Source organism: Pteronotus mesoamericanus, unplaced genomic scaffold (assembly GCF_021234165.1).
Source record: "Pteronotus mesoamericanus isolate MK-2021 breed Mesoamerican mustached bat unplaced genomic scaffold, CSHL_Meso_final scaffold_21, whole genome shotgun sequence".
Lineage (NCBI taxonomy): Eukaryota > Metazoa > Chordata > Mammalia > Chiroptera > Mormoopidae > Pteronotus > Pteronotus mesoamericanus.
Window position 1 is genome coordinate 27,381,664 of NW_026555310.1, and position 576,716 is coordinate 27,958,379.

The window sequence follows — 576,716 nt, forward strand, 5'->3', positions numbered from 1 at the left end:
GCATAGGGTCCACAAGGCTTTGGGCCAGGTTGCCTGGATAAAGAAAAGCAGAATAAGTATCTGGAAGATGCGAGCAAGAACCCTTATCTGTAAAGGCAGAAATGCATTAGCCCCATTTGGAGAAGAACAAAGGGAATGAGATGAGGGAGGGAATGTAGCTGTGAGGAAAGGGAAGATCACCTTTACCACGAAGGAGGAAAGCCCACTGAGAAGGTTGAAGGTGCTGAGAAATGCAGAACATCCCTCCATTTCACGTTGCATAAAACTGCACCCATGAGTAAGAGCAACCAAAAAAATCGGTGTCCTCCACTTTACATTTTATGTTATCTTCATGTCTTTACACATGATTTCAGGTTACCTCCTCCTGCTCAATACCACACTATCTGGATTTTTCTACCTCTCTGATTACTCCTTCTTGGTCTCTTTTGCTAGAATCCCTTCCGGTACTTGCTCTTAACTGTTATGTTTCCGGGGATCATTCCTTGGCTTTCTGGTTTTTTTTTTTTTTTCATGCTACACACATACTTTTCAATTTCACCTCCTCACATGGTTTAATGACCATTTCTATACTCCTGGTCTACAAAATGAGTGAATACCTTTGTCTTAAATCTTCTCGCCCCCAGATTTACTTACCCAGCTGCCTACTTAATATCTAGATCCCAAATTCAATACATCCCGAAATGCCCACCAAGCCTCCTTCTCCCCTTCTTCTCTGTGCTGTATTCTTTTTCACTATCAATACAATGACCAAGACCAGAAGTCTGGGAACATTCCTAAACTCCTATTTTTCTCCTCCATCTAAATGGTCATGTGCCCTAAACATTCCTTAAAGTCATTCTACTCCTCTATTTCTACTGACTTTGTCCTAATTTTGAGTTTCATCATCTCTCCTTGGTGTTATTGAAATAATCCTTCTATTGCTCTCCCTGCCCCAAGTCTCTCCCCATTCAGTTCTTCCTTCACAAAGCCACCAGGGTCATCTTCTAGAACACCCAGTCAGGGTTTGGATCACAGACACAGAAACTGTATGAAAAATTTTAAGGAGAGATAGATTGAGCACTGCTAAATGGTGCTTATAAAACGTTGGGAAAGTTGTAGGACTGTAGGTCAGAGAAGGTCGTTAGGGGCTTTCCAATTTGCCAGGAAGTCTACAGTATGATATTAAGCTTTCCAGGGATGAGAAAATGGCTATTGTCCTGGGTAAGGACTTCATGAAAACACTGCTGAAGTTTATAGCTGTCTGTAGCACCAAAGTGGGTACTTTACCCGCAGTAGAACACTGAGAACGACCTAATGTCTGCTGAAGCTCACACATTTGCCTGTCACTATTGACAGAGTAATGGTGGCCTTTGATTTCCTTGTGCTTTCTGAATCTGGCAGGATTCTACATTCATGGACTTTAAACTGGAATACTACTGACAAGAGATCTGGGAAGTGTATTCCCAGATTCCCGTCTCCTGTGAAGGAAGAGAGAGCATAGAAGGAGTGGAGGAGTGGAAATGGCTCTAAGGACTGCAGGTAGTCTGGTGCATTCTCTTTCCGTCACCTGTGGGATAAAATCCAAACTGCTCAGCCCATGACAAACCACATGCTTCATGAATGAGTGACTTCCCACTTCTCCAATCCACTCTCCTCACTCCCTTTTTTCCTTTGTGTCATGCATATTGAATGGCTTTCTTGCGGTTTCATGATTGCACTTCACAATTTCATGCCTCAGGACCTTGGTGCATATACTGTTTTCCAGGCCTGGAGGTCCTCCTACTTTCCTACAGCGGCCTTCTTGGCAAACGTCTATTTATTATTAATGAATAATAATTGGTTAAAAAACCAATGCCTAAGTTTTTTCTTCTGGGTAGTTTCTTTGTCCCCAATAAGGTTGACCCTCTCTTGTACCAGCATTGTGCCTTGCACTCACTTTTTTATTTAGTAGTTACAATATTCATTTTTGTGCCTGCCTCCTCTGCTATGCTTTGAGCTCCTTAATTGTTTCTTCGTTTCTTTTATCCCCTTAGTGCCCTGCCTGCCTAGTGTTCGGCTTATCATAGGTGCTCAATTCACAAGGAATAACTGAGTATATGAAAACTGCTATAAGGCACTGTGCCTTGAGGCCATAGTGCCAGTGAAATTGCTTACAAAAGATATGAGGAACCAGATATCTTGTAATACACACTATCTCCTTAATTCTACACTATGGGAAACAGGGTTATGCAGGTAGATTCCAACTGTAATTCGATTTAGCCTGTATTCCTTGTTGTATCAAGGGATTATTTGACAGCTGCCTATATTCCTATATCCCAAATATTTTTTTCAAATGGATTCTGGTTTTGGGAATGGTGTTGGACCTTGGTTAGACATAATTGAGCTTTAAAAAGGACAGACTCTTCCAGAATGCCTGCTTGCTTTGTTAGACTGTGAGCTTTGGAAGAAGGAAATGGTAATGGGTTTGGGGTGAAAAAAAGGAAGGCTGGCCATCTTTCTGAACAGAGAATGAGGAGGAGTGAATTGGTTTCCTAGGAGATAAGGCTCTTTTTTATTTCAAGTTTTCTTCTTAGTCATAAGGAGTTTGCCATCAGAGAAGCAGCTCAGAGTTGCTTGCAATCAGCAGCTACCCAAGGTAAGCCCGATCTTCTGGCCTTTGGTCCTACCTTTCTGTGCTGGAGCCTAATAAAGCTAACTAATCATACTAATTGCCATAGACATTTTAGTTATTTAATCACCTATCATTAGGACAGGAACTTTTAACAGGAGACCCACCAGGAGGTCATAAGCTCATGCCCCTCTTCATAATCTCTAAAACAGTCTCCCCGCCCGCTGCCTTATGAGCCATTTCTTCCCACCAGGTTTACTCAGATTCTTTCAAAGGAAGGGAGCACAATAATCTCTCCGCTCAAGGACTTTAATAGCAACAGCATCTCCCAACAGATCTCTTAGCTTCTGAGGAATCAAAAGCAGCACTTGATCAAAAAGAGACAGTGACTCTACGACCCCGCGTACATGTGATCAGGCAGAGCCAAATTCCTTGGTACACAGGTTTTATTTGTCATGCTCAGTTGGAGGTAACCGAGGTGGTTTCAGATAAAACCAGGTGGGAGCTACATGTTCCCTGGTCCCTATTTCAGCATTTCCCCCTCACTTCCTGGGAAGAGCACTCTTCCGCGAGGTCAAGGAAAGTCTATGCCGACAGCACTGAAGTATTAGGCTGCAGTAAACACATTTCCAGGTGTCTGTCCAGTTCACATCTCTCCTCTTTGAGCATTGTCACCCTCCTGCTTCCTCAGGTGGGCCTCCACTACTCATGCTTGTTCCCAAAGACCCGAGCTTCTCGTATTCATTGAATTAGCCACAGTCAGTTTCTAATTCAAGCTGGGCTAGATAATTCCCCCTCCCAATAAGTTTCAGGTGAGACCAAGAAATGATCATTTCTAGCTGACCCGGCTCTGTGAATGAAGAGGATGTCAAGAGCTGTACGGTAGTCATGTGGGGGCCTGGAAGAGAGTCACACTGAGGTGGGAGATGGGGAGAGAAGAAGAGGAAGAGAGTAGGAGAGGATGAAAGAGAGAGAAGAGAGACCGAGAGGTGGGAATACTTAGTGCAGCTTATACAAATCCCTCAGCAGATGTGATTTATTGTTACTGGTACTTTGTTGCAGTCACACTGAAAACTGTGAAGATAGAGAGGGTCCTTGAAGAAAAAAGATTGTGTCTAATATAACTTTGCTGAATTCCTCCTCCTTTTTTATATTTTTTTTTGCGGGGGCGGGGAGCTTGGAATATAAACCAAAACTTGCCTGCTTCCACCTTAGAAAAAACATATTTTGAGCAGGATATGTCTATAGCCCTTGTGTAGAAAATTCAGTGTGGAAGCTGCACCATTTTACCCTCAAAGCCCTGACCTCCTTAACCTGGAGAGCATGTAACCCCCTAGGGGGTCTGCTTAGGTTCGCTTCGGGTCTCTTTAACCCACACCTGCCAGGGAAATTCATATTCCCTGACAATGCAGCAGGGTATGTGCAGTTCTCCCAGCCAAGAGGAACCATGAATTTTCTTTTTGCTGGGCTTTCCAGCTTTCTCCCTCATCCTATCATCTACTTATTTTCAGGTACTTATTGCCTCTGTGCTGTCTTTGGGCTTCCAAAAGACCAAGCTGGCAGTGATGCTAACAGTGAAGTGTCTGTTCTTCAGCGTGAAAGCTGTGTCAGAGCTAGCGCCGCAGGAAGCATACTATCAGGGACAGCTGAGGACAACATATGTGCCCAGAGGCCACCTAGCAGTGCCTGTACCCCGAGGCTTCTGTCAGGTGTGGCTTCAGGACCAGGATTCCATTCTTCACGAGTGCAGGGCCTCTCTTCTAACTGCTGCACTCTTTCTTTTATTCTGTGCTGTTCCCCTCTGCCCCCAAACTGCCATCTGCCCATCACCCAGAGCACATCTTCAGCACTTCCTCTGGCTCCTTCAAATGGCTCCCCTTGTCTAGCATCCAGACTCCCCCCTGCCCTTCTTACCTTCTTTCCACCCCTCCCTTCTCTTTGATGCATGGTGGTCAGGCATAGCTGTCTAATCACAGTTTGCCTCCAAGTTTCTGCCGCTGGAACTTTGAGTACCATGGGGTACCAGTGGCAGAAACTTCACGAAAGGGAGAGTGAAAATTGCCCTGCTCTGCAACATCTCTAGGGCGGCACAGAGAGAACTTGGCAATGTGGCCAGGAGCGTAAAACACCTCAACCAGCAGGAAGTGAACACTGAGACAGACCAACATGGAGCAATAGCTTAGGAACCAGGACTCTGATCTTTTAATGATGCTGTGGATGAGTTGTGTATGAATACTTAACAAAGGATTCAAAAAAGCTAAGAATATGGGTATAATTTGTTAATACCAGAGAACAAACTTACATAAATTATGTTAATTTAATAACTTATGAGAATGACTTACACTTTAAAACTAATTACTACATGCACCATAGCTATTATGCACATCATTAATAGGTGTCAGATTAATTTTATTGTAAGTTTTATTTGATCACAATGTAAAAATCCCTTAGATGTATGCTTAGTGTTCTCATCAGACCTTGGCTTCCGCTTACAACTTTCAGTAATTAGGAGAAGCAGGGCTGGGGACTGAATGAGGACAGGGAACTCAGTCTGCTCTTAACAGCACACTTGAATATGGTAACTATTGTTTGTTTATTTAACAATGTTTTTATATTTTAAAATGCTATAGATGCTACTATTACATGTTTTCTTGACGTTCATTGAACAGGTCACTCTTTGGCCTCTGTTCCATTCCCCTGGAACCGCTGTCCACTAGGCCCATGTGGCTATTCAAATGAAATTAATTGCATTAATTCTTCAGGTGTACTAGTCACACTTTCAGGGGTCAGTAGCCACATGTGGCTAGTGGCTACATACCAAACAGTGCACACACGTGGCATTCCCATCATTGCAGAAAGTGCTGCTGGGCATGCTGCCAGAATCTCGGTGGTGGGCAAAGTCAGGTTTATCCATCGTGGAAGGAACGACCAGGCCAGCTGGCTGGGAACCACAGGGTCCTGGCCCTGAGGGAGGTGTCAGTGAGTGTAGCCGTGACTGAGAGGGGTAGACTCTGCCATGAGAAAGCTGCAACAGCCTGTCAGGCAGCTCGGGCAGGAAGTGGGGAGGAGCCACAGGCAGTGTGGATCCCATCGCTGCTTGTGAGAGCGAGCTGCCACTCTTTGCTGTTGTCTTGTTCAGTGAGATACAGATAAGTCACATCCAGATCAACTCAATTGTTAATCTTTACTAATCTTACAGTATATGGAGTATTATTTAATAAAAATTTACGGATTGAATGGATGACAGGACAGCTGATTTTTATAAGGCCAACAACTTTCATACGTATGGAGACTTACAGTTTATATATGTCTTTAATGCATTTTTTTTTCCATTTGATCCTCATAATGATGTGCAGTGAGTAAGAACCTATTATCCTCCCCTTGCTGGTGAGACAGTGAGGACTCAGGGAATTTAAGACACTTTCTCAGGGTCACATGGCTAATAAGTAACAGAGTTGTGACTCAAATTCAGAGTTCAGGATTTGAAACATGTTCTGACAGGGGTGTCCAAACTTTTGGAGTCTCTGGGCCACACTGGAAGAAGTGTTGTCTTGGGCCACATATTAAATACTTTGCACCACATAATCACAAACATAAAAACCTCATAATGTTTTAAGTAAATTTACGATTTTGTGTTGGGCCGCATTCACAGCTGTCCTGGGCTTCATGTGCCCTGTGGGCCGTGGGGTGGACACCCGTGTATAAGGCAATGCATGGTCTTTTAGGTGGCGTTCCAATGAGAGTGTTTTCACCAGCCAACTGCTGACGTGGTGGGATTCAAGGATGCCTTTGGCACTTAGAGTTTTCCGGGACCAGTCGATTCAACTTTGATAGGTGTTTTAAGTTGTCAGTGTGATGCGTGGCTTGTATTTTTCACGTTTCCTTGACTTTGTGCTCTCGGGCTTTCACAGGCAGCCGGCTTGGCGCCCTGCAGCAGTGCCTTCACACTGTGCCCCACCAATCCCCTTGCTCCACAGAGGGGCTGCAGAGTCTGCCGGTGGGGGTGGGCACAGCAGGGTGGCCTTGCGTTTGGGCTCTGGGCGGTTCAGGGCTGATACGCTTTCAACTATTTTTATATAGTTGACATTCGACAAAAAAAAAAAAATCACTTGGAAAAAGGTTCTTTTGCTAACCATTAGAAAAAGAATCACTGTTCTAAAGAATTTTTGTGGCAGCTTGCTTCCCATGACAAGAAAGTGGGGCAAGCTACACTCAGCCCAGGCATCATCCAGGAATCGGATTTGCTGTAGACCAATGCTTCCTTTCTAGAGTAAAACCCCCTAGAAGTTCAGAGTCCCCCCCACCCTATGGAGCCAGCCCTCAGACAGTGCAGGGGCAGAAGGCCACTGTGCTGGGACCAGAGGACCCATGGTTGTTCGATAGAGCTTCTCTGCAGTCTTATTCCGATACTTGCCTCTCATTCTCTTCACTGCCTGCACCCACAGCATCTGCTGAGTTCTCCTTCTATGACTTGACTGTTGGCCATAAGGGTTTGTTGACCTCAGCCAGAAGTAGCTGCCAGATTGTTTCAACTCAGAGACACCAATTCAGGCCCTATCTAGCCTGCTGGAATCTGTTGTTGCTCCCCTGCTTGCAAACCAAGAGACCGTGAAAAAGGTCAGAGAATTCCTTGATATCAGCTCTTGTATTTCTTGTTTCTCCCTTGATGTGAATACACTAAAACTGATTGAATATGCCTGAATTTTTAATTATAATTCTGCCTGTATCTAATGTTTATTGTGTAATTAATGTTAAAACTCTTAATTTTTCATTGATAGATTTGAATACACATGATACTATTGTTAGAACAAAAAGGGAAAATGAGGTGAGTGGCGTGGAAATTGAAAACAAGGTTAACTTATGACAATAAAACTAAAAAAATCCACACATAGTGGATGAAATCAGCCACTTAAAATTTACACAGTTTGGAATAATCAAGAAATTGGTGCCTAGAGAACAACACTGTGGTATATATAGCAAGACAAGGATGTAGTCTTAGGAAGGTGAAATGGCACTATGATTTTGGAAATGTAACCCTAACAATTATAGGAAGCAGATAAATGACTGAATCATATTCTACAGTAATAACTAGGTCAGACGATTTGACCGACCAATTGTTAGTTGCCCTGTTTGGGCATACATATTTTGTCTGTTGTAATGATATGCTACTGAGAGTGGGATAAAATCCCGCAGGAGTGTAAGTCTCTAATACTGTCCAAAAAAATCTAGGATCTAGACACTGGATCTAGGATATAGGAATATTTTGGATGTTGGGAAAGGTACATTTTCTGGTAGGATAGTAAAAGTTTATGTGGCTTTCCTAGGGCCTAGGTGAATGTGTTTGACTTTTGGGGAATAAGGTACAGAGGAGACCATCACAGTTTATCTCAACCAATGGGATTCGTTGTTAGATACATGGGAAAACTGGTAAGTGGTTTATACTCAGGACATCAGAATGACTCTCATGGGCTGGAGGTGTCTCAATCCACTCGTCTTCCAGGTACATTCAGTGCTTCTGGTTTTGGTTCTCTTTCTACCTGTACTTGTTATTCACTGCCAAACTAACTTGTCTCCATTTTTTCTGTATCATTGTTTCTACTAAGATATTACTATGTCTTAAGGCTTTCCTTACTCTCTCTTTCTGCCTCTCCCCCACTCCCCTCTCTGCCCCCTCTCCTCTCTCCATATGTTTTATATTCAAAATCTCAAGACAAATGCCCTAAGTTGCCATCTACTGCAGAGCCAAGTCCTAGACCTTTCGATAGTGGCCTCTCTATAGACTCAAATGAAACAGAGGATGGAAATCTACCTATATGGGAAATTTCAAAAAGCAAGATCTTAGAAAATTCTCTGGAGGGCTGTAAAATTGGTATCACCTAGTAGAAACAGACCAGTACAGTGAATTATTCCCCACAACTTTGTTTTGACTCATAATCGTCAAATAGCAGCAGGCTTATTAACTTAATCTACCAGATGCTCAGATACTAAGGTTTCCTTGCTAGTGGACATAGATACTTTAATCACTGGAAAGAAATGTCCTAAACATAAATTAATACATTGACATTTTGGTTTATGTGATGGTTAATTTGATATGTCAGCTTGGCTGGATCTTGGTTCCCAGATATTTGGTCAAACATTTTTCTGAAAGTTTCTGTGAAGGTGTTTTTGGATGAGATTTATATTTGAATTGGTGGACTTTGAGTGAAGCAGATTGCTCTCATAGCGTGGGTGGGCCACATCTAATCAGTTGAAGGCCTTCATAGAACAATATACTGCCCTTTCCCCGAGCAAAGAGTTATGTCAGCCCGCAGACTTTGGACTTAAATTCCCAACACTGGCTCTTCCCTGGGTCTCCAGAGTGACAGCCCACCTTGCAGATTGCCTTCCCAATCATGTGAGCCGATTTCTAAAAATAAGTCTCTATTTGTATACATTTCCTATTGGTTCTCTTTTCCTGGAGGACTTTGACTAATACAGTTTATATCAAGTCTCTTGTGAGTTTGATTAGCATAGGTCAGCTCTCCTGAGTTTATTCTGCTCTAAGGGCTCCAAAAACTCACATTTCTCAAGTAGCTGTCATCTTCAGTTAATAGTTTTATGTTTTTGCTCTCTAACTATGTTGATCTCTTTCTGAGACATTCAATAATTTATTCAATGCTTATTGAAACTCCTTGAGATTCTTAAAGTTGCCATTTCTCTGTAAAGTGAGATCCACATGAATCTCTAAATACGTATTAAAAGACAGGCAGACACTGTAGCTAAGGGTATTAGTTAAGGTTGAACCTAGAGGGTTATCTTTTTTGGATATGTGTAGCAACAGACAAAGTGGATAGGGGACATGTGTCTCTCAAAGTTGTGGTTATTGCATTCCTTTCCTATTGCCACTTTAACCAAATACCACAGAGTTAGTGGCTTAGAACAATGCAAATTTATTATTTTACATTTATTTATTATTTTACTTCAGAGTTCTGAAGGTCAGAAGTCTGAAGTGGGTCTCATGGGTCTAAAATCAAGGTGTCAGCAGGGCTGCGTTCCTTTTGGAAACTCTAAGGGAGAATTCCTTTTCTTGCCCCTTCCAGCTTCTAGACGCTGACTACACTTCTTGGCTCATAGCCCCTTTGTGGCTAGTGATTGCGTCCCTCTGAACTCTGCTTCCATTGCCACATCTCCTTCTCTGACTCTGACTCTCCTCTCTTAAAAGGACCCTTGTGATTACCTTGGCCCATCCAGATAATCCAGAATAATCTCTCCATTTCACCTACAAGGTCCCTTTCATTATTTAAGGTAACATATTTATAAGTTCTGGAGATTAAGATGTAGACTTTAGGGAAGAGACATTATTCTGTCTACCACAGCTATATCCTTTTAATAAGGTTACATACTTTAATAAGCATTTAGTGGTTATAGTGTGGCAGGGCTCCAGAAATTGAAAATAAAGGAAATAGAGTCATTAAAGCCACATTTTAAAATCAACACCTAATTTATAATAAAGAGATGCAAAATCGTCTGAAGAAGATGAGATTACTTGTAGGAAAACTAGCCTTCACTATACTTCTAGTAGAATTAACTCAAATTAAAGAAAAGGGGAATAGGATAGGCACATACTAGCAGTGTTCACTCAGACGCTAAAGGGAAAAGAGAGGCTCAGATACTAGACTTTGACTCTTTCAGTTCTCGTGGTAAATATGCCCCTCAGGAGCGAATGATGCAGGGCTTTAGTCCTTGCATTTCAGGTACCCCAGGCCCCTTGATGAGCCCATCCTGATGCTAAGATTGTATATCAGGCTAAGGAATTTGGATAGTGAATCCTTATCTGAGAATAATTTTGTTTCATGATGTATTGATAAGGGATCTATACAAACAAGAGTGAAATTCATTCTAGAAGAGTTCCCTATCTAAGCCCTGGGAGATTCATGATATATATCTGCAGACCAAAGGAAATATGCAATTTTGAAAGCTGCTTAACTCATTTTAATCCAGCATTTCCCAAATTTATTTGATTACTGAACCTTTTGTTGTTGTTGGGTGACCTATTGAAATGCCTAACAGCAAACACATAAACATTTTCAGGAATGATGCCTTAAAGATTTAATTTATCTACCTTTCGTTGTTTTGAGTCATACTCACAAAACCACCTTTTGATTTCCATGTGGTTGGATCACAAGAGAAGAAAAAATGTTTTGATCAGACCAACATGATATTTCTTGTGCGTGTGGTGTTATATATCTCACTACAAATTAACACACTAGCCTTTGGATTGTTTTTGTCTCTTGGACCTTTTAGTTAGTTAGTGTGAGTTGATCTATTTATCACCCAACTTCCATTTACTTTTGATGCCTGTCTACTCACCAGTATTTCCAAAAGGAAGGTTAGCCAGAATCTGATCTATTACTAGAGTGACAGGTAGACAATAATCATGAGTTCTGGACTCCAAATACTTGTCCTGATGGCCTGGTAATCAGGGAGTTGCCTGGACTACTTGAGAGGTGAGTGGATCTTGCAACTAGGCCTCAAAACAAAGACCTCAGATCACCACATATTTCTGTGTCCTTAGGCAATCATTTCATTTTTTTCCCTATCAATTAGTGATGATGAATTATAGCATCAATCTGTTTTACTTGGTTACTATGAAGTATATTCATACTACCAATCATAAAAAGGCCCTCAAATCTTAGAGAGAATATGAAACTAAGGAGGGCAAAAACAAGATAAAAAATAGCATGTACTAGTTTTATTTTAAAAATCAAACTGTTACACAAAGATCTTTTGTAAGAGAAAGTTAATGTCAGAACCATTGGATTTCCCCCTTCTTGCATTCAGCCATAGCTAGACGCTAATATGTATTGTTATTTCTATTGAAATACTCAACAACTCTGAAGAGAAAGTTCAAATAAGACTAATCAGGTATTGTACTATGAGAGTCATGGAGAAAGGTGAAAACATATACAGAATCTCTTATCCTTAAGAAGGTAATAAAATATAATTATTATTACAGAAATATTTAATAAACTTCCACAATTCACTAAACATTAATATGTTTAAACAAACTAAATTTATGATAAATAAACTTTGTCATAACCTTGTAGGCCTCATTCTCTGAGCCCTACGAGTTTTTCTCTTTCAAGTCCTCTGCCTCCAGTTTCTGCTTCCTAGAACCTCTCCATCTTCCAATTGTTCTTAATTGCCACCTTGTGGAGTAAGATCCCAGATTTGTTCTCCATCTGCTTCTTAGGACCTGACTTTTAAGAATTTTCCTCCTCATAGTCTATTCTGGCTTAGGTCCATAGTTCCTTTTTGTCTAATTCTTGCTAAACTTCATCCTAGTTCTTATCCAATGAGAAAGAAGGGGTTCATCTGCCCCTTTTGGAGGTTTTGGAGGTAAGAGAGAAGCTGGGCGGTGAATTCCATAGGCACAGCTCTCAGTAAGACCATGATTTGCAAAAAAAAATTGGAAAGACACGAGATCTGAGTTAAGAGAGATTTACTCATCTCAAAGAGAAATCATGCTTCCATAAGAAAATTTTGTTTACATTTCTTGTCTTTTGTGCATAAAAGTATAATTTTAATGTTGCATTGATAAGATTTTTCCTTTATTATTCTTTTTAAGAGAATGCAGTTAAATACAAGGAAAACCTACATGTAATTTGAGTAGCCCCAAATTATAATTATTAAATATTAATATCAAGTTTTCACAAAATTTCAAAATCATATCAACAGCCAAGTGACTCTAAATCAATAGATATTTGGCATAAAGAGTAAAAAAGCTTTAGTTTACAATAATTTTATTAGATTTATTAGTAAAGTTTTTCTTACTGCAATCTAGACATAGATTGAAACTTAATCTTTGAAAATTTGGTTATTTTTAGTGTTACAGTTTTGAAAATTAAACTTATTTATTAATCTCAGAAGTGGCTAAATATATGGTTTTAAATGCTATCTCTTCTCCTTTCTCTTCTCCAAATAAGAAAGGAACTATGATATCAGAGGCTATACTTAATTTCTGAGTGCTCAAGAAAACTTTACAGAGAAAGTTTTTTCCTAAATCTAAATTTCTAAAAGTCTTCCAACTTTTCCCTTTTTGTAATCAGAAATTACTGACCTCTTTGGCTATGGTTATGGAATTAGTACTAAACTTTTGGTCATGGTTATCAGACATATGTTCAATTCTTTCATCCTTGTATACTGAGCTTTTGAAGAAACTCAGGGAACAGATGTGGCTTGGTATCTGCATTTCTTCCTGTAGTTCTGCACACTGGATTGAAATAATATGGTCACATATTGCTTTCATTTAAGTTCTCCAGTAAACTGGTGCTGTCCAGTGTGACAGTCATCAGCCGGTGTGTCCTTGGAGCACTTGATGTGTGGCTAGTATGAACTAAGATGTGCCATAGTGTAAATCATACCAGATTTCATAGAATTAGTACAAAGAAACTGCAATAATCTCATTAGTAATTAATGTGTTGATTACATATTAAAATGATAACACTTCTTACTATATTGGGTTAAGTACATTTATTATTGGAATTAACAGTACTCTTTCAAAAACTTCTAATGTGTCTGCTGGAACACTTGAAATTACATATGTGGCTTCCATTTGTGGCTCACATTTATGTTTCTACTTAACAGTGGTGATCTAGAGCTATTGTGCAATGAAGCATTTCACATGTTTATATTTTCCACATTCATTTAAACACTAAAATGTTCACTGTGTCAATTATTGTTGTGGAAGTCTTGTTAAATGTACTATACTTCTGCATCTTCCTAACAGAGAAAGCAACTCAATATAGCGTTTTCTTGATAGGTCGATGTCGTCATTACAAAGCTCAGTTTTTTTAATATTATGTTTCATTGATACTCTCATGAGTTAGTGAAGCTTATAGGGCTATTGCTCTCATATAAAATGGGCCCTGGGTCATGTGTGATTATGGTTGGGAATCTGGCTATGTTTTCCCCAATGTTTTTTAATTGTTTCTTAAGCATACCTTTATGCCCTGTCCAATGCAACTGGTATGCCCTTTATAATTTAAGCAAACCTAACAGTTTTCTAGAGAAAACAGACAAGCCGCTTATGAGATCGGTAAGCTTTTTCAGAATTGTAGGTCTCAGAGCCCATGGCGGGCTTTGCTTCTTCTGTTAAGAAAGTCCATGGGCTTTATTACAGCTGGTTTTCTTGCAAGGCAGACATCTTTTAGGCTTCTGGATTAGTGGTTATGAATGAGATATCTGTGGCTGCCAGAAGTCTTACTACCGGTCTATTACCTGCAGTGTGTGGCATTTTTAAATGATATTAGAATCCATGTATACAATTGTAGGGAAAATCACTTCAACCTATATAAGGAAGTAATAGGAAGTAGCTAAAATTATTCTGTTGACTTCTGTTTTTTAAGGCAATGCTGTTGGTCTCAGCCACAATTGCTTCGTTCAGGTGTGGCTAAACAGGCAAATGTGAAATGAACTATATACATGTGAAATGTGAACCTGGATTAGCAGTTATAGCCTATTGTTTAGCTATTCCCCAATGGTTTTCTTCACTTTCCTTACTGTTGCAGCTATGACTAGCCGTGTACTGCTGCTATTTCCCAGCAGTACAAAGTTCTGTTGCATTGCCTGATGCTGTGCTTTGATATGTTCTTATAGAATTTATCCTGCTCACCTTGCTTGTGATTTTCCTGACATCAGCTATCTTACACAATTGCTCCTTGAGTGTCCTGCTGTTTTCTATTCTCTGCATACACACATTCCAGGGGAACATCAGTATGAAGACTATTTCAGTATCAACACTGACAATATTTCTTATGATGCTGGTGAGAAATCCGATTTTTAAGTTAACATTCTTAGAGCTGGGAGGTGGTATTGTTCCCTAACACACAGACATCTACTATCATCTGTATAACATCGTATTATACAAATCAATTAATTGGTAACTTCTGTCATTTGAGTGAAGGATTCTAGAATACCCTGTGCTGCCTATGTAATATTCTCTGTAAGAGACACATTTTATATTCAAAGACACAAGTAGTTTGAAAGTAAAAGGTTGGAAAAGCGAATAGTAACCATTGAAGAACTGTTGTGGCTTTATTGATATAGACAAATGGACTTTAAGACAAGAAATAAAGGAAGTATTTCATAAAGATAAAATTTTCAATATATTAGGAAGAAATAGCAATTATAAATGTGTAAGTATCTAACAATAGAGCCCCAAAACACACACAGCAATGATAGAGAGAATTAAAGGATATATAGACAATTCAATATTATAGTTATTGAAAACATCAATATTCTTCTCTCAGTAACTGACAGAAGAACTAGACAGAATATCAGTAAGGATAATCTAGGCTTGAACAACACTTGAATAAATAACCAACATGACATAACACAAAATGCTCCATCCAATAACTGCAGAATATACATGTTTTTCCTTGTTTGGTTTTTTTTTTAAATTTTGAGAGAGAGAGAGAGAGAGAGGAGGAAACATTGATTTGTTGTTCCAGTTATTTATGCATTCATTGGCTGATTCTTTTCTGTACTTTGACCAAAGATCAAACCTTCAAGCTTGGCATATTGGGATGATGCTCTAACGAACTGAACTATCCTGCCAGGGGTACATTCTTTTCAAGTGCACATGGAACCTTGCATGATAAACCATATTACAGGACATAAAGTGAGTCTAAAAGTATGTTTTCTGACTATAAAAAATTAAAATACAAGTCAACAATAAAAGTTACTTGAAACTTCTCAAATATTTTGGATTTCATGATATACTTTTGGAAAAACAATGAGTCAAAGGTGAAATCACAAGGTACATTAGATGATATTCTTAATCAAATGAAAATGAAACCATAACACATGAAAATTTATGAAATATAGCTAAAGCAGTGCTTAGAGGGGAATTTGTTTAAGTGCTTATATTAGGAAGGAGAGATCTAAAATCAATAATCCAACCTTCTGCTTTAAGAAGCTAGATAAAGAAGAGCATATCAAATCTCAAGTAAATAGGTGGAAGGAAATAATGAAGACCAGATATGAAATAAGAGGAGTAGTAACAGCAAAAACAATAGAGAAAAACCCATGAAAACCAAAAATTGGATCACTTAAATGATAAAAAAAATCAACAAACACTTAGCTAGACTAACAAAGAGGGGGAAAAAAGAGAGAGAAATCAATAATTATCAAAATCAGGAATAAAAGGGAAAACATCACCACAGACCCTCCAGAAAGTAACAGGATTATAAGGGAATCGTATGAACCACTTTATGCCAACTACTTAGACAACTTAGATGAAATGGTTAATATCTTAGAAAGAGAAGATTACACAACTGTCTCAAGAAAAAAATAGAAACCTGAATTGACCTAAAATGCCTAAAAAGATTAAATTAGTAATTAAAAATCTGCCTGTAAAGAAAAGCCCAGGCCCAGATGGCCTCACTACTAAATTTTATTATACATTTAAAGAGATACAATATCAAATGACACAAGTGTTTTCAGGAAAAAGAGGAGGAGGAAACAGTTCCCAACTTGTTCTATGAGGCCAGTATTAGTGTGAAACCCAAGCCAGACAAGTTATCACAAGAAAACTATAATGCTATTATTTCTAATGAACATAAATGCAAAAAAATTTAAGTAAATATTAGGAAGATATACATGACCACGTAGGATTTATGCCTGGAAGGCAAAAATGATTTTTACACATGAAAATCAATGAATATAATATATAACATATAATATATAATATTAATAGAATGAAAGAAAAAGCTACCTAATTTTCTCAATAAACACAGGTAAAGTCTTGAACAAAACCTAATAGCCATTTATAATTAAAAAGCTCAATAAATTCCTCTACATAATAAGTATGGAAAATCTACAGGTACTAGTATCCTTCATTGTGAATAACTAAAAGCTTTTCCACTGGGATTGGGAATAAGGCAAGAATGTTCAACCTCAGCACTTGTATTCAACATTTTACTGAAAGTTCTAGCTGGTGCAATAAAGCAGGAGAAATCTTTTTGTATGTAGAAAATCCTGAGATTGATTGTATGTTTGTATGTATGTATGTATGTATTAACACTAATAAGTGAAGTTAGCAAGGCTGCAAGATACAAAATCAATACAAAAAAATCAATTTTATTTCTTTTTTACTAGAAATGAGACAACTGAGAATAAATTTAAGAAAGAAATTCCATTCACCAAAGTATTAAAAAGAAAAAATTCTCAGGAATAGCTATAACAAAAGAATTATAGAAGCTATACACTAAAATAGAAAACATTTCTGAAATTACAGAAAATCTAAATTCATGGAAAGATATACTATATTTACAGACAAGACATAATATAATTAACATGACAATTCTCCCCCAAATGATCTATAGATTTAACACAACCCCTACCAAAATTCCATCAGGCATTTTTTCTTATAGAATTTTTCAAGGTGATCCTAAAGTTTATATGGAAATTCCAAGAATTTAGATTATCAAAACAATTTAAAAAAATTAAGTTAAAGGATTTAAACTAGCTGATTTAAGACATACTATTAAGGCTATAGTCATCAGACAGTATGATATAAGGATAAACATAGATCAATGTAACAGAATAGAATTTAGAAATAATATCTAACATTTATGGTGAATTGACTTTAAAAAAGATGCAAATGTGATTCAGTCAGGGAAAGAATACTCTTTTTAACGAATTGTGTTGAGACTATTGGGTATTTGCATATAAAAAATTTTAAACAAACTCAGATCCTTACTTTATACTGTATACAAAAATAATTCAAAATGGGTCACAGATCTAAATGTAAGGGCAAAACCTATACAATTTCTAGAAGAAAACATTAAAAATCTTTGTCATTTAGGTTCAAAATATATAACCCTTAAACTCAATAATAATAAGACAACCCATTTAAAAAGTAGGCAGGAGATTTGGACAGAGGTTTCATCAAAGACATTCAAATGGCTAATAAGCATAAGAAAAGATGAAAATATTTGGTAAAGGTAAATTAAAACTATAATAAAATATTACTACAGACCCCTTTGAATGGCTATTATTAAAAAGTCTGGTAATATTGAGTGTTGGCAAGAATAATGACAAACTGAAATCCTTATGGTACAATGATCATGAGAAGGTAAAATGTTACATCAAATTTGGAAAAAGTTTGGCAGTTTCTTGAAAAGTTATAGATACACTTACCACACTGCTCAGTATTTCCATTTCTCTGCATCTACTCAAGAGAAATGAAAATACACAAAAACTTGCATGTGAACATTCATAGCAGCATTATTTTTAATAGCCCAAATTTGAAAACAATCCAAATGTTAATCAACTAGGAAATGTATAAGCAAAATATTTTTATATCCACAAAATGGAATATTACTTAGTAATATAGAGGCAATGACATGAATAAATCTCAAAACCATAGTATTTAGTGGGGAAAAATAAACAGACACAAAAGACTATCTATTGGGCTGGGGATGGGAGAAGGAACTGATTGCATGCAGCCTGGGGGAGCTTTTGGAGTAAAGAAAGTGCTCTAAGACGGCACTGTGGTGACAGCTCCATTACTCTACGTATGAACAAAGCAAAAGTCATTGAAACGTATACTTACAATGGGTGAATTTTATAGTATATACATTGTACTTCAAGAAACCTGTTAAAAATCATATGACAAAGAGTATACAATGTATAATTATAGACTAAGGAAGTGAAAAGTTGGAACAATAATTCAATCTACCACAGCAACCAAATTTCAAATAAATAAAATATATTGATGAATTTCTCAGGGCAGTCAAACTAGACTCTACCACTCACACCTCTGGGGTTCACCACGGCAATTAACGCAGGGAATGTAGTAGGTGCTTAATAAATATTTTTGGAATTACGTGAAATAAGGATGTCTTGAAACTCTATAATGTTTGGTAGCTGCCATGCAGCAAAAGCCACACTCCATTTTTCAGTAATATCTGAAGTTGCACTGCGATTTTAAAATATTGTCTTAAATTTTATCTTTCAGTTTTGATGTTTGAGTATTCTTGCCAGGAAAAATCCTCATGTAATAACGCAAATTATCCTGGCTATGGACCACTAACCATGTATTTAGACCCTGATGAAGTCCTGCAGCCTCTCACCCTCTATCAAACCCCAGCAACTCAGGGATATTTCACATGCGCTCAAGTGCTGTTCATCCCCTGATGTCCTCACTGCCCTTCTGGACAGAACGGTTTCCTTGCCTGTGGCTGTTCTCAGCGTGCCAGGTATGGCAGATGCCCTGGAACTGGCCCTCAGTCGCACTGTGAGCAAGCGCCACAAATCTGCATCATCACATAACTGGACCTGGCAGAGTGGCTACAAGGAAGCACTGAGTCAGTCCATGCGGCCCCACTGCCGGGGAGAGGGGCCTGTCAGCCCTACACTGGTGTCTGCACCGAGCTCTCAGCGCGCCCAAGCTCTCAGGTGCCCTGCCTGCTGCGGAAATGCAAAGATGCCTTTCTACCTTCAGGGTTGCATTGTGTTAGATGTGTCCTAAGGCAGGGCTGCTTGGGTTCCAAAGTGTTACGGAGTTCAGAGAGAGATTTTTAGTTTTGTTCAGAATCTTCTTTCCAGACTTTCCAGACCTGTGCCAAGGGAGCAGTGTTTGGAACAGGTTTGCATAATTTCAGTCAGGCTGTTCTCAGAATCCTTGTTCTCTGATTTGAGAGGTCAGTCTTATCATGCCTGTAACCTTCCTTGCCACTAAGCTCGTTAGGACCTTCGAAAAAAGACTTTTATCAGGCTGCTTCCTCCATTTGACAAGCACATTTGGACATGCCTGAAAACACAGCAACAGATCATGGCTCAATAGTGCTCTTTACACCCTTGCTGGTGTGGCTTAGTTGATTGAGTGCCGGCCTGTGAACCAAAGGGTTGCCAGATCGATTCCCAGTCTAGGGCACTTGCTTGGATTGTGGGCCAGGTCCCCAGTGACGGGCATGTGAGGGACAGCCACACATTGATGTTTCTCTCCCTCTCTTTCTCCCTTCCCCTCTCTAAAAATAAATAAATAAAATCTTTAAAAAAAAAAAGTGATCTTTGCTCTCTGTGGAACCTGACCATTGTTATTAAGAAGGCTCTAATACAGCTCCCTGGACAATGGACTTTTTAAAAAAAACCTATTGTTTTTGTCTTGAACCTATTGTTTATTTTTACCTTGTTAGAATTATCTTTATTTAAATATCAGAAATTTAAAATATACACTTATTTTATAAAATCTTATTTACAATTTTGATAGGGGGAGAATTTCTTGTTTTCTGGATTGTGGCTGCACAAGCAAGATGACGAACAGAACATAAATTTGTGTCACAGTGAGCGGTATCTTTTGCTCAATCATTGTGACGCTAAGTCTGACCCTCAGAAACTGACCGATGGCATGTGTGGAAACTCTGCTGTCACAGGCTTTTATTTGCTTCCCCACATCTATTATCTCTTTGTTCCTTAGGGACCTACTCCTTTCAATGGGCTCGTCTGAGAACTTCATTTCCCAGCCTCCCTTGCACATTGGTGTGGCCAATGAAATATAAGTAGAAGACTTCAAGGAATGCTCCTTAAAAGTGAGAGGATGAGCAACCTTTTTTCCTCTTCCTTTTTCCTGAGGATGTTATTGCTGGACTTAATCAGCCATATTGGATTTGTGAATGAGCCTTAAGAGTGGGAACCATCCATTAGCAGGAGGGTTGAGAAGAAAGAGACAATGAGTGTGTGGGGCTCTAAAGGCTTTGAGGGGTCACGATGGTGGCTCTGGTCAGCCTGCGTACATTTTCTTTCCTTTTTTTTTTTTATACCTCTAAACTTAGAAAAAAAAATTTTTGCCATGAATATTACTTTTTCTTTATTTTTATTTTTGACGCTATTACAGGTGTCCCCATTTCCCTACCTCTGCTCTCTTCCACCCAGCCCCTCCCCACTTCCCTCATGCCTTCACCACGCTGTTGTCTGCGTCTATGAGTTACAGGTTTAAGAAAGAAACAAAGTTCTATATTGTGTAAGACACTTTTTGTTTTTTTACGGACTACGTAGCCAAGTGTTATTTCTAAAAAGTACATTTGATAAGCACAAGAGGAAGATGAAATATTCCTGATAGCAGAAGAATAAAGCACCTGATTATTTTCTGTTGATGCAGGAATGGTTCCCATTATGAAACAACATTTCAAAAGAGCAGCTGTTACAGCATCCAGCTTATCTGAAGCATTTCAAATATTAGTTAAAAATAAATGTTTATGTTTATGAATCAGAGTCATAAATGGCTCTGAAATGAAGCTGGGCTAAATACCAAACCTCTCAGATTGAAGTCAGAGAGCACAATTCTGTTTCCCATGCTGTGTCTCTGGGGCCTTTGTTAAGAACAATGCTAAATAAACTGCAATTCTGATCCACAAAATGGATCCCATATTGCCCTATGTCAATTGTCTTAATTCTCCTGCCTCTAAAGAAGGGCTACTTATTTGTTAGAAAATAATTCATAATAAGAAATTCAAACAGTAACAAGATAGACGGTATCCTTTAAACTGCTAACACTGGCAGCTATTCTGTTCTACAGATCTTAACTAAAATTTTTTTCAGCTTCATTGAGGTATAAGTGACAAAATTGTAATATATTTCAAGTGTAACACATGATGATTTGATATACGTATACGTTGTGAAGGGATTCTCTACTTGAAGTTAATTCACATACCCATCACTTCATATAGTTATGCCCCCGCTTTTCTCTGGTGAGAACATTTAAGTTCTGCTCTCTTAGAAAATTCAATGATATAATACAATGTTATCAATTATACTCCCCATGTTATACATTAGTTTTTCAGACCTTATTCAAAGATTTTTTTGTGCCTGCCATAGTGCCTAGTATATTTTAGTCTTTTTATTTATTTAAAATTATGATGATGATAATAAGTCAGTTATTCCAAATAAATTATTAATTCCCAGAGGACAGGAGCTATGTCTTAAGTTTATAGCCCAAGCCTATATGAATCATAATCATAATATGTCAAAGATAAGTTAAAATACAATTAAATTTAGACCCTCCGACTAATATCACAGGACATTTTTGGAATTCAGATATTGTAGGGATTAGAGTAACCTATCCCTTTATTTGAGTTTAGGGACTCTGGCATCTGAAACTAGTGCTCTCTTCTCAGGTCTATTTTGCATCCACAAATTTATGTAAGAGTGGAGGAGTCTCTTAGATGATTGACTGGTACCCTGACCCCTCCATTTTTAACTGAGGTTCAAAAACATAAATAAAATCATACCTGTCATATGGGCATGGCTCTGAGGCTGGTTGCAGGATAGGAAAATGAAACTCTTAAGAATAAATTTTGCGCAATGTAGAGGTGGGCCTGCAATGAGAGGTGCGCCCTGAGAACTGGGTTCCATATCTAGATACAGGTTATAAGGAGGGAGTGATGGTTCTGGGTAGTGATGGGCTGGCAGATAATTCATCCTCGCCCCGTGCATTAGTTTCCTAGGGCAGCTGTAACAAATGAGCACACATTTGGTGGATGTTCTTCCACAGGCCTGGAAGCCAGCATTCTGAAATCAAGGTGTTGGCAGGGCCCTGCTCCTTCTAAAGGCTCTAGAGGAGGTTCCTACCTTGCCTTCTCTAGCAGCTCTTGGCAGTGTAACTCCAATCTCCACCTCTGTCTTAACATAGCCTTCTTTCTTGTGTCTCTGTGTCCCTTTTTCCTCTATTCTCTTTTAAGGGCTAGTTATTAGATTTAGAAACCATCTAATTCAGGATGATCTTTAACTTAAGATCCTTAGCTACATCAGCAAAGACCTTTTTTCCAAATAAGGTCACATATACAGACTCTGGGTAGTTTATCTTTTGGGGGGCTACTCTTACTGATTAGAGCCCGCCCTCTGGCTCCCCAAAATTCATGTCCATCCCATCTGTAAAATACAATTACTCTATTATAGCATCCTGCAAAGTCTTAACCCATTACAACTCTTAGTCCAAAAATCTCATGTAAATATCATCAGCCCAAAGGCTGATTACTTGACTTTCTAGCTATGACAATTAAGCAAGAAAAAAACAACAACAAACAAACAATGTCCATATTGGAAAGGGGCCATTTTAACAATGTTATATCTTCCAATTGATAAACATGGGATGCTATTTCATTTATTAAGATCTTTACTTTCTCTCTACAATGTTTTGCAGTTTTCAGAGTATAAGTTTTACAATTCTTTTGTAAAAGTTATTTCTAAGTATTATATTTTTGATGCTGTTATGAGTGGAATTTTTTCTTAATTTTATTCTCAGACTGATCATTACATTATATAGTAATGCAGTGTATTTATTTATTCATTTATTTTTGTAATGCAATTTATTTTTATGTATTGATTTTGTATTCTACAACCTTGCTGAACTCATTTATTAGTTCTATTCATTTTTACTTAGTTAATTCCTTAGAGTTTTTCTATTTATAAGACCATGAGTAGAGAGAATTTTATTCCTTTCCAATATGGACTCTGTTTGTTTATTTATTTTTTCTTGCTTAATTGTCATAGCTAGGAAGTCAAGTAACATATTGAATAGAAGTGGTGAGAGCTGACATTCTGTCTTATTCCTGAACTTAAGGGGAAGCGTGTTGTCTTTTACCACTAAGTATGGTATAAACTGTGGGTTTAGTTGTTTTTATAAGGACTTTCAACTGATTGGAGGAGCCCCTACCCCTCAATTATTAAGGATAATCTCCTTTACTTCAAAGTCAACTAATTATAGATATTAACTACATCTACAAAATACATTCACAGCAATATCTAGATTAATGTTTAATTGAGTAACTGGGTACTAACGCCTAGCCAAATTGACATATTAACTATCACATCTAGGTTCTTTGAAAGGTGGTTGTGCTCTGAGCGCAAGTGAATATGTGTGTGTAATCAAAGAGACATAATAGTAAAATCCACACTGCTTTGGAGCTCCTTGGTACGAAACTCTAAGAAGATTAAAAAAGAGGAGGACTCCCTCTCTCATTTATGAGAGCATTGTCAAGAACCTCAGCTCTGAAGTGCAGCATTAGGACTTTGGTTTTGCTGACATCAGGTTTTCTAGGTGGTGTCCTAAAATTCACCTTTTCCCTGAACTCTAACTTGATGAGTGTCCGAAAAGCAACTTACATTTAGAATATCAAAAGGGAATTTATTTCTCCCTTTATATGCTCTGCCTCCTCCTTCTCCCTATTTTTGCTTCTGTTCCGGTCTCTCCCTCAATGCATGGTGTTTAACAGACACCTAATTTATCTTTTAAATTATATTTTATTGATTATGCTATTACAGTTGTCCCGATGTTTCCCCCTTTGCCTGCCTCCACCCAGCACCCTCCACTCCTTCTGGCCATGCCCCACCATTGTTCACGTCCATGGGTCATGCATGTAAGTTCTTTGTCTACTCCATTTCCTATACTGTACTTTACATTCCCATTGCTATTTTGTAACCACCTATTTGTACTTTTTAATCCCCTCACCTCTTCACGCATTCCCCTAATCTGGCAGCCATCCAAACACTCTCTGTATCCATTATTCTTTCTCTCTTCTTCTTGTTGCTTAGTCTGTTTTTTAGATTCAGTTTTTGATATATATACATATATATATGTATATGTATATGTATATGTGTATTTATATATATATGTATATTTGCCAATGTGTTGCTTATAGTTTTGATCTTCATCTTTTTCTTAAGTAAGTCCCTTTAACATTTCATATAATAATGCTTTGGTGATGATGAACTCATTTAGTTTTTTCTTGCCTGGGAAGCTCTTTTTCTGTCCTCCTATTCTAAATCATAGCTTTGCTGGGTAGAGCAATCTTGGCTGTAGGTCCCTGCTTTTCATGGCTTTGAATATTTTTTGCCAGTCCCTTCTAGCCTGCAAAGTTTCCTTTGAGAAATCAGCTCGCAAGTCTTATTGGAACTCCCCTTTAGGTAGCTAACTGGTTTTCTCTTGCTGCTTTTAAGATTCTCTCTTTATCTTATACCTTTGGCCTTTTAATTATGATGTGTCTTGGAGTGGGCCTCTTTGCATCCACTTTGTTTGGGACTCTGCGCTTCCTGTACTTGCATGTATATTTCCTTCACAGAATTAGGAAAGTTTTCTTTCATTTTTTTTTTAAATAGATTTCCAATTTCTTGCTCTTTTTCTTCTCCTTCTGGCATCCTATGATGCAAATGTTGCACCTCTTTAAGTTGTCCCAGTGGCTGTTTATACTATCCTCATTTTTTGGGAGTCTTTTTTCTTCTTGTTCTGATTGGTTCTTTTTTGCTTTTGTATGTTCCAGATCATTGATTTTATTTTAGGTTTCATCTACTCTACTGTTGTTTCCCTGTAAATTGTTCTTTATTTCAGTTAGTGTATTCTTCGTTTCTGGCCGGATCTTTTTTATACTGTTGAGGTCCTCACTAAGTTCCTTGAACATCTTTATAAACAGTGTTTTGAACTTTGCATCTGATAGATTGCCATCTCCATTTTGTTTACTCTTTTTCTGGAGTTTTGATCTTTTCTTTCATTTGGGCCATGTTTCTTTGTCTCCTCATTTTGGCAGCCTCCCTGTGTTTGTGTCTATGTATTAGGTAGAGCTACTTTGACTCTGTGTCTTGGCAGTGTGGCCTAATGTAGTAGGTGCCCTGCAGGGTCCAGAAGCACAGCAGCCTCCCCTATCACTCAAGATGGGTACTTGAGGTATGCTCTTCATGTGGGCAGAATACACCCTCCTCTTGTAGTTAAGGCTTGATTGCTGTTGGCAGATCAATGGGAGGGATTTACCTGGGTCAGTCAGTTGCAAGGATTGGCTGTGACCACTTAACATCAACCTCCACCCTCTGGAGAATCAGCGGTGCAGGTGCAGGGTAGTGGTGCTCAGACATGGTCTGTAGCTGATCACTGGGTGCACTGGCCCTGGGGTTTCCCAGGTTGTGCAGGCCAAGGTCAGTCCCCACCTGTGTTTTCCCCCAGGCCACCCTGCCTGAGCCCTAAAACAATCTGAGTTGGCTGCTGCTTGTGCTGGGCTTGGAGTGTTCCAGGGAAGCCAAGCTGTGAATCTAAGGTGGCTGCTGCTTGTGCCAAGCCTGGGGCTCACTGAGGCCAGGTGTTGCTTGTTTGAGAGGATTTAGGAAGCTATGAATCATGATCCAAGACCAGCCATTCATGTGAACAAGCAGCTTGGGTGGACCAGTAAGTTGGGTGGGATAGAGAATCTGAAGATCTCCAAGGTGGATCAGTGTTAGCCAGGTTGATGGAGTTTGAAATATGTCGTCAACAGCTTGCTGGCTCTGTGAGGGAAGGGTTTAGAAAATGACAATGGCCTCTGCTTACTTTAGTGAGAGATACTTCCGTTTCTCTCCATATGCCACTGGTGCCTTTTAAACTGCCACCTCGGTGCTGGAGGTCAGAGGGAGTGAGTCTGAGTAGGTGAGTCTGTGTGTAGGTTCTTTAAGAGGTTGGGGGTCCAGAAGATTCTTCCACCGGCTCAATTTCTGCTGGTGTTTGCAGCCAGAAGTTGTGGGGACTTATTTTCTTGGCATTGGAACCTGGGGCTGGGGGGCCTGGTGTAGGACTGGGACTCCTGGCTCCCGAGATTTCCCTTCCAAATCTTTATCTACCACACATAGGTGTGGGGCCAGGCTATTCCATGTCTGTGCCCCTACTAGCAGTCTGGATGGATGTCGTTTCTTTAATCTTGTAGTTGTCAGACTTCCATTCAACTTAACTTCTGATGGTTCTGTATTTTAATTGTAATTTTGATGTGGTTGTGTGAAGAGGCTAGCCATGTCTGCCTACGTTGCCATCTTGACCCAAATCAACACCTAACTTCTTAATTCAGAGCCCTCAGAATCGTCCTAGATTCCACTTTCCGATGTAATTTCTCATTCAGTTAATATTAAGTTCTATAAGTCATTTCCTCTCAATTTCTTTCAGACTGACAACCTCCTTTCCATCCCCTCCATTATCACTTTAAATCAATCTCCAAATTGCCCTTTCTGCCTCTGGTCATGTTTACCCTCCAGGGAATCCTCCACACCATGGCAAAAAAATGATTTTTCTAAAACCCTTACTGATGATCCAGCTGCTCTGCTTAAAACTCATCATTAGCTATGTATTGCTTAAAAGAGAAACTCCTAACCCAAGAACCTGCTCAAGTACTAGCATTTCCCTAAACATCTTACCTTGTTCTACATGTATTTTTGCTCTGGCACCTCATCTGCTATGAATGCCCACCTCTTCCTACTGTGCTTCTCCACCTCCGTACATGTAGGAGGGCACCTAATTATCCTTTAAGGCTCAATATCTAAAGGATACGGAGGGAAAGAAGAGTCTTCAAGGAACATGGAGGGAGAATTATTCATAAGAAGAGATATAAAAAGTCCTGTGTCCTGAATAGTTTTAGGAAATCACATAGTTACTCACAAAAGATTGAGTTTACAAAACATCAAAAGAAAAATTTCCTTGGAACTCTAAGGAGATGGTTAACTTTTATTTGCTTTTAGACTCTACCTTTATATGAGAATATTCTCAAATATAAAGATACATAGGTGCTTCATAATGTCCTGGTGCAGCTTTTTAAAATTTAATAATAACTTGGGTTATAGGTATGACAGAAGCACTGTATATACATCATCTAAAGTTAAATGAAGTTTTCTTCTAAAAAGTGATACTGGCCCTGGCCAGGTGTCTCAGTTGGTTAGAACATTGTCCTGATACACCGAGGTTGCGGGTTTGATCCCTGGTCAAGGCACATACAAGAAGCAACTAATAAATGCATAAATAAGTAGAGCAACGAATCGATGTTTATCTCTCTCTTTCTGTCTCTGTCTGTCTCAAATTAATTAAAAAGTGATACTGACTTTATTCCATAGCCAAAGTTATCCATTATCTTCTTGTTTATGCCTGCCATTTGTGTTTTTCACAAGCCTGAGTGTATATTATTATAACTGCATAATATGGTTGTCTTAGAGTTTAATAAATTCACTTCTGGACTATCTATCATAATCCCAAACTAAGTTATTAAACTTCAAGATATACAGGAGAAAGAAAACACAATACATAAAGGTTTTATGAAGATTCTGCATGTATTTATGTGTATGTACATGCATGTCCAATATGTGTGTGTACATGTACATATTTATGCATGTACAGCAAATTTTTCTGGTGCAATACTAAGTCCATTTTCTTTTACCCTATCCTGAGTGGAATGAAGTTAAGCTTGTTGTCATCTTTCTTAGACTAAAACATTTATATACTTGAATACTGATATTAGACTATCTCTTCACCTGCTACTGTGCAAAAATGATCTAGTTCTTTTCATTTTCCTTCATTCTGTTTCCTAAATGTGAAATAATCACATTCTAGGGAATGCTGTCAAATTCATGGCAAGTTTTGGGGGTGCAAATGGGGTTTTCTATTTCAGGAAATTGCACTAAAATGTAGAATAGAGAAGGAAGATTATTCATGCCCAGGAATTGGTAGGAGATGATTGTATTTATCTAAATATTAAAATGACTACAGCAATAAAAGTAGCATTTTATATGCCAGATATCATTTGAAGAATTTAAAAACACTAAAAATTTTAACAGACTTGGGGTGGTGAACACACAGTACCACATACAGATGGTGTGTTATAGAATTGTGTATAATTCTATTAACCAATGTCACCCCAATAAATTCAATAAGAAAGTAAAAAAAAAAATAAAAAGTCTGAACAGAACAATGAAATCTGGTTGCTTTTCACTCCAGGAAACTGAAAAATGTAAAGATTCTTAAAACCTTGGCATTTTTTTTCTGAAATGAAAAGTGGCTCCTGGCTTCAACAGTGTATGGGATGTGGCATTCGCTGATAAGCAAACCGGGGTGGAGGACCTATTATCCTTTAAGATTACATCCTAGTTATTACTCAAGCACATTTTCCATTATACAAATGTACTTGTGTGAGTTTATATACTAGTTTTAATATTAGGCATACTTTACTCTTCAGAAAGACTTTTATTTCTAGGAGTACTTTCTCAAAAAAGGGTGTATATTCCAAGTAATAAGTTACCCTTAAATCTGTGTGGAAATGAACAGACTGCGATTTCTATTTTGCGCAATCACTGCATACCAAAAAGTGGAAAGAAGGATCAGCTACGCTGGTGGGAATTGTTGAGAATTAGTCTATGGCTTATACATCTGAATTTTTCTCTGTGCTTATGTAACAAGGGCAAAGTGGCCTGAAAGGGAAATACCTTCATATCACATTAGCCACATATTCTGGATCCCAGAGCCCATCTGGAAGGAGCAAAAGGCATTGTCTTTCCTTATATGTGCCCACTGGAAGACAGAGACGGCCCTGAGCGGAACTAGGGAGCGGAGGAGGTTCAAGAGAGGAACTATTTTGTGTTTCCACACTTCAGGATCGCCCCAGGTCTGCTAGCTCGGTAGCTGCCTGCAATAAATTGTCCTCATGCATAGTACACAAAAACTTTGCTGAAGGGGAGGATGGATATGGCAGAGCTGATGTAAGGACACATGTTTTATGAACAGCTGTAAGAACACCAATGCATTCTCTTTCCTCCCCAAAACATGAGAAGTTTATATAAACATTAGGTAAGGGGGACTTTGTGTTCAAATCTACTTCTGATGACAACCAAATACTATATTCTTAAACTCCTTATGATTAGCTTTAACCTTCTCATTCCATTGGATTATTCTGCAAGCTTTTTCTTAGTTCAAAAAGATCATTAAAACATATTTGGGGACCATAAAGCTATTGAAGCTTCCCTATTGCTCTTGTAAAATAATATTAAAATGAATATGGCCTCTCTCCTGCCTCCATTTTGTACCGCCTACTCTTAGCTAGTGGCTTGCTGCTATTGCTGAAGAGTTTCCTCTCAGCGAGCATTTATTTAATGGCTCAGGAGTGACTTACATACGCTGGAACGTGTAACAACCCATCAAATCCCCCAATTTCTGAAATCATAACATTTCAATCCAAACTGTTGGGTAAGAGTGGTATTTCTTCAGTTAAAAAGTCCAATGAATATTTTTGCATAATTTTTATTTATAGAGCATAATTTTATTTATATTCAATCATAATGAATAGGGTTTTTTTTTGATAAACATAATATTTTGTACAATCAAGTATTTCAAGGAACTTGTCTGACTTACTGTATTCTATGTTTCCTTTGTCTTCACAAAACTTAATGTGACCGGCCTGATAATAAGCAAGACATGGAAGAATAAAGCAGAGAAAAAATATATAGCTGTTTTACAGCTTTCTGGATTAAATAAAATAGAAAATCTTTATTTCCTCTGCTAAAAGGAGACGTAAGATATTAGGAAAGATTATTTTAGGCCAAATAATATTGAGTTTTATGTGCTTTTAACCTGAGAGTTTTTCCAAAAATTGTTATTAATTCCACTTCTCTAAGGAATAAGGAGGAAATAATTCATAGACATGTTTTCTAGGTCCTCTGAATGCCTCAGAGGGTTAGCCTGAAGCACACAGAACCAGAGCACCGTTCACCATTCATTAGGCTAAAAGTAATGTATCTCTTCATCTGGAACTGACTGAAGCTCTGAACACAGCTGGTCCAATCTACTTAGGTCTTCAATTAGGAATGCCAATAGAGTCAATGGACTAGTGAGGCACATCCACCACTGGGCAGGAATTTGAAGCTCCCAGTTCAAAGCTGGCATTGGTCACATGGTGATTGTTTTTGTACTGCACATCTCTCAACAGAACAAGGGCACAGCAAATATCATGAAACAATGACCATGGGGCTGTTGACTTCTTTTCTTTCTATTGCTTCTCTTAGTCACTGTATGGGATTCTTACATCCAAGACATTTTTGAAGGTGGAAGGAGAAAAGAAAAGTGTATGAAAGGATTTGGAAGGGTGAATGGAAATGAAGTTGGTTCACAAAGGGAGGAGGGCCTTTAAACTGGCATGTTTAAGTCTTGTCTTCTTTTCCTTCCCTCAAGTTGGAATAACTCTGGGACTCAGAAGGCAGTGTGAGAGAATGGAGGAAACAATTTCGCCAATGCTCCACTTTTCCAGGAGGAAAGGAACCCATGTGATTCTGTCCAATTCTTTTGAAACCATCCTACATGTAAAAAGAGACAAAATGGCCTTCCCAAACCATTAGCTAAAATAGGTACAGAACCAGATTTTCTCTTCTTTTTTTAAATCCTCACCCTAGGACTTTTTTTTTCATTACTTTTGGAGAGAAAGGAAGGATGGGACAGAGAGGGAGGGTAACATTGATGTGAGAGAGAAACATGGATCGGTTACCTCTCTTATGCTCTCTCACTGGGGATGGCGACCTAGGCACTTGCCCTGACCTGGAATGGAGCCTGTGACCTTTCAGTTTACAGGATGAGACTCCAACCAACTGAGCTACACTGGCCAGGGCAGAGCCATATTTTCTATTGACTGGTTTGAAAAAATTGCCTACTATGTTCAATTATTAAAAAATATTTTTTGTTTGTTTTTAAATGTGGACTTAATTATTGTGCATGACTAACAATTCTAAATTTGTGGCCTTTTGAACACCTTGCTGAAAACTTGTCACTTAGTTTACAAGCCCACAGCTGTCTTTTTGGCCAACTGTTTTATTTTTATTATTTGCATTTTTTTCATTCTTAAAATTAAATATAAACTTGCCCTGGCTGGTATGGCTCAGTTACTTGGAGTATCATCCCATGGACCAGAGGACTGTGGGCTTGATTGCTGGTCAGGGCACGTACCCAGGTTGTGGGTTTGATCCCTGGCCGGGGTGTGTACAAAAGACAACCAATCATGCTCCTCTCTCACATTGATGTTTCTCTCTCTCTCAAAACAATGGAAAAATGTCTTTGGGTAAGGAAAAAAATTAAAAAAAATAAATATACAACCAACATTTACTATGAAATGTATAAATGAAAAAGAGAACTGTTATAAGGAGATTTATAGAATTTATTGTGTGAATTAATATTTCTGTTGGTATTGATTACATTTAGGTTACAGCTGGCTTTCAAACTTTGGGATTGTGTGAAAGCATGTGTATTCCATATTTAAAAAATTGAATTTATTGGGGTGCCACTGGTTAATACAATTATGTAGGTTTCAGGTTATAATTCTATAATACATCATCTGTAAATTATATTGTGTGTTCACCACCCTTGTTTCTGACTATAAACTTTTTCATTCAGGAATTATGTTAAAACTATTAAGTGTATGTAGACTATGCAATGCTTGTAGAAGACTTTGTAATATTTTGTATTAGTTATTCTTCACATCTGTGTAGTTGTACAAATTACCAGGAAGATAATATCCTCATACCTGAGATAACAGTATTTTTTCAGTTGCAGAGAATAAGTTCAGGACCAAGGGATAGTTCCAACACTCTAAGGATACATTTACATATTTTCTATATGGAAACATGACCTTTGGCCTCAGAGATAACTCCAGTTTTGGATACAATTTTATATTACATATTCATAAAAAATTGTGCCTCAAATCACTGTTTAGAGATTAAAATAAGAGTTGAAGAAAATATTGGAAAAAGATTTTGCTGAAAATTCTTAGAATTCTGAGGAAACAGGATTCCACAAAGGGAGAGGGAAGGAGGATAGTACAATGGAAAAGGATTTTGCAAATAAGAAGCATACTCCTTAAGTGAGTCCCATGCTAAGCAGTTTAGACTTAATCCTGTAAGTGATGAGAGATATTTAAAGGATTTTAAAGTGGGAGTTACCTTCACTAATAGGCGTTCCCGAAAGGTCCCTCTGGATCTAATGTGCTGGATGGATGGGAGAGAGTTGAGTCTGAAAGTGAAAGAACAATCGAGTGTATTGCAATAACTCAGGGAAAAGCTATAGAGAGCTTGGAATGAAATAGTGAGGGTAGGGAAGCAAAGGATGAGATGGATTCAAGAGATATTTACAAGGAAGAATGAATTAGTCTGAGAAGTGTTAGAGACAAATCAGATTCATACTCAAAATTTTGGCTTGGACACGTGGATTAATGTTGATATTATTCACAATGTAGGGAGTATAGTAGAGGAAACAGATTTGTCAAGAGAAGAAAAGAATATGGGTAACTATGGGACATGTTGAATGTGCAGTGTCTGAAACACTTAAGGAGCAGCTAGGCAGCAATCTCTAGTGCACTTGAAAGGTTTGGCCTACAATATAGATTTGGAAATATTTCTTGTACAGTTGGTTTTTGAAACCATGGGAGTAGATTAGATTAATAAGAAATGAATTCTGCAAAGGTGGTAGTATCACTTTAGTGAATATCCTGATGCAATATTTTTTTTTCCCCCATAATAAGGAGGAAGCTTCAGAGAGCACAGGGAATTTCTCAAGATGAGGGCATTGTTTTTTTAACTTTGAAGTGGTAGATGACTATTGCTGTCAGAAAAAAAAAGAGAGATAGTTAATATTACTGCAGGAAGGAATGTGGCCCTTTCTCAACAGTGCTCGATCATTGTGAATTTTTATTTATTTCTATGTCGATTGAGATCTTGGCCAGGTTGCCTCTAAAGTGGCTTCTGAAAGTATTCCCCAATAATATATTCCTGGAATAATGGTGTGGATTTAGGCTGTCCTGTGGTATCATAAATTATATGATCTCTGCTCCTTGGAAAGCTACCACAGGCATGCCTTTTCTACACTATATTTGCCAACTTTACAAAAGCATAAAGTCTGGCTGTGTTTCAGGCCCAAACTTACTCAACATCTATAATCCTTGCCTGCTTGGGTAATTCATGCAGTTAAATGCTGAAGTCACATTGCAAGAAAAGTTGGAATTGGTCAAACTTTGGGACTGATTTGAGACTAACTTAGGCCAATGTGAATTAAGTTCCTGGGAGTTCAGGGTATGGCAGTTAGGAGTTTCTGTAAGTGCTTCTGTGATAAATATTTCTACATATTTTTAATAGAAAAATTTTCAAAATTGAGATTTTTGTACTATGGGAAATTCACAAAATAAATATGATGGATATAATTTGAATATACAAATATAAAGAGAATAACTATATTTCTTTACCACAGAATGATTGGCCAAAGAAAAGGAGAAAACTATTTGTACACAAGAAAGAATGAATAGTAACTCAATAAACTTGATGATAGGTATAGGAAAATCACTAAAGGCTATAGGAGATGCTCTAATTTACATGTTATATAAACATGTATAAGTATAATTAAAAAAAATTTGCAGGGCAGTAGAGGAAAAGGTGAAAGTAAGATTTTGCAAAGTCATAAAATCTTTTTAGAAAAGAAAACTGGAAATTAAAGGAGTAAACATGATAGTACTCAATGATCAATAATCCCACTTTGGGAATGCACACAAAGTAAATATTTCAAAGAGAAAAAATGTATTTTTATATCCAGGTGTATTAATAACAAATTATTTGTTAATTGAAAAACTAGAAATAAAATTTAAGGCATGGATTAGCAAATTTTGATAAGTATATGACCTGTGTAGGCACTTAGAAAATTATATTAAAAGCAGATTTAAATGAAAAAAGAATACAAGTTACATAACTACTTACATAACAACTACATAAAATTTAAACATATACATAGATATCTATAAAAAACAAAACAAATTATAAATAGCTAGTGTTTTAAAATTAAGATATAAGCTAAAGAGTTCTTTATAAGTATTAAACATATTAATACAGAAGGAAATATTTTTGAATCTTTATTAATAGTTTCAAATTAAGATTCCTTTCAAATTTAATGGGATGGTCAATATTTTTAGGAATCACAGGGTAAGATATGACATAAAAGTGAATGTTCTGCTTACACAAATTCTAAGTCTTGGTGTCGAGGGTAAATGTACAGGCTTTAGAAAACCTAGAAAATCTATAGTGCAATAGCATGTTTCTTTGGAAGGTCTTAATTAAGCCAAGCTATGTTGTTCCTTATGCAATCATATTAGTTAATTGTTCTCCCCTTATTCTTCCTGTAGATAATGACATTATTAGATAGTTGTGAAGTTTTTAGTTCTAACATTTATCATGCCATCAAATATGATTTCAAAGTACAGGAAGACCCATTAATTTGGACCTAAGTGGAAGTCTGTGATAATTTAAGCAAGATGCGTTTCAGATCCCTATATATTACATACTCACTAGTTTTATTCAATGAGGCAAACCCTCCCATGGCAAAATTTCTCAGAACAACAGATTCTGAATGCCACACCTCTTCAATCTTCTTTATCTTTTATGTGTCCACATAAACTGTCACTGTCTGGAATTTACATTTTAAATGTAAGTCTTTGTTGGGAAATGCCCTGCCCAGTTTGAGGGACTGTAGCCTCGCCAACAGGCGAGAGGACCCCAAGGCTGGAAATAATCAAGGAGACCTTGGGGAAAGAGGAGACAAAACCTGTCCCCTCTGGCAGGGGCACAGCCCCTGCCCCCCCTCACATCACCCTGCTTGGCCCTGTGATGGTTGGTTGTTGATGACAGGTGAGTACTCTCAAGAGGAGAGACAACCTAAGCCAGACATCGGCTGGTATGGGCAGCAGGGCAAGGACTTGGGGGACACGGAGAAAGGGCAGAAAGGCCTGCACCCCTTGGTGCAGCTGGGACGTGGCCGGAGTCCTCGTTCTATCTGAAAGAAGTCTCCTTATCTCTTGGTGGCTCTGTCTGCCTGCCTGGCTCAGGCTTGAAGCAATACTAAAGGCAGGCACAGCCCTAGACTGGATCAGGCGGTTCTCGGGACAATCAGGCCTAGAAGTAAGTTCCTCTAAGCATGCTTGTTCTTCCCTCAAAAGTGATAATAACTGGCTCATACTGGGAAGGAGATTTACATTATTCATAGACCCTGACCTGAGGCAGATCAATTGTTATCCATGATCTCTGTTTTCTGTAAACATAGCTTTTTGACATTGATTGATGAGCTTTGTTGTATACCCCTGTGCATATGGTTCTCAATAAAAGCCTTGGACACGGAGGCTCGGGGCCTTCTCCATTAGCGGAAGAGCCATGTCCCCTCTCCTGGCAGAGAAATGTTTGCATCGACTCGTGTTTATTCCCCCCATCCTGACAACCCCAGGTCTGGCTCTGCAGGATTCAGAGCCCTGCTCCCTCCTCAGCTGGCTCCGGAGAGTAATCCTCAGATCCAGGAGCACCACCCTCCACTGTGGTGCTCCCTGCAACACATCGCTCCCCACAACGAGTCTTTGCTATCAGTTCGCACAGAAATATACCTGTGGGAAACCCTCTATACCAAGAGTCACAGTCTAGATAATGCCAAGAAGTTGTGTTTAGTTTGAGCTAAACAATGTTTGTGTTTTCCCTCTGAAATTTGAAAGCCTTTTAACACAGCCCCCACCATCCTTACATCTGGCTGCTTTATACATTTGAGTTCACCACATCTTTAACTGTTAAAATACCCTTATAAAACCATTTAAAAACATTTCACACTTCTTTTCAGTGATCTCTGGAAGTGTTTTCTATCAGAAGTTCTCCTCGTCACATGTTTTCTCCCAGTTTGCTTATGTTTGTTAACATTTCACGGACACAGATGGGTTCTCAGTTAAAATGCACCTCCTTGAGGGCAGGGATAGGTAGTAAACAATTTTGTATTTTTCTCAGCACTTGGTAGAATGCATTTCATCTAGGCGCTTCATGACTATTTTTTCCTTTTTATTTAATTTGTTAATAAAATTATGTAAGTTTCAGGTGTACAATTATACAATACATCATCTGTACATTGTCTTGTGTGTTTACCACCCCAAGTCAAGTTTCCTTCCATCACCATTTATCCACCCTTTACCCCCAGCTCCTAGCAATCACCACAATGTTGTCTGTGTTCATAAGTTTTTTATCTCCTTTTTTTCCCCTTTTTTCGCTCAATCCCTCCATGACTATCGAATGACCAGCTAAAATATAACTGAGGGTAAAGATCTTCACATCAGATAGGATGATCATGTTGTGCTTCGAAGTTTGCAAGTCCTGTGGATTATATCACTTGATCTTTTCAGTCCCCCTGGACAGCAGTGGGAGTAGTGACGAGGAACAGAAGAATATGAAGACCCTGGATTTTGAGAAGGAAAGTAGAGATTAGGACATATAAATATACCTATGAGTATCCAAATACATTTCGAATACCAGTAAGTGCATTGACTTTGAGCTTTCGGACCTCAATGCATACTTACTGGTATGTTATGAGAGATCGTATTGTTGAGGAAACAGATATTATTGCTGCTCAACAATATTTATGGGTCCATTTCTAGATAGGACTGTGCTTCCCTGCTCCCATGAGGTTGGGCTTGGCCACAGGACTGGCTCTGATGGGTTGTGAGCAGGGATGAGATTTTTTTTAGGACAAAACATTTAAATGCCAGTTCAAGAAATGCCATCCCTCTTCCTTCTTTACAGCTGCTATCTTGGTAGATCATGTTGTGGCAGTGATGTGAGAGGCAACAGATAATGTTTTGTCAATGTATGGAGAACTATGTATTAAAGAGGTGCTCGGATGTGCAGTGGATTTTGAGAGAGGAAGAAGTAATATTTTGTTGTGTTAATTCTCTGTGGTTTGGGGGCTCTTCATTGTAACCTTGACTATTCTGAGTAATGCAGTTATCGGGACAGGGGCCTGACGCGCTGGAAGAACCTTCATTAACTGATTCAGTAGTGTTGTTGTCAAGAATGTAGAGCCAGGTTGCCTGTGTCCCTATCCAAGCACTATTCCAAGTTCTTTAACTTCTTTGTTCCTCAGTTTTTGTAGCAATAATGTGGGATAATAATAGCACCTACCGCATAGGGTTGTATGTGGCTCAATGAGTTAGTTAATGCAAAGCACTAAGAATGGTGCCTTATAGCAGTGCTCAGTGAGACAGAGCTATTATTACTATTATTTTTACGAGTCAGAAAAGTTTCTCAAGATTATAACAAAAATTAGTGTCATTGGTTTTTTACTACCAAACCTGCTTTTCCTGTGCCCCTGTCTTAGTGGGCTTGCACTAATTCAGGCAGTCATTCTCAAAAGTATGGGATGTTCTTATCATGCTCTGGCACCACACATTTTCAGCCAGTTGCTGCATCCTAGCAATTTTACTGTGGCTATGTAAATAAACAAACACAACGGTACAATCTTTCTAAAATATATTCCTTCTCATTTTCTCGCTGCCACTGTCACAATTCATTAGCACTGCCTAGAGTTTAACAATGGTTTTCTAACTTGTCTGCCTGCATCCAGTACTTAATCATAATAGAAACAGTACATATTTGTGTCATGCCAGCTGACCTTGAACCCCAGCTCTTCCTGTTGCCAGCTGTGGGATTTTGTGGCAGTTACATAATCTCACCATGCTTTTATCTTAATCTATATAAAGGGGATACCAACATTTATTTCATAGAATTGTTGCATGATTTACATGAAATAACTAAGGTAAAGCACTCAGACATAGTCGAGAATTAACCATTCTTAATTTGACTCCTTTTTCTTCATTGCATCTGGCCCAAATTGTTGCCAGCATTATTTTCCAAAAGTAAAGGCCAGATCAAATCCTCTTCTCCTCTAGAACCATGGAGTGTCAAATAAAACACAGATTCCTTAGTATGGAATTCAGTAGCCTCCAGAACCTGCTTCAGTACTTGTATTATATTCCTCCTTGGACCGTATATCATCGCTTGCTATTACTTGACTGTGCCACTGAGATTTTGCCTTTTCTTTCCCTTCAACTTAGAATGGTATAACTCCATGGTGACTCTAGTTAATAATACTGGTTGTTTATCTGGAAGTTGCTAAGACTAGATCTTAAAAGTTCTCATCATAAGAAAAATATTGTAACTATGCATGGTAACAGATGTTAACTACACTTATTGTGATGATCATTTTGTAATATAAACAAATGTTGAATCATTATGTTGTACACCTAAAAGTAATATAATTTTATATGTCAATTATATTGCAATAAAACAAATCTACTACCAAGTTCAGAAGTAGTACCACATCCTCTGAGGTACAAGATTTCCTTCATCTCTCTGTATACCATTTAGCTATTGCCATAAAAGTGCTGTATAATAAACTACCCTCAAACTCAGTGGCTCAAAACACCAAGCATTTATTCTCACAGATGTACAAATTGAGTGCAGGTTGTTTGAAGTAGGTTGGGCTTAGTTGGGGTGACTCTGTTTTGCTCTGCATGCCTCTTCCTACTCCTAGAACATCACCTTAGCCCGGACATGCCCTCTTTGCGGCAATGACAGAGGTTTGAGAGCTCAAGCAGAAATATGCAGGCTTCTTGAGACCTACCTGTGGAACTGGCACTGCATTGATTCTGTCTCATTCTACTGTTTAAGGCAAGTCACCCCAAGTCAAGGTGCAGGGAAGGATGTCGCTCCTGTAATGGGAGGGCCTGACGGAGTTAATGGCAAAGGGTGTGGATATATGAAGAGATAAAGAGTCAGAGCCAATAATGTGACTGTCTGCGTTTCAGTTGGAATGAATGGGTCTTACTAGTGGGGTCTTAGCATCTTATTTCTGTGTTGGAATGAAGGGTCTTACTTGTGGGGTCGTAGTATCTTATTTCTATCTCTATTACAGAGGTAAAATAGTTCTATAGTTTATTGTTTCTTTGCTTCCATATTATTTTTCTTTAAAGTATCAATGTCTGGAAGGCAGGGATGTCTTTTATTTATTTTGGTTTTTCCAATAATACTTAACACTCTTTTCACACATAGTAAGTGCCTGGTTAATGTTTTTCAAATTAATATTTTAAATTTAGGGGCAAATAACTAATTTAGAGAAGTGCATTTAGTTAAAAGAAATTTGTAAAATGTTTTTCTTCTAAGAAGAAATTCAGAAATTGCTTCTAAAAAGAGACTAAAGGATTTTTCTCTACAAAGTCACTAATTATATTGAAATCATATAATGTAATCATATAATATAATCACAGCAATCAACAAGTAGGTAAGAGAATATTTTTGAAAAGAAGGAAATTTGGGAGGGTTTATGAAATGTATAAGTAAACATGGATGAAGGGGAAGAGGTGTTTGGAAGATCTGAGAGAATATACATTTCGATGTTCTAAAAAAAGGCATAATAATAATTTGTAATGATTAAGAATGATCATATTGCATAATTGTGGTTTGCCACAGATCATTATCAAGAAAGCATTCATTAGTATTCACTGTTGGTCAGTTATAACATTGGAGATTGTAAAATGGCAATCTTCTAATTTTATCATTTCTTCAACATTTATTAACTAGAATGTTTGTAAAGAAGAGCTTTTTTCCCTTCCAACCACCCCATTTTCTTCCCTGTGGACTAATGGAGTCCTTTTTCATTCAATGTATCATAATTAATAATGGGTATTATTCTTTTCTTGTGCTAAACTAGTCCCAAATTTGGCCGGTGGGAGACCCTTTAGGCTGGATCCCCTGTCCTTTTGATATGTTCCCATTAGCCTTTGAGCACTTCCTTGCATGCATGTATTTGTGTATATATATATAAAATACATATGTGTATATATAATTATTAATTTATGTATAATATAGAGAGAGCCTTTATAGAGTATATAATATATATATATATATATATAATTTTTAGTTTCTGTCCATAATTACTGCACTAATGCCACTCTGAACAACAAATACTCTATTTGAAGCTTAAGATTTTTTAAAATACCCTTTGTCCTTAAGTTATTTGAAAACAGGAACATGGTCACATGGTATCAAATTATCACCCAACAGATTACTTAGTAATTAGAAAATACACCTTTACAATTGAGAGATCTGATAGATGACCCCCAATCAATGATCAAATTTGGCCTCATTAATAATGGGACAAACTGGCATTATGTGCCTCCTGACATAACATATTGGAGAAGTTCACAATATCACTTTGTCAGAAATATTTATACTTAATTTAGTCATGAGGAAAAAAATTAGACTAATCTGTTTTGTGAAATATGCAATAATTGGCCCTTCAAAAATGTCAGTGTCATGAAAGACAAAGTAAGATGAAGATATGTATATATAGACATTTTATATTAAAAGAGAATAAAGAGACAAAAAAACCAAATGCCTGATAAAGGACATTCATGGGACAACTGTAAACTATGAATATTGGTTTAAAGATAATTACGATGTATGTATATTGGAGGATATGAGGGTAGAAATGTGCACATGTGGTACATTTTGCACATTTGATCTTTGCATATTGGATCTTTTTATTTATTTATTTTTTTGTGAAAGAAATGCAAACTTTTATCTTCCATTGCAGGATGTCAAAAGATAATGAATAGACTAAAAAATTAAAAACTAGCAATGTTAGTGTGTCATTTTGAGCTGTGAGGGTAAGTGCCAGCACTTTTAATTAAAAGAGCTAAAAATGGTGGCCTTGAGGGGCAGAAATGGTGGTGGGAAGTCAGGGGACTGCTGTTAACTACTTGATTATTTTAAACTCTTTGCTTACATTACTTTGATAAAACTGACATCTAAATTTAAAAGGAAAATAGCCCTGGCTGATGTGTCTCAGTGGATTGAGTGCCAGCCTGCAAATCAAAGGGTTGCCAGTTCGATTCCCAGTCAGGGCACGTGCCTGGGTTGAGGGCCAGGTCCCCAGTCGGGGGCTTGCAAGAGGCAACCACACATTGATGTTTTCTTCCCCTCTCTTTCTCCTTCCCTTCCCCTCTCTCTAAAGAGAAATAAATAAAACCTTTAAAAAAATAAAAAGAAAATAAACCTCAATGTAAAGACAGAATAAAAAATGAGTTCAGGCTGTGAAGAGACACAGAGGAGAAGGCAGGTAGGGCCAGGCTGTGAAGGCAATAGCATGTCAAGGGAGAGTTTGAACCAAATCCCATTAGTGGGGATCCTGTTGAGAAGTTTGAGCAGGGTCATCCTAATGCAGCTCTTACGGAGGCCGGGAAAAATCCTCCTTTAAATACTTACTGATCTCATTCGTTAGGTCCTCTTAGAAGCTATTCATTCATTTGTTCATTCAGGCCCTGCTTAGGCATTGGGGCTGTAGCAGTGAACAGAAGGGACCAGGCTGCTGCCCTGGGAGAGCTTACAGTACAGACCTCTCAGGGCAACTGCATGGGTCTGGGACACAGGAGGAACAACCACCTCCTGCCTCAGACGGGTGTCTTAGAATTCCCTCAAAGCTCACACGTGTGTTTGTGTGTGTGCACACGTGCACAGGCACCCCAGTGAAATCCAGCTTAACTCACAGTTTCACGTTTATTTTGTGGGACCACTGTCTCTGCACACGATTGTGACACATCCCTGTGACTCCATGGTCTCCCTACAACCCGCCCAGGTCTCTCTGCTTGCTCTTACTTTTCCTCAATTTAGGCAAGAAATCCCTAAGCAGCTTTGTAAGCAGCTTACTCCTTTGACTGGGGGCCACATAGGTCTCTTGGCTGTCGACAGGACGGGCACAGGGTGCTGGGAGCAGAGGGGCCCTGTGAAGCGGACAATAAAACCCACTCTGGAAGATAAAAGGACTCTGAAGGGAATAAGACAGAAAGATGGCATCTCCCTGGAGATGCCAGTGACTGAAAAGAAGGCAGACGCTAAAGTGGAAGAATAATGCTGGGGGCGCTGATATGCGACTCACAAAGAAAAATCTTTACAAATCTCAGAGACGGGCATGAAGTGATGAGAGAGAAGGAACTAGTGAGAGAAGGGATACAAAATTGATCTCTGTTTTGTTTTATCGTTTGAATCATTATCCGACTGCCGCTAGTCATAAGGTGTTTCAAAGTGCTTTCTGATAAAGACAGAATCTCTCATCCACGTTGTCTGTAATAAATGAAGGCACATTTCTCAAGAATTTTCAACATGAGACAGTGAAACCACAGGAGAGTGCACCTTCTCTACATCACAATGGTGACACTAAAGAGAGTTTTTTTCCCCCTAAAGTGTTTTTAGATGGGTTGGGGTGGGAGGTTGCCTATGGGAAGAAGACCTATTCACATAGATAAAAGTCAAGATTCAACAGCTGGGTCAGATTCAGTGTTGTCTACCTTTGCTATGTTGGAGGAGGAAAAAGAGAAAGAAACCCAACAAGGCAGCGCCAATTCTATCTGTGCTTAATAGGGGGTTATTTCCATTCAGGATGCGTTCTTGCAGATCAGTGATGCAAATTCTTCTCTTTTTCTGTAACACAGAATGCTTACTCTCACATCACATCTTATATCTCCTACTTTGTAGATTCAATTATTCTTTTCTCTGAAAGTCTTATTTATTCCTCTTGTCTCTCTCTCCTTCCTCCTGTCCCCATTGTATAATTTTAAAAAGAAAAGGGCATATCTGGGGAAGTATCAAAGAAACGGTTTTCTGAGTACACAATACAAATGCCGAGAAGTGTATATTGTTAAACTGTACACAACAGGCTCGGTAAGACGCAGAGGTTAACGATGGCTTTTTCATTGTTGGAGGGTAAGCAGGTCTTTAGACAAGGGGATGGAGGTTATTTAACTTTGGAAAAAGACTGCCTGCCTTGAATAATTAATATCATTATGATAAGAACAAAATAGAGATTCTTTTAAAAGAGTAATGATGGTAGACTCTTAGTATGCTTACAAAAGTTATTAAAATTGAATGCTCTGCCTATGTTTTTTGTACACTCCAGGAATTGCAAGCAAAAGAAGATGGATTGGATTCAGCAGAAGGCATTAATATGCATGTTGTTAACTGAGCCTTTAACAAATTATTTTTTCAAAGATAAAAACGTTCAAATATTTTCTCTGGAAACCAGGAAGCCTGTTTTACATTAGGTAACAAGCAGAGGCAGAAAGACTTTGAAGCTAATGCAGCTTCATATTCCTAGCCTCTCACTTAGAGCCCTTTCTCAGGCTATGGGAGAGGCCCTAATAATGTGTCTAAATGTTGTAGTAAAATCTGCAAGTGTAGCCTATTTTAATTGCTGTCATTTACGTTTGCTGTCTCTTTCTACTCCAACTCTTTTTATCTGATTTCCCCTTACGCTGGGTATTGTTGGAGCGGCAGTGAACGCTCTTTGAGATGAAGCTAAGTGGAAGTTGAGTTGGGAATAATTTAATTTGGGTTTAGTAAGATAAACTTCTGTGTCTTGCCATCAGTGTCCTGTACAGTGAAGTTATTGCCAGCTGACCCAGGGAAGGGAAAGCTTCTGATAAACTCCACCTGTCCCATGTGCCTGCTCACCCAGCATTGTGACAGAAAAGTACCACAGAGCACGTGCTCTGGGGGGCATCCCCTCATTCTAGTTGGAGAAAAAGCTGCCTCCAACTTACCTGAAGTTCTTGACCACTTTTGTATTTTGTAACACCTCTTTTTTTCGCCTTTCAGATTTGTCTCAGCAATAGAGTACATGACAATTTAGAATTTTCTTGAAAGAATCAAAGTGGAATGTTTCCCATCAGAAAGCTGCTCGAGCTTTGTAACAGGAGCACATCAATGTAAAGGCTATGAAATTTGTCATAGGCCGGGAAGAGAAACCTGAACACAGAGGTGTAAAAGAGTGTATCCAAAGAGTTGGTAAAGCATGATTGTGCCTCTTTATGTGCAATATGGGAAAAAAAAGATTTTCGTACATTTTCATAAAAAAAATGAGACAATGCAGAGTGTTGCTTGGAACATATGTTAAGAGTCCCTTCTTTTATTATCTATATTTATGTATTAAAGAACCAAGAGGAAAATTAGATAATAGAATAGGAAACAAAAAACAAAGATAAAGAGTAACACTGACATTAGTAGAAATCAATCTGACATTGAGGGGCAAACTGCAACATTTTTTCCCCAAATTATACCAAAACCATAATTCTTTAAGAAGAAAAGAGAAATTTTGAATAGAAGTAATGAATAGGCTTCTGGATTGTTTGATAGTCCAGTTAATGAAGAGGAGTGAATCATATGAACACATTGGGAAAGGATTTAAAGTTCTGACTTGAGACAAAAATCTGACATTAATGAAGATAATGTAAAACTTGTAATATATTGCTAACCAGTTAATGACTGTCCTCAATTCAAGGGATATTTAAGATTAGTCACTGTTTTCAAAGAAAACTTGAAATCCTTGAAACCTTACTACTTATATATAAGATAAATATGATTAAGGTTTTCCCTAATTTGACAGCAATTTTAAAAAATGAACATTGTACTACTACCAATAAGTTAAGCCATTTTTCTAAATGATCAATAATGAAAAACACTTTTGAACAACCATGTGGAGAACTGACTGGATTCTTTCACATGTTTTATTTATATGGAAATATGGATTATTTCCATAGAGAATTATATTACTAATCATAATGTGAAGAAGTGCTAAAAGAGGACAAAGTAAAAAAAAATATAGAAAAATAAGTATTAAGAAGAGTCAGGCCATAACTAACAAAAATTTTTATTATTAAAAATTCTGCAATATAAGTATCAAATATTTTTTTAATGGTTGTGATTTATTTCTAATTTTAAGTAAATATTCACTTTCGCATAAAACTTTCTACTCTTTTTCTTAAAGAGAGGCCCTAAATTGTAAGTTTCAGGCTCTATTCTTTGGTACCAGTGTTTGATCTGAAAGATATTGTGAAAAAAAGTACATATATATTTTTTTTTTGGCTGAGTAAGGCATAGGCTTTGCAACTGTCGATTGGGCCACGGATCTTTGGTCAAGTGAGCCAAGCAGAATACTTTTACCAGAGTCACCAGCAGCCTGGGTAAGAGCTTCAACCTCAGTAAATGATGTTGTGAAGTATAATCCAACCTCCTATCTTGTTAGGATATTGCTTTCTGTGCTGACTGACTAGGAGTTAGAAAATACATATTTGTAATATTGAGAAATGGTGTTTCCAATTTCATGAATCTGGGTGATCCTTGAGAACAGTTTTATTGAAATGTTTGTGGTCTTCAGCAGCAAAGGTTGAAAAGTGCAAGTGAGTTGAAGAAGACCGAGAAGCAAAGAGAGAGGTCTTCTCCCATGGAATGGGCAATAAGCAATGGATGCCATGGAGAAGAGCTATCACCGTCCATTCACAAACTGCATGGTCCTGAGAATTAGCTCTTCCAGAATCAGCAAGACTTCTTGGGAAAGTAGTGTCTAATAGTCACTTAAAAACCTTAATATTCACTGAGCCTCCATAGCCTGTCTGGAATTGTGTCCATTTTGGAGGAGGTCATGGAAAAGACGTGACCATCTGTTGTCCAGAGGGCTGACCCAGACAATCTGAGGCTCCTTACCCCCTTCCCTGTCCTTGAGATGTACATTCCACCCAGTGTTTCTGTACTAGAAGTAGAGAAGGTAAGGTATTGATGAGACTATATGACTATATATGTGACTGAACCCTGTTAAAGCCTCTACATAAACTCCTAAGATTCTTCCGGGTGGGTGCAGATATCTAGTGCATTTGTCTTCTAACTGCCCAAGGCAGGCCTTGTATGTAAGTTCCCATGCTTATTAACACTGCCACCTACCAATTTGGAGTGGCCTTCCTTCTTTCTTTGGTTTCTACTTGTGCTTTGTGTATGGGGACCAATTTAAAATTTCACCCTGGGAACTTCAGAGTCTGAGAACAGCTCGTTGCTGGGAATGTATAGACAGACAACCTAGCAAGTCTGTCTTTTATATGCATAAGAATACAATTTTGAGTTTAATTTTATGAAATTGCCATTTTATTACAGACCAGTAATGGTTATTTTTTATGATTGGATGGCAATTTCACATGACCGAGTACCAGTAGTTTCATACAGGTTGGCATAAACAGTTTGGAAGTATTGTTTTCCTTTGGGGCCAGTTCTTTACAATGCAGGTATATATGTGTGGTGTCTCTGGTGCTTGGGCCATACACGCCAGTAGCATCACCCAGTCATTTGATAACTGATCATGCAAATTCTTCTACACATTGCCAAATACAGGGGATGGGGGTCAAGGGGTGGGGGTCAGGGTGATGGCAGTGAGGTGCCATACCTCATTTACAAATCCTTAAAATTGTCAGAGGAATCAATTCAGGCTTGGTTAACTAAAAATACCTTCAAGGAAGTGGGACTGGAGCTAGAAACTAAAGGAGAATGTGGACTTATTAGGGAGAGGGATCTGAGAGTTCATTCTCTCCTCTACACTTGCAAAAGTAAAAGGCTGGGATGGAATTGCTGTGTCTAGAAAGGGAAGACAAGAAAACAGAAAAAAAAGTTTGGTTTTTGTGAGGGGAATTGGGGGTAGGAAGGGGAATGTGAGCAATGAGGTTAAAAAAGTGGATTAAAGGTCATCCCTTGAAATGAACTTGGATTTTATTCCAAAGGTAATGGGCATTCTTGGCAGCCTCAGGAAAAAATGTTTCAGGAGCCCTTGCTCTCTGCATCCTTTACTCCTCCTGGAATTCATGTTCTAACAACCGGAAATCTGCACACACAGGGGCTTGGGTTGATTCTTGTGTGCCACAGGGCACAGCAACTCTGGGGTGGTTCTGCAGTTCTTCAAAGAAGGAGAAGATCAGCCTTACACCATTTTAGAAAAATAGCAACACTTACTGTGACCAAATAATTTGCACATGAACACTGTATTTGTGTGTGTCTTAAAAATTTTGATTCAAAGATTAAGACTAACAAAAACTAGAATACAGGAAATACTTAGTTCAGATGCATTGTGACTGCTCTCTGGTCTACAGGACTGCTGTACACACCTGATGTATCCCACAAAGACCAAAATGCCAAGCTACGAGGTATAACAACTTCACACAGGGTTGTTACCTGTGTGTTTGTTTATATGGCTGCTTCTCAGGAATGCTGATGAGTTGCTCATGATATAACATCTGAGAATGCTTCACCATTGTAATATGCTAGATCTTTGAAGAGACAATGCATCGAATAAAAATGATGCATGCACAATGATATTAATATTAAAAGTAAAGGATACTACAGGTGGTGATGAGTGCTATTAAAATAGAAAACAGCTTAAGAAGGAGAGGAATGAATGGATGTTTCCCTTTTACAAGAGGGTGAGGCTGTAAATGTCATGAAATCTAGTTTCATTTAGGGATTATTCACCTCTCTCGCCTTTTCTCATGGTTTTTAAATAACAGAATCTACTTTAATAAAAATATTCCAAGATCCTCAACCTTCACTAGCAGTCAGCAAAGCTCACATAGGATCTGTAATATACAATGTAGCCCTTACTTACATTTGTCTTGCTTTGTTTTCCATTGTTTTATACGTCAGCCTCATGTGCTCAAAATAGATCTTAAGCTCCTTGAAGGCAAGAACCTGGTTTTAAAACTGAACCCAGCCTACTGGATACACGTACAGAGTAATGGCTGATTTATGCAACATAAAGCAAGAATCTTAACCTTTTAAACTGCATCCCCGCGTTTGAGATCCCAGAGGTCCCCACCGAGGGCACCATCTCTTACCCCCAACCCCGTAGCAGCCCTTCATCATTGCTGTTCTCCATTGCGGCCAGCAGGAGGCGCCACGGTCTCGGATTAAGCCTTACCCCCATTCCTACCCCATTTCCCCCAGCACATGACGTGGGAAGCTGCCTCTGCCAGAGTCTTAGCAATAAGAGTGAGGGGGTGAAGGGGCTTGGGGGTGGGATGGGGTGGGGGGTGTGGAGAACGAGGACAAGCGCGTGCACACACACATCCTGGGAGCAGAAACATCTTTGGTTTCGTGGGTTTTCTTCCCACCAGAGCGAGTGTGTGAGAGGTAGGTAGGGGAGTGTGTGTGTGTGTGTGTGTGTGTGTGTGGCACGTTTTAAAGCGCGAGACCCAAATTCAGACCAAGCAACCTGTGATCTCGCGTCCTGCCCTACCCCCACCCGGTCCCCGGTGATTAATACCCATTTTTCTTACTCTCCCCTCCTCCTTCCCTCCTCTTCCTCTCCCGCTGCCGTGCGCTTGCCTTGCATAGCCTGCCCCCGCCCGCTTCCCCTCCCCCGACTCCGATCGTCACCAACTGGGATCTCGGCTCCTGCCTCTTCCCACCCCCCCCTTTTTTTTTTTTTTTTTTGAGAAAGGAAGGTTCCCCCACCCCCTTTCAAAAACCACTTCCTTCGCTTTCTTCACCTCTAGGAAATCTCGGGGCTTTGCTCTATTGAAAGTGCTCGTCTGGGTGATTTTTGATCACCACAATACAGAAGTGCTGGCATCGGAATGCATTTTCTCCTGCTTTGCAAAGAAGAGTCGTGAACTTCAAAACCCTCGAGACGGATTTTTAATCCTGCTTGTTAGGCAAGGAAAACCCTCAATCCCCGGCCACCGGCCACCCCTCTCCGGAGACTCTGCAATCGCTGAGGCGCTCACAGCCGGTACGTAAGTATTCGCTTTGGAGTCTCTTGTGTCAATTTTGGGGTTTGGGGTGTCGGGAAGATAAAGGGTCGAACCAGTGGCACCGTTAAACAACCTGGTATTTAAGGTAAAGCTCTTTAATCCAGCAGACACTGGCACTTGCTAATTTGGACGTGGTTTTTAAAAAAAGATGTCTTTTTAGGGTGAAAGGGTAGGGTTCTCTCAGGTCTTTTTTTTTTTTTCCTTCTTCTTGTGGGGGTTAAACCCTTCCCCGAGCAAAGAGGCTGGGCATCGGTGCCCCTGGCCAGAGCCACGCGCGGCGACCATCCGTCCAATCGACACGTTGCAGGTGAAGCCCCGTGTGCTGCACATCAGCGCGGCGGCGGCGTGAGTGTGCGCGGGGGTGAGTGTGCGCAGGGGGTGAGTGTGAGTGCGCGCGCGGGGGCGCGTGCGCGGCGGGGGCGTGTGTGCGCGCGCGTGTCAGTGTGCCCCTTCCAAGAAATGCCCAGTGTGCACCCCGTGCACAATCAGAACCCATTCAGCACAAGCCCGGGGTGGGAGGACGCTGCTGCTACTGCAGGCAATGGGGAGAGCGAGACAGACATGTCAGCAGCAATGCAGATGGGGCTGGGGGCCGCACTTGCTGGCGAGTTAAGTGAGAATGGTGTTTCTGCGTGTGTGTGTGAGTGTGTGTTGCTATGTGGTGCCGTTTCTCTCTCCCTGCCTCCTTCCTTCCCACTTCCCTCCTTCGCTTCCTCCCTCCCGCCCTCTCTCCGCTTCCATTCAGGTTGGCTTTCCCACCTCTCATCCATGCCTGTCCCAGGAATGGTATAGCCAGACCTTTTCTGAATTATTTATAGACCGGTGCCAGCTGTTTTCAATTCCTCTCGTGTGCACTCTGTGGGAAATGCGGGGTTTCCTACCCCCTTTTCCTTAAAACGAATTGGTATCTTTTTCAGAATGCATTTTTCTCACCCTCCGGGGACACTCGAATGAAACCCTGACCGCCTCTTTTTCCCCCTTAGGAAGGGGACGCTTTGGGAATGACCGTGCTCCACGGAGGGACAGAGTCGGCCCCCAGCTTCTCTACACAGAGCCTCCTCCACTAAAGCTCCAAAAATCAAAAAACCGTAATTGCCAGAGGAATCATTAAAAAAAAATAGTCCAGCCACTAACCTCACATGCAAAGGGAATAATTGCTCTGGAGTCTGCATTGTGAGCTGCTCTCCATACCCTGACTTACCTTTGAATTCAATCTTTTTTTCCTTTGAATTTGCATCTCTTCAAGACACAAGATTAAAACAAAATTCACGCTAAATTGGATTTTAAATTATCTTCCTTTTATTTATCCTTCATCTTTCTTATGTGGATATGCAAGCGAGAAGAGGAGACTGGACATTCCCAACATGCTCACTCCCTTAATCCAACCGTCTAGAGGTTTGGCTTCTACAAACCAAGGTAAGGCACATTCTATTGTATTTGCTCCTCGCCTGGGGTAAGGGCTCCCTTGTTTATCTCTCTTCAAGTCCCTCAAGTGGATTTTTTGGAGGAAAAGGTAACACAATATTAAAACAATGCTGCTTGGGGAAAAAGGCTTATTACAAAGGGGGAAATCTCCCCTGTTATTTCTTCCTCATCAAACAGGTTTTGGGTTTTCTGGAGGCAGTAGGGGGTGGATGTCTATAGGAACAGAATATATTGGATAGCATAAGGTTTTTTTTTTTTTTTTTAAATGCAGACATGATGGGGGAAACCTGTGTGATTGTCGAGTTAAATATCATTTTATTCACCCAGTGCTAAAGCTCTGATTTTTATGGGAATCTAGAAATCTTTCCATGCCCAGGCTGGCTTTCCCCCTTGCCACTTCCATGCCTCTCTCTGTCTCCTGTCTCTACCCGCCCAGGCATCCTTTCCCTGCCCTTTAAAAAATGAAGATAATGACTGAGGCTACTGTGGTTATTGCCCTGAAGCCCACTTACTGTCTGAGGGGTTGACACCGGGCCCAGAGACCCCGGGAGGCCTACTGCAGAGGGACCGGTCTAGGTGGGGAATCCGGCTGGTCTAAGAACACCTGAAATTGAGGAATGCTGCCGATTAAGAGGATTTAAACCTGAAGCTTGGAAAGATGGAATTCTGTCAATATTCTGCTTTTAATTTGTATTTTTTGTGAGTGCTATTATTTTTGAGCTGCAAATTTCTCCTTCTGTCTACACATCTATTTATACCCCCACATCCTCCAAGCAAACTGTTACTTCCACACTCTTGCAAAATGGCTATCTTGCAGAGTTCTAAAATGCTGTGCATGTGGAAGGGGTGCAGATTTCGACACGTGAGCCTTTGTGTTAAACAAAGAGATGTGCCGTTTGCATGGGTTAGTCTTGTACTCTCGGAATAGAATTAATACTTTAATTTCCCCCCCCTCATCATTTTTTAAAATATGTGAAATGTAGTTTGGTAGTATTTTCATGTACTTGAAAAGAGAAATAGCAGGAGAAATGGAAAAGACTTAGCTAATGACTGACTCTTCAGCTAGTCACTCATGCAATCCAAGGCAACTCCTGAGGAAATCAGAATAGCCATGTGCTAGAGGGCCATGATGGTGAGCTGGCTGCTCCTCTCCTTGGTCCATAGGCCATATATCCCCAAACTCTGAAGGCACTCAAATGCAGCAGTCGGATTGGGATAAAGATCTTCAAAATAATGTAGCAGAAACACTAGCAACACTACTCTTTCTTAAAGTGTTCTCCTCCTAAATCTTTTTTTTCCGGGAATATTTTACAACAATACTTTGAAATAATCTGAACTACTGAAGGGATGTGGGGGAAGTAGCGGAAGGTCCTTGTTTCTCAGCATCACAGAAGAAGATACTTCTTCATTGTCCAGAAAGGATGGATATGATCCACATTCCCTACTCCCCTCCCCCAGGTTTTACTCTTTTGAACATTTATTGCTTAACGGCTAATCTGTAACCATGGTGTCATCAGAGTGAGGGGGTGGGATCCCACTTGGAACTGTGTTCTCATCGTGTCCACAAATAGCTGAGGTTATCTGATGTGCGCTCACCTTAGAGGCACCTGAGCTGGTTTCCCATCTGCTTCTACTCCTTCAAGTGGGAGGATGAACTCCTAAAATTACTTCGAAATAGAGCAGAGGTATGGGTGAGAAGGGCGGCTCCATGTGCGATGATTTCATAGGTACAGATGAGCGAGGCAGGGTAGGGATCAACGGGCGCGTGCCCACTTCTGCATTCCTAGTGCCTGTGACAGTGGCCTGTGCTGACTGGGTCTTTCATCGTGTTTCTTGGTAACAGAAGTCCTTTTGACAGAGTCTCAGCCACATGTGTCTTGATTGCTAATGTGACTAAGCCAGATTCCAGGCCCCTATTAGTTGGCCCCAAGACTAGGCAAAAGACAAGAGGTTAAAAGGGGAGGGTGCTGAGGAAGAGAAGGACCAGGCCATGGGGCAGCTACAAAGAGAAAAGAATGGAATGCCAACCAGAAAGGGCTTGTTAGGGTTCTAGGAGGAGTCACCACAGGTGGTCTGTACCTTTTCCCCACGCATAGCCATTTTAGGGACCCTGGGGAGGAGGAAGGTGGCCCTGCCCTCCTGAGCAGATCTCATGTGACTCAGGGGTGTTCTGGGCTCTCTCAGGGCCATTGCTTTCTCTTTTTTCCCTCATGGCACAAATTGCTGACTGGGTTCTATTTTGCCTGCTCTCTTTCTGTCCCCTCTTCCCTTACAGTGTGGGTTACATGGGAAAGAGATGTGGCTGATGGTGGGAGGGAGAAAGAGCAAATTTAATTTTAATCGGGAAGCCTTCACGATGTACAGTTAAGGAAGAATTAATGGGAAATAAAGACTTCCCAGGAAAGCACGTTTAAGGATGTTAGATTGGTGATTTCAAGGAAATCAGAACAGCATGGTTGTCTTCTATCTCCATGTTTCAGGTGTAGCAAATCATGATGGAACTGTGAACACAGAATGATGTGACATCTGAGAGACATGTTAACATGCAAGGAGAGGAGCAGGGTGCATACCCCTGGATTGCCTAATTTCTTCTCTCCATTGGTTCCATCCCTAGGAAGCATGTCTAAGCAAAGAGTCTTGCTTTACCACTGTGTGTGTATAATTTTATGGTGGGGTGGATGCAGGCAAAGAGAATAAGTAAGGAGACAAATTGACAGAAAAGGAGAGGCAAGAAAAAAATTTCTCTAGTCCCTACTTTGCATACCCAGTGCCTTTTTCTGAGGCTGAGCGAGAAGAGTGACTTCCTCTGGTGAAGGGAGGAACAGCAGGCACCTTGATTTTGTATTCCTGTTCCACCTCCAGAAAGATGACTTCAGAACCTTGACAATCTTCCTTGACCTTCACGTCTATGCACCTCCACATGTTGTGTGTAGGGACAGTGGGTGCCTGGGAGGTGGACACATGGACTGAGATTTGTTGGTGGGATAAGTGGTTCTTGACAGGAAGGAAGGACCTAGCAGATCCAGTCCTTGGCCACATCATTGCTACCTTGTAAAGCATTCTCCCATCTTCTCAATGAATACAATGAATTCCAGATGTAGGATTTCCCCCCTATTTTCATGTTCAAGAATTTAAAAATGAAGGTGACATGTCCACTACTACTAGCAGGTTAAAACAAAAATGTCATTAAGATTTCTGAAGAAACCATGGCAAAAAAGAAAAAGAAAACTCAGCCCATAGAAGCCAGGGACGAGGAAGGAGCCAGGGTGAAATACAATTCTGAAGGTTGGAAAACTATTGTTCTGAATGATGACCTTCTCTCCTTAACAATGACGCTTGGGGCTGATTTTTCAACAGAACAACTCATCTTCTGTAACTTGTTGCAGTCAGGAGAGAATGAGCCCCTTTTTCCTCACTGATATCCTACACCCTCCTTAAGAATTCTAGAAACTTCGTCCTTTCAGTAAACCACATTTTCAGTCTCTGGCACTGTGTGTGCACTCAGATCTCTGTAAATAAATATAGATCAAAAGAGTTACTGATCTAATGAATTGTTCGCATTTATTAAAGTGCATCCTCTCTTTGCAACCACAAGAAGTCCCCGGGGAGAGTAGATTAGAGGTTGAATTGATACTGTCTTTCGGAGGGATGCAGAGGATAGAAGAACAGATGAGGAAGCAGGCATCCCTCCGGGGAGGTAGGTTTCTGAGATTTACCTGTGGCTGTTAGTGATGTGTCTGTGGCTATTACACAGGATCCATTGGGTAGACGAGTTCTTGGGGTTCTGTGAACCCAGAGAGGTATGTTCAGGAACTTTGGTTGGTTTCTTGTTGTTCTCCAACCAACCCTATTTTTGTCTTTTCTCTTTCTAGTGCTTTCAGCTGAGGTTGGCAGAGAGGGGACCTAGATAGAGCACATGTTGATCCCTTGTTGGAATCCTCCATGACTGCCCCAGACAAAATAATTGCTCTGCCTTCTGTGCATCACCAGCACCTGTTTGTTGTTATCAGTTTACTTTATCTTAATTACATTTATATACTCTGTTTCTTTAAGAAGTGTGTGAACTTCTAAAAGGCACGGAGGGGTGTTTTTTCATTTGGAATCATTTGGACTTAGTATAGTGACTGGCATGTAATAGATAGTTAAAAATATTAATTGAATGAATGGAGAGAGGAAGTGAAATATTTAATTAGTAGATGATGTTATTTGTTTGTTCTCATGGGTATAGGAACAATTTGAAGTTATGATGCTAGATGACATCAAGACTATCAGAGCTCTGTGACACTTCAGAAGACGTCTACTCTGACCTTCTCATTTAATAGATGAAGAAGCTGAGATGCGGGGACACTGAGTTTTTTGTTTAAGGTTGTATAAGCCGCTTCAGTGCCAGTGCTCTGTGCACCACACCATTGACTCCCGCGAGCTGTAGAAGTGACCTGTGGATTTCAAATATCTATATTAGCACTTCTCAATTTTGATTGTATATAGGAGCCACCTGGGAATTTTATTAAACTGTACATTCTGACTCAGGTGGTCTGATGTGGTACCCAAGGTTCTGCATTTCTGGCAATCTCCCAGGTGATGCCAAAGTTGCTGAGCCATGCATCATGGGTCTTTATCAATCCTGCACCTCATTCTATATCATTGTTAACATTGGCAGCTGCACATATATATTTTGTTTTGGGGGCTTCTGGCATTTATGCTTTATTTTTAAAAGTAAAAAAAGAAAAATCAGAAAGGAACCTATGTATTAAAGTTCACCCATCTTCTCTCTACAATCACTCTTCTATCCATGTGCATCTTTTGCCTCTTTCCCTTTCATCCTCTATTCATTTTTATTCTGGTCCTTCTCATAACTGATTCATCACTTTCTTTTTATGTTCTACTGCTTCTGGGTTTATCTATGTATTAATATCTCCTAGTCTCTTTTCTTTTACACTCTCTTCTTTTAACTTTATTTTATGCCATTTTTTTTCTGCTGAATTATTCAACAAACGTTTGTTAAGAACCAATATTTGTCAAAGACTGTGTTATGAAAAAGAATTAGCTCTGGTCTGTACTTTTCAGCAACTCATGATTTAATGGGAGAGGTGTGTAAGGAAATCATCATATGTTTAGGTAAGATCTGTAAAACAGAAGGCTGGGAGAATGAGGTGGGCTTCATGGAGGGGTGGACAGTTAAACTACATCTTTAAGAATAAGTAGGAGTTTTGTAGAAGGAGAGAATGGTCATTTTCAGATGGAGAGCAGGTGGAGAGGCAGGCTGGTGTAAAAGGGCAAGTCTCTTGCTCTTCCTCGCGTCCCTTAATGTGGGAATAAATTCATTTATTAGGAATTTTGGATTCCACGTGCTGGTTCACCTATTAGGAAGTTTGGATTCCAAACAATGAGGCAGAAAATAAAGTCAGGATCTTCTTAAAAGCAGAGGAAGAGACTTTGATTTCAGTTACAGTGATTCTACCCCTAATGACTCCTCGCCCTGTTTGTTAGGCTTGCCTCTGGAATGAACAAATGATACAATATTCACTTTAGACCACTGGATTGCAGCTGACTTTGTCGATGCCATTAGAAAGAAAGGGACAGCTGCTAGTTGGTTTGTAGCCAAGGAGAGAGCTGGATCCTAGCCCAGGCCAAGCTGCTCAGAATGAAGGACCAGCTTAGCCCCATGTGTTCCTAGAGGAGTGAGACAGAGAGTAGCCGTGCCATTCAAACACTAGCTGCGTTCCTTACTGGCAAAGGGGAGTGGGGGAAGAAGAAGGGCTCCATCATTTCCAGGGAATTCCCAGAATCCTTTGTGGTAGCCTCGATTAGATGGCCTGATGTTTCAGAAGTATTCTTCATGGGGATGCTCAGGTGTAGAGATGGTGAAAAGACAGCTTTAGCCACCACTTGATTAAACTGCTGCATTGGGGCCTCAGGGAAGGTAGATTTGCAGTGCAGGTTCCTCTACATTTTATTTGCAGTTTTTTCTGCTCCCCCTTCTTCTACCGCCTTTCCCCCACTTTCACCGTTTGTCTGCATATTGTGGTTTACATTCATATTATTAGAAAAAGGAGCCTAAGTTTGACCCGAAGACTCTTTAAAGATCCGTTACATGTAAAGAGAATATCCTGGGTATTAATGTATGTGGATTAGCAAACACCACCACCGGCTGACTTGAAGGACATTTATTCCAAGGTGACTTTAGGGGCCGGGTGTTGGAGGCAAAGGGACGAGGCCATGCCTAGAGGGTCGAGGGGTCGGGGGAGAAGGAGAAGCAAAGCCAGACCTGAGGGAATGGCACACCTGGAAGGAGAGAGAAGCTACAGGCTTTGACTCTGCTTGGAATCCGCCTGTATAAGGAGGAGGACATCTGCAGGAGACAGCTTCCTAGATGAGGGTAATTTAAAGTTTCAACTAATTAACGCGCTTGACTCATAAAAGCCAAACTGTGCTCTACACATGCCATTCTCCATGACTTTGCTCATTGCCTCACTCTGAGCATGCATTTCCTTCTTTAGAAATTCAAGTTTACGTTTCTCATTAACCTTTATTTAGATTTTATAAAGCCCCCCTCAGGGCTTCAACTGGTTAGAATTTCTTCAGAAATCAGGTTTTTTTAAAAAAAAATTTTATTTTTTTAGAGGGGTTGAACTTAGAAACAATGGCTGGATGAAAGCACCACATTGTCAGAGGAGGGGAGAGGAGTCTTAGAGGAAAACTAAAGATTAGACGATGTCATTAATCCTTTTCCCAAATCTAATTGTATTCTGTGAAAATGCCGAGATGTTCTAAGCAATGTTCCCACCTTCTGGGGCCCTTAGTCAGGTCACTCAGCCATCATAGTTGCTGATGTCTTTGGATCAGTGTATTCCATGTGTATCCAAATACACACCATGTGCACCCCCGCACACTAGACTTGTGTATGTGTGCATATGTTGGTGCAGTGACTTACCCACCAAATTCAGTAGTCAGAAATAACCTTAAATGCATTAAATGTGTTTGTGCAATTTAGGTCCATAATGCATGTGGGGTGTGTGTGTGTGTGTGTGTGTTTGTGTGTGTGCGCGCGCACAGGAGAGAGAGAGAGAAAAAGAGAAAGAGAGAGAGAGATGGGATAATAAGAATTTTAATGCTGACAGGCACCTTGAAGATGATCTGTTCTCCTCCACAACCACCATTTTAAGCTGTGAAAATAGTTCTGAGGTTAGCCATGTGGTCTGAAGCCTCGTACACGCATCAGAGCCGTGTCCACTGAATCTCTCTTCAGTGCTTCTCCGCCCACTGCCCTGCCCCGCTAGCCCCCTTGGAATGCATGCGTGTCCCTGAGGGCAGGGTGTTTCCTCCCCACTTATCTTCAGAGCCCAGGGTACTCCCTTGATATGTAATGTGTCTTTAAAAATGTTCATTTTTTCCAGTGTATCCGGGAGCTGCCTAGATGATAATGGAGGAGGTGGCGGTCTTGGCAGCCCGAGCTTCTATTTGTTTCTGCTTGTGTTATTTTACTTTGTGACCATGTGCAAGCCATTGACTGTGGGCCTTGATTTTCTCATGTCTGGAACAGCGAGGCAGGCTCAAGCGGTGTTCTTTCCCCAAGTTCAATAACAAAATCACCTGCAGAGCTTCAATAAAAACACACAAAAAACACCCCCTAAACTACAGCAGCAGCAACAACAATAATGAAAGCAATGATGTCCTTACAAGGGCTCTATCCCAAAGACTTACATTAGAATCTCTCAGGGCGGGATCCAGGCCGTAGTCATTTAAAAATTCCCCAGGGATTCTGATGTGCAGCCATGGTGAGAACCACTGGGCAAGGTGATTGACAGGGCACTTATGAGCTCTAAGCATTATGCAGGCCGAGCGTTTTAACATGTAGAGCGAGACCCTATCGCTGTTAAACTGGTACATTGCTAGCAGAGGAAGTTGGAATATGGGGAGATGCTGTGTGCAGAGTGCGCGCAAGGGGTGGAACTGCTGTGGAATTAAGAGCAGAGCTGTATGTACCGTGCTCCTGAGCTCGGGCAGCACTGACATAGGCCTGGAGTTGAAAGCGAGGAAAGTCAGAGAGCTGCTTTCCCTGACAGCCTTGAACCAGGTGTGGCTGCGAAACAGGGTGAGAGGCCCTTGGTTTGCAAACAACCTCTGTTCCACTTAGTCTTTATTGAGGGTGCCCCATTTCTGGTTTTGGAGAGGAAGCCTCATTTCACTCCTTTGTAACACTTAAATGTAGGAAGACTATTAATAAATGGGGCTGGATAAGCAGACCCTGATTGACTGGTGAGGGGTGTGAATGGTGCAATTATCCTGGTGCTGGTTGGAATTCACTAACCATGTTACCCTCCCTCTCAGTGCCTGAAGTGGAATATTAAAGGCATGAAGAGGAGGAAGAGGGTAGGAGGCATTCAGCTTCGTTCTTTTCTGACTGTAACTTTAATTACTGATTATTAGGTTGGCCAGGTTAAGAGTTTTCTCACATCCTTCCTTTTTTGGTTCCCTCCCTTCCCCATTTTAAAATAAATGTGAGCCTAAATGTACAGAGGTGAGGAAAACCAGATTTATGGATCTGTGTTGTTTAAAAAGGACAATAAGAAAATAAAAATACTGGTTTTTTTTTTTTTTTGACATTTAATAGCAGTTGGAGATGCGAGAGAAAGGTCATGAGTGTGGTTTGGGCTCTCACTGGTGTTCAGTGGGCTGTGCAAAGGTGTGAGGCACTAAATATTTAGCAGAAACCTAGCAAGTGTACTCATTGATCTGAATTTGCAATTGTCTCTTGGTTGGCCCCAAAGGAGGAAGAACTGCAGAGGAATTCCTACCCTGGCCAAATATAGGTGCTCAGATTTGGAATGTCTTTCTTGGGTAGGAGAATGTTGACCCTGTGGCTTTTTGAAGAAAAAATATTGGATGGATTTTCTTAGAGCCTGCATATATAAGAGAAGTCATTTGTTTGTTGATTAATTTGTCATTTTTCCATGAGAACAAAATTCATCTGTTATGTCACTTTGTGTGCTCAGTGCTTAGCAGAATACTCTCTGCGTTACGGGCAGTGCTCAGAAAATGCTGGTTGCTGATAAAGATGATAATGGAAATGAATGTGCATTGAGGATAAAGCTGGCATATTTATGCTTTTTATATTTCCACTTCCTCATCATCCAAGCACCTCTTGATGCTTTGGTTGAATTTTACTAGAGTTGAATAGATGAGAGTATATTTACTGCTAGCTATAGGCTGACAGAATGAAAATATTCCCATTTATTAGTGCCTCCCTTCTTTGAGCTGCATTTTACATTGCTTTTAATGAGGGTATTTCTTCAAAAGCTTTCATTCATCACTGATTATGCTTTTCCCCTTCCCTTAAAATTCCATGTAAATACTGGCCATTCCTCAAGGTCCATCCACCTCTAAAATGATCTTACCTACATATCGTACTTGATCTGCCCAACTAGAAATAAGGCCTCCCAAGTTATTTGTCCACATACTATTTTTATTTTTCCTCTATCTGTAGCACTTTGCTTACACTAGCTTTTGGGACCTACTTCTTAGGGGCTTTTTATCTTGTATTCCCCAATCATCTTCACTGTGCCAGGTTTTCAGGAATAAATAAGATGATGGTTATTCACCTCTTCATCCTCCTCTTTTTATCCTGTACTTATTTCCCATGATGCTTTGATTACAACATAAAACTCTAGGCTGACGCTGAATGTATGAATGGTATTTCATTCACCATAGCAGGGAATCTAGTCTATTGATCAACCTGCATTTATGCGACTGAGACACGGATTAGGGAAGCAGGCAAGATGATCCTGGAATTAGGTAACCAGAATTTGTAGATCATTTTAGAAATAAATGATGGAATTATTGCTGTCAGTCCAAATATAATATTGAACAGTCATCCAAGAAAGAATTGCCTTGCCTTTGCATAAAACAGTTTACTGTTGAAATTGGGCCTTGAACTGACAATAGATATTTATGGTATAGCCATTGTATTTTGGCTTATGTTAATATATGTTATCTCATTTACACCTCACTACAAGGCTGACATCATTATTTTGATTCTTAGATGAACAGAGTAAAGATTAGAGAGCTCGATGTCACACAGCTGTAAGCAGCAAGCCAGGATTTCGGCTTGTGTCCTCTGATTCTAACCTCTGACGCTTTAAATTGTATTGAGCCGCCTCCATGTAAAAGAAGATAAAGGTTTTATGTGGTGTATAGAGGAGCCTGTAAACAGCATGTACTTTGAAGCTTCAGCAAACGTGGCTTTCTTCTAGGTCTCTTCCCTTTGGGCTTTACTCTTGGCAAAAGGTAAAATTCTTTTCAAGTGGAAAAACGCATGCCCACAAAATAGCGAATTTGGGGACCTTAATTTAATTCAGTGAGAACAAAAGGTGAGAAATTCATGACACTGGCAATCAGCCTCTCTTTTATTTCACATAATGGTTAAGGCTTGGGCACCATCTTTTTAGCCTGTTCCTACCATTCTGTAAATATACTTTACCTCCAAACTTAAGACTCTACTTCTTTTAGGAGGAAACAGTCCTCTCCTCTCTATTACCATCGTGGCCACTTTGAAGACTACCCATTTTCTTGTCCCATTTCTTTCGCAAACCCATTTATAAACTGCTACTTTGAATGGAGACTAATTGTTAGAGTAAGAGAATAGTAGTCAGGCATACTGCTTTTGGATTTTATTATCAACAGTAATCATTATTATTATTCTATGAGTTATACTTACCTCATTCCAAAAAGGATACGAGGAAGCTAGTTGTGTTCCAAATATTGGCATCAACTATTGACTTAGGGGACAGTTGTATGAAATACACATACTACAACCGTTAAATTTCCTATATCTTTATTTTTCTAAGAAAAGAGGCCATCTCCTGGTGCCCCACAGAGTTCAGGCACCTTAGCTTTTTGCCACATGCATATTTTTAAACTCCTTTTCTGTAATTTGAAGCAAAGAGGTATGGAGGGAGAAGCTGGCCAAGGGATCAGGAAACTAGGTCTAATCTCACTGACCCCTCAGCTGTGTATCATCCATGCAAAGTCCACAACCTCGCTGAACTTTACTTCCTCATCTATAAAACCAGATCTTTAGGGTAGACAATTATTGTGTTGTGGATCAAATGAGGAAACGTAAAGAATCCACAGAAACTGTAAGTTTAATATACACAAATACAGGGTTATTATTAATAATTCCATCCTGCTCAGAATAACAGCTTGCCATAGGCTTCAGTGTGGGACACCTACCCCCTGTGGGCAAGAGTTAGAGACTAACTGGCGGGGGGGAAGACAGCAGGGGTGGCAAAGCCATCAGCATTTGGAATGCAGAGCAGCGCCCAGGCGCTGTGACCTATGGTTTTTAAAAAATTTTTACTTTTTCATTTATTTGTCTTTTCAGAGAGAGGGGAAGGGAGGGAGACAGAGAGGGACAGAAACATCGATGTGCAAGAGAAACGTCCATCAGTTGCCTCTTGCACACCCCTACTTGTCAGAATAGGAGAGCAAGACTAATCTTTCTAGCTATACGTATAGAACTACTTTTTCGAAGATTATTTTTTATCTTTATGTGATCCAAGAAGAGTAGAGATGGAGATGGTGACCCACGCTGAGGAAAAGGATACTGTGAAAGTCTGTTTTGCATTACAGGCCTTTGCTCATGCCTCTCACTCTGCCTGGGGTGGCCCTCTTCACCTTGCCTAGCTGCTTCACTCCTATTTTGCCTTCAACATTCAGCTCAGGAGTCCTCTGCTCCAGGTTCCCTTGGTCCCACCAGGCTGGACTCAATGGTCTATTCATATTTCCATAGCCCTCGGTTGGAAATGGCTCTTGTTATGTCCCTATCCTGCCCAACACATGATGTGAATTTTTCAAGGGCAGAGACAGCCTCTGTCCTGTATCCTGTGTGTGCCTAACAGAGTGCTAGCATGTAGTAGACATGTAATAAACAGCTGCTGACACAGTATATGTGTCTGCTGGCCCTGCGCTCAGTGCTTTACATGCATTAATGAATTAAACAGTCCCAACCACCCTAGGAGGTGTATATAATGATCATCTACATTTATGGATGAGGATACTGAGGCACAAGAGGTTAAAGCTTGCTCAGCTACAGTGGCAGAGCCAAGATTTGAACTCAGTCATTGGTCTCGAGCTCACTCTGTTAAGTTTTATGCTCTCACAGGGGTGTCCAGCCTGCAGCCCATGGGCTGCATGCGGCCCAGGATGGCTATGAATGTGGCCCATCACAAAATCATAAATTTACTTAAAATGTTGAGATTCTTTTGTGATTACATGTCACAGTGTATTTAATGTGTGGCCCAAGACAGCTCTTCTTCCAGTGTGGCCCACAGACTCCAAAAGGTTGGACACCCCTGCTACATTTTTGTAGTAAATGTTTAAGGTTGCCTTAAATGTCAGAGACTTAGAAGAAGCATATCGTGTGTCCAGTTCTATGTAATGAAGGTGGTGGAAAGAAGAGAAGCAAGTGTACAGCAGAACTTCAAGAGTGGTTAGGACTTGCACTTGGATGGATTTTTGTGGACTTCATTCCCCTGATGTGCTTGTTAGAGATAGGACACACCCAAGGCCGTCTTCCAGAAATGCATGGGAATGAGATTAGGGTAATGATTATTGAGTTTTGCCAAGGATGAAGTGGGTTGTATTTCTGGTACTTATATTTCTCAAATGCTTGTTGACACCTTTAGATTTCTTAAGTTGTCCTGGCTACTGTTTTCTTTAGTGGCATCTTTAGTGGCACTTGGGAATGCTGGGGGGCCTTTAGGCCTGTATCCTTCTGCACTCTTTCTCACTAACATGGTGGTGAGTATCAGGAAAATTCCTTTTAGAATTTATTCTAAAAAAGTGGTTGAGAACAAGAACTCAGGAGTCAGATAGCCAAGGTTTCTGTTCTGCCCTTTATTAGTTAACTGGGCAAATGTCTTCACTTCTCTATACCCCCTGAATTCTTCGTATAAGTGAGTTATTAATAATTCTGGCCTTTCAGTTACTGTGAAAATTGAGTTATTTCACTTTGAACAGTACTTATCACAGTGTAAGTATCCAATAAGTATTCATTACTGTGATGGCCCCGGGTCCTAACCTTGTCAGGGTTACTTTGAGTTCTAATCTTTTCCTATACATGACACAGTTGTCCCACGTATGGGGAAGTTGTTCCTGAATTAGAGGCTTCCAGACCAAGATTGGCCTGGCTTCTTTGAGTATCTCATCAAAACCTAGCTAACAAAAGAAGAAAGTATGGCTAAGAGCTGACATGTTCCATATGCTCCAAGACTGTTGAGAGAACATGAATTCTTCATACAAAAAATGCAGATGGTACCCACAAATAGGAACCAATTCATTAAGGATTTAAAGGTTGAAATGAGCATTCGGCAAAGTGACCATGAATTGATTAAACACAGGATAAAATGAAAACCAGTAAGGAAACCTGTGAAGAACAAACAAATTTTGAGGGAAAAAGGAAAGCTTTCAGCGAAAGAAGGTGACAGATGCAAAGACAAACCAACTTGGATGTAATAATAACGTTACTTACACTTCTGGAGTGCGTTAGAGTGCACCAAAGGCTTTCTCATGTTTTTTCTTCCCAACCCGTATTTTGATCTTTTGAAGAACCCACTCGGGGGGATTCTGGGCAGGAACTATTATCTGTATTTTACAGATGAAGAAATTGAAGTACATAGAGCTCTAGTGTTTGTTCAAAATTGTGTAGTCAAGAAGAAGAAAGAGATGAAAGTCAATCACAGCTTTTCTGAGTCTCAAGTCCAGGCTTTTTCTTCTTTGCCTTTGCTTTGAGAGAGCCTAAAAGAGTAGCTTATGTTGCTGGAGAAAGCTTAGAGGAAGCCTCAACTGATACATAAAGAATTTACTCTAAAAAGAAAATCGTGTTTGGTGGGCAAGTGAACATATTTAGAAATAGTAAAGATTGTGAAACCTGAAGAGTCAATATATTATGCAAAAGATATAAGGGTTTAGGGCAATAGAGTTATTATTATTTTACTTCTCTATATTTTTCTTTGCATTCCAAAATTTTCACAATAAGGTGCATTATTTCCATAATGAGAAAAGATATGGAAATAAAAATAAAAACTTTAATTGTAGCAGGAATTAGATAAAGGTGAAAAGGTAAAAAGTGTACCCTTACTGTCTTAGAAATATAATTGAGAACTGGTTACCAACGTATAGTCGTGTGTGTGTGTGTGTGTGTGTGTATGTATGTATGTGTATGTATAATCTGGATTCTAGCATAGGTTAGGGAACACAAAACCAAGTTAAAATGGAAAAGGTTTTTGAAATGTTAATTAAGAAGTGTAGAATAAATAACCTTGGTCTTAGTGACAGATTCTAAAATGCCTTCAATGAGGAAGCGGTTGCGGCAGGGCCAAAGGCTGCCATTTGAGGGAATCACAGAGGACTGGAAAGATATCTGAGGGCCAGCGTATAACCTTTTTAAAAAAGAGATGATGGCTGGAAATTACAAACTCATAAGCATTAGTGTTAAGTTGGAAAAAAATATGAACCTAATAGTCAGTTACCGACCCCTTGAAGAGACCAGGGCATAGTAATCGTCAAAATGGCTTTTTAAAGAACAAACCCTATTAGATCTGTGGTTTTAGGAGAAGGACAGGCTTGGCAGGCAGTAGGAAACCAATACATATAATTAAGAAAAAGTCATGAAAATTTTAGCTCAGACCTCCCCTGAGATTCTACCTTTTAAACAGGGAAAACGGTGTGGGTTAAGAAGCTCACGACGGAGCCATGGGCAGCGGCTGCCGGTGAGGGTGGTGCCTAGAAGTGCGGGCGCAGTGAAGGGCCGTGCCTGCCTCTCACGGCTGAAGGGAAGAGGGCTGTGCTCCTGGCTGAGGGTGAGGAGGTGTCCTGCCAGAGCTGACTTTGCGACTGTGGGACATGGGAACAGCCCAGCCTGCAACCTCTGCAGGCCACGCTGCCACTCAGCTCCCTCCTTTATCTTTGCCACCCCTTCCGCTCCCGGTCCCCAAATGCATGCCATCAGCAGTTCCTAAAATGTGCGCTCATGTTTATGCCAGCCCAGTTTCATGTAAACTCCCCAAATTCCACCCAGAGTATCACAGGGCTTAGGACCCCCGGAGCTCTTCCCTGGATGTCAGGTTAAGACCCCTTACACGAGGCCATGTGTCTAAGGCCCACCCTGGCAGACGTTCCTCTATTTATTTATCTCTGGAAGGTGGGGACCATGGGGAAGAATTTTCCTCGGTGCCCCAACTCCTTTGTTTTTTCGGAATTAACCAGCCTCATGGCTTCACTTAAAGAATATATGAAGGCTTGCCACCAAGGGCAGGGTTGTGGGATCTCCTTGCTGAGGAATCGGGCATGATGCTTGTCCTCTGAGCCGGAGGACCAGGAGCTGAGATTTGGGCAGAAAAGGCTGGAGAAGGAGGCAGAAGGGAAGTGACCTAAAGGTGGCCTACACCAAGTGCTGTGGGCATACGGGCCCTCTGGCCTAGACGTGAGCTTGAACAAGCCAGCTCAGCCACTTGGGAGCTGGAAGATTCAAGTGCTTGAAAGAGGTGGATGTAATTCAGGTGAAACTGGCATGAAAGAATATTAGTTTTACTACTTTCTCTACTATGCCCATCCTCTCCCAACCTACCCCAGCTGACTCCTTGACTCTTGACTAAGGCCCTGAGAACAAATTCTAGCCAGAGATGAATTCTCCTGTGGGTCTGCAGAGTGAGAATTTCTTAGATTTCCATTAGGATCTCCCTTCTCTTCCAAAACAGTAGACAGTCGGTGGAGGTGACCTCTTTGGGTCTCCTCGTTACCACGCTCAAAATGGGAGCTTGGTCTCTACTTTCTACTGGGTGTTGGGCAGAGTCTTTCCAGGGTGCCTTGGTCCTCACATCTTTAGGATTTCTAGGCTGGAACTGCTGTAACTTTCAAGCCAAGGAAAACATAGATTTTGAACAGTGTAAGCCTGGAAATACAGACTGAAGCCCCACTACCACTGCCCACAGAAATAGCCAAGTCTTTGATGTCAAAGGGACTTGAGTTCAGAATCCCAAGCGTGCCGCTTGCCACCGAATGACCTTGGGTAAGGCACCTTATGTTTTGGCCCTTGGTTTTCCTCTTCTGTAAAATGCAGGTTGTGTGAAAGTCAGATGAGGTGAAGTATATAAAGTGCCTGGAACTTAGCTCCCTTATCCTTCCCATCCACGTCGTATGAGCAATGCTGGTGAGTTCTCGGAAGAGCAGGAAAAAGAGAAAGTGACAGTCCTTGCTATCCTTCTCCATCTTTTGTTGCTTCCACACAAATGCCCACCCCACCCTATTCCTCAGAAATCCTCCGCCAGGGCTCTGGTGTGAAGAGCAGAAGAAATATAGAAGCTGGGGGTGTTTCTTTCTGCACATGAGGGAGAGAAGAAGTGAAGCGTATAAAATCCAGTGGCCCAGGATGACCTCGGGACTGGGGGGTGTTATTAGGTATGTCTAGGGGGGTCATCCCGAGAGCCCAGGAGGCTGAGAGCCTTGCGTTGCTAGAGACAATAGCAGTAGCAAAGAAAGAGAGAGGAAAAAAAAAAAAGAAATAATGAAAGACAAGTGCTTTATCCAGGACACCAACTTCAATCAAGTTCTTTGGCTTTTCCTCCACTTTGTGTGTGGAGGACAAAACAGGGAGGGGGAGAAAAAGGAAGAGGGAGGGTGGAACAGAAAGGGTCGAGGGTGAGGGGCTGTCCGGAGGTTTCCACTTCCCAGACAATGGGGGGCCGGACTGGCGCTAACAGAGTGTGGGTCTAATCGGTCTAACCCTGGTCCTGCGAGGGGCGGTGCCCACCGCGCCGTCCCCCTTCCCAGCCTAGTCCTGACAGAGTCAATGGCAGTTTTGGCACACTTCGGGGTGGGGTGGGGGAGTCAGAAAGCCGCCGCTGCTCTGCCACGCCGGGAAGTTCTGCCTGGACTGCAGGGAAATTTTGCAGCCCCTCTGTGGAGAGCAGCCGGCTGCCGGCCCTGCAGCCCCTCCCGGCTCCCGGCTCACGTGGGTGTTACAGTCTGTGTGACAATCCAGTCCACTGCCCAGCAGAGAGGTGCTGCCTCTAACTTGTTCTGTGTACATTCCTTTGTCTGATTCCTCCTCTAAATGGTGGCAAACAGACATTTTGGGAAAGAATTAAGCATTACGAGTTCACAGAACATCAAACATTTAAATGGCAGATATAAATCAATTTTGAATTTGTCTGAGTTTTATGTCATTTGTACTATGGTGCTTACCATCAGCAACTTAGGGTTAATTTTAGAGAAAATGAATGCGGTTTGCTAAAGTCTGAGTTTAAGAGCTGCAGGCTGGTGGGTTATGGTCTTTGGGAAAAATCCTTCCAATTCTGTCGAAGAAGGGCACTGGGTCCTGATCTCCCTTTGGTATCAAAATCAGGGGTGGGAATGAAGTGGGTGGGGAGGCAAGGAGAGCCTCCCTCTGCTCCCTCTCGTTCCTCGGTGCAACTGGGCTCCAGCCCAGATGCAGCTGGAGGACGAAGCTGCTGCCAAGAAGAGCCGTGCTCCCTGCTGCTCGCTGTGTGGAAGAGCCAGCTCGGTGCACGTGTGTGCCTGTGTGTGTTCCGTGTGTGCGTGTGAGACAGAGACAGCGACAGAGAATATGAGAATATGAATGAGAAATCATTCCTTCCCAGGGTATGGGAAACTTTAGAGAATGTTCACAAGGGCAGTGATTGTGATTTGCAACTTGGCACCAGCGCATTTGAAATGCGGCCAGGTGGTTCTCATGTACAGCCAGGCTCCAGCACCGCTATTGCAGACCCTCTGCCCCAGCTCTCCCACACCTGCTCCTTTGTCTCGTTCCTGCATAGTTATGCTTTGCCGCCAGCAGAGTGCTCGCAGCAGCCATTGTAACAGAGGAAGGCAGTCCCCGACTTGTCTTGTCTGCCTACCAATGGACGCATGTTTCTAGAAGACATGCGGATTGATTGAATAAATGCTCTTAACCCTGTAATTTTATGCACACAGCTCCTCATGCTGTGGAAATAACTGTTCTTAGATTTTTTCATTGTGAGTGGATTGTTCAGATTGCCCAGAGGGAAAGAACTTTCTCTAATTTTAATATAACAAGTGTTTATTTAGCTATTCAGTTAAAATAGTCAACATTTTCATTCTTTATTCCATTTTCTGCTATATTTCCAAATATACACTAAAGAAACTTTTTAGTGTGTTGGAATCATGAATTCTCGTACATTTCCATTGTATATCAACCACTTACCAGCTGAAATGCACCCTTTACTTCATCTGCACCGCCCCTCCATTCAGGCTTCCAGCAGTGCTCCTTCCCTCAATTCCAGTGGCTTGCTCAGCCTCTCCCTTGAAGATCTGGATTCTAATTCATTTAGATCACTGACCCTTGACCTGTCAACATGGACTCCCTTGTTGCTTCCTTCCCCTCCCTACTCTGCCACTTTATGTTTCATCACACTCTAATTTCATTTCTCCATTACTGGCCCATCAACTTACAGTCATATCTGCTCTTCTGTGCTGTCGCTCATGCTCCTAAAGGCAGAAGAAGAAAGTCCCGAAAGGGAGCTCGTCTGGCCTGCCTCAGCGTCCTTCCTTCCCGAACGTCATCATCACTGAAAGGTGGGGTGGCTAGCCTTCGTTACCGATCCCCACAATCACATGCTTGCCTGGTTCTTAAGTATCACCTCCCTGAGCTGATGCATCCTCTCCTCCATATTTCTGCTCATGGTTGATGGCCTCATTACATGGCTGAGAAAATCAAGACTCTCTGGTGTAAATGTCCATATTCATCCTCTTTTCAATATAAACATTCATTGTTTGCTGGAAACATCGGAGGGGCTTTTGTCCCATCTTTCACAACTTGGACGGCCTTTGTTCCTGACCCAGTTTATTTTTCATTAGTTTTGCTGTCACACTCGGGGCCCCTTACCTTTCCTGACATCATGGAGTTTGTCTTCCCATGGCTTCTTGGCTGCTGTTTTCGTTGTGGTCATCATAAAACCTTTATTTATCCGAAACAAAATGCATTTTCGCCCACAACCCAACCCCTGTTTCTGCGATCCCTGTTTTTTGGCGAGTACCAGCATTCTCCCGGTGCCTCAGGCCTGGCACTTCAGGGGTCTTGCACCTCTTCCTGATACTCTCGCCCAGTCCCCTGTGGGTTCTATGGAATCTGCCTCCACATGCGTTTGTATATGCTTCCTCCTTTCCACAAAATGTCAGCAGTGCCTTGTGGTGAAATCATGGACCTTGCCTGAAGATGTCAGTTCCTAGTGGCTGGACCTTTGAAAAATCACATACCTCTCTGAGTCTTGGTTTCCTTATTTATATAATGGGGCTAATAATAGTATAGCTGGTTCAAAATGTTCTTTTGAGGCTTAAATAAATGAATACCTATGAAGGGCTTAGAGCAGTGTCTGGAACAGCACCTTGTGAGTACTCAATAAATGTTAGATGTTACTATTACCTATACATTAGTGGTTCTCATCCGGGAATCATTTTGCCTCTCAGAGGGCATTTGGCAATGTCTGGAGGCATTATTGAATTTCATCACTGGGGAAAGGGAAGCTACTGTCATTTAGTGGGGAGCAGCCAGGGGTTCTGCTAAACCTCCAACAGGACACAGGATGGCTCCAGGAAACAATTACGCAGTCCAGATGGCAGTGGTCTCCGGGTTGGGAAATGCTGCTCTACAACTTGGCTCCAGAAACTGCCACCACTTTCTCAAGGTGTAATCCAGTGCCCATTTTTACCTTTTTTCTCAGTCCTCAACTCTTTGGAAGGCTCATTTTATCATGTGCTTTCAGTTACAACCTGATTTTGATGGTTCTCAAATCTACATCTCCGGCCTCCTGATTATGTCTCCAGTGGTTTTCCCCTGGCATAGTCTCTTGATATTGGAGAATGTTAAAGGGGAAAAAAAAGACCAGTGCTCCTCTTCCATCTCCATTCAAATGGCCACCCTTTCCCAACATTTCCATTGTCACTAATGGCACATTGTCCTGGCTCCGGTTCCCATTGGCACTGTCTCCAAGCCCGCGCCTCCAGTCCACACCAGTTGCTGCCAGTTCGTGCTCAGCATTGTTTCCTTCCATCCTCATTTCCATTTCCATGGCTACTGCTCTGTGCAGGACTCTGGCTGGCTTCCCTGTCTCCCCTCCTCGCCTCCTTCCTCCACACAGCTGCTGGAATTGTCTTCATTAAACACTGTTTTCCTCTGCTCAAGAATCCACAGTGGCTCTCCATTAACACTTATTAGCGAAAGGAAATTCCCCACGAAGCCCGGTATGGCCTGACTTCCCTCTTGCCCTGTGCCCCGCCCCCAGCAGCCACCAGCCTGTGTATTACTTCCTACAGGTCTCTGGGTGTCCCCCTGTCTGAGCTCCTCTTGTCCTTGTCTCTACACCTTGGAGTGTTATAATTCCCCTCCCTGGAAAGCCTTCCTCTCTCCTTTTTTTCTTTGTTTTTGCCAAACCATGTCTGTCACCTCTTCCAAAAGCTGGCTCAGTTTTGAACTCCCCCAGGAAAGCTTCCTGAGTAACCCATCAGATTCTTCTTGTCTTGTTATTTAATATCTCATTTTGGCCTTCATGACTTATTAGACTCGACCCACATTAACTTATACCTGCTGACGTGTATAAAGAATCCCTAAGTATTTTAAAAGCTTTTCAAATATATATGTTCCACTCCCCCCACCTTTTCTTTTGCTGGTAACTCTTAAAAAAAAAGAAGAAGCTAATACCCACAGCTAAAATAAAGTGCAGTGGTTAGAACAGGGCTTCAATAGATGCAGTCTCTGTAACTGTCTCCCTGCCTCCCCTCCAAAGCCCAGGAGAAACTCCAAGGGCATAGTTTATTGGTAACTTTAAAATAACCTATTCTTCTCTTTGTGGTTGTGTTGGTGGTAGGTGGGTGGGAGGGGGAGGAGGAGGAAGTAAATCCCGGTTTGCCAAACACAGGTAACAAAGTGACAGTCCTAAAGAGGCTGCCAGTTGGAGCAAGGATGTGGTGTGAGAAGAACATACCAGGGCCACAGCCTGGGCCCTCGCTAATGGACATTCTTCATAGGGAGGAAGGAGAGAACTTGGAATCTTACAACACTGTGCGCTCTGGGTGTTTTCATTTATGAGGGTAACATCTAGATATTGGTTAGCACTTTGCAACAAACTGGGCAATCTTAAATATGTGATCTCATTTAATTTGTGAGGTAAACAATCATACTCCAGTCTGCAGCTGAGGAAACTAATGCCAGGAGGGTTAGGGGATTTGCCCCTGGAACTCACGATTATTGTGAATTCAAGGGTTCCCGCATTGTACCCTGCTACCTCATCTTATTCTGTAAGATAAGGCTTTAAGGGTTACGCTCAATACCGTTATTTTACAGAATGGACTTCCAAGTGATTTCCTGGTGGTATTAAAGCCCTTGATAAGTAAACTTGAGCCTTGAATGAACTCCTAATTAATGTTCTCACTTTATCACCAACATTACATTTGATTCCTCACCTGAGGTGCAAGTAGACCTCTCCATAGCAGCCTTGAGACCAGTGCTGTCCAATAGAACTTTCTGCCATGATGGACATGTTCCATAGCTTTGCTTTCCAATGTGATAGGCACTAGCCACGTGAGGCCAGTAAGACTGGAGAACTTTAACGGTCACATGCAGTTGGTGGTCTCCACATTGGACACCACAGCTTTAGACTCACTGTTTTCTTATACTTGCCAGAAGGAGTCATTTGCCTAATCTGAGTTTTCACCTCATCTGCCTTCTCTTCTCGCTGGGAGGCCACAGTAAACCCAGAGGAACCGGGAGCTCACTGGAGGCTAGCTTCTTCAGAGTCCAGATCCTCTGCGAGAGAGAGAAGAGATGTGAGCAAGCTGACTGCGGGCCTGGGTGGGAAGCATTTGTAGGGGAGAAACAGTCAGTTCCTGGGTTTCTTCCCCCCAGCAGCCTCATGAGGGCCCAACAGTCAACATGGAGGAGATTTCAGCCTCTTCCCACAGGAAACAGGCTGAGGGAGGGAGCTGAACTGCTTTGCAGAGGTTGGCATAGATGAGGCTCTGAGGTGGCATCGTCTCCACGTGGCCCAGTGAAAGGTTGTCAAGGAAATGTGAGGGGGTCCATTTGGTGCTTCTGTCTTTAATTTCCACTGAGAAACACCACAAAAGCACCTTGTGGTTGAAGCCTCCTTTTACAGCTCTCCCCCATCTCTGCCTCTCTCTTGTGCATTTGTGTGTGTCCATTTGGGTACATACACGTCTTTCTTACCATATCTTGCATTGCTTCAAATGTGCTAGTTACTGTCTTTCCTGAGGCTCCCAATGACACGCTTGTTACTGCTGAATCCAGTGACTGCATCAGAAAAATGACAAACCTGCAAGAGTATATAGCTAATGAAAGTGATAGGTCGATGGTATGGTATCGCCTTCTCTTTTGCTGCTCCTTCCCCCTTTCTTGTTCAAATATTCTGTTCAACTTGAATTTTAATCTAATTTATTATTTATGCCTGCAAGAAAAAAAAAGTACTGACCTCTGTAGCCTATGGGATATAAGGCACTGGGAGCTCTTCTCCCAGATAAATTGAGTCTTTTTCCTCGTGGAGATGGATAGAGGAAGAAAGAACTTCCCTTAGAAAATCAGTCTTAAATTATAGGACTAGAGGGAGAATTATAGTTCAGATTCTTTGTGTCCGGAGAAATTATGGAACTGGATAGTCTTAACATTAACTGTTTAATGGACACAGATGCTACTCATCCGTGTAAAAATTTATCCTTTTGCTCTTTATTGCCATGAAGGTTTATAGGAACATGGAAGTCTGATGTTTTGCAGTCCACTGGCTTGCTGGTGAACCCTCAGGAGACACTCCAGGTTTCGCTCATGATGTCGCAGCTCGTTGTTGGGCAGACAGATGTGATACCACACGGGGCATCAAGAGTCCATACGGAGGGAACAGTTTGGAGGCAGTGACTTGGAGAACAAGGCACTTGTATTCAGACTGAGGCTTTTAAAACAGAGCCAGGGTGGGAGCACTCAGGGCAGCTGTGACAGAGGGACAGAATTATTGCCCTGATAAGAGATTTTTGCAAAATTTTCTCTGAGGAATATGGACTTTAAGAACATAACTCATATTGCCATGAGTTGTCTTTTAAATCAGAGACCTAATCATATCTCTCTTCTCCGAGACCTTTAATGGCTCATTATTGCATGCAGAATGAAGTCCTTGCTGTTCCCCGCTGGCGTGCCTGGCCACCCGAGGTTTGGCTCGCACGGGCCTGTGCAGTATCCCGCTCACCATGCTGCATTCTCTGCTCTCCGCTCTCGCCACCTGTGTACTCAGCACAGGCCCTTGACAGACTTCCTTGGTGTTGCTCAAACCATTCCTTCATTCCTTCAGTCAGGTACATCCTCCTCACCGCTCCATTTGGGCTTGTCAGAATTCTAGCCATTCTTCAAGGTCCCATTGCAGTGTCACCTCCTCCAGGAAGCCTTCCCATATCCTTCAAGCAGCTGGCACAGTTCTACTTCCTGTATTTTCATGTATCGTTCTATATTCTCTGCAGCGCTTGTCACTGCCAAGTCTAATTTCAGTTATTAGGGAATGTGTCTGAGTCCACCTCTTGACGGTGGGTCCCTGGAGGTCCAGGCTGCATCTCGTTCATTTTCATCTTCTGCACACAATCTGGAAAAGTGCACTGTGTACAGTAGGCATGTTGAATGGAACTGTCTTTTATTTCTTAATCGGAACTGCTGGCTACTTACTTTTATCTCTTTATTTGCTTTTTATATTCAATTCATCGTTTTGAAGTATTGTTTAGCCTGTACAGACCCATGTGTAGATGGAGAAGGAAGAAGCCTGCACGTGTATACATGATGAATTTAGAGAATATTCTTTTCAAAATCATTTGGATGAGGAGGAATTTTAGCTGAAGAAGAATAAATACATTTTGTTTCATTACAACTTGTTCAACTTGTTTCTCACTTTTTCAAATCATTAAAGTTTCAGTCTTGAATGCCTCACAGGTTGAACCTGTTCCAACAGAAGCAGGGTAGCAATTGAGGCCAGATTGTAAGCCTGCTGCAGACAGGTGGTGATACTCCAGTTTTTGTTGTTAGCCTTTAGCATTTTTAACATTATTTCTGGGTATTGGTTTTAAATGTGCATTTTTTCCTCTCTCATGTTCCTGAATAGTATTTATGTTTATTTACAGGTCAAATCCTGTTTCAAGAAGTAGCCTGAAAATGAAAATCTACTACTCATTTTTTTTTCAAATTATATTCAACTGAAAGAATTTTGGGGTTAAAAATTTATGGCCAAATTATTAAGTTTATTACAATATTTTATTTCCTTCCAATATTTTAAAGATGTTTCGTTAAATTTATAATGAATTTTGTTAAATCCTCTTCTCCCGGGATGGGAAAGAGACATGGGGATTGACGAGTTGGGAGGAAGAATCATTCATATGCACCTGGAAGAAAAAAAGGGCACTGACCTGCCTTTGTCCCATCTCTATCAGCTCCGTCATGAAGGAACTTCCCTAAAATAGAAGCTTTCTCCCATGATGAGGTACTTGGCAGGCTCAGTTATAATCTTTCTTCATTTTTGCAACAAACTATGTGTCTTTTTTTGTAAGATTTTTTTTTTTCCCTTCAAGAATGAGAGAGTTCTTTTTTAATATGGTTTCAAAGTCCCTAAGATGTTCCCCTGCAGTTGGATGGGGCTCAGGCCCCCGGTGGCCAGGCTTACTTTTAAGGGTCCAGTTATAGATACTGTCATACTTTTTACATAGTGTTAAGGAGCCAGAACTGCCCTGAGCATGATAACAGGGTCGTAGTAACCAGCTTGACGCCTGGCTCCATCCTCCCTGGTCTTCCCCTCGGTGCAGCATCAGGGACTGGTCATTGCCGCGGACGTGGTTCTTCTGCGTAGCCTGGGCAGTTCCCTTTGTTGAGTCACGTAGCAGAATTATGTTTTCATGTGTGTATATGCATGCGTGTGCACTGGACTTTTTTTTTTTTCTTTTGAAGTGCTGAGGTGAGACATTCAGAATTCAAGGTCAGTGTGGTTCAGGCCTGGACCTAGTAGGCAGATTCTCTCTGAAAGATAGAATTATCAAATGTTATTGCTGAATGGGACAACTCATTGTGAGGCCGAGAACACCAAGGCCATGGACTAAGCAAACGTCAGCGTATATAGGGACCGCCTGAACCAGGGCCAGAAATCAGGCAACCTGACTCTTGTTCTGAGGCTTTTTAGACTATATCAAATGTCTACATACTTTATTGATCCCACATTTTGATTAGTAAAACAATTTGGAATACTTATTCCCAATACATGTGTATTTACTACCTAGTCGGGAAATCAAAGTTCCTACCACTTAGTTTGAATGGGAGAATTAAATATTGGGAATTAGTTACAAAAGGATTGGAAGAGCTGAAAAGCGAAACAGGGAATAGCCAACTCCATATGCACCCCCAGATTAACCCAGCATGAGGTTGGTATTGACCTTTGGGTCATAGTTGCCCATTGGGAACTGGAACCAGTGGCAGCTGCTTAGCAGAGAATGGAAAGCATGGAGGAGATGCAGCCACCGAGGAGATGCTGACCAGAGCAGAGTATCCCAGCTTCTCCTCTCTTTGGCACCCTTTCACTCTCTTGGCAGTACCTGCATTGCTTAAACCTAGCCAGAGTCTGTTTGCCAACAGAGCCTGGGGATGTGGGCAGCAAGGCTTTGTCTCCTGCAATACGGAGCAGTGAAAAGGGGCTGGGCCGGGGCACTTCTGACGGCAAACAGGAAAATCGAGGCAGATTTTCCTCCAGAGACGACTGCAACAATATCTCGCATTCCACATGGTATTCGGCAATGTGACCTGGCCACTGCCTCCCACGGTCAAGGGGAGCCTGGTCCCCTCCCCTTGCATCTGGGCAGCTTTATGATTGCTTCCACCAATCGAGGATGGAGGAAGTGGCTCTGGGGACTTCTGAGGCTAGGTCAGAAAAAGCCACACAGCTTCCACTGTGTTCCTTTGGTGTGCTTGCTCCCTGTACCTCCCAGCTGCCATGCTCTGAGAGGCCACACGGGGAGATCCTCTGTAGGTGCTGCAGTCGGTAGTCCTAGCTGAGCCCAGCGCCAGCCGTGTCAGCTAAGAAGTTCCAGATGAGCCCAGCGGGCAGCCCTTGCAGTCACCTCCCAGCTGTTTGAGAATTCCCAGTTAGGCCCCCAAAGTGGTGGAACTGAGACAAGCGTCCTGCGATACCTTATCCACACTCCTAACCCTCAGAACTGTGAGCGTAATAAAACAGCTGTTATTTTATGCCACTGTTTCAGAGTGGTTTGTTATGTAGCCATATATAACTGGAACACAAGTGGCCAAGATGTTTACTTAGTGCATAATTATATGTATATACTATCTAATATGCTGAGTCCATTGTAAAGCAGACAGAAAACCAGAAGTTAAAAATGGGTGAGATAAAATTAAATGTAAATAGAAGTCTAACATTTTCTTCCCATACCTAGTGAATGACCTTGCCCCAGTGCCTGGGGCTGGAGACCACACATTATTTTACACATTGTATCCATGGCAAGAACAGGGTGGACTATGATATTTCTGGTCTTCTAAATAGCCAGTGACTACTTCAGCAGTCTGTGAGGAAGAAGGATTTGGGGGGCAATGATAGAGAGAGGAAGAACATACTGGAGAGGTGCCCAGTGAAGAAGGACAGTCAGGAGAGAGACAGGTAAATGTAGGTGAAGGACAGATTCTGTGAGATGGGAACAGGGCTTCCAGGTGGGGTGGAGATTTGTCCTGGAGCAGTGTTAGACTTTAAGAGTATTGAGTTTCATTTCTGTGAGGTCATTCATGAGGACCATCACCCTGTCCCAGCGTGGATTCCTGTGGATACTGTGTAATGGTTAGTGGGCAGGGAGGCTGTGCGACAGTTTCATTAACACAATGGGAACTGTTACTAAGAGTGATTCTAGACTTGAGTGTCTCAGAGATCTGAATATTTTTAGGAAGAGGTCAGGTTGAGTCTTTTTTCTAACATCTCTTACTCTCTTTGAGAGACCTCTAGTGTATTTCATATATGCACACAATATGCACTTAGGACACATATAAGTCCTTATGTACATTTTAATTCTTACATCATTGTATACATGTAGGTCTTTTCTTTCATTGTTCTCCCCCTCTTCAAAACCCTCCCAAATGCAACAAAGCACTTTGGAGTTTTTCTTTCTTACTGTTATATAGTCACAGATCTACTGTTACCATAAAGTATACTTATATAGAACATCTGTACAGATAAACATATCTAATATACTGAGCATATTGAAGGTAGTTAATTTAAAAAATGGATTTCTTTTTCCCCTCTCTTTTCTTTTCTGACTTATTCCTAATAAAGTCTATTTATCACCTTCTTATCATGAATTCCCTTACAGGAACCCTGCAAGTCAAGCAGCTGTATTGTGTGGTGGTCAGCCACTGTTGGAGTTGGGTTAGATAAGTTAGACTTACCTAATTTATCACAGATAAATTGGACTCTGCCTCTGTCCTTGGGGAGTTCACACTCTAGCAGGGACATCCAAACTTTTGGCATCTCTGGGCCACCCTGGAAGAAGAAGAGTTGTCTTGGGCCACACATTAAATACATTACAACATGTAATTACAAAAAAAATCTCATAATGTTTTAGTTAAATTTATGATTTTGTGTTGGGCTGCATTCATAGCCACCCTGGGCCGCATGTGGCCTGTGGGTGTGGGTTAGATGCCCTGCTCTAGGGGGAGAGACAGACAGATGAATGGATAATTATATTCTGTGTGGTGAGTGCTATGATGGAAGTAGCTATAGCATGCTCGGGAACATGGGGTAGGCATTGGTTTCCATGAAGTCTTCTTAGAGTTTTGACAAATAAGGGCAATTAGACAGCTCTCCCAACCAAATTGCATGTGCTTGGCTTTTGGATGTAGTGAGCTTCCTGCAAACACACTAGATTATTTGACTTGAATATCCTGTTAATGAGACAAGCTAATTTGCCCAAGGGAACCTCTTCACCCCTTACATTCAGGCTAAATGCTTTTCACATAGGGTTTTCTTATTCCAGCTGCAGGGTTCCCATCTTGCCCTGGAATGAATTCTCTCTAGCCAGCAGAGAGACTGGGGCTCACTCTGGTTTTTCAATATATCTAGTTCATTTCTGGCCTTGGTCCATCTGCACATGGGAGGTCCCCTCTAGTGTGCACTGGGTCGTGAGATTTAATGAGTCAAAACACGGAATACTCAGTTAAATTTGAATTTCTGATAAACAAGTTTTTAGGGTAAGTAGATTTCAAGTAGTGCAGTTGCGTTGTTTATCTTGAAATTCAAATATACCTGGGTGTCCTGCGTTTTATCTGGAAAGCCGTATCACTGCTCTCCTTCAGCCTCACTCTTCTTGGAATGTTCACCACGGAGTGGGAAGGGTTCGCAACTTTTATCTCTAGAAGCACCGTTTCTGGAGTGGAGATTTGGACCTTCGTTTTCCTCTTTTCCCGGTCAAGCTTAGGGTTTGTTTTTCTCTTGTGTGTGAGTTACATGTGGCGAGGCCTGTCAATCACAGCAGCAGTGCCGAGCTTATTTCTGCTACGGACTCTGGTGATATTAAAAATCTGGCCTTCGGTTGAACTGCTTCTATCAAAGTGATATTGTACCGAAAGCTTATTTTGCTCCCCAAACTGGAAGTGGAAACTCTTTATAAGGAATTGTGCCTAAAGAGTGAGTCAGAGGCAGGAGGGAGGGTTGGCTCAGAAAACAAAGGGCATTAACTGTCATGCAGGGACCTGAGACACCCATCTGACAGAGCAGAAATCTGTTCTGTTTATTCCTTCGTTGTTGACGGTGACCTGTTAAACTAGATCCCTGGGCAAGCACCTTCTAGCCAGGTAGGGTGTCAAATGTAAGTAGCATCAATAACGATTTATTGAACACGCTGTACCTGCCAGACACTGACACTGTGCTGAATGCTTTCCATACATGTTCTCACTTAATCCTCACACTAATTTAATGAGGTAAGTACTCTTGTCACCCTCATTTTCTAAATGAAGAAACAGTCTTAAGGAGGTTAAATAATTTGCTTAAAGTTGTCTAGCCAGTAGGTGGCCAAACTGGGATTTGAGCCCAGGTCAGTCTGATTATAAAGCTCCCACTTACAAGCACAGTGCTACACTGCAGGGGGTGGACTTGGGCTTTGGGGGTGAGGGGGGCGGTCTCTCTAAACATTTGTGATTTGTCTTGTCTGCTCTGTTTTAATGATTTCTAACAAGGAAAAGTCATTTACAACCTCTTCAATAATTTGTTGTAGTGTGTGATGTCCCATTTTGACAGGCTACTTGTCTATATATTAATATAGTGTCTTTTTTCTGAAGTGTAAAACCATCGCTCAACTTCAGTGGGAAGAGCACACTGATTCCCTCTGGCCAGGTGGCTCAGTTGGTTAGAGCGTTGTCCCACTACACCATGGCTGCGGGTTCAATCCCTGGTCAGGGCGCATACAAGAATCAACCAATGAATGCTGAAATAAGTGGAAACAATAAATCAATGTGTGTGTGTGTCTCTCTCTCATGTTCTCTCTCCTTTCCTTTATCTCTCTCTCTCTAAAATCAATAAATAAAAGGTTAAAAAAAAGAGCAAATGGATCATCTTCTATATGAAGTGGTAACTTTGCTTTTTCCTCCAGCCACCTCTCAGTCTTTCCTCTTAGGTTCTGTAATCAACACCATGATCAAAGATAATTCAAGTGCCTACTTCCTAATGTTTAGTACTCTTTGTGCTCTCTTTTGAATTCCTTCTCAATTACCTGTTGTGAGTGCATAATAAATATGGATTCGATTGGTCTGGTTTTTGCAGGCTTCTGTACTGCAAGTACAGCGTAGCCAGGTACATAGTGAAAGGTGGGTGTTGTTTTGCTGATTTCCTTTGAGGTGTATCCATCTCTCGTTTGTCTTGATGCCCATTGATGTGCACTATATTGCATATAGCTTCTTCCTGATATTTTAGTTTATGGTCTTATTCAATTATGCCATGAGTGAAAGGGTTTCTTAATAATGCTGTGTCCGTTAGGATGCCTCTCTAGTATAGGGGTCAACACTGTAGAAGTGGTGTGATCAGAAGACCATAGAGCTCCTCACCACAGGAGCACCTGTACCAGTGACTTTGAGCTGATTGCAGAGTGCCCTTGCAGCTGTCACATGTTAAGTGCTTACAGACTTTAGGAAGCCCTGTTGTCCCTCTGGGTAAGTGTTCAGATTGAGGGTCTTAGAAACCTGTTGCAGCTTTGGGGAAAAAAGACAGGGAAAGGGAGAAGAAAGCTTTCTCCCATTGACCCCAGAAGGTCTGGTGGTTATGGGAGAGCCTTAGAGTTGGGGAAGTTGGGACCTCCTTTTTGAGATTTCTCCCTACCAGCAAGGAGCTTCTGAGCTGCCTCTGATAACTTCTCCCTGGCTGGAATTTGCTTGCTTTCCAGGCTGAAATGCAAACCAACATCTGATTTCTCTCCAAGTGCTCTGGGTTCATTAGCCAGATGAACCCAGACTTGTATCCCGGATGCAGCCCTGACTTGTATCCCGGAGTACCCTGGGGTTGAAGCAAGGATCCCCCAATGTCCAGCAACCATACAGGTGTATCTGCCACTGCCTGCTGAAGGGACTGATGGCCTGCTCCGCTGGGGACCTGAGCTGGAGGGAATGTTTGTAGCAGGACCACTGTCTAAAGGCTGATTCAGCCAAACCCTCCTTTCCCAAACACTTAATCCTTCAAAGAAAAGGAGGTCTGGTGAGTTTTCTCACCTGACTTTTCTGGATATCTGCCTCTCAGCTTAGAGGGGCCAATTGCCAGTGACTCCAAATGGTCCATCTGTCCACCAAATTCCCACTAGTCACTGATTGCCTCTCTTAAACTTAGGATGCCTGCCGGAGAACCGCACCGCCTCAGTCTTTACTGTGTCAAGACATGGCATCGTTAGGACGCTGATGGGACTGATGTCACCTACGTGCAGAGGACACGTATTAAACATTTTATAACTAGAGGTACAGTTGCTCCTTGCAGAATCCAGGTCTTTTATATCTGAGCTCCTCTTTCTCTTAGAAACATGGCTTTTGAGTGAGCAGTCTTTGTTAAGTCACCAGTGCTGGCTGCGCTACCACCAACTGTGTTACAATCTTCGGCCTCAGAGCAGAACCAGATGACTCTGGTACAAATGAATTTGAGAGCAGATATATATATATATATATCTCTAAGACCCAAATCCGTAGGACTGTGCTTTGTCTGTGAATAAAGAAGAACAGGACTCCTTTGCTGTTTACAGTGCTGTCTCAGCAAGGCACACGTTTCCGCATCTTTAGTCCCCGCCAGAGGGCTAACAAAGATGTGTCGTTCTTTCATTGCAGTCCATTTTCAAATTTAGCAATTAGACATGTGGGGCAGGGTTGGATTGATCCTTATGAAAAGAAAGCGTTTTCCCAGAGGATCCCCCCCTGGCAGAGACTTTCTTTGGGCTTTTGCTGGGAGGCAATGTGGCTATATTTGCCCCCGAACCTTCTTTTTTGTCTCCATTCAACAACACCTTGCCGTTTTGTATTAAATTTGCCCATGTATTGGTTTTGAGTATCATCTTCTCCCCTGCCCCCCAATAGCACTTTTTTCTACACTTAACTGTTAGTCAGCTTTGAATGAATAAATGCCATGCTTTCAGGGTCTAGGTGGAACTGTGCCAACTTTTGCCATAGTTTTCTCCCAAAGATGTGCTGAGAGAGTGAAAGAACAAGTTCAATTTAAAATGTGCTGCTTTCTTGGTTCTGGGACTGGCCAGTAAGCCCAGAGGGTGATATATGACGTGAGTTTAACAATGTGGAAGCGATTTGGAGGAGAATTCATGCTTCATCCTCAGCCTTGTGCTGCCTGTCAGTGATGGTTGCCATGGTGATGTTTTTGGTGTCATCAGCAGTGGATTTGGGCTGCAGCTGGGAAAAGAGCCACAGCCACAGGTGGGGTCCTATAGGATCAAAGGCCACTTTCTATGCTAGGGTTTTAAGTTGAGAAGGACAGATGGAATGGATTGTTAAAACTATACAATGCAAGAGGGAGAATATTCAAGGAGACTTTTAAATATTATGCTGCAGGACGTGGGATGGGATTGCTCTTGGATGTGTGGGGAAAATGTGTGTGCGCTGTGGCTGTTCTTGCTCCCGTCATGGCCCACTGTCCATAGTGCAGGGAAGTGTCACTGTTGAGCTGTGTCACAACTGCCCTGGCAAAGGCTGGTTCAGGCTTTGCTGCTGTCTGGACCAAGCTACTGACTGTCCCCTGCTGGCAGATAATAAGGAGAGGAAAGCAACACGCAGCCTGGATTGGTGTAATCCCAGGATACTTCACGTAGCAAGCCATGGCCCTTTCCCGCTTTGTGGGGATACAGACACTGAGGGGATACTTATGGTAACATAGGACTCCATGAGTTATTATTAGCTACTAGCTACACTGACCAGACCACAGTGGAAAAGCAGCAGGTCTGCCGTGGTCCAGAAGTTCGCAAACAGCGTCTTCCAAACGGGAGAACAGATCTTTCGTGAGTGCATGAAGACTTCCCAAGGAGTATGAAGGCATGGGTAACTTGAAGACACTTCATTTTCAGATCTTCAGTTTTCTAGTGTATTCTTTCCTAAAATCGATCTGTTTAAGGAAAGCTACTTCCCCTTTCAGGGTGGCCCGTTTCTCACCTTTCAAAAGAAAGACATGTCTCTCATTTGCCCAGAATTTGACTATATACACTGCCCCAGGGTGAAAAAAAACAAAGGGATCCTTAGAAATACTGGTATTAGGGGAAGCTTCCTTTATTTAAGACACCATAAACTAACCCTGTATCCCACTCATTAAGAGATATACTTCTAATAAGATTTCTATCTTTACTTTTCAAAATGTAAAAAACACAATGTAAAATCTAATAAGATTTACTATTTATGTTTAATACTCATTTGTCAAAAATTGTAAAGTATTTGTTATTTTCACTAAAAGTTTCCAAGTAATAATTGTAATACTATCTCAATCTAGAAAGGAACAGTTAAATGCTTAGAACCTATGATTACAGGTAATGCAAAATAATCATAAACTTTAATTTATATACATATTTTGGTTGCAGAGAAGCATGATAGTGATCATTAGTTTCAAGCATTACATATATTAGATTACCACAGTCTTGTGGGAGAAATGAGAGAGAAATATAATCTCAGGAAAAAAAGGAATGATATAAAGTTTATGACATTTAAAGAAGATTATATATAATCTTATATTTAAAAAGTAGGTGATGGTAGATATCAAGCTACTGTGGTATTTATTTATAGTTCATTGAATACATTTAAAAAAGTGATGTAATGGTTTATTTTAAAATGTTAATATTTACTATAAACCAAAAATTGTATCCTTTGCAACTGCTTAGATCATGGTAAAAAAAATTTAAATGTTAGTTTAAAAATAGGCACAGGAGTACATAATTTTAAAGAATCCTCGTTGTGAGTAACTGAACAAAAAAGTTTGCAGATGCTGTTCACACAAACCCCTCCCCAGTTTTTATGTATTTATATTACCTTCAAAGCCCGACTTCTCTTGTTTCCTCCTCTGACCCACCAATATTATTACTCACTATGTCCATGGAGGTGTCTGCATCATTCTCTGGGATGTTCTGCAGAGCTAGTTGCCTCCATTCCCAAATTAGCTTTGTTCATCCAGTTCCTTGTGTTTCTTCCACGTTGTTATAAATGGGTGCTGGTTTGGCATCTGCACAGCCATTCCTTGGAGTTAAGTCTAGTGATAGATGGTTTACTTTGCAGTACAAATGCATGATGGTATGCTTCTAAAATCAAAGTCAGGTGTTTATGTCACCTAGTTTCATAGACTTCTGTTGGGGTTGGACTGACTTGTGTTGCCACTGCCCTTACACTGTGGATTCTTTTCCTTTGAAAGAATATGAGTAGACTATGGTATTACTCATGGGAGTCTCTGTAAGCCCATCTGACTGTAAATCTGCCACATGTGTAGGTCCTGGGGTCTACTGTGTCCTGGGGAAAGGGAATCCTGGAGAGAAAAGGGAAGGTGGTGCATAGAAAATATGCTCTCCTATGGTTCACAGGAACTTGGTAATGTTCTAACAGTTAAAGGCAAAGGTTCAGAAGTGTTACCAACTGTTTTTAGTTCCTGAAGGAGCTCTCTGCAGGATCACACGGGCAGAGCCAGACTTACACGGTAACACCCAGGAATACAACGAGAATCTGCGGTGATACAGAAAACACAGCCTTCAGAAAGGATGTGTAAGTTAGTTAAGAATTGTAACACCTCACAAAAATGCTTACCCTGCCACTTCTCACTCTTTATTATGTAACAATGACATCCTCAGTGGACTAAGCAGCTGTAACAGGAAGAGTAGCAGGTACTTAGTCTCATTTTATTCGCTGGGCTGGTAGCCTTCATTTATTTATTTATGTATTTTTGTCCTGCCCCAGTTTTTTTCAGGCCTTAGACCTCTAAGCCCATATTTATTACTAATGTGTCAATTTAGGAAGCTACATGGAATCCGTCTATTCTTGAAAAGCACAAAATACCAGAAATGCACTTTATTTTTGTAACCATAGCCATCTGATAAGTGAAGCAACATTTGATAAACAATTTTACGGTTTAAAGAACCATATAAATTAATTTACCTAATAGTCCAGATCTTGGGAACATTAAAGCTATGAGCATGTAAGAAAATAGGTATCTGCACTGATAGCTCACAACTCCCCCTCCCAGCTGGGACCCTATACATTCCTTTTGTGCTCTAGATTACCTAAATCCTGGTCCACGACACACAGTAACTGCATGAAAAATACTTGAATAGTTAGGTAAGAGACATAATATTTATCTCTTAAAGCTAAAATAAAAATGTTTCTTCTTTGGACTCCAGTAGGATATGGGTTCGTGTCATTGCCCCTAACTAACTTTGTGACCTTGTGCAGTTATTTCATTTTCCTGATACTCACTTTTATCATTTGTAACATAAAGAGTACAAAGTCTATCCTTGTAGCTGAGGGGACTAAAGAAAGTGAGTGTGCAGCAATGCAGAGTAGGTGCTGAGAGATTATTACCGTTTTCCTGAAAGGCATCTTGGTAAGTATTTCCCTGTACCTCGGCTGTGCTAGACGCCGGCACAGAGAGGTGGATGGTAGACTACCCAGCTCTGTCGCTGTTGGGAAGCTGTAATGGAGCAAATATTCCACTCGTAGCAACACATGGTAGTCATTTGGTTACTTAAGGCTGTGAAATGTTGGGTTGTGTGACTAAGATGGTAGCCTTTAAATTGTCACCTCTCCTCCACTATGTGGTTAGAGAAGGGTTTTAGGAGATCATGGAAGGCCCTGTGGGAAAGGGATGTGTGCCTGTTCCAGGGGTGATGTTTTGGCTTTGAGGGATGATACGAGAAGATCTAGGTGGGGATGGAGCAAATTAAGTAAAGTGGGTAATGAATAGGTGCATCTGTATAAAATTGAGGTTGTCCTTTCTAGATTTGTCTTCTAAATGAAAATTTTTAAAAAGTAGGCAAATCTGGATATATTGATAAAGGAATTGATGTTCATTCATCGATGCATTAATTCAACAGGTATTTATTGTCTGCTATGTGCCATGAGCTTTTATAGTGCCAGCGGAGTGAACAAGAAATGCAAAGACCCCGAAGCAGAAATATGCACTTTTCTTTAACAAAAAGCAAGGAGGCTGTGCTGCGAGGGCAGTGGATGGGGCAGAAATAGGGAGGGTGGGTCGCAGAAGTAGTCGGGGGCCACTGTTACGTAAGAGTTTGTGGGGCCATGGCAAGAACTTGGCATTTTATTCTAAATTCAGTGGGGAATCACTGGAGAATTTTGAACAGGGCATAACGTGATTTGACTTAATGATCCTTTATGTAATAAGCAAATTACCACCCAGAAAGTGCTGTCTTATAAACGATCATTCGCTTTGCACAGTGAGCCTGATCAGTTGGTTCTGTTTCAGATGTGAAGGAAGTAATGGAGTCCAGCAGGCACTGGCCTGGCCTTTAAGGTTCAGACGGACTTGTATTTGAATCCTGACTTGACTCTTTAAGGCTTTATAACTTTGAGAAAAATGTTTACATTTGGTACACTTCTCTTTTCTCATTCTTAAAATGGTGGAATAATACTAAGATCTACCTGCAGGACTGTTTTGAGGAGTAAATGAAGGAATATCACTGAAGTGCTGGCATGTGACCAGGTCGATACACAGAGTCGTGCTCAGTTGCATGGTGGCCATGGCTCTTCTTGTCAGAGATGAGAAATAGCAGCTCTAAGACTAGAAGTCAGTTCCCCGATCCCTGCTCCGCCACCACCCCATACCAGCCGCCACGGAGGAGGTGCTTTTCCCATGGACGGTAAGGGGAGATCTCTGCGAGGACCCAAGGGATTGGGGACCTGATCAAAGTGCAAGCTAAGCAAGGTGACTCCCACAGTGGCTCTCATGATCCTCTGTGATTTAGCCTAATGGGGAGTCATGATAATGAGACTGTGTTCTGTCCCCAGGTCTAGTGCTGTGTGCGTAGCAGGCCCTGGATAAATATTTGTTGAGGATGAGAATGCTTTAAAGTGATTATCATCTCAATTGAGATGGCTACTGTATTGTAAATTCCCATTAATTTGGATTCCTTCGGTTTATATAAATTCAGATCTGATCTTTATCCTTTGTACAAAATAAGAAGTTGGAAGTGACTTAGCTCGGGACTTTATAAAAAATAAAGTATTACCAAATTTAGGCCTATCAGGGCATTGTTAATTAATTTGCCTCATTTTACTTGTTATTCATATGTATCTTCATTTAAAATGTTATTTGTATGGTCATTAAAAGTCATAAAAGAATTATTTCCAAAAGATTTGAGTTTCCATTAATTTTGATAAGATATTCTAGCCCTTAAAAATTGCAAGTGAATTAGATGTAATTACATTATTCAGTCGTGCAAGTTAGGTTCCACAATAGTAAGTGCTTGATCATATAGCTGAAGAGTTGACAGGGCAGGGGGCCGGGTATGGGTGGGAAGGAGAGTTTTTCCTCAGGCCCAGGTGAACAATTCCCTGACAACAAACAAAGAAAGGGGTTGATGTTTAAAAAGTGGGTTCTTAGGACTTTCTGAAGTTCTGGGTTGTCCTCCCTACCCCTTATCCCACCTGCTGTTCCAGCGGACAGTGCTGGTTCCTCTGGACAACCACCTGTGATCCACTAGTGATGTCTGTGGGAGAGAGGTTTGCGTGTGGGAATGGGCAAAGGCAGCATTCTTCCCACGTTTTGTGAAAGAGTGGATTGAATATTGGTTGCCTCGAGGCACAGAAACTTGAACCAGTTGTGGCTCACACATCTGTACCGTCTTTGACCTTTTGCCCAGGAGAGGGCAGTAACATGCTAACATTCGAGCTTTTCCAATTGTCCTCAATAGACACTGCAAGAACCAGCATAGAATTAGTCAGTTATGCCTCACTTTCACTTTCACCTGATCAATGTTCAATCTTCTGTTTAGTTGTTTAAGCTTTGGCTCCCACGGTCTACACACACATAGATCTGGAGGTCACATGCGTTCGTAGGATACTAACAGACTGGAAATATGCAATGATTCTCTACCAAATCTGATGCTGGGAGTGCTGCCTGCCTTGGTGACCACTTTCCAGCTCTGTCTCAGCCATTGAGGTGCCACGCTCTCCCCGACTTTTCTAGACTAGCAAATCATGTTTGTGTCCTCTAACCTATGACATTTTGAAACAAGTTCATACGCAGTCTCCTGCTCCATACAGGGTTTGGAATGAGAGGGGCATTATGGTTTTTCCTGTGTCCCTTTCTCCGTGTTCACAGCAGGAGGACCTGGCGGCCTGCTCCAGCCTTATCATGCATATGACTAGGGTTATCAGGCTTTTCTTTGGGAGAGTTTTTCAACCCCAAGTGGGAAGTTGTATGCTAGTTTTGGGCATTTTTAGCTTTTGACTTAATATGCGAACACAATGCATTCTGAAAGTACTAAAAACAGGAGGAGCCATTGGAATATAGGATAGTCCTCAATATCTGTCTAGGAACATTGTGCTGATCCTTCTGGTAACCAGTTTAGCTTAATCCAAGAGTCACAGAATCAAGAATATCCATCTCTTTCCTACTTACTCCCCTTCTAATCCACCTACCTGTGGGTGTGCCTGGGCCAGGGGTGCCCACAGAGGGGCACCGGAATAAATACAATGGTTCATGAAAGAAAACATGAGAAATGAAGGAAAACTGTGAGCAAGTGGGTAGGCAGGGTAAGTGGCGGGAGATGAGGTTGTTGATGAAGGGGTGGATGGTTAGCAGAGAAAGGCTCGGCGTGAATTGGAACATCACAGGCCATGTGAACTGCATGGCAAGTTACCTCGTCTCAGTCATCGTGTTGGAAAGTGTGGGGAGAGTATGGATGTTTGTGAGGTGGGCGTGTGTCATGCATAACCTTCGCTTGTCACAGAATAGCTTATTCAGCAAAGCGTTTCTCAGCTATTATGAAACATGAATTTCGTCTCTGCTCCCTTCTCACCACCAAGCCAGGTTACAGCCATTGTTTCCCATTGTCGAGTGTTTAATGATTTCCAGTCATGGGCTTCCCTCGTTTCTCCCGGGAGCTTGCTTCACACCCTGTTGAGTTTCAGATGTTTTTAGATACTCAGCCTACACTTCCTTTTGCTCAATTTCACCCCATTATCTCCTAGTTATACCCCTTGTACCACGCTCATAAATCAATCTCTTCTCCCATTTCATCATTTTGGTAGTTCTGAGCCTTAACTGTTTCTGTGTGGGTGGGGTGAAGGGGGCTGGTCGGGGGTAGGTTGGAGGGCGAATAGGAAGGTGAGGGGGGAAAAATGCCTTCTAGCTGTATGACTTGAGTTCTGCTCGTCCATCACTCATGAAGCAGTCTGGGGTAAATCCATCACCATGGATCTCAGGGACTGCCACCTCCCAGCACGTGCAGTGGGCACACATGGCTCAGGGGCACCGAGAGAGAACAGAGGAGAGCAGCTCTGGACGGCAGGCCCTATTGCAAGTGATTTAAGTCCCAGTTTCATTTGTAATGGTGAAACTATAAATATCTCAGGGGACTGGTGAAAGTTGGTAATACAGTCTGTGGATTTCAAGCTCTTTCTCCACAGATCCATGCACTTCCAGTGGACATTCTACCAGACCTAAGCCTTTGTTACTGGCTTTTCAGATCACTGTATTTGCTATCTCAGGCCTGGTGCTAACACAAAGCCACCCACAGCCCTTTCTAGTTTTGTATTGTGTACACCTTGTATGTGGTGGAAATATTTCTTGGCTTGAGGGCATGTTTTGGAAGTGGAAGAGGGTACAGGGAGGATAAATGGTACTGGAAAAAATACAATAAAAAAATGAACTATTAAAAGGGGCACACTTTGTGTTTTTGAACTGCTCTGAACTGCTCTATTTTTTTAATAGAAACTAGATTTTAGGCAACTAAGCTCCGCTATAGATTGATAAAGTTGATCAGTATTAATAATAATAATAATATTTAGTGGTAATTTGAAGACTGAATTTAGAATATAGAGAGGGTGTGGGAAACAGTCCAACTGTTTTCAGGTTGGTTAGGTTTTTATTTTATTCTAATTCTCTGCTTCTGTCTTATCCCTGTCCTGCATGGATGTGAGTTGGTTAAGTTTGATGGTCATGGCAAAAAAGAGGAGAGAAACATTTCATTACCTGTATTTAAATCAACTTTATTGAAGTAAAGCTTATATAAAATAAAATTCACATATTTTAAGTGTACAGGTCGATGACTTCTGACCAATGTATGCGACCATGTAGCCACTCTAATCAAGAAACAGCATTTCTACCTCCTTGGGAAGTTCCCTTGTGCCCCTCTGTGGCGCGTTTTACTCCCCAACTCTTCCCCCTGCCTACCGCAGGCAACCATAAATCTGATTCGTAATCCTTACAGATTAGTTTTTCCTGTTCTAGAATTTCATATAAATTATAGAAGACATTATATAATCTTTAAATCTACTTTTTTTTTTTTTTGCTCAGCAAAACATCTGTGAGATTTATCTGTGTTGTTGCACATATTGGTAGTTCCTTTTTATTGAGTAGTATTTTATATATGAATATACCATAATTTACCTATTCACCTGTTTATGAACATATGAAGTATTTCTAATTTTTGGCTATTATGAATAAATCTTTAAGAACATTCATGTCCAAATCTTATAAGATCATAACTGGTTATATAGTGGCATGGTTAAGGTTTTCTTTTCCTTTTACTTTCAACCTAAATATGCCTTTATATTTAAAATGCATTCTGTATAAATAGAATATAGTTGGGTTTTGCTTTTTTACCTAGCATGACAATCTCTGCACTTTGATTGGAGGGTTAGTATATTTGTATTTAATGTAATTACTGATGTTGAGTTTATGCCTATCATCAACCAATTTGGATTTCATTGGTCTCTTCAGCTTTTCTTTGTTTCTCTGTTCCTGCTTTCTAATCTTTTTTAAGGTTAATAAATATTATTTAGTGCTTCCTATTTTATTTCTTCTGATGACTTTTAATTTATGCCTCTGCTTATTATAATTTTTAGTGGGTGCTATAGGACTAACATTATGCATTCTTAATTATGGCAGTCAACTTAGAGTCATGTGTATCTTGTCACACTTCACATAGGACATTGCATGCCTGTCACTTCCCAATTTCCACTTCCTGTTTTCTTCCATAAATCTTAAAGCACTCTGAGTTAAGTCTATCACATGCTTCCCACTTCTCAATGTAATAATATCACAGCAACAGAATTTCACTTAACTGCCCACTTTGTCAATTGTAAGATCGTTGTCCCATTTTTTACTTCTACATATACTGTAAACCTTGCCTTATACTGTGATCATTATTTCTTTAATAAACAGTGCTATTTATGTAAATTAGGAGAATGACAACATAGTCTTTTATATTTACTCATTTATTTTCCATTTCTTGTCCTCTTCATTTCTTCCTGCAAATCTAAGTTTTTTTTGTCTGGTATTATTTTCCTTCAGCCTGAAGACTTTCTTTCATTCAGCTTTCATTGATCTGAAAATGTCTTTATTTTACCTTTATTCCTGAAGGGTATTTTTGGTAATACAATCCTGTGTTGACAGTTTCCCCTTCTTCCTTTTGGTACTTTACCGCTATCATTCCATTGTCTTCTGGTCAGCAGTCATTTTCTTTAGCGTGGTCTTCAGAAGTTTGATTATGGTGTATCTAATGTGTGATTCCCATTATAGTAATCCTGCTTGGAGTTTGTTGAGCTTTTAGAACTATAAGTCAGTGTTTTTCATTGTATAGTCATGTGCCACTTAACAATGGGGATACCTTTAGATCGATGTTTCATTAGGCTATTTTGTCATTGTGTGAACATCATAGAGTGCACTTAACCGAAACCAAGATGGCCTAGCCTATTGCACACCTAAGATATATGGTATAGTTTATTGTTCCTAGGCTAAAACCCATGTTACTGAACAAAATTACACAAGATTAAATCAAGCACAAGGGAAAATGATGCAATCAAGACGCACAGTAAACACTCAATATATGATGCTGCTGCCAGCCTAACAAAGCATATTGTTCTACAGCAAATCTTTTCTTATAAGTAAAAAGAATAAACTCTAAAATAATAATCGAATTATATTATAGTAAATACATAAACCAGTAGCATAGCCATTTATCGTCATCAAGTATTATGTACCGTATGGGCTATACTTTCATATGATTGGCAGTGCAATTGGTTTGTTTACACAAGCTTCACTACAAACACATGAGTAATGTGTTAACGCTTTGCTATAACTATGACTACAACACCATTAGGCCGTGGGGATTTTTCAGCTCCATTATAATCTTATGGGGTCACCATTGTATAAGTGGTCCATTGGTGACTGAAATGTTATGTGGCTTATGACTGTACAGTATTTGGAAGATTTTGCTCTTGTTTCTTCAGATGTTTTTGTGCTTCAAGCTCATTCTCTTTATTTTTTGAGACTCCAATTATATGTATGCTAGAGCCTTTGCTATTAGGCCAAATATCAATATGCAGCTCTTTCATTTTTATTCAATCCTCCCCACCCCCCTGCTTTCTTTATTTTTGTGCTGTACTTGGACTCTCGATCTCTTTACTGCATCAGGAAATTGTTTCTAGGCAGAGAGCCAGGGTAAAAAAAGGGAAAGAATAAATCAATGATATTATTAATCTGTTTTCAAGTTCAACAACTCTCTGTCACCTCCAATCTTCTGTTAAGCTCATACAGTGATTTTTTTTTTTAATTATTGTACTTTTTAGTTCTGGAATTTTCATTTGCATTTTTTGGTAATTTCTAATTTTCTACTGAGATTCCCTATCTGTGTACTCATTAAGGCCATATTTTACTTTAGTTATTTGAACATATTTTTATTCATTTCTATTCACATATTTATAATAGCTGCTAATAGCTGCTTTAACATTTTTGGATGATAATCTGGATCAAATTTTTTATTTTCTTTGTATATGTAAGTGATTCTTTAATGCTGGACATTCTGAAAAATATATTATGGAGTCTCTGGATTATTATTTTTCAAACTAAAGTCTCTAAATTCTGTCTCCATGTGGATCTCATTGAGGTTTGGATTTGTCTTTATTAGGGTGAGACTAGAGTAAGTCTCTTTTCAGGGCATGGTCCTTATTCCCGAGGAGTGGCATTTGTGGAGTCTCCACTCTGGCAGGGCTGGAATTCAAACAAGCTCTGGCACCTCACCTTCCCACCAGTACTCAGCTTCTCGTATGTCTGTTTTGCTTTCAGCGCTGGAGTAGCTGCTATTTAGAATGTATTGAGTGTCTTTCCCTGAGATATTTACACAGCCCTCAGCCATGGACTCTAGGGGATCTCAAATTGAACTTATGGGGTCCCTTTCTGTACATTAATTTCTGATATTCCTCCCTGCAAATTCCCACCCTTTTAGGGGCCAGGAATACTCACCTCTGTCTTCTCAGCATAGTGTGACCACCGTGCTATGCCTGGACTTCAACTCTCTGTACTCTGGTCAGGAAATGGTCTCTATGCAAAGAGCCAGTGGGATCACAGGCCTATCTCATGAGTTTCGCTTTTCACAGGAATTGAAGTCCTATGCTGCTTCCTGTCCACCTCCTGGAAACAGTTGACACATGTATTTTCTCCAGTTTTTTACTTGTTTCCAGTAGGTGGGAGGGCTAGACTGACACCAGGTGTTTCATCATCAAAAACCAGAAACCCTCAGTTTACTTTTATCTTTAATAACAGCTAGCACATATTGAATATGTGCCTTGTGTAGGTTTTTATTTTGTTTATATTATATGCATTATCTCTTTAAGTATCTCTGTAGTGCCATGAAATAGGAACTATTGTTATATAGTTTTATAAGTGAGAAAACTAATGTGTAGAACCAACTAGCAACTCTCAGAGTCTGGATTAAAATCCAGACAATCTGACTTAATAGTTCATACTTTTAAACCATATATTCCCTGACTTGATGATAGCCAGTGTGTTGGGAATATCACTCATTGTTATTGTCACCACATAGACTATGTTTTCCTCCTTTAAGAATGAGATGAAGTGCTTCATAAATATTAAGTAAGAGTATTTGTGTGGAGACCCAAAAAGAAGGTGTAACCATGTTATATGCTGAAGTTGATATATAGCCAAGTAGCTTCATGAGTCCTATTTTAGTATGACAATTAGTAACTTTTGCTTATATTTAAGATTTATATCTTACTGGAGCCTTATAACTTCTTATTAGTCACACCCACTAGTCTTTTGAATAGCTGAGGCAGAGACCACCTCATTCAGCCATGGCTCATGGAAACCCTAAAATTTATCTTGTGTATTCATATGCTTTTTAAAACTATAGACCACCTCTTTCTTTTGTCACCTCTGATTCAAAGTCTTGGGAATTCTTGGCTGTCCATTCTTAGACATCTTGGGCTTTCCTTTAGAGGGCGAATGGGAAGAGACATTTCATCTGTTCAGGTGAGGCAAGAACAGGAGAAATATGGCATCAGGCTACTGCTTGTGGTTTGGGTTTTTTTTCTTTTTAGCTGGAGACGTATGAGAGTATCAGAACAAGAGTAGACAGTATTTTCTGCCTGCTGTTTACAGCTGCCTTGACAGATGACTGGAGGTGGGAGGGAAGGGGTCAGGGATGTGTGAGCATATAGGGTTTTCGTTACATCAGAACTGAGAGCCATGCTTTCCATATAGAGTGCTGGTGAGCATTACCTCCAAGTGTGTGCAGCAGCAAGGGGAAGCCAAGATTTAGGACCCCGCCACACATATTGGGGCCTTGGCTCAGCACCAGTGACACATCTGTGAATTATGGCCATATGTCCTGCTATGTGTCCCCATCATGTTACAATCATTGAGCAGCCTTTGGAGGACAGGGAGCGTTAACCTGGGTTGGAGGAGACATGTACTAACAGAGAAGTAGTATGGGGTAGCAGACAGAGGTCTAGTTTCTGATCTGAGTTAAAAATCATCTATAAGCCCTGTTTTGGGTAAATGATCATTTTGAGCTTTGGTTTTATTAATTCTAAAATAGGAATTATAAGGCCTGTTATCTCTACCTTAGGGATTATTGAAAATGAAATAAAGTATATGAAAACTACATTATCTAACCTACCTTTTAAACAATTTTCTGAGGGTAAGATAGTCAATGGCATGCAACTTTTGGCAACTTAGTTATTGTGTACTTTCTGATTTTTGAAAATATATAAATGGAACCAGTTGCCTGGGGAGATTAAGACATCACAGAGGTCAGCATGGATTGTCAAAGGGTATTTGGATTTGAGTCTGTGAGAGTAACTGAAATAGGCTGTCAAGAGGAGGCAATGAGTTAACAGACATTTTGTGAAGTCCCCCTGGTACTCAGCAGTGTGCCAGATGCTGTGGATAACGTAGCAGAAATGGAAGGCAGAGCTTATACTCTCTTTGGGTATTTAGTGTCTTCAAGAGCTAAGACTGGATGATGGTAGCAGATGTGTCCAGAGAGTCAGTAATTTAAATATGTTGGCGACTAGGAGGTATTGAGGGCTAAAGGGGAGGTTCAAGGAGGAGGTAAATATTCACTGTTACCTGTACCAATCCTGTTTACCTTCTGGCAGGGTAAACTTCATTCTGTCTTCTTAAATCAGTTCCCCTCCCATGCTGGGATTTCCAAGGCAGGCAGTTCTATACTCTCCAGCTGGTAGGAGCTGACACAAATTGGGCTACTCCAAGGTTTGTGTCTGACAAACTGAATAGACTTGTGTCAAGTACCTACAAACTTTCCTTCAGCATTACTGTCCAGCCCTACCATGGAGCCTCTACTTTGCTTCCTTGATTTCCAATTCCTCTGCAGGGCCAGGAGCCCATCTCTGCACCTTAGGTGATTGGCAAGGTTGATACTATTTCTGCCCAGGTACTCAGCAATTTCTTCCTTTCTTTTTTAAAAGATTTTATTTATTTTTAGAGAGAGGGGTAGGGAGGGAGAAAGGAAGGGAGAGAAACATCATCTGGTTGCCTCTTGCACATGCCCCAGCTGGGGACCAGGCCCACAACCCAGGCATGTGCCCTTATTGGAAATCAAACCTGTGGCCTTTTGCTTTGTGGGACGACACTCAGTCAACTGAGCCACACCGGTCAGGGCAGGAATAGCAATTTCTGAGCTGTGCTAGGGAATGGACATACAGTTGACCCTTGAACAATGTGGGTTTGAACTGCACAGGCTCACTTATATGTGGGTTGTTTTAAATAAATACATAAAATACCATAAATGTATTTTGTCTTTCTTATGATTTTCCTAATGACATTCTCTCTAGCTTACTTTATTGCAAGAATACAGTATATAATACATACAACATACAATATATGGGTTAATTGTTTGTGTTATCAGTAAAGTTTCTGGTCAACAGCAGACTATTAGTAGTTAAATTCTTGGGAAGTCAAAAATTATATATGGATTTTTGACTACATGGGTGTCAACACCCCCAAACCCTACATTGTTCAAGGGTCAGCTGAAGTTGCATCTGGGGTGCCAAGGTTAGTGGAGGGTGAAATTAGGAAAGAATGATAAATATAAGGATATTTGGATGGAGCTGTATTATGTAGATGCATGAAGAAACAGTGATTCCATGGGTAATTATCTGGAAACCAAAACAGATTGTTGTTAAGATAATCTTTGGATCTTAGAGTTCAAGTAGTGACCAGGAAAGGAGAAAAAGGCTGTCACAGTAAATTGGTTGGATACCAAGTGCTGCCCCAGGGAAGGGAACCGTCTTTCAGGCCTTACTGAGTGTTCCAGTCAGATCCTGGCAAGAAGACAGTGGCATACTCAAAGGGTTTAATTGAAAAGAGTTTGATAAAAGGACTATTTACAGAGGTATAGGAAGAAATAAAGGATTCCACATGAACTGATGAGTAACAAGTCCAGGGATTATCAACAGATGAAAGCTGTTATCACCTCAGGCTGGAGGAAGAAGGGAGGGAGACACGTTTGAGGATCCTGGTAGGAACTGTAGCTAGCTGTAGGAGTGAGACAGCACAGCAAGAGCTGTGGCCAAACACACACATACACACACACACCACCCCCCACACCACACCCAGAGCCCCTTTGCATACAAACACCACTTTACTTTCATCTTAGAGTACCAACAAACAAACATCAGTAGTGTTACATGCTGATGATAAGAGAATTTTAGACTCTTTATCCTGTATAAGGACAGCACAGAAATTAGGCTTTTCATAGTCTCATGCCTCACCACTTTCTACTCTATCCTGATTTTTCTACTGCACCTGGAACCAAAGTTCTCCCAGTCCTTCGACTCAGGTTACTCTGGATCTTCCCCAGCTCTGGAAAGCTTCCTAAGCAATGCTTGCTCTTTCTGCTAGAAGCTTAGGATAAACAACCAAGAAAGACTTCTCTGCCTTCCCTCCCTCAGGACTTCTCTTCCATGTTCCCATCCATCGTTTGAATGAAGAATACCTCTAAAATAGGGACTTTTGTTAAAATAAAACAAAACAAAACAAAATGAAAAATAAATAAAACCTTTGCAGAGATTCATGACTGGCGACTTCCGTTTCCTTCTCCATTCAACACACCCCTTCTCTGGAAATGCTGGTTTCAGCGTCCAAGCCTCTCTGGGTTAATCCTCTGCCAGCAGTTCTGAACCCATGCTCCTTCCTTACACTCCTCACAGTCTCTTTTCACTAGCTTTCTCTCTTCTGCTATTTCTGAACATGCTTAAATCTCCTTCTAAAAACTTCCTGGAAACCTGATCTTGCCTTTTGAGCTATCATCTTTCTTTTCTACCCTCTCTCACCAACAAACAGCTGCTTTGGCTGCATTTATTTCCAGTGTCCACTCACCTGCTCATCAGTTACAACCTAGTCACAGCTCCCATCAGTTTATTGAGACCAAATCCGCTGTCATTGTTGTCTTCCTCTTCTCCATGTCTCATTGGCACTGCCTTCGGGCTCATCTCCCTCCACCTCTCCATCTCTGCATCCTACAGAGAATTCAGCGGTGGTCAGCTTGGATGTTAGATGTCATCTGCTATTGCCTCTCTCTTGATGCAAGAGCCTTTATAATGGTACCTCTCTTATATGGTCATACATCCAAGGATGATTGCTGCTTGGTGAGGGAATAGTAATTGCTTGAACATTCTTCCTTACATGGAGCCAAAACAGCTTCCTTCCCACTTCTTTATTCATTAATTATTGTTCTGCTCTCTCTCTCTACATAAAATAAGCTATTCATTCAATTAAATTCAGTTCACATTAACAAACATTGAGTGCCTGTTGTATACAATATGCTTGCTACGTGCTTGAAGAAGCATAGATACCAGGATTCCAAAAAGGACTTTTTAGGCTTTTCCTAAAAAGGAGAAAAACAAGGAAGCAGTTAGTTCAAAGCTTGAGTAAAATGATAGAAAGTTACCAGATCAATGAATTTGGCCCTTGAGCTTATGAGCTAGTTTGATTTTCTTTTTATATGGTCACCATTCATCAGACAGACATTTATTCCTGCCTACTAAGAGGCAGACATTGTTCTAGGCACTGAGGATACGTCAATGAAGAAAACAAACAAAAACTCTGCTATGTAGAACCAATTTGCTAGAAGAGGGCATAGATATTCATCATGTGAGAACATGATATAGTTTTAGAAAATGTTGAGTTTCTCAAATTAAATAAAGGGGGATTCAGGGTTCTTTTGGATAATGTAGTCATGGAAGACCTCTTGGAGGAGGGGGCATTTGCATAGATACCTAACAAATCAAAGAGAAGATCTGTGAGGGAACTTCTAGCAAGGGCAAATGCCCAAAGACAGAAACATGCTTGGCATATTTGAGTAGTAACAAGAAGATCAATGTGATTGGAGTGTAATGAACATAACAATATTAAGAGTTGAAATTGGAGAGGTAGATAGGGACCAAATCATGCGGAGCCTTCTAGGCTATGGTAAGAGGCTTGGATTTTTATTCCATGTGATGGAAAGTCATTGGAGGACATGCTCTAATTATATTTTAATCTAGCTACAGTGTGAACAGTCTGTAAGGGGTAAGAGATGTTTAGGTGGCTGTTCCTTAGTCTAGGTGAGAAATGATGGGGATTAATATAGTAGATGTGGAGATGGTGGGCAGTGTTGGATTCTAAATATATATTCATTATAAAGTTGACTTAACTTGCAGATGGATTGCATATGGAGAGGGGGTGAGGGAGAGAGGAGTTGTAGATGACTATACAGTGGGGGAAATGTGGTGCTATTAACTGAGAAATGGAAGACTTAAAGGAGTAGTAAATTTGGTGCAGAAAAAATGCAATATTTTTTGTCTGAATTATTTTGAGGTATTTCTGATTTAGAACTCTATATAAGTCTTAAAGTTAGAAGAGGTCAGAACTAGAAATATAAATTTGAGAGCCATCAACATAGAGAGATGGCATTTAAAGCCATGAATTTAGATGGAATCACTTAGGGAGTGAGCAGCTAGGGAAAAAAAAAAGTCAGGTAGTTATTCCTGGTGCATTGCACTTGGAGAAGTTATGGAAAGGGTGAGTGGCAGAAAGGGCACAGCCAAGACTGACCACTGAGGGAGGAGGAAATCAGGATACTGCAGTGCTGTTGAAGCCATCAACAGAGATGTGTCACAAATCGGGGGTAGTTAACACTGTTGAACGCAGATGAGAGGGGAAGACGAAATGGCCAATTGACCATCAGGTTTGGTGATATGGGGATCATGAGTGACTGTAGCAGTTCCTGTCTTCCTTTGTATATGATACATACTGGTTCTTTCAACTGTTCCTAACATGGTATACTTTTTAGATTTTTTTCAATTCCTCTGGTCAAAGCACCTATAAATGAGCTCAAGTGTTTCTAGGTAATGCCCAGAACTGGATATAATACTCTGCATGTGATCTGTCCCATGTAGTATGTATCAGGAAAATGATTTCCTTCATTCTAAGTATTCTACATGTATGTCTATTATTGCAGCTTAAGGTAGATTGCATTTCTTTTCTTTGACAACCACATTGAATTTCTGATTGATGTTAAGTTATCATCTAAGAGTTCTAAATCTTTAACACACATACTATTTCAAAACTACTTCTCCATTCTATTATTGTATAGACATTTAAAAAAATCCAAGTGCTGGACCTGATGGCTGTCACTGTTACACTTCATCTTGTTTCACTTGGCTTTCCAAGGTCTATTTTGGGCCCAAATTCTGTCACTCATGGATTGATGTCATCCTTTTATAAGCAGGTTCCAATGCCTTTATCCAAGTCATTAATAAACATGTTAGTTGCTTCACATATTTTGTGGAAGTGAATGAGTATAATTATAAGCTACTGATAAATATAAATATTGACAGGCCAAAGGCTGTTTTTAAATACAATTCAACAGTCAGGAAGTCCCCACAGAGTCAGAAGGTCTGGTTCTTGCTCCAAATCTGAGCCAGTGGATGCTGTTGTCACCTGGATGTGTCTGCACCAGTTCCCCAAAGCTGTCTCCAAGTTGCATTGGTCCCTTCCTCTCATCTCACCCTGATTGTACCACTATTCTGCCCACCATTCTCTGTTATGGGCGCAAAGATCTCTTGGGAAACTTGGTCAAATGCCCCTTTCAAATCAAGGTTCCTCATACTGACGTTTCTCTGAATCACCCGTTCAGCAATCTTATTAACAAATGTTATAAGGTTCTATTTAAAAAATAAGGTTAATAATATTTTGTACTAATTAATATATATTTACCATATTTTGGTATTCAGAATGCTTTAATGTATGTTTTCTCAATTAGCCACTACAATAATTTAGTGTTACCTAGGATGTTTCATTTTGCAGATGAAGAAATTGATCACCAAAGAAGTGGCTTATTCTAGTTTTCATGACTGCGTATAATGGCAAAGCTAGGATGAAAACCACTGGCATGGGAGCCTGGAAATGGGGACCTAGGCAGGTCATTGAAGCAGCCTGTTGATCACAGGTGATAGGAGGCAAAGGAAAGCTGAAGTTTGATGTTCCTGTGGACATTCAGGGCTTTGTTCAGGCCTAGCATAGTAATACCAGTTATGTGGCAGAAGACTGTTTTCAGACATCCACCACTAGTGGAGAAGGTCTTCCTTAGCATACCATGGGCCTGACTCTCTCAGTCTTAGGGTTGGGACGATGCTGTTAGGATGCTATTGTTACTGGCAGATGGGTGGAGTTAGAGGCAAATGGACCAATGGTGGTCCTGTTGATTTCCTCCCTCCCTCTCTCCCTCCCTCTCTCCCTCCATTCCTTCCTTCTTTTCTAAAAGCAGCTACAGCATTTGTGTTTTAGATCTTTTCTGTGAATCCATGTGCAAGTTAGAGCTGGTTATATGCCAGTCTCCAATTTAAATATTCTTTAAATCAAGACTTTGGTATTAGACTGGAGTTCAAGTCCTAACTCTATATTTACTAACTGGAAATATGGATAAGTTGTTTAACCTCTTATTTATTCATCCATAAAATGGGGGAAAATGATAATGCATGCTATATATAGCATTCTCCTGGGGACTAAATTAGCTAATGGACATCAAGTATTTAGCACAGTGCCTGACACAGCTAAGATGTCTGTAAATATTAGCTGTTGTTGTTGAGTTGTTCTGGGTCAGTAGCTGATGTATTAGTTTAAATCATTGACTGTTTCTTTCCTGTTTCCCAAATAGGATTTCGGTTTCATCTTTCCTTTCTTAACCATGCTTGCCTTACCCTTTTTAGTTTGAAGATCACTCTCCTTAGTGGAGGAGATGAAATGTAAGATAAAAGTTGAGTACCTCTGCCTTCCCTCTGTCATCTTTTAACTTTCCATCTCATACAAAGCTATTTCCATCACTTCCTGGATCATTCTCTTTTGAACACAGCTTTAACAAGTCTTTTACCATTTTTTCTAAACTTGAGCCACTCTTCTTACAAGTTTATTCTTATATTTTTAGAACTGTCCTGTTTTTATATATTATGAGTACATCCTTATTTTCTATATGTCTTGTTATATAATCTGATTTAATCACATAACTTTATAGGTATCCATGTCTCTTTTTTCATTTCATTTTTATTTTTTTATTGAATTCATTGGGTTGACATTGGTTAATAAATGTATACAAGTTTCAGGTATACAATTCCACAATGCATCATCTATATATTGTATTGTGTGTTTACTACCCCAATGTATGTCTCTTTGAAATAACTTCTTTATTGAGATTATTAGCTGTTATACAGCCAGAATCAAATCATTTAAAGCAGTGCTTGTCTTTGGAATCACATTGACTTTTTGGAAATGTCCATAGGCTCAAATTAGTTATTTCCAACTTTTAATTTTCCTTCAGAAATGTTACTAAATTACACATCTTACTCTTCACAGTGTCCTCTTTCTTAGCTAGTATAAATCCCAGTAGGATGTGGTCATTTTCTCACAGGACTATCAAGGACAGAAAAATTACAGCCTGCAAGACAAAGCTAGTCTGCTATTTGTTTTTGTAAATAAAGTTTTATTGGAACACAGCCATATCCATTTGTTTACATATTGTCTATGGCTGCTTTTGCACCACAAGGGCAAATTGAATAGCTGTGACCAAGGCAGAGACTATGGGGCCCACAAAGTATAAAATATTTACTCTCTGTCATTTTACAGAAAAAAATTGGCTGGCCCATTACTTGGGCTTCGTGGAGGAGGAACATTAAAGCCCCTGTGGTAGTTCTCCCCTAAGGTTTCTTAACTTTCTTGGAAATACTGCTGTCAGAAGGGAAAATCAGATACCCCATTTTAAAAGAATTAAACTTCTGGCATATCTAAATAATTGGAATCCCATATCACTAACATATCTTGCCTTTCTGCCAGTTTTGTGATCTCTTTCAGGAAACATTTTCAATATCCTCTGTCAGGTTAAGATACTCAGTGGTCTGCTCTTACTGTGATATTATTTTCTATCTTTTAACATCTTTCTTCCAAATGCTCTCAGCCATGTATCCTGGTTCGTGAATTTTTATACAAGTCTACACTTCCTTAAAAGCCTTTTGTACGCGTTTGTCTTTTTTTTAAATGCAGGCAGAGCCATGTAGGAGGAAAGTTCTTGACTTTGTTCAGTTGTCACAGCCATGCTCTGCTCCTTATTGCTTCAGGTGTTGGACATCCTTTCCTGTTCTCATCCAGGAGCAAGAGGGTCATCGTACAAGGTGGCCTCTGAGTATATGGTGTCAACTGGAGAAGAAAGAAACTAGCCAGGGGGACAGCTGTATCTGGTACCTGGGAAGAAAGGATTGGGTATATTGTTTAGGTGTGGATGGTGGCTTAAGAGAGCATCAAAAGGCAAAGGTCAGTAGTCCAAGTATTAAACAATATCCAGAACAAGAAAGATGATCCTGGAAGTTAGCATGTACAAACCAGAATTGGATATTGCTTTTTGCAGTTGATATGGCTTCTTTAAAATGCTAGACCCTAGCTGTTCTCTGACCTAGTTGTTCCATTTCCATTGGCTTCCCATTTTCTGCCTTCTGTTTCTATGCCTTTCCTTCTCTCGCCCCCCTGAGTGTGCCCTGCCAGATTTATTTCCTCCCCAAACCACAACTTCATACAAACAGGGAACCAGAAGCTTGCTTATTCTTGCCTCTCATTCATTGCCTTCTCAGATTCTCAGTCACTAAAATTTATTCTATTGTGTACCTCAGTTTTCTTTATCCATGAACTCTTCAAATTGAGAAAAGAAAATATCTTACTTTTATTTTTTCCTTTTTATTGAATATATTGTGGTGACACTGGTTAACATAGTTAAATAGATTTCAGGGGTTCAGGGAGGTGGAGGAGGTTATGGGGGGATAAATGGTGATGGGCAGAGACTTGGTTTGGGGTGGCGAACACACAGTACAGTGTACAGATGATATGCTGTAGAGAAGAAAATATTTTAGAAAAAGAATTATGAGAAAATAAGAGTTAACGGATGAATGAAAAAGCCAGTCATTCTGTATTTTAACAATAGGTCATTCACAGTACTTATTGCAAGAACCATTAAAATCATCAACAGGTCATTAGTTCTGACTTTGAACTAGCTCATCAAAAATCTCACTATTAATAGCTTTAATAGCTTTGAAAACTGTTTCAGAATGTTCTCCTCAGTCAGGAATTAAAGGTGTAGCAAGTGGCCATTGGACTCTCTTGTTTTTAAGGTATCAAGGGAATTTCAGGGTGTTTGGGGTCCTTTGGAAAAATATGAGGCTTATGTTGTAAAGGGCAGTGGGTTGGGTTTGCCCATAAAACATCTCCCGGTGCCACTGTCAGGGCAACAATAAAGTGGATGAAATATGATCCGCTGAACCATACACACGTTCCTTTCCAAAATGGTGGAAATCAGAGAAGGAGACTTGCTTTGAAGATTCTGTCAGCAAACACCTCAAAAATGACAGCTGTCCTACTTTCTGTTGAGGTCCTTTCATGACATAACAGCTCTCACTTTGTTAGAGCCTTTTCTAACACCATACTCCTAAATTACCCTTTAATTTCTTCCTGTTACGCCTACTCTATAATGTGCTGTGTTAGAGGATTTTGCAGAAACTGGAGTCCTGGGAGGGTCAAGTCACACAGGAGGCCTTGAACTTAGTCTATAGTCAGAGACTTGGAGGTGCTGAGAGCTGTTCCTAAGGTGGAACCAAGAAAAAACAAACAAACAAACAAACAAACAAACAAGCAAACCTAGGAAACACTAGTCCAAGGCACACTGCTGTTTCAGCCCTTAAACAAAAATGTCTTCTTAGTATAGGGGGTGGTTTTTTCATCAGGCGTACATTAGAGGAAAGGAAAGATTTCCATTTTCTTTTCAAGTATTAAGGTGGGGAGTTAGCATTTCTACCATCATCTTCATTTTCTTTTATCATTATCATCTTGAGGAAGGTTTTGTTCATGGTCTATTCCTGGATATGAGTGGTGGGGAATGAGGAAATATTACTTTTGTAATCTTGCCCCTAACTCTGTAACTGAGAAAATTAAAAAAAATGTAGGTTAGCCTTTAGAAAGGGTAAGGAGACCTTCCACAGAAGTAGAAGAGTCAAAATGAACATGATATGCTTTGGGAGATTATGTGAAAAGTTGTCATGATGTGAGAGATTAGATATAGAGAGCAATCCAGATACAGAGGTGGATATTCCTCTGTTTGTCCCTCCAGATTCATTGCCCACTCTTTCACTCTGCGTTGACCATTGTGAGGCTGACCCTGGTTTACCAGATCAGTGGGCTCCCTACTGACCTAGTTAGGATTGGCCAACGAGGTGCATGGCAAGAGGAGAGCATCAGGAAGTTTGAGAGAATCTTCTCCCAAAGACCACAGCAGCCTTAGGGTGGCCCTCTCTCACAGGTCCTACTCCTGCAGGGTTCCATTATTAGTCCGCTTATGTTGCCTCTTCAGGGATCCAGGGCTACTAACAGTTCCCAGTGTTGCCAGACTTGGGGTGTTTTAGCACCCTTGTTGGTTTCCCTTGACTCTGCCCACACCTTACAGTCTCTCCGTTACACTCTCCTCAATCTCCCATTGGGGATTACCATCTCTTTTTTATCATGATCCTGACTAATACAAAACTAGATACCTTATACCTAGCTATAAGATACCTACTGCCATGTACTCATTTCATATGCTGTATACAGTGTATTCCTCTGGTCTTTCTACAACACTAACCATGATATGGCACTAGCAAGGCATTGCTCAGAGATCCCAGGATGGAAGCAAAATAGGAGTCAGATTTACTATTCTTTGTAGGCTTGGGAATGGGTTTTAATTCTCTCCCATACTGAGAAGAAAATTCCACCTTCCTTTCCAAATTCTCCCTTCAAGAGAGTGGTATTTTTTAGATGTTGACAAGGCAGCTTCTTCTCTTGGCCCAAAAGCAGTGTCGGCAAATTGTCATGGAGGCAGTTGGGCTAAGGTTAAATTGGCATCACTCTTTGTCTTCACCTCCTCTTTTGAGCCTGGGTGGCTGAGTGTTTTTGTGATCAGCAGGTATGGCACTGAAGAGGCTCTTAACTTTAAGCAAATGTGGGTGGGCTCCTTACATGCTCTCCAGTCAGGACAGCAAGGCTGTTGGAATACAATGCTAGTATATCTTTAGCATTCATCCCTTTGCTCTGGATAGTCTGATTCATTTTTATTACACTTCTCCAAACTCCACTGGGTGTATTCTTTCCTCTCTCTCTTTAAAGTAAGTATGTACCTAATCATTCAGACAATGTACCATAGAGGTCACTTAACATGGTTGTACTTTGCACATGTCTAATGTGCTGTACTGTAAGCAATATAGAACTTTAATGGCATTAAAAAGTGCCTCATCTCACTGCAATCTCACGTCTGATTCTCTACTTTCACCTTAGTTCTAAGGTTAGGTGATTTGTTCTGTTGAAGAAGAATCATTTCTTTTCCCCAGAAAAATGTCAACATGAATTTTATTCAAGTTGAACCAAAACACTGTGAATTTTAAATCACTTGATTTGTTTCTTGTGTTAATATCTCAAAAGCATTCTGAGCATTGCTGAAGGGTCAAATAAACAGAATGTGTACTCCACATTTGGTAGAAACTGCATCTCTATTAGTTGGGCTTTTTGGTTGCAGTCCACACAAAATGATATTGCCTAATTTAAGGTGGGAAAGACAAAGAAATATATTATATTTGAAGGGAAATGAAAAGGAGAAAGAAAGCCATAATACTTCCAAGGGTCTAGTAGCAAGAATTAATAAATACTTTTTTTTTTTGTGCTACCTGTGATAGACTACTTGAACAAATGATGGTTGATGGTTCTTTGATTTCTAAAGTGTTCATCATACTCTGCTTAAGATTCAAATCACAAAGAGAGGTAGTACCTTTTTGGTCCAGCATGTGCGACCTTGTTTGACAGTCCCTTGGAGAGTTTGTCCATTGCAGAAGGAAGGGGTTATTTCTGAGAATACCACTTGGATGTTGTTACCACCCACAGGAGAATGGGTGCCTGGCAGGCAAAGCCAACAGATGTCCACTTTAGCATCTCTCTTTAGTCTTCTGTTTCTTTCCCTTCCAGATCATTAACTAAGATGTTAAATAAAACTGGGCTTAACACGGATGCCACAGGCTCCCCAACAGGCATTCCTCTGACTATGTACATCATCATTCATAATTGTCCATTTGCCTGTAGTCAGGGTTTAGTCTCTGTGATGAGCTTCACACTCTTGCCAGTTTGAATTTCATGTAAAGGGCTAAACTTCCATGAGCTGCTAGATCAGTTTCCTTTTTAAGTCAAAATGTATTATTTCATTGACTGTGTGCTCCTCTCTAATAATCTTGTAATCCTACCCCAAATAACAATTCACTTTGGAAGACTGCCACATGGCCAAAACATCACCTTTTCCTAGCCAGCTTCAGTTGTGTGAGCGAGGGCCTGAGCTAGGACAACCAGGCCACTCTGCTGTCTGCCATTCTGGCTAATGAGCTGGAGACACAATTTCTATTTCAGGTGACCTGCTGAAGCCCTTTAGTGCTCTGTGAACCACTGAGGAAAGACTTAGTCGAATTAGACTCAGTATAGTTATATAACCTAAGCATGTTTATCGGCTATTCAAAACCAGGGAAAATTGGTAATTATAATAGCTGGTATTTATGGGGAACTTACCACATGCCAGACAACTTGTGCTTTGCCTGTATCATCTCTCTTGAACCTTTACGCTAACAACCCTATGAAGTAGCTGCAATTATCCTCATTTTCTTGATGTAGAACATAAGGCTTAGAAGCAAAACAACTTGTTCAAGGTTATACATTTAATAATATATATTTAATATACTTTAACCTCTATGCCATATTGTTGCTTGTGCTTAATTCCTCAATTCAGTGAATAAGATATGTATTGTGTGCTAATTGTGGGCCAGGCACTGTTGAAGCCATATGGTGCAGAAGACACAGCTGATTAGACATGTTTCCTTTCCTGCCATGTGGGAGCTTGCATTCTAGTAGGTAAGATATGGTGTTTATGGAAACTCAATTCACTGAGCACCACATAACCTGTTCTCAGAGGGTGTGCAGACTTTCACCCTGTCTAAAGATGTTAGGCGTCTTTACCATCTAGACCATCTAGAATTTCTTTTGGAACAGGAACATGAGAGAAGCTTAGGTGCTCTAAGATAGGGAGAAAGATAGACAGATAGGCAGGCAGGCAGACAGACAGACAAATGTGCATTGTGTCTCTAACTCTTCCATGTAGATACTTGGAATTGCAGAGGATGGAAACATCCTTCAGGCTCTGAGAGTGCAGTGTCAGGTGGCCTTCTGCGAGAGTTATTTGCTCGTAAGTGTTGAATTTTATACTAAAATTTTATTTTAAAATGCCCATTTCTCCGTAGTATTTCAATTATTATTTTAAATAAATTCCAAAAATAGACACTACAAAAGGACGGCTCAAGCATATGTACCATATTCCTCTGCTTTTGTAAATCCCCAGTGTCCTCACGGGTTGGTACATGCATTCTGGTTTGAGAAGCATGGAATCGACTAACGACTCAGTCAGAATTGACAGAAGCCACCATAGACATTTTGAATAGGAAGTGGTTTAACAGTGTGGATTTGAGGCTTTCAGAACCTTTGGAAGGCTGGGGGAGTGAAGGCCAAGGAAGTCTCATTCAGGAAAAAAATAAGTGCAGGTACTGCAATGAAGCAAGTGGGTGATTCTTAGGAGATGCCTGATGTGACAGGCAAAAACCTCACTTTTGTCATGTGCCGATGCCCAGGTACTTGCTTCCCGGTGTACGTGGCGTGGAGTGGCTTCTCTTTCTCCTCTGCTTCCCCATCCTACTTTAGTGCCTCTCACTGGTGGAATCTAATCAGAGACTTGCTAGCAAGGACATCCAGGAAAGGTGGTTTCTAGGCTTAGAGGCCTGCCCTGCATGGGAGAACAAAGAGATGTGAGAATGGTGCTGAGGATCAACAATTTCCTGCTCTATTACAATGTGACATTTTGGCCTCGGATAAGGCAGAATCATCCCATATGTTCCCTTCCCCCCACCTCAACCCTATCCCTTTAAACGTTCTCTTCAAAAGGCTGAAGTGCCAAGAAATGATGTTGCAGTGAGAAGCATAACAAAGTTAGGTGAATGTAGTTTCACTGACTCTTTTTCTATTTCACCTCTCTATTGTCTACTTTCTTGGTTCTCACATTCCCTTCTTTTAGGGAGGAGGAGGGGTGTTTGGCTCAAGGTAGTGTTTGAATTCCCCTTGGGGCTTTTTAACATCCTTGGTGTCTTTGGAGATAAGCTCTTCAGGGGAGACTCAGGGTGAAAAGCTGAATTGATTGAAAGGATTTGTAGCGGTTCCTCTGTTGCATGTGATCTTCCTCCTGTGGTAAAGGGAATTAAATGCTCCAGCCAGTTCATCGGCAACATCACTGATCTCACTTTCAAGATGCTTCTGATAGGAACCCAAAGAAGATTGTTGTGGGTTTTTTTAAATTATTATTTTTTTATTTTATTCTTTTTAGTCCTTGAGTTCCCATCAGCCCTCAGCGTGGGGGACCTTTCCATTCCTTTTGAAGAAGACTTTCTCTTCTTCAGCTCCCAGTTTTCAAGCAAAGTTTTGGCCAGAAGCTTTCTTTGGTTTATTTTGGTGCATCTGTGCCTTTCTGTAAATGGACATCACCACTTTTCACTTAAATGAGTTAGATTAAGTTAATGGACCATCTTAAAAGACTGTATCACATGCTTTTTTTTGTTGTTGTTATTTTTAGAGTTGTCATTAAGCTTGTAAGAAAAAATAAATGCCATCTGGTCTGTACCTGGCATCTTTCATGTCAGACAAGGCCATTATTTCCAAATGGTTGGGACCATTCCCAAAATGTGTATTAGGGAATAATAGTTTATAAAAGCATTTGAATTTTAGCAAAGTTGTGAGAAAAGAAAGTGATTTAATTTATATGGGTGAGTATTTCATTGCAATAATTGGAGCAGAACCTATGGAGAAGAGTGGTTTATAATCTTAAACTTGGCTTTGCTTGCGTTCTATATGGTTTCTATGCTGGAACTCCTAGAACTGTAAGCTATAAGCTACATTCAGAAGGTCGCCAAGTACCAAACTTAGACATTCTGACTCAGAAGATTAGAGATAAAGACATCCAGGTCTACATGCCTATTTATGAGAAGATTTGCTTATATGTGTGTTAATTCATTAAAATCAGGTAGATGTAAAGCTTTTGGGTTCTGCATGTGGAGGCTCATTCTAGGAATTCCACAGAATGGAGATCTAGAAGCAGGCGAATCTCTATTATCAGCTGGGGTTGGAAGTCTTTATTTCTTTTGAAAACAAGTGAAGTATTAAGAAGTGAAATAAAAATAAGTTAGTTGGACAGCCAATAGTTTTGAGTGGGTGGAAAGAGTGAGAAGGATCCTGGAGAAAGAAAGCTGACTTTCAAGCCAGTTGTTCCAAAAAGACATCACAGGAAGTGGGGACTAAGAAATCCTTTTCCAGCTCTATTTTCATAAAGTCATTCATTTTGAAACTGCAAGCCCTGTATAAAAAAGGAGACCCCCCAACTTCGTAATGGGTAGTTTATGAATCAATTATCCACAGACTTTTAGAGGAGGGGATAAAGCATAACCATTCTTTTAATACATTTTCTTTTCTCTTACTCAACATCTGATAGCAGAATGTGAAATGAAGAGAAAAATGGAAGGGAACTGGGGTTGGTCAGTGCAGTTTGTGACTGATAAGTAGGCGAGGGATCAGACAATAGGATTTGTGATAGCTGTGTGGACATTTGACTTTACATGTCCATATTTCAGACCATTGAATGCCTATTAATGAATAAATGCATGATATTTGTCAGTTGCATTTAAGCTAAGATTTATTAACTACTCTTTTTCACAGGCTTTCACTTCTATCATTGTATTTAATCTTCCCAGCAATCCCCTGAGGCATTGCTATACCCCTTTTACAGATTAGAGAATGGAGGTCCAGAGGAGTTAAGACACTTGTCTTTCTAAGTGCACGCAAGGAGAAAAGGGAAGACCTGATAGCAAAAGCTAAGTCTGGTGATGTCTGATGGTGAGTCCAATGCTTTTTCCCGCAGTGCCACCCTACTTGGTTCCAGTTTCTGGGGACCTGAATTCTATCATTGATATTGCCAGCTGACCACTGTGATGTCTTTATTTGTGAAAATCCACCCAGCGTGTCCAAAAATCCTGGTGAGGTGACCTAATTTATAAGAGGATACAGAAAAAAAACAAACCTACCAAAGGTCTGATTTTTATTTTTAGCATATAGAATAATAAGAAAACAGAAAGAAGCATTTTTCTGTATTTTCTATACTTAAAATGACATTATATTTCTGTATAAGAGGTACAAATGTTTTTCATCCAACAACTATAGGCTAGTTTTGAGTATATACTTATCTGGAATATTAGTTTCCCATGAATATTTTAGCTTCTTTCTGCACTTTGGGGTAAATATACCTTCTTAAAACCCTAAGCCCCCGTTTACTTTGATCATTGCTGTCTCCTTTACTTCTATATCACTCTATTATACTGTACTTTACAGCTGCTTTGAGCTTCCTGACATTCCTCTCAGTAAGTCAGCTGTCGTTGGGCACCTCTTCCCAACACTTCCCAACACAGCCCACCCGCTCTAATGGCCTCCAGCTCCCTCTGAAATCTTGTGATCATCATCCTATGACGAGTTGGCTACTGGCAGTCGCAGTGTAGGGTCTCTTCCAGGAAACCACAAACACTGTTCACATACTCTGTGGGTTGCTGGGGCTTTGTAAAGGAAGCAGCAGTCTTGATTAGTAGGATCACTGGATTTTGTTTACAGGGATTTTGTTTTGTTTTGATAATGGGGTATGACTCAGGGGAACGTGATTTTGTTCTCAGACTGGCTGCATGGATTTGGAAGAGGACCAAGGGGACCAGGAAAGACCAGGGGGACTGAAAATCTCCAAAATCGAAAATGGGACCAGTTTTCATGGTTACCCCCAGCGTAGAAGTCTCATCCCCTCCTCCGTGCTTCTGCCCTCCTCTTTTCCTGCCCTTCCCGGGCATATTTCTGTCTGTTCTTCAGTTCCAGCTCCCATGGGAGCCTTCCCGTGGCTTTCCTGCAGCACGTGCTGCTCCATTCTCTATGTTCTCAGACAGCTTGTATGGACTATATACCTTGTATGTGGTAATTACTTGTTTATAGATTTCTGTCTAACTGAGCTCGGAGTTCCATTGTCATCTTTGTCTTCCTGGAGCATAGTGAAGACTTGATAGATATTTATCGAATGAGCAGATGAGTTTCCCTCTAGCCCCTGACATTGGGCCAGGGTGTTTTTTTTTGGGGGGGAGGGTGGGGTCTAGGGTATATGGCTGAGAACAATCCACGCAACACATTTTATACCCTGGAATGAAAGAAAACTACGCAAACCTCATGCATATCAAATGAGAGGATGAATCAATTAATCCCGTCTCTCTCAACCCCTTAGGGCCAGTCTCCGTTTGGCAGAAATGATAATTTGTGTATTATCTCACACCTAACAAACTTTCTGATTTAAAGTAAAAGCTAACTTCATATTCTTTATTGCTTCTTGGATCTGATCTTGGCAAGATTACTGTACAAAATATTGTGAAGTAAGGCAATTCTCACGGAATTTTGACTGATTGAAATTGAAATGCCAGGGATCTCATTTTCTGAAAGGCCCCCAGCGATTTGCCCCTCATCTTCAGTCAGTGTGCAGGCTTTTAGCTGCTGGCTTGAAAGCTCTGCCCTTTGGTGAGATAGTCCACAAAGTAATCCCACGCAGGGGAAAACCCTTATAGACTGTTTGAAAAAAATACTTGCAATTTATATACATTCCCCCAAATGCAGTGAACCAGAGGAAATGTTGATTTTTCCCTGTATGTTAAAAACAAGTCTTCTAGTTGCTTAGTGATTGAAGGGGCAATGGAAATAGTCTTTGAGCGATCTCGTTTTCCTGCTCCACCAAGCTGGCCTTGATGGAGGTCCAAATACAGATGGAAGCCAGCTGGTTGGAAGGCTCAGACATCTTGCTCTGAAGAGTGGCTGGAGTTCGTTCTTTGGCAACAGTTGGGGATGGCTTTAAAGCTGTGCATTGTCCAGTACAGGATACAGTAGCCACAGGATATATTAGGCTATTTACATTTAAATTGATTAAAATGAAATGAAATACAAACTCAGTTTCTTAGTTACTGAGCTGCATTTCAGGTGCTCAGTGGCCATGTGTGGCTGCTGTGTTGGACGCTGCAGATATAAATTGCAATCATTGCAGAAGGTCCTATTGGGTTGTGCGGTTCCAAGGAACTGGAAGCCTCTAATATTACATTTGCGAGATGCCTGACTTTTCCAGAATGGCCAGGAGCAGTCCCGGAAGGCGCAGCTTAAAATAGAGAGGGAGGCGAGGAATAGTGTTGGTTTGCCTATGGCCAGGGGTTGGGTGATACCCTTGGGTACAACTAGCACATTTGAAACATAACTAATGGAGAGGGAGGAAATACAGTGGTTTAGACTCAAGCTGAAATCCAACTAAGTTACTGTGTGATGAATATATGCCAGGACCTAGGCTGGTTGCTTTAACCTTTGTGACTTTATTTTGGTCTTTAGGATAGTGGCTACTTGCCTGCTTTTCACAGATGAGAAAACTGAAGCCCAGAGGCATCAAGTAAATGTAAAAAGCCACACAGTGGCACAGTGCCACAAGTTGGAACCTCGTGCTTCTTAAATTCAGTGCTTCTGTGGCTTTAAGGGTGGGGGAGGGAGCAGAGTGCAGTTGGGCAAAGGACCAGGAGTTAAAAGAGATGTTAGTTTGAAGAAATCAACCTGGTTGCTTTCTCCAGGAGTCCTTTTGACCCTGGTTAGTGCTCAACTACCTGATAAGGGTCTGCTGTCCTGGGCTGATTCACTGAGGTGGATTTTTTTTCCCCCATGAGAAGCTTAATGAATAGAATGGAGATCTTGTGAATTTAGATTGAAAGATTAAAAGATTAAAATACAGTAACAATAGTGACAATAATTATTCTGTAGTAGGTGCTGTTAATATGCCAGGTATTATTCTAAGCATTTTGTATTAACTGACTTAATCCCTATAACTACCTTATGAGTATAGATACTGTTATTACCCTTATTTTATAGATGAAGGAACTGAGGTTGGGAGAGGTAAATTGTCTAATATCACACAGTGACGAAGTGGCACCTTAGAAACTATTGTGTTCATTTGTGGTCAACTCAGATGGCCTTGGGGCAAGGTGGGTGATATAAATGCTTGAAGTCACTGAATATAATGCAGTGGGGAACAGTGGAGAGTTGGAGTGTATGTTCAGTCTAGTGTTTCATATTCATATTACATAGCAACAGCAACACCTCTCTGACGCTCAGCCAAAACTTACCTATAGGTGGCATATTGCAGATAGGCAGAGCATTGGCAACTATGATACTGCAATTCTAACCCCTTCTTGGGATAGCTGGTTCTGAAAGGGGACGCCACTTAGAAGTTTCAGGAGGCACTCGTGTGAGTCTGAGTATAAACACTGTTTTCTGTCATCCATTTCAGTTCAGCCGTTTTATGGGTGTCTTGGGTTGTGTGGAGATAGGGTTAATATAAAAAGGGCACCAGGGGTGTTGACTAGAAGGTTTCTGTCTTTAAAACTGTGTCTTAATGCTGGTTTCTTCCTCTGCTTGAATGAGACATTTGTTTAAAAAAGAAAGGGAAATGCGGTAAACATTGGCTCCTTCAGGACTAGAGATGTATCTGGATCCTCCGTCCAGGCCGTGGACTCTGGGCATTGAATTTGTAATCTGCTCATGTGGGCTTTTTGACAGCCACTGTCACTCTCAGCTCAGGAGAAGAGTAGGGGGCTGGCTTGGAGGGCTCAGTCATCTCTTTCTAATGGGAGGACTGAGGAATGAGGTGGCAGGGCAAACCCACTGAGGCGGACGGCTTCGGTTCTAGCCGAGAGGAACAGGAGCCGGCCTGTCTCCTCTGCCAAGCAGGGACCAGGAGGAGGGACCCAGGGATTTGCAATGCACATCCTGACCCTTTTTCTCTTCTGCTTCTTGCATCTCCATCTTGGGAGGCACCCAAACTGATGCTTAGATTGCACTTTACTAAATGTATGTGCATTGACTCTTCCCAAATAAATCTGTGAAGGATACTATATTCAGCATACTTTAGAGATGAGGAAACAGAGACTCTTAGACACCAAGTCATGTAAAAAAAAGTAGTTTGAACCCAGTACCCCAAATCTTAAGGCTGTGCTCCTCCTACACTGTAGTCGCCTTGACTCTTGCGGAGGGCTGTGCAAATTCCAACAGACCTAGGCTACCTCAATAGGACCACATCCGCATCCTATGCCCATGAGAGCAAAGTCTGAGCAGTAGGCTCAGGCGAGCCTGTCCATCTGAAAGACCTGCTGTGCTGTCTGAAACCTGAAAGGTGTTTTCCTGCCAATCATATAAATACATAGCTTCAACAGGAGTATTCATTCCTTACATGGATTGTTCTTGCATCATTTCCTATAAATGCTAAATATGTGAAATGTAATTCTCTGCCCCTATCACTTCATGAAGCACTCATTTCCTCCTTCTTTCTTCAGCCTCTAATTGTTTCCCTCTCTTTTGCTTTCCCCTTCCTCCTGTTTCTCTGTGAGGAGCAAGAGACCCCAGTTGGTTATTATTGGCCTCATACAGTTGTTAAATTGCACCCAGAGCGAATGTCAGCCTTTCACAGGATAGTTGCGCCATCAGCTCCATGTTCATGACCACTCTGTGCTTCCCAGGGTGGGAAACACTAGGCGCCATCTACGGCAGGTGCCTCCCTGGTCACGTGCAGTGGCTGAAGGGAGAGGTAGGCAGCAGGTTGTGTGGGACATGGTACATCCCTGCCCCCTTGGGGGCCCAGCCCCAGGCCCTTTGTGTCAGGGCTGGGGCTGTTTTCCTCTCTGCATGCCTGCCGTGCACACAGTGGCCGAGCTGCCCCGTCCTGACAGCATGGCTGTCAAGTTTACCGCTTTCCACTACAAGCTTTCTTCACGAGGAGCTGGGAAAAAGAACACAGCAGGAGGAGGATGAAAGAGCTGAAGTGAACAGGTACTTGAATATCTTCCTTTTGCGCCTGCAGCTCCTCCACCTCCTCCGAGGCAGAGACCGTAGCGATTGAGCCCCAGCGTCCTGTGTGAAATCTCTGCCACTGTCCTGTCATTGTGCGTGCCCTGGGTGGGTACAATGAGGAGCCTCAGGCTTAGATTAGGAGTCCTGGCAAAGGGAAAGAGAGAAGAGATGATCTTCCTTCAAAGCCACTGAAGACAAGGGACCCTCCAGGAAGCCAGGAGATAGGATTTTGATTTATTGTCTCAGATGAGCGGGTAGCCAGGGAGAACTGTAAAATCATAAATGTTGTTACAAACTCCACAAAGGTTGTGGGTTGGTTCCCATTCCCCATAGGTGGGGTCAGAGCAGACTTTTGAGACTAATTTACTTGCCTGGCTGAGGCCCTCTTGCAGCTCACTTCTGGGGGTCCTCCCCCTTTCCCCTTCGCCACCTCCAATGTCTGCCAGAGAATCTGATCCTTTCCTGAGGTCTCCTGGAAGCTGGATCACCTATGTGACCATTCATTCTCTCCTTCATTACAAAAATATTATTTTATTTTGTGTCAGGCTTATTATGTCTTAATTTTTTCCTAATAAATTCTGTGCTAAATCCTAGAGACATAGAAGGGAATGGGACAGAGTTATTTTCTGGAGTGGTTTCTGGTCTATTTGAGGAGGCAGACAAGAATCAACACAGTACCAAGTGTTACAGCAGAAGTAGTACAGGGAGTTGGAGGTGTCTATCGCTACCTGATATCAGAACAGATAGGGGCCTGGGGGAGAGCCAGCCCCGGGGAGTGCAGGGAGGTTTGGAAATGCCTGTTCTGTGAAGGAGGTGCTTGAACAGGCTAGATAAAGAGAGAAGGGAAGAGTGCCCCAGGCCCCCTTCAGTGAGTTAAGGCATGGAGACGTCAGAATACATATCAAATGTGGAAACCTTGAAGTGCGGGGTAATGGGTGAGGAGGGGCTGGGCTCCTGAGGGATCATGCTGTGAGAGGAAAGTGAAAATCTATGAAAGATGCAAACCACGAAGATCATTTTCTATCATGCCAAGGTATTAATTTGAACTACATCCTGAGAGCTGCAGGAATCCACTGAAGAATCTTTAAACAGAAGAGTGACACAGTGAGATTTACAGTTTACAAAAAAACTTCCCTGGGAAGCAGTGGGAAGGAGGTTGCTAACAGTGGTGTGAACTGGTGGCAGAGCTCATTTAGTGGCCATCACAGTGATCCCGGCCACAAAATGTGAAGGCGTGAGCCAGAGCAGTGGCGGGGAGTTGGGTTCAGGGAAGGCTTGGGTTAAGGGATTAGCTGTGGGCCGGAGGAGCTGCACCTTCCCTGGGACCGGAGAGAAGGAAGCAAAGAGGCTGCATATTGCTGGAATAATTACGTCCGCATTTTTTTCCTTTTCATCCAACATGCCCAATTCAATTTTCATCCTTGCACCTAACACAAAGGCATTATAATGGCATTGACCCTTATAAATACTCTCTGGAAGAAATTTGGAGGTGTTTATTTGTGTGTCCTATCAGTTTTATAAGACTCTAAGCTCTTCCAGAAAAGGCACACAATGTAATTTATCCATCTATTATGTGCAGCATTCAGCACACCAGGGATACTTAATAAGTACTTAATAATAATAAGATCTGAGCCCAGGAGCATTATTATATGTGTCAGTGAAGGAATAAGTAGATTTGGAAGCAGCTTGTATAAGTTTAAATTTTATAAGAAAAATCACAATTATTTGAACTTGTGAACATATTAAAACCCATTCCTGAAATATAATATAAAATGGTATCTGCTCTTGGTTTTTCTAGGTAAATATTTTAGCTGGCTTAGTTGTAGATTGTTTCTTAGAATGTAGGAGGTAGTTTTCTTTGTTATTCAATAATCACTGACAATCAATCAGTGTGTCTTTAGAAATAGAGCTTTCTACAAAGATGGTTGATATTTTCTAATTGAGGGACCTTTTCTCTCTCTCTCTCTTTATTTTTGATATTTATATAAATTAGAATAGCCACCATCAGTTTATCTTTTATTTGCAACATCCTTTCGCTCTTGTAGTCACTTCTTTGTCACTTTAGCTTTATTACTCCTGGTAATTCCTCCATAGCCGATGGCCCTCTTTGTCTCCTTTTTCTTCCTAAATCTTTTTAGTCTCTGTCCCAATTTAATGACCAGAAAGATGTCAGCCATCAGGCTGCTGCATGCAACGTGTTTTCTCAATGCGTCAGTGCTGGGCACCTGACTGAGGGCCCATGTGTTATGATGTGTCCAGTTCATATCTTTCCCCCAGACTTTGATAAGCCTGATGAGAAATTTTCACTGGATTTAAAAACAAAAGCACAATGTTTTTTGCTCTCTCCCTATATTTGGACATTATATCTCTAGGACATACAACCTATCCAAGCATGTTAACACATAATCTGTGGATTATTATTTCTAAGCATTGCAATATGAACAATAGATTTTTGACTTCTCTGTGTTGAATCCAGGTAGTCCTTATAAAAAAAGAGTTCTCATGGGTGTGTAGTGTTCATTTTTATGTACTTGGGTGTTCTCATAGCCAGGCCTGGGTTTTCATATGGACTTCTACACTTAGAAGAGATAGTAAGTCAAGTTTAAATGAAGCCTCATTTACCATGGCCTGCCTGTGCCATGGCATTTGAAGCTCCAAAACTTTGCCTTTTGTGCTGCCCAGGGATCAATGGCTTTGATCCAACTTTAGAAAGATGGGTGGAGAGAAGGCCATGGTGCCACTGCCTGTACACTAAGCGTGGTGTGTACACACAATCCCAGGGCTCATTCTCCCGATCACTTCCACTGCTTACCAAGCATTCCACTAAAGCGGCCTTTCTCTTTGGGAGCGGTGTGCTTTGTGTTGTGCACTTACCAGACCACTTTGAATGTACTTTCTTCAATTCCAGGCAATCACGGAATACACTGGGGTGCATTTTGTGAGAAGTTTAAAGCAAGAAGATATAGCTTGGAACAAGTCATATAAAAAAGGAAGTGGGGGTATTTAATTTGTAGGAGAGAAGGCCCTGGCAGGACACAGCAGTTTTCTTTAAGCATTTGAAATGTTGTCACATGGAAGAGGATTAAAGCTGTTCTATGTCTCCCCAAAGAGCAAAACTAGGTAAAAGGTAAAGAAAGAGTTCAGTTCATTACATGGAAGGACTTTCAAGGTGATGGTTAAGAATTTTTGCATTGGAATCAAACTTCTTGAGTTTGAATCTGCCATTTTCCAGTTACTAAGCCACAGAAATTTGTGTAAAAACTTTAACCTTTTTTATCTTTAGTTTCCTCATCCATAAAATGAAAATAATATTAGTATCTATCTCATGCATTGTTATAGTTATCTGATGACATATGCCAGTTAATTGTCCTTATTCTGATGCACGGTGAGTGCTTGTAATGCTGGCAATTATTGACAATCTGACTGTCTTAAGGGAGTATACGGGTATGACAACAGTTTCCAGCATTTGCTATTACAATTATTATAACTTGTTTTTTCAAATCTGGAATTATTTGGACTATTTATGTGTGGTTTTTTAATTTTGTCTTTAGCTGAGGAGGGTTGGTGGAGAACTGGGAAGGTTTAGCTTCTAGAACAATTTAAATGGCACAGATATCCTTGTGATATTTAGGAAAAGGAAAGTATACAGTGTCATCAATTCAAAATAACTGGAACATGGAGTTAGATGAGTGAAGATGTCATTCTGACCTGGTGAAAGTTGAAATAGGATTTTTTAAATAAAAACGTTAAGTTTTAGGGTTTTGAAATGTCATACACATATCCAACTAAGGCATGCATAGGCAGTGATAAGTAAAATACCATTTATATATACTCTTTTAAAGAAAAGGAAGAATTGTATTATCTTGAATTTTAAGAAATACTGAAATAGTAAAATGTTATTTTTAATTTCTTAAGTCCTTTTTTATATACTTAAAAATGAGGTTTAACACACAGCCAGGTGAACAAATCTGAATGAAGTGCACAGCTCAATGAATTTTTACATATGTATACACCCACGCAACCACCACACAGATAAAGATACAAAAGATTTCCCACAAGCCAGAGAGTTCCCCTGTGCCCCCTTCTAGTCAATGCCACCCCCTTCCGATGTAACCACTATTCAGACTTCGGTCAACCTTAGATGCGTTTTGCCTGTTCTTGAAGTTCATGTTAAGGAAATCAAGCAGTATGTACTTGTGGTTGGCAGCTTTTGCTTAACATCTTGTCTGCGAGATTCTTTTGTGTTGTTGTAGGTAACTAGTTTATGCAAAAAGCTTCTCATATTTAAATGGTTTTCCATATTATGTGTAAATCTTTGGAAGAAATACGATGCTGGAAGACATCTTACTCAACTTTATGTCCATATTCTTTGATTTACAAATGAGGCATCTGACACTAAAATATATTAACTCAGTAACTTGCAAAGTTAACTAATGGCCAATAACCATGGAATGTGGTATCTTTGTAGAGATAGATCTATTGAAAACATTATTCTCAGTGAGAGTCATAAACATAGTGCCTGAGATAACCGTTCATCTCTGTATCACAAGTGGGTAATTGTCTCTCCACGACCCTGTTGTTTTTGAAACTCAAAATGATGTTCTTGGAATTGATTGAATGTAGCAAAAGTCTATAGGAAGGACATGGGAGGAGATTAAACTGTATAATAAGAGTGGTAAAGAATTGCCCTTCAGTGGGCAGTGTACTCTCAGCTTTGAAACTGGAGGACAGGACGTATGACTTGGAGTGCCTACGGATTTGTCTGTAGTTAGGAGGTCAGATACAAGATGGCGTACCTTAAGTGACAGAAGTACAAAGAAATGCCATTTCATCTCTGGGAATATGATAACTTGGCTGCTCCTCCTAACCCTCTGGCTAAAAACAAATAAAAATACTGGATAAAAAGCATGTTGTTTTAACAGCATAAAATTTCTACAAGGAAATGAGGATTCAGGAGACTGAAACTCGAGAGAGGGAAAAACATTGGGAGATCCATTTACCCAATGGTATTTGCTGATCCTGGAAATTGAGCTTCAATTTTGATGACCTGGCAGGAGAGGGCAGAAAACAAAGTTTGGAACTCAGCCCACGTGGGAAGCCTAGGAAAACCCTCCCTTATTCAGCCGGAACCTCTGATCCATATCTAACCTGCATCATATCCCCAGGCAACTCTATGTAAAGCTGCCTTGAGAAAATGCAGAAGGGGGTTGAGGTAGGGAAATGAAGGAAAACCTGCCCTTGAGAAGTTGTTACCACAGCTGCATCTCTGCCCATCAGATTACTTTTGATCCACATTTTCATAATGGTCAAGAGCCCTCCAGCAGGGGATTTAGTTTGAGGTGGTTCTGGGTTTGAAGTACTCTTTAAGCACCTGGCAAAAGCAAATGCAGAACTTCTTTGGAGAAAGACAACTTTAGCCTAGATTGGGAACTATCTCCTACCTCCATTTTCAAGGGAGGTGAGCAGTACTGTCAAAGATAACTAGCACACAACAAAACCGTCATGAACTAGAAGAAACAGCAGAGTACAGAGACAGAACAGCAACATCTCCAGACTTTGGAATTATCAGACATACAAGGGAGAACTGTAAAAAAACAGGAATCATCTTCTGGAGGCCAGGCCCCTTGTAGTACAGACTTCCCCTGCTAGATGAGTGTTTTAGGAACCCATTTGTATCAGTGTACCAGCTGGTGTCATTGTAAGAGGCTGGGTTTGGCTTCAGTGAATTTTTTTTGAAGACTTTTTCAATGTGTTTGCCCACTTCATGATGGGTGATTTATTGAGTACACCTGCTCACACTGCACTGAGTGTTCAGCAGTTTTTGACCAAAAATGGTATGACCCCTATGCCCCACCCTTCCTATTCATCTGATCTGCCCCTAGTGACTTTTTTTTGTTTGTTTCCTCTGGATAAAAAGTCCTCAAAAGGAAATGTTTTACCTGTGTGAAAGAGGTGAAACAAAAAATGGCAGAAGCTCTAAAAGGCATCACAATGGTCCAGTTCAAAAACTGTTTTGAGCAGTGGAAAAAATGTCTTGATAGGCGTATTGCATCAAATGGAGAGTACTTTTAAAGTGACTGAAGTTTAAACATCTAAGAGTAAATACACAATTTTTTTATAAATACCATCTTTGGGGTCCCCCCTGTATATTACAAACCACCACCAATTGACCATTGAACTACCTCAGGGTTAGGGGTGCTGACTCCCATACAGTGGAAAATCCACCTATAACTTTTGACTCCCCCAAAACTTAATTATTAATAGCCTACTGTTGTTTGAAAGTTTACTGACAACTTAGTCAATTAACATATTTTGTATGTTATATATACAGTAGTCTTACATTAAAATAAGCTAGAGAAAAGAAAAATGTTATTTGGAAAGTAAGGAAGAGACAATACACTTACAGAATTTTAAGTATTTAATGAAATAAAATCCCCATGTAACTGGACATGTGCAGTTAAAACCTTTATTATTCAAAGGTCAACTGTATACTTATTACCAAAGAAGTAAAAGGCAAGCTTAAAAATATCTACAGGAACTAGGGTTGTAGAAAACATATCCTAGAAGATTTGTAAAAGAACCAACTAGGGATTTCAGAATTACTGCCCAGGCTGTCCAGCAAGCAGGCGGGCACCCAAGTTGCACATGAGACCCTGGCCCTGGGTCACTGCGGGCTGCGGCTGGTGCCCTGGCCTTACGGGGTTTGCCCTGCTGTGCGCATGCCTGTGTCCGCCGCCCGCGTGCGAGAGCAGAAAGGGAGCCTGATTGCCCAGAGGCTGACGCAGAGCCTACCCATGAGGCAAAGCGCGGCTCCTCGAGAACTGACACCTCCCCGGGGCTCCGCCGCCTGCTCCGCTGTGCGGCTGCTTCCCTTTCTGCTGGGTAGTTTTCCGTGCACCTCCGTTTGCTTCCCCTCTTTCTCCTCCTTCTCAGGCCCTGGGTCAGGTGGATCCGCTCTGGCCACAGTTAAGTGCCTGGGGCCTGCAATTAAGTAGGTAAAAGATTAACAGGAGAAAAGGAAGGAAAATTGAGATATAACTTGCTGCCTTGTCTGGAGTCACATGCACTGAGGTGACAATTTAGGGAAAGCCAACTCGGCAACTTAACCTTTTTAGCTAAAAAATAATTTTAAAAAATAGCAGAACTTTTTATGGAATGTGAAGAAGAGCTGCAAACATGCAGAAGAAAGTAAAAGGGGTTGATGAGGATGAGCCCATCTTTGTTGGAGAGGCATCAATTTAAAACCCCCAATTTCAAATCTAGTAAATCCCAGAACATATTTGAGGGGAATAAAAAGAATTGCACACTCAGAGGAGGTATTACTGCAGCATTGAAGCCTACAATCAACACTCCGTGAACCCAGCATCAAATCTGGTGGCTCCCTGGCTAGTAAGTTTTCATCCTCAATCTAGTTCATTAAATAGTTATTATTGTTCAGTCTTTGCCTAAAGCTGTGTTTCTGGAACAACATACTCAGCTCAGGAATACAGTGAATTTTATTAATTACTATCAACACTACCCAGTTAAAATTCTTGACAGTCGTGGGTAAGTCATCCAGAGAAGAAGAATTAACATCAGAAAATGTCACCATCTTTATGATGGCTCAACCAGGAACTAACTGCCCAACCTGTTCATGAAACAGGCAATATTCTTAAATTAAATAGATACAGTATTGAAAACTATCAAAACATGAATAAAAGTATAATCGGGAATGAACACTGCATAATGGCAAACTATTCAAGATTTAATATCGTAAATTGGGCCAAGTGTTCTTAGTTCTTAATTGGGAATATTGTTGAGATGCTATTGTAGCATTTTCTTCTGAAACATATTTCATAGTTAGTTTAAAAAACTTAGCAAAAAGTAATAGTTAATGATAATATTTATTGAATTGTTAGTATTTGTAAGGCTTTGTGCTAAATGCTATACATTGATTCTTAAATGTCCCTATGAAGCAGGCACTGTTATTATTCTGGTTTTGTAGTTGAGGAAACAGGCTCACAAAAGTTAAATAATTCACTCAGGATCACAGAGCTGGCAAATGATAGATCTGGAAGTTCAGTACAGACTAACCCAAGTTTATATGGATACGTTGATATGTGTTGTGTATAAAGGTGTACTGAAAAAAAATGGAAGCATTGTCTTAGTGCAGCACTTTTCAAAGTGTAGTCTTCAGTTCCTTGGGGTTTCCCAGAGACTCTCTGATGGGTTTGGGAGTCAACACTAATAATAATTCACTATGTTGACATTTGCACTGATGATACAAAAGTAATGAACTGACAATACCTTAGTATGAATCAAGACAATGATACTAAGCTATACCAGTGGTTTTTGTATTAGTCACCACCATGCACTCAAAATAAAAAAAAGTTCTAGTCATATTCAATTTCCTTGATGAATCATTAAAATGTTATTAATTTTGTTAACTCTCTACCTTTGTGTTTTTAAAAAATATTTTATGTGATGAAATGGATAGTATGCATAAAGCACTTCTGTGTTTGAAGTATCATGGTTATTTTGAAGAAAGTTTCTACCCAAGATTATACTATAAGCAGAAGGATCATGAGCCCAAGATGGAAGGTCTGATATGCAAAGTGGAGTGAAGAACAAGTAATAAATATATGACTGAATCGAAATGAATATTAACCATTTACAACAATAAAAATGACTAATAGTGATAAAATTAAAAATGGGCCAAGTATATGATAACAACATGTATAAGTTAAGTAGTGAGGTTAATGGGGTTAAATTGTTTTAAGATTCTTTTATTTCTGAGAGGAAGATACATATATTAATTTTAAACTTTGATAAATTGAATAGATGTTTTAATTTCTAAGATAATGGCTGAGACAATAGAAACAGTATATTATTCACAATTAGAAGATGGGAAATGAACATAATAAAAGTATTCAATTGCCTAAAAGAAGGCAAAGAATGGGGGAAAAAAGGAACACAGGAAAGGTGGAACAAATAGAAAACATAAAATAAGATGGTAAATTTAAGCCCATTAATTACAGAAATTAAAAATGCTCTAATTAAATAATTATCAGATTAGATTTAAAAAAATCTAATGATATGTTATTTATAAGTGACATTTAAAATATAAGAATACTGAAAACATTAATACAAAAAGTTGGAAAATATGTACCATGCACTATTAGCCAAAAGAATTGTGATATAGCTATATTAATATTAGACAAAGTAGACTTTAGAACCTAATAACATGTCCTCAAACTATATAATATAAAATTTAACAGCTACAGAAGAAAACATAAAAACATTTACAATTATGATAGGGTATTAAAAAAATACTTCTTTCAGTCACTGATAGAACAAGCCAACAAAATATCAGTATGGATACAAAAGATTTGACTAATATGATAAACTTGACATACAGGTATATGCAGAACACTGCAGTAAAAAACTTCAGAATACATTTTTTCTGAGCATATGTGGAACATTTAAGAAATTGGTAACTTAATAGAACTTAAGTTACATCTCAATGAATTTCAAAGAACTGAAGTCAAGATCAAAAAGACCTTATTGTTTCTGATCACAGTGTAGTTAGCTAGAAATCAATAACAAAAGGAAAACTAGGAGATCTAATACATTTTGGGTAAGTAACTCATGTAAAAGGAGAAATCATAGTACAAGTTTATAAATATTTTGAATTAACAATAACAAAAATTTAGCTGTATGTGAGATGCAGCTAAAACATTTCTTAGAAGGAAATTTATGGTATTTACAGCTTATATTTAAAAGGAGAATAACTCAAAATTAATAAGCTAGACATCTGTCTTATCAAATTAAAGGAAAATAATCTAGAATAGTGTAGGAGGAAGGAAGGAAGGAAATAATCAAGATAAGTATATAAATGAAAGAATTGATGATAAATATATAATATAAAGTATTCATAAAGTGCAAATTTGTTTTTGAAAAATAATTTATACATTTACAAACATTAAGCAAGGCTGGCCATGATAACTGATAAAAGACACTTGTAATCCATGTAATCCACATAAGGAATAAAAATGAGGATAACACTATAAGTGATACATAAAAATAAGTTATAAAAACTATATGCTAACAAATATGAAATTTAGTTGAAATAGAAAAATTATTAGAAAATATAACTAACCAATACTGATTCACAAGTAAGTAGAAAACCTAAAGATTATGGTAACCTTTATTAATATATTTAATTGGTAGTTACAGGAATTTTTAAAGAAATGCCAGGCTTTGATCACTTCATTGGCAATTTTGTCAATCATTAAAGGAAGAAAAATTTCACGCATATAAATTTTTCTAGAGAATATAAAAAGAGGCGACAATCCCTAGTGGGGTGTGTGTGTGTGTGTGTGTGTGTGTGTGTGTGTGTGTGTGTGTATGTTTTAAATGGCATTTATATAATCTCAGTGCCAAACTCAGCAAGGGCACTATTGGAAAGACAAATTACAGGCCTGTTACACTCATGACAGAGATGCAAAATTGAAGCATATATATATATGTTTTACTTATATATGATAGGAAGTTATATATTGTTATATATTATACATTATATGTTATATATTATTATTATATATAATAAAAAAATTAAATCCAACATTTTAAAATTACTTCTATATCACACCCATGCATTTTCCCAAGAAAGCAAGGTTGGTTTAATATTATAACATCAATTAATTTAATTCACAATATACTAAAAACTTTTGAAAATATTCAACATCAACTTATGATGATCATAAGCAGTTATAAACCAGATGTAGATGAGCTCATTTTTATTTTGATAAATATATCTAAATTAACCTATGACATACATGATATTATGATAATTGTGACATATGGAATGCATTATCTTTAAGATCGAGCATAAGACAAGATGCACCACATCGCCAGTTTTATTCAGCACTGAATTGGTAGTCTTTAGCTTGTGCAGTAAAGCAAGAATACAACAATAAAAAAATAGAAAGGGAGAAACAAAATTACCATTTTTTCAGATGAAATGGCTGCGTATGCAGAAGTAAGAGTAATATAAATATATGCATTAAAACTAAGAAGAGAATTTAACATTTTAGTTCAATAAAATATACAAATTACATTCTTGAACCAGCAATAATTACAAATGAAAATTTAAATTATATCATTTATAAGGTCATCAAAAGTATGACCTAAGATACACCTAACAGAAAAATGCATCTGCGAAGACTACACAGAATAATATAAAACATTATAAACTTAAACAGAGGTAGATATACTACATTGATGTATTGGAGGCCCTGAATTTTAAAGATATTAACTTACCCAAAAGTGATTTAAGATTCAAATTTAATCCCAATCAAAATGCAGCATATTTAAAGTAATTTAACAATGGATTCTAAAATTTACTCTACAGTGCAAATAGCTAAGCATCGTCAAAACATTCTTGAAGATGAAAGTCAAAGCAGGAGAACCTGCTGTATCAGAAATCAAGATATTTTAAAGCTTAATGGTGCAATATTTTTACAAGGATATACAAATATGTAAATAGAATGGGATCAAACGTTTCTGAAACAGAGCCCCACTTACATAGATATCTGTTAAAAGGTAGATGTGTGTGGCAGTGGGAAGACATGCTTGTTTGGGTCCTATCAATAGAACCTATACCCTTTAGGGCAGTGATTTTTGACCAGTGTGCTGTGCCACACTCATGTGCCACAACAATTTTTAAAACATGCGATACCTGACTATTTAGTCAGGGACAACGACCTCTTTCCCCTTAGATTGTCAAACAAAAAAGTGAAACAGACAACCTAACAACAGCCATCTGGTGTGAGTGAATCAAAATTACACTTATTTTTTTGGTCAGATTGGCAAAAAATATTTTTTTTGTTGTGCCTGCTGCAGAATTTTTATAATTAGTTTATGTGTGCCATGAGATGAAAAATGTTGAGACTTGCTGCTTTAGGGGAAGGCCAGGAATTGGTGGGAAATAAGGCATTTGCTTAAGAATTGGTGGGAAATAGGGCATTTGCTTAGGGTATGTGAGATATTACTAGATTTAGAACTATTTTGAAATTATTCTGCAGTTTACTAAAAGAAACCTCTTTATAGATGCATCATCTTCTACAAAGCACATCTGTGGATTTCTTGAAAGACAATACAACCATAGTTACATCCCTATTACTGTAAGACAAAATAAGAAATTTTCAACATCTTAAAATGCTATTCTTTTTTTCTCTAATTTTATTTATTGGTGAGAGAGAGAGCCATCAGTTTGGTGTTCCACTTATTTGTGCAGTCACTGTTGGTGCTTGTATGTGCCCTGACCATCAATCTTGGTGCATCGGGACAACACGCTACCCAACTGAGCTACCCGGCCAGGGCGATGTGACTCCTTATTTACACCACCTAACAGGAATTGGAGAGTTGGCAGTTTGCCTGTTTCATTGATTTAATTACAGATGAATCTTTTTGACGTAGAAAAGAGTCATATCTAATATTTATAGATTTCTTAATATGTGTCTGGCACTTTTAACCATGCTGCTGTTACCTAGCAGAGTTACTTGGGCAAAAGAAGACACCCCTCTGGACACTACTGCCCATTTTCATTTTCATTTGGATTAAACATGACTTAGGTAGGGCACCTCCCCAATTGCCCTGAGACTAAATGCTCTTCAACTTGGCACTGACCCACTTCTCTCAGGCCGCAGTGTCTTGTCTTATTTCCACTGAACATTATCTCCTCTTTTTTTTTTCAGGGCTGTTTATCCATTTTAAAGGAGCTAGTATTTTATGTATATTATTATTATTATTGTTACTATTTTCATTTTTACTTGAAACAAGTTAGGGACCCTGCGCAAGGTTTTGTCATATGTCAATTTAATTAATGTGGTCTTGATTCCAGCATCCAAATCGTTGATAACATATTTTCAATTGAGTCAGACAATGTTGGTTCTTAACTTGTCTTCACCTTATAATCTAATTTGACCTGAGGCAAATTATTAACTTCTCTGAATTTTAAGTTTTCTCATCTAAAAAATGAGGAAAATAATTCTTACATAAGCCTAGCCCAGTATTTCACAAAATATAATTATCAGTATGTTGTGGTAGTAGTATAAAGTAGTAGTAATAGTAGTTACTGTTTGCATCAGGGACTATGCCAGGAAATGCAAGGGGCAGATAAAGAAGGACTACGGCTATGCCCTGTGTCTTGATTTCTCCTTACCTCCAGCAAGCAGGATGATCCAGCCACATAGTGACTGTAAAATGGCAACAAAGAGAAACTCTCTGTGGTTAACAGCAGCAGCCTCGGAATCAGACAGGCCTTGTTTCAAATCCTTATTCTGCCTTTTATTAGCGGTGCAACTTTTGGCTAGTAACTTAACCTATCTCTAAAAAGCTTTGACTATTAAATGAATATTATATGTATAAATAACACAACATAGTGGCTGACATATAATTAATTATTCAATAAATGGTTATTTATTATTTTCCCTGGTAATAGTTCTATTAATCAAGAATATAAGGACCTAGGAATAATGACCTGGAAAATCCCTCCATTTCAGTGTCTGATGCTGATGGATGGGTCCCATTTGTGGCCTGTGGATTTGGTTACTCAGAAAGGAGAGGAGAGTAACACCAGCAACCCCTGTGTGTATTTATTGCCTTTGTTTCTTTCCCATATCTCTTTTCTTCTTATTAAAAACAAGCCCTGTTGGTGGAGCCAGTGCTGGTGGAAGGTAACTCTTTGTTTATTATGAAGAGGACAGCAGTGGGTGGTGGAAGGTAGGAGAATGGACAGGTTATTTATTTATGTTTATTGTGGTAGAAAGCACACAACATGAAATTTATCACCATCATTTTTAAGTTTGCAGCACAGTAGTGTTAACTATATAACATAGTGTGCAACAGATCTCCTTATAAAAATGAAACTACATTCATGGAACAACAACTCTCCTTTCTTCACACCACCCAGCCCCTGGCACCTACCATTCTATTTTCTGTTTCTAAAAGTCTGATTACTTTAGGTACCTTATAAAGTGGAATCATGCAGTAATTGTCTTTTTTCAACTGGTTTTTGTCCTCAGCCTTCATCCATAATGTCCTAAAGTTTCATCCATATAGTGTGTCATAAGTATATCATGGGATTTTCTTAGTTTGATAGGTCTGTTTTAATTTTTTGAGGAATTTCCATACTGTTTTCTATAGGGGCTATACCATTTTACATTCTCTCCAACAGTGTACAACAGTGCATAAGGATCCCAATTTCTCCACATGCTTATCAACACTAGTTATATTCACTATTTGTCTGACTATCTATCTATCTGATTAATTTTTGTAATGGTTGTCCTAATCAGGTGTGTGGTAATATTTCAGATTTTATTTGTATTTCCCAGATGATTAGTGATGTTGAGATCTTTATTTTGCATTGTTGATCATTTGTATATCTTCTTTGGAGAAGTGTCTATTCAAGCCCTTTGTCTATTCTTTAGTTTGGTTATTTGTTTTTTTTGTTGTTGAGTTCTAGGGGTTCTGCTTATTAACCCTTATGATATATTTTAGTAAATATTTTTTCCCATTTCATAGTTTGTCTTTAATTTTGTTGATTGTTTCCTTTGCTGCACAGAAGTTTTTTAAATTTCATGTAATCTCATTTATTCCTTGTTCCTTGTACTTCTGGTGTCATGTCCAAGGAATCATGCCAAATGTGATGTTGTACAGCTTTCTACCAATGCTTTCTCCTGGGAGTTTTATGGGTTCAGGTCTTATATTTAGGTCTTTAATCCATTTTAAGTTAATTTTTGTATATGTTATAAGGTAAGGATACAACTTCCTTTTTTTGCATGTGTATATTTAGTTTTCCCAGCAGCATTTGTTGAAGAGACTATCCTTTCTGCAATGTATAGTGTTGGCACTTTTGTCAGAGATCATTTGGAATCTATATGAGGATTTACATTTAGGGTCTCTATTCTGTTTCATTGGTCTGTATGTCTTTCTTTATGACAGTACTGTACTGTTTTGATTACTGTAGCTATGTAATGTGTTTCAGAATCAGGAATTATGAGGACTTAAGCTTTGTTTTTTTCCCCTCAAGATTGTTTTGGTTATTCAAAGTCCTTTGAGATTCCATATGAATTTTAGTATGGTTTTCTTATTTCTGCAAAAACACACAGACAAACAACGCCAGTGGGATTTTGATGGGGATTGCATTGAATCTGTGTATTGCTTTGGATAGTATGGAAATTTTAACAGTAATAAATCGTCCAATACATCAACATGGATGTCTTTCCATTTACTTGTTTTATTCTTTAATTTCTTTAAGCAATATTTTGTACTTTTCAATGTATAAGTTTTTTTTGCCTTCTTGGTTTTTTTATGAGAGAGAGAGAGAGAGAGAGAGAGAGAGAGTTTATTTTCCACATATTTCTGCATCGTTGGTTGCTTTTTGTCTGTGCTCTGACCAGAATTCAAACCTGTAACCTTGGCGTATCAGGATGAGCTACCTGGCCAGGGCAGTATTTTAATCTTTTTGATGCTATTATAAATGGGATTGTTATCTTAACTCTTTTTCAGATTATTCATTGTCAGTATATGGAAACATGGCTATTTTTTGTGTGTTGATTTTGCATCCAGCAACTTTGCTGAATTTGCTTAGTAGCTTACAGTTTTTTTCTGTGGAATCTTTAGGGCTTTCTGCTTGTAAGATCATGTCATCTGTGAACATAGGTAAATTTGCATGTTTCTCCCCAGTTTAGATGCCTTTTATTTAATATTCTTGCTTAATTGCTCTGGCTTCCACTAGTATATTGAATAGAAGTAGTAGGAGTAGGCATTCTTGCCTTATTCTTTATCTTAGAGGAAAAGCTTTCTGTTTTTTATCATTGACTATAATGTTAGCTGTGAGCTTTCCATATATGGCCTTTATTATGTTGAAGTTTGTTCTTTCAATCTCTAATTTGTCAAGTGTTTTTATCATGAAAGGGTGCTGAATTTTGTCAAATGCTTTTCTGCATCAATTGAGATGATCATATGTTTTTTGTCCTTCATTCTGTTAATGTAGTGTATTATATTTATTGATTTTTGTGTGTTGAATCATCCTTGAATTACAGAAATAAATCCCTCTTGGTCATGGTGCATAATCTTTTTTTTTTTTTTAATTGATTTTAGAGAGAGAGAGGAAAGGAGGAGAGAAAAAAATATGCCCACTTGTTGTTCTACTCACTCATGCATTCATTGGTTGCTCCCTGCGTGTACCCCAACTGGGGACTGAACCCACAACCCTGGTGCAATCTAGTCAATGCTCCTATCAACCCAGACACCTGGCCAGAGCATATAATCCTTTTAATATGCTAATCAGTTTGCTAGTATTTTGTTTAAGATTTTTACATCAATATTCATCAGGGATATTGGCCTGTAGTTTTCTTTTCCTGTAGTACCTTTGTCCGGTCTTGGTATAGGGGTCATGCTGGCCTCAAAAATGAGTTTGGAAGTGTTCCCTATACAGTTTTTTGGAAAAGTTTAAGAAAGGTTGGTATTAATTCTTCTTTAAATGTTTGGTAGAATTCCCCAGTGAAGCTATATGGCTTTTCTTTGTGCAAAGGTTTTTCACTACTGGTTCAATCTCATTACTAGTTAAGGGTCTGTTCATACTTTTTATTTCTTTATGATTCTCAATTTCTTTATGAAGAAATTTATCTATTTCTTCTAGATTATCCAGTTTGTTTGTATATAATTAATTATTCACAGTAGTCTTTAAAGATCATTTTTATTTCTGTGACATCAGTTATAACGTCTCTTCTTTAATTTGATTTTTGTTATTTTAGTCTTCTCTCTTTTTTAAGTCTAGCTAAGGGTCAATTTTATTGATCTCTTCAAAAAACTTTTAGTTTTATTGATCTTTTCCCTATTTTTAAATTCTCTATTTCAGTAGTTTCTGCTCCAATTTTTATTATTTTCTTTTGTTTGCTAACTTTGGGTTTAGCTTGTTCTTCTTTTTCTAGTTCCTGGAGGTGTGATGTTGGGTTGTTTATGTGATATTTTTCTTCCTTTTTAATCTAAGTGATTATAACAATAAACTTCTCTCTTAGTATTGCTTTTTCTGTTTCCTATAAGTTTTGGCATGTGATGTTTTCATTTCCAATAAGGACCAAGTTACTAAAATAATCTGGGCCCAGGACTAATTCTCCAAGAGAACTAAATAATTAAGCCATACTTAATTATAGTGAATGTCCCCATAAAAATGTGCTTTCATTATATATCTATCATCTATTGATCATGTATCTAAATATCTATCTATCCTTGTATCTACCCATCTATCTTGGTCCTTTAAAATTACCCAATATTACATTCTTGTTTTCTAGTGGAGGTTGCCAAGGCCAAGAGAGATTAGTCTTTTGCCTGTGATCTTGTAGCCGTTTCCTTGCAAGAGCCTAAGGGCTCCTGACTTAATGGGTGATTTTATGAATCCTATAGACTGCGCACAGAGTTAGAATGCAGGAGGCTTCAGGAGGCCTTTCCTGGGTAATGATAGGTAAGGAGATTAATACTTTAAGTTGTGCTCTTGTCAAATATTCTTTTAACTGTTTTCTTCATTACACAATGGTGTCTCTCTCCTCTGAGCTTGCTCATTTGTACCTTTTGGCTTTGCCAGGACACTGAGATTAGGGTTAGGGAGTCTTCTAATCATTTCCACAACAAGTCTCTAGCTGGGTTGAGGCTGTGATTGCCCTGTAGGAGAGGAGCGTGAGTGAGGCTTACATGAGAAGCTCTTAGGAAATATGCTGTGGTGGTGAAACATTTTTCAACACATCAGGCTTTTCCCTAGTTCTTATTTGTTTCTCAGTGAGTTTGGGGGAGGAGGAGAGTCAGAGAAATAATGCTTATTTTTAGGGCAACTGAAAGGAACAAGGAAAGGAGAAATTTAAATATTTGTAATATTTTAAATAAGTAACACCCTCATTATCATAATAATTAACATAAATAATATTTGTCATGGGAGTGGATGTGCCAGACATTTTTTGGTGTAGTTTGCATACATTATCTCATTTAAATCTTACATGAGTTCGACAAGGTTGGTATTATTATCTCCATTTAAGAGACGAGAAAACTTTGGCTCAGAAAGTTTAAACAGCTTACTCAAGGTCATTCAGCTAGGCTAGCTCTGTTCATAGTCCTTGCTAGATAGTGAAATATGTAGTATATAACTCAACTTGCCCATAAAGCAGTATTTGTGCCCCCAAACACATTTTATATTCTGGACTTTAATTTTTCAAGGGCTTCACTTGTCCACAGAGCCATGAGATCATCAGGTAAGTATAATAAAATGATGGAATGGCTTTTTTTAGTATGACTTATGGAAATCATTGCCATGTAGTTATACATTACATTCATTTTGGGTATGTGTTTCAAATTTTACACACACCACTATGACTATAATGATAGATCTCTTAAAACATCCATATTTTCAAACCGTTGGATTCTTGGCATGCCCTCAATTGCCAGTGGTGATAACTGCAGACAGTCTGAAGGACTGACTCCCATTTCTTGGCTTTTCTGAGTGGAAACCTATCCTCTTCTGGATTCTGTTCTAAATGTCTGACTTGATCTTTAGTTACAGTCTTCCATGGACTTGGCATAACCAAGCTCATCCTGCCCCATCCTTCATCAGCTTTAAGTTGTATCCCAGCATTCCTGACTATTACTCATTTCCCTTGCTCAATCTCAGCTGCGAGTTTATTGCCAGTTAAAGGAGCTTTGCATAGGTAGAGCCCTCTGTTGTACGCTCCTCATCTCCTCTGAAATCCCACTATGATCCTCCATTTGCATACATTATTTTCTATTGTGTTATCAATATTGAGTTTCTATATGTAGGAAATATTAGCACATGAAATTTGCCTAAATAGTGTAGATGAAATATAAAATATGTACCATCATATGCATAAACATATATTTAATAAGAGCCCATTGGTTACAAAGGGAGTTTAGGCGTCTTGCCAAAGTGGTTTAAGTCATGATTTAGTCAACCTCTGCTATATACAATAATATCCTGATTAACAGGCACAAGGATCTTAAACAAAAAGACTCCTTACAACCCAAAATTAGAGGAACTGACATAGAGTGTAAAGATCTAAAGATCTACATTTTTCTGAAGCCCTCAGATAACAAGCTTTTCTTGTTATCTAGTCACCTTGAAACACTTTACACATGCTAATCACAGTCACCAAGAATCGAAAAGCAGGGATAGTAAAGTATCTGTTATCTGCAGAGTTCAGTTTACACTATTAACCCACTTTTCTCTTATTTCTCAAGAACTTATATATAATTTTTGGCCTTTCAAATTTGGAAAGAGCCATTTTGATCTTAGAATACCAACAAACACTGCTTTAGCCTCTACTTTCCGTTTATTCTGCTAATTGAGCGATTAGTGACCACTCAGAACCATTAAACACAAATCCAAGAGCTCAGCTACACACTTTGAACAGCTTTTGAAGTCCCTTCATTTTGCAGAATGGTTAAAGTTGAAGTGCTCATTTCCTGAATAGGATAAGAGTTGAGTGTTACTGCAAGTTTATTTCAATTTTCCAGCTTCTTAGAGTCATAGCACTGGGGTATAAACTTGGCAATATAAGTCAGTGGAAAACCTCCAAACAGGTAGTGTGGCCACACTGGCTTTGCTCCTGGCTGGCCAAGAGACCCTGCACAAATTTTTTTAGCCTGATAATTACTTTGGGCCTCAGTTTCTTCATCTAGCATGAGAGTTGATTGCACTAAACCCAAGGGACTCTTAATTTCTCCTATGTTCCTTAGTATGTGTGTACATAATGTACACACATTCATGATATTTACACAATATACATATGCCTTTATATGCACACAGATGAGGGTGCAACACTTTAAATAAACTTGATAACTCAGAATTAGATCATGACTCTCACTTTACAGAAATGATTCTTTCCGAAATGATTCATTATGTGATTTCTGTAAGTCAGAAGTAGGAAATATGTGACTCTAGACAGATTTATGCCCTTAACTTAATTTTATTCAGCTAATGGGATAAATATTTCATATGCTTGCAATTGCTAAATCACAAGATGGCCTTAAAAAAATTTCGTGGCAATACCTAAAAAGGGACAGGAAGAGGCTTGATACTCCATTAATCTGTTTCTCTGCTTTAGTTCAATTTCCTTTTTTTCTTTATCTTTTTCTATTATATTACTGGTATAAATACTTGAAATATATGTAATATATGCCTTTAATAATTTTTCTGATTATTAAAGTAACATATGCTCATTGTGGAATGTTTGGGGAAAAATGGAAAAGTTGGCAGAAAGAATCACTCATATTCTAAGTAATTGCTATTAACAATTTGGTATATTTCCTCTCAGCATTTTTTCCTGTTTTTATATAGATGGAATCATACCATTCTTTGTGCTGCTTTTTTATTAGATATCACAGTGTAAGAGTTTTTTTTTTAATGTTATTAAAATTATTGGTAAACATAATATTTTAGGTTATTTAGTGTTCTGTCATAGAGCTGTAGCATAATTTACTTAACTACTTTCTTACTGTCGGCCATTTAATTACTTTCAATTCTTCACTATTATAAATGATTCTGCAATGAACATTTTGGAGTATAAAGCTTTTCTGTCTGTATTTTACATTATTTCTTTAGGATAGATTCCAAGAAATTGAATTACAGGGTGAAAGGTATGAACATTTTTAAGGCTCTTGATCTATAATGCCAAACCGCTTTCCAAAATGTTTTTTTTAATCACTTTCCACTCCCTATAGCAATATGTGAGAGTGCCTTTTTCTATCATAATCTTGGCTACTCCTCTCTAAATACTAAATAAAAACTCTTTATGATTTGATAGGTAAAAATTGTACTCTACTGCAATGTTAATTTTTATTTCTGTAATTAGTGGTAATAGTGAACGATTTTTCATGTTAATCATCTAGTTTCTCTATTGTGAATTTCTGCTCATATCTGCAGTACATTTTAAGTCTTTTATTATGAACATAATTTTGTGTTATCAGTATATAAATCAGATGAATGCAAACCTTTTTCTTCCTCTAAAAATGTCACATTAAGTTTCTTTTTTGTTCTTGGCTGATTTTTTTTTCTGTTACTCATTACTTTCTCAAAATCACAGTTTTAAATAGTAAGCTCCCATAGTGTGCTTCTGAGTGGATGGCTTTCAAGTATTTGTGGAATAAGTTTATAGAATTGAGTTTTATGTGTAGTTATGTGTAGTTGAGTTTCCAGGTACATGTCTATTACAAAAAGTGAGATGTGCTTGTGCATATCATTTCACAGATTTCCAGGTAGCTCATGTGTGGAGTCTGAAACCTTCTTAAGTTTTTGCAAGTTGGCATTAGTTAATAATGATTAAATAAAAAATTTAATGAACATTTTTCATCTAATAATTTGGTATATTTCTTCCTTTATTTCTATGGATTATTTGATTTGGAATTCATGTTAGTTTTTTATTAATGTCACAAGTTAAGGATTTTTCTGTCACTAAAAACTGTTTTGGAAATATAATTTCAAGTGGTTTCTGCCCCCACCCTCCATCTCCCACCATCTGGTTTCCGCATCATTCTTCACCAGCCTGGGAAAAACAGAACACACGTTCCTTTGGTAGTTGGCCGTATAATTAGAAATCAATGTATGTACAGGCCCCATGAATATTTTATTGATAACAGTGGTGAAATAGAGTGTGTTTGCTATTTTTAAAATATGGCTGCTCCAATGTAATTCAAAAGCCGTTTGAAACAATTTAATCAAATTTATTTGTACAAAAGCACTTAGATATGAGCCAAGTGCTAGTCGTTGATCAATGTTGATCAGGTCATTTGAATAGTGAACAAAGCCCAGAACCAACTGAATGATTCTCAAGGGGTGGGGGTTGAGTGTTTTTGGTCAGGTCACAGCTCAACTCATTCATCCCTGATGACTGTTTTTCTGAGCTTTGAATCCACCAGTTCTGTGGAAGAGAATGTACTTTCAGGATGTCAGGTGAATCAGTTTGGATCAAGTTTTAAAATTGATTCCCCTAAATCTTAGCAATATCGTGTCTTCCTAGAAGGCCAACCAGATAATCTTCTCTCCTGTAGAAGACTCCTGTAGAGTCTTCAAGAGAACTATGAGATTAATGGGGCCACAGTTGACCCTTGGGACCCCTGTTGGAAGGCTGGCACCCCACCATATTTTCATGTACCACAAGAGTGGTCTGCATTTAACAAAGAGAAGTATCTTTATCCAAGTTGGTAGTCTCTGCCTTGCCTTTACCACTTTTGCGAACTAAGGGGAATGAGCAAATTTTTGGAGAGTAGAGAGAATGGGAGGTATGGCTTCATTCTGGCCTGGGTGCTGTTTTGGCTCATAATGCCTGGGAAGCTTGGGCCCTCACCAGTGCCCTGGATCATCTGTTGTATCCCTGACAGAGGAGGGATACTCTGGCCCATGTGATATTTCACTATGAGAATTTGAAATAGTTTTTTAAAATAATATTCTTTAAAAGGGGACTAGAACCAGAGAGCTATGAGGATATTTTATTGAATTTGACATATAAGAATAAAATACAAATTAACACCAGGCCATTGGGACAGTTGTGTTTAGCCTACGAAATTTCAATTCTGTTCATTTAACAATATTTTGTACATGAGCCACCAGGATGGTTTCTTTGGGTTTGAATCTGGCCTCTATCATTTTTAACTGAAGATCTTGGGCAAGTATGACTGTCATGAGGAACCAGTGACGTGCCCATGTTGAGCACTGAGCATGGTACCTGGTGCAGGGTACCTGGTGAAAAAAAGATGAATATTAGTTATTATGATGATTATTTTTTAATTAGATTGTATACTTCTAAAGGGCAAGACTTACCTTACCTTTATACTTTTGATGACTTAAAAGAATGTTTTATACCTGGTAGGCCAATTATTGTTGGATTTGATTAGTTTCCTCAGTAGTTTGTCTTGGGTCCAAGCATCTCTTTCCCTTGTAGCTTTGATGGTTACGGTGATAACGGTGGTGGATCTGGCAACACATGTACGGTTTGTGCAGTTTACTCTTCTGAGGCTAAATAGAGGATTCAGTTCTTCAGGAGCCAGTCTGATACCTTTTACCAGAATCATTGTAAATTTTACTTTAAAAAGTGTGGTAAACTGCATTTCTTTTTTCTTTAGGAAGGTTGGATGGCTGCATCTGCACAGTACATGAGAACATTTAAATTTAGAATTACTAGAGAGACTGTCAGATTTCATGAGGTTAAGGATAAAATTCCAAATTGGCAGTGAAATAGTGTGACCCTCATTGCATTTGTAGCTCACCTATTGAAAGGCACTAAATAATATTTTGGAATGACCATTATAGGTTTTAATGTAATTCAGTGGAGCCTGTAATTTGCTTAGGGCTTTGAAGCTTAGTGAAGTTGCAAGCTGGTCAGGACTTTGAAAGGAGGAAGGGGAGAGCATTGATGCAGGGGAATGCAAAGAAGATGCTCTTTCTTCTTGAATAGGAATCACAGTCCTATTAAAAGAAAAATGCCAGAGTCTTGGCAAAAAGCACACATTTGCATATTATTCACATACATTTGCATATTGAGTTCAAGGGGTTCTATCTTCAAGTATGTAAAATAAATAATGTAATCTGCTGCAATTGTTTTCCAATTCAGTCTCCAGGGCATTGCACAAATGAAATACATAACATGTTTAAAAATCACATTTCAGAAGATGAAAGATGCCAATCAGCTAAAGGTGGCTGCACATTAGTAATATTGACAAGAGAGCAGAGGTTAGCTTGGCTGTAGTGCAAGACTGGGAAAGCCACTGCCCTGGAGTTCCTCACCTACAGAGGAAGCCTGCTCAGATACATCCTGGATCCATAGAGTTTGCCACTTCAGAAACCATGGTGCCCAGGGTACTGCCTCTCTCCCATGTTGGAAAGTTTGCATGGTGCCCAAGAAGTGATGTGGGAGAAACATAATCCCATAATATCTACAAGCCTTCCAACAGCACTCCCTCTTAATAAACATGCGTGGTTTGTCCAGAAGGTATCCAGCCATGTAATATGAAAAATAGAGACATTTATTGAAGATGATATAAGAAACATTGTACGTAGGACAATGACACCCCAGTCCCCTTCAAAGTAGGCACCTTGGGACCTCACACAGTTCTCCCAACTGCAGCACAATGTACCTTCTGCTCTAGTAGCAGAAACTGTGGAATGAATTTTGCCAGGACACGTTTCATGCCAAGATCCTGAGTCAAAACCTTGAACACAGTAGTTTTTTGAATCCCCAGATCAGCGTCTAGTTCTCGCACTGTCAGTCACCAATCTATGTTGATTGCAGCTCATACACGTCCAACATTCTCAGGTGTTCTGCTTGTTGCAGGCCTTCCAGAACATGGATCACTTTTAACAGATTCTCAATCATCTTTGAAGAGTTAGAGCCACACTTTTATTTGCATTGCACTCATTGCATCATCCCCTAAAGCCTTCTGAATCATCTGAATAGTATCTGTGGAGGAATGTTCAAGCTTAATGCAAAATTTGATGCAGAATCGTTGCTCTACTCACTCAGTCATTTTGAATATGACGGCCACACAATACACATGTTCACTCAACAGTGTCTACCAACCCCATTGACTAGTACAATGAAGTCATCATTGTTTATGCATGCACACTCTAGTCCACTCTCTTTGGCTGCCAGGTTACATCGATGTTGCGCAAATGGTTCTCATATTAACAATGACTGGATTTTTTCCAGACAGGCCTCCTACACTCTAGATAAAACATGAAGCACTCTTGTGGTTGCTATGTAAATGTTACTTTACGACAAGTAGCCTAGCTTCTTTTCCAACCAGCCCCTCTGATGTAGACATTCCAGGTCAGATGGAATGGCGGATGTGGCACCAGCCAACCAGTCAGCAGCAGGCAGTCAGATTGTGAGACCCAGTTTAGGCTCTGCGATTTACTAATTCCCCAGTATGGCTTTCAGCTGCTATAGAGTGATGTGTAGGAGATTCAGAGTGTACAAGTTCCTGAAGTCTTTTGCCTTCTAGAAGTGATAGGTATGTGGGCAAACTTCACAGGATGTTAAAATCAAAAGGGTCTGATGGAACAGACAGATGGGGCAAGAGAAGATTACTGAAACAGTGATGCATTGGTGACAAGGAGTGGCAAAATATCCGGGAAAGAAGGACATCCATTCTTATCAGTGTTGAGACAATCTCCTGCATGTTTCGAGTCCATGGTCCATGAAGATTTGACTTTACGATGTCACAGGATCTTGGCAGTAGGCATTGGGTAAAATGGGGGATGAAGATGGTGAGTGAGATCAGGGAAAGTAGGACTGATCCAGCAGTGGAGAGAGCTTCAAAAAGAGATAGGATGGAGGATGCTCCAAATCACAGGATCCAAATAGGAACAAGGAATTCAGGTCTGGGTCTGTCTTTTACAAAGAATTTGGGGAGTTTTGTGTTCTCTTGGAGGGAAAAAATTGGCAAGCATCAAGCAGAGGGTCAGGGCTCTGGTTGGCGGGCTGAAGTTTAAGGCAAGCTTCTGGCTCTAGTAGGGGATTGTAGATCAGGGAGGCGAGGTAGGCCAGCCATCTGGTTAGGATCAGCCCAGCAGAGGCTGCTCATGGGCAACAGGGTCTCAGTTATTCCCAGGACGTGATGACAGAGTTGGTGCAGGAAGACCATTTCAGTCCCCATGAAATGGAGAGTTTAGACTATTGCCTTAATCAGGCTTTGCTTAGAGGCTTAATAAAGATGAAGTCTGCTGACCAGCAAGGCTGAGGGATGACGGTGGCTGATAGTGAGCTTTGTTTCCCTGATTGTACACCTCTGTGCCTGTCACTACTGGATATTTTAGCTTCCCAGGCTCATATTGTGAAACATGCACTTCTTTGGTCATTTGAATGAAAGTTAGGTGGATGCCCATTTAACTAGTGCCCAAATCCATCCTTGGTGCCATTCCATAAGCACCAAGCTCTAGGAGGTTGAGAACACAAGCAATTTTGAAAAAAATATGGGCTTGGCATGGTCTTGGGGAGTAGGAATACTTCATTGCTATTCACATTCTGATTTCACATTCCAGCCTCTCTCTTCATTTTTAGGTAAGTCACTTAATCTCTTGCTCTTGGTTTGTCCACTTATAAAATGGGTATTTAATACATGCATACTTTACAGAGATTTTGTGAAAATTCATTAGGTACAAGTTATAAGGTGGTTGGAAGATGAAGCACTAAAATTTAAGTTGGGTAATTACACTGTGTTTACCTAAGATTTTCTTAGAGGACTCGAATATTAAAGGTTTTTTATGCACTTTTCTTTGCTAGAGATGTTATGTAGATTCATTTTGGGTTAAACACAAATGTTTCTTTGTCTTCTTTTATACTCATTTCATCTAATCCCTCTACCTCTCTCATTTCTCTGCCTTCTCCTTCTAGTGCCAATTTAGGTTGTTTTATTGTTTGCTCAACAGACTTGGAATTGGGACAGTGGAGTCCACAGGCTTATGAAAGTGAATGAAGGTGGACTGTGAACTTGATCAGTCCAAGGCTAAGTCCACAGAAACTCAGAAGGTCATTGTCACCATACATTTGAGGACATGACATGATTTCCTTCACATTTCAGAGTCAAAGTGCTAAATAAATATCATACCTAGCCACAAAGCAGGCTTCAGAAGTAAATGCATAAGAGCTATTGGCCCAGAAAAGCATTTATTGGCCTTCTCCCCTTTTTGAGATTGCTCCAATGAAATAAAACACATGAGATCTACAAACTCCCAGTCTTCATTACTCACTTTGCATAATTATTACTTGTCCTAGATGAGTGGGTAAGTGTAAGTAAGACTGAAATAAATCCCCAAAGTGTTCTGAAAGCAGGTTGCGTTGACTAAGAATTCGATCATTCTTTTAGGAGTTTGATTTTTTTTAATTTAATTTTTTTCCTGCTTTCATTCATGCAATTTAAAAACTTTTTTATTTTATCCTTACCCGATGACATTTTGTCATTGCTTCTGGAGAGAGAGGAAGAGGGCAGGGGGAGAGAGAGAAAGGAAGAGCAACATCAATGTGAGAGAGAAACATCTATCAATTGCCTGCCATATGCACCTCCACCAGGGATCAAATCTGCAACATAGCTATGTGCCCTGACCTGGAATTGAACCTGCTATCTTTTGGTATATGAGACAATGCTCCAACCAACTGAGCCACCCAGCAAGGGCAATGTTACCTGTTCTAAAAAAGTTTTCAAAAAGTGACTTATTCAAATTTTAAAATGTGTTTTTTATTCATATTTTTGTTTCTTCTGTATCATTGAAAGTTTTTTTGAAAGCATTTAAGATTATTTTTATAACAATTTTCCAGTTTGAAGTTTAATTTGCCATACTGGCTTTTGAATGGCTATATAGCATTGTGCTGGTGAGGCTGTGGAGAAAAGGGAACCCTTAGAGCGCTGTTGGTAGGAATCAGACTGGTGCAGCCACTGTGGAAAACAATATGGAATTTCCTCAGAAAGCTAAAAATGGAACTGCCTTTGACCTGCCACTTCCACTGCTGGGATTATACCCTAAGAATCCTGAAACATCAATTCAAAAGAACCTATGCACCCCAGTGTTCATAGCAGTGCAATTTATAATAGCCAAGTGCTGGAAACAGCCTAAGTGCCATTTGTAAATGAGTGGATCAAAAACCTGTGGTACATTTACAGAATAGAATACTACACAGCAGAAAGAAGGAAGGAGCTCCTACCCTTTGCGACAACATGGATGGAACTGGAGAGTATTATGCTAAGTGAAATAAGCCAGGAAGTGAAAAACAAATACCATATGATCTCACTTATAAGTGGAACCTAATCAACAAAACAAACAGGCAAGCAAAATAGAACCAGAGACAGAGAAATAAAGAACAAACTGACAGTAACCAGAGGGGGAGGGGGAAGAGGAAGGGAATAAGAGGGCAAAAAAGGGAAGGGCCAAGTCAGGGAACACCTATAAAGGATCCGTGGACAAAGACAATGGGGTGGGGGAGGATTGAATGTGGGAGGTGGGGGATGCGCAGGGCAGGGGAGAGTAACGGGGGGGGGGGGCAATGGAGACAACTGAAATTGAACACCAATAAAAAAATTTAAAAAATATATTTTAAGTGAAAAGAAAGAAAAGAGCATAAATGCTAGAGCCATCTGCCTAGGTTTGTATCCCAGCTCCTCCATTTAGAAGCAGTGTAACCTTGGGTCAGTTACTTAACTTTTCTATATCTCAGTTTATTCATGTGTTAAGTGGGGTTAATAATAGTGTCTGCGGCATCAGGGCGGTAAAGATTAAGTGAATTACCACATATAAAGCACTTGGAGCACGCGTATTGCACAGGAAGTACTATGTAGGTGTTAAGGAGTGAGGATTTTTTTCTGTGTCCCTCTGTTACGGTACCATCATGCCCTAAATTATTTGGTTGAGAAACACTGCAACTGGCTTGGGTTGGAGAGGCTTTGTTAGAGGCCCCGGAGTATGGGCCTCGAGAGGAAGCTGGGTGGGGTTGAGGGGCAGTATCTGACAGCCTGCAAGAACCAAGGCAGCCGCATACCTTGTCTCCTTCCTCCACTGGCTGTAGGAACCCTGGCATCTCTGCTTCTCTCTTTGCCAGCCTTCTGTTTCTTTTTGCCACCTGGCCCTCCCTGCTTGCTCATCAGCACCCCTCAGCTCAAAATTACTCACCCCAAACAGTAGCCTTAAGCCTGCAAGTCTATGCAACCTTGCAAGTCCATTGTCCACAGATAACTTACTTAGCTTCTCTGCATTCAATTCCAGGTTTCCTAAGTGTTTAGGGTCCCAGCCCTGGTTCACTAAGCAGAGTGAGTGGGGTGAGGTGGAGCTGTGGGGACAGGTGATATGTTTTGTGCTTTGTCCGAGGCGGCTTCTATGTGAATTTCTCTGTGGGTTTTCAAAGCCATGAAATGAACTGATGAGACGAACTGATTTTAAAGAGTTCTACATGAAAAATAAAAATAAAAACTACCATTGAGAGAGGCAGAGATATGTAAAATGTAAAAATTTAGTGCTGTTAAGTCACACCTGTTTTGGTTAGAGCATGTAATTCATTAGGTTTTGTTAAAATAGAACTCTTTTAGCTCTTAGGGCAGAATATGTAAACTAAACCAATTTTATTATTCATATGGCAATAAAAAGTTAAATTTAAAATCTAATAAAATTGAACATGTGTAAAAAGAAGAGTTGTGCATGAGATGAACTGATCCATTCTATTTTATTCCCTTAAAATATGCTAGTTATGACTATAGTTTGGAAAACAGCACTCTGAGACTTGTGTGTACTGGTGGATTGGGCTGGAGAACAATGGGCTTTTCTGCACGCCTCCGATCAAGGCTTCCCCATCTTTGGTGCACAACAGTATCATTTGGGCATTTGTGAAAAATGCAGATTCCCAAATTTTATCTCCAGAGACTCTCTGTCATCTGACCTGGGGTTAGGCCTGGGTATCTACAGATTTTGCCAAGTGGTCAGGCGTTTCTCAGGCAATTGCTTGCAGATCATATTTGGAGAAACACTGTAGTAGATATAAGTTTTCTCGTAAACTACATACTTTGCCTTTCTTTTCTCCCCTCTGTGCCTGAATAGTCTATCTTATCAACAAACTGTATCCCAAAAGTCAGTTTCTGAGACTCTTGTTTAAAACTTAAGAATATCACCTCTTTTAGGAAGGGTGGTAAATTTCTAAGCCAACATATATAAAAACCTAGTTAAGCTTCCCTTTAGATTGTGTTATCAGCATTTCTCAAACCCTGTAGCTGGCAGTGTTGGTGAGTGAGATTGGGCTCAGGAGGTGGATCATAGGCAAGGAGCAGGGACGGAGGCCCTCAGCACAGCAGAAGAGAATAGGTGGAGAGTGAAGTGGACATTGAAGGAAGCAGAGTGAAAATTCGCACATTGATGGGGAGAAGATGTTAGTTTGGGGGAATTTCTAACCACACCCAGGTAGAAAAGAAGAGCTCAACTGTGTATTTTTGTGCTTCCAATTTAGAGAGAGATTTCTTCTTTGTTTAGCTGACACAAGTTTTTTTGGCTTTGACTATTCTATTTCTATGGGGAAGGGATTGATTACAAAGGAGGACAGGGAACTTCTAGGGTGATGGTGATATTCTCTGTCTTGATGATGGTGATGGTTACCTACTGAATACATTTGTAAAAACTTATAGAACTGTTACAGTTAAAAGGGTGAATACCAATGTATGTAAATTACACCTTGGTAAACTAGACCTAAAAAACAGAATTTTGTTATTAGTTAAAATTTGCATACTGGTATATGCATGAATGAATACTTTATTTATCAGTTCCATTTAGTAATAAGAAACCTCCACATTTGCTTGGTACCTTTCAATTTATAAGTTATATTCATACCTATTTTCTCATGTTTGTCTCAGAACCCTGTGAAATAGGCATTTTTGTTTACATTTAGAAAAGAAGCTACTCCTCTGAGAGGTTTAGAGAGGCTAAGCGATGTGCTTACAGTCACATAAATCTTTTCGAAATCAGGGCTTTTCCCACTGTTAATGCCTCTAAAAAATTAGGTTACAGTTGCCAATTTTGAAAAAAAAAAATTGTTGTTTTTCCTTATGGCTGACTTGGTTGCTCTTTCTTCCCTCTGATTAGCTGGGAATTCCTGCTTTGGTCCAGACCAAGTCCAGGGTGCTTCAGGTACTTCATTCAGTCCCCTCCCCTCTGACACACCCTCCTCCAGGGCTCTTCCATTTTGTCTGAAGTGTAGATCTTCTGGGACAACACTCTTGACAAGCCCAGAATCACCTGGGACATCTGTGTGTCCTCTTCTCGGCCAATGTTATCTGTACTGAAGTTTGTGTTGTGTGTAGCTAGTTGAGCTCTCTATAATTTTTCATATAACTCTTGGAGAGATTTGTATAAGAAACAGTCTGTTCACTCGGGATGAGGAGACAAATGAAAATTTGGAGAAGTGGTGTGGAAAATCAACAAGTGCATGGCTGGTAGAAGAATGAGTGAATTTCAAGGCATGAGATTAATTAGGTGTAGGGTGAGGGCTTAGCATCTTTCATCAAACTCTGTGGAGCTCAGAGCAAATCAGTTATGTTTCTGTCAAAGTACATCACTAGATCTCTGTGTAGATTCTTATGGGAAGAGAAGACTAGGAAATAAGATGTCAGGTTTTAAATAAAGAAAAATATAGTTTGGTGAAGGAGAAGATGATAATTCTGATGAGGGGTATTTTGATGTGGAATGAGAGAAGCCGCCAGAGGAAATATGGTTGTATGAAAGTATTAGGACTTTGCGTCAGTTGATGCAAAGAGAATTTGGTGCTAAAATAGAGAAAGTAACAAGTTTGACTTATACCTGAATATAAATTAGACAAAGGAAAATGACAAGGGCACATGAAGAGCCGTGAAAACGTTCAGACATGTTAACCTTGAAGTGATGCCAGGCAACTAAACAGATGTATAAAAGTGTAAAACTAGGCCTTTCTTTAAAGGTTAGGAATGAATAAGATTTGAGTCACTGGCTCTGTTGGGAGAGGGGAAAGTGTAGGAGTCGTGGTTAAATTCTGGGCAGAGATGAAGCCCTATGAAGAGACAGGATGAGGAAAGAAAAAGAGTGGTCCAGAGAAAGAGAGAGAGTAGACAAAGAGATCCCCAGAGACCATCAGGTGCAAGAAGACCAGGGAAGTGGAGAGAGGTTAAGTGCTGAGAGAGTTGGTGAAATGAGGAAGAAGCAGGTGATAAATCTTGTCAAGCACAGCCAGGGAAAATTAGGACAGTGGAAAAAGGGAGGCAACTGGAGCTGTTCACGAACATATTGTTAGTGACTTGTGTCAAAGTAGTTTCAGTAAAGTGGAATGGATGAAAGTATGAAGTCACTTAAAAAGAATTCTAGAAGAGGAAATTTTAAGGAGAGAAGACAGATTTACCACGCAAGGTTAGGAATGAAATGAAGAGGATCAAGTAGGAGAGGCAATATCAATGAAAATTAGATATTTTTCCTCTCCAACACACACAAACACACACACATTCATGCACACAACTGTACTTACATAAAACTTCTTACGCATTTTTCAGCCAAAGTGAAGCAAGACAGAAAAAGGTTGCGTAAGGATGAGGGGTTTCAATGAATTTATTGGGATTTCACCGGTTAATAAAATGATACAACTTTCAAGTGTATAAGGCTATATAGTACATCATCTGTATGTTGTATTGTGTATGTTCACCTCTTAAAGTCTAGTCTCTGATCCAGAGACTAGACTGACAGCTGTCTGAGGGGACAGCCTTTGAATCAACAAGTGAAAATAATGAACAGGAAGAGCCGAGGGAATAGACATAGGGTAGGCATGAGAGGAAAAAGGGACATCTTGTTCAGGCAGCAGTCCAGGGTCATTGTTTTTAGGTTCATGTTACCACAGGGAAACGTTCATGTTGAGAAGAGAACTGTTTCTGTGAATATAACTTCAACCAAAAACACTTCAGTGAATGATATTTCATAAGCACTTTGATTTCTTAATCATTACAAAATTGGGGTCTTAACTTCTCAACAGTGGCAGTTATTATCGGGAGGCAGAAAAGGAATTTCCCTGATGTAATAAGCTTAGTCCGGTTGATTTCCCAAACAGGCTTTGAAGGCAGCTGCAGTTTCATTCACCTCGGAAGCTGAAAATAAACTGGTTTTAGTGATCAGGGACCTGTTCCTTCCCCTCCTGGCCTTCCATCCTTTCTTGTCGCTGCTCTAGCTGTCTGAGGGCCTAAGCTGAACACCCAGATTCCTCTGCGTATCTCTTCAGCTTTATGTCACAGCTGCTCTTTCCACGAACTCTTTCTTTGGGCCAGGCCTCTCTGTTTACCATTTCTGATAAGCTTTGTGGCTCACTGCTTTTCCACCTCAGTGCTGTCACTTCTGTGCCTTTGCTTAAACGAGTTTCATCATGTTAGGTACTGTTGTCCTCACTATTTAAGCTCAAAGCAGTTTCTCTCTGATCATCTTCATATTCCTTTAGCACCTTCATGCCATCCGAAGGCCCAGTGTTAGGGTGTGTATGGTTTACGTCTGTGCTGGAGTGGGCCGTCCTGTGGACAGATGCCAAGTCTTGACTCCCTGGAACACTTTGCTATGATTTGCATGACAGGTCCTTAAAAAGGATTTGGACTTTTGAGAGGAAAGGGATAGGAACTGGTGTGAGGTTGTAACCCAAGTTTTTGGCTTTCAAAATCTATGTTTTTTAAGATCTATTGAGATTCAATGGACATATAGTACTGTATGAGTTTGAGGTGTACAGTATAATGACTTGACCTACATATATTGCAAAATGATTGCCACATAGTTTAATTAACATCCATGGTCTCATGTGTCAAAATCTAATTTAAAATGGGAAAATTGCAGATATCCTGAGTGCGTACTTTCTGCATCTGGATGTGCAGATCTCTGCCCATAGACTTTGGCATGAGCTGTGGCTGAGGAGAGTCAGGGAAGAGCTTCATCTGGCCTCAGTGGGGCACGGAAAAGGAGGTGCAGGTTGTGCCAGCTGTCCCTGTCCTGCCATTTCTATGGTGATGTGAACATGGCAGTTCGGGACCAATGTACATGCTCTTCTAACAGTGTAAAAATGCTGGATTCAGAGAAAGAGCAGTTATTTGCTTTTTAAAAGCAATATGAAATGTGAAGGATGGCCAAATTACAACTATATTATTATCATTACGGCAAGGGATTCACAAATATTTTTTCATTCTTTTTCACTATTTTCCCCCATTTTAAGAAAAAATACAAAATTAATTGTCATATATTTCCTAGAAATATCACCTTTATGTTTTCTTATGCTGCTCTTTGTTTATACTTTGGCTTATAATTTGACAGTGAAAATTGATTCTAAAACTTTGTTTTTCCTGAAGCAGGTTCTGATTATATCAAAGAAAGAAATGAAATAAGGGCTTCATTACCAGTTTGTTTCTTTAGCATTATAAAGTCCCCCTTAATAAACACATTTTCCTTCATGAAAATATTCTGCCTTTCTCTGGATTGTGCTTTGTAGTCATTCTGATAATTGCTTGTATTTTTCTGATTCCCACTCCTTTTACATTCCTCACTTTCAAGGCTTTTCTCTTGAAATAGTCTACAGGTGTTTATTCATCCTTTGCAGAGGGTCAGGCTCCCAGAGAGCATTACCGTTCATAATGCTGCTCACCAGGATCTAAGGATAAGCAGGAAGCATGATGAGGAGAGGTGGGGTGGTGGTAGAATTCAGGTCCTGCTTTTGACATTGGAAACTGAGAGGCTCCTAGGCATTATTGTGCAATGCAGATGGAATCTACATCATTTATGATCAGAGCAAGAAACAGATATCACCCTCAATTTGTTTAATTTGAAGAGGTCTTAGAAAAAAGACGACCAAGATGTAGGCAATGCACAGAAACCACAAGAAGAGGTACAGTGTCCTGGAGCTAGAAGCAACTTGGTGGAGTCACCATCCCCTGTAGTAACTAAGGAAGAAAGTAGGAGTAATTTTTGGAAGGTATAGGGAGTGCTGGGTAGAGAGAGCTGTGTGGAGAGGGGCATTTTATGGAAGCTATGACCTTTGGTTAAGTGATACGTACACCCCCAGTGAACCCACAGGAAGGAAGCACAGAGATCCCCAGTCTTAGCCTTCTCGTTCCCCCTGGGCTCCTTCTGTGCTCTTTATTAGTCAAACCCAACTGGAGCCCAGATGACTAGAAGTCCATTGATATGCTCCAAACAGGTCTGTCTCCCACGGTTGAGAGTAGAGTAGTGAAGTGATTTTGAGTGGGAAATGGAAGACAAGGATTCATGGAATTTTGAAGTTTGAAGAGACTTTGAGAACAGTCAGATCATTTCTCTAATTTGACAGCAAGGAAATTGAACCACAGAAAAGTTGAGTATTTCTAAATCCTGTGGCTTGTCAGTGGCACGATTGTAACAGGGCCTGAGGCATCCTGGTCCCCAGTTCTGTACCTTGTACTATGGTATTCTTCTTATATAGTAATTTGAGAGGAAGGGGGAGAGAGGAGGAAGAGCAAGTGAAATTAGAGTTTTGACTTAAAATTAATTCTCTGAGTAGGTGATCAATTCCACATGTGATATCAGAGGGACTTAAGTGAGTTCAGAATTCAGGTATGGTTGGTTGTATGATTAATAGATAGGTATATTGATGCCAATAATAAAGATGGCATTTTACTGTAATAGAATAAACATGATTTTTAAAAAGGATGTCATTTTATCTAAAGGGGTGTATGACTGCATCTAGAGTTGTCCTGATAACCAGGCAGCTGAAATGGTGTGGCTTTTCTTCTCTATGGATTCTGGCCTTGCTTCCATGCTCTTTTTGAGTCTTTTATAGCCTCAGACTCTTGTTTTAGTCCTAGGCTCTGCTGAAGGCTGAACCATGTTTGGGTGTCATGCTTTATCAGCAGAGCCATCTTAGAACTCAGAGACCAAGGGAAAGAGGGGTAATTTGTACACATAGACATATATCACTTGTATAGGCACTGATTTACGCACACATGTACTTGTGCAAATAAACACTCAGATAGACAGGCAATGATAAGCTAACAACATTGATCTAGGAATGATCCTTATATAATATCAATAAGTTTGAAGTGGTATTGGTGTTTATGGTATTTCCCTTCATGTTATAACCCTTAGGAGTGCAGGACCTAGAACAGTGCCTTCACATATGTGTCAACAGAGGTGGAGAAAAGCAACTCATTATTGGTATTCTTAGGTACTTATTCATTGGTTCATTCATTAATGTCATCAACAAATGTTCATTGAGCACCCACCATATGCCAGACACCCTGCTAAGTACTGGAGATAGATAAAGAAAACAGGTGCAGTCTTGCTATTACTTCATCAGAGCTTGCAAGGAAAGCTATTTTACTAGCCAAAGTAATGAGGATGGATTCTCCTTTCCTATATTGCATGCATGGAGAATCACTGTTGGTGAGTGAAGATATGGATTTCAAAGGTAATAAATGACTATTTTAATGTAGTTGAAGTAGTTGTATTACTCTGCACAAAATTTGGTGGCTATTTGGTGACTGGTGGGGAAGGGGGAAAGTGGGGAGTAGATGCTGGCTGGCTTTACGATTTAAAATCTACTTTGCTAATTGTTTATATTGAATATCAAGTTGTTATACATAGACTAACTTTTTAAAACAACCTACTTCTAAGGTCAGTAGAAATTGTACTGAAGTTAGAGAAGGAGGTGGGAGGGAAGGAGTCTGACTCATCTAAGTAATTCAAGGCAAGAGAAGCTCCTTATCTGTCTCTGAACAGAGTGTATTCACATTCAATGAATAAATATCAGTTACCTGCTATTTGCTAGATGCTTTCAAGTAAACTGTTTAATATTCACAACAATTCTGTGAGGTGAGGATAATAATCCTCATTTTCTAATGAAGAAGATGGGGTCCTAGTAATTTAGGTTACTGCCTCCCCTCCTCTAAAGGTAAGTAAGTGCTAAAGCCAAGTTTCAGTTCTAGATCTTTTGACGTCTAGGTCCTTTCCTTCTTCACTGTATCATAATACCCTTCTAATTAATATTTTATTATTTTTGCAGTTTCAGCCTATTGTTTTCATTACATTTCCTGCTCATCTGTTTGCACTTAGCTTGTTACTCTCCATATGTCCCAGACAGGACTAGGTGGCCTCTTGTGGAGCACTGGGCATGCCCTGTTATAACTCATCACATCGTACCCTAATTTCCTGTTTATTTGTCTTCCTGGGCCACTAGGCTAAAGGCTCCTTGTAGACTGGATTCCATTTAATGTTGGATCCCATCTCCTAGCACATTCCCTGGCACATGGAAAACATTCAATAAACATTTATCAAATGGGTCAGTCTTCACAGTAATCCTGTGAAAGCCGTTATATAATGTTTTACGGCTGAGGACCTTGAGGGTCAGAGAAATAAAGAAACTGATCCAAGATCATACAGTAAGTTCAGAGTAAACGTAAAACCTGTGTTTCTCAACTTGAGAGCTTTGTTCTCTCTACCAAACACAGCATGATGATTATTGCTGGGTCTGCCAAAGAGGTTTTGCTGGGGTTGCAGGGGCTTGGAATATACTTAGGCAGTAAAGCAGCTCATCTGGTGGGGGGAATACCCCAATTTTAAATCCATTTTGGCACGGACTGTTTATCTACAGCTCAGAATGCCAGTGTTTTCGGGGTAGGTCAGGTGGTCCCTGTCTTGTCCCTAGCTCACCGTTGCTCCCCCGATATCTTCCTTTGGCCTCCTCCCAGATTCTCCTGATGCCCTGTTCCTGTGCTTCTCTTTTTATCATCCACCACCCATTTTCACTGCTCATCCCTCCCTTAATACAGTGACAAGCCAATAATTTTTGTTAACACTTTAAAATGCTATTTTGCTGTTAAAGCAATACACGCAATTGCCCTAATCTGCTGCCAAATGGTAATAATCAGAATCTGGTTTCAAAAGGTTTGGATTTCAGCAGGGCTGCCCACAATGTCCTTTGAGGCATATAAATTAATTATAATTAAGAACCGTGTGCAGATGTTAGAAGAGAAACTTTGAGCAATTTTGCTGTTTGCTCTTGTAGAATATTAAAGGAAAAGACATGAGCGTCTGTTGCTGGTGAGAGTACAGATAATCATCTATGTATCACAAATTTCTATTAAAGTGTACACATATGAAGTGATTTCTAATCCTTTATTAGTTATCTGTACATCCCCTGTGTCAAGAACTTCGGTGCCTGAAGAAGTGATACTTCTGCTTTGTGCAGCAGCAGGAAAGAGCAGCTCCAATAGAAAAGGCTGCATTTAGCCACTGGAAGAGTTCTAGAACAAGGAAGTAGTTGAGGTCTGCCTGGACTCAATATGAAAAAGAAGGCTCTTTTCTTTTAAAGAAATTTAATCTTTATAGTATTTTTCCCATTATGATTTAGTCCTCTTATACCCCCCTCTCCCAGCAATCACCATACTGTTGTCCATGTCTATGAGTCCTTTCCATTTTTGCTCAATCCCTCCAGCCCCAGCCTTCCCTCTCTCCCCCGTGCCCATCTGTCATCTGCTCTCTATCTATCAGCCCGACTCTGTTTTGCTTGTTCAGTTTGTTCCTTAGATTCCACATATGAGTGAAATCATATGGTATTTGTCTTTCTCTGACTGGCTTATTTCATTTTGCACAATATTCCCCAGGTCCATCCATATTTTCACAAAGGGTAAATTTTTCTTCTTTTTTTGGCTGAGTAGTATTCCATTGTGTAAATATCCCATAGCTGTTTTATACACTCATCTACTGATGGACACTTGGGCTGCTTCCATATCTTGGCGATTGTAAATAATGATGCAATGAACATAAGGGTGCTTACGTTCTTTCAAATTAGTGTTTCGGGTTCCTTCAGATATATTCCCAGAAGTGGGATTGCTAGGTCAAAAGGCAGATCCACTTTTAATTTTCTGAGGTATCTCCATACTGCTTTCCACAGTGGCTGCACCAGTCTGCATTCCCAACAGTGCAAAAGGAGTCCCCTTTTGTCCACATCCTTACCAGCACTTGTCATTTGTTGATTTATTAGTGATAGCCATTCTGACAGGTGTGAGATGGTATGTCGTTGTGGCTTTAATTTGCATTTCTCTGGTGATGAATGATGTTGAGCATCTTTTCATATATCTATTGGCCATCTGTATGTCCTTTTTGGAGAACGGTCTATTCGGGCCCTTTGCCTATTTTTAATTGGGGGGTTTGGATTTTTTGGTGTTGAGTTTTGTAAGTTCTCTATAAATTTTGGATATTAACCCCTTATCAGATGTATTGGCAAATATGTTCTCCCATTCTGTGGGTTGCCTTTTTATTTTGTTGATGATTTCCTTTGCTGTGCAAAAACTATTTAGTTTGATATAGTCCCATTTGTTTATTTTTTCTTTTGTTTCCCTTGCTTGGGGAGATAGATCTGATAAAATATTGCTACAAACAATGTCTGAGATTTTGATGCCTATGTTTCCTTCTAGGATTTTTATCGTTTCAGGTCTAATATTTAAGTCTTTGATCCATTTTGAATTTATTCTTGTGTGTGGTGTAAGAAGGTGGTCCAGTTTCATTTTTCTGCATGTATCTGTCCAATTTTCCCAACACCATTTATTGAATAAACTATCTTTAGTTCATTGAATGTGCTTGCTTTCTCTGTTGATATTTATTGACTGTAAAGGTGTGGGTTTATTTCTGGGCTTTCCATTTTGTTCCATTGATCTATGTGTCTGTTTTTATGTCAATACCATACTGTTTTGATTACTATGTCCTTATAGTATAGTTTCATATTAGGTAATATATCTTGAACTTTGTTCTTCTTTCTGAGGATTACTGTTGTTATGTGGGGCCTTTTATGACTCCATATAAATTTTTGAAATATTTTTTCTAATTATGTGAAATATATCATTGGAATCTTGATAAGAATTGCACTGAATCTATAGATTGCTTTGGGTATTATGGACATTTTAATGATGTTAATTCTTCCTATCCATGAACACAGTATGTGCTTCCACTTATTTGTATCTTCTATTTCTTTCTTCAGTGTCTTATAATTATCTGAGTACAGGTCCCTTACATCCTTGGTTAAATTTATTCTTAGGTATTTTATTATTTTTGTAGCAGGTGTGAATGCAGTTTCTTAATTTTCCTTTCTGTTAGGTCATTATTGGCATATAAAAGTGCAACTGATTCAAGATATTAATTTTGTATCCTGCTACTTTGCTGAATTCATTTATCAGTTCTAGTAGTTTCTTGATGGAATCTTTGGGGTTTTCTGTGTACAGTATTATGTCATCTGCAAATAATGAGTTTTACTTCTTCCTTTCCGATTTGGATGCCTTTTATTTATTTTTCTTGTCTGATTGCTGTGGCTAGGATTTCCAGTATTATGTTCAATAAGTAAGTGAAAGCAGACATCACTGTCCTGTTCCTGATCTTGAGGGGAGTTCTTATACTTTTTGCCCATTGAGTATGATGCTGGCAATGGATTTGTCATATATGGCTTTTATTATGTTAAGGTATGTTCCCTCTAATCCCACTTTGCTGAGAGTTTTTATCATAAATGAGTGCTGGATTTTATCAAATGCTTTTTCTGCATCTATTGATATGGTCATGTGGTTTTTATCCTTCATTTTGTTTATGTGGTGAATCACATTTACTGATTTGTGAATGTTGTATCAACCTTGCATTCCTGTAGTAAATCCCACTTAATCATGGTATATGATCTTTTTGATGCATTGCTGTATTTAGTTTGCTAATATTTTTTTAGAATTTTTTCACCTACATTCATCAGGACTATTGGCCTGTAATTTTCTTTTTTTGCAATGTCTTTATCTGGTTATGGAATTAGGATAATGCTGGCTTCATAAAATGAGTTTGGAAGCCTTCCCTACTCTTAAATTTTAGTAAATAGTTTGAGACAGAGAGGTGTTAGTTCTTCTTGGAATGTTTGATAAAATTCACCTGTGAAGCCATCTGGTCCAGGACTTTTGTTTGTTGGGAGTTTTTTGGTTACTGCTTCAATTTCACTAGGTGTAATCTGTCTATTCAGATTCTCTGATTCTTCCTGATTTCGTTTTGGAACATTGTATGTTTCTAGGAATTTATCCATTTCATCTAGGTTTTCCAGTTTGTTGGCATATAGTTGTTCATAATCTTATTTTACAATCCTTTGTATTTCTTTGGTGTCAGTTGTTATTTTCCCTCTTTTTTCCCCCCTGATTTTATTTATTTGTGTTCTCTCTCTTTTTTTTCTTGATGAGTCTGGTTAAAGGTTTGTCAATCTTGTTGATCTTTTCAAAAAAGCAGCTCTTGGAATGTGATCTTTTGTGTCTTTTTTTTAGAATCTATTTTGTTTATTTCTGTTCTGATCATTATTTCCTTCCTTTTGCTCACTTTGGGCTTTGTTTGTTTTTCTTTTTCAAGTTTCTTTAAGTGTGAAGTCAGATTATTTATTTAAGCTTTTTCTTTTTTCTTTTTCTTTTTTTTTTGAGATAGGCCTGTAATGCTATGAATTTCCCTCTCAGGATTGCTTTCACAGTGTCCCATAGATTTGGGATTGTTGTGCCCTCCTTTTAATTTGTTTCAGGGTATCTTTTGATTTCTTTCTTGATCTTGTTGTTGATCCACTCATTGTTTAATAAAATGTTACTTAGCTTCTATGTCTTTGTGTATTTTCATTGTTATTCTTGTGATTGATTTCTAGTGTCATAGCATTGAGGTCAGAGAAGATGCTTGGTATGATTTCAAACTTCTTAAATTTGTTGAGACTTGTTTTGTGTCTAACATGTGGTCTATCCTAGAAAATGCTCCATGTGCACATGAGAAATATGTATATTCTGTTGCTTTGGGTTGAAATGCTCTGAAAATATCAATTAAATCCATTTGATCTAGTGTGTTGTTTAAGGCCACTGTCTCCTTGTTGATTTTCTGTCTGGAAGATCTATATTTGAAGTCAAGGGGTGTTCCAATTCCTGACTCTAACTGTATTTCTGTTGATCTCTCCCTTTATGTCCATCAAGATTTGCTTCACATATTTAGATGCTCCTACATCGGGTACATAAATATTTACTAGGGTTATGTCCTCTTGTTGGATTGTTCCCTTTATCACTGTGTAGCGTCCTTTGTCTCTTACTATAGCCTTGGTTTTAAAGTCTGTTTTGTCAGATATTAAGTACTGCTACCCCAGTTTTTTTTTTCTTTCCATTTACGTGAAATATCTTTTTCAATCTCTTTACTTTTAGTCTGTGAATATCTTTTGATTTGAGATGGGTCTCTTGGAGGCAGCATATACATGGGTCCTGTTTTCTTATCCATTAAGCTACACTATGTCTCTTGGCTGGGGCATTTAAGCCATTTAAATTTAAGGTGATCATTGATAGATACGTATTTAGTGCCATTTTGTTCTTAGACTATTTTCCTCTGTTTTCTTTTTCTTTCTCTTTTTCTTCTTATTCTCAAAGTAAGCCCTTTACATTTGTTGCAGTACTGATTTGGTGTTAACAAACTCCTTTAACTTTTTCTTGCCTGGGAAGCTCCTTATTTCTTCTTTGATTTCAAACGATGGCCTTGCTGTGTGAAGTAGCGTTGGTTGTAGGTCTTCACTTTTCATCACCTTGAATATTTTATGCCACTCCCTTCTGACCTGAAATGTTTCTGTTGAGAAATCAGAAGATGGTCTAATTGGTGCTCTCTCATAGGTAACTACCTGGCTTTCTCTTGTGGCTTTTAGGATTCTCTCCTTGTCTTTAAACCTTGTCATTTTCATTATGATGTGTCTCAGTGTAGGCCACCTTGGGTGAGCTTCCTGCACTTGTGTGTCTTCTTCCTTCTCCAGATTAGGGAAGCTTTGGTTATTATTTCTTCAAATAGGTTCTTGATACCTTGCTTATTCTCATCTCCTCTGGTATTCCCATAGATGCAGATGTTGTTATACTTCATGTTGTCCAAAATGTTTCTTAAGCTCTTCCCATTTTTTAAAATTCTTTTTTCTTTTTGCTACTCTGCCTGGGTGTTTTTTCTACCTTGTCTTCCAAATCATTGATTTGATCCTCTGTTTCATCTAACCTACTCTTTATTCCTTCCAACATATTATTTATTTCAGATATTGCATTCTTTATTTTTGACTGGTCCTTCTTTACAGTTTCTATGTCTTTTTTCATGCTATTGAGTATCCTTAATGTCATTACTATAAACTCTCTATCTGATAAATTGCTTGCCTCCATTCTAGAGAATTCTCTTGTTTTTTCATTTGTGGTCTGTTTCTTTGTCTTTACATTTTGGCTGCTTCTTTTGTTGTTAAACTAATCAATGATATAGCCTTAAGCTGTAATCAGCAGTGAGGCTGAAACACCACAGGGTGGGGCAGAGTAATTCCTGTGGGTAGGGCCATTGCTTCCCTTCAGGCTGCTGCCACTTGGAGAGAAGTGCAGTGCTTGAGAAAGATGGCGTCTGCAGTGTGGGCAATGATTCAGCACAGGGATCCTGGCAGCTGTTCCTTCTGTGCTCTACCAAGAGCTACCAACTCCACACAGCCCTCAAGCATCTATAGTCCACTCTTCCTTCCCTCTGCCAGAGCCCAGAGTAAGTGGCTGCAAATGAAGTTTTGTGTGTTGGCCTTTTAAGAGGCTCTCTGTGTCTCCAGCCATCCCTCCCTGGCAGACAGAAATGCTGCTGTTTTTCATAGCTGGATGTTATCTGGTTTCCATTCTGGCTCTGGTGCTTTAGGCTGGGGAGCCTAGCTTGGGGCTTAGACCCCACACTTCTCAGGGGGAACCCCTGGCCACTGAAATATTTCTCTGGATCTTTAGCTGCCACCTGTGGGAGCCCAGCCAGTCCTCTCATGCCTCCTCCACATTCTCTACTAGTCTCATTGTGGTCAAGTGGTTTCTTCTGTCTGTCTGTGGTTAGGCTTCTCTCCAGCTAGTGTTCAGTTGGTTGTTCAGGACGATTTCTCTATAGTTTAGTTGTAATTCCAGATTGGCCCTGGGAAGAGGTTAGTATAACTTCAACTTACTTCTCTGACATTTTGGATCTCTGAACAAGAAGGCTCTTATTTCAGCTCTTAACTAAGGTTCTGTTTTCTTTGATTTTCTCTACATTATTTGTGTGGATATAATATGTTGAAACAAATTTGGGGTTGGCTCCACACAGGAGTGCATCTAGATAAGTAAATGCCCCAACAGGACCAAGGAATGCCATTTATTGCCATGTCAGACACTACTTTATAAATGGATTCAGCATGTTTGTAAGACATCCAGGTATACTTTTCTTTCTTCACTGGTTTTATAGGTACATGGTCTCAGCACCTGCTTCCACTTCCCAGTCTAACAGGATTTCTTACTTTGTTCCTTTCTGAAGAAAGAGCAGAGGTAAGGGAGCTCAGAACTTGAAAAGAGTAGTGGGTAATAGTAATAGTATGAAAAGGAGGAGAGTAACAATGCAAAGAGAAGTTTTAGGTTCTAAGTCAACTGAAATCAAAGGTTGGTGCCTTTTATACATTATTTTCACAGATTTAGATGATGTTTTACAAACCCTTAATGCATTTGGAGGATTGAAATTGGGTTTCCAAAAAAGCTGCATATGTAGATGGCATTGTATTTCATTTGCTAGAAATAAATATTGGTCTTGTAAATCAAAATGACATTAGATAGTAAATGTTTGACATCTGTAATACTCACACTCCTGCTCTAGATGATTGGTGAACACATTTGTTGCCTAAGCTAATCATTATGACTCAACATCACCTCTTTGGTTCAATATTTGCTCTGTGCCTATATATTTTAATTTAGAAAGTATAACTTAAAACCCAAAATTGACATGGAACTTAAATTTTTTTAAAATGTTAATTAAATAATGTATTTTGGATCTGTTCTGCAGAGTTGAGTTCATTGTAATTCTTAGTTCATGGCATACTTTCATTATTGGTTCATATAAGGACATCTTGTTTATTTATTTAGTTCTTTGTGTACCTTTATTCTTTTGTATGCATTTTAGAATAAGTTAATAAAATTCTTTTAAAAATCCTACTGTTATTTTGATAGCTATTGCCTCAAAGTTACTGGTGAATTTAGGGGAAAATAGAACTCTAAAATACTATGTTGTTATATCTGTGAAATGTGGTACATGATTACATTGTTCGGGTCTTTCTTTCAGAGCCTTTAATAGAGTTTCAGATTTCCTCTGTTAGAAGTCTTGTGTATTCATCAAGTTAATTGTGAAGTAATTTATAGTTGCTTTTGCTATTATGGCTATTATATTTTTAGTTGATTAAAAGAAAGTTATTGATTTATCTTGCAACCTTGCTCCACTCATATTAATACTTTTTGAATTTTGTTGGATTTTCTATTTAGATAATTATATTATCTTCATATAATGCTGTTTTCCCTTTCCTTCCCACTCTTAAAGCTTTTATTTCCTTGACTTATTTACCAGAATCTCCAGTAGTAGTGACAGCACTGACCTTGCTTTTTTCTCAATGTCATAACAAATGTGATGAAGAGTTTTTGGTGTACAAATATACTTTTAATGAGGTAAAGGTTGATGATCTTCATTTTCTATTATTGAGTTTTTTAAAAAAAATCTTAAAATTTGTATCATAAATAGATATTTTCCTTAATTAAATGTGTTTCTTTCATGTTTTGAGATATTTGTGTAAATATCTCCTTTCCATTAAAGCGATGAACTATTTTGATGTATATTCGAAAGTTAAGCCATCCTTGTATTCCTGGTATAAGTCATACTTGATCATGTTATTTTTAATGATACTAGTTTTTTTTTCTTTGGTTAGTTAATATTTTGTTTAGTTTTTCTTCCTTTACGTTCATAGGTAAAGTGTCCCTATGGAAATCTTTTCTTGTACTACAATTATCTGGATTTCCTTCTTTTCCTATTTTGTTTAGCTTGTATGAGCAAGGCTTACTTTTTTTCCGTAAAAGTTTGGTAGACTTCATCTATAAAACCACATGTACCTGTTTTACTTCCTTTTATTTTGGCAGAGGTGGGGTGGTTGGGTGGGAGTAGGAGTGGGAGATAGTATTGGTGAATTAGGATTGGGTGCCTTTGATAATCATTTTATTTTCTTTAATGGTTAATGGTATATCAAGATTTATTTTAACCTCTTTTTGTTATTTTTATTATATATTTATACATTAAATTGTAAAACAACCATTTTTCATAATATTGTTTTATTATTTTAAAATTTTTATTGTATATGTTGCTATTTTTCCTTTTTCATTATGGATTTCATTTGCATTTCTCTATTTTACCTTGAGTGGTCTTGTCAGGACTTCATGGTCATCTTTAAAGGATCAGCTTTTTTCTTCCTTTCTTAGCCTTCCATTTCATTAATTTCTGCCCTTATCTTTATTATTTAATTCCTTCTTAGGCTTGACTCTGTTAATTGCTCAGTAAGTGAAAATTTAGTTACAATTAATTATTTTTAATTTTAAAATTTCCTTATAAGTGAATTTAAAGGCACAGGTTTCTCTTTAAAATGTTTTAATTGTATGCTAGGAATTTTGATATTTAATATTTTTGTTGTTATTCTGTTCAATGGACGCTTTAGTTTCTTTTATGATTTCCTCCTTAAAATTTGTGTTATTTAACAGTAAGTTTTTAAAAAGTTTTCAATATGTGATAGTTTTAGCTACTTTAAAAAAAATGTGTTTGTTATATAATCATATTATAAAAAATGACAATTGTTTTGTGTTGATTTATTTGGAATTTATTGAGGCATTTTGTAGATACAAAATATTTTATGTACTTAAAAGAATATGTAGTCTGTGTTGTATATGGATTTCTAGATATCTGAACTAGTTGAAACTTACTATTCATGCTTCTTCTTCTTCTTTTTTTTTTTTGGTGATGTATGTTTTGTTTGTATTTTGTCTGCTGGATTTCTTTGTTACTCTCCAGGGTAATTTTAGATATTACTTTACACATGTTAAGCCTATATTTTTAGTTTCGTATATGTTCATGATTTTTCATCATCACTTTCGATGTTTTTACCTTTGAATTTTATTTTGTCTTAATATTTAAAATTTGAAGATATTCCCACATTGTCCTCCAAAAATGTTATACTCTTTTTACTTCACTTGACTTATACTGTATGAGACTCCTTGTTTCTTCATATTCTCTAAAGTGACAAAATTTAGGCCTACTTATCCTAGCTTTCTGTCTTTATTGGTAACTTGGAAAACTGAACCTGATGTATAGTTCTGGCACTTTTAATCTTCATTTTACTCACTGCCTATTATATTTTAACCACAGTCTCCTTAATTGGGTTACTCCAGATAGTGTCCTGACTACATTAAAGGATAGTGCTAGTTAAATTTAACTTAATCATCTACTTAAATCACATTTTATCCTCTCGGTTGAGGTTGCCCCAGGACTTAGTTTTTTCTGAGGACAAGATTGGCCCAGCTTCTCACTCAGATGTGTCTTCTCTTGGAGTCTACTGTGGACAGCAAAGTTTAGACTCTTTCCTGCTGTAGTTACTGTGCAAATGATAGGCTTGAACGTAGGCTACTGTGGTCTTTTGCTTGCTGTAGATCTGGGAACCACTGAGCTCAAGTGTCAAAGAGGCAGAGGGCCAAAGGGTGAACAATTGACTCTCTAATCCTGCTTCTTCTTTTTTTTTTTTTTTCCCAATAGTATCTTCTGATTTCATTTTTTAAAAATTTTGTTTATTCTATTACAGTTGTCCCACTTTTTCCCCCTTTGCCCACCTTCACCCAGCCTGCCCTACTCTTTCATAGTCAGTCCCCACACCACTGTCCATGTCCATGGGTCCTTCAGACATGTTCTTTGACTAATCCCTTCACCTTCTTTCAATCAGTCCCCACCTCACCTTCCCCATATGCAGTGGTCATTCTGTTCCATGATTCTATACCTCTGGTTCTATTTTGCTCATTAATTTATTTTGTTCATTAGAGCCCTCTTATAAGTGAGATCATATGGTATTTTTTACAGCTGGTTTATTTCACTCAGCATAATAGTCTCCAGTTCTGTCCATGCTGTCACAAAAGGTACAAATTTGTTCTTTCTGCTGAGTAGTATTCTATTGTGTAAATGTACCACAGATTTTTCTTAATCCACTCATCTACTGGTGATCACTTAGGCTATTTCCAAATCTTGGCTATTGTAAATAGCACTGATACGAATGTGGGAGTGCATAAATTCTTTTGAATTGGTGTTTCGAGAGTCTTCAGGTATATTCCCAGCAGTGGAATTGCTGGGTCAAAAGGCAGTTCCAGTTTTAGTTTTTTGAGTAAATTCCATACTGTTTTTCACAGTAGCTGCACCAGTCTGCGTTCTCACCAACAGTGCACTAGGGTTCCGTTTTCTCTACATTCTTGGCAGCTGCTTTTTTCTTGGCTGTTTGGGTACCCTAGTGCCTGAATTCAGGGCCAGGGTCTTATCTGGGGGGCCTTGAGCTCCACTGATTTCCATTATTGATCCTGACCTGAGTGACTCTTGCCTTCTGCTAGACAGCTGGTAAGCTGTCAGTGGAGTTTGCTGCTACTCTGAGGCCATTATATGACATCTTTTCCAGGGAGTTATAATCGTCATGGAACTAATATCACTTGCCTCCTGTGAGGTTCCTCTTAACATTCCTCTCAGCCTCTGTCTACCATTCTGTCACCCACCACCTCCCACATGCTGACTTTGTGCTTTCATAAATAGCTAGGATCCTTGAACAACTTCTATAGAAGCTTAAAGTTAACATCCTTTTCTTCAAAGCACTTCCATATTATTATTTGATCCTCACAAAAACTCTTTTAGTTATGTAGGTTAGTACATTATCCTGATTTCACCTGTAAGAATTCTGAGACCTTGATTAAGTGATTTGCCCATCCTCAGGCACTTAGTTAATGTGGAACTGGTATTAGAGTGCAGTTTGTTTTTGGTTGGGGATTTCATTTATTCTTTTGTTAATTTATTTATTTGTTCATTCACATACTGATACTGAGAGGAAGCAGAATGGAAAGAGCAAGTGTTTGGGAGATAGACAAACTTTGGTTTGACAATTGATGACATCCCTTACTGGCTGTGTGACCTTGATCATATACTTAACCTCTCAGAAGTTGTTTCCTTAGTTGTAATATAAGGAAAAATCATGACTTGTAATGTTTACATGTGATTTAACACTACATGAAAATTACCTAGAAATAACAGTGCCTGGCATATAATAGGTTATAAGTAAAATATTACTATAAATATACAATATGTAAAATAGGTTATTATTTTAGGTAAAAAGTGGTCAAATATTGACAATTTTATAATGGTAGAAACTTTGTGGCTGTCATTTATTGGATCCTTCCTTATTATATTTGAGGGCCTGCTAGACCCCCAAAAAATGCAAATGAAAATGAGACAAGGTCTTCTTTGTGTTTCTGTATCTCCTACCAGACTGTGGATGTGGAGGTTAGAGCCTGTGTTAGTTGCATCCCCAACACTAATAACAATATCTCCTGGTAGTAGGTGCTCAATAAATGCTTACTGAACTGAAAAGGTCTCTGCCCACCAGGAGATTACCAACTGGTTAAGATAGGGACACACGTATTCATATAATTATATTAAACTCTTACAAGTATTTAGATTGTCACATACAGGCTAGGGTGATAGTCAAAATGAAACAATGCGCAATTCTACTGGGGGAAGCTGAGAAGCAGTGGAAAGGAACAGGCAAAGCTTCATATAGCAGGTACATTAAGACTAACTGTGGTCTGTCTGTGGAAGGGAACAAAACCAATTTACTTATCTTGGACTACATGCTTTCTCCCAACTAACCCCCTTCTAATGTGTGAAATTGAGTTTGTATTCACAGCAGCCTCTTTGTTTGTCTCACAGTCCCTCTGTTACTGGTATCTCCCATAATGTATTGCTTTGCATGTGCTTTGCTCTATTCTGAGTATAAAAGAGACACTCAGGAAAACCAGATTCTATTCTTTGAGTGTCACAACTAGCCATTGCATAACAAAGTGTAAAATATTGTGTGAGAAGAAATAGAGGAACACAAGAGATATTTTTAAGAGAGCAAATAAAACACTAAATAGGAAGTGTAGAGTGCATTAAAGTTAATAAACTGTCACGACAGAGTGGACCACTTTTCAATGTAAAGGAATCTGATTTAGTGGCTGGTAACTAAATGATTAGATTCCCATTGGAATGAAGTAAGCTGCTAGTCTTGCCAAATTTTAAATTTTTGTTCTCCTTGAGAACCAGTCCTTGAAATTGAACAGATTATTATTATTATTTTGCCAACAGTTATTCAAGATGCTAAATCCATCGGTCTTACTCTGAATATTCAGAGCTGCTCAACTCTGTGTCGTGCTGCTCTGCTTTAACTCGAGCAGGAGGAATCCACGCCCTGGCTCCCCTGCTCGATTGGGTCCAGTTCATCAGCATGGGCTTCCAGGGCTCCCTCAGTCATTCTCTGTTTCCACGGGGACACGCAGACCAGAGAACTGTCAGGAGTAAACTTTGCTCAGGCGTGAACCTCTGAGCTACTCATCTTATTCGCAAGAGATAGACAAGGTGATCAATACAGGTCTCCTTGGCAGTGTGGAAGGATGACTACAGCAGCAAGAGTTCCAAAGTGTTTTCTGCCAAGAACTGGATTGGATTTTGTGCTTCTTCAGCCACAAAATGTCCCCAACATTTTACTTCCAAATCATTAATGCCCTTTTGCAGTCAGTCTACTTAGCCTGATATCCTTATCTCTCTTTAATCAACACTATCATAATTGTTTTCTTTTGTTAGCTAAACTCTCAGAGTTTTTAGATCCCTAATATCTTAATGTGTGTTTTTTTTTTTTCAAACAAGCATGAGATATTAGGCAGCGTTTTCATCATTGATTACATAGGTTTTCTCTTTGGAGAATAGTGAGAATCACTGATTCTGGTTTTGGGTGCAGTTTGCAGAATATTTCTTTGGAGTATAAAAATGCTAAGTATATGTATTCGCATGCTGGTATTGACCTTGGGAACATTACGTAACTGTTTTAAGCTTCAGTTTCTCTGTTTGCGAGTTGGGGATAAAATAGTTTATAGAGTTTCAGTGAGAACCAAAGAGACTCCATATGAGGAAATGCCTAACACAGTACACAGCATATAATAAGGAGCAATAAATTATTATTTAAAACAAATCAAAACAATTGGAGCAGGTCTAGTTCTATTTAAATAAGAGGAGCTCTTGGAAAATGGTGAGAAATATAAAGAGAAATTACCAAGTTCTATATAGAACTGTGTCCTCAGTCTGGGGCATAGTGTAAGACTTGGGGGCATATGTGGAAGTAAAGAGTAGGGGTTTGTTATAGGTAAAAGATGGTGAATTGTGTGGAAACATGGAGTCAGTCGCTTTAGGACAGTCACTACTATAGGGTGCCATGGAAAATTTTTTAAAAGTGGCTCTGACATTACTGCAGTTATCAGTAGTATTTGTCAAAATTACCATATTTTGATGCATGAACAAATCAAAGTAAAACAATTCCTTGTAATAATGTGTGATTTGAGAAGCATTGTGATATAATGCAATGGAATGCAAATTGGCCTAAAAATCAGAATATCTGGATTTTTTTTCTCACTTAAGTGGTTCAATGGTTTTGGATTTCTTTAGCTTCTTTGAGACTTAGCTTCAACACCTATAAAAGGGGGATAACAGTATCTTTCTTATTTTTTACCCCTACTAGGTTGTTGTAAGGATCAATTAAGATGTTTTTTAAAGTACTGCCCATATATTGGTTTTTTTAAAAAATTTAATATTAAGAGCCAGACACTAAAAGCTTTACTGAAGAGCTTTCAGTCTCTTTTCCTTTTTGAGGTGAACATGAAATAAAGGCAGCAAAAACGTGGGGCTTATATCTGTAGCTCTCTATATCTAGCTTATCCACACCACGTTTTGTTGCTAGCCTCTGCTAGCCCATTTTACTGCTCTCTCTGCCTGGCCTATGCCATCTCCTTGGTTCAAGGGCAGATTGTGATAGGAGTGCCAAGGATCATGTAACAACAGCAAGACCCCCTCTTGGAGACTCCTGCATTTGTGCACTTGACATTACTGCTTGGACCACTTGCATCCACTTTTCCTCATTTGTCTCTGTCTGTTTGCTGCTGATAGCTATAGTTGGTAGCATCTTTTATTGTCTTGCTCAAGGATTTCTGATGCTTTTGAAAGTTTTTCTCTCACTCTGAACAAACACAAGAGGTTATAAGAAGCCAGGCTAGAAGATAGACATTGGAATTGAAGATCAGCAAAGGCCCTAGACTTGCAATGTCCAGCCTCTTTAAAGACAGGTAGGTCATGTAGCGTGGGTTGTGATATAACCATTCTGTCTTTCTGTTTTCAGGGAGTCGACGAGTTGAAGATGAAGCCCAGAGCAGAGTGCTGTTCTCCCAAGTTCTGGTTGGTGTTGGCTGTCCTGGCTGTGTCGGGCAGCAGAGCTCGTTCTCAGAAGAGCCCACCCAGCATTGGCATTGCTGTCATTCTCGTGGGCACTTCAGACGAGGTGGCCATCAAGGATGCCCACGAGAAAGATGATTTCCACCATCTGTCTGTGGTGCCACGTGTGGAGCTGGTAGCCATGAATGAGACCGATCCAAAGAGCATCATCACCCGTATCTGTGATCTGATGTCTGACCGGAAAGTCCAGGGGGTGGTGTTTGCTGATGACACTGACCAGGAAGCCATCGCCCAGATCCTTGACTTCATTTCAGCCCAGACTCTCACCCCCATCCTCGGCATCCATGGGGGATCCTCTATGATAATGGCAGATAAGGTAAAAGCGGACTGCAGTAAGAAGAGCCTGATTGATTTGAATTGAGAATTAAACGATCCTTTTGTTTTAATGCCGAACTTAAGTATGAAAGATGAAAGATAGTAACCAGAATGTACTGAATGAGTAGGTAGACCAAGGATTAGTCTAATTGCTTAGAGAGGTAAGCAAGGGAAAGACACTGGTATCTTTGTGTGTCCATTTGTTTGTAAATGGATTCACGGAAATGACTAAGAGATATTGAAGCTTGTAGTTCTGTGATCCATATTCTTCACATACACATATAAATAGCTTCTTTCAAAATTTAAAATAAGGTGTACACTCTTTTTTCTTAGTAATACATATTCTTCACCCAGACGAGTTTCAAGAATATAAAACAAAAAGTCCTTTGAGGCAGGTAATTTGTCTCCTTGAAGATACAAATATCAAAGAAGTACTTCTTGCTAGGTATCCATGCTTATCATACACCGACCTGTACAGTTGGGTGGATATTAATCCATAGAACCAGTAGTGGCTGCATTTCCCCCTGCATAGATTTGAAGGCAGTGGTCCATGACCTTGGTTGCATGTTGTAATCACCTGAAGAGCCTTAAACATGACCAATGCCTGGCTTCCACCCCCAGAGACCTTGGCCTGGGCTACTGCCTGGGGTTTAGGATTTTTAAAATTCCCCAGATGATTCTAGAGTGCAGTTAAGGCTGAGGACCGCTCCTTTCAGGCCTCAAATAAATCCTAGTCGCTTCTGCATTAATATTAGATTGTCATATGACTAATCGTTATCTGATACTGATGCTTATTCTCTAACTGCAGAGAGTGTTTTGTTGTGTTTGCATTTTGTTTTCACGTTTTTTACTTATTCAGTTATTTTTTCTTTCTTTATTGCTTATTGCTTAGGTACAGCACTTCTCACTATGTATTGTCCTTCACAGTTATTTCTATATCGCAGATTGATTCATTTCACAACAACTACAATATTTATTGTTTTTTTATCACTTTGAGTTTTTACAATTATTCCTAGCTTTTCATTGTCATTTCATACTTAACATAACTTTCAAAACTGCCATTAGTTTTTTACTTAAAAGACATGCTGTAGGGTTAATGATGTTTGTAAACACCTCAAAACCCAGCACAGACACCACCGGCTTGCTCCTTGGCCAGTTAAGAATCATCACATGCAGGGCTAACAGGAGTAAAATAACCTCGCGTGATCACTATTGCCATCTGTTGGCAGCAGGCAGGGATGACTAACGTCTGTTTCAGAGCTTCCTTCATTCAATCCAGGAACAGTCAACTGGAAAGTACTAAATGGAGGAACTTCAGTAGCTTATGAGAAAGACAGTGAAAGGTAAAGATGTTAGAGTCAAATGCTGGCACAGGAAGCCCATGCTAAGGGAAGTGAGGTAAACTTAAGCAGAATGGAAAATATAGACTGACTATGGCAAAACCTGTTGAGTTTTTACTTCAGGTAGATTTTTTGTTAACATTATCCTTAGTAAATTATATTTTAGCAGTGGTCTTTTGAGGGCACAGTATGTCACTGAAGAATGCCAGGGTGGATGAGCCAAATTTTTGGAATGTAAATAATTGCATACTTATTTTGAGAGCAAGACAGGTAAAAGTGATTTTTTTTCCCCTTATGTGGGCCACTGTGCAACCTATGTTATTTTAGGTCCACCACCACTCCAACCCACGCCACAGCCAGCCCTGGTATAAGTGGTTATTGGTTAAATTGGTTGGTTGCTTCTCTGTGTGTCTCTTACAAATGCATAATAATAATGAACTAAGATGCAGATCATGCGGAGAGACTGGGCTCTTTTGTTCACTGATGTATCCTAAATGCTTTAGCTTATCTACATATGCTGGGCACATAGTGCTTTGCATGTATTATTTCATTTAATAATTTTAATGAGCCAGTGAGCTAAGTGGCATTATTTATCTCTACTTGACAGGTAGGGAAACTGAGGCTCAGAGAGGTTAAATAGCATATCCAAATTGATACAGCTAGTAAGTGGCAGCCAAGACTTTAACACTGGTTGCTGGCTCCAAAGGCCACATGATCTGTCACCTCTCAAGGAAATAGAGAGGCTGGTTAGGGTCTCAAATACTTTCCTATTCTGCACTTTCTCTTCTGTGGTGGGTGTTATCTCACTAAATGTAGTTCACCTCTGGTTTCGTAATGGCAATACTGGAATCTGACTACAGGAAAGAGTAAGTGAGCATATAAATAGCACTTCGGGGTAGCATAATTTCATAGGGGGCCCATTGGGCACTACTTTTAGGGGGGAAGGGAGGATTGAAGCCAGTGAGGTGCATTCTTCCAGGTCACTGTAGTGAGATCTCCCTCTGATCTCTTTTCCCCAACTCCTTCCACCATTGCAACCAACCCAAATATCCCATCTTATCTTTTTTTCCTCCATCATAAAAGAGAGATGAGCAATGATTTTAAGCAGTTTCCTAAAGTAGCCTAAATAGTATCTGACTTTTGATCTAAAAACAAGAGTTTCCAAAAGGTAGGTAGGAAGAGGAAAAGAGGAAGGAAGCAGGTCCTGAGAACACGGAGCGCAGTCACAAGGGGCGAGATGCCTGCGTGGTGCCTGGAGGCTGCAGAGAAGGGCGCAGCAGGAACCACCACAACTGGGCGGGCAGCAGGGCCAGGATTCCAGGGAGCTGTGCAGAGCAACGTTCACAGGCTTAAAGGATTTGCATGAAGGCAAGTTGAAATAATCTCCTAGATTTCAAAGAAATAAGCTTTGGGGGCAAGTTCAAAAATAAAACACCTCAAATTCTAAGGTCAGTTTTTAAAAATAGAAGTTTATTTTTAAGCACCATGACCACATTTTACAATCATAGAATGAGGACACAGAGTTTGACAACTATGAATCAACTATGGGGCAATAGGACAAAACATTTGCAAGTGGGACTGATGCAGAGGATCTAAGAAATACAGCTTCGCTGTGTTTGAGGCATCGTCTTCAAGGCAGAGTTACCATCTGAAAGATGACAAGTAAGCCTTCCTTCTAGGAGATATTTTATTGCCATACCATTTTAATGTGGGTTTTGTTTGTTTCAAATAGAATCCACTTGTTAAGTGTCTTCCTGGAAGATTGCATTGTAGGGATAAAGTCCCTGATTCAAGGAGTTGGTGATGGGAGAAAGATAGCATGATTATAAAGATTTTTGACAACAGTAGTGCAACACAGGTTCAGCATATGGTCAAATGGCATGTGCTCACTTTTTTGTTTATGTTGATGAATCAGTACAAACATTAATTAGTGCTCTGGTCTCCTGCCATGGCTGTGAGGGATGGGTGGGAGCCATGGCCTTGCCTCACCAGGGGAGCTGAGGCTCATCAGTGATAGAGCCCCACGGTAGCCAAAAATGGCATATTCAGTTATAGAAGAGCTCTAATGAGGAAAGAACTGCTAGGTACTTGTAACAAAAGACTGTTTAGAATAGTAACAGAGACAGTTTAAAAATGTATGAGGAGATTTTTGGCAGTTCCCCACCTAAGTATAAGGAGTCTATTTTATTTTTCTCTGTTAAAATTCCTTTTATTCCCTCTGAGGTCTTGGACTTAGGATGCCCACCTGAATCCAAATAATGAGTTGAAGCGAGACCTATTTCCATTTCTTTCTGGGAGGTTCCTTGCTCACTTTCCAAAATCTTTCTTGGGTTTTTCGATTTGAGTTCAGAGAGGTTAAGTAACTAATCTGATTATTGCTCATAATCAGTTTACAAGCAATAGGACTAGGATTCAAATCACAGAAGTACCAATTTTGAAGCCTGTGTTATTTTAGGTCCACTACCACTTGATCGTATTCTACTGCCAGCCCTGGTATAAGAAGATATTAGTTGAATTAGTTGGTTGCTTTTCTGTTGTGTCTCTTACAAATGTGTAATAATAGTGAACTAAGATGCAGATCATGTGGAGAGACAGGGCTCTTTTGTTCACAGATGTATCCTAGGTGCTTTAGAGTTTACAGTTGATAAGATTTAAATTTTGTTTTCTTCTCTACCCACTTTACATTTTAAAAAGAAAATGAAATGAAATATGTGGAAAATTATGGAAAACACTGTGCAAACATATAGTTTAGGTGAGAAAAATAAAAAATGGTGATGGGAAAAGAGTCTTATTGACAGACTCTTATTCTTAACTTATTCTGTTACTGGCATTAGGGCCACTGCAAATGGCCTGGGCAGGAGGTAGGAGGGAAAACAAAAAGTGGAACATACAGGAAGGCAAAGGGATATGAGGTCCATTCTTAAATGCTGCAAGAATGGAAGAGAAAGGGTATGCTGAGTAAAGAGTCAGGATCTGGAAATGCATAGCTTAGTTAGAGTGAAGTACAATAGTTCAAACATGCACCACACTCCATACCTTGTTCCTCATTAAAGGACACATTAAAAATAATCTTACTTTGGAATCTATCGCTATGATTCTTTCTGACTTGCTTGGTTGATAATTGATGTTTGAATAGCACTCTTAGTTTTCAGTGCAGAGAGCTACATTTTGGAATCCAACTGGAGCTACGAAGATGGCCCCTATTCTTCTTTGGCTCCATCTTCTCTCGGTTTCTCCACTTGTGTCCCTCCACCCCTCACCTCACACGCACCAAATGGCAAAGTATTTGGAGAGAGCAGATGGGCTAGCAGCAGTGTGTGTGACACTGTAAATAGACTGTTGCCTTCCAGTTGTTCATGAGGGTTATATCCAACACCACCTTGAAATCAAGATAGCCATGCTACTCGCACGTACTCTGTGCCTCGTTGCCAAATCTGGTGTCTTTTGTGTTTTTTTAGTTTAGTTTTGTTTTTTTTTTTACCTTGCATTTAGTTGTTTGTCAGATGGTATTCCTTGAGACAGAGCAAACTGTGGTGTTGTGGCATTTCTTGGATGAGAGTTAAGACCTAGAGGTGGGAAAGGCAAGAGGGTAAAGAAACTAATATAATATGCCAGCTTTGTGCCAGGCATGATGTTAATGAGTGTTTTAATTCTTATGCAGTGCGGTGAGGTAAGCCATAGTATTTCTTTAGTTGATGGGGGAGCTACATCAGAGAGCTTATGTACACTGGCCAAAGCTAGAGAGATATTGGGACAGGATCTGATTCCAAGTATGTTTGACTTTAAAACTTTTTGGAGTGACTTTAAACCTCCCAGTCCACATGCTGAGGAAATCCGAAAATAGCTAGGATAGAATGGCCTGCCTGGAGGTCAGTTACTCCTTTTCTGTGTTCCCTGCTTCCTTGAACTATACTTTGGGGGTGGGAGGACTGAGTGGGCAGTTCTCTCTAAGACACTGTAAACATTGCAGTGATGTAGCCCTCGAGTCTGTCTGAACTTTAATCTTTCCACCTGCTTTTATGAAATGTGTTTCTTATTGGTCAACATATCCTTTCTTTTAAAACTGAAGCTAGGGTTTGCTTTCAAGAGACTGTCCACTTGAACTCCAGGCATAGTTTTAATCCTTAAAAAGCTAAGGTCCCAGAAATTCCTTTAGGCATTCTTAGAAATAAAGACGCTCAGTACTAGAAAATAACACATGAGCCATCACTTCTCATACGTCCTCCGGGAAGGTGAAGATGTGTCTGTAGGGCGGTGGTGGCACAGTGTGAAGAGAATGCAGCCTTTGGAGCCAGTAGGCTTGAGCTGTGTACATTCCCACCCATGTGACCTTAGTTGTGCTCTTTAAACACTTAGCCTCAAAATTTCCATTTGTAAGATGGGGGCAAAATAACAGCTAGTCTGTAGTGAACCTTATAAAGCACCATCCCCAGTGCTTGGTAAACAGTAGGTCCTCGTAACACATTATCTTGTATTTTCATATATCAGACCTTACCTAAACCATTTTGGAAAGTGAGATCCTAATGTTTTCTTGTTGACTAAAAGGGACAAGTTTGGGCTAATAATACCCTTCCTTTTAGACCTGGTGGATGGGCAGGAGCTCAGTGTGCTCCGCCTCTGTGGTGATGCAAATACTGATTGTGACAGGGTCAGGACTTATCAAGATTCTCAAAGGAGAGACCTGCAGTGATTTCAGTAAACTGATACACGTAGGATATAAGCAATGAAGATAAGAGCATTACCAAGGGGAGCACAGCAAAATAAAGTAGTTTTTGAATCCAAGGTCACTCATAAATTTGGAAGTGTTATATATAAGAAAAGGGGAATTATTAACTGAGAGGGACATTAGAGGTACTGGATAGGGAGTGGCGCTATGTTACAGGTACAGGAAGGCAGTTAATTTATTAAATGTTACCAGCCAATTTTTAATAGATTACACTGATATCGCTGAAAAACTCTTTGGATTATTATTTTTACACCAAGAGTATATTTTCATTCGCCTTTCTTAGACTTCTGTGATTCTTTTGCCTTATTTATTGGTGTTAACTCTATAGTTTATTCAAAACTATAATTTGATTTTATGGTTTAGAATAAAAATTAGATTTTGTATTTTATTCAAAATTGTATTTTTATTCTGTGATAAAATTAAAAATGGCATCAAAATTATATTTTATTTTAAGGGTTCAGCATGCATGGGAGTAATATTAAAGCCTATTGTTATTTTACTTTTTTGAAGACAAAAATTTGTATTGATGAAATTCCACTTTACAGGGACAAAGAACACCCAAATTATCTTGGGTTGTTACGAGGTTATAATAAGAAAGAGAACTAACATTGATTGATCATTTACTTTTGTCGAGTTCTGAGCTAGTCACCTTAGATGAGCTTAGATATGTTATTTCATTTAATTCTTTCACGAATTTATGAGGCATGTATTTTGCCTCAATTTTGCAGATGAGGAAATTGTAGATCAGAGAGGTTCTTTTGCTCAAATCTTTAGGTAGTGATTGACTCACAATGGCCTAAACAACTAGGTGCTTATTGGACAAGGCACCTTTCACTTACAGTAGCTTAAACAAATAGGTGCTTATTGCCATCTGAGAACAAGGCACCTGGGGACTACTCGAGGCGGATCTGTGATGCAGTGATGTCAGGCTGACCTCCAGGATTCTCTTGGCATTTTTGTTTTGGTTGCAAGATGTCTGCCCTCGCTCCAGGCATCCTGTCAACACGCAAAGAGGGAAAAGCCAGGGGGTGGTTATTAGGTCAGGAAAAGTCTTCCCCATATCCGTGATAGGATGAGCCCCAAAATGTTAGTTACATAGCAAACCCGGGGTGGGGTTGAGGGGTGTGAGGCTTTCTGGTGGAAATGGCAAGGGGGCAAGCATTGGGAATAGCTTTGGGGATAGTCAGGAGTGTCTCTCAAAGGAAGTAGGTGACAGCTTGGGAATTCAGCCAATATTCATGTGATTCTAAAGCTCAAATTTCTCTCAACTGTCATTTCTCCTGGTTCACACCAAACCCTGCTTTTATGCCCTTGGCCCGATCTACTCACATGTACGCCAGGACTAGGACCTTGGTTCATCAGTTACTTACTTTTTCCCTTTAACTATCAATTTTTTCCTTCTTGCTGGCATCGTCTCTCTAGCTTTGTGGTACACAGGAGATGTTTGGAAATGTATTGGGAGAGTTTTTTGATATCGTAATGACTGGTTTACATGCATGTCTGTGTATCTGTGTGCTACTGGCATTTAGAACCTGAAGACCAGGCATGTTAAGTGTCCTACAATATGTGTGATAATACTCAACAGTCAAGAACAGATTTACCTAAAATAGCAACTTTCGTCAAGGTTGCAGGTTCGATCGCCCATCAAGGCACATACAAGAATCAGTAAATGAATGCATAAATAAGTGGAACAACAAATTTCATTTCCTTCCCTCCCTTTATCTCTTCCTTATTTTCTCCTCTCTTCTCTCTCTAAAATCAATAAAAACAAAAACCCAAATAGCAATTTTGCTTTCACTGAACATGCTCAAGTCTTAGTTAATAAACAAACAAGCATGAAAGTTTTCCTTGACCTGGGTTCTCCCTCCTTTCTCTCCTTCTTTTCACAGTTCAGCCCCTTAAAGGGCACTCTAAAATTGCCGTTTTCACTTCCTCATCTCTCACTTTATACAAAGTGCCAAATCCGATGGACATTTCAAGTCATTACTGACCTCCTGTAGCATTGAACACTGTTGACCCTTTTAGTGCTGTTCCAACAATTTTGATGACAAGAGTTATTAGATTTGTCACAAATTTGGTGGCAATGGGAATGAGAAAGAGTAGAATTTAGAATGAAAATGTCTAGTAAGCAGTTGGATTTGGGCCTGGAGGAAAAAGAGTGATTTGGGCTGGAAATATAGATGTGAACTTCATTAGCAAGGAGCGAGGTGGTTGAAATCAGGAGGATGGATAAGATGGCTCAGAACTCACACCTGGACTATGGAGACACGTGTGTCAAGGACAAAACTCAATTTTTAATCCTAAACCATAAAATCAAACCCCACTGTGTGAGGGATGGCCAGAGGAAGTGGTGATAGTACAGGAGCTAAGATGGAATTATTAGAGAGTTAAGAGGACAACCAGAAGAACAAAAAAAAGATGGGCATGATAGAAACTAGAAACCAAGAGGGAGTCTACGAAGGGAGTAGGTAACCAGTGTGGGAATCAACCCAGACCACTCCTTTTCCTTCCATGGGTTACCCACAGTCAGGAAGCCTCCTTACCTGTTATCTCTGTCCCCTCCTCTCCATGCACTTACCTGACCTCAGTGCTGGCACTCCTCCCTTTTCTGCACTGCCACATGGTAGCTTACCTGTGTGATTCATTAGAAAATCAAATCTGATTGTTACACTTTCACTGAAAACTGCACTGGCTTCCCACAGCTTGGAATATGACAACCTCTTTGATGTGGTCCCAGGCCACCTCTTCAGGATTTTCTCCTAACTTCCCGGCCCTTGAACAATAATGTCAAGTCACACTAAATTATTTACAGCTCCCTGAATGGGCCTGGCCTTTTTACATCTCGGTGATTGTGTTTTTTCTACTTCCTCTCCTTAGAATGTCCTGTTCCTTGTCCACCAGAAATACCTACTCACTTTTAGAGAGAAGTCATGGCACTTCTGTGAACCCTTTTCTGGCTCTCATCTTCAAAGAATTGATGGCTTCTTTTTTTTTCTTTTTCTTTTGCACTTCACCTGTGCGTTGTATGTGTTTTTATTGTAATTATCTTGTTACCTATTTGTCTCACTTAGTATTCAACAGGCTCATTGTGGGCCAGGGCCATGACGTACTGATTTTTGTATTCTCAGCACATGCTATAGTATTGGGAGCATAGTAAAAGCTAACTTTTATTAAACAATTAACAATTATTAAACTGTGCTCTCTATATAAATACTGCAGTGGGCTGAATGGTGTCCCCAGCCCCAAAAGATATGTCTCTGTCCTAAATCCTAGAACCTGTGACTGTGACCTTATTTGGAAAAAGGGTCTTTGCAGATGAAATTAAGTAAAGGATCTTAATAATGAGATCATCTTGGATAGCTGAGTGGGACTTAAATCCAATGACAATGTTCTTATAAGAGATAGAAGTGGAGAATACGTAGACATAAAAGAGAAGTCCTTGTAAAGAGAGGCAGAGGTGGGAGTTATTTAGCCACAAACCAAGGAAGCTACCAGAAGTTAGAAGGAGCAAAGAAGGGCTCTCCCTTAGAGCCTTCAAAGGGAACATGGCCCTGCCAACCATGATTTCAGGCTTCTGGCCCCCAGAGCTGTGAGAAAATAAACTTATGTTGTTTTAAGCAAAGAAGTGTATGGTAATTTGTTATGACAACCTTAGGAGAGTAGTATGCACACCATAGCTATGAGGAGGATCTCTGGAATCTCACTGCTTAGGTTGTTTCCTGGCTCCACCATTTACTGTGTGACCTTTGGCAAATTATTTAACTTCTCTGAGCCTTTGGTTCCTCATCTATAAAATAGTGATAGAAGTAAACTATTTCTTAAGGTTATTAAGTAAACTTATTAGACGTGCTTAGAAAAGGCCTGGCAAATAGTAGGAATCGGTAAGTTGTGCGTCTATGGGAGGTTTTCAGTAAGTCTTCGTTGGATAAATTAATAAGTGAGTAGGGTGATTGATGTAAATATCAGTATAAGCCATCAACAGTATGATCTAAACTCACCTGGTTCTGTGGTAACTGGGCGTGTTTTGGGTGCTCTATGCAGAAGTGGCACTTGGGCAGTCTGCCCATCCCAGGCCTGGTGCAATGCTGAAAGGTGACGTGTTTCTGTCCTGTTTAGCTGTTCTACTACTGAGGCCTTGGTGGAACTACCAGGAAGTACAGTTTATCTTTTAGTGCTAGTTCTCTTTCTGCACTTTTCTTTCCTCGTTTTTGTTTTGGCTCCTTTGGTTTGTGTGTGTATGCATGTGTGTGTGTGTTTCCAAATGTGATTGTAGGTCTCTTTATTCTTTCCTGTGCCCAGGGTGGGGCATCTCACCTGAGGCTGCCCTCCCAATCCAGAGTCCGCAGGGTGTCAGATAGTTCTTCATATTCACTGTCAGGTTAGAGCTCCTGCTTGATTTCCTTTTATTCCCTTTCATTCTATACTTTTCAGAGTTCTTATCATCACCAAAATTAATCATAATAGGTTATTTACTAGCTGTCTGTCCTGCTAGACTGCAAGTTTCATAAGGGCAGGGACTATGTCTTTTTCCTTTTTGTATACCCAGATCATGACATATAGCTTGGTGCATAGTAAGCCCTTAATACATATTTATTAAATATGTGGATGGATTAATTATCTCAGTGTAGCAGATGTCGGTTGCAATTAAGAGAAAAGTGTTTTAAACTCAAATGAAAATGGATGGTAGGATTAATCTCTGGTTACAGGCAAATAAATTCTTTATCTCTGTCTAGGCTCCTATCATCATAGCCCTTTCTTTCTTCACATCTGCCAGATACCAGCAATCCACAACTTGTCACTCACAGCACAAGTTGCAACACTCATGTGCACTTTCTAGTAGACAGACATGGCAGAAGCTCTGTCTTAAGTTAGGAATGCAGTCTGAGGTAGCAGAACCCTTCTTTTGTATAGAACAGTTGGGGTGCCAGTGATACTCTTGACTTGATTAGCCCTATTTGAAAGGGGAAAGCAGAAAGAAATAATTTTTTTTAAAGTTTCAAAAGATAAAATATGCAATTTATCCAACTGCTAATCAGCAAGGTATTACCAAGTAACTTAATCAATGCCATTACATTTCCAAAGGTAGGAGAAAGAGATTTTGAAACTTCCTTTAGCACACAGTATTCTTTCTCATTATTTATTCATTCAAAAATATTTATTATATATCTCCTGGGTGTCAGGAACTGTTTAAGGTCCTGGAGATAGAGTCAATATGGGAGACATGTCCTTGTGATGCTTTGGCAATAAACAAACACAAAAATTGAACACTATTAGTTGAGGTGGTGGTAAATGCTATAATGAAAATAGCAGAAATGGGTACCGTGCACTATTTTGGGTAGGGTGTCTGCGATGGTCTCAGAGGAGGAAGCACTTGAGATTCGTATGATGAGAAGGATCAAAATATACGATGATCTGAGGAGTGGCATTTTGGCAGAGAAAACAGCAGATGTGAAGACCTTGAAGTGGGAGCACGTTTCTTTCCTTCTTCTTTTTTTTTTTTTGTTTGTTTTTTTGATGAGTAACAGGAAGGTCAGTAGAGTTGGAGCGTGGTGTGCAATGTGGGCCATGACAGAAATGATGGCGGAAAGACACTTCAAGGCCAGGCCATGTGGGACCTGAGAGTCTTGCACAGAGTTAAATATTTAAAATTTTCATTCTCGAAGGTGTAAGAAGGGAGTGATAGGATTTGATTTACCATCTGTTTAGAGGGAAGCTGTTTGTATAGTGGATGGAATATATACCTTGGAGCCATTTTGACTCATGGTTCCAGTGTTCAGAAGCTGGGTGACCTCTTGCCATGCTCTATGACTTATGTGATCTGTTTTTTTCTCCTTTATATGACAGGGCTAATATTCATCAACCTTGAAGAACTATTATGAGATAAAATGCAATAACCTTTAAGGGATTCATTACTCGTTCAGGCACACACCTGATTTTGAATAAATGGCTGCTATTATTATTTCTAGCAGTATTGAAACACAGATTGCTCTTGAATCAGGCATCATTTCCTTTTACTATACCTGTGAATTATGCAATTTTTATTTTGTTGTTTTTACAAAATTTGTTAAAAAACTTGCAAACAATTAGCAAGTAATATAGGAAGGTAGAAGCAATATGGTTGGCATTACTCTAACTAAATAGCTGCCTCTCCTTTTGACTTCTTGGTATTCCCATGCACCAGTGTCTCATGGCCAGTTCCTGGACTTATGTCTGTGAAGCTGCAGCCTGTTATAATTTCCCTTCTTTCCAAATGGAGTTGATGGCACTGAGAAGAGGGCCACAGGGAATGGAGCAGCCCTGGTAAGATTTTGGGTGAGGGGCATGGGCACTGACAGCGGGAGGTAGTGTAATGGCCCAGCCAGTCAGTGTAGCCTGCCTTGAGCTGAAGATTCCTGGCACACCCCCATGTCCTCATGGCCCGCCACCCTGTGTCTTGGATGTATTCTGTTGCCTTGACAACATGTGGTCCAGAATTGTAGACGACAGCAACCTTCAACCTTTCAGTATCACGTTGCTAGGACAACAGACTCCATGGGCAGCCAGGCGTCACTGTAGTTTCTGTTTGCTGTTGCCACCCACCCCTCTCTCCTATTTTTCCTGCCTACCCTTATTCCCACTGCCTTTCATCTGTATTCTTTCTTTTGCCTTCATAGACCCATTTTGATATAATCCTATCAGCGCCCTCCAACCCCTTTGCTTTTCATTCTTTTAACATTCCAGTGTTCTCATTGCTCATATAAAAGCAAATATTTTAAATTCTCAAAGAGAAAGCTGTGTGACATAAGTTGAAGGAATGATGACCATGAAGAAGCTCAAAAACATCAAGAAAGGGAAGTAAGCTTGATACAGTTTCTGTAGTTGGGTTGTATGCTGTATGGTAGCAGTTCTTAAATTGAGTGGATCTTAGAATCGACAGAGGAGTTTAAATTTTTATTATACTACTTAAATAAATACAGAACCTCTGGTGCCATTCCCAAGGATTCTGATTTCATTGGTTTGGAATAAAGCCCCAGTAACTGCACAGAGTTCCCCGCAAGGGATTCTGAGATACAGTCAGGTTTGGGAACCACTGGCAAGTAGAACATGGTTAGGTTATAAAGATTTATGATGGATTAGGGTCTATCTGTAGGGCTTTTTTTTTTTTAATGGTCTCCAGTGCAATGTATTCATGTGGCTGCTTAATAATGATTATGGAGAAGGAAGGGAAGTAAGAGAAAGATGAGAATAAGATAAAGGCAGTGAGGAGGACAAGAGCAAAGGAAAGCAGAAGAGAGGGAAGTGTGAAAATGATAAGTAGAGGCAGTGGAATTGGAAGTGGGACAGTCAACTATCAGAGGTCAAGTTCAAGGACTATCTTGTCTTTGACTTTCAGTTGGAGTGTAGGCTAAGAGTCTTGGTCTAGAATCAAGTAACATATTCTTTGGAGTGTCTTTTGAATCCTGGATTTTTCCTGGTTACTGAGAGATCAGGGTGGGCAAGATCTGGAATTTCAGAATTAGTCAGGCCCATTTTATTACCTCCTTAAAAAACAAACAAACAAACAAGTGCCCTCTACATGTTAGTGCTACACGTTATGTGGGATGTTGTCTTACTTCCCTTTAGCCATTGTAACCCTCAAGGGAGCCCAGGATTTAGGCAGTAGGAATATTCTTTTACAGATGAAGAAGCTGAGGATTCAAAGGAAAGTAATGGGCCTACATAGTAGTGGTGGCAGTTGGAAATTGGACCCCTTATGTGACTGACAATAACACCCATGGACTTAAGCGGTATGCTGCACTTTCTCTTGAACAGTTTCATTTACATGGTCTTCTTGGGACATCTCACTTAGTCTGGTAAGGCAATATACCAGTTGTCCAAACAGCGGCCAGCTGGACCTGAGTGAAGTGGATTCTTCCTTCTTTCAGTGTATCTTGAGTAGGGCCTAAATATTCAGCACAAGAAAATGGCTCTGAAAGAGAAAAGAGAGTGGGATGAGAGACAAGAAGCAGAAGGGGAGAGAGCCTTTGAAGGAAAGAAGAAACATGGGGGTGAGCAAAACTGCTGGGCTGAGTCCTGGTTTGGTGGGGCCTGGGACTGAAGCTGCACTGAAGCTCCAGTTCCTTCCCAAGGTCCAAGAGTGGACCTTACACGCTCAGGCCCCTCTCCTTCCAAGTGAATGGCCTGGGTTTGACTCCCAGATCAGGTCAAACTCTTCAGTCACATTTCTAGGATTGGGGGATATATTTTTTTAGCTTATTGTGTGTCAGGAGAAAGTGAAGTCAGATATACATCAATCTGAGATTGCATCTCAGCAGGTGAGAAGTTGACAAAGATGGAATAGTATCTTTGCTTCACTCTCCTGGGTGACTACAGCTATTAGAACAAACTGCCTCTTCCTATTTCCTGAATAGTCGTAGAAAATTGGCTCTAACTGTTGTTAGCCTGAACACTTACTAGTTCCTAGAGGTGTTACCCAAAGGCTGCTTCAACTGGCCTCCTCCTCAGCCCCTTCCTGCAGGAACCTCTTTTGCTGCTGGGTTTTTAGCACCTACTCTTCCTGTCAATTTCCCCATGATCAGATGATCAGAGGCCTGTTATGCAAGAGGGGTATGCAGGTGTATGAAAGTTTTCCAAGTCAGGGATGAGGGACAGATATCTATATAGGCTCAGGCAATACATGTGAGAGGCCAATTTATCTCGCAGTGTGAGAGCCCTTTGCAAAGGAGGAGAGCCCCTTTGTCTCCTTCTCTCATGATTGAAACAGCACAAAGCACACAAGGCACACTCAGTACGTGTTTGCTGGTAATGATAGATCCTTTGCAATCAGATGGGAATAGGCCATATGTTCTTGGAAAAATGCCTACATTGCAAGGTGGGATGGATGAGTGAGATGTGTTTTTGCAAGTTCTTTTCATCTCTAACATCTGCGATCCTGTGAGTAATTCTCTCCCTTGGCCCTGGCTGGCCACTTGCCTGGAATCTTTGCCAGATCCCCCTCTCCCCCGAACCAGACCCTCTGAATGGAGATCACAGAGGATCTCCTACTCTGGATGGGTGGTTCTAGAAGCCAAATTTGATACTTAAAGTAGGAAATAAAATCTGTATCCTGGGGTTGGAGCCCAGGGATATGGGAATTTGGGCAGAAAGTATGTGTGCACACTTCTCAGACCTGGGCAGGAGAGGAGTGGGGAATAGCTCAGATCGACATCAGCTGAAGTTGTCCAAGGACAGCAAGAGCAGCAGCTCCAGCTGTACTCATGTAGCCCCGGAAGCTTTTATGAGGCCTAATAGGGGCACTGGCTGAACAGCAAGATGCAAGACGGGACTCCTCTGCTGAGTACAGAGATAGGGTGGCGGCGAGAGTCCTGGCTCTCATCAGCCCACCCACCATACCTCTTCCCAGAGGCAAGTAGCCTGTCTCTATCAGAAGAAGCTAGGAGATAGGAATACTTTTCTAGTGAATGCTGTGGTCTCTTGATCTCTGGCTTTCTGAGACTAAATTGGGGGCCAATTTTACTAGGGAAAGTACTGGGGCCTTCGGGGTTCTATAAGTTCTCCCATCTGTCCTTGTAGTTTCTGTGCCCAAGCCAAAGTGTTATTGGTTAATAAGCAGGACCTAACATAGAGTAGTGATGGTATCATCTCTGTTCTTTTTGGAGACGAGTTCATTGATTATTATGAAAACTAGTCTATTAAACAGAGAGGGGGATTTGTACACAGGTTTAACCCTCCACCTGCTCTAGTGGGAGGACTCTTTCTCTTCCCTCAGCATATTCCACTCCTGTGCTCCCTTCGATCCAACTGAGAGGCTCCTCAGTCATTATAGTAGAGTCCTCTGAGCTTCTAAGAGTTGCAGATACCTGGAACTGGTTTTGGTCTGCTGGGAGGTAGCCTTAGGACTTGAATAGGATTGTTCTCTGTGTTTCTGGGACTTCCATGTATCACCCGAGGGCATGTTTGCCATCTGATCTCTATGATTAGCCCTGGGAAAGTTATGTGGTTGTGTATTTTTAATCATTTTAACAATTCCCTTCCCTTGTGTTGCTCTCTCCCATTTGACAACTGCTACCTCCTTTAGTTGTCCAGTGTCCTTTTCTTGTCCCTTAACTGACTGCCCCCAACTCCCTGCATTACTTGCTAATGGGGCTTCCACAGGAAGCATGAGTGATTCAACCCTGGGTCTGTCCTCCATGTAGCCCCCTCAGTGTGTACTCCTTACAGGTTCCTGTTTCATTTCAAACTGGGAGACAGTCTATAAATCTAAGTCCTTGTCAGAATCTAAATAAGACAAGAGCAACTGTTTGACGCCTTCCAAGGGCACTTATATTTTAACTCGGAGGAAATTTTGAGCTGGTAGAATTTTAGATACCAGGTTGGGCCATAAGGGAAATATATATTTAAAACAGAAGGTAGTTTCCTACTCCCACAAATCACGCCCCTCATGGGGAGCCTCACCGGTCCTGACTTGAGGTTAGGCTGCGCTGGGCAACCTTGCTGTAAACAGGAACCCTGAAGGGCAGCTGCTTGAAAAGGGCATTGGTTATTCCTGGCTGAGCAGGGGCAGCACAGGACCTGCTCTGAAGCTTTGGAGAGCATTTCGATTACCGGGGCAAAAGGCCTCATGGAGCTCCCGCTGGGAAGTAGAGGAGAATCAAGTAGAAGTGTGAATCCCAGACTAATCAATGAGCTCTAGATTGCTTTAATTTTCCATATTATAGAGAGGGCTCAAATCCTGCCTTCTTTCTGCACTGAGAGCTCTTAGCTGCCTTTTACTGTCCCCAGAGACTCAACTCCTAACCTGTCTGCATCTGGGCCCTTCTTTGTTTCTACCCTCTGTCAGGTTCTCTGGCTGCTCCTCTCTGCCCCCCTTTCCCTCCCGTCTCTGCTCGCTGCTCCCCCATCATCTCATTTCTGGTTCGTGCTTCTCTGTCCTTCTCTCGTCTTGTCCTCTACCGGTCTCCTGTGACCCACTCTTCCACGTGACTTTCACTTTATGTGGCACACGCAGCCATCTCCATGCTTCATCCTGTCAGTGTCTCGGTCCCTCAATGGCCTACCTTTGGACCTGGCATAGTTAAAAGTTCCCGGGTGGTCTGCTCTTGGCTTTTGGGGCTGTCAGACATTAGCTTTATAGTCTGTGGCACATTGGCTCAGTTGGTTAGAACCGGCATTTAATGAGGCCAGTTAAGGATGTATGTCCTAACCCTGAAGGACCCAGCTAGTTCTCTCTCATTTCATGGCAGAGATGACCTCCAATTTTCATTGTCCACATTCACATCCTTAGTCACAGTGGGGGTGTGGCTAAGGGGCCATGGCTGGAACAATGTTAACTTATTAACAAGGGGCATCCGTAATAATGTCATACATATTTTTTAAATTAAATTTTCATGTTGAAATCATTGTAGATTCGTGTTTTATATTTTTAAAGGTCTGAAAAGAGTTTGATCTCAACATCATAGGCAGAACTCAGGCCCCGACAGGCATGGGCTCAGATTCTGACTCTCTTTCTTATCAGTTCTATGACCTTAGCTCAGTTCCTAAACTTTTCTATGCCTTAGTTTCCTTAGCTGTGAAATAAGGGTAACAATAACAACTGCAACACAGGTTGGTTTCTTTCAGCCTCCCTTTGCCTGTACTCATTTCTCTTTCTCTTCAATTGCTAGGTCTATTTTGTTACGCTGTTTTTCTTATTTGGCCTTTTGTTTTTACCAGTGCCTCTAGAAATCTATCCCCTTCTCTTCTCTTTTCCTCTCCTCTCCTTCTTTCCTCCCCACCCCTCCCTTCTTCTTCCCTCTTCTCTTCTTTCTGCCTTGTGCATCTCTAAATGTTTTTGTGACTGTTAGCTTGTCCCCTCATTCTCAGTTTTTTGCTTTATCCTTGATCAGTCTCTCATTGAATTTCTACTTCCTTCCCAAGGCATGTTTCCTGATCCATTTCCCCCTGTCATTCACTGTTCCTGGGCCCTTCGTGGATTCTGGGAGAATGTGCAGCTCTTAATTATTTATAAGCATGAGAGAATAATTACAGAAATGATTTAATTACTTTTTAAACACAGATCTTAACAGCACTGGCTGGGCTAGATGATGGTGGAGTTGAAGCATATAAGCAGGAACATTTGATATGAGGAAAAGGATTGGTTTGAATGGGTTTGAGGTGGGGATACAGATATAAAATGTCTATAGAAGATTTAATCTCATTTGTGAAAGGACTGAAAAAAAATCAGCAATTATAAATAGCTATGATTATATAAAATGAGAGACACATCATCAATATTAGAATTAAGGAGGAGAGATAGAGCTAATTAAAAAAGTTATTTCAGATCACATAGGCAATATAGTAATAGATACTACTACTCATTTTGGTGGTGGCGGTGGTGGGGAGAGGCTTTATTCTCCTTCTGGCTACTCCAAGGGATGGAATGGAAAAATAGGGGTTACGGTGGAAAGAGCCTAGGTTGAACTACAAAGTCAGGAAGGCTGGTGCTCCTCCTTGCTTTATCTGTACCTGTTTGCCTGGTCAAGTCCCTTAATCTCTCTTAATCTCATATTCCTCATTTGAAAAATGAAGAGATTGGAATTTACAACATGAAGAATACCTCACTAGAGGAAATGGCACAGAAATTAGATGAGGAAGACCAAATTTGATAAACTGAGATGTGGGAGGCCATTATAGAAAGTTTGTAGCAATGAGCTTTCGTAGCTAATCTGTTCTAGAAATTTCTGATATGATGTCTAAGTGAAGAAGGTGTTGATTGAAGGAGAGGTGAGCAATTAAATAAGGGAAGCCAAAAAACGTACAAGAGTCAGCATGAGTAGATTAAAAGTAAACAAAGCAAATGAGGAGCAGTGGCACAATGTAAAAATGTGTTGTCAGATTCTGAGTTTTTTAAATTGCATTCTTTCTGACAAGTTTTGAGATTTGACATGCAGAGGGTAGCAAAGAGAACATTGCAGCTTTTTATATACAGTGAAGAAGGGAATGGGAATTCCCAAACAGGAGCACCCTATTGTCATCCTTACCCTATCCTAGTCCTTACCTCTTTACGCAAGTCTGATGGATGTCTTATCTTGCTATACTGTGTCAAAGACCATTTGTCCGGGAAAGGATTTCCAAGACTAATGCAATGTCCTTCTTTCATAGTAGAGTTCACTGAGGTCAAGAAAGATTAAGTGACTTGTCTGAAGCCACACCTCAGTTCTCTCCTGGAGTTGACCTAATTTTTCAGATTACCAGGTCAGTTTTTGGTAGGACTTTCACCTGAGCAACACACCAGTTCTGTCCAGTAGTTCACACTCTAAGAGGCAATATGATATAATGGATATCTATCTTTTCCCTCTCTTGACTAGAGGTGAGTGACAAAGACAAATTGAAATTAGGATGGCGAGGGAGGGGATGACTTTTTTAAAAACCTGGTTCTCTTATTAATTGTGGTCTGAGATAAATAAATCTGTCAGCAGTTGATAAAAGTAAATATTATTAAATAAATTTCTGGACTCTACAAGGTAGAGGACCTGTTTATTGGGGGTTGTATGAAGTTTTGATAATCACAGGCAGGCAGATGGAAAACAAATGTAGATAAAGTAAATTCTGTCTGGTTGAGGCTCTTCAGTGGTCCAAGGAAGCTTTATAAACTGGTGTCTCCCACCTACCTACAAACTACAGATAGGTCTTTCCCTTTCCCTGAAAATGGTGCCCTGAGATTACTCCCTTTCCTTCTCATCTTGAAGCAACTGGGGATTCACACTAGAAGAGCAGAAAGGCTTCCAGAAAGAACAGAGGGGGAAAGCAGGAGAGAGATCAGAAAGAAACTTCACAGTACATGGAGTTGGAGATAAGAAATATAACCAAATCTTAACTTTAAGATGTTTGGCAGTTTTAAAGTGAATTTATGTACTTTGTCTTAATTTGATGCAATTGTGCAAGGTGGGAAATAGAGCGTTAGGTAGTCTCTCTGAAAATTGAAAGTAATTGTAATTATCTTTCCCATTCTCCAGATAAGAAAACTAAGGCTTTGTGATGTTAAATGATATATCATATAATTTATTTAATATATCATTTAACATTTCAAACTATAAGTGGCATCTCTAAGACTAGATTTTAGGTCTTCTGGCCCCTCAGAAGAGAAAAGAACCAGGTAAACCACACTGAAGAATGGTTAGTGGCAATGAGCAATCTATGGTGTCAGGTCAGGACAGGAAAGCCAAACAGATTGTAGAAAGTTTGGCCATGGGAATTCTTTGTAGACCTTGGCTGATGAAATTTTAGTTGATGGAAAAGCTCAGATGGCACTGGAGAAGATCAAGAAGTTGCTTATAGGAAAGAAAAAGAAGGCTTGAGTATATTAAGTCTATGTGATGAAGAATCTAGACATATTAGAAAGGTTGGACAGACAACTAGGGTGGCAAATTCATAGGTAAAGGCCCATACAGAGGAATTTTTAAATAAGGATGCAAGCATTAAGCCTCAGAATTGGTGAACAAAAGGCAACACCATTCAAACAAAACATGGCAAGCCCAAATCTACAATCTTCTACTGTATCTGCCCTCTCCTGGGGACAAATAGAACCACTATTAAAGCTTTTTTACCAGGGTACACATCAACCTATTCCGAACGAAGCCCAGAGTGTGTTGGGACATTTTCCCTTCATTAACACTTCATTAAGCTTTGTCAGATACAAGCCTCCTAGCCAGATCCTGGCAAGGGACTCTTACTGAGGTGATAATGAGGAGAAAATGTACTATGTTTTTGGCCTACTCCAGAATTGTTGAATGTAAGCTAAAATATATTTTGATAACACTGGCATTAAAATGGATATTAAACATCATTTACACTGAGCAGTGTAAATAAAATACATAGGTACAAACAGAAAGAGATATGTACACCAGTATAACATGACACATTTCAGAGAGATTTGGTGATTTGCTGAAAATGAATTATAAAAATCTGAGTTGTGTTGGACATAGAGAATGATAGGATCTTGATAGATTTGCAACTTGTTCATATTATCTTTTTTTTAAATCCTCACCCAAGGACATTTCTTTTCATTGCTTTTTTAGAGAGGAAGGGAGAGAGGAAGGGAGAGAGAGAAACATCAATGTGAGAGAGAAATATTGATTGGTTGCCTCCTGACCGGGGATTATACGCACCCGGACCAGGGATCAAACCCACAACCTAGGAATGTGCCCGGACCTAATATTGAACCTGCAACCTTTTGGTTATGGAACAATGCTCTAACCAACTCAGCCACATCTGCCAGGGCTGTACCTATTACCTTAAAAAATGCCTCTTTCAAAAATCGACATCATAATCTGTGTGACTGCCATGACGTTAGTGCTTCTAGCCCTAATCAATGTCTTGTGGCTATTTAATATTTATCAACTACAGGGTGTTGTCAGAATTAAATAGTACTCACTTTCTAGTAGCTTTCCTAGTGTTCCTAAAAGTCCTGTGACACTGATTTAATATACTATGAAAGCCTGAGAGTTCAGACAATTTAAGAGAAAAAAGTACATTTAATCTTTACTTTGAAGAAACTTTTGATTTGACCAGCTATGAAAAATTGGAGGTAAAAACTGGATCAGATGTGAATGGCCCATGGAAGTATTTGATGTGGACCCAGTTAGCTGGAAGGTTATACTCAGAGTAATTAGTAATCTGATGTCAACCAAAGTTTTAGGAGTATGTGTGTGTCTGTATTCTGGACAATGTAACATGGTGAAATGGTGTTTTCAAGGGGTTTTTATGTGGCCCATTGTTGATACTATTACATAGTTTTAAAAAAAAGCATTCTGTGACTGCAAAAAAGCAGACTTTTTTAAAAAGGAAAAATAGATTACTCCAGCCTTCCTATGAGCAACAATCGGAAGAAGAGTGGGAAAAGGAAGGTTAACATTTATATAACACTTGGTATGTGTAAAAACTTTATATGTGTTATCTTACAATTCTCTTAATTATTTCTGCTGCTGAAAACCCATCACTTCCTTAGACCTCGCTTTTACCCTATTTCCATAATGAACTGTAGAAGTTAGCTTTCTTTTGAAGTCCATTTTCACAAAAAAACTCAACATTTTGATGTTTTTATCAAATTATCTAGGGACTAACTCCTTGGAAAATGTTCTAGGATTAACTTATTCATTCAATAAATATAATGAGCATCTAATATGTGTTAGACTGCATACAAGTCACTGAGTACAATAGGGAAGCTGAAGAAATACATGGACATAGGTAGGATTTTAATCAATAATAACGTGTAGAATGCTTCACTAAGGAACAAAATGTCACAGAAATTAGGCAAGGGAGACTGACTTTGAGAAACTAAGATCTGAGAGGCCAGCATGAGAAGTTTGCAGCGGCGAGCTACAAAAATCAGGAACAATGAACACTGGGAAGGCTTGCCGCCCAGGGCCAAGAAAAATATGTATGTGAAACTGCAGATACACATGTTGGCACTTAGTAGGTGGTTACCACCAATGTTAGTCGAATGTGAAAAATGAAGCCAAGAAATGAAAACAAAAATCTTAAGTGTAACACAATGAAAATTCAATGTGACCGAATTTAAGAAATACTAAAGTGGTGTGTGTTGAGTTGGAGCATGTTTTTACGAAGCTCCCCTAAGTCCTGGGATTCTTGCTGCACAGTCCCTCCCTGAGCCTCTGCTTCTTCTGGGGGTGCTCCAGCCTCAGGGAGACTTTCATGCTTCCAGGCACAGAGCCCCTGGTGCCTATTGCTTAGAGGTTCTCTGGTTTCCTGATTCGCAGACTAATTGATAGTGAGAATTGCAGTGTGGCATGATGTAGCATGGTGACTTTTTATTTTTCGAGTCAAAGATATTTTAAAACCTATACCATCTATTTGTTTATTTATTTATTTACCAAAAAAGGACGTGGACATTAAGAATTAATTAAAAGTAGGAAATAAAGGACAGTCTTTAAATTGAATACATTTAGGTGTATCAAGAACCACTACATTGTTCTTATTTTTTCCATTTCTCTGGGGCCCATGATAACTTTGTCATGGGTTGTCATTGATCCATGGACCAGTGTTTGGGAAGCACTGGTGTAGATATTGCTAGAGGCAGCGTTACCTAGGAAATTACTTCCAAGGGCTGTGGCTCCAGATACATCCCCTGAACTGTTGGTCTGGAGCCTGACAGGTTGGGGCTCTGCTCACTTCTGTTCCTCTGTCAGAAACTGCAGCGTGGCAGAGAGCGTCGCATGGAGGTTCTCCAGGATATCATAATCTCCTTCAGTGACTGACTGATGAGGCTCAGGGACTGGGGGAATGATCGATGTGCTCTGTCTTCACTCTAGCAAGCCTTTTATTTCTGTCCTGTGTGACACAGTCATCAATAAGCTGAGAAAATAAAATCTCAACACAACTTTCTGGTTGGAAGATTATTTCAGAATTGCGGTATAGAGGAGAGAGGGCCTCTCCGAGAGTTAGACATCCTAGGTTAGGGCTCTGCCTTGGTCGTGGCTGGCCATGTGCTCTAGGACAAATCTCTTCTCTCGCTGGGTCTAAGTTCCCTCATCCATAAGATGAGGGTTATGTTTCCTGGGGCTCAGCAAGTTATCTTCAGTGTTCAAACAGCCCAATAGTAACTTTCTGTTTACGCACAACTGGATGGCTTAGGCTAAGAGAAATGTGTTTCTTTGCTTTGAATTAACAGTATATCTGCTCATTGATGTAGGGTTATCTCATGCTGCTCTAATACCTATTAATAAAAAGAGGAGAACTATGATTACTTAATAAAGACCTGGATATAGGGTATTATGTCATACCCATAGTGAAGAATGATTTTCCTTTACTTCTTCCTGCTTCTATCCCCTAAAGTATTACAGGGTTATTCATAGATTTACTTTTTAAAAATGTATAAAACATTACAGGACAAACAATTCAAGTTTTAGGAAAAAAACAAAAAAATGAAGATGCAGTATATTAAAAATGAAAATCATCTATGTAGTATTATTTTCAAATTAAATCAACAAAGAAATACCCAGTGATTTGGAGACAAAGGTGGTAGACAAAAGTGGTCTAACTTGGACTGAACAGGTGCTTTGCTGAACAATTTATGTTATTTTACTACATCTGATTGTATTATTTAATTATGCTGTATTATTTAACACATTACCTTAATTGGATCACTTTGATTTTACTATAATTCTGTGAGATACTGTTACTTATAAGTTATACAAGAGGAAACTGAGGCCAAGAAATATTAAGGGGCTGTCAAGGCTGCACATCCGGTAGAAGGTCCAGCCGAGAGTTAAAACAGGCACCTTTGACTCCCAGTCACAAGACTGACCCTGCAGTGACACATTCACTCACCGCCACCTCCTAAAGCATTGGAAGTGTCCAAGGCGCTTTCCTTAGCCCTCGGAATTCTTTACCTGTCTTTTTCTGCTGTTTTTTCTTTTTTCCCTTTCCAATGACATGACCTTTTGAGTTCCTTTCCAGCAGTATTTTTCTACAGTGCCTGGATTCTTACCAAATGAACAGGTTCCAGAGGGAGTGAAGTGGCCCAGGCAATGCAGAGGGGTGCAGGGGGCAGGCCTGAGAGGCGCTGAAGGAAACAGAGCGGTGCCTGCACACGGGCGTAGCCTGAAGTGAGACGCACCTCGCCATTGGAGCTGCAAGTGGTTTGGTCCCTTAGTAGAGGATAAACTCGTTCCTTCTCCAGCTAGGTGGGGAGGAACATTGCATTTATTCTGAAAGATTGAAGTATAAAAATATTTCATGATTTCTCTATAATATATGTATATACATGTGTACAGATTTTTCCCTCCTCACATTTATTTTAGATTTTCTGTTCTGGAGATATTTTATGTTTATTGAATGAGCTGGTTCATTCAATAAAGTCAAAGCTCTAAATTCACCTTACTAAAGAAGGTGAATTTTCAATAGCTAATTGATTCTGTTGAGTGGCTTTTAGAATGCACATTATTCTTGGTTGTTAGGCTTTTATTTTGCCTGTCCTTGTTTCTGTGAGGAGTGTGGACAACAGTGGCATAAATCTGAGGCATGTAGTCACAAGACCTTTGTCAGACACCTGGGTGTTCCACTTGGCTCTGCCTCTTGCCAGCTGCATGACCTTGGGCTGATCACTGAACCTCTCTGAGCCAAGGTTTCTTTGTTCATAAAATGATAATGAATGATGTAATGATTAAAATGAGATAATATACCTGAGAATGGGTTGTTAAGCTACAAGCACTATACACGGGTCAGCTCTTATTATTCTTATTCGAAAGAATTGAAAAAAATCAGGGATCTTCACCGCGAGGATTGTAGGTGTGGATGTATTTCACCCGGTTGAGCCACTTTCCGATTTTCTTCACCTGGACAAGGTTCTAGCCCAGATCTTCCCTCTGCATTAATACATTGTGGGAAAGCTGCTCCTGGGCCCATCACTCTCACTCAGCTACTTCATACCCTTATCCAATCTGTCTCCCTTGTTTCATGGATGTCTCTGCAGATTACACCATCTATTAATTTTAAATGACAGAAAATCAGGCTACTGTGGGAACCACTGGATTTTTTGCTGTTCCTTTTGTAGATTCATTCACCTTTTTACACATGCATGCTTTTCCGTGCCAGGGCTGACTTCACCTCAGAGTGTGATGAGTAAATGTTATGAGTGAAGTCCTTGATGCCACCTTTTCTGCCAGAGGTTGGCAGAGTGGATGGGTGGAAAGGCTGACAGAAAAAGTGGTTCAGGCTTGGGGGGCCTTGCAATGTGACTGCCGCTTTGAAGAGCTCCCCAGAGGAGTGCCTCCTGGGAAGTCAGGTTGTCAGTGGAGGTGAGTGCGTGAGAGCTGGAGTCCCTGGAGAAACGTCGAAAGGGGCAAAGAGACAGGCTTCACGCCTCCTTCTGCGTGAGCAGGGTGCCAGGAGCCAGCTGGCAGTTCCCTCCCTGTGACTTCCCGGAAATACACCCATCTCCTGAGCAAAACATCTGGCTTCTCCAATCACTCCCCCTCTGTAGGCCTCGTCTATTAAATAGTGCTGAGGCCGTGTTAGACATTCTCCCGTGTCACACCTGATCATCAGTGACTGCTGCTTGAAAGGGTGTTTGACCCTATTTATTCTGAAAGAGGCGACAGCAGAGGGAATAGGTAAGGGGAAGAAGAGACAGACATGAACCTTACAAGAGGCAGAAGCCAAAGGGTGGCAGTGTGCTCACAAGAGGCCATTTAAGTAATGTGATGAAACAATGTATGGATAATTCAATTATTTTAAAGTCAGCTGAGGGATAGGAACAGAACGAGGAAGGTAAGAAAGGAAGAGTGAGCGTTTGGTAAGAAAAACAGTCTCTCAGGTCTGGGGACTGGGTGTTCCTGACAGGGAAGTTCTGCAGATCAGACAGACTGGGAATTTTCCCTCCGGGAGGGGGGCATTTGAGGGAGTGTCAGGGGCCTTAAGGGTGGAAAATGGATCATACAGGTGCTGGCTGTGTGCCAGGAACTGTTTTAAGTGGAATTTTAAGCAGTGCGTGTTAAACGCTTCTGATTTTCCTCTCCCCCCCATTTGACATTCATCTCATTCTTTCCTCTTTTCCCCATCTCTGATAGGCATGCCGCCTTTTTCTTGTTTAATTTTCATAAAAATGAATGGTTTCACTTCTCCTCTTATATCATCCTTCTAAATCTTTAAATCCTTGGTAATTCATGGAGATTCAGTTGGAGAAAAAAAGCAGAATTGCAATCAAGGAATACATGGTATATATTCTATTAAACAAATATTTATTCACATTTATTTAGAAAGGCAGTGTGCTCATGGCAGCTCCAAGAGAGACTGAAAGTGAGAGACTTTAGCCCCTTCACAGGTTTCCATCAGCTACACTCCCCCACCCCCAAATGAGTTACCCCAAATAAACATATAGAATAAACGCAGACACTATTTGCTGTGAAGTGCCTTCTCAGCACACCCCTGAGCCCTGCCTGCCAGCCAGCCTGCCAGCCTCCAGCCCCTCTCGGTGGAGATCCTGAGCCACCACTGTGAGGAGGGCCGTGGTCAAGAGCAGTGACTCTGAAAGTCAAAGCGAGGCTCTGCCTACTCTCAGCTGCTGTGACTTAGGCAATTGCATGACTTCTCAGAACCTCGGGCTCCTCATTTTCTTTATTTTTAAAAATGATTTTAAAAATCCTTTCTAAAATTTTTATTTTTTAAAGAGATTTTATTTATTTTTAGAGAGAGAGGATGGGAGGGAGAAAGACAGGGCAAGAAACATTGATGTGAGAGAGAAACATTGATTGGTTGCCTCTTGCACACCCCCAACCAGAGGCTGGTCCGCAACCCAGGCATGTGCCCTGACCAGGAATCTAACTGGCGACCTTTCAGTTTGTGCAATGACGCCCAACCCGCTAAGCCACACCAGCCACGGCGGGCTTCTCATTTTCAATCAGGGTAATAACACCAACCTTGTGTGGTTGACAAAGAAGGAAATGGCTTATAGTGCTTGGCCAGATGGAAACCCTGCATATGGGCCAAGATCTCACTCCTCCACACATATCTCATTTAGTTCCCACAACAGCCTTGAGTGGTGGAGACTATTGTACAGGTGAGGAGATTTAGGACTTGGGGCTTGTGGCTAGAGCCAGGTCATGAATGTGGGAAATGATGGAGGAAGATGTGTGTCAGAGAAAGACATGTTCTAGGGTAGAGGAGCAGGGTGGGCAGAGGTGTTTATGGGGAGAGAGGCGTGGTTTCCTTCATCTTGGGATCTAGTGAAGCCTCCCAAGGACTTCGAGGCCTCTGCCTTGAGGCTTGGCTCCATACAAGATAAGACGGGGCTCATTCAGAGATGTGGGATGTGTATGGAACAGGAAACTTTCCAATAGAGCACAGCAGGGCAAGCGGAAATTTCAGCTTCATATGCTAATAACAAATCTACAGAGACAATGATTTGATGTAAGCTGATGAACAGAAAGGGGGAGAGAGGTTAGGCCTGGGGATAACAATATACACCTGCTTTGATATCTTTGTTGCTCTTCAGCTAAGAGGAAAATGCATTCTCATCAGCTTACCTGGGACACACCACTCTCACCTTGGCCTCCGTGGGGGCTGTGGGGCATGGACCATTCGCTTCTCCTTCCATATTTCTTCAGACCCCCGCCTGCAGGAGCTGCTCTGTTTATTCTGCTGTCTCAGGAGAGCCCCGAGGCCCTAACAGAGGAGGAATGGAAACAGGCAGGGTAGGCAGGAAGGCCAGAAGGGATCAAGAGATAGACTTTTTAAAAAGAAAGGATCCAAAGTAATGTGGGAGGCAATATGGTTGAGAATTAGTTGCAAGGTAAAATAAATGTTGAACATTAAGTACATAATTTGAGTAATTAATGTTCCAGATGGGAGAACAGTTTTATATTCTTATTCACATTTTCTAAAGGTTCAGAGCTACTCAGTAAACTGTTTCCTGAATTCCTGTCATCGCTGGCTTGATCCCAAAGTACCACACGTGGTATAACTTCATTTAGGCATAGTTTCCAGGTGGCTTTTAAATTTGTTTATAATTGAATTTTTTTTTTAAACTTAGGCCAGAATTCCCAACCAGTGGAGTTGGGTTACAGGTATGACAAATTATTGTTCTCCTCATCACTCAGAGCTGCTGGATCCCCTTCCCCTTTGGCACAAGCACACAGTCCCCTTGGGGTTCCTGGGAGGAGGCCTGAACCCAGCAGGCAGGTTGGATGTTTGGGTGAGTTAGCATCTGTTTGCCTTTGGGACAGCCTTTCTTAAGATACAGTTAACTATGTGCAACTACAGTCCCCATCCTGCCCCGATCAGGGGAAAGATCCAATTCAGAATGTGCAGCTTCTCTGTCTGAAATCCCTCTTGAAGACCGGCCAGGCCTGGGGAAGCATGGCCCCGTGGCCCATGGCAGGCTTCAGACCTCTCCTTTCTCTCTCAGACCCCCTCTACTCTTCTTTCTTCTTCATAGTTGAACTATTTAACATTATGTTTAAAGGCATGCCTGGCTGCCTTGTGGAGATTCAGAGTTGCCATGGTAATGTGGCCTGTTTCTCCAAATTAGGACATATTCCTGCTGCCTTTTTTTTTTTTTAAATGTGGTATGTTTTCTCTCTCACACAACTCCTTTGCTTCCTTACATCCTTGTCTTTCTTTCTCCCCCAGAATGCTAATTTAAGTACCTGTCCCCAGAATTGGATGGATTGTCAGCCTAAGGAGGCACTGTCGTGAGGCTTCTCCCCCACGCTCCCCTCATCCCCTCCATGTGGGCTGTGTTTGTGCCGGTGCCACTTCAGCGGTCTTCAGAAAGACCCTCCTGCTAGGTTTGCTCCTGGCTGCTCTTCTGTCTGGGTGGGACTAATAGCAAGTGAGCTTCTATTGTGCATAGAAAGAAGTAAGGAAGAGACAGCTGTAGCTTGGACGTTAAGTGTTATTTCTCAGAAACATCTTCCTAGGCACATAATTATTTGGGGGTATGCTCATATGATACACAGGATTCCAGATAAACGAGGACGCATACCCCTTCTCTTTTCCCTTACAACTCATTTTAGGGTCTTAGGAAAATAGGGGCTTCAACTCCAGAGAGCTGTATAACCTGAGTGTAAGGATAGAAATTGGTCAGCACTTCAAAAAATAGGGTGGGGAGATGAGGTGTTCCTTTCCTCCAGGATTATTTCTGTGCCATAGGTTACTGATGGCCCTGGGAGCCACTCGAATTACAGTCTGTGATGGAAATGGCAGAAGAAAGAGAATAAAGAAAGTGAGACAGATTCAACCCTTCTTTCTCTCACTTTTATTCCTGGTACTCTGTCCTTGGCACATGAAGATCAATTAGAGAAGGTTCCTTTGGCCCATGTACTTGAGAATCACCTGGGGTTTAAAAAAAATAGATGCCTGAGTCCCACCTACAGAGAGTCTGATGCAATTTTTGGGGGATGCCCTGAAATGTAATTTTTTTTAAACTAAAAGCTCTCCAGATAATTATAATGTATAACAGAAGTTGTGGTTTACTGGCTTAGGTGGTGATTGGTTTCGGAAGGTAGTAATCATTGCTTCTACACACTTGGCTATAAAGTAGCCATTTCTGAAGTCTTTGGAAAGAAGGGCCACACAAGTCTCAGATTTTGTTAAACCTTGGCTTCCCTTCCCTGCAATATCATTTTTAGAAAATGTGAGGTCCTCTAAAACATGACCATTCTTTGACCTGTGAAAGAGGCGAGGGGAAAACATCACACAGTTGACTAGGTGAATAGGTGGGAGCTGTCACAGAGCTGAGGTCTACCAGTGGGAGGGGGTAATGAGACGGGAACCCAGGCAGTGTCGGTGTGGCCAGTGTGGGGGCGAGGAGAGGAAATAGCACCTCTGTGGGCCCACTGAGGTCAAAAGATGACGCTGTTAGTGATAAGCCTGAAAGAAACAAGCCTTGGCTCTTTTATTTGCTTCTGGAGCCTGACCTAAAGCTGCAGATGAAACTTCCTGTGGAGGCTTTTTTTGAGTTCTAGACATCAAACAGGGGAGCTGTGTTTTCACCTTGCTTCTTTTTCTTGCCTTTGCCTGTGGGCAGTGGGAACAAGTAGAGCTAAAGGTAGTAAACCTTCAAATGACAGAATTTTGATCACTTTGAGGAAACATCACTAGAACAACCATCTGTTTTTTTTTCCCCTTTATGATTGTTTTTTGAAGACTTTATTTATTTACTTTTAGAGAGAGGGGAAGGGAGGGAGAAAGAAAGGGGAGAAGCATCAATGTGCAAGAGATACATTGATCGATTGTTTCTTCACATGCCCCCAACTTGGGACCTGGTCCAAGACCCAGGTCATGCCATGACTGGGAATCGAACCCTTGAGCTTTCTTTTCACAGGCTGGTGCACCATCTACTGAGCCACACCAGCCAGGGCTCTTTATGATTTTTACTAGGGAGAAATCACAGGGATTTAAGCAGGTCCTAATACCTGCTTTGTCATTAGCAAGAGGTGATATTCTGGAGCAGTTCCTTATCCCCTGGGGACCTCATCTCTTCATATGTTAAATGGAGTGGGAACGGGAGTGAGGTGGGGCCATTAGGGTCTCTTTAGTTGTAATGATATTTCCATATGTCTCATGTTGACATCTATCATTTATTACAAGTTACCTCTCAGGTGGCAACATGGTGACAGTCCCTTTTTAGAACAGGATGGAAGGCAAGCCAAATGAGAGGATACCAAATTTGGAGTATCTTGGATTCAGGGGTCATTTAAGAAAACTGAATTTATAACAGAACACATTCTCTGTTAGCTTAAGGAACCAGACTAAGGAATCAGGTAAAAGCTATAGAGTAAACTTAGAGTAAGAAAAAGGACAAGGTTCTCTGGATAGGAAGAAGGCTCCAAGTCCATCATGGCTGTCCAAAAGCAGATTCTAGTGTGTTTATCCTCTTGTGATGACCAGGCATGGTAAAGAGACCTAGTAATTCTTATATTTGAGTGCCTGCAACTCTCTGAATGGATTAATTGAAATTGTGGGATATCTTAGCAGTTAGATATCTTCCAAGTTCAGATTTATGGTATGCTCATGGGTCAATAGAGATCCACATTCTCTCTCTACAGTCAATTCAAGAAGACAGTAGTTCTTAACACCACACCATATGACAAGTACTTTGCTAGGCTCTTTTCAAGAAACTTACAACCCCAGCAATAACTATAACTTTAACAATGACCACTTGCATATCACTCAGTATACAAAGCCATTTTCCCATTTGTTCCCCATACCATTCATTCATTTATTTATTTAATAATTTTAAATAATTATTCAGCAAACACCTGTTATGGGTGTTCTAGGCACTGGAGATACAGCGGTGAACACAAATATTCACTTTCTTCAAGTAGCTTGCAGCTTAGCAGGTCATTAGAGCAGCGATTTTCAGCCTTTTTCATCTCATGGCACACATAAACTGCTTACTAAAATTCTGTGGCACACCAAAAAATATATTATAGTTTTTGCTGATATGACAAAAAGTAGGTATAATTTTTATTCATTCACACTGGATGGCTATTGTTGTGTTGGCTGTGGTCATTTTTTTTATTTGACAATCTAATGGAAAAGAGGTCAGTGCCCCTGACTAAATAGTCAGGTACTCCATGTTTTAAAAATTTTTGCGGCACACTGGTTGAAAACTGTTGCATTAAAGAATCGCAAGTCAACCTAATATTTCAACAGTACAAAGTACTAAGAATGTGAGATATATGGTGTTAGGGATACTTGACCTAATTATAAAGGTCAAGAATACGTCAAGATGAGTAATACCAACTGGGCCCACGGAGGAGAAAAGAGCATTCCAGACAGAGGAAACCGCATGTGTAATGGCCACGCTGGGGAGAGTGCTTGTGCGGACAAGTATGAGAGTCTGAAGAAAGGCCAGAGTGGCCGGTGCCAGAAATCAAGGGCACAAGTAACTACAGCCCCACACTGGAGATGATCACTACCTCCAGAGCGCTTTCAGAGTTCCGCGGTGGAGAGACCACAGCTGGTGGAGAACAGCAAGGAACCGCCTCACGAGTGTTGCTTGAGTGGATAGAAGTATTATTTTTGAAGAAGGGCCTTGAAGGATGGCTGGGCTTTCTGTAAGTGGAGATGGTGTGGAGGGGAAACAGGCAGGAGGATGAGTAGAGGCTGAAAAGAGTGGCATTCCTGGGAGGGTCAGCAGGTATCCTTATTGGCTTTCTTGTGAGGTGGATACTGGATAGTAACAGAGATAAAGATGATAAGGTGGAGCACTGGTTTTATTCTTTGGGAGAAAGTGCATTTTTGAGCCCTTGAAGAATACAGAAAGCTCAGTTTCACTGACATCGAAAAAAAAATTCAAATTCCTACAATAATGAGGTACTATATTTTATTCATCAGGGTGACAGTTTTTTTAAATTAAAATAGTAAGTGTTGTTGAGAGTATGGGGAAATAGACACTCTCATAAATTCAGGGTAAAAATATAAATTGGAATGACCTTTGTGGAAGACAGTTTGGCAGTAAAAGCCTCAAAAATACGTATACCCATTACAGCTAGTCAACTTAAAGGAACCGATCCCATGACATTGCCAAAAGATTCATCTGAAAGATGATCATCATAGTATTATTTATCATAGTGAGTAATTTGAAACGTTTTTACATATTCAGTGATGGACTGCTTAAATTATGGTATGGAGGATAAACAGCCACTAAAATTACATTATAGAAGAATCTTTAATTAAATGAGAAAATGTCATATACTAAAAATACATGAAAAGAGCAAGTTGTAATAATTAGTCAACAAATGCTACTGAGTTCTTACTGCAGTTAGGGCACTGTATTAGATACTAGGGACAGTATAAATAAGATAGATGGATCCTAAACTCTAGTCCAGAAGGTTATATCCAGGAGAGATGGAGTATGGTATCTAAAGGTTTTACCCAGTAGTGGTTGTGGTGGGGTACACACTCTGGGAGATGGTATCCAGTGTGGTGTATGTTTGTAAAAATAAATATACAAACATGAGGGAAGATATGAGCATTTTAATAAGGTTGATCTATAGACACCAAAGAAGTAAGTTATCATGTCTGAATGAAGATAGTACAGATGTTTTAAGTGTTCTGTATATTCTTTACAATTCCCTAATTTTTCATAATTACTAGATATTCTAATACTCTTACAAGGACAAATATTTATAAAAAAGGTTTTAAGAAAATTGCTAAATTTGCATGGACTCTATTTTCATTTGCAAATACCACCTCTCTTTAAGTTTGTTCCTCTGCTTCTACTAGCCAAACAAATAAAAATAAACTAACAAAAACATGTCTTCCCATCAGAAAAATACCCCATCTCTATGTATGAAAGGATGCATTTTGGAACAGATGAATGAAAGCCTTCTCTCACAAAGGCAAATTCCCCTGAAAACCATATAAAAATCTAATGAAAAGCAGAGTGTTGCTTATTGAATTTATTTTGGGCCTGCTGACTTGTTTCTCTTAAGCCCAGTCAGATTACTTTTTGTTTCTGGATTTGTCAGCACACAGTCTTTATGAGGTTGAATGAGAAAAAAAAGACTAAAAATATTTAACCAAGGAAACAGCCTGGACTTCCCTGGCCTTGTACAGAGACAGGGGCTTACCATATTGGTCTGCTGACTGGGTCTACAGGGGGTTGTGTGTGTTTGCCGGGAGCCATTGGGTTCCCTGACATGAACCTCTTTTTCTCCTTTGCTCCCCTCCTTGCCTGTCCCCAGTTTGTTAACTTTTTCCTACCCAATTTCAGTCCTTTTCAGTGTCTATTGAGTGTTGCTGTGCTTCAGCATAAGGCTAGTTTCAGCTCCCCCGTCCTTGGCTTTACTCACCTCTTCTGTGCTTTCATGTCTGTTGGGCCTGAACTGGCATCTCCAGTGGCCAGAAGAGGTGTTGGCTCCTGATCTAGAAGAGAGGATCACCAGCAATTAGTAAACACACAATTCTCCCACCTCAGACATTGTCATTTGAGACTATTTAGAATTTACTTGCACTGGTTTGATAGGGAACCAGAAAATAACTTACTTATCTATAGTTTTCACTATATAGCTGTGATGGATGGGTGGGGAGGTGGTGATGACCGCAATATTATATGCATTAGGACTTCCCTGCTAGGCCTCATTTGTCGTCCTCTTGACCAAAAAAAAAAAAAAAAAAAAGTAAAAAGTCCTTAAAAGAGGGACATTCATTTAAGCCTGCCTCAGTAGGGAAGAGGCTTTCAACTTGTAGGGTTTATACTGTCCTGAAGCTTAGTTTATTAGCTTGGAGGGAGGGGATATAATATGGAATGTATATGTAATGTTTGATATATGTAATATGTAGTATGTATCACATATAGTATATATTATACATTAGTTATAACATATATCACATAGATATTTAAAATTTTTCCCTTCTTCCTTTGATAAGGTGTTATGAAAATGACCTAATGCTTGTATTTGCTCCAAGCATAGAGAAAATTAGAGCATTCTTTTTTTCCCCCTCTGATTATATTCTCTGCAGTTTTGCTACAACTCTCATTTTCATTAAGAAATGAAAGAAATGGTATCTTTGGGTGTTCTATAGTATCACAAAGCCAGAAGCTATATGTCAAAAAGCAAAACAAAACAAATTTCTGCCTTGAGATAGAAGCATGAATAAGTTAACCTTACTTATTTTAATTTTTGCAATACCAGTAGTGTTAATGAGTTATAATCCAAGTCACAAAAATATACTTTGGTCATAACACAAGATATAGGAACAAGTTTACTTATTTTGTCCTGCTTTGGTTTTGTATCTCTCCCTGAGTTATCATCTCTTATCTTAGATATTTCCCTCTGACAACCTTTTGTCCAATATCTCGTATGTGGGAGTTTAAAAGGACTCTAGCTTGTTGACAGACCTGAAACATATTTTGATGACACAGTGACAAATTCACCATCTCTGTCTGCCAGATAGTGGGTCTCAGGTGCTTTACAGAGTGAATTAGATATACTGTTACATATACTCTTGTCTTACCCCCCAACTCACCCCCTTACCACGGCACACAATATCACTTTCTCACTCCTGTGCCTTCTCACAACATTTTGGTGGAGGAAGGAGAGGACACTATATTTGAGGTGGCTCCTTCCTTTAGGACAGAGAGCTATGTCACAGGGACTCCATAGTATCATCATGGAACAGCTTCTTTTGTAAAGGTGATCCTCCTATCCTTTCCACTGAATTTAGGGGTATCCTCATCTGCGAAACAAAGAGAAAGGTTTCTGCAATCTGAACAGGTGGACTTGCCAGGACTGGTGTTCTCTTAACTTCCACATCTCCCTCTTGGAGACTGACGTCATCACACAGCATTCCAATTTTAATTGACGTAAAGATAAATCTCAATATTTAACCAAGATTTAGTAAAATCTGCATCATCATTAGATCTTCTCAAATTTTTCTGTAGGCTAGGATTGCAGATAATAAAGCAGGAACGGAAGTATTGAAAGAACTATTGGCAATAAAAGGGCTTAGTTTTCTCACTCTTTTCATTCTATACCACAAGCCTTTCTCTGTGTTCTAAATTCTAATTAAAATGAACAATACTAATTTAACAAATACTTATTGAACACCTACTACATACAGGCACTCTTGTAGGTGGTGGACATTCAGGGATGAATAGACTAGTCTTATGTCTAAGTTTATATGTCCAAATATTGGGGATGGTCAGATAGTAACCATCAATCAACACAATAATTTCAGATATTGATAAGTTCTACAGTGAAAATAAAATGGATTTGGTATCATTGAAGATATTACTGAGGAGGTAAAGTTTGAACTGAGTTTAAATGACAAGAAGCCACCTATGTGAAGATCTATGGTAGATGTACCCTAGAAGAGTTAACAGCAAAGAAAAGGGTTCTGAGGTGGAATTGTAAAGAAGAAAGAAGGCAAATGTGGCTGGAACTTAGTAAGCAAAGAATAATTGGTAGGAGATGAGGTCAGAAAAAAAGACAGGTATCAGATTATGTATTTCCTTATAGAACATCATAAAGACTTCAGATTTAATTCCACATATAATATGAAGCCTTTGAAAATTATAAGCAGGGACAATGTGAACTGATTTAATATTAAAAATAAAAAGTATGAGACTTTCACTTTTAGCCATTAGGGAGTAAAGCAATCTGGAATTACCCTCCTGCCATAAATAACAAGAAAATTATAAAGGAAAAAAGGAAGCAGCTAATGTTTGACGTGGAAAACAAGCAGCACAGGACTGTTATTTCTGAGAAAAGGGAAATAAGATTATCCTAGGCTATCTACCTGAAGATAATATCAGATCTGAGACACAGGGAGAAATAACCCAGGTGGAGTTCAGCAATCTCATTGAGTCACGGAAACAATGATTAGACTTTTGGAAGCTGGGCAAGATTTTCGTGGGACAGAATATCCAAAATGGGAAAGAACTCTAGAAATATGCTTCATGTTTCTCATGAGTCTTTACCCAAATATCAATTTCTGCATAGTTGAGGTGAAACTACATGAGACTGGATAAGAACAATTTCTGAGGCAATAAGAATTATCGAGGAGCCATAAGAAGAACAGTTCTCAGAACTCTCACCTCTCTCACCTCTCTCACCTCAGAACTGTCACCTCATGGGCCAGGGACCATTCTAGTTTCCTTAAGCCAGAGTGGAAAGGCTTCATTGAATACATGGGACATTCAAGAGAAATCTCAGAAGGGCCATATCTTAGAAGCGGGGTTAAATGAGTGCTAAAATAAAGGTTATTCAAGAATGCCATAAAAAGAAAGAAGCTAATGTGTAAGTACCTCCTTTTTAGAAAAAGTCCTACATTATTTTTAATTGTATTTTTAATCTTCACCTGAGGACATTTTTTTCACTTGCATTTTGAGAGAGAGAGAGAGAGAAAGGGAAAGAGTAAGAGAAAGAGAAACATCGATGTGAGAGAGAAGCATTGATTATAGCCTCCATGTGCACCTAGAACAGAGATCTGTGCAGGGATGGGAATTGTGTGCATCCAGATTGGGGGTCGCACCCATTCAGACCAGGGATCAAACCCACATTATGTGCCCTAACTGGGAATCAAACCCATGACCTTTTGGTTTTAGGGTGATGCTCCAACCAACTTAGTCACACCAGCCAGGGCAAAATGTCCTACATTTTTAAAGAATTTAAAAAATTACTATACACACACAACAGGAAAATATGACCCCAAAACAGGCAAAAAACAATAAAACAGTAGAACAGATGCAGAAATAACAAAGATGTTCAAAATATAAGTAAAGGGTACCAGAAGAGCTATTGTAAATATGTTCAAAGATGTAAAGGAAGACATGAACATAATGAAAAAGAAAAAAGGAATCTATATTTAAAAGATCCAACTGAATTGAAAGGGAAAAATCCTTAATATTTGAATGAAAAAATAAACTAGGTGGGCTTAACAATAGAATAGACATTGTAATAAAATATAAAGGAACTAGAAGACATGGCAACAGAAACTATTCAAAATAAAGCACAGGGAGAAAAACAGAAAAACAGAAAAAGTGTCGGTGACTTTTGTGATCATCACTCAGTCCAACTCATATGTAATTTGAGGCCGAGAAGGGAGAGGCAAAGAAAAAAATATTGAAAGAATTAATGCCTAAAGTAGAATTCTACATTTGATGACAACTACATGAAACTATTTGATTAATACAATTTATGAAATTCTAAATCCACAGATTCAAGAATTTCAGTAAATCTCAAACAGAAAAAACATGAAGAAAACCACAATAAGGAACCTTATAATAAAGCTGCTGAAAAGTAGTGATAAAGAGAAAAATTGTAGAAACAACCAGAGGAAAAAGGCATATTGCATTCAGAGGAACAAATATGAGAGACAGCAAATTTCTCATCAGAATATGCAAGCCAGGAGAAATAGATCTATGCCTTTATAATACTGAAAGAAAATCCCCAACTAAGAATCCTATACTGAGCAAAAAATCTAATATGAAGGTAAAATAATGACTTTTACAGAAACAAAAGCTGAGGTAATTAATCAGTTGTATACTTGCTCTTAAGAGATACTAAGAAAAGTTTTTCAGATGAAAAATGGTATCAGATGGAAATTTGGATCTAGACAATGGAATGAAGAACATTATAAATAGTAAATATGTGGGAATTCATAAACATTTAAAAATATATTTGAAAGATAATTGTCTAATAAAAATAATAACGTGTTACAGAGTTTATATGTTGAAATAAAAAAAAAAGATAACCACAGCCCTAAGGATGGAGAAGAAGGATGAAAGTTACTGTTTTGAGCTTCTTATACTATCTGTGTAATGATATAACCTGATCTGAAGAAAGAGTGTAATTATACAAATATGTATATTGTAAATCCTAAAGAAACCATTAAAATGATGACAAAGAATATAGCTAATAAGCCAATGGTGGAGGTAACATGGCATTATAAAAAAACAATCAATCCAAGAAAGGGCAAAAACAAAAAAGAAACAAAGAATAGACATAAAAATAGAAAAAAATTAGCAAAGTGGTAGATTTAGATCCAAAATTATTAATAATGCTAAACATAAAAGCCTAAATACTCCATTGAAAGGCACAGATTGTCAGATTGGCTAAAACCTAAGACCCAACTGTATGCTATCTATAAGAAACCCACTTTAAAGATATAGATAAATTAAAAGTAAGAATATGAAACGAGATTTACTATATAAGTGCTAATCCAAAGAAATCTGAATGGGCTAAACTAATACCAGACAAAATAAACTTTAGGACAAGGAATATTACCAGGTGTGAAGAGGAATATTGCATAATGGAAAGGGCCCATTTTTTTCCCAAGAAGATGTGACAATCTTAAATGTGTGTGTATCTGACAAGATACATGAAGCAAACACTGATGAAACACTGATGGAAAAAGAGAATAAGTACACAGAACTACATTTATGGTGTGAGATTTCACACCATATGTAGAGATTTCACACCAAATGTAGAGATTTCAACATTCTTCTTTAGTCATTTATAAAAGAAGTATGACAAAACATAGTTAAGGTATAGGTGACTTATCTACCACCTTGACCTAATTGATTATCAAATATTTCATTCAACAATAGTAGAATATACAATTTTTTCTAGTGCATATGTAATATTTACCAAGGTAGACAATATTCTGGGCTTTGAAACAAGTCTCAATGAACTTAAACTGATCGAAGTCTTACAAAATGTGCTCTGTGACCACATTAGAATTAAACAGAACTGTACCTGGAAAAATAAGCAAATTTTGAAAATTAAACAATAAACAAGTAATAGATGAGTCAAAAAAGAAATCACAATGGTAATCAGGAAATATTTTGAACTGAAATAAAATGAAAAATAACATTAAAATTTGTGCATTAGAGATAATGCGGTGCTTAGAGGGAAATTGATGGAATTAAATGTTCATATTAGAAAAGAAGAAAGGTCTACAATTGATATAAATTTTTGCCTTAAGAATCTAGGAAAACAAGAGCAATATGAATCCATAATAAGCAAAACACAGGAAATAATAAAGAGGGAAAAGTCAATGAAATAGAAAATGGACAAGTGAAAGAAAAAATCAATCAAACCCAAAACTAGGTCTTTGAAGAGAGATGGATAAATGTATAAATCTCTAGCAAGACTGATTAAGAATTAAAAAAATTAAACATAAATTGCCCATATCAGGCATGAAAGAAGGACATCACTGTAGATCCTAAAATTTTAAGTTTAAAAGGATAATAAAGGATAAGGGAGAGCAACGGGGGAAAATTGGGACAACTGTAATAGAAAAACAATAAAAAAGAAGAAGAAAGGACAATAAAGGAATATTATAGCAACTTTGTGCCAATAAATTTGACAACTTCAGTGACATTGTTTGAAAGACTCAAAACTATCAAAGATCACTTTAAGAAGAAAAGAGAACCTGAATAACTCTATACATTAAAGATTGAATTCTTAGGTAAAATTCTTTTTCCTAGACCTCGTGACTTTGCTATTGAATTTCATCAAGTATTTGAGGAAAGAATAATAACATTCTATACAAACTCTTCCAGTAAATAGAAAAGGAAGGAACATTTAAAAACCCATAACCAGTATTACCTTGCTACCAAATCATACAAGATATTAGAAGAATACTATACACTAATACTCCTAATGAACATAGAAGCAAAAATCTTCAACAAAATATAAGCAAATAGAAATCTAACAAGATATATAAAAAGGATAATATCGAATGTCCAAGAGGTATTTATTCCAGGAATGATATATTATTTAACATTTGAAAATCATTGTAATTTACCATATTGACAGAAAAAGAAAAACCATATGGTCCTCTTAATAAATACCAAAAATGCTTTGAAAAAATTCAACATTTATTCACAACAAAAACCCTCAACAAACAATAGAAGGAAACTTCCTCAACTTAGTCAACATATCTATGACAAACCTATAGGTAGTATCATACTTAGTGATGAAAAAAATGAATAGTTACTTTTCTACTAATATTGGAAATAAGACAGTGTATCAAAGGTTGCAACATATTCAATAAATAATTAAAAAGAAATAGAAAAGATGGAAGTAAAAATATTATTCTTATTATTTTTTTAAATCCTCACCTGAGGATATGTTTTTATTGATTTGGAGAGAGAGAGAAAGAGAGAGAAACATAGGTGTGAGGAGAAACCTCAATTGGTTGCCTCCCATATGTGCCCTGACCGGGGATGAAACCCACAAACTTTTGGTGTATAGGATGATGCCCCAAGCAACTAAGCAACCTGTCCAGGGCTAAAGTATCATTCTTTATATTTGACGTGGTCTTCTGTGTAGAAAAATCTAAAGAATATACATAATATCATCAGAACAAACAAGTGGATTTAGCAAGGTCACAGGCTTCAAAATTGATATACAAGGAGCAATTATATTTTTATATACTATCAGAGAAAATTTTGGAATTTAAGAAATAAAACACTATTTGCAATAGCATTGAAAACATAAAATACTTAAAGAAAATGTAATAAAGTATGTGTAAGACCTCTACACTGAAAACTATGAAGCATTGTTCAGAACAATGGAAGACCTAAGTAAATGGAAAGATATACTGTGCTCATGGATCAAAAGAGTTAATAGTTTAAGATTCAGTTTTCTTCATCATAATCTTTAGATTCATCTAAATCTCAATCAAAATCCTAGTGGGATTTTTTTTTAGTAGAAACTGACAAGCTATTATAAAAAGTTTATGGAAATACAAAGGACCAACAATAGTCAATAAAATTTTGAAAAAGGACAAAGTTGGAAGACTCAAGACTACTTGATTTTAAAACTCTAAAGCTACAATACTAAAGATAGTGTGCTATTGACATGCAGATAGATAGATGGATCAATAAAACAGAATGGGTTTCATAAATGGACCTATACTTATATGTTTGGCTGATTTTTATTAGACCTTCCAGAGTAATTCAATGGAGAAAGGCTTTTCAACAAAAGGTGCTGGAACAATTTGATATCCATAAAGAAAAAAACATGATCCTCAACCTTTGCAGTATCTTTAAGGAACTGGAACTAGGGATTGCAGGCTATACTCTTTGGATGTCATTTATGTAAGAAAGATTGGAGCTCTAGTCATAAAACCAACAAGTAAAGGAAAGGCTTTGTCTCTGTATCAAAAGATGAGCAAGTGGATGCACATTTATATATTTTAGCCTAAAATAAGATGTCCTGTTTATTCTAATCTTTTCAGATAAGAGGACTTCTACCATAATGACCTTAAAAAGTAATGGACTTAACAGGGGTGTTGTAAAGTGTTTGGCACATAGAATCTTCTCAATAAATAAAAGTTTTTAGTATTACCCTATATTTTCATTTCTTAGCTGTTCACCCCATTAACCTTTATCTGGTTGTCATAGTTTATTTACTTTTCCTCATGGACAAACTTTATTTTACCAAATAGGTCACAAGTGCATGGGCTGTGTACTTATTTGTAACTCCGACAACCATCCTCTGGGCCTTATACATTTAGAGCGCTGACTAGTACTTAACTAACTGAAAGGATGGAACTCCTTACAGATGTCCTTCAGAGTCTGTTAGGTTGGCTCCTTTTGACCAAATACATTAGAAGGGTGGTGACATTATTTTTAACCAAATATGTTACAAGTGTGGTTCCATAATTCTTTTTTTTCAGAGAGCTCTCTCCATCTCTTTTTTGCACCTCTAAATTCCCTTCTGAAGCTCCCGTGTTAATAATTCATAAGACTTTGGGGCCAGCCCTTTAGGGAATACAATACAGAAAGAAAAAGAGAAGGAGAGAGAGCAAAATAAATTACTTTTAATCTCATTTCCTAATTTTCATTTGACTCGTTATCTTACATATATTAGAGTTAAGACATATTTCATGCCTAGGATTGACAGTGTTTATGGACAGCTCCTTACTGCTTCATTGCCTCCTGTATTTATTCTGTATAAGAGGAAAGTTGGTAATGTTTAGAAGTATTAGAAACTCCAAGGAGTATATTTTCTTCATTTTAAGTTTGGTTGGTAGAGAAAATCTGGCTCTGAATAGGATGGTAGTCTTGTAATTCCTGTGAATTCAATAGTTCACTTGATTGTAAGCTGTTTGAAGATAGTGGCCATATATGAGTCTTTTCTGGCTCCAAAGGAACATTTAGTGGCTGGTACTAAATTTTTCTTAAATGACTATGTAACCAAGGGTCTCTTGTTTTTTATATGGGCCAGGATTAATCCCAGGAAAATGATAAAATACATAAAGTTTGTTTTTATGTTCTTTCCTACTGTTCTTTTCATGTAGCATATTTCTTTGTTTCTGAAGTCTGGTTTCTTCTCTCGCACCAGTCTCTTACTATTGCTGAGGGGCCACTAACTAATCACTAATAACAATTAACTAATCATTAGGTTAGCCTTTGGATGTGATACATTGTTCAGATTGTCAATTTTGGGGCCAGGAGTGATCTTTACCAAGTGTATGGTGTATGATAAAGTGTGTAAGGGATGAACAGAGCCCTCCCTTCTTTACTTATTGCTTGGTTTCAGAGATAGAGAATGACTTTGCTTGAGGAGTGGGATAACCTCCATAGAAGAAATGACATTTGAGCTCGGCTCTGAACCATGCAATGAGTTTTTCCAGTGAAGAGGTGATTTGGGGGAGCGGGCAGAGGTGGAAAGAGGAGCAGCAACAAAATATTACAGAAAAATGGAACAGCAGCATGGGCCCAGGGAGGGAGATGTAAGAGCAGGGTATATTTTAGGAACATTGACAAGTATTGGGTAAATGGAGGAAATGTGCCATGGTAGGAAATAGAAGGAGACTGAAAAAACAAAAAACAAAAAGAAAAACAAACAAACAAAAAACCAGGTTGGATTGTAAACAGCCATATGTGAGATTCAAAGGACTTTGACCCTATCCTGTGCATAGTGGAACCATTAAATTACTATTTCAGAAAGCTCTCTTTGATGGCAGTATAGAAAGTGAATTTTTGTGGGCAGGGAGACCAGTTATCAGGCTGTTACATAATCAGCCAAGAGATAGTAAAGGCACAGCGACGGGGAAAAAGAAAGGATTGCCTTTTACATAACTGAAAGATAGAAGGGGTAGTATTTAGTGACCAAGTTCTTATTCTCATCCCAATTCATTTATTCATTAATTCAGTCAACATTTATCTGGCCCCCTAATGTAGGCCAACCATTGTGCAAAATACTTGAGAAATAAGAAAGACATGGCTTCTGTCCGTAACAAGCTGCAAGTTTAGTAAAGAAAGTTGACATTTAACAGTTAAAATGCCATGCAGTGAGTACTGTAGCAGAGGTAAGCCCTGTGTGCTGTTGGAGTACAGAGAGGAAAAAAAGGCTTCTAAGAAGCTCCATGAAGGTAAATTCAGTCTTTAATTCATGGTTGTATCCCTAACAGGTAGTGGGGTTAAGGAAGCTACTAGATGATTAATAAATATTTATTGAATAAATATTTGCCCTTGGGTGGGTGGGTTCAGGGCAGGAGAATGACAATTTCTCTACTTTATTGTAGACTACAGAAGGGATCTTCCTCTTGGTTTTGAAAGTGGACAGTTCAAAATGTACAGGATTGTGTCCCTGGGTGTGGGGCCTAGGACAGCACCAGGTACTTGGCTATGGACCTTGTTTCTTCTTTTCTCTTGGGGCTCATGCAGGTTATATTGGGGGCTGTAGGCCTACTATGGGCTAGCTGCCCAGAGTAGGGTCAGAATAGCTCTGTTTGTTTCCTCTTTCTTGGCCCTTGAGGTTTAGCAAAATCTGTTGGAAAATTCTTCCTTATTGTATCAGAAGTAAGGTCTCTCTAAGGGAGAGGCTGTGTCAAAATTTGGGCCAGCTATTTAAGAAATGTAAGGTCTAGGAACCCCTAAGTAGGAAAATCCTATGAAGAAGCAGAAACCTCAGGGTAGGAAGTTTATGTTGTTTATTGATTTCTCCTGTTCATCAGAAGAATCTCCATTTAATTTTCAACTCTAGAAGTTCTGCATTCCATTTTATTAAGGGAAGTAGACTGAATCCACAATTTCTTAATTGCAACTAAGAAATCCAACAAATTCTGATAAACCAAATATTGTCGGTAGTTCAATTATTGTTAAAAGTTGAATTAATATGAATTTATTTGGCAGCCATATCTGACTAAATTGATGTGAAGCTAATTATAGTTTTAATTTAATCTTATAAGTGTTTCTATTTTTTGTTTTGTCAGAGAAACATTTATGTGTTTAATTATAGGGTCTTGTCCTGTAAATCCCTAGGGTGGTGCTAGATAATATTTAGTAAATGTACTGCCATATTGTTTTTTCAACTCTGAAAATTTTTAAATTATCAAGCATACCCTTCTCCTAGAGATTTATGTAAAGGGTTATAGTTTTTATGGCTTATTTCTATGACTTTATTTATGTTTTATTGTTTATTCTATTAGAACTGTCCCAATTTCTTTTTTTTCCTTTTTGCCTCCCTCCACCCAACCCACCAGTCTTGCCTACAGTCAGTCCTCTCTCCATTGTTGTCCATGTCCATGAGTCATTCATACATGTTCTTTGAGTAGTCCTTTCCCCTTCCTCCCACAGATCCCCCTCCCTCCCCTCCTCCTACAGCTGTCTGTCTGTTCCATGTTTCCACTGCTGGGAATATACGCTAAGAATCCTGAAAAACCAGTTCAAAAGAACCTACACACCCCAATGTTTATAGCAGCGCTATTGACAATAGCCAAGTGTTTGAATAGCCCAAGTGCCCATCAGTAGATGACTGGATTAAAAAACTGTGGTACATTTACACAGTGGAATACTATGCAGCAGAAAGAAGGAGCTCCTACCTTTTGTGACAGCATGGATGGGACTGGAGACTAAGTGACTTATTATGCTAAGTGAAATAAATCAGTCAGCAAAAAATACCGTATGACTTCACTTACAACTAGAATCTAATGAACAAAATGAACTAACAAGAAAAAATAGAACCAGAGATAAGGATTGTAAATTTTTATCTCCTTTCAGAGATGAGTTAAAACTTTTGAATAAGATAAGTGGGAGTTGAGTGCTGGAGATGTATAGCACCTTGTTTTGTTTCCAACTGGAAAGTAGTATTATCCCCTGTATTAGTTTGCTAGGACTGCTATAATAAATACCATCAACTGGGTGGCATAAGCAATAGAAACTTTTTAAAATCAAAGTTCTGGAGGCTAGAAGTCCAAGATCAAGGCGTTAGCAATTTTGGCTTCTTCTGAGGCCTCTTCTCCTTGTCTTGCAAATGGCTGCCTTCTTGCTATGCCCTCACATGGTCTTTCCTCTGTTTGTGCATGCTCCTGGTGTCTCTGTGTGCCCACATACTCTCTTCTTATAAGGACACTGCATGGGTTGGGTTAGGGCCCACTCCAATGGCCTCATTTTAACTTAATCACCTCTTTAAAGGCCCTATCTCCAAATAGCCACATTTTGAAGGACTGGGATTAGGGCTTCAACATATGAATTGTAGAGAGACAAAACTGAGCCCATTGTATGCCCATGGGGTGTTTGGAAATATGTGAATGTATTTTTTAGAGGTTATGATGACTTTTGAGTGGTACCTCTCACTTAATGGGAAGGGGCCAGAGCTGCTAAGCAGTCTATAGTAATGTAGGAGTGAGCCCTGCATGATAAAGAACTGTCTGCCCAAAAGGCCAACAACTCCTCTGGTGTGAAACACTGAAGGAAGATCCAAAGAAGGACTTGGAATAATTCTGGGGATGGGCTTTGTCATGATGGTTCTGTCATTGATGGAAAGTTGAGGCCTGGCAATCTTTAGGTAATGAGTGTTCTCTTCTTAAAACAACTTTCCATTCTCCCTTCTTCCCTCACCATTTAGTTGATTCCCTCAGGCAGCATTCCTGGACTCTGTAAAGCAGATATAAGCAACAAATAGATTTAAGTATATGAGGTTTGGGTTGGAATTTTGGCTCCTCAGTCTCTAGGAATAATGAGAAATTTATTCTTTCTATGTTTCCCCAACTCACCTTAGACTTAGACTAAAATAACACCCCCTTTTAAAAATAAACCCTGCCTTGCCTCTAGGCATACAGTGGTATGAAATAAAATTGCATACAGAGCATAGGACAAGTACTCAAATAACCAGGGCATAAATTAATACCCAGAAATGTGCCTCTGGCATATGTGGGCTCTGACTAACATCTTCCTGGAATGGCCTTTGGTTCCAGCATGTCCCCTTTTCTGTTCCACTGGGTCCCTTGCTCCTTCTTGCCCTTTGGTAAAAATAAAGGGAGTTAGAATATTCAGTTCCTTTCATGTTTAGAACATTGAAATGCTTTACAATATTATCATATTCATTACAGCCATCATAGGTTGTTAATTAAATTATAAGCCAGTGCCTCACAAATGTTAAGAATAACAACAAAATGTATCTATCTCATAGGCATTCACTGCCCAGACAGTACTCCATTTATGTTTTCTTGAGTCATGCTGAATTATTCAGTTCTTTTCTTTAGAATTTCAACATCCAGGAGAAACAAAAATCTGTAACAATTGCCACTACAATACAAAAATAAAAATGAATAATTCAGAACTCCTGTCTTATTTTCCTCCCCCTTGTCTGACTGATCCCACTTTGCTTTCCATTTCGCAGTACTCAGTAAAGCAAGCAGAGCAGAGTTTTCAGTTGTAGAAATAAAGACATAGAGCATTTTAGTTGTTTGTCCCAGAAGAACCCATTCCTGAGATCCTGGAAACTCTGCCTCTGCTTTTATCCACTTTGTATGTGTGGGCTCTACTAACTCCCTACCCATCATCAGGTTAATCTGAGCAGGCTTAAAAATCACAACCTCTTTCTAATCAGCAATTTCCGAAGCCCTCCTTTATTTTTCCTCTCAACAATTTTACCAACAGTTGTAGCTTCAGGTTTTTCTCAGGTCTAATGTTTTTGTGCATTTGTGTATTACATAGGTGGTAGAATGCCCCAAGTTCATTCTATCAGGTAGAGAAAGGAGTGAAAACAGGAATGGGATTCTGAGGGTCCTAGCTGCAATTCCCTCGCTGCAGCAGAAGCCTTTCTGATATGCCCTGTCAAGTTCCTGGGCATCTGTTGCCTAACAGCCTTCCTGACCTTTTGCTTGCTCCAGGTCAGCAGGCATGGCTCCCGCTTAGCTGAAGTGCATGTTGCAGAGCCAGATTCCAGACCAGTGCACCGCTGGCTGCCTGGCTGGCTGTCACTAACCCCCTGAAGGGACTGGAGAAAGAGGCACTGGGGATACAAAGCTTGCTAAGTAACCCATGCTTCCTTCTGTTGGAATTTCCTACCAAGTTCTAGGCCATTTCCAAACTTCTACTTTCAAAATCACGATTAAGGATTGGAAACTGATAAATTTTATTTTATTTTTTTTTACCAAGTCTCCAATTGACCACCAATGATAAAGATGAGGGAAGGGGCTCTTACACGTGCTAATAGTTAATTAAACTCCTCATATTTGTATGCTGGCCTTTCAGGCAGACCAAAGAGGATAAAAGAATCCAATGTATGGGATTAGTAGGCTCATCTCTTTGATATACTACTTGGCAAGATTTTTATTTTTGCAATTTCAAGTTTATGATTTTTGGCCTTTACATTTTTATTATTCTCTCCTTTATCCACCACTTCCCCACCCCCACCCCTAATAAAAGAGGAAGAAATACTGATTTTTTTTCCTCTTCTTTCAAAGACATTGATGTATATTAATATAAATAGGCAAAAGCCTGGTTAGGGCTCTACTTTCTCAACACACCCTTTAATCATTTGTGAGGGGTGGGGGATGTGATATGGAGGTGGGTGTGAAAGTGAAAAAGGGAGAAATGCTTCATTTTCAGAGGGCCTGGAGGCAGTCACAGAGAGCTGTTTCCATGGCAGTGCTATGGAAACCAGGTTCTGCCGCTAACTCCTTCCCCGAGTAGAATTTCCATGCTTCATATAGCATGGGCTCCAAAACAGCCTGCTGGCATCTTGTCTGAACTGTGACCTTATCGTGGTGACCTCCTTGTAATCTATCTTTCTGGCCTCTTATTAAGTGGGGGGATATGGAAAAAAATAGGAACCTACACCAAAACACTGGTAGAAACTCAAAACTTTAAATTTTCTGTGCATTTTCCAGTAGGATAGAGAGGAAAATTAGTTTTACTGTATATCAGTTGTCTTTTCCATATGCACCCATTTTTCTGGGTTTCATTTTATAACATTGTCAAATATAGGTGTCAGTTCCTTGTACCAATTTTTTCCCATATTCTTTAGGTGCAGCATCTGACCCTTGAGGGACCAGACAGGTCATATGTTAAGAACATATGGTGGTTTTATCCTTTGTCTGAGTTGTGTGTCTGTGCTGGTTACCACAAATGGTGGCCAGATGAAAGACCATGAATGATTTTTAGTCACTCTGCAAATGCCTCTCTAGGATATGTGCTCTGGCAGTGGGTGTGTGCCATCATTTCATGCTTAGAGAACTGCAGTTTTGTGTGTATTCATATGGGTGTTGGGTTTCTTGACATAGGCTGTTGATTTATACTTTCAGTTATCACGTGCTTGTGTTCTTTTAATGGAAAGATTATTGTGTAAGAAATGACGTCAGATGAAGCCCATGAATACAAGTAGCAGAAGCAAAAATGCTAACGTCTACAGGCACATTTTTAGAAGAGGAGATAGAAAATACATGAGCACTTTAACCCACCTTTCCACTTCAAAGATAGGCATAGCGGGCATTAATGAATACCACCTGGCAAGTTTGTTTGCAATGAGAATTTGTTTTGTTAGACTTTAAAAACTGGTGATTTTTTTTTAAATTTCTCCAGCTCTCTATTACACAGAAACATTCTCAAAGGCCCATTACTAAATTGTGAATACATCATTTCTACACTATCTTTAAATTTCTTTAGTACATATGCCCAAATCTCCCTTTTCTAATTACTTCATTTCCCTCCTCAATAAATAACCCACGCTTAATCATTTTAAATCACTTTTTGCTCAAGGAATTTGTGAATCCCTGGGTAGTTAGTTTTTTTTATTCTTACGGTGTTGGAAATCCCTCTATATGTATATTTATTCTCTGTTCAGAATGGTTCCTAATATTACATTCAGTGCTAAGACATATTCCTGTCATGTGTTTTTTTTTTATTTGAGGAGTGTTTGCCTTATGGTTTAACATCAATATCAATATATTTACTCATTGATTTGAAGAACGGTACCTTGAGTAATGCTTAAATATTTACTGCCCACCTAATGTTATCCCTCATTTATCCAACCAGTATTCATTCGTTTATCCGTTCATCCCTCCTTTCATTCATTCTACCACAGATGGTTCTGCTGTGCATAGTGCTGTGCCATGTTATCAGTCATACTAAAGAAGCCTAAGATACATTATCTAAAGCTGAACCACATGAGACTTCAGATATTCTATGGTTTTTGACCTGTTAAAGGGCAAGTGTATATGCTTTAACCTAAGATAAATGTACAGTATAAAAAGATTTAGAAAAACAAGACTGACATTTGAAGATAGATTTTAAAAAATCAAAGAGGTGAAACGCTAACGAAGAGTTGAAAGTAATGTTCAGAGACAGGAAGAACTAAAAAATAAGAATCCAGGCCTTCTCGGTTTCTTCAGAGGCTAATACAATAGTCACTAGCTACAGGTAGCTATTTCAATTTCAATTAGTTAAAATGAAATAAAATTAAAAATTCAGTTCTCTAGTAGTATGAGCCATATTTCAAGCACTCAAAAGTCACATGTGGCTTGTGGCTATCATATTGGACAGCACATACAGAACATTCCTGTCATCACCAAAAGTTCTGTTGAACAGTGGTGCAACATATAGAGAAAATTGATCATGGAAGAAAAAGGAAGTTGAGAACCTAAACTTCCTCGAATATCTATAATAGCAGAGAAAAGATTTGGTAACTTCGGGGAGGCTCTGGTTATTTCCTGAAATTCATTAGTTCTCAAGTATTAAGCCTTGTAGTTGTTTTGTAACAGTTAGTGGCCCCACTAACTGTTTTTCTGTAAAATTGGTTACAAATCTCAGAACTTATAAAATAACCATAACATTAGAAAAACACTTGCCTTGTAATGATTCTCTCCTTTGCTGGCTATCTCAGCCAACCCTAATGGCTAAATGAAACATCTGAGGTCTGACATGACTGTTTTCTCTTTTTATGGTCCCTCCAGCTGAGAGTTAGGGCACACCGAGAAATGTGCAGAAGAGGAAAGCCGTCATCTGCTATCATTTTTTGAGTTTTATACTTTAGGCAAATACTTTTCAGGTTACCTAGAAACTCAGATGTTTGATCCCAGCTCTGTATCCCTGCTGTCGTCTTCCCTATGACTATTTATCTATGGTAGGTTTCTTATTTCATCTGAAAGGAACCATTTGGGGAATCCTGAAATGGTGACACATTCCATCATTTTCGACTCTGAGTCACCTGATGGTGCATGAGAACACATGCACATAGAAGCATAAACACAGTCAGCCTTGTAATTTTCAAATATCCCCAAAGGTGAGACTGTGTAGCTTAATTAAAGCAAGGCTGAGAAAAAACAGAAAACATGTCAAGAAGATGTCATTAGCTGTTTTTATGATATTGGACACACCTTTACTGACTTGGCTGTATTCACTTCAAAAAAAGAATGCATCCTAAATTCTTTACTACCTTTACTGTACACCTTATTGAATGAATTAGCACTTTGGAGTTAGGCAGGCTTGGCTCTAAGTCCTGTATATGACCCCTGGCAAGTGCCTTATTCTTTCTCATCTTCAGTTTCCTCATTTGTTGGGAGAATCGTTAGGATGAAATAAGAATATGTGTAAGACATTAGCAAATAATAGGTGCTCATTAACTTCAGCTGTTATTATTACTCTTATTTTGTTGCTGCTGTTGTTATTGCTGTCATCAAACTTGTTGTCCACACCCAGTTTCTAACTCTTGATCCCCAGAGTTCCGGCAATATAGTAATGTTTGGGAACTAAAACATTCTCACATGCTTGCTTTGCCATCTGGTTCTCATTTTTGCCGACTCTTATTCTATCCTTATATCATAATTCTGATATTCAGTATTCAAATGGGTGATTCTTTAAATAGCTTTATTGCGTGGTCTTTACTTTTCTTGATTTCCAGTTTTACATAAAATTTCCTGAAACTTCTCAATTGCTTACCTCATTATCGTCTGGATCCGTTTACCATGCTTCAAAATATGCCTTTGCTAATCTCCATAGTGGTCACTTTAAAGGCAAATCCATTATCTTTCCATTTCTAATACACATGGTTTCATGGTTTTAAGTTGAACATGTCCATGGATGAACACCCTGATCAACATATCTATCTTACTGTTAATTTTCTTAGTTTTCCTTCTCATTTTCTTTTGTTTCAGACATTGTGTTTTTAATCCATTGCAGCTGCCTCAAATTTAATATAGAAAAACACAGAATTCTTTATTTAATTTGCACTTTTTATTTGTTGGATTTTATACTCTTCTTATTGAATGCAAAGCACTGTAGCACAATTTTGCTTGTGGAAAACATTCAAAGTTGAAATTGATTTAGTAGCAGATAAGAAGAGGAAAAGTAAAAAAAAATGATCTGTACAGATAAAAGATTGGGGAGAGTAAATAGCGGGAAATGCAATATAATAGGTGAATAAAATTTAGTACAAATGCCTGACCCCAGATAATATTTCAGTCAACATTTTGCTAAGAATTTTATTCCCACATAGAAAAAAAAGAATGCTAACGTTGTCTTTCAATTTCTTCTGTTAGGTAGACTCCGGGAAATGGCTCTACAGGGTCTTGCACACAGTTTGGGGCTTAGCAAATATTTGTTGATTTGATTTTTATGGTTGGGTAGATTGATTAACTGAAAAATTTAACACTGACTATGAACACCACTATATCTTAAGAGTCACAGGACATACTTACTTTTTTTGTTAAGACTTCTATAAAACAGGGGTCATGGCTCATGGAGCCTTTAAAGAATCTAAAAAAGCTGTACATCCTGTATTCAGAAAAGTATCCACGTACCAAATTCTGCATGCAGTTTGAAGAAATTCATGGATCTCCTTGATGCCCATTTATGAACCCCAGGTTTAGCATCTCCACTCCATATTCATATATTTTCCTTGATGTCTTCCCCGTTTCTTCTCTCCATACAAAGATGACCTCGGTGCTCAAATCCAAACCAGAAGTCTTAGTGTACACTCCTGCCCTCGAATCAAGCTAGTGTGTTAGTTCCCAGATCTTGCAGCTTCATATACTAAGATCGGCTTATATTATTTTATGAAAGAAAATGCCTGTTGTAGCACTCAGGTAAATAATATTGTCCAGAATGTCATTGTTCAGTCATAGGAAGAACCTTTCCTGATGTTTCTGTGGCAATATTGTCCATATTTTTTTTATAAGACTGGGTATCTGTACAGAGGACCTGTGCTTTGCTGAATGGGAATGGGGCAACTGGGAAGGTTTGGTTTTTATACTTCCCATTATTCTTTGATATCTTTCTCATTATTTTCTTTCCCACTTATACATGTCCAATGATAATTTACTGAAGTTAGGCATGATTTTTGGCTAGTTACCATAGGTGGCAATGGGTAATGATTAGGTAAATAAAACTTAGTGCAGGATCTGATGAATTACCCTACTCAATGTGACGAGTAACTAATGGGTTGTTGTCCACTGGTACCTTAATCCAATTCATATAGTCATACTTCCCTACATGTTGGTGGACTCTTATTTGTGGAGATGTTTCACTAGTAGGGGTGTCTAACCTGTGGCCCGTGGGCCACATGCAGCCCAGAATGCCTATGAATGCAGCCCAGCACAAAATCATAAATTTACTTAAAACCTTTTTTTTTTTTTGCTCATCAGTTTTTGTTAGTGTTTGTGTATTTAATGTGTGGCCCGAGACAACTCTTCTTCTTCCAGTGTGGCCCAGAGACACAAAAAGGTTGGATGCCCCTATTATAGGGGTACTGGGAAGGAGGAGAAAACAGACTTTCTGTGACCCTCTTCTTATACCATATGAGCAGCTGGCCCAGGATTTGAATATATTGATAGAGCAAAGAACGAGTGTTAAGTTTTGTTCCTCTGATTCACCTGATAGCAGCAATCAACATTTTAGAGTGTTTCCTGGGTACCAGCCACTTTACAAAGCATTAAGAAAATACTAACTCTTAAGAAAGCTACAGAATTTGCCTTTCAAGTTCTTATAGTCCAGAATGGGATAAAGACATACAAAGTGGCTATTCATTCACTACTAGTGGGGATTTTTTCACTTCTCAAGGGGCAGTATGAAGGGAGGCAGGCTGCTGGGAAAGTATGCAGGCTCCACACTCCAGTAAGAAAATCCCTTAGAATGGCCATGTATTCATTCAACTACATGTATTCAACAAATATATATTGACCTTGTGGCTACTGACTGGACAAGACAGCATCCCTACTTTCATGAAACTTAATTTTCATGAGGGAGACAAACAGAAAACAGATAACACAAAAATATAAGTTGTGGCAGAATTAAGTAGTATGAAGAGAGTGAAGCAGGGTGGAGGATAAAGAATACTGGAGGATGGGGAGGGATTTCATTTGGAGAAGGTGGGTAAGGAAGGTCTCTTTGAAGGATGGCATTTTGAGCAAAGACCTGAGGGCAGAGAAGGAATGGGGAGCTTTCTAGTTAAGAGAACAAATAAACAGAGAAATCCTGAAGTGGGAATGAGTTTGGTAGTTGGGAGAAGAGCGAGAAGACCTGTTGACTGGAGCAAAGCAGGCGGGGATCAGTGGATGAGGTCGGGGAGATAGGCTGGCCCACAGACCAGACTAAGATGCCTGGAGTGTATTCTAAATGCACAGGGAAGGAAGCGGAGGGCTTGATGTTGTCAAAAGAGTACTCTGAGTGCTTGGTGAAGATTAGGTGGTGGAAGTGGGGGCAGAGACAGTAGAATTGGTGGCCAAATTAGATGGACTTACTCACTGATTTGGCATTCCTGTAGTGCGACTACATCATAGTTGACTCCTGCCTTTGAGAAGCTCGTCTTCTAGTGGGCCTTGCTTATTTCTCTCTTCCTTTCCCTTCTCAAACCCTTTTTAAACATACCTTCATGGTGACCAGGTAAGGTGGCTGATGTTTTATCTTACAAGTTTTTTCTTTTTCTTTATTATGTGGTTCCCTCTCTTTGATTAGGATTTTAGGATGTTGAGTAACAATGTCACTATTTTAAAAAATATCTTGTATATAACCAGATGTTTTAATTCTTACAAAAACTCTGCAATGACATTATCATCATTCTCATTTCACAAGTGAGGACACTAAAGTTCAGAGACATGGAGTGCCTCCGTCACAGCCACACACCAGTGCATGGTGGCTGGGGCTTAATCAGAGGCTTCTTGGCCTCCAACTTCATGGTCTTTCTACCACATCACACTGTCTCTTAGAGTTGAAGGACATACTGAACTTATCTGGGAAAGTTAGAGAATTTGTTTTTCAGAGACTGGTATTATTCAAGAGTAGTGGTTGTCAGTGGAGGGTGACTTTGTACCAAGGTGACATTTGGAAACATCTGGTGACATTTTTGGTTGTGACAAGTTGGGGTAGAGAGTGCTACTGGAATCTTGTGGGTAGAAGTCAGGGATACTGCTTAGCATCCTATAGCGCACTGGATGGCCCCCAAATGAATGAATGTATTATCTTGCCCAAAATGCCAGTAGGACCAAGGTTCAGAAATCCTGTTCTAGAGTTATTTTTCTGCATTTCTGACCTATCCATAACTTTAGTTTGCATATATCTCCTAAATCATCATTATTTGGATTATATTTCTTTGCTCTTTTTCTAAGGAGAAATTAGGATCCAACTAAAAAACGAAAGACTTTTGTTTTTCCCCATTTCTTGGGGAATCTTAGAGCTTCTGGGCTCACTTTGAGTTTGGGAGCAGGAGTTAGGACTGGCCCACTCCCAGTTTCCACAATGTTCTGGCAGAAGGTCAAGCTGTTTTTTGTTTTGTTTTTGATCAGTGAATGGTTGTCTCCTAGCACCATTTTATCTGCTGGTTGATGGCAGCCTAGTCTCTGATTCTAGGGCTCAGGAACCCCTAAGCCAGCCTACTGAAACCCTGGGCTTCTGCACTGAACTGCCCCGCTGCTCCATGCTGTGCTTCTTTTGCAGTGGGCTAGGTCAGGCCAGGAGCCCTGGAAAAAGCCCTTCTGCCAGAACCTTGTGGAAACTGGGAGTGGGCTAGTCCTAACTCCTCCTGCTCCCAAACTCAAAGTGAGCCCAGCAGCTCTGAGATTTGGAACATGGTCTACCAAGCAAACTGCCCTCTACCAGATAGCACCCCTTCAGAGATTAAACATGCTGATGCACACTGATGGGAGAACAGAATGACCCCTCTGTCTACCACCTCCAGGAAGTACACATACAATTTCATGGCTTTCTCAATCTAGATACTAACTTAGTTAAGAGCTGCTGCAGTGTATGGCCCTATAAAGGTAGCACGGTCTCTACACATTTGATTTTAACTCTACAGTTTAGAAAGTCGTCCATAATCATTATTTGTCTCACTAGGTCAAGAGGCTCATTGCAGTATTTAAGGGACAAAAAATTATACATTATCTTTCTGCTCCTTAAACTTTGATCAGAGGAGCAGTCCACAGCTGGGTGAACTGGTTGAAGCCCTGATTCCAAGACAGTTTTTCTCTGGTAGAACATGGGTGTGAAAGGAGGCTAAAGGTCCTCGACTTGGTGCCCTTTTTTTTAGGAGTCTCTTGGCGTCTTTACTTTTCCTTTGACTTGCCTGACTACAAGAAAAAAATGCCTTCTGCTTAATAAACGTCTGCTTGTAATATTCTGAAACAAGGAGGCTAATCAAAGGCCCTGTTCTGCAGAACAGGGACGCTAAATGACAAGATTAATTTCCGTAATCAAGCAGCTTAATTTAGGCATTTGGACATTTTTTTTTCCTCCCCTCTCTGTTGCTGATTGAAATTGAGGCAAATTTTGCTGTGGTGAGATTCCATCCTGGCCTAGCAAAGCTTACTTACTGAGGCTGGAAGAGGGCAGGCAAGGTGACTGGGCAGGGAGGGGATATGGGGAGGTGGGAGGGAGGGGAAGGGTGTCACATGGAGTGAAATGTGAACAAGTGCAGAAAAACAACTGGGATTCTTCGAGGGCCTCTTATTAGAAGTGGTGTCAAGCAATTCACGCCATTGTCCACACAATGACCACTCACTCACTCACTGACCTGAAATGATTCAGTTGTGGGATTAGAGCGTAACAGTCATGTAGACTCATATGCCATTGAATGTTTAGGTAGAAGAACTCCATAGAAATCTCTAATCCATCTGCCTGTCTTCCTAAAACAGCCCCAGAAATGTTAAATATCTTGAGCCTTGTTCATTAATACCAAGCAAAATTTCAGAACAGAAAGTCAAGAAGCTTAAGCAATCTCATAGGATTTGCAGGAAAATAAACAGTAACAGCAATAAACCTTATATTTGTATAAAGTATTAAAGTTTGCAAGGCATCTTTAGTACATTTAAATGACAGGCTATATTGTTCAAATTAGAGTTTGAACTGAATATTTTTAGATCTTTAATAACATATGATAATAACCTGAATGCTTATTGTTTCTTAGAGAAGCAAACACCTTACAATGGGGATTCAAGCATCTTTTTTTCTCTTCTTCTGTAGTTAGCATTGAAGAGTATTACTTTCACAAAAGAAAATAAATACACCAATCTTGTATTTTGGGATAAATATTTGGAATTTTTACCTTGAGGCTTCTCTAGATTTAATCTTGTTTCTTATGAGGTTATTTTATGCTGATCCATGAGCCCTGGTTTCTGGTGGGAAATGTGGTGAGGCGGATGAACCTGTGGGCAAGAAGCTAAACAGCTGTAGGATTTAACATTGACATTGTCTTTGATCCTCTGTGAGTCATTGAATCTTTCTGGGCTTCAGTTTCTTAATTGTAAAATAAAGATGCTAATATTGATCTGCCTCACAGAAGAATAGCTAACAAATGTATGTAATGCTCTTCCCAAACACAAAGTACTAAATAAATACTAAAAGACAAAGTAAATTGACTCCTAAATAAAATGTAGATAGGGAAAATTAAATCAAAGCCAGAAGGAACTGAGATTCATAGCCAGTGTGTTGGGATTAAGAGAGGGCAATCTTAATGCCCTGTAAATCCATGACCTCCAGGGTCGCACAGTGATGAGCTTGTGGATTGGGACACCATTGTGCACACAAGCTGTTATTCTTGTGACCAGTATCTTAGAGAACCATGGTTGGGCTTATTTGTTTATTCATTTAAAAATATTTATTTAGTGTGTATTATGAGCAAGACATTATTGCTTCAAGACACTCTATAAGACCTCATGGCGTTTATAATTTATTGGAGGAGATAAGAAATAACCAAAAGTATATATGTAAATCTCTATGAGAAACACTGCAGGAGCTATAAAGCTAAGTGTTATATATGAATGCAGAGGGAAGTTTTTAATTAGTGTGATCAGAGAAAGCACTCTGAAGGAGGTGATATTTGAATTCAATGCATTTCCATGGATAAGGACAAAGGCAAAGAGGAGGCCAGTCTCATGGAAGGACCGGCATGACCAATATGAAGTATAATCATTTTCAAGAATGAGGAGGTCAGATGTATTTCTTTGAGTTTGTATTGAAGGATTGAAGAGAAAGGACTAAAAAATATGTGGGAGTAGATTGTAGAAAACCCTAAATGATTGTAGAGAGCCTAAAAGTCATAAGAATATATAAAAGCAACAATTTTAGGAATAACAGTGGCAAACACTAACAAAGCGCTGATTTTCCTGGAATGTGAGAAGAGCAGAGAATAAAAATCAATTTAATAAAATCTAAGTAATGCACAGTATAGGTTGGACAGAACAGGCTATGGAGGATTAAAGCAGCATTTAAGATGTCTTATTTAAATATAATGTCTCACTAACAAAAAGAATTTGAAGAAACCGCAAGATACCAGTGAGATTAGGAAAAAATTTGACAGGTTCATACTTGACAACCTAGCAATGCATGTTCCAGCAAAAAGATATAATTTGGCAGGTTCAGAGAAAGATGAAAATGGGTAAATAATGAATAAAGCACTTAGTGAAATGACAGTTCATACGGAGCACAATATAACTCCATGTACTGAACTGTATGCAGAAGCAGAGGGCATAAAGGACTGGTTGGGACAAACATAACTGCAGGTTCACAGGCAGAGGCAAAGGCCCTTCTGGGCTTACTGTCGTCTCCATCAGTGGAGACCTGGTTCTGGGCTATCCTGTGTGAGTTGTGGTTTCTGCATGAGTATCTTCATTTTTGGCTTCCCACTGTCCCTACCTCTTCCTCTCTCACCGTAGGTTTTTGGATGCTTTGCTGTGTACTCAGATACAAAGTCAAAGAAACTTCTAAAAAGTATTTTTGTACCTATTTGCAATCCCCCAAATTCTATTGTATTTTTGGCATTGGTTTAAGAAATGTTTTTATATAATGGTTTGGTTTCTATAAAAAACTTTTTTTAACATCATAGTAAAATTGATGGAAAAAAATCCGATTTTAGAGAAGAAAGTGTTATGGACTAGCCAACAGGGAGGGAAACAGGGTTTTGGAATATGTTTTTAATCTCAACTCTGCTAGTCACCAGTTGTCTGGACTAGGTGGGTCACTCAATCTGTCATCCTCTGCAAGACCATGAAAATTAGAGATGGTGTGTGCACAGAATTCATCCAGCCCAGTGCCTAATGCATGGCATGCACTTTATTTTCTTCTGAAATTAAGTATAACTTTAATTATTTTTTATTACAAAAACAATACATACACAGCAGTGAAAAATTGGAAGAGAAGAGAAAAGTTAAAGCAGACATCATCTCCCCAGATAGTAGCACTATAAACACCTCCCAGTGTGTGTTATGTAAAATGAAAATGAGGTCACACTATGCATATTGTTTTGTATCCAGTGTTTTCTATTTATTAAAATAAAATGATCATTCTTTCCTGTCAAAAACATCCTTCTACATCATTTCTAAATGACTGCATAAAATACTGCAATTTAATTCCTTATTCAGCATTTTACATTATTTTCAAATTGAAGCATTTAAAAAATAATATAATGGTGGACATCCTTGCAGATAAATATTTTATCTACCCTTAAGTATTTCTTTAGTATAAATTTGTAGAACTAGGTTTACTTGGTCAAACAATGTCAACATGTTTTAGACTTTGGATTTGTATTAGCAAATTGATCTCCAGAAGTGTGGCTAGTACGTGTCCTTGTATATCTGTGTGTATGACAGTGTCCATTGCCCTGACCTCTGCAATGAAGAAAATACTATTTTGCATATTTAAGAAGGTAAAATGTTATTGTTTAAATTTCTCTTTAGTTGATTTATTAGTGAGGTTGAACTTTTAAAATGTGCTTACTAGCCACTTGATTTTTATTTTGCTTTTGTGAATTGTCTGTTATTCTGGTAGGTACTTTCAAATGGCAGCTCTTTTACTCCCTGCGTCTGTCTTTATAGTTTTGATTTCAAGTACTATATTTTGTTTACATATTTGTTTCTTCAGCTTGACTTCAAGCTCATTCAGGGTAGCATCATCTCTTATCTTTTTCTGTCCTGAGCACCCAGCATAAGAAGGAGTCAATAAACACCTAGTAGGTATTAGTGAAGAGATGGGTTCAGAAAACGGAAGGGTAGATAGCAGCATATGAAACAGAGCTGAGTGAGCCCTCCCTTTGTGCTCACCCAGATTCAGCACAGTCAGCAAGTGTAGGTTGCAGGCCTTGTCTCAGCCCTGCTCCTGAACGGAGCTCAGGGCTGCTTCCAGGGACCGGACTAAAAGGCTTCCTCCAACAAAAGGTATTTGACATGTAAGATAGTGAGAAAAGAGTGCAGAAATTTCCATAATGGGCAGAGTGGTCAGTACAGGTTCAGGCAGAGGCAGAATGAGGAGCTTGTTAACAGGGCTCGATTTCTTTTGTTTTGTCAAGGTTTTACCTGTCTGACACCCTGAAATTGTTATGTCTGATTTCCTCATTGATCATCTCAGCCAGATGGAAGGAACTCTTTGAAGTATAAAGGGTCTGTGCTGTGTTTATTGAAAAGGTCATTTTCATTTGGCCAAGACCATTTGTTTTCATATGGCATGTTGTCACAAAGTTCTTTGTCCCTTTAGTTATTTGAGAGGTTGGACCTGGTTGTGTAGCACCTTCTGGTGATATTCTCTTGTTTACTTGTTTTCTCTCTTGGAAGTCCTTGGCGCTCCCCATGTATATAGGGAAAGATATAGGAATGAAAAGAAAGAAGGACATCGACACTCCATAACAAATGATTTATTCTCATCGAGTTTTCATATTTGAGTCACAGATTGTGTTCTGAACATATTATGGAAGTGTTTCTATAGTCTGTGTAAGTTATTAATATTTGCACAATATATTCCACATATGTTTAATAAATATCGACTATGCTTTTTATATAGAACTTAATTCTATAGCTGTACTTGCTATCAATAAATATATATTGATATGGCAGGTTTTGGTTTTTTACAAATAGTATGTATCATTTGCTGATTGTTACTTTAGTAGGGACAGATAGACTTTTTTTAATCCTCACCTGTGGATATGTTTATTGATTTGAGAGAGAGAGACAGGCAGACAGACAGACAGACATAAATTAGTTGCCTGCTTACGGGCGCCAATGGAGGATCAAATCTGGAGCCTACTGGTGTATGGGATGATATTCCAACCAACTGAGCCACTTGGCCAGGTCAGGGACAGATAGTCTTATAAATCTCCCACTGATTTTAGGCATTCAACAAGAACAAAAGAAAAAGAAGATAAAACCCCTTGAGAAATGCATTCTTAATTTGTATAAACTGTTAACATTTGCTGATCTACTAGAATATTATCTTTGAGATAAATAATACATATCTTACCATCTTACATCATTGAATAACATATTTACATTAGAATATAGCAAGCCATTTAAAATTTGTGTATGCAATACAAGGTGAATTTTTGCCATTTAGTTGGTTTATTGGATCATTTGTAGACTTGCAAGTCTTATGACTTAATGTTTATGATAAATGTTTTCTGAACCTGCGACATCCAGTTTTGGTCATCAATTAACTAGAAACATAGTTAATTAGGTAATAACTGTTTTTATTTTTAAATTTTAAGAATGTGATGCCCAGGCATTGCATGTTGGTTTCATCTTGTGATTTCTGTGCTTGTGACACCAAAGATGTTTAGATCATATGGAAGCCCCAGAAGTGGACATAGAGTGATAGTTTAGGCAATTAGTGGAGATTTAAGTGAACTTTTACATGAAGAAAAATCGGAGAAATATTACTAACTTTGAAGCAACTTTAGCAAAGACTGATAAAAATGATCAGATGTTTGGATAATGGGAATCACGCTAAGGTTAACAAATACCATCGATGAAGATAGGGCTGGGACAAGAAAATATATATTATTGTGCTTAGTGAATATTGTAAATATTCCATCATATCCACAAGTCTTTGATGGATGATGGCAAATAGAGGCTAAAAAAGCAGCAGAAAGTGGAGTGGGTCTTCAGGGTCAAATTGAGCCTGTTGTAGATAAGTCATTTGGTCCTAAAGCTGTTGCAATAGGGAACGTTCTTTAAGGGATCAGGACTTGGACTTTCTACTGGGTGAAATACTGGAGACTGAATCAAGGAGCAAAATGGCATGCATTGGTTGACTTGAGGGAGCTGCTTTGTGTTCCTGTTATCAGAACTCTTTACATTCTTGTGCTGATCTTTCATCAGCATTGAATAAATGGCTTGTATTGTTCAGTAGGGTCCCCTGGGAAAAAAAGAGTATTCTGGAGGTGACATCTGCCAGGCAAGCAGAAGTTCTCAGGTCTGGCAGATTTTTGTGTTAGGACCCTAAGTTCCTTCCCTATCCCTGCTTTAGCACATTCTCCTGACCATTCTCTTGCCATGGGGGCATCTTTAACTTGCCTGCACCCCTTGCCACCTTTTGATAGTCAGTTTTTCACAGAAACAATCCTGACCACCTCGCCTCCTCTCTCCCTTCTCCTCCCTTTCCTCCCTCCCTCTTGCTGATTTGTTATTATGTACTGCAGCTGCCCGGAGGATTTTAAATAGACCCATAATGGCACAGCAGTGCCTCTTGGAAGTTTAAATATAACCTTCTTGTTAATCTTGCCTGTGCGGCAGCAGGAACAGCACCTGGAGAAGAAGCAATGGGCAAGCAGTGGGCTCTGGGGTTCTAGCCTGAGATCAAGGTTTAACAATCTCTCAGGTGCCCTAGAATGTGAAAGCATTTGGACTTAGCCTCACAGTGGCTATGCCTCAGCCTAAGTGGATTTGGTGCTGGATTGACAGTCCCTAGAAATGTAAGCACAGTGTAATAGCAGAGCAAAGGAGACAGGGTGAACAAAGGCAAAGCCTGAAATTCCTCTCCCACTCTCACAACACGTCACTCACCCTCCGCCACCCTCAGGGGCGGAATGTGTTTGGTCTTATCTAGCTTCTGGCCCTGTGTGGGGGCCTGAAGTGGGATGGGCTAGTTAGTGTCTATTACTTGAGTGGCCATGGTTCTAAAGGAAGAGGTGTATAAGTTGCAGTTGCTTCCAAGGCACAGTGTAAAGGCCTCAGACAGCTTCCAGGGGACGGTTGGGGTGGCTACCCTGACCCAGGCTGAGGAAATTGTTCATGAAGGAAAGAAAAGCTACAGATTCTAGCTCCAGTTCCTAAATCTGTAAATATTTTCTTGGATTTAACAAATGTCAAACCCTAATATCAACTTAGTCATTCAATGAATATTGATTGTGGGGATGTTCTGAGATCAATGGGAGAAAGGGGCCAGAAATTAAGTACCCTGTTAAATTCAAGGAAGACCTTAATATTGGAATGATAAACTTAAAAATAGAGGTTTTTCTGGAGGAGGTATCCTAATATCCATCTGGCTCAGTTTTTTCCTGTTGAAATGTTCTAGGATGTACTCCTTGTCCAAGGATGGAAATAAAACAGATAAGACATTTAATGAATGAGAACTTAAATTCCATAAAGTATAAAGAACTGTGCTAAGCTCTTAATTTAGGTAGAAGACATAGAGTAATAATTCTTATCTTAAGGTGCCTTGATTATAGTATAAGACTGGAGCCTGCACAGATAATAGAAAGCACATCAAATGTTTTTACAGTATATTGTGGAATATATTGTGTATTCACATACATAGTTCTGTTTTATACTTACACTACCGTGTGAGATGGACATTGTTATCCTCATTTTATAAAGGAAAAAACTAACACAAACAGATTTTCCAGTTTTCCCAAAGTCAACCAGCTACCAAATTATGAGCCCAAGATTTTGATCTCCAAATAAGATTCTGTGTCTTTGAATCCCTAGTATGATGCATGCTATATTTCAAAATTGACACTTTTAAAAACCTGAATGAATAAATGACACCATTTATTCTTTTTTCATAACATTGCAATCATATATTCATTTTACAATCACACGCAAAAAGCATTTAAAACATTTTAGTAGAGAGGTAATTGAGGAAGGGGGATGAACCAGGAATAGTGTGGGCTATTGGGCAGACACGGTGGGCACAGACATAGCGCGTTACATAGCGCTATTGAGGAAAACTGCAGGTCACAGAAACACCTCGGTAATTAGAGATAAAACCCAAGTCATAGTAGTCACACCTGAGGATATAGGGAGATCTCCCAGGTCAAGGTTGGTGTAGTTGATTGTAGCACCAATATTTCAGGGAACTTGTTAGAAATGCAAAGTATTGGGCTCCACCCCAGACCTTCTGAATCACAGCTGTGACTTAAAAGATGACTTGGACATGTTTGAGTAGGTAGGGAGACTTTTTACAAACTGAAATCTGAAAGTTATTGGAGGTGGGAGATATGATGATAGTAAGGAATTAAGCAGTGCTAGAATATCATTGTAATAAAGTAGCAGCAAGTAACAAGGGATAAAAAGGATTGCAGGAGGGCATGCGGGAGAGCAGCTAAATCATTCAAGTTGGACAGCATTATTTTGTAAGAATTCTAAGAATGAAGATCATGCCAAATTACTTATTTTAGAGTTTTATACCCATTAAATAAGGACATTACTGCTGTATCATGAAGCTCTTGTTTCAGTTTATTTAATCTTTTAATCCTCTACAGAATGGAGACCAATCATTTGTCACTTTTCTCAAAATATACAGATTTCTATCTACCTGCATGATGCTGGGATTATTTGAAAATTGCTAGACAAGTCCATGTTCTGAGAACCATTATGGCTTTTTCAAAATTATTAGCACAATTATATCTAACATGAGTGAAGCAGAATAAACCAATCCTTAATCCTCACCAAACTGGGAACTGGTTCCTCTACTTTTCATTGTCATTCTAGGAAAAGTACAATTGATACATATTTTTAATCACCTACTTATGTCCATGAGTGAGAAATACAAAAGCTGGATTCTTTATCCTCCTTTGAGAAGCTCACTGTCTAAATAGAAGTAAAGGAATCATATGCCTTGTCATAATAAAATCTTTGAGGAGCGAGTGAACAGGGCAGGTATGACAGATAATTGGGAAAACTAGGGTCTACTTGTATCAGATTTGCCACTAAATTCATATATTTGGAAAACACCTTAGTTTATTCAGGTCTCAATTCCTCATCTGTTAAAATGAGAAGCTTGAACTGGGTGGACCTAAGGTCTCTCCGAACGTCCGTGCGTCCACGCCTGTAGGGGAGCGGTGGAGTGATGGACAGGAAGGCATAGCTGACCCAATGGAAGAGACTAGGCTGCTGCAGAAATCCTGTTTATTTCACAAAGATTTTAAACAATAAGTTGATCTTTTTTTCTTTATAAGGTGACTTAATATTTGCATTACTAATTGCCTGCTTTCAAGGTTAATGGACATTTCAATTTCAAATTGTCCTTAAAAGCTTTTCTGAATTGGGGAAGGGCTTGTCTGGTCGTTTTCAAGCCCAGCTGCAGCTGATCCATGCCTCTGCCCTGCGGTCACAATTATGCTCCCCTTTGGCCCTATTTCCTCCACTAACAAAGTGAATTTAAAGAGAAAGGTAGCCGAGGAGTCTGGCTGACTTTCTAGTCAGAGCCTAGTGGAATGAAGTAGGGACTCAAAGTCTGAGGTTCTGGCCCTTAGCTTTATGGGTCTAACTGGTCAAGTTTTCAGAAAAGCACATATTTTACAACATTTAAAGCATTTCTTGTGTCCCAAGTATTTGTACATTTCCACTTATTTTTTCTTTGGCAATATCAGAAATAGGCATTCTATTAATAGCTAACTTTTATTAAATTCTCACTCCTTGCCATGTACTGTACAATGCTTTATATGAATTATCTCATTAAATTCTTACAATAAGCTAATGAGTTATATATTGTTACATTTACAGGTGGGAAAACTGAGATTCAGAGAGTTTATGCTGGGAACATAGTAGAAGTGCATAGCAAGGTCAAACCCAGCTCTTCTGAATGTAAAACCCTTTCTTTTTCTTTTCTTGTCTTTCTTTTTTGGCCACTGCACCAACCTGACTTCTTTCTCTTGAAAAGATCTAACCCATGTTTTAATGATGCTAGCCAGCTTCTTATGTCCACCTAGCTTTCTTTTACCATGTTATATCACTAACTCAGCTTATTATCCACTAAATCTTCCTCAGTTTTTTCTCTGTTCAATATATATTGGCTCAGCTTCTAATCACCAAGTAGCACTTTTTTCTGTTAACTTTATTCTCTTGGTTCTGGTCATGTCACGATTATGTACTACAGCCATTTTAAATTCGGGTGGGTGAGCAGAGCTGAGTTCTGATTGCTCTTTTAAGTCCAGAAACATCAGAATGGCCTGAGGAATACTAGGGCTCTGTGGCCTTACCCAGCCCTCCCAGGAGCTGGCTCCGGGCATGGGGCAGCTCTACTCCTGGCCAGGCTAGCTGGCAGTGGAGAAATGGAGCACATACCTGCAGTGCAGTCTGGCTTCTGTGCCCAGCAAGACAAGGTGGCTTAGTGTCCATCTGGACTCAGTGATCACCTCCTGGGAGGACAAAACCTGAATTAGCTTGTCACGGCTGAACAGAAAAGGGCATTTGTGTATTCTAAGGCTTGGTGAGTAGAGAAACACTTGCCAGCATTTTGCTGAGTTATATCTTCCCACTCCATGGCTAACGTTACTTATTTTTAGCCTCATTTTTTCTGATTACTCAATTGTCTTGAACAACTTCATGAGAAAAATGATATCTCTGTCAAACTATTATAGAGGAATTTCTTGCTGAAGCTGTACTGATATAAAATTATTTTATTTTCCTGGATGTCACCAAATCTTTGTGACCTTTTGGGTTGGGAAAGGGGAGATATCACAATAATGGAATTTGCTAAGGGATGGTACTTTGTTCTGGTCTTAGCTCATCCTGGTTCAGTGTTTAACTTAGGAGAGAGGTTCCTTTGCAGATACACTAAAATGGATCTGCTGCTGTAGAAGCATCTACTGGCCCATTGCCATAGAAACGGAGGTGGTCCTTACTCAGGAACATATACGTATGTAAACTACTCTCCTTTCCTTTGCTTTATCTTTTTTTCACTTTCATTAAGGAGCGGAGGACATAGATTTCAAAGGAATTAAAAACCTGCCCCCTTCATTTCTACTTCCCCAAAAATCTGATGGTGAAGAGGAGCTTACTGATTGTGCCCAGATGCTGAGGCAGTTTTGAAGAGCCCCATTGGAACACACCATTCAAGTAAGGGGCCAAACTGTGGAGAAACGTGAGGTCAGAAAGAGCTAAGCCAGCCTCTGGTGGTCAGTGAGGAGAGGCGCTGAGGCTTGGTAACTGGAGTCCTGTAGTGATTGGTGAGGAGAGGATTCGAGTAAGAACATATAGGCCAAAAAAGAGTGTGAGAGAAACAGAACCACATTTGGCAAGGCCCTCAGTGCTCAGTGCATTCTGTTTGGATAGGAGGGAGAGTACCAGATATTCTCGCCTGGAGGACAAGTGTGCCCTGGAATTTTCTTGAGGACTAAAGATGTGTGAGTTTTATAACTTTATCCAGAATATTCAGGCCCACTTTGGGATTAGTTTGAATTATAGACGTCACAAATGCAGTTAGGAATATTACATGTAACACTGATTTCCCCAGGCCTTACCACTTCGTGCATGTGTAATATCAGTAAGAATTTAAATTATGTGGATACTCGCTTCCTCCTACCCATTTAAGACCACAATAATATCACAAAGTCATCATGTCCTGATGTGGTTTGAGGAATCCTTAGGAGGCTGTGTCACAGGTTCACAAACAGTTCTGGTGTCATATTGGCTGGGAATGGCTGCCATTTTTGTGGGTTTTCTGGTTTTTTCTTGGTACCACTCTCATTTCATCTAATTTTATTTGCATGACTTCTGTTTCTATTGAATTCCATGGCATCTGTCTCACACCATGGCCTCTTTCAGACCCTGCTGTCTTCTCCTGTTGAGACCACAGTTTCCCTGTGGCTCTTACAGTTTCCTGCTAAGCATCTGCCTCAAGTGCACTGGAGCGAGCCTTCTTGAAGCTAAAGCTTCAACAGGGTCTGTGGTGAAGTATCTAGGAGGAAGATTCTTGTGCCCCATCATGTTATTCACCTATGCCAAAACGGGATGTTCATGACATGATTTTTTTTAAAGGTTTTAGTGAAATAGTTTTTCAGTATTTACTTAGATCTTCTTCTTCCTTGTTCCCCGAGGGATCCACAGGTCGAGCTGGGAAGAGGTTTTACCAAGAGTCATCATGGTGGCTTCTAAACTACTCCTCCCATTCTGTGACTATAGTTTTGTTAATGGATTGAACTTACTTGATGCCTTCTTTCCTTGTGATAAATTCTCCCCCAGGTCACTCCTTTATTTCTCATGAAAATACAGTTCTGCAGAGCCCACCCATTCAGTTTCTAGGACATGCCCAAACACTGAAAATGCCAGTCCCGACTCACTCTGGGATGTGACCTTCATGGGTCCCAGGCCAATGGCTGCTCTTTAGGAAGTGAGAGACTGCTTTCAGTTGTGGTAAGGCAGCTGGGACTTATTGAAAAGAGTTCTGGAATAGAATCAGAATGCATATTCCAAGTGTAACTCTGACACCTACCAGCTCCTTAGACTTGGGCAAGTCCCTTAGTATCTTTAAGGTTCAGTTTCCTCATTTTACATTTGAGTTAAAAATTTCTATCTCACAAAGCTGTTGATAAAATGAGAAAGCTAATAGAGAGTGGTATTCTTATGATCAACTCAATTGTTAGAAAACTATAGGTGCCCTAATAAGAAACTGAGTGTATTTTATTGCTCACAGTACTATCTTGTGGTTCATTTTGCCATTCAAAATTCTGTAACTCTTTCATGAGAGATAGAATGTTAATCCTGTTGTCATGAAGATTCCATGGAAGTCCCTTTGCTGTCCCTGCACTATCATTTTTTTCCTATAGCTATCATTATGGTGACTTATGCTGAAATAAGTAAGGACCACCTCGGGGGCTCTGCTGAGCCTCCGTTTCCTTTCCCTGACATGGGGCCCGGGCTCTAACCCCTGTGTCCTTTTGGAGCTGGTGTTCTATCTCTGGGGAAGGGTTCCAGCCTTGTCATTCCTGCCCCAGTACCACCCTCCGGCTTTGCTCTGGCTTTCATCCTTGGCCTCAGTCTCTGGGTCCTCATTTCAACTTTAGTCCTGCCCAGAGCAAACTGCCCGCCTCAGGTCCTGCTTTCTGCCCCAACTTGGGTCCTAGTGATGGTTCTCATTTTACTTTATCAGATTGAACAACAGGAGCTGGCACCTTCTCTGGGTCCAAGGTTCCTGCGATGTATTTAACAAAATCAGTCTAGCACCAATGGGAAGTGACCATGCCACCCTTGCCCCCACAAAAGAAAAAAAAAGATTCTCTACAGAAAGTTTATGGCAGATGACTATTATAAAATGTAATAACCCCCAAAATGATGGAAAAAATAACAAGAAACCTCTGTGGACCTGCTGGTGCTGGTGCTGTCTTTAACTGCAGATATCTATTTGGATCTTTCAATAGGGAAATAAAAACATTTTAATTTGGTTAGGGAGGACTTTAAATGAATCAGTGAATTCATGGAAAGCAGCAATAATGAGCTCAGAGAAAGAGAATTTGTGTCAGAAGGGCTTGGGGATGAGTAGGAAGAGGAGACCTGAGGAGCCAGGAGTAGAGGAGACAGGAAGACAGAGGAGGGGCAAAGGTCAGTACAGGAAGTTGAGAGCGCTGCTAAGGAGGCAGGTCCCTGCAGGGATATTGTACAAGAGATGAACAGTCCTGAAAGCTGGCGGTTAGAGAGATCTACTGCAGAGGGACTGTGTCTGTCATGGACAGGCAGGTGGAAGTCAGTAGAGCTGAGGATAGGTTTGCACCTGGACTAGATAGTACCTTGCATCCCCCCAATTCCATGTGAATTCAGAAGTTTGAAAGCTGGACACATATTTTAAATGAGAACCTGTCTGCAGCTGATAACATGAAGTCCCAAGTAAATCAGGTGCTCTGTGAAGAGAGTGAGGAGGGTGTCTTCATGTTTTAAGCTCATGACAAGCTAATGAATGAAACTCTACTTCTGATTTGCCTCACTTCTATGGTCATGTGTGTTTTGGTGCCCCTCCACATTTTAGAAAAAAGAAACAGTGCATATAAACACATTGCATCAAGCTCTGTGGTCTGAAGACAGAAAGAGTTCTGCTGGATAAGAGAAAGATTGCTTCGCCTACTTACAGCCTCCTCACCCACCACTGTGACCCCCTCCCTTATTTTACTTCTGGGTGATGGTTATAGCAAGTTGATTTTAATTGATACTACTAGTTTTGGGGAATGCTAAAAGACATCCTGTTTAATCAGATTTAAAATATAATAGCAGCCAACATTTATTGAGCACTTACTTCTTGTACTCATTGCTCTGTCAAATTCTAATGCTGAATCCTGTGATTCTTGTACAAGGGCACCATTATCATCGCCAGTTGACAACTGAGGAAACCCAGGCTGGTAGTGGTCAGACAATTTCTTCAAATATTCAGAGCAGCTGAAATGCTGATTTTAGCTGACACTCAAGTCTAACCTAAGGTATTTATCAAAACGTTCTTCTTCATTTTAGGGTCTCTTGAGATATGAGACAGATGGGCCCAGGGGATAGGAAGTGAGGCATTTTAAGCTTTGTCCTCATCCAGTTACCTTGAGCCTCAGCCATCTTCTAAAATCTTCTTGCTGGAATATGGAGGGAAAGTACACACTTAATTTAATAGTAACATCCTTTTTCAGTTATTGCTACTTAAGATCTCAATTACAAGATACCATTATTGTACTGTTGTCAGTGGTTTATCATTTTGTTGCCTAGGTTATAGAGGCTGTTGTTTAATATAACAGTTAATAACCTCTGGCATGCAAGGCTGTGGATAAAACACTATTTGACTGTTTTAAAAAAATTCTCTCTTGTTTAATGAGGTTTTTAAGTATAGATGGGGGGGGGGTGCAGAATCAAGGCTCTGTAAGAAGCCTTTGGCAAGGAGCTCTAGAATTTAGCTGGGGCTAACTTGAACTGTGGAGATGAGCTATTAATCAATTGGTCAGTAAGTTAAGTGAGTTCAACATTTGCAGGAAGTTTATCACTCTCTTGCCAGTTTCATCTTCCAGTTGCTTGGAGGCAGCAAGAGCAAAAGGCCGAATGGTCAGAGCCAACGATGTCCTTCCTCGGAGAAAAGGGAAATGGTCTCTCCTGGCAGCAAAGTGAGTTCTAGCAGAGTCCTCGGAGTTCAAAGGAAGATGCTTGGGATGAAGCTATTAATACCTGCTCTCAGATAAACAGCATTTCTTGCTGAAAGCAGAGTTTAACTCTCACAGGAAGCATCAATACAGAGAAATTAATGGTTCCTCAAAGAAGAGAAACTGAAGTTTTAGAAAAGGCACATGGAAATAGTGTTTCCTGTGGGCACCAGGTGATGGCTGGCCCTAAGTAGTTGGAGTGCATTCTAGAAATCACTCAAATTTTCCATCCCTTTGTAAGCTCATTTTTAAAATGAAAGTGTTGGGGGTAGATGATTTCCAAGGTGGTGGTGTTGTTGTTGTTGTTGTTGTTGTTTTATGTGCAGAAACTCTATGGTTCTAAAAAATTCTTGGCAAGAGTTGAGTGTCTTGATAAGGTCTTTGTACCAAGATTTTTAAGTTGTATTTTTCTATAATTAGTATATAATGGTTATAATTCACAGAAATGAGAGAAAGGTGTTATTGTTTTAATAGTTATATTGGCTGAAAATAGTTATACTAGTAATTGTCAAGGGGGAAAAGAATTTTCTTCTACCCTTCTAAGTTCTTCTGGCTGTTTTAAGAATTAGATTAATATGAGACAGGAGGAAAAAAGCGATGTTATTGCATACATACAGGAAAATGAGAAAGATTCTAAACCAAATACAAGCAAAGTCAGGTATATATGTCATCCTGGACTATGGAGAAGGAAGCAGAGGTTTGGAACTTCAAAGGGAAGTAAGGCAATTCACAGGAAGATGAAGAGTTAGTGTTTGATAAAGAAATGTTTGCTGGGCCATACAGAGACAATGGGACACAGCAAGAACTTTGATCAAATGGGCCTTGCTAGGTTTTTTCCTATCACGCACTAGTTTATATTAAACTATAGTGATCTGTGACGATCTCTCCCTTTGCAGAGCAGTTCCTCTACCAAAATTCTTTTCGGCAGTGAGCGGGCAGGTCAAGGCTTCTTCCTGAGACTTTTGGACCTGGATTGTTTTCAGCTGGCAATATTTCCCTGGCCAAAGAAACACATTTTGGGGTAGCAAATTTTGCTTTTCTACACAGTTAACATTTTTGAACTCTATAATGGCCTTCCTAATGTTCCAACAGTCCCGTTTTGTCCTCTAAACTCAGCATCTTTTCTTAGGAACAAAGTAGAAAGCTTCGTCACACACCATCATACTTCCTCTGCTGTTCCCTGACTCTGAGAAGTACTGTCTTTTCACCTCTCCCCCCTGAGCCTCTTTCCAGCTGCCAAACTGCCACAGTAAGGACCTAGATGCGACCTGATATTTTTTCCTTGCCTTGACCTTCCTTGGTCATATGTCTTAAAGATGTCAGGCTTTTAGTTCCAAGAGGACTTAAGATTCAAGGTGGCTCCATGGGTTTATAGCTCAGACAGGCCTGGGGCAAGGCTCTTTGCAGTATAGTAAGTGGGCATTTTCAGACTGCCTGAGATTGCAATCACCGTTTATCACATTGGATCATTTGCAGAATGCTTTTGGAATTCCAGGTGACAGCTTAAGAGTTAACTTTTTGTAATGTGATGTATTTGTAGATTAAGAACTGACCAATCTAGTTACTGAGATGAAGAAGGTGAGATTTTTAGCCTTAGAAATGTGGGTTTCCTCTTTATGCCAGTTGTCCACCTTCCCCTTTACTCTTTCATATCTGGAGCAAATAAAACAATGTTTGCCACCTTATTATATGTGTTGTAGTTAGTAATCTTAGTTAGTTATAGGCCTTTGGAGAATAATAGGATACATGAAATCTTCTTAGATAATTTGCAAATGTCATGAAAGCTCATATTTTTTGCTTTTTTCTGCCCATGAGATCTTTTTCTGGCTGAATTGGCTGTTATTCATGTTTCATTTCACTGGTACTGACTACCCTTTGGCGGAGGTGCTAATAAGCTGTAACACTGCACAGTGGGAAGGGGTTGGGGCAGGAGCAGTGGTTCTAAGTCAGGCTTTGAGGAAAAAAATCTGAAATAATGCAGATGTTCCTGGCAGGCAGATGCATAGCCCTAGAATTTGAAGACTTCTTTTCTATTTAAGGGCATTCTTAGCAACAAAGACCCATCTTACTTGTATTAGCTCCCTCTCTCCTAGATTGTATAAAATAGAATCTTTACCTTTTGTTGTGATACATTTGAGATAAGCAGTGAGGAATTCAACTTTTATGCAAGGGGCTTCCCGCAAACTCAAGAAAGTTTTAAAAATAATAGTCAGGGAATACTTTTCCAGGCCTCAGTTAGGCCTGACCCTATGTTTCATCCAGTTACTTGTTATGCCTGTTTTTATAGGTCTTAAAAAAAAAAAAACACCTCTTAGATGAATCAGAATTTGGGGACGTACAGGATGAACATAAAAAGCAGCAGGGAAGAGCTGTCTATCAAAGGTTCCTTGGAGGAGGTGGATCACTCTAACAGTTTCTTTTCTCCTTTGAAGTTTGTATTTGTTGTCTCTCTTTTGTGGAGAGTCAAACTGGGAGGACTAAGGGCTCTTGAATAGGCCCTTTCTCCAGCTCCCTCTGCAGCCCCTGCTGCTCCCACTGAGGGCCCCCACCCACTGCGCGGCTGAATTGACAAAGAAAGGGAAGGGACAACAGGCACAGCAGCCAAACAAGCTGTGTCAGTTTCCCTTTCTTCCCCTTTGAGTTAATAAAAGAGCTATTTCTAAGCTTACATAGTTCACCCAGGTTTGCATTCAACTAGGGCTTTCTTTCTTTCTTTTTTTTTCCCCCATCCCTCATACTTGTGGGCAAATCTGATCCATTCCTGGTTCACTATTCCTTTCTTTCCCCCTTGCCTCTGAGACTAATAAACATAGACCAATTGCAGGCCTGCTTTCTTAACCATGTGAGTCCACCAGGACTAGAGATGGCATTTTATGTCATTAAAAGCGAGTGCCATTATGGAAAAGCAAGTGAGTTCAACTATGTGTTGTTCTTTGGGAGACAAGTCCATAATATAGGGCAGAATGAGATTAACATGAGATTAAGGCATCAGTTTTACATATGTGGTCCCAACAGAATTGAACACAGTTGGGAATATGGGAAATTTAGTTCAGTTCTATATTAAAAGGGTTATGGGAGTGGGGAGACGATGACTTTTCCTGACATTTGAATCAAATGAAGCTGAAAATTTATTTGGTTTTAGACTTAATTTCTTCCTCTACTCTTGGAATCTTGGCTGAATAGCTATAGATGATTATAGCAGCAGGAGAAAAATGAAGTTTACTTCTTTAGTTTAGTTTATGCATTCTAACTGACAAAAATGGGCAAAGGCAAAACTCTCAGCAATTACGTTTTCTTGGAAGGCATGAAATTAGCATAAAATTAGAGAATTCAAAATAGATGATTCATGATCTGATATTGTTGATAATTGTGGCCTTGGGCAAGTCACTTAACTACTTTGTGCTCTAGTTTAATTTATTACAATAAATATGGGAAAATCAAATTAAAACATGATGTAGCATCGTATATTTACTTCTGGAGGTGGAGATCCACATTTTAGCTAGGTCACTGAACAGATATTTGACACTGGACTGGTTACCCTTTTGAATCTCAGCTGGCTCATCGGTACCATGTGGATAGTAGTAATTCTATGCCATAGGATTAATGTGTAATTAAAAGAGAATACATATACAGTGCTTAACATGGTACTGGCTCATAGTACCTGCTTAATAGATATTATTGGTAATGGTATTGTTATTATTTCATTTTATTAACACAAAGTATAGTGGAGGATTAGAATTGCTTTTTTTAAAGAAAAGATTTTATTTATTTATTTATTTTTGGAGAGAGGGGAAGGAAAGGAGAAGGAGGGAGAGAAACTCAATGTGTGGTTGCCTCTCACATGCTCCCTACTGGGTACCTGGCCTGTAACCAAGGCATGTGCCATGGCTGGGAATCAAACTGGCAACCCTTTGGTTCACAGGCCAGCACTCAATCCCCTGAGCCACACCAGCCAAGGCCAGGATCGCTTCTTAGAGTGGGTGGCTTTGAATGAGATTTTGATTGGTGGGAAACTGTAAGCATATGGATCGAATTGGACAGAAATACTAGCCTGGGCTTATTATCAAACCATGACAGGTTTTCCAGAGAGAAAGCAAAAGCTTGTGAAGCCTCCTGAGGGCTAAGCTTGAAACTATCACAGTGACAGTTATACCATATCATATTGGACAGAATGAATCATTAGGCAAGTTTATTTCAAGAGGTAGGGAAATAGACTATACTCTTGATGGGAGGAACTGCAAAGTTGCATTGTGATGAAGTCAATCCAGAAAGGCTATCCATCACGACCATGAGTACATTGAAAATATCACTTTAGTTTAGCTCAAATTGAACTATTCACATGACAAATATTTATTGAGCACTTACTATATTCAAGTCACTATTTCAGGTTTTTTGTTTTTTTTTTTTTGCCTGTAGGAAGCTTCCTATTAAGTAGGGAGACAGACACCCAGAGAGCTGGCTAGCTAGCTAGCTAGAACACAAAGGTATATGTTCTATATTAGTTATACATTCGTTCCTGCCTTCCTCTGATCTTCTGTAAAGACACTGAACCCTCAGACTCAGCCTGTTCTAGTTTTTGAGCTAATCTATAACAAGTCTGGTTAGCAGGTAGGTTTCTAGAGTTTTGCTGCTTGGAGTGGGCTTCTTTGTTTATTTAAAATAATTTCATTTCACTCCTTTCCTCTGATCATTTGCTTTATTACAATGAGACGTATTTTGTCCATGGAAGAGCCCCAAATCCTTCACCAGTCTCTTCAGGTATTCACAAACTGCAGTCAGCTACTTTAGTCCATGTGCCCTAGATTTTCGTGACTAAATCATGGTGTCTCTATTACCATGGTGTTTTAGTTTTTGAAATATTTCTCTGTTAACACCCATATAACTCTGCCTAGTGCTTGGAACAAAGGGCTACATTTCACCCAACTGCCTATCTGTAGTTTTCTAAAATTCCATTCATGTTAGTGTTCCTCTTGTCCTATATTTCATAGATCAGTAGAATGTTTGCAACTCATTACACAGGGAATCCTGTTGCTTATAAGCAGAAAGTAGGAATTGTACATGAAATCACCAACTTATTTTTTTTTTAATTCTTGGTGTAAGAGTTGTTCTATGTTTTAGTATCCTGCCTTTTGATTATTGGAGATCTAAATGAATTTTTAGTAATTGTGTGAAGTGAAGCTATTCCTATTTTTTGATATTTATATTATTAAAATTTGATGTTGAATATATGAATTATAGTTTTTTAATATTAATAGCATTTTAAAAATTTTATACTCATTCTTCAGAAATATTTGGTTTCTTTTGGGGACAACAGTACCTTTGGTCAAATCATTGGTACTCTTTAAATGTGGGAGAGCTCTGGGTCCTCATACAGCATATGCCCCTTCCTATGAAGACCGGACGGATTCTCCACATTTTCATAGACTAAAGGGCAGACTTTTTTCATATCTCTACCTTCAGAGTTCCTGACCCACTGCTGAGCTGCGGGTTTGACCTTTAGTGGAGAGGTAAGATGAAGCTAGAGTGTGATGGGGTGATAAAATATATGGGTGACTTGGGTCTAGAGCAAAGAGCCTCTTAAGTTTGACTCACCAATATGAAAGATTGCTCAAGGATGAGTTACAAAGTGGAATTATAAAGTAGTAAGTGTTCTTTTATCAAATCTGTAAGAAATATCTCATGTTATTGTCAGAAAGGGAGCCATATTGAATAATCTGTTTTAAAATCAGAAGAGCTGAGAAATAATCTAGAAAGCTTTGTGCATTTTATTATGGCCTCAACTCAAAGACAAAAGTGATATCTTACAATCTGACAAATTTATCCCTCCAGAGGAGAAAACAGATAATACTCTTCTTAATCCCAGGGACAAAGATCATCAGTATGTAGAAGAGGAACATTTGTTCTCAAGCCACTTAGAAATTTTGACAGTCACAGAAACCTCATCTATAGCTGCCACCAGGAGAGTGAGTGAGAGAGAGTGGGGATCTTGAGCAGCCCCCCTTCTTTTCCCCTGTGTCACCAATGTAGGAAGAACTGAAAACTTCATTTTTCTCTGTAGTCTGTTTCCTTCCCTGGAGAGGCCTGCTGATTGACCTATGCTTTCTAATTGTAGAAAAAGTGAAGCCTATTTCATCAACTCAAATAAATTCTGATCCCATTTTATGTTCAAACTCACTAACTCATACTCCAGCACATAGCTCTGTTGACATAATTGATCTGCAGACACTGATAAGCTAAGGTTTGATTCTAGTAATGACACACGTATTCTGTGATGGGGGTATGTATGTGTAATTACCTAAGATTTATGTTATAGTGTTGGAAGAACTGACTTTGTTTATATTTTATTATGTAAATACCATATTTAATAAAGTCTTAGAGGGGACCTTATAGGTCATTTAGTTCAACACCTCACACACTGCACGAATCCCTCACAGCTGGCCTCTGAGTCTCTTTCTGTTGGAACATTTCTAGTAACAGGGAACTTACTTGGATGACCAAGAGAACCCATTTCATTTAGGTTGTGAAAGGTTTTCTTTATATTGAGACAAAACCTAGCGTGCTATAACTGCCGTTGTGTGAGAGGCATATTCTATCCTCTGGATTTATTTTTAAATATTTTTTTTTCATGTGCCTGCCTCCAGGTGCATTATGATGATTCTCAGACAGTTCTTGAGTTTTCTTTTTCAAATTAAGCAGCCTAAATTTCAGCTTTTTCTCAGACTCAGTGATTTTCATATATTTCATGCTGGCCATCAAATGATCAAGTTTACCAATGATCAGTTTATCATTGTGTGTTGTTTACTGTCGAATACAATAGAATTATCATCTCCCTTGTTGGGCACGACATCCTTCTATTAAAGTAGGTTAAGATTGCAATAGCTGCTTTGGCAGCCTGGTTTCCCAAGTTTACTATTATCTAAGATCCAAAGTAAGCCAAGTCTTCCCCATGCTCTCTTTGTGCAGTTGGTATTAAATTTTACTCAGTTCAGTATCATTTGTTTAGGCTGATTTCATCTTTCTAGCCTTTCCGTATATTTTTGAAGTTTGATTTTTCCCTCTGCCACTTTTGTCATTTTTCCCAGCTCTCCATCCTGTGCATATTTTCTAAATTTGTTGAACTAGTCTTCCCCATGTTGTTGATAAAAATGCTGAAGAAACAGGGTTTGTGAGGATCATTTGGTTATCCACCAGGATCTCATTTTAAGCTGTTTTTCTATCTTTTCACTAGGATTTTGTAAGGGTCTTTGTTGAGCATCCTGCTGAAATATTTGGCCACATCTGTGATCATAAAATATTCCTTCCTGAGAAAAATAAAATACAGGTGTATACTATGTGTACAAAATTGCTTCCCTTGTATTTTTCTACTGTTTTGCAAATTTCATGCACCACACCACTTAGCTATGCAAACATATATTTCTTGGTAAAGCCTGCTCTTATAACACCTTTTCTGAGACCTCCACCCCTGGCCAATTTCTTTTTCTCTACAGGAGGTACTATATAATGTAACTCTGAAAATATTTTTGCTCTTAGACTATTTTCTGACTCTTGACTTTGACTTTGTTCTCTATAAATTCTCCTTCCATGTAGATTTGTAAATTCTTGCTCTCTGTTAACAATTTTACCCTTAATGGAACTGTGTTCTTTAAATTTCCTTTCCAGCATTCTATATTTATCCATTAATTCCCATTCTCCAGTCTTTAATATTCCCAGTTCTCCTAACATCTACAGGGTTGTTTTTAAAGGAGTTTTGGGAAACATGGTGCATTTGCTCTTCCTTGTAGTTGTCATGAAGCCACGGCTGGGGATGGATATGGCACCTGCTTAAGGGCCACGTAAATAACATTCTGTAATATTTGGGAGGGTAAGTCATGGTGAATACTTTTCTCTGGCTGAACCTTTATGAAATACTGGCAATAATTCAGGTATAGAGATAGGAGTTGTTTACATAAATGAGGAGACTAGTTTAAAAAATAAGGAATAAGGAATTAGACACCAGGTAGATTAAAAATTGTACTTCTCACTGTGTCTGTACTTGGCTAAATTCATGTTTGTGTGTTACCTTTTGTCTATCTAGACCAGGATAGTCATTATCTAATTAAAGATATGGGATTGTTCTGGCTCATTATTTCTCCAACTGAATAAAGGCAGTGGCTGGGCAACAAGTTCCTAGAAAGAAAAGTTATTTAATGTGACAACATCAGCTCTTTTGGATATTGAATAAAAAGTTAGAAAATGGTAGTAGTGTTGGGAGATGAAATAGCAAAATAATGCTGGTGATAACAATAGCTAACATAATATATAAATCTTATGCTCCAGGAGTGTGCCTTCTCATTGAATTCTCATAACAGTCTTATGAGGTGTGTACTATTATACTCACGCTTTGACAGATGAGAAACTGAGGCACAGAGACATTATTTATCCAAGATCAAACAGCTGAGAAGAGGTAGAGTTATTAGTAGCTGAGCTAGACAGTCTGGCCCTACAGCTGCACTGCCCAGCGTGGTAACTGCTGGCCACATGTGGCAGTTGCACACTTTAAATGTGACTGGTCTGAATTGAGATGTGTTATAAGTACAAAAATACATAGTGTGTTATAAGGGACCTGAAGACTTCATATGAACAAAAGAATGTGAATTGCCCCACTAATAATTTTTATATTGATTAAGCACATTAGAATAATATTTTATATAATTGAGTTAAATAAAATATAAGAATTAACTTCACCTATTTCTTTTTATTTTTTTTTAATGTGTTTACTAGACAATTTAAAACTACATGGGTGACATGTATTCTCTTTCTGTTGGATAGTGCTTTTCTAGAGATTAACTGCTTATTGGGAAACACACACACAAGCAAACTTGAGTTTTGGCAACATCCATAAAGTTAAAAAGAAATGAAGAAAGATATAGAACAGAGCAGTGTGTTGAGCTGAGTTGAGTCCTAGAAGGAAAGGAGGCTGTTCATAGAGTGTATTATAACTGGAACCTGGAAGACCCACAGAGTCAATTTTGTACTTTGGAAGTCATTAATTTCCTTTTGAAATTAAGAGTAAATACTTGGTCAATAATGTACTGGTTTTGTAGAAACCAACAAAAATCTCAGAGAGCATTGATTTTTGTCCAAATATAAAAAAACAAAAATTGAACAAACAAATAAAGGGTAGGATGACCTAAAATAATGGATTTCAAGTGATTTTACAAGGGAGACTAGAAAGAGATGGAACAATTTTTATAGTCAAGTAAATGGAATCAGGATCGTTCCTGATGAGGTGCCAGATTAAGTAACATTCAGCTGGTGAGCACCATTGTGGTTGTACAGTTGTTAAACTGCAGTTGGCCCTTGAACAACATGGGTTTGAATTGCATGGGTCCACTTATATATAGATCTTTTTCAATAAATTAGTTGTTGGCCCTTTGTATCCCCCAGTTTTGCATCCACAGATTCAGCCAACCACGGATTGAAAGCAGTATTTTTTCTGGGGTGGGAAAATGTGGATGCAGAGGGCTGGCTGTATGCATTGTTCCATTTTATATAAGGGACTGGAACAGCTACAGATTTTGGTATCTGCTGAGAGTCCTAGAATCAATGCTCCAAGGATACTGAGGGACACTCTAGTTAAAGTTTTGGGGGCATGAATAGTTGTACTCAGATTTTTGGTTGTGCAGGGTGCCAGCACCCCAACCCCTGCATTGTTTAAGGGTCAACTGTTCTTCTGTACCAGCTGGTAAATAGAGGCTGCTCTGAAGCCAGTGAGTTCACCCAGTCTTTCCCACAAGTCAGGACATAAAGGGCTAAAGCCTAATAGAACAGGGGCCTGAGACCCTGTTCCATCCTTCTGTTCTGATTGGCTGGCAAAAGGGCCAATTGTTAAATATATTTAATATTATCCATGCTCAAGTGAAACTATAACTTGTAACTTCTCTAATTTGATGTAATTTGCATCATCATGCAATATGAACAGAAAGAGCTGTATTCCCCAAAATAAGTTTGGAGAGAGTAATATATCCTTCAGAAGAAACAACTTGAAAAAGCCACCTGGGGTAGAAGCTGAGCTTGAGAGACTTCCGAGTAGGAGAAACCGTTCTGCTTGATATAAGAATTAAATGAGAAAGATATAAAAACATAGTCTATATATTTATAGACATCTCTAAACATCTATATATATCTATATATCTATTTATCTTCTATCTATCTATCTATCTATCTATCTATCTATCTATCTATCTATCTATATCTTTCTATCTATTTATCTATATCTATCTATCTATCTATCTATCTATCTATCTATCTATCTATCTATCATCTCTAAAGTCTTCAATAATAAGAGGACAGTAGAAGAGCTGTAGAAATGGTACAGGTCCACTACATCAGTAATGTGGCCCCTACTCAAATCATATGAAAAATTTCTATGGATGGAACATGTGAATATTTTCTCTTTATGTAAAAACCAGTTGCACTGGACTTGAAATTTCTGTTGGTCTGAGTAGAACAGTAGCAGACAATCAGAGCAAACATGAGAACTTGGAAAGAGACTGAGAAAAAGTAACGCAGAAATTTTTTAAAAATTAGGAAAGATGTTTAACTGTGCCTGTCTAAGAATTGATATTTGGCTCAAAACCAGTAAGACTGCCCAAGCGGAGGGGGTGCCACCTGACATGTGGGCTACATGCACATTTTTAGCACCTTAAATACCTGTTGCATATGTTCTGAATATCAGTGGTTTTTTTTGGAGGAGGCACAAAGGAGAAAGGTTAATGAATCCTAAGGCTTGGAGGAGAAATTTCCTCAGATGCCAGTGATGGGGAGATCGCAAATGATGTAGCACCCTCTCTTATTTTGGGGCCTTTTATCCCAGCCGCTGTGGATCTGGCCGCCATGATTGTTCATGTTCTTCTGAGGGCTTGGGGTTTTGTGTAATAAATAATTCAAGGCAGTGGAATAGTGACTTCCTTAATCTCTTCCTACTCTACCTTTCCTTTTTCTAACTTGATTTGCCTTTCCTGCAGTTCCCTAGCATATGTGAGGTGGGCCAACATTGGCATGGAAAAAAAGGTCAGGGAAGGCTGGAAGCTATTGTGAGTGGCCGGGATGTAGACGAAAGTTTGTCTATGTGATCGCTCTTGAGAAAAAGAAGTGTTCCTAACAAAGCTGGTGAGAGGAAGCTCTTGGCTCCAGTCCACTCCTACTCTTGGCCTCATTTTTTACTCTCTGCTGTCTGTGTTGACTTTTTGTTCTTAGAACCAAAAGGAGGCATTCCAAAGGTGACTTGGGCTGAAGCATCCATATCCAGAAGCTGTTCTTAGTCAGGTTCTTCTTTTTTTCCTTCCAGGTCAGGGCAAAGACAGGGTCACTAGGTTAATGGAGTGGGGTTCAGGATCATCATGGCTTTGAGAAGAGTGCCCCTTTGGGACTCCCATTAGTGTGCCCTTGCTCTCTCTCCTTTTGTTCTTACCCACCCCACCCGCCTCCACATCATCACACATTTTGCAGAACAAGCAGTAGAACTAAAGCCATATTTGTTCAAGTACCCTGGTAGGGGAGCAAAGGAGATAGACTGAATATGTTAATTTAAGAAGTATAGGGTCTCATTTGTCATCTCCGTTGCTTGCTTTGATAATCATGTTGCTGTCATTGTCTTTTACTTTTTCCTCTTTATTTTGTTCCCTATTCATCTTTCTATCCTCAAATTTTCTTCTCTAGTTTAATACATATTAATCCTGCTCCAAAAAAATCCTTAAGCTTTAATTAGTATTAATTAAGTTTGTTTTAGCCCTTTTCCAACAAAATGACAAGAAATGAAATAGTACATGTGCATTGTAGTATAAGCTTGTATTAATTTGTTCCCACTCAGTAATTTTCAAGGACTTCACATTTCCTACCTGTGTAAGTCCAAACTTGGCAAACAGAATTCCCAGTTTCCCAAAATGGGAAGAAAATATATATGTGGTTAATAAACATGAGAAATATTTAGCCTCACTATAATGAAAGGTATGGAAATTAAAACGACAATGACATTACATTTTTCATCCACTGAATTGGCAAAATTTGAAAGAATATATTAACTGTGGAGTATAATGAGGTCAGCAGTTTCTTATACTGCTACAAGAGTGTGAAATGATATGACATTTTTGGAAAGCAATGTATAAAAATTTATTAATGACTTAAAAAAGTTAATACCCTTGACTGATTCTTCCTTAATTCTACTTCTAAGAGACTGTCTTCATGGCATCAGATATGCAGACAGAGAAGTGCAAACAAATATAAATATATACTATTTCCTGAGCACTCTGTGTCCACCACTACTCCAAGTACTTCACAGGCATCATCTCATTCGCCCTGTGGGACAGGTGCATTACTTACATATTTTAGTGACCTGGAGAGGCTAAGTAACTTGTCTAAGATAACAAACAGCCAATAGCTGGTAAAGTCCATTTCAACCTTGGCAGTCTTACCACAGAGCTCCTGCTCTTAACCCCCAACGCTGCAATGCAGTATAGTGCTTATTATATGATTTTTCTGTTTATCTTCTGCTCCTTTGCTACACCCCCTGAAAGCTTAGGCAAGAATCTTCTGTCTCAGTCTCCATCCTCCAAACCCGGTGTCTGGTGTTATTTAGGTACTTGATAAATATCTCCTGAAGAAATAGTTTAACTAAACCTTTATCGTCCTCAGAACCAACTCCTCACTTCTGTTTGAACTGCTCCCACTACTTCAATTGGCCTCTCACCTTATTAGTACCTGACGATAATAACCACCATCACTACCCATACCGCCACTGTCATCATCTTACTGGTCCATGAAAAGTCCCTGATTCCTGGTGGTGTGTGACCCTTTCTTTTTCCAAGCCCATAACTGGTTTGTCTTTCTTTTGTGATAATTGCATTATGTTTTGCATTATTGTCATTTGTGTATCCTAGGTGGCAGAACTGTAAACTCCTTTTATTAGGGATAATTTTCCATTGCTCTTTTCATCTTCCTTAGTATCTAGGGCAAGGTCTTTCATGTGGTGTGTGCTCAGGAGTGATTGAACGCATGTTATGTTTTTAGAGGTAAATATATAAGGCTAGACTATTCATAAAGCATGTCCCCCAACTAGAGCTCTTGATTAAAAAAAAAAAGCAAAAAACAACCTTTAGCAAAAACCCTGCAGTGTTACGGCACCACTTAAAAAAATTGTATTTCCTTTTTTACTTTTATTTTGTATATTTGACTGGGCAAGGTTAGTAATCCAGAGGGTGATAATCCCTTTTGCTATGTCCCTATACCCCAATTAAGACCTGTAAAATGAGATTAAATGCCTGCTTCAGACTCAGCAAATCTACCATTCCCATTCATATTACTCCTACTTTCCATCCCTGGGATGAGTGTCTCTGATAAAGTTGGCTTGAAGCCACATTGGTTTCTGAGTGTTGAGGAAATGAGCTATAATTATCCGTCTGGATGTTCACCTTTCACCTCATTACACTTATTTTTTTTTTTCACTCTTTGGATAGAAAGCCACTAGAAAAATCAACTAAATTGGACCCAGAGCAATTCTCTCTTTATCTAATGTGTGTTACTGGCTTTGTACCCATTTGTACCAGTAATCAGCTTGGGAAAAAAAGAAGGGTAGTACCTTTTTAAAAAAAATCTACTGTCCAGTTAAACTTGAAAGCTATGTTTGATCAAGTACACTGATGCTTAAATAGTGAGGATCATAAAAATGATGATGAATTTTTGATGAATGATAACCAGTTGGTAAGTATATATGAAATAAAACATTTCCTTGCTTATATTTTTGGCTGCATTATGTGGTAAGTAAATTCATACAATGAATCTGAGAATTTACTATTCTCATGTGCCAGGCACTGTATTGGGCACTTCCATATTATTGTCTCATTGGAGTCTCTTCACAGCTATACAGATTAAGAATTAGCACTTTGGCTATCTAGAGAAAAATAAAGATTAAAAAAGTTAAATAACTTGTCTAAAGATCACACTGAAAGCTAAGAAGCATTTAGATTTGAATTAGAATTTCTGATTCCAAATCAGTTCTTTTTGCATAGGCATAGTACAGCTCTTTTGCTGTACTTACTGCTTTGCTATCTTGTAAATCTTTCTTTTAAAACCACGTAAGTTTATCAAGAGGAAAGTCTAAATTTTAGATTTTCACTTGGCGGGCATTATGAAACGGCTACAGGAAAAGGTTATCAAAATCACAGAGAAGGTGGAGGCACCTGAGGATGAAGCTCCGGGAGCACACTGAGTTTGTAGAAATGTCTGGAGGTCAGTGCCCCCATTCTTATCAGAGAGAAGCCTGCCACAGAATTTCTTTAGACCATTGTTCTCAGGAATAAATAACACACACCTACCTCTATTTGTGGTTACAATGAGGGGAATTTTTGGTTTGTGCTGGGATGCTAATCCCATCCCAAGGGCTAAATAAATTTTTATTTGACCTTAAATCTTAATACTAACAAATAATTTTTATATAACCTGCTCCCACACACCGGATTGCAGTGAAATCTATTAAATATTCTAGAAACTAACCTTTTGACAACTACTCAGCCACCATTTTACAGAGTAAACTGAATATTTTACCTTTTTATATTCAGATACAGTTCTTTTGAAGGACAGATAGGGCAGTATGAAATGCCCAGTAATTCAGAAGAAAAAGAACTCACACTTTGATGGTGAGAGGCAGTTTTCCTAGGTTGCATTTTTAAGAATATGGGAAACGGTTTGAACAGAGGACAGATCAGCTTTGTGTGCAACTTGAAAAAGTTGAAGCCCGGGATGCATTTGGCTTCGTTCATAGCAAATTGATAAAGTACTTGAAATAGCAGAACAGGATGGGAGAAATTTTATTTCTTGCAACTGTGAAGAATGGGAAATAGTTAAAATTTTAGAAACCAGGAGCCATATTGGTATTTGCAGAAATTCAAACAAAATAGGAGTTTAGATAAAAGAAATAGCTCACTTTCTGCACTGCGGGTGCTGCCTCACGCTGCGGAAACAACCTTCCCCGGGACCCGGGGGAGGTCCGTGTAGGCTCCGGTGGCCCCGGAGCACACAGAGGCAGCCGTCCCATTGCTCTGTGTTAGCGGCTCTGCTCCTCCTTGTTCACTGTACAGGTGCAGTCCACGTATATTATGAGGTACCTGATATCATCCATCAGATTTATTTATTTTTTTGTTTTTTTATTTTGGGGAACATTTGCAAGCATCTTCTGATTAACACCTATGAAAGGTTTTGTTAGCATCTGTTACATAGCTTGTTAAAGCAAACAGTCTTTTTTTTCCAGGTAAACTGTAAATCATCAGGTAAATTGACTTTATTTCCAAGAAAATTGTGCCTCCTTGCTGTACCCAGCCGTGTGTGAGCCAGGTGTTCCATACCGAATAAATGCCAGTGGCCGAGTAGATGAAAGGACAGATGGAGGCCTGCCGTCAATCTGTATATAATCTCGCCCTTTCAGGGATGGGCCTGAGAACTTGGGAAGGTGTGTACAGTACAGAGGTCTGGGTGTCAGTGCAGCCAGTTCACCATCCATCTTTAAGACTGTTTGACAAAAAGCCACATTTGAAGAATATTACAGTTAACTAGTGTAAGAAAACTGAATAGCAAATAAGAGAAGGGCCTTGGGAGTGGGGACAGAGGTCTTGTGTGAATAGCTGTGTTACTGAAAGGGACTCTGACCAGCTGCCCTTTGGCTCCAGCAGTCGCAGGCCAGGGACTAAGCCTGACTCTCACCAAGGTGAAAGTCATCTGAGAGGACGTTTTCCTTGCGGAAATAGAAAGCTGTAGAACAAATTACAAAGGTGAGGCTATAAAGCAAGAAAACAGTAACTCATGGCAGCCCCCCCCTTTTTTTTTAAATTAGGCTCTTTTAATTGATTGGAGCAAATACCACCTAAGTTATTTCAAAATTAAAACCAAACAAACCACAAAGCAGAAACAAAATACCAGGCAATGTATTATGAGGATGTATATGGAGAGAGCTGGAAAGCTGTGAAGAACTAAGACCCTTTCTCCCCAGAGCTGGTTACCTGCTGGGTCTCTCTCCAGGATATCTTGGTCTGTGTTTTAAAGTCCTTCCACTTTGTTTGTTTTTTTTTTTTTTTGACAATTGGAAAATTTATTTTGAATTGAAGAAAATAGATTAAGGATTGCTATTCTGAATGAAGAACAGGCTCATAAAGCTCAACTTAAAAATAGAAAATTGGATAAATTACATGAGCATCTGATTCACAGAAGAAAAAATATTAAATAACCAACCAAAGTGAAAAAACCTCCAACATTTCTAATAATCCAAGAGATAAGTGCAAATTAAAGCAGTGATGTCCTTTTTCTTCACTTATTAACTAGTATGGCAGATACTGTTGGTTGTCTACCTAGCCTCTTCCTTGCTAACAGAATTGTACATTTTCAGATTGGGTAGAGGTCAACGTTCTCAGTGAAGGCTCTAGTCCCTGGGTTACGGGTAAATCTGAAGTTTATTTAGGATGTTGAAATAGAAGGCCAAGTAGCTGGAAGCCTTTTAGGGAAGGAAGACTTTCCCCCCTTGACTCTCAACATTGCTGGGCAATCCCAGGAGGTTTCCCTAGTATGTTCACTTCTCTACTTTCATTTTTTAAATATTTTTAATTATATTTTTCCCATTACCATTTATCCCTCCTATACCCGTCTCCCCACCCTGAATCACCACACTGTGGTCCATGCCCCTGAGTCCTTTTCCCTTTTTGCTTGATCCCTCCACCCCCTAACTACCCTCCCCCTCCAACCTGATCAGCCTGTCAGCCTGATCTCCATCTATGAGTCTCTCACCATCTTGCTTGTTGGTTCAGTTTGCTCATTAGATTCCACTTACGAGTGAAATCATGCAATATTTGTCTTCTCTGACTGGCGTATTTCACTTAGCATCATGTTCTCCAGGTTCATCTCTGCTGTTGCAAAGGATAAAATTTTCTTCTTTTTTGCAGCGGAGTGGTATTCCATTGTGTAATTGGTGCAGCACTGTGGAAAGCAGTATGGAGATACCACTTCTCTACTTTCAAAAATAACTATACCATACCTTCTCCTATAGCCTCTCAATGATACATTCCCATTCCCATCTTAGCTGGTGACCTTGCCTCATATTTGAATGAGAAAAATAGAAGGAATCAGAGAGAATCCCTTCATTTTCACACCATCAACTTCGCTAACCTATTTGAAGCATTGCCCTTGCCCTTTTCCCCGTCAAATATCAAACCCTTCACTGAGAATCCATCTCCTCTGCTTCTACAAGGACTTGCATTTTGCACTTTTCCCCTTACCTGCATTAGATCTTTCTACTTGATTCTCTACGTAGTCTTCTTTACTTGATCATCCACACACCCACTATTAATTCTTATCCTAAACACAAAACAAACAACAAATTCATAAAAACTTCTTTGGATTCTGCATCACCTTCTGGCCATTACCCCATTTCTTAGCTCCCCTTCGCAGCAAAACATCTTGAAGACTTGTTGTCACTGTCTGAGTTCACATTTCTCCTCCTTCTGTTCCAGTAAAACTATCTGCACCGATCCACTAAGACTGTTCTGTTCAAGATTATTAGTAACCTCCAATGTTTCTAAATCTTACTGCTTTTTCTTTTTTCTCCTCTTACTTGTAAAGTCCTTCCACTTTTTCCGTGCATCTGAAGACTTCTGCGTTAGGCCTCCTCTGCCATCCCATAGCTTCTGTTTTTAATCATTGTTTCACGGTCCTCATGATATTGGTTTGTCATGGCCCTCAGTTAATTTCACATTGTGGATGAAAGACTTGTCCATTCTGGTTTTGATTCTTGAGAGAGGTTTGATGAGTTGGCCTCTTTTTTCCTACTCAGCCCCGCGTTCAGGCACTGGCCAGGTTAAGGGTAGGCTGCTTTGCTCAGGCACCCACTTTTGGTTGACAGTACCTGTGCTGTGCAGAGGGGCTGAGCCTGTGGGCAGGAGGGGTTAATCTAAAAGAAAAATTGGGCACAATGGACATGATTACTACATATATCAAAGAAGGGAGCTTAACCGATTCTGCCTTTAGAAATCATTTGCTAAGCAATATGGAAACTTTCTTCTAGAACATATTTAATAAATAAAGCCAATTATGGTAGGTATCTGAAGACTTTTACTGTGGCCAAAGCAGGAGAATCTTGGCCTTTGTGCGAGTGAACTGAGAAAGACCTCTGAGAGTTATTCTACCCTACAGAAGAAAAGAATTAAGAATTTGAGAGAATTTAGGAGAAATGAACTTGCCCTTTGTCACTAAAGATTCGAATAGTAAGGGGCTACTGTAAGTGTGACTGATATGATGGAGTTCCTTGGTAAGAGGTCTTTTATGGGCTCTGTCTGCATAGTTTGGATTGTCTTTGCACCATTGTGGAACTCAGAATTATGAATACAAGAAGATACTTCCTTTATAGGCCAAGACATTCTTCCTTTTTGTGTGAAACATAACTTGCAAACTAAGTTGTTTATTTCTAGTAACTTTGTTAATAAGTTGTTATATACATAACCAATATAGGCAAAGACATTGTGTCCCACCCTGTTCACACCTGGAAGCATCTCTGGTTCAGACCTTTTTTCTTTCTTTCTTTCTTTTTCTTTTTCTTTTCTTTTTTTCTTTCTTTCTTTTTTTTTTTTTTTTTTTGCAGAAGGTGAGAAACTGCATTACTACTCAGGGATTCAACTGCTACTATGTAATTAGTTAATCTCATGGGGCCAAGAATAAAAGAAAATCTTAAAATTTACCCTTGATTTATCAGTAAGAAAATAAGAAACAACATTATGTTTTTTTAACAGACATGGAGGTGTTTTGATAATAACTGATAGCATTTAAATAGTCATCTGTATATTTTTAAATAAATGGGGCATAGGGACTAATAACTTGACCTAAAGAAAAGTTGGCATCAGGCTACTTTTGTGAGTTGCTTGGATTTACATTGCAATCCTAGGTCATCTCTATACAAGGAACAGAAAAATGATTGATCTCCTGACCAATTATTGAAAACGGTTGGAGGGCCAGAGGGAAAAGACTGGTATAGAGAAATCAAATACATCGAGAGAAGGAAATGACTAGGAAGTATCATTCCCCTAGCTTTTCTGAAGGTACACGGGAAAGAAATCTTAACAAAATCAAGTTGCAATCACTGAAAGAGAAGAAGGTTTTTTAACTGTATAGCCTGACTTCATAAAGGACAGGCCTGTCCTACTAATCTGATCTTTTGAGATGAAAATGAAAGGCTGGGTAGATAAAGGAGAAAGATTTATATATAATTCATTTAGATGGCGGAATGCCTGAGATATTGGGCATCAGAGGCTCATTGTCCACCTGTGGACACATATAAGGCTGAGTTCACGGCCAGTGTTACTTATATTTCTATCCACGGTCTGGAATTTGGATTGAAGTGCATGGGTACTCCATTTGCTCACTATATAGGACTGGTAGGGAAAACTAGCAAAGAGAGATGAGTAGAAAGAAGCTTCAGATATATAGCTGCCCAGCCATACTGCCCTTCATTCTCATCATTTCACACATAGTCTAAACTTTATGTTATCATTTAGCTCAGAAAAGTCATCAGTTATTTTGTATAATTTGATGTTATTTTTCAATTAGCTCATCCTGAGGATGAGGATGATGACTTACACTTCATCTCTACCTCCCATGGCACCTGATAGGCATTAATACATATTTGGTTGATTAGCAAACAATCAACAAGATCATAAAGAACTGTTTCTATGATGTCCAATAGAAGAATACTGTATGGTAACAACATGTACCAAGTCCATCACTAGTTAACAGTGCCAGTGTGCTAGTGGATGGATGCATAGACATAGAGCTTAAAGAACTCATGAAAGCCATCTCTGTATCATTAGGCAGGGGTTCGACTTTTACTAGATGACTGTGATCATTCTGTGGATCACAGTTGAAACAGGAAGTGCGGATGGAAGCCGAGGTGATGACTAAAGGAGGCTTGAGGATGTGTGGTACCGTGGTTGAGTGTGTGTACTCTGAAGTCAGACCTAGCTAGATTCTCAAATCAGCAGCGACCTTGGCTGAGGTAGTGAACTTCTCTAAAGCTCATTTTCTCTGTTGGTGAAATGGAGAGAGTAACAGGGTTTGCTTCACAGGGGTATGAGAATCAATTGACATACGTGTGTATAGCACCTAGTACACTGTAAGCAACTCAATATTATAATAAGAACCATCCTAAATGAGAAATAAAGGGGACCGGGGGTTGTTTCACACTAGATTATGACAAACCATCACCCATCTTGACATCAGTTTGGTTTAGTTCCATAACATTTTTGAGGGCCTATATGTGCCTTTCATGAAGGACAGCACAAGGGCTGAAGGGCTTAATCGGCAGCATAATGGAATCAAGATACACGTAGGGAAGGAATTCTGAAAGTCAGGATTGCTGGACTCGTTGGTCTGTGTAACTGAGGAAAAGAGTGGACTTTCCCTTGAGGACTTGGAAAGTATTCTAGTTCCACCTCACATTCTCCCATACTGGTTTTATTGTGGCCCTATTCTGAACTGGATTAGTGTTGTCTCCAGACACTCTAGTTAATGTCTGTTCTTTGAGATCGTGAGCTGGCGTTATCTAATAGTTTAAAAGGTCTTGTACAAGATCAATGTACTGCCACTTTTCAGCAGTAACAAATTAACATCAAAATGTCATTGCTGAACCATAAGGGTGCTCCTATTTTGTTCTGTTAGCATAGATCAGAATTCACAGGCAGCTAATGTGAGTCTGGTAGCTTCAGGTGAGATTTTACTACCAGTTAAAGATAATGAGACTGTGTCTAAGACTCATACTTGTCTGGGATGATTCATCTATAGGCAGAGGCCCCGCTGTGAAAGATCCAGATTAGAGATTAGTAAATGCTACATCTGATTGTAACACAGCTTTGTGTAAGAGAATCTGATGAGGATGGGTGAAAGGATAAGCTCTGAGCTTCTTTTTGTTTGAAGATGCCAATTGGCATTTTCTTTTAAAGAGCTTTTTTTTTTTAAGAACTCTTTTTTTCTGCTTGCATGCTTCTGTCAGAGGAAAAGTATTGAAGTGAATTTCTGTGAACTATAAAAATGTTGGAGACCACTGAATGTGGTTTAAAAACAAATACTGTATAAACGCACTTCAAAATAAGAATGAATAAATGAGCCATCCCTTTACTTGTCAAGTTCTTATTTGCTGGAAAGGTCTTGCCAACTTTGATATCTTCCTTGAGTGATGGCTGCTGCTTATCCCTGCTTTGCCGTCTTCTGGAGTCAAGTTCAGATATTGACAGCATTTCAGCTCCCCAAGGCCCTGGAGGGGAGAATGGGAATACTGGCTGGGCCAAGGGTACAGGCCCGTTAGGACATGCTAATGGGGTCTCTACCTGTGGGGCCAGGACTGTGGGGAAAGGGAGACAGAGAAGGAAGAAGCCTCAGTCGGAGCTGCAGTGCTGATGACAGCAGTGACAAGATGGTTCCCAGGAAAACTGGCAGGGTTGCTACTGCTAAGTCAGAGGGGACAGGCTGGGCCAGAGGCAGCGACCCTCGACTGTGATAGGAGCTTGATCCTTAGCATTCTGTATCTTCTAAACCAACAATTCCTTCTGTGTATGGATAAAGAATATGCTGCTTCTGAGAATATGGTCAAAACTGTGTGATAAGAAAAATACCTTCAGAATGGTTCTCCCTGTCTCAGGTTAGGAGCTGGGTAACAGTTCTGGTAGATTTTGTTGTACTCTCAGTGAGACTTCATATGCCCGTGACCTCAGAGAATCAGGGAAAGGAAACAGAGGAAAAGCAGTTTTGAACTCTGAACTCTTGAAGATTCATTTTTAGTGCCAATAACAAGAAGCCATAAATAAGGCACAGCAAGAGTAAGAGTTTAATAATTCTGAAAAAGGGAAGCCATTTCCAGTATAAAATGAACAAAGAAAATGTCGAATAAACTTAGATGCAACGAGTCAATCACTGGACACCATTTTTACTCTACCGAGGCCAGACATAACAGAATCTGAACAGGGAGTCTAGGGAGGGTCAGAAGGCTGGGAAAGACTGGACTTAACCTTGCCAGGGGGCTGCTGGTCACAGGGTCGGGGCCAGCAAGCTGCGAGAAACCAATGTAACCCACTTGGTATGATCCAGATAGATGGGGTATGGAGAGATTTGATATAATAGTGGAAAAAACAACATAACCCTTTTGGCATTAGTAATGTGCTAATCATCTCACAGCTAAAGGCAGGAAAGGGTTTCAGACCGCAGCTGGCATATGCAGATATAAGGAGCAGGGTCCAGCATTAAGAATGCTAACAGTTTATCAGGGACTATGCAAAATGGTTAGAGGTTCTGAGTAGGGCTCCTCACCCAATAGAGATGGAATGAAACTCAAGATGTGAAGAAGAAATGTAGACCTTTGGATTGGACACATGGTGAGGCTGGTAGAAGGGAAGGGTTCTGGGTGGGCACGTTTGCACCCAGCCAGGCTCACATCAGGTGTCCCAAATACTGGACTTACAGCAGCCCAGGAAGCTTCGGATATTGTTGATGAGTCCTGGCCAGTCCAGGTTTAAAGATTGGAAGGCCTGCTACTTTGAAGTCCTACAATTGAGTGAGGCCAAGACAGACAGGTACTAAGAAGCTGTTGAAGGGGGTGTGGGGGTGTGTGTGTGTGTGTGTGTGTATTTTAATCTGCCTATATGCAATTTTACTTTCATTTCTGGAGCCCTTCAAAATGTGTTGCCTCTTTTAGATGGCCAACTGAAATTGGTTCCAGCAATGTGAATAATTTCAAAGCTGCATTGGTTGCAAACAGCCGTATTTTGCTGTCTGTGAGGAAGTAGTGATCTGTTGTCCAATGCAGGGGCTTAGGAAAGCCTACCCCTGGGTGTTTGGTGAGAAAAGCTTTCTCAGGAAACTTCTTTTTGCCACTAGAGACAATGGCTTGTCAATCTGTGCCAAAGGAGCATGATTGATCCAAGTTGTAAATTCAGGGATGCTTCATCTTTCTTATGGAGGAGCAGAAGGAAAAAGAGATCTTTGTTTTCCAGAGACCTGTGTGTATGAACCAGTATTTAGAAACAGTGCTTTTGTTATTTTTAGCAACAAAGGAGGCACAAGCACTCATAGCTTGATCAAATCTAAAATGCCTTTTCTACCCTTCGCCTCTCATGGGCACCTCCCCACTTCTCTATTTTCGGTATATGAATGTGATGTTCTAATCAAATACATATGACGAGATGGGGATGTTAATTTATTTAAGATAAATATCAACTTCTATACTCTGAAAAATGCTGCTAGTACATCAAGTACCATCACAAGCTTGTACTCAACCCTGTTCTTTAATGATTATAGCAATTCTTCTGTAAACTCTACTCTCTCGGCTTAAATTAAATGAAAAGATTTTGATCACATAACCAGTTTTGGATTTAGTATTTCACACAGAGTGAAAAATGTTTTGTTTTCCCTAGGTTCTATGGTTTAGTTTTATGATGGCTTTCTTTTTATCCCAGATAATGCTCAGATCTATATTAGTGTTGAACACACTTGACTTTGTAAACTTGTCTAAATAAATTTTATGTGATATTGATAATCCTACTGCCTAATTAATACTGTTAGTTTCATTTTTACACTATATTTCTCTATTCATTTTATTTTTTTCAACTTATTCTATTCCCCTACCTTCTTCCTTTGTGTTTATTTAAAAGTACATTTATTCAGTCACAGAACTTGATTGTTGCTGAACTTGACAGCTTGCTCTTTTATAGAAAAGAACCTCTTAATGAAAATACAAGTCAATCCATTTGAGAGTTGTTTTGATATGCATAATGGAGCAGGCCATTTAATTTAAGATGAAATGAAATAGCCTTGTTAGGATTTTGGCAGTCCTGATACCTTACAGAGGAGCACAAACATATTCCAGAAGTTCTCTTGGTATTCTCTAGGCCCTTTGATTCCTGACTTTAATTCTATAATTCATTTGGGTATCCTGGTGAGAGGGGATCTGCCTTTTTATTCTTCCCCTTTTATTGCCCTGTCTGTTGCGTGTAAGCTTTCTTCCTGCTGTAAAATCGTTTCTGAGACCCAGAATAGGAAGAGCCTTGTAGGCATTCTCAAAGTGAATACCTTTAGTTTGTTTCTCAGCTGTGGCTTAAAGTTGGTGATTGAAGCACATCGAAAAGGGAGATGCAGTCAGGGAGGAAAATGGGGCAAAATTCAAGGAGAAAGCAAAATTTGAAAGAACAAACATGAAAGAGTGCTGGCTTCTGCCGGAGTTGTTTAGTCATCCAGAACGGCTCTTAAACTAGCCCAGTCTGCTTGAATTTCTGTCCATGGGTTTTGAAAAACCCAGAGTGTTCTCCTTTGTTTTCAAGGGCTTAAAAAAGAATGAGCCTGGCATTTAACAGGCAGAAAAAAGATCATGATTCTCCACCATTAAGCTTCCATTGAGTGTTCCAGTCATGATATTTCTGATTAATGATGAAACTGGAGAACATTGGGCATTTTCTCTATCTTGCAAAGTGTTGCTCACAAAACTCAGACACCATTCAAAATCAGCCTAAATAGGTAACACCAGCCCCAGTCACCTGAAAAAAATGACAGTATGGAATCAGAATTTACAGTCACCAAAAAGGGAGTCTCTTGAATTAAGTGGGGAGGGAAAATGCTTCCCTTATTTTAGGAAAGAGATATTTGTCTCCCATATTCTGCTTCTGCTCTGTGCTCAGTGTGGAAGAATTAAAGAAGAAATGCCCAGGACTTCTTCTGGCGGCTGCGGTAGCCCTGTCCTCCCATCCCATCATTTCCATACTTGCCTTCTAAATCTGGTGGTGGTGGGGAAAGTTCTCAGCAAAAGCCTAGAAGTTCTAGCATTGTATTAGACACCAGATTCTCCTCTAACTGTTAGACGGAGAACAGAAGGGTTTTCTTTACTTGTATACTAGACGGAGAGACTAGAAGGGGAACCAGATTTATTTAATCTAAAACTGCATTAATGTCCTAGCAGGATGACAATCCCTGTGATGTTATAAAGTACTAATATGTGAATAATGTGAAAGACATTATGATAGTAGAAAAATATGATCTCACTTGGATAGCCAACACACGTAAATTAGATTTGAGGATTATCTGGTTGCAGCATCAATTACCACATTATTTAATTCAACAGATATCTACTGAGAGCCCACTGTGGGCCAGGCTTGATTCTAGGTGCTCAGTGATAGTAATGAACAAACAAATAATGACCCCTTCCCTCATGGTGTTTACACTCTAGTTGGGAAGAAGCCGTATGTTCATAATGAATACATCAAATAAGAACTCAGGCAGTCTTTTAGATGGTGGTAATTACTGTGGCAACAAGAAAAAGTAGAACAGGTTAAGAGAGGTCAGGCAAGCATTAATATTCCATTGCGGGGTCAGGTTCAGGTTTTGTTGAGAAGGTGACATTTTGGCAAAGACTTGAAACAGATGCATATATTGGCCCTGAGAATACCTGGATAGCTGGAAGAAGAGTGTTTCAAAAGGAGAAAATTGCTAGAATAAAGGTTTGGAGCAGGCATGTGTGAGTATGTTCAAGAGAGATCAGAGTGCATGGAGCAGTGTGAGAGGGAGGGTAAGAAGACGAGGGCTCTGTGGGCCAGTGGGGGTCCAAATCAAGGGCGTTGGCTTTTCTTTTTAGTGAATTGGGCATTGATCAAGGCAGAGAGCAACATCTTATGACTTAAGCTTCAAAAGGATCATCCTGCTTCTTTGTTGAGCATAGACTGGAGGGGGTTGGGGCAGAGGCAGGGAGGCCAGTTAGGAGGCTTTTACAGTGATTGGGTGAAGGGTGATAGTGTCTCAAACAGAGCTGGTGAAAAAGGTGGTATTCTGGGTACATTCTGAAGGTTGGCAGTAAAGGCTAATTGATTGGATGTAGGGTTCCAGAGAAAGAGCAGTTGGAGCTGGAAGGGTAGAGGTGCCTTTAGCTGCAATGGGAAATGCCACATTCAGTTTTGGAAATGTTTGGAGATGTTTCTAAACATATCTGAGTGCACATGTATTGTAGAATAGGCAACTTGATATAGAAATCTGAAGTTTTGGAGAAAGAAGTATGAAAGTGGTTGGCATATAAATAGGAGTTAAATCAGGAGACTGGATGAGATCTCCGAGCCGGTGAATGTTTATAGAAATGGTATGAGGACCAAGGATTGACCCTGGGGTGCTCCAGCTTCAAAAGCTCTGAAGAAAGAGGAGGAACCAGCAAAGAAGGTAGTAACAGCAGCCAGTAAGAAAGGAGGAATGTCAAGAAATGTGAAGCCACGGAAACCAAGGGAAGAAAGCATATCTAGGAGTGATTGATCAGCCATGTCAAATACTGCTTATAGGTAAGGGTGGCTGCAGACGGGATGCTGGAGTTGGCAATATCAGAGGCACCTTTCCCTTCACAAGAGGAGTTTTAGCAGAGTAGGGGGTCAAAAGTCTAGTTGAGGTTAGCGTAAGAGAGAATGGGAGAAGAAGAATTGGAGGAAGTGAGAACAGATGATGCTTTTAAGGAATTTGCTGCAAAGAGAGTAAAGTAACAGCCAGTAGCATTTTCTGCCTTGCTAGCTGGCCCCAAGGAGGATCCCCTCACATGTTATTCAAGTGCAGTTACTTTATAGCTGTTCAGGCATACTTTATTTTTATGAAGTAGTTATGTACCATCAGCATAGAACTTTGGAACCTGATGAGACTATCAAGGTCATTTCAGTTCATCTCCTACCTAATAAAGGAATCTTCATTATAATATTAATACAACAAATGCAAAGTTTTTTTTCATATCCCATCTTGAGATCCAGAGATGAACAAGGCACAACACCTGCTCTTGAGAAACATACATTTTTAATGGGAGAAAGCAGACATATATGCTTCCTGTGTGATAAATGTTATGATAGAAGCACATGCAAAATATTGTGAAAGCACAGGGAAGAGAAAACTAACTTGGGGAAGTTAGAAAAGATGATATGTATAGAAAGCTGACATGTGACCTAGATCTTAAAGATGAGCATGGCATTTTCCAGACAAGAGTGCTGAAGAGAGTCCCTTTCTCAGATGATAATCTGGCTTTTGTTTGAATGCTTATGGCTACAGAGAGCTCACTACATTATGAGGCCAATTCCATTTCAAATAGCTATAATTGTTGCAAATCCATTTCTTATATTGAGCCAAATAATGCCTTCTTTTTTTCCACATTAATTAATTAATTTATTTTTCCAAATACATTTGTCTCTGTCTTCCTCCCACCACTTTCCCCTGCCCCCTCCTCCCTCTCTCTCCCTCAATCATTCCCATTTTGGTTTTGTCCCTGAGTCCTTGCTATATGTTCCTTGACTTACCCCTTCCCTTCTTTTTCCCCTGCCCGCCCCTACCTCCTTCCCTCTTGTCTTTGTTGGTGCAAATACCATATGATCTCACCTATAAGCAGAACCTAACCAACAAAACAAAGGTGCAAGGAAAATAAGACCAGCAAATAATGCATTCTAATATTTCTATTCATTAGTTCCAGTTTTCACCTTTGGTGCTAATGGTCAAAGATTTATCTCTCTACCATATAGGTCATTTCCATATTTGAAAATAGATATCATGGCTCTTTTAAGTCATCTCTTTCTGTGTTGAATAAAAGGGAAATGAAAAGTCTCAGGTTGGGTCCCTGGGAAACAGACTCTGAGGCAGAGGTTGGTGTACAGGTGGTTTATTAGGGAGTGCTCTTGAGCTCAGGGAGTGCTTGTGATATCAGTGCTGTGAAAGGGAAGGGAAGACAGGGCAGGAGTGGGCAGAGAGAGAAGTAGAGGTGTGATGCTGTTTTAATGGAAGCTCCAGCCCACCCTGTTGGGACATCTGAAGATAGACTGATCCTTCAGAGCAGTCCAGAACTAGAGCAAGGACCAGGTCTCTAATTCCATGACAACCAGTCATTGGGCCAGTTTACTGCAGCCAGAGGGCATGACTTTGGGCAAGGTGGTTCTCTTCAGCTGATGCAATCCCCAAAGTGGGCTGACTGCTGAAACCTATTTCCAGGTCATTCTCCGCAGATGGAGTAGCCAATCATTTATTTCTGAAGTGGGTCTGTAGGGGATCTGGGCAATGCAGAAGAAGAACATCATGTACTGTTGCTAATTCTTTTAGCAGTTATTTTCTGAGACAGATAATACAGGGTCTGGCAGAAGTAAGGCCTGCTTGAGTGTGGTTGGTAGGGTAAATAATACAGGTGTAATAATTTATAGTTTTAATTTGAACATTTCACCTAAAATGTCATACGGTATGCTTGAGTGTGGCATTATGTTACAGAATTACATACTTATGATTTTGTAATAAAAAGGGGTGTTATTTGTGCCAGACCCTGTAAAAAGTACCTGTTTGTTTGTTTGTTTCTTCTTATTCATAACCAAACACCATGAACATCAAAGTGATGGGGGTTCAAGATAATGGCCCTATACTGACGAGGTCTAATGTGCAGTTGTACCTTTCCTCTGCCAGTTGCTTATTTCAGTGACCCTTTATACAGGAGTGCTTTAAAGATACTCTCAAGGGAAGTTGAAGAAGTACATCCATGCAATAAATGTGACTGGGAACCTTTACTAGGAGGAGGAGACTGCTCCAAGGACCCCCGCACACCACCATTTTGTAATGATATTAGGAGACAGTAATGTAAGTGAGGAAGTAAACTGAATTCTATTCTTGTCCTTCATCCAAGAAGATGACACTTCTCATGGTGATCTCAATGCATGCTGGGTGCCTGCAAAGACGGATGTGTGGCCACCAGTCCCTTCCACTCCATGCACACATGAAGATTGCCTTTTGATTTGTGGCTGTGGTCATAATTTGCAAAGCCTGTCACTGCTCCCAAGTTATAGTTAGCCCAGAGCTTTGTTGAAAAAGAGCTGTTCCAATCCTGATGACTGTACACCAGATTGTACACCAAATTTAGTGTATCAACTAAATTAATAACACTGGACCACTCATTATACTGAGAAACATTGCCCATGCTATAATTGTCTTTTGATTTCTGTTTGGCTTCATTAATCTTCTCTTGATGCCACAGATAAAATTGTTGTATAAGGCATTCTTATTAAGTGAAGATTATCCAGAGAAAATGGTGGAACTAGGCATTGATGGGAGCAGAGGAGTCAGAAAAGGATGATTATAGAGGGTGACAGAAGTAAAGTAAGATGAGGATGTGATAGGTGTGACAGGAGCCATATTTTTTTCTTTTTTTACTTTCCCCATACATTGGCTTTCTTCACATAGTAAGTGGTGGTTTCTTTAGGAGCTCATTTATAATTGTGAGAGAGTTTTAACAGAAGATTAGGAGAGGAGAAGGTCAGGTTGGTGTACTATAGATTGGTTTTTGATTAAATTCAATCTCACTAGCATAGGCCCATTTACTCGGGACCTCCATGGGTTTACTCTCAAGGCTATCTCTCCCTGTGTATTTGAGCCAGCTGTGGTCTCACTGGAGTACTCAACTGTGGGTATTCAAGAACGTCCTTATGATAAGACATGTTCATTTATATCATAGAATGGTTAGACTTTGTTTATAATTGGGATCCCCTTCCCGTACATTGTAAGGCATATTTGGGAGCCTTTGTCATTTTGTTATATCCACTGGGCTTGACGAATACTTAAGTGAAAATATGTCTCATTGGAGAATCTTCCAAATTCCCTTGAGCTGGAAGTATAACAATAAAAACAAATGGCTGTTTATTTAAAGTGATAGTCATTCTGGGAGGTTGTTCTGTTATTGGCCTTCCTCTCCTGTTGTTGCAGTTCTCTCTAGGCCCCTGACAAGTCGTGGAATAATTAAGCAGTGTTGTTTTGGATCCCCACTACATTGTTTAACCTAAGCACAAGGTTGGCTTCACCAGAAGAGCAATATTTGTATTGCAGCAGAAGAAAATCAGGAGCAGGGGCTGACCGCAGTTTGGAATGGACATAAAATATTGGAAAATCAATAATTTTATTCCAAATTGTCCCCACTCCGCTATGCACCCATTCCTGGTGCCCCACCCTGTCTACATTTCTGAATTACGTGGTGCTGTGGGGCTCCTCTTTGACTGTGTGTTTAAGCCGGGAAGGAAGTCGTGATGAGCATCATTTCATCTGTAGTAAAACGAATCACCCCTAGAATGACTAAGCATGTACTGTTTCATTCTGGATAGCCTGTGGGAAATGTGAAAAGTTCAAGCCACACAAAGCAACAATGGCTCTGGCAGAGCAGAGGGGCTGGCAGCTTTCATTGCCGAACCAGAGTTTTTGGACACTGACTGGATATTTCCCAATCTGCATTGTTTTCAATAGTGGGCACTGCCAAAATACTCAGCAATCTCTCAGGCTGTACAACAATATGCCCCCAAACTAAGAAATAACTGTATAATTTGGTTAAAAGCCTGGTCTCTTGTAATGGTACTTTAAAGCTCTAGTCTAGGCAATAAAAAGAACCGCCCCTTTGACAAAAATCACAGTTTTGTGAGCTTGGATTGTGATAAAATGGAGGTGAACCATCAGAAAGAAGATAGGGCCCCTACCCAGGAGGAAATCAGGGGAGGATGGACTGAGAGAGGAGGACAAGACTGAAAGGGTCTTCATTTTGTGGTTTCAGATTCTTCGAGCTGTAAGGTGGAGATAAAATGCAGGGCTTGACATCTCAGGACAGCAAGAGAAATGCAACTTCAGATGGGAGAAATTTAAAATGGCTCCTTCCTCAAAGAGAGGGAAGAAACAGAAGATGCTCAAAACTGACAGAGGGTTATGTGTGTGATACATAGGTCAGATGAAGACCTGTGGCATTATATATGTAAGAGAAAGAATAATCTTTTATATGTTGCTCTAAAATAAAGCTTAATTGCATATTGGCTTGAATACAAGTCATTCTACTCTGAGGCTTAGATATACTGTTTGAGCCTTACTCTAACCTGCATATCTCACTCTCAGAGTAGAAGACAGAGAGGAAACTAACTGTGCTATTAATTTAACAAATACACTTTTATAAAAAATATACTGATCAAATCTTGTATGATACTCCCTAATATCCATACTGAATACTGCCCGCCTGCTGGGCCAGTGTGCCCATGCCACCTTCATAGGTAGGTGCAAGTGTAGATAGATGGCATTTTGAATTATTCACTCTGACCAAGTCATACGCATCCACAACTGAGTCCAAAAGGCTTGAAAAATGGCAAGTGTGTGCGTGTGTGCACGTGTGTGTGTTTGTATAACCCATCTGACAGTAAAATCTGACCTGAACTGACATGAGGCCTTTTAGAATCTTTACCCGACTTTCTGAAACTCTTCATATGTTTTACTCTAGAAATATTGGCATATTTGATTTTAGGAAGCTGCCTTGGGCTTTTGCAGTAGCCCAAAAGATTAAGAAAGGAGAGTATAGACCTATGTTGAATTTCTCTGGAGTCTAGGAGGTAGTTTTAGGAAGAAAGTTATTACACATTTTTGCAGTTTAAAAATATTCAGTTTTAAAAGCATTATGTGAAAAAGTAAATAACAGACACAAACATTTCTATCCAATTGGCTCACATTTTCTCTTACTATCATGGCTTTGATTTCTCTCTCTCTCTTTTTTTTTTTTACATTTCTACTATTCTAGGATGAATCCTCCATGTTCTTCCAGTTTGGCCCATCAATTGAACAGCAAGCTTCTGTAATGCTCAACATCATGGAAGAGTATGACTGGTACATCTTTTCTATTGTCACCACCTACTTTCCTGGCTATCAGGACTTTGTAAACAAGATTCGCAGCACCATTGAAAATAGCTTCGTGGGCTGGGAGTTAGAGGAAGTCCTCCTGCTGGACATGTCCCTGGATGATGGTGATTCTAAGATCCAGAACCAGCTCAAGAAACTTCAAAGCCCCATCATTCTTCTCTATTGTACTAAGGAAGAGGCCACCTACATCTTTGAAGTGGCTAACTCAGTAGGGCTGACTGGCTGTGGCTACACGTGGATTGTGCCTAGTCTGGTGGCAGGGGATACAGACACAGTACCCTCGGAGTTCCCCACTGGGCTCATCTCTGTGTCCTATGATGAGTGGGACTATGGCCTCCCTGCCAGAGTGAGGGATGGAATTGCCATAATCACCACCGCTGCTTCTGACATGCTCTCTGAACACAGCTTCATCCCTGAGCCCAAGAGCAGTTGTTACAACACCCATGAGAAGAGAATCTACCAGTCCAATATGCTAAATAGGTGAGTATGGCACGGAGGGCATGCAGTTGGTGGAGGTCAGAGTTCAGCCTCCAGTACTGGGGTTGGACACTCAGAAATTGTGGGAAGAGCAGTTCAAGGTGTCACAGGTTGAAGGCTGGCCCCTGGGATGGCAGTTGTTGATGACGGTGTGAGCATTTCAGGTCCAAAGCTTGCTGTGGTTCTGTTCTTGTCCTAAGAAATGCAGAACAGCCCCCACTTATTGATCACTTCCTATGTGTTAGGTGTTACTCTTAGGGTGTTGCATTTTTACCTCATTTAATCCTCAAAGCAACAACTCTAGTAAGCATGTTTTAAAAACCATTTCCCTTTTATGGTGTAAGAATAAGGCTTGTAGGTATAAACTGTCCAAAGTCATTTTGCCAGTGAGAGGTCCATTTGGAATTGAACCCTCTCTGGCCACCATGTGCTTGATCACTCTGAAGGATGCAATAGACACAGAAGCGAGGGAGGATCAGCCCACTTACCAGTATGTTCGGAGTGCTGCTATACTGCGAGAAAATGAAGAATAGGTTACCTGAGTCTGTAAGCACATGAAGAGGATTCTTCCATTGGTTGTTCTCTCCTTCACTTCTCCTCTGTCAGCCTTTAAGAGTGAGAATGCTGCTGTAGAGGCAGCTTTTATGGTTTCTCTTAGTCTGGTTTATTCAGTAAGAAGATAAGGGTGGAGTTCTGCTTCCCTGCCTCCACCTCCCAGCCCAGCCATAGCTGCAGCACATCCTCAATGGGGCAATGCTGTGACTGTGTGGGGCAGAACATTCTGTAGGGTGCTTTTATGGTTTCATTATTTATATAAAATTGTTACGTGTGCACATTGTCAAAATTCAAACAATATGAAAGAGCACAACAAAGAAAGAAAAAATGAACTTAAATCTGACTATTGAGAGAGAATCATTGTTAAAAGAATTAGTGAATATCTTTTTAGACCTATCCCTGAGCATGTATACCTATTGTGGATATAAATCTATAATTTTACATAAATGGAAATGTATTCATGTTGTTCAATAACCTGACTTTCTTTTACTCAACAATATGTTTTAGGCTTCCATTTTAAATTTATCAACTATATTGGACACATAGAAAGGTATTTAGAAAAACTTAATACATACTCAGGTACCCATTATCCAGCTTAAGAAATAAAATGTTAGAAAGTGTGCTCTGGGGAGACTGAAATACATTCAGTGGCGGTTGAATGTATACCTGATTATACTTGTTTAACTTCTGGAAGGGAGTTGGACTGTTGCCTCTCAGCTAAGGTCCTAAATTCAGAATTGGAACTAAAACTAGTATTAATTGCCCATGGACACAGACAACAATGTGATGAAGGCCAGGGTGTGGGGAGCTGGGTGGAGGCGGGCAAAGGGCAGAAATGGGGGGCATCTGTAATAGTGTCAACAGTTAAATACATAAAACCAGTATTAGCATAGCTGTATTTGCGAGCCAGTTCTAATATTCTACCACCTCGAACTTTGCTCTTTCTGCCATCCAAGCAGTAGTGATCACTGCTTGTTTGACTGTCATGGTTTTCTTCCTTCCTCTGGTAATCCTGTCTTAGGCTCCTTGGCATGCTCTTCTTCCTTTACACACGTCTTAAATATTAGTGTTTCTCAGGGCTCTGTTCTAGACCCTCTTCTTTTCTTAGTCATTGCCAAAGATGCAATTTATAATGCCCGTAAGTTCCCCCAAATTGCTATCTCTGGCTGCAGATTCTCACGTGAGCCCCAGGTCTGTATCTCTAACTGTAACTAGATGTGTTCCTTTAGAACACACTATGGCCAAAGCTGACCTGCTTTCTCTGCCCACCTCGTCTAACCAAATCTGTACCACCCATAAAGCATGCATTCTATTATCCAGTTGCCTAAAATAAAAAATTTCGGTGACCTTGATTCTATAACCCTGACACCTAATAACAAACCAGGCCATTTTCTGTGGATTTCCTTTGGAGTCCTTTCACTTATTTTCATCTCTGTACCACATCCCAATTCATCTTTTCATACTTGCACTGCTGCAGGGCCCCTGAAATACCTTCTGGCTCCTAGCTCGGCTTCTTTTCAATTTACATTGCAGTCAGAGTGATCTAAAGTGAAATGTGATGTCATCGCTCTCCTGCTCAATACCATTCAGGGCCTCTTTATTGCCCCTATAATAAAGTCCCATCTCCTTAATATGGTTTACCAAATCTCCCACGGCATGGGCCCTCCTGTCTTTCCAAAATCGTCTCATGCTACTCTCTGCCTTAAACACTGTATCCCTGCAATACTGAACTTACTTGAATTCTTTGAGAATCCTGTGTCCTCCCTCACTTTTAGCTCTTCCCTCTGCCTTGGGTACACTCCCCAGGTGCCCCTTCCCTCCAAAACACAAATGCAGATGCTCCGTAACCTGTCTCAGACTCTTCATTCTTCAGCTTTCACTTCTGGCATCGCTGCCACTAGGAAGGCTTTTCTGCGCCCTGGACTAACATCACCCTGCAATATGCCTTCACTGCATCTTGTGCTTTTCCAATAAAGCTGCTCTTTAGACTATTAGAATTACATGCTTTATTTTCTTTCTTCCTGGTAAGTTCTGTGAAAGCAGTGACCTTTCTGTCTTACTCATTTCTATGTCCCCCACTCCTAGCACAGTGAGTCCCCGAGAAAACACTTGGAGTGAATGAAGGACATGCTCTGAGAGGCAGAGCTGCCCAGTGCATACCTGTTCTCCAGGGGCTTCCTTGTTGTGCTCCCCTTTGCAAGACAAAAGAGATTTCCTTCAAGGACTTACTATTTATTCTGTTCTATACATTCATGTTTTCTCCCACTGTTTTTAGTGTTTAATTCAAATCTGATTTAGATCATTTTATCAAATGTGTGTTCATTTAAAAAAAAAATGCTAACCATGAAGGACTATTGAGACTAAAACACTTGCTAAACAGCAGGAGGAAATCAAGTGGGTGTTACCTTTAAGTCCATAAATATGGCCCAGGAATGCTTGCTTTTATCTTAAAATTTCCTCTGAGTCAATAGGGACCTGCAGAGACTATTATTTCTCATTTGGCCTACTTTACATTAGAATATAAATCTTATTTCTCAAGCCTGGCCTCTAACCACTATAACTTTAAAACCACAGCTGTTTTTAACCTTTGTTACCATATCCTATGGCCGCTCTGGAAGGTAGCCCTTCTAGGTTCTCTCTGCTCCTTCCTTAGAGGTTATTGTCAAGATAGCCACAAATGCCCAACTCCATCTTCTCAAGAATAGTAATCTTAAGAGAAACAAGGATTACTCAGTGCAGATGATTCATAAATTCCTGAAATGCCAGGGTAGAGCAGAGAGAAGTTTACCTTCACTTGATTTCCCAAGCATACTGTGTAGAAAGTCTTCAGACTTACCAGCATACTTCTGCACTAAGACATTTCCTCTGAGACCTTTCTCTGCTGCCCCAGTTCCATTTCTCTAGAAGTCTGATTCTACCTCTGCGGGACATCTGCTCTTGGCTCTCTCCCTGTCCATGTATCTGCATCCCTCTCGCATCTCCATTGTCTTTTCCTTCCTCTCCTTCCAAATGCAGCTTCTCATGGCTCTTGAATCCAATCCTTAGCCTCTCTTGGAAATACGTTAATAAGTTTTTCTTTCAGGAGCCAGAAAGGATTGGGGTTGACTAACAGGGACAAGGAGTTACCCTCAAAGTCTGAGCTGTTACCACCAGGCACAGCACTCAGAATCATCAGGGAAATTCAATTAGGCGCACTCAGTCTGAGTTCCTCCTCCTTATCCTGGTCTGAAATCAGACTCTTCCTTCTGTCACAGCTCTGGGCCCACTAGGGTCACTCTTTAAAATAACAAACCAAGCAGCCATGCTGTTTAGCCACAGCAGGAAATCTTTGCAAAATAAAATTGTTGCAAATAGTTGGCTGTTTTAGGAGAACAGCCGCCTGTTGGCCTGCTGCTTACCTCTCTGTAATGGCAGGGGGAGGAGGCCCCTCAGGGGCTCCTGGGGGTGACCCAGCCCTAGGAGGTCACCAGAAACACAGAGTAAGGACAGGGTTCTCTTCTTACCTCCTGAAAACCCGGGGCATGAATAGGTCCTGTCCTCCCCAGAAGCGTGACAAGGAGACATAGAACTCTCTTTTATACCTGACCAGACAGTGGCTTTCTTTTCATGGAGGCAAGTTTATAAATCTACATTTAGGGAACAGGGACAGGAGGTTATGTGATATCCCTGAAGGCTGAAAAGAGACTCATTTTTGAAATGATTCATTTGTTACTGAAGGAAGTTTTTTTTTTTAAATGATATATATGCATTCTCAGAGCAGATCCTTAAAAATGAGCTATTTTAGTTCATTATTAAATAAATATTATTTGTCATGTGTCAATCCAAATTCCTTGCTAATTACTTCTTACCTCCCTGAAGCTCGTTCAGCTATAGACTTGGTTACTATCTCCAGATATGATAGGTTTTAGACTGCTGGACAAGGCTTTTCACCCGAGTTGCAAGAAAAATACAGAAACTCTGTTAAATTTGAATGTCAACAGATCGTTTTTTCAGCATCTGTCCTAAATATCACACAGGACATGCTGATATTAAAAGACAATTTGTTTTTTATCTGAAATTCAAATTTAACAGGGCTCCTTTTTTTTTTTTTTTTTTGCTAAATATGACACCCCTGCTTTGTTAACTAACTAATAAGAATTAATTTTCTGTTGGAATTTTATAAATTTCATTTATTCCTTGCTAGTAAATGTACTGCAGTGCCCTATACCAGCTATTACCAAATTTTTCATCTTGTGACACACATAAACTGATTACTAAAATTCTGCAGCACACCAAAAAATATATTACATTTTTTTGCCAGTGTGACAAAAAAAAGGTATAATTTTGATTCATTTACATTGGATGGCTATTGTTGTGTTTGTTGTGGTCATTTTTTTAATTTGACAATTTACGGGAAAAGAGGTCAGTGCTCTGACTAAATAGTTAGGTATTTCATGTTTTAAAAATTCTTGTGGTACAACCATTGAAAATTGTTGCCTTATGCTATAACCTAAGACATGCTGAGAGAGTTTTATTCTAACTGGGACTTGATGTTATTGAAGAGTTATAGAATTTCTCATGCCATGCATCTCTAAGTGAAGGATCTTCTTAGTTCCTGAGAAAAGTCTGAAAACATTTTGGTACTAGCTTATCTGAATGTATTGAGCAAGGGATTCGGCCGGTTGTGTACCAGGGGTGTCCAACCTGCAACCCATGGGCCGCATGTAGCTCAGCACAAAATCATAAATTTACTTAAAATATTGTGAGAGTTTTTGGTGATTACATGTCATGATGTATTTAATGTGTGGCCCAGGAAAAGTCTTCTTCCAGTGTGGCCAAGAAACGCCAAAAGGTTGGGCACCCCGGAACACTTTTTCTCCTTCCTGAGCGAGAGAAGGATTGTTCGCTATTAGTATGTACATGTCTACATTTTTCCTTTATCACTTCTTGGGGCGGGGGGCAGTTAATGATTATTTTCCTTTTCAATGTGCTCTCAGTACTCCTCTAGTCTGTTTCTGTCACCTCTAGACTCTCTCTCCTGAGGGTCCAGTGTTCCTACTTATCATACAGGGCAACTTTTCGAACTTGTATAAGAAGCAGGTGGTCTTTGAAGTGGCTGGATCTCAACATAGCAAATCTCTTATGAATGTTGCCTAGTTATTTTTCCCCAGTGTCCTCAGTTTTTCTACTCAGTATGTGAGGATGTTTTGCACCCACCCGTCCCCCACTCTTTCTTCCCTGTTAAAGCTGCCATGTCAAACGGCCAGAATCGTCCTCCTGGCCTAGCCTTTGAGGGATGGGGCTAACCGACGTGAAGAAAGGTGCTTCTTAGGTGCTTATTAAAAGAGCTGTGATGACCACAACCTTCCTTTAACCTTGGGGCAGACTCTGCATCCTTGGAACAGTTGTATTAGCTGGACTGCTCCCATGGGATGCCCACTTGACTCTCTTGGCCTGGAAAGTGCTGAGAGGTTAAGAAATAAATGAGGAATTGAGTCCATTAGTTCTTAGACACCATGGGCAAGAGCTGCTTGGTTAGTACCCATCTCTGGTTATTAAATGTTCATGGAGTACTAAACTCAGGCAGATTTATGGTAAGACAAACATATATTATAGGTTAACAATATAATTTACATGTGAACCACTCAGAGGGTCTATGAATACATAGTTTTAAGTGGACTATCGGGCAAAGTGGCCCTTTGTCTAATTAAAGAAGTCCACTGGAATCTAAGGAAAGCTATGTTTTCATATGAAATGTGAAGACACACCTGTGTAAGTAGAGAGACACTTCATCTGCTCAGTGGTGTAGAAGGAGATATAAATTGGGGAAAATAACCAGAGAATCTAATAACTGTCCTAAAAGATGTATTCAATGCTTATTGTAATTCAGGCAAAACAAGCTTTAACTGTTTATTGAAGAATGACTGAATGTGAGGATTTTCAGACTCCTCTGTTTTCTTCCAATCTTTATTTTTAATATCAGATATATAAATGGTCATTTCAGTAAGTGATCTTTGCCTCTTTTCCTTAAATTGAAACCTTTGAAGAACATTCTCAATGTTTAACACTGAGACCCCTACATGATTCTTTCTTTAATTGCTATTTTAATTTTATGGTTGAGTTGTAGAATTTAAAAGTTACCCATGACATATTTGCTGTTTCTTTTTTCTTCTGCTTTCTTTCTCCTCCTCCTCCTCACCACTCTTTTACATCTTCTTCTTCTTCCTCTTTAAAAAACTATCTACAGCTTGGAGGAGAGAGCAGGAGACAAAGAGGGGGAATGAGTGGAAAAAGAATTCTGTTTTACTGAGGACAATTTTAGGGGGGAGGGGAAGAGGTGCATAGTGCTGGGAGAGAAGACACAGGTGGTAGGTACATTGTCTGTTGGAATAGGATGGTCTTGAAGAGGGAAGAATCAAGATCAGGACAGAGCAATGACTCTCAGTGGGGAAAGTAGGCAGGTCTCATTCTGAGTAACAGATTTTGCTCCAAAAAGGACACAGGGTGTTGTCGGTGATAAGCATTAAGAAAAGAGGGCCATGAGGTGTATGCTCCGAAGCAGCCCCATTGTCAGCAGTCTGAAGAAGTTATTAACTTCAGCACTGGTTGCCTTTCTGAGTATTTACTGCACACCAGAGTTGTGAGTTATCTAATTTGATCTTTACCAATATCCTGATCCAGGCAAATGTCCTCAGGATTCCCTGATCACCTGTTTAAAAGGGTAATTTGTACTTCCCACCCTCCCCAGCATTCCCTATGCCCACTCCCTGCTTTGTTTTCTCTGTAGCTCTTATCTGACATACTACATGCATTTTATTTTTAAATATTTTGTTGTCCCACTCTTCCTGATTGAATTCATGTTCCATGAGAGCAGGAATTTTTTCACCTCTGTGTTCCCAGCACAGTGACTGATAGATTGTAGAACCTTGATAAATATTTGTCAGATCAAAGCATAAATGAAGATAGAAATCATTGTCCCCATTTTATATGTTTCTAAGAAAGCTGAAGTCCAGGGACCCCCAGCTTAGGCTGTGTGGTGATGCCAGGATCTGGCCTGGATCCGCCTGGGAGATCTGGATGTCAGCCCCTTGCTGTGCTGCACATTAGCCAAACTTAAAAGAAATCTCGGCTTCCCTTAAAACCAGAGCATTAGAGTCGGAAGAGTCCTTGCTGCTTATCTCATCCAACCCTTCTCATATATGGATTCTCACAGAATAAGGCATAGAATGATGAGTAGATTTTACAAATGTGGAAACAAAATCTCAGAGGGTCTCTCATCTGTTAGAGGCTGGGCAGGGGCAGAACCCAGGTGTCCTCACGGCAGGAGCAACACTCTTCGTAATGCCATAGTGCGTGCCGCCTCGTAACTGCTTGACCATGTCCTCGGAAGGACTGGCAGGCAGCCAGGACTTTCCTGTTAACTTTTGCCCTGGTCTGGCAATGTCCTCATGATTTCTGATCCCTTGGTTCTTACCTAGACAAGAGTGCAAATTCACAGTTAATGGGAATTGAAGGTGGTGTTATTTAGGAATTGAGTGGGATCATTTCTCCATCTGCTCTCTCTTCCCACCAGAGGATAAAGGCTGGCTGGCTGGGGGTAGGCATGGGGGCGAGTTGCCAGAAAGCTGGAGGGCTGTCATTTATGGTTACCGACATGGACTGGAGGCCTGGATGAGGGCTGGACCGCAGCCGGCCAAGGTCAGCTTAACTAACAGGAGCTTCCCGAGAGCAGAGATGGTTTCCTGGCTTTTGCCCCTATGTATATGACCTCCCATATTTTAAATAAATGATGGTTTGAGTCTTTCTCTTTGTTTCCTTTCCAATTTCCAATAGACCTGTCAGGGGTGCATAGGTGGTCATCTGCTGGAAGAAATCTCCAGGACTGATGTGGCCGATAAGGATTTGGAAGAAGCAGGGTGTCCAGCCCACCTGATTTTCAGAAGTAGTTGCTAAGGGATCCGAACCAGCACTGCAGACAGAGGCACATGTAGAAGCTGGCAAGAGGGTGGCGGCAGGAGCTGGACAGAGGAACCTTCCCTTGACTTTCAGGTTTTATCAGTGGCGCATTATCTTCCGGGAGGGCCTCGTGGGGTTAGTGCGCCCAGACTGGCACCGGTCCCCAAGCTGGGCTGGCTGGTCACACATGAAGGAACTGCTGCTGACAGATTAGAGCTCCCCGCTGCTGAAATCTGTTCCCTCTTGTCCAGCTTCCAGCAGCAGCAGCCGGCCGGGGGCTGCCTCCCGCCTCCCTCGCCGCTCGGGCTTTTTCTTTTCCTCATTCATGACTGATTCACACCCCCGACGTCCCCCAGCTTTTTTTTCTTCTTTCCTATCTCTTCCCCTATAGGGTGTTCTGTTCATTGATCTTTTGCTGCCCTTCTCTTCTTTCCTCCAGCTTTCATTTAAAGCTTCCCTGCCTTTAGCTTTCTGTGCTCATAAATGACTGTATGTGGGATTCTTGCACATGCACATACTTGTGTGTGTGTTACTTATCCATACAGCACATATTTATGTGTGTATACATCTGTCAGATGGAGTGGAGCAGTATTGAAAGAACTGGATAAAAACACTTTTCCATATTAAATTTGATGGCATGAGAAAAGTTGAGTATGGAATAAAAGTTAGGAGGAATCCTTCGAAATGGCTTGTCTGGAATTAGCTCTGGTGAATCTCAATATGGTATTTCCTTTCAATCTGATCTCATTTTTTAAGTCTTGATGGCTGTAAGGATGGTTGCTAAGTAACCCTGTCACATTTATTGTTTGGGCAAACGAGGTAGACACAGTAGTCAAGAGGTTCTATATACTTTTAAGAATCCCTTAATGTTTTCTTTTTCTAAATGAAAGATTTTCTGTGATAAAGCAACAGAAATAGCCATGGAAGCCATACTGTGAATATAATATCATATCATAAAATAGTATCATATTCATTCTAAGTGGTTCTTTTCAGAATTCCCTGATAGGTGTCACAGATGGAGTCCAGATGAGGATATGTGTCAAAATACATAAAACCTGATGATCAAAAACTTCAAGGTGTTCATTATTATGGCTAATAATGAGGATAATAAAGGTGACCAATTTCATACAGAGAATCCTCATGTCTATCATATCACTGAATCATTACAACAAACCTCTGTGGACCTCTATTCACTGCAATCAATAAAGAAAACTCAGATTTTTCTTTTCTTTAGTTTTCTCAGTGGCATTTCCAGACACTCACGCCTATTTTTTCCCCCTCCTTGAGCAACAATCCAGGAACTTTTGTTTAGGCAAAAATAGCACAATAGGACATAGTTCAGTACCACATAGGTTTTAATATGTCAAATTTCTCTCATTATTGAATGCAGAGAAAAAGCCAGGTGTGTGTGTGCCTGTGTATGTGTGCATTATAGACTATGGCTTAAAATTGTGAGTGATCCACAGGCTAAACAGTTCATTATTCTCATTGCTCAGTTACTACAACTCATGTGTGTTCACATAAATATTTCCTTGTTTGGAAGAGGAGAGGTTACATACTCAACAGTTTGATATATCAAGAACATAACCAAGAACCACAAAGAATCAGGAAAGGGCTTTGAACTAAAATCACTGACACAGAATTCTTTTCCTAATATGAATGTAGTTTAGTTTAACTCAGAGTTCATCTACTCTAATTTTATACATATTTGTAAGAAGTTTGTGGACAGCTGGACTAGACATGGCATAGAGCATCAGTAACCCAGTTTAAAAATGATACATAAGTGTATTTAGGTGGCCTGTCCAGAGTTGGCATGGTACCTGCATGATCACCAGGACCCAGGCTTTCTGCTAGCTTTCTACTTTTTTGTTTATAGGGTCTGGCCTTCAGCCCTCTATTCAGGATGGCTACTGAACTCTAGTGTCAAGCAGCAGATTGAAGTTTAGAAAGAAAGGAAGACAAGAAGTTTCCCTCTTAAGGAAATTACCCAGAAATCCCACACTCTGGTTTTAGCCCATTGGTCAGAAATCAGTCCATGGCCACAGCTAGCTGCAAGGGAAGCTGAAAAGTTTATTTTCATTTAGTTTTTGATGGGGCAGTAATATGCTCAGTTAAAAATCAAAGTTCTGTTAACTAGAAAGAGTCAGGCCCTATCACTGGTAGACAGCCAGGGGTGTCTAAGATATTTGATTATCTAATTTTCCAGATGACAGGAGCTTAGAAAAAAACAGATATGATTGAAATTGGGTAGGCAAACTGACAGCATTAAGAAATAACAGAGCAATTGGTGAAGTGCAGAAAATATTAGAAAAACCCAGCAGAAGACCTTGAAGGGAACACTCATTTAAGACCATTTGGGGAAAACTTCTATATACTCTCAGAAAGCATATACGCCCTTTAAAGCATCCCTATATAGCAAAATAGCATAGTCACTGTTAGGTCATCAATAAGAGCTTAAATTTTATTGACTATCTTTGGTTTAAGAAGTCAGAGTACATAATAACTTTCTGAAATTTTCCACTTAAAATGCTTCCTATAATCAAGAAAAACCTTGGTACTTAAAAATACCAAGCTTCAGCAATTTAGAAAATTTACTTTAAGAAAGGTTATTAAGTGAATACTACATGCCAAGTCCTTTATATAGCCTTATTTAATCTGAAAAGTACTGTACAGAGGCATTATTACTTCCATTTTTCAGAGAAAGAAACTGAGATCCAGAAAGGTTAAGCTGCTGCCTACTTTACATACAGATTAAGTTGGGTTTCAAACCCAAGTCTTTGTGCATTTTAGATGTATTTTTCCCTATGCTATCCATCCTTCTGAGAACTATCTCTGTGGCTGAGGAGGCTGAGTCAATTAGGCATGACTCTAATGTATATGAAGACATTATTAACCTGTAAGACAAAGTGGTTTTGTAATAAAGAGTTTCTTTTCTTGGCCTCTGTGCTGAATTCTTGTCCTGAAGCCATGATAAATCCAGCCTGGGAACAGTATCCAGTTTACACATGTTAGGGATGTCCAAACTCAGCCTCTTTATTTCCCCCTCCATCCTCTAGTTATTAGCCCTGTTGTAACTTCTCTTATGCTCTTTTTTCTAATTAGAAAGGATGATTTTTTTCCTATTTTACTCCTGTATATTCCAAAGTCCTTTAGCCTACATAGGGAAAAACAACTTAGAGTCTTTGCAGACCTGAAAGTCCTTGGAACTGATGTGAGAGCAGACTTCCTGTTCTAAAATCTGCTGAGGCTCCTGTAGGTTACAGGCACATTGAAAATAATGTCAGGGACATGTCATAAAACAAAACAAGACCTTGGTCTCTGTCATGATTTACAGGTGTTCTCCAGGGCCGCTGTTCCTTTGTGACAGGTCAGATAAGTTTGGATTTGTTTAAGGCAGATACTCAGCCAGAGATTAGAGAAAAGTAAAAACAGTGCTACTGGGAGTAAAGGAAATGTGACGTGTTGGGGAGCTGTTTGTCTATCCCTCACAATATTGCATTCACTGATAGTGGACTTAGTGACACATTCAGTCGACACATTTTGACTCCCTGTTATGTACTGACCCCTGTGTTAGATGCTGGGCATTCAGACAATATACATCATGCATTTAATTGGCTTCATGAAAAATGTGGCAACCACAGGAAGTTCTTTTAATTTTCTGGTTTGAACTTACTTTTCTTGTAACCCAAAGTGAATTGCCTAACAGACTAGCAGAATGAGTCTAAGAAAAAAAGGACCAGTGTTTCAGAATACACAGGTTAAAAGTCCCAAGGATTTCCTAGTACTTCTAACCATGAAGGATCCCTTCTGATAGAGACCAAGGTAATGAACTTAAGGAAAAAAGAACCATACTGATATAGCTGATTCTAGCTTAATTCTTTGTCTTCTCATTGTCATGGATTATTAGCCACCTGCAAACTCAAAAAACCTCATAAAGGAATATTCTCTTGAAATTTATCGGAATTTCCTCCCCCCCACCCCCCCGTGTATACACACGTACTTTGTGTGCTCACTCACCAACAAGTTTAAAAATAGGAACCATGGTGTTGCCATGACTCCTCGTGCTACTCTGCAGCCTTTCTTTCTCTTTGATGTGATTTCACTCCTGAACAAGATTTAGCAAGGATCTGGCTCAGAGCGGCCTCTAGTGGCTCAATCCTTTGGGAAGTTCTCCTTCTTGGAATATTCAGCCCAGTTCCAAAATTAACCCAAACTAACCAAGTTAACATTTGTGTGTAATGAACTGTTCTCTCCATGTGATCAGCTTTTCACAGAATCTTTCTCATTGGCCATGAGTAACAAACCAGTTGGTACTTACTGTGAGCTCAGAACTATGGTCCACCGTTCAGGAGTTTGCTGCATTGCCGTGGAGACGAGGCCTGCACCCGACAAACACTGGGAGAGCAGCAGCAGGGAAACTGAGTGGTGGAAGTGTGATGCCGAGTGAAGTAATTCAAGTAAAATATGTCTGTCATGTTCACTGGAAGTTGACATTTTCCTTTTTCAGATAAAGGACTCTTTTAAAATGTAGCCCCTGACGGCGGTTCAACAGCCTCAGGGAAGTGTTGATGTGCTGACTTGCTCCCATACTGTCTTTAGTTCCCCGTGTCAGTGCTTCTCAGTCCCAACTGCATGTTAGAATTTTCTGGGAAGCGCTAAGAAACCGTATACAGATCTCAAGGTCCCAAACTGCAAAATTCAGATTTAGTTGGCCAAGAAGGGGATCAGGGCCTGGGAACAGAAATGTGTCGAAAGCTCCCAAGTTGATCCTAAAGGGCAGCTAAGGTTGCGAACCATTGTTCTCAACTCTGCTGTCACTTCTGTGGCCTCAATGACCAGAATCAGGGGAAGGACAGTGATACCATCTGCATAAATTTGGACTTGGTGCTAATGAAATAATCCCTTCCTTTGATTCTCTCCTGATGACCAGTCTAAAAATTGTGATCCCTGTTAGTGCTATGAAACTCAGCCTCTGGCAAGGGAGCAGGGTGTGGATATCTCCTTGGCGGTGATCCTCTTGCAGGTGGTTATAATTTTCTAACGTGGATTTTGGGCCTGTCGCTGGCACTCCATGTGTCCATTTTATGCAGAGAGATGAGTTCCTGTCAGTGATGCCGATAGCATGGGCATCAAAAGAAATCAGACTTTAAATGGCATTTTAATTTCCCTGTAAATAGATTGATTACAAACCCAAAAGAAACAGAACTTCAAAAGCTTTGGATTTGATGTCTGCTGGCCTTGATGGGAAATTTGTGATTTGCTAAATTTTTAAGCACACAAGTGGTTTTAAAAATGAAGGTTATTAGCACTGGGAAATGATGTTCTTTGTATTACTACACTGTTATTAATTTAATGGAATTTCTCCCTAACGTGTTACAGAATAAAAGGAAAAAAGGAGTTTAGAATCAGGAAGACCACAGGGTGAGGACCAAAGTAAGAAAATTAATGGTGGGCCACCTTGATCTTAGAACTCTTCCCTGAACTCTAGGAGAGGCCTCCTTTAGGGAAATCAGTTGAGTCGGGCTTGATAAAGTTCTGGCAGGAGTTTGCAGGTGATTTCATAATGTGTGGCATTATTGTGGTTCTGAATGCTATGAGCAAGCAAGAAAGCTAGGCCAAAGCATAGCTTTGGAATTATATTAAGGGAGGATATAATTTTTCAGAAGAAAGTAATGCCATCTCTCTGATTAATGACTTTACATGGCATAGGAAACTTTTATGTTTGTCCAAAGGAATAATAAGTAGAGAAGAAACTGCTACATTATTGTTAAAGCTTTTTGTGATTTTTACCTGACACATTTATCAGGTATGTGATTATTAATTAAGTTATTGTTATCATTGCCTTTAACTCCTGTCTTCTATCTTCCCAGCCATCTCTCCTGCACTTATCATGAAGGTGCCTGGCTGAACACCTTCAGGTGGCATTTTGCATCATGTCCTTAAGGCCATTGGACTTGGACTTCCTTGAATGGGCAGGGGAGAATAAATCCAGAATACTTGTTCTTCCCCAAACTCTGGGTTCCAGATCTGGGCTGTTACACGGGGCTTTCTGGCATTTGTTCACCAATAGCACAACATGAAAGAGGAACTAATTGCTATAAAGAAGTATTTATTAACTTCTACACCGTATGTGTTCCTCTTTTGGGCTCAGCCAAGCATGTTCTAAAATTGAGTTGGCCCCTTAAGGTTGGATTGACAATGCCTTATGCAGGCAGTCAGATCCTTACTTTGTACATGCCAGTGACTGGTGCTGTAAGTAGGATTATGTGTTTAGTTGTTTGTTTTTAAATATACATAGATTTTTCCAGGTTTCATATCAGGGATGCACATGATAATATCACTGAAGGTGAAAGGTGGATGAAAGAAGGTGTACATACTACACTGCAAACCTCTAATAATAATGGATCTATAAATCTTAGTGACTGAGAGCCATAGCCATTCTTAACGTCCCTTCTACTTCACAGGGATTTCCTTCTCATGGCTTGGCATGGTTTTCATCTTTCTCAAAGTGATATTGACTTCATTTCATTCTGTCTGTTCAGTACTGTCTTAAGGACCAGGAGAAGGGGCACAATAGTTAGTTTCCCCAGGACACGTCACCGCACTGTCCACCCTCCTTACATGTTGACTTGAAGGGTGACCTAGACACTGTATGCTCTCCTGGAGGAGCCGAGGGACCACCTGAAAGTTGAGTGGCTGCCTGATGTTCTTTTTCCCCCGTTTCTGTGGGAGATGATAGTTCATATATCTCTGTGTCAGGAAGGCTGAGACATATTCTTTTTCTATTTCAGAGGTAAAATTGGGAAGTGGGAAAAGAAAGCTAGTACAGCATTGGATTCAGACTTTGAAATCTTTTCAGTCCTGTGTAGAGGACACACATGCTAAGTCTGTCAGCCCTGGCAGTGACATGTGCTTCAAATTGTGAGGCTTATTTTTTCTTAAAAAAAAAAAGTGACTGTCTCTTCATTCCTTCTGAGCACTGGGAAAGGATCCTATTTCTCCATACTTGGTTGTACCAGCTGTCGAGTGAGTCACTCTAGTTATTAGTAAGCAGCAGGGAAATATGTCTGTAAAAAAAGAAATTGACAGGAGATATAAAGAAGGAACAGGACATATCTGAGGGAAAAGAGACACTTGAGAAATAAATAAGACTGGGGCATGATCCTGTAATGCCCAGGTACTGAGCCCCAGATCACAGAGCCCCACAACTTGCCATTGGTCTGGACTATGTCGGTCCATCATGATGGAGCCAAGATGCTGTGAAGGAAGGGCGGCATTATGACAGGAAAGAAGTCTGCCTTCACATAGCATCATGCACTGATGAGGAGATGGAAACCCCACTTCTGTGAGTCTAATTCATGGGTGAAGACGTGGTCTGCCTGAAGGGGTGTGTGCTCAAGATTCCTCAGAAATACTGTGCTCCCCTTCAGAAAGGAGGAAGAGTCAGGGCCTGGTCAGACCAATTCCAAAAGCACGACAAAGGCCACATCAGACATCTTCCAGGAAACTGATGTCTGGTGGTGGCCCTGGATGACGGAAAGTCCCTCACCTTGGCATCTACCTGTACTTTTTTGGATAGAGACATTGTCACGGAAGACCTCAAAATGGCTTCAGTAGTCTTTCTCTAATTAAGCTGGGGATGAGAAAGAATTAATTGTAACCCATGCCTTACTGAATGAATTGAATAAGATTTCGATATGCTGCAAAAAATGAGGAATTGGATGTCTAGAGCAGAAAACTAATTTTCCCACAAATCTCTGATGGCTCCACTGTTTGAGATACATGTTTCTCAGCAAGCCATAGAAGACCCTTGAATAACTGGATCTAACTTTTATGATTGATCCTGTCTTACCTGCCTCCCTCTTCCGGTTCCCCACCTGACCCTAATATATATTGTTTGTGACCTAGCAATATCAAATGACATGACTGACCATTCTCTAAAAATGACAGGTGTTTGTTTTGTTTTGTTTTGTTTTACTACTCCATGCCTCTGCATAGGCTATACTCTCTGATTCTCCTTTTTCAATTCCCCTGGTGAATACATGAATGTCCTTTATGATCTAACTCAAGTGCCACCTCCTCTAAGAAGCCCTCTCTAACAATTCCAGGCAGAATTAGTCATTCCTGTCTATGTGCTCCCAAAGTCTGTGTTCATACCTCTATTACAACACTTAGATGTGCAAATAGTTCAAATTCAAATTAAAGGTATATCTGGAGTGTCTAAGACTGGAAATGTCTCATTCATTTTTGTAGACACCCCAGGATTCATTGCACAGAAGTCTCACACATTTCCTGTTGAATGAACATGTGAGTGAATCAATAAAGATGAAAGGTGGGGCTTAGGCATGTTGAATGAAAAAATGATTATTCTTTTAGAAATTAAATATGCTGTCTGTCATGTGTGAAGGTGATTTTTCTAATTCATTGGCAGTAAAATGTAGGCTTTGAACTCGTTTCCCACATTTGCTTTATGTGCAGAGAGTTCCCCGTGGTCTTTCGCCTTATCAGAATGTACTAAAAAGTGATTCCTTGATGCTCTTCACTGCTTCTATATATACAGTCAGACTCTAGCAATTCTTGCACCTTGCCCCTAAGTTAAGTCATTCTTTCTTCTCTACTTCCATAGTCACTGTCTTTGTTAGTTTGTGTCTCGATTTCTATAACAAGCTGCTCTGTGTCCTGCATCTTTAATATCACAAATATCATCTTACCCATTTATCAGGTTTGTATTTTTCAAACATCATTTGGAACATTCCACTCATGTGATTAAGGACCGAGTGGGACCTACTTTAGCCAAATTGAAACTTAGCATGGTAGTCATCCTCCCCAAGTATCAAATTGCTGATCGCAAAACTGGTTCTCCAATTACTTCCCAAAAGGGACTTCTTTTCTAGGTACACCTGTCCCTTTACCAGACGATGTGGTGTGTGTAGTGGAAGAGGTACCCTACTGGGAAGCAGAGAGCATGGTTCTGTTCCCAGCTTTGTTACTAATTAATTGTGTTACAGTCATTTTCCTTTTCAGACTTTTCATTTTCCCATCTGCAAAATAATGTCTTAGGAGAGCTGCTTGCTTGGAAAGAATTTGGAAGAGATGAGCCCTGTGGTCCTTCTCATTCTAAAGTTCCTTGATTCTTTGGTTTTATGAGTTCTTGAACTTCTGTGTTCCCTTCTATAATCATTGCAGTAGCTTGAGTAGGTTCTGAATTTGGAAGCTTGGCCTCATTCCTATTATACAGCAGCTGACCAAGCACCAGAAGGGGAATGAAGAGTAAGGGACTCTATGTTAAGCCTGCCTTTCATATGGATATGTACAACACCAGAAGCTGTCCTTTTCTGGGTAAAGTTTAGTTTTTTATTCAGCCAAGCTTTTGATCCACTTAATGAAGAAAAATATATGGGTGAGATTTGATTTTCTTTGATTGAAAAAGATTTATTTTATATTCTTCCTGCCTCAGTGAACACTAACCTGCAGTTATTCACAGTCTAGTTACCCAATTCAGGGTCGAGTTACTTGATTCTAATTTCCTCTTCTCAGGCCCAGCTTTTGGTAGAGGATTTACTTTTTCAGAAATACCACCTGAAGGTAAACAAGATAAAGATCAGAATGTGGGCTTCAAACTGCATCTTGTCAGCTTTAATAGGGTTCTACTAATGGAATTGTTCGGCTTGCCCAAGGTTGAATTTTCATTATAGAATTCCATAGCCTTGCCCTCCACTATGTTTCTTCATCGTAGGAAAACATCATGGTTATCCTTCTGGTTGCATGAGTCAGAAATTTGCAAATCATCTCAGATTCTTTTCTCTCCCCCCACCTTTACCTAATCAATTTTTGAATTTTACTGGTTCTATAGCAAAATATATTTTAAATCTGTCCACTTTTTTCCATTTTCCCTACAGTCCTAGTTAAATTACATGTACACACACAATGCACACAATGTATATGATTATTTGTTCAATGTTTGTGTCTTCCTTTGAGTAGACTATTAGATCCGTGTTGGCAGTGATGTGTATGCTTTTCTCACCATTGCATTTTAATTTTAGCACTTTAATTGGCTCAGAGCAGGTACTCAAAAATATTTGTTGAATGAGTGAATTAACTTAAGCTAATTGTAAAATTAAACTTTGAATTATCTATGGACTTGATTACCTCTGGGTCTTTGGATTATCTATGTAAGACTTTGTTTCTTATATTTTCAATAAATAGTGAGGCACCTGCTCTGTGCACAGAGCTGCATTTGGTGTGAAAGACAAGAAAACAGAAAAGTCACATTCTGATATTCCTCAAAACTTGATTTTAGTTGAAGAAACAAAGCCTACACACACACACAAAAATACTGAGTAGAAGAATGAGACAGAATGTGAGTAAGTGCCTCAAATGAGTGGTGCAATTCATATGCTATAGTCAAGCAGTGCTGTCTGTGGAGGCTAAAGTTGCAGCCTTGAAACCTCATGGAGAGACTGGAGGTAATGAAACTTGACCTAGACTTTGAAAAGTGTAGAATGTAAGGGTCCAAAGTGACATTTCTCTAAGTGGGAGTGATAGCATGAACAAAGATTTGAACTTGACACTTGACACTGAATGTTCATATGAGGGCTATATTGGGATCAACTGGATCTTAATGGAATTATAGGTAAGTAATGGGAAATAAGTGTGAGGTAACAGTGAGAGAGAGTTTTTTAAAAGGCAACATGCTATATTTGGAAAGGTACCATATTGGGAGTTGGCATCTAATTGTACAACCTTAAGTCATCTACTCTGTCCAAATCTCATTTAAAAAAATGTGACAAAGAACATGCAGCAGTAAAAGGTAGGATTATATCAACTTTTAGCTAGTATATGTTATGTTTCCATAAAGGAGCTGATATAGACACCACAGATACATCTTTCTTTTAGAATCTCCTGTCTATGGAACAGCCTATTTAGTTCTTGAATCCCTGGCTGAGGCTGAGTGTCACTGCTACCCAGTAGGTCATAGAAAACCTTGAAAACTTTATTAATGTAATTTGAGTTTATCCTGAGAAGTAGCCAAGAAAGTACATGATGAAATGGTTATTTTAAGAATATTAATCTTGTCTCTCTGTATAAGAGAATGGGGAGGATTGACACAAGGTGGGAAGGCAAGTGAGACCTCCTTCAAATGCAAGGTGACAATGGCCCAAAATTTACTGGTCTCCAGTATTGCAAGAGAATTTTGAAGGATGCTTCTTTAGGGTCTGGTGATGCCCTGTATAGAGATAATACAGAAAATAAAATAGGCAAAGCTGGATTTTAGGTTTTGAAATGGAAAAGATGGGGATGGATCAATAGAAATTGAAAAGTTGAAGTGGGAATGTGTTTTTTCACAGAAACATTCAATTCTGAGCTTAGGGAAAACACGTGAGGACATCTTGAAGTGCCTACTCTACAGTGTGGAGTGTGAAGTTACAGATTTGAAACTCATCAGTGTAGTGTTGATACAGCTGTCAGTGACCAGCTGAGAAAAGATCAGCTCTCTCAGAAGAAGAATACATAGAGAAAAGTAAGGTGAAATGTAGACTGAGCCTTGAACACCCAGAACGGTTGGAGGGGGCAGAATATTCAGCAAAGGTCACAGCCCTGGAAGAGACAGGGAGGGAGGATTGTGGTGGTCAGCTCTGCAAGGGGCAGGTGATGGAAGCAGAAAGAAAATGACTTTAAAGAAAGGAAAAAAGAAAAATAGTGTCAAATGTAGTAGAGAAGGCAGGTGTTAGTGGACCATGCTTATCTTTAATTTGATCAGGGATCCATTATTTAGTTTTTTGATTATTCAAGTCGGTTGCCTAAATCTTTTTATCATTTTATTCTTTTTTAAACAGCATAGGGAAAGACTTAAAGAGAAAGTAAGGCTTTGGTCATTTTTGCTCCCTATTACCAGGTGGAGGAAGGAGTTTAGTAATCACTGTTGGTAAAGTAAAATTTGGGCCCTTTGTACAATATCAGAAGCCAGGGGCTCTGTCAGCATCCCTATGCTTGTTAGCTGGATGGCCGTGGCCAAGTTACCTAAGCTCTCTGAGCTTACATCTTCCTCTATAAACAGAGATAATGTAAAGGTGTCCTATTTTTTTCATGTTGGCTAAATGGCAATGTAGGCAAAGTGTTTAGAACAGGCCTGATCCAAAGAAAATGCTCAAAAAACATGGTAAATTGTTTTTGTTACTATTATTTTATTTCACTTTTTTTGGAGGGGTGAGGGCACTGTTTCTGCTCATATTGACACTAACAACTAGAATTAAATAGAAAACTGTATTTAGAAAGTGTAAGCATTAAACATTTTTTTTCCTTATTTTTTCCAAGAGGGACTGATTTCTTCCACTATAGTTTTGTAAGACATAAATCTATATGAAATCTAGACAATTACTTGCTCCTGAATGTTCTCTGCCACGGGCTCCCAGGATTGATTTGTCTAAAGCGTGGTGATACACGTTTATGTGGAATGTTGAGAAAGGGGCCTGGAAATGCAGTGTGATGGGAGGAATCAAATTCTCTTAGTCTCTCAGATTGAAGTGTTCTACCGATTTGGAATGCAGAATCATTCTGAAAGGAAAAAAAAATGTGTATATTTCTGAGAGCAAAGATGCATGTGCAGACAATTTAGATTTTTGCCCAGAGATGCTGGCATTTTCTTTCTGGGGGCGGTTCTTATGTTTCCAACAGTGTTCCCACCGCATACCATGTTCTCTCCTCCTCACCCTTCTCCTCCCACCCCCCTCCCCATATGTCTTCCTTTTTGTCGCGCCCACCCTACTCCTGGTTTCTTTCTGTCTCTGTCTTCTCTTGTAGGTTATTTCCCTTCAGTAACAAAATGAATCCTGTCACAGAACAGAGGATTACTTTCCCCAAACCCACTCTCCATCACTTCAGCTATTGCTTTTCTGAAAGTTCTGCAGAGAGATCTGAGAAACAGTCCTTACTGCATATTTTATTTTGCTTCTCCCATCTTTCTTTTTCCTCTGGTATCTCACTGGGCCCCTTCCTCTCTCTCCATCCTTGCCGAGCTTCCTCCCTCATAGCTCTTCCTTCCTCCTCCTCCAAGACTGTCTCTCCGTGAATCAGATCTTCCCAGCCCAAGAATCATCTGGCCTTGGAAATCTCCATCAGCCAACAGCCCGGGCAGACATAGAACTACACAAAAATGGGAGGGACAGAAGAAATAAAGGTCTCTGAGAACAAGTTTGGACGTGGATGAAGATGACTGGAAGAGCCAGAAGCAGCTTTGGGACAAACAGTTATGATAGATGACATGACTCACAGGGACTCATTTACATTAGGCCCCATCCCCACCCCCATGCAGCGAGTGGTTGTTAAGTTATTGTTAGCATATTTTGGTTTCTTGTTTTGAAGCAACAAAGTAGCTAGTGCCAAATAAATGACAGAAAAAAACAAAACATCTGTCTTAGACTTTAACTGCTCTGACTTCATCTCTTTCTCAGATGGAGACACAATGCACTGAATGAAAATATCATTGTATTATGCTGTTTGATTTATATGAGAAGATACTTGTGTACACAGAGTGTTTTACTATTAGATGACAAAAGAGACAGGGTTTTCTTTGGAACGACCGAGTAAAGAATTGAAAATAAGTAGATACCAGTTTTGTGCAATGAAAAGTCCAGAGAGAGAATTAATGAGTAGGAAAGTGGTAGGTTATTTAGGGCATTTTGACCAGAGTTACACTACTTGATAGGTGGCTGTTGGTAATGGTGGCAATAGAAAATTGTATTCTGTCCACCCATCCATTCATCTATCCAATTTTCATTGAGCATTTGCTGTGCACATAGCCAATGCTAGGGACTCTGGAGGTCTACCAAATTTACACTTGCTTCCTGACATTAACAAATTCTGAATATTCTCCATATTGATGCATACACAATGAATGTTTGAATTGACATCTCTTTGTTTTGGGCCTTTTCTCCACACTTCTTAAAATCATCTTTGAATCCAAATACTCCAGGTTTCTGAGTGTTACCTTAGAGATTAAAGTACCACAAGAAAAAATGCTAACTTGAGAATTTAAGAAATTTGATTTAGTTTTAATTTTTTAATATGTATGAAAAATTTGAATGCATACAAAGTTGTGGGCACCTTTTGGGGGTTGGGTGATGCAATATTGGAGAACTATCAGACAGTGATTCTCAAAAATTGGATCTAAAAATCTTCGGGCCCTGGCTGGTGTGGCTCACTTGGCTGGAGCATTATCCAATAAACTGAAAGGCTGTAGGTTCGATTCTTGGTCAGGGCACATGCCTGGGTTATGGGTTTGGTCTCTGATTGGAGAACAAACAAGAGGCAGTCAATAGATATTTCTCTTCCTGTCTCTCTCCTTCCTTCCCACCCTCTCTAAAATCAATAAGCATGTCCTCCAGTGAGGATATTTTTTTAAAGGGTCCTTCTGATGGGGCCTTCAAAAAGAATAAAAAAGTTCCAGCTTTCAATATCTTTTCCCATTCTTCCTACAAATTGCATTGACTCCTGCACTGCAGTGTTAGTCCTGCTCAAAACACAGTCCTGGGATCGTTACTTAGCATATCATTCTTAGAGGACAACCTGAGGCCTGGGCTCCTGAATGAAAGCAAAATGGCTGCAATTCAGAGAGGTCTAAAAATCGTTTATTCATTCACTCATTCATTATTCAGTCACCATTTGCTGAGTGCCAACCATGCTACTGGCTTTGTAGATACAGAGATAAAAGACAAGGGTTACTGCTCTTGAAAGGCTCATGATCTCCAGTGACAGAGGTAGCTGAGAACAGAGCCAAAATACCAAATATGGTCATTTTGCATGAGATTTGCCTGCAATGCTACAGTAAGGGCTGATAGGAAAGAGTAGATGAAGGCATGCTACTGCATGCCCAGCGGAAGGGGAACATTTGGAGGTTTGTTTCTATGACCCCCAGTTTCTCCATTATTAACAGCCTTACATTGTGTCCCACAAACCTATTATCCAGAGCTGTTAATAACAGGAACATGGTTTGAATGTCCTAATTTTTACCCATAGCTCCCCCTGTCCCCAGCAGTGATCTCAGCACCAGACCCTCCCGCCTTGAGAAACAATGACCATCTGAGTCTGTGTCCTTGTTATTATTTCACAAACTGCAGAAATAATGGGCAAAATGGTGTGCTTTTAACAGGACCAATCATCATCATTATTTTAATAACAGGATTTGTATGCTTCCTGCAGTTTGCAGGGCACCCCTGTCCCATATACCAACTAGGCTTTCCAGAGAGGTGAACGCACATGCTGTGGCCTCACAACGAAGCGGGATGCTCTAGAACTTGTGCCACCTGACTCTAAAGCCCCAAAAGACTAGGTGTAGATGCTTACAATCCCAAATTTATACGTAATTTATAAAATTGTTATGAGTATTAAGTAAGTTAACAAATTTAAATAATTAAACAGGTGTGTCTTAGGGTTAACGCTATGTAATTGTTTCTTGAATTTAAAAAGAACGTTCCTTTCAGCTCTAAAGTATTATGAATCTTTGAAGCTTAGTTATTACTGGAAATGGAGAAAGAATGTACAATCTACAAAAGAACTGGTTTAGAAGAAGAATGCTAAAATGGCAAAGAGTTATGATGACTTCAGCAGGAAACTTGACTTGAGAAGGGGATGTAGTATAATAAATTAGCTATCTCATTGGTACAGGTGGAAATTCATAGGTAAAGATCTTAGTAAGGAAGCAAAAGGAAGTGGTATAATGCCCTCGACCTTCCAGAAACAAAGCAGAACAATTGAAGACATGCTGGAAACTTGGGTCTGGTCCAGTTGCCTGGCATGCCATTGATAAGTTCATTTTGTCCTGTTGCCATGCCCACAGCTGCCCTGGTTCTGGGCTCCCTCATCCTGGCACTGTCACAGTACATGATCCAGAGAAGCTGGTGCTTCTCCTCACAAGCTTTTGGTCCCTCTTCCCTGGAAATTGCCTCGTTTATGCTCTCTTGGTGATGATTACTTATTGAGCAGAGGGAAAAAGAAAATATTCTGGTTGCTTGCATTCTGGTTCTATGAAGTTCTCCTATAAATTGGTGTATGCAAATAAATCCACACTATAATACAGCAGAAGCATAAAGGCATCTGTGTATCTGGTTTTGGTTTCCTTCATTCTTGATCAAGCCCTGTCTCTTGCTCATGCAGTGATACAACCTGCAACTCCTAGCTGCCAGTTTAGCCTGAGGATCAGTTGTTTAAGACAGAGATCTTAAGACTTGGCTTTCTCATCAGTGTGAAACAAGAACACCCTGCAAATGTATTGTGATGCTTGAATAAAATAAAATGTGTGAACTCAATAACTACAGTATTCCCACTCTCCTGCCTTACTCCTCCCCTTCCCTCTCACCTGCCCAACCTCCTTCCCCCTTCCCCCTCTTCCTTGTATTCAAAGTGGTAGCCTGATGACTGATTCCCCTCTGCCTTTGATTTTCCCAGAAGGATATCTGATTTCTCCAGGGGTGATATCCTTCAGCTAACGACAAGGGAGGAACACAGTGTACTGGGAAATGGGAAACAGTCATGGCCAAGAAAGAGTGGGTTCAGAGAGTCTTTGGTAGGCACAGAACAAAAGAGACTGCAATGGATATATTGTATTTGCATTGTTGTTCTGTCTCAGGCAGTTGTTCGCTCTTAACTGCTATTGAATTTACTGATTTAGGTGGAGAAGAAGAAGGGAAGGAGGGAATTATTGTTTCTTGAGGACTCACTGTAGTAGACACTGTAGTAGAAAGCATCGGGTAGTCATTTTTGGAGTCAGTGGTAGGGCCAGGAACAATTTCAGGATTCTTTAGCTTGTCCGTAATTTCCACTGCTCAAGAGCAACCTGCCTGAGCCTTTGTGCAAAGAGTTTATGTGGGAAACAATCTTTGGGAGCAGAAATTAGGGACTATTAGAGTGAGAGTGAAGGAGGGAAAGCTATTAAAAAAAGCTTTATGGAGCCGTATCCCTGTGTGTGGCTGGTGCTTGATCCCGCCAGCACCTTCTAGGGGACCCTTATGAAATTCATCTCAGAACAGAGTCAGAGAGTCAGTCAATTCTGAGATTCACATAGTCCTTCCAGTTTAACATAGCCACCTCCCTAATCTTCTGACCCCTTTTTCAATATTTTGCCAAAGTCATTCCATTATCTGACACTTTATTCACTAAGTCACCAACCTAAGAGTGTGCCTATTAGGAGTGCCTATGGGAGTCTTCATCAGGACCTTGACCCTCAATTCACAAGAAAGTGCTGCCAAGCCACTCTAAGCACCCCCAAATCCACTCCCACATGTGTCCCCTGCTTTCTGAAGGTCTATGTTAGCCAGGTCTTTCCCTTGCAGTTCCCTCAGTATGTAAGCTCTTTCCTCCTGTCTGCCCGCTTCTAGGGACTGTGTTTTCTGGTTGTACTGTTCATGCTTCTGGGAGGACAGGGGTCCTCAGGATGACTTTTGGCCCTAGTTAATTTTACTTCTCAGGTACATTAGCGCTACTCCTTTTCTATCACAGTAAGTCCTGTTCACTGGTGAAGACATTCTGACACAGAGCTAGAAAGGGCATGTCATTTTGTATTGGGGATGTAAGAAAAGAAACTACTTGGTTAATTATGCCAGAACTGAGGAGCCAGGTGCCCTGTGATAGATGCCAGGCCACAGGTGTCTGGGAAGTGACATAGGTCAGGGGATTATTCACATGAGAAGGTCATTTTTTTAATTACACAAAAACAAGCTCACTCGACATTTACCTATGTCTCCATTAGTTCCAGGGGCTGAGGCACAGGCTCGTCTTTTTAATTTTTTTTTCACCTCTTCCCCCACACTGTAAATGAATTACATCATCCCTATAGCTGGCTCTTTCCTGACTTTACATGGGAACCCATGATTTGGGTTAATGGTCCCCTCTAGCCACACAAAGGTGCAGAGGGGAGTTGGACTGGAAGTCTTCCACTGTTCACACAGTCGTACTGTGATTAGCGAGTTGGGTCCTTGCAAGCAGAGGCTGCAGAATCTTAATGGACAGGAGCCTCAGGTAATGGGAGTTATTGCCCTGTCAGCGGGCCTTCCATTTACATGAAATAACAGAAGAATTGCCTCTGACTATGTGGCCCTAAGGCAGCGACATTTCAAAAGGGACAGGTTAGCATGAGAATGGCTTTTGAAACATATATGTTGTAAAGATGTCAAAAGAAGTGATGTGAATTTGATATTTGTGTTTTGGGCTTATCATACATTCCCAGGGAAAGAAAACACTGGAAAAATGAATAGAAATGTTGCCATGGCTTTACTGAAATCCCGGCCCACTGTGCAGTGATGGTCTCCAGTTCAAGTGCTTCTGTGTAACTTCTTGTAGTGACCTGGTGGCAAACTGTCATTTTGATTGTTAGGAAGACCTTCTCTTGGCTGAAGTTCCACACAGAATGAATATTTGTTAAAATTTATTGGTGAATTTCAACACTTTTCTAAACAAGAACTATGTTCATGTTTTGGAATTTACAACAAAGTACAGGGGTACTTATCCCCAGGCTGTATTCATACTTTCTGATTAGTGTGGTTGAGATAAGGAAGAGGTCTACACTTAAGCGTTCATTCAAATGGGAAAAAGCAAACATGAATGAGTGACAGAATGCCTTGTGCCCATACTTACATGGCAATTGATATAGGGAGAGGTGGATCAGTATGCAGGAGGGAGATAGGAGTGCTGGGTTATATGCAGGAGCAGCAGTCTCCACTGTTAGGTGAGGGGCGTAGGTCAGCCTCTGGCCTCTGGAAACAGAAGAGAGTGAGTGATGATGGGTGGAGGTGAGCGAGTGTAAGTGATTCCAGGGTGAACAGAGGGGCTGTTGGGGAAGATTTGTATGGAGCAGGTGTGTGGGTAGGTGGATGGTGGCCTCTAGCCAGCACCATGACTGAGTTGAGACCTAACATGTGTCTGAGTAGGTGGAGGAAATGCTCTTGTATATTCTAGTATGGGAGCTTTGGTAGATAAAGGCATCTGTAGTCATTATGCATGTGGCTAGTTGGAGAGAGGTACTCATTGAGGCATATTTTCTCCTCTGTGTTTCTACTTACAGCTGAAGGGGAGTAGTAGTTGCACCTTTTATTAAAATTAAATACACCAAAACCACATAATCAGCAATAGCCCCGTGGTGCATTAACTTTCTCATCTCTCCTAAGCCTAGCCTCTAGTGACAGTTTGCCCACCAGGAGAGTCATGCGATTGACTAAATGGGCTTCCACATCCTCTTTAGAAACTGCTGTGTGAGACAGCATTACAGTTTCTCTTATTTACATTTTTATCATCTCTAGTCCCTCAGGAGTTTCCAGGAGAAGCTTCCCAACACCATACAATGCTGTAGGGCAAAGCAAGCAATTTGCACTTGGGTGCAAGCCAGCCACAGCTCCCTGTGTCTCCCCTTCACCCCACCCATTCATCTGTGAAACTGCCTCTGTCCAGGCGTTTGCCCTTTTTGCCTTGAAACTTCCTCCCTAGCACTTGAACGCTTGTGTGGACTTTCACAGTTATGATTCTCTCCTTAAAATACTTAGTTGAGTTTCTTGAATGATCAGCCTGAGAGACTTGGTTTCTTCACCTTAAAATAGGGAAAAGGAGGAGGAAGAGCAGCACTGTGTGTGGCATGCAGGCAACAGAGGTGCTGTTCTGGGAACTGAAGTTCTCCTGCGCCTTTCTGGACAGTTGTACAGGAGCTGCTGCAGCTGGATCTCTGCTGGGGGTTGGGGAGAGAGAGAGAGAGAGAGAGAGAGAGAGAGAGAGAGAGTGTGTGTGTGTGTGTGTGTGTGTGTGTGTGTGTGTGTGTGTGTTTTCAGGCGGAGTGCCAGAAAAAGAGGCTGGGGTGACCGTGTCAAACATCAGAAGACAGTGGTTGCCCATGACAGGCAAAAGACTTTCCTCCATAAGGGGAAGGAGGGAATCGTCATTACAGACTCAAGAGACCAAGGAGATCATGGAAGAGAGAGATAGGGAAAGATGTTACAGAAAAAATGTGAGAGACGTGCCCCAACAAGTGTCCTTCTGGGTTGAGGGCTGTGCCTCAGTATCTGCCCTGAAGCCCCTGTGCTCCCTCTGGGGTTTTTGTCTGTTTCTTCTTCTAAGGGAAACTGTGGCTGTAGGAGAAGCTACCTCAGGGGACAAAGACAAAAAGATACTGTGATTTGCAGGAAAAAAAAAGGGGGGAGACTTGTTTTCCATTTTGAATTCTCCACTCATCCCCAGGCTGTACTCCTACCTTTAGCTCCATAGCTTTTGTATTTTCACTTTTGGTTTGAGACAGTGAAGACATAAGTAGAGTGGTCTGAGGGTGATGGAGACACTGGATATCCTTAAGAACAAATTGACTGTCATGGTTTGGCAAAAAGGAGGTGGTTCTCTCTTGTGGGTTTCCTGACTTTCACTTCATTATCATTCAATAAACAGTAGGTACAGGTTCTGTGCCAGGAGTCCTATTGTACCAGCCACAGAGTTGGGTGCGTTCACAGAGTACTGTCACATTGAGTTTGTGACACCATCTTGTTGGGCAGTTGTGACTATGTCATTGTACAGAAGAGAAGACAGAGGCTAACAGAGTCATTTGTCCAATGATTGGTGATAGAAATAGTATTCCAAGCAGAGCTTTCAGAGTTTCAGTCTAGCTGTCTTTTCATTTTTCGCACTGTCTTATTTCAAATCAAAATTTTGTTTTAGAGTCTGGAATCACTATGCTTTGCCTGTTTTCTGAACTGCAGTATATTTTAGAGTCAGCCAGACCTGGCTGATTAACTAAATAACCACTAACGAGCTATTTAATTTGTATAAAACTATCTGTGCCTCAGCTTTACCAATCACAAAAAGGAGATACTAATGTCTAATTTTTTGGGTTTCTGTGAAGACTGAGCTGATAAATAGGTGATAGGTAGATAGACAGATAGGTAGATAGATCACCTAGCATAATGTGTAATACACTTATTGGATAGGAAATGCTAGTCCTCTTTTTCAAATTCCCCCTTCTGTTGAAAATCCATTCTTCTTATTTTCCATGGTTCCACAAAATGTAATAGTTTTATATAGTTTTTATTCTTATGATATGAAAACCAAGCTATTATATGTTTAGTCACAACAGGGTAGGCACAGTACACAGAGGTGTTGAATAGACGGACTTTCTCATTCACGAGGACCAGAGGTTGTAGAACACCTCAATGTGTGGATAGGATAGGAATAGAATGACAGGGATACTTGGCAGTTCTACATCCCCTCTAGTTTGTATTCTCCTGAAGAATATTATGACATTCATTCCCAAAGGATAGATTAATCCTTCAGCTGGAATTGGGGGAAAAAAAGAATATTTCTTTCACTGAAAGCATTTCTTTCTCTGCTTTTCTTTTTTACCTTCATCCCATCCCAAACACCTGCCTTTTCAACTTGAAAAATTCAGCATCACTCTCTTATGTAGTGATGTTTCTCACTGCATGGTCTTGCAAAGCATCTCATATTTCATCTGTGACAGTGAAGTCCATGGCCCAGTTAGCCATGGTCTCCCTGAAAGAGTGAGATATTGAACATTAGAAAAACCTTGGGTAGAATGCCGCTGTGAGACTGCTGCAGACCCTGAGAGCTGAAGGCTTTTTCATATAGGTGCTGAGACTAGTACTGGGTCATGGCACAGCCATTTGTTTCAATATATTATTTAAGTCCTTTATCCTCCATGAAGTCAGCTCTGACTTCACCTCCCACACTGTGCTTTCCTGTCTGTAAACTTGCACAGTATTTATTGCCTGTTGCATTACCCCAGCCCCACTTCTGTATTTAATCATTGGGCATTCATTAAGAGCTAGTTTCATTCAAAACTTTATATTAGGTTTGCTGCAGATACAAAGGTAAATTAGATGTATTCTTATCCCCAAGGATTTTTCAATCTGATGATGATTTAGTTCACCATCTATTCATTGATACTTTAGTTGTAGGGTTTTTAAAAATCCTACAGAAAGGATTTCATGGCTGTTAGCTCAGTCATTTTGGACTCAGATCTTTATAGACAGCGTAATGATTTAGAAATAAGTATTATGAAGGAGGTAAGCAAATACGGGAAGAAATATACCTTTGTCACAACTTTACACACGGATCAAATTCTTTTGCTTCTACAAATCTTCTGGTTAAATTCTGTGGAAATTTACATGAAATATTATAATGGCTTAAAAAATAACCTGTTCTCACATAATTATGACCAGTTTGTTTTACTTTGTCATCAGGGAGTCAGGTCATATTTTACAATATGCTTCTGGGTTGGCCAAAAAGTTCATTTAGGTTTTTTTCCATACAATGGCTCTAGTTGTGCTTAGTTTTCTTTAACCATATTCAAAACAATTTTGTTAGAATGCATTGTGACAGCTGTTATATCAGCGTGCATTAAAAAAAATCAAAATTGGTGAATTTTTGTGCAGCCATTTTAATACTGAAGATGGAGAAAATACGCAACATTTTTGGCATGATGCTTTATTATTTCCAGAAAAGTAAAAACACAACTGAAATGCAAAAAATGATGTGTGCAGTACATGGAGAAGGTACTGTGACTGGTCAAACATGTCAAAAGAGGTTTGTGAAGTTTCTTGGTACTATTGACATTTTGGCCAAATAATTCTTTGCTGCGGGGCTGTCTTATGCATCGGAAGATGTTTAACAGCACCCCTGACTTCTACCCACTAGAAGCCAAGAGCAGGAGATAGTTGACATACTCAAAATATCCAAATCAATAAAGTTATTGGTGAAAATAAAAAAATTGTGTCTTTTATATTATGGAAAAAATTAAACAGATTTTTTAGCTAACTGAATGTAATCTTGAATTATTCACTTGAAAGATCAGAGTTCAGTTTCCCTGAGATCATTCTTTCAGAACATAAGCCCCACATTTCTTAAAATATTACATGTACAGTAAGTATTCTAATAATCAAAGAAATATAGTTTTAGGAACCATTTATTAATATACTCAGTCATGTATTTATTCATTCATTTTACAATCATTCATTCTAAACATTTACTAAGTGTTTATTGCATATTACAATACTAGTCTTAGAGGCGAGGATTGGAGACAATTCTTTAACTTTCCATGTAAGACTATCCTTAAAAAGCCTGATATTATTAAGAACTTTGGTAGTTATTGTTTCATTAATTCCAACCAGAAAGAAAACTATTTCTCAGTCTAACAATGAATAAGTTTAACTTAAATTCTGTTAGAAAATAATTATTGTGTATGTAATTACATACACAATAATTACATAATGTAATATACAATAATTATTCCATACACAATAATTATGCGTACATAATAATTGCTTTCAGGATAGTTCACTCTGTCAGGTTACTTTGTAAAATTTTGGCTTAGTCCTGTTAGTGAGCATCATTGTTTTCTCTGTTGCTATGACCACGGTACCCCGCCCCCCACCCATGAGGCTCACAGAATGCCAGCAGTGCCCCAGGTTCTGAGAGTGGGAAAGTTTGCACCACTGCCTTGGTCCTTGGCATCTAATAATTTATCTTAACAATGTGCTTATAATGCATAGAAACATATTTCTTAGAAGTCTGAAATCCCTTGGCAAAACTCTACTTTTGTTCTCTAAAGAATTAGGTGCCTTGTTTCATACAATATATTCTCAGAACATTTGATCTTCTCAGTCTTCTGTGTCCTTTTTGGGATAGGTGGAAGGCTGGGTCCCCTCCTAGCGTTTTCCCTGCAGCTTGTGATTAAGTCGCAGCATCAATATTATTTATTAAAGTCCAAAGCCCACAGAATGCTTAGAGCCCTGTGGGACTCTGTGGAATGGAGGCATTTTAGAGAAGATATGACCTATTTTTCAAAGAGCTTGGAGTCCAGATCAGGTTTAAAATCATAATCATAGAAACATAATATTTCTTAGTATCACAGAATCCCTAGGGAAGCTATTTCTGCACAGTTTCTCCAAAGAAAGAACTGTTCTTTGTTTAAAAATTTCCTTCATATCAGTGTTTGTTGTGGACTTTTTTTACCCCCCACCATATCAGAGGAAGCATCTTACTGAATGGATTTGCTTTTCTCTGATTTGCTGCAACTTATTAAAAGAGCTGACTGCAAACAGGTTGTTACTGCCTTACTGTGGATTCACATCAGGTAGCACCCAGTAAGACTTGACAAGCTGATATCTCTTGTCCATCAACAGTGGTGGGTGGGGAGGGACAATGAGAAGAGCAGAATCTTAGTCCCACCTACATTCTGAGAGACAGACTTTGGTTAAGTGATACAAGGTCCATTTTTAGAAATCTATTTAATTTCTGAGTTAGCGTTTTAGGGGTTTTGCTTTTGGAATACAGGGTCAGAAACAATACCCACATTGTCAATACTAGATGGAAACTAAAAATTACATACCTTTTAGGTCACAAAGGAGCAATAGGAATGAGTTCTTAGGAGGAAAGAAAAAATCTTAATAAAACACTGTTGACAAAGCATCTTAAACATTCTGTATTGTTCTTTAGCCAGGCAGCCTAGCAGCCTTATGTTATTGGTAATGATGGAAAGCTTTTGTTCAGAAGAAGAAAAGATCTCATAAACCCAGGTTTCCAAATATGTAAGCTTTGTAGTGTCAACTTTTGTCCTATCCTCTCCCTACTTTTATTTCTTAAGCATTGGTGACACTGATTTAAAACCAAAGGGAAAAAATGGCAAAACTGCAACCAGATTCAGAGTTCACTTACAGAATTTTCATTTACATCTGGAATGAGATACCAATGCAAGGGTTTCCTTGTTATATTAAGAATATGTTAGAAACACTGATGGCTCATTCCTAGGAAAGAAGTACTTTATGCCTTCTCTTTCTTTGGAAAAATATGAATACTGATTTCTGCTTAGATAATTTTCAGGATAATTAGATTTTTTGATTTTTTTAAAGAAGTAGGTGCTTCTTTACGGGGGAATCGCACTGGCCATCTTGTGTAATTGGGGGCCTCTTGAATATGTGAGGTTTAAGCCACTAAGGTCAATGTTCTTGGAAGATTACTTGCTAAAATTAACAGGACTAATGGTAAAAGAGGTTTGGTGGAATAAAATCATCAATGTCTGTTAATTATGTTTGCTAGGAGCATAAAAATAACATCAAATGGATGAAGATTGTGAGTAAAAAAGTCATGTTAATAATGTAGAATACCTTTCAACTATGGATGTCAAAAGAAGTACCTAACATTTTTCAAATTTATTCTAAAAGTTTCTTATCTTGTTGACTTCCTGTTACCTGCTATACTTTAAAAAATTGCTTATATTCTCTCTGTTTTAGTTGTTCGGTATTACATCACCTTACTCTACATGGTAAGCATCTTGAAGGAAGGATTATATGTTATCTGTCTTAGATTTCTTACATTGCTTAGCACATTGCCTTGTACACAGATTTAACATCATTGAAATGAACTACATTGACATGAAAAAATAGTTACACTGTAATATAGTCTGAATTTTAAGTAAGCACCAAGAGGAGCTATGTCCAAGAAGTATTTGAAGATATGAAGGTAACTGGAACCTTAGGAGATATCAACCATATTACCTTAGGCTTTAAAATTTTGAAGTTAGAAAACATATGACTTAGACTTTATGGAAAGAGATTTCAAAAGCAGGTAGAAAAGACTGGCTTGACCTGATGTTCAGAAACTCTAAAATGTCCTTGAAAGATAAAATTATAATGAAAACAAAACACATGAGGTATTTCAACATTTATTTCAGGTGTGTATTCAGAGAGTTTTGATGGATACTTTCATGGGTTAACCCACATTGTCTAATGTTGCCTCACACCCCTTCCCAGACAATCCTTCCCTTATCCCTTTCCCCTACAAAGATTAATTATTATCTTTTTCCCAAAGATTTTTTCCCCAAAGATTAATTATGCCTGTTTTAGAACTTCATATAAGTGCAGTTATGTATGTATTACTTTGTATCAGACTTCCTTTGCTCAATATAATGTTTTGAAAATCATCCCTGTTGTTGCATTTATCAATAGTGTATTCCTTTTTTAAAGATAAGTAATAGTCCATTGTGTGGCTATACTAGAATTTGTTTCTTCTATTGATGAAATTTTGAGTGTTTCCAGGTTTTGGTTGTTATTAATAAAAATGCTTTGAACATTTTTGTTCATGTCCTTTTGTGGACTTGTTTTCATTTTTCTTGGGTAAATACCCATAAATAGAATTGTTAAGTCATAGGATAGGTATATGTTTAACTTTTTAGGATATGGCCAAATTGCCCTGGCTGGTATGGCGCAGTGGATTGAGTACAGATCTGTGAACCAAAGGGTTGCTGGTTCAATTCCCAGTCAGGGCACATGCCTGGGTTGTGGGCCATGTGCCCAGTTGAGGGTGAGCAAAAGGCAACCACACATTGATATTTCTGTCCCTCTCTTTCTCCCTCCCTTCCCCTCCTTCTAAAAATAAATAAAATCTTTAAACAAAATTAAAAAAATTAAGATATGGCCAAGTCATTTTTCAAAATAGTTATATCATTTCATCATAAATATATGAATGTTTCAGTCAGCAGGGAATGTAATATAGAAGACTGGAGGGCTGAAAGAACACAAAGGAAATACTGAAAAATAATAGCTGAAGGAATATATATTATTGCTAAAACTAGGATTTTAATTGTCAGAACTTAGAAGGCTAGGAGAAGATGCGTATTTGTGGTGTCTCGTGAATCTGATGTGGTAGTTAGAAATCCAAGGAGGAAGTACTGCCTCGCCCCTCAGTTACCTTTGTTACTGACTCTTTCCTCTGACATCAGTATTCTGATTACTGAATCCATTATTCAGTAGGCATTTTAAAAATTTTGGCTATTAATTTTTCAGTTCTAAAATTTTCATTTGCTTTTTATTTTATCTTTTGTTTCAAGGGTGTTTATGATTTTCTGGTTAAGTATTTTTATAATAGCTGCTTTAGAGTCTTTGTCAGATAATCCTAACATGCGCATCATCACATTATTGGTGTCTGTGGATTGTTTTTCCCCACACAAGCTGAGATTTCCATGATTTAATGTATGCTGAGTACTTTTGGATTATATTCTGGATATTTGGAATATTATGTTCTGATATTTTTAGCCTTGTTTAAAGCCACTATTTTGGTGGTACTCTGAATTCTGGTGTTTTTACCAATTTGCCTATTGATATTTGATTCAGAGACATCAAATAACTATTTTATTAATTCTCTTCAGGTTTTATAGTTGTGTTCATTGGAAGAGAAAAGTTGGCATGTGATTTCTACATTCTGCCTTGAACCAGAACCAGCAAGCTTAAATTTCAAAAGATAAAAGAAAACCCACCTGTTCATTGATGACTCTAGGTTTATCATTTATAGCCTGGTTACCACAGAGCACAGGGCAAGGATCTTTGTTGTATTACCAATGTTTCCTACGTACTTAGCACAGTGTCCAAAACTGAAATATAAGAGACTTTCAATAAATATTTTGAAATGAATGAAACAGAAGCTAATAAACAAGGAAGAATACACTCGTTTACTCTGAACAATTTTACAAGATTCCAATTAGAATGATCAATATTTGTGACTTTGTACAAGTTAACTAATCTCTATGTGTATCAGCATCTTCTTTGATGTTAAAAGAAAACAATATTTATTTTATAGGGGAAAATAAAAAAACATGTAAAGTATTTAGTACATGGTGGATGCTCAAAAAAGCCCCCCATAGATTCAGATTCCATATTTCCTTTCTACTCCTCTTCAAATGCAGAGACAACAAAGTTAACTTGAAATTTAAAGCAAGAAGAATAAGCAAAGGATATGCTCATTTCATGGGGCAATTGGTTTTATGCAAACAGATGACAAATGAAAGTATTTTCTCTGTTAAAGAAAATGATCTTCAAATGGAAAAGGGTAACATCATGGTCTTTGACGTTAAGTGGGCTTTATACGTGACTTTTCTTAACCTTCCTCAGGTTAAGCCCAGCTCTCTTCATGAAATGGGAATAAGAGTATCTACTCTCACTGAGCTGTTTGAAGTGTGACAGGATAAAAATTACAGGGAGGTGTACGGGGAATGGGAGGACATACACTCTCCTCCTCGACCTGTCAAAGAGAATCTTGTAACTGCCACCTCAATTCCCAAACCAATTCTGGTGGTAAATCGGCAGCCTTATCATTTTTGCTCCGCGACCTTTTGGCTCACGGTAGCTGGGCTAAGTTTGACACAACTCTGCCTGCTGAGTCACAGCCTACTCTACCTTACTGCAAAGAGCCCCTGACTTCCTTGGTGCCTGCAAACCAATCACCACATCCATTAGGCTTCTAACTTTGCTTGGAGACTCAGCTTGGATCTACACTAGAGCAACTTCTCAGCCGAGCTCTGTGGGAAACCAAGAAGCCTATTCCTCTCACATATTATTGCCCAATAACCCCGCTTAATATTTCACCTCTTACTAATTCTCAATGCATCATTTCTCAACCAAAGAGATTTTATCACTTTCATTTATTTTGTTGAGGCATTGAATAGAAATATCCTCAATACCATTTTCAAAAACCTAAATTAGTCCATTTTTTTCATTCTACTGTCCACCAAACATCCCTATATTATACATCCTCACATTCTGTATTTAGCCCGTGTCCAGCATCAAATTGGTGCTAAATGGCGATTTCAGACTTTATGACTGCTATGCACTGATGCAAGAGATCCAATAAGCATTCAAAAAATAGGCCTTGACCGCCTTGAATTAATTGCTCATTGATAAAACACTCTTCAGCTTTCCTTTTGACTCCCACAACATTCTAAAGACTATGGAAGGTGCTGTTAACATCTTGTAAATTATATAAATGTATAACAAATGGACATCTCTATGAGTATCATCAGCTCTGATTACTACTATGGCATCATAGCTGTTGAATTCAGGGAGAGGATATAGGGATTGAATATGGAAAGGAAGTCAGTTGCTTCCTTTCCAGCGTTATAGGCCATTTTTAAAAATATGTACTTTAAAGAGTGTAAGGAGACCTACTGAGCTGGATATTATTTAATATGAGATCTGAGATGCCATCTGATGCTAGGTTAGATCTTCTCTTCTCCTTTGAATGAATCTCTCTAGGATGAAAAGGAGACTATAAACTTCCATTAATAGGGTGAGAGGTAAGAGGATTTATATTTGGTAGGTTCTTCTGGAATGAAGCAAAATGAGATGTCCATTTACCATCTTAAAAGGAAGTTAAGTCTAAAGAGTCAAAAGAAAACATAAGAACTTTTTCATTTTTATTGTAGTCTTGTGTTTTAAAAACTTATTCTCACTTATCTGTAAGTGCATAGTTATTAAGAAAAAAAAAATCTTTGAATAGAAAGGAGTCATATATTCTGGCCTTCATGGACAGCAAGAAATGAAGGTTTGGAGAGACTGATTTCCCCTCTATAACCAGGCTTGAGTGAGGAGTTTTTACAAGGAATAATGAATGTGTTAGAAGTTCCTGAGAGGAAGGGAAAGGAGCCTACATCAAAGGGAGAGAAGACAGGCAGGGGAGCTGTACGGGCCTGGGAAGATGCCTGGAAAGAGGCAGGCCAAAGCTTCTCCTTACTATAGTTGACTGCCAGTCTTTTGTCTCTGCCATCTGGAGCTGAGGCAGGCAAGGATCACAGAACTCTGATGGGTACAGTGACACAGATACAAATGCAGTGATGTGTGAAGATGTGCAGTCTGGCTTGGGGGATTTGGTCAGTCTTCATAGAGAGGGTGACATCTGGGTTGAGATATAATGGTGACTAGGACTTTGATGGTCAGACATGGGTGTTGGGGGTGGGAATTCCAAACTCAAGCTGGAAGAAGAAATGTTTGAGAATTCTTCGGGGATTACTGCTATCCATGCAGCAGTACTGCAGAAAGCTGGACTTTAGATCTGTGGGAGGCATATTGGTGTACTGGAAAATATGGTTAAATATGGGTCTACTTTGACCTTTTTTATTTTCTCCACTAATTGAGTTCTGTTTAGGTCACTGTAAGAAACTTTACTTCATTTCTAACCATTTAATCTCCCGCTGAGGAAGTATAAGTTTATGCAATTTTCTTTTGATCTCGACACCACTAAAATATTATCTTATTGGAGGATGGCACTTCTGATGTCTATTCACTACTTAATTCTGCCACTAATCCCCACTCTTTCTCAGCTTTATTGATCCTCAGCCTTTTTGCCAGTTCCAATATATTTATTTGATGAATGAGATATCAGTAAACACTGTGAGAGTCATCAAATCAAATAGCTGGGTGGGACCTCTAGAGGTCATTATGCCTATAGGCTGATGATTTCTAAAGCCCATGAAGACAAGAGTTCTTTATCGGCTCCTGGCAGCACTCTGGAAATGGAGACTGACAGTCTCCCCAAAGTAGTTCATTTTACTAATGAAAAAGCTGGAAGGTTCTTCCTTTTGTCTAATTGAAATCTTTCCTGATGTAATTTCATTTATTTGCTCCTGCTTTGTCCACTGTGGGCATGTATAACAAATGATTACTAACCTGCTAATGACAGCATTTCATGAACTTGAAGGCAAAACCTCATGACCTTTCTCCCCCTTCCTTCCAGCCTAAACAACTCCAATTTTTCACATTGTTCATCAAGGGTTTATTTTTGTATTTTTAGCCATCTTTATTAAAGTTCTCCAGACTCTTGAGTTTCTCTACCTTATTTTAAAATAACTGCAATAGTAAACAGCAATTTAGACTGAGCGCATCATGACTTTGGGAGATCTCATTGATGACTTTCAACGTGAAGATGCCCATGGACCATTTTCAGTGGTAGGACCAGGTTTTTAGTTAGGACAGTTGATAACACAAGGCATTTTTTTTTTTAGTTCAAGAGACTTTAATATCATTGTGGTATACCTACATTTCTTTGGAATACTTGTGGACACACTCCTGTGCCTTTCTGTCCTGAAATTACTTTTAAATTATAAGCCTAGAGAATGCAAGGCACTATGCTTTATATTGTCCATTTCTTCTTTGTCTGATCAATTTAGGAGAGTTTCCTTTAATGTATTGTATAGTAGTTTGTCCAAAGAATCTGCAATAATAGACATAATGATTAGTACAAATAACCGTAATAGTGGATGACAGTTTTCACTTCATGAAATGGCTTTGTGGTTTATGGAGAGGTTTAGGAGATAATAGGTAATAGAGATAAGCAATGGTAGGAGAGCAAGGTAATAAAATTCAACATTCATTAGATATCTCCGATGCGTAAAGCACTAGGCTAAGTACTGTGATTATACAAAGGTGGGTATAGACAGCATATTACCATCATGGGAAAGGAAAAGGAATGAATAGGATGGTCAAATCAGTGTATGTTTGTATGTTGACACTGTAGGGCACCTGGGCACTGGAGGAAGAACAATCTAAGCAGCTTTCGGTTGTAGAGAAAGCCACTGAAATCAGTTACTTGGTACTATTTGTCAGGCAGAAAGAAAGTGGCTTCTAAAATTTGGGTTAAGTAAAAGATGAGGAATGAAAGCATCAGTGATAATGCATTTCACTTATAAATGAGGAAATGTAATACGATTCATATTTTTCAGCTTTCACAGTATCTCAAAGTTTTAAGTCCTTCTGCATGTGGTCATTCATTAACCCTCACAAGAGTGCTATGAGGAACGTACTGTTTTATTACCATTTAACAGAGACATAGGTGCAGGAGTGAGTAGAAAGAAGAAATCTCATGAGGACACACGGAGAGGCGGCTATGAGTGGCAGGGAAGGGGTTCACTTGGAGACAGTGACGGTGGGATTTAGGGAGAAGGGGGAACTAGATGGGTGGGTATGTGGATGTAGCTCGGGGATTGGGACGGCACCGCGACATGGTGTGATAACCAAGAAGGACTGTGGTGCTGCAGACATATCTAGAGCACGTTTTGGAAAATAAATGAGTGCAGAGTAAGAAACAATATTTGGTTTGACTCATCGAGAGATGCTGGGTAGCAGCAGCATGTGCACCTTGGCCATTTGAGCAATGGGGCTCACAGGGACCAAATCCTGTCCCTCTTCCTCAGTCTGTGCTTTTCTCCTCCGTCTCGTATTCTGTTCTCCTTTAAGACCTCGCAGAGGCCATTTTCTCGTGGCCTCAGCCCAGGCTCTGCAAGGCTGGGTGTGGCTCCTCTCTGGCTCAGACCCCCCTGACTGCATCCTTCTCTTGGAGCATGAATATCACTGCCAGCCCCCCGGTCCCAGCACCCTATCTTTCCTAGCCGATGGCTGTAAGACCTTCTTCTTTTCCCATAACAGGATGTGCCGCCCTCATAATCCTATTATTGCTTTCTTATGTCCCCGATGAATCTCAACCTTTCATTCTTCCCAAGCCTTCAGAACGCCTTTCCTTCCCCACTCCCATCTTCACTCCCGCCAGCCCCATCCCGGCCTCCCCCTTTATGTGGATGACAGAGACTAGTGCGCATATGAACCTGTATGCCTACCGGACTTCCGTGTGGATCTGAATGTGACTGTGAATGGCAGTGACGGTATAAGGGGCGTACGGAAGTAAGGGCGTATTTGTGCCCATTTATATATGTGCATATATCTGTTCCCCGGGTGGGAAAAGGCTGCTGGGAGTACATTGATTGGAGTCAAAAGGATGGTCAGTCTTACCTAAGAAAAAAGGTTAACTACACAAAGATATGCACAGGAGGGTGATTATCCAGTTTCTGTAAATTGAAAACATCATATATTTCCATTATGAAGAGGTTGATTAAATTTTGGTTAATCATTCAGTGAAATAGTATGAGTTACAAAACTATTATATTACATATTTCTTACCTGGGTGTGTAGAGAAAAAGATGAAAATCTTAAGTGAAAACAGGTTAGAGCCATTGTATATGATGTGATATATTTTTATTGCATTTACATATTTATACTTGCAAAAAATCTGAGAAAATTGCTAAAATAATAATGTGGTTACCTCTGGAAAGTGCAATTATTTTTTTAACTGCATTTTCTTATTTGCCATAGTAAACATGCAGTATGTGTGTAATAAAAAAAATATAAAGTTGTGAGACAACAACACTATTTTATGAATAACACAAATACAAAGAGTAGGTGCACAGGAAGAGATCCACTATTACAAGTAAAGAAGGGAGGGGCTTAGAGGCATGTTAGCCTTTCTTCCCTCCTTCTCCAGCCAGCCTTACGTGTATATGACCACATAAAGAAAAGCCCACCTACTGCACAAGACCTGTTTCTGCAAGTTCTGCCCAAATAGAAATGTCTTTAGAATAATAAACAAATACTCCCAGGAGGGCAAAGTTTTATCAGTGATTCACAGAGTATGTTAGCCCACAAATCACATTTGGGCAAATTCGCAAAAGGTATCCATTCCTCAAAACACTATACTACCATGTGCTGGAAAATTGTAATGAAAACACTAATGGACAATATTCATACTATGATGACCCTCTTGTATTTATACAAAGCCTATCCTGCACACTCATGAGCAACATACCTTTCACCATTGTGTGAATTAGTAACATGCAGATTGCTTTCTTCCTAATCTGACTGAGAGCTTAGCTCTAAGGAATGGGAATTTTGATTACGTGATATGACAGGACAGGAGGACTAGTGAATTTGGAACACCTTACAAAATATGTCTGATAGAGCTCTGAATTCAGAAACTTGGGGCATCCTGAAATAACATAAGACATCAAACTAAAGAAAAAGGAGCAACCTGAGAGGCCAGGGCATGAGAGAGTAGAAAGGAAAGAGATGGGAATCTAAAGCTGTGCTCCAAATTCTTAATGCTGGCCTGTGGGCTCCTGCATTTATGAGAACATGGGGAACTGTCCTTTATTTCTTGTGGGGCTCCTTCTTGTGGTGCTCCTCCTCGTGGGGCCTTGGAAGTGAGCCAAATCCCTGGTTTATAATGGAGCTGCTTCGCAGAGGTGGATAGACCTGTGTTAACGATGCCCTACAGAGGGCAGAGTAATGGAATCTATTCCTGTGTTCACATCACAACATTCATTTAACAGCTGTGCTTTTTGGTTTAGTTTATAATTACTTATGATGATTTCCAGTCTAGATCCTTTCATCTATCGCTGATACAGAGACATTTCTCATGCACTGAAGCCAAGAGCCTAGAGCAGACCAGGAAACTGATGGCTCTCTGACAGAGACCGTGTGCATGCTCTGGCTGTTTTGTCATATGATGAAGCTCTTCTTGGCTCTGGGCATTTTTAAATTGTTACCAGTACATAAAGTCATCTAATAAAAAGTAAATATCTTGAGATTCCCTCTTTAAGGGAAAGATCTTGGGAAACATACTTTTGAAGTAGTAAAATTACAGACATTTTAACAATTATAATTTTGTTACCCTGGGTGTAATGGTAGTAGCTGAGGAGGGATGGGGCTAAGGTCCTATAGGAAATAGTTCTGGAGAATAATGGAAGAACTGTGATACACATGAAAGAGATCCATAAATTGTAAAACACTCATTATACAGATCGTGCTTGATGTGATTATTTGTTGACAAATTGCTGCGGTTCGTTATTGTAGAGTTTATTCAAATTGAAAAAAAAATCTTGGAGTTTGACTTGACCAATGTTGATTTGTATAGCAAAGACTCTAAACTTAACTTGGTAGAGGAGTTGCATATGAATTTTTCAGGCTTCAAGGATTCTTCTCACAGCTCCTGTAAACTTCTGCTTTGCTTTGTATCTCTTTCATCCGCAGAACACTAAACTGAGATTGTGTGAGGATGAGTAGAGTTTGTGGCTGTATCTTTGAACACTGGGTTTGAGGAAAAGCCACAGGAATGGGTGACAGCAGTTCAATGTGCATTTTAGCTGCGCAGTGTGGGGATTCTTGTTGTAGGCTAATGTTCATCACCAAAGCAGGCCCTCCGTTGTGATCTGGCCTGGATAGTGCAGTTGTAGTAAATGCAGTTCGAGGAGGCACTGCTGCTGCCGCGGCAAGATGAACTTAGATGTTTGCTGGACCGAGAACCTTGGGATAGTGGGAACTCTGTCTATTTTGTTTGCTACTGACTCCCCAGAGCTACCACATAAGAGTTGCTTGATATTAGTTAAATGAATAAAACTTACAGAGGGAGGCCAGTGGGTACTTGAGCAGAACGTGAACAGAAGTTATTACTTTGATAGGATTATGATGACTTGTGAATGTTTAGACTCCCAATCTCAATTTTATTTTCCTCAGACTTGGCCAGAATCAGGGCAATAACCTATCCTAATCAATCCCACAAGAGACTGAAGTATAAACCAGATGCCAGTTACTAATATAGTTTCTGTTATCAGTTGTTCCACAATAATTCACCTCCAAACTTACTGGTTTTAAAGTAGTAATTATTTAGCTAACAGTTGAAGGCCGAGGTAGGGACAGCTTATTTTAGCTCCAAGTGGCATCTGTGAGAGTGTTTAGCTAGAGTTACAGGACCTCATTCTAAGATGGCTCACTCATATGGCTGGCTAACCGGTGCTGACTATCCGCTGGGAGACACCAGGACTCAATTCTTCACACGGGCCTCGTCACTCAGCTCCTTTGGCTTCCTCAAAACATGGTGGCTAGTTTTACCTGGCACAATGTCATTTCTGCTGTATTCTCCTGGCCCAGCCTAGATTTAGAGCAGGAACAGTATATAAGAAATAAAAACTACCTCATGAGGGAAGAAGTGATGAAGAATCTGTGGCCAATTTTAATGAACTCCAAATGTTCACTGAAAAATATCTATTAAAAAGATTTGATACTGAAGTTGAATGTTCATAATATTCTCTTCCTTGTAGAAAAGTTCCACAGTTAGCCAAATTGCAAAGGCCAGGAGGGATTTGGCTTTTTTTTCCTTTTTTTTTTTTAATTAGGGTGTCACTAGTTAACAAAATTATACAGGTTTCAGGTGAAATTCCCGTAAGTTCCCCTTCCCAACTCTGATAAATCAACATAAAATCTAAACAAAACCAGTGTACTTCTTATGTGGGTGATGCTTTAAGAAAAGTCCCAGTGTGCTGACTCTCCCACCCCACCCTCTGCACAGGCAGACAGCATATTGCTGTTCTTGGAGGAGCTCCACCTCTATTGAAATGCTGGAGCTGCCACCGCTCAATTGTAAGAAGATTCCATGGTACATTTAGAAACAGATAAAGGAGTGAATTATGTGTTTGGAGGGGCTGGTGTCACTAAAGTTATACTGTATTCATCTCAACTACAGTGCTACCTGCCAAATGTATTTGGACACAAAAATTGTTTGTTTTGTTTTGTTCTCTTTATGTGTTCTTCCAGGTGACTTTCTCACTTTTAAAGTGATAGAAGCATCATTGATTCTTTATATACACTTGTTCTTCTTTTACAGGTTTCAAACAGAAAGTTTTCTTTGTCAATTGAATCTTTCTTCAGAGATTCTTGTTAAACAAATTGTGTATGTTAGTTTGATTCTTTTGCAGATTTTTTGTACCATTAACATTGCCTTGGTAAGAGTTCCAGGTTTTTCTTAGTCTACTTAGATTTAGAAGACCCTAGCAGCAACCTGTTATTAATTACCTATTAGTGCCAGACAGTATATATGTGTTACTCTGTTCACAGTCCTTACTGAGCACAATACCACACTGGTGCGTGTTTGGGGAGAGGGGACCTTAGGAGGCCAGCTTGCCCCAGGTCTGCATAGTAAATGCTGCCCTACAGGTAGGACATGAGCTTAGGTTTTCTCAACTCTACTGTCTTCTCATTGTTTTATGGAAACCTGTATCGGCCATGATTAGTTAAATTTTACTAGTTTACCTCTCAGAGCCAACTCACCTTCATTTCTAGAGGCACTTGGTCCCAGTCTCTAATAACTGACTAAATGAGTCATGGTACTGATTCCATTTTTTAAAAAAATAAATAGGTAGGTACATAGCAGAAATAGAAACATTGGAAACAAAAGAAAATTAATTTATGTCTCTATCACCAGAACACAAGTATTTTAATTTTATGCTAGCTTTTGACCCATGCCTACCTATTTTTATACAATTGCCATCACAGCATACACCCAATTTTTCAGACAATATTTTGAGGTATAGACATTTTCCCAAGGGTCTACATATTACAATAATTTTTATTTGCAATGTAATATTTTGTGCAGATGACCAAAGTAGATCTTTTATTTTTAAAATATACATTTTTGTATATAAAAGCAATACGTGTACATTATAGAAGCATTTGGAAATTTATATAAGCATAAAAAGAATACAAAGATGTTTATCACACACAGAGATAATACTGTTACATTTTGCAGCATTTTCTTCCAGGCTTTAAAAATGTGTTATAAATATATTTTCTTTATACAGACACACATGTAATTTGATTGTATACAAAAGTGGAATCATGCTATCAAAATAATACCTTCAGCTAACGTTTGCATGTCTCCACGAAGGAATTTTTTTCCTGGTGCTTTCCTTTTCTATAGGGACTCTCCTTTTGGGAGGGTTATATTGTTTCTACCAGGTAGAAATTTGTTGGGAATTTGAGACATTTGGGCCACATCAGCATGGAGCAGCATGCATGTGCGTCCTTAGCAGCACTCATTATGCATTGATTGCCTCATAAACCATGGAGCAAGGCTGATAATGATGTGGGGAGGTGACCTCCAGCTAAGTTGAAGCTGGAAGAAACGGTGCTATTCTCTGCAACTGTAGTTACATCTGAATATTGTCCCAGCCTCTCATTTAGGACTGTTACATACCTAATGGAAGAGCGGGAGGTAGGATCTGTTTATCATCCTACATGTGAGATGGGAAAGTGAATCTTACCTGTTAACTTTGGTGCATATTTCAGGAGCATGTGTTGAATTGCATCTGGAAGCTTTTTAGTTTCCAATAGTGGTAAATACTGTATAACATAGCCAAATGCATTTCTTAGGATCAACATTCTCTTCTTTAATTAACTATGAAACAATAGGGTTGGTGCAGGGTAGCTGTCTTCTTCTGTTTTATACAGTGAAATATTTTTAAAATGTGAAATTATTTCAATGCCCAGGAAAATACAGAAAGTACTGTCTCAGATACCTGGCTTCTACTGCACAGAATTAATGGGTGTTAACATTGGCCGTATTTGCTTCAGATCTCTTTAAAAGCCAATATTTCATTGGTGGATATATCCACCTATATGCAATCTTGAAGGAGAAAAGAAAAAAAAAATACAGCTTTGAGGAAGAGAAGCATGGGGGCCAGGCCTTCTCACCATGGTTCTTTTCTCAGAATGTCACTGTCGTATGAAATGAAGTCCCCCTACTGACTACAGAAGAGAAAACGTAGGATAGAACAAAAGGAAAGATGTAATCAGGTGTTACCCAAAGCAAGTGGAGCAACAAGGAGGGGTAAGGGGAGGAAAATGGGCTCAGCTAGATGTTAATTGTACCATCTGTGAGTGTGTCAGAAGCCCTGATAGACTCAATAGACTGGGTTTTTTTTCCCATCACATTTAGAGACAAGCTGCTTCCTGAATTGGATGAATTTTAAGGTTATGGTTGCACATTTAAGAAGTGAAAATTGAGGCTTTTCTCATTCTTTGCCTCTCTCCTGGGTTGTGGGAGTAATTCATGGCAATTCAGAATTTACATCTTGGAGCAAACTTGCTTGATGATTTGTCTTCATTGCATTTGGGGGAAAAAAATAAGCCTTACCAACCAGGGCCTGATTTTCCAAAAGCCCATCATTCAGTCACTTATTATCCACTTTGTGAAGTTTCTAGATCTTTTGCTTTTCACCTTTTTCCCTCCTGCTGAGATTTTGTCATTTTGCAGCTTGTTAGGACTTCAACCAGCAGATGTGGAGGAGCAAAGAGAAAAAGTAAAGCATTATTAAGTTTTGCCTTATCATAGGAGCTCTGCAGAAGACTCGGTGGGGGAGAATTTTGAACTCTTTGTCTCTAATAAGGTTTGGAGTTACCTGTTGATTTTGGTTATGTATGCCCTCTCTGTCCCCCATTAGTGCTGCTAATGAAGAGTTGACTTGCAGAAAAACAGGATGGAAGGGGACTGCAAATACAGCTGAGAATCGCAGTGAGCCATGACTTAAACATGGTCCTGTAATATGATGCTGTAATGAGAGGGAGCCTGAGTCCATATGAGTTCACTGAAGTAGCAAATTGGTGTGCAGGCTTTTTCTCATGCGGCATAGATCAGACACACATGAAAGCAGAAGTGTCCAGTGGGGGTGCAACGGTGTGGTGGGATGGAGTCTAGAATCACCTGGGCAACTCTTTCAAATTATATGCACAGACAGTTCTGCATGGTAACGTCTGAAAGGAGGTCAGGGTGTGGACTTGGAAAAATTACTGAGTTAATCATATAATCTTATACCCTACTATATAAAAGAGATGGCAGTGATTTTGAGAGGGCCTGAGCCAGAATAATTTTTTTTAAAGATGGTTAAAGGGACTCCAAAAGGTGAAAGGAATCAAATTCTCAAACCTGAAGAAAGAAGGTCTCCCAAAGTATTAAGTAACTTTTGTCAGGCATGTCAAAGGTTACTTGGGATGGTGGCTCCCTTAGGTTATGCTCCACACTCCTGCCAGCATGACCTACCAACATGCAAAGTGGTCATGCTACACCCCTCCTGGGACTTTATTAATGCTCTAAGCTCCCTTTCCTTCTTGACTCTCCCAGCCTTCCTTCTCCTTCCTCTTCCAGTTTTCATAGGAACTACTCAGTTCACCACTGACCTTGAAATGCTAAGGAGGTTGTAGTTAAATAAGAAAGGTCATAAATGCAAGGCGTCATACAGAACTCAGTGCTATGCTTCTTCTCGCTGTTATAAGAGGGAGCGATGTATGCAGTTATAGCCACTACATTTCACATTCCATATCCATCCACTCTGTTCACAATAGTCTCTTAGATCGTCCTCCAGCATTCAATCAACACTTCTACTACCATGTTTCAAATTCACATTGTTTCTCTTATCTAGACTATGAGCCCTTTAACTTGTCTTCCTGCAAAGCATTATTTCTCTTAACAAAAAAACTAATTAGAAAAAAAACTAATTGGATAACTTATCTTTCCTGTTTGAAAACTTTTCTTGGGGACTTATCCATAAGGATGGAGCAGTGATTTTCAACGGCTGTGCCACAAGAATTTTTAAAACATGCAACACCTGACTATTTAGTCAGTACTATTGACCTCTTTCCCTTAGACTGGCAAGTAAATAAATGACAGCACGCAACACAGCAATAGCTGTCTGGTGTGAATGAATCAAAATTATACTTATTTTTTTCATATTAACAAAAAATATAGTATACGTTTTTTTTGATGTGCCACAGAATTTTAGTAATTAGTTCATGTGTGCCATGAGATGAAAAAGGTTGAAAATTGCTGGGGTATAGCATTGTGTTCAAGACATTCACAAGGGGCCCCACCCTCATTTTTCACACTTAAACCTTGGCAGTGCTTTTCCCCACTCCAGGGACCTTATCCCTTTCACTCCAGCCTCTCCTGCGCCATAGCTTCATCTCTTCTCTGCTGAGTAAACAAATAATGCTTTAAGACCCAGCTAAAATAGCTCCCTCCCCGGTGAAGCCCTAGGCTCCTTGCCCACACAGCTTCTTCATGTCCCCTGTGCTCTCACTTTCTTGTAAGGCTGTGTGGCAACAGTCCCCAACCGTTTTGGCAACTGGGGCCAGTTTCACAGAATCTAATTTTTTCACAGACCAGGGTGGGGAGATGGTTTTGGGATGATTCAAGTGCATTACATTCAAGCTAACCTCTTGCTGTGGCGCCTGGTTCCAACAGGCCTGGACAGGTACCCGTCCGTGGCCCTGAGGTTGGGGATCCCCATGTTAGAGTACTTAACATGTTGTATTTGCAGGATGTTCCTCTCCTCAGCGGTGTCCCTAATGGGGTCACTTATTAATATGTTATATTGCTGAGAGGTATGACAGTGCGGGCCAGCATTGGGAGAGGCAGAGAGGAGGGAAGGGCAGACAGGGGAGTGGAAGTGATACACATTTCATACAGTGGTTTCCTATACTGACTATATGTGAGGGGGGGACCCAAACAACTGGAAGTTATTTATAAAAAATTGTGTATTTATTCTCACGTATTTAAACTTCTGTCACCTTCAAAGTACTCTCCATTTGATGTAGTACACCTATCAAAATGGTTTTTCCTCTGCTCAAAACAGTTTTTTGAACTCTTTGATTTTAATGCCTTTTAGTGCTTCTGCCATCTTTTGTTTCACCTCTTCCACAACAACAAAATGTTTCCCTTTGAGGACTTTCTTCATAAGGGGAAACAAAAAAGATTTGCTGGGGCAAGATCAGGCAAATAGGGAGGGTGGGCCATGGGGGTCATGCTCTTTTTTGGTCAAAAGCTGCTCAACACTCAGCGCAGTGTGGGCAGGGGTGCTTGTATTGATAAATCATCCAACATGAAATGGGCAAATGCTTTGAAAGAGTCTTCAAAAAAAAAATTCACTGAAGCCAAACACAGCCTCTCACAACAATGCCAGCTGGTACACTGATACAAATGGGTTCCTAGAACACTCACCTAGCAGGGGAAGCCTGTACTACAAGAGGCCTGCCCTCCAGAAGATAAGTCTGTCTTTTAGGGAGGTTCCCCCCTCATATATGACTGTTAGAACATATAAAAAAATATGGGTTCTTTTTTCTTAATAAATGTTTATTTCATGTCTGTTATCTCCTCTGTTGGTGAGTTGAGTGGGGCAATGTGGAAACCTTAAGGATCCCTTTGCAGCTTTTCAGGAAAAGAAAAAAACAAGCTCCTTGTCTTTTGCCTTTGACATGTTAAACCCTCAAGTAGAAGGGATACATACTTCTTCAAGTAGGAGGCATGCATAAGTCTTTTAAAAGGGGAAGAATAAAAGGAAAGGTAAAGATAGGTATATCATTTTTATGTAATAGATAATCCTTTATTTAACTTATGGAAGGGCTTTCTTCACTTTCTCCACTCCTCTACCCCCAGAAGGAATGGAGAAGTCTCTCAAATCTTCTCAGAAGAAAGCATATCTTTTTTTCCCCATGATAATTCCATGTGTTCTTGGTGCCTATTTGGGGATTGAAATAGAGGGGGAGAGTAGATAGACACGTGGTCAGCAGTATTAATTTTTAATATACATTTATGTGTATCCCAAACTGTGAGAAAGAGTTAGCATGGTAGATTCAAAAAGAATAATTTGGAGATCAGACAAACTTTAATTTTAATGACAAGTCACAGCACCTAACATATAATAGGGCTCTCGATGATCATGTTGCATAAACTTGGCGTTGCTCTTATGAGACTTCTAGTATATTTTCTTTCTTTGTAGACATCATTTAGTTAGTTTTGGAAGAGAGCGTTCATTTTTGCTTTATAAATCTGAATCAGGGGAAGGATAGTGTTATTGAGAGGTAAGAGAACTAACTTTTGAGGTAAGTGATATCAAGGGTTCTTTTGAGCCTTCTGTGATTTTTATGGCAGGGTTAATTCAGAGAAGGACCTCTGTGGATCAATATGAAAATAAAAAAGAGTGCTTTTATTTCTCATTCAAATTTTTTTTTAAACCTAACTGATCTTACTACTGTCTAAGACCACTGGTGTTTCTCCCTAGTTCACCTCTTTCTCCTCCTCCTCCTCCCCACCCCTGCTGGTCCAACATTAATAGGAGTAAACTAAGAGTAAACTCTCCTACACAGGAATAGTTTGTGAGCAGTGCGGGCCTCTGACTCATTTTTCACTGCAGATGACCACTTCCCTGGCCTGGTGAGTGTGCAAGGGCAGCCCTCTGCCAGGTTTGGTGATTCTGCCGTCCCGGGGAGTGAGGAAGGGTTTACTGTCTCCCCCTCTTTGGTGAAGCAGAGAGCAGGAGAGTCACCAGAGAGTGGGAAGAGGGGAGTGTGCTTCGCCTATGGTTTCCATGTCGGTCTATACAACAGAACCACCAAGGGGCTTTAAAATGCACATTCTTCAGCTCTCTTCCAGGCATACTAAATACCTATCTCTGGGATGTGGCCTGGGGTTCCTTATTTTTAATGGGTTCCTCACGTGAATGTCAGAGACCCAACTCAGCCTCTGGGTGTAAACCTCTGTAGGGAAGCCCCGCATGGCAAAAATGCAATGGGAAGTCACCAAAATCCTGGCATTCTTGATGATTCTCATATTTGACCACCTTAAGTTATGAAGGAAGGACTATGCATTATTTGCTAGGTGATTTTGAATGCCTCAGGAAAAGATCTTTCTAAACATCTGATTTTTCTAGAGACATATTGCCTATATCTACAACAGGCTTCTGCCCGCATTATGGGGATAGATTTCACCAGTGGGCAGACAGCCTAGATCACTGATGTAGAAACTTTGTACCTGTCTTTACACATCCAACAATAGCTCCATCAATGTTATCTCCCCTCTGTAAGCTATCTAAAGAATGAAAACAAATAATTTTCCTGTGCAAATTGCTGGAAAAAGTTGGGAAATCAAGCTAATGGCTACAGGGAAATTATTTACCTCTCTCAGGATTTTTCTCTTTTGGCTTTACTAGGGGCTATTAAGCCTCATTCCTATCATCCCGAAACATTCCTGGATAAAATTTGAGTTTGGCAGCAGCCACACTTCAGTCGCATTCTCACTTAAACTGGAGCTTTGGGTATGGTTAGAAAAAGAAGTGGGAAGAAGAGTTAAACTTGCAAAGATAATCCATCTCTTCTAGGAGCTTCCTGTCCATTGCTGAGTTCTTATCTCCTCTTTCCACCAACACCTACTTACTTGGATCTTGGATCCTGGATTTTGACTTATTTTGGCAGTTCCCTGTGCATGTACTGTGGTTGCCATGGAAATGTTATCCAGCACGCTGCATGCTGTTTTATCTTCCCTCCCTCTCTTAATTTCTCTCCAGTCTTATACACCCACCCTAACCCCCTTTGTAATAGAAAACATCAAACACTGCATTTCTTCAAGCTATTTTGTGACTCTTCCCCTAGTCACATTGAGTATGTTTTAAGTTCATATAATCAGAGCAACCTGTAGTCTGAAAGAAAAGGAAGGAAATTCACTCTAAGTTCCTCTAAATTATGCTAGGATGCTCCAGAATTTGAGGGAATTCAGGCAACTGTTAATGAAATTAACTTCCCTCTGCTTTCACAAGGATTAAGCCTTTGCTGAGGTTCAGAGAAACTTATTAACTACACCTTTCTGATATCCACCTAGACTATTTCTTTGTGTCCTGTTGTTATCTACAAAGGAGAAAGTCTGAACTGTCCTCAACTCTTAATTCCCCATCCATGAAATAATCACTTTGTTCATTGTCTGCACTGACTCATAGGTACCTCTGCAGATGTTGACATGCTGGGTTCCAAGAGTTGGACCAAATCAAGCCAAGATCTTAGTTTGAAAATCTGATATTCACCCTGGCTTTCTCTTCTGCTTTTGCTGTGCTGTGCTATGTGGGGAGCAGGGGGGTGGGAAAGGATGGAAAAGGGATTTTTTATGTGCTTAACCATATAAACGTTGAGAAAAAAGTTACCGCCCTCCCCCCTGAGGATATTTTAATTTTTCTCAAAAATTGAAAAATACTAGAAAACAAATAACAAATTAATCCCTCTTTTGTTTTTCTGGTTTCTTTTTAAGAGACATTCTCATTTCAGTGTTATAAACAAAATGAGTTTTATTTTTCTGTTCCTAATCTTACAAAGTGAATTTAGATGGGTAAAGAACATCAAAATGTTATTTTTACATATATTTCAGAATTCCCCAATGTTTTCTATAAAAAAAAATCATTGCCAGCAACCCCAATATTAAGAAGTTTCACTTATTTTTCTTTCTTACAGAATAAGATTTGAGTAAGTTGCATAATTCTCTCAGGCAGACATATTTTTTATGGATAATATAATGGGAAGAACATTTGATATATTGGGAACAACATTCAGAGTGGAGTAATTTAAAAGGGGTCTTTGTAAGAATAAAGTCAGCCCAACTTTTGTTTTATAGATTTTAGAAAAGAAAGATTATACGTATATATTCTTTAGACGTTATTATTTTGAAAAATCAATTATTGGAGGAGTCACTTTCTTCCACAGGAAATTAATACTCAATGCTGGTATCAGTACACAATGTCAACTGTGTGTGTTTATGTGTGTAAGAGAGTGAGAGGAGAGAGAGGGAGAGTGACATAGAAGGGGTGGATGTGGGGGTGGGAAGTGAGAAAGCAGAGGAGAGGCTTTCAAGACTAGTCTTCTGGAAGTTCAAAACAAATCATTAAGCGTTTATTGAATACTTACCACAAGTGAGGCATTAATTCATATTCTGTAAAGGACAATAGAAAGACAAAATTTGATTCTTACCTTCTAACAGTGTATTGTCTAGCATGGAGGACAAGATACAGACAGATGTATGTTAGGTAACAAAAAGGTCAGGTCAACAATAAATGAAATACTGAAATGTAGACTGGAGGCCAGAATGCGCAGGAGAAGAGAAGAGAAAGGGGCCTTAAATGGTCAAGAATGTGGAGACAAAGGCTAAATTTTGATCTGAGTCCATAAGCATGAGCAACATGTGCATTATCCTCAACTGAGATAAAATGGAAAAGAGGCAAGGAAGTGCAAGTTAACGTTCAGGGAGCAATGTCTTCAGCAACAATTCATAAAAAGGTCAAGAAAACACCAAACAGAGATGGCGCCAGGCTGTAGAAGGCCTTGACTAAGGGCAGATTTTTGCCCTAGGTAAATCTTAGAAAGTTTTGAACACTAGTAATGTAGCACTAAGAAGTCTTATAGTAAGACTAACTGCAAGTGGTATTTGGAAGGCGGAGAGCAGTCGCTATAAGGCAGATGGCCCAGGAGAAGACTGTTGCAGATATCTGGGTGTGAAGGAATAAAGGCCTGGTCTAGGATGAAAGTTATGGGAATAGAAAGGAAGGGACTAATGGAAGAATTATTTTGTAAAAACAGGAATGTTTGGGAGGACTTGTTAGGCATGGGAAACTGAGAAACAGAAGATATTAGGGATACCTTGGAGATTTCAAAACTAAAGGAATAAAACAAATTAATATTTACTGAGTGCCTACTTTGTCTCAGCACCATTCCAAGTCCTTGGTAAATATTAACTCAATGAAAGAGGGAATTAGAAAGTCATCTATTTTGAGGGGAAAGATAAAGCAACTCCATTTCCAGCACTAAGTGTTTGTAATGGGAGAAATGCAAATAGAAATGGACAGCATAGGATGGAAATGAGGTTTGAGAAAGAGGTCAGGACTGCAGGTATGGAAATGGGACTTACCCACTTCAAGAATAAGTTGGTCTCGTGAGGATGGTTGGAATGAACAGAGACCTGCATTGAATTTTCTAGAAAACCTCAAATAAGGGAAAAGACAAAATAAAAGCAGCCAGCAACGAAGGTAATGAAAGTAAATCATACATGAAGGAAAAGAACCAAGATAATGTAGCATGGTGGGACCAAGGATGAAAGCCTTTCCAGAGGAAGGAGATGTTCTACAGTGTAAACCTATGAAGAGATCAGAAGGATAAGTACTGAGAAAAATCTATGTATTTGATTGTCCAGATCATAAGGGTTCCCTTATTGAGGGTAATTGAAAATTGACTGTAGCTCCAAAGAAAAACTTTAATACTGCATTTTAAGTCCAGAAAGAGCTTGAATATTCAATGCCAAACCAAGATAAACATTTTCTCAATCTTAACTGAGCCATTTAAATATTCTAGCTCTTGTTGTCTGCCTCTAACAAGAGTGCCAAGAATATAGCCCTAGACTTTTATAACTGACTTCCTTCCAGAGCAAGATCTGAGAATTAATTCCTCTAAAAGCCTAGTCAAGCTCACTGCTTGTGGTTTGCCTCCTGTTTGCTTATAAGGAAAATTAATTCCATTTCTTCACTTTTTGGGGGTTAGTGCCATGAAATATGACATTTCAACAAACCCTGCAGACAAGAGTTCTCTTGTTATTCTGTGAATGTATCTCCTGACCACCAGTGTGCCTCCAGACTCTGTTAGGTCTGCAGCGAGCCTTTGTGTTTCGCCCCCTGCCTTGAAGACCTCCCTGATGACACCAGCATTAAGGATAATTAAAAATAAATGATGGACTGCTGGTTGAAGGTACAAACAATGATTAAGAGCCCAGGCTCTAGAGCCATTCACATATGGATTTAGATTATAGTTCTGCCGTGTTAGAAGTTCGGAACTTTTCTTTCCCCCTCTCCTGACTGGTGCTTCTCTTGATAGCATTATTCTTCGTGAGACAGTAGAAGGAACATGGGTTTTAGAATGACTCAGAATTGAATGGGATCAACTCCCAGTGCCTCCGACCTTGGGCTTTCATTATAATATGATCTATTATTTTATAGCATTGCTTTGAGAATTTAAAATCATGTAAAACATCTAAAACAAGGCTTGGCATGAGCTCGATAAATGATAACATTGTTATAGTTTTGGTTGTTTGTTTGTTTTGAGCAATCCAGAGCAAAAATATGACTTCCAAGCAATTTTACTTTTAGGCCAAAAAGCTATGAGATTCATTTACCTTGGGGAGACAAAACTCTGAAAAAGGGGAAAAATATCAATCAGCTTATTTTGTACATAAGGCTACACTATAGCTGACATTTTAACTGATTTGACTGGTCATAAAAATGAGGCTCATAAGAGACACCAGCTTATTCTCCTTTTCACTCATGTTGTAAAGATGAAATTATGACCAAGAGGGAGACGTCAAAGCTATGCCAGAATTTTAAAGCTCTAAGAGTGGTGGCACATTGCCAAAATACGAAGCAACCTGGCTTGGTCTTGGGCATGCTAAATTTGACCTGATATCAGAATAGTCAGGTAGAATGGTCTAATCAGAAATACCAAACTGAAGGTCAGTGAAGGGATGGTCCTCTGATGGAGGTTTTGGAGGCCTTGGTGTAGAAGTGATCATTGATGCTATGGCTGTGAATGAGTCTGAGAGGGAGAGCATAGGAGTAAAAAAATGAGTCTTGAGGTGCCCTTAAATTAGGGAGTTTCAAGCAAAATGGACAGAAAAAGAGGGAGATCTGGCCTGTGAAGTGTCAGGAGAACCAAAAATTATCCTACTTTAATCAAATACACAAGGGTAAGGAGAGTTGTTAAAAACTTGGGAAGGTCAGCTCTTAGAAGCTCTATGATGTCAAGGAGAGTGCGATGGAGCACATGCTACTGCTTTTATTTTTGTTGACTTTGTCTTGATTATTGATGACCTTATAATAACAGTTTCAGTAGAATGATAGAGGGAAAAGGAGTGAGCTCTGGTGTCAATTTTTTTTTCAAGTAATTGCAGTAAAAAGAGGTAGAAAATGGAGTTTCTTGTCTCAGCTTGGAAAATAAATCTCTTCGTGACCTTCCCTGGTCAACAAAGAGTTAATGGCATAAATGCACAGTAATTTCAGAAGCATTAAAGATCATGTTTCCATGGAAACATCAACCTACAGAGAGAGAGAAAGATCTAGGATTCCCTGACAAAGAAGGAACAGCAGAATTCTAGCCCCCACACAGTACAGCAGGGAGAGATGATTACACGTTTCTTTCAGCTTCCCTGTGAAGATGCAGTTGGGTTCATGGTGCTGTCCTCTTGAGGATGAAAAAAAAGGGAAATGTGTTTGGTTAAAAACACTCTTGCTCTCACCTTGCTTTAAAACCTGACTCAAGGGTCAAGCCCATTTTAGAATACTGGAAACGACCAATGGGTGTCTTTGAGTAACTAAAATTCATTAAATAAATAAACAAAGAGGTTTGATCTTCCCCTGACCTCTCTATTCTAACCTGGTCTAGAAACAGTGCTGTAAAGGATCATGATTTTGGGCAACACTTAAGCAAAAACTCTAGAAATGTAGGATGGGCATTTGACTAACACCTTTGCATTATGGTCTTCATCTTGGTGTATTCCCCTAGTATATAAATATATTTTTCATCTTATTGTTTTCAGGCTGATGATATCCCTTTTATTACTTACTAATATACATTTCCTGCATCTTCAAACCTAACCATACTTTTACAGACCATTCCTTTCACTGAACTTTAGCCCCAGAAAGCTATTCTCCAGACAGTGCTACTGGCGGCACATCAACAAACTCCTTGTTGCTAATGACCTTTCCTGACAGTCCATTTTTGCTTTTCTCATGTTATATTCTACTTTGCCACTAGGATGCATATGTGTTTTGTTCTCTTGGTCTTTCTTTGGACCCTTAGACTGAATAAATCATATTATTTCCTGTGTGAAAGGGCTTTTGTCTTGTGACAGGTGAAGTTCATGACTGAGTTTTTTGAAGACAAAGACGTGTTTTTGAATGAGTCAACAGCCTCCACCATTCTTTGTTTTGCATCTGTAGCATGATATAATTATGGGATGCCCTTCTCTCCGAAAGACATAATCTTCCCCAGGCATCCAGAGTCCTCTGTTGGAAACCATCCCCTGTCTCTGGAATATCTTTCCTCTTTGACCTTCATCCTCTCACATTCAATATAATTGCTACTAGAAGTCAATTCCTCGTAACACCCACTTTCAGTCCCTGTAACTGAAGCCATCTCACTAATTCATTTCTTCACCTCTGTTGCTACCCTATAGTAGAGCTGTTGGAGGGAATTGTGAAATTAAGCATATGTTAGCTGCAGGGGGTATAGGAGCTGTGAGGTATTGCCATGTGTAGATTTTGTCAATTGCCTAAGGTATAAGAGAGAATAGAGTACAGGGAAGAACAAATTAAGGAAATTGGAGGAAGATCAAAAGGGAAAGAAAGGCCTTGTTTGTTTTCTTTGATATGCACAGGTCACTTTGTCTAGATCAAAGGCTTCTTGGGTGTACAGGGCATGGCAAAAGTGGGTTTACAGTTGTAAGTATGCAAAACATAGTTAATTCTTGTATATTATTTTTTAATTCTTGTATTATTTTCCATACAAAAAAATGAAAACCTGCTTTTAGCACATCCTGTGTATGCCCCATGTTTCTTTCAATAAGTCTGAAAACTCACAAGAAGGAAGAGGCTGCCAGTCAAAGTTGAATGTCCTAGAGAAGTCTTTGCCGGTCACTGTTTGGCTGGTTTTGGCTTAGCCCCTGAATAGTATTGCCAGCCCATGAGCTAAAACAGGTGTCAGAAAGGCAAGTCTTCCCCTTAAAATCATTAGTAGGCATCAAAAAAGAAATATCAGTGTACTCAGTGATCAGGTGGCCTTGGAGCTCTTATGGCATTTTCTCTGGGAAGGTCCTACCATTGAGTCTGGATAGCCTGCTGTGGGCTACATTGCAGCATATTGAGTACCTTATCTGTGGAAGAGGATTTTTATTCAGTGCTTTTTAGAAAGAAAGTGATTTTTAACTTTTGTACAGCATGGAAATATGAACTTAAAAGGAAAAAAAATCCAGTGACAATAACATTACCCGGAAGAGCTACTTGGTTCCTTAACACTGGGGAGTTTCACCTAACTGCCTCTAGAAAATACATTTCCTGTAGCACCGTAGCAGGTTTTGCTCACAGTAAAGGTGACTAAGGATTGTGGACATGAGGATAAAGAGGGTTTCTTTTTCATTACTGAATTCTATGCATAGTTCCCTGAATGAGGAACAGCTTTGGTGTTTGGCAACCTTGATTAATTGGCATCAAAATGCGGAATCGCTAGTTCCCTAAGGAACACACAAGATGAGTGTGCCCCCTGCAAAGAATTTTAAAGAGAATTACATAGTGTTTAAAGCAAGGCTCTGGGAGGTCAGAATGGGGGTCATTTTGAGGAGTCATTTATTCTGGACTAAAATGATGGGGATATGAGCTCATCTTTTGCCTTTCTTGGGAAGTGAACTTTATATTGAAGTAGTTTGATTAAGTGATTCCCCACTGCAAAATACCTTACAGAGGTCACTAATCATAGTAGAAAAAACAAATGTTCCCAAGACTTAGTAGTTTGGAATATTGTGGGAATGAGAGGTCATGTGCTGGCCTGGAGATTCAGCCATCCCCCTTATCTGCAGGGGAGATGTTTCAAGACCCCTCAGTGGATGCCTGAGACCATGGATAGTACTGAACCCTATATATACTATGTTTTTTCCTACGCATACATACATAGCTATGATAAAGTTACATTTATAGATTAGGCACAGTAAGAGGTTAAGAGCAATAGCTAATAATAAAACAGTTGTAACAATATACTGTAATAAAAGTTATGTGAATGGCTTTTGAGGCCATTAAGTAAAATAAGGGTTCCTTGAACATAATAAGCCCTGCGATATCATGACAGTCAACCTGATAGCTGAAGCAGCTACTGTAAGTGACTAATGGGTGGGGAGCAAATATAGCTCGTAGATATGCTGGACAACGGAACAATTCACAACCCCAGGTGGAGCGGGACACAATGGTGTGAAATTTTATCATGACACTGAGAATTGTGTGCAATTTAAAACTTACGAATTTCTTATTTCTAGCAATTTTTATTTAATATTTTGGACTGTGGTTGACCATGGGTAACTGAAACCGCAAAAAGCAAAACTGCAGATAACGGGATAGGGGGTGGGGCTACTGTTCTATGAAAAAACGGAGATCCAGGAATTGGGAGACTTAAATTTAATGTACCAAAGTGTTGGCAGCATCTCCCCAGACCTCAGTGTGTTCAGCTCCAAATATAAAAGGTTATTAAACTGTGATCCAAAAGTTCCTGCAAACTCTAACATTCTCTGATATCCAGATGATACAAAAAAAAAAAAAAAAGGTAATCACAATAACAACAACAGTGGTTAAAACATAAGGTTCATTATATATAGGTGTAGGTAAGTGCAGTTTGAAATCTTTTATGTATGCAGAATCATTTAATCCTCACAACTATCCTATGAGATAGGTACTATTATTATGCACATGTTTTATCATGAAGAAACTAAGGCTAAAAGAGGTTAAATAACTTGTAAGATAACACATCTTCCAAGTAGTGGATCAAGGACTTGAGCAGAGACCATCTGAGCACAGTGGCCTTGCTCTTACGCACCATAATATACTGCCTGTTGTTATCGTCGCTCTGTGTGTGTTTAATACATACTATATTCCTTTCCTCTTTGCTTATTTTATTTTTCCCTTTTATTTTCTTTCTATTCACTTATCGCCAGTGAGGATTTTGAAGCATTGTCCGGACTCTTCATTCATCTGAGTGTAGTATATATCTTAGTGATACATAATGAGAACATGCTTTTAGGCTCGATCTCAGATGGACCTGTAGGAAGGCTCAGAGGAGAGCTGTTACCTGGCTGGGGCCTGCCACATTGACCTCATTTGGTGGAAGAGTACACATGGGTAGATATGGGGATATCACAGCTTGAGTGGCAGAGCCACTCAGAAAGCTTATTGATTTAACATCTTTATGGAGGAATGTTGATGTATTTACTCTACCTTCTTATATTCAAGCAGAGATTATTGAGCAATTCTGTACAGTACTTCTCTGTGTTCTTGCATTTCAGACAAAAGTACTTCATGGCATTCAGTCATGAAACAGAATCCAGGCAATACTCTTAGCAAATTTTCATGGGAGGTGTAGGGTCATGAGAACACTTTTTCCTTGTAGTAGACGATAAACTGACGGATACATCACCATTTGCCCCTCAGATGAAAGCAGTTCAGCCTAGACTGCTAAGGAGCCAAAGCACAATCTCACCACCAGCAGGGGAGAGGAAGTATGTTCAATTTATATGTCAGCCTTCAAGATATTTTAATATCTAATTAATTTAACACTATGAATTTCAAATTAAATAACTAAAGTATGGACTAGCCCAAACATGAACATTTTATGATTTGCAAAGAATTATTTTATACCAAAGTAAATTAATAGTATGAATACCATTTCAGAGAAAAATTTCAATCCACTGGAAGACAAACTATTTTTAACCTGCCTGAAGTAATTATAAATTAATATTGCAATCTGCTCTTTAAGTTAGTTTTTCATGAGGTTCTCTATTAGGACTTGTTTTGAAAAGATAGGGTGAAAGGACTGCATGTGACAGCTGAGGAAAACTGTTATTTCAAATTATTTTGCTCAACAGCATGATTTAATATTTTTATATATGACAGTATATGTCAAAAGAAACCTTCGAAATTTCTACAAATTTCTTTTTCTTAAGAAGAAAACTGTTGTTGGCAAGAATAATTCATGTGCCCTGAAAACACTGCCACATAACTTAAGAACTTGTGGATCAAGGATTTGAACAGAGGTGGTCTGACTGCAGCATCTTGTTCTTAGATTCCATGCTATGCGTGGCTGCTGCTCCTGCTCCCGGTGCTGGTGGTGGTGGTGATGGGGGCGGGGGTGCATGGTACAGACTTCATTCTTTTCATCTGCCAGTAACTTAATTTTTTTCTGTTTCTCCTTTTTTCCTTCCTGCCAGCATTTTGGGGCATTGCCTATGTCTGTCTTCTGAGTGTAGGATGTCTTACTAATGAGATATTTCTTCTGGGTTTGATCCAGAAGAGCCCATTGGTAAGTCCAGAGGAGAACTGTTCCCTGCCACATTGACCACATTACACTGGATTGGTCAATTTGGAGTGCATTTTAATCATTATGAATTTCTAAATTGGGAGAAAATTCAGAAATTTCTATCTAGTCTACCAAACTGTAACATCAAACATCTAATTTTTAAATGTCTTTACCTCTTTTCCCCAGTACTGGTCTCTAATCAGGGAGCTTGTATTTTTTTAGATCTAAATTATAAATGTATATATATTTTATTGTTGTTCAAGTACAGTTGTCTCCATTTTCCCACCACCACTTTCCCCCGCCCCACCCGCCCCCACCTCCCACCCTCAATCCTACCCCTCTTTTGCTTTGTCCATGGGTCCTTTATACATGTTCCTTGACTTGGCCCTTCCCCTTCTTTCTCCTGTTATCTCTCTCCTCTTTAGTTACTGTCAGTTTGTTCTTTATTTCAATGTCTCTGGTTATATTTTGCTTGCTTTTTTTTTTTTTTATTAGTTTCCACTTATAGGTGAGATCATATGATATTTGTCTTTTACCACCTGACTTAATTCACTTAACATAATGCTCTCCTGTTCCATCCATGCTGTCATGAAGGGTAGTAGCTCTTTCTTTCTTTCTGCTGTGTAGTATTCCACTGTGTAAATGTACCATAGTTTTTTTATCCCTTCATTTACTGATGGGCACTTAGGCTGTTTCCAGTACTTGGCTATTGTAAATTGTGCTGCTATGAACATTGGGGTGCATAGGTTCTTTTGAATTGGTGTTTCTGGATTCTTAGGCCCATTTTGATGATGTTAATTCTTCCAATCCATGAATATGGCATATGTAATCTGGAAGCTTTTAAATGATTTAAAGTCCACTATGTCTAATATTGTAGGAAATTGTTTCTACTCTTTCAAGAGAAAACATACACAAAAATAGAAATTTCTAAAAGGAGACCAGAGATATTTTGAAAAATTGGAGGTTTTGCCATTCAGATGATGCAGTCTAATAATGTAGTAGCCATAGTATGAATCAGATGAAATGGAGTAACAGAGAGCAAAGCAGCACCTCTGAACTTGCCTCCTTGGGCAAGTAAGATGGTATTTTATAGATGCGAGCACTGAGGCTTTAAAAGGTAAGTGACACACCAAAGACACAGTTACAGAGTTGTAGATTTTCAGAGCTAGAAAATTATAAACAAGGGTCAAGAACTCAAGTCTCCTGCCTGGAACTGTTTCTTTATTACTTTTCTCTTAATAACTAGAGAATGAAACTCAGAGCTATGAAAAAATTTGCCATTTTTGAGGCACGGTGGTGTGTAGACAGAGTGCTGTGCTGGGGGGTCAGGACACCTGAATCCTGTTTCCAGCAAACCACAAAACCCTTCTGGGCATCCTCTGCTTTATCTGAAAATGAAAGGATTGGATGAGATAAGTGACTTATATATCTTATTACCACATTAACAAAAAAAAATCTAGTGCCTTGTAAAAATATGGATGGCAAAAATATGGTGCCAGGGCTCTTGGTTTGCTGGGAAAATTCTGGCAGAGATCTTTGGGATGCCCCCCACACAGGGCATACTGCTAAATCATTGCTTTAGGTATCAACGTGGTGCAGTGGATGAGCTCTGAGAGTCATGGTCAAAGTCAAAGAGACACAAGGGCTTTTTACCTCAGCTTGATCCTATTAAACCCACTGGAGTATGACTTTGGCCATATAAAACAAATATATTGGCTCTGAGCCCATCAGGGTTCTGAGGCTCTTAACAAGCAGGAGTCAAGCAGGAAATGAGATGGATTTTATTTTATTCAGTCTGTACTAGGGATCTACATAGTCCAGGGCATAAGTGACATGAGATTGCTAAAATGCACCTCTGGGGCTCAGCAAAACTGATTTCAGTTCACTTAGTGATGTAGCAAAAAGAACACTGAACTGGAAATCAGAAGACTTGAACTCCAGCCCTGAATAGGCAGGTCAAGGCTACCTTGGAGAGTTGAGTGGCATCATAGGGCCTCTTTTCTCTTTTCTAAAGTGAGAGTTCTCAGTAGATAGTTTCTAAGTTTTCTTCAGTTCTAGCAATCTGAGATTTTTGTAATATTAGAACTTTATGAGACAGACCACCAGGTTTCTTGTGGGTCAAACTACATCCGAGAGACAAATCAAGCACTATTTTTTATGTACCAAACCCTGATGGGGCTTTTAGGGGATTAGAATGTTATAGGAAGAGCCTCTGAATTTGGCTGCCACTTGAAGGTAGGCTTTCTGATTGCATAGTTGAGGATAACATTTAAAGTAAAACAAATAGCTGCGACGTGTCTTAATCTTATAGTTTAATCCTTTACTGAGGATTTACAGATGGGAACTTTAAGATTTTAATTAATATTCAAAATTGACAAAGTACAGTCAGATCCAAAAGTAGTTGGATAATTTCATGTCTTATGGAAAGTTAAATTGATTAATATCACCACTTGACCTAGTTTATCCTCCATATGTGGAAGGCATTCTCCATTCCTCCATTGTATATCATGGATAATTGAGTTTTGTTAAATAAGATAATCACACTTTTGCTGAGATCCAAAATGAGGCAAGTACTCAAATCATTCTTTTTCTGAATCTTTTTATTGTATAACTATATTATATTTTATATAGTTTTTTTATTCACTCTTTTATGTGATAATCACAATAGCCTTATTTGATAAATTGGAGGTAAAAATGGTGTTTCTGTTTTAAAGAGGAAAAACTGAGGTTCTGACCCCAAGGTCACATCTCTAGAAGTGACGACACTCCTAATTATTTTTTCACACTTTTCATTAACAATGAATGGATGGTTTGTTCTGCTAGTCAAAGGGCATCCTTGCTTGAGGCAGGTGGACATTTGTAAGCTCCTCACTAATAGCTAAATATTAGCATGTCAGAATTACTCAGTAAAAACACAACGTGAATGATTAATCTAAATAGTGCTAAAGGAGATCAACGATTAAAAGATACTTTGAAAAGATTATTTTCTGTATTGTCATAAAATTTTAAAAATATTTTTGGTAAGTATAAAATATGTGAGAAGTGCCTAGTTAAAATAAAATGAACCTGTAGAGCTGGAAGAAGGCGAACATTCCAGAAAGAGAAAAAATTATAAGGAAAATCAGAAGTATCTGGAGCAGAGGTAACCAAAGAAATTTAGCTATAGAGCAATTGCATTTGCCCATTAGTGTGGTTTATTTTTTCAAAGTTTGAATTTATCAACTTGTACACTGAATTCAATGTTGTCCCCTTCAAAGAAATCATTCTGAGAGGCTATATACTTATTCCATTCATGCTGCCTATTCAATTATTTTTGGAACTTTTATAATTATCTTCTGAAATGGAAACTTTCTTTGAAATATTCTTAATGGTATTTTAAATGAAATCAAAATTACTCAGAGCCATGGAGGTAAGTTATATCTCTTCTTCCCTCTTCCCTTCCTCATTCCCTTCTCCCTTCCCCCATTATCCTTCCCTTCCTCCCTCTTTCTTTCCCCATTCTCCTTCCCTCTTTCTTCCTTCTTCCTCCCTCTCCATTCTTGCTTGCTTTCTTCTGAAAAAGAAATGCTACTAAATTTTTTTGTGTGTCTCATAAATCTTCTCTCAAGATTTCTAGAAATGAGCATTCTAAGCAATGCAGTATTGTAATAACAACATATTTTCCAAGTTAATTATGTTGGGTACTCAAAATCTGGTTGGGTTAAAATATTTTGTTTTATGCTTTTGTAATTTTGTTCCTTGAAATGACTGATACAAGGCTTTGGTTGGAGTGTTAAAGTTGTTGAAAACTATAGAAGACGTGGGCTTGGGCAAGCATCACTGAGTGAGAGGTGAAGAGCAGTACAGGATGTGGAGCCGATGCATGCGTTGTGGAGTATTTGGGTTGAATTAGGGATGCTACAGTTTTATCAATTGGAAATGTCCAGAGAGGGCAGCCAAGGGGATCATGGGAGGCAAATTGAAGCCATAGCATATGATAACTACATGAAGGACCTGGAGATATTAAACCAAATGCAGCATATGAGGATCAGGGTGGTATGGTAGAGAGGACACTGGGAATGTGGCTTAAAACATTATTTCTGCTCCCAGTTAGCTGGGGAATATTGGGAAAATAATTTGACCTCTCTGTGCTCCAGTTTCCTTGTCTAGGAATTTGAAAGATACAGCTCAAATTAGCTTAATTAAGGTTTCTTCAAAGATAAAAATTTATTTTATAAGGGATATATGACAAATGCATTTAAATACTTCAAGAGTTCTCATGTGAAAGAAGGATTAGACCAAGACTGTATGATATCCAAAGAGGAGACCAGGATCAAGGGCTTACAGGGCAGCAATAAGATGGCTACCTTGAGGGTAGAGGGTAGAGTGATAAGCTCCCCATTAGCGGGAGTATTCAAGAAGAGCTGAGAGGCCCATTTTTATGACGCTGTAGAGGGGAATTATAACCTGCAAGAAGTGGTAAGCTAGTTGATTATGTAGGTTTCTTTGAATTCTAAGACTCTGGGAATCTCTACTCTTTGAGATCTGCAGGGTTCTTCACGTTTGCATTTGTGAAGCTACACAAGACCAGAGAATGAGAGGCTTAAAAATCCCAGGCAGCCCTAGAAGTGAGAAGTGGCCCATGAGAGTTTGGCTCATGATGCCTAGTCATCCTTATCATTGCCTAAAGGATATACATCCAACCAACCGTGTTGCTTAACCTAAAGTTACCTGAAAGAATGAAAGAAGAGTCTCACAGTTTCATTGAACGAGAAGACTTAAAAGAGGAACTTTTAAGCTGCCTCTTGATGCTTTCTTCTTTTCCCCTTTAATACAGTATTAGGAAATCATTGTTGGTCACATCTCAGCCCTTCAGAACCTGCATGGCAATGACAAGATACCCTTTCTGATTCTTATCAGAGACACATCTCACAGTAGCATCAGACCAGAGGCTCCTGAGTAGCATGTCTTGTGGACACAGAGCTAATCAGTATTGATTCCTTAGGCCATTATGGTAAAGCGACATTAATTACCATCAGCACAGTTGCACTAATTTGGTTGTAATGAGCATGCCTGTGGGAATTCCCAATGAGGGAGATCTTCATTAGATCAGAGCGGCCAACAGGGTAGATGGGGTGAGCAGGAGGTATACGTGTTGTGGAGGAAGACAATTTCATTGGTCTGACTCTAGTTATTTCCAGAGTTTCTGCTAATTTATGAGCTTATACCTAGACCTCTCTGTGAAATGCTTCTCCCTCATTCCCTCTCTCCCCTCAATATTTTCTGTTCACTTTACACAGGACAATAACCATGGTTCCCAGAATGCATCTTGTGGAACCAGATCCCTGACAGCCGGACTCATCTTGCACCTCCTGGAAGTATGGGCTGAGAAGGATCTTAGAAAGAGATTAAAAGCCTGTGCATGTCTCTGGGAGTGGGGAGGGATCCTATGCTCCAATAGGCCACCTTTCTTAGCAGAAAGTTGTTTTGGTACACTCCCACTTTCCTTTCTTGTTTCTATCACCTCTGCCCTTTTATCCAAAAAAAAAAAAAAAAATTGTTAATACAGTGAGTGTTCACTATGCACCAGGCCCCATGGCAAGTGATGTCATTTAAGCCTTATAAATCTAATAAAGTAGGTTTCTTTATGACTCCGTTTTTTGTAGATAGAGAAAAAGTGTAATGGTCAAAAGGCTAAGTAATTTGCTCAGTCGTAACTATAGGTAAACTCATACTTCATGCCCTTATTTTAAATTATTATATTATATTCTCATGTTATTCCTATTATGTGAAAACTTGATGGCTTTACCAAGTAATCAAATGGGAGCCCAAGGAATGCCACATTTCACATGGTATCTGTGTACCTATCTTGGTGTCTATCTCCATCCTCTTTTCTTTCTATCTTCTTAGCTATCTTGTTCTCTACACACCTTCTTCCTATTTTTAACCCTTCTTTTGTTTTGTCTTCACAGGTATCTGATCAATGTCACTTTTGAGGGGAGGAATCTGTCCTTCAGTGAAGATGGCTACCAGATGCACCCGAAACTGGTGATAATCCTTCTGAACAAGGAGAGGAAGTGGGAGAGGGTAGGACATGTCTTTGGCAATTCTTGAGCCCACTGGAGGGGTAGGGGTGTAAAATTTTGCAATATATTAAATGAAAACAATTTCTTGGTTTTGGTCTCTGAGGTAGGGAGCAAGAAACCAATACTTTGAGAACACAGGAGAAACCATTTCTCAAATTCGTATCTTTATTTTCTTGCTACATTGGTTAATCAAGAGATTATTTCTTTATATATTGCCATTTTTATTGGTTATGGTGTTGTCTGAATCTTAACTTTATTTTAATGGAAGATTACACATGTATAACATAACACAATTTGGAGAATAAACTGTATCAGTGGTACAATTTAGAAGATATGTCCTAGATGGTACACTGGGGAGGCCTAATTTATGAGCAGGCAGGTATGGATTTACTGTGATTAAATGACAGGTTCTTCTTGTCATGCCAGGTTCTTCTTAGGATCTCTCCCACTGCCAGCTGATCACAGTGTCTGAAATGCTACCATTAGGAATTAATTTCTGTAGGCACCAGACTGCCTAGGTTTAATTCCCAGTTCCCCTACTCACTAACTGGTCTACTTAGGACATTGTACAGATCTCTTAACTACTTGTGCCTCCAATTCTTCATCTGTAAAATGGGAATAATAATAGCACCAATATCACAGGGTTGTTACGAAGATTCAATATATTATTACACGTAAAAGACTTAAAAAGGTGCCTGGCACATAGTAAACACTCCATAGGTATTATCTGTTATTATTATCCCTGATTCCTAGGGATAATGATTAAATATGAATGTTCCTGAGAATAATGTCATCGCTCATATTTCTCAGTGTGTTCTGGAGGGCAGTGGTCCCTTAAATTGCTTTGCTGAAAAATGGTTCTGCAGATAAATAAGGTTGAGAGGTGCTACCTACACTTTCTCATTCTGAGAGATTCTCAGAACATATTAGCATTTGAAAGTTCAGAGGTATCTTACAGCAAAGAAACATTTAATCTTATTCAATTTGGCAATTCCTAAAATTATTTTAGCATAACACCTCTTTGTTCCTGAAATTCATAGTCTGTGAAACATGTTGGGAAACATTGATTTAAGGAAATTTCTACAGACACCATAGGCCAATTGGCTGAGAACAGGCTTTCAGAAGTCAGCGTGACTCTGACTAGGATGGAAACCAAACTATACGTTTCTAGAGAGAGGAGCCAGAAAAAGAGACCAGAGATAAACTTGAAAATCACAGTATTGCCACAGAGAACCCTGGGCAGGTAGTATGTGACTGCTCACCTGTGGAATTAGGCCTATGTGGCTCCAGTAGTGGAACCTAAGACCTTGTTCTTCAAATTGAAAGGCCTCTATATATCATGCTGTTCCTCACTTCAGGACACAGTACAAGGCTTGCATTATGCCTGGTGTTCTTGATTAAAGTTGTCCCCCTTCCTCTGAGTTATCATTTGTTCAGAAATGATTGTTCACTTGGCTCCTGCTCTACATCCCAATCAAGCTGCTCTTCACTGCTGCTGCAAAGACAAAATAATTTAAGACATTTGCTGGGACCCTCATGTAAAACAGGCACTTCTGTATATCTCCAGAAGAGAAGTTATTAATAACTGAGGCCTCATGCATGGATCAGAAGACGTCCAGCTGGTGTAGCTTTTGTGCGGTAGACTCGTGATTACTGTCTCAGGGTTGGGGCATCTCAAACTGTCCTTTCTTAAAGAGACACCACATACTCTCAGGCTGACTTCTCTTCCTTAGGCTGGAATCTGAGGCCTGGTCCCCATTCCTTTCCAAAACTGGATCCTCCTCCCTAGAATTTGGATCCCCTCTTTCCTTATCAATTCTACCTTTATTCTAGCTCTTGAATTTATTCCTTACTTTTTATATGACCAAAGAACAATATGGTGTGCCTCCCTGTCCTTGATGCCTGTCTTTGTCCATTCAGATTAGTCTTAAACATGGCTATAGAACAGGCTTCCTAAGGCACAATTCTGATTTTGTTCTTTTTCTGCCCCAAACCCACTCAAAGCTTCTATGGTTTACAGATTGGGTCCAAAGTTTATCTATCCTTGCATTCAAGGCTCTGATATACTTTCTAGCTCCTGTCTTTCTCTTCTCTTAACTTCCTGTGTCACCGTAAAGCTATACTGGATTCCTCTCTGTTCTGAGAGCGTGCCCCTGTATGTACAGCATGTCATGAGGTTTCTTTTTTCCTGGGATGAATTGTACAATTATACAAATCACAACCCTCCTTTGAAACCCAATTAAATGGTTGCTGTCTCCTTTCCTGATCTTTGACTGAGATTTAATCTCTCACTGCCTTGTCTCCTGTAGCTATTGTCCCCAGCTCTGTTGTGGCACTAATCACATCTGCCTGTGTTAGAACTGTGTGTATGCATGCTTCCAGAGGACAGAGGATGTGTCATTTATTGTTGTATCCTCACAGCGACCTGGAAGAGTGTATTATATAGAGCAGTTCAATAAATATGTGGCAAATGAATGGGAACCATTACATAATAGAAGAGTCTAAAATCCATCATTAAGAATCCAAGTTTATGCTATTCTCCTCCTTGATACAGTAGCTGTTCTTTTTTTTTTTCTTTCTTTCTTTTTTTTTTTTTTTTTTGGTAGGGGGTAAATAAGATCTTTATGTAGGTTGAATTTTCTAATATGCTAAGAGAACTTATTATTTAAAGAAATTATATGGTTAATCTTTTTGTAAAGCATTTTGGGAGGGGTTGAAATCACAGAATAGAGCATATTCGTATTCACTTGGTTAAGTCAGGGAGCACTGCTGAAAAGCAATCTTTAGTGCTCACTGGATTCAAAGAGCCGCACAGCTCCCAAACTTGTTAGGGCTCCCTCGTGGCTAACAATGGGTGGCAGGAGCCAGGCACAGCTCCAGGGCATGTCTGAGATGTGGTGAAATTGCACTGTGGGGAGTTACGCCTTTTCTTCCACGGCTGCCCTGGCTCCCAGCGCCCATCTGCAGTCTCAGGACTCCCAAATACCACGCCAGAAGGTACCCCCTTGCCCAGGGAAGATTTAGTGCCCGTGGACTCCAGAGAGGCAGGTACCAGGGCAGGAATGTACAGCGAGGAAACGGACACGGGGAAGATGACTTGGGGTGGTGAACACACGATCCAGTGCACAGATGATGTGTTCTGGAGTTGGGTGCCTGAAACCTGTATAATTTTGTTAACCAGTGTTACCCCAGTAAATTCAGTGAAAAGGAAAAAAAAAGAAAATAAGCAGAAGATAACCTAGATTTGTAGAAGAAACATGGGCTAGGAAACTGGACTCTCAGTCATGCTTCTAACTAGCTGTGTGACCTGTCCTTTTCCGTTTTCTAGATCTTTCTTGTGTCTAAAATCATGGCATGAGAATAAGACCATTTATATGGCGCTTTCTAGCTCTAACTTCTGGGATTACAAATTCACATTGTAAATAAATAGGTGACTAGAATGAAAATCGGATGAGAGCTATTGTTTTTAAGAACAATAGTTCCTAAGGTATATTTGTCATTCTTGCCATTTAGATAAATACTATCTCCTCAGAAGGTCCCCTGTTGACCCAAGATAAAGTAGCCACCCAGTCACTCTATCACAACAGTCTATTTTAATTTTCTTCAACATACTTATTATCTGATGTTTTGCTTATTTGCCTGCTTGTTTGTTTATTGCTTGTCTCTCCATACCAGGGTGAACACTCCATGGGAACAAGGACCTTGTTCTTGCTTCCTATAACATTTACACTTAAGAAGAATATATATTCAAAAGATAATTGTTCAATAAATGAAGAATCCCTTGCTTAGGAGATTGAGAATATTGACCAGCCACTTCATTTCTGCCTGAAAGCCTCCCATTCAGCCAGCATGGTTTACTGAAGGGAGCATGAGAGCAGGTGCGATTCCCACCTTTGGGGAGAGCCCCCCGAGCGCCAGCACAGGACTCGCAGGCAGCCCTCGGGGAGGCCCGGTTTCCAGGGGAGGGACGCCGAAACAGCGTCCTCGAGCAGGTCGAGGGAGGGTCATTCAGGTGCTGGTGTGAACCATGTGATGGGGTTTGACAGCCTTCCTGCAGGATTTTCAAAAGCAGCCTCAAAGCTACAAATGTGGATGCTTTCAAAAGACTTGAAGTCCAGGCAACATAGTCTAGGGGACTGAGCATGGCTTTGGAAATCAGAAAGAGCCGCGTTCATGTTGCCATTTGTCAGCTGTGCAAACCCAATGACTGAAATCACCTGAGTCTATTTCCATTTTGTAAAATAGGGCTTGACATACGGCTGTTATAAAGATTAAAGGAGATTTTTATATTAAAACAACAGTTAATAGTGACTGAAATACAGCCAATATCCAGCAGATATTAATTGGTAGTTCCCACCCTCCTTGTGTAATTTTTTAAGGTAATATTTGCACATGATATAAAGTCAAATGGTATTAAAAAAAGTAAAATCGTAAAAAGAATGTCTTCTTATAATTTGTGCTCCTTTATTCCTCCAGGTCCCTCTGCAGAGCAATGATTATTTCCAATGTCTTATGTACTTGCTCTGAAAATACTCCAAGCATATACAAATTTTATATATACTGTTATCTCCCTTTCTTAAAACAAGTAGAACCTGTTCTTGTGAACCTTTAATGGGATACTATATTAGTAGCCACTAAAGAGGCATGGGGGTGGGGCTAGAATAGCAAAGGGATCTCTAGATCAGAATTATATTCACAGAAAGCCAAACATGTATGTGTGTGTGTGTGTCCATGTTTCCTTTTTAAATGTTCTTCTCTATATTCCTACATCTCTAGAGAATTTAAAAAGGAAACATGAACACACACACATACACACAGATGCAGACATAGGGTAGTGAGTTGAAATGGCAAAAAACATAATTGGGTTCAGAGTAGGCTTATTTTTTAAGTGGGGGAGAGCTGCATAAACTTGCATTAAAAATAGTCTGGCACAGAGAAGCAGTTCCAACAAGCATTCAGGCTTCTGTCTGTATCAGAGCCTCTCATGATTTGCTTCATTGCTACTGCTCTCTGTTTCCATTTAATCGTTCCTAAAATGGGGATAATAAAAATGAAATGCAATGGGGGTGTGTTCTGAGTAATGACTTCAAGAAATGATGATGGTGCATTTTCAGGCTATAAGATGTAAACAGGCCTTAAAGGGACTGTCTGGGCAAAAATTACAGAAAGATATGTATGGTTTGCATCTCTGCTTGTCTTTTCCCCAAAGAAGCAAGATATGTATTTTATAACACCACTCCGTCTTCCCTGCCTCCCCTACCAGAAGATGGCCTTCCTGTGTAGATTATGTTTGGGTCATTCTTTGGGCTCCCTAAGCCCCAGTTACCATTTTAGGCCAGCAATATCCAGGAGACTGCATTAACTCCAGGTGTGGATACTCTGTGGTACTAGCACCTAAGGACTAGAATGATCCATTTGGTGATACACAGCAGAAGTCAATCACTGCTATGACCTCTTCCACTTGAAAGCTGTTGACTGACAAAATAAAACAGCCTCTCTCTCTGCTCACTTGCATGCACTCAAACACACTCGCATGCAAGAACACACACAAACTGACTATTTATGAACACAAGAACCACATCTGTTTGGTTTTCCACTATGTATCTGGGCCCAGGACAGTGTAAGACTGTAAAGTAGGCCAGTACATATTTGGTGATGGCCCAAACGCACCTGTACAAACCCTGTTCCACTTCCTGGCCTCAGAGGAGAGGCTGGGGAGTATCCCTGCTCTCTCTAGTCTCTGCAGAGGGAGTCTGAGGAGGTGAAACAAAAGCTCCTTATGTCAGGAGTGTTTGTTGTGGATCTTCTGATACCACCACTGGACAACATGCTATTTTTGCTAACTTAGAACTGAGTGTTAATAGGCATCATTGGATTAAGGTATTAGAAAACAGGATCTATGGAGAAAAGCTGTGGAAATTGGAGTCATTAAGGGGAAGAAGAAAAGACAATGAAGTGATGACTGACTCTTTAAATATATGAACAGTTATTGTTCCAAATATGGAGACCAACTATTCACTTCCTCCTCTGAGTTAGAACCAGACTAAGTGAGCTTAAGATCAAGCCAAGAGGATTAATATTAGCTATAGGGAGAATTTCATAATAGAAGTATTGAATATCAGAACCATTAACAAAATGAAGAGATGACATTAGAAATCCTAAAAATTGGATATGTTCTCATTGCTCTGTAATGTACAGTCCTGATCAAAAACCAGTGTATGAACTATACACAGCATGGAGAGTTTTCCTTCCTCCCTTCCCTTCCCTTTCCTCCCACACGTAATCACTGAGCACCTACCACGAGCCAAGCATTGCCGCCACCAGATTAATAACTGTAGTTTTTCTAGTGTCTGGGGGCAGGGGGTAGGAGTATATTGCAAGGAGAAAAGTGCTTATTGTGACACTTAAAATTTCTATAACCCAAGTTGCTTTTTAAATTTTATTATTGGATATGGAATAATAATTGGTTGGGTCTTTCATATTGCTTAATCTTTATTAACTGCTAATAAATATTTTCTTTATGACAATGACTTACAGACATGGATACTGGATTACAGACTTTTGGCTATCTCTCCGAGCTGTGGTTATGACAGACTCTCACATCCAAGTGTCCCATTCTTCTTGCTCCCTGAGCTCTAAGATCCAAGCCTACCCTTTTTGCCTATACTGTTTTGGGGGTTCCATAAAGAGACCATTGGGGGCCACCTCCTTAACCCACCAGCTCTCAACACTACTGTTAGACTTAACCTACAAAGTGCAACTTCTACCCCCATGTACATTTGTAAAATAATTCGAAGAGAAGAGCAGGATGTCATGAGGGAATAGACTTCAGAAATGTCATTTCAGAAAGGCTGGTTGTCTTCTATGCTTGTCATCAGCCACTGAATGACAGGATAAAACAACAAGATAATATTGGTTGACTTTAATTTTGAAGCCTGCAAATGCTGATGCGGAAGAAAAACAGAATTGAACCCAGACACTACGTGCTGGCTTAATGAAATACGGTAAAGAGGAAAGTGTCTCTGGAGCCAAAATATGGCTTTCATACATCTTGTTTAAATTTTATTGATATTTTTATTTCATGACAGTTTTCGATGGTTGGCTCCTGAGTCCCCTTTCTAATTCCTACATTATAATATGTTTTCAGTAGTGCTATCAAAATAAATAAGAGTGTAGAGGTTAGAAGACTCTTGGGTTAATATACAGGTTAAAACACATGTATTATTTTCATATTATTATATAAAGGTAATTGATGCTTATTAAATATCTTATGAGGGATAAAATAAAATTTACCTATATACACACCTACAAAGAATTAGCACTTACATTTATTCTATTTCTTACTGGTGCTTTTTTTTTCCTGTGCATGTTATGGTGCAGCAGAACTGGGAACATAATGCAGGGTGGGGCAAAAGTATGTTTACAGTTGTGAGTTCGCAAAACACAGGGCTTATTCTAGTACTACTAATTAATTATTTTACATATGAAAAACTGTATATCTATTTTGCCCCACCATGTATGTGCAGTTTGCAATATGCTTTTTTCTCTTACTGTGATATTGTAGACATTTTCCTATTTAATTAACATTATCCAAAAGCATGAAATTTAATGAATGCCTAATAGTCCATTATTAGGATATATCATGCTTCTTTAAACTGATTCCTCATAATTAGACATCCACATATGTGTTAAGTGAAGACACTGGTTCTCACATGAAAATAATTTCCGAGTTTTTGATAGTCCAACTTTGATGCCATAAGACTGCTTTTCAAGGCAACAAGGTTTGGCCATTTTTTTGGTCACCTAATATCACTAAACATTAAAAATGACAGCCCTTAATTTGAGAATTTCTTGGATTATATTAATTCACTAACAACCAGTAGAGACATACACAGTTGGGGAAAAGGCGCTCCTTTGTGATTCCTGGTCTTTACGGAGTCACAGAGGGTTTTCTCTTTTTGATCTTATGATTGAATGTGCTGTCCTCTAACTTTGCCGATAATGGTATTTTTTTTTTCCTTACGTAATTACATCAGACAGAGAATGGGATTGGCTATGTGTTCTGCATCTGCAATTCTTATACTGGGATGCTTTTCTTGAGGGTTGGAAGCTTGTAAAATTTAGGCCCATGTTCCCAAGAAAACAGCTGGGGTTGTGCTTGGTATGAGATTCATTCTAGTGCTATTTCAATTCTTTCTGCCACAAGTGACCCAAGAAGAAGCAGGAGTTCTCTCTTCTTTTACCAGTGGGAACAGCACCTGGCTAACTCACATTCCCACAGGCTGATGTGCCTCAAGACTGACTAGGACATTATAGAAGGGTACTTTTGTGTCATACCTTTATGTATTCCCCATCAAACAAGCTACTTTGTGCATATATTAATAGCATACTGACTTTTCTGAGATCTGAAGTTCTACATTAAAGTATAATATCTGAATGTCCTTCATATACAAGCAAGCCTCTATTGACTTAGCACCATCAGATTTTGTTGGTGTGAGTTTTTCCTACAGTATTGATGGATTTGTACTAGCCCACACACAATCTCTCTCCATAATCCCTATTTGAGAGCTGGCCAGGAATGGGTAAAAGTAATTCATGTACACAGGGAGAGAGACTCTAATCTTGGCATGTTAACTCTGCTAATAAGCCTGCAGTACAAAGATTTGAAAGGAAGTACTGACTGCTTAAGAAAATAAATTGTCTTAAAGAATTAAAGTTATTAATAAAAAACATGGATACAAATCTCTCACAATCACTGTGGAGCTCAGATTAATTTGGGTTATTTTATTATTGATATTTTCTCTATTAGAATTAGTCCTGTTCATAATTTGGTGAATATATATATATATATATTCACACACATACACACCACAACATGCGGGGAGAGAATCTTGAGATGGCTTGGAAGCCATCTGCTCACCTTGCTCATGTGATCCAGGATCCAAGTATTTGCTGCCCATGAAGATGTCCCACTGCTAGTTCTACAGGTAGTTCAGGCCATAGCTGTCAGCTACATGTTCTGAAGGTTTAAACTTAAAGTGACTCTGTGCGGGGGGAATGGGGAGAGGGGAAGTGTGATCCTGGGGAGGCAAATAAAGAGGAGACGGGCATGTGTGAAATGCAGTGGTCGGGGAGAGTGACAGACCTCAAAGGGGAGGGAAACCATTCCTCACTGCCACGCCTCCCAGGTGCTCAGCGTTCCCTCCAAACTCCTCCAGAGGTCCTTTCACATTCTTCTACTTGAAGGGTTTGGTGTATGGTACCTTCTAAGATCATCATCTTTGGCTATTCTGTAATAATACGTGCCATTTGTCTCCATTCACCCCATAGGGGAGGGAGCTTTCTGGCAAAGGAACAGAATACCAACTCTCAGGTAGAATTTCTGGTGGACATTTAAGCCACCTCCACATTCTCTTCATAGAATAGGGGGACAAATTCTATTTTCCCAGTAGGACCTGGGAAATGTACAATTTCTAGAACGGTATATCTTGGGATTAAGGGATTTTAGGAAGATTTGGCCATTAGCGTAGCTGACATTTATATAACACCTTATTAGCAATATGGCTTATGAAGAACTTTGGCATATATGATCTTGTTTCTATCATTAGGCAATATTTGTACAAAAAGTAAACTGAGGATCAGAGAGGTCCCATTTTTTGCTGAAATTAACTCAGTTAAGGAGTGGCTGAGCTGAGTACCATCATTTATGTCTAGTTCCATTTAAGTCCAGTATACTTTGTGCCTTAACACACAGAGTATGAGAGCATGCCTAGACTACTAGACTCCAAGTACAGCAATATCAGTGGGAATAAGTTTGTAGATTAGACAACATCACACCGTGAAGACAAGTGGGTTCTATCACTTAATAACTCTTAAACACTACATTAAGAAATGGGCCCTGGCTGGTGTGGCTCAGTGGATTGAGTGCCTGACTGCGAACCAAAGGGTCACTGGTTCGATTTCCAGTCCCTAGGGAGGCCAGGTCCCTAGTAGAGGGAACACAAGAGGCAACATATTGAGAGAACACATTGATGTTTCTATCCCTCTCTTTTTTTCCATCCCTCCCCCTCTCTCTAAAAATAAATACATAAAATCTAAAAGAAGGAAAGAAGGAAGGAAGGAAGGAAGGAAGGAAGGAAGGAAGGAAGGAAGGAAGGAAGGAAGGAAGGAAGGAAGAGTGGAAGAAAGAGAGGAAGGAAAGGAAAGAAAGAAAATGATCCACATAGAGCAAGGGGAGTAGTTCACCCATACCATTACTGGTTGTTTCAGTGTACCATTTTCCTGAGATTAACAAAAAGGAAAAATGAAAGAGGGAGGAAAGGAGGGAGAGAGACAAGAAAGATAGACAACCAAAAAGTTTTTCTGCATCTCTACATTCCTATACTTTCTCATTATCTTGTATTAAACATACATATACACACACATGCACACACACTCTCTCTTTTCAGTTGATAACACCTTTCTTTCAATAACAAAGGCCATAACTACCTACAGAAACAGCTGTCTAGGTCCTGAGTTCATAATGGGGATTCTCCAGGAAAGAGTTATCTTCTGCCTTACAACTCTTCTAAAATATAGCCACCAGAGTGGTGTTCTGTGGCCACGCAGCCACATTGATCAAGACAACTGCTGGAGGTGCAGGGAAATGTGGGAACACCAGGGGGAATTTAAAAAACTGACCTATAAAATAGTTCTTAAATCTTTGTAGGAGAGTGATGTGAAATTTTAACTTTGTTTTCAATAAAACCAAGTATTAAGTGAACTCAACTAGAGAGGAGTTTTGGAAATCTCATAAAACTAGATAAGGTTTCATTTTATTTATTTATTTATATATAGTTATATACATATATATATACATATATATATGATAGAAAGGAAGAGCAAGTAAAACTCAGCAAATAAGAACGTTGATCTTCTGTGATTCTCATCGCCACATCCATGTTTCCCCAAGTGTAATTGTGGGTTTCACTGTGGTACATGAGTTAATTTAAGAAGGATGAGTATTTCTTATTTAAATAACCATCTATTTATTTTTATAGCTATCCTCTGTCTTTGGCTAGTGACACATCTCACATTTACAGTAATGATATGAATTTTTTAATACATTTTAAAATGAAGATTTTTTTCATATATTAAGTTAAAAATAGTGTAGGTGATACAGAGATGTGGAAAAAATTGTTACAGTGGTGCTGGAATGAGTGACATTTAGGAAATGCTTCTTCCACATGGCAAAGTGTGCTTCCAATCCTGGCTCTCAAGCCACGGCATTCAAACCTACCCCTGCCTCTTTTTTCCCCTTCGTCTCTCTGCATTTAGCCTAACACCTTGGCGTAATTGCAACTAACACTTCTCTAATACCTATTGTACTTTTGTGCCTACATGCCATGGCTTATGCTCTTCCTTTAACCTTGGATTGTTGAACTTGTTCATTGAGGCATACATAGTTTAAAAGCCAAGAGGCTTCATATCTTACCTCTGCATAGCACAGTGATTTATCTGGAGAAGTGTAAATAGATGTTGCTCTTCCTTTCATTCCACATTTATAAATGAGTGTCCTCATTTATAAAATAGGAAGAATAATAGTGCATACTTTAAACTGTTGCTATAAGTATCAAATAAATTTTAATTCATGTAAAATTCTGTCCCTGGCTAGTGTGGCTCAGTGCATTGAGCGCCGGACTGCAAAGCAAACAGTCGCTGATTCGATTCCCAGTCTGGGCACATGCCTGGGTTGCGGGCCGGGTCTCCAGTGGAGGGCGCACAAGAGGCAACCAGACACTGATGCTTCTCTTCCTCTCTTTCTCCCTCCCTTCCCTTCTCTCTAAAAAAAACCAAAACAAAAACAAAAAACAAAACTCGTAGCAAAACATTTAGCATGTAGCAGGTATTATGCAGGTGTTCAGTTAGCTCACTTGAACCAATGATAATGCAATTGAAATTGTGTTCAGAAATAAGAAAGTGGAGGAAAATGACCACACAACAGAGAAAGCTTGGATTTTGGCCTCTGTTACTAAGTGGAAGAAGCTGGGAGACAGCAAATAGAATTCTAGATGTGCTTGGTAATAAATTGTCAATGAGCAAGGTTTCTTCCTTTATTTTTAAACAACTTTTTGCACAGGGATTTAAAAAAAATTAAGTCTTACAATAAGAAAATAGCAGCAAAGTCTACAATAGCACAGCAGTCTGTGCTTGGGCTCATTCCCCCAGAAATCAGGGAATTAAAAACCTCAGCTTCGATTTAGCAAGTTGTGGGTTCTCAATAACAATTAAATAACAACCAGACACACATTAAGCAATAATGACAATTTATGAAACCTTGTAATGTGTTCTTGTGCCATTTGATCTCCTTGGGTTTGTTTCGTTGTAATAAACCACAACTTTGTGGTTGAAAATAAAGAACTGCCAATCTCCCCTTTATGGCTTCCTTGTTGTGTGGTGGGTAGATTGGCCCACAACCATTAAAGGAATTCCTCCCATAAGGGAAAGTGGTTTATGTCAAAAAATGTCACAGTCAGGGTTGACTGGTGAGATGGGGCGTGAACGATACTAACAAATGACACCGGAGTAGTGTTTTACAGTTTTCACCAGTGATTCTCCAAGTGTGATCCCTGGATGCAGAGCATCAGCATCACCTGGGAGTTTATAGGAAAAGTCAGTTCTCCGGTCCGACCCCAGAATCTCTAGGGTGGGGGGTCAGCAATCTGAGTTTTGACCTGTAAAACGCAGGGATAGTTTATCACAGTCATTTCCTTTCCATGAGGAGAAGTATCTGTTTAATGAATATTTAAGACTGCCACTCTGTCATTGTTCTCTGTCCTCATTTTATTTTCCGGCCATTAACTTCGAAATAAAACTGAATATTTATCCCTTCATAAAGTAGAGGACAGAGCCAGATGCCCAGCAAGAAAGAGTTAAAGCCTGTCCCACTCGCTGTAATACATGGGGAATTACCTGTGGTCTTTGGCAACTGCTTTTGAAACTCCTTGATACCAGGCTGACTGGGTTTGTTCATTCGACAAATACCTCCTGAGCCCCTGCTCAGTGCTAGACACTGTTCGGGGTGTTGGAGAAACAGTGCTGAGTAAGACCAACAAGTCTCCTGCCCTCAAGGACTTTAGGCCGTGGTGAGAAGAGTTAGACAACAAACACATCAACATATAAATAACTATGACCTCTTCAGGTGGCCCTGCACTTCTGTGGAGAGGGGATGGGTTATGGTGCTCTCAGCCAGGGATGCCTGGCCCCACAGAGGCTTTTGGAAATGGTTCTATTACTTTAAATAAGTTGCCTGTTAAATTTTTGAGGAGTTTGTCTAAGGCTGCTGTTAGAATTTTAAGTGGTAACATTTATAGTAAAAAAATTTCATATTTTTCCTGTAGGTCATCTGCTTAAACTGTATATCGATACTGTGTAGTTTCTATAAACTTTATACAGAGATCACCGACCCACTTCTGAGCCACAGGAGAAATGTGTATATTTTATCTTCCCTTTTCCCCATTTCTACTAGGTTTTAGAACATAAGAATGCAGAATTTTTCTAATTTGACACATCAGGCTATTAACATTCCAATATTTATATTTAATTTCCCCCCCAAAATCAAGAAGCATTAACTTTCATTATTTTATAAGAACTGCATTTTGTAAGTTACTTACCCTAACCTGCTGTTTTAAAAGAACATGCCATTCTTTTGTAACAATTATGGCAATTATTTCATTTCCTCAATTGCCCCCACTCTCCCCTGTAGTCACAGTGTGAGGGCCTGGTCAAGGCGTTTAGGAAAGGTCATAAACTGGCAGTCCAACTGCTTTGGGATCACAGGCATGTTCTGTGTGGCCTGAGAGAGAGAGAGATTGAAGATTCAGTTCTTTTTTAGCACTGAAAACTTGAGCGATTGCCTTAGAACTGAACGCCTCTGGGTTTCCTGAAAATCAGGGGCGCGTCGACAACACTGGGCTTCCACCGCGCTGGGGCTGCGGTGGGGAGCATCACCTTCTTTGGGTGGAGTACATGCTCCCCAGGTCAGCACAGCCCCCCAGTGTCCCATCCCATCTATCAATTATCTACCTGGTTCCTACAGACATTGGAGTTTGCAACTCCAAGAATAATGATGGATTCAGAAAGATTCAGCCCCTGCTTAAAATCTAAAATGTATACTTTGGAAATGAGTACATTCAGGTGTAGGGAGTTGGGTATTTATGGAGCAGACACAGCCTTTGGATTGCTTGCTGCAATTCACCTTGAAGCCTCTAGGAGACAGCTGGGAATTCTGTGCTGTTTTAATCCATCAGGACTCAGGGAAATCAGCTCTATATTATGCTGAATCCCCATATTCACCTTAGAACGGTAGAAGGCAAAAGACAACACCTGTCAAAAGGACTTTCTATTTGTCAGACAAGTGAAATACAGACATAGAAACTTTGAATGCCTTAAAAGGTCTTAGGCATATAGAGGGTAAAATTTGTCTTTTTTCTTGGCAAAGTAACAAATTATTCTGTAGTGGAGGAATAGCCTGGAAAGGCTTCACAGGTGTGACCTTTCAAGGGGAATTTGAGTGATTCAAGGGCGCTTACCTGGCAAAGAAAGGAAGGCTGCAGCAGATGAAAAATTCAGCCAAGAGACCAGGAAAATGAAGAAAAGGGGGAGGGCAAAGGAAAGGAAAAAGATGTGGAATAGGGAAAACTGAAATTAGAATTGAAGGCAGGGCAAATGTCACATCTTAAGAACAGAAAACCAATTGCTGATAGCAATTAAAGAGAGAGTGACAGAGTCGCAGTGGAGAGAGAGAGCAAGATGATTATAGTCACACTACTCTGATTAGACCAAAGGGAAGAAGGAGAAAGGAAAAATGCAGAGTCAGGAAGAGAGGAGGCTGAAGTTGTCCAGGTAGAAGAGCCACACTCAGATGAGATTTTGAGCATTCAGGATAGAAGGAAAGGAGAGTTATTAATGAAAGCAGTGGCATGTGTATCTTTATCTTTGTGCAAGTGCTAATAAGGATGTAAGGGGAGTGCTTGGTGTCTTTCTTTTCTGGAGACATGGCATTTATGATCCTCCCACCCAGCTCCAGAAGTGGGAAACACTCCATCTCAGGATGGAACTTTCTATTTGCAAATAACTACTAGGAGTATATAGCGTTTTCTTCTACCCCGCAAAGCTCAGATAAACCTATGGGCATTTCTGCTTTCCACGTGGAAGCATAATCTCAAAGTCCACCAGAAGAAGGCATTGCTTTTGTTTCCTGTATCTAGAATTATCACATCTGTTATCAGACAGCTTTAGTTCAGTTTAAGAAACACATACTGATGGGCTTCTGAATGACGGACCCTGTGCTAGGTGCTAAGAGGAAATAAAGGTACACAAGACACCCTGCTCTCAAGAAACGTGCCCCCTTAAGTTATACAGGTATAACACAGGGAAGAATGTGACTGTGGTTGGCAGCCACCAAGATGACTCCCAAAGGTCTGCACCTATGTTTTTATCCTCCGGATGAATTATTGGATGCTTAAAATACTATGCATACGTATAAGATCTTAGAGGAGGAAAATGCCTTAAACCGTGGTTTTAAATGTATCACACACAAAGTTATGAGGATCTCTTTTTCAGAACCAGAGGACTCCTGTTCCATCTTATATAATAATATTTTTCATTTTTGTCTGATTCCAAAAGTATAGTAATTTTTCATTAAGGAAAAGTCAATACAATAGAGAATGCATAAAGAAGAAAATAAAATTCACCTCAAATTTTACCACCCAGAAATAATTGCTATTTATATTTTGTTTCTATCATTCCAGTCTTTTTTGCTCTATGTTCTTATCTATCATAAATATGCTTTATAAATATGAAGACATATTTTATAAAATTGAGGTGGTATTATACATACTGTTTTGTAATCTACATTTTCCTTTAACAATATGTGTGGATGGTATATTTTTAATATATGTAATTAAAAAATAAAAATATAAATATGATATAAAATATATTAAATATTTTTCCATTTATCCTATTATCTTTCTATTCATCTATCATATAATTTTAGTGCTATGTATTACTCTATTGTTTAGAAACTGTGTATGTGTGTATATATGTTACAAAATTCCTCACCCAACCTCGATCCCCCTGCACAAGGTGCAAAATCTTGGCCATAGCTCATTGGTCTGAATGTGCTGACAACAGGAAGAGGAAGGTCTGCCATTGTTGGATTTGCCCTTTGTATCATTCACTCCCCGCCGAACTGCTGGAGAGGGGAGCAAACACCAACAGGTGTTTTGGAGAAAACCAGGACACCTACCTGTGTTGGCCCTTCCCATGTCGCTCAACATGAACTCTGCCCCTTTTCTAAGAAAGCGCAGCTCTCTTGGGACTTACACTGTAGTTGCAAATCTGTCTCTTGGCGCTCTTTCCTAAATGTCTTTTTAAACATGCTCAATAATAGATGAGCACCTGGGCTCTTCACGAAGGAGAGCTCAGGCGTTTTTAGAACATGAGAAGGCTATTTGGCCCTTTAGAGCTAATGATTGGAAATCCCCAGTTCCCCAGACACCATTTAATAACCACTTGCTCCAGGACAGCAAGTGGTATGCCTGGGCCTTATTGCTCCATTTCCTCTTTGGGCTGCTTTTTCAATCCTGGACTTAATTTTCACGGAATCTTTGTAACCGGTCTACTGGCAGGGATGATCCCAGTCCCCTTCCCTGCTTTCTTTCTCTGTCCTGCCTCTCCTTGCTGCTGCGTAACTCAAGCAGGATGTCCATATTCAGTTTGGTTCTAGTATTGGAGAAATAGGGAGTCCATTCAATCTTGGCTCTGCCATCAATCTACCGGGTGACCTTGGGCAAGTCACTTAATACCCCTGGGCATCAGTTTCCATATATATAAAAGAAGAGAGTTACTTTTAATCCCTAAGATCCCTTCTAGTTCAGACAATCTGTGGTTTCAAGTGCATTTTTGGATTTTCCACACTCTTCTGACTATGGCATATTTTTAGTGAGAACTATTTATTCATTAATTAGTTATAAGAATCACTTATTTTTAGAATTTCATTTGATAAATGGAGCAGCTCCGTCATTTGGCTCCAGGAGCTTTGTTAATGGCTACCTTCCAGGAAGGGGGCTAGGTGGGAAGGCTGAATTTTTCCACTGTCATGCTTCCGTTGCCTTTTTAATAATTTGCAGTACTAACAATCTAGAACAGCCTTCTTTGGAGCCTTGTTACTGAGCAATCAGAGAGAAACTTTTGACTGTGTTCGCCATATGCAGTTGTATCATTTGTCTCCCCTTCATGAAAGAGACTTTGGTGACTGGAGTCAGACACTGTGTCACGGGTGCACCCACGCAGACAGACCACCAAAGCTCCCGCTGCAAAGCAGTCTCATTATTATTTTTTTATTCTGTGTTTCTTGGTCTTATCTTGCAAATAACCACTTATCCCTTTCCCTGTGATCCCTTTCTTCAAAATTAGAAATGATTTATAGGGCTTTTTTTTTTCCTTTTTGTAATTTGAAGTCATTGTTGTATTTGAACATACTAAATTGTATGTTCATGCTGTGGCTTATCATTTGTTCCACAAATTTTTAATTAATGCCTACAATGTGCTGGATTTTGTTCTCCAAGAAAGGAGTATGAGGGAAAGTTGACAGATAGATGGAAAAAGAGGAAAATTAAGAAAAGGGAAGATATCCAAGAGAAACTAGAAAAATGGGGAAATTTCTCAAAAGGGGTGAAGAACGTTGAAGACTCTTCCTAGGACAGAAAGAGGGAGAAATGAAAGGAAAGGCCTCAGAAGATTCAGGGAGTCAAAACCCTAGTTTGTACCAATTCTTCTGTAGAAGATTCTCTGAAACAATAGGAACCCTGGCTGACAGATAATAAAGTGTTAGTAATAACTACCTACCACTTTTATAGTAGGTCAGTGTTTATAAGACAGGTACTGTTGTAAGAAGATTACTTGTATTAATTTATATTAATATTCATAATATCTTTATGGTGTTTGTATTTAAGATGAAAAAACAAACCAAAAAAAAAAAGTCATGAGGCCCAGAGAAGTTTAGTTGTTTTCTGAAGGTCACACGGGTAGAAAGGGGAGGAGCCAGGACTTAGACTCTGAGGTCAGACTCCAGAGACCTTACCAACCTCGCCCCGCCACTGATAGTAGCACAGGAAACGGGATGGTCCCAGGCACATTGCAAAGCACAGTCTGCTTTCTAGCTCCTGAGTGGTCTGATGCCTGCTTCCCTTTCCAAACATCAATTCTTGCTGCTTTGAAATTCAAGCCTCATGCTCAGTGTTTGTCAAATGTGTCCAGCATTACGGCTTTTGCCTCGGGCACTGAGGATAGTCATCACAGGTAGGGATTTGTGCTTCTCTTCTGAGCCGAGGCAGGTTAGAACAAGCCCGAGCAAAGCTGTGGCATTTGGCCTGCAGGTTTGCCGGTATCTAGAGAGAGATATGAGTATTATGTGGCATTTGAACACCTCCGATATCTTGTGCCTGGTGGTTTTTCTTGTTTGAATGGTGGTTCCTTCAAAATGGTATGCAACTAACTCCCCACTAATTTCTAGCCTCTCTAGATGTCTCAAAAGTATATTCAACTAAACAAATAAAACAACTGGCCTAATTCAGGTGATTACTAATTTATTTCTTTTACTGGGCATGGGGGCAGGGAGGGAGCTATGGAAGTCAATTCCATTTCTTCAGTGGAAATATTGTTTCTTAGTGTCCCTGCCCTCTCTGGGAGCCTCCTTTTCTCTAGTTTGTAAACTTCCAGGGAAGTAGCCAGAACTTGGGGCAGCACATGATCCTCAACCTGAGAACTGTTCTTAAGCCTCTGACTGGGTTTGGCAAAACTGGAGGCCAGTCTAGCTTTCCTCCATCCTAATTGCCATTGCAATAAATGGACAGAAATGCCAGGACCTTGTTTATCTGGACAGTACCAGCCCAGAAGTGCAACACACACCAGCGGGGTGGCCAGAACTGGACCCCAAAGCTTTTAGCAGTTTCAGCTACAAAAGAGAAGAGAGAGTCAACACTTGCATACAGGAACTCGACAAAAACAAAAATAAACTGTCAGAAACAGAACCACACTCTGGCAGCAGGCAGTTCGGGGGAGCCAGTGCTAAGAACACCCTGTACACCCTCGAATTGGCATTTCCCTGGAAGGCTATTATCTGAAAGTTTCAGCAGAGACCGTCCGATATCAAGGCTCAGCCACAGATTTCTTTTTATTTAATTTTATTTTTTAATTACAGTCTATATTCAGAATTATTTTGTATTAGTTTCAGGTGCACAGAATAGTGATTGGATAATCATATACTTGAGCAAGTGTTCCCTCCGCCCCGATATGTCCAGTACCCACATGTCACCATGTGTAGTTATTACATTATTATTGACTGCGTTCCCTTTGCTGTATTTTACATCCCGGCGACTGTTGTGTAACTACAAATCTGTACTTCTCAATCCCTTGACCTTTTTCACCCAGTCACTCAACCTCCCTCTCCCCTCTGGCAAGGACCAGTGTGTTCTCTGTGTCTGTGTCAGCAACAGATTTCTTAAAAGATGTGCTTTATGTGAAGAGTCGCACTTCGGTCTTTTATATACAAACAAGCACATGGGATTAGTTAACCATCGTTGAGGCCTTTTATTCTTCAGTTTCCAACTCCTCAATGTTCACACATTCTCAATATTTTTCTACAGCTTTTCTGCAAAGACACCAGGGAAGCTTTTCTTTCTCTTGCCACCTTCTATCTAGCCTTGCAGTGAGCTTCTCATTACACCTCTCACCATACTAATTCCAGAAATAACATCTATCTCTTCCATCATGCTTTTTATCTGAGGATTCCCATTGAGCCCTTTAGCAGTGAGGGCTGATCAGCAGCCTCATGTCCAGTGCAGCATTCCCCTGTTTTGGGGTCACAAAAGGAAAGTACTAGAAACACAAGTACAGCCTTTGCATTTTTTGAGAGTCATGGGGGGTTGCAGGATGGAGATAGTGGAGTTATGCAACAATTTTGGAGTTGATTTTTTACAAAATCAGATACTGAGTCCTGTATCTGGCTCAACAAATAGAAATTCTAGAGTAAAGGAACCGTAGGCCTATATTTCAGAAAAGGGGACAGATGACTAATTAATTTAATGAATTAATGGTTATAGGCACAGCTTGCCACTGTAAGTGAATGGAGACATACTTAGGTGAAACAATGGATTATTATTTCACCGTAAAAAAGAAGGGCATTCTGCAATATTCAACCATATGGAAGAACCTGGAGGACATATGCTAAGTGAAAAAGCCAGTCACAGAAGGACAAACATGGCATGATCCCACTTACATGAGATACCTAAAATAGTCACATTCATAGATTCAAAAAGTGGAATGGTGGTTGCCAGGGGCTGGGGTAGTGGGAAATGAGCAGTCACTAATCAGTGAGCATATAGCTTCCATTGTACAGAATTAACAAGTTGCAGAGACTGCTGTACAACATTGTACCTACGATTAACAATACTGTACTGTGTACTTAAAAATGTGCTTGAGCGCATGTTAAAAGGCTTGATCTCATGTTAAGTATTTTTACCATAAAGAATGATTTTTTAAATTTAAAATTAAAAAAGTTTTAAGAGACAGACTTACTTCAAATGGTAAATATAAAGTCACAATTGAAGTCATAATGGAAGTGGTCTATTAAGTTAATGTCATAAGGTGTGCTTCCATCATAATTGCCCTTCCTACTGTCACTGTGACATCCTAGCTATCAATCCAAGAAACTGACATATTACCTTTCTGACCTCTCTTTAAGAGTTGACATAAGTGATCCCTCTTCTGACACCTTCCTCTCTGTTTTGCTTGTCTCTCCTCCCTTTCATGCTCACTCTCACTCTGCCTACACTTATTTATTGGTGAACTCCAGGGTTCCATTCTTAATCTTCTTGTCTTCTCACAGACCTATCTACACAGAGTTTATGGACAACCCAGGCCTAAAAGTGATAATTTCCAAATCTATGTACCCAGACTTTTTTCCCTGAGCCCTGGACTTATGTGCCCAACCACCTTCTTAAGTATCTTCACTTTTATGTCCCCAAAAGACCCTCAGGCTCACCAAACTCAAAACTAAACTCCCGTCTTCTCCCCTCTCTTTCCTTTTCTTCTTGTATTAACCTTGTCACCACCATCTACCCAATTACCCAAGGCAGAAACCTGGGAGTCATTCGAGGTGATTCCTCTTTCTCATCTATCTGTCTCTTATACGTACCTACTTCTATTTATTTCGTCACTTATTGCTTTTGTCATTTATTACGTGAATTGCTGCAATTGCCTCCTTTCCTTGACTATGATCAAGCCCTATTCTAATCTATCCTTCACACAGTGTCAGTGCAATCATCCTAAAACATAAAATTATTCATGTCAGTTCCCTGACTAAAACTCTGCAATAGCTCTTCAGTGAAATCAAGACAAAAACTCAAAAACCATGCCAAGGAGCTTTGATTTTCATTTTCTGGCTGCAGACTCCTGCCTGCCTCTTCATTTTCACTTTCTATCATTCCACAACTTAAACCCAAAGTTCTATTCTTAAGAAATTGATCATGGTTCTCTGTATCTACCATACTCTTACCTCCCTGCACTTATATATGCTTTTTTTTTTTTTTTTTGTCTAGAGGGTCAACTTTTCCTCTTCACACTTCAGACCTTTTCCACTTGGCTACTCTTAATGACTCTTCAAAGCTGAGTTCAGACGTTGCCTCCTTTGGTAGGCTCTTCCTGACTTGCCTGTAGGCTAGATTAAAAACTGAGTGTGTGTGTTCCTAAACCAACTGACACATACTTTCATCCATATACTATCACACTCTGTTGTACTTGCTTATTTTCACATGTCTCTTTTCTCCTGACTCTGAGTTCCTGAAGAGTAGAAACTGAGTCTTTTATCTCTACATCCTTAGTGCATAATGCAGCCCAGAACACTGTAAGTGTTCTTACACTTACATAGTGTAAGTGTAAGGTTCAATAAATGTTAAGTGAGTGAGTAAATAAAATAATAAATTTTCCCATTTAATCCACATGACTTCCCATTGGGTAAATATTGTTCCAATTTTATAGATGAGGAAACCAAGACCTGCAGAGGTTAAATAACTTGTTCAGGATCAAACAACTAATGAGCCACAAAGTAGAGTGGGTCCATCTGAACCTCATGGATATTTTGTATGGGGTGGTGGACTACCTTCTGTCTGCCAGCACTCCGAACAGCTTCTGATATAGAAGTTTCCAGCATGGTTAGGAAAGTGTTAGGAAAGCTTAGGGTCAACATGAAGCCAACAGAAAAATCAGCAATAGATCCTAAAATCCAGTGAAACAGATGAACTTTATGCTGGCCTTCATTTGAGTCCCAGAATTTCTAAAAATGCCTATAAAATCAACACCAACCAGCCAATCAGCTAACATTCATTGAACCACTATTATATGCTTGACTTTCAGAGAACATAAAACTGGTATTGCCATTTCTTGAAGAAGTTTGCATTGGAATATTTTTATTCCCCCCTCCTCTCATTTTTATCTTTCCCTCAAAGGAAATTAAACTTCTTAGGTTCCTCTTCCCACTGGGCTTGAGGAAAGATTTTGGAGCGCCATCTGTTCACACATGATTGATGACTAATTTTATTGGTCACATGCCCCATTTTAATGGAGGACAAAGTCACTATCAAAAAGACCTGTGCTTCTGTCTGAAGGCTGCCTGGTTTCTTTTTACATTTATGGATCCATATTGCCTTTCTCCTTATGAGAATATCAGGTCTTGTCATTCTTTCTCTTTTCTACAACACACCATCCTGCAGTACTGTCCCTACATTGGGTTAGCAAGTCTAGGCCAGCTTAGGTCTAGTTTCTTGAAATAAACAGCATGTTCTTGCTGTCTTACTTATTCTCGTTCCTCTGGCACTGGTGGATATGCTTCAAACTGGACTTTCCTCTCACTTAGTGGAAAGACCTGATCTTAGTGGAAAGATTTGAGAAATAAAACAGCATTGAGTAAGAGACCATATTAAGCCCCTTAGGTTAAATAGTATTCTCCATATTAATTTATTCACTCAAAAAATGTTTATTAAGCAATACTGTGCATCTGGCCCTTATCTAGTGCTTTAGCACTAAGATTCAATAAAGAAACAAAAAAGACAAAAATCCCCACTCATATGTAGTATGCATTCTAGCAAAAAGAGACAGAAAACATTGGTGCAAAGTAAATTATATGACATGTTAGAAAGAGATAAATGTTAAAGAGATAAAGCAAGGAAGGAAGTATGAAATATTGCAGGAAGGGTGTTAAACTTTTAGATAAGTAGCCTAAGAAGACCTTACTGAGGAAGAGACTGGGCATACCTAAGGAATCAAGGGAGAGAATTGGGAGTTAATGAACTGAATGAAGTGGCACTTTTCCCCCATTTGCCAATTGTTAGTTATAGAATATGCTTCCTTGTTTAGAACTCTAAAGGAGAAAAGAGGTAGCTGGTAGGCCCAACTCCTAGTCCTTAAAATTTCATTAGAAGATCAATTAATATTCATGTAAAGGAAATTTTCTGTCATTGTAGAAAAAGTACACACATTAGGGTCTGTTGAATTTTAAGTGAGAGAGAGAGAGAGAGAGAAAGAACACCCCTCCTATAGAGACAGGGAAGATTTCTTGTGATCTCACTGGTGTCCTGAAGAAAGAATAGAACTTATGTTGACAGAGGAGGAGGAAGGGAATTATAGGTGGGATGATGCTGTGAAAGAAGGAAGAAAGCACACAGAGTGGTCATAATGAGAAGATGAGTAGCATACCTGAATGGAAGGAGAGCTTCCACATGGAAGAGTGGAAGGAATGAGTATCTAAAGCTGGCATAGGATTACTGAGAGATAAAGAATATAAAATGGCTAGATCCTGGAAAGTTTTCACTGCCAGTCCAAAGTGATTTCTTTCCATTTCTATTGTGTTTGTAAGGAGAGTCCTTGCATTAATAATCAATTGAAAGAGCCTGAAGACTATGGAGCATCTATCATAGAGCACAGCTTGCATTGGGTACTCAGTTAACACCATGAAACCTCATTGAAATGAATTGCTGGTTAGCTAAGAAGGAATATGGTAATGTGTACAATATTTGAATTTTGTAGTTCATTTGAATTTTGTAATTTGAGTTATGTAGTTCATGTCCACGTGGATATGTTAAACTGCTAGAGCTAGAAGGGCACTTTGAATATGTATCTTCAACCTCTTATTTGACAAATGAGAAAACAGAGTTCCAGAGAGGTTCAAATGATTAGTGGTGCCGAGGTGATGGGGAACATGGGGTTCTTCTTCCAGGTTATTTTCCCAACAGTTTCTTCTGGGGACTTTGTCCCCAGAAGTACACACTGGTATGCTATCTTGGTACATATTAGTGTCCTTTAAGAGGTTATGCCATGGAACCCTAGCCTCATGTAATCCACTGTGAAAAACTGGTTTCTGTCAAGTTAACTTTGGAGGTGCTATCTACTATATTATCATCTGGAAGAGTTAAAATGTACATTAGAAAAATATAGTCAAAATTCTCTTTTTGTCCATTGAGGCATTTTATTTGCACGTATGTATCACATCCCTAGAGAAAGAATTCCAGGGTTTTCCCTCCTGTGTGTTTTCATCTTGCTTCTTCATGGTCCGTGATGCCTACTGAGGTTGTCAGTATAATGAAACTAAACTGACGGGATGGAAGCAGGTTTTTCTGCCATTTTTCTAGGTCCTTAAGTTGCGCATCAAATCTGGTGTTGATTACTCCACACTTGTTCAGCCTGCCTGGGAGGTTCACAACAATTTTCCCAGCTCTGTGGTCATCAGTAATTTCAAATTTGCCAATGTATTCATGCTTCATCATCACCGTCAGAAACCAGACGATGACTTTGGAGCATGGCCTAATAAGAACTTGGCATTTGCCTCTCTTTTCAGTATTGTTGATACTTAGAGAGCATGAGCTAGGACTTTCATATGCACCATTGTGGTGGCACAAAAAGATGGTGGAAAGAGGACCTAAAAATTCTTATAGTAAATAAAATTGTTTAATTTTTCTGCAGCATTTCGCCAAACATATTTCACCATGTTTTTTATCTTGGGTTTTTTTTCCCACATTAAGCACCTATAATCCTATGGAACTGCTTTCAAAAACCATGAGCAATCAGTCATCAGCACTAGATGGTCTCTTCTTAAAAGAAGAGGGAGGTAGATAAATCAGAGAAGTTCCAGAGGAAAGCCTTAAAAATAATCAAGGGAAATAAGAGAGTTGAGGAAAAGCCAATGCTCTTCCTTCTGTTTTCTGTCTTCTCTGCTTGCCTTCCTGCCTTCATTCCTTCCTTCAAAAAATAACCTTTGAGTATTCCCCTATCGGCAGATCACATATATTATCATTGTTTCTAACAACCGTCTGGCAAGGTCCAAATGAGGAAACTGAGTCCAGAAATAGCAGACAACTTGCCCAAGGAAATTAGTAGCAGAGCCCAGATTCAAACCAATGTTTAATTAAAGCTAGTAATTTTTTTTTTTTGCCATTGTGCTATTTTTCCTAGATTATTCCTCCTTATCCCTTTCCCTGTTCCTTCTTTCCCTCGCAATGCCAACCACACAAGGTATAAATGTTAAAACCAATATCCTAGTAAGTTAAGGGAGATACTGGACACTAAAGGAGATGCAACAAGAAGGCTCCTACATCTCCCATGCCTCTTAGGTATTTAATTTAGCATGTAATTTAGTTTTCTGTAACGAGATCACAGGATCCTCCAGGGCAGGACTTGTTATCTCTATTCTAAAGTCCTCATTCCACACTGTCTAGGCTTGCCTTTTACTTGAAAGGTGAAGATGATAAAGTTGAAGTGTTCATTGGTATCATACTCCTTTTAACTGGACCCTGCCTGTTATCATAGGAGGTAACTGCAACAAGGTCTTTCATCAAAGGGGAAGCTGTTTCCTGTGCATCAGTGGGAGGGGATTTGAAATTCTAGTCATCCTTAAAGCAAGTGACAGTCTTTCTTTTAAGCCTCTCCCACCTGCCGCCTGGCCTCCTCCAAATGTCTAGAAGGCTGTTTAGTTATTGATGAGCATGCTCCTCTGTCCTACAGGATTATAGACTCTGTGAGGCTGGGGCTTGTGTCTCACCCATTTTCCTCCTAGCAGTCAGCCCTGGGCCTGGCCTGGAATAGATTCTCAACCGTTTTTTGAGCTCTTTCTGAAGCTGTACTTTAGAAATTGAGCATTATGATAGACTAGATAGAGCTAAGGTTTATACTACTTCCTATATGTGCTCCCATGTAATTTGGCATGTCAAAATTTTGATACGCCTAGTTTATTACTGTTCCGGTAATTTAACTGAGGCGCATGTAAAGTAACAGTCCAAGTCTGCCCAACAGCAGGCAGGCGCAGCCAAGCCTAACCAGTGAAATTTCAGCCTTTATAATCCACATCAAACAAACAACCCTTAACATATCTGAACCAATGCTCCTTGAATTTTCAAGCTCAAAGTCAGCCACTGCCAGTGTTCTTTCATCTAACCCAAACCAATTGCATTGAAGCAAAGCTGCAGGATTCATTCTTGCCCAGCATCAGCCCAAAGTATGGAACCTTATTCATCAGTTCCCAGCTTCTACCTCTGGCTATCCATGGTGGGAGGCTTATTATGGTATCCTCAGAACTTTTTCCTACGTGGTGCAGTTCTTTTCTGGAGAACATTCATTTAATTTCCCTTTTGAATGGGTGAGAACCTCTCTGCAATACCAGCCGGGCAACCCCCTCCATTCTACTCTGCCTTTTTAGTTTCTTCCCTTCTCTCAGGGCTGAGGAGTGGGCAGCCTTCTTCAGCATGATGGTCAGGGAGGGGGGATGGAGGGAGGAATACATGACTTCAGTTCTTTAATTTTTAACTTCAAGATCATGTGCATTTTATGTTCATAACTGCCAGAAGTCATACTGTAACCCATTCCTGGTAATACGTATCAATAATGGCAGGTAATGAGAAGGGAGGTGGAAAGGGAACATGATACATTGGAGAGTATTTGACTTTTGAGCTTTAAAGACATCTATGTTTAAATATAAGTTTTATTGCTTACTGGTTATGGGACCTTGAACACAGTCACTTAAGTTCTCCAAAGCTCACACACTTACATTCTCCAAAGCTTGCTTTCCTCTTCTTTGAAATAGAGATAACAATTGCATTAGTTTTCTGTTGCTGCATAACAAATTCCCACAAACCTGGTGGCTTTCACAGTATATATTTATTATCTCACAGTATCTGCAGGTCAAGAGTTCAAGCATGTCTTTAACTGAGTGTTCCACTCAGGGTCCTTGACAAAGTTACAATCAAAGGGCAGATCATGCTATGTTCTAACCTGGAGGCATGGGTGAGGCAGATTTTGCTTCCAAGCAGAATTCATTTGCTTGTGGCTTTTTGACTGTGGGTATTGGCTAAAAGCTACCCTTAGCTTTTAAAGACCACATCGAGCACCTGGCCATGTTGCCCTTCCATATGCAATAGACAGCATGACTCTTTGTTTCTACAAGACCAGTAGGAGAATCTCTTAGGAAATTTTATAAAATAACATAATCATGGGAATAATGGTCACATTACCTTTGCTATTAGCATAACCTAATCAAGGAGGTGGCATCCTGTCATCTTTGTCATGTTCTATTGGTTAGAAACAAGTCACAAGAGAAGAGATTATGCAAGGTAGTAGTAACTCAGTGGGGGCCACCTTTGGGCATATTCACTTTAATAGTGTCTACTGCATCTGTGACAGTGAGGATTCCTTGAGATAATCTATGTAAAACCTATGAAAAAAATATTAGTTCCTTTTTACCTGTCTGGAAGACACACTGAAGCAGGTGTTCTGAGGATGTAAAAGAAGAGGAGAAAAAGACAATGGCTAGAGCTGGAGGAAGAAAAATATGTAATAAATGGAGAACTCAACAGGAGAGGGCAGGTGGCTCTGTTCATGATCGTCATTAGAAACCTTACATACACATGTATCTGTTTGGGTTTGTTTTTGTTTTTTTTTTTGTTTTTTTTTGTAAGTTCAGGAAGAGGAACTTTTCTGATCATTAACCTCCTATGATTTGCTGCTGTAATAGGTTCTTGGTTTTTGTTCCATGTATCAGCTATTGAAAACTGCTTCCTTGTTTATTAGTGAGGACTGCCTGGGGGGTTAAGAAAAGAAAAAAAGTTTTCAATGTCTTAATTTGTTAAGTTAGACAAATTTCTGAGGTGATATGATGCTTTTGAGTTTGTTCTAATCATTTGTTTCAAATATATGTCTTCCTTTTTACTCTTTCCCAGATTCCTCAACTAGGTCTAAGCATTTATTTGTGTAGAACTTGCCTTGCAGGAAAATTCGAGTGAATCAGACAAATCAGTGATTTGGAGGGTAGAACTGTCGAGAAAGGTCAGGGAAGGGGACTGTTGACGTCATTCCTCCTACCTGGAGGCCTAATCCACTTTGAAGTGGGAAAGAAAATGAAAAAATTAAGGCTTGTGAGAAAAAAAATAAAAAAGGAGAAGGAATAAGAAGAGAAAGAGGAAGAGGAGGAAATTATTTTTGTGAAGAAATTAGTACCAAGAATTTGGCTTTTAAAAAACTATGGTTGTTTCCCAGATTTAGAACTAAGTATTTTTGGAAAATAGCCTTTACAAATTTCTTAAAGAAAATTGTTTATATATCCCCATGTAAGAAGATTTAGAATTACTTTTGTCTCCAGGAACAGATTTGATGGTCCTTCATTAGTGAAAAAAGATATGGTCCATTGCGTGATGAGGCATTTTAGTTGATTATTGGTATAATTGATAGTATTTTCTTTTATAGCATATGCTATACTGAGCTTGAACAGTAAGTTAGGTGGCCAGGGGTGTATGCCATGTGGAAAGGGCTCAGAAATATGTGCCCAGAAACCCAGGTTCAAGCCCAGCTCTACCACAAGCAAATTCTGGGACCCTGGACAGTTATTAAACCAGTCTGAGCCTCTGTTTCCTCATTTTTTTAAAATTTTTATTTATTTATTTTCAGAGAGAGGGAACGGGAGGGAGAAAAACATCAGTGTGTGGTTGCCTCTTGAGGGCCCCCTACTGGGGGCCTAGCCCACAACCCAGGCATGTGCCCTGCCTGGGAATTGAACCAAACCTTTTGGTTCACAGGCTGGCACTCAATCCACTGAGCCACACCAGCCTATTTTCTCATTTTTTAAGTGAGGATTCTGAAATAAAATATTGGTTGTTAGAGATTTCACAAAGAAATGACATGCATCAAAGTACCTTGCACATAGCTATCATTCAAATATATGAGAATACATGGAAAATGAACACATAAACAAATAAATATACATTTTTGGCAAATATATTCTAGACAATGTGCAGATCTAGTCTGATCCTTCTTAAATGTGTTCAAAGTTCTAATATTATATATAGGTGTCATGGTGAAAGCTTATAATTAAAGAATGCATGTAGTAATTTGCTACTGATAATAATTAGGTTCTTAATCAAGAGAGAATCACAGCCTCTCAGATCTGGAAGGCATATTTGTGGTCATCTGATTAGAGCCCTTCATCTACTGATGAGGATAAGATCTCAGCTCAAAGAGGTTAGGTAACTCACCCCAGGTCATACACTGAATGGCAGAGATGGAACTAAAAGCCAAGGTTTTGCTCTCCCTGCCCAGCGGCCCGCGCCCTAGTTGGGCACAGTGTGCATGTGAGTGATTCCCAAGGAAGAAAGGTGAAAATAGGTACTGAATTTTACATTCAAAATAGTGAGGGTTTTTTTCCAAACAAAAGAATATTACATTTTTGAGCAATGATTTTGGTTATTTAATTTCATTTGTATGGAACTACAACCTTGAATTGCCAAAAATGTCACAAATTCTACTTGGATGATTCCAGATTCTGAAGAGAGAGACATACATTTTCTAAACTGAACTTTGTTTAAAAACACCTGCACATGCACTTGTTTTAACAAGTGAACACATAAAAATGGCATTGCACAAGGCTTAGGCCTGGATACACTTCTAGTTAAGATCGTCATCAATGACTAGTGTGCTGCAACAGCATATTCATGAAGGTCATAGACGAAGCTGAGTTTAAAGTGGAGGCTAAAGCCTTGGGGGATGGAATTAGAACTGGAAATGACCTCAACAAATTGGACAAGTAATCGTAAACTAACAGGATGAAGTTCAGTAAAGACAAGGGCAAAAGGAAGTCAAGAATTCAGAGAAAATAAAGACAAGTCTGAGACATGGAAATGGCAGGTCGGGCTAAGAACTACCAAAAGATTGTGGGTTATGGTAGATTTCAAAGTAAACATGAGGCAATTACATAGCAGAGAAAGCCCTTTGCAACAATACAAGTCTGTATATATTTGGAGTCCTAAATTTTATGGTAAGGAGGACTAAAGTTTCTGTGAAAAGTTTACCTCTTAAATGGTTACTTACAATAGAATTATGTTCACCAATAAAGTAATCTGGTGTAAGAGATAATAATTACTATTGCTCAGAAATTTTTAAAACTTCCTGTTAAAACAAACTTCATCATCTTCTGGCTGGCTGAGTGTGTATCGTAACTAGCGTGGTCCTTACCTACTAGGTAGGCTCCTTCTCAGTCCACATTTATTTCCTGGAAGTAGGGGGCAACCTGGCCATTTGTTGGTCCTAAGCTCCTCCTTAACAGAGAATCAAGATGGTCCATAAATATTTAATATTGTTTTTATTACAAGTCTTGAAAACCAGCATGTCACTGAGATACTTGAACATGTTGTCTACATCCAAAACCTGTAAAGTCTTAATTACTTCCATATAAAGGTATAATAGAGGATCATAGGCCATGAGGTGAATTTATTCAAAGACCATAACATAGAGAGGGTGCATGAGCTGGATGCTGAGCTAGGACCAGACACGACAGCTATGGGGAGTAACAGGGAGAAGGTAGGTTTGCCAACAGCCAGACAAGAGATAGGACAGAAATAGGGGTTTTGCCTATGATTTTTTGATGTTCTACTTCCATCTAAAGTCCTGAAGTGCATTTACACAGGTTATCTCATTTAATATTCAGACCTAAACATAAATACAGTTATCCATATTTTATGGATGGGAGGACCGAGAGAAGGGGCAGGATAGTTACTCATTAAGGGCACCCTAAATGGCAGGGACGGCATTTGAACCAGGTTTGCATGCTTTGAACTGAAGTAATTTGCCTCTGAAAATATAACAGGAACAGAAGTTGAAGAATAAGAGGTGGAAAATGTGAAGGAAAGAACATAGGTAATTTAAGAATTAATAGGGAGAGGAAGATGAAGATGAGAAATGAGTAGAGGCAGGATAAAAGAAAAGAAAGGAAGGAACAATGCCAAGGACCAATAGGTGAAAAACAGAGGAAATAAAAGGCTGCAGTAAAATGGAGGAAAGGAATTGTGAAACCCCAGCAGAGGACTTGGTATGCTTCCGACAAGAGCGTCCTGAATGTTCATGGAGACATCTTTCTTCCAAGACATACTGTACTTTTCCAATCCTCCTGGAGTGCTGGGTCTCCTTGAGAATTGCAGAATTCACAGAAGTTAAAGAGAACCTGGTGAGTGTCTATTGGAAAAGAAGAAAATGATTAGAAGGGCAGTAAATAGAGCACGTGTGGGAACTTTAAAGAAAATGGGAGATTGACCATTGAGAAGTGACCTATTAATGGTCTTCAGGAATGAAAAAGTTATTAACACTGACAGCTGAAAATGGCAGAATTTATCTGATAGTAGAGCACACCTCCTCAATGTCTGAACACTGTGACAGCTTTTACTGCCTCTACCACTGCAGAATCTTTTTATTTTTATGATCTGTCCAAGGCATTAGCTGGCACTAGGGTTAGCTGCTGACTGGCTGCCACAGTGTATGAATCAAGAAGTGTTCCTGAAACTTTGCCGGGACATTTAGTAGGATAGGTATGGTCAGAACCAGACTGTCTTTCCTGGAAAGCACATGGCTTTGGGGAGACAACTGGGTTTCAATCTTGACACTGCAACTTACTGGCCCAATGACCTTGGGCAAGTTATTCCATTTTCCTGAACATCATTTTCTCCTCAGTATAATGGAGAAAATAAAACTTACCTCACTGTGAATGTAGATCTTCCTCAGGGCTTGGGAGAAGGGAGATACTCCATAAATTTTAACTTTCATTTCCTTTTCCTTACCATGGGGTACAAAAAAGTGAAGGGAATGTCTCATCTTCACCATGGGCTGTCACAAATACGGGAGCCAAAAGTAGAATAATGAGGGTAAGGAAAGGGGTAATGTCCTATGTCCAGAAAATTCAGACCCATTTCCATTTCATAGACAGGGATAGGATGGGGCTTGTTGTGCTAAGGTCACTAGGAGCACACAGTTCCCTGAGTGTAATGACTTGCTAAAAGATCCCTCCATCCACATTTGCCAAGTGGTTCTTCAGTGTTAAAGGCTGACATCTGTGCTCTGATTCTTACATTATTAAGACAGACCATTTTGAAATGAGAGTTCAAGTGCCCTTCCATAAACAGAGATGGAGTTCTACACTCTGGAGATGCATTTAACTTGCAAATTAAAAAGACCATTTCTTGTGTTTTTGACTGAGGGCCAAATTGAAAACTACAAACTCCAATTCTGACTCTCTTTAGAAGGAAGGCATGGCTTTTCCCCAGATATTACTTTTCCCCAGATGGGTGGTTTCTGCCTCTGCCAATAACCTCCTTCTCTCTGCGTGTACTTGTCCATGCACGTCATTCAGCAAGCACTTAAGCATGCATATGGACATATCTTGGTCTGGGTTTACTCCTTGCAGAAAAAAAAAAAATTCCAAGTTATTTAAGTATGTTATTGTCATGTCCAGGTATTGTGGTATACCTTGGACTAATCTCTTACGAGGTTTTTTTAGTCACCTTGTAAACCATAATGTAGAAAACAAGGTCAGTGGGTGGTGTCCTTGTCTGGAAAATTATATCTTCTGTATTTAAAGCTATTAGCAGTGGGCTTTTGCTCAGTTTCTTTGAGCAGATCTTGTTTATCTCTTTGTTTTCTTTTATATTATCTTTGGCTCAGGTCAAGGAGTGCATAATTTTCACCATCTGGGACAGTGGAAAGATGACAGCAGGTCTTTCTGAAGAGTAGAAACCTTCGTTTCCACTTCAGTGGGAAATCTAATCTTGTGTCTTTTAAATTCCCTTTGCCAGTCAGACCTGCAACACTTATTTACAGGTCAATGACATCATTTTGGCCTAGACATTTAACCAAGCTTTGTTTGAGTTATTGAAACAATCTACCAATGTGGCACGGACTTTACTTATTTGGTACACAAAGTAGCAGGGAAAGGGAAAAGAGTGTCAAAATATTTGGTGTACTGTATGAATAGGCATCTTAATATATACAGCTTCTGTGTATATCTTACAGAAAAGGATATAGATCACCCTTTTCATCAGGGTCCTGTTTACACTTAGGTTATGAAGGATAATGATTTGTTAGCTTAGGTAAAGCCCTGTGTCATGATTATTGTTCTCATTTTGAGAAAATGCTGACTAAACCACAAATTATTTCTTTGCATTCTGAAAATGCAAAATGTGTAGAAATTCTGAGATTTCACTGGTAGATTCCAAACCTTTACTGAAGACAGAACATCTTACATATTAACTGATGTTTTACTTAAGAGAACATACTTAGTGCACAATTAATTTATCACCGTCCTTTTCTATTCTCATAGTTTTAACCTACTAAATATGGGCCATGAGCGTTCTGACTAAAAACATACAAAGAGGAGCAGCGAGCTTCCTCCAGGTTTTTAACTTAAACATCAATTGCTCAAGGAAGCCTTCCCTGTCGCTCAAGTTTAAGTTAACTCCTCTTTGCCTTACTTTGCCACCCTGCCTTTCCTTCGTAGCTTTCAGAACACATTTATTTCATCAGCAAATTCTGTCATCTCTACCTTCCAAGTATATCCTGAAACTAACCAATTCATACTTCCTCTGTTGCCACCATGACGGACAAAATCACCACCATCTTCTCACTCGCCTTCTGTACTGGCTCTTGCTCCCCATAGGCAAGTCTTCACATACCAGCCAAAGTTCTGCTTTCAAAACATAACAGTTCATGGCAGTTATTTACTCAAAACCCTGTAATGGCTTTGCAGCAAACACAAATGATTCAAAGCCTTAATAAATGGGCATCTCCTCCCTCCCTTTCCAGACTCATTTCCTGATGCTGTTCTCGCTGATCCCCATCTCCACCATCCCGGCTGACATGCTATTCCACACACCTAGGAAGGTCCCATCACGAGATCTTTGCCTTTGCAGAGGTTTCTGCCTGAAATCCTCATCCTTCAAATATTCACAGCACACATACCATCTTTTCCCCCATGATTAATTTTCTCCATAGCAGCTCTCTTTAGCTGACATTTTAATATATATCTGCTTCTTCCTTTTCTCCTTTACTGCACTGTAAACTTCTGAAGGTCAGGGGCTGGACTGCTCATCTCTACCCCTAACACCCAGAAAAGTACCTTTCTTTCAATGGATATATAATAATATTTGTTGAGCGAATGAATGAATGGATTGAAGAACAAAGCTTGTATTCTAATTACAGGTATCAGTACATGAAAGTTCTTCCTGAGCTTCGGTCTCCACCATAAAATGCCAGAGGTGTAAAACACCTTTTCCAGCATAAGGTGCGGGAACTGAAACACATATTCATTTCCTCACCACTGCTAACTACCTAAATGAAGCAGAATGTCTTACTTAAAGCAAACAAATGGCTAGATTCAGGCACAGAGTTATAGATCCCAGGTTTATATATTTTCTAATCCTTCTGCGCTCACACTCAACCTTTTGATTACTACTCACATCTGTTGTTTCCACGAGACACTGAGTATCTGTTGGTTCCAATTAGAAAATTATCTTTGCAGAAAAGCAGCAGGGGGGTTGTAAGTCCAGATGCCTGATGCTTTTCCATCTTCCTCTGCTCCTCCCTGAACTAATAAAATGCCTGGGAAAGTGCTGGCAGGGCAGTGAGGAGGAGAAATGGGATAGGTAACTATTCTTCACCCAGAGGGAGCTCTTAAAGGGGGTCTTTTGAGTTCCTTTCTTTATAGAAAAGAGGGAGAAATGTGAGCAGCCCTCACCCCATTACTGTTTCCCCTTTGGAACTCCTAACTGTTTCACCATCCTGCCCTTCTCATTGTGAAGAGAAATTGCCCCATTCTGTAATTCTTTTAAATCTCCTTTCAGTATTAACATCCCATCAGATCCCGGAACAAATATCCACGCTAAGTAGCAGAGTTGGTGTCCTACCTTAATGGGCCTCTCTTGGTCCAGGCAGCTGAATCAGAGCTATCGCTTCCTGGTAAGGGCCAACGCTACAGTGGTTTTCAGGGACTGGCATGAAGGCAGTGAGTTATCAGCTAAAAGCTGGGACAGAAAGAGGCCAAAGGAGATCATTTAAAGGTTTTTGCTGAATTTTTTCATAACCTCCCAATAACACTCACGTCTGGAGTGAACTATGCTGTCTAGTATTCCACAGAACTCAGGGAAAAATCAAGGAGTATATGAGTACAGATAATAGGATTTTCAGAAGTCAGAAGTAATACATGATAACGGGAAAAAATGAGACAAGATAATTAAATTTCCCCTATACCTCGCATACGCTCCCCCTCCGTGCCTAGTATGGCAGAGACTAGCTCTTTACCAAAATATGTTTGCTCTTCTTCCTGGGTAGACAGCTGGCCTCCATTTCCAGCTTCTCTTACAATTAAGCATGGCCAGTACAATGTGGGCAGAAGGGAAAGGTGTCCCTTCCAAGCCTGGCCTCTAAAACCCTGCACACAAGCTCAACTGCTCTCCTTTTGTCTCTGGGTAGCTGGAGTGGAGACACCTCTGTGGGAACCTTGAGAGACTCATGTTGGTGATAGCAGATTCTCCATTGGCCTGGGTCCCCAAATAACTGCACGGAGGAGGCTGCCCTGCCCACCTCAGTACAGTTACATGAACGAGAAATGAAACTGTGTTGGAATTATAATACATTTTACAGACTATCTGATACGGCAGGTAACCTACCGTATTAATACACCAGATGTTATAAGTTGTTTTTCTGTATGTGTATTTTTTTTCTCCATTTGATTATACACATCTTGAAAGCAGAATCTGTGTCCACGCCCTCCGTACCCCCTGTAGGCCTCACACCGAGCCTGCCACAGGACACATGAGTAGCTACTGGTCAGAGAATTTATTTCTACCTCTTATTCTGGGGTAAGTTAAAACATAAGTTGGGAGCATGGCCAAATCATATGGGTTTTTCACTGTGTTTTGAAATCCATCTTGAGTATGAAGGATCTCTTATGCATGTATAGCAGCTCAGAACTGACATGGTCAGCGAAGTGTGACATGCATTTTTTTTTTTTTTGTTATCCATAAATGGATTATCTGCAGTGACCCACTCTTCCATCATTTTGGCACATTCCTCTTGTCAACAGCTGTGTGGTAGGCACTGAGAAGGGCCCTGAGCCAAGGGAGAATGAGAAACAGGTGGGGATAGGTTTGGGGGTGGGTGCTTGTGTCGCTGACTGGGTATGAGTGGTGAATACATTCTGCAAGCAAAAATGCTGATTGTCTTTTTACTATTATACGCATCTTTCTTATTATCTGAGGCATAATCAGGAGTGCATAGCAGGAATATTTAAGTTAATACCAGGGTACCAAATAAACCCCCACTGCAGGAAAAATACTGGAACATTTTCAAAGCAGAAATTTTTCAGTTTGGCATCAGATGTCTTGAAGGGAACAAAAGGCATTTTATTTCCACCAGCTAGCTGTAGGTCAGGCAGGTTACAAGTGGTAAATATTAAAATCCTCATTGTAGATGGTTTTTACCCTGGGGTCCTTGATTACTCGAAAAACATACAAACAAAAAACCCTGAGAGTCTTTTCTTTTTTCAATGTAAGAATCAATTTTTCTTTTTTTTATACTTCCTTTTTTAACTGCATTTATTGGGGTGACATTGGTTAATAAAGTTACCTAGGTTTCAGGTATACAGTTCTACAATACATTATCTGTATATTGGATCGTATGTTTACCACCTCAAGTCAAGTCTCCATTCATGCCTCCTTTACCTTCATCTTCCTCCCCCCACCCTCCCTTCCCTCTGGCAATCACTATACTGATATGAGTCCAGAAGTCTTTCTTGTTTTTCTTTGCTTAATTTCTTCACCCTTCTCACCCAGCCCCCAACCCCCTCCCCTCTGACAGCTGTCGGTCTGTTCTCTGCATCCATGAATCTGTCTTATTTTGTTCATTAGATTCCACATATAAGTGAAGTCATATGGTACTTGTCTTTCTCTGACTCGCTTATTGCACTTAGCATAATACTCACTAGGTTCATCCATGCTGTCACAAAAAGTAAGATTTCCTTCTTTTTATGGCTGAGTAGTATTCCACTGTGTAAATATACCACCGCCTTTTTATCCACTCACCTACTGATGGGCAACCGGGCTGTTTTCAAATCTTGGCTATTGTAAATAACACTGCAATGAACATAGGGGTGCATATACTCTTTAGAATTAGTATTTTGGGTTTCTTTGGATATATTCGCAGAAGTGGAATTGCTGGGTCATAAGGAAGTTCCATTTTTAACTTTTCGAGGAAATTTCATACTTTTTCCCACAGTGGCTGCACCAATCTGTATTCCCACCAAGAGTGCACAAACATTCCGTTTTCTCTACACCTTTGTCAACACTTGTTGTTTGTTGATTTATTGATATAGCCATTCTGACAGGTGTGAAATGATAGTTTATTGAGGTTTTAATTTGCATTTCTCTGATGATCAGTGATGTTGAACATCCTTTCATTTGTCTATTGGTCATCAGTGTGTCCTCTTTGGGTAAGTGTCTATTCAGGTTCTTGGTTCTTTGCCCATTTCTTAATTGGATTGTTTATTTTTTTGGTGTTGAGTTTTATAATTTCCTTATAAATTTTGGATATTAAGCCCTTATGAAATGTATCTGTAAATATGTTCTCCCATTCTGTGGGTTGTCTTTTTATTTTGTGTATGGTTTCCTTCGCTGTGCAAAAACCTTTTAGTTTGAAATAGTCCTATTTGTTTGTGTTTCTTTTGTTTTCCTTGCCTGAGAAGATATATCAGAAAAAATACTGCTATAAGAAATGTCCAAGATTTTACTGCCTATGTTTTCTTCTAGGATTTTTATGGTTTCAAGTTTAACATTTGAGTCTTTAATCCATTTTGAGCTGCTTCTTGTGTGTGGTGTCAGGAGGTGTTCTAATTTCAATTTTCTTTGCACATATCTGTCCAATTTTCCCAGTACCACTTATTGAGTAGACTCTCTTGATCCCACTGTATGCTTTTGCCTCTTTTGTCAAATATTAATGGGCTATAAAGGTGTGGGTTTATTTCTGGACTTTACTCTGTTCCACTGATCTATAGCCCATTTTTATGCCAGTACCAAAGGCCCTGCCAGCCTTCATGCTTAGTTGCAGGGGCCAGTGTCCGCATGAAGCTCCTACTAGCATTACCTCCTACTCTGGGCCCTGCCTCTGAAGACCCACTGTTGAAAAATGATGGTCTAAACCAGTGCTTCTCAAACTTTGGCATATATCAGGCTTGTTAAAACGCAGATTTCTGGGTTCTACCCCCACAGTCGCTGATTCAGTAGGCCTGGAGTGAAGTGTGAGAATTTGCATTTCTAACAAGTTCCCCTGTGATGCTAGGCTGCCGGTCTTAGGACCACACTATGAGCACCCGTGGTCTAAACCTCTTGAGCCTCACTCCACATTAATGAAGGAATCTACGAACATGCACAAGTGTGACAGCCTGACAAGGTGAAGGACCTCTGGTAGTGAGATCTCCCTTTCCCATAAAGCCAGATAGAGGCTGTGAATCAAGAGTAGAGTTGCTGGTGTGGCACTGTGGATTGAGCACTGGCCTGTGAAGTGAAAGGTCACCAGCTTGATTGCCGGTTAGGGCACATGCCTGGATTTTGGGCCAGGTCTCCAGTTGGGGCCATGGAGCCAAATGACGTTTCTCTCTCTTTCTCCCTCTTTTCCCTTCTCTCTAAAAATAAATAAAATATTTTTAAAAAATGAAAAAGAGTAGAGTTGCTCAGAGCAATTCAGTGAATGTTGCCTAACATCATTGTCCCAACACTGTCTTTTGTGTCTCCAAATTTGTTCCTTCATTTCCCCACTCATTGCTTTATTAATAAGATGAAGAGGTCACCATAGATGAATGGTCCTCAATCCTCCTCTTCATTAGAATCACCAGATAAATACCTTTAATTCTGTTCTTTATACTACATCCTGCTTAGAGAGGCCAACATAACTGGTCTGGGACAGGGCCCAGGAGTCAGCATCCTAGTAGCTTCATAGGTGATTCTAGTGTAGAGCCCAGCTGAAAATCCACTGAGGCTCTCTAGGTCACTTCCACATCTGAGAGTCTGTTTGACTTCCCCACCCCAGTGGAATCCCACCTTGTCTGCTGTTCCTCTACCCTCTGCCCAGCTCCAGCCTCCAGCCCTCAAGTCCCACTTGACTCTTTGCCCTGATCCCTCACTTACTTCTCTTTATGCACATTGTGTTCTGTTTACCATGTGGCACAAAGTCACTTCATACCTCATTAACTTCCTCTGCTTAATTAGGCAGAGGACAGGTCCCAAACAACTGCAGAACACACGGAAATTCACTGATAAAAACACAAACAACAAATTAGGAGTGCTTTTAGAACCTGCAGAAAATGTTAACCATGGAAACAGAGAAAGTACCCATTCCTGGAAAGTGACTGATGCAAAGTCACACAGGAGCTGGAACAGTACACATTTCATTTAATGCTGGCTCCAGGCTATTTATTCTCCCAGGCTGGCCCCACCCATTTTGTTGTGAAGCCTACAGATTTCACACATACTTCAAATTTATAACAAGTAACGCAGGTGAAAGGACTTCTCTACTTCCTAAATAATTTTTTATCCTTTAAGAAGCCAAATGAACTAGAAAGCTGAGGCAGTGGTGTGGACGCTCTGGCTTTCCCAGGCACTTCCACGGCAACCATGAAGAAAGTGGGAGCGAAGGTGGTGGCTTTGCCTGGTAAGAATTCCAGCTTTGCTTTTGTTTCCTGCTTTGTTTACCTTAGTGGGCACACAGTTGTCATTTCCAAGTGTTAGTGGGAAACAACCTAACTTCACTTGAATTTTCTTCTGACCCTTTGTAACTAGAAGGAGAAGCACTGGGCATGTCCTTACCTTCTTTTCTGGGCTGCACTTGAAGCTTTAGTTGGTGGATCTTTTTCACTTTGGTTGTCATTCTCGGTAAGGTTTTAGTTAGTTTCTTTTCTTTTCTTTTCTTTTTTTCTCAATAAAATGACTTTAGTTCAGTTGAGGAGCAATTTAGTTAAGGTGAGGGGCACTGAGGAAATTTAGTATCAATAATTGAATTCTACCGTGCGTCTAGAGAGGAATCCCAGGCTGAAGATTTGAGCTTTTCTGCTAATTAACTCTCCACGTCAGGCATCTGGAAACCCTCCTCTTTGGCCTCATCTGAGTTGACTAATTAATTAAGCTGTGTGTGTAAACAGACATTTTTACCTCCAGCACTTTTTTTATCATCTGTTTCTCTAGCCACAAGCTGGTGACCCTGTTTAATGGTAAACTACCTGGCCAATAATTTTGCTCTCCTACAGGCTGAAAACTTTCCATTTGGAGGCTTCCCAGTATTGTACAAGAAGCCCAGTCTTAGGAGGGAGGCAGATAAAGATTTGAATTCAATTTAGCCATTCATTAATTATGTGACCACAGGCAAATTACCTCACATCTCAAAATGTCACTCCCCATTTTCCCCCTGCAAAACCTATCATTTAGCCCAATGTCTGGCACATCAGCAGTATAAATAACACTAAATAAAGACATACTTCTAAATACTGGGTATTTTTTGCTGAAGGGGACCACTTATACTACCTTGCCTTTTTGCAGGGAGTAGATACAATACTTCCATTTTCAAGATACTTCCACATACATTATCACATTGGTCGCTCTCTGATGGGGAGTTTTGGTGAATGTTTTACCCCTGCAACTTACAGATAGAGAATCAGGCTCGTTGAGGTGAAAGGACATGGTCCAGGGCTGGTTAGAGGCAGAGCCTGACCAAGTCTTCACACTCCTGACTTAGTACTCTTGTTTTGAGACTAGATGTTCCCCCGACCTTTAATGGATGATATGAAAATAGATTATAAACATTGGGAAAAAAAAGAGTTAAACAAGATATCCCAAGAGCACCTTATAAAACAAAATGATAAGATACCACTGAAGCTAAAGTTGTTGAAATAACTATTAAAAAAATATTACTTGATACATGGAAACAAAGTGACAGTTTAACTTCTAGATTTCCCATTCTATAGCTTCCTCATTGTCCCACCAGCTTTTGTTGGTTTGTGGGTAAATTGTTAGTAATTGTTGTAACCCAAACTTACTAACTAATATCAATAACATTAATACTTATATTTAGACAGTGTGATGTACATTTGATTCTCCTATTAACCCTGTGAGACTAGTAGTAGTATAATATACATATATACCTATGTAAATACATACATACGTATTTCCACTTTGCTGATAAACAAACTCAGATCCCAAGAGGTTAAGTGACTTGTCACATTCACAGAGCTTGCCAGTGGTAAGGCTGAGCCTGAAATTCGAACCCCTAGCTCTATGTTTAGCACTATTTCAACAGGACTACAATTAAGAAGGACTGACGTCAGCACTGTACTTATTTATATTAAAGAGCTATAAAGAATGTTGTGCTATTTTGTCTTCTACTTCCATCTCCATTTGTCTGTCTTCTTGCTGCTTCTCTTCTTCCTTGGTTCAGCCTCATATGTGTAGCCTTTTCCCAAGGTGGATATATTTTAGTTAACCTCTTCTTAGTGGCTTGAAACCACTGCTATAATTGTTACTCATGATTCTTTGGGTCAGAAGTTTGAGTTGGGAAAAGCTGGGTGATTGGTCTCACATGGGGTCACTCATCTGCTACAGGTACCTGGTGGCTCGGCCAAGGTAGGTAATCCAAAGTGGCCTCACTCGTGTGTATAGCTGTTGGTGCTGGCCATCACAGCTGGGCCTCACCTGCACTTTTGCTCATCCTCAAGGAGGATGGCCCAAGTTTTTCAGAGCTGTCAGCACCATTCCAGGAAGGCAAGGTCCAGTGCACTGTCACTCATCAGGTTTCTACATAAGTCACATTTTTTGCTATCTTGTGGGTCAGAGCATGTCACAAAGCCAAACCCAGAGTCAGTGAAGAGGGGACTGCACAAGGTCATGGATCCTGGGATATGATTCATTTGGTACCACTAATACAACCTGCTATCAGTGGATATAAAAGTATCTACCTTATAGGACTATTCTGACAATTAAATTGGATAATGCATGTGCATTGCATAGCATGATTCCTGACAAACACATAGTAAATGCTCAATAAACATTAACCAGTATTATTAATAGAATCACCATTATCTATTATTATCTGCCAAAGGCAGGTTCTCCTTTTGAAATCCCATTTACTAATTTTTTTTAACTAACATTTACTGAGTGCCTGTTGTGGAACTATTCCCTACGCTAGGCATTGGGGGTACAAAAAAATAATACCCAATCCCTGCCATTGAGGAACTCATAGTCTACTGGAGGAGGCCAGACACATAAGCAATTAAATACAGTATACTATGGCCAGTTCAGTGATTGATATATGCACAAGGTATTTGGGGGGCAGCAAAGAAGGATATCTAACTCCTTAACCCAGCCTGGGGGTATGGTGGGGAAAGGCTTCTTGGAATAGCCTCTACGTGAGCTGAATCTTAACTTGTTGAGTGGGTGTCATATAGAAGAACAGGGATTTAAAAGAGGGAATTCCAACGTGAGTAAAGATATCCAGGGAAGAAACAGCATAGTGTGTTGTTATTAGTTAAAATCTAGGAATCCTAAAGAGATAAGACTAAAAGAAACCAGAAAGGCGAGATAGGAAAGAGAGAAAGAGGGATAGGGCACTGAAGGAGAAGAGAGGGGAAGAGGAACAAAGGGAGGGAAGAAGAGAGGAAGAAAAATAAAGGCAAAGTGTGGGGAACAAATGGATACTCTTCCAAGAGGTTAGGTACTATTCTGTAGGAGATTAGATACTGTTCTGTGGGTGAATGAGAAGGAACTGACAGGCTTTGAGAAGGGTTGGGATGGGATCAGATCTGTATTTTGAAGAGATGATTCTTGTTGCCACGTGGAGAATGGGCTGGAGAAAGATAGGAATAGAGGTGTGGAAGCCAATTAGTAGTAATCCAGAAATCCAGGCAAGAGGTAGACTATCTGAGAATGGAAGTCAGCATGAGGTCTTTCCCGCCATTTATACCCCCCAAAGCTGGGGGAAGAAATTTCAGTGAAAAAAGGAATGACTTTGTATCCTAGTTTGGGAGAGCATAGTCTGGAATATTCCAGAAAAACTATTTTCTACATACTTAACTAGTATGTTTGTCCACAATATTGACCTTTTATGGCTAAGGAGAGGTGGTAGATGCTGGACAATCTTAGGATGACTATTATTATTAGGGATTTAGTGCTGTTTTGCATGGCCTTAGTGAGGTGTGAGGAAACTATTCTATGAATTCTATGAGGTGCCTTCCAGGACACACCTCATATCTTTTATGACTTTTTTTTCTCTGTGGTCTAATCTTTCTAAATTATGATGTATTTTCAATGACTTTGACCTCTCCTCTTTGTGCTCCCTTGTTGCCTCAGTAATTTTTATGTGTGTTTTCAATGTTTATGCCTTGTTTCTTTTCATATATATTCACAACCTTATGCCTTGGATTTCCTGGGTGATCATGCTCTCAACTGTGCCGCTTCATTTTCCCTGAAAACACATTCATAATCGTCATAGTTTACATTCAGATTTGTGGTCTGGAAAACACTGTCATTATACTTATTCAATGTGTTCCTTTTTCAGAATGTCTCCTGTTACTTTCTGTTCAGCCCTTGTGTGTGAGCACCCTGCAGTGCTAAAAACAGCCTCCACAATCTCACCTGATGAGCTCCTGCTCCAGTCCTGGCCAGTCCTTTTTTTCTAGCTCCTGGAAATTTACATAAGAACTTGAGTTTGCTTGCTGAGTTGTTTGGTATACTGAATGTACGTACATGCTTTTAAAATTCAGAGGAGGATCAAGAGGAGGATGCCATAAGATTCATCAGGAAGTGAAAGGCAGAGTGGGCGGGGATCAGTCCAGTAGGCATAGTTTGAGGAGAGATATGATCATTTCTGACTCCCAAGGGTCTTTCATGATAACTTGGTGACTTCTAGTTAGTGGTACTGTGTCCACTTCAGGCCTTTCATCCTCCTCCTGCTGCTCTGGACCTGTGAACCACTGGTGCTATCACAGGCCCAGGCACGTGAGAACAGGGCAGGGGGGCGATTCTGGATCATTTGTTGAAAATTAGCACATGCGTGACACTGTTTTTATGTGTCATCTAATATGTGAGACAATAAAGGTGTAGTGCAAAGGAAAGGCTCTAGTGTTGGATTGCCTGGGTTCAAGTCACTTGTTCGACTGGGGACCCCCTCAGGGATCCTAGAGGAACCTTCTTGTTCTGAGCTCTTAATCTTGGGGAGGGGTTTGTGAAGAGGTGCATAGGAGTAGAAAGGGAGGCGGGAGGCATGGAAATGACTGGACCTGGCATGGAAGCCAGTTGCTGAGAGGTGCCGAGTGACCCACTGAGCGAGATTGACTGCAACATAAACACTGTGACTATCCGAGTGATCCTCATGAGGCCAGGGGGCTGGGTCGAGGATGCAGTCACAAGTCACTGTTGGACTTGACAACAGAAACACTAGCAGGTTGGATCCACCTAAACAAAGACTCAGAGCTCGAGTGGCGGCCTCCTACTTCTCCTTCCCTTAGCACCATGCAGGGAGGCACCTGTTAAGGAATGGCTGTGTGGAATCTGCCTGTCACTGGTGACCCAACCTACTTCTTGGTGCTTGATATGTTCACAAAAAGTTGATGATAAATATCACCACCATCACCATCATTTACTCAGTGCTCACCACATTCCAGGCACTTCACAAAGTGTTGATGTGCATTACTTTATTTCATTTTTTACCAAATCTCCATGAGCATAGCTATAATTATTATCTATTATATAATTATTATTATCTATATATAATTATTATCTAATACAGTTATAATAATTACAGAGTGCATTACAAGGACCACTTTGATTATAAAGAATAGACACCCAACTTGAACTAGCTTATGCAAAAGGCAAATTTATTATAAAATACTGGATTGTCTCACCAGAACCCAAAACGGGAATGCAGCAGAGCCTCTAGAATAGTCACGAGCCAGAACTTTGATGCTCTTATTTATCTTGCTCACTCTCACTTGTGTATAATTTTCCCTGGCCCCTGGCTTCATTCTTCTGTCTCCCCATTGGCCAGTTTCCTCGATAGGGTACAAAACACGTCTGCCCAGAGCCTTTGAATTTTACATATTATAGCTTCAGCTACTGGGGTGAGATTGGCTTAACATTCTTTTTTGGTTATAAGGCCAAAATTCCCAGGGATTTTACCCAGCAGGTCAGGTGCTCTACCCCTCAACCACTCAGCTGCAGCTAGGTCAATGATGGACTAGGAGCTATAATAAAATGATAGCTTCTATAGGGCAATATGGTAGGAGTTGAGGAAGGGGCAGTTCACAAAAGGAGAGACTGAGCTAAGAAAAAGGGTGGGGGCAGAGAGTGCAAGGTATCAAGAGAGAGGATAGCTGTTTGATAGAAAAAATGGCAGGCACCAACAACACAGAATTTAAGTTAGGTAACTTGTCCATAGTCATTGAGAACCAAAGGCAGAATTCAGATTAGGCCTGTCAAACTTTAAAGCCTATGCACTTCACTAATATGATAAAGTAGAATAAAGCAGTGGCATGAATGAATGAATACATACTTCCATAAGTACATAACATGTACACATGCATAAATTCATACATATATACATAAACTAGTGAAGACCTTGCCACTCCAGCCCTCAGATTCAGGAAGTCACATTCAGAATGGTCGGCATTTGTGCTCTGCCCTGGCACCTTGTCATCTGAGGATGAAGGTAGGGAGTACTGAGGAGATAAGCTGATGATGAGCAGTGTCAGTAACCAAAGCCTGTGATCCAGCTCCCCCACGCAGATTACAGTAGCACCCCTAGAGCCCACCCGCACCCACCAGTCATTTCATCAGCATCCCTGCTGAACTGTGCTCTGGGGCAAGCAGAAGCCTTGGACACGTAGCACACATATCTACAGCCCTGTGATGTGGGAGGAAGTTTATTTAGAACAAGTTCAAAGGGTCTCTGCCTACATGTCCCAGAAGATGGTTCAGGGCTCAGTTTGGTGTTCAAGAGGAGGGGTCTTTTTTGGAAGGAGGCAGATCAGAGAAGAAAGGTGAGCTCAGCTCTCAGTAATGGAGCTCACTGAAGTCCTATAATGGGACTCTGAGTACTTCTGTCTCAATGGGTGTTAAAGTCTTGGGAGAAAGACATGTTGAATCTTTCAGCCTCTCTGAGCCTGTTTAGCAAACTATTTGCAAAATGCCCTGGCCTACAAGAAACTTCCACCCTGCCCCAGGGAGGGTCTTATGGAGAGAGAACACCTAGCTCAGTGAGACTCAGTTCAAGGCCTTCGGCAAATCTAAAAGGATCTTAGCATAGTTATTTTCATGATTTCTATTTTTATTTTCACCTGAATGACAATGTTGCATGAAACTGAGAGAATTGCATGAAACTTACCCTGACATTTTGAAACAAATCGAGTTAAAAGTCTGAGAAGCTAGAATTTTTTCAGTATTTCCCCCTTGTCACTTGCAAGCAAAAACCTATGTTTCTGGGAAGAAGTTAGATGCATAGGCATAGCATTGATGTTTTCAATAGTAGGAGTAATGGTAATAACCAGGAGGGAGAGAAGGAGGAGAAAAAATTGCACATACTTGCATAAACTAACATATACCAGGCAAAGAGAAGGAGTAACTCACCAAGGCCACACATCTTGTCAGCACCCTGACTCCTACTGCCACCTGCTACCATCCTGCCTGTCTGGCTCCCATGTGGACTTCAGTTGCCACTTGCTCTGAAGCCTTTAGACATAACCATCAATTGCAGTTTCTAGGAGGCTGAGGTGAGGTTAGGAGACTACAGAGCTAAGAAAGACTTCCCTCTCAGCTCACAACAATGTAAAGAATCAAGAGGTCAGAAATATTCTGTTACCAACATGGCATGTAAAAGAAACATGGGCTTTTAGAGGCAAAGAGATCAAAGATAAAATCCTGACTCCTTAGTGAGCCTTGGTTTCATTTGTCTGTATTGTGGGCATAACAATATCTACCTTTTGGGACGTTAGTGACAATGAAATATCATAATTCTATGTGACATACCAGGCCCATAATAGCTACAGTTACTCTAATATTATCACATCCCTGTTCATGATGTTATCTGAAATAACCATAACTGTCCTCTGGTGCCGAGAGGATTGGGCACTTCCATTCTTCACACCAGATTCTGCACCAGCTCACCAGCTTCCCATCTTTGTACTCTGCAGAGCAGGAGATGTGGAGGAGAAACAGACGGAGAACAGGGTCCCTCAGAAGTTGATGACTGGTAGCAGCAGCGGGGTTGAACAGCCCCCAGTGGCCAACCAGGCTCTCTTGGAGAGGCGGGGGTCAACCAAGGATAGCAGCTGAGGCCTGAAATGAGAACCGATGTCCTAGTTTCACTGGGAGAGCCACATGGGTGCCAGGCAAAATGGCTGGATAGGTTTCCTTTCTGTGTGCCCAGAGCCACCAGTCCCCAGCTTAGTAAGTGCCTAAGCAGTAATAAGCGAAGGTAGTCACAGGTCAAATTTGCATATGGACATTATTTTCAAACATCACTGAGTATGCTTAGGAGAATGAACATCAGGCTGCCCCAGTGGCCTTGTTAGTTATTCGGTGCAATAGATTACCCCATTATACTTAGAGCAATGCACATAGAACTGAGTTCCTCCCAGGCCACTTATAATCCAATTGCTGAAGAGACAGAACAAAGAGAGGCAGGACATGAGGCAGACTACGTCCTGTGGCCTTTTCTTTCTTGAAAGAACACTTGAGTGATGTCTAGTGGAGACTTCGTGGAGGGTTTGATGTATTCTTTCCTCCTTGACATCAGTCAACAGTTACTGAGAACACACTTGTTCACCCCCATATAAGGGACAAAAAGAGATAAACTAATATGGCCCCTGCACTCCAGTGCTTAAAGACATTCAGAAACAGGATTTGTATATCAACTATAGCTAACATTTTAGTGGGAGCAGTTGGCCCACAAAATGATTACAGAGGATCAAATAGAGCTTTTTCTCTGGGTAGCAGTGGCCAGGGACAGCATCATGGAAGTGATGAGACCTGAGAAGAAGGAGAAGGACCCAGGGCATTTGAAAAAACATGGGAGGAGCTGACAGAAGGAAGACTGTGTACACAGAGAACACAAAGCTGTGTTGGTCACACACAGTACAGAAACGGCTCTATGCACAAGTAAGGACAAAAAGAAGTTTGGGAGTGGGGTAGATTTTTTTTTTTAAATGAGGTAAGAAACCAAGCATTCTATATAAAAAGACATATTTTACTTGACAAGAAAAAAGTGAAAGTAAAATTTTGTGCATAAAAGATACCAAAATTAGGTAGGAGACAAGTCTCTGTGTGAAAACTGTATTTCAAGCATATCTGACAGATGCAGTGTATCTATCATGCTACACCAGGAGCTCCCTAGGAACAGATAAGAAAGACAAATAATTCAATAGAAAATGGGCAAGAGATGAGAGTAGAGGGTAAAAGTGGAAATCTAAATGGCAAACAGATGTGCAGAGGTGCTCCGGCTCACTGCAAGTCAAGACGAAAATGAAAGCCATTAGGCACCACTTTTTATTTCTCAGATTGGCCAATGCTTACTAGTGATAAAAGTCCAGTGCTGGTGAGAATGTGAGCAAGGAGCCCTCTTGTGCTTTGCTGCTGGGAATTTCAGTTGCTGTACATCTTTGGTAAAGTATTCTGGCAACATGAAGAGCATTGAAAAACATAAATATCTTTCTATTCCTCTTTTTCATTATTAGAAATTGATGCTTTGGAAATATCAAGATATACATTATGCATTTTAGTTAATTATTTTTGGAAATATTGTAAATATGTATCAATAGGAATAGGACTAAATAAATTGAGGCACATTCATTATTGTGGACTACTATCCAACTGCTATTAAAAGGAATCAGACCTGCCCAATCTGTTGAACTGGAAGAAAGCCCATAATGTATACTTAAGAGGGGAAAAGCAGGTTGTAGAGATGTGTATATCATGATCCGATTTTGGAAAAACATACACATACATGCACACACATGTCCCTTTCTTCATCGGTATGCATGTCTATTTTGTATGAATATAGAGAATCCATAGACATTGAAGGAATGGGGGGATGGATATGGAAGAATACTGATTAAGCAAAATGAAATACTGTTCAGCACCCAACCTTTAAAGGTCCTCAGAGCTAAGTTGTGCAGCTCTGGGGGAGGAGAGACGGGAGCGCCCTCTTATCCTCAGATTTCTGCTCTGTTGGAAGTCTCGGGCCTGAGCAGGGGCAGCACCGACACGTGGCCAGCCCAGCTCAGCTGTCCGATGTGACGCTGCTGTGGGGTGGATGGGATGCAGACACAGGCCGCCTTGCAGAGCCTCTTGCCTCTCCCTTCAGTTTGCCCAGGAAAATTACATGTAGTTTTAAATTTTTCATTTTCCAAATCAGATGAAGTCTTAAAATAAGCAGCAAGTGTTAAGTGTTAGGTCCACATGTCATCTCAAGCCAGAAATAAAAATGCTTTGGTTTTTGGAAAATAACCTTTGATGCCTAAAGAGGATCTAATAAGTGCTTTTATACCAGGATCTTAAAAAAATGACTTTCTCTGCAGATAAGAGAGGAAGCCCGGGGGGACTGATGTCCTTTGCTCTCTGTGCAAGGACTGCAGCAACATTTGCAGCAGCCTTGCCCTGCTGCGGTCCCCTTGCTCTTCCCCATGATGAGACAGACATGCACGGAAGGGACGGACAACACAGGCACACTGTCCCTGTGGTCTTTTCTTATGTATGGCCTTGTCAGGGGGCTATTTGGTGCCAGTTTCACTGCCAGTAATGGAGGACTTTTGTTAGTTTCCCAGGAAGACTTTGAAGTCTAAGATCACCACAGGTTGGTTCTCTGGAATTTTCATAAGGAAAGGTTTAGAGAATAATGTGCACTAGGTTTGTGAGGTCGACTTCCTTCTGAGGAGAAATCCCCGGCTGAGCAGATGTTCAGCTTACATTGAGAGAACCAAACCAGAAAGCCTAAAATGACTCCATGCTTTTCTGAGAAAACTAATCAGAGATACTTTTTTCTCTTGAGAAAGATGATTTCAGCCCTCAAGAGATCTTTTTAAATGTTAGTATGACAGATAACTGCATTTTTTATAGACAGATGTTGTTGTTAAATGTGCTTATGGTAATGATGTTTGTTTAGTGCTTATCTCTAAGGAATTCAGAGCACTTTACAGCCACTTTCTTCGTTATTTCTTAAGGTTTTCTTTTTCCTGATCATATTTTAATTGTGGCTATAACTTTTTCATTCAGTTTTTCTCATTGAATTTTCCCTGAAAGATCTCCTGTTAACCTCATTTCCTACTACTCTCTGCATTCCCAGTATTACATACTCACACGAGCTCAGATATCCTCGAAAAGCATTCATGATTCTTTCTTTGTGTCTTAGTCTCCCCCTTTTCTAATTCCTATTCTTCATCACTCTTAAAAACTTTCTCACTTATAATATTTTCACTATACTCCCTCCCCCTTAAATAAATAATTGCTTAAAATATATCTTATTCTTTTACATAAATAGTCCCTATTTTATTTCATTTTAGTTGTTCTTTTATTTCTAACTGTCTTGCTCCATAAAAAAGTTGAGATAACTAATTTGAGATAGCTAAACATGTTCTTTAACATGAGCACTGTGTGTTGGCATTGTGAATCTGATATTCATAGCAGATTTTCTTCAAAATTGTTTCTCCTTTTAATTTTCAAGGAGTTTGTTAACTAGTCTTCTCACTGCAATAATCCATGAAGAAACAACAACAAAGAGTCATGACTTACAACAAGCTAGCCGTTTGTATTAAAAAAAAAAAAAACCGACACTTCCCTCCCTTCTGGAATTACCTGCTAAGAACATCTTTCTTTATACTGGCTCTAATCAGATGGAGTGTAGTAGAAAGTCTCTGTCCCAAAGAGATCCTGGGATCATGAGATTATGTAGAAGACACCTGAGAACTCAACTCCTTCCCTTAGTTTACAGATGTGGAAGCAGAGGCTCAGAAAGTGTTATTAAGAGAAATGTGTCCATGATCACAGAAACACTTAGGGTTATGTTTAGAATTTAGTTTAGGAGACAAGACACCTGAAAGTTAAAAAGTCACCAAATAAGGTAGTAAATATCATGAAATAATGAATGACTTGATTACTCTGGATAGAGAGGAGCTGGTGAATGTTTAACAACTGGAGGCAGGGGTGGAGAGAGAAGCCCTGATTTGTTCTGTTTGCCAGTTTCACGGTGCCCAGGGCAAATTTCAAGCTACCAACCTGATGCCAAAAAGCTGGGAAGAGATGAGTACAATCCAATTGGCTCTTGAGAATGATAGAGATTGTCCGGCTAGAGTGATCAGGTCCTTAATGAGGAGAACTGAGCTAGACCATTTCTCCTCACATATTCCTTTCAGCTGTGAAGGAATGTCCTTGGTCTGCATCAAGCAGCTGTAGGACTGCAACTTTGCTATTGCCTTTTCCTCTGTGGATAAAGTACTCTTCACCTGATGAGCTGTTATTTATATTTCAAGGCCCAGCTCAAAGATAAGGATCTTCATCAAGCTTAGCTCTGACCCTTTCTGAAATAATCACTTCCACTCTGAATCTTAGAGTACTTTAATTATACCTTTTATTAGGGTAATTACCAAAGCCTAACTTGATATTATTGTCAATAGATAGTGTCTTGCTCCACTAGACTGTCCTTGGAGGACAAGGACTCTTAGCATTTCATTGCCAGATAAGCAATACTGTGTGGTAGGTAGGAGCCCAAGCTCGGGAACCAGTCTGTTCAGCTTCAAATTCCTGACACTATGCTCACTCATCTCAAGACTGTGAGTAAATCATCAAACCCCTCTGTTCTGCTCTGTAAAATGAGAAATGAAACAGTAATCTGCATGTCGCAAGTCTGCTGTGATGATTAATGAGATTACTAGGTGTGTTCAGTGACCAGCACATACTAACCCTCTGTTAACGATACCTGGTATTGCTATCTCTAGTATATAACCAGTGTGCCTGGCACAGATTTGGTGTGCAGTTGTTGTTGGCTGAATCGCATTAAAGTGAAACAAGAGCGTGATCCAGCTAGCTTGACAGGAAGTTAGGGAAAAGTGTTCTAGAGGGGACTGCATGAACAGATAGATTATTGTTGGGCTATTGAGAATGATATAGTAAATAAGGGTCAGTTGATCATAGGATTATAGGATCAGAATCTAGTGTTCCAGGTGAAGTATGAGGAACACAGAACAGAGTGGGGCCACCTATGCCTTCCCCTCATCCCATGTGCTTGACGCTGTAAGTCTAGAAATATACCATTTGTTATTGCAATACCTTGTATAGTCTGCTATAAATTCCAGCATCTTCTCTTCAGTACTGTGCAGTTGCTTTTTTAAAATCTAAATGCTAGACTTTAAGTATAAATACTGTTAAATTTCATTCCATATACCAATTGGTTTACTCTGTTATGCCAATTAAATCATATTGCTTCCAACCTTCTTTCCACAATGCAGTGTATCTTCTATTCTGTATAGCTTTGTGTCTGCAGGTGTATGATCATGACCTCTATTTTGTTTTCTGAAACACTGTACAGGCCACTTCTAAGAACAGAGTTCCCGGATGTGTCACTAGAGATCTTTTTCAATGTTGGCATTGATTCATCAAAAAGACATTTTTTAAAAATAGGATTTTATACTCCTTGCAAATCTAGCAAAGTATATAATAATCTATGTTATATTTCATCTTGTTCATAAGGGTGTCATGAAAAACTTTGCCAAAACGCTATGTCTGCAGCATTTTTGTTTCACAGATAGAGGAAGTCTATCAGGAAAAAAAAATGCAACCAGCTTATTGAAACCTGTTCCTGGTTAACCTGTGTTAGCTCCCGATACCAGCAACTTTTTCCAACTTGAACAAAGGATTCACTTTTCAAAATGATGAAGTTAACTGTATCAAGGTAGATGAGGCTCAATGCACAGACCTAGATGCAAAGTTTGGACACAATCCTGAGGGAGATGGAAGGTTATTGAAATTTTTGAGTAGGTATCGTATGATGTAGTGATGTTTTAAGAAGAGCCATCTGGCAGCAGTTCCTTTAGGAAGAACCTTATGTGAGGTTGGAAGTTGCCTGCAATAATCCCAGAATGGGCTGCTGGGCTACTGGGCTAGGCTAGGAGCAACAAAGGTGGAAGAGAATAAATTTAGATTTTAAAAGGGAAAAAATCCAAAGGGACTATTGTCGGAATAAGATATCAGTGAGATAAATAAATACTAGGTACTTTAGGGCTTCCCAACATTTTTCACATCATTGAATATGCAGAAAAGAGTATTAGTTTGGCCATTGTGGCCAATAGGGCTGCTTGGAGATGGAGATGACCAATATCATGGCTCCCCGGGGTAGTGTCTTCTCTTCCCCACGCCCCGACTCCCCTTAACCACAGGCCGAAGACATTGGTATCTCCACATCGCTGGAGAGCTATCTGAACGTTTCTGCTTTAGAAATAAGTAGTATTAGCAATAAGAGGAAAACAGACTTGCACTAAAGTGAGGGCCAACAGTATGGAAAAGACTATATATAGAAAGCAAACGTTTGATTCTCTGTATAATTCTGAACACGGAAGTGATATATGGTTTACACACTTGCAAGAAAACTAACTAGCATCAGGGCTAATTCCAAACAAGATGGCCCAGGACCTGAAGCCACTGCCTGTGTTATGGTGACGCAATAAAACAAGGGCAGTGGCTGTGTGGACCAAATTGGGCCTGAAATTAGACAGCACCTGCTAGGCAGGTTGGATGGAGGTACAAACCACACCTACAGAGGCACTGGGTAGAACCTAAGTATAGACAAAGCAGAAAGAAAGGAGGGAATTTTGGTTTTGTGTGAATATAGAAATTTAAGCCCATTAATCTAAGCCTGCTAGAAAATTTATGAAGTTCTGTCCATTTTTTGCTCCTTGTTGATTTAATACATTTCACTGAGTTAATACATTAAGTAGTTTTGTAGTCCTAATACCACACCTGCGCACCTAATTTGCATCGCTGCATGGAGGAAATTATAGACTGGGAAAATGCAAGAGCTTGCAATCCATAATTCCCTGTGATAATTGAAGATGTTCAGTTATAGAAAATTAAAAGGTGTTCCCTCTTTCTTCAATAAATTTAATGACAGAGTGAGAATGAGAACCCACCAACAAAGTCATGCAAATTCTACTATAAAGACAGGAATGAATGGTTCTTCTAAAAGACAGTGGAACCCACACATTTCTCCTGATGATTGGCAGCAGGACCACCATGAGCATAATTACAGGGGGCATCCCCCTTTCACATTGGAGCATGTGTGAACGGTGCTCCTTGAAGTCACAGGGCACAGTCTGTGTGGCCATAGGTGGCAGCTCACAGTGAGACCTGGGGCTTTCACCCATCCCAGCAGGTGCATATCTGCATTGACTTGTGTCATTCATCAGCAGCCCAACCATACTCCCTTCCCCAGCCAAGCTGGGTCAGTATTCTTTAATCCTGACTTACCATTTTATTCCAGTTTAGATCTACCCAGCTCTCCACATAGCTTCCCACTGGACCTCTGTTACAGGTCAAAACACATCCTTCTGGCTCATTTGTTTCAGTCATCCTGTGACCTTTTCAAAGCTGTTTGCTGCTCTAACTATCATGCTTCTTCTTATAGTTAAATAGAAAAAACCAACAGCCACACAAGGCAGGAAACCCTGGCATCTCCCCAGCACTTGGTGCAGGCTTCAGTTTTGGCACTTACCGCACAGCACAGTAAACAGTTGTTTACATTTCTGACTCCGTCACTCAGTGTGAGCTCGATGACAGTCAGAATGAGCCTTCTTTGAGCCATAGGTCTTAGCAGGTGCCTGGCACATAGTAGGTCCTCTTTTAATGTTTGGTAAATAAGTGATGAACAGATTTCCTTTCTTAGATTTGGACACAGTGGCCTCATTTCGAGCATATGGTTTAAAAATGATTCTATTATGAACAATACCTGCATATGCTGGCCTTTAAGAAGAGGCTGCTATGTCTTCACCAAAAGTTCCTGAGTCTTTTTTTTTAAATCCCTGTGCAGGTGGGGAAGTGGAAAGACAAGTCCCTGCAGATGAAGTACTACCTGTGGCCCCGAATGTGTCCTGAGACAGAAGAGCAGGAGGATGACCACCTGAGCATTGTAACGCTGGAGGAGGCTCCATTTGTTATTGTGGAAAGTGTGGACCCTCTGAGTGGAACCTGCATGAGGAACACAGTCCCCTGCCAAAAACGCATAGTCTCTGAGTATGGCACCTTCCCCAGTGGCTTCGGGTGGCATAGGATAGTCAGATTTGACCCAGCTATTAACACCTGGCTGGCCTGGGACCTAAAGCATAGAATGAATTGAGCACTGTGTCTGATTTTCAGTTGCCATTGAGCAGTGGAATTACTGGCAGCCCTGTTGTCTGATGTCTGGTTCTGTCCAGATCATGTCCTGGGAGACTTTCTGCTAATTATACTAATATTCCTTTGGCCTGGCCTGTTCTCAGTGACTAGGACTTCTAGATTATGGAGGTTCAAGTTTACATTGGTGTTGAAATATATTTTGGGGGGCCAGCATGTCCTGAAATTTTGAGATTTAGAAACATCTTGAGTCAGGATAACAGCTCTCTTTGGTGAAGGTTGAAAGTGCCTAAAAGGGAGAATGAGAGGCCTCTAAGGTGTTGGTAGCTTTTCTGTATCTGGATTTGAGTGCTGGTTAAATGTGTGGGTTCAGTGTGTAAAAATTCTTCCAACTGAACCCTTAGGATATGTGCACTTTCCTGATGTATATTGTACTTCAAAGGAGCATGAAAAATGGTGAGAAAACCTGGTTTACTGCAATGAGCTAATGAGAGCTGCAGTTCTGTAGTCTGATTTATTCCCTTACTTAGGTCTGATATAAATTGTGCTGAGCTGTGAATGGGTTTGGAGTTTTAATGGTAAAAGGTAGTAATTTGCTTCTTATATAAAGCCTTATTTTTTGTTTGTTTGTTTATTGTTTCTTTAACTGCTTAGGAATAAAACAGATGAGGAGCCTGGTTATATCAAAAAATGCTGCAAGGGGTTCTGTATTGACATCCTTAAGAAAATTTCCAAATCTGTGAAGTTCACCTATGATCTTTACCTGGTTACCAATGGCAAGCATGGAAAGAAAATCAATGGAACCTGGAATGGTATGATCGGAGAGGTGAGTGTCAGGAATTAAGGGCCATTTCCATTTTTCACTTATTTTGTTTCATTTAGATATCAAAAACACTCATTTTATAAATCTTAGAAAATACAAAATAGTAAATAGAATGTACTGTTCCCACTGTACCTAGAAAACCACTCTATGTCTGTGAGTTAATTGACTTGTGGAAGCCCCTCGCCTTCATGATTTTTAAAAAATCTTTATTATGTTTTTTCCATTGCCATTTAGTCCCGTTATATCCCCCACCCCCCAGCAATCAGCACACTGTCGTCCCTATCCATGAGTCCTTTTTCTTTTTTGGTCAGTTCCTCCACCCGCTAACCCTGACTGGTGTAGCTCAGTGAGTTGTGCATTGCTCCATGGACCGAAAGGTCACCAGTTTGGTTCCTGGTCTGGGCACTTGCCTGGTCCCCAGTTGGGGGCCATGAGCAAGGCAAGCGATTGGTGTTTATCTCACACATCAATGTTTCTATCCATCTCTTTCTCCCTCCCTTCCCCACTCTCTAAAAATAAATAAATATTCCTGAATGTTCTAATTAGAGCATTGTGCCTTTCTTCCCAGGTGGTCATGAAGAGGGCCTACATGGCGGTGGGGTCACTCACCATCAACGAGGAGCGATCTGAAGTGGTCGACTTCTCTGTGCCCTTCATAGAGACTGGCATCAGTGTCATGGTGTCACGCAGCAACGGGACTGTCTCACCTTCTGCCTTCTTAGGTATGTGATGTGCTTGCAGGTGGGAAGGCAGTGGACATAAGGGCAGGGAGACAGAATGAAGCCCAGTGAAGGAGCACGTGGCCAGGCTCTTTCAGCCAGGAGGCGGTTTGCTGCAAGCGTAGCTCAGCCGGGATTTCATTTGGGGGGCCTCAAAATTTATCATTCCCCAACATGAGAACTGAAGAACACCACCCTCCCTGCCCCCCAGTAAAAAGACAGGATGCCTTGTAAGAAACAGTTACGGACTTCAGTCCCATTCCTGCTTTATCCTGGGACTCAGTTTCCTCAGCCATAGAAGACATTTCAACAATCTCATCTTTGAAGCTGCTTCCTGCTTTAGTAATTTCTAATTGCTAATATCATTGAAATACCTATGATTTTAAATTTTCTTCAAGAATTGAGCTCAGTGCTACCTAAAAGGGTTTTCTGTATTCACAAGAATTTCCTGGGGCTTTGCCAGATAAAGCAGACCCGGTTCTTCTCCCCATCCCACTCCATCCTGTCCCATGCCACTCAGTGCTTCCCCTCTCCAGCATTGCTTAGGTGTCAAAAGCCTTAGGTACGGTGTAAGGCTGGGTGAGAGAAGGCCAAGATTTTGATTAGATAACTCTTTTGTGAGCTCAGATCCCATATTTTTTTCAGGGGCTGTGAGATAAAGAGGTTGGGAAATAAAATGTCATCTTGGAAACAGCATGGGGCTAGGAGACAGGAAGCCTGTTTTGGACATAAACAAGCTGTAAGCCCTTGGACAAGTCACAATTTCTTTAAAAGACATCAATTTTTTTTTTTTTTGGGTGAGGATATTGGAATAGACAGTGACTAACATTTCTTTAAACTCTATCCCGGGTTTGGTGGGAAGTGGGGTGAAATTTCAATTAATGGACTACAAAGTGGTGTTAGGGGTTCTGAAGAATTTTTCTTTGAACTACTCAGGTCTCTCAGCCAAACTTCTTTCTCATAGTGAAGCAAATTCCAGCTCTGCTAATTCTATATGAAATGTTATTAGATAGCACACACTCTACATATGCATTAATCCTCATAGCAGCTTTATTTACTTTATTAGCATTTTCCTTTACAGGGATGATTGGAATATTAAGATGTAGAAATAAAACTGCAATCTAATTCTAACCCTATTGGCAGAGATCTAACCTTAGCTTCTGAACTGGAAGAGCCAGTGATACATTGGGATAGCTCTAGAATGAAATGCCAGGCAGGGAGGGGTGCGTGCGTACGTGTGTGCATGCGTGCATGCATGCGTGCGTGCGTGTGTGTGTGTGTGTGTGTAGGACGAGCAGTTAGTTAATTACAGAGGTGAAAGAAGACAGTATTTATTGAACACCTACTATGTGATGTGTCAGGCGTTACTGTACAAATTTTGACTGTGTGATCTCATTGATATTATAATTATACCCATTTTATGGGTTAAGAACTGAACCTCAGGTTAAGCAATTTTCCACCAGTCTCTCAACTAGTACCAGGCAGATCCAGGATGAAAGCCCAGGCATGGCTGCCTTCAGAGCCTGTGCTCTAATACACAGTCTGAGCTCTGAAATGCGGTGGTCAGCAACCAAGATGTGAGAGGATACAAAGACAAAGCACAGGCTCTTGCCCTCAATGGACCTCTTCATAACCTGGCCTTGCCACTTTCTGAGTATGAACTTGGAAAGGACCTTGACCTCTTGAGTCTCAGTTTACTGCTCTGTTAAATAAAGAAGAGCCATTACCAGGATTGTGTAAGATATGTGGAGAAAGCACTTTCTGACTCGTAAAGACCAATGCAAATGTGGAGTTTTTTTGTATACAGTTTTCCCTAGGCTTAATGGGGGGAAGAAAGCATAGAGAAAATACTTTTACTCACCTATTCCCCAATCTTAAACAAAAGTGAAATTAGGGTAGGATTGCAGTCAATTAGAGCCAGCAGGGAGAGGTGTTCTCCACTCTACTGCATAGAGGCTCTGAACTGTGCCTTCCACCTGCCCCCCCACCCCCATCCCCCACCATCTCTGGCTGCCACTGAAAGGTTTTGCATTTCACAGTTGGTGTGCACCTTATCAAAGGTCTTTTAAATTGATTAAGTGACCAGGCTTATATAATTCCCCTGGGAGTTCACAAGATTTCAAATAAGAAAATATTTTCTAATTTTCAGCCATTTTTCTCTTTTTCAACTTCATCTTTATTAATGATTTAGAAAGTGGAGAAAGCATATTAATTCATTAATTATGATTTTACAATGTGATGTGATAGCTAAAAAAGACCAGAACTATTTTGAGATGCAATTGAGGGAGCATTGTATCATGGGGCAGAATAGCAATTGTCCCTTTTTATAGAGAGATGGCTCCTGGAATATAGTGTTCAATTTCTGGATACCTCTCAGCCAGAGAGATTTAGATCACCTGGAAGAGTTTCAGCAAAAATGATTAAAGAAATTAAAGAAAGCATTGTGGAACATTTTTCCCTTGCCTGATCTTGTCCCATCTACCATGTGACACACTGATAGAGACTAGGTTGTAGTTGCTTGGTTACTTATAGCTGTGGCGTGTTTCCTTGTCATCTGCTAAATTCCCACCATTGCAGGTACTGATATTCCATGTGGATGTATTTTTTTAAGACTGGCTTAAATTCTTATACCCTAATGATGTTTAATAAAATATATACATCAAAGTAGGTCAAAAAAGTAAATCTAGAAAAGTTTAAAAGAAGTGATGGAAGGGAGATATTCATTGTATGTAATTATTACAGAACCAATACAAGTCTGAAATCATAACAAAGTGCTGCTGAGAATGAATTTGGCTGTAAGGCTTGGAAGCATTGGCGAAAGCTCTTCCAGGTCTGCAGAGGAGACCATAAACCAAGAATCAGTCCAATATGATCCATTGACTCCATAGCTAATGCTTCTTCCCATTGTACCACTTACCAAAAGACCCAGATATTGTTCCAATGGCAAATCTCAAAAGTTGACAAGCAAGAAGCAGTCTTTTTCACGTATTTGAAAAGAAATCATCCTTGACATGCCCACTAAGGACATGGAGGTGGTCAGGCAGAGCCCCTTACTCCTCCCCAACCCAGGCTCTGGCTATCTGAAGGGAGATCCATGCCTGTAGTTTGTTTCCCCAAAAATATATGTTGCATGAATAAATAAATATGTAAATTAATTAGAATCCCTTTGTTCTCTGTTTTAACCTTGAGCACTGATTTTTTCTTCCTTCCCCAGAGCCCTTCAGTGCTGATGTCTGGGTTATGATGTTTGTGATGCTGCTCATTGTCTCGGCTGTGGCCGTCTTTGTCTTTGAGTACTTCAGCCCTGTGGGTTATAACAGGTGCCTCGCGGATGGTAGAGGTAAGGCCATCACAACCATTTCATTTCGGTATTTTTCTAGTTCTCAGTCTGTACCCTTCATTTGCCATCTGCCTTCTCCTTAATTTACCCATTTCTGGAAACAAACCCTCAGCTTTCTATGTCACCAGCTTGATCACTCACTAAAAATACCCCAATGAAGATATTAGTTGGAATCTCTACGTCCCCTCCCTCGCTCAAGTCTGGCCCCAAACCCAGTTCCGCCCCTAGGAAGATGAGAGCAAAGCTGGCAAGAGATGCAAGTAAAATAGCATAGACATGTAAGAGGAAACTGATTGATAACCTTAGGCTAAGAGCAGTCTGTCTGACCAGATGGACTAACAAGTCAGACTATACCCCTATATTAAGAATAAGGAAAAATAGGCTGCCCCAGGATATAGCAGGTTAGTGGTAGCTAAAAGAGTTTTCCCTGGCTGGTGCTCAGTTGATTGGACTACCAACCCATACACCAAAAAGTTGGGGATTCAATTCCTGGTCAGAGCACAGACCTAGGTTGCAGGTTTGATCCCCTGTCAGGGTGCATATGGGAGACAACCAATCAATGTTTCTCTCTCTCTCTCTCTCTCTCTCTCTCTCTCTCTCTCTCTCTCTCATCAATAAATGTACAGGGTCTGGCACAAATAACACCCTCTTTTTATTACAAAATCTTTTATTACAAAATCATAAGCATGTAATCCTGTAATATAACAATGTCATACTCAAGCACACCATATGACATTTTGGATGAAATGTTCAAATTAAAACTATAAATTATTATACCCATATTATTACCCTACTAACCATGCTCAGGCAGGCATTACTCCTGCCAGACCCTGTATTTTAAAAATTTTAAAAAAGAAAAAAAAAAGAGAGATCCCCATAGCTAAAGGATCACCACTGAGCTACATTTCCAAAGCATGTGTCTAGCTCTAATCCTCTGCCAGGGAGTATAGGAGTTGGATATTTAGAATACAATGGTCAGGAGAGAACAGTTCTCACCCACAGCCACTACTGAGGGCAGGCCAATGTCCTGGATAGTAGGACCAGAAGCATGAGGGCTGCCCATGTGTCTGAGGCATTTACGAGACTTCACAAAAAGTTTACTAGCTTTATGACAGGGGCATGGGATCCCTACAAATAGCTCTTCTAAAACTTCCTGAGAACCCCAGGGTTAGAAAATATTATCCCTTTTCTGAGTCTTCTCCAATCTAGAATGTGAGCTTTATCCTGGAATTATGCCTTCAAGATGAAAGAGTCTTAGACTCAACCTTGACAACACATAAGAATTATCTGTGAGACACTTAAAAAACAAAAGTACATGGACCTCACTTTTGAATATTCTGATTCACTAAGCCCAGAGTAGAGCTTGGACCATTGTATATTTCAAAATAGTGGATCTCTTCCTTGGTTGCATATTAGAATAACCACTGACCCCACACCAATTTAGAAAGAGTATCTAGAGATGGGCTCCAGGCTGCTGTATTTTGTAAAGGCTCCCCTAGTGCTTCCGTTGACTTCACAGTCCATGCTGTGAACAACCATTACACTGAAGCATTTCCAGGTGCCGACCTACCTTCTTATTTGGTATGTGAATTCTGGGTGGAAGTTGGGATGTTTCCACAATACGGTATAGTTGGGGCTTTCCACCTGTGCCAAAGGGTCATCCAAAAGTCATGACCTGCTCCCTGTCCTGATGGGCACCAGTAATAAATGAAATATCTGAGAAACACACGAGTACCTACATATGTTGGCAGTGTCAAGAACTAAAGTTAGTGTGCTCCCTCCACTATACTCGAAGAAAATCAAGAGGGCAAATTTCAGAGACAAAATTCAGAGCAAGGGCTTACTTTATAATTATTCACTTTACCAAATGATGCTTGTCTTCACAAGGGAATTCGACATGGGCCCTCTTTAAATATCAAGTCTCCTTGAGGCATTTTACAATGTATAAAACTTTGATTTATAAACATCTTTTTAGTTACACATCTGTTCTACGAAATAAGGTCCACGTGCACAGATGTGTGTGCACAGTCAGATATCAGGCTCGACATGTGTAGTCACTGGTGATTTAGTTGGCTGAGCAGATGCTATCAGGATCACAGATAGTGCCGTAAGACCTGTGCTAATGTGTTGTAAAACTGTGCAGGCAGATGTTCATTTCTGCAGTGGAGGGGCCACACGCAGACCTAGACATCAGGCAAGATTTCATCATCGCCCAGCAGAGAAAGCAGTAAGGTCATAAGAAAATTATCAGCAGCAGTCTTGACACTGTCTATGTAAGGCTGTGTCCAGACATTCTAAGTATCCAGCATGGACATTCTAAATATCCAGCATGGAAGGTCAAAGACAGCCTTCCTCACTGCCCACAGATACTGTGACAAAGCCAAGGGTTTATGACCACCTATCTGGACTTCCTGCTACTATAGGAAACCATGTGGGAAGTGTTGGCATTGGAGTGTGGTCACAGTTGTCCTTGAAATATTCAGTGCTAAATGCTAGAAGCTAAAGAAAAAAACAGGATAAAATAATTGAAAGCCATTCAGCATCAGTGTGAATAAAATTGGAGGAGGTCTATGCCAATGGTAGAAAAAGACCCCATACAGTTCTTGTTGATATTATTTGAAGTGGAAATACTTTCTTGGTAGATAAAAATATAAATTTTAGGAACAGTGGGAATAGGGATATGTGTGTGTGGCTATAATGGGGTAGTTGCCTTTGTTATTCTGATTTGATATGATCTTGGGGGTCTAGATTTGGGGGCAGAAAGTGGGCCACTCCAGTGCCTTCACTGAGTTGTGCCCAGTAGTGGAGCAAGATTCCACACATACCTCAGGCCTCTGGTTTTTCCCTTAAGGAACTTTCTTATGTCTCCCTGGGGGTCCCAGGAGAAGAGAGACACAAGCTCTCAACTGTAAAGCTTTCTGTGAAAGGGCTAGGTTTTATTTGGAGGATTTCCTCCTCTGAGCAGGAACTTACCAGTTCTATGTATTTGTAAGTTTCAGTAGAGCAAGTGACTCTGTCTTAATTTTCTGTCTTTGTCTTTTGTTCATTGCAGAGCCCGGTGGCCCATCTTTTACCATCGGCAAAGCTATTTGGTTACTCTGGGGTCTGGTGTTTAACAACTCCGTACCCGTGCAGAACCCAAAGGGGACCACCTCCAAGATCATGGTGTCAGTGTGGGCCTTCTTTGCTGTCATCTTCCTGGCCAGCTACACTGCCAACTTAGCTGCCTTCATGATCCAAGAGGAGTATGTGGACCAGGTTTCCGGCCTGAGTGACAAAAAGGTAAGAGAACTACTTAAAACTTTCTGTCTTTCCCTCAATCCCATTCTGAACCATACTCAAAGTTCTCATGTACCTTTTCATTTTTCTAAATCTTTAGAATCCACAGTTCTTTCTTATGTTTCCTTAATTTGGAGGCAGTCTTAAATGGGAGCAGAAACCAGTATCCCTATGGAAATATTATTTCTTCACATTTGCCTTCTGATTTGTGAAAGGTTGTCTCAAGTACACCCTGGGCTGAAAATAAGGGGCTTGGTATGTTAGCAGCTTTCTGAGTACATGGTACCTGTTGTTGGATACACTTGGGTGGTCTATCCACACAAGGCTACCATTTGGTGTGTTATTAAAGGGCCGCCCTGTGCACCCACACTGAGGGCACTGGCCCATTATGGCCTTCATTTTCCTCCCCAAGGGCTTTGGCTGTGGGCTCTCCCTTTGTGCCTCTGCACACTCGTGTGTTCTCAGGCCTGAGCGGGAGGGTTGTTCTCCTTGTGTCCTGAAGAGAAGTAACTGCTATTTAACTTGGTGATTGCCCTGTGTGGTGCTCATGAATCAGCTGCCCCCATACCAGTCGCAAGCCTCCCTGCTGGCCTGTGCAGTTGAGAGAAGGAAAGTGTCTGCTGGTTTCCACTTTTTATGGGTGCAGATGTGCAAAACCCATTCTGCAGGCATCTGACTCTCTAGGTCTGCTGGAAGCATCACAGTTTCCATTGGAACTCTGTCTCCTGAAACCATGATAACCAGATGGTCTGAGACTAGTGATAGGAGCTACCTTCATGGAGTATCCAGTAAAGCTCATGGGTACACACAGAATAATTCTGGAAACTTTCACTTATAATAAATTTTCTATTTTACATTTCCTTACAGTTTAAGATTTCCCACCTTTTCCACTATGATGAAGCTATCAAATATAGACAAATGTGTGTTTAGACCAGATAGGTCAGATAGTGAATGGTTTATCACAAGGGCAAAGTTTCCCAAAGATAAAATTTTAAACACTTAGCAAATGGTTTTAGAAAAGTGGAAAGGGTAGATATTCTAGTTGGGGACTTGGCACTGAAACATGCTTGGCACAGAGTATGGGGGGACTGTGTCTCCATGCCATAAACAGCATGGTGGAGGCTTGGTGGGTCACAGCCCTTCCTGGGGCTCAGGGCTATAAAGCAGGGACTCTACCATACTTACCACACTTTTCCTTGAAATGTCTCTGAGAATTGCTTAGGACACTGTATTTGTCTTTCTCAGACCCTCATGGGCCACCTAGCAACAACTAAATGATCTTCTATTTGAACTAAGAATAACTGGGGTGGAAGGAGACTGTTCTCTTTTCTGTGGTTTTGAAAGACATATCATTCTAGGCTGCTTCAACCAGAAAGACTTTGCCTGTCTGTCTTCCACACCATGTTGGTTATTATCTGAAAAGTTGGATCGTGTCAGTTCTTTGCTTAAAGAACTTAAGTGGCTCTACTTAATAAAATAGAATGAAGATGATTTTTTCATATGTGGCTTTCAAAGCTTTTACACGTGATTCCCCACCTGCTCCAGCTCTTCAGTCTCATCAGCCAGTGCTTAAACTCTTGCATCCTACAATTCTAGGCATTCTTGACCCCTTCTCCTCCCCAGCCATGCCTCTATCTGTGCATCTGCCTGGGATGTTCTCATTTCATTTACCAAACTCCTACTGAAACTTCAAGACCCAGATTAGAGATCACTTTATTTGGGGAGCCTTCCCTGGCTCATCTTGGCAGTTAATCATTCTCTCATCTGTCATGGCAATCATTATTACCTATATTATAACACTTGTTTTCCACATTGTACTGTAATAGCCCATAGTTCTGTACGTGAATGTATCTCTTTCTCTCTGGACATGAGCTCCAAAAGCTCAGTAATCATAACTTAGTTATCATTTTTTTTGCATTTTTTTATTGTTGTTCAAGTACAGTTGTCTCCATTTTCCCCCACTACTGGTAGCAACCCCACCAATCCCCACCTCCCACCCTCGATCCTACTCCCCTTTGGCTTTGTCCATGTGTCCTTTATACATGTTCCTTGATGACCCTTCCCATATTTTCCCCCCATTATCCCTCTCCCTGATCCCCTCTGGTTACTGTCAGTTTGTTCTTTATTTCGATGTCTCTGGTTCTATTTTGTTTGCTTGTTTGTTTTGTCAATTAGGTTCCACTTAGAGGTGAGATCATATGGTATTTATCTTTCATTGCCTGGCTTATTTAACTTAGCATAATACTCTCCAGTTCCATCCATGCTGTCATGAAGGGTAGGAGCTCTTTCTTTATTTCTGCTGTGTAGTATTCCATTGTGGAAGTGTACCATAGTTTTTTGATTCACCCATTTACTGATGGGCACTTAGGTTGCCTGTAGCACTTGGCTATTGTAAATTGTGCTGCTGTGAACATTGGGGTGCTTAAGTTAATTTGAATTGGTGTTTCAGGATTCTTAGGGTTCACTTTTTTATAAAGTCTGTGGGGAGAGAGGATATTTTACTTCAGAGCCTCTTGTACAGAGCATCATACTGCATTATAGGCAAAGAAGGCAACAAGAGAGCCAGAACCCTTTAACAGCTGTTTAATTTGAAAATGCTTCAAAATGGTTATCTCTGATTCATTTCAGAACTGTAAATGAAAAAATAGTAAAGTATGAGCATCCTACCAGAAAGTGTCAACATAATTATAGAAAATGTTTTAGTAACTAATAACATAGATCTACACATCAGTATCAGGAACAGTAATATAAATCAGAAAGAGAGTTTTCTAAAAATGCATTTAAAATGTCAAAATACTTATTTTTTTTTACTTCAAAATACCTAAAGAAAAAAAAGTCTTGGGACTGACTTTGCATGAGAAGAAGTACATTCTGTGACTCTAGAAAAAGAAAAAGAAAAAACTAAAGTCATCAAAACAATATATTGAGAATAGAAATGAGATGATTTTGAAGATTTGTTTTCAATGTAATTAAAGTTTCATCAAGGAAAGTAACATATAAAATGGAGAAAGATTCCTAAACTTGTTTTAACTATGACAGATGACATAGCTTCTATTAACTCAGATCAAATGATATTTTAGAATTATGATGGGAAGATATTTGTAACCATTACATTTATATATTTTAAAGAACTTATCTTCAATTTTATAGCAGAATAATGTTCTCATATTTTATTTATGTTAACATACAAAGTCAGAATGTTCAGAGTTAAATTTCTATGAAAACCTATTATGGGGCTGCTTTTCATGGATGACTTCCATCTTGCAATAGCACGTTCCTTCAGTTAATTCAGAATTACTCCACTACTTGCTGTAACTAAATACGGTTGCGAATTCTTACATTTAGCAGTCCTACTGCACATTCCATCAGCTCCCCCAGTGGGAAGAGGATGTAAGGAAGTGGAGACATCTTCTCTTAGCGAAGAGCCCACAGTGCTAATTCCCCTGTTTCTCACCTGTCCAGATGGATTTCCCCTTTTGCAGTCTGCCAACCACAGTGTGAGGGGAGACAACTTGGCCAGGTGAAAGATGGAACATATTTGTTGAGTATTGGGTACATTAAGTATGTTACATGCATAATCTTCATACAGGTATGATTACTCCCATTTTACAAATAAGGTCCCCACTTTACTCCCATTTTACATTGAGACTCCAAGAAGTTTAGTGACTTCCCTAAAGTCACACACACATTATCGAGTGACAGAGGCAAGGTTTGAGTCCCTATGTGTTTGGCTCTAAATCACTTTGCCAAGATGTCTCCTTTGTGGCTAATCCCAGACAAAGCTATGACATAGCTAAGGATTGGTATTGACACCCCTGTCCCCACTTTCTCATTTAGTTCCCTAGACTTTTATTTTATTTCTGTATCCATTCCATTAATCCAACCCTTCCCAAGTCACAGTATAGTACCCCTACCAAGGCTACTACTATTCCTGCTTCTATTACTGCTGCTATTACTGATACTAATAACAGTTATCATTATTGTTAACATAACCTCAACAATAATATCTCTAACATTTTTTTCAGTTCTTACGAGTCAGGCATAATGCCAAATACATTACATAGATTACGTTCTGTAATGGTGCTATTAATACCTTCATTTGTACATGAGAAAAACTGAAGCTTAGAGAAGTTAAGTAATTCACCCTTCTGATATTCCTGGCTGCCCATTGTCCCTAAGGAGCAAGCCTCCCTCTTCAGATACTGATGGTTTTTCCAGTTAATCCCCTTTCTTTCTACCCTCCCATCTACCTTGTCACAGTTTAACAAGTTAGATCCTTTTCCTCTACTAAAAAGTAGCTATCTGGTTAATGGGTCCATAATAATTAGAGAGTAGTTTTACATCTGCATTTTATATAATGTCTTTCACAGGCAATACTTTAAAAAGAGAACAACGGTAATTTTTAGTAATTGGGCAAGGTGTTAGTCTGGGCCTACTGTGACCCTGAGCTCTAAGCCACTGTCAGAGGGGGAGGGAGGGGTAGCAGCAGGAGAGAACAAGGTCAGTAATGAAGTCAGGGTGCGAAGACTCACTACAGGGAGGCAAAGGCTGCGAAGGTCGCTGGAGGCTGCCATGTGGCCATCGGGTTCCCAAGGTCATGTGGTTCTGTCCTGCTTCACACAGTCCCACCGCCAGTGGGACATATACCCACAGTATATTTTGCAGTTCTTTTCCATAAGGAACTAGAGGAACTTTATTAACTGCAAATGTCACAGAGGTATTTATCTAGCTAACGAACACAGCCATCTTTGCCTGCAACATTGCGAGTACAATTAGGGCGGCCTACTAACAACCATCTGAGGACCCCACAGCTGTGCTAGGTAATGATTATTCAGAGTTTCTGAGAAGTCCCATAGGGTCTGGGAGTCACCTCCTATTCTTTTGGAATATAAGCAGGGTATGACTTTGATTAATCAATGTGCAAACAAATAAGTAAATAGGCATTTTGGAAGAAAATCAGCATTTTACACCACAACTGCACTGAAATGTTTGGATGGTAGCTGAGCATGTGTGAGGAAATGGGCCATGTTTTCTACTGTACAAATGTGTTTTTCTTGCCCTATTAACTTCAGGCCGAAAGCCAATGGAAGACAGCTGACCTCAAGCCTGATCTGTCACAACCTCGTCCTGGCCCAGACCATCTTGCTCAGCCCATGGAATACATGGCTAAAGATAGCTTACTAGGGAAAGAGACAGGCATGACTAACTAGCGGAGGAGCAAGAAAGGGGGGCCTAGGCAGGACCTCCAGGTAGCTGAGCAAAACGAAAGGGTATGATATATTGTGTCTGGAGCTATCAAGCAACTGGCCGTCTTGTAACAGCTGGTCAAGAGCAGGTCTAGAGGAAATGACAAGAAAAGAAAACTCCCAAACCCTGGGAGTATATGGGGTACAGAATATGCATGCGTGGGGCAATGGACACTTGCCCCTTTGTCTCTTAGTAAAGCCAACGTGACCCTGTGCATGGACCAGTGCCCACAAATACTGAGGCTCCTTCCATCCTGCCAGGGTGGCCTCCATCCAGATGGGTCCAGAGCTAAGCCCTGGGGCTCGCCCAGTCCAACGTCTGTCAGTCAGGGTCAGGGTCACCTGTCACCACTTCTCTGGTTTTATTTGAGAACAGGACTACTTATGTCTCCTCAACAGGTCCTCCTGAACCCTAATTCCTGTCTGTCTTGACTGAGGCAGGAAATCCTTCCCCTCAGTCCGGCACCCAGTGGAGCCTCACAGTGATCACTCCCAGTCTCAGGATGCAGACGCCCATGTTGACTGCTGTGCTCCTCGGGGCCCCACAGTCCTCCTTCCCCTCCAGTGCAGCTCTCGACAGCATCCAGCTTCATTTCGCTCTCTCCTTGTTTTCTGACATTCTGTGACTTCCCACACAGGATTCCTCACCTCCCAGCTCTGCTATGCTGTTGGGGACTGTTATGGGTTGAATGGTGCCCCCCGCAAAAGATACAGCCACATCCTGACCCCCGGGACCTTTAAATGTGGGCCTTATTTTGGCAGGGGGGAGATATTTGCAAATGTAATTAAGTTAAGGATCTCAAGATAAGATCATCCTGGATTATTCAGGTTGATGTTACGTCTAGTGACAAGTGTCTTTATAAGAGAAAGGCTGAGAGAGATTTGACACAGAAGAGGAGAAGGCCATGAGAAGGCAATAGCTTTTTGGCTAGAAGCAATGCCTAGAGTTGCCAGAAGCTGAAAGAGAAAAGGAATGGTTTCTGCCCTTCAGCCTCTGAAGGGAGCAGAGCCCTGTCAACACCTTGATTTTGGACGTCTGGCCTCTAGAACTCTGTAAAAATCAATTTATATTGTTTTAAGCCAACAAGTCCATGGTAATTTGTTATGGAAGCCACAGGAAACTAGCCACACTAACTAGTACTGACTCCTTTTATAACCTGCACTCTGAGCTTGGTGCACCCTTCAGGCTTCGGTGCTTCCCCTCCTCACGTCAGCCTCCTTCACCAGCCACCCAGTCCATCCTTCCAAAGTGGATGTTCTCACAGCAGGATCTTCTCAATAATCTGCTTTGCTTACAAGAACTTATCTACACATCACGCTGAGGATTTGCAGAGACATGTTTTACACACAGAAAGAGTCTCCTCTATGCTGGTTAATTTTAGGGAGATCATAAAAACATAAATGCTATTGTGTGCTCCCCTTTGCACTTGAACCTGATTAACGATAATTTCTCACAGTTTGTAGCATGTTGTTTGTGTGCACACTTCTCACACAACCTTCTTCTAGACCTCTTGGTAGCGATCTTGCTATCAAAGGGGGTTGGGGACATGTTTTTGTATGATGTATTTTTTCACAACTCTTTTCTGGGGAAAATATTATTAACTCATCCCTCTCATATTCTGGATTGTGCTGTGTTGTTAAAATCACGGGACTGGAAGGGACTTCCAGGCAGAGGTGACACTTTTCATCATCAAATACAACCAGGTGTCCTCTCCATGTAGATGAACGTTACACAGAAATGCACACTCAGCATATGCATGTGCATGTGTATCTCTGTCTTCCAAAACTTCATAAAGATAACTAGGTAACTGGGTAATGAAGAATTTGGTACTTAGAAAGCTGCATAAGGAACACCAGTTTCCCATATGCATTAAACATAAGTTTTGCAAAGTGGACCTCAGGAAAGTTGTCTGTCTTACCTGGAAAAAGGAGAAAGATTTGGCTTATTCCACTGACATTAGTGGGACCATCTTTGTAAAATAACACAAAATGAAAAGCAAGGGAGGAAGAAGAAAGAAAAGCATCAAAACCCAGTCTTGGGATCAATCTGCTCTATAAAACTCTTTTTAGAAAGGTGTTATTATGCAAGATATTAAAGGAAGGAAAGCCTTCCTGGAGCCATAAAATATTTTTAAATGTTACTATGCAAACTAGCATGAGTATGCATTCACAATTTCCCTACCTGCATTGAATTGAACTGGGCCCCAAATGAATGTCAGCAATAGGCAACAAATAATTTTAGTTAATAAAAATCAAAACATAGCATGGCATGCGTACTTGAGCTTCAGGTTCTCTCACAGTAGGAGAAGCGAGGGAGAATTTCTCTAAACTGGCCAGTTCATCAGACTTTTCTCTGTGGTTCCCTGCAGGGCGTCTCCCCATCAGGCCATCTATCCCAGGTTGGGAAGGGCAAGTGGCTCTGGGGGCTGCCGCAGAAGTTCGCATCTCCTTATAGCCAACTCTCTGGTCTTAAAAGAAGAGAACTATTCCACTTAACTGACTGTTGAAGGTTGTTTCTCCATTCTGAAATTTATTTATACCAATAAAAGAGAGTTCCTCAACATCCTTGTCTCTCTCATGAAGACAAGAATTAGAAATAAGTGGTTTAGTCCAAGGGGACTAAGCTTTTATATATTCACTAAATCTTGGCTTGTGGGTTAAGGATTTTTTTTAACAATTAGTGTTTTACTTCTGGAAAACTAAGTTCGAGTCCTTTGAGACAAATTAATGCATCCATGAAAATTTATATGTGGCCAAAGACATCAGGCCTAAAATGAATCAGATTTTGGAGATGTCAGAATTGTATTCATAGGGAAAATTGTGGCCTGGGCTGGCTCTGGGCTTTTGTGGGTGTTTCTCCTTTTTTGCCCTTTCGGTGCCCACTTGCTATAATGATGGCAAGAGTGGACAAGGGTCTCAGTGGACTGTGTGCAGCCTGTTGTATTTTTGGAATTTTCCTGCACAGCTGGGCCTGTGCTAGGGCCAGTGGGGGCCTGGGCATGCCTAAGGCCTGGGCAAACCCAACCGTTTGTTTACAATTTAAATTTGATACCAAGTTTTCCCTTCCAGCAGGGGTCACCAAGGGCCATTGAAAGACCACTCACACTCTGTAAACACTGTTGTCTCAGACGTTTCCTGTGGTATTTTATTCCAGTTCTTCTTGAGAGCTTTGCATTGGAGTGTCAAGGGCATGAACTTCAGGCTGACATGATACTGAGAGCTGCCCTAGGGGAGGGAAGAAAGAAAGCTGGCAAGCAAGCTCCCTCGGGTGCAGGCAGCTTGGACTTTCAGGAAGAAGGGTCAGGAGGAGGAAGCTCAGGGTTTCAGGTCCTCACTATAAAAATGATAGGGTTAGTCTGTATGAGTAGTTCTTTCTGTTGTGGGGACACAAGAAGGAGTGACTGCCTAGGAAGGGGTGGGGTAGAGCGGAGTGCTGATATCAAAGTCACGTGGAAAACAATTTCAAATTAAATAGGCCTCTGTCCACTTGTCTGTAAATAAAGGTACAGGTGGTGAAAGTTCCACTGGAGTTGGGTCTGCCAGAATGCAGCCAGAAAACCAAAAATATAAAAAGGGCTTTGAGAACTCTTTTGGTACTTTGGAGGAAAGGAACTTATTGGAGGGATGTGACACCCCTCTCCCTACTTTCTCCCACTGCCCTAAAACCTACTGAAGGGGCTTTGAGGGGACCATTTGGAGAGCTTGGTATTCTCCCCCTGCAGTCGGACTGGAGAAGGGGCTGGCATTTGACCCATACCTGGGAAGACCAAGGCTGGCTAGAGCAGATCACCCAGTAGGTGGGCCAGACTCCAACCAGTGATAGGAAAGGTCTGTGTTTTTTAAGGCCAGATTAGGCCACATGGGAAGGAGGGAGTTAGTGTGAGCCCAGAATGGAGGGAGGTAGTTTTAAAGGTATCCCTCCCAAAGGGCTTCCTGACAGGATGAGGCAACCGAAACCAATTTTTCTGGAGGGGTGTCACTAGGTGGAGAAGCTGAAAGGACTGCTATAAGCAACCAACTGCACTGAGGGAGTTATAGACCAAGGTTCTCACTGAGAAACCCTCTGGGGAACCCATGAACTTGCCTGACAAGGAGAAGAATCTACTTTGAACACCTGCCATGCCTAGAGAGGATCAGTGCCACATCATTACAGTGTTGCCCAAGTGAATGCCTTCTTGCCTCTTATGGCTGCTCCTCCTCCTGCTCCCTCTGCTTTTCACCCCACCCCAGAGAATGGGAGGAGAGCAGCTAGAATACAGGATCTATAACCGCTGGCTTCACTTTGGCTTTTATTTCTTGGCTAGCTGATCACCACTGGGATCCCTGGGGCCATATCTTCCTGGTTCTCTTTTCTCTTTGCACTGAACATTTATTGAACTATTTAATAAACATATACTGTGTGCCAGGCCTATTGTTAGGCTTTTCATATCTGTTGCTACTTTTATGGCTACTCTTTGAGATGGATATTATTAACCTCATTTTACAGATGAAGCAATACATATAAACATTAAACAACTTCGCCAAAGTCACACAACTAGGAAGGATGTCTGAATTTGATCCAAGGAGAGCTGGCTCCATGGCCCACAACTCTCCCATTATATTGCGCTGGTATAGCCCTGTGCCTTTATGTGAACACAGGAAGGAGGCACATGGTTCTAGAGGCATTGGCCTGACACAGCAGAATCCAGTCAAGCCCCTTATTGTGGGGACCCTCTCTGGCCTGGCTTCTTGGATTCTCAAGGTGGTGTTTATGGACCCATATAGACTCATAGACCATTCTCTATGCAGCTGAGAGGGCACAGGAACCTAGAAGAGACTTTTGTTCACTGGAATCCAAGAGTAGCTTCAGCACGGGCTCTATTGTCTTCATTTCTGTACCCACGGCCTCTTCCACATTTAAAAGCAACTTTATTTAATGATCCAAGAGTCACGAAATGTTGTCAGGTGCCATGTTTTCTCTTTTCTAGGAAGTAACCAATAGACTTATTTAATCCAGCTACAAAGAAAAAGACGCCACTCTCAGGAACCTTCCCTTTAGGGAAAAAGAAAGGAAAGCAGAGAGGAAAGAATTGGAAAGGAGGAAAATGCACTCTTCTCTCTCTCTCCATCTTCATCTTAGGAGGAAAATAAAGCAAGAACAGTATTGATTGTTTCTCAAGTACATCTGGCAAGGAGACCATGGGTAGCTTAAGTCTATAAACCACCTTGATATTAAATTTGCTAAATGCGTAATTCCTTAAAACTTCCTCACACATCTCTGTTTATCACTAGTACTATAGTATGTTCTGAATTAAGTATAAGCCAGTTCCGTTTCTTCCAAGAACTCATTGTCAGTAGACCTTGAGATGGCTAGGACTCAGCCTTTATTGGACTGATTCCAAAAGAGATGTTGAGCTGGGTATTATCCTGGTAGTGAAGAAAGAATGCTGTGATGTCCAATGATGTCTCCTAGTGGCCTCAAGCACAAGTTGAACAAGTTGGCTAACAGCATTGAGATATGAAAGACACTGCAACCATGGACTTCCCAGCCAGAGAAACCTCTGGCAAGTGAGCCTTTTATTGCTCCCAGGGGAAAAAAAAAAACCAACGTACTTGAACACACAAGGTTATCCACTCACAAGCCTTTACATGACACACCCACCCATTCTTGCAAACATGCACACCTCACGGAGGGTGCAGATGTGGTGCTGACTGGGAGCACTGAGCAATTTTCTGCTTTTTTCTTTTCTCCTTATAAAAGTGCATCAAATTAATTGCAGCCAATTACGTACAAATCCCTTTCTGTCTGCCAATCAGGACTGCCTGACAGGAAAGAGGCACTCTCACCTACTTCATTATGCAAATTGATATTCAAAGACTGAAGAACAATGCAGACTCCAGCACAGCAGTGATTTCAGGCTGCTGATATGAGGCTGCTGCCAGAGGAGTTGCTTTAACCCTCTGATGATGATGAGAGAGGGCTGAGAGGGCTTCAAGTGGAGATGGAGGCAGAGTCCAAGTCAGTGCTACCTCCCAGAGTACCAGTTAGCCTGATGTGAGTTGGGCCCTGACATGGAAGGTGACTACGGGGTCTGACAAGATTCAGGGCAATTTGGAGTCCAAATAGTTTAGAGAGAATATAGCTTGATTCTTTAAATACCCCTATGTTCTAACAGCCATAGATAACATTTTGTAGGATGTGATAGACATCTGTAAGCATGAGGTCAGGTGTGTCCATAAATGTACTGATTCTCAGAATACCTGCAGTCAAGGGTAAATGTGATCCCTCATGCACAGAAACAATCAACATGCACATGCACACACATGCACGCATGCACAGAGGCAGAAATCAATGAACACTAATATTTCATATTATGAGATTATTTTATGTGGAAAAGGCCTGTACCATTCAGCCCTTTCTTCATTCAGGAACCATTGTACGCAAAGAAAAAGATTATTTATTTCACTCCTTAGTAATCACAGTTGTGAGGACCTCTCTCTTGCCTGCCTTCCCTTGTTACCTTGTCCCAGCACTTCAGAATCTCCTCTTGAATTAGAATTAAAATCTTGCCTTTGACTTAACTCATTAAAAAGAAGCTTTTAACAAAATTGTGTAATTATCACCCTGGTTCTCTCTGCTGGGGATGGTACAATCCAGACAAAGCACACAGCAGTGTGGGCATTTCTGCTTGGCAGCTGTGGTCTCAGTGACATGGAGGAGGGTTAGAAGGAGTTTGGTCCTAGGAAACTGGGCAGTTTTCCAGCTCCTGAACAGTCTATATAACATGACTTCAGTTTTTGGTTTAAAGTGCCATGAATTCACCCATCATCTAACATACCCATGCTCCATGATGAGTCCCTCCAGGGTACAGATGACCCCTACCAGCGGCCATTCCACTACCACACCTGTTGTTGTTGGTACCAGTACTCCACATGAGTTACTGTGTCCACACAAAAGGAAGAACATGACATCATTGCAGCATCGGAAGGATGTGTGGTTTAGTGAAGAAGGAGGAATCACTGAAAGAAAATGGACACAGGGTAGTTCACAAGCTGAGCTGACTGGTCTGGATGGCCACTACTCTTCTGGGATGCGTTTATGTACTTCTACTTCTAGTTTAAGCATTTATATAAAACATAAAACAAAAATTAAACTATCTGCTTCTTAAAATGCTAATATCTTGGGAACATTGAGTGATGATTCAATCACAAATCAGTGACATTTTTTTAAGGCTGTCTCCATAGATGTGATCCCTTTGGATGGAAAAAAATGGGGCATTTGATTTTGTGGACACAGGTCAAATAGCAAAATAAAGACTGTCACATTGGAATGCCCTGGAGAGGATCTTAGGAAAGGAGAAGGGCCCAGGAAGTCAGGTATGAATATCGAAAGTGAAGTGTAAGGACCAGCCCTGAACCCAAGCCAGGAAATTCCCTCTCCTTTTCTCCAGTGCTTCACCCATCTCCTGCCTCTCCCTGGTCCCCAGATACCGACCCCTGCCCTCCTACAACAGCCAGAAACCACCTCTGCCACCCTCCAGTAGAATCACTGATCAGATGTCCATTTCCTTCACTGCTCTGTAAGCTTCTTGAAGCTGTAGACATGCTTACAAAAACTCTGTCTATTCAACTCCTGGGACAGTGTCTGTTACCTCATAGAAGAATGTTAAGTGAATGAGTGTTCCCAGAACATAAACTAACAATGTTAACACAAAAAGTTCTGCTCTCTTATGGATGCAATTGCCTTTAATGAGCTAACCACTTACTGTATTGTTCCTCTGGGGAAATGTATTTCTGTTTCTGAGCAGCTGATTTATAAATGAACTCTGGAGGACAATGTGTTCATAGGTTGGAGCCTGCCTATTAAAAACTTCAATTCCAAAGCCAAAGATAAATTAACCTTTGTATGATATGTTCTTTTGCAGTGTTAGCAACAATGGCCCTCGTCAATGGTAATCACTATATAAAACTACCTCAATAGTTACAGTCTCAGAGAGTGGACCAGTCATTAGTGACCATGGGTGGCATTTCCTGGGCTAGACGATTTACATTCTTTGTTGTATTTACTTCTCCTTCCAAATCTTTTAGGCAGATGCTATGTTTGCTTTACAGGAGAGAAAACTAAGACTCAGTCATTTGAAAGTATGTGATGTAGACAGGCTCCTAAACCCCTCTGGTACCTCAGTTCCCTAATTATAACATGAGGATAAAAATTAAATTATAGGTTGTGCTGATTAAAGACTTATAATACCTGTAAAGTGTTTAGAAGAACAGTGTCCCATGCATACTAATCCCTCTTAAATGTTAGGGTTCAGATCTTTCCTCAGACCCAAGGTGTGTGCCTAAATCCATCTCATAAAGCCCATGCTGTTTACAATTTATGATTAACATGTACCTTGAAAACCATAGAAAAACTCTACTAATCTACTCTAGAACCCACATGTGGTCCTCCCTCCATTCCCCACCCCCCACCTCCTGCTCCCTGCACTTGTCTATTTCAATGAGATTCCAGGAAAGGCGAGGGGCACAGAGGACAAGTAATGTGAATCTGTCAGGGCTGGAAAGGTATGCAGGGGAAAGTGGAAGAGTCTCTTTCAGTGCTTAGACTACCCTAAAATAGCTCTGGATCCAAGGATGCTCAAAGAAGGTTATCTGCTATGGGCAACAAGTGCCTGGTACCTCTTTGCAGCCATCCATGTGGGTCTTTTGAGAGAAAGCACTTAGCATCTTCCTAGGTGCAGAGTAAGAGCTCAGTGAATGTTTCTAAATCTGTATCTGTCACCATTGCTCTGAGAGAAAACAGTTACTTTATGTTTTTATTTGACTACTACTAGGCCCTCCTCCAAACAATTTCTTCTAGCAGTGGACAAACTATAAAACTGCATGATTTGTATTGCCAAAGAATTGTCTGTGCTTTAGACCCCAAAATAAAGTAAGCCTAACTACTCCTACTTCAGGCTCTCTTGGAAACTTAGAAAAGAACTTCATCTTCACTGCAAATTACTGATGAAACAGAGTTTATAAACATTCCTAAGTTTATCATTAATGATCATTTTGATTAGTTTAGCCATAGAAAATATGTTCTTATTGTCATAAGTAGTTGCCACTCTACAATAATTTGTACACTGATGCAGGAATCACTGACCCCTTGCCATTTGGAAAATTCCCAGAATGTCAAGTTAGGTGTGGGCTGGGAGAGACTGAGACCCAGTGGTTTTTAGTCCCTGAAGCTCCTCTGCTCACTTCTGAGCCCAGGGAGCTCTCTTCCATCCTCCCTACCATTTAGGGTCTCTACTGGCCAATTCCTGCTTAACACATGCTGTTTTAACGAGCCTATCTAGCCCATCTGTATGACAACAATAATGTGGTGGTTTTCTCTAAATAATCAGTTTCATTGCTTTTCAGTCTCATCACCTAATCTTCATTTATTCACTCAACAGATGAATAGTAGTGGTTCATCTACTACTATTTATAAATAATATGTGATGCAAAATATGTGGTGCAATTTATAGACAAGCTATCCTGCTAGTAGTAGTAGTGGTAATAGCTTAAACAGCTACCATAAACCACTTGCAGAGACAGGACTGGAAGACTGGAATAACTCTGCGAGCACATTATCTCTCAACTTTCTGTCTGCACTGAGCTCGGAATCCAACAACACAATCTATCTCAGGAGTCCTAGCAGCTGCCACACTGTTCAGGGCTAAGGCCTAGAGGCCCTGGAATGGAAAGACCGGTAGTGTCTCCAGAAACCCCTCCTTGCCCTTAACCTTTTGTTCAACCTGGATTCTGTTTCCTAGCATCATCCAGTCCCTCCCCACAGTTCTCTGGATTAACCAAGGCCTCTCTTCTATCATCTGCCTGGCTTTTTATTTAAAGTTTTACATTCTCTGCACTTAGCGTAGTACTTAGTACATAATAGCAATTAATTCAACAACTATTGTTGGATGATTACTAGTTACCCTGTGAGTATGGTTGCCAGATTTAGCAAATAAAAATATAGAGCACCCACTTAAATTTGAATTTCTGATGAACCATGAATATAATTTTGGAACAAAGTATATTCTGAAATCTCATGGAAACCATACCTGTGATATGCTGGAAGTGTGCTGGACGGGCTCATTGTCCTAGCCCAGCGAGGGGGGCAGACATTGTTCTTAAAATATAAGATGGCAGGTAGGATGACAGAGGGATTTTCTGGGGTGCTCCTTTCAGGGTTAATAAACCCAGCCTGTAGAACTTTCACCATAAGACTCACTCCCTCTTTTTTAAGTATTTTCTGAACCTTTTCAAATTTTAGCTGTGAGTTTTATAAGTTAAAGAAGAGTGCACGCAGTGAACTTAAAGTCCGGCCACTGGCATAGGACCTGACCATGTCCTTCCCACCTGCCACGTTGCTCTTTAGCTTCCCAGTAGGGGCTCCCTCTTTAAAAAGTGGCATTGTGTTGTCCACTCATGCAGCTTGTGGTCCACTGAAGCTCCACAGTCTTTTCTGATCGTGCTTTTGAAAAAACCACTGCCTGTCTCTTCTTATTCTAAGGCCACATGATATTACATCCTGTGCGAGTTACTTTGTGCTCTTCCTAACTGAACTTCATCTTTTAATGTCCTCTCTTCATCATGCTAGACATATTGTTTTGAGGTTTAATTCTATTTCCCAAATGGCCAGCTATCCAATCCAATTCAGTATTGTGAGCAGATTTAAAGAGCAAGTTTTCCATCCCATCATCTAACTTATTAAAGAAAACGAGGTCTTTCCTTTCATGTTCATAAGTTACCCCAATCTCCCAACTCAAACTGGTCATGTCCGCCCTTTCCCCAAGCGGACCACCTGCCTAGTCAGGGAGGCCTTATTTGATAAAGAGAAACTTCTTTCTCTACATCTTACTTTGGCACTGACTAGAGACTTTTCTCATTTTGTTAATTGGCTCCTGATTTGGAATTATAGAATAATTTTGAAGTAAACTAACTTCTTTACAACCCGTTGACAAAGTAAACATGACACACATACTTGAAACCCACAGGCCCGGTATCTTAAAAGAATCATCATAGAGCTCGCTATAGAAGCCTTTGAAAAATGTCCTGCTAGGTAGCTCAGAAAATACCCCTATTATTATGCATAGTTTCCTCTAATTATATCTAACTAGACAAAGATTTTAAAAATATAAGTGTGAAATGGACTCACCTAGATTGTTTTCCAAAATATGTGGTGCAATTTATAGACAAGCTATCCTGCTAGTAATCTTTTCTTTTGAGCCATTTGCTTATTCTAGAAAAAGTATCTTTTCCAAGCCTGGGATGAAATAACCTTGGTTTTTGTTTTAAGTGGAAAAATAAATTTCAATATGTTTATCTGATGCAAACTTGAAGTTGTCCCACTGAAAATTCACAGCAGACCAAGTTTATGGGTTAGCTTCAAAGAGGAGGGCACTTGCAGGTGCTATATTGTCAGAAACAAGAGTTTCCAGAGAACAGTGACTTTGTCCCCAAAAGACAGTCTAAGCTCAGGACATCTTGTAGGAAATTAAGGAGAAGGGGACAGGTTTTAAGGTGAAAGTTTAAGCATCTGATTTAAAATCTGAAAGAGGCCCTAAAATACCTTTATCTTACCCTGTCTTTCTTCTCTTTTTGCATTAATGGAAATTATGTTGCATGGTGTACCATTCTAATACTTAACATATTTACAATGTTTATTTGTCTCTCCCTGATAGACTGTAACCTTCATGGGGACATGAATTTTTGTCCTTGTTTACTGATGTATCTACAATAACTATAATAGAGTCTGGCAAAAAGAGGTGCTCAAGTATTTGTTAAAGAATAAATTAATGAATCATTTAAACAATGAATAAATAAATAGATGGGTGAGTAGACAATTATATAATTCATATAGCATTCATAGTATAAGCCAATACTTTTCTTCTTGTATTAGCCATTTGAATTTGACAAACAGCTAACAGTTGGGGGGAGAGGAAGAGAAGGTAATATAGATAAGAAATATTTGACATTCATAATCTCAGATAAAATTTGCTTGTGGTTTCTACTGTTAAATCTTCTAAATCTAAAGGTATTTAAAAAGAATACTAAATAAATGGGGTATACAACTGTACTACTATTGTCGTTTGTCAGATCTTAAATTATAAAGTGATTTCAGGTCTCACTTGTCAAAATCCTTGATTTCTTTGAAGCCCCTGAGTGCCCCCCGTCTCATGTGTGAGAAGAGCACAGTAGGCCCCAACGTGTGTCCATGTGCCAAGCCTGCACTGTTCTCTGAATGAGAGACTCAGCTTCTCAGTCAGCCAGGTTTCACTGGACACTTTCTACTTTGCAGTCCCTCACTTAACAAGAGGTAACCAGCCCTGAAATAACTATGACGGTGCCATTTTCCAACCTTTAGAGCGGAAAAAAAATAAATTATAACAAAAAAACAAGCTTATCTAAAGGAATGATTAAGAGTAAAAATAGTTTCTAAGATTTTCGTGGAATAAGTACATATTAAACACAATCTCTTAAACCATTTATGGTCTTTTGTATCTAAATACTTGTAGCATTCACAACCCTGTATCATGATGCATACCAGGTGCTCATTAAATATGTCTGAATGAAGGGTAAACCTAAAGAGGAGTGTGAACAATGTAGTTTAGAATGATTTTCAGCAGAAGGGTTGAAGGTAAAGGGACTTAACCCTCAGTCAACTGGAAAGATTAAATTCCATTCATCCACTAATAATGTTACTGATCTTTTTTCTTTTGTAGCAGTGACCTTATAATAATTGTGTTAGCATTATAATTGGAATCCAGTTAAGGATGACTTAAGCACATTGGACTTTCATGATCCCAAAAGGACTGGGGTGGGAAAGCATCTGCCTTCCCTTGTCATTGACTCTAGTGCAGGGCCTGGTGTCTAGTGGGCACTCAGTATATGTCTGGTGGCCGGACAGAGAAGAGAGGAAGAGAGAATATCTGTTTGCTCTTGGATAGCCAATGAACTGCCCAGGCCTCCGCTTCCTGCTTCTGACAGGGAGGAATTTGTTCAATCAGCTTTTTAAAACTCTATTTCACAGTCTTAAAGATGTAATGGGCATTCTTAAAAAATATATGGTAAAGTTTGTTGAGGAAATGCTGTATCAAGGTTAAATAAGTTTTATTTCCCTCATAGGACTTGTCAGAGCCCTCTCTTATGAGGGTCCATTGTGAACTCCAAAAGGGGATGCAGTTCACAAAGTGGGATCCCTGAGGCCCCCTCCCACTGGTGACATTCTGTAAACTGGGGTGCCCCCACATAGGGCTGACTTTATTGACCAGAGCAAGAAGTTCTGCTGTGCTGTAAATGGGTGAGAGTATGATCGTGTATGCACATGATGGTGTTTCTATTTCTCAGTGTGGGATTGACTGATCTGATCAATTGCCAGGAAAGCAGAAGTTTGCCTCTTACCCATGTCTCTCCCTGGGCCCTCACTCTCCCAAGGCTCTGCCTGGCACAGATCTGAGGCAGTTCTACCCCAACTCTGAAGATATTGCCACTGTGATAGGAACCTTGGGTTATCAGGCCAACAACTGGAGCACCCCTAAATTCATTGGGGGCATCTTGCATATGGAAACCCTCATAGTAACCTTCAGTATTCTCCCCAAAACTGTATATAAGCTGTTGGAGCTTGTTGTGGAGTTCTAGAAGCTCAGTTTCCATGGTGAATCCATTTGTACCCTTTACTTAAAATTGCCTTTCAAGACTATTTCTTCTCGCTGGCACCCACAGCTGGTGTAAAATATCCACAGCCATCCCTGCACTCTCATAGGTCAGTCTGGTATGAGTGGAGTGGAGTGGAGTCTATGGCAACCACACACCTTTGTAACAGTCTCCCCTAAGGGCAGGTTGAGGAAGTGCAACCAAGGCCACCTGTGATGCACAGGACAACTTAAGAATAAAACTCAAAAGCCTTAGTCCTTAAGCCTCTGTTTCATTCCTTCTCCATGTTATCATAATTATCTCCAACTCTGTCACATTTTTGGTGCCAAAGAAATATTCATATGCTTTGTCAAGTCCTAAATTTGACAAGCTCTTTTGGGATCTCAGATCTGATATATTTTTTGAAGGGAAAATGGAGAAGATGCCAAGAAAGATGTCCTCAGCTGGCATGAAGACATATTAACTCCATACTCACTGGGGATAACAGAATAACACTAGATCTGAGAACTATTAATGCTCAACCGTGTGTTGCATGATAATGCTGTTAACCAGTAAGCAGGGTGCCTTGAATTATTTTTTAATATAGTAATATATTTACATTTGTGCTATTAAATTTATTCATTCATTTAGCCATTCATTCATTCATACTGAGAGCCTTCTAAGTGCCAAGTATTGTTCTTGACACTAGAGGGACAACAGTGATCAAAACAAAGATCCTGTCCTTCATATCACTTACATTCTAAAGGAGCTGGGACAAAGAAAATACATTAAAAGGGCAATTATATACAATATTAGAAGATGTTAGCTGCTACAGAAAAAAAAAAAAAGCACAGAAGACAGATGGTGAGTGTTGGCTGAAGAGCTGCAACTGCAAATGCTGTGGGCCGGAAAAGCCTCAGTGAGAAGACCATCATGTCCTGCCTGAAGTTCGTGAGGGGCTTTCCAGCAGAGAGAAGAGTAGACTAAGACAGAAGTGTGCCTGGTGTTTTCTAGGAAATACAAAGAGGCCACTGTGGCCCCTGAGGGAGAGTAGTAGGAAAAGGGGTGGCGGGGATGAGCTTGACTTGCCACTTCCTCTCCTGCTTTCTTCTGAATTCGATTTTTCCCAGGCTTCCATTTTGATGTCTTTTTCATATATTCCTCCCAGTATAGTCTCCCTGAAAATAGGCCAGATTCTTAGTCATTTCCAGTGAACATCCCTGCTCCAGCCTCTCTGTTCTTCATGCCATATGCTTGAGCTGAATAGCAACACCTAAGTATTGTGGTGTGCACATCACATCCTGTCCCCGCTGACCGTTCAGTATGCTCTACAGCATGGCTTCTTTCTGTGCACCAGCTATGTTCAGCATTCATGTGCGGAACGTTCTTTCCAACTTCAGTGAAGACACATTGCTTGGGTCCGTCTGCATCTTAGTGTGTGTCACTCCTCTTGCCCTGAGTGCCCTGCCTTCCCCTCTGCTTGTGTATTCTCCACCCGTCTGTAGGAGTCAGCTCCATCTCTGCTTCCTGTCTGTAGCCTCCTCATCACCACCCTCACATGATGACCTGCACTCCCTCTAGACTTCCATCGCCTTTCCTTTCCTTTCATCCCATTTGAAACTTGGCATAATACTTATTTAGTCATAGGATTTTTCTATTCTACATATGTTGGTTGAGCATCTGTTCTAGGTATAGAGAACTCTGTGATATGTTCTTCAGTTTAGAGTGAGGACCCTGCCTTTGATTCTTGCTCTGTGAGTTGCTAGCTGTATGACCTCATTCAAATTACATATCTCTCTGTGCATCAGTTTCCTTGCCTGTTAAATGGGGGTAATAATACCTACTTCAGAGGATTAATGGGAAGATTAGTGATTTACTTAATGTGTGGTACATTAACATAGAAATGTTAGCTGCTGCTGTCATTATATTACTGTTATTTCCAACTGAACGGTAACTTAAGGATTATATCTGTTGCCTCATTTCATTTCGGATATTCATTTGAGAGCTCAGTGATTTATGCATAGATTACACCCATTAAATGTATGTTGATGATGATATTTTATGGCCAGACATAAGACTTTGCAAAACATGTAAGACTTAGGGTACAGGTTATGTCACGGTAAAATTGATATAGGAATAAACCCACTTGCTCTACTAGCTCAGAGACCAAGCTTCTGTTAAATAGCATGAAATGTAATGCCATTATCTGATTTTATGAAATATTTTAGGAATAGGTATCCAAATTTTGTATCCAAATTTTGTAAAATACAAAAGAAATCATTGCTTTACCATGAGGAAAACTGGTATTTTATTTTCTACAAGCTCTTGTTTTGGCCACAGCAGGAGAGGTAGTGGCAGAAGAGGAAGTTCCATCCCCCCATTTCCTCCTCCCCTCTGGAGCCTGTCAGGGGAACCCCAGCTCCCCACTAAGCTCAGAGAGGTGAGGGACTGCTTCCTTGGCAGCACAGCACGCAGAGTAGCACATACCAGGCTTCTCACATCCAAGTGCAGGTTTCTTCACATGCACACTTTGGTATGTTTGCCACTGTGGACAATAATAGCACTAATACTAATAATAAGAGGAAGAAGAGTAGAAATGACTGAGGTGTTCAGCACTTCTTATATGATAACTCACTTTTGGGGGTAACAAATGCCATCAGGTTCTCCAGGGGCCCAGGAAGGGAACTAAGTAAATTTTTGCAATTTGAGCTATTTTTTTTAATACCTGTATCTACTAGCTGTATTCTGTAATGTTATTATTATCCAAATTAAGTCACCTACTCTGAATGAACTTGAACGATATTCTCTCCTATGAATAATGTATAGTTAAATGTAAAAATAATAAATTTTCCTCCCACCTCCATCCCCATTTATAACTTTCATGAAAGGGAAGTCTGACTTTCTAATCCATTGCTGTATCCACAGCCAGGTGTTCCATGCGTAGGATCCTAGGTGCCTATCCTCAGCCCTAGGTGCTGAGGCTCTGCAATGATATTCTATACCATATGTCTCCTCTTAGAACCTTGTTGAAATTCAGTTCCAAAGTTTCTTAAGTCACTCAGTTAATAAATGGTGGAGCTCGGATTTGAGCTTAGATCTTTTGAGCCCTTAAGTCATGTGTTTACTTAACTGTTTTTATCATTAAATTGCCCTTTCACTGTGAGTACAGACTACCTCCTTTTAGCCATCTGTTCCGAGCATTTATAGCCATGGAACAGTGAAGAAGATCCTGCCTTCAAAAAGTCTGCTCTTTGTATCCTGGTCTGACCTTCTTTTACCTCTTTGGGCAAACAAGGGATCATGATGGGTGAGGAGGGAGGCCACTTCCTCCATCCACCTTCTCCTGTCTTTAGACGTTGCTCACAGTCTGAAGTCACACACACATACCTACCTCATCCTAGTTAGGCTGTAGGATTTATTGTGGGAAGATTGAGTAGCATACAGAATAAGACAGTAGTTGCCATACTTTCTCAGTAGTTATGGGAAAATTGAGAAGATCTAAAGAGAGAAGAAATACAAAATATGACTCACTTTGGGGTAGGATGGGGGACATATGACCCAGCACTCCCACTCTTGGGTATTACCTTAAGGAAATGAAAATTTATGTTTACACAAAAACCGACACATGAATGTTGCAGCTGCTCTGTCCATACTTACCCCAGAATGAAAGTAACCCCCTAAATGTCCTTCCGTGGGTAAATGGACAAACTGATACATTCATACAGTGCATTCTCAGCAACAAAAATAACTGACCTACAGATACAGGGAGGGCATGGAGGCATCTCAAAGGCATTATAAATGAAAGAGCCCATCTCAAAAGGTCACCTACTGTATGATTCCATTTATATGACATTCTGGAAAAGACAAAACTGTGGGGCTAGAGAACAGATCAATGGTTGCCAGAGGTTAAAAGTCAGGGGAAGGTGACTTTAAGGGAGTAGCTCAAGGAGTTTTGGGGGTGATGGAATTGTTCTGTGTCCTGATTGTGTAATGGTTACAAGATTATATGCATGGTTACAATTCACAACTAATGGGGCCGTAGCATTTAGTAAATACACACGTTCAGTTGGGGAAGAAGGCCTGGAGACAGGTGTCAGTGATGGCTGCCCAGCAACGCGAATGCACTGACCGCTGCGGAACTGTACGCTTAAACATATTTAAAGTGGTAAACTTATATTATGTTTAATGTTTATTTTATCACAATTTATATAAATGAATGAAATGAATATATAGATAGATAAATAACAGAATTCATAGAACTGTACATAAAAATAGTAAACCAATAATTAAAAAGTACTATGAAACTAGAGGGTACGAATGGTAATAAGAAGGATAAGGGAGGGTGCTGGGGAGGGGAAAGAGTGGTCCCTGCAGAACTGTGACGTTCTGCCACCCCCTCACAACTGGCAGCACAGGCCAAAAGCAGCCCTCCCATCCTAAGCCTTTCCACTGTTTCTCTTGGGGTCCTCAGAGAATTGAGTGACATTTGGGCATTGATTCTCTTTGTGATTCGAATGTAAGATCAGGAGTAACAGAGTAAATATTTATGTGTTGGATTGTCAAGCTTTGAAGACAGAAGCCCCCAGATTCCGTGTCTCATGTGGATGGACCCTCCAAACAGGACGTACGATATGCACCGCTACAAGGTCATTATGCTGGTTTGTCTTAATCTGCATGTGCTGATTGGACCCTGAAAAATGAGAAGAGCCATTTTTCAGAGGAATCAACAACCCACGAAGGCACTTCCTCGCCCTCTTCATTGTAGGAGAGCTGCTTTAATTTGTGTGCTGTCACTCAGAAGATCTAACTCTGATTAACCTCCTTAGCACCTGATGGTCAGTACAGACGCCTGGATGCCATCAACATTTAGGAGAGTTTTTGTTCTGCTTTCAAAACCTGCCCTTCCTCCAGGCTCTTTCTAACACAAAAACCCAGTTTTGACACTGCCAGAATTCTTCAGTTGCTTCTGATAATAGTGATGAAGATGATGATATTAAAAATAATGATAATGATAATACTGTAACAATGCTAATATAGTGTACTTATCATGTGCCAAGCACTGTGCTAACACTTTGCCCAGAGGAACTGGTTGAACTATGGACCTTACTAGGTAGGTACTATTATTAGCCCCTTTGTACCAATGTGGAAACTGGGGCACAGAGAAGTTAAATGAGTTGCTTCAGATCACACAGCTATCAAGCAGAAGAGCTGGAATTCAGTCTCAGGAAGTTTGACTCTAGAGGCCCTGCTATTTCTCATCCCTTCTAGCATGAACGCTAAACTTCTTTGTACAGAATTCAACTCCCTTTGTGAACCAGGCCCTGCCTCCCTCTTCAACCATGTCAGCCTCCTCAGGCTCTTGCAATGACACGCTCTCGTGGTCCTGATCATGCCCAGGCTCCCTCACTGCCCTGTATGCATGGACTGTTGTCTCCATAGATCTCCCAGCTCCTCTTGTCTAACTGGAAGACTTGTCTTTCAAGCCTTAGCCCCATGCTACAGCCTCCGTGACCTTGTTCAGGACAGCAATCTTTTCTCTGTGCACCCGTTGCTCAATGGGCATCTTTCTCCATAGCACCCATTCCATTGTTCATTGTGCCCTAGCCATCCCAAGCTTGTCCCCTACCAGACCTTTGTGTTTGCTCTTCCCTGGGTCCAATACACATCCTGTGATCTGTGCATGTCTGGCTCCTTCTCATCGTTCAGGTCTCTGTACAGATGTCACCTTCTCAGAGAGGCCTTTTCAGGACAGCGAGTCTAAACTTGTTCTCCTACCAATCACTCTCTATTCTACATAATAGCTGTTTCCATTTCTTCATAGCACTTTGTTTTCACTATTTGAAATCATCTGTGCTCCAGTTATCTGTTGCTGCACAGCAAATGATTCCAATACTTAGTGGCTTAAAGCAAGGACCATTTCATTGTATTTCACAATTTTGTAGATTAGATATTTGTGTAAAATTTGGCTGATTCTTTGGCTTCACATGGCATCTATTGAGGTCACTCGGTATTCAGCTCGTGGCTGGACTGAGAGGTCCAAGATGGCCTTACTCTATCTAATGTCTGGTGCCCTGGCTGGGAGGGCTGGAAGGCTGGGCTTAGCTGGGACTATAGACAGAAAGCAGCTACATGTAGTGACCCTACCATGTTGGCCTTGGGGTTGTTGGCCCCCAAACAGAGGGTGGGCTGCTTCCCTCAGAGCGAGGTGCCAAGAGGCCCAGATGGAAACTGCAAAGATTCATGTGATCTGAGTGTTACTTCTGGGCATTCTCTTGGTCAAACAAGTCACCAAGGCCAGGTTAGAATTCAGGGAAGGGGGCATAGGCCTCACCTCTTGAGGTGAGGAGTCGCAGAGAATTTGTGGCTGGCTTCAGTCTACTACATTAAAATTTTAAAAATGAAAGAAACAGGCTTATCTGCCCCCCTTTTTTACAATGTGAATTCTATGAAGGCAGGATCTTATTCTCTGTAATACTGCATCCTCATTACCCAGAAAAGTATCTACACGTGATAGATGCCAATAGATACTTGCTGAATGTCTGTATGAATTAAAGAATAAATGAATAGGCAAATGAATTGATGAATAACTAAATGAATAAAAAATTGAATGAATGTTTAGATCTCTAGCATACCAGTATGCAAACTTCTTAAAAACAGATTCTGTCTTTTTTCACCTTGTGTCCTCAGTTCCTGATACAGCCATCTACATTAATAGATGTTCAGTAAATATTTGCCAAATGAATTAATACATTTTAATTATTATAGTTAAAAGAGATACCTTGATTTATTCCCAGCACATACATAGGTGTTGAAGTAATAATGCCTTATACTTAGGAAAATCAATTTATATATTTATTTAATAAATAAAATGAAATGGACCAGATCCCCACTTCCTTACTTCTTCCCTTCTCCCTTCCTCCCTATAACAGGCTGTGCAAGAGGCTCTCTAGAGAGAGGGCAGCAGCCATAACAGCCCAGAGCCCTCAAGTCTGGTCACCTTTGGGTGGGGGCAGGGACGTTTACCCCTGGCACCTTTCTTCTAGCATGACTGCCAAGACTAATTCACTTTGAGGTCATTAAGATTGGGGCTGAGATGATGATCTGAACAGCTCAGAGGGATTCTGATTCTCTGCTGCTCTCCAGTAGGACCAAGTGAGATACAGTTCTCTTAACATTCTGGCATTGTTTGGCCCTTGTGCAAGTGTGTACTTACAGTAAGTGCTGAAAGCCATGTGTGGAATCCAGAGGGGGAGTGGGAGTTGGCATCTGATGTGCCGTCACTCCCCTGTAATAAGCAGGAGTAGGACTCGTGGGTCAGCGTTTGAGGCTGCAGTGGAAAGGCTCAGCTCCTGAGGGTCAAGTCCCCCACATCACCCATGGCCTCAGACGATTCACCTGGCCTCTTCAGGGCTTCTGTTTCCTCCTCTGTGAAATGGGACTGATCCTTAAGGTACCTTCCTTTTTGGGTTTTTATTTCCTGATCTAAACCTGTTTTTTAAAAATAATCCTAATCTGGGTAACTCTGGAAAAAGATTCCAAGTTTAAGGAAGCCCTATTTTGGCCACTGGTGACTAATAAGAAGTACTATATGTAAGTTTCAGTTTAAAATCCCACATATGAGTGAAACCATATGGTTCTTAGCTTTTCATGACTGATTTATTTTGCTTAGCATGATATTCGCAAGGTTCACCCATGTTGTTGCAAATGGTAGTATTTCATCTTCTTATGGCTGAGTAGTATTCCGTTGAATATATGTACCACATCTTCTTTATCCAGTCATCTATTAAAGGACACTTGGGTTGTTTCCACTTCTTGGCCACTGTGCATAATACTGCTATGAATATAGAATGTGGATATCTTTGCAAATAAATGTTTTCAAAGTTTTTAGTAGATATCCAGGAGAGGGATTACTGGGTCATATGGTAACTCTATTCTTAATTTTTTGAAGAAACTCCATACTATTTTCCATGGTGGCTGTACCAGTTTATGTTCCCACAAACAGTGAATGAGGGTTCCTTTTTCTCCACAACCTCTCCAGCACTTAGATTACTTATCTTGTTGATAATGACATTCTAACAGGTTTGACATGGTATCTCATTGTAGTTTTCATTTGCATTTCCCTGAAAGCTAGTGAAGTTGAACATCTTTTCATATGTCCGTGGGTCAGAGGGAAGGGAGGTGGGGGTAATAAAGGGTAAAGGGGACCAGAAGATAATTTTCTATGGGTGGTGGGCACACAATGCAATACACAGATCATGTTTTCATAGTAATATACACTTGAAACCAATATAATCTTATTATTCAATGTCACCCCAATAAATATAATAAAATAAAAAATAAAAGAAGTATCATATAAAGTTCCTCACTTTAACATTACGCTGAGTTTTTTAATCCAATGCTGGTCTCCTTGATGTGCTGGGTTTTAAATTTTAAAAAAAAAATTGTTTCTTGAAGTTCTTCCTGTTAAATAGATTTTAAGACTTTTGGTTCTTGACAGTACTAAATTTTTGTCCTCCTCAGAACCCCAGAGAGCATTGATTGTCTCTCAGGTTAAGGAAATGCCGTATAATGCCTCATGGTTTGAAGTGAATTTTATTACAGGGCATTTTGGGGAAGCATCTGGGTATTTGGAAGATTATTTTTATAAACCTATGTTTTATTTAAACCTCATTAAGCTAGGAAAAGAATTTTCTAAGGAAAAGGCAAGCTCACTTCTACTTCTGTTTTGGCTAATTCTGTGGCAGTATACTCTCTCCCTTCTGGTCCCTAGACTGGCCTAGTTTAAGGAAAAAATTAAAAAATGAGAGTTTTCAATCTTAGGGATCATTGCCTAACATAAGACAATTTTAGATATTAGAACTTCATCCTTATAAAAGCAGTTAATAATTTTGAGACTCCCTCATGTGCTAGATACTGTGTTAAGTGGTTTCCTATATATTATTTTATTATTCATTAAAAGTAATACTTCCCAGAAAATGGAGCTTTGTGAATATTAGTAACTTGCCCATGTTTATAAAGCTGACCAGAGAGAGAACTAGAATCCAAATCCAAATTGTCTTCCTCCAAGACCAGTGCTTTCCACGGGACTGTGCCTTCCCCTTCTTCCAGTGCTGATTGGTTTCTCTGATGGATTTTTATGGAAGGTGCTTTAACTGTGAGTCTTGCTATGTTCTTTAATTCATCTAGTTTTTTAATTGCTTTAGTTTATTTTCAGATATTTTCTCACAGTCACTGGTTTGTCTTTTCATGATCCTGTGTTATTCAGATAAGGTCTTAATTTGATGAAGTCCTATTTATGTTGTATGTGTGTGTGTGGACTTTACTTTTAGTGTTGTATTTAAGAAATCACTGTCTAACTCAAGGTTACAAAGATTTTTCTCCTAAAAATGTTATAATTTTAGGATTTATATTTAGATATGCAACCCACTTTGATTTAATTTCTGTATATTTTGTGAGGTATAGAATGAAGGGTTTTTTTTGTTTGTTTGTTTTTTGGTTTTTTGCATATGGGTATCTAACTCTTCCAACACCATTTGTTGAAGACTGTCCCATCTCCACTAAATTACCTTTGTAACATACATGTGTTGGTTTGTTGATGGGCACTCTATTGTGTTACAATGATCTCTTTACTGTTTCTATTCTAATGTCACACTGTCATGTATTATAATAAGTCATGGAGTCAGGTATTATAAGTCCTTCAACTTGTTCTTTTCAAAGTTTTCTTGAGGTTCTTTATCATTTTTTTAGCTTTTAATTATTCAGGCATATGGTAATAAAACAGCATCTAGAAATCTAAATGTAACATTCAAAGTTGCTAAAGGGTAGTAGAGAACCTTTCCATAATCTAGCTTCACCAGGAAGTGAAGCACTGTAGGTACCAGATTCAATCTGGAACCAGAAAGTGTTCCGTATACCTTACATGGGTTGCCAATTTTCAAAAAACTAGAATATAATAATTTATATCAGAAATGTATTGGACACGATTTCAACTTTCACTGGTGTTTGAGAAGATACTTTGAGCTTTAGAGTATGTTAGCCATTGTGAGCATTAGTGGTCTTGTCCTGGAAAAGCAGAAAATTACTGATTAAAGGGAGTTTATTTGGTTACATTGCTGCCTGTCATAGTACCTATTCTACTTTTGAGTTGGAGGATAACTTTGTTCAAACATCTGAAGTGTCATAATTGACGGTGATATACATAGCATTTTGGTATCTGTCTCTTCCAATAAGGCATATCCCTGTTCTCTTTAAAGTTGCTATCTGCTGGAGACAAGGAGAAGACCTAGTAATTAAGCTAACTGATCCCTGATAATGTTAGTCATCACAGCCACTGTGTGACAGCAAACTACTTGTCCCCTTTGCGCTTCAGTTTCTTCATTTGTAAAATGAAAAGTTTGAACTAGTTAACTGTGAGTGACTCATCCAACTCCAAAAATCCTTTGGCTCTTGCAATGTCTTTGTTCACTTAAAAATCACAAACCTTTACAAAATAATTAAACAAAAATTTGTAATGGCAAAAAGCATGTGGTAAGGAGGACTGGGAGCTTTCTAAGTCAGAAAGTAGTGGTCTTTGATGCATTACAAATTGCCTAATACCACTGTATGACTATTTTTTACTATGGACAACTCTGAGCAATTAAGATACATTTATGGTTCTGGGTACTGTGCCATGTTGTGGCCCATGAACCCCCATGTTCTGAGAAGCTCTTGAGCTTCTCAGATCAAGGGAAGGAGAAAGAATGGCTCTACGCCCAGGCTACTCCAAAGGTTCAGAGTATGCCTCAGTTGGCAGGTTAGATTTTCAAATCTATCTCCAAAGTACAGGGATAGTATTGAAACCAACAAGACTTTTTAAAATATCAACATCTTTTCCTATGCCAAAGCATAGCAGACTACTCTGGTCATATTCTATGTGTTCATTGACATAATAATAGAATGAGATGTTTGGAAAGCATTGAGTTTTCTAGGGAATACAGAATATAAGTATGAGTTAAAATAATAAAAGGAACACTTATTGAGCCTACTTAATAGGCACTTACTCTATGCAAGATGCTGTGTGAAGAATTTCTTATACATTATATAATTTAATCCTCCCAACAAGCTTGAAAACTCAATGTTATTGCCTCCTTCTTACAAATAAGGAAGTAATGCACAGAGAGCTTGTGTCACTTGCACAAGGTCCCACAGTTGTAAGTGGCAGTGCTGGTCATCAGTCTATGTCTGTCTCAATCATAGAGCTTAAATTATTAGTGACTACATCAGAAACTAACTCTCATAACTTAGCCAGCTCATTTAAAGAATAATTTAATTTGTAGTATAAATTACAGTGATATAAGCCAGGAATACCAAGCACTGATGGGTCACTTTTGGGTAGACTCAATGGAAGAAAGAACTCATGGAAAGTTTCCTCAGAAATTACTTTGCATTTTGAGAACGAAGAACATGAATTGGCCTAGGGAGAAAGGTGAGTTTGTGCTGAGGGGACAGCTATAAAGATACAAATGAACAAATTATGTGTTCAGGGAGCAACACACAGACTTAGTCATTGCAGGGCAATAGCCAGAAATAAAGCTGATGTCATAGGGGTGAAAATCCAAGAGATTTCACTTTATTATGATAGGCACTAGAGAGCCACTCTCAGTTCCTAAGCCAGGGAAGGAACCTAATTAAAACTGTATTTGGTTTTTAAATTTATTCTACAACTTATGTAGGATAAATATGAACTTTAGATGCACCAGGGAAGGTCAAGAGAAAATTTCTTATCAAATCATATTTGATACCCAACAAATTATTTTTAGGAGTACAATGTAGCTCACCTAATCAAGGCCCTGTGGCCTTGATAGTGCAGTGACAATATATTTAAGCACCTAAATAAGAGGCATGTGAGCAGATTTTACACAATTTTCAGAAATAAAGGTGACTAGTACACCACAGTTGAGCTAACAGCATGTTTCTGTCATCACTGGTATTGTGCAGTGTGCACAAAAGGAGCACATGGATTATAGATTAAAGTCAGGGTTAGGCAAATAGAAAGCTTTCAACAATATGTGTTAAACTGAGTTGAATTGCATTTCACTTTTAGATAGCAATGCTGTTCCTGGGTGAGGGTTAATGTATTTGGTGACTATAGTTAGGGCCATTCCATTATAAATCCACTAATGCTAACTTAATATTTCTTCATATTTTTCTGAAGCATTTTCTTTTCTTTCTCTACCTTTCTGTCTCTGCAGTTCCAGAGACCTAATGACTTCTCACCCCCTTTTCGCTTTGGGACTGTGCCCAATGGCAGCACAGAGAGGAATATTCGCAATAACTATGCAGAAATGCATGCCTACATGGGAAAGTTCAACCAGAGGGGTGTGGATGATGCATTGCTCTCCTTGAAAACAGGGTAAGAACTGCTTTCAAGCTCAGAGTCTGTGACATGTTTCTTACATTTATTAAACATGCATTGAATCAGAGGTACCACGTTTGGGTGCCATACAAAGTTATAGCAAAGAAGACTTTATTTGCTCTTCATGGATTTCTAAATTAAATGACTTGGGGTAACAGAAGACCTGTTACCCATATGGTTATGTCTGAATTTCTTCTTCTGCCTTTGATGTGCTTAAATGTTGGTTTTAAATATTGTTTTATATAACCGGGGAAAGTAGGGGAAGGGGCAAGTCAGGGAACATGTATAGAGGACCCATGGGCATCAACAATGGGGTGGGGGTGATTGGCACAGGGGAGGGGAGAGCAATGGGAAAAAATGTGGGACAACTGTAATAGAATAAAAATAAATTTAAAAAAAGATATTGATTTAGGCCTTCTTGCTCTTACCCCAGTCTTACTCACTTCCCTACATATTCCCTTCTTGCAAAGCATGATATACAGAGAATGGCAAAAGTAGGTTTACAGTTGTGGGTACGCAAAACACAGTTTATTCTTGTAATATTTATTTATTGTTGTATTATTTACCATACAAACAACTGTAAACCTACTTTTGCCCACCCCTTTATAAAATGAGGTCCTTATATATGTTTAGGAATTTGAGAGATCTGAGTTCTATATGTTTCATTTTCTTGTTAGTTTCACACGTTTACTCTTAACAGAAGCCTGTGCTGCTGCCACCCCAACTAGTTTTTACTTGTGTGGCACAACAGAATATTGAAACCTTTCTGACCATAAAAATAGCATTGCACCTCTGTTGAAACACGTACACCTACACTTATCCTACTCCATACTGTAATGAACTGAAAAATGAAAAATGTTATATAAATCTAACCCATGCTCTTTGTTGTTATCATTGCAATGGTTACTTTTCATTATTTCTGTTATTATTTTTATTGATTCCTTTTTACTTCCTCTCCCTTTCAGACACAGCTTATGAGTTGGCTTTAGGCCCAAGTTACATTCTCATCATTCCCAGTAGGAGGGAAAGAACTCCTTTTGATTTGAAATCACACAAAGAATAGCCTGGGATTTAGGCTTTAGATTCTGTCTCAGTTTCAACTTGAGCCTTTCTCTGGACCAATTCCCTCCATAGTTTTCTGGACCCTACTGCTTCATATTAATGGCCCCATAGGTAGTTTTGTACTAAAATTCCTCCACTGGATTTGGTTTGTTTCCTTCTTTCTTGCACAGGAAACTGGATGCCTTCATCTATGATGCAGCAGTGCTAAACTACATGGCAGGCAGAGATGAAGGCTGCAAGCTGGTGACCATTGGCAGCGGGAAGGTCTTTGCTTCCACTGGTTATGGCATTGCCATCCAAAAAGATTCTGGGTGGAAGCGCCAGGTGGACCTTGCTATCCTGCAACTTTTCGGAGATGGTGAGTTAAAAAAGGGAAAGTGCCTTCTTGGTCTCTTCTGATGGTTGGTCCAAAACATCAGCCCTTCTTCTCTATTCCTTTAACCTCTGCATTTTCAGCATTTCCAGAAAAGCATGTCACAATATACTGAGATTTGGGGGTGTTAGTTTCCTTAGGTTGTCATAACAAAGTACCACAAACTGAGTGGCTTACAAAACAGAAATGTATTGTTCTATAGTTCTGGAGGCCAGAAGTCCAAGATCAAAGTGTTCCTTGGTTTCTTCTGAGGGTTACTACGGAGAATCTCTTCAATGTCTCCTTCTAGGTTATGGTGGGTTGTTGGCAATCTTTAGTGTTCCTTGGCTGTAGACACATTATCACATCTCTGCCTTCATGTTCAGGTGGTCTCTCCTTGTGTGCATGTTTTTCCTTTACATGTATGTGTCTGATTTCCCCCTTTTTTAAGGACATCAATTACATTGGATTAGGGGCCCACTCTATTCCAGAATGACCTCATCTTAACTAATTACATGTGCAATGACCCTATTTCCAAATAAAGTTCACGTTTGAAAGTATTGAGGGTTAGGACTTCAACAAAAGAATTTAGGGGACACAGTTCAACCCATAACAGGGTGAAAGATGGGACAAGAAGATTAAAGCAGTTGGTTAAGGAGGTATGTTTCAGAATTGCAGGCTATGATCAAACCTTCAGGGAGAAAGAGAGGCTGATATTAGTTGTTCCAAACAATCATCTCACATGTTGCCAAAGTGGATGGAACTTTGGAAAGGTTTCTGCTTTTTATGTGCCCAGAGAAAGGGCAGAGAAATCAACTTGCAGCCATCTACTCATTCTTCCCTCTCTCCTTTCTTACTCTTTTGGCTGCAAGAGGTAGGAGGCAGACACCATAAGGTATTCCCCAGTGCCATTATGGCAGCAGACTGAGCAGCCAAGTTGCTTTGAGAAAAGCTCATCTTCTGTGTCATTTTAGCATGTCTTCACATCCCTTTTCACTTTATTGCCCAAAGTACCTCCTCCTTTTAGCCTCACAGAAGCTAATCCAGTTACAGTTAAGCAACTCAACTGTACTTGGCCCCCACAGGCGGTGATCCAAGTGGTTCTCTAAATTACTTCTGCAGAATCTTGCTGTTAGGGATAAGATAAGAGGCAGAAGAGCACAACTGGACTTTTCAGATTCCAGGTGAAGTTGGTTGCTTCACTAGTTAGGAAAATCAAAGTTTGATCAAAGAAATGAATAAAAAGTGATTTGATTAACACTGAAAAGAGGAGGGGTTATAGCTGGGTTATTAACTGGACATTTTGGTGTAGAGCTTCTGTGATTTTTAGTGTAGCTGTCACTTAGAGGCAATAATAACAGAGCTCTATCTCTGAAGAAGAGCAGCGGTAGAGATGATTTGTAAAAGTGACCAGAGCTCTAGTCAGATTATGCAAAGTTCAAATTTTTAACAAAACCAGAACTATTGCAGCATGCAATTTTCTTGATGAAATTTTCAGAATTGTGCTCATCTAGAATTAGATGCATTCAAGGGCATGCAGTTTCTTTCATGTTCCCTTTCTCTAGGTTTTCTGCCTTTCTAAGTCCTAATATCCAGTGGAGTGGATAAAGGTTATTGAAACCTGACATGAACTGAGTTCACCAAAGCTCCCTTAAGCAGTGTTAAAAGGCAGCAGGTCTGAATTCGGTGGTCGCATTTTATTCACGCTTACTCCCCTCTACTCTTAAAAAAAGACCAGTAAGTCTGAGAGTCCCCAGGGAATCAGTCAGTCTCTGCTGATTTCTGTCTCTCTTCCCCTCACCCACTCGGTTTGCACATTATTTTAATAGCAATTTTCTGAATCACTTGTTTGATGATGTTATTTTTCACTGTCTACAAAATAAAGTGCAAAATGCTTAGTCTGATGCTCAAGCCCTCAGCGATGCTGCATCAACCTTTTCTATTCAGCTTCCTTTGCCTCTTTGTATTTTGTTTGAACTGTTCTGCATGCCTTTGCCTAAACAAGCCTTCTGTTTTCCCACCTTCCTCCCATTGATCATGATACTTCTGCTGCCTGGAGTGCCTTTTCATACAATATAAATTAAAATTCACCCATTCACCATGCCCACCTCCAAGTCTTACCTCTCTCATGAATACCTACTGGCTACCCAACCCACAAAGTTACTCTCACTAATTTGAACTCTTTTTACTTGTATAAAGCTTATCATTTTGATTTTTTAATATACTAATTTACACTGGATAGATAAAGGAGAACAGAGTTAATGTCTCATATGTTTGTTGAATACATTGAAGAATATCTATATAATGTTATTAATAAAATTACTGTTTATTAATTTCTCTGTTCTTTACTATTCTCTATTAATTTTCTTTCTGTATGTCTCCCTGTCTCTTTCTCTTTCCTGTTTTTCTCTCTCTTCCCCAACACCCGTTTTTCCCCTTGTCTTTACTACTCTGCTCTATTCTCTCTTCACCTATTCTTTCTGCCCCATTTCCAGGGGAGATGGAGGAGCTGGAAGCTCTCTGGCTCACTGGCATTTGCCACAATGAGAAGAATGAGGTCATGAGCAGCCAGCTGGACATTGATAACATGGCAGGAGTCTTCTACATGTTGGGAGCAGCCATGGCTCTCAGCCTCATCACCTTCATCTGTGAACACCTTTTCTATTGGCAATTCCGGCATTGCTTTATGGGTGTCTGTTCCGGCAAACCTGGCATGGTCTTCTCTATCAGCAGAGTAAGTAGGCTGATTTAGGTGTCTGGAGCCTGTAAAAGGCAGCTTAGTCCAGCACTGTGCAAAAGGAAGAGACTCAGGAGGGCACTGGCTCTAGCTGGGCTGCTAAAGCAAGAAACCACATCATGTATGTTTCCCCATGAGGCTGCATGATATAATTTCAAGTGGCTCAAAAAACGGGTGATGCTATTTTTTTCCCCTTCAAGAAATGGCTTTCTATGTGGAGTTTGGACATTTGATTATCAATAAGAACTGGCAAATTTATAAAAATAAAAAATTTGGCCTTTTACCCAGTGCCTTTCATTACCATTAGTTAATTCTGTATAGGCTGTAACAATCATTTAATCCTTTTTTTAAAAAAATATTGCATCTCTATTTAAATAGAGAAATGCAACGTGTCCTCTTTTATTCTAACACACAAAGGTATATTATTGTTTCATTGTTCCCATCTGTTTTTATCATGCATGAATTACGGTGAGTTAAAGTACTTAACAGAACCTTCAGAAGTCCTGACCCATAGGAAATTTACATCCCAGAAACTTCCTTAATTGGAGCAAAGTATAACTTTGAAGTTGTTCTTTATTTAGGCCTCATCTACGTTTCTAGTCCAAACTGAGGATTTAGAACAGTTTTGAATATGAACAGAAGGTCACGGGGGAAGAGTAAGAAAAAAAAGAAGACGAGGAATTCTTTTCATTTTGTTAATGAGGTTATGGGACGCATTCATGAGAAGCAAACTCAAATGTCCTTTTAGAATAGAGATCTGAATTTCAGATATGACCAAATTTGGCTCAAATGGAGTTACATAAGAAAATTGATTTCTCATTAAATTGTTCCATCTTTTGATCATTTTCCTGTAGTATTTTAGTGATAAAGAACAATTTCCTCCCTATTAGTTTATTTCAGGCTATTCAGTAACATGGGAGCAGGAGAATGGAATTTGTGATCCCAAAGTCAAATTGTTTCCTCATGTGGCCCTTCTCTAAGGTCCTAGGTAGGGTGATGGCAGAAGCAATAGGAGCTGGTGACCTATAATAGAAATCGCATCCATAGCCCTTCTACTTAATCAGTGCCTCTGTCCAGGAACAAAACTTGGCATTTTCTCCTGGCCATAATTAAGAAGGACTAGAAAGGAGGCCTGAGAAAGAAAATAGAATAACCCCAGCTTGAAGATCTATCTTGCTGCTGTCCTCTGGGACAGCGAGGCTCACCTCACCTAACCTTTCTTCTACACTATTTAGCTTCCATTCTCCTTTCTAACCTTCTCTCTTCTCATCCCCATCCAGTGGGACAACTTCCCTTTTCAAATTAATCACCTTCTTTTCAAGACACAATTCAAATTCCTCTTCAAATACCTCACCTTGCCAGGGAGAAAAGTTCCAAATTTGCCCACCTTTCAAGGCAGGGAGCATGATATTAGCAAGAGTTTGGCTTGACTCGAGACCTGAACCCAACCCGTTTCCTCACCTGGGAGCTGTTCTTTAAGGCCCTGTACACAGGGAGTTCTCCATCGATACCAATTTTCTAAGATATCAATTATTTATGATAAGATTGAGTGAGAAAGTAGAAGAAGAAACCAAGAGCTAGAGAGAATTCAGAAAGGAAATTATTTATTCCTATTAGTACTAGATATCTGTCCCAGTTCTTCCCTCCCACGGCGTGGGGCACAGCAGGAGAAAAAAACCATCTTTGACCCTCGGGCTTCCTAATTCTCTTTGTGAATTTTGTTCATGCTTGACTCAAGAAGAGAATTGCTCAGCTGTTATTTGGTGATCAAAATTCTAAAAGCTGCTCAAAATTTGTCAGAGCTGGAAAAGAGTGGCGATTGTGAGCTTCTGAGCTCCCCTGTGCTTTTCTGCCAGGCAAGGGTGGCCAGCCAGGGCAGAGCAGTCTCAACATCTGTGGAGCATTGCTATTGATTTCCAGGAGGCAGACAGTGTTTTTACTATTGGCTGATGCTGATACCACAGCATCATCTTTAAGATGTGAATACCTGGGCATAGAAAGGAAGATCAATGCAATTCAGTGAGGGAGTCAAGGCAACCATGTCATGTCTTGTGATTTCATTCCAGTCACTTGGCATAGTCATGCTTCCTCTCAGATAGCCAGGCAATGACCTTAGCTCATAGTATGAGACTTCCAGACGCAGAGGGATAAATCATGCAAGCTCCTAGCCACATCTTTTTATGAGTATATAAGACTGTCTGTTTGATCTTTCCCCGGACTTTTCATATCATTAGATAGACAATTAGTAGTGGGGGCCGGGAGATTCTTTACAGTCACTTCTTAGCCTCACTGGAGACCTAACCCACCCCATCCTGTCCTTCAGGGTATCTACAGCTGCATCCATGGCGTGGCTATCGAGGAGCGTCAGTCCGTGATGAATTCCCCCACTGCGACCATGAACAACACACACTCCAACATCCTGCGCCTGCTCCGCACGGCCAAGAACATGGCGAACCTGTCTGGCGTGAACGGCTCTCCCCAGAGCGCCCTGGACTTCATCCGCCGCGAGTCATCCGTCTACGACATCTCCGAGCACCGCCGCAGCTTCACGCATTCCGATTGCAAATCCTACAACAACCCTCCCTGCGAGGAGAACCTCTTCAGCGACTACATCAGCGAGGTGGAGAGAACGTTCGGTAACCTGCAGCTGAAGGACAGCAACGTGTACCAGGACCACTATCACCACCACCACCGGCCCCACAGCATCGGCAGCACCAGCTCCATCGACGGGCTCTACGACTGTGACAACCCGCCCTTCACCACCCAGCCGAGGTCCATGAGCAAGAAGCCGCTGGACATCGGCCTCCCGTCCTCCAAACACAGCCAGCTAAGCGACCTGTATGGCAAGTTCTCTTTCAAGAGTGACCGCTACAGCGGCCACGATGACTTGATCCGCTCAGACGTGTCCGACATCTCCACCCACACGGTCACCTACGGGAACATCGAGGGCAATGCCGCCAAGAGGCGCAAGCAGCAATACAAGGACAGCCTGAAGAAGCGGCCGGCCTCGGCCAAGTCCCGGCGCGAGTTCGACGAGATCGAGCTGGCCTACCGCCGCCGGCCGCCCCGCTCCCCGGACCACAAGCGCTACTTCAGGGACAAGGAAGGGCTACGGGACTTCTACCTGGACCAGTTCCGCACGAAGGAGAACTCGCCCCAGTGGGAGCACGTGGACCTGACCGACATCTATAAGGAGCGGAGCGAAGACTTTAAGCGCGACTCCGTCAGTGGAGGAGGGCCCTGTACCAACAGGTCTCACCTAAAACACGGGACGGGCGATAAACACGGCGTGGTCAGCGGGGTGCCGGCACCGTGGGAGAAGAACCTGACCAACGTGGAGTGGGAGGATCGCTCCGGGAGCAACTTCTGCCGAAGCTGCCCCTCGAAGCTGCACAACTACTCCTCGACGGTGGCAGGGCAGAACTCGGGTCGGCAGGCGTGCATCCGGTGCGAGGCCTGCAAGAAAGCAGGGAACCTGTACGACATCAGCGAGGACAACTCTCTGCAGGAGCTGGACCAGCCGGCTGCCCCCGTGGCGGTGACGTCAAACGCCTCCACCACCAAGTACCCACAGAGCCCGACCAACTCCAAGGCGCAGAAGAAGAACCGGAACAAACTCCGCCGGCAGCACTCCTACGACACCTTCGTGGACCTGCAGAAGGAAGAAGCCGCCTTGGCCCCACGCAGCGTGAGCCTGAAAGACAAGGGCCGGTTCGTGGATGGGAGTCCCTACGCCCACATGTTTGAGATGCCAGCTGGTGAGAGCACCTTTGCCAACAACAAGTCCTCAGTGCCCACTGCCGGACACCACCACCACAACAACCCCGGCAGCGGCTACATGCTCAGCCAGTCGCTCTACCCTGACCGGGTCACGCAAAACCCTTTCATCCCCACTTTTGGGGATGACCAGTGCTTGCTCCATGGCAGCAAATCCTACTTCTTCAGGCAGCCCTCGGTGGCAGGGGCGCCGAAAGCCAGGCCGGACTTCCGCGCCCTTGTCACCAACAAGCCGGTGGTCTCGGCCCTTCATGGGGCTGTGCCAGGCCGTTTCCAGAAAGACATCTGTATAGGGAACCAGTCCAACCCCTGTGTGCCTAACAACAAAAACCCCAGGGCTTTCAATGGCTCCAGCAATGGTCATGTTTATGAGAAACTTTCTAGTATCGAGTCTGATGTCTGAGTGAGGGAAGAGAGAGGTTAAGGTGGGTATGGGAGGGTAGGGCTGTGGGCGTGTGGTGCGCATGTCACGGAGGGTGACGGGGGTGAACTTGGTTCCCATTTGCTCCTTTCTTGTTGTTTTAATTCATTTATGGGATCCTGGAGTTCTGATTCTGTCGGAGGGCATCCCTGGTGACCAGCATTATCTAACCTCCCTTTCCAGTTCGCTCCTCCTTCCCCCTTCTATGTCATTCCTGTTCCCACGAGAGGACGCAGTGGGCTTGCTCAGCATGGGAGGCCCAAGTGGAGAAAGGAAGTGGCTGCTTGTGAGCCTTCTTCTAGGATGGAAGGACTCTGTCACCCACTTTGAGTGAAACAAGGAGAAGCAATAAGAGGCCATGTGAGCACAGGATAGCTCTTCCCAAATTGATCTTTATGTTTAGGTGAGGCAGCAAAAGCATTCAAAGACTACTTAGCATACTTGCCTGTGAATGAAGAGAGGCTTTTCCTAAATTCTTGGTGCTTTCATGGCATCTGTTTATGGGTCATGTGCCAAGCAGAGGTGGGGAAAGCCATGTGTGTTGGTATATAAGCCAAAAAAATGCTTGCTTCAATTCCATAAGACTCATTAATGGTGAACAAAAGGTCATTGGTGGATGATGAAAAGTGCATCATAGCAGTCTTTCGTGGTGCCTAGAGGCAAGAGGATGGGACTGCCTGTACATGTGCATCCAAATGCACTTGCACACATGTAATCTATACATGCGTGTAGTCAGGGGCCTAGAAATGTAGAGAAAGCAACCCTGACTTGTTTCTTTCAATATCCCTCAGCAATGCGCTTTGTTTGGCTTATATACAAACAGAGATGGTCATATGTTACCTAAAATTTTGGCTGTCTCATCCCTTCACCCTTCCTGAATGAGGAGAATGGAAGTTCTTGACAGAGAAAATCCTGTGATCTAGACAAAAAGGTGGTAAATAATCCTACAAGAGTAACGTACAAAAGTAATATCTCCAGCTACCAATACTTTCAACTGGTTTTGGCCAAGAACTTTCCAGGAAGGCTAAAGGGAAATAGAAGCAGCCATGATTCCTTTGCCCATACCTGAGAGCAAAAGATTCTATAAAGCTCTCTTGAGCTTTAGACCCTTAGCAGGTCAAGTTTGGGGAGAAGCTAAGTAAGGCTTTGAAAATAGGGGTGTAGTTTGTGGTAGGGTAAGTGAGAGAGGGGGATGTTTTCAACACTTTGATCCCTTCTTACTTAACCTGGAGCTTGGAGAGCAGGCTTGTTCCCCCAGAATCAATCACAACTGACAGGGAACAGACAGGCAAGAGGAATGAGCTTGCTCATGAGTACAGCTCAGGAGGCATGGAGGGAAGGGGAGAGATTTGGAAGTAGGGATGGGGATGGGAGGGGAATGGGAGGGCCCCTGGGCCCCCCCACTACCCCTTTGGGTCTGGTTCCCTAAGAACGTGACATTGAGCCAGTGTGAACACCCTCAGTAGAAGCCCTTCCACCTTCCTGCCACACCTCCTTTCCCTCCCAGAGTGTATCATTCACGAATAAAGTATATATGGAAAAACTCCAGGAATGAGGGTACTGGCAGATGTGATGCCCCTTTCACTAGAAGTTGGAAACTTGAGAAGGGAAATGAATATTTGTCACTGCCGGTCCTGAAACTTGGGGTAGGGTGTTGTATGGGTCAGTTCCGCTGTCCTGCCATTCTCCCCTTATACAGGTGGCAGCCAGAGAGCCCCGGGTCTGTTTGGAAGCTTGACTGCAGGATCTCCATGTTGCACACAGGACACATAAACCAGAAAGGTGCTCATCCTCCTCTGGAAGGAAGCTGCCATGTCTCTTCAAGTCACACCCTCCAGGGCTGCTCTCTGCCTTCTGTTTGCCCTGACTCACTACCCTTCCTCATTCCCCACCCTTGACTGCTATCCCTACTCTCCTCCTTGATTTTTACCTCAGTATCTTTCATTTTAAAGCCAACTGAAGGCCTTGTAAAGCTTTGTTTTCTTTCTAAGACGAGCCTGGGGGCAAGGGGCTGAACCTCTCCCAAACTTGAAGAGAGGAGCGCGGAGTGCTTTACTTTAGATTCAAGGAAAGACTTTGAGAGAGAGGACAGAGGGTGTGAGTCGTCTCCAGGAGGAAGAAGGAGAAGGGCCATATAAACATTGCTTCACCCTGACTCTGTCCAAGGTCAGGGGCTCCTCCCCTCACTCTTCCTCTTACCTCACCCCTTTCAAATAAAAAACCAAACCAACTAACCTAGCGAACAGCAATCTAGAACCAAGGGGGCTCTGCCGGTCTCCACTGTTGACAGAAATCAAGACGGTGTTTATTTCACATGTAAATATTTTGTTTTCTAATTAATTTTGTATAGATAAAGTGTTCTCTTGTGAGTATTCAGGGTGTTGGGCTGGAGGGAGTGGGGTGGGGATGGGAATGAAGGGGGAAAGTGTCCTGTTATGGGTTTTCATTTTCCATTGGGGAGATTGTTTTGTATGGCTTTTGCTTCAGGGTGTCTGGAAAAAAGTGAATGTGAATGGAGGCCACTGTGGTGAAGAAGCCAGGGCAAGTAATTTGTGTTTATGCTTCCCCACCTCACCCGTCTTACTGGTCAGTGAGACGTGTTCATGCTCATAACACGTCATGCTTACTTAGCACAGGGTCCATTTTGGCTCAAAGTGAACCCCGGGTCCAGTAAACTATAGATTACCAGCATTCCATGCAAAGTCAAGCTGGCGGTAGCATATTTTCCCTATCAGCCCCAAGGGTAAGAAAGATTCCCAAGAGGGTTTAAGCTAGAATTGAGGTCAAGTTAACCTGTCATGCCTGATGTGGCTGAGAGGTTTCAGGAAGGTCAGTCCTAAGAAATATCCCAACAGCCCCCTCTGATGTTTAACAACCATCTCAGCCACTCTGACTCTTCCAAGTACCTGGGTGCTGACCCACTCACTGCCCCCTCCCTACCTCCTTGGAAACCAGGACTACAAGCACGCCTACAAAATTCCCACTAGGTCTACTTTTTAAAACATGTGACATCTGGTTACAGGAAAGTAGCCCTGGATGCCTGTCTTAGGAATTCACATGCTTTTCTGAAAAGATGACCAGATATGCTCAAAACTCAGTGGCCAGATGATCCTCCTAGGTTGCAGAAGTTGATTTTAGAGGTAGAAGGGCGGGTATGTGGGGAAAGGTGCCAACAGTGACCTTATATTTGCCTGTCCTCATTTCTGCCATCAAGAAGGTACTGTTTGCCTCTAGCCAGGTATTCTCAACCTGACCTTGGTTTAGCCAGGCAAATAGAATGTCTTTCACTGGGCTGTTGGCTTTGTGAATGGCACCAGCCTCTCTCTCTTTACCACAGGATGAAATTTCCAAATCCATTTACCTGAGATATTACATTACTTTTTTTTCCTGTGCTTCATCATCAAAGCTATCAGCTGAGTAATTTTATTTTTCTAAACCCTTCCTTTGGCCCCAGTTAGTCACCTCTCTTCAACTGGATATTTGAATTGGGACCAAATAAGATATTTATGGCTTGCTCAAGAAATCTTAAAGAAAGGGTGGCTGACCATTGTTAAGTTCTAGGTGTTAATTCATTCCAAAATAAACCAGTAAAATGCATGAGGAGGAATTCAGCAGTTAGTCCCATCTATTTCACATTATGGAGAGAGACCCAATCTATTCAAAACTGCCAGATTCCACAGACATCCTCAAGAGCAGCAATTGTTTCAATTTTCTTCAGAGTCCATGCTTTCCGTCTTTGCGCCCTCTATCATTTCCTTCCACTGTGGAAGCGGGTTGGGGGGGTGGGTCTTGTGTCACTCCTCTCAGTGGGACACTTAAATCTCAGCATTTCCACTGACCTCATATAATTGGACCCTTGAATTTGCCTGAGTCAAGAATGTGCACACTCTTTAGAGTGATGCATGTATAGTGGATCGTGTATTTCAAAGTATGTCACTGAGTATTCTCAGCCAGAAAGCGGGAAACACCCTTGATGTGCCTTCCCCTGCGCTGGCCACCCATGTTGTGACTGGGGGGAGAAAATCCCAAATGATTCCATTAAATGTTGCTGGCGTCGGTAGTGCCAAAACGCATGTGTAACGTGGTAATATAGGAGTCATCTATGTAATTAAGTGACTGTCACCGCCCAGTCTTCTGTGGCCATCTAAAGTTTCCCATGGTGGAATTCTCTGCATGGGAGGTGAAGAAACTGGGTCACCAAAACTGCAGTGTGCTGGTCACCTGCACATCTAATCCTCCTCTGGAAGGAAGCTGCCATGTCTAGCTGCCACTAGAGTTCTTTGGGGTGTTTTTTGTTTGTTCACTTGGTTGGTTTAGTTAGCTCAAGATGTACGGACAGAATAACAAGATGGTTTGGGCTATACAGAGCCTTTGGAAAAAGCTATTCTTGAACTCTATTCTTTTAATCCCCGTATCTCTAAAAAAAAAGGCCCTGTCATTGTTTGACACCCCGTATGTGTCTGCTTGGTGTGTTAAGAATGATTTAGATGTGTGCATAAATATTGTAACTGCAGTGCTATTGATGAATGCATTAGGCGTTTCCAGGTATTGTGGCCATAAATTATGTGCTCTCTGAGCCCAAAGCCATATAAGAAATGTGTACTCAGTAGACTGCCAAATACTTTGGTAGAGCATTTGCTTTCTTCACTTGAGTGTCAGAAACTCTTCTTCCTGTCTAAGGAATTCTTTATGGATGAGAAGCAGCCAAAAGTGGACAGCTATGCTGAAATGGGTCTGGCCTTACAAATGGTATATGGTTCATGGTGTGATTTCAGAGGCCCTGAGAAGACCCTCCCTTTTCATTCCCCACCCCTCTCCGACTACTGGCTTCTCACACAGATTTACTTATTTAGCGCTGAGCTGCTCATCTGTCTTTTAAATGAAACCAGGAAGGGTGATATATTAAGCCATATTAGGGATTTATACACTGAAACGCCAAGTGTACATTAGGATTCTCATTTATTTTTCTGAGAATAAAGTAATGATACAGGAGAAGACAGGGAACAAAGAACAATGAAAGTAACAGAGTAGGGAGTAAAGATACAGGTTCTAGAATACATAGAGTATAAACCATTTCATTCTCCACCCGCTTTTACTTAATGTTCATGTGATATGGGAATAGGACTCCTAGTTAGGAATTATTTTCAATAAGCAGTTACATGAATATATAGCTTATGAATTTCTAAATTTAATACTTTGTAAGACTATGACTTTTGCAATAGAAAATGGAAGGCTGATGCTTCTCCTCCATTACAGGTTACTGAGTGGGCAGCTAGAAAGATCAAATGAATGAATGTTATGATAATAAAACGTTACTGTGATGATCTATTCTCTGTTCCAGTCTAATTAATCTTCCAATTTAGCTGAGTTCTATATATTATACTTTCCCACCTCCATAGGGGGTGCCCAATGATCCAACACACACTTAATTAATGTTAAAGAGCTAGGGGACTACCAGGTGCTACTTAACCAGTGGGCAATTCTTTTTTTAGACCTATCAGATATTTGGGACATCCCTAAAATGTAGATTTGTCATTCTGAGAACTCCTAATACTGATCTAGATCAAGGATTCCATTCTAGTTTGGGGGTCTAGTCTTATATAAAACCACATGTTATCAGAATACATCCCACCTCCATCTCATTTTAACCTCATGGACTCAATCATGCCCTGTGGATTCTATGACTTAAAGTACACAGACCTATCTATTCTCATGACCAACAACCCCCCAAAAAACCTTACATCATAGTCAGTGCTATTTCCATGCCTTGGAGGGGTAGGTTAGCGAAATTTGGGACCTCTCATTTACAATACTGAAGCAAGGAAAAAGAATTTTGCCCAGAGTGATGGGTTAGGATATCCGTACCAGAAATAAGTGGGGAAAGTTAGAAGTCATCCACATTTCTCTGCCAGTGTGTCCATTTGCATTCATTTCAGAGCTTATCCCAGTGAGTTTCTGGCACCATTCAGTGCTTTAAACATAATTGCTGGTGTGAGTCTGAGGGCAAGGACCCCTGATGAGGACTGAAGGCGGAAAGCAGAGTGGATGAGTAGAATTTTCCATAGCCTTGGGGCTCTGGTGTGTAGAATGTTTTTTGGCAAAGGTAGAAGAAATGGAACTCAGTCTAAGAGTTAAGGTACAACTAAAAGCACAACACTAAGCCCACTATAAAACTGTTATTTTAAAGATTTGGTCTCCACACTTTAAATCAGAGCTACCTTTATTTGTAATTATTTTCATTGTGATTTAAGGAGTGGAGCAGATTCCAGTACTACGCAGGAGAGAAAAATAAAAGCTCTTTAACATAGCTAAACATGTTCAATTAAACTAATGTCTATTGGGTATATACTATGCCCCTGGGCTGGTGCTGTGAAGAATATAAAAGATTTTTTAAATGGAGTATATTATATAATATATGAATACAAAAATATAAAATATTTAAATATACCTAGTATGTATGTATAAATAAGTGTGCATAAATTAGTATATTTATAGATGCAGGTTTAATTTTTTCTGGTTCCAGGGTGTGCATCAAAGATATTATCCATTATATTATTTTTAAAAACATTGCAGAGATTCAGCTCTCCCCACCATGACCAGGCCTGGATCTCTTCTTTTGGGAATTAATCCACCTCCCAGAGTTAAAACTCTGAAATTCCCTTTCTGGCCACAACCTGGCATTTTCTATATCTTATCTGCCTTCCTTCAAGCTCCCTCTGTGGTCCTAGCCCAGAAGTTCATGTACTTCCCCATTTGGTCTAACTCCGTGTTCACCCACCTCAATAGTATTCCCACCAGCAATCTCTTCTTCTTGCCTTCCATCTCCAAGAGGAGAAGCTCTTAAACTGATGCTGAGGAGCACAGGTTTGACTCCCTTAATTTCACCTGAACCCTACCCAGCTTGGACATCTTTTTGTTTCTCCAATATTGAATCCACGCCATATTCTCCAAGTGTTTGTTGAATTTATTTTTCATTTTTCCTTTCATTTTTATCTACTCTCTTTTAACAAGCAATCTTTCCTGCCTTGTTGCTAAGAAAAGATATCTCATGTATGAATTCTCATGTAACCTCTCCACCTGACTTTAAATTTCTTGTCTCCTCATTCATCTTTTCTCTCCTCCCTCCTTGGCTCTGGCACCCACCCTCTTTCCTCTTCTAACGTCCACCCCAGTCAATAATACTTCTCTCTGTTGCATCTTTAATCTTTTCCACACATCTACCCAGCAGCATCTCTAAAAACAAATCCTACAACAATCCTGAGAAACAGATCTTCTCTCAATCCAATTAGACTATTGAATTCATGCCCTATCTCCATTTATTTTTTCACTTCCACATTTCTCAAAAGAATAGTCTTTCTTTTATTTTTTTTTTAAACCTCCTCTTCCAGTGCTTATGACCTGACTTTTAAGATAGGACTACACCCTACCATCCTATGGAAAATACTCTATGGCCACATTCCAATGAACTTGGTTCAAAATCCAAAACACTTCCTATTTTCTTGCTCTTCAGCTTCATGGAAATTAATCTAAACTTACCATCGGGAAGAAGCCTGCTCTGGTTCTCATCCTAGGCCTCTGGTCTTCTCTCTTGTGTCCCTTATGGGTTTCTGCTCGCCCTCCTGTGCCCACAGCATTGACTTGCTGTGGTGCTCTCATCCTCATGCTTCTGTAGCACTATCTCTTTCTTCCACAGCTTCAACAATTCTATGAATGAGAATAAATTCCAGTTCTTCTGTCACCTTGGGCTGGCTGGCAGGGATGGTCTTGGAATTTGACTCAATTTGAAGTTACTTGTCCTGCAAGTGGTTGGAAATATGTGCATTAAGCTGAAGTGAGAAGTAGGGTCTAGGAGCAAAGAATTGGAATTCTCCTCATTCAGAGAATAAGGTATTTGTTTTTTAACCTTCCTATACAGACTTATTTTCCCACTTCTGACTAAAACTTTTCAAAATTCTCTCCCCCTCTCTCCCATCTGACACCCTTTTTACATAATATCCATCTTCCTCTATACAAATCTTCAAAGAACAAATGGACTACCATGTTCACCTTCCTTCGTCTCTTATCCAGAAAAAAATAGGCACTTTTTGAATGCCCCTAACACTTTAAATGCATTCCCCTAATAGTAACTATCACAGACCATCTTAATTTACAGTTGTTTGTTTATATATCTTATCTCCCTTCATAGATGATAAACAACCTGTGGGTCAGGGGCCATATATTTATTCATCTTTCTATCTCTTTAGCATCTTATATTTGAAATACACTAATAAATATTTGATATTATTATAAATCACAATTGAAAAAGAGTCACTTTATTGTAACCTCAGGATACTTGATCTACAGTAAAATCTAAGGACAAGTTCCTCCAAATTTACCTATCTCTGCACCTACCCATAATCACAGCAATACATTGCAGGCACACATTTCCATGTTACTTATTTCAAGTGGGAGTTTAGGTTTTTCTAAGTTTTGCTTTGTCTTTTGAAGTTATTCTGTGCCTGTCTTACGATTAGTAGAGTGTACTTGAAATACTTGTACACAAAGTGACAGAGGGAGACACCAGAGAGGATATTGATTAAATGTTAGGTATCAGGAGCTTTTCAGATGCTTTGAGGAGCTTGTCTCCAGACACTTCACTACCCAAACTGAGTCTCTAACTACCTGACTTATGCTGAGATTGCACTCCCTCTGACCCAACCTGTAGCATTTTTTTTAACACTTTCAGTACCAGAGGACCTTGCACAATTCAGGCTCTCTAATCACACAGACATATGGACCCTGCATGGTGGTCTAATAGGAGCAATGTATGATGCAGCATGCTTAGTACTTTCCACATCTGTATCTGTGCTAGGCCAGATGGGGGAACAGGTTGTGCTGCTCATGACCTTGTCTTAATGATATTCTTTTTCTGTGGGTTCTTACCCTTTCTTAGGCTTTGTCCATAGGGCTTCTCCAAGGGGAAGATAAGAGTTGAAGTAATTAAGCACTTTATTTCAGATCTGTATATTGCTAGTGACAATGAGTTAAGATTTGAATGAGCTGGCTCAGAATTCTAGTCTCTAAAGTACTCATTTATCTATAAAAATGTGAAGGGATTCATTACATTGGGGGAGATAACATCACTTCTGACCTTATGACCTTCTCGTCCCTTTGTTCTCTGAGCTCTATTCACCCTTCCTCCATCCCTTGGTATTCCACTGAGCAGTCTGTCCTGTTCCTTCTAGTCACTGTCACTCTGTGTGCCCCGCTAAAAAACTTTTGGAGCTGGTACTGTTCTCTCACTACTGCTGGTAACTGATAATGCTCCCTTCTGGCCACCTTCCTCTATAAACCTCATTAAGTCATTGACAATCAATTACTCTCCTGTAGGAGGCATCTTCTGCCACTGTGTGCTAATTTAAAGCATGCTATAGAGAACTGAACTCAAATAAGTTACATGCAGTGACAAGTCTCTTCTTCAAAAAGTAAATGAAGTCCGCTCTTCATTAAGACAGGAGGGTGGTAGAAGAATTATTATGGGCAAGATGGGGCAAAATGTGACAACTTTGAGACACCATAATGAAAATTAAAATGTAAATCTAGAGGAGAATTTTTCTTCTCCAAAGTCCTATAAGGTCTAGATAGTTCTGTTTCTGGGGAGAGTTGGCATTTTAGAACAGAATCTAGCTCATTGTGTAATTATAGATAGATAGATAGATAGATAGATAGATATGATAGATATGAAACAAATAGTCTGATAATAGCTGGTGGAAGGGTAGGAAGGCAACTATCCTCATGAAGGACATTCATGAACCTCTGTTGGACCAATTAAATGAGGAAAATTTTAGGAAACTTAGAATATGAAAAGGTCTATCCAGAAAAAGTTCAGCTATTGTTAATATAACAAGAACGGTTTGTGTGACATTGATGTAACCTGGCAGCCAAGGAGAGTGGACTGGAATGCTCATGCATGAACAATGGCATCACTGTACTAGTCAGTGCATGCACAGATGCTATTGAATGAGTATGTGTACTGTGTGGCTGTGACATTCAGAATGACTGAGCAAGTAGAGCAATGAATCTGCATCAAATTCTGCATTAACTTCAACATTATTCCATGGAAACTATTTAAATGATTCAGAAGGCTGCAGCTATGGGCAAATGGTGTTTGGCAGCTTCATCACGACATCGTGCCTACTCACCCATCACGTTTCATGCAGAGTTTTTGGTGAAACATCAAATCACCCAGGTGACTCAGTCCCCCTACAGCCCAGATTGGGGGCCCGCAATTTCTAGCTTTTCTCAAAATTAAAATCACCTTTGAAAGGGAAGAGATTTCATACCTTTGATGAGATTCAAAAAAATACAATGAGGTAGCTGATGGCAATTGGGAGAACTGTGTGAGGTCCCAAGGTGCCTACTTTGAAGAGGACTGAGGCATCATTGTCCTATGTACAATGTTTCTCGTATCTTATTCAATAAGTGTCTCTATTTTTCATATTACATGGATGGATACCTTCTGGACAGACCTCCTATATTCTGAAGGCAGTTCTTCCCATGAGATGTCCATGTGAGTTTTCTGCCTATAAACACCTGTAGGTGTTAAAGGATGCTAGGAAGAAGAAAAAAGACAGGAAGTCTAAAATGGAGCCTCCCTTCATGTCACAAGTAAAACCAGTAGTCTGTGCATGAGTCTCCTGGTCCTGCCTTGGTTGCTGGTTTGGAGGGTTGCTTTGGAAAAAGCAAGGCCCAAGGCCTATGACTATTCAGATGTCTGCTTTTTTAGCCAGTCACCCCAAGAAAAGTTCATCCAAACTTGGAGTTTGTTTCCTGGGCATAATTTAACTGAAGATAGAATTATGTTTACTGTTCTCCATTTTCACTTGTAACTTGAGATATGATAGAAGGAAAAATAAAAAATTATTTAAAAATGAAAAATCACTTTTTCAGGGCCACCTTCATTGCCATATGTGGACTGGAGGTTGTTTGATCAATGCCAAAAATACCAGGGAAGGTAACAGCTGTCCAAGGAAGTGTCAGAAAAGCAAAACCATGTCGCAGCTGCCTTCAGCTATTACTGCACCTACCCTGGATTGAGTGAGGAGCCTGTATCCAACTGTATCCATGAGGTCCTGACTGTCCACAGGGTTTCAGGACACATATCCCCCCCCACCCCCAAGCCAGTGCTCAGGCTGTGCCCTTGGACTACAGCACCAGAGATCGTCATCCAGGGCAGGAGGGAGTGACTCGTTCCACCAGCTCTACCCACAGAATCCAAGCCACCAAGCCAGGACTCGGTCTGTCCTCCTTACGTTAAGAAGATTCTGTCTCTGAGATCTGACAGGAGTGCAGCTTTAGGGAATGTGACAGCTAGAATGTGAATGTGCTGGTCCTGCTTCTCTTAGATAAGGATATTACCTGTTTCCAGAGGGAGCATTTAAAAGAAATACCTACCTGAAACCTCAGTCACATTGAGAACAATCTGTGTAGTTAGCGCCCGATGTTATTGTCACACTTTCATTGTAATTGATCATTTTCTTTTAAAGTCAAGGGCTATTTAATGTTCCCTTTGGCTGTGACTTAAGAACCATCTGCAAACCAGAGACTAGGCCACTGTGCTGCCTCTCCCTGAGTTGTGCTCTCAGGAACTTATAAATTGCTTCCACAAATCCCCCCAAACAGCACAACTGTACATAATTTGATCTCCTTGCCACGAGCTCCCTCATGCTCGTGCATCTCCCCGACACACACACAGACCACATACACGCTTCTAACAAATAGATCCCAAATTGCCCATTTCAGTCACTTTATGGAGGAACAGGGATACATTCTCAGTAGATAAAAGTGTTCATTTAGAACTGAATGGACATACTATAGTTTATTGGGCCAGCCTTTTCTCTTTTGCTCTACCTTACCTGCAGGTCACTGACACTTCCAGGTTTGCCATGAGTGTTCAGGCATAATGTGAAGGGAGCACTTTCTTTGTCTGTGATGGACCAAGTTAGTTGTCCTGCCAACTCTCCGTTTTACTCTGGAATCTGTGTGGTCTTCTAATGTCATATTAATGGACCAGTGCTAAGAGGATAGTGAAGCAGAAGCCAGTCTTCCCAAGGACAGACAGTCCCATCACATCCATGTGTGCTTACATCTCTTCCTGACCACCCTGTGAGTGAGGGTGGAGAGGTCTGTTCTCAGTGGGGATGCGAATGGCAATATGTGCTTTGGGTGATTCAGTAGTTTTTCCTCTCCCAGGTTCAGGAGCAGGGAAAATATCAAGACTTCACAGCTGCTGGGAGTAAGGAGGCTAGGGAAGCATCAGGTAGGACTCTTACTGATAAAAACATAAACATAAAATAGCAAAGATACCTTTTGTTTGATGTGAATGCGATTGAAGATCAACTAGGGCACTTAAACTGCTGTGTTTTCCTTCCTTCACTTGTCATCTCTTGCCTTCTCTTATTACCATTTCTTAGTTTAGGGTTCTTGAAGTACTCTGTGTCCTGAATCAGCTTCAAGCAGCTCACCCTCAAAAGACACACACACACAGTTAGGATGAGAAGCTGAAAGAACACAGAGCTTGAACATGTGCATGGTATTAGAGCCCAAGAAGTCTGGTACAATCGGCGCTCCCATATCTTAATGACTGAGCACAGAGCCCTCTGTGTGCATCTGGGTTCTTTGGGTCCCAGAAAAGAGAACAACTTTGTTACTGATTGCTCCTGAGACTCCTGGACGCTTTCAATGATCAGGGCGGTTATATTGCTTAATTCTTGGTATCAGGTGTGAGAAATGGAGCACATTTTTTATCCCAAAAAAGGGGCAGAAAACTTTCTGTAAAAAAAAAAGTTGAAGGCCAAATAACAGAAATGTTTTTGAGGCATCATCCTTTTAACATTCTTAGCTTAATTCCCCCGTAAAAGGCCGTGAGCTGTGGCAGTTTGTAGCCTGACCCTGCTGCCCTCCTTGGGGAAGCGTGGAGTTTCGAGGATCACCAGCAGCCCACACAGACCTCCATCATGTTTAACCTGTGGTACATCCTGATAAAATTGAAGTCACTGGTATGTGGATGTAGAATAATTTACCATAACCACTTTTCCAAGTGGCCTCTTTTTCAGGGAAATATAATCATCATTTAATTTCACATATGAAAAAGTTGGAAAACAGCAAAACTTGATGATGATATAGATTATTCTTGGCAGGTTATGTAAAAAATTTTTGGCAGAACACAAACTTGTCTGAATTTCCAACTCTCAGACTAGCCCACTGAGTAATGGTGCCTGAATTGTCCACCCCACCCTAAGGTTCAGCATCTAACAAGAGAAAAATCATGAAAACAGGATGATTTATCCAACTCTTTTCCATGGGAATGTATCTTTTGTGCTCACACACGTGTGCACGCACACACACACACACACACTTCATGTGAGTCTACAGACACAAGTCAAGAAAGGACAAAACAAGAACTTTGAAAACCAGGAGTAGAAGAGTTTTGTAATAAAGTTGAAGGCCAAATAACAAAAATGTTTTTGAATTTTGTGGGGTAACACATTGTGAAAAAATTTTTACTGTTCAAGACAATTTTATGTAGCATGTGGCCCATGCAAATAAAAGCTCAAGGAAAACTAAGAGGATTTCTACCAGAGTGTTACATGGGGAAGGGAACCTTCAGGAATGTGTACGAGAAAGTCCTGATACTCTGAAGATGTCGGTAGTTTTAGTCAGCCCACAATGAGGAGGGCTACCTCCAAGGAGCATCCCCTAGATGTGTCATCTGGGGATCTTTATGTAATTTAGTTAAGTTCAAACACAGCAAGTTGGATTCTAGTATTAAGGCATGAGGCCTGGAAGCATAAATAGAAGTATAAGGCAGTCACCCATATAAATGAAGTCCAGAAAGAAGGATTTATATCCTCCAGACCCTGAACAAATAATAATTGTCTGCTTAAAACCTGAAGGAAGGGAGATATGGGTGTTATAAAGACTGGTAAAGTTCTCCTGAGAATTCTTAGGAAATCTGGATTTTGCCCCAAGATTGCAATGGTGAATTCTTTAAGCACCCAAAGGCCAGGGAATCCTGCAACTATCTTTTCACGGAGTCCCTCTGTTCACTGATGCATGGTATCAGGATGAGGAAGTAACCATCAGTCTTTCCAAAGAGGACAGTGACTTTAATTCATATCACAGAGTATTTTATTCGCAGATCATTCTGCTGATACTGAGAACAATAAAAGAGCTCTAAGTGTCCTAGCTTAATGTAGAAATTTTTTTTTATTTCATGAGTCCTTCCGGTCCCTAGAGGGAAGATAAGAGAGGAAGTAGGAAGATGGAAAAGTCCTTAAATGGGTGAGTGGGGAGTCTTCTATACTATCAACTGCACAGTGTAGTGGTTCCCAGGGCCTGGTTCAGGAGCCTGGTTTCAGGAGAGGATACAGGGCAGAGAGAGGAGTTAAGCGTTGTTTCCACAAATAGGGGTGGTGGTGGAGAGAGCACTGAAAACTTCATGAACTTAAAGTTTAGAATCAAGTCAATTACAGATAACCTTTCTCTCCTTTTTGCCTCCCAATAGACCACATGAAATCATCATGGTAACATAGTAAGCTAAGAGAACGGGGCAGAGCCCGTCTATTTTGACCCCATGGTGACTTCATCTTTCACATGAGCGTCATCACAAATACCTGGATCATAATGCTCCTTAGTGACAAGTAAGGGAGCCAACAGCTGAGAGCACTTGGAGCATCTAGTCCCCTGAGATGACCACTCCCTGTTATGCTAAAGCTATACTCACGGGAGAGGGATATAGCAGGATTAATAGGGGCCCTAAGGGCATGAGATAACAGAGCATTAATTAATCAAAATGACAGAGTTCTTGTGCTTCATATTCAAATCTATAGAAGAAAGGAAGAAAAGAAAGCTTCAAGCATAGCTGGCAAGAGGACAGTTTAGGGAAGCATTATGGAGGGACAGTTTCACAAAGGAGATCCCAATCTGCACAAGGCTAGAGCCACTGCTAAGCCAACGGCATATGTAAAATGAGGGTACCTTCTTGTATGGAGCGGATATTAGTGCTGGGCACTAGATGTCCTATGGAAAGGCAGAATGGGTTAAAGAAAGTTTGAGAGCCCAAGACTCTGGCTAAGCGGCAACCTCCACAGGAGCTTAGACTCCTTCTCACTGAGCCTGGGGCAGAATGTAATTCCTCTGACATTATGGTTTTGACTTCTTCCCAAGCTAAGCTTGTCCGTTTGGTCATTGGCTCACTCCTTTCCTTGGCCTCTTGCGTCCTGTAGCTTACATGGACGAACATTCTGCATAACCTTGTTTGGGTAAGGCGTGGTGGACAGGAAGATAAATGAGGCTAAAAACAAAACAATGATCTTCTGGGGCAGTAATGATTATTTTATGATTTCCTTTGTTTCATTTTCATTTTCTTTGTCACATGCTGGAGGAATCTACACAGTTTGGTCATTACCGATCAAATATCCTACTGGCAAAGTTTGGTATGGAAATTCATGAAGAACAAATAGAATCAGCTTATTTTACTTAATCTTGATGGTCTTCTGGTTTTTTATTCTCTCCTCCAGAGTCATCTCTTCTTTGAGCCACTTGCTCTCTTTCTTCTGAGTAGTCATGACTCCAAAATAAATTTCAGTGGTTGGTGTTAAACAAAAAGAATGATAGTCATAATAGTAATACACCAAAGTACCCGTGCTTTTACCCATTGCAAAGTGGGCTTTATCATTGAGAATAACCTTCCAGGTTCCTTATGTGGAAACTTTTCCTCACCTAGCAGCTTTCTTGGCAGCTCTCCTAGTTCCCTACTTCACCTTCTTTCCCGTGAAGGTGGGATGTATTTCTTAAGCTGCATAGTCATCTATCCTATTAGATTGTTAAAAGAAACCCTTGGTAGTAATTTCTCATCGTTTTCTCACTATTTTTTAACTTCAGAAGATGCAGAAGGTAAAAAGAATGATAAGCAAACAAGAAAGGTTTTATTACCTGATATTTCAACTCAAGGTCAAGTGCTAGGGAAGTGCATGCCCTCCAGTGATAGCCTGCGGTTTTGCTAGTAACGAGGGGTGTGCTCTGGAATATTAAGCAACTTCTGTAAGAGCGTGCACCCGGGCTTTGATTGAGGTGCCTGTCTGCGCATAGAGGCATTTCGTGGCTGTTATTGTCTTCTCTTTTTTTACTGCTTCAAAGCACAGGCCCAGCATGATGGGGGAGGCTTGGGCTTTGGTCTGAACATGCTGGTGATAGAACAGCCCAACGACCACAGTGTTCCTAAATATTTCACCCAATAAGCTGTTGTTGTACATTCTTTTTTTAACCATTAATATTGTGTCTTCTGTTGGAATGAGAGCAAGAAGGAATAGGAAACAGATTCAATGACAAGCAGACAAAAAGTTATCTTCTAAAAAAAAATGCACTTCACAGAGCTGAAAGGAATCTAGAAGCAAGAAAGAAGGAAACCAGGGTAGAATGGCTTGGGTGTGAAGAGACAACGGCCTGGCATCTGGATACTCTGTTTCACTCTGTAAGAGGTTTGATAGCCGCTCCGTATCAGCTCTGGCAGAAAGAGAAGCTGTGCTGCTGCTGACTATTCAGAAAGTGGTGACAGAGTGTCTTTAAAAAAGAGGCATAGATAGGCTTCCTTCCAGAAAGACAGAGATTGAGCATCGCGCCTTAACTCTTCAAAACCTTGTCTGCAAACCTGTAGGGCAGCTCCTCTCAAATGATTTCTGTTCTCCAGTCAAGAATATGCTGCGCAGAAGATCCTTAGACCCATTATGACTACATTGACTTAAATTGGGAAGCCAAGGGCACGGTGGGGAGCAAAGAACATCTGGGAAGTAGACTTAGCAGAACGTTTTGCTTAGTGTTGGAATGATTTTGGATCACAAAGTTAGGTCACCTCTGAGCAAGAAAATCTTTAAATAAAATTATATCTTCCCATCTCCAGTGAAAACACCAGGCTTGTAATCTGATTACTATTTACTTCAAGAGGGAAATTGGTAGATTAGATTGCAAATAGGCATTTACAGATTGATTTAATCCAGAGTCTTACACATATTAACATGGAATTTACTGACTCAGACATGATCTTTTAAGCTATAAAATATTAGTGAAGGGCAATAGATCAAATGTTCTGAGCAAACCAGAGAGGCTGAAATGTTCAGTTACCCTCTGAAATATTCAGAGTCTCTATAAATTCTACTGCATCTACAAAGGATTTGGGAGTTAGGCGACTGAAGGAGAGGGGCAGAGTTATTGCTTGAGACTTGAGGTCATTTCTTAATGATTACAAAATAATAATAAACCTAAGACTAATCTTCAACTTACAAGAGAGCAGAGGCAGCGAACTCTATTCTTGTCATTTAGACATTTGGTTAAAGTTTAGAATAAATATCCAGAATTAATTGGTGGGGTTTTTTTAATTGTTGTTTTGTTTTTTGTTTTTTGTGTTTTTTTTTAACCTAAACTCTTCTTTTGGAAAGATTTGGCCTGCAGTTTACAAGCATATTTGGAGAGATGATTTACTCATACATGGATATTTCTTGAGTGGAAACCCCATGCCAGCAATACAAAAGTGAACAACCAGGCCTTCATGAGGGTTACATATTGAAAGAAGATAGACAAAAAACAAATACATATATTTCATGTCAGATACTGCAAAGTGCCTGTGAGAAAAGTAGGTAGATAAAGGGGGGTAGGGGATTATGGTGGGTGTGTGGTTGTTAACTTTTTATAGGGTGGACAGCAAAAGCTTCTATGAAAAGGTAATGTTTGAGCAAAAGCTTAAAGGAAATGAGGAAGTGAGCCTTGGGACTTTGTATGTGAAAGGCTTTCCAAGTGAAAAGAAAACAATTACAAAGTCCTTGTGGTCAAGCCCCATGCTTGTAGTACTTGAGGAAGAGCCAGCAGGCCAATATTTGAAGACAGAATGTGAGAGATGAGGTCAGGGAGGTGTTATTGACCCATGAGCCTTGCACACTACTGTAAGTATTTGGGGTTTTACTAAGAGCAAGATGAGAAGTCACTAGAAGGTTCTGAGTAGAAAGTGATATGGCCTAACTTCCATTTAAAAAGAAACCTTGTGACTGCTGTATTGAGAATATACTGCAAGAGGGTGGGCAAAAGAAGAATCAGACCAGCTAGGAGGCTACTCCAATAATCCAGGTAAATGACAAAGGCTTGGGCTATGGCGCTAACAGAGGAGGCAGTGAGAAATGGCAAATTCTGGGAATATTTTAAATGGTTTGCTGGTGAATTAGATGTCAAGTAAAAGAAAGAAAAGAATCAAGAATCACCCTAAAATTTTTTGTCTGAGCTACCAGAAGTTTGGAGTCACCATTAATAAGACAGAAATCCTGCAGGTGAAATAGATTGAGGAAGAGAGCCTTACAGTAATATGTCCATCAGGCTTCCAAATGGAAATACTAATTGGTTGTGTGAACCAGGAGCTTAGGAAAAAGGTAGAGCCTGAAGATATAATTTGTAATTGCTTAGTATCTGGATGGTATTTGAAGCCATGAGACTGGATCTGGTGAGTGAGTGCAGACCAAAAAGAGCTTCCAGGACCGAGCCTGGGGAGCGGGGTTGGGGGATGTTCAGAGCCCCAGGAGATGGGGAGGAACCCGCACTGGGAGGAATGGCCAAGGGTAAGTCAGGCTCTACTATTGAGTAGAATAAGATTATTTGGAAATATGGAGGTCATTCCATTGATGACATGGAAAAGAGCTGCTTCTGTGGACTGGTGGACACAAAATCACGATAGGGGTGGATTCAGGAGAGAGCAGGAACAGGGGAAGTGAAGACAACCGGAATAGGCAGCTCTTTCGGTTTGGCTGTAAAGGGAACACAGCAGTAGGCAGTAAAGGATGTGAGGCCCAAGGAAGGACTTTTTTTAAGATGAGAGAAGTAACAGCATGTTTTATACTGATCAGAACAATCCAATGGAGAGGGAAAATCGATGACGCTGAAGGAGCGGGGAGAATTACTGGAGTGATGTTTTCGATGAAGTGAGGGGGGTGGGACCCAGGGCACAAGTGGAGGGAGGGATTGGCTGTAGGAGTCGAGCCAGGTTGTTAAGGTAAGAGCAGGCAGACAGCACATTTGGGCACATACACAAGTGGGATGGGAAATGTGATGGTTGGGAGTATGTCTTTTCTGATTGATACTTTTCTGGTGAAATACAAAGGGATTTTATCAACTAAGAGTGAGTATTGGGGAATGGGTATTGGAGGTCTGAGAAAAAAATAAAGCATGAATTACTCAGATAGCCATCTAACAGAAGAATAAAGGAGCAAAGAATGGGTAGGAGACATGTTAAGTGGCATGAAGCACTTATTTGAGGTTCTTACAGTCATGAGTTTGAAAGAAATTTGAGGAATTTTCTTCAGCTACTTTCAGCTGCTTAGACTAGAGAGTCAGATTTGAGCAGGTTTGGAGTTTAACCAGGTGAATCCAACAAAGGCATCAAGAGACACGGAGTTAAGGGCAACTGTAAAGTAGTGATTATGATTGGCCGTGGAATCTGAGCTGGGTGGGGAGAAAAGTGAGGATTTGGGGGAAACAGGGAATAATGAAGTGTGATAGGGGGAAAGGACTGAGATGCAGGCTGAAGTCACAAAATTATTGGATCAGGTTCCAGAAGGAGTAATCTGGAAATTAGAAGCTGAGTCAGAGTGCAGTGCTGGAAGTTTGTCAACGGAGAGGTTGTAGTTATGGTAGTGACGTAGTCTGGGGTTGGTGTGGGACGGTGGGCTGAGGTTAGATGTTGGAAAAGGTTATTGAAAGAGCAGAGGACAAGGAACTGAGAGGCCAGGATGTGGGAATGATGGTGGTTTGTGCGACTGTCAAAGTCAACAAAATTATGGTGAGAGTGGTACTGAAGACAGTGACAGGAAGGAGGGTGATCAAGAATATCACTGCTTCAAGTAAAGGAAGCAGCCAGTATAGTCTGATGTGCTTCAAAGCTGGATTGTTTGTTTTTTGTTTTGTTTTTTTTTTTTTTTGTATTGAGTTTTAAGGAAGAGGGAATAGAAGATAGTCCAAAAGTGGCCATGAGGAGCAAGAACGGTGTCTACTCCACCCCTAGGCCCAGTGGCATGGAAAATGTGGGACAGAAATGCCTGCCATTTGAGAGGGTCCCCAAGGGAGGGCCAAGTTTCAGTGAGAGCAAGGAGGTAAAATTTATCTTCAGGGTAATGCCTGACGATGAGCCCTGAATTCATGGAAGGATTTGGGGAGTTCATTAAAGAAGGGAAATGAACACAGGTGGGAGGTGTCCCCGGTCATCTGGGGATAAAAGTCTGAGTGGTGAGAGTTATTCTTAAAGTCTTGGGCTTCTCATGGTGACTATCCAAACCAAGACTCACGGGCATTTTGGACCAGCCTAGGTGGTCTTTGGAAGATTGCCATAGTTAGTCTAAGAGTACTTGGGGGAGGGCTCGCCAGCGGCACACAGAACTTGGATGCTTCTTTTTCAATCCTAATGTTTGTTTATTTTTTAACTTCCACTAAAAACTGCTATTGCCATCTAAGGTAGGTCATAGCATAGAAGTCAGCAAATGTGACCATGGGTTGAGGCGGCATTTTGACTATTTGCCCTGGAAAGAACACATTTGCACAGTAAATCTTGTCTTTCTATTTCCAAGGCTCCCAACTAAGTTCATTTCTTTGGGGAAATCATAATTCTTTGTTCACCTTTTTTCCTCGTTTATCTTTTTGGGGAAAAAAACTCAAAGTAAAAGGATTGGAAAGCAGCTTTGCTTCTGCCCAATTCTGCTAAATGAGTTTTCTCCGATCATTTTATTTAGTATTTTCTTTTGGGACAGCGACAAACAGCAGGACAGTAGCATAAAGAAAGTATTGACAGTTTTCAAAAGCCTTGGGCGAGAGGTTTGGAAGACCAGGAGAGAGTTTGGGGGAGGGGGGAGGACTTTGAGTAGGCATGCACAAAAAGAGGACAAGTGAAGGCTTTTAGAGAGAGCCTGAAAAAATCACACAGTTGACCAAAGGAGGTAGGGGCAGGGAGTGGGGGGGCCGGAGGGGGAGGGGAATCCACAGTGTCAGCATTTGGAGATTTAGCAAGAGCGACCTGGAGTCTGACCCCAGGTGCACTCCACATACGTCTGACACAGATGGTGTGCTGATTTTTTTTTTTTTTTTTTTTTTTACTGTGCCCTTAAAAAAAAACCCTCACAGTTTGAAAAAAGACAGCAGCTGTTCCACTGTTTCTAGTACACTCTTTCTCTAAGCCTCCACAGAATCTTAAACAGGCATGAATTTCATCACAACGACTGCTGCCGCTGGCTCAGCTTCTCCATCCTCATGCCTAGTCATGTCCTGTCAGGCATTTCCCCCAAAAGATAGAGTTAGATTCCTCCTGGCTTATCTCAGGCCACGTCTTTAGTGCTCGTATTGGAAGACTATTGCAACCAGTTCAAGGGGTTGTACAATGCTTTATGCACTGAGGACTGAAGAAGCCCACTTAAGGAAGAAAAGGGGATCAAGGGAAGCTGACCAGGGTTGCTGTTGTCCCTCCCTCTCTTTGCTTTCTCACCTCTGGGTACGCACCCTCTCAAAGGTGAGCAGAAAACAATGTGGCTTCCTTTGCCCTTGCCTCAGATTTCCCTTAGTTCAGGTTGCCCCCCTACCCCATTTATTTGGGTGCACCTCTTGGTTAAGGGAATTTTGGGGAAGTGGGGGGCATACCTTCACAGGAGCTTGGTTACACAATGGCCTTCCCAGCATTAATGCTTCAGAGTAGCCCTGATGCTTGTGGAAACATTTCAGGGAGCTAGTGACATGGTACCGTGGAGATCAGAGAAGGGACCTACCAGATAGGGCAATGAGCTGTTGTCCCTAAGGGCAAATCTGTTTTCCTCCAATGGACCGGGGACAGTGCCCCAGCAGGGTCATAATTATACTTCGCCGCAATGACTGGTGCATGTGTCTGTGCCTGTGAGTGCGTGCACGTGTGCGTGAGGGTGAGGGGGAGCTGATGGAAACCACAAAATACGAATCCACAGTGGGGTTGGGTTGCTGACTCCGAGCCGACCCCCTCCCCCAGGCAACGCGGCCAAGGGGACCCCTTCAGAGCTTTCCCAGGGTGGTGTCCTCCCCAGGGGAACAAAGCCTGCTTCGGCTCGCCTTGACTCCGTGAGGCCCGGACCCCACCCCTGCCCTGGGGCCCGCTTTCCTTCCTCTTCATTCTCAGATCCCCAGCCCAACCACTTCCAAGTTCTTTTTTGTTTGTTTTGTTTTGTTTTCTGTAAATATATATCTCTTATTTTGGACGTGCAGGGATCAATTGAGATTCTGGAGTGGGGGGAGGGGGCGGTGACTGGGTCTTTTTATTTTTTCCTTTCTCTCTCGGATTTTGGTGTTTGAACTTGAAAAAATAATTACAAGTATATATATATAAGCAAATGACTTACCTTAAAAAAAGAAATAAGTTGATTTCACTCTTTTGATTTATCTTGTTTCTCATTGGGGTTGGGTGGGGGTGGGGGGTCTTCTGGGTGGAGGGCTTTTTTGTGAGCTGTATAGATTTCCAGTCTGGACTTGTTCAAATGATGCAGGAACAAAAATTAAAATGAATTAAAAAAAAAAAAGACACAACATAAAAACAAGAAAAACTTTGTGATGTATAAAAGCTGTAAATAGTCAGATTCTTTCTCTTTTCTAATGGCAAATTATTTCTGTCACTTTATATTCAAAAAATAAAGAAACTTACCACAAATTATCAGGGTAAAAAAAAATCAAAAATCAGAGTTGGTTTTTTTAGGGGGGAGGGGGTCCTTGGATCTTTGTGCTTTCTTTACTGTGGCTTGGAAAGCCTTGGTATAACAAGATGCTGTTTGGGAAAGACCGCTTTCCCAGTTTATTTCTAGTTGTCATTGGTCATCTCAACCGATGGATCCAATTGAGTTAGGAATCTCTTTCTACAGGCTGATGCTGGAGTCTCTTGGTAAGAGGCTGGGGGAGAATAAAAGACTAAGGTCTGAAAGTACTTTCTTAGTTTCCAAAACATTCTTTCTTTATTACATAATAACTGACATCTATGGTTTTTTTCCTCAACATGGAAAAATTTAAACATATTTAAAAATAGACAGAATGGTATAATGAACATCCATATATTCATCACCCAGCATCAACAATTATCAACTTCTGCCAGTCTTGTTTCAACCACACCCCTATCCATTTCCCTTTTCTATTCTATTATTTTGAAGCAAATGCCATAATTGTATAATTTAATCTGTAAATATTTCACTATGCATCTGTAAAAATTAAGGACTCTATTTCAGAGTAACCACATTATTGTGACATCAAAATTTAGCAATAATTCCTTGATAGCAAACATCTAATTACTTTCCTAATTTCTAATTGTCTCAGATATAGTACTGTTTTACAGTTGTTGGGTTTTTTTTCATTCTAAGCCAGATTCACACAATTGGTTCACACAATTGGTGGCTATTTCTTAAATTTCTTTTGAATCCATAGATTCACCCTTCAACTCTTTTTTTTTCTCTTGAAACGTATTTGTTAAAGAAATGGAGTCTTTTATTCTCTCAGTTTCCACAGTTGGGTTTTGCTGGTGGCAGCCCCATGGCAATAATTAACAGGCCCCCTGTCCTCTGTATTTCTTATAAACCGGTAATTGTCTTACTCTTCAATGAATTCTTCTTCTATTGCTTAGAGGTATCAGGAAGGCAAACTGGCCCTCATTTTAACCAACGTGCAATGCATTGAAAAGAGTTGCCTAATCACATACATCTTCCAGGTGGACAACAGTAATATGGGTCTATTAACAAGGTGACTGAGCTCCCTTCACAGCCAAGACAAGCAACGAAGACTTGGTCTGGCTCTTCAACCTGTTCTTCGAGCTATTACATTTACCTGATGGTCTTTTTTTCTCTAGTCTCAGTTCTGTCACTGACTGTATATACAGGTACTGGATGATTTCTCTTAGTATATTTTGATTTCTAACTTACCCAAATTAAAAGATATTTCTGATAACAAAAGAAAATAACAGATATATTTAGCTTTTCAAATGGAAGTCGTAAAGCACACTCCAGCATCACTTTATTAAGAGCCATGCGCTCTTCCTTTAATCCTAGTAACAGCAAGTTCTCCAATAATGTCATTTAGTTTTAATGTTTATGAAGAAAAAAAAAATTAATTCCCAGCAAGGCCACTGTGGAGTTGGCATATTTCTCCATGCATCTGTGTGGGTTTTCTCCAGGTACTCAGATTTCCTCCCACGTCCCAAAGGTATGCACCGGAGGCGAATGGGCGGCAGGTCTAAATTGCTCTCACATGAGTGAGTGTGGGTACCTGTGATGTGCCGTGTGATGAAAGGGCCTTCCTGTCCAGGCGGGGTCCTACCTTTCACCCTGAGCTGCAGAGCAGCGCTCCAGCCATCTGTAACCCTGAACTGGGATAAGCAGGTTGGAAGATAATTATCTTACTTGTCTTCATTAATATTTCTTAAATGTGTGTATAGCTCACATTTATTTCAATGTTCAATATTAGTAGTGTTTGGGTCTTTATTTAGAAGTTGGGTGATATTTTTGTGACCAGAAATATGCTGTGGGAACTTGATTCTTGTTTATATCACTTAACCTATGGTGAAATTGGTTCTGTTACCTGTCATTTTGCTTAAAGTCACAGCTTCCAAGAACCTGTCAACAAGGTTAAGTGAGGACTTACTGTACTGGAAGGGACTTGTGTAGAGAACAGTTGGTAGAACCCCAACTTATGGCTAAGGCGCCTCAGGGAGCTAGCTTGTGGCAAGGTCATGGCTGGAAGCCAGAGCCCTGATCCCTGGTTCAGGGCTTCTTCCAGGATGATGTACTGTCTTGTTGGACTTGTTCTCTCAGAGGGGTTCTCTGTGAGGGTTCCTCCTGCATTTTCCTCTGAAACAAGAAAGTCTCTTTTCTCCCTTAACATTCCTGGAAGTAAACAAGTACTAATGTAAAACCAGAGTTCTTTTCAGTTAGAGTTAATTCTCTTCACTTCCGGAAATATTGGGCTGCAGAATTGCTCTCACAAGAATCTGAAAGATCTACAGTAGGTTTGATTAGAAAATCTGATGCTTGGGTTTTTTTGCCTTGTTTCTTTAAGTTGGGGGGAGACAAAAATGCCACTCAAAGCTTGGTTCTGGTTTTAAAAAAGCAGAAGCTGAAGAGCAGGTGTCTGATTTGTGGTGGGAAAACCAGTAAGAACTGAGTGAAAGCTTGGGGTCACAACCAGAGCATCTCAAAAAACAAACAAGCAAAAAACAAAACACAAAAACAAAGACTGAACTAACCAGGTCACCCTGTAGGAACTCACCAGACTGTGGCAGGTGTGAGTTCTTTATTCTTTTTCTTTCCTTGCCCACCTCCTGGGACCTCTTAAATTAATTAGCTCAGAGCACCTGTGTTCTCTGTGTCTCAGTGCCACCCTGAGTTCCACTGTGAGGGGCTGTCAGCAAAAGCAGCCTACGACGGGTCGAGGGGGCAGGCAGTCATGGCCCCATCAGCTGACCGTCCCGGGAGCACAGGCTTCCTGGCCTGCTCCAGGATCGATACCTCACTCTGCACCTGCCATTCAAACACCTGCCCTGGTCATTTCCTTTGAATATTACTATTTTCCCTGTCCTTTTACAAACCCAAGATAATCCTTTCAAAAATATAAATTATTCTCAGGAAGCAATTTCTCTTTTATAGAATTCTAGAGTGGCCAAGAGAATGGGAAAGACCACCAGAAAGGTGAGTCTGATACAGAGTCTGGGAACCTGTCAGAAAAATGATGTCAAAGCTGTCATTTGTGGTCTTCAGCACCTTGTTTAACTTCAGCGTTCAACAGTTTTCTTATCTCCAAACCCAAATATGAACCCTCCTGCTCTCCCCTGACAAAGATTACCTAGAGCAGTAGTTCTCAATTTTGGTTGATTATTGGAGGCATCTGGGGTGCTTTTAAGATGCTGATGCCTGAGCCCCTTCCCCCCAAAATTCTAATTCAATTGTTCTAGGGTGCAGCTAGGGCATCAGGCATTTTAAAACCTCCTCGGCTAATTTTAATATACAGAATGAGAACCATCACAAACGTCAGTGTATTTGGGGGAAAAGAAGTCTCATGTTTGTTTCAACTTCATCTCCATGCTGCTGCCGTTGTCTGTTAGCATTCTCAGCCTCGCTGCGGACCACCACTCACTTCAGGATGGTCACCCCCGGACCTCCTGGACCTCCTTCCTCCTCCACGGGAGCTGCAGAACAAATTTAGGGAAGGCTCCATCTACTGTCACAATCCAGCCCTCTACTTCCGTATGCTGCCGCCATACATAGCTCGATGCAGATATACTGAAAAGTGAGTCTATCTAAAGGAAACGCTACATGTAAATTTGAGGTGGACATTACATATGACTATTCCCAGGATCATGGGAGGACAACCAAAAAGTGGAAGCTATTATGAGAGGTTGGTTTCTGAATATACGATAATTCCCATGTTTACTCCACAATGTAGAAAATCTCCCGTCGTCTAAGGATACACCTCTCTCTTCAGCCTTCTGCAGCTGGAGTCCTGACTCTCCATCCCCTTCAGTCAGGGAAACGTACCTAACTGGTGACATTCTCTGCCACGAAATTCGCCCCTTCCCATCTGCCAGGCGATCCTAGGATGTACTGGTAATCCCCAAGGACAGGCTCTGTAACCTCAACAATTCAAACCAGGCTGACATCATACGGGGCTTCACCAGAGCAGCCAAACAAAGGTGGGCTTTGGTCCTCCACATGCAATCTTCTTTAAGCTTTCCCCATGAGAGCAGGGAGCAGGTTTGCCCCGTGGACCAGTAGGCGTCCCAGGTGTTATCCCGCAGATAATGGAGTCTAACCCAAAGGTCAAAACTGGGTGCCCTGTAGACTGATTCCAGCAGAAAACCAGGGGGTTTTTTTGACTGGCACACTTTTTTGAATATTGAAACTTGAATGCCTTTAGCTATTATCTGCTCTTGCATTCAGCGTAGTCCCTACCATTTTTCTTTACCTATCTTAGGGGATAGTTAAATCAGTGACATTCCCCCTCTCCCCTGCCACCAGCCGTCAGCACACACATGCACAGCTCCATCCTCCTAACTGCTGCGGCATACTCGACAAACTCACATTTCCACCGTGGAACAGCACTTCTTGTTCAGCAAAAAGCAGGGGCAGTGTTTCATTTTCTTCCTGCCCTTGGTCTTTGTACCATGGTCCTACCCATGACTAATAAAATGGCCCACCACCTGAACATGTACACCCTTTGAGTACAAATGCTCACAAACGCTTTCATGTCAAACATTTTTCTCTTCCTCTCTTTTTCCATTTTTTCCAGATTATAATCGGTATTTGAGCAGACCTTTCCTTAATCCCAGTGCACATGGCAGTATGATTTCTGTCTTAACCAAGAAAGCTCCTAAACATCAGAGGAGAGAAATTTTTTCCCTTAGAGTTCCATTTAAAAGAAACTGCTACTTAATGTGCACCTATTATGTTCCAGGCCCCTTAGCTCCTGTAATCCTCTTAATAACTCCATTTCACAAAAGCTGTTATTAAGGCTCGGAGCAATTCATCCACTTGCCCAAAGCCACCTAGGTATTGTTAAAATAATTATAGATGACAATTTAGGTGATACAAACAAATATATTTAATATTTCATGAAGAGGACAGTCTCTATTTGGAGAACTGCAAACTGGGGCAGGAGGCTTTTATGGGATGAAGAAATAAGAACAAGGAAGTAAGTGCAGAGCCAAGCTGGCTCGGTGTCTGGGGCCGGGCCGACAGGGTATGAGCATCTCTGGCCAAGCAGAGCGTTTACAGGGTCATGGAAGGGGCCTAAGCTTTGGCTGGCTGACGTGGTACCCTGCGCAGGAGCTGTTCCATCTCGGGCCTAGAAACTTATATCAACACTATTATGTGAAATACCAGCAAAGCTTGTCCCACACAAGCCACTCTCACCATTAAGTCAAATAGCCTGATGGGTGCATTTAAAAGAATTAACAGAAAATGGGAAACTTCGGGAAACCATACTCAGGATCAATGTGGCATATACAATTATGTCCAGTAATGGCTTGGCATTCACTGATCTGATTCTGATAGCCAACAATTAGTCACATATACTTACTTAAGCACCAATCTTTGGAAATCTTGTCCCTTCGGACCCCGTAATACTCTTTGTTTGAGGTGTCACATTTAGTAGCCATTCTGAGAAATTCATGCAGAAATGGTCTTTGCCAGGGACAATAGCAGCCACCTTGGACATTATATATATCATCCATTGGCTACTTAATAACTACCAGCATTGTACTAAGTATTTCACATATGTTATCTCATTTGTTGTTCACAATAATGCTGGGACAAATCACATTTCTCTCCCCATGTCTCCTGTCACAGAGAAGGATGGTGAGGTTTTGTGAGGTTAATTAACGTACCTACAGTTGCTCAGGTGGAACAAATCCACCGCCCCTTGGAGCTTCCCACTGGAGAGCCTTGGATGGCCTGCAGTACCCATAAAACACATTATTTTTGTGGCGAGCTTCATGCCACTGACTAGTCCAGAGGTTTTCAACTCCAGCTGCGTATTAGAGTTACCTGAGATTTTGAAAATACAGATGCTAAGTACTCAGTATTCTGTAAAAGCTTATTGGCTGATGCTAATGTAGAGCTGGGGTTGGGAACAGCGGTTTTAGATCACACCAGAAAATAAAATCAGGGCCATGAGATGAGAGAGAGGCTGGAATGAATTGCTACAGCCCAGGGAATGCAGAGGCCTTGTGGTCAGGATCCATAAAGCCCAGAATTTTTTTTTACCCCATATGTTCTTGGGGTATGTGTCAGTTCTAAGTTGGGCCTCCAAATTCCACACGCACCCTTCTTTGCCCTGCTTTGGATGCTAGAGCTGGTCTCTGCAGGCTTCATTTCACCTTTTTCAGCCTCTGCCAGCAGAGGGCACTAGAGGGACGCTGGGAGACAGCCAGCTTCTCTGCGCGGCGTGCCTGAGTCCACACACCGCGGCAGTGGGCAGTTAACGCGGTACTAGAACAACCTCCAGCCAGTGTCCTCGTGTGCGCGCAGGGTGAGCTTCTGCAGCAGCTGTGTTCTCACCACGCGTCTGAATCCCGGCCTTGCCCTTCCTGTTCGCCCTGCCCTGCCCTGCGTCCCAGGGCAGGAAGCCCTTCTCTGCAGAGTTCAATTGCACCTTTCCAGTATACAGTTACTCAGTAGACACTTCTTTAAGTTACTTTTGCTTTTTTCATTGCTATGTCACAATGGTAAGAGAATTCAAACTAATTAATTTGCAAACTGCATATAATTAGGAGACATTATTTCCTGACAACTTTATATAGACAATTATATTTACATAAGCTTAGTTACATAAGGTATATCTTATAATGAGTTTTCTGTGTAACTTGTTTAATAATATAATTTATATAAGTAGATGTTTACATTTTTATGTTTTATATTCTGGTGGCAGTGGGGGGAGAGATAAGGAAGTCTTAATTACTTTGTCTCTCTCTTTTAATTAGGGTAAATTTATTGGAAAATTTTGGTAAAGCTGGTCTGCTCCAAGTTAACAATGATCACAAAAATTGGGTGGGGGCAGTGGAGATGATCCCCAGGCAAGGCCTACAAATGAATATATTTCATTCATTCATTCAAATGCTTATCATCTACCATGTGCCAGATATTGTTCTAGGAGTCAAAGACACAGAGCTGGCAAAACAGAAAAACAATCCTGCCCTCAAGGAACTCTCGCACTAGTACTTAATTTGATGGTGTCTTGGAAAGTTATCCCTGGCTCCACGAACCTGGGGATTGATTTCCAGGGCACATGCCCGCCTAAGGATACACATCCAGTCACTTATCCCAGAAAGTGCTACCTGTGCATAGGATGCCAGCTCCCAAGGAAGAGCCTTTGAGTCTGAAATGGTCACATTAACACCTCTTCAGGGAAGGGGTTCTCTTTCAGACAGACTTGTTTTGAGGAATGCCTCCACACCACGCTACGAAAGCTGTGCCTGAACTGAAGTGAGAATGAGACACGTATATGAGAGTGTAAGGACTCTGGGATTGGGGTGGGTATGGGAGGGGAGAGACAGAAAGAGGTGAGTGACTTAGGAAGAAAAATTCCATTCCATCCCAGTTGTTTGCATGTTTGTTTTGTTTTTTGAGTCCCTCATAACATCCCTGACAGGCAGGAAGACAATATCATTCTCATGTTACAGATGGGAAAAGTGGGGGAAGGTGACTTTTCAAAGGCCATGCAGTGAGGAAAAAGTGGATCTCGGGTTTTCTAAGCCCAGTATTCTCTCTATGGCACCATGCTACTTTCGTGATGATTGACATGGGTAATTGCAGGAATTTATGAAAAGAAAAAACGGTAACATAAGGTGATAAGGATGATGTGGCAGAAGTGAAGGTAAAATGGAACCAAATATAGAGACAGATGCACACCCTGCCTCATGACTTTGATTTAGTCACGATGACAAAAGCTTCACATGAAGAAAACAACTTGGCAGGTCCTTTCTAAACATTTACCAGCGAGAAGTGAACAGCATGAATCCACAAGACTTGCTTCGGCTCTCCATGGCACCACCACGGCGTCATGGTGCTGATGACTGATTGCACAGAGGCACCGGAGAAAATACCAAAGTGAGGGCTGCATTTTAGCCACATTTCCGCTGGTCTACAATCTGATTCCCCACAGAGCTGAGCCTGAACTGGAGCCCCTGATTGCACAGGAAAAAATACAGCTGTTTTCCTGGGGGCAGAGAAAGGACCCAGATTCTTGCTGAGGTGCTGCCTTGCCATAACCTTCAGTATTTTGGGCTCAAAACTCTGCCCTACCCAGTAGAGTCTGTAGGGTGGCAATCCCCTCTCTCCCCCTCCTTCCACACCTCATGGCCATTCTTAACTAAGTGGGAAAGGAAAATGAATGAGGGAGCCTCCAGGATGCCGCACGGCCACGGCAGGAATCCACACCACCTTCCCCCTGTCCAGCCTCGGCCACTGAGGTGCTCTCGCGCCACACTGACCTAGGGTGACAAGTACCCGGGCCCTAACTGTAAGAAGATAAAGTTCTCTGTTTGTCCCTTCTGTGGGCTCTAAGCCATGGTGGCCTTTACCTTCCACAGGGTGAATGTCAGAGAAGCAGGATTCAACGGGAGAATTGCAAGAATGAAGGGAGGGCAAAGGCAAGAGCTCACTTAGGGACAGAGGCCTTCCCAAGAGAGCTTGGAAAAAGCCTCACCACAGGATTTCGTGAGGATTAGCAGAAGGGATGGTTAAATGAAACCAAATATAGACACCACCATACACCCTTCCCTATGATTAAGTCGCCCTTCCCAGTAGCAAAACAAAACAAAACAAAACAAAACAAAAACATAGCCAAATCTCCCTCTCCTTTTCCATATGAAGGTCAATGCCAGACGTGGGTCAGATTTCTATTTTTAATTTGAACCTTTCTCTCCCTTCCCTGTTTTCATCTTTAACATGGTTCATGCTTAGCTCCATCGCTGTGGCTTGAGAAGGCCTGGGAAGGGAAACGTAGGAGTTCCCCAAAGTGGCAGGATCAGACAGGCCCCTGACCTCCAGGAAAGGCTTTCCTATGAGCACAGGCCAACCCAGCTCTCCCCTCCAGCTGTCTGCCCTGGGAGTGGTGGCTCCTGAAAATGGTGGAAGCTCTGTCACGGGCCTGGAAGCCTGTCCGCCACGTGTCAGTGCTTCGGGGAAGTCGCCTCTCACATTGGCTTCTCCCTGTGCATCCTGGACCCACACTCCCTTCTATCTGCATTAACTCCTCCAGCCACTCTGCCAGTCAGATTACAGCCCTGGTTTTCAGGCCACAGCTCATAAAATGTTTGCAGGCTTTGGCCATCTCCATAGCAGAGGGCAAAAACCTTTATGCCCTTGCATCCTGTGGGAAAGAAACAGCCACTGCTCCACAAGCCTCCACTTCACAGCAGCCACTGTGTTCACATGGGGCTGGTGCAGGCATAACTCCCTGTTCTTTTCCCAATTACCCAAAGCCAATAGGTGCAACACAAGCTCCAAGCTTAGCCTTTGAAATTTAGATGCCACAGGTAGCGTCATGTTTTGGATGGTTGAGAAAGGAAAAATAATAACCTCGCCTTGCTCAGGCCCCTGCAGTGTCCCAGTGTCCTGGCGCGTCACAGCCTGTGTCTCTCAGACCCATTTAGCCCCCTTTCTGTCCTCTTACAGAAAAGCAATGCCTTCCCTGGTGGAGCCTGGCAGGGGTGAGCCTTCCGCACAGGGACAGCCCAGCGCTGAGGGCCAGCAGCAAGGAGGGGGCGGTGCACAAAGGGAACGGGAGGGCGGCAGAGGAGGAGGCTGTATCCACAGGGAGGGTGTAATCCCATTAGCTGGAATCTGGCCTCTCGGGAGGCACCCCGCCCGCCTCTGCGCTGCCTCACCTCGTGAAAAGCACAGCGGGGTCTCTAATAAACACTTTTAACACAATGAGCCCTTGGTGGGGACAGACCAACCGTGTTTCCAGCCCAGTCCCTTTTAGGCCAGCAGTTCAGTGCGCATAATAAACTTTGTCTTGAGACCTGTATACTGCAGAGGTAGTTGCGAAAATCAGCATTACCCACTTCCAACGGGGAAGGAGAAACAGAGGCACTTGCTGGTTCAGGGACTTGCCTGATGTGACTCAGCTCAGGAGCAGGGATAAGGTCCCTTGACTCTGAAGTGGATGGTCTGTTGTCCAGCTTGTTGCTGAGCAGCCGCTTTGTGTAGCTCTACCTCTCAGGTGTCCTGCAGGATCACAGAGGGGACCCGCCAAATGGGAACAGGTGCTGCCATGTTTTAGTCCCAAGGCTTTGCTGCTCAAAATGAGGGTGAACCGACTGGAGCGCCACACACAGGCCCTCTGACAGAAACGCATCCCCTTCGCCCGCACACGTTCTCTTCCTATCCCATTCTCGTTCTCCTGTGCGTTCAGGCTCAAAGCCTGGGTCACCTTTGGCTCTCCCACTGTTCCCCGCCCCAACCTGCATCAGTTGCCAAGTCCTGTCAAATCTGCTTCTGAAATATGTCTGACTGCCTCCCGTGCGCTCCCTCAGCCTGGGTTGGGGCCTCCGGTTCTCTCCGGGACAGTGACAGTGGCGTCCTGAAGGACCTTCTCCCCTTGGAGCTCCTCATGCCAAGTCCTCCTTCAAACCTGCAAGGCTGACCTGACAACGCAGCAGGACCCTGGCCACCTCCCCACCAAGGGCACCCACGGCTCCCTCCCAAATGCCTGTGGATGAGGTGTGAACGCTTCCCCTGGCAAGGTGGTCTGGCCTCACCCCCTAGCCTCCCTGTCCATGTTCCCTCACTCAGTCTAAGCTGAAGCCCACCCACCTGGTTTATTTCCTCTTCTTCGCTCACACCCCATGTGTGGATATTCCCATTTACACCCCGTTTAGGAAAAGCACTCCTGTGTTTCTCTCCCACTGCCACACTGACCATGTCTGTGGCCAGGTGTGCGGGCTCTCCACTCAGCAAGCAGCTCGCCAGCACCTGCTGGACATTGTACAATTCAGTTCTGACACCAGCTACCCGGAGACAGTGCTCAGTGTCACAGGTCAACGGCTGCCCCCTCCCCCCTACTTCAGGTGCCAATCACAGGGTCATAATTGTCACCTGTGCTTCTGACTATAAATAGAAGGTTCCCATGATGCCCCTCCTCAGGTTCAATCACTTTGCTAGAGTGGGTCACAGCGCTCAGGAGAACAGGTTACTAGCTCTATGGCCAGCTTATTATAAAAGGGACAAGTCGGAAACGCCCAGATGGAAGAGATGCACGGGGCGAGGTGCGGGGAAGGGCTGGGGGGCGTCCGTGCCCTCTCTCTGCTCGCCACCCTCCCAGCTCCTCCGTGAGTTCACTGACCCAGAAGCCCTCCAAACACCATTGTTTAGGGGGTTATGGAGGCTTCATTATGTGGGTGAGACTGATTAAATCACTGGCCATTGCTGATTAAGTCTTCAGCTCCCCTCCTCTTTCCAGAGATAGAGGGTGGGGCAGGGGGTAGGTCTGAAGTTCCAGCCCTCCAGGCACCTGGCCCCCCGGTCAGCAGCCCGCGTCCTGTGGTTACCCAGGGGCTTCCCAGCGTTCACCGCATCAACACAAACTCAGGCGCAGTCGCAAGGGGCTCCTTGTGAATAGCAAAAGGCACCTTTATGTCCCTTACCACTTAGGAAATGGCAGGGGTTTTAAAAACTCTTTCCAGGTCTAAGGATGGGGACCAAATGTATTTTTCTTACTATAAATTACAATACCCCGCTCTCTCTAACCCATACAGTGCCACCTCAAATGTCACCTCTTCCCTAAGGCATTTTCCAGTCACCCCGCGATGTGGCCTTCCCTTCCCGTGATGCCCACATCTGTCTCATGCCACCTGTTTTCTCATAGGCAGGTCATGAGTGAGAGGCCACCACCGACGTGGCTCTGTACCCAGCCTGTGAGCAGGGTCCCAGCAGGGAGCTCCAGTTGCAACAATGCCTCTTAAATGGCATGGGAAGAGGGGGGATAAATGAAACTTTGGCTTTCTTTGTATCTTCCTCATTTTCCCTTTTTATATCCTTCTTTCTCACAAATATATAAACATTTCCTACATGCCATGTCAGACCTTACACAAAGCACTGGCTAAGGGGAGACAAACAGTAAACAAACAGGGAAGAGATTTAGTGTGCCAAGTGGTAATCAGTGCTGTGAAGAGAATAAAACAGTATAGATGGAGAGCTCCCTGAGGAAGTTCCACGTGAGCGGAGAGGGCGTGAGCCCTCAGGTGTGCAGGGAAGAGCATCTGTGCAGAAGGAATGGCCAGTGCAAAGGCTCAGTGGATGGATCTGTGCAGTTGCTGAGGAAACAGCTGGCAAAACAGCTGGGGAGAGGGATGGAGAGGAGAAATGGTCTATGTCATATTCTCCCTTTTTCCCTTCTACCAAGAGTGCTCACCCACCATGGCAGACAGAATCAGTATTGTCAGCACCAGCTGCTTAGAGTTGTCAAACTCTGGGTCTCTTTTCTCTGCATCCTGGTCATTGGATGGCATACTAGGCCTGACTAAGTGACATTAAAAAAATGGCCTATTTTCTTTGAAAAGGCCTCGTTTACCAGTTAATTGCATTGCTAACATAGCATTTGGAGGGCTGCTTCCATTTCTCTAGCTAAGGCCTCCCAGCATCCAGTCCCTGTGACAGATTCCCAGGTGCAGAGTATCTGGATGCAAACAGAAATCAGAGAGGAACAGAGAAACTGAAGGGAGGGGCAGAAACCCCTGCAGCCTAGTGACAGGCAGGGGGTGGCTGTGGCGGGAGAGACAGCCACAGAGCAGCACCAGGCTGTTTGGACACACACGACTACCAGTTCCGGCGTTGACCTCTGCCCCAGGACTACATCTTGGGTTCCCGCTTCACTTTGGGAGGGAAGATCTCCCTGGTGGCCTGCCCTGCCCATGTCTCTCTTGCTCTGCCCATGTCTCTCCTGCCCTTTGATGTGTAGGGATGTCTATTCCCAACCTATTGCACGCCAATGCTTTCGGTACAAAACCATGTATCACTGTGTAGGGAGGGCCAGGCGCACAAAGCTGAGGACTACGTTCAGAGCATTGCGTTACTAGGTCCGTCGGTGGAGAGCCTCTAAGTCAGCACTCATGGAAATGTCGGCTGGGCTGCAAACAGCCCTGTTCGAAGTTGAACGCGCACATTGTCTCTTAGTTTTAAGGGTTCCTATCTGGTCTTCAACCAAGGAGCCATCTCAGTTTTCCACCTCACTGCATCTAGTACCAGCACGTCTCGCCTGGCGGAAAGTAGCCTGGGCATTTTCACATGTGCCTGTGCCATAGCAATAGTCAAACTAATCGCAAGGCTGTGAAACCACACCCTTGGGTCAGATAATCCTCCCCGTGTTTGGAGGCAGAGGGGAGCTATTGTTTATCGGCAATTTATAGGTGAGAAATCATTAAGTACATGACTGTGTACTATTCTTTGTGTTTGTCATTTCTAATGCTTGCATACTTGAGGGATAGTTGAGCTAAAAAGAGCAGATAATTGATTCAGCACTGGCTGAGTGCCAGGCAGTGGGTTAGGAACTTTCCATTTTCAGGTTTAATCACCCAGTAACACGACAAGGTAGGTATTATTATTCTCATGCTCAGCATGGAGGACACAAGCCTCAGAGGGGTTAAGGAACTTTTCTACAGTTACACATCAAGCTGGCGACAGAACTGGGATTCAGGCCCCCTCCCACTCCACAGCTCATGCGCGCCTGCAACACCCACGCGCTCCTGAATCCAGAAAGGAAGGGACTACACAACATAGGGAGCACCGAAATTCCCAGTTCATGTGAAAGTCGGCGTGTTGGAATTTTGGGGTGAATGGTCACCCTCATAGCAGGCTGCTTCCTGTGGCGTGTGCCCACAGCACACGGAGGGGCTGTTCCCAAGGTGGGTGCGGCAGCTGCGGATCCAGAAATATGACAGGAAGGTAGTGAAAAATAAAGCAACATGGCAGTTCATGGGCAAGGACACTCACTCAAAAAATGGGGTTCTTCTGTCTCACTTAAGTGAGCCTCCAGGTAGTAAAATAGAGCTGGAGTGTAGCTGCTCTCCCGATGAGAGTCCCCGCCCCTCTGCTCTACTCCAGGGTCTCAGGCAGCAAATTATGTTTCTCCTCAACTTGGCTCACTCTTTTCCTGGGTATATAAGCAAGCCAGACGCTTTCAGCACTGAGCAGTGTCCCCCAATCCTGGGGCCACTTTTAGCTATAATCAGATCTCCTTTAATTCTCTCCACAGACAGGTCTCTGGAAGAGTGACCAGTACTCTACTTACCACGACTAACTTTTATTGAGAGACAGGTGCCATTCACTGGCCAAGTGGGCTTACGGTATTTTTCAGTTTCTCACAGGTGCCCAATGAGATAGGAAATATTACCTACCCATTTAATGGACTGGTAAACTAAGACTGACTCGGGTTAAATAACTTATCAAGACCACACAAGTAAGAAGTGTCCATCAGCATTCAAATCACGTCATCTCAGAATATAAGTTTTCGAAAGAGGTATTTTTATCCTTCGTTGTTATCGTTGTTGTCCATTATATATCCCCAGGACCCAAAGACAGTGGATATTCAGTTAATATTAGTTGAATGACCAAGCCTGTCACCACGGTCTCCTCCTTAATCACAAAGCTGTGTTTTTCCCAGATGCTGCAACGCTGGGCTGCCCATCCTTGCAACCTGACTTCCCGCCACCTCCCTACCCCTGGGTCTCACCCCTGAGCTTGCTCTGTTCCAACCAGTGGACACTTTCTGGGCTGCTTCTATGTAACTTCACTATTGAAAATCCCTTGCTGAAAGTTTTTCTTTCGTGGACTCCTAACAGCAATCCCTCACAATTCTCTTCCTGCCTCTCTGGCTGGTAGTTCAGGAACTTTGCAAAAAAAATCTATTTTTTCTCTCCAGCCCACCTCTTAAATATCAGGAAGCTCTGTTGCACACACATACGCGCATACTCATGTACACCTAATGCTTCAGCTGCCAACCGGAACCTATGATTTCCAAGTCTGTATCTGTAAGCAGACCTACAACCGAGCTCCGGAATAGCTCTGCCTGCCTCTCAACAACATGCCACACCTGGAGATCTCTTGGTGGCCCCAAACAGAGCCTCTCTAAAATAGAGCTCGTTAGTTTGTCTCCCTCCTGTAGCCCCTATCTTGGTGAATGGCACTACCATCTACTGGCCCCCCTAGAGCAGAACCTGGCTGCCACTGTCCACGCCAAATATTCACTCGCCCCTGTCCACTCTGCTGGCTCTCAAGCCGGCCCCTTATACCCTCCCCCTTCCAGTGTTCCTCCCCCTGTTTGTCTGCCGCTCCCACACGCTATCACTGCTATCCTTCTGAAATGCTACACTGTGTCATTCAACTATCAAGCATTCTTTAATAGCTCTCTGTCACCTACAGAATAAAGTCCAAACTCCTTGCGTGGAACAAAATCGTAATGCAGCGTTGTTCCCTCCTCCTGTAGTCTTGTGTCTTGTCAGTCTCCCCAAAAGCACCATCCACTCCGCTTCAGTGCGTTTTACTGAATGTGCCATGGTCTTCCCTTTCGTGTGTTTCCTTCTAATTAGAACTTTCCCCTTTCTTCCCACCCCACCTCCATCTTCTCCAGCTCCTCCCTCCAGACAAAATCCTTTTCACTCCTCAGAACTCCTCAGTCCCAACACCATCCCTTCTGTGAAGCCTCCCTCGCCCCTCCCTGATGGGCTACCTCCCTTTGTCCCCCCACAGTGGCCTGACACATTCTTCCTTTTGGGCACTATGACACTGAATTTCAAACCAAAGGCAGGGACTGGACATCTTCGTATTACCCAAGCCCATCAAGAAGACTCAGCACGGTGCTTAGCTTCCACTTCTATTGAATAAATGAGTTGGTAAGTTAGGAACTAAGAAATTAATGAGAAAAACTGAATTTAGGGTTCTGCCTACTGAAAAGTTGTTCAGTCGTTGTGCTATAAATGAGAAAAGACCCTTGAATAAAACAGTGATTTGTCTCAGAGACAGTTGACTTCTCTGAACTTAATTATGTTTCTTTTCAATTAGAATTGCCTTAACTAACCCTCCAGCCTTTCAGAGCTGGGTTACTTGTAACTCAGAAGGGAATATGTCATTTAACTTACGCTCAACGTGTGTAATTAACAGCAACCTCCTTGCATGTTATTTCCCCTGTATACACGTTAGGATTCTTCTTTTTAAAGAAATGAAACTTGGACAAGTGGCTTGGGAGCCCTGGGGAAGGACTGAGTTACTCACTGACTCCAGCCAAGGGAGAGAGTCAACCACGTGGATTGGAGCAGGGATTTCAGCCTATGAGTCTCAGCCCATTGCTAGGTTATGAGAGCAATTTAGAGAGCGGTCTGCCTAGCACTCCTCATGAAATAAAATAGAATAAAATCAAACAGGAAATCGCAAAGAACAGTGCACGTAGCAAAGGTAAGTATTAGTTTGAAAACTTTCAGATGTGTGTATTGTGTATGTGTTTGTCACAAGTCATAGTGTGGTATTTCCTACTATGGGTCACGGTCAAAAAGTTAGAAAACACTGGGTAACAACATGAACTTTATTGAATTATATTGATAATTAGCTCTGCTGCCAACTCCCTGGGTGACCTTGGACAATGGTTTAACCTCCCTAAATCTTGGTTTTCTCTTCTATGAAATGAGAATAATAACAATGCTCACTTTTTAGCCTTATTATGAGGATTAAATGTGTTAAAAACATGAAAACAAAGTACTTGGAGTAGTGCATGTCACAGTAAGAATTATAGATTTTAACATTATTATCATCTATAATGAAGAACTAGGCTGAACTTGAACTATTAACCTTATAAAGAAAAAAAGGAATAGATTTGCAGGAATGCTGGTTCATGGATATATAGGAGTACAAAATCAAATGTGAGAAATATAAAATGCTCCAGATACATTGAGTCATTGATTCAGCTGAACAGGCATTTACTGAGCATCTACTATACATTCCCTGTGCTTCAGAGATTAGATTCAAGATGTGTGCTGCTCCTCCTGGCAGGGAGGCTCTACGCCAAGCCTGGACCAGAACACCAAGTTGTGCAGTTATGGTCCTTGCCCTGAGCCCTTAAAGCCTAGTAGCATAGCTAAGACACGGAACATGCACACTGTATTAATGGTATAAGTAGTGCCATGAGAGATAACAGAAATAACCTCTGGCTAAAGACATCAGGGTGTGGGAAGAAGAGGATAAGAAAGGAGGTGCCAGTTGAGAAAGGACTTGAGGATTGCGTGCAATTGAAATAAAGACAGAAGGAAAATATCCCAGACCAGGAAAGGACACAATGAAAGGTCTGGAGGTGGTAGATTGCGATGCTAATTCAGAGAACAGCAGAGAGGTGACCGTGAGGACAGTACAAGGTAGGACTGGAAAGGAGAACTGGTTTTGCTGCCTTTCACTTTGCTGTCACCGATAATGCATCCTCTCCAGAACTTCATTTTCCAGCACCCGAGCGCTGCCTCTCATTCTTCCGTCTCAGCCTCCCTCCGCTGCCCCTGCCGCCAAGCCTGCGCCTGGAGCCCTCGTCGGGCCCTGGAGCCTGCGCTCCTGCTCTCCCTGGCTCCCGGGCTTCTCCGTCCCGCCGTGCTGAGCAGCCTCCTTCCATTCACTCCTTCACAGTAACCATCACTAACGCCTTAGCCCTCCTCTCTCTCTGGAAAACTTGCCAGGCAAAGCCTGAACCCAGTTAAACCAAACTGTTTGCTTACTCAATGCCTGCTCCCCAACTGGTGAACTCTGAGGAGGAAAAAAAAAGACATACCACGCCGTTTCACCTGATATCCATAAGCACAAATTTCAGATGCCACTCCATGTTGACGATGGACAATCTTGTCACTGCCATGGGATCTCTACTCTCTCAGTCCCCAAAATTGCCTTTTCACACTTTGTCTGTAGAGTCAATCCAAACAGTTATTCTGTTACTTACTAACTGTGTGAATATAATGTCAGTGCGCCTTGGCTTCCTCGCCTGTAAAATGGAATTAATCATGGGGTCACCATATAGGGTTGTTATGAGGATGGAGTCAGTTAGTAGATGAAAAGCATTTGTAGATTGCCTGGCATGTAGTAAGCTCACTAGAAACATTTGCTAGGCTTAGTGTTCTCTTCTCTCCTTAGAGACCCTACGCCCCTTTCTCTTGCCCTATTCACTCTTAAGAATGACCCAATCTCATGCTTCATTTGGACCTAAAAGCAATTGGACAGCAACTCTGCCTCCTTTCCACCAAGTTTACTTACCGTCCTTCCAGCATCAGGTCCTGTGCCCTTCACCCCCTCTCCCTGCTTCTACCCACAGCCAACCCTCCTCGTGCTCTGGACCCGTCTGCTCTCCCCTTCAGGGACGTAGGCTGCAACTCTTCGCCTTCTCTTCTGCGTGCATTACCCTTCCCTCTCACTGAATCATTCTGCTCAGCATACAAGGCTGCTCTGGTGGCACTTAACTTTGAAGTAAAATAAAACTTGCCCCTGAACACCACAGCCTCATTAACTATACTCCCATTTCTTTCCCCAACTTCATAGTAAAACTTTTTGAAAGTTTCCTAAGCTTACTTCCTCCATCTTCTGTCCTGGTATTCTTCCCTCCACCCACCCCTGTTGGGCTTCTAATCCCACGGCTCCACTGGGGCTATTTGACTAAGTGGCCAGTGACTTCTATGTTGCTTCTATTTTCATTTGACTCCCCTTCTCAGCATTCCACAGGGTTCCTCACCTTCTCTGTATGAAAACGCTTTCCTTCCTTGGCTTCCATAACGCCTCACTCTCCTGGTACATCCTCCTCTTCTCTGGCCATGCCTTCACAGACAGCTGTGTCAACCCTTTCTCTTGTGTTCCATCCAAAACATCGACATGCCCAAGAGCTTGGTCCCACACTTCCTCTCTGTTTTATCTACATGCGCTTCCTAGGTGGCTTCACCCACTCTCGTGGCATTACCTACACTGCATATCCATTTTATCCTAAACTTTATAACTGCCAATAACGTTTTCCAAACCTAAATACCTATATCAAAAATGCTTGCTGTTCTTGGCCTGGAATGCTTTGTCAGCAATTATCACAGGGCTGGCTCCATCTTGCCCTTCAGATCACAGCTCGAATGCCACATTCCCAGTGAGCTCATCAGAGACCATCAACTAAAGGAGACATTTGCCACCCTGTCATTCCAGTTTGTGTTAATACTCCGCATGGGGCTTACCTCTAATGTATTTATTTTTAATATCCTTCCTTCCTCCCCCTCCCCACTAGAGACAGAGAGGGAAGATTAAGTAATTGCTCAAGGTCAGCAAGGCGAATCTGGGTTCTGAACCCAAAAATTTAGACTCCAGAACCCGGTTTAATCTACCAGTACGAGCAGAAGCAAGCACTTAGCACTTCCATAGACTGTATTGAGTACCAATCAAATGCTGTTCAAAGCATTTGACACATATTGCTCGTTTAATCTTCATCATAGTCATATGCAGTGAGCACTATTATTATATCATTTCCCGGTTACAGATGAGGAGGAGACTGCAGCACGAGTTGGTCAGGTGACTCCCCCGAGACCCCTGAGCAGGGATCTCCACCAGGAACGGGAGACTGGACGGTCCTGTGCTGCCTTCTTAGGGTGCCATGCCTCTGCCGCTCTCCTCCTGGAATGAAGGCGTGTGCGCTCATTGTCCCCTTCTTTCCAAGAAAATGCTCGACAACTTCTTGGTACTACCACAGTTATAATTTAGAAATAAACCTGGTAGTCTATTTATGAAGACAGTGGGGAGCCCCTGCAGGCAGCTGACTCGTTGCACAGTCGCCACCCCTCGTCCACAGGAGCCGTGTCCCAAACCCCCCAGCGGATGCCTGACACTGTGGACTGTGCTGAGCACTATATATACTGTGTTTTTCCCATACATACACACTTACAACGACGTTTAATTTATAAATTAGGCACAGTAACAGATTAACAACTAATAATAAAGTAGAACAATTTTAATAATATACAGCAATATACAGTTGTGTGAATGTGATCTCTCTCTTTCAAAACATCTTGACTTTTTTTGTTGCTGGAATGTTCCATTCAATGTTTTTGTACTGCGGTTGACCACAGGTAACTGAACCTGTGGAACACGAAGCCGTGGATAAGAGGGGGCGACTAGGTTAGTGGAGATTCTTAACTTGATCTTCTCTCTACCAGGAGCCGGCCTGCACATACTTTACTACAAAGGTTGCTGGGCCCTTGCAAGGCCCCCCTTCCTCTTGTGTCTTGCCCATCTCCATCCTGGGTGACAACTCCACATCTGCCTTTAGAGCAGGCTGTCCATAACGCCCCTCAGAGCTTCTCCACGCTAAGCGGCACACCATGCCCTAGCCCAGACCTTCTTTCTTCCTTCCCCTCCCTGAATATGTCCCATCTGAAACATCTATCACAAACATTGCCTACGTGCAGGAAGAAATCTTAATTTGAAAATGCCCATCCTATGTCTGCCACAAGCCTGCTTTCTGTCCATCTGTTAAATGCACCCACTGTTGAACTTTTAACTGGTGCTAATAAGTGACCATCCTATCCTTTCCAGGTGTCATAAGAGTTCCGTTATGACTCTGGCTTTTGGAGGAAAGACAGAGATTAATGATGGGAATTTCAGGCATCTCGGCCTAGCTGAAAAGTTTATATTTAATTGTATAGGCAAGGGGGAGACTTTGCAGGTTGCTGAGCAGAAGAGTGACATGGGACCTGCTTTCGAAAATCAATCTGGCAATGATGTGCAGAATAAAGTGGAGCAGGAAAAGGAACAGTTGGTTGGAACATGGTGTTGCGAAGCCAAGGGTTTGGAATATTGGCACAGAACCTGGGGACTCATCAGCACAAACCATCCTTGCTGCTAAAAAGCCGGTCAAAGAGCACAGCTAACTGATGATGGATTTGTATTAGGATGGCACTTAAAATTTGTGTCTGCCCAGGGCTGCTTTTATCTGCAGATACCATATTAAGCAAAATCTTCCGTACATCTGTCATTACTGAGTTAGTGGCCTCCTTGGTGCATTTAAGGTTCTATTTTCAGACTTGAACGTCCTGGGCAGCTATGTCCATTTCAAAGGGATGAAGATGCTCTTTCATTGCTCTTTACGTCATGCAGGGTTGAATCCAAGCAGGACTTTCCTTTTAAACCGCCTCCCCTCCGCGTTGGCTCTTCTCTCTCTGACCCCAGCTCTCTGCTCGTTGTCCCCTGCCAGGCTGCCGCCCTCCCCAGATCAACTTAAACACTCACTAGGATCACATCGGGCTGTACTCTGAGCTCTGACCCGGCACAGTAGCAGACAACTTCAGGGGCAAATACCTAGGGATCTTGTCCCTGCGAGAGGGGCATTTCCTGACCCCTTGGCCAAGCCTTGCCAGGATCGACAGCCACCACCTCCGCTGCCTGAGCAGTGGGTGACTCATGCTCAGCGCATAGGAGAGCCCCTGGCCAGGGCACTTGTGAATCTGCGCCCTGGGTTTCTGCCCATTTTTTCCATCTCCTCAGTCAACCAAGGGTAGGAAGACCTCAGTCCAATCCTGCCCAACTGTGGTTATAGAAAGCATCGGTATAGAAAGGAGGATATGGCACAATAAATAGTTTGGGAAACCCACATATTAAAGATTATAATGATTCAGAAAAAAAAATTGCTAACTTACCACTCAGGCTGCATTCACCCTCCCACTACTGCCTCTAGAGCAGCAAGTCATCTCCCAAAATCTCCCCTCTGCCGGCTGCCTACTTCCAGCAGGGTCTGAAAAGCACCTCCTTCATTCCCTTGCTTCCTGACTTTCTAATTCTTTTTCTAGTTTTTCTTGTGGAGCATCACCCTACTTCGAATTCTTTCTTTAACTTCCTGTCTTCTCACCCTCAAACAAAGCAAAACAAAACACTCTGCTCCCTTTAGAGTATTTCCTCACTCCACATACATCGACTTCATTTTCCCGGAAATCCAAGGCAGACCCTGGAGGCGATTCTGGATGGGTGGTTCTCACACTTGAGCAGGCAGGTCTCAGGCTCCAACATCGGAGCTCCTGATGCGGTAACTGATTCTGGAGGTCCAGGACAGGCCCCCAGATTTGCCTGTCTAAAAAGTTCCTAGGTGGCACTGATGCTGCTGGTCTGGCTGTCACACTTTGAGAAACACGGTTCCAGAAACCTCTTTCTCTTTTTCATCTTTCCTCCCATCCAACAAATAACTGATCAGGTTACATTTATTTTTCCATTTAATTGTCTCCGAATTAGCCTCTCTCCTTCCTATCACCGCTGCCCTGGTTCAGGCTTTGCCATATGTTCTTGAACTGTTATAATTACCTGCAAGCTGGCCTCTCTACCTGCAGTCTTGCCCTTCACCATCTCCTGCTAGAGAAATGATTTATCTGAAACCCAGATCAGGCACTGCTTGTCCCCGATGAATGCCTGTGGCGGCTCCCACACTGCCGACAGAACAATGCCCAGCTTCTGTAGGATGGCATGCGATGCCCTACGTGGCCTGGCCCTGTTTACCTCTCCATCCTCATTTTCCAACACTCTCTGTAGTAATGAAGTGCTAGAAATTTTCAGCACGTACTCAGCAGTTTCGTGCTCTCTTGGCTGCTACCACTTATTCTAGTCCACTCTTCCTATATGTACATGGTGGCTCTCCGCTCAGGCTTTAGTTGTTCGGGAGGCCATCTTTCAGACCCTGCTGGTGACTTCAGGGACCCCATGCTGTCCTCCCAGTTCTCCCCAGCACGCTGACCTCTAAACTACTTCTTAGCACGTTATATTAAAATGTTCTGTTTTCATGCCCTTTTGAGGCGGGACGCTTAGGGAGTTTTCTCCCTGGCACCTAGCTCGCTGAATGTTTGCTGAACTGAATCCCCTCCCCTAAAATTTCTTCTCTCTTCGCTTTCTAATGGGTCTTGTTCTGCTGTTCACCAATAACCACTTCCCCTTGATCTTCACAGAAAGATCAGAGATCGTGGAAGGGCCAGGAATGGCTGAGCTGCAACCCATCAGTGGCTCCTCTTGGTCACTCCGTGAAGCCTAGTTAGATTTCCTCTTGTCTCCTTCATAGAACAACAGCTTTGCTTTGCTCAAAAATCAGCCTTTCTCTTCAAAGAGCCTGTGGAGCTTTACAGCCCTGGTGGTGATAGCCTAAGCGGAACCCTGTGAGGTGAGGAGAGGCCAGAAAGAGATTAATGTGGCACATTTAAAGGCCAAAACCCAAATCAAATACATTTCTTTTGCTGTATTCATGAGTCACTGTGGCTGCAGGAATCTTCAGTGCTGCAGAATCTGGAGTTTCTAGTGTTTCATTTCTAAACTTGGATAAAGCCAGGCTGGCGTGTGCTGATTCATGAGCCTCTGACCTCAGAGAAACGGGATAGAAATAACAAAAATCAGGTACAATCAATCCCTAATAACAAAATGTTTTGTTTGCTGCTGCCCCCAGATCCTTTCTGTTTTAGCTTTCTGGGTAGGAAATTACATGATCAAAAGAATATGCTCATAACTTCCCACTCATCTGTATGGTGTTAATAGATAATAATTTCGAGGCTAAAAATGTAAATGAGCAAAATTGATGGAATTAGATGGAGGCTAATATAATATCTGGGATTAAATGTTTTAAATAGGCAAGATGAGTAAATTTTGGAAATTAATCAAGCAGCTGACAACGTTTCATTGAATTATTTTATGTATTCAGTAGACACTGTGTACATTCTCTTATAGGCATATGCAAATGTATAAACCTCGCATATTAAATAGCAGACTAGGGGATGAAAGGCGCTTTAGGTATATAAAATATTATTATTCTCATTAGTCCTTTTATTGCAAACTTGAACACTCTTTATTGGAATTGTTATTTGCTTGGAGAAATTTGCTGAGTTTGGCCATTTTCCAATACCATTATGCATTTCTCTGTGTCAGGCCACAGGGCCTCTGAAGAAGAAAAGGGCACGTAATACAGAGAACTGGTTGGGAAAGAATCCTGGTTGTTATCAGAACTTCTCTGGCCTGACTGCTGAATCTTTCGGTCATGAATTATCTGAGCCACTTGTCCCACACCTTCCATTTCTAGAAATAGTTGCACTTTCTTCACCAGGTGAGCAGCTGTTGCGAGACTAACAAGTGAAAGATACCCAAGGATTCTTGCCGTCAGGATCCCCCTTAATCCATAAGCACCAGACATAAGGGAAGTTCTGGGTTCTTCATTCTAACACCTCACTGAGGAAGAACTGTGGTTGCTGGCCTTGAAATACAGATGGAAACGCAACGCAAGGGGTGACGTGACCGGGTGCGTTAGGCGTCAGGCCAAGCCTTTCACAAGCGCTCTCAGGAGGACATTAGCTGGGTCCCGGTGGACATGCTCAACCAGCAGGAGGAAGAATAGATGCCTGGCTCTTGACTTTTCTTTTGGCCCCTTTAGACTTGATCTTGGTTTTGTTTTCCAATGCCAGTCCTGGAGCCCTGTTACTCTTTTGTTTCTGATAATCTCACTTCTGAATTCTGGATATGCAAATATGAAGAAGGAAATGTCCAACCAAGTATTCAGTGCTGGCTGCTTTTATGAGCCATCGATCCAATAACTAGGGTCTCCATAGATGTCAATGACAAGGAGTTTAAACCTGCAGCACCCAATCCACTTGGCAGGGGTTTCTAAACAATGGAGTATGGACATTTTTGCTAATAAATACATTACAAATAAAAACACTTCAGCTGACCTACTTGAAATTTGGCAGATATGACAGTCCCAAACTCAGCAAAGGGCTCTTAAGAAATAATGAATTTAATAAATGAGTTTTACTTTAATTCAAAACTTTTTAATTAACCTCATTTGTTTCTAATTTATTTCCTTAAAAAAATAATTGCATTGCTTTGAAAGGTCTGAATTAAGGTTTCCTGGGCATTGGGGCAGAGCTTCCTCACCATGTCACAGATGTGAAGGCCAGGCTGCAGCTGGGCAGACCCGCCTGTTGGGCCTGTAGAACACACGCTAATCAATATCATTATGTTCATGAGGGAAAGGAATGGAATAAAGATAGGAACACTTGCTTGGAGTAAGAGTAACCTTAAAAAGTCCAAGGCGACAGCCCTAGCTAGGTTACTCCATTGGTTGGAGAGTTGTCCCAGGCACTGAATTGTTGCAGGTTTGAGCCCCAGTTGGGACGCATAGGGAAGGCAACCAATCGTTTCTCTCTCTCTTTCTCTCCCCCTCCCTCCCTCCCTTTCTCTCTCTCTAAAGATAGTAAACATATCCTCAGGTGAGGATTTAAAAAAAAAAAAATTCCAAAGCTACATAGAACACAGTAGAACATTCAGGGAAGAATTCTTCATGTTTTACTGTTTTACCAGTCCCCATAAACTGTTCTTCCTTTCTGATTCCCAAAACCATATGTAATTTAACGATGATAATAACTACACTTTAATAAGCACTTAGGGTTGTGCTATTCACTTTATATGTATTGTGTCATTAAGGCCATGCAATAATCTTATGAAATATGTACTATTATAGCCCCAATTTGCAGGTAATAAAAGTGAGGCACAAAGAAGCTGAGTAACTTGCCTCAAATCACACAGCTAGTTAGTGAAGGAGGCAGGACTTGAATCCAGGCTGTCTGACCAAAGAGAAATAAGTATAAGTTCCACTGTTTCCCCAGCCATATTGTAGTTATTTCCTTTGGTCAATGGGAAAATGGAGAAATTTACATCCTTCAGGTGGGACTAAATGGTGGAGTTGGTCATATTCCTAGACTCACAGGGGTGTCCAACCTTTCGGCATCTCTGGGCCACACTGGAAGAAGAAGAGTTGTCTTGAGCCATACACTAAATACACTGCCACATGTAATCACAAAAAAAAATCTCACAATGTTTTCAGTAAATTTATGATTTTCTGTTGGGCCACATTCATAGCCATAGGGAATGTATGTATGTGGGTGTGGTAGCCAGCCTTCAAGAAGGCCTCCAAAGATCCCTACCTCCTGATACTCACTTTCTTGTGTAGTCTCTCCCATCTTGTACCAGGTTGGTCTATGTGGCCAATAGCAAATGGCAAGAGTTATGGAAAGTCACTTCTGAGATAGGTTCCAAAGGAGTGCGGTTTCTGTCTTGGTATCTCTCTGTAACGCACTCCATCAGATCATGAGCTCTGGGGGAAGAGCCAGCTGTCACGTCATGAGGATATTCAAGAAACGATGGAATTGCCATAGTGTGAGGAACTGATATTTCCAGCCAATAGCTGGTGAGAGACTGAGATCTGCCAACAACCACAAGAGTGAGGGTGGAAGTGAATTCTATAGGTCTGGTCAAGTCTTGAGAGGATTGCAGGCTGGCGACAGCTTGGTGAACCAGGACCACCCAGCGCAGCCACTCCAGGATTCCTAGCCCTTAGAAACTGTGTGAGATAATAAATGCTTATTGTTCAAAGTGGCTGAAGCCTGGGGTAATGTGTTGTTGTGCATCAATACATAACAGACAAACAAGATGTAACTGGAAGACTACATTAACATGTGTGTGCCAGAGGCTAGCGAAGGTGGGGGGTGTGGGGGAGAGGCAGTCCCCAGGGGAAAAGGATCACTGTGATCTGAGTGAGGAAAGAAGCATTTGATTGCAGAAATATGGCTTCGGTGTTTAGACGTTTTATTTGTGCGAGTCTACAATCAAGAATGAAGGCGGGGAGGTGTGCTTCATGCAAATCAGGATTGATGAGAAAGCCAGAGATACAGTGAGGCAATGAGGTACAGGCTCTGCAAGGAACCAGCTAAAGCTGCTGGTGGGTTTGCAGGTGCCTCTCGGTGCTCGCTGGGGGTTGAGGCATGAAGTTCGGGGGCTGCGGTAAACAGGCTTTGATTAGGGAGGCCCCTCTGTGACATCTACAGGGAGCACTCACTTGCCAGCCTCCCATAGTTCCCCGCCACCTACCCACTCTGGAACTAAAATGCCAGGACTTCATGGAGCAGCTAAGGGTTTCTGGGTCATAACCAGTGAGTCAGTCTCCTGTCAAGCTCATCCAGACCTCAGTCTACCCCAGAGGAAGAGTTTAGTAAGAACGGGCACACTTGCCGCCTCTCAGAGAGCACTGCCCTGGGTTGGACTGCAGCACGGATCCCAGGTGGAATAGCTTCCTGGGGCTGCCATAACAAAGTATTACAAACTGGGTGGCTTGAAACCATGGAACTTCATTCTCTCACAGTTCAGGAGGTTAGAAGTTCAAAGTCCCGGTGTCAGCAGGGCCCTGTGCCCTTCAAAGGCTTGCCTCCCCCAGCTTCTGCTGGCTGCCCCCAATCCTTGTGTTCCTTGCCCTGTAGGAGCATCATTTCAATTTCTGTTGCTGCCTTCGCATGGCGTTCTCCATGTGCCTGTGTCCCTGTGTCCAAATGTCCCTTTCCTTATAAAGACACAGGTCATAAAGTATTTAGGACCCACCCGACCTTAATTACATCTGCAAAGATCCTATTGTCAAATAAGGTCACATTCACAGGTTTCATGTGGACATGAATTTGGGGGTACACTATTCAACCTAGTATACCAGGTGTGATCCAGATCTCAAATATGTCCCCTCCTTGTTACCTATTCAGGGAAACTCAGGTCTTCGAGTTTGGCAGTCCTGCCTGACCCCCTTCCACAGACTCAGCTTCCAGTTTTTCAACCTCTGCTTAGCTGTACCCCAAGACTCCCTCTGCCCCATCTCACCTACCCAGCCGGAGACGCAGAGTGGCCAGCTGACATAGCTCTGCTCTCAAATTGAGGAGGTTAGCGATCTTACTCAGGGCTCTATTGCTGTCCTGTGATTTTAACTTCCTGGATTACGTTTGTATCCATCCATCTACAAGATGGCCAAGTATCAGGCATCTACGTCTGTTCTGAGTAAGTGGTGTTCGGGTGCACAGCATCCCTTGAGTTCATATAATCTTGAAGCCACAGGTAATCTTGAAGAAGGTAGCAATGTAATCCTTCAACATTTGCCTCTTTTCCCTCTGGCAGATAATCTGATTAACATTGATATCTTTACCTTCCAGCTGCCCATATCTTAGACCTTCCAGTGTCTCCTCCGGCTTCGCCAGAGCCTGGTACACACACACAAGGGTCCTAGCACAACCGTGCTGTCACCGCACCTTCCCTTGTGGGGACACTACAGTGCCTGGTTCCAGCGTGCCTCACCCCACACAGAAAGGCCCTGCCCTCCGTGGAGGGAGCACACAACCAGAGCGGTCTCCTGTTCTCCTAAACCTTGCCTTATTAGCTTCTCCTTTCCTTTCTGAAAGGCACTGAGCATCCTCTGTCCCTTTCAGCGTTCCCCATCCTGTTCAGCGCCCCGCTGTCACCCTCCCCACAAGGCATTGTGTCTAAGTGGAGCACTGCTGGAGCCGTGTGGGCCTGGAGAAAGCTCATTACAACCCAGCCCCTGGAGGGGCAGCTCGTGGGGGCTGCCGGCCCAGCGTGGCTTTCTCAGGCTGCACTGCTGAGAGGTCCTTCGCCTGCAGCCTTTTCTCAGCACGCTCCCCTCCAAGAGAGACTGCTGACGGTGGGGGGGCTGCCCATCAGAGCTGACCCTGAGCGCCTCGTTCCAGCCTGGGAGCCTCGGGGAAGCGGGGAGTGTTACCTGTTCCCCTGGGAAGCCACACACCCCTGCATTTCCAGTTTTGTCTTTGGTCTCTGGTAATTCTAGGGTGCGACCACAGCATGCAAGCTAAGGGTTTGACTCCTCTACCTCCTCCCTTCTGATGCTTTTGAAACCCCAGGACCATCCTTCAGAGCCTACAGGGAGAAGCCCATTCTTCCTTTGGTGACATGGGAATTCAAGGAAGGGAGAAATTAAACCCTAAACTCCTTTTATTACTTTGAAAGATGCTTCAGGCCAAATTTCAGAGTGAGCCCGTAATTTCACTTAAAGAACTTGGATGCGCTCAGAGGATCAGGGACAAATTCCTGTCGTGGGGCCAGCAGAGGATCTGGGAAGCCAGCACCCAGGCCACATGGATGCAGCGGCTCTGCTCTGCACAGCCCTGGAGGGCTGGGGCCGGCGCGGGCACGCGGCAAGGCAGTGAGGGCTCGTGTGCGCCCGCTTCCTACATCGCTCTGCCTCACAGCCTTCGCGTCAGTCCAGGCTGGAAACATCAGGCTTCTCGGTAGCAACACAAGGAGAGGGTTTAGTCACCTTTGTGAAACAAGGGAAAACATCTGAGAGGAAAAATAGAATAATGATTGTGCAAAAACCAGCGGAGCTCAGCAGGAGGCAACCAAGATGCCGAGATTCGTCCTCAGTGCTGGGGTGTAACTTGCAGAGACTGTGTTGGGAACTGTGTGAGCTGTGGGTTCCTCACCGGGGCCTAGAGCTGCTTGGACATGAAGGGGAGGTGGCCTGGGAATTCAGTGTCTCCCTGCAGCTCGGAGGGGCCGGGGCACGTGGGCTATGAAGAGGAGAGAGCAGACTTAACCCCGTCCTGTGGCTGACGAGAGACTCAAAACCTTTACAAAGATACAAGACTGGGAAGTGGGACCAGTGTCCAAAACTGCCCTTGAGGGGTCAGGGCTCATGGAGAAGGCTCTTGTGATCACTTGTCTGACTGGGGGCCTGCCCCTCGGTGGCCAGGGGCCCAACCTGTTACCAGACAGGGCCTGGCCCTTAGCAGGTGTACCTAGGGCCAGTGAATAGCATGTGGTTCTTGACTTCCCGTAGGAAATATTTCACAACTCGAGTCCAGGTGACCATGATGATCCATGTATTAAGGCTGAGGACAGTGAAACTAAGACGGGCTTAGCACAGAAGAAACAGCAGGAGAGCCTAGGCTGGGCTGCCTGAGCTCACTGTGAAATCAGAGAGGGGGGCTTTGAGGATAAGTTGCTGGCTGGCTGCCTGGTGCCTTAAAGTTTAGGAGACGAGATGTGTACCTGTGAAAGAAGTGGGGGAGAGAAGAAGGAAAAGGAAATGGCGCAGGCTGCTCCCCCGAGGGAGAGTTTGTGCTGTGTCCTCTGTCTGGAGGATTTTCTCTCTCTTGCAGGCGGGACTCTTAGGGGAAGCCTCAGGGGAGGGACCAACAGAGTATTCATCACTTCCCCAGGGGCGCCCTGTCAGGGCCACGTCTCCACTGAGGGGCCAGTGACAGGGGGTCTTTAGTCACTGTAGTGAGTCTTGGAGTCACCCAGGTGGTGTTGCAGTTTTTCAGGGCCTGGAACTGAAACACAGCTGAGGCCTGGATATTCTCTCCAGGAAGGAAAAGCAGGGAGAGGAGAGCTTACCCTGGGGCCAAGGTCCTTGTTTTCCCAGTTCTGCCCCCTGCCAGGCGCTAGGGGCCTTCTGCCACGGGGACCATCTAGTTGTTGGCTCTAAAACAGGTTTTTTCATATTTTATGATATCTGAAACCAGTCTGCATCTTACAACATGGCACCTTAACCAACTCAGGGGGGTGAGGGCTGGCAGTGTGACATCATTATTATTCTCTGTGCATGTACAAAATTTCTTTTGGCTATTTATATCGTTGCTACTTCATTTGGTTATTTGTTACTCTTTATGCACTAAGAGTACCACAGTCATTTGGCTTTGAAATGAAAAGTTATTGTGTATCCATAGGAAGGTACAGAAACAGAACACTGGGACATAAATTTGATAATACTGAAGGAAATACCTGATATTAGAAAAGTGACTACAATTCTTTATTTTCTTGCAAAGCAACACCAAGTACTTTATAAGACATAGGAAGGAAGATGCCTAACAGTATATTAAGCTTTGCGATGTCATTTCGTTGACATGAGCACAAAGATCACATACCAAGCAGGAACATATTGTGGGTTTCGCCAGCTGAAAAAATCCCAGAAAAAAAATCTTTTAAGAAATTCTGCATCCCAATGGTCCTGTTGGCCCAGAAGCTGACAGTGTGTGGAAAAATACAGATGTTAATAAGAGTTTAAAACAATGTAAAAAGTAAAATTCTCAATGTATAGCAGTTTTAGGAATTTCTTAACCAAATTATTTGGCTTACATTTTGTTTTTGATGCGTGCAGGTGTTACCGAACAAAAGGACCCATAGGGGGCGGGGGGTACCCAGATGCTGTTACCGAAACAATGACACCCTCCTTCCCCGGGACCTCTCGGTTGTGGGTCCTTTGGCCACCGCCCTTGGAATTATGGCTCTGAATGGCAGAGTTTGATGAAAAGGAAAGGAACTATGTATTTAAAAGTTATACAGGTTTGATTAATGGCTAAATGTCACCCTTAAACCTCAAAATCCCTTTGAAACAATCACCAGCACACACACCGTCCCGCCTTCCCCCCTTTTGCCCAGTTAGTCCAGTCAGGGGTACCGTTCTTCAGAAAAAAAAAGAACAGAAGTCCCGGGCTCAGCTCGGCAGGCCTCTCCCGGGTCTCAGCACCATCCACTGCGTCGCCGCGATCTCCAGCTCTTAATCCATAACCATGTGGCACCTTCTCCTGGCCCACTAGCAAGAGTCCTTTCTCCCCTCTTTCTTCCCACGTGGTCTTCACACTGTTCCCCAGAGTCTGTGTCCCTGTCTCTCTCCTGCAGGCCCCTTTCTCTCCTCTTTCTCTCCCAGATACATTCTGTAATTAAGTCTTTTAAACTTTCCTGATTAGCCTTGGTGATGTGCAAAATAACCCTCTTTGCATAGGAGGAATGAAGCTACCCTGTTATTGACATGCAAAATGACTCTCAATGGCCCTGCTCAAGGCTCCCATCCCCCAGGGCGGCCCGCCCTGGGGTGGGGAAAGTATATTTTTCTTGGACACCCCAATCTCTGGACCCCATAACAAATACCCATTATGGGGGGGCCCTGGCTGTGCCCCATTACACAGGCACATCACTTATATAAAAAATTCTAATTATGTTTAAATAAGCCAAAGGAGCTCTTTTAAAACATTAAATAAAAATTTAATGTGATAATGCATTGTGCCATAATTTAATACTCAGTATTTTTTTCTGGAACATAAAATCATCGTATATCTTAAAATGTATGATATGCTAGATTTAATGAAATATGGCATATATTTTGTACTCATCAATCCTATTTTGTCTGACTTAATAAAATTTTAATTTATTTTTAAGTAAAATTTTTAGATTCTTAAACAATATCCACAATCATTTTGTTCCTGTATTTAAATTTTACAAACACAAATAATGGCCTGGTAAAATTACCATAGAGCTGTGGCCAAATGCTTCATACTAATTTGGGGGATTTTTATGGTAACCCGTTGTGAAATTGGCCAATACGTGGAGTTCATGATAAAATCCTAGGCGTTTAACTCTTGAGTAATAAAACATAACATTATAATGGCAAAAAAAGAAAAAAAAATCCTAGCCATAAGAAAGTGTTACCACGCATTTCAGACATCAAAGGCATGGCCTCTAGTGTAACTGTTGTCTGCAGCATGTAAGCACAAAATTCTCAGCTACTTAACAGCACCTACCAAGCTTCTTTCTCAGAAAACCAGCATTTCATTACTGGAAGGCAAGCTTGCTGTCAGCTGGGGTGGGTAATTCCTTATGATTCCTCACTGTGTACTTTACCTGGCCCCGTGCCTGGCGTGTAACAGGCAGTCAATAAATATTTTTGAATATGTAAATAAAAATCACTCCTGCGAAGGCCACAGGGGATTAAGCGTCAATCCTTGGGTTTCAGAGAGACAGTGTGAGTTAGTGAAAAGAGCATGATTTTGGAAGAAGGCAGATTTCCCTTCTGGCTGCTTGTTAATAGTAATAGAGCATCCTCACCCACAGGGTTGTTGGGGTAATAATGCCTGCAGACTTAACGTGAATGAATGATGTAGAGGCTGTGCTAGCCTATGATAATTATCCTTATTGTTATGACAGAATGTGACAGGCACTCCTCTAGAAATACAACCTGGGTAAAATGGACTTTTTTCAATACAGCCCGTCCCTCTGAAACCAGGAATCACCAAGTCTGTCTTCAAAGGCCTTTTTGGTTCTTTAAGTATGTTTTTCTTTCATCGCCTTGGAGTTTCCTCCATGTTTGCTGGGTAGACGCACCTAACAAACAGTGGGCCTGAAGTCCAGGCAGGCCACCCTGGAAGGCAGGCTTCCTGGGAGAGTCCGGGGCAGGCTTGCAGACTTCCCCACCAAAGTGGGGGCTCACCGGGAAAATGCTTGTTCACGCTGCATTTCTAGTCACTCACTGAACTATGTTCCTCTGGTATTTAAAGTAGAACTTCATGGTCATCCACTGAAGTTTGGTATTTAATTCATGAATTATTTATTGAGCAACTACACGGCTTGGTATTGTAGAGAATTGAAAATATATATAACAATACTGGTATATGCCCTGATGTGGCTTATAGTCTAATAGGAGAGGTGAGATATATACACGAATAACTGCATTTGGCAATAGACTGTTTATCGATAAATACTATAGATGAGATACAATTTGCTAAAGGAATCTCAGAAAAGAGTATCTATCCACTTCTGGGAGTCAGGAAAGTCTTACCATTTGACCCTGTGCATAAACGATGGTAGGATTTCAACAGGATGTGACCAAGGCAAAGGCACCCCAGACAAAGGTAACATCCCAAGTCAAGACATGAGCATTTGTAGGTAACAGCAAGTCTTCCCATTGGGCTAGAATGTGAGTATGGTGAGAATGTTGGAAAAGGAGGTTGAGGACAGAGTTCATGGTTTCTTAAAAACCGGAAATTTGGATTTATATTTGTAGTTAATGATGAACAGCTGATGACTTCTGATTAGGGAATAATCTGGCCTGTTTTTAAGATTACCTTGCAAAGAGTGTACAAAGATAATTGGAGGAGAAAGAGACTGAATGTATTAGGTTAAGGCAAATAGCATAACAACCAAACAAAACTCAAATCTCAGTGGCTTAAACAGTTTATTTCTCATCCCTGTGCATGTCCTCATCACATTGGCAGGGGCTCGGCTCCACCACATCCTCACGGGGACCCCATGGGCAGAGACTCCACGATCTAGGATGACATAACTAATGCTCCATCATAGGAGAGAAAAAGCAGGAGACACTGTTCACTTCTGCTCATATCTCTGCTCAGATTTCATTGGTCAGGGAAAGTTGTGTTTACACTGTACATCAAGGAGGCACCTAGTGGAGAGGTGCAGGATTCCGGCGAACAGGAGTCATGCCCACCGTGCTCACAGAGCAGACCTGCGTCAGGAGACGGACACCGCTGTCCAGGATAGAAGCGATGAGGACCTGGTTGAGTGTGGTGGCAGAGGTCATGAAAAAGAAGGAAGGAACTTGGGAAACAGTAGAGAGTCAACAGGATTTGGATGTGCAGAGCTTGGGGAAAAGAGTCCTGGAAGCCGGTGCCAAGCTTTTGAATGTGTTGGTCGCAGAATTCTGAGCTAAGAACAGGAATACCTGAAAACTGTCCTAGGATCCCTTGTATTTCTCAAAAACGGCAAGAGAATGGGGACTGTCCCCATTGAAAAAGTGCTTATTTTATGTATTTTATGAAAGCCAATGGATCATTCAACAATTTCACTTGGGAGCTGAATAAAATAATTCAAGGGGGCTGAATGTCATAATCAAAAATAGGCTTACGAAGGGGAAAAAATACCCTTCCCAGAGATAATCATATACCTTCAGCTCTTGATTATCTTTAATGGAGGGATGTGATAGTTGCTACATGAATTTAATATTATTAAACTTATATTTGAATTAATAAATAGTATCTGACATTTCAGGGACTGGAAATTATACTTTCTACCCATAATATAAGTAATTCTGAGGGACCAACTCAAGAAGTGCTGAAAAGTATATTGACATCTTTATTTTTGCTTTACAGTTATGTGGAGATTATTTTACTTCTATAACTAATGCTTAGTATCAGCTCAGGACAACTCACTCTACATCCTGATGTGGTGGGGTCTTTATAAAAAATATCTTTTCTAAATTAAATGTGAAATTTGAGTGGTCTTTCTTATGTAAAGTCTGATAAACAACAATGAAAAGAGGTCAAAGCCTATTCTATTAATAAGCCACATACGCAATATTCTCTGTGATAACCCCTAATTTCTAGTGAACAGTTAAGAGTAGATGACACTATAAGATTGATCCCTCTCCCTTTTGTTTCCCTGGATTTTTGAACTAAATCTGAATTTCCAGTCTACGCAAAAATGAAGACAATGATGCTGTTTGCTGAGAAAACCTCACTGAATATGTTGCTGGTTATCTTCCATAGAATACTCTTTGCCTCATATGGCTTCAGGTATGATCTTTAATTCTAGGATGGTCCTGTCTAGACGTGATACTAGGGAGGAAATGGAACCAAAGAAAAGTGGGTGCCACCCACCTCTCCAGACTTTGCAAGTAGGACACTTGCCTCATTGTGTGGGTAAATGGCCTCTATCCTCCTTCCCCTGCTGTTGTTATGAGGGAGATTCCCTTAAGTGCCCCTATTCGAAATGCAAGTGCTGGTGGAAGATTGCTTAGTTGCACTATCTGGTTGTGTGTGGGCCACAGTCTTAGCCTCTTCTATGTCTTCACCTGCACATAGCTGCCAGTAACAATCAGAGGTAAACACTGCTTTTAATTGCCCTTTCTCAGGGGCTGCCTTTTCCCTAGAGACAGACTCTGCCAAGGCGTTTCTGAGCTGAGTCCAGAAGACTCATAATATATGGCAAATGAGACAGCCGGATTTCTTGGCAGGGAAAAGGAAACAAGCTTTCGTGCTCAACGAGGGGCCCGTCCCAAATGACGTCCAAGTGCATCATGCCACAGCTGAGGAAACGCCGAGCTAGTTGGAACCCATGTCTAGCTTTCTAGACCATCAGTAGAGCTAAAAGTACTGTCACGGTGCCCTTGGTCTTTATCATCAGGCCTCAATCAAGCACACAGCTCCTTCAGCCCAAACTGTAAAGTGGGCAGAGATACAAAAAAGCAGCAGGTAAAGGACAAGGATGCATAAGAAGAGAAAAGCTTGTATACGTGTCATTAGTTTATAAATGCACCTGAAATCACCAAGGCAAAGAAGGTAGATAAGTCTCTGCTTCTGACTGCCTCCTGCTTCATCTGCCATTTTGTCATCCTAGAGTCCTCTTCCAGATTGTCCTCAATGTTCATTTGTACCTAATTGTTATCAACACAAGAATATTGGGCACTAGGGACGAGCATGCAGGACAATGCATCCAAGCCCTGCTGCACCATACAGGAGTCTTGGTTGCGACCTACCAGCTTCCCACTCAGTGAAATGGAGGAAATTAAGTAACACACTGCACTTCACGACTCACCAGTTCCAAGCTGTTTCACCTCTTTGTATTTGCCTTTAAGTATAGTCACTCTTAGTTGCTGATAAATCTCTGTAAAATTACTGTGGCCCTGATATGGCCCCCGTTAGACATTTGGGCCTTAGTTTGGTACTCCATGAACCAATGCAGGGTTGGCAAATTTGAGAAGTTAAACCTACTCGCCCGTATTGAGGTTATGTGTGTACGAGCTGTGGATGCCCACCGCGGTGCCCAGGGGTCTCTTTCTTAAAATATCTCCTTCACTTCTTAGCCCCATTTGGAAAACTTTTTAAAATTCAAAATTACTGAATTCAAACCTATCAAATATTTGCAATATCATGGATAATGTTAGTCCTGTTGCTTTCCTACTAGCTAAGAGAAGAGTACTTTTTCTTGGGGCTGGCAGGCTTTGCCTAGCATGGTAGGTCTAGGGGGACCGCTCTAACTGAGGTGACGGATATTCAGAGAGCAGCAAGACAGCTACCGGGACTGGTGATCAGATGGAGAAGGGAGAAAAGGGAATTACCAAAGATAGTCTGTGCCTACTTTCTGTTTCATCTCATTTGAATTCCAGCCTTGGCTGGTGTGGCTCAGTGGATTGAGCGCTGGCCTGTGAACCAAAGGGTCGCCTGTTCAATTCCCAATCAGGGCACATGCCTAGGTTGCAGGCCAGGTCCCCAGCATGTGAGAGACAACCTCACAACGATGTTTCTCTCCCTCTCTTTCTCTCTCCCTTCCCCTCTGTCTAAAAATAAAATAAAGTAATTAATTAATTCTGGTGTTTATACAGCATTGCAAGCCCTTTTTTTGTTTGTGTCATAGCCCCTGTAGGTATTGTTTTGCCTACCAGGAAGAGGTAGCTGTTACCCCCGAAAATGCTGCCAGAAGCTTCACATGACAGAATTTTTTTCCTGCAAGCTTTATATAGGGCATGAGATAGATATCCACACCCTGGTGACTTGCCTATCTCAGCAAAGAATCATAACTTTGCAAATCTAGCTGAAGTCTCTCAAGATATTCCAAGCCTTTTTCTAGAATGTTTATCTGCTGCCATCAAATGACCATAAAAAGACTTTCCCAATGTTGGTCTCATGAAATTCCAGACATACTGAGCCATGTGCACTGTACTGTTGGGACTTGAGGTGTCTCGTAACCTTGTGTGGAGGAAGATGTTTCTGAGGTTCTCTTTTTTTGGTGTGGATGTCCCTTAGTCCACCATTGGGTCTCTGTTACCAAAGTGTTAGCTTAGGTGGAATGAGGTGGGTGCTCCTATTTTTCTTACTGTCTAGTTGAGGTTATAGAGGGGCAAGAGGTCAAATAATTTGCATAAGGTCATGCAGCTAGAAGATCGCCAAGCCAGATTTTGAACTTGGGCAGACTCACTCCTGAACGCGTGTTCTTAACCATTAGGCAGCCCTGCCTTCCACAGGGCCAGGTTTGACCTTGTATGTTGAAGCTCACTGTTCCAGGTAGTTTAAAGGTCTAAAATGGCTACATCAGGGTGCTCTGAAAACTTTGTTGGAATTGTTCTCTACTTACTTTTTCTCAGTCATAGGCCATGAAGTCTTCATTTACCATCAAAATTATTTTATCTGGTTTCCTAAAAACTAAATTCTCTACTCACCAGTGGAGCCAGAGATGTATACTGTCTTCTCCGTACATATGCAAACAAGACACAAGTCAAGCAATGAATTTGTTGGAGGGAAGGAGGGTACTGGGCAGGGCAGGCAAAGGGGAAAAATATTGGGACGACTGTAACAGCATAATCAATAAAATATATGTTCAACAAAAAAGAAAATCTTGAGAGGTTTTCTAACCTGATTGGGCATAAAATCAGTTTAGATAGAGCTTCATCTCTACAACATTCAGGTTAATAGTGACATTCTTGAGCTGATGAAAAATTGGATAATAAGTTGTGAATACATTTTGAAAAGCTGAAAGGGACATTCCAGTAAATGATGGTCTTGTTATTTAAATTGCTACTATTATAAAGGACTTAATGTATTTGACAGAGTTTTACATAAGTAATTTCAAAATGATCTGATCTTTTCTGTTTTAAAATTGGCAACCCATGATATATATATGATAACTCTTGTTGACCAGGTTATTGAATTAACATAATAAATTTAAGTGGTAATACTGGAGTAAGAGAGTGTTTTAAATAACATGAAAATATTTTTTATAATGGGTGGCTACCAGATTATTAGTATTCAGAGTTCAATTTTATAAGTTTATCCCCCCCAATTTCTAACAAATTCATGTTTATTCCTAGCAATATATATACATATATATACAAACACACACACACAAACATATATATACATATAAAACTCTTGTCACTTCATTTTCCACCCAGGGTCAGGGCACCCAGTACTTGCCCAGAGTTGGTGTGAAGGAGAGATTGAAAACCAAGGTTGGAGTCAGGCAGATGGTTCTCTTTTGGCACATTTACCTGTTGTGCCTTGGCAGGTTACTCATGCCAAGCCCCAGTTTCCTCATCTGCAACATACTGTCAAACTCATAAGGTTTTTTAAGAATTAAATGAGACTAAAGCACTTAGCATAATACCAGTTACATGTGTGAATATCTAAATGAGCTATTATTATTTAGAAATATTAAGAACACATAACCTCCTTTTGGTCACATGCATTTGATCCATTTGCTAGTATATTGGATTCAGTATAATTGAGGATATAAATTATATTGAAATATTTCCTCTACAGCCTTGAGAGCAAATTTCCCCAACTCTTTATTTTGAAAAATACCAAACCTACAAAATAGCTGAAGGAATATTACAAGGAAAATTGATTCATATTTCACTCAGTCTCACCAATTGTTAACATTTTTCCATATGTGCTTGCTTTCTCCACATCCATACCCACCAAACCTGTCCCCCATCAAACCACTTGAAAGTAAATTGCTGGCATCATGATTAAAATTTACCTCCAAATATTTTAACAAGTGTTTCCTAAAAGCCCTATGATAATTCCCAGGAAAGTTAACATTGATATAAGAATTTTTTCTGATGTATAGATCATATTCAATTTTTCAATTCTCCCATGTACTACAGAGCTTTTGACCCAATTCAAGATGATATGTTGTATATAGTTGATATATCTCTATAACTTCTTTCAATCAAGAAAAGTCCCTACTAATTTTTTTCTCTTTCATAACACTGGCATTTTAAAGAGTTCAGAGCAGTTATTTTATAGATTGTTGCACAATTTATATGATTGTTTTGTTATGCTTAGAGTAAACATTTTTGCCAAGAATACCTGATGTGACCTCTCAGTACATCAAATCAGGAGACATGGAACATCAGTTTGCTCCCATGTTATTAGTGATGCTGAGTATATTTAGTTGGTTGAGGAGGTGCCTTCTGGATTTCTCCATTACAAAGTGTCACATGTTTTCATTTTGTAACTAATATATAATCTGTGGGGTGATACTTTGAGACTGTATGAATATCCTGTTCCAATAATATTTATCCAGTGGTTTTATCATCCATTGATTACAATTGCCTAACTTATTTTGGTGATAATAAAATGGTTACATTTTAATTCTATCATTCCTTCTATATCTATTAGCTGGCATTCTTCTATTAGAAGAACCCCACCCCCACACACCTCACCTGTTTTTAGTAATATCTGGACTTAGAGATACTTTGTTTTATTAAGTATACTATTATAATCCATTGCTAATATTATCCTTTTTGACTCTTGGATTTTACCAAATGTTGGCCATTATGACTTTCTTCAAGTTGTATCTTCTGTAGTTTTAACACTTTCTCATCAGCGTTGAGCAGTTCCATGCCCCAGAACTGGAATCCACCAACCATCACTCCATGTTGCCCTGGTTCCTTTCAGTGACAAGTACTCAAGACTAATTAATAAAAATTTATACATATATATGCCACTAGTTAATCTAATGCCACTGTTAATCTAATTAAAAGGCATTTCTGAGGCCACCACATTTTGGGGAGTTGCACTTCACACGGAGGAGCCTCAGCTGTTTGCTTGAGTGGCATTTTTGCATAGTGGAGTGTATTTGAGGGAATGTGGAACAAGGCCTGGGGAAGGATCTTTTTGAATAATCAGATATAGTAATTTGACCCAGTACCTGGTGGATTTTGCTTCAATGCTAACAAAGCCATAAATACCTATATGTACATGTTATGTGTGTATTTATATATGTAATATGTACATATGTATGTAATATATACATTTATACATATTACTGAATATGGAAACTGAGAATCCTTTCAGGCATTCTCAGTAAATTTCAATCAATGTTCAAGTCTTCGGGCCAAGAGAAGGAGAAGCAGCGCTGTGCGGGTCTGCCTGCCTTGGCAATCGGCAATCCATCTAGACTCCAAGTTTTAGACATCTAGAGCTTTAGCTGAGAGCTGTTTTCAGAGTTCAAGTATATTCATATACTCTGCTCTTGATCTTGCCAGCTCAGCTGAATGTCTTTCTTTCAGTCACCTCCCAGATATTTGCTTTGGGCAGATATCTGGGATATTTGGGTTCTTAAAGCTCACTTGTTTTCCCTGCGGTAGGCAACTTGGCATCCGGCCCATGCTTAATCTTAGAGGACAGTTGGGGGTAAATGTTCTCCTATTTGGTCCGGTAGGGAAGCTTTTTTCCTCTCCTCTCCTTGAGGCTGGCAGCGACTCTCCTCTGTTTCACTTCTCTCTGAGGAACCGCGTCACTATTTGTCAGTATTCAGCTAACATTTTTCTCGGCGTGTATAACTGAACAGTTTTTAATCATTGGAGGTTATTTGGTTAAGGTGATTCTGTAAGTTTAGATTGAAATTACTAGCTGTTGAGGCTTTAGTGTGAGTTTAAGCTGACTGTAAAATGTATTTGCAGCATTAGAGTCCAGCATCCTCGGTGACCTTGGTTGTGCTCCCCAAAATTATACCCGCCGTGTCTATCATCCAGTCTTAGAACTTGTGTGATCTTTTGTTTATAGTAATAGTAGATGAGGACAATTAAATAGAAGACAATTTAAAATTAATTGTCTTCTAGCCTTGTCCATATATAATCCAATTCTTGTCTTTCTTTGGAATTTCACCAGATGAATTTGTACAGACTGAGAACGGCTCCCAGCCCAGACCCCAGCGGTCCCAGTGAGCACGTGGGTGCCTGTCTTCACCTTTAAGGCTGCCTGTGCACCATGCACTAGGTCTCTTAGAAATCTTAGGAAGATTCACTCTGCTTCCATGAGTGTTTATCTGCTTTCATCTGTCTGTGGACAGGCAGCCCTGCCCATTCACATTCCTTATTGCACCGATCATTGAATCAGCTTGGGATTCTTTGTCTCAGACAAAAAGACAAAGTACTTAAGGAAATCCCAAAACACCTCACCTGACTCAGCTGCCTCCTGAGGCTTGACATTTAAACTTCTCATGTGGTGCTAATAGAAACGATATTGTTGTGATTCTTGAATTACAGGCTGTGGACTCTTTCTCTGTGAATTGGGATATGTTGTCAGGAACACAGTGTGCCTTGTTATGGTACTAATTTAACAATGTGCAGGTCCCACGGCACAGATATGACTCCCCCAAGGCAAGGTCTCATCTAGATCTGTCGTGACTTACAAGGGAGTTCCACTGCGGACAGTCTGCCCACACTGCCAAGAAAGACATGAACGCATTGTTAACACACAGTCTTAATAGAAGGAACTGGATCTGGATCTGGCGACTGCAAAAAACACACCAGCAAATATATGTTGAGGGGTTGTTGGCATAGCAACATGCTGGTAAGAATCAGCGTCCTGTGTAAGAAAGAGCAGAGTGGGGAAATGAGGGGGTCCCACTCCTAGATTTGTATTCGCACACAATTGGGGATGAGTGTCAGAGAGAGGAGAGCAAGTCTGGGAGGGCAGGCCTAGGTCAGGGATCGTGGGTAGATGGCCCTCATGGTGGTGGCAGGTGGCCTGAGAGGAGGGGCCCCAGGGGGTGGTCATAGGCATGATGCCTGACTCAGGGAAGGAGCTTACGAAACACTTATTAAAGGAGTGATGTTGGCAAAATGTCTTAAACTAAGGGAAAAGAATGCGGTGGGGTCTGGGGAGTGATTGGCTTTGCCCAGCGATGCTGTAAAGTCCAGCTTAGGAGTGAGGGTCACTGGAGACTCCATTGCTTGACCAAAGTTACTTTGTAAACTCCTAAAGATGACTACACTTTATTAATTAGAACATAAGAATTTGTGTAAATAAAATGAATCCAAATGCATATGTGTCAATGGTTAAATGTGGGTCCTACATATGCACAATATATTCTGGTTCTTTTGATGAAACTCTCCCTCTCTGATGGGGCTGTGAGAGCCTAGAGGAGGGAGGGCATTCTGAAGTCCTTGGGTTCATGACATGTTCTTCCCATAATTAGCCCTGTGCTGTATAGTAGGTGAGGCATCTCTCCTGAATAAGATTACTCTTCATTCTATTGCATCAGTAACAAACTTCTGTAATTAGGTACATAACATTGATAATAACAAATATGCTGATAAGAACCCCTTTTGGTTGATGACAGTAAAAAGCAAGTACACTATAATTATGATATAAAGTGAGATTACAGAAATTTCATAACATTGTCTAGAGTCCATTTGCCAATATAGATGTCCCGCTCTCTCAGCCATTTCAAAGTAACCTTTCCTGTTTTGAGTCCCTTCTTGAGGAAGCCAAGCCTGTTCCCCTTGAACAAGATGGTAGGGGAGGGGTTCCAGCAGTCCCACTGCACTTCACGTCGTCAGGTGAAAGCTCAAAACACTGGGAACTGAAGCCCAGCTCGGGCCTTGCTCTGCTGAGGATAATCCATACCCTAGAATTCCACCAGACTCAACATCCCAAGAAGGCAAGGGCAACACCTACCTGTTCATATCTGAAATTTGCTACAATACTGACACATAGTAACTCACTGATCTGGAAGGCCAAAGAAAGGCGCTACCCTGAGCAGATGGTATGACCTTGGACCTACGGTCTCCCATTATACATAGTCTCCCGTCTTGGCCCTAGAATTCTCAGGGCTTATTTCATGTCTGAAAGCTTGGGCCATCTCCCAGCTGACAGTAAGACTCCTTGGCATGTTAGCTGATAATAGAGCATCAAGTCTAAGCCCAGAGGACTCTTAAAAGTTCAAGGGAATGGACATATTTATGGTGCTGGGACTCCTGGCACTATCATCACCACGTGAGCATGATCCTCAAATCACACCGCGGGCTGGTCACTGTTCTGCCTTCTTTGAATGCCTCCTGAGCCTGCTGCCTAATCTCCCTGAGCCTCAGTGTCTCCATTGTATTTATTCCCCTAAGCCTGGGTGATTATGCTCTTCTGGGGACTTCCTTCAACAGTGGTCTTTTTTTTTTTTTTTTAAGTAAGCTCTTTATTGAAGAATAATTTTTTATGAATCATATGAGTTTAGCTCAATGAGTTTTCACAAAGAGATCCCCCTGAATAACGAATGCCTAGATCAATATATAGATCAAGAAATAGAACCTTACTGGTACCATGGAAGCCCCATTGTAACCCCACCTGGTTGCTACCCCTGCAAGAGTGACCACCATCCTGACTTCTAGTAGCATAGGTTAAGCGGGTTTATTTTTTACTTTCTAGAAATGAAACCTATACTATTTTGTGCCTGGCTTCTCTTGCTCAATACTAAGTTTGAGATTCATCCATTGTTGTGCATAGCAAAAGTTTGTATCACATACCATTGGATGCCTGTAACAATATTGATCCATTCTACTGTTGATGGACATTTGGATTGTTTCTAGCTTGGGAACAGCAATGCTACAAATATTCATCTACCTGTTCTCTTGGGGTCCATAGGCTTTTATCAGTGTATTTCTAGAAGTGAAGTGGCAGGTTGTGAAGTGCCAGGTTGTGAAGTATACTATGTTTAGCTTTAATAGATACCAGCAAACAGTTTTACAAGTGGTAGGTAAGTGTGCGCGCCCACCTGCGGTGTTTCAGAGTGGCCCCACAGGCAGTGCTCGGCACTACAAGGCTTTAACTCAGCCATTCCGGTGGTGGGCCGTGGAAGCGCCTTGTGGCTTTGAGTTTCCTTTCCCTCCTCACTCCTGAGGCAGCACTCATTTTCTAATGGTGATGGGCCATTTGGACATCCTTCTGCAATACCATTTCAGTCATTTACCCCTTTTTCTGGATAAAAAGTACCCTTTCTTGTGGCTTTGTAGGGTATCTTTTCTATATCTTGGATTAGAAAGTCTAAAAATATTGTGTAAATATATTTTCCCACTCTGTGGTTTGCATTTTATTTTCTCTTAATAGTCATTTTGGTGACTACAAGTCCTTAATTCTTATGAACTCTGATTGATCACGCTTACCCTTTATGATTTGTGCTTTTCGTTTTCCATCTGATAAATTGCGCCCTCTGCCAAGCTTATGCAGATACAATATTTTCCCGTTTTCTTGTAGACGCTTTGCAGCTTTACCTTTCACATTTAGATCTACAATCCATCTAGAATTGATTCCTGTGTGTGGTGTATGGTAGGGTAAAACTAATTTTTCCCATTTAGATATTCGATTAAGCCAGCACCATTTATTTACTGAAAGGATTATCTTCTCTGCACAGAACTGCATTGTTACCTTCGTCATAAATCAAGTGACCTCATATGTAAAGTTTATTTCTAGACTCTATTCTATTCCATTTGTTTATTTTTGTGTCAATACCACAGTGTCTTAATTACATTACTTTATAATAAGCCCCAGTATGCAGTGTAACAGCTCCAGCTTTGTTCTTTCTCAAAAATGTCTTGCCTTTCCTCATCCTTTTTCACAGCCATATAAATTTTAGATCTAGTTTTCCAGTTTAGACACACAGAGACACACACACGCCCCTCTGGTGGCATTTTGATTATGATTATGTTGAATCTACAGATCAATTTAGAGAGAATTTACATTTTTACAATATTTCAATGCATTTGTTTAGGTCTCTTAATTTGCCTCAGTAATGTTTTATGGCATGTAGTCTAGTGGAATTGCACAATTCTGTAAGATTTATTCATAGGCAGTTTATGTTTTGGATGCTTTTTAAACTGTAACTGTTAAAAAAAGATTTCAGTTAAAAATTTGTTGCCAATTATAAAATACAAATAATTTTACATTGATCATGAGTTCAGCATAGTTGTTAGTTTTACTTGTTAATTCATAGTTTATCAGTAGGTTTTTTTTTTTTATTTTCTGCGTAAGCTCTATGCCATCTGCAAATAATGATGCTTTACTTGTTCTTTTTTAATCCTTTGCTTTCTTTTCTTGTCTCATTGTTTTGTTATACAGTGGTGACTGTGAGTTGGGATAGTGACAGTCATTGTTCACTTTTCAGGGTCAGGGAGCCTTAAGAGAGTGTTTATCTACCTCAATTAAAGCAAGGCCTCCTCTCATTCCAGGTCAAGAAATCTGGGTTTTGGATAAGCTTTAAAATTGTGCAATAGAGGTGGCACAGAAGGGAGAGTTTGCATCAACAGAAATGAAGAGAGGAAAAAAACCCTGTGGAATAAATGGCAGACCTATTATGACTGAGTCTTGCCCACCTGTAGTGAGGCTAGTACAACCTGTGTGTCTATTGCCCTGGGGCCTGCAGTGCTGGGAGAGGAGACAGAGCCTCCTTAGCAGGAAATAAGCGCATGCTAGGCCATGTAAGACTCTGAAATCCCCCCAACATGGGAGGATCTGGCTGGATCAACAGAACCACCAAATCTGAGGCTTGGAAAATATCTCATTCAGCCTTCTACCCAAAGCATGCGTCCCTGGGAATATCTTCAAGAACTTGGACTCAGAGGACAACTGTGGTCGCTTCCAAATCCGGACCATCCCCAGTAACCTCACACCAGCCCTTCCATGGCCCCTGCCTGTTCCTTTCCACAGCTTATGGCTCTGCAGAGTCTCCCTCTGTGCTACTCGGCCGGTGTAGATCGTTCACAACCCCAGGCACTGTGATCTCAGTTTTCAGTGAGGCCTGGTAGGAGCCTCCTCCAGGCAAAACAGAAGGCGAAGGCCTAACCTACTACAGGAAGAAACTAGATACTGAGGCAGTGACTTACTCCGGGTCCCTCTCCTCTGTCTCCGCTTCTTTAGATATTAACTTGGAATGTTCCCAACCTTGCCCTACACCCACTTTGGTTTTCACGAGTCCTCCTCCTTTTTCCTGGCCAAATCTGGTGACTAGTGCAAGAGTGAGACCTCCCACACTGCCGCTCCCTTCACATCTTTGCCTCTGGTTTTCGCTCCACTGACTCCCCGGGAGGCTTGTCCATGCTCGAACCTGTTGCGCACTTGGACTCATGCTCTGGACAAGAGGGAAGGTCAAGTCCTGGCACCTGGTCTGCAGTGGGCCCTGTCATGTGGGTCTTCTGTGGGACAGGCTCCAGGCTCCATCACACCCCCCACCCCACTGACCACCACACCTCACTGTGGGAGCTGGAAGACAGGTCCTCCAGCCTGCACCCTGCCCCCACCCTGCCCCGCCCCGCCCCGCCCCATGGCAGGAAGCATAAGGCAGGCACTGCCAGCCAAATTCTTACATTCCCTATTGGTAAGATTTTTTTCCTCTTAAGAGAGGAAGATTGAATGGGAATGACAGATCACAGATTCACTCTCTCCTTTTGTGTCTTGTCTGCTCTCCCTCACCTCTCTCTTGGCCCTGTCTGCCGCGGATTTCAATTTCTCAGACCCTGAATGGGGGAGGGGGAAGCAGCATCCCACAGCGCTGCCAAGAACAAGCAGTTACTTGCAAGGATGGGAAGAGGTACAGGGGATGGGGGGGAGGGGAGAGGGGTCCATGAATGAAGATGCACTGTGGGGGAGGGGAGGAGCCCCCCTCGAGTTCCTCTGAGCTGAGTCCTCAGTTGCCTTCATATTCATTCCCCGCATCATGCCACCAGGCCTGAGCCACGAGCTGCGCATAATTAATCTTTACTGAAAGAGTTTTTTGTCTGCACTGTGTTCTGCTTTTGCCATGACTATAAAGTCTCCAGTACAATTTTGGATTTAATTATAGCCCTATTTCGAGGGAATAAAAAGACACCCTATGTCAGAGGCACAGATAATTGGTGATGCCAGGTGGAACTGAGACGTGGGTTCTGGGGCCCAGAGCAGTTGCTTCCGGCTGATTCAGATCCCACGAACCGTTCAGCTGGGCTTTGCTTGGGTGCAGGCCTCCCTCTACCCCCACTCAGAATTCAGTTTAACTTAGTACAGGAAGGATAGAGATGGAAGGATGTGACTTTGAAGTGTGCAGCAGACCAGTTCCTAACCCTCCTTCCCAGCCCCCAGATGCTCCTCCCCCAACGTGTCCTTGTGACCTTAAACCAGGCCAGGACCTTTCACTGTGGTGTTGTCATTAGATTCCTCAGGCCTGGGCAGGGCCCTGGAATCTGGGCCTCAGACATTCCATCTGATTCTGAGATGAGGCTGTTTGGAAAGCCTTTCTGAGGCAAAGGGGCTTTGCCTCTGAGAACAAGATGGATGCTTCTGAATACAAGGCCTCAGGAAATGTGAGACTTTCTGCGGGAACAGACTGGATTGTAGGATCGGCTTTGGGCAGCTGGTCCGGGAGTATGATCTCTCATGGATACAGAGAGGGAGGAAAGTGAAGGGAAGAGAGTCAGGGAAGAAGAGACCAGAAAGGAGTGGACATTTAATCCACCACAGAGAGCCTGGATCAGCAAGAGCAGCCGGCAGGAGCCAGAGTGACATGGGGTCAGTCTGGGAGGGAGACACAGTGAGGGCCAGACATTTGAATGTGTCCTTGACCATCCCATGTGACCAGTGAAGGGGTTTAGAGAGGTGACTTGGGTCAGAGCTGAAGCTGTCCAAGAGAAATCCTCTCCACTAGAGGAGTTAGTTATTTATGGGTATCCTTGACGAAGTTAGCATTACATTTTTGCACAAAAATTCACAGTTCATGTCCTTCTTTTGCAGTAAGGCCTAAAATTATCAGCCAACATTTGAAAAATATAAGAGGAGGGAAATAAGAAAGGCTAAAGCAACAGAAGCAGAGGGGGAAATGCAGTCGGTAAAGGGGGACCAGAAATTGGTGACTGCTGAGGAGTCTGGGAGAGGAGAGACCCCGAGATGGACTAAGTTTAAAAAAAGAAAAGTAAATGAAGAGACTGCAGCAGTGGCAGGGAGCAGGACAGTTGCTGAGCGTCTGAGACAGGCAGAGACAGGCAAAAGGAGAGGACAATAGGTGGTCATGTCTCCCCACAAAACAGGGATGCTTTCTTCCTCTCTTTGGTCATCACCAGCCTCCTGTCTCGGCCCCACAGTTGGCCACCTTGTTAGCCAGCCCAGGGGTATCAGTCCCCGCATATTCTGTGAGAATGGCTCCCACTGGAGTTGTGCGCTGAGGCGCTTCTGCCTCCACCCCACCCATTCTCCTTTATTTAGCCTCACTTGGTGTGCTCCTGCGGGCCTGATGGCCGACGCAGCGGCTTCTCCCCCAGGGCAGTGAGTGCCTCAGAGCTGGCCCTGGCATTAGAGGAAAAGCCCCAGGCAGGCGGTGCCTGGTTGATGGCCCTGTGTCCCACTTGTGGGAAATTCGTGTTCACGCATATGAACCTACAGGCCTTAGGTGATGAACTAGGAGAGAGGTTTCACGCTATAGCACTCAGTGACCAGCATTAGGCTGTTTGAATGATTCCATGTGTCTTTTGTCTTCTTAATGAGTTGATAAGCTATTCCAGGATTGGGCTTGATCCTGTAAAGCCTCTTCAATTATAATATTTTATTCATGTGGATGAGAAACCTTGAATTCAAAAGGTGTGTCACAAGAATGGTGGTTGTTACAATGCAAAAAAAAAAAAAAAAAAAAAAAAGTGAATGACCAGAGAAATTCAGCCTTTTAATTTAAAAACATTTTTCCTACAGAAAATTTTAAAGTAAGGCCTTTTTTATAGCTTTAGGTAGGTGGCTAGAAAACCCAAAGATCCCTGAGCAAATCTAGTTTCTGATTACATAGAGCTTTTGCTAAAAAGACAGGCCCAGCCTTTCCCTTCCATCAGCCATTATCCCTAACAGGCTTCATGCGCATTCTCATCACCTGGATCATGTGCATTTCTCCCACAGCACCTTGCAGGATCTGCCTTCTGGCAGGTGCAACAGGTTATGTGGCTTAAGTTTTAGGGTCCAGGAAGTGAGCCTCTTGCCTCTTAGCATAACCCTTCCCACCAGCAGATCCCCCTCCTTCCCAGAGGGTACTTTAAATTTCTTCTGGGTAATGTGCTCTGTTCCTTACTCTGAGATACAACTAACAATACAGACACACCAGGCATGAGCGCGGACTGAGACTCAAAAACAAACACAGGGTAGTGTCCGCAGGGCAGGAGAGGCAAAGGGAGATTGCTACCCGGCCGCCCAGTCGGCACCTGTGGAGAGACCGAGCCTGATTTGCTTGGTCATCTCCCACTGAGAAGCATCTCATTCCCCAAAACCCATCGCCCGGGTCAACTCATCCTGGAAACTCATCTGTTTACTCAGGCATCACCCTTCTGTGGTTTCAGTGTCCCTCCTCTGCACTCCTACCACTGCCTTTCCCACATCACACGGAACATTTTCTCTATCGCTTGTCGGCTCCAGGATCACGTGAGCTGCACCAAGGTAAGCACTGAGTGTTTTTCCTCTGCCTTTCCTGGCTCTGAGCACAAAAGCCTGTGCACAGTGGGTGCTTAGTAAATACTTCTTTTGACCTGAATTTAGCAGTGGTGTAGTGGAAAGAGTGTGGACCTGGGAACCAGGTGGGCTTTCATGATAGCCTCAGAATTTGCTGGTTTTGTGACTGTGGGCAAACAGTGTAACTCGGAGCTTCATCAGCAAAAATGGGCATAATAAAGCAAACCTCAGGTGGTTGAGGGGACGTCGTGAGATAATGTAGACACTTAAGTGAGAACAGGTGTTCCCTCGTTGTGTGTGATACTAAAGGGAAACCTGTGGCGAAAGCTCATGATGAGTCATCAGCCTTACAAGTATGTCTGTTGTACATGCAGCTGTTTATACACCTTTTTCAAGAACATCTCTCTACATGTACTGGAGAGAGCGATGGACAGGCCAGAGGAACTAAATCAGACATGGGACTCAAACATGGCCAGTTTGGGGCACATCTCAATCCTGCAGATACACGCTGCCTTCTACTCTCCTTTTCTCTTTCCGTAGCAACTTCTTGAGTTGCATTTTATCGTTCTCAGGTAGGGAAAAAAATATCACTTGACCTTAAAACTTAGATCTCAGACTCATAGCTTCTACTCTCCCCAGGAGGTTCAGGGTGAGGTGAGGTAAGGGAGTGTGACAGACTGTATGTCCCCCAAATTCACCTGATAAATCCTAACACCCAATGAGGTAGAATTTAGAGGTGGGGATTTTGGGGGTGACTAGGCCATGATGGTAAAGCCCTCATGAGTGGGGTTAGTACCCTAAAACGGAGACCCCTGAGATCTCCCTCATCCCCTTGCACCATGTGAAGCAGTGACAAGATGGTGACCTATGAGCCATGAGTGGGTCTCACCAGACACCAAATCTGCAGGCACATTGATCTTGGACTTCCAGTCCTCTGAACTGTGAGAAATAAATTTGTTGTTTGTCAGCCATGCACTATAGGGTATTTTTATTCAATCAGCCCAAATAGGCTGAGCGAGAGAGGTTGGGGGATTCTACCCTTGGTACCGTGCACATTTCCATCAGGAGTTCTGGAGTGGACAGGGTCTTAGTCTAAACTGGGAATCTACCCGTTTCACCTCTTTTCCAAGCCTCACACCTCCAGGGTTGTCCTGGGCTGGGGGCTCAGAAGGGAGGTAGTGGTGCCCAGTCGTGCCAAGTTGATCGGAGAGTTGCTCTGCTCTTGATCTGAAATTCTTGTATTAAACCTCTGAGTGCGTCTTCCCGGCCAATATGGATTTTGTGTATGTGTGTGGAGGGTGGAGGATGGTAGGCCAGAGAGGAAGTAGCATGTGCAAAGACACAGAGACATGAGAAACACTGCTCTGCTTGCGGCAGACCAGCACTTGGAATGGCCAAGACAGTATCGGTCTGAAGGGCTGATAAGGCCGACAAAGGTCACACTGGCAGTGGGAGAGGTGTGGGACTTTTCTTGGCAGGCCAAACAAGCTGGGTTTTATCCAATAATGATTGGGGGTTGTTGAAGGACATTGAGGCAAAATCATGGCAAATTGGGAAAATCTCCTAGGTAGATCTTGAAAGGAGGATCAGAGCGGTTGAGGGGCTCTGCTGATGAGCTCAACTGCAGTGCTTTGCTGAGCACAGCATCCCACGATGTTCTCTGCCAGATCAAAGGTCCCGCCTGCTAACTTCCAGGTCGCTTCCACCTGGAGCTCTCTTTCCAAATCTGCCCCAGCACGGGCGGGCGGGCTAGGGAAATTGTCAGACTGGCTGCTGCTGCTGCGGGAAGCACTTGCTGCCAACAGCAGGAGGGAGGCCTGCTGCTTTATGGAAGGCGGGGTTCTTCCTTGACAACAGCTCTTAGATCCTTGCTTAGTGACAAAGATTCTCCCCTCTCACTTTTCAAGTAGCTCCCACACAGGCCCTACCAACTCTCAGCCTGCCAATGGCACCCCCTACTGAGGCTGCAGAAGGGACTCTCAGCTCGGTCCCTTTGAACACCTCCTGCGCGTGCACACACACAGGGGAAGAAAGGCTTTGATTCTTCCAATGGAGAGAAATGCATTTTGGGAGGCCAGGGGACAGCATTGGAACTGAAGTGATGAAAGGCAGTGGCTTGGTGGTTTTGGAGCCCACAGCAAGACCACACAAAACTAAGGAATACTAGATTTCTACTCTGCCTCATCCCTACCTCATGAATTGGACAGCTTATTTAACCTCTCTGAGCCTCAGTTTCCCCATCTGTAAAACAGGAACAGTACCTACCTCTCAGGGTTGTTTTGAGAATTAGAGATAACATTAATGTTATGAATATTAACATTGCTGCCTATATCAGCATTTGAGACCACCCAAAAGGATCCCCTACCTCATCTCCCCACTGTAAGATATTTTTAATCAGTAGTATTTATTTCACTTGTTGAAAGCCCTCTAAATTCAGAGAACTGTCCTAAGTATTACAGGAGATAAAATATATAATAACCCTATCCTTGGGTTGTATACCAAGGATGTCAGATGGAATGTTTTGCTTAGAGGCTAGATTTTAATATTCAGCTTTATTTATATCTCCCTTAATAGATTCCCTCAGACTTGATCTTTAGGGTCTGTGGTCTCCTAAGGGGAAAGGAAAGATAAAACTATATTGTTCAGCATAATCCTAAACCAGAAATTATGCATTGATGATGTTTAAAAGTCTGTGTACACATGCATCAAATGTATATGCGAGAGTGAAAAAAGGGTTAAGGTCATTATAAACCAGTTTGATGATATAATAGGAAGAAACCTACACCTTCCTCAGAATGTAGGAGGTGAATTACTAAACACGGGATCTTGGGCAAGACATTTGACCTCTCTGCAAATGACAATCATAAAATCTGCTCTCAAATCAAGGAAGAATCATTGAATCCAATAAAATAACAGTCATAAATATTTCACAAAAGAAAATGTCAACTCTCTAGTAAAAGGTGACTGATAACTTCAACATAAGCCAAACTTTATCTGGATGAAGGCTGGGGGCGTAGGCGTGAGATGCGGAAGGTGTGTCAGGCTACAGATCTTTCGGCAGACGGTCCCTCCTGGCACAAAGTAGAAGCTCCCATGGCCTGCAGAGAGAGGAGGACAGGAGGCCTGGGCTCTCCTCTGCCAAATGAAGAGGCCCGGCTTCCCCTCTGCTACCCCCCGCCTGCCTCTGGCCGCTGCCCCAGTGCCCCCTCTCACTGTCACTCTTCCTTGTCACTGACATCTTCCGTAAGGCTTGGTAGGCTACTAGCTGGTCATCCTCTCCCTCATCATCATCTGCATGTGAATGTCCTTTAACAGGGGACGGTCACTGCCTTTGAGGTTCACATTTAAAGCTCTTAGAGTCTTAGCTGTTCTAACCCATTAGTATATGACAATAATAAAGTATTACTGAAGATCCACCCCTTTGCTAAATATGTTACATCTGTTAACCTCAATCTCCACACCAATCGCCTAAGTGAGGTTCTGCTATCCTCATTTTACTGATGAGGAAACGGAGGCATTAAGATTGAGTTACTTGAAGTCGCACAGTCAGTAACTGAAAAGACCCAGCTCTGACAACCATGCTCTTAACCACTCTCTGCTCACTGCCAAGTTAGAACCAAGTATCCACGGCCCTTTACCGGAAGGTCTTCTTGAGGTCATTAGGGGATTTGGACAGTTTTCTGGAAATATGAACCTTCCTGTTTCTATATGAATGGGAGGACTGGAGTTGAAAATAAGAGCAGCGGCTTGGTGGACACCCTGGTAGAAAGAGTGCTAGAATGCATTAGGGACTGTCTTCTGGCACCAGCTCGCTGGTGGCCTTGGGCAGGACCAACCCTTTGGGTCTCAGTCTCACCCCCTGAAAGGTACAACGTCTGGTACAAATAATGCCCCTTTTTTATTACAAAATCTTTTATTACAAAACCATAAGCATGTAATTGTCACATAACAATATCACATTCAAGCACACCATACGACATTGTAGGTGAAATGTTCAAATTAAGACTATAAATTATTACACTCATATTATTACCCTACCAACCACACTCAAACAGGTGTTACTTCTGCTGGACCCTGTAAAAGAAAATTAGAAACAATGCCCTTTAAGCTCCCTTCAATTCAGCTGGAAGATGATGTGATTTGGGGGTCACATCATTCTCAAGAAACCATGGAGGCCCCTCCTCCTGGAGAAAGATTTTCGTCAATCTCCTTTTCACCTCTTTGGTGTTTGGCTCCAAAACAGAGTTGATAGCTGTCATTAACCATGAGAAGATAGAAATATGAAGAAAAGGAAGAAAAATCTCTAGAAACCCCTTTCCCCCTTTTTTCTTTAACTTTTCCTTCTGGCAGCCAAATAACACATCTTGTCTCAGAGAGGCTTTCATGGAGTATAATTTAAGGCCTATAAATAGATGACTGTTATTAACAAGCACACACACGCACTCACACACACATACGTTTTCCCCTCTATTCAGACATCAGCAGAAATGATGCAGATAGAAGAGAAGAGATAAGCTGTTTAAAATGGGAGGCACCTTTTTCTCTCCACCAGCTGGACGGTTGCATATGTTTCTTCCTCTGCCTTTTGCTCTCAACTCATTCTGTTCTTCTAGGTTTTTATCTCCATCCCTATCCCTCTGTATTGTCAAACCCCACCCTGCACACTCTCCCTGCGATCTTTGCTGCAACGCTTGACTCTCCCCTTTAATCTTTATGCTGAGTCTCTTCTTCATTAGTGATCAGTCCCTGTATCCCTTTCTGAAGGCACTTGAAAACCTTATTAGTCTTCCCTAAAATTCCAGCTGGCACAGGACACATAGGTACAGATATAACCCCATTGGTAGAAAGAACTAGATCAGGGTTACAGAGGTTCACATCAAAAAGAAGCTACATCAAGAAACAGCAAAGCCAGGGGTGACAATAAAATCTCCATGTCAGCTACTCTTTATTACAGAAAAATTTAAAAGACAATCAGGTCTTGTGGAATAATATAAGGGGATAGGTTCACGGATGATTAATACATTGGAACGTACACTTATGAGGCATAATGCCAATTCCAAGGAGCTTTTAAGTACACGATTTCAATTGATCCTCAAACCAATAAACTAGAGGACAGAGGGACATGGAAAGGGAGTTTGTCCTCTTCCCTCAGATACCACAGCCAGTAATGGCAAACCCAGGGCCAACACCTGGGCTTGCGTGACCCTCAGGGAGTATTCAGGCATATGCCTTATCACCACGTTAGTACTCATCATGATGATTTATGATGGTCTGTTAACACTTGGCTTTCTCTTCCACTCTTCTGTGGTTGTATTCCCATGCTCGGAAAATGCCTGACACAGGGAAGGAGGGTGATAAACATTTCCTTGAAGGAGGAGAGGAAAGGATGGATGCATGCACTCATTTTCCCCAAAAGCCAGTGTTGAACTCAGTGGTGAACAAAATGAAGTTTGACTTGGGACATCTTGTCGCCTCACCTCACTCCATCCGGTTTGCTTATGGGCCACCTACCAAAGCAGCAGACCGGCACCCACACTCCCCATTCAACCTCCACGGCCCCGGTCCCTTAAACTCCGTCCGGTCCACCCAGACAACCTCCGCTCATTCACGTTGCACCTCCAGCATGGGCTGCCTTCCGCCCTGCGCTGTGATCAGGCCCTGCCCTGTCTTTCCTGCTATCGCATACTTTAACCTTCTCAAGTCGCCATGTCTTATTAAATTAATAATGCATTCCCTCATTCATTAATTACAGGAAGGGGGAAACTAATATGAATTTAAGGTCTACTGTGTGCCAAACATTTTTGGAACCTTAAGAGACTTATACTTCAATCTTTATTTTATTGATGAGGAAACTGAGGCTCCAAGAACTTAGATAATTTATCAGAACACAGAATAGGAGGTTAATACATATTTCTTTAAGGAAGAAAAGGTGATACAAGTAGTTAAGTGATTGATCTGGGTTTCAAGGCCAAGCCTTTCTGATTCAACCACCTAAGATTTCTCCAGTAAATTAGCCTCTTCCAATTCGAATCCCAGTGGAATGTCCCTTTGAATTCCGAGATGACATGAAGGACTTATGAAATCAATGAATTGAAAAATCATAATAATTCTTTGAAACTATTTTAATCTTTTCTTTCAGATAATATAAGGAATAATATGCATAGTGCTATCCCTAATGCAGTTTTATTTACACACAAGAGGGCCTGTTATTAGTTCCATTTTTCAGGCTCTTGCATAAAGCAATTTCCTGTGTGACCCATGGCTACCAAGTGAGTGCGGACGGCTCTGGGGATAAGAGGCTCCTTCCCCACCAGGTGCATGTTCCCTGGTCCTTTCACTAGCCCAGCAAATAAGGTTTTCTTTGGTTTTTAAAATATATTAGTTTTCATGTCTCCAAAAGGAGACCAGGGAATCAGCTGGCACATTGCATTAGTCAATGCTTCTGCACGTTGCCCATGAGATCAAGAAGGATCCTGGAGTACTGAGAAGTTCTAATGAGCCTTCTGAGCAGGCAAAGATTAATTATTTTCGCTCCTATTTTGATATTAACTCTGCTCTCATTCTCACTCGCCCTTTCTTCCTGTTTGTTCTCCTTCATGCCCAGGTAATCCCTGCTGGCCCTTCAAAGCCCAGGATACTTTACCTCCTCCAGGAAATTACCTCTGATCGTACCTACCTCCTTCATGGCTGTCTTCCCTGAATCCCAGTTTCCCTGGTGGTCAAGGCTTCTTGATTGCTTCATGTGCTTTTGATTGTTTACCAGCTAGATTTTCAACATCTTTAAGATGTAAGGCTAACACTAAAGACACAGTAAGTGAAGAGAAAATAAATTTCAATCCCTTGAAAGCTGAAAGTATACTAATGCTCTATATGATAAACACACTGCTATTCATAGATTAATCTGAGCCTATATTAATCTAAATTAGCCAGAAAGAACTCTTCATTACTCAAACTTAACAGACAACAGAAACTTTTGGATTCCTGCCAACTGGGCCAACGTCTCTTTGAAAGCACGCATCAGTGACCAGAGGTCAGGCTTAAGGAGGACTGTGATGCGACCAGAGAAGCAGCGATCCTGCACAGCTTCGGACGCCAGGAGGGAGCGCGACGGAGGCTGGCTCAGACGCGCCACTCCCCGCAGTGTCCTGGGCGGCGCACTGCCTGAATCACATCCCAGCAAACGTGGGCCTGAGCCGAACCAGGCAGGAACGCGCCCCCTCCTCTCCCTGCACCCTGCCCGATGCGCGAGGTCTGGTCCCCACCCTAGAAAAGATGTCATTTGGACACTGGAGGGGGGTTCCCACACTCTGGGTTAGGCACTCAGCTGAGCACCAAGAAAGGTGCTATATTTGGAGACTGGGGCTCGGACATCATTTCCTCAAGGCTGGGGCACATCGTGTGCACGGCTCCCCTCCCCGGCCCCGGGCCAGGCTTCCTCTTGCGCAGACTGCGTTGGACACCAGTGCCGACAGTATCACGCAGTTACAAGCCTAAGCTGCCCTCTTGGGTGTTTGAATTTTAATGTAGGAAATTATGTATTGGCTAAAAATAACGTTTTAATCAAATGTCCTCTAGAACCAAACCACAGTGGGGCTGTAACATTACAAAGGAAAAGACAGGAAGTCAAGATCTAGAATTCAAAGTCAGTTAGAACCTTCTGGTTTCCAGCTTTCAAAGCTGTGGGGAATTCCTGTCACTATGTGTCTTATAACAAGACTATCAGATTGAAGCAAAGACATCTTCAAAACTAGTCTTTAGGATAACAAAAGCTTTCCTAGGGAACTGTCATTTTCATACCTGCTTTCATGTGGAGGAAATTATGTAAAATTAACTGCCAAGGCCGGCAGGGATTAGGGAGTGTATAGATAATTCCTAATTCTGTTCTTAAGTGAATATCTTATTTTTCTGTTGTTTCTCTCTCTCTGCTTGTACACGTGTATAATTCAGTAGATAACTATTGAGACTAGAAAATTTAGCAATTGTGCCTCTGTCTCCTCTTTTGTTTTTTGTTTTTATAGCTAATGTTTAAAGATACTCTTTTTGGAATGCTAAGAGACTCTGAAATATTTAATAAACAAACTATTAGGTTGAGAACCTAAGTGTCAAACAACAAAGAAACAGTGTAGTGATTTGCTATTTGGTAGACAGAATACAGAGCTACCTTGTAGGAAAGAAACAAACAAAAATAATACAAAATAAACTGCCTGAACAATAGACCTACCAGCAGATCCTAGAAAAGGGATCACAGCAATAAACGGGTATTTTGTCCCAAAGTAATTCTTCCCACATGCTCCTTACCAGGAAGTTTAGCCAGGACATTCAGCAGCTCCTGTGAAGTATCCTCCATGGCTATCCGTAAATGGAAACTGTCATTCAGTGATGATAATTTTATCTTCCCCCCTTATTTTAAAAAAGTGGTGATGCATGGGTACACGTACAGAAAGGCACAGAAGCACATGTGTACAGTTTAACAAGCAGATGAATACAATAAAGAGAACACCCACATGTCTACCACGCAGGACAAGAAGAGGAAGACTGCTAGCATTGCAGACAATCCTGAGGGCCCTTCCTAGTGACAACTTTGCCCTTTCTTCTTAGAGGTCACCTCCGTGCTGACTTTTGTGATTATAATTCCTTTGTCTTTCCTTTCTGGTTTCACCACTCGTGTCTGCAAGCTCTAATCAAGAAAGTTTTGCTTCTCACCTTCTGTATGTGTTTGTATAGATGGAACCATTCTGCATTTCCTCATTTGGCATTGGGTGTGTGAGACTTATCCACGGACTTGCATGTATTAGAGCACTGTTATTGCTGTATAGTATTCCACAGTTTGAATGAACAACAAAGACATCAGTTGTTCTGTTGCCAATGGGTGTTTGGGTTGTATCAAAGTGGTAGTTACCACAAATAGTGCTGCTATGAACATTCTTGTGTTACTTGGAGCAATATGGACAAAATTTGCTAGGGCATATATGTTTCTGGGTAATATATTAAATAATGCCAAACTGATTTCCAAGTGTCTGCATCGACTTACATACTCACCAACAGTCAGGGAGAGATCCCAGAGCTTATCCCCTCTTCATTGTCAGACTTTCCGAACTTTTGCCCATCACCAGGGTATGGAACGAATCCTGGTGTCCTCATTTTTGTTTTCACTGATTAGTAATCTTATACTTAGTGACAGTCATATTTCCTTTCTGTGAAGTATCTGTTTAAGTCTTTTTACCCCTTTTTCCTATTGGGTTCTCTGCCTTTTTCTTAGTGATGTGGGAGAATTCTTTAAATATTTAGAATATCAGTTCTTTGTTTGTTATGTATATTGCAAATATTTTCTCCCACTCTGGTTAACACTTTTACCATTTTCATGTGGTCTTTCAATAAGGAGAATGTGTTAATTTTGATGTAGAAAAAATTTACTAAAATGTTTTTGTAGTTAGTGTTTGTTTAATTTAGGAAACACCCAAATCATGACAAATATATTTTCTTATTGATTTTTCCTTCCACCTATAGTCTTTTAATCATTGAAATCAACTCTTTTAGTAGGGTATGAGGTAAAGATCCAGCTTCTTTTTTCCATGTGGATACTTAATTTTCCTATCATTTATTAAAAAATCTTTTTAAATGCATTTCCCACTGACCTTGATATCTGGTAGAGCCAGTGAGTTCTTCAAGGTTGTCTTGAGTAGTCTTATTAACTCTTTGTATAGCCATATAAAATTTAAAATCAACCTGCAAAGTTTTTTGTTTTTTTTTTTGTAAAAGAACAAATTCATGAAGTTTTGCTTGGGTTTGCACTACATTTATAATAATTTGAGGATGTATGACGTCTATTCTGATTCATAAACTTGGTGTATCTCACCACTTATTCAGCTTTTTTTTGTAATGTTTCTCACTAACACTTCATAATTTTCTCTGTAGACATCTTGGACAAAAATATTTTGTTATCTTTATTTCCAAGGACATCATCTTGTTTTATGTGTTTTATGCTATTGTAAATGGTAGCTCTTTTATTTCATTTTCAATTTGTTGCTCGATTATATGAATTAAGTTCATTGTTTTAAGCATTGAATGCGAATACTACAACCATGTCAGACCTTCATAATTATTATAATAATCTCTCTATGAATTCTTTTGAGTTTTCTGCACATAATTATATAATCTGAATAGTGACAGTTATTTTCCCCCACTTTTCAATTCTTATACATTTTATTTCTTTTTATTGTTTTATTGAGCTAGCAAGGAACTCCAGGACATGGCTGAATAGAAGTAGCAATAATGGGAATTCTTGTCTTGTTCCAAATTTCCAAATGAGAATTCTCGAAGTTTCAACATTTAGTTTGATGTTTGCAATAAGATTATAAAATAGATGCCCTTTGTAAAATTAAGGAAATTTTATTCTATTCCTATTTTGATGAGTTTTGTCATGAATGAATATTGACTTTTACCAAGTACTTTCTTTGTGTCTCCATGATAATCACCTCTTTTCTTTTCATTTTTTTGTTCATGTAGTGAATTGCATGAACTGTTTTCCCACAGTTGCACTAACCTTACACTCCTAAAATAAACCCCAATTAGTCATGATGTACTTTTTATGTATATTGCTGGACTGGGTGTACTAATTGTAGTTTATGTTTGGCATTTACATTCATGAGTGAGATTTGGCTCTAATTTTCCTTTCTCATTTTGTCTTTGTTGAGTGTCAGAATCAAGATTACGGATAGTGTCATAAAGCATAATGGAAGATTTGCCCTTTTATTCTATTGTCTGAAGGAATGAATAGAAATTAGAACTATTTCTCTCTTGAACATTTATAGGACTTACTTTTAAAACCATCTGGGCCTAGAGAGTTCTGGATAAAAAGTTTTTAGGTTTTTTTTTTTACTAGTTAAAGTAAAATTCAAAATTCTTACTTTTTCAGGAGAAGGAATTTGTATGTTTTTCCAGGAATGTATATATTTTGTATTTCTTTACAAATGTATTGGCATTAAGTTATTCATATATCCTATTATTATCTTTTCAATGTGTGCTGTATCAGCAGTAATATGCATTTTTTATTCCTGATGTTGATTATTTGCATTTTTCTTTATTTTCTTGATACATCTCACCAGAGTGCTGTCAATTTTTTTTTATATTTTCAAAGAACCAAATTTTATTTTTGTTTGTTTACTTTATTATATTTCTATTTTGTACAATGTTTTTCTATTCCGTTAATTTGTCTTCTTAATTTCTTTCCTCAACTTTTCTTTGGTTTTATATTGCTTTATTTCTCCTAGTTTTTGAAGTTGAATTTCTAGCCTTTTTTCCTAATCCATCCATTTGAAGCTATAAATTACCCTCTTCATAATGTTTTAACTTCATCTCCTTGGTGTTCTGGTAATTAGTTAGAAAGAGAGAGAGAGAGAGAAAGGAAGGAAGTAAAGAAAAGAAAAAGAAAGAGAAAGGGGGAGAGAGGGAGGAAGCGAGGACAAGAGAGGGAGGAAGGGAGAGAGGAAGGAAAAAGATAAAGAAAAAGTCTTCATTTCTAGTGTCCCAGTTCCATATATCTGTATTGTAAGTACTTCACTATGGCTGATTTCAAGGTGCTAGTGGGTTAACTATCAGCTGAAAATTTTCCTGAGTATTTAAGTCAGTTCTTGTGAGCAGATACAAGCCAACTCCAGCATACCCCTGACTATATGTCTCAAAGTTTTAATAGTATTATCACAATTTTTTAGTTCAAAAAATGTTCTGATTAACACTATACTTTCTTTATTTGGCCACACTTCTTTGAATATTTAGAACTGTGACACTAAATTCCCAACTCCATTGAAATGTTCTAGTTAATTTTTGTTTTTTTATTTCTAGCTTCCTTGAATTTTTGTTGAAGATCAGGACTGATATGATTTCAGCTTAGTAAAATTTGTTGAGATCGACTCAAGGTCCAGAAATAATTGATTCTTATAAATATTAGATATGTGCCTGAAAAGAATGTTTTCATATTCTTATTCTGCAATTATCTGGAGCAATGTTCTACAACATATTCATTCATTAGGTCAAAATTTTTATCTGGTTTAAATCTTTTGTTATTATGATTTTTCTAGAAGCTAGATTTATGGTTCAGAGAAATATATTAAAATCTCCCCCTCTGTTATTTTTTCTCTTGTACTTCTGTCAAATTTTACTTTCTATATCATGAAGTCTTATTTTTTAGATTTTTTACATATTTCAGTTGTAATATTTTTGTTAATTAAAACATGTGTCATTCTGAAATTATACTCTTTATATATAGTAATGTTTATTATGGTTAATTGAATAAACCCTTCTAAGGTATCTGTTGATATTTGCCTGCTATACTTTTCTATTATTTTATCTTTCACCTGTTTGTGTCTCTTGTTTTAGATATGTCTTTCAAAAATAGTATATACAGAAATATAAATCAGGTTTTTTTTCTTTTTGTTATTTTTACTGGAGACTTTAATACCTTAACATTTTTGTGTAAGTCCTAATATTTAGGTCTTAAAAATTTACCATCTTATTTTGTGCTTATATTTGTCCTACTTCTCATATTTTTTCCTTTTCTTTATTGCCTTCTTTTGGATTTATTTGTTTTTATTATTAATGTTTTTCATCTATTAGTTGGGAGTTATATACTCTGTTTCTATAATTTTAGTATTTACCCTGAAATTGCAACCGTCATACTTAATTCATAAAATTCTAAAATTAATCAATACCCCAATGTTCAGTACAGTAATATAAAGACCTGAGAACACTTAACTTCATTTTCCCTGTTATTCTTCCTGAACATTTTCATCCTTTTTTTCTTCTTTGTAATTTCATAAGACATTATTATTTCAACAATCAAGTACACATATTGGAAAATATATTTATAATTGTGTCCTTCCTTTCGTCTTGCAAGAAGAAGACCTGCCTGAGGGCAGATGTGTGTCATAGAGACTGGAAATGCAGGGCAGATGTTAAGACAAGGCTTACAGTGAGCGAGACGCAAGGGGACACCTGAGAGCCAGTGGTCAAGGCTAAACTCAGGTCAGACATAGGTGAGAAGACAGAAGTCAAGGGAGTCTAGCCCATGTGAGAAAGCAAATCTCTGGTGAGCATTTGGGAACTGTGGATCTGGACAAGCAAGGGGCATATGGACATATTAAGTTGTCCTGACCACAGAAAAAAAGAAAGGCATCATCACAGCCAGCGGGCCAATATTGAAGCAACGCTCAGGACAATCAGGGAGCACCTTTTGCTGAGTAGGGCACAAGTCCATAGATGTGGTCAGTAAGTCACGTTAGAGAGCTAGAGGCTGAAGAGAAATAGGGGTCACCAACAAGAGATGTTATTTCACTTGTTTACAGCTTTCTGTTCAAAGTACTGATCTCCAGAACATAACATAATACCCACCACTTAATAGGCACTCAACACATAGGTATCTCTTGACTTATTTCCTGACTCTTATTGAACAAATGGGACTATGCCAGACTTTTCTGATAAAAACATGAGTTGGAACTGTTTCTTAACCTAACAGCACTTATATCTTGGGGCTGCAATCCACATATAACTAAAATATAAGACAAAACAACGTAAGTTAAAATGCCAAGGTGCAGCCATTAGATCTGCCTGAGATTATCAAGGATGGCTTCAAGGAGGAGGTAGCAGGCTTGTTTGAAGGATCAACTCGGGGGCATCTTCATGAGAATGACAGCCACGGGATATTGCTAATATTCTGAACCTGTGCTTCCAAAGTTATTGGTCCTGGTGGTCAGGGCAAGGATGTGTTCTGTGATGCACAGAGTCACCAGGAAACACCAGGCAAACTTCTTCTCCAACCCCCCTGGCCTCCCCCACCAGCCAAGTGGAAGTGCTCTTGTCTCTGACCTTCTTACGAGTTTCTTCCCATCTTGTGATGCTAGTCACAGCCTACCCTGTATTCCAGATGGACAAGTCCTGGGGCATTCTAAGTTTCTGAGACTAGAAAATGGACCAAGGCAGATTCTGGATGATCCCCTTGATGACAGACATCACTGCGATTCAGCACTAACGGGAGGACCAGCCATGGTGGACACCACTTTTCACTCCCAGCCCAGACTCTGATGGTGGCATTTCCTCTGCATCAAAGAAAGCAAGTGACAGGCATAGTGTATAGCTTCCACATTCTTTGTGCAAGAATGCTTCAGGCCTATTCTGATGCTCAGCTTTTTCATGGTCCCATTTTGGCACCAGAGAAGTCTCCAGAAGGGGGAATAATGCATGCAGCCTGCCTAGGATTCTCTCACCTACATCCTCCTGCCTGTCGGCGGCCACCCGGGACCCCAGACTGAGCAGCAACTTTGACCCCCAAGGCACTTAAGCTCGGCAGTACAGGCAGGGGCAATCAGGTGATTTGTGGGTCCCCTGTGCTGTCAAGGAGAAGGGGAGGACCTTTGCCTGAGCCACTTCGCAACCTGCCACTGCAGGTTTTTCACTTCAAGAGGCTACAGTTGACATGACAATGCTGATGGCGTGCATTCAGCATCCCCTCTAGTTTTGCAGAGCTGAGGCACCGCCTGGTGTGATAGGGCTCCCTTTGTGCAGGCTGGTGAGACCTTTGCTCAAGAAGAAAGAAGTCAGCACAGGTGGGCTCTCAGAAAGGGAGACTGAAGCCTCCCATCAGCTCCTCCTAAAACATTGCATAACCCACGCTCATTTCCCAGTCGGCAAGCAGAGTTCTGTCCTGGATTGACGGCTCCCAGGAGACCGGCATCTGCAGTCTGCTCAAGGTTAAGAGTAGAGTTTGTCACATGTCACCTTCGCTCAGGCACCACCTAATCCTTCAGCATGACCCAGCTGCCACTTTCGAGAAATGCCACATGGCCTCATGCAAACACATTTCACAAAAGGGTGGTGGTGGTGTTGTTTTTGTTTTTGTTTTTTGACATCAGTGATGGTGGTGATGATGGCCAGGGTGCTGGGGGAGGTGCTAGTGATGCTGGCAGAGCTCTGGTCGTGATGGGCACTGTGCTGGTGACAGCGACAGTGGAGAATGTGGAGTCTTGATCCATTGCTTCAGTGAGTGTATGTGAGTCTGCCACTTGGTGAGAACTGGAACCAGACCACTGAACATTTTATATCCCCTCTTATGCCTACCCCAGAATTTTTCTACAATATCTGGTGACTGGATAAATAAATAGTCAATATGATCATCTTCTATCAAGTTCATAGTTCCATGTTTAGGGATTGAATCTTCTGCTACTTAACAACACACTGTGATCCTACAAAATTTATAGGAGTAAATTTTGACACTCTATCTGAACATCATAAGCCATCATTTAATGAGCTCAATGAGTAGTAGTATTAGCCTACTGTGGAATTTACTTGTTAAAAAACTACAGCCTCTACAGGGTAGTCATAGAGGCTGTGAGCCTCCTGGCCCACTGGGAGCACCAGCATAGCACCAAGGAGGTGCTGACAGGCCTCAGCAGTCCCCACCCATCTGCTTCTGCCCCTACACAGTGCTAACTGTGGCATTGCAGTGACAGTGACAAGTTGTAGATGACCGACATTCCAATAAGTGACTCAGCAATAAAGACCTGGAACTGCTGTTATTCATTTAATAAATCGAACCTCCTTAGCTGTGACTAATATTCCTCAGCCCTTTATCTTTGTGAAGGAGGGACAGAGGATCTGACCTCAGACGCCACCCCTGCCTCTCTGTTATGGCACTTCTCAGGGAGGACGAGATGGTGCAGAGAAGGATCGGCGCCTCATCTGCACAGATTTCCTCTGTCCTTTGGACTAGATTGCCTTTCTGATTGTTTCTCATCATTTCTCTCTCTCCTCTGCTGCCTGCCTGCTCCTTTCTATCCTCTCCCCCTTCCCTCAGTGAGGCTCTAAGCTAACTCACCTCATTTCTCCCCAGGGGAGAAAAGGGGACTGTATTCAGGAAGGGACCAAGGTCTATTTAAAAGTCTTTATGAAAGTATTTTGTATTTTTCAAGAGAGTGTTAAGGAGTTAGCTCAGAGGGGAAATTCTGTCCACCCTGGGTGTTAGGTCACAAATTATTCATCAAGATTGAAAATTCTCTCTCTCTCTCCCCCACACTCTTAACACACACAGAGACAGTCATATAAGAATTTCAGAGTTAACAAACCTTTATTAAGCAGCTCTTGAGGGCAAGGTGACAGTTTAGGAGAGGAGACGGGTGCACAGGCTAGAACTGTGCCCTAGGCAGGGTGATCAGTGTTCCGATGGACGTCCGACATTTGCTGTGAGAACCCAAATGAGTCCAGCTGGGAGCCTCGCAAAAGTCAGCTGCAGCCCATTTCAATCAGGGCTTTGTTTCCCCAGCTTTGTTAGTAGCTGATTGTCTCAGTTTTGGTTAGCTCTGAATCAGCTGTTAGCATTGTGGAACTAACCAGACCAGCTATGCTTCTATGTTTCTTAATAATAGCTCACATCTATTTAGTGCAGCTTTTCCACAGCCTCTGCACGCATTATTCCATTTTCTCCTCTCGCTGTCCCTGTGAACCAAAGCACAGAAATCAAGGACGGCTCAATGCTGAGCTCAGTGCCGCCACCCAGGAGGAACTCCTGCGTGTGTGTTGAATGATGTTGGCTGGCCAGCTGGAGGAAGGAAATTACCGATTTAGGTTAAGTGACTTTCCCAAAATGTCATGGGTCTTTAATACCAGAATCAGGACTAGAATCAAGCCTTTCAATATTTCTGTCTGTTGTTCCTCTCCATGTTCACGTAACCGCATGCTCGGGGACCCATTGTTTTCAAGGTCGGATTGGCACTCTTCCCTGAAATTCCTGAGTTTCCTGGAGTTCGCATATTTTTCAGAGGTCCTCATGACTTTCTTCTGTTTTCCTACTGATTTACACATTTCAAGAGACCAGTCAAAGTACCATCACCATCATTATCAAAATTCATTTAGTAAGAGTATTAAGTCGTACTGAAGATCGGCATTGATTCAAATCACCTTTGTGCACCTCCATGCTTTTGCCAAATGGACTTCTCACTCCTAACAGGCTTAAACTTTAAGCAAAATGATTTATATATTTTTATATTATATTTATATCTTAATTTTTATTCGAAAGAGGATATAGCCACAACCTTAAAGACATTTTAGAAAACCACTCAAGTTACTGCCAGGTGAATTTTTGCATATCACTTCCCCAGCTTGTAATGCACGGTGGTAGTTATAGTTATGGTTTCAAGCTACCTTTTACCTTCTTTCATCAGTTACCAGTCTATCACGGTTTTCACATTGCTCCATAGACATTCTAATTGCCATGTTAATACCTGCCTATATCCCTTCACATTAATGCACCATCATCTACTGAATCTAATACCTCATTGTTGGGCTTTAAGTTATTTCCAGTTGTTTGTTATGATAAATAGCATTGCAACAAAGATTTTAATTGCAGACCATAGTGTTTCACTTTGATGTCTATAACTCATGAAGATGCTTGATTTGTAAAATTCAACAATGTTCATAGTTAAGCTATGGTTAATACCATAACTATGGATACTACAATGTTGTAAGACACCATTCTTTCCTTCAAGACATTTAGTTTTTCCAGGAAGGAGATAAATGTGTATGAGGCCACGGAAGCTATGTCAGAAGGAACAGTATGATATCCTCACACTGAACAGACACTAAGGGCTCTGAGAGCTTTGAAAAAAGTGTGAGTCAAGGGAGATGATTGAAAGGTACAGAGAAAGGATGAAGTGTAGTGTCTTCTTTCTCAGATTCCTTGCCTCCCCAGGGGACTGGGTAGTTGCCCTCCCTCTCCCTCCAGCAAAGCTATGCTTCACTTACCTGCCAACTGATTGCCAAGTCCAAAGAAATCAGTGATGGGGAACAGGCAGCCCCAAACTGTCCAAGGGAGGGATGAGAGGAGGGAGTCAAGGGAGAGAGAAAACTCTCGGAATTGGGTCTCAGACCTTGGAAATGCACTGTGTCACGGAGTGGGACCTGACCAGGTACATCTGATTGAGGGGTCTGCACTAAATAGATCAGAAAACACCCTCAGGGCCAAGGTATGGATAAGACGCTCCAGGAAACGGGCATTCGTGTCTGGCTCCACTGTTCTGCAAAGTAGAAAATGTCTGGAAACATATTAATCCCTCTGAACAGAGTGATGAAATTTTCTATCCAGTTAACAACTATTTATCAGTTACCTAAGGGCTACTGTGTTTTGCAGGCTGTGGCCGGCTTTAGGATGCACATATGAACAAGGGCTATTTTGAAGGAGCTTATAATCCACTGAAGAAGACTCTCTCCTCTGAGTGTCAGAGTTTCCAACAACTGTTTATCTTTCCTATGAGAGCACAATAAAGTGAGGGCTAGGCCTGCATTCTGAGTGAGATTCACGAAACGAGTCTGAGGGCATGCAGCATTGGAGTAGGGCTTTGAAGGCGGAGGATGTCAGCAGCCTGAGAGGGAAGCAGGCAGTAGGAGGACGTCAGGTCAGGCAATGAGTGAGCAGGGCTTGCTTGAGTAACCCTGAGTGGTCAGTTATGAGGGGGACAGGGGCTGTGCCCAGAGATGTAGGGTGGTTCCTAGGATGAGAAAGTAGGTGGGACCGGGTCAGAGAGGTTCCTTCAATGCCAATGGGTGTGAACGCAGTTCTTCCTCCAGGAAGAGCTAGTGAGGAAGCCAGTGAAGTGCCCCCACGCCTCGGAAGCCCTAAACTTACCTTGGGTTCTCTACCAGCATGTTATTACCTGCACATTTGCTCCCTGTCTATGATCCCCACCGGGGCCCTACTAGACGCTGGGGTGCCCTAGAGCAAAGGCAGCCTCTGGCTCTGGCCACCCAGCGGTGGTCCTTTGCCCTGCACACAAGGCTGGAACATCTGCCCAGGCTCTGCTGTGCACCTGTCTCCTGCTTCTAAGCCTTGCCTTTGCTGCCCAGTATTAAAGCAGAGACCACCACCACCCCAGATGTCAGAGGCCACCTCGTCTCTGGGAGAAGGCCAAGTAAGTTCTCCATCATCTAGGTCACCAAGGGACCAAACCACCACACGTGGCTCTGAACCAGCACCGCCCAGGAACACAAAGTCAGGAGGCTTCTAAAGGAACCCAGCCAGCCCTCTGCACTTTCTCCAGCCCACATGGCATTATGCCCAGGACAAAAAGAGCACCAGTCGTGAAAAGGCCAGAGTGTTTTGGACAATTAAGAGCAAAGAACAGAAAAGAATTATTTTCCAGTTCTCAAATCTAAGACTCAGGGAGGCCTCATTCACATCTCAGAAACTGGTTCACTCAACGAAATTTAATTGAGTAATTAATACTTGTACAGTATTGTATCGAGTGTTCTTTCAGAGGCAGAAGTGAAACTGACACAGCCTCTTCTCTCAGGAACATAGAGTTTCCAGTGGAAAATGAGACACAGCCCTCAGAGCATGCAGGTGATGTGCTATAACTTTTGAGAGAAGGAATTGATTTCTTCCAGCTTGGAGAAAGAGGCAAACAGAGGAGGCTTCAGGAAGGAGGTGATATTTGAATCGGGGAAAGGAGGCATTGAGGCATGGGTGCAATTTGGGCAGGTGTAGATGTGGGGTGAAGGAAAAGCACATTCCAGGTGATGGGAACAGGAAGATTAACGGCCCCAGGGTGGGAAGGGGCAGAGGGGTAAGCTGCTTGAGATCAGCAATGTTGCCTTTCTTGTCTGTCTCCTCAGTGCCTTGCCCCATGGTTCAATAAACAGCTATTGACTATACGAATGAGTGAGTGAATAAAAAAGTAGCTGATTTAGTTGAAGCAGAGGGAGCATGAAAGGAGTAATGAGAAATTATGTTGCAAAGTCCACTCCTTGAATGAATGTGGACTTTATCCTGCGAGGACTAGAGGAGCCACTGAAAGGTATCCAGCAAGGTTAGGGCACAGTGAAGCTGTGCTACAGGTTAACCCGATATGTAAGACTGATTTGAGTGAGGCAGAGAGACCAACCACTTGGGCAGTTGCTGCTGCAGTCTTGGCCGGAGGGAATGAGCACCCAAATTAGGGCAGCAGCAAAGAGAACAGAGGAGGGCTCAGATGTGAGAGATGTCAGGAAGGCAGAATTGACAACAGATAGGTTGAGGGGAGGGGCGTGGCAGAGAGAGAGAGAAGCAAATATAACTGGGAGATTTTGGGTCTGGGTGGCAGGGAAGATTCTGATGCCATTAACAAAAATAGGCTACACAGGAGGGTGGTGCTGGGTTGAGAGGGAAGGTGATGATTCTGTTTTGCACACACTGAGATGTGGAGATGCATTCTTTTCTGCCTGGAACATGAATCAACTCTTTATCAGGAAAATGCATGAGCAGGGCGAATGGGCACCCCAGGCCAAGCAGCAGGTTCATCCATTTGCATGGACTAGGTCAAGCCCCAAGTCATTTCCTGAATGCTGATTTTACGGGCAAACTCTAATTGTGTTTTGCACAGAAAATATTTTTGGAAAAAGTATCCTGTAATAATCATGATTTGAGATTTAAAAAACAAAAACAAAACCCTGCCACTGTTCTTCTTTTCCTCATTATTAATGAATTGGGAGATACTCAGACCTAATAAAAAATCACATAAAAGACTCATAAGCAGCCTTCAGATCTTCTTCACTAGTCACTTCGATTTTCTAAAGCCGAACTTCCAGTTTCTGAATGTTGTATAAAAGCAATATTTGATGGTAGTTTTAACACTCTGTTTCAGCAACAACAAAAACAATTGAATAAGCACTTGCCATGCCAGGCACTCAAAAATGGTGGCAAAAAGAGAAAAAGGAAAAAAAAAACTACCATTAAGGGGGCCGCAATCTAGTGGATGAGGATAAACAAATGAAATGATAAACACACATAATGTGTTATGTGCCATAATAGAGATGTAAACAGGCAAGAAATTGGAGGGTTATTTATTCTATCTTTGGAGAAAGGATTGAGAAAGACTTCATAGAGGAGGTGACACATAACGATGGATTTATAGGACTATTGTAGAAAGCTGACGGGATAGAAGATGAAAAAAAAAATGAAGATGATTGTAGAGTCTGGGGGAAAGGATGGAGAGAGACCAGAAAGATGATTAGGGGTCAGATCATGAAAGACATTGTATATGTCAAATGCTGAGAGACATGGACTTTATTCTGATGAGGTGGGTAGATTTACACTCTAGATGGGTCCCCACAGCAGCATTGTGGTGACTGTCTTCAGAGCTGTAAAACGGGGCAAGGACAGCAGCTAGATGTATGGTCACAGTCCAGGTGACAGATGGTAAAGGTCAAGAAGAGAGATAAGAATAAAACATAGAAGATGGTTTTAGGAAATAAAATCAATTGGACTTGTTGATTAATTAAGGAATGAGAGAAGTCTCCGGTAAACCACGGATTTATGGTTAATGATCCTGCCTAAAGGAAATGAAAATTTAGGGCTGGAAATATTTGGGGAACAAAAAAGATTTTCAGTTCAGATTTGGATATATCGAATTAAATACCAAACACCTTTGGATACATTTGTAGCTGTGCAGTAGGTAAATATATATATTTATATATATCTGACCCATGAGAGAAACTACAATAAAGCAACTTTCATTCAGGCCTTGTAAAGTAGGAAGCATGGGACTGAGATCCTTGCGGAAAGGAAAATACACATGGTAGTGCATCGTGTCTTATGATCTAGACTTGGAAATCATATGGTGTCTTTCTTGATGGAGACAAAGCAAGGTTCAGGAAGAGCAGGGGGAACTAAAGGTATTCTCAGGGCCACACTGGAAAATGCAACCTGTCATTTCTACCCTATGACCCAGCAATTCCACTCCAAGAGATGAAAGTATATGTCCACAAGAAGATTTGTATATGGATATTCATAACAGAATTACTTATAATATTCGCATTCAAGCCAAATGTCCACAAGCAGGAAAATGGGTAAACAAATTGATGCATATTCTTACAATGGACTACATGCAGCTCAGCAGAAAAAGGAATGGTTTGCTGATACAATACCATGGATGATTCTCACAGACATTATTCTGAGCTAAAGAATGAAAGAGTACATCTGTATAATTCCATATACCTGAAGTTCTAGAACAGGCAATACTAATATTTGGTGAAAAAAAAAAGGTTGTATATAGGACATGGCAATATTGACTGGGAGAGAGCATGAGAGAATTTTCTGGGGTGGATGTATAATATTTTAATAAGACTATGAAATATGCATAAATATTCATTTATCTTAGTGAAATTATACATTTAATATCTGTGCATTGCACTGTGTGTATATTTTACCTGCAAATAGCATATAAACAAATGTTGAACTCCAATTAGTAAATTTAGTTTTAACAGTGGCACAAATTAGGAATTCTTTAACTATTTTCTGTTTACTCTAGGCTTGAAAAAGTCAGTAAATATATCAAGGATAATGAAAGCCAGGTTTCTTACTGTTGGAGAAGAAAACCATACCTACAAAAGGAGGAGAAAGAATGTGTCCCGTGGTGCCCAGGACTTTACTACATATGTCTGTGTGAATCTGTCTTTCTGTCACATATGTATATATTCTAGCTCTGTGTGCAGAGACAGCCTCGAAACAAGAACACACCAGGAGCACTAAATGTGTACGCAGCACCCAGGTCCTGTTTCTAATGATCATTCCCCACTTAAAGGAACCAGGGTTCCTTGGAGAAAGGCTGTTGTCAATCAAAGAAAGGACCAGATAAGCCTAAAACTCTTTGTTCCTGAAGAAAGTAAAAAAAAAAAAAAAAAGATTCAAAGAATGGTAGAGACCCAGCAAAGGAACACAGAGGCCAGCTTTCAGAAGCTCCCCATGGCCAAAGCAGGGCCATTTGAACATCAAAAGAAACAATGACTGTAATTGATCAAAATACATTGAATAAAATAGGAATTCATAAGTTTTTACAGATATAAACACATAAATAGTTCTTAAAAAGAGTTCCGATGAGTAAATATGAATGAAATAAAAGGAGTTAAAAAATCAATGATGTTTAAACTAATGAGTGAAGACTTGAAAAAAGACAGGGCATTTCCATATTCTCAAACTGTTTTCCTGTAAATTACATATTAGTTACAAAGGAAGAAAATGTAACTTAACAAATGAAAACTGGCAGATGCCACCTTAACCAAGTAATCAAATTTAATATCACCAGTATTGGAACAAACTGACACCATCGGTCTGCCAAAATGATATTCTGCCTAGCCTGAATTTTCCCATGAGAAAATAGCAGACAAACACAAATTGTGTGACACTCTAAAAAATAGCCTGTACTCTGAAAAAATGTCAAAGTCAATAGAAAAAAAAAAGAAAGCGGAAGAAAAACTTCAGATTAAAAGACACTAAGGAGGTCTGACAACTAATTGCAATGTTATTCTGGATTAAACCTTGGTCCAGGAAAAAAAAAAAATTTATAAAAAACATTATTGGGATGATTAATAAAATTTGGCTATGGAGAGTATGAATTCAATACAGCTATGATACCAATGTTAAGTACCCCAATTTTGATTACTCTAGTGTGGTTATGTAAGAGAATGTTCTTATTCTGAGGAAATACACAATGAATATTTAGTTGTACAGGGACATGATGACTCAACTTAATCTCAAATTGTCCAGAGATGAAAAAACACAGAAGGAATGAGAGATGCTGGGGAGGGAGGAAGAGGGTAAAAAAGAGGCAAAATGTGAACAATTACTTTGGGTACAGGTCCTATGGGAATTATACAATCATCACAACTTTTCTGTAAAGTTTGAGATCATACATACACACACACGTATATGTATATATATACGAGATATATACATAAAATGTCTAAATAAAGACTAGGAAGAGAACGGAGGTGACAAATTCTCGAGAAACATCATGGGTGAATAGAACAGAATAAGGAAAAGAACTGAAATGATTAGGCCACCCCTAGATTTCTAATGAAGAAACGAGATGCATTGTGAAGCTATAAATGAAAGAGTACACCACGGGAGACGGGGAGGTGGGGGAGAGAGACGATGAGATCATTTGGGACAGTACTGAGTCTGTTAGTGGGACCCCTGGGTTGAGCTATGCAGTAAGTGCCTCTGGGCAACCCTCTATGCTTCTCCATAACTCCAGAAGGTGGGAAGGAGAGAGAAGCCCTGGTTCACATGCTCATTTTGATCTATGTACTGTGACTTGACCTGGTCATTCCAGGACACAAACCTGAGACTGCTGTAGCTCCAGTAATCACTTTGGAAATCAGGAAGAGTTTGAGGAAGATGAGGACTTGGTGAATGATGGGGCAGGAGTGGGTACTGGTTCATACAACAGACACAGGTTGGGGCTCTTTTCCCCAGGAGGGACTCATGGCCTCTCTCAGCACAGCCACTTCTGGGAGACCCCTCCTCTTTCTCCACTTTCTCTTGTATCTCATCCTACCCACTTGCTCACCTCAACCCAAGAGAATTAACATGACCTAAGAGCCCAACATCCTTCAGACCAACCAAGAGATTCTAATCTACATGATAGAGAATTTGTTTGGATCCCATAAACTTCCTGAGAAAAGGCCACTCACAGATCTCCATTCACCTAGTGACTTCTACTCTCACAGTCTATACTTAATTCACTTGTTGACTTAGTCTCTGTGGTGTCACACTGACATGCATTGTCTACGATTCAACAATTATTGGGTTTTCACTACATGCTGTACACAGGCTACTTTTCAGATTCTAGATCTAGGTCAGGCCTAGAACTCTGCAATACTACTCAGCTCCAACTCCATTCTAGATGCTTTTAATAAGTATTATGTGATATTTTAGATGTAAAAAATTATACAAAGAATAATATCATGAATTCCTCTGTGTGTTAGTTTTATGTTACTGCATGGCAAAATTACTACAAACTTAGCAGTTTAGAACATCTATTTCTTAGCTCATAATACTGTAGGTCAGCGATCTAGGCATGGTGTGTCTAGGTTCTTTTCCCAGCATCTCACAACACTCAAATCAAGTTATCAGCCAGACTCACTATTGATCTCATCTGCAGATCAAGGTCCTTTCCCAAGCTCATTCAGGTTGCTAAAAGCATTCAGTTCCTTGCAGTTGTAAGACAGAGGTTCCCTTTTCCTTGCCAGCTATCAGCTGGGACTACCCTCAGCTCCTCTCTCAGCTCCTTGCCACATGCCTGCTCTATCTTCAGTCTGGCAACAAAGAACCCTCTCCTTGTCAAATCTCTCCCGTGCTTAAAATCTTTCTCACAAGAATGAGTCCTGTCCCTTTTAAAAAGGCTCATCTGATTACCTTAGGTTCATCTAGGATAATCTTATTTTAAGACCTATTCTAAAGTTAACTGATTTGGAACCTTAATTACATCTGCAAAATCTCTTCACAGCAAGACGTCAATTAGTGTTAGATTGAATAGCTGAGATTAGGTGTGTGTACACCAGGTAGTGAGAAACTTGAGGACCCTCTTAGAATTCTGCCTACCATGCCATGAACCCACCTTTCAGCTGGAGAAAGAAAATATTCTAATATGCTGCTGCCCCTCTGTGCCCCTCCCTTCCCTACCATATTGAATGCAGTGTTTTTCAATTCTTTATGCTTTTCTCATACATGTGTGTACCCCTAACCAATGTAGGCTCTGGTTTTTTTAATCATAAAAAACATGTTTTAAACCCAACATGTATATATTCTTTTGCCACCCTCAATTTTTCTATTTTTCCTCAGCATTATAGTCATGAAATGTATCTACGCTGATATGCATAGCTTCAGCTTAATTTATTTTCACTGGTGTATAATATTTTATTGTATGACTATATCATGGTGTATTCATTCTTCTATTAATGAATATGTAGTTTTCAACTTTGTCTGATTGTGAATAATGCTGCTTATGTTTCTGTATATGTTTCTAGGTGTGCAAGCACACACCTGGGGAAGAGTTGCTAGGTCATAGGGAGTGTACATTTTCTACTTTATTAGCTATCACCAAATTGTTCTCCAAAGTACTTGCACCAATTTGCACACCATTCTAGCTGTTAGTTACCAGTATTACAAATGGTCAACTTACTGTGCATTCACTATGCAAGATAATAACCTCTGCACATGTATTGTGTTTCACTATCACAAACTTATGGGTTAAGTATTATTATCATACCTATTTTACAGATGAAAAAACCAAGACATAGACAGTTAAATGTCTTTTCTAAACTCCCATAATGACAGGACCAGGATTTGAATCCATCAACCAGAATACAGAGAATATGCTCTCAATCACTGCACAGCCCTGACTCCCTTTTCCGCCATTGAAAACCAGGTGGGATGCAAGAGGGGAGGGAAAGACTGGGTAGAAATGTGACTCCCAGGTGTGTCCCTCCCTCTACCTTATCCAGGCAATCTCGGAACTCCCCCTACTGGAAGATGAGGCATAAAATTGTATCATGTAGGAAGAAAAGTTCAAAATGATATCCTTCTTCTAATCAGGGATATTTACCCACATCATGCCCTGCAAAGAGCCATGCTATGCAGTTCTAAAGCCAAGCAGATCTCGATTGGAATCACACTCCACCACCAGGCAGGTGATTTTGGAGCAAGTCCTTTACTTTTTCTAATCACCAGCTTCTTCATCTATAAAATGGGATAATAACTAATGAACAATCTGATATTCAGTTGCAGTAAATGAAAATTCTTTCAGCAGGCTGGCACATAAGAGGCACTCCATAAAAGCTGGCGAACTGAATCCTTGGCAGTAGGAGAATTCAGAACCTCAGAAGTTCCAGCCTTTTAGATATGGAGAAACGAGGCATTAAGGGTGCAGTGACCCATCTGCAGGAGGCCTGGTCACAGCACTGTTGCGGGTCCCAGGGGGCTCTGCAGGAGTTACACCGCTATGAGAAAGCATGATGAGTCACGTGGCACAAGTGGCCACAGGAAGCCTGAGCCAGGGATGGAATTCCACGTGCTGTTAGCTCTGATCTATGGCCCACATCACTCCATCACACAGAGGCTGGATTCTCACCCACGCAAGAGAAGAGCCTTGTGTGTGGCTGTGCATGATCCGCTGCAGGAGAGACTGAAAAGTAGCAAGGGCCTACAGAGAAAGGCGGAGACATTTGCTTTAGCTGAAGTCAGAGATATGTTGACAGTGTCTGTGGGGCAAGCAGTGTTGACCTTTCTAAGGCAGCTTCTCAGTGACATGATTCAGCAATGCACACATGCAACTTTGTCTATTTATTCTGCCAACTACCCTTTCCTGAAAGGGGTGGACGGCAAGATGGGGGCTCTGGACTTGGTGCCACATTAGAGAGCAGAACAAGCAAGACCTGGCCATGGCTCTCAGGGACCCTGGCTCCGGCTCTGTCCAATGCCATTTGCCAGAGCACACAACAGCTGTGTACCCCTGGGTCTATTTATTCCTCCAGGATGCTTCTCCCTCCTGGAAGAGTCTCATCTCAGGAATGAAGCCCTCTGAACCTGCAAGATATATGATGCATTATCTTGCTCCTGGCTAAAATGTCTTTCACTAAGGGACACTGCTGACATTGAGAACTCAAGTGAATGCGGGAGTTAAAGATGAGGAGATGATTTCTTGACACAACTCCAAGCATGTAATTGAACCTTGGTCATGGCCAGCTACAGAATAGGTGGGAGGATAATGTTCATGCATCATATGTCTAACAGGGAAGGAACCATGAAGGCACAACAGAGTTGGATCTGAAAAGGCCCAGAATTTAAGTATATCATCAGCCTAATTCCACTACAGGTTTAGCTGGAATTAGCCTCATCTGGAAAAATCTGGTTCTAGGAGGAGCCAAAACTAGAAAGGAGGCTCCAAATGCCCTGTACCCTGATGAAGGTATGATTGGTAAGAAAATGGAGTAGTGCCAAAGCCAAAAGTCCAACAGTAAAGAGGGACTTGGTCAGTCAGATGACTAAGTCTTTGAGGATAATGGAAAAGGCAGACATCTCATTCTGCAATGGAATGCTCTTGCAAACCAGTAGTCAAGTCTTTGCCCCAGCTGGATGGCTCAGTTGGTTGAGTATAGTCCTATGCACCAAAAGGTTACAAGTTCCATTCCCAGTCAGGGTATATACCTAGGTTGCAGGTTCAGTCCCTAGTCCCAGTACATGTAAGAGACAACCAATCAATGTTTCTCTCTCACATCAATGTTTCCCTCTCTCTCTCCCCTCCCTCCATCCATCCCTTCCCCCCTCTCTCTTTAAAATCAGTAGACATATCCTCAGTTGAGGATTAAAAAAAAAACAGTAGTCAAGTCTTAAACAACATTAGCCATTAAAGTCACTGAAAAATGAAGAGAAGAAGGAGAGAGAAAGAAGGGGTGGGAGGGAAGATGATCCCACTTCTCACACACAAGCCCCTGGATCCAAATCTTTATGGAAGGAAGTATTGCCTGTTCATAATACCTTTACTGTATGAGAATGGAGAAATTAGAGTTTGGCGTTTGCAGACTTCAGGTAACAGAATGTTTCCCACTGGGATTGTGCTAGAACAATGGTAGCAGGTCATCTAGGTGCAGGGTGTTGCCCTCAACACCAATCTATGAGAAAATAGTTTCAAGTGATGATAAGCAACCTTGGGGGTTAAGCCCCTAATTAGAGAGGCAGATGGCCCTGATTCCACAATGTTTCCCTGAGGCTGTATCACAGTCTGGCTGTGGGTGAGTCACTTCCCAGAGCATTTCAGCTTTCCATCTGCAAAATTCAGGGACAGCCTGAAACCTGAGCTCGAAATTCAGGGAGGGGAGGGAGCAGAAAAAGTCTGGAACTTCAGATTCAGTTTGGCTTCCAGAAGTAAGCAAGGCATCCATTCTTTTTTTTTTTTTGAATTGAAAAGTATTTACTTCTATGTTGGGTGACAGATTTTCCCCAGCTCTACCTAAGGCTAATTTATCTCCAGGGCTAAGTTCCATAAAAGGGTCTATGAGAAGGGTAGAAGAGTTTAGAAAGTTTATTCCTTCATACTAGCCTTCCAAGGCATGATCTGAATATGTGCCTCAGTAAAATTTTAAAAAATAATAACATATTACCCTTTGGGGTCTCTGGCAAAAACTCAAAACTATAAACATATTGGTAATGTTGATTGAGTTTTTTAAATTATAAAAGTGATATGTACAGATTTTTAAAAATGTTCAAAAACCATAAAAGGGTAATAAAAATTATCCATAAACAATGGTTAATATTTTGGTTCCAACCTCCCTATATGTAAATAAGATAATAAGATCACATTATGTGAATCCATTTTACGTCTTACTTTTTATACTTTATACTGTGAGCCTTCTCTGGGATCATTAGATATTCTTCAGAAACATGATTTGTAATAGTTTTATAAAATTCCTTCCTATGAGTACAATATAATGTATTTAACCTTCACCCATTTGGAGACATTTATGCATGCTGTTTCCTATTTTTCTCTCTTATAAATAATGATGTACTTAAGGGTTTTTTTTTGTTGTTTTTTTTTTTTTGTATGAATCTGTGATTATTTCATTAGGGTAGATTCCTAAAGGCAAAATTACTGGGTCAAAGCTAGCTGGCTTTCAGTGGCAAATGGCAAAAAATAAAACTCAAACTGGCTTAACAATAAAGGGATTTTGTTGTTCCATATAAATTAGAATTCCCGAAGTAAGCCAGATTTCAGATTGACTGATTCACTGATTCGATGATGTGGTCAGGGATCCATTTTCTTTCTCTCTCATCTGTCAACAGCAAAGGCAACTTTATGCTTGGCTGGCTTCACTCCTGGTTGTAGGATGGCTACCAGCCACAATCAGGGTGACAGACATTCTCAGTCACATCTAGAAGCAGAGAAGACGTTTCTGTCTACATTCCAAGCCAGAGTTTTGAGATTCCCCAATGACCATGGACCAGGGGTTCAAATGTTCTGATTGGTTTAAATCAATCTGAGACTACCCATAAAGGCAGGGCGGGGCCAACTTCCCCTAAACACATGGACTGCTGGAGAAGGATGGATATGGACAGTATTGGGAAGAATGGCAGAAGTGAGGCCTGAAAAGGCAAAACAAGTATTCACTACAAGAATGAATTCTTAAAGGATTTGATGTGAATTTTCAAGTTATGTTCCATAGGGTTGTACCAATGTAAAATCAGCAGTGTTTTAGAAGGTCTAACTGCACTCTCACTACCACTGATTATTTTGTTTAAAAATAAAGCTTTGATTAGCCCATTCCAATTTGATGGGCCCAAATAACTATATAGCCCTACATAAATTTATATTTCTTTGTTTATTATTGTGTGCTTGCAGCCATTTAGTATTTCAAAACCTTGATAGTTAAATTCAGACTATGAATAGTCTAAATAATTTCAAGCCTCAGGCTGACCTACCCCATCCCTGACCCCTGAGTAACAAATGGGACCCTCTCTCTACCAGCGAGTAGAGTCTGGGTTTAGCCTCCGGCCCTAATCAGTGTTCCCTTAGTGAATGCCTAGGCACCCATAATGTCCACCGTATTTCTAGGCAATAGTTCTCCCCTAGCCCCAGCCCCAATTCCTAACTTGCTCTCTAGCGTCCCATTGGTCTTAGGACTCTGGTATTTTTCTCCCAGTGGGAAGGAAATCTGAGTAAGCTTAGTTCACTTCCCAGTCACAGCCCTTTGTGTGGTTTAAGCAGGGAAGGAAAGCCCTGCTCCCAAGACCCTGGATTGCTGTGCTTGCTCCGACAGCCTCCACTGAGCCTCTCCTTGCAGACTGAACCTCTTCAAGTGCCGTTTCTGCATCTCAGACTGGACCAGTACTTGTGGCACAACTTGACCGCTGGCGAGGCCAGCTGTACAGCCAGGCCAGTCTCTCTCTAGAATTGGCCATCGTGACTCTTACCTGCTCCCATCTCCCTCCAGCTCACCATTGCCCCAGGCCCTGCGTTTTCCTGCAGCCAGCCTGATGCAGCTCTTCCGCAACACGGAAGTCTCCTTCCCCGAACGCCACTGCCTGGCCCCTGGTGGAACTCTCCACTACTTAACTTCCCATTTCCCAGGAAAGGAAGCATAAAAGAGGAAAAGGTCTGTATCATTAAAAGGTAGAAATAGGCTCCAGATGACAATTTAGTTTCCAAACAAGCCTCTAGCAAAAGTCACAGGAGCGGAGGCTCTATCACCTAAATTGTGGTATTCTCGATAGCCATATATTGCCGTGCTGGAATCAGACCTAGGCTCCCCAGGCTTTCAAAAGAGAAAAAGAGAGTTCATAGGGATTTTAGAAAAGTCCCCCAGCATGCTGGTTCGATGTGCTGAAATTCTTAGACTGTTTCCATAATGCATGGAATGCTGTAGCAAGCAGGGATTTTAAAGATCACTTCCATTCATTCTACTTTTCAGTGAAAAGTGCCAACCTTGGGCTAGTTGCTGTGAATATAAACATGAATCAGACATGGCCTCTATGCCCAAATGCAGAAAGGCAGGACAAACAAATGTAGGTGAAAAGTGAGGTTGGTGCTCTGATGGACATTTATTCACCAGGGGCACAGAGAAAGGACAGTTCAGACCAGCTCCATGGAAGATGTGCCCTTGAACTGAGTCTTGAAAAGTGTACAGGTTTTCTCCAGGGACACGAAAATGGCATGGAGTATGCTAAATACGGAGAGAAGAGAAGCTAGGGAGAGCTGGAAGACATAGAACATGCTAGCATATTCTAAAGAACTATAAGTAACCAAAAAACGAGCTGCAGAAATTGATCAAACCAAAAAATGTTTGCGTTTATCCTGTGAGCCAGAAATGAAAAGACATATTTATTTCAGGTGTCTGCGGGGAGATTGAGTGAAGTGCCATATACTGAAGGCGAGCAGGAGATTATTGTCATAGTCCAAGTATAATATAGAAGAGGGAAAGCATGTGAGAGATGGTAAAAATTAGAATGCACCAGATTTGGTTACCAGTTAGATGTGGAGACTAGGGAATAATGACTGGTATAGGAAATCTACTAACTCATTAAATCATTCATTTATACATTCAGTCAATCATTTATCTACTCAATAAATATTTGAGGGCTTATTAACTGCTGATTAGGCTTGAGGGATGCAAGCTAGTCACGATCTCTGTCTTATGAAACTTACAAATAATTAAACAAATGATAACAATAAGAATGATTATTTGTATGATAAGGGAGGTACAGAAAGATTAGGCGTGATTAATCTTACAAAGGGGACAGGTAATGCCTAGCTGGGAAAGCAATGTTTACCCTGATACGTGAAAGATGAGTTAAATTTAGCCAGGTAGGGGCAAGGGTAAAGGAAAAATGTTCTTCACAGAGAAAAATATTTTGTGAAGACCCAGAGGAAAAGAGTGTGGCACATGTGGAAATTGAAAAGGAGAAATATGACTAACATGTAGAAAAAGAGGCTGAGAGACAAGATATGAGGCCAGGAACAAGGCTGGATCCAGAAAGTAAATGCTTGGTAAGCAATTGGAGAGTTCAGACCAGATCCAAAAGGGCTGGTTAACAATTTGCAGAATGCAGAACATACTGTGAAGTCTCTGAACTTGGAAACATGGCTGATCGCGTAAGTGGCATGATCAGATATGCATATGGAAAAGGTGATTCTAGCTGCATTGTGGAGAATGATTTGAAGAGGAGTGAGACTTGAGGCAGGAAGACCAGAGAGGGGATGGATGCAACACTCAGGTGAGATCACAGCCAAATTAAGGAAGCCGGCCAGGTGGTGTCTGGGCTATCAATCTATGAGTGGAAATGAAACTCAGTGAGATTCTAAAACACCATGGAAATGTATCAGGATAGAGGTAATTGTACATTTCAGTTGTCCTGCCAAGCAGAAACATTGCATGCGTTTGGAAGGAATGCTTTGATAAGCCGCTGTGCTCCTGGGGAACACCTCAGTGCCTCAGCCCAGCCCGACCAAGGGAAGTGGTAAACTTAGCAGACGGTTTCTGAATTATTTCACGGGGAGGTATGCAAGTGTGGGGCCAGGGCTGCACTGTTGAAAACAATAGAACAGGGGTCAGCAAATATTTTCTGTAAAGAACAAAACTGTAAATATTTTAGGCTTTGCTGGCTGAGTACAGTTTGTCACAACCACCAAACTCTGATGTTGTTTCATGAAAGCAGCTTGGGACAACACATAAACAAATGGGCATGGCTGTGTTCCAGTAGAACTTTATTTACAATACTGGTGGCCAGCCCCCTGGCTTTAGTTTACCAATCCCTGCAATAGAAGATAATTTGAGTGTCCTTTCCATGGGTGTACCTTCTTTGTCCTTTCTCTCTAAATAAACAGTGAATTTACATTATACTTAAACAATGCCGTTTTGAAGATATGCCAAAAACTACCCTTCCTGGAGAGCCCACATGCTTGCATCTACCCTTGAAGTATGACAGGTGGCGGTGATGTGGGTTGTGGCAGTGGAGGGGAGAGGTGGATGGAGCCAAGGTCTATTTAGGTGGTGGCATTATTTGGGTTTGGTGATTGGTTGGATACGGTGGAACCCAGAGGATGGAGGTAAGAAGGATTTCTGTCGCTCCCTGGTAGAATGTGGGGTGATAGAAGAGAGGAAGCTGTCTGGAGAGCAGGGAGGAATAGAGCAGCTGAGATGTTTTCTAATGGAGGTGTCTGAATGACAGAGAGATGAAGATATGCTCTGTAGTAAGAAGTGAGCTTTTGGAGCCTGGAGCTCAGGAAAGAGTTCTTGGGCTGTAAATATAGGTTTGAAAGTCATTAGTCCGGAAATGAGTGAAATAATTCAGAAGCAAAGAATGGCTAAGCACAAGCCTTGGGGACACTGGCATTCATGGGACAGGAGAGAAGGAAATGGAAAAGCAGCAGCCCAAGGGATGCGAATAAAATCAGACAAGTGTGGAATATCAGAAGCCAAGGAAAGTGGGTTTCAGGAAAGGGAGAGTGGTCAGTAAGGGCTAATTCATAAAGGGGGTGGGGGGTGAGAGAGAGAGAGAGAGAGAGAGAAGGGCTAGAGAGAAAGGGTAATCAGGATAATCGTCCTAGAATGGTAGAGATGGTAGAGACATGAGCATCTAGCAGCACCCTGACTCCCACAGCTTACTTTATGGAAAGGAAAACAGCCCTCCTTAATCCTGGCTCCTGTCTTTCCTTCCGTCTTTCCACAGCAGAAGCAACTAATGAGCAGGAGTAAATGTGTAGGATTCACATCCAGGGCCCAACTACAATGGGGAGGAGGGGAAGGCATCAAAAGGGAAAACCCTGGCTTCCCACCAAGAGTACCTGGGCAGCTGAGAGAGAACTATTAAAAAGAAGCAGACGTAAGTAAGAGTTCCCTCTCCTTGCTCAGATCTCCAGAATGTTCGCTTCTTGAGCACCAGGACACCCTGATGGTCCCCAGCTAACATCTCTGCCTGGCCCCCACCCACCCCCGCCATTCCTACCATCCCTTACCGTCTCCTCCTTCAATGCCTCCCCCTTTAAGACTGCCACTATTTCCAAAAACACTAATGCTGTTCAGGCCTAGGCAGACCAACAGGAGCCATCTAGTTTATCAAAGAAGCAGGGGGAAAAAAACTAATTAATTTTATCCCCTGTAAGGTGAAGAAAGCAAAAGTTTGTAATGAGGAAGCCCTAGCTGAGCTGCCCTTGCTGTCTGCAAGAGGGGAAGTGTTAATTGCAGCAAAAAGCCCTGCTGAGGTCCAGCAGGATGAACATAACTGACTTCCCAACTGGCCCAAACTCTTTTCTCTCTGTTTTCAGACTCCAGGACGGAGTGGGGAAGAAATCCCTAGAGGGCTATCCACCCAAGAAACTCAGTCTGCAGTCCATACCCTCTTGGGGCTGTGCATAAACTTAATGGGGCAGCTCAGTGGGATGCACTGGGGATGAAGAACTAAGCCCATTACCCCAGCAGAGCTTGATGGGAGGCACTGGGAATTAGATTATGGTGGAGATTCTCTTGGGTGTGGAGTTTCCTGGCATTAATCTAGAGGCAAGATGCAAAAGGGGGGCTGTTCTCCAAGCTGCCTGGGAAGTAGCTCTTGCATGGAGGGAGTCCCATTATTGCCCTGGGAGCTCCCTCAGATGTCAGAGATTTATGGTCCCAAAGTTTCATCATTAAACATCAGATTTAATCACAAAACATTAGTGATTCGAGCATTGAGAAGTACCAGTGGTCGTAGTCTATAAACTGGGGGGAAAGTATAGGATTGTTTCTTACCTACGTTGCCACAGCAACCGGCATGCAGCCCGAGAGGAATCCTGGCAAACTTCCCAAGCATCTGTTGGGCAGAGAATGTTTGAATCTGCGTGTAACTGCTTTATTGAACAGTCAGAACTCAGTGGGGCATGTGCATAAAATAATTGTATTTTTTCCCGTCACTGCTTTTATCTTGCTCTGTAGGATCTCCTTTTCCTAATGTATAACACATCCTTCAATAGGACCTTGGGCAGATTCCATAGTTTCCAGTCACTTGGGGCTCTTATTGTGCAGCCCAAGTTAAAGTTTTAGTGGACTTAAATCACGTCTCCTTCCCCTCCCTTTGGCACAAGTTTGAGCTGCATGTTAGTTTCCTGGGGCCGCCAAAGCAAAGGTCCGCAAACTGGGTGTCTCACAACAACAGAAGTGTATTGCCTCACAGTCTGGAGGCTGGAAGTCCGAAATCAAAGTGTCGCTAGGGCCGTTCTCCATCTGAATGTGCTAGGGCAGGAGGGGAGGAGTCCTTACCTCTTCCAGCTGCTGGTAGCCCCTGATGGGTCTAGGCTTGTAACAGCGTAACTCCAGTCTTCACATGATATCCCTCCTGTGTCTCTTCACACTGTCCCTCTATGTAAGCCTGTGTCCAAATTTCCCCTTCTTATGAGATGCCAGTTATATTATTAGAGCCTGCCCCAATGACCTCATTTGAACTTGATTACCTCTGTAAAAGCCCTATCTCCAAGTAAGGTCACATTCTGTGGTACTGAGGTTTAGGATTCGACATAGCTTTTTTCAGGGGTGGGGACATAATTCAGCCTATAGCAATCTGGGACCTAGGACTATGACCTGACTCTGAGATGCCTCCCATGCCCTAACCCCACAAATCCTGGCTCTTCCAGAACTGTTGGGGTAGGAGGAAAGGAGAGAGAGAAGGACAAGTGTCTCCTTACATGGCTGGTCACTTATAGTGCTGTCTCTGCTGCTTGTGGCTGCTTCCATAGTTTCTGAAAATTGGCCATTGGAGCTAGGCAGCAGGCTTCCAGTTATGGGCTGTCTTTCCTTGGACGTGTGTGAGCTCTTCAGAGTTATCAATGGGATGCTGCCCCGACAAGCCTTTAATAAAGAAGGTTCAGCTCAGGCTTGCCCTCACCTACCCTACCCCTCAGTCCTCCAGCTCTCAGACCTGTGAGCTACCCCCAACCTCCTTAGCCTCCTGCTGCAGAAATCCGCACACCTGGTAAGCTTTCCACCCCAAGTACAAATTCCAAAGCAATGGGAAACATTTTACTCATCATCCTCTCATGTATGATCTGTATATATACCATATGTGTGTCATATACATGTATACCTCACTGCTAAGACATAGCTGACACAAATGAGTTATGTCTTGGATAATGTAGAACACTTAATAAATTGTTACCACTCTAGAATGATTGAAACTATCCAAGGGACAAATTGTCCTTGCCTTCCATCTTTTTTCTAAGGCTAATGATTGGTTTGGAACATCATTTTCATGAACTAAGCACTTCTCACAGCAATAGTTGAAGAAATAATGGTCACAAATTGCTGATTATGGGTGGACATTAGTGAAGGGGTCAACATGCAATGATAGCTGCTACTTATTGATTACTTTCTATATGCAGACACTGTGCTGAAGAGAGGAACTGCTCCTTCCCATTATAGAGGGAACTGCTGAGATCAAGTCAGGGTCATGGCCAGGACCTAGCAGCTAGGAAAGACTGCAGCTGGATGCTGAACATGGGCAGCCTGGTTGCGAGCTTACGTCATCACCTCTATAACTTCCTGACTTCCGTGAAATCCATACCATCCACAAACCATCGCGGAATTCTGATGATTTAGGGGCCTCTCCTCGAACATTTATCAAAACCCACCCTTTCTCCCATGTACACAACTGTGCCCCAGGTAGTGTCACTCTTTTCTCCCCACATTAGCCTTTGGATTTCACTGCCCCTGACCTCTAAGGAATCCTATGAATTTGCACTCACCTGTACCTAACCAAGCTGTACTTTCTGCGAATGAATGCTGTGCGTACAGTGGAGCTCATCAATATTTTAGGTTTAAATAAGGGTGCCGGGGACAGTAAAGAAAAATAGACACATACAGGGAGGAAAAAAAAGTTCCTCTAAACAGAAACCAAAGAGAAGGGGGAAGGATGGGAAAAATTATCCCATTAATCCTGTATATTTCTCATAGGTCAATCTGAAATATTCAGACTATAAGAATATCTATGTCATACAACAAAACCTATGTGCAATTATAATTAGCTCTGATAGTATTTGTGATATGTGCAATGCATCTTTGAATATGAATTTGGGAGAGGCAACAGAATGGATAAGAGAGAGCAGGAAGCTGGCAGAAGCGAAGAGGAGAGAAAACCCAGACTGAGGTCAAGGGGGAAGGAGAGAACTTCTGTTCAAGCTCCTCTGGCCCTTTCTCAGCAGAGTGTCACCAGTCACATGAAGATAACCATTGTCAAAGGCTCCAGAAACACTTATATAAATGTCTGCCCACGATGCCAGATTATATGTAAGTGGATGAAATTAAGCAGAGAGTAGAGCAAGAGAGAGTTGGGCAAAGTGACATAGAATGTACTCTGGTGCATTTGGATGAAAAATACAATTCACAGTAAGTAGCAAAGCTGAGTCCCTTCACAATAGCAGGAGCGGAAAACACATTTGCCCTCTGAATGGAAGGAGGACTGGAATAATCACACAGAAAACACACACACACGCACATACATCTCCTTTGTTCTCATTCATTGTTCACTGCTTGTAGCACCTTACTCCCTCACATTCACAATTTAATGTTCAGTGAAGATGCACTAAGTCATTTTCATTTTCTAGCAAACGTAATAGACTGAGTTAGGTCCCTAAGAGTGGGCAATAGGTAACAAAACTCTCACAGATAGAAAATCCACTTGAATGCATGTTCAAGAAGAGACATTTATTATAAAGACATGGATCGCTCTATCATTGAAGGGAGAGAAAAGGGGCTGAAAACCTCAGGCGTAGACTCCTTTCATTTTTTAGGCACTTTGAGAGATCTACCATTCACATCACTTTTGACAATCTTAGTTTAGTTCCTATCAGCCTTTACTGCCAGGAAGGGCTTTTATTTACATCCAACCCAAGTCACTCTTATCAAAGCACTGATGTCTATCCCAACACACTCACAGATATGAAGCTATTACAAAAGCCACTCCCTTCCATTTTACCTGTTTTCCAATCTCTTAATCATCTTCCTGACTGAACAGTAATATGTTTTTTCTGCTCTACTGAAACTGTGGTGCTCTCCTGAAGGCTTCCTTGGATTTATTCATGCCCAGAATTATTAAGTACTTATAGTGTATCAGATCTTGCTAGGGATACAAACACAGGGGTACAATACATGTTCTCCACCTCTCAGAAGTTTCCTACTTATGGCCTCTAATTGTTAAAGCAGAGTATTATAGAAATACTAAGTTACAAAAGAACCTGCCATTTGTTTAACCCACTCAGCATTTTTCAGCCATGCACAACAGTACTGTTGATACACTGAGCCACAGGTGTTAGTGGGCACACCATAGGCTGCGAGTTATGTCCAATCTTACCTTTCAGGTAAGATACCTTTCAAGGAACCATGTCTGAATGGAAGTCAGTGAACACAAAATTGTTATTTGGATAAATTAATGTGCTCTGATTTATTATTATAAAAAAGCAAATCATTTGTAAAATTCTATACCTTGCTACATTAGCCACAACACTTTTGAAACATCATAGTTGAAAACCATTTAACCTAACCCAATTTCCCCACCTAGTCTGGGTTTTTTTCTGTGATAACCATGACATGGTCATGTAGTTTTTGGTCAAAAAGTTGTCGGGCCAGAGGGTTTCCTGCCTAACTAGACCCCTTCCATAGTTTCTTAAACACCCCCCAACCTTGACCTCTGCAGAGCAGCCCCCACTCTTGAATTGTTAAATCCTCTCTACCTTGGATTGACATATACTGTCTGACTCTGATCTGATTACATTTGTCCCATCTTAGTTGAGGTCTAACTTGCCAACTCTAAATTAAATTGCAGCTTAAGGTTCAGACTCTGTCCCCATCTCTTCTCTCTCAATACTTTCTTTTAGGGAGCTGTCCACTGTAACTGAAGGCCGTTCGGATCCCCAGTTCCCTCCCTGGCTTCTGCTCGGAGCTTTAATCCTACATTTACCTTTGCCTCAGACATTTCTATATGAAAGTCCCTCTCTCTCTTTCTATAGGACCAAAATCTAAAGTTCCCCCTCCTGGTTCTTAAACCTCTCTATGTAATTTGCCTATTATTATTCCTGGAAGATATTGGGCACCCTAAACTTGCTTATTAGATATTATTACCTGACATCAAGTTGTAAGAAATTTGAAGTCAGGGGGCCCTGTCTTATTTATCTTTGTATTTTCAACCTCTAAGCCCAGCATCCAGCAAATAGCAGGCACTCAGCAAATGAGAGGGCATTTGTGTAGGTGTGTGGGGGTGATGCCCAATCCTCCTGAAACTCAGGAGTGAAACTTTCAAGACCCCCATTTGACCCATCTCTCTCTTCAACCCCATAATCACCCAGCCATGAAACTTTCTCCTTTGCAGTTTCTCTATTATATGTCTGCCTACTTTCCGCTGTGAATAACCATCACCACAGCCCTTACTAGGTACTTCTAGCCTCAGGCTTAGAGCCCCATGACAGCCTCCTGAAAAGCTGCTCTTTTTAAAACCATTCTTTACTTCACTGCTAGAGAAATTATTCTAAAATATCATGGCTTCATGGAAAATCTCTAGTGACTCAATGGCACAGAGGGTGACATGTAAACTCAACAGTGTAGCTTCCATTGCCTTCATAATCTGGTCTTAATCTCTCTCCCCAGTTTTACTTCTACCTACTCAGTTTTCTAATCTGTATCTATCCTAGCCCTTCGGGTTCATTCATTTTCCTCTAACACATGTTTGTTCTGCCCTGCCTCTTTCTTTTGCTTATGTCATTCTCTTCTCTTCCTTCCCGATGATGTCTTTCCTCATCTTCCATTACCTCCGTAGCCAATCCCATCCACTCTTCAAACACAAAGTGAAGTTCTATGTCAACTGAGAAGCTCTCCCAGCCCACCCTCTTTGAACCCTTAAAGCTTTTACTGTCTACATTGTCCCTTGGGTAATTAATCACACAATGCCTCCTGACATCTCTTGTGCCGCAGTTGTCTTAAGCTGCTATTTATCTCTTATAATGCTATTTAACTCTTGACTAATTCATGCCTTGTCTCTACAACTAGATCACAAACTTGCCAAGGGCAGAGACCCTGTCTTATCATTCTTTGTATCCTCCATAGTATTTAGTACAATATCTTACATACAGTAGGCACTCAATAAATATGTTGATTTATCCTTCCCCATCCTTCAAGCCCAGTTAAATGCTATCTCATTAATAAACCCTTCCCTTATGACTCCAGGACACATTTGTTTCCTTCAAATTCCATTGTACTTAGTGTTCGTCTTCCTCAATGCACGTATTACAGAGTGGAATCCTGTTTATGACATAGTGTGTATAAAATGGGTTCACCCTACTGAACAGTCTGTTTCCTGAGAAAAGGTCATGCTCTTAGCACTCTCCTATATTCCTCTCAGGGCTAGGCACTGAATACGTTTTAAATGAGTATGTATCCATTGACCTAAAATAGTTTCAAATTCCAGTTGGCTATAATCTGACAAGATTGCCATTAAACAGGATACCTCAATAAGGCTTGAATTGGATATGAATATAAGTGTTAGCACATCTTGATGTACCTTATTAGTAGGAACTTACAGTGTTACATATATACATATACAACAGAACATATATTTTCTGTGTCAGGGCTTCTACTATGATGAAGATACATGTATCAAGTCACCTGCCTGGAATCTACTTGGCAAGATAGAAACAGACCTAAGCAAACATGAAGAACCATAGAGTGTGTTGTGAAGGCTTGTTGTGAAGGCTCCTCAGGCAACCTGTGGTTGGCTCATAGCACATTTTACCCACTGGTGTTTGCTCCTTTAGACGTCATGTGTTCAAAAGGTGGTATGGTGACTGATATGAAATAAGGCTTAATCTCCAAATCCTTCATATTTTACTTGATAATAGATTTATTCATGTCTTATTCATTACAGACACTGTGTTAGCGCTGGTTGTACAAAGGCAAACAAAGTAGAAATGTCCCTTACCCTAAAGGAAGAGAATGACTAAACAGATAACCACAGGTAATGAACACATTAGTAAGAAAAATAACTAACACTTATTTAGTGTGGGTAGTAAGAGATGGATTTTCAACAAAAAAGCATACTTCAACTGCATTGGAGGAGCCAGTCAAAGGAAGAGCAGGGCAAACATCATTCCAAGGAACTGCGCGTGCAAAGCCCCTGAGGTAGGTTTCAAGGACTGAAGGAAGAGCTGGGTGGCAGAGACACAGTGCATGAAGCAGCTTTTATAAAGAACATACATTTAACACATTAAAGACATTGCAACCTTACTAACTGTGTAGGGTCAGACTCCAAGCTTCTCTACTTCTGCCCTAGGAGCAGGGACCCTGAGGGCAGAGCATTTTGCAGTGTGGTTGATAACGGAGCTAAGTTCCTAGTTCTACCTCTAGATAGCTATGTGACCCCGGACAGTTACGTTCACCTCTCTGGGCCCACTGTTGTCTGAAATAAGTGACTGATTAATTCATTTAATTCAAGTGCTATACAAAAAGTACCTACTCTGTGATAGGGCATATTCTACATATAGAATAGAGAGAGAGGGATGTATATATGTAATATAAGGGATACCTAGTGTGAAGCAGAAGGACAAAACCCTGCCTTCACAGAGCTTACCTTTATTGGGAGCAGACAAGTTGTAACATCTCTCTCTCTCTCTCTCTCTCTCTCTCTCTCTCTCTCTTCCCACCATCCCTCGCGCACACGCGCGCGCGCGCACACACACAATGTTAGAAGTCAATAAAAAGGGAAGATGTTGGTGGCACTGAGGTATAGCAGGGAAGGCCTCATGGGGAAATGACATTAAACCAAGACTTGAGAGAGGTGGGGGCGTGGGCCAGTGGCTCGCTAGGGGAAGAGGGCTCTGGCCAAGAGGGGAGCAGCAAAGGCCCTGAGGCAGCAGTGGGTTGTGTTCTAGAAGCAGCAAGGAGGCTGAGGAGGCCGAAGTAGAGTGAGGAAGAGAATAAGGAGACCAATCATAATTGATCTTTAAATTATCTTCCCCTATGAAATTCAGCAGTTCCATGCTAATCTGCAACAGAAATTATTCTCAGGCAAGGGATTAAAACTGAGATGAGGGGGCAAAAAGCAGGACAACACGAGCATTATAGGCTCCCTTGATTCCAGGGAAGAAAGTGCCTATCCCAGGAGTGGGTGGTAAAAGACAGATTGAATGTCATGAAGAGACATGGGGCCTAGGCCATTAACAGCAGGAGGCTCGAGGGAGAGAGGGTGCAGGGTACCGACAGCCAGTGTTTATGGTGGAAGACAAGGGTTAAAATGTACAAACGGCAGGCAAACTGTGGGGAGTCCCTGGGGAGAGCACCACCAAGGCCCAGTGAACTGCAACCCTTCCCAAACAGTGAAGATAATTGACTTCAGCCAGTGTGGCTTCAAAAAAGTGAGTTCAGAGGTTTTATAGATTTTTTTTTTTAAATGACACAGAAATGAAGGGAAGCAAAGGAATTGCTAGCAAGAGGCATTCTTACCAGGAAAGTGCATCAACATGATACTAAGTCTAGGTCTAACCAAAGCCCCTCTTTAAACCCCTCCCGAGAGGAGACACTCCACCAGGTGGTTTACAGGTGTTACTTCATCCAGGCATTAGGGCCGGTCAGAAACATGCCAGCTCCGCTCACCCTTTGTCTTCAGAGGCTGAGCTGCTGGCCGATGCACAGTGCCACACGGCTGTGCCTCGGCTGAATTGGGGATTTGGTGACATACTCTCCTCCAGCAATTGGGGTGGCCAGAGGCCTTAGGAAGTAGCCCCAGCCATGGGTCTCTCTCCAATGTATCGCTTTTTATGTGTTCCCTGAAAAAACCTGGAATTCATTTAAAGATTCTTAAAAAGGGCGAGAAAATTTATACTTAATTTGAAATAATAACCAACTGCTGAATTGCTTGTGTTTCCCAAAATAAAGGACCAGTAGGGGCAGAGGGTGACTCTGTTTTCTGAACACCCAATGGCTGTAGGTGTACCATTTTGGAGGCGTAGGGTTTGGGTAATGAGGAAGTGAACAAATTTGGATGCCTGCAGGTGTTGGGGAGGGGGGCAGGGCATGTGGGAAGTGGGAAACCCAGAAAGTTCAGCCAGTGAGTCTGGGCACTGTGTGAAGCAGAGAAGGAGAAGAGATGCCATTGGTGAGCAGGGAGAGGGGAAGACTGGGGAGAGAGGGTTTGCTCATGGGGGCTTATAGGGTTTTGGTGTTAGAGGTATGTGATATAAAACCCTCATACAAAGTCATTAGTAAACTCATCATGGCTCTGTTATTCTGTGGTCGGGGTGGGTTCACTGGGAGGGAGAAAGACAGGTTGAATCCTACGGGCTGGCCTGAAAAAATGTGAGCCTGCTCAAGAGGAGAGCAAGGGCATCTGCCCACCTGCAGATGGGGAAACTGAGGCTGGAAAAGTAGGCACTTCCTTCCCAGAGCTACAGAACAAGTGGCTGACATATTGCAGCTTCTGAGGCCCAAGTTCTTTCCACTCTGGTGGGCTCTGTCCTTGGATCATTTGGGGTGCTAACTTGGCAGTTACTCCCAAAACCCTGGCCTTGAAATATTCTGTGTTTTGTTCCACCAACCTGACTGCTGGATAAAGGCAACATCTACGTTTTCTTTTTTTTCTGTTTGAGAACAAAATAAGTCAAAAACAGATAAAGTAAAATAAACAACAAGAAAACACTTATGAAAATATAATTAGAGCCTTGGCTGGTGTGTCTCAGTGGATTGAGCACCAGCCTGTGAACCAAAGGGTTGCTGGTTCGATTCCCAGTCAGGGCACATGCCTGGGTTGCATGCCAGGTCCCCAGTAGGGGGTGCATGAGAGGAAACCACACATTGATGTTTCTCTCCCTCTTCTTCTCCCTCCCTTCCCCTCTCTCTAAAAATAAATAAATAATATCTTTTTAAAAAAAGAAAATATAATTGGAACTAGAGTCAATATCAGTAAGACTATAAATATAAAAAGTGGGATGCTCAATTTTACTATACATTGTAGGAGAGTGAGAAAATGCAGCCTTCAATTGTCTTTCATTTAAGATGTGAAGAAAGCAGAAGTGGTCCTCCATGAGAAATAATTGGAAGCATTTAGGAAACAATAACCTTGGTAGATCAGAAAATGTGTATTTTCAGGGATAACGTATTTCATGATATAAACAGCTTATCATTGTGGTGGTTTTTAAACTTGGCTTCCCTAAAATAATGCCTGAAGGCTGGGCAGTGAAAGACATAAATCAGAACCTGGAGCCTGACCACTTTCTGGTTTGTCCCTGTTCTCAAGCTTCTTCTGGGACCAGGTTTATGCATCATTTGAGAAGCCAACAGCTTACCTGAGGGAGCAATTCCTACAGCTGCTGTGCAAGAAAGTATTGGAACCACTGAGAAGAGTCTGCATCTGTAGCAGTGCATCTTAACTTTTTTCTGGACTTAATTCCCTTTGAGGACCTGAAAAAAGCAAAAGAACTTACTCATAATAAAACAGCACAGAAGCGCATATACGGAAGGTTTGCATATAAATTGTCAGAGCAGGGATTGTGGGACAGGAACAGCAGGGCACAGAACTTTTGAGACATCCTAGGCAGGGTGTCTCAGAGTGACCCGAGACCACTGAGATGCTAATTGAAAATGCAGGCAGGTTCCCTGCCTCACCCCAGATTTACTGAAGGAAATTCTGTAAGTGTTAGATTCTAGCATCTGTAGTGTTTCCCATTCTCCAGGTGATTCTTTTTCCCCCCCAAATATAGTCACATTTCAATAGTATATTAGTTTCAAGTGTGTAACATAGTTGTTAGACATTTATATAAATGTGATCCCCCAATGAGTCCAGTACCCACCTAGCACCATACAATACAATACAATACAATACAGTATTATTAACTACATTCCCCACGCTGTGCTTTACATCCCATGACTACTTTGTAACTGCCAAACTGGACTTCTTAATCCCTTCACCTTTTTCACCCAGCTCCAACCCTCTTCCCTTCTGGCTACCATCAGTTTGTTCTCTGTATCTCTGCATCTGTTTCTGTTTTGTTTGTTCATTTATTTTGTTTTTAAAATTCCACATACACATGAGATAATATGGTATATTTGTCTTTGTTTGCCTGATTTAGTCCACATAGATCTATCCATGTTGTTGCAAAGAGTAAGATTTAATTCTTTTTATGGCTAAGTAATATTCTGATGCATATATGTACCACCTCTTCTCTACCTGCTTGTCTACTGATGGGCAGTTATATTGCTTCCCTATCTTGGCTATTGTAAATAATGCTGCAATGAACATAAAAATCATATATCTTTTAGAATTCATATTTTGTATTTCTTTGAATAAATAGCCAGAAGTGGACTCTCTGAGTCATAAGGCAGTTATAGTTTTAATTTTCTGAGGAAGTTTCATACTGGGTTTCACAGGGGTTGCACCAATTTGCCATCCCACCAACAATGCATGCAGGTTCCCTTCTCTCTACATCCTCAGTCAACACTTGTTGTTTGTTCACTTACTGATGATAAAAATCGTAACAGGTGTGAGGTGGTAGCTCATTGTGATTTTCATTTGCATTTCTCTGATGGCTAGTGATGTTGAACATCTTTTCATATGTCTATGGGGCCTCTTTATGTCCTCTTTGGAGAAGAGTCCATTCAGGTCCTCTGTCTATTTTTTAACTGGATTTTTGGTTTTTTGGTGTTAAGTTTCCAGGTGATTCTTACGGGCACTAGAGGTTGAGAATTGCGTCACCATGTCTGTGAGCCCCAGGTTTAGAACTGATTTGGAACCACCAAAACATGCTGGTTGAAAATGCAGATAAATATTCAGGAACTGTGGTTGAGTGGATCTGAGAGGAGATGAGGGAATCTGCATCTTAATCACCCACCTGGTTCTGGTGCAGGGAGTCCAGTGCCATACTTTGAGCTATGGTCCCGGAGAAGCTGGTTTTGGTGTCTCCCATGTGCGTACTGCTGGACTGACTCAGATTCCCAGGTTTCTTCCATTATAGATTCTCATTTAAATATCCCACCCAAGAAAAAGTACCTGTTCCAATAGTCTAACCCAACTAAGAGTATAATGACTCCTAAAATGTTAATTTTGTTGTTCCAGATAATATAATTTCAAATATATTTATATTTCTCAGGGACCTCTAATTCTTAAGTCCCAACAGGTACCAATAGTTTTCAGGCAAGTGACAAGAGACAGAGAACCTACTTGCTGAGTCCTACAATTCTATCCCCCGCAGACTCTAGCTATCCAAGGGTAGAGGCTGTGGCTGCTTTAGCTTTGTATGGGCAACTCTGTACAATTTTTAAAACATGATCAGTGCTCAGTAATTGTGATTTGATCCTCAAATTCGTTGAGCATGGATGGGCACACACCCATGTCGTGGGTCACCTTTTGCAGAGCCCTCTTATATAGAGTTCTATACCTGGGTGTGTCTGGCACAGAGGACTGGGAGATCAAAGACCTTTTGCAAAATAGAAGATAGGTTTCCCCTTCTCACTCCTTCTCAACAACAATCCAGTCTCCGGGAGTACAGAAAGGAGCAGTCCCAACAATTTAGTTCCCTTTCAACTTTCCTTAAGAGGATGAAGTTTGTTACAATGAAAAAAGATGAATCCTACCATCCTGAACAATTCTTGGAGCCAAATAAATGGTCTGGCAGGTTTTTGTACTCCAAACTGAGCAGCAGGAAGGACTGAAAGGAGTAAACTGTTTCGAATAGCAATTGGTCTCAGGAAAGTTTCCTTGGAAACTTGATTTAAAATCGGCTTGGATCAGAACCCAGCCTCATTGATTAAACACTGGCTGAAAGACCACAGGGTAATGATAAATTGTCAAGGAGCCCATTTGGGGGTAAGTGTCTAATTGGTGACACAGGGTTTGGGGTAAGAACCTGTCTTCGTTCACAGCTTTATTAATGATCTGGAAGTGGTTGGAAATGGAATGTGCCTGCTCAACAGGGAGCTAGTGCAAGCCAGAAAACAGTAGAATAATGATACAAATAGACTAAACAAAGTGGAAAATAGCTTCATGACATTCAGCTTAGAAAAATAAACTTAAAAATTTTTTTTAAATAAGGGCATAAAGGGAAGCAAGGGGATTTAAAAGAAAATACTTAAGGGGGAAAGAAGGGGAAGGGTCTAGTCAAGGAACTTGTATAAAGGACCCATAGACAAAAACAACGGGAGGGGGAAGATTGAAAGTAGGGGGTGGGTAGTGCAGGGCAGAGTAAGGGGTGGGGGAATGGGGACAACTGTAATTGAACAACAATAAAAAATAAAAATAAAAGAGTATAAAAGTAAAAAAATTAAAGGAAAAAAGAAAATACTTAATGGATATAACAAACCTAGATATACTCAGGTAGAATAAGAAGAGTGAAGCTCTTGGGAATGCTGGACAGCCAGGGATCAGAATTATTTTAAGAACGTAAGAAGGAGGGCGGGGCTAAGTCAAGCCACTCCCTTCCCACATCACACCAGTGCTGGCCCTAGCAGTCTTGTGGACCTTCTATGGGAGTCCTGAGTGTACCCTAGAACAGGAAGTCTGGATCTATGCTGATATTTCAAATGGCAATAGGTCTTAGCTGGTGCATGGGTTCCTGATACTCCCAAGTTAAGGGAAGTGTCCTTGGAAGAAAAGTCAAGAATTGGGAGATTAAGACCTGGTTGGTGGTCATGGAGGACACTCTGAATGGAGCCCGAATGTCTTGGACCTAGTAAGAAAGCAGAGCTAGACAAGGGCACCCAGTCCACGTCAAAGGATGTTTCATTGTCACATGGAACAGTCTTTCCACAGAGAAAACCGAAGGGCACGCCAATATTGGGAGGAAAGAAAAAGAGCATTTTAAATAAAATTCAGTGGAAATAGTTGGATAAAATCAGAAAACCAAATATAGAATGCCATAGACTGAATATTCATGCCACCCCAAAAATTCCTATGTTGAAACCTCATGCCCAGTGTGATAGTATAAGGATAGTATAGAGTGTTCGGAAGGTGATTCGGTCATGAGGGTGAGAGGAGTGGAGTCTTCACGAACGGGACTAGTACCCTTATAAAAGGGACCACAGAGATCCCTGGCCTCTTTCTCCCTGTGAGTTTACAATGGTGACAGCCACCTACGTACCAGAAGGTAGGTCTTCACCAGACACTGATCTGTCAGCACCAGCCTCCAGAACTATGAGAAATAGACTTCTGTTGTTTATGAGGCCCCCGGCCTGTGGTATTCTGTTATAGAAGCTTGAACAGACTAAGGCGCAGAATAAAGGCAATCATGGATGAAGTACCCAGCAATGCTCCGGAGAAATGGACACACTGATGTCCACATCAATTCTCATGACTTTACATGTCTCTGTTTCAAGGCACAGACTCAGGCCAAGAAATAAATGCTCTTAAAATTTGTCACAAAGAAATCAATACTGCATCATAGGAGTGGTTGAAACTCAACAGGTATGGGCCAGTTGAACGGCAAGAGCGCAGGAATGAGAATCAGAAGAACTAGGACTGTGAGGCATTTTCCTCTCCCCTGCTATCAACGTGGCCACATAAACATGTTCTAGACCCCTGGTTAGAGGAGCTAAGGCCTATAATGAGCAAGCTCCCAAATTTAATACAATCGAAATTTATTCCTTATTCCTATTAAATCCAGTTGGGTTTTCTAACTTCAAGTTTGCTCTGCTTTAGGAAACAATGCAGAGATCCAACTCCTGTCACCTTCAGGCTCTGCCACTTTTAGCAACCAGCTTTCTAGGTGATGCTGCCCATTAACTTTAAGCTCGCAAGAAAGGAAAGAGCTTAGAGAATCCTGGATCCTGCATGAGAGATAGATATTCATGAACAGGCCTGGAATGAGAGCCCATGATTTCTGCTTAAGTGCTATTGATCTGAACCTGGTCACAAGGACACACTTACTCCCAAGACAGGTTGAGAACCATAGTCAAGTTTTGTGTGTTGGGAAATGAAGAGCCAGTTTCCTGAAGCACCAACCATTCTCCATCCCAGCCCTCTTTAGCCAAAAGGTTTTCAACTCTGTAATGCAAATATCAGAATAAGAATGTTTCCCTCTCTTTGGGAATAGCTTAAGGCCATTAGCAAAGAGAAAGAGTCAGGTAAAATAGGAAGAGATTGTTGTGTATTTAAATGAGTTCACTGTAGACGAAGCTTGGAATCTGAGGGCAGAAGTGCCCAGGGGAGCGTATTAGGTTGAATAGCGTCCCCTCAAAATTCATGTTCACCCAGAATCTCAGAGTATGACCTTATTTGGAAATATGGTCTTTGCAGATGTAGTTAGATGAAGTCAGCACTGAATCACAGTAGCCCCTAATCCAATGACTCATGTCTTTATGAAAAGAGAAAAAATAAATACAGACATGGGAAGAATACCCTGTGAAGAATGAGGCAGGTACTGGAACGATCCATCTTCAAGCTAAGCAATGCCAAAGATTGCTGGCAACCACCAGAAGCTAGGGAGAGGCAAGAAAGGATTCTCTTCAGAACTTTCAGGAAAAGCATGACTTCACCAACATCTTGGTTTTGAACTTTTAGCCTCCAGAGCTATGAGAGGATAAATTTCTGTTATTTCAAACCACCCAACTTGTGATCATTTATTGGCAGCCCCAGGAAACTAATACAGGGAGTGATATATTCTATCCATATCTAGGTTGTTAAGACCAAGGACAGTGAAGAACATTCCATCCTGGCATGCCAACAGTTCACGGGGGAAGGTCCAAACTAGAAATGGGTTTGTGTCTGAGAACACTGGTTGAACTAGAGACAAGAAAACTTACCATGGATGAGGGAAACTCCTAGTCTAAGACACTTATATTCGAGGCAGAATAGTAATAATAATATTTTATGAAACCCTAAATCAGTACACCTCAAATCAGAAAGACATGGTCTGACATAGAGTTTTTAAACTGGGGAATTATTTAAATGAAAATATAAAAAGAAATATAAAAATCAAATTATACCATTTTCATTAAATATATTATTAATCCCCTTTGACAAAATAATAGATATATTAACACTTAGTGGTCCAAGAAAATCCAGGTGGAAATCAGCCATCAGAGACAAATCTTTCCGTGGTCCAAGGCACTGAGCTGGTTTATCAAGTATCCACTCTGTGCCAGCAGAGCGGATAGGGGCTAGAATACAATGGTCAAAGCCATCGAGTGGGAAATGATAACAATCTTCTTAAACCTAAGCCTAACCCTAACACTTCACCCATAGCTGTTTCCCAGCAGTTCCCCAGTAAACCATAGGCACTGTGTCTTTGAAGAGACTATCAGGCAGTGACACCTTCCCAGGGATTGGTTTATCAGATCATTTCCCACCTTGAAAGCAAGCAAGTGCAACATATAAAATGAGGGGTGGAGGTTGGGATGGGAACAGGGACGGGCATAGGGTTGGGGTGGTGGGTTGGGGCCCTAAGTATCTAGATCAAATGAAGACACCAAACAGCCAAGAGAGGTGACACAAGGCATGCAGAGAAGCAAAGGCAGGGACTTGAGGATGTCAAGGCAAACTTTGTCGACCTCACGGTTCTGCCACCTGGAGTGCTAAAATTGCAGGTGTGTGCAATTCGGAGGGTCACGGCAAAGCTAGTTGTGGTGCTGTTACCATAAGATCTCTCTTGCCTCGGTTTACTAAGTCACTTATTTCAGAACAACAGGAGGCAGTGAACGCCACAAGTTATTTATATAAAATGGTTTTTTATAGCTGCTTTTCTCCTTCTACCTGCAGTCTGTTATTCTCTCATTTTTGTAAGAAAGAAAGAAAGAAAAAGAACTCCATATTTCTCCCCACATTGTGCACCCTGGCCCTGCCTTCTCTCAGCCCGGAGCTGGGTGGTCTGCTGCAGATGAGTCTCAAACTGCCTGCCCAGGGGCCGGTGTTCTGAACAGGTCTTCAGACTGGACCCCAGGGCCAAAGCCCAGTCTGGCTGGCCCCCAACAATCAAGGCCCAGAGATGCTGCTTAGCTGTCGGGGTGCAGAGACCAGAGCAAGGAGAGGCGCACAGCAGCTTAACGCAGACCTTCCACACACGTGAGAGCTCAGCCTCATGCTGAAGACAGTGTTTTCCACATGTTCCTAATCACAACAATCCACTAGGATGCTTATTTATAACATAGGTTCTGGAGATCCACCCCAGCCTGATTCTAAATTAGAATCTCAGGTGCCTTACAGTCAAGGAAGCCCTGAGAACACAGGGAGCCAGGGGGATTTTAAACAGCTGCGAGAGGCAATCAGATGTGTGATTTCTAAGCATCAGTCTGAAAGGTGGGGGAGAGATGGGTTAGAAGGTGATGAAACCACAGGTGGGAAGACCATTTAGGGGGCTGTTTCAATAATGCAGGAGGAAAAAAATGAGAGTCTGAACTGAAGCCCCCCTACCCACCCCCCCCAAAACAAGGCACAGCAGGGGATGGAGGAGTATAAAGACATCTGAGTCAACAGGACTTAGTAAATGAGTAGGCAGCTCTCAGGGGTCATGCTGAGCACCCCTCAAGGAAAGTCCTGATCTACTGGGTTCATTAAAATAACCCGTAGGAAGCAAGAGCTTCATGGTACTCTGCCGGAAGTCAAAATGTGCTGAAACATGTTCTTTAACTTCCTGACCCATTTCCTGTCAGCCATTCTCTGGTTTCCAGCGGAATGATTTTTCCCTGCACATTTCTAAGCTTCTGCCCTGACTCTAACCTTAAGCTCTCTTGCTCCACCTTCCAGGTTACTGTTTCTACTCTTCCACGGACCTCCCTAGTCTACAGGGTCAGGCCGCTGGGTGGACCGTGGCAAAATGGTGTGGCCCCTGGTGACCAGGGCTGCGTTGAGGGCACATAGGTCCTGCTCTGCACCCCACTCCTGGCTTGCATTCAGGAGCCCTCTTGTCTCCTGCCTCGTGGGACAGCCTCTCCTGGGTGCTCTACCTCAACTCCTGAACTTTACAATCTTCTCCCAAGCATTTTTTTTCTCCCCTGCTCACACTTTCTAATTTTTTGTTGCTTCTCTTATTGATTCGGTGACTGTTTTAATTAAGTCACCATAAAACCCTTTGTGAGGCTGTTTCCCTTAAATCCCACAGTCATTGGGCACCGTCTGCATTAACCTTCACAGCACTCCACTCTGCCGCCAAAGGTGGTCCAACTAAGGGAACCTGGGCCTCCCGTTGGTTTGCCCTGTGAGGATCCTGTCAGATGGGGTCACAGGTTAGAACCTGGCATCTGCGCAGAGGGGAGGTGTGAACTCCAGAGCAACTCTCTGTCTGAAGTCCAGAGGTGGAAGGAGGAGACAGTGGGTTGACTTTTCTCCACCGCCTCTTCTTTGTTATTTGTTTGTCTTGTCTTGTTGTTTTTGCTGTTGTTCTTCCTTTCCACTTAATCCTAATCTGACAACAGTGCAAAGAATGTATGAGGAATGTTTCAAAGATCAGAGAGCATGTGCTGAGTTAACTTCCCAACGCTCTGAAAAGAACAGGGTAGGGTGGCAGTGGGTGGGGGACAATCTGCAAAAGGCAGGGCAGAGAAGGAAGCCTCGGAGGAGACATGCTCTCCTTCCCATCGGGGATGTGGGCCAGGCGGCCGGGCTGTTGGTGCCATGGCAGAAACCCGTTCTAGGAGGCAGGCTGTCAGAGCTTCAGGCTGTACCAGGGCACCACCTGTGGCTATGCCCAGCTTTCCCGCAACCTGTACAGCCCTAAGAACTGTCACAGCACTGTGCCGGGTTCTTCCTAGCACACCCAGGCCTCCTTTTGCTATGGACACAATTTGGCAGTGACCCTTTCCTATCAGCCAAGGGAAAAAAAATCATTTACACAAGGAGAGATAAGGGCTTTTCCTTTCTGTTGTCTTCCTACTCATTTTTTCCTCATGTCTCAGACAAAGGAGGCCAAGTTGTTTTCATTACATTTTCAGTGTGAGAATGCAGACTTTTCCTTTGTGTGATTTACAGAGCTCTCTTTGGGGCTCCTCAGCTTTTTCATGGGTCTGTTTTCTTGGCAGGAAAAGCAGCAGCTTCTCTTTAGCTGGGAATGACGCCTTCAGCCTCTCGCAGAGGTTGATGGCCAAGCCTGAGGAGCCCCAGGTACAGGGAGAGCTAGTGGTTAGTGTTCAGTGCGGTTTCTGAAGGAAGGTTTCAATTGCATATGAAAACTCTGGTCTTTTAAAACTCAGAATTGAGACTGCCATCCAATCACATATAAATCAGGCGAGGCTCTATCCTTGTGCAGGTTGGACATCTAATTGTCTTGCCAGTGCTCTAATATTAATCAGTGCATTGTATTTGTGCAAACTTCTCATGTGCCAAAGCACCTTTACCCCTGTGATCTCATGTAAACCTTCTTCAGTATTTCAATGGGAGGGAAGGCATAGTTATTTTTGTTTTGCAAATAAAGAAACTGGGCACAAAGAAAGATAAAGCGACCACACACACACACACATAGAGGATCAGATGCAAATACAGCTTTTCAAATCCCTCCTGCCTCTGGTGCCATTTCATCTGAGGGCTAAATACCAAGCCCTTTGGTGTAAGCCCTTGATTTTCTCCTCTTCTTTCTCTTTTACTCCCCACTGCCAGCCAGTCATAGCCAGGGGCTGCCAATTTTTCCTTTGTACAGCCTTACCTGTTCCTCACATGTGGCTCCACCCCAGGAACTCCGCATTTGGAATATTGTCCTAACTGCTAAGTCTACATCTGGGACATCCTTGTCTTGATTGCATTCCTAACACTTGTGCTAGAATTGTATTCCTACAATCCCATCTGTTGACCTTCCCTGGCTCTCTCTTCCTAAAGAATAAACTCTTGCTGTTCAACACTGTCACCCTCTGGCCCCAACCTGGTCACTACTTAGTCAGTTCTTTATACCAACCCTCTGCTTCCACTCAACTTCCTGTCCTGCTGAATTGTCTTCTAACGTGTGCCATCCCTGTCCATGAGTAGTTGGTTCAGTGCTGGTATTACATGCAAGAATCTGGTCTTCCTTCCTGCTTGGCCTATTACTTGCTGAGTAAATTAGCTTACTTAATTTTTCTACCTTTCGGTTTCTGACTGATACTAGTACTTGTTCATAGTGCTATAAAGATAGGTGCTTATCACAGGAAATGTTTGGTAAATATTAGTTATTTTTATGATCTTCTAACTCTCCTTCTTTGAAACCCACTTTGTTTCAGCCCTTGAACCCCAAAAGACTTCTCTGAACATCCAGTAATAACTAACAGTATTGATAATAATAGCTAATACACTTGGCCTTTCTCATGTGCCAGGCCCTGCTACACGTGCTTTATAAATATTAATTCATTTTTCACATCCACCCTAATATCATAATTTTATCCATTATAATGTGAGGCAGTCAGAGGTCACAGACATGTAATAACTTCCCCAAGTTTACCCAACTAGGAAGCAATGGAGGCTCCAGATTCTTCTCTCCACACTTGCACTGAGCACCTAGCTGGTGCCACCTGCCACTGGGTTCATGTAGGGCAAGGATCAGGCCCCAGCGCACTGCCTCTCACCTGCTGGATGCTTGGGGATGGATGTTTTTGTGCGGAATGAAGATGTGCTCTGAGCATCTTTCTTTCTCCTAGTCTTGGCAGGGACTGAATTAGTTTCCAACCCAATCACCACTAATTTAATGGCATAAAACAATACAGACATACCACATCTTATTGCACATTGCTTTGTTGCTCTCTATAGGTGTTGCATGTTTTACAAACTGAAGGCAAGACCCTCCATCAGAAAGAAAAGACTACAATTCGCTTTATTGAGATACTTGCTGTATTTTGGTGGTCTGGTACCAAACCTGCACTATTTCCAAGGTGTACCTGTACATATTTACCAGATTTGAAGTCCAACAAAGACTCACTGGCTAAAATCAAAGCAACAACAAGGTTGTGCTCCTCTCTAGATCCTTCTGGAGAGAATCCATTTCCTTGCCTTTTCCACCTTCTTGAGGCTGTCTGCATTCCTTGGTTTGTGGCTCTTCCTCCATCCTCAAAGGCAGTGGGTCAAGTCCTCATATCACAACACTCTGCCTCCTGTCCTCTGGCCCTGTCTTCTCCTCCTATCCTACTTCTGCTGCCAATTCCACTTTTATCATTACATTGGGCCCACCTGGATAATCCAGGGTCATCTCTCTATTTTCAGATCAACTGATAAGCAACCCTAACTCATTTGCAACCATCATTTCTCTTTGACACATTACATATTCACAGGTGCCAAGGTTTGGACATGGACATTTTGGGGGAGCCATTTGTTTACTTACCACAATCCCAAATGGAATTAAAATGGAAAACAACACTGACGTATAAAATAAGTATAAAGAAATCTGACAAAATGTTAGACATCCATAATGACTACCTTGGTGACTTTTAAAGAAATGAAATATTTTTTCCAAAATGACATCCTTGGCTGCCCCTGATGTGTGGTGCTCTACATGTGGGCCTCCTATGGCTGCTGGGCATCCTAGCACCCACTGAGACCCTCTGGAGGGGACGATCAGCTGAAGGGGGCACATGACTGAATCCCACCTTTCCTACCTCCCACCTCCCACCTCCAATTCCCCAGCTCTAAATGGGAAGAGGCAACTGGAGAAGGTAGGGAAGGTAGAATGCAGCAGAGAAGAAGATAACACAAAGACCACCAGAAAGGAGTGGATGGATTTAGGGCTGCTAAAAAAGGAGGTGAGTGGACATCCCAAGTCCTTGTCCCCTGAAGTAGCCGGCTAAGGTAACGATGTGGCTGAGGCTCTTGGGAACCTTCAAAGCCAGGGAACAAAGTCCCAACAGGCCAATGACAGCAAGGAGAGAACGATGGGTGGGACGAACATGTGGAGAAGATAAAGCCATGGTCCTCTTCACATTAAATGCTTTTCAGTTTTTAGCGTAATTAAATGTTTTAAAAATGTTAATGGAATAAATTGAACTTGACTTCCCTATCTTCTCCAGATCCTGTAATTATGCCCAAGGCTTGTCTTGAAAGAATGCCAGAGGGTGATGGATTAAACCTAAAATAAATCAAATTTCCCTTTGCTACACAGTTAGGGAAATACAATAAGCATTCCATTCTGTCTCTGGTGATGGAAGAGTTGCCTGTTCCCTGGCTAGAACAGCCTGAGGAATAAGCTTGCTAATACAGTGTCATAAACCAAACTTCATCAGGGCCATAAACCTCTGTGGCCACAGCACAGTGAGTGAGTGGGCCTGGGCAACACTTCTGCCGAAATGCCTCCTCTTGCCAAGGCTCCCTCCCAGTAAATATCTAGCTAGTGAGCTCTTAGAAATGAGCTGGGCGTGGTGCCAGCCAGACTTCCAGCTTGCCAGGATGGGTGGTGCAGAGGGCCAGGCACCTGCTCCCTCCGTTCCCACTGGTGTGGGGCTTCTGTGCGGGGCTTCGGTGACCCTGGCATCTCTGGGCGGAATCCAGGGGAGCCAGTCCTGGGTCTGCTCCCCGGCCTGAGTCAGCAGTGGAGGCTCCGCCTGTGCCTGGAAACACTGAAATGGAAACCTGGGCTGGGAGTGAGGCCAATGGAGCCCCATGCCCCTTCTTGGGGTTGGTGAATGTAGAATCATCTGAGTTTATTAGCAGTGGAAATCTTCCCTTCACCCACGGGATTTAGGCCCAACAAATAAAATAAAGACAAGTTTCCTGCACTTATGTTCCCCAAATTTACCCCTATTCCTCCTGCCTTCTGGCCCTCTCTTTTCTCCCTTCCCCTTAAAACTTTTCAGTTCTCTCCTCCTTTCACATTTATATACACTTTACTGATAGAACTTACAAGAGTGTTTACATAGAACAGGAATCAAAACCTTCAGCCCTACAGACAGAACGCTAATGGGGAAGTCTCAGGTGATGTCCAGGAAAGATGTTTCCAGCCATTAAAGGGCCATTAGGGACTTTCTGAAACCAAACTGAGCATAGAGTTTCCTATTCCAGCTACATATGAGTGCCTTTCTGACAATATTTACATCAATTGTGTGTTGTCTTGTCTTCTCATCCCTTCCACTGTGGTGTGGGGACCAGTGTGAGCCCAGCCTTCCATATCTGGAGAGCTTTCCTTATGTGGAGCTCTAACCTGGTCTTCCAGATCTGTCTCACAGACATGCTCAGTCCACCTTGAGGGCATCAGAGGGTCTAAGACAGGCTCCACACATGAAAGCTCTCCCGTGACTCCTGGCATTTCTCTTCTACATTCCCTTGTCTTTCTCAGCTGAGAGTGTTTCAGGTCGTTTTATAAAACTTAGCTTCTCTCCCCCACCCAGATTGCTCTAGTTCCTTAGAATGATGTCCAGAATAAAAGGCAAAATTCATAGTGCTACCTATGCAGAGTATTGTGTAATGGAAGATCATCCTCGTTTGCAGAACCTCTACCCTATTTTCTCACAGCCCAAGATCCAAGCAGCATTACAGGGGACTGCACAACACAATGGCAGATTCCACTGATTAAAACTGCTAAACTGTTCCCCATGAGCTGCTGCTAAGCCATGTCCTCTCTTGTAGTCACACTAATAGGTACATTAATTAAATATCTTGCCCAATTCCGTTTTTTATCCTGTTTTTCAAAAATCTCTCTCTCTTATCTGTTATCTATCTACCATCTATCTCTGTGCACATGTGTGTTTGTGTATGTATCACTCATACATATACATGAGAGAGATTTTCTTAGTTCCCTGTCTTCTGAAATCTATATTTCTATCTAGTTCATAAATAATAAATTTGAATGAAGGAAATGTCCTACACCAGACAACTACAAACAACTTTTCTCTACATCCATTAAACGGTGCCTTTGCTGTCCAGATGTTTAGCTAGTTAACAATGTGCCTATATGTCTGTGTATCCAAACATGTGTTTTTCACTAGCCTACAACTAGACCACCAGAGTCCTTGTTGCTCAGCTGCTGAAGTCCACATGTTCTTCCCTGCCCAGTCTAATATGACCTTGTCAGAGAATGATGTTAACTTGCTCTGATTTGTTCAGTAGACCCATGTTGGGTCCAAGAGAACCTATACCCTTTTTCTAGTTGCCCGTAAACAAGTCCTTCAATAAACTGGTGGAATTTGCCCATGCTTTAACAACAAGCTCAAAGGTCTATAGTTTACAGAATATGCCTTTGGGGCATCTGCAAAACCAGAGTCCTGTCTAGGGATGGACATAACTAAAAAGGCCGGTATGTGTTCTCATCTCTTAAAACTGTAGACTATACTCTGGTTAATTGGTGACTATGGCAGACATTTGGCCAACAGAGTGTCACTTGGCTCTTCTCTTCATTTTTAAGCCTGGTGGTCTGCCCTTTCCTCCAAGTTGTATGTTAGCTTTCATCCTCTCATATGGGCCCACAACAAAGAGCAGTGAAGCACATACAAGGTGAAAAAAATAAGTTTGTGATGCTCTTGCTGTGAGCTGTACTTGGCGATCCTGGGACTTGCCACTGGCCTTAGGTGCACTGGGTGCAGTGGGTAAGTACAGGGACAAGTGAAACCCCAAAAGGAGCCTAGTGTCTAGTATTTGCCATTTCCTCTCAGATACCTCTGCCAGCCTTTGTGTCTTGCGTCTGGGCTGACCTCAGCCCTCACCCCTGATGTTTTAAGTCAGTATCCTCAGCAATATCCTTGCTTATCCAGGTCATGTGTTGAAAACGTGATCCCTATGGGGGGACTGAGATAAGACAAAGCTCCTGAAATAATGGGACAGGGATGAAGGGAACCACATGCCCCAGAAAAAAAAACAACACCGGACACTTACCAGGTTAGGACATGGATGCGGGTAATAATTTCTGCCCCACCCACCTCCCAGGGAAATGAGTCAATGTTTGTGCACTAGAAGGTAGGGGTTACTCTGGGTTTGGCAGAGAGAGGGAGAGTGGGGAGGCTCACTTCTAGAATTTTAAAGCCAATGGGCAATTATCTTATTGCTTTAGGGAAACAGTTTGGAGAGGACAGGACAGAGGACAAAAGAGCTTGCCAGCTGCCTCTAAGAAAAACAAAAACCAAGAACCAAATTTAACACAAATGGCCCCCTGGAGGTTGGAAAATCTCTCCCTCACTTTTTCTCTACCTCCCTTTACAGGGCCATCTACAATATTTCTGCCCTCCCCTGGTCAGAAGAGTCATTTGGGTTTGTGTCAAAAACAGTGCTAAACATTGCTCTCAGCCTGGGCTGTACACTAGAATCACACAAGGAACTTTGTAAAGCCCTGATGCCTAAGTCACCCCTCCCCCCAGACCAATGAAACCAGACTTTCTGGGGCTGGGAACAAGGCATTCGTGATTTTTAAAGCTTCCCAAGAGACTCCAGTGTTCAGCAAGTCTGAAAACCAATGTTCCTGGGTCTCCCCCAAAACCAAAAGAATCAGCCTGTCCAGGCACAGGGCCTAGAAATTAGTATTTTTAACCAGTACCCCCTGTGATTATAACAATTACATAAGCTGGGGAAAGCTGCCCTGGTGAGACTTCTGTCTCCTTTTAAGGCTGCCCCTAACACTCTCAGACTTTGAGCCATTTGCCAGGAAATAGAGGTGGGCAGGATGGAGAGCCTCACTCAACACGTTGGGATGGCCCCTGAAGGCTGTGGTGTGGAGGAGGCCTCAGGAATTCTGGAAGGGTAATTACTTGGGAGCCTGACAAACTGACAAATGAAGCAATTTCCATTTCACAAAGAAAACCGAGATGAGATCAGATGCATTTCCCAGCAACAGGAGAAGGCAGCAGAATTACTGCTGCTTCGGGCTCATAGCCCACACCCATTTCTTTTCCAACCCTAGGCTCCAACCTACACCTTGTAGGACCATATGTGTTTGTGCCTATGGACACACCAGCCTCCAGAATGAAATTTCACCCAGAGCCCCAAAGAGCCGTGCCTCAGACCCAGGCGCACATCAGCAGCATGGTTTGCCCTCAGTAGCACAGAGCCTGGAAAGACCCCTACAAATACTCTAGAATGAGTCTGAGACCTTTGGGGCAGGACATTCTGGGTTTTAGGTATAGAGAGTGACAGAGCATGATAGTCAAGAGTATGGCAGTGGATGTGGGCTCCAGGGGGGTACATCCTTTGGCCCAGCCAACTCCTTACCCTGTGGGGAAAGACAAAACTAGAGGAGACCTGAAGGGGGACCTTCAGAATCACAGGGCCCAGGACAGGAGGCTGGTTGCCAAGTGTTAGGGCAGTGCCGCCCATGCACACAGAGGAAGGAGGTCTCTGTGCCCAATGTCTGGGCCCTTTCTCTGGGAGGGGGTGGGGCTCTTCACCGCACAGCTGAGCTTCTTTCCGGTAGACCTC

The 576,716-nt window shown here is 40.8% G+C and overlaps 1 protein-coding gene and 1 pseudogene across 1 annotated transcript; one reads left to right on the plus strand and one right to left on the minus strand.

The window, feature by feature from the left end:
- Window positions 1-167,809: 167,809 nt before the first annotated feature.
- GRIN2B (glutamate ionotropic receptor NMDA type subunit 2B) lies at window positions 167,810-443,730 on the plus strand. The gene is made up of 12 exons (XM_054591405.1): window positions 167,810-168,220; window positions 271,654-272,252; window positions 340,051-340,165; window positions 395,656-395,858; window positions 396,612-396,783; window positions 397,349-397,502; window positions 400,714-400,839; window positions 403,892-404,121; window positions 435,236-435,396; window positions 436,632-436,819; window positions 439,309-439,547; window positions 441,874-443,730. Exons 1-12 carry the CDS (start codon window positions 167,810-167,812, stop codon window positions 443,728-443,730), a joined length of 4,455 nt encoding a protein of 1,484 aa, XP_054447380.1.
- Window positions 364,752-365,143, minus strand: LOC129085006 (40S ribosomal protein S15a-like; annotated as a pseudogene).
- Window positions 443,731-576,716: the final 132,986 nt, after the last annotated feature.

Coding starts and splice junctions, on each gene's coding strand:
- GRIN2B (XM_054591405.1), top strand. CDS start 167,810: ATGAAGCCCAGAGCAGAGTGCTGTTCTCCCAAGTTCTGGTTGGTGTTG. Junction 272,253..340,050: donor CAGTCCAATATGCTAAATAG/GTGAGTATGGCA, acceptor TTGTCTTCACAG/GTATCTGATCAATGTCACTT. Junction 439,548..441,873: donor TGGTCTTCTCTATCAGCAGA/GTAAGTAGGCTG, acceptor CCTGTCCTTCAG/GGTATCTACAGCTGCATCCA.